This window comes from Myotis daubentonii, chromosome 18 (genome assembly GCF_963259705.1).
Source record: "Myotis daubentonii chromosome 18, mMyoDau2.1, whole genome shotgun sequence".
NCBI classification, from domain to species: Eukaryota; Metazoa; Chordata; class Mammalia; order Chiroptera; family Vespertilionidae; genus Myotis; species Myotis daubentonii.
In genome coordinates, this window is record NC_081857.1 from 17,602,318 (window position 1) to 18,179,033 (window position 576,716).

The following is a 576,716-nucleotide window of genomic DNA, read 5'->3' on the forward strand; positions in this document are numbered from 1 at the left end:
CCCTCCCGTCCTTAGATATCTCAACCCACTGAACCACCCGGCCAGGGCTCCTTTTCTGTTTTATTGCATCAAGGAAAGCTGAGTTCAACTCCAATTTTTAAAAGCCTCTTACAGGAAGCAAACTTATGACTCAAAGACTCAGTGGTTGACCTAATCGCTAGTCCAGGCGTCCTGCCATTGGCAACACACCAAAATCATTCCCTCCTTCAGAAGATTTCTCTTAGAAGCTGCTAGTGCTAATTATTTGCAGCTGTGGCTGAGGTTTCTGTGACCACTGATGGGCTCGCCCTAGGAGTCCCACAGATGGCACCGACAGACCAGTTACATGCTGTTATTGACTGCATCTTGTAAAAACCAGAGGTAGGGGAGTATAAAAGTTATATGGGGGGAGTCATAAAGGAATTTCAGAAAAATCTCAGTAGAAAAGTGTATTTTGCCTAAAAGCAGCCAGTTCCAGAACTGCTAGCATTAGTGAGAAAGAACCAGCAGGGAATTGTAGAAGCCCCAAAAAAGTAATAATCAGTGACGGGAATTTAAGGAAATAAAGAATGAGTCACCAATCTGAAACTTGGAGCTGAAAAGGTAATTGCTCTCCAGGGTGGCAGGTTGGGGGGGGGGGGGGGGGCGGGGAGGTACAACCCAGCCATTCTGATCATCCAGGAACAACACCAGTGAGTAGACTTTTTAGGTCTGGTAGCAACTTGTGAAACGAACAGGATAGAGCTGAGCAAGGACAGGTAAGGACACACTGAGACCTGACTCTGTGGGGCGCCACCTGGTGGTCATTTGACCAAATCTCACCACCACCACGTTCCCCCACCCCCATCCTCCCATCTCACCTTGAAAATACACTTTACAGCCTTTCTCAACAGACAAAACGACTGCTTGAAGAGCTAGGAAGTTGGGCATGTTGTCTTTTTTTTTTTTTCTTTATACTGTTCTTTAAGCTTTATTTTTTTGTTAATCAACCCAGGCATGTGCCCTTGATTGGAATCGAACCTGGGACCCTTCAGTCTGCAGGCCGATGCTCTATCTACTGAGCCAAACCGGCTAGAGCTAACTCTATACTTTTTGAGGCATGTCTATTTGACTAACAGTGTCTCAAAGGGTCATGTTTTAATTAATACATTTTAAATAACGTTGGTGAGTTTTCTTGTATTTCAAAAAATCTACGTATTTTTCAAAAACATAAATCTTATGGTTTCTGTCACGATAGATGAGGCAACTCTATTCCAGTCATTCAGAGAGCAGATTTTAGGGTTAATTTTTCTTCTTAGGTTCTGTATGGTTCATAGGGATTAGCAAGTAATATCATGAAATAAACAATGCACAGGGAATTTTACATGTTTTTCAAAAGTTAACTTGCATTAAAGTAAGTAATCTTCCTTTAAGTGGAGAGACAATACATATGCATTGGGAGAACCTACTTTATTATAATAAGAACTTTCGGTTTTAACCCCTTGTCTGAGTTAGTCTATTATATCGAGGTTTTACTGTACTAACTCACACTCGGCTTTTAGGGTTTACAGTCAGAGCTGGAGAGGGACTGTTCTTTAGCACACATCAAACTGTGTCCCTGGGTCACTCACCCTGACTTTCTAATCTAATCTTTTCTCCCCTTTAGGTATCCCCTCTCATCCTCTTAGGCATCAATATCCTGAGGCTATGGCCTCCTACTATAGCCACTGACCAAAAGCTGGCCTTTGACAAAGAAATGAGTAAATTCAACAAGGAGGCTGATGAAGATTTAAGTGCTACCTCTGCCTCAGTTGAGTTTGAATTTGAATAGAAACCACAAAGTCCCATTCAAACTTTTTCTAAACCAATTTCTCAGACAAAAATCATTAGAGGGAGTCAAAATTTTATTTCAAGCTTGCTGCAAGGAAGAAGTTCTCTGAGAAAAATCAATGGGATGATTTATCTCCTGATAGAGACACTTAATAGGAAAGTAGAGACCTTACATTATTGTAATTAGATTAGATAAGAGAATAAAGTGGTGTAGTCGAAGCTCATTACTCTTGGAGGGACTAAAGGTTAAAGGTTAGTAGGTTCCTCCCAGGGCAGAGAGACAAGGGGTAGGGTTCACAGATGGGGCTCTTTAACTCATTACAATCTGTCAAGTAGAGCATGAATTTCTTCTCAGAAGGAGCAATTATCACATCGGTTCATCAACTTCTATCCCCAGTTAGGATGACACTATTTTATTTTTCTCACATACAACCTGGATTTTTCTTTCATACTTTTTTTAACTTGTTTTTTTTAGACATTAACAAACGTCTAATTAAAGAAAAGAAAACGAAATACACTTTTAAAAACATGGAAACCCATAACTACAATTACAATGCCTACCTTAACCATAAATGTCTTGCCTGCGTGAATTTAATATGCTTGGCGTCACACCTTGATTTTAAATGTTGCAAAAAGGAACCATGTAGAGCAGTGGTTCTCAGCCTTGGCTGCACATTAGAATCCCCTGGGAATCTTTTTAAAATCCTGATTTCTGGGCCTCGTCCTCCAGAAATTCTGTTTCTTTGTTATGGGGTGGGGCCACAACATTAATAACAAAGAAACAGAATTTCCGGAGGATGAGGCCCAGAAATCAGGATTTTAAAAAGATTCCCAGGTGACTCTAATGTGCAGCCAAGGTTGAGAACCACTGATGTAGAGGTTCTGACCAATTCACCATTAATCAGGGAATTAAGAGCAGACTTGAGTAGGTTTCTTACAATTAGGACTGTTAACTTATATAATCATAAAACAAGGAATAGGAATGTGAAGTTTGGAGGCAAATCCAGATATAAGAGAACACTATAAATTTATTACATTTAAGTATTCTACATGGTATCAAATATGTGGGCATTTTTGGCAATAATAAAATAATAGCATAGGTTAGGTAAGATAGATGAGGTGTTTGTTTTGTTCATTTATACAATGAACTAATGGAAATGTGAATTCATAATCTCATTGGTGATTTATTATAAACTTTAAAAAGCTGTTGAAAACTGCCTCTGTGGATAGGGAGAATCTTATATGAAAACTAGTGGCCTGGTGCACAGATTCGTGCACATTGAAAGGAAATGAATTAGAAGAAATATTTTAATATCGCTATTTGCCCTTTCTCTATAATATAGGTGTCAGAGATGAAAGAAAATTAGTAAAATGTATATGAAAATAATATTTAAATTGATTAAACAACATGATATAACAACAAAATATGATATAAAACAACAAAAACATGATATAAAAACATTGATAAAAACAATGACTGATAAATTGATTAAACTTATTCTAATACCTCCCTTATACCATATTACAACTTTAACGTCACACGCTCTTTGAACTTGAGAGAAAGCAACATATAACTGACCATGTCCGAAAACGGGTTCAGATAGGACTATTCCTACTATGAGTTTGTCCTTGTGATTTATGAATAGTCATCATAAATGCTGGCATCACAGGAAACTGCCTTCAAATTAATTTAAATGGGAGGCCGGTGTCAGATGGGGACAAATCAATTCTTGGAATCAGAACAACCTAAAATATCCATGTGTGAGTGAGAGTGAACATCAATCCGCCGCCTCCTGCATATCCCCCGACCAGGGATCCAACCCATAACCCGGGTATGTGCCCTGACCAGGAATTGAACCCGAAACCGGGAACTGAACCCCAAACGTTTCGGTATCTGGGATGACCTTCCAACCAATTGGGCCGCACCAGCCAGAGCTATTTTCTTTTAAATAGCAGTTAGCATAGCCTGACTAATACAGAAACCTTACACAACTGGTAAAATATGAATTGATTTTTTCTTCCAGTAAAGTGGAGCATACCCTTGAGATAAAATTTAAAAGCAGTCCCACCTCTGGTGAGTAATTTTATGAAGTGCCGGTGGCAGCTGGTTCAAGGAGACCGAGTTGGAAGACTCCTGGCCTCCACCTGGAGGAGCGCTCTGCCCTTTCAGCCGGGTCACTCAGCCTCGATCCTGAACTTCACATTGTGGAAACCTCGGAATATTATGGCGAGCAGCTTCGATGCCATCATTCCACAATGCACTGCATTTCTCTTTCAACACGAAAACACACTTTCATTCCACTCTCCTGTTTGCATGGTTTCTTTTTAAAAAAATAGATTATTTTTTATTTCAGAGAGGAAGGGAGAGGGAGAGATAGAAATATCAATGCTGAGAGAATCATTGATCGGCTGCCTCCTGCAAGTCCCCTCCTGCCCCCCCCCCCCCCCCCCATCGCACTGGGGATCGAGCCCTTGACTGGGAATTGAACCTGGGACCCTTCAGTCTGCAGGCCGATGCTCTATCCACTGAACCAATCCAGCTAGAGCAATAAAAAAATATTATTTTTAAAAAATGGAGTGCTCTGGTGTATTTCAAAATGTTCTTCTTTCTCCTCCCTTTGCTGAAAACTCACAAAAGTATGGGGCTCATCTAGGACTGGTCCTCTCATAGTTTTTAACTCTAAGCCTTGTCCAACCTGAGCCTCCAGCAATTCATCCATTACAGCCCTACTTTTCCCACCTTGACACTGGGTCCCGGGCAGGTTTCAGCTCCTGGGTTTCTGCCCCGAGAAGGTGAGATTTCCAATTTTGAGCCCAATAGTCTGCCTATGGCCTTACTTCTCTTATGGATCCAATGATTATTGACTTTTCAGTCTGTTTAGCTTTTCACTTGCTGTTAGGATGGAGTGGTGACTCCCAAGCTCCTTACAGATAGAACGGGAAAACGGAAATCTCATTACATTTTTTAAAAAGTATGAATCGCCATTATTTCTGTGAGGATATTTACTTGCACAGACCCCTGGATTCAGGGGCAAAGCCAGTTTCCAACAGAGAAAGAAGCCTGGGACAGAGTTGTGTGCTAAGCCATTGGTTCTCAACCTGTGGGTCGCGACCCCTTTGGCGGTCAAACGACCCTTTCACAGGGGTCGCCTAAGACCATCCTGCATATCAGATATTTACATGGCGATTCATAACAGGAGCAACATGACAGTTATGAAGTAGCAACGAAATAATTTTATGGTTGGGTCACATGAGGAGCTGTACGTAAAGGGCCAGAAGGTGGAGAGCCGCTGTAGAAGAATCTTCCCTATGACAGTCTCCTCGGTTCTCCATCCTTGGATTTATCCTCTAACCCTCAGAGCGCTCCGGGAGCCCAGCTCACGGGGATGGCCTCTGTTATCTTGGGGGCAGGGTCATCAACCGGAAGCTGCTCTGACAGAGGCTCCAAAAACAAAACTGCGAACTACTAACAGCGTCTACACTGAAACAAAAAATTCTCCGCGAAGAGCCACGCCCCTCTGTCCTCAGTTTAGAACACAATAGCAGGCCCTTCGCAAGCTGGCGTTTGTTGACCTTCCAGCCTCATCCCTTCCCACTCTCCCCGACCATCTACTCGGCCATTCCCAACCTCTCCTGCTCCCCCAGCGTCCATGTCCTTTCTTTCTCAGTCCCACGTTGCTTCGTACGTGTTGTTTCCCTTCTCGGATCTGGTAGAGACCTTTCCTTCCTTCTTTCCTTTTTCTTTTGCACTTAGAAAAGAACCTTCATTGTTGGAAGTATTACATATGCTCTCCTTTCCCCCCCATGGGCCCCCTTCAGCCTGCCCTCGCCCCCGGCCTGCAGCCCTATTGTCTGTGCCCACGGGTTATGCAGGTGTGCATACCAGTTCTTAGGTTGTTCACCTCCCGTCCACTGAACAGAGAGATTCAGGGAGGCAGCTGGTTGTTTGTAATGAAGGATGTTCAGCCTGAGAGGATTCAAATAAATAAGGTGAGTCATTCTGATCTCTTAAGTCTCCGCGTAAATGTCCTTTCCACCTGGAAGGCTTCTGGTCAGTAGCTTCGTCTATGTCCTGTAACAGCTCTGTGTGTGCCGACATCTCACAGTTTCCACAGTTTACTCCTCAGTGTACCCCTGCCCCTGCCGAACCCCCGCACCCCAACACACACACACACACACACACACACCCACCCCACACACCACACACACACCATACACCACACACACACCACACACCATATACCACACACACACACCACACACACCAAACACACACACCATACACCACACACACACCCCACACACACCCCACACACACACACGAACACACACCACACACACACCATACACCACCCCCCCCACACACACACCCCACACACCACACACACACCATACACCACACACACACACCATACACCACACACACACACACCACACACACCAAACACACACACCATACACCACACACACACCCCACACACACCCCCCACACACACACAAACACACACCACACACACACTATACACCACACCTCCCCACACACACACACACACACAAACACACATACACACACACACACACGGCTGTGAGCTTTTTGAAAACCTCAGGCCTCAGTCTGTTGAGTGATTACAAGAATGCATCTGTCACTATCACCAAAATAGATAGCAGACTCAGCCCCATCCCTCTGCTTTTCCTGCCTCAGGCTACATGTTACTTTTTATGTGACTTCTTTTCTCTTTGAGAATTTATATGTTCTGTATTCAAATGCATAAAGAAATATATGCTATATTTTATCCACAAAATTCTGGTCTGGCTTATGGGCCCCTGTACTGTACTGTTCCCTCATTGACTTTTAAAATGACAAGCTTTTGACTTTTTCCCCCATGAGGGCAATTCAGGAAAAAATTAAATGGCTATAGTTTGCATTTAAAATTAAAAATAAAAGGCTTTATTTAAAAAAAACATATTTATATAACTCCATTAACATATCCTTGAGAGAGAACTACTGATAAAAAGGGCACTGCTGCCCTGACTGGTTTGGCTCAGTGGATAGAGCGCCGGCCTGCGGACTGAACGGTCCCGGGTCCGATTCCAGTCAAGGGCATGTACCTTGGTTGCGGGCACATCCCCAGTGGGAGGTGTGCAGGAAGCAGCTGATCGATGTTTCTCTCTCATCCATGTTTCTGACTCTCTATCCCTCTCCCTTCCTCTCTGTGAAAAATCAATAAAATATTTTAAAAAAGGGCACTGCTTTAAAAACATTATTTTTAACTTTTATTCGAAATAATTTCAGATTTATAAAAAAATTGCGCCCAGCCCGGTGTGGCTCAGAGGTTGAGCGTCGAATCAGGAAGTCACAGTTTGATTCCCAATCTGGTCACCATCCTACATTTTGCTTTGAATATAAATCATGCCCTCATTTCCCTCCGATAATTCACCTTTTCAGTGTGCATATGACCTGAATGAAGGACATAACAAAATTGTATGCCTGAAGATATAATTTCCCAACATACAGTAAGAAAGTACTGATGAGGATAGTAGTTAAGCAGGAGCACTAAATTATATCAATATCATGGAGTATCGTTGTTATAATACTACTTACACGAGAAGAAAAATAATATTGCTGATTTATACCTATTTTTATTAAGAAATACGTTATAGTTGTTTTGTAAGACTAAGCAAACCCAAATGTTTTGGTTTTTACTGGCAGAAAGTAAAGCTAATATAAAATTTAATTAAAGCTGTAACTCTTATATAAATATACAAGTTTCACTGCCTACTAATTACCCTGTCTTCTGATAGTTTTGCCCTGTAAAAAGATTCTATTTAAGCAGTATGACTTAATCATAAAAATTCATTCAACTACCGAACAAAATAGAGACAAACTCATAGATAGAGAGCAAGCAGGGGGCTCTGGTGGGGTGGGGTGTTGCGAGGGTGGTGGTGAAGGGATTGAGCAAAAAGAAAAAAGAGAGAGAACTCCTGGACATGGACAACAGGGTGGTGATGGTGGGGGTGCGGGTGGGTGGAGGTAGAAGAAGGCAAAGAGGGGATAAATGGTGCTGGAAAAAATAAAATAAAAAAAAATAAAAATTCATTGAAAAGCCACCGCGTTTTAAGTACTAAGCTGTTAGGAGCTTCAAACAGCCATGTGTTGCTTATAGAGTTTTTCAGATGTCAGAGGAGGCTACTAGGAGCAGGCTTGCTAGCAGGGCAGAAGACCCAGGAGCCCTAGAAGCAAGCGTTTATTGAGCATGTATTATAGGCACAGCTATGTGTCTCTCTTAATTGCCCATTTAGCGCACAAGCACGTGTTTGTACTGACCTGGTGGATGGGAGTAGAGGATAAAATAAACGAAGTTCCTGCCTTGGTAAAAATATACCACAGTGTGATACAAGCACTCGGAGAGGGGGGAGAAGGGAGGGGAAAGGGAAGCAGATAACAGGCTACAGTGGTTCTCAACCTTCCTCATGCCGCGACCCTTTAATACAGTTCCTCATGTTGTGGTGACCCCCAATTTCATTGTTACAAATTGAACATAATTAAAGCATAGTGATTCATCACAAAAACAATATGTAATTATATATGTGTTTTCCGATGGTCTTAGGCGACCCCTGGGAAAGGGTCGTTCGACCCCCAAAGGGGTCGCGACCCACAGGTTGAGAACCGCTGGCTAGAGAACTCTGGGATATGGCGAGGGTGTATGAGAGGGTGCCTCAGGGGAGACATCTCTGAGTAGGTGACATTTTAGAGACTTATGCAAAGTAAGGGAGTTGACGCTGTGGCCATCTGGGAAGAGATTTTTCTGGGAAAGAGTAACAACAAGGGTTCTGAGGTTGGAACATATTTGTCACCTCACATGGCAAATGTATTTGTCATGCAATCCAAGGCCGGGGGAAACGGGTGCACCTTCAAGAAGAAGGAGAGTGTGGGGTTACTTGGCTTGACGGCTTTCCCTAAACATTTACAGCAACTGGGGAAGACTGAGCAGATACCTGCTACCGAATGCTGGTTTATGACCTAACACAGGATCCACGTTTCTCAGTGCTCTTTAGTGCTATTTCCCCCACCCGCATCTTTAATCCTGGCCACAAAATAGGTTTAGCACCTCCAAGGAAATCCTTAAAAGTGTGTTTTTTTTCCTTCCTATTTTTTAAAAAGTAAATACTTCTTTTAATGGGACTAAAAATTGAACAAATCTATAAGGTTTAAGATATCACTAAAGTAAGACTCAAGATCAACAGAGAGTAACATTCTGTCTGATTATAAATTCCATCTTTTTATTCTAAAACATGTTTTCGAAAACAATAGAGGCTTCAGTGAATGTCAGACCCTCGGGGAATGCTGTGATGGTTTGGCTATGCAATCTGTGGTGTCATCTAGTGGTAATTCATTCACATTTCAACCAAATGTCCCAGCGGGCTATGCTGCATCATTAGAAATCATGACTAAGCAAAGACCCTCCAAACCAAAGGGCTGTCAAATTACAGTCTTTTTTGTTTTTGGAAATAATTATGAGTTCAGAGGAGGTTGCAAAGCTTATACAGGGAAGACTGTGTATCTTATTATCTAGTTTGCCCCTGTGGTTATGTTTTAGGCAACTCTATGTAACTACCGTACAACAGTGCTTTATATGAATAGTTCTATAGTAATTATTGATATAGTACAGTATCAAAGCTAGGAAATCGACATTGGCACAATGCGTGTTCCGTGGCATTTCCTCACGTGTGTAGATCAGTGTAACCACCAACGCAATCAAAACACAAGGCTATTCTATCACCCAGGGTCTTGCGTCATGCTTCTCTTCTATAGTCACACCCCCTTCTCTGCCCGATCGTCCCTAACCTCTGGCAACCACGAATCTGTTTTCCTCTCTACCATTCTGTCATGTCAAGAACGTTATGACTATGAAGTCAAATAGTGTGTGACTTTTTGAGATGGACATCCCTCTCCCCCATCCCCACCCCCAGCATAATTCCCTGGAGATTCATAGCTCATGTATATCCAGAGCTCATAGGCACAATGTGTGTTCCGGGCTATTGTCTCACATATCATTCTAGGGAATACAATTCAACCTGCAACAGTCTATTTTTCTTGTTGCTAGAAATTTCTTCTTTATGGGGCACTAAGACAACTCTTCTGTAGTGACAAAGAACATGACTAACTTGAATCAGAAGTTCCATATTCTAGTCCCAATGTGGCAAGTAAGTGCCCTGTGACTTTGAGAGTCTTCATTTCCCTGAGACAACTTTTCTGGCCTAGAAAATGAAGCGTTTGAAAGAGGAGAACAGCGCTTTTAGTTCTCACATTTTGGGTTTTACTAACTTGCTCACAGGACTCTCTGATATTGGAAGGTATCTCTTATGTGCTCTGTAGTTTCCATTGTGCACCAGCGTTTTGAGTTTATTTGTGGGGCATGGTTTCCAGATCCTTCACAATGGTTCTGGTCCTTTCCCAGATATTCTTCAAAGTGTCCAGGTGCTAAGCTATGATCAGAAAGGAACAAATCAATGACCCGTAGGTAGTGGCTCCTTAGGAAAACGATAGGGAGTGAGTAAATAGCCACAAGATGGCAGGTTAACAGTATAAATGAAACATGATTTAAGGCAAGGGAGGGAGGGAGGGATGGAGGGAGGGAGAGAGAGAGAGAGAGAGAGAGAGAGAGAGAGAGAGAGAGAGAGAGAGAGAATATGAATATCTTACTGGGAAATGGAATACTCTACCAAAAAAAGAGGGCATGAATTGCTATAGATCACAATATCACCTCAAAACATGTGAAAGTATAACAAATAGTAATTTCATGAAATATTGATTGTCACAGAAGGAGAATTTTACTCACCTTTTACAGAAATCTACTAGTTATGAAGACAAAGCATATGAAAGATACTGAGATTTGAATGAAAAGTTTTGGAGTCTCATTAAATAATTTGAACAATCTCAGTAATCTAAAATAAACTTGTTAATATATGAGGTACATTCACTTCCCTCAGTGCAATACATATGGAAATTTGTCAAGTTAAAAAAAAAAATAGACACAGAAAATAGCAACTCTCTGCTAAATGACTCTGAGGTTAAAGAAATCTAAGGCGTCAGTTAGAAACACCTCAGGACTAAGACTCTTGTTCACAGAGCAGCCAGAGAGATACTTGGAAAACATGAGTCAGATCATGTCACTTCCAAGCTCAAACCTTCCATTGGTGTCAGATCACAATGAGAATAAATCCTAAAACTTTTAACCACGGCCTTCCAGGTCCCATCTTGCTATTTCTTTTCTTCCATTTTCCTCCTCACCTGCTGTGCAGCTCCCACACCAGCCTCCTGCCTCTGCTACAAGCAAGTCAAGCAAGTTTCTACCTCAGGGCCTTTGAACTTCCCGTTCTCTGTGCTATGAGTTCCTTCCAAATGTTTTTTAAAAGAGGATTTTCCCCTCATTTCTGTTTGCCTCTTTAGAGGGGCATTTTCTGTTCAGTCCATTTAAATTAAGAGTTAACTCTGAGTTCTATAAGAGAAAGAACTAGCTATCTGCTTTACTCATGGTTCTATTCCCAGCAGTTAGAACAGTCCTTGGAACATTGTACGTGCTCAATAAATATTTGTGGACTGAATAAATGAAAGTAAACACTATATAGGAATACCTATGGGATGTAGTTAAAGTATTGTTTATAGAAAAGACTTAGTGTAATGCATTTATTTGAAAAACGTAAAGACCAAAATTAAATCAAGTAATCTTTCTTTCTTTTTTTTTAAATCAAGGTTTTGAAACATCGATCGGCTGACTCCTGCACACCCGCTACTGGGGATTGAGCCCACAACCCCCACATGTGCTCTGACCAGGAATCGAACTCATGATCTCCTGGTGCAGGGGAAGGTGCTCAACCAAATGGGCCACACCGGCCGGCAGGCAATCAAGTAATCTTTCAATTCAAGAAACTAGATAAAGTAAAACAAAATAAATCTAAAGAAAGTAGGGGGAGAAAAACGAAGAAATTAATGAAATTGGGAATGAAACTAAATAAGAAAAGTAGTTCAATAAATTCAAACCTAATATTATGAATGAAAAAATAGACAAGAGTGTCAAGGTAATCAAATAAAAAGGAAAATCTACAAATAAACAATATCAAGAAAGAAAAATGGGACTTACTTCAGATCTTAAAGGATTTTTTAAAGTTATGAGAACACTATATGTTATGCCAATAGTTTTATAAATTACTAACACTAGCTCTTCAAGTAGTAAAAAACCTGAGTAGACCAAGGTTCATATAAGAAACTTATATGGTAGCAAAAAATGTAACTCCAAAAGACCCCTGGTCCCTACAGCATTATGGGTAAGCTTTGCCGATCTTCAACAATTTCCATTTATACAAATGTCCCAGAATCTAGGAACATAGGCAGCTACTCAATTCATTTTATGAAGCTAGGATAAACTCTGTACCAAATTTGGACAGGGATTGCATTAGAAAACTTTAAGCCAATTCTACTTTTGAACATAAATGTAAGTAAACCATTAGTAAATTGAATACTACACTGAGTTTAAAAGAATATCATTCTATGGCCTAGTTAGATTTTTCTCAGAAACGTTAGGATGGTTCTACATTCAAAAAACAATGATTATAACTTATTAAATTAGATTAAGTGGGGAAGACCATTTGACATCTTAATAGATGTTGAAAATCATTTTATAAAATTTAACACCTACTCACAAGGAAACACACACACACACACACACACACACACACACACACACACACACACCAGGCAAGGAAGAGAAGAAATTTGCCTTAACTTGAAAAAGTATCTATAATAATAAAAGCATAATATGCTAATTAGACCCCGGATGAAGCCAGGGCTGTGAGGGAAGCCCGGGTCCTGGGTGCCAGAGGGAAGCCGGTGTTGGCAGTTGGGAGAAGGCAGGCCTACCTTTGCACGAATTTCGTGCATCAGGCCTCTAGTATATAATAAGGACTAAAGCCAACTATTCTTATTGGTGAAACTTTCGAAGCAAACAAAGGTTAGCCTGCCATTCCTAGAAACATAAGTCTACACCATACATCTTAAAAATTAATTATATTTATTATCCTTAAAGGTCCTGCATAAAATCAGCAGTCTGGGTCTGACACATTTTCAAACTCTTCTTTGGTAAGAATGAGTGGTCCAGTGCCTCCCTGTCCCAAATCATCAGAGACAACCAAACTGGTTTGACTCTCTAGGGGAGCAGTTTGCTTTGCTTTAAAGGCAGCATCCGTTTTAGGAAATTTAACTTCTAGAGACTTTGTATATCCCAAAGCTTCACAATAAAGTTGGCCAGTTCTAAGTTTCTTCTATTGGGCCCTTGTTAATTACTTTAGAATGCAGCCCTCAATGAATAAAACATGAGGCACCCATGAGAGGAAGCACCGGTTATGGACCTCCACAAACCCAAGTCACAAATCCATTCATTTAGCTGTCGCTTTTTGTGAGACTGGCCACCGAAGGAGGTCGTATGTCAATGGTGAATTTGGAGACATGACTTCATTACAAATGGATCTCAGACCGTAATTGGTTTCCTTTCCCTAAACCCTGTGTATCATGCACATCTGTTGAAAGAAGGGCTGTTTGCAGTCAATGCAGTTTTGCCATTACCAAATCCGCCAGGGGACACAACAACAAAGTCCCTTCCAAACTTACGGCTGAAACATAATATTTTTCTTTACCCCAATTTCCTGTTGAACTTCATTTAAATTTCAACTCAGCTCAAAGGAAGTTTATCATCTGAAGGGAAATGCCCAGTTGGAGCCACAGGGCCCATGTCGCAGAGATGGACTCTTGCCAATCTGAGACCATTTCATCCTGTGATTTAATGGGGGCAACCCAAGACTTTTCAGAAAAATAAAATTTCCACTTCCCTTGCTGCAAATGTTCATCCAGTTGGAATAGCTACTACCCCCAAACCTAGGCTAACATGAGGAAGAGTCCTGAAAAGAAGTTCTCTGCTGGTGATTAACTCTAGATGTGGCAGGCAAAAATGCATCAGACTAGAAATAGGCACAAACCATATTAAGTGTATCCTGGGGAAATTGCTTTATGAGAAGCCAGAGTGTTATTAGAGATGATAAAGTATGCATTGAAGAATATTAGAGACAGATGAGATTATTGGGAATGTTAATGATTGGGCAAACTTGGACCAGCGCTGCTTATTCTGGATAATATTAACTATGGAAACTTATCAAATCAGCAAGTTAGGAAACAGAAAAGGAACTGATGGTGGTGTTAGATAGGACAAGGGTCTCAAGGTCTGGGAGATTCTTACCGAATTCATTCTTGCTACATGTTAAACTGTAGCACACTGTTTTATAGACGCAGGGGTAACTGGATGAGCTTGCTGGAAACCAACCTGATAAGTTTAGCCAACTTCAAAGAAGAAATCAACATGCAATTAACTCTTGTAGATAAGCAATGGCTGACCTACCCTTCTGGGAGCCAGCTTTGGATGTGAGTCCACAGTCTCCTTTACTTGCTGCAAGTAAATAAAACAACCTAATCACAACCACGTCTGGTTCTTGAACAGGATACTCGAAGCAGTATCCTGTGAATTCAGGAAGTATCATTAAGTGAATTCGGTAACAGTGCATTGATTGTATTTTTGCCTCTTAGGATTAAAAACAAACAAGCAATAAAAACACCTTGAAATACAAGTGTCTTCAGTCACTCTAAACTCCAGAGAGGGAAAATGGATTTCCAAATAGAGATCAGAGCTGGCCTGTAGCATAGAGGTAACATGGACTTGCCGATCATTGTCGGCCTTGTCTCTCTACACTGTTGCTGGGAAAATAGCCCATCGATCTTTCCCTTCCATGGGAAACCACACCAAGCAAACACAAGCAGCCCTGTAAACGTTTCATAAGAAGCTGGTGTTGGGTCTACAGTATATCATCTTATTACACTGCCCCTATGAGCAGAGCTCATTAAGAGTGCATTATGCTACAACTCAACCTTTTCCCTTAGAAATTGAGACATGAAACAATTTCAGTAAAAATGAATCAGCCTTGTTAGAAGTGTTGAGAGAAATGATCATGATTTAACACTTAAATGCTTGGCGAGAAATTCTCCTCTGTCTTTGGCAAGGGCCCTGGTATTTAGCGTGTGGTGCAAGTTCCCAAAGGATGATGTTTGATTTTTGAATTACAGACCTACTTGAAGATATATTCCTTTAAAAATGTGTTAATGTCATGATGTCAGTGTGCCACAAGTTCATGGCCGTCCATGTCACCAAAGGCCATGCCAAGGACTAATTTAAGACCATCTTTAGTGGTTATGTGACATTAACACACTTCTGCTGGGCTGATTAAGTAGCATGGATGGTGTAATTAGTTTCCAATTGCTGTTGTAATAAGTTGCCACGAACTTAGTGGCTTGAAAAAACACTAATTTGTTATTTCACAGTTTTGGAGATCAGGAGTTTCAAAAGGGTCTGGTGGGACTAAAATCAAGGAACTAAAATCAGCAGGATTGCTTCCTTCTCTAGGCTCTTGGAGAATCCTTGCCTGACTTTTCCAGTCGGTAGAGGCTGCCTATATTCCTGGGCTCATGGCTGCATCCCTACCTCTGCTTCCGTTGCCTCATCTTCTCATTTCAGATCTTCCTCCCTCCCTCTTACAAGGACCCTTATGATTTTTATATTGGGCCTGCCAAAGATCAATGCCACCAGACCTTAGCTAACGCAGTGAAAACTGATTTTACTCAGTGACGACTGCCAGTTGGAAAAAGAATGGATCCCCCTTCCAACTTGTGGCATGACTGGGTATTTCAAAGGGAGGATGAGGGACCAGGGAGGAGGAATAAAGGAATGGCTTTAGCAAAGTCAGGGAAATTAAAAATTATAAAAAGCAGGAAGTGGAGCTTGGCCCATCTGGGTTTACTAACTACCCTCCCACAGAGACTGGGAGACAAGGGCCCTGTCTTCAGGGGTTGGCTGGAACAAACAGTGGATTCTTCTGGCAGGCTTGAGTTTTCTCTTGAGTCTTCGTAGGCAGGCACGCTAAGGGGCTCTAGGTTCATTCTAGGGAGCCACCCCTGAGCCGTTAGAAACTATCTTAGTGTTCATTCAAGAATTTATGGGCCATGGCTGGGGCCAAGAAGAGGGCTCCAAAGAGGGCTCCTGCACGCCCCACACTGGGGATGGAGCCCGTAACCCAGGCATGTGCCCTGACCGGGAATCGAGCCATGACCTCCTGGTTCATAGGTTGACGCTCAACCACTGAGCCACGCTGGCCAGGCAGAGTTAAATTTTTTGAATGACCAACTCTGTGATAACAAGGCCTCTATCTAGTTTCCAAATTAAGTAATGTATTCAAGCAATTAAAAAACAGTGAGCATGAACTATAAAAGCTCTGTTTCCTCCAGGGGTTTTCTGATAAGGACTCTTTTCTTGACCACTCTATCGCCAGCCCCTAGCACAGTGCATTGGCCTTTGGTAATCAAAGACTGATGCAGGTAAGTGAGCAAGTTCACTGTAGCTATGAGTGAGGGAAGGACAAGGAGAGCTATGGAGATGGCAGCACCTAACCAGTCAGGGGGAAAGGGGCCGGGGAGGGACCTCAGGTGAGGGATCCCCTAATTGTGCTGTGAAAGAGGAGCAGCAATAGAATAATAACATAGACCAGACGGGGGTGGGGAGGCGCCATTCCTGGGGAGAAGAGAGGCAAGGTTAGTGTTTAAGTTAGAGCCCTGCCTATGACTTTGTTTGTCACAGAAAGTGATACTGGAATTTTTCTGTCTATGAAATGAAGGAGTGAGGGTCGTTTCCTCAGGAGTATGAGGCTGTAAAAATAATTTAACTGTCTGATGCTGTATAAGCCACCATAGGTTGCCATTTAATAATATCATCTGAATCTACCGGTAACTGACAAAAGTATGAGTTGCATGTGACGTTAAAATATTTGTAGTTAGAGCAGGCTTGGAGCCCTTGTGAAAATCCAGGCCGACAGTGAACTGCATTGCATCTCAGAAGGTCCACACCTAATTCTCCAGCCTCTCAGGCAAGTTAAGAAATTCAAACCTAGAATTTGAAAACCCTTTCATTTCCAGCCCGGCTGACGTGGCTCCGTGGTTGAGCGTCGATCTATGAACCAGGAGGTCACGATTCGATTCCAGGTCAGGGGACAGGTTGTGCAGAAGGCAACCTATGAATGATTCTCTCTCATCACTGCTGTTTCTATCTCCCTCTCCTTCTCCCTTCCTCTTTGAAATCAATAAAAATATATTTAAAAAAGAGAAAATCCTTTCGTTTCCATCTTTTTCCCTCTGATAAATAGTGTTGAACTCAGACTGAAATTTTCATAATAAAAACCAACTTTCCCTTTTTTTCGTAACTTGGAGAGAAATGGGGAGTTGAACAGTTTTTTAGTGGATTCAGCCCAGTGTCAATCCCAACTACCCATTCCTTCATCTGTGTATTTCACATGTATTACGTGATCAAGAACCTCTCGGAGCATTTACTTTCTCCCTTTCTCCCTTTCTCAGTAAATGACACGGTATTCGCAGTTGCTCGGACCATCTTGATGCTCCCTTCCCGTCACACCCCACATCCAAATCGGCCGGGCCTTTTTCCTTGTTTATTTTCTGTCTCCTCTCCCTGAATGTAAGCTCTGAGGGAGCATGGAGCGTGTCAGTCCTGCTCATAAACAGATCCTCGGTGTCTAGACAGAGCAGATATTAAATGCATATTTACTGAATGAATTAATAAAAAAAATACATGAGGGAGTTTCTGATTCAGTAGGTCTGGGGTAGACGCAGAATTTGTATATCTAACAAGTTCCCTAGTAAGGCTGACACCACTGTGTCACAAACCACACTGTAAGAAGCACAGCCTTACAGATTCTTCTGCCCTTGCTGGAGAGATGCTACATCAGTCTGCTTCCCTGACCCCGAGAACCACTGCAGGTCCCGCCCAGAGGCTTCCTGCTTCAGTCTGTAGTCTGGGACCCTAGTTTCAACAAGACGCCATTTGACTCTGATCATGAAGCAGGTGCAGGAGACACTGGTCTGGGAGCATCAGTCACAGGGCCCTTACAGAGGAACTATACATGGCGTTACAATCACTGACTGTATTCCCTATGCTGTGCTTTACATCCCCACGACTATTTTGCAACTACCAGTCTGTACTTCTTAATCCCTTCTCCTTTTCCCCCCCTTTCCCCCGCCCCCCTCCCCTCTGGCAATCATCAAAGTGTTCTCTGTATGTTTGAGTTTTTTCTGTTTTGTTGGTTGGTTGGCACCCCCCTCCCCCCAGATTTCACATATAAGTGAAATCATGAGCCACATCAGCTTTTGGGAGGTTAAATCTTGCCCTAACGCCGTATACTCAGCCACCCGTAACAAAAACATGTGGGAAAACATTTGAGACAGAGAGAACACATATTCTTGAGGGGGGCCCAGAGGAGGCCTAGCGGAAAGCCAGTGTTCTTGGGCTTTTATGGGATAATTGAGGCCTTAACTCTATTAAATAAATCAGAGGCTTGGGTGGTGGTGGTGGTGAAAGCGCTAATGTCTTTGGCCTTAACCTTAGAGGATGTTTTTCTTGTAGGGCGACATCTCAGAGACACATATAATTCACTTCTTAAAGGGTGATGGTGGAAACATGCAGCCACCTAGTCATGGAGGGGAAGTGAATGTCAGGAAAAGACCATCCCCTGGGTCCAGACTTGGTCGCGTTGCTTACTCATTCTTGGGAATTTATGCTTCTTTTTCTTGCATGAAGCATAGGGAAGACCAAGTTAGGATGTTATAGACTCTTTGGGCCAGGGACTTTTTTAAAAAGACGGCTTCTTTTATACACGTTTTTTCTTAGTTAAATGGCTTGCATTTTAGTGGCTTGTTTTGTGAAAATTCAGTTTGCCTTCTATTCCCTCCCTAATCACTAGAGAGGGAATAGAAGGGAATATCAAGCAAATTTCCCATAGAAGAACATCTTGTACTTTCTTACTGAAGAGGAAGATGATTGAAAAATTAGACACGAGCGCGTACCCTGTGATGCCTTTTGCCAAACAGCAAGACGCCTGGAGGAGCCCACAGAAGGGTGTCATGAGGGATGCGGGGAAAGTCAAAGTCCCTGGGTCAGGAAGGGGGATTCATTCCTTTGTAGAATCCCCATGAAAATACACTCACTGGTCAAGACATGGGTGAAGTTATTGACTGTTCCTGTATTTGAGGTCTGTTTAACAGCAAGGACGGTCTGGTGACAACAGGACCCTGGGAACAGCTCTGGAGAGGGTAGGGCCAGAAAGCCAGGATGAGGGCGTTAAAAATATAAGTGGAATGTCACAGTGTAGTCAATAGCCCAACCGATTTTCTACATTTATTCTTTTCTACTTCTCACCCACCCTGTGCATGGCCACTCACTTATGTTGTCCAGATCCACCCTGCATGTTTACCCACCCGTGCCTTTCAGTGTAAATGGGTGTCATGCTGTTGCTGCTTACCTGTGTCCACATCTCTGTTAGGCTGTGATTTGACAGCCCTGTGCTAAAGATGCCTGAATGCATGAGCTATCCTCCAGGTATTAATCCAACTTGTTTCCTCTTGAACTATTTGGAGTCCCTGACCCAGAAACATAGCTGCCTAATATTAATGATGATGATAATGTTAGCAATCAGTACTTTATATCTGTGATATGATATAAATGTATTAATTTTTTTTATTGATTCCGGGGAGTGGGGGGGGGGGGGGAGAGTGAGTGAGAAAGAGAGAGAGAGAGAAACATCAATGAGAGATAATCATTGATAGGCTGCCTCCTGCACATCCCTCTTTGGGGATTGAGCCCACAACCTGGGCATGTGCCCTTGACCAGAATCAAACCTGAGACCCTTCAGTCTGCAGCCAACGCTCTATCCACTGAGCCAAACCAGCTAGGGCTGCTTTGAATTTTCTTTAATTCTCTCCTATAAAGTGCTAAGCTACCTCATACAAACCAAGAACACACAGACACAACAAACAATATCCTTCCCAATCATTCCCATGGATTATCCATATACTAGTATTTAGTATACACTTTCAGCCCATAGAAACTTGTGTATAAATTTTTACTTCTCTAAGAGTAGTTAGTGGCAGGTGGTAGGCACCAGAGAGATCTCCACCATTAGAGTAAGGAAGGACAGAAGTCACCTTGGAATAGCCTAGGATAGCTCTCTTCATATCATATTTTGAGAAATTTTTTTAAACTGATGCTTCAACTCTGAGAGGTGGCAAACATTAGACCGAATGCTGACCAATTCTCCTGGGATGATGTGTTCAGGGAGGCAGCTGTGTGGGTGAGTGTCTAAGTGAAATTATTGATAGCATTCAGGGCCAGTATGGAGCGAGGGTCATGATACTAGAGATTGTCTTTTCCCAAAGTATTTATGGGAAAGGGCCCTACCCTGGCACCGACAGGAGCAGCTGCAGCCTAGGAGTCTGTCTTTACCCCTGGACTCTAGACCCAACATTTGTGAACAGCCTCATGGGTGTACAGAATGTTTTTCTTCCCAGCACCTTCCATTCTGAGACTCATTCTGCCGAAGTGTCTCCACTCCTCTCCTATCGCCGGGCCTACCAGGGCCCACACGCCCTCCCCTCCCACCTGCAGGGAACTGGGAATTGAAAGAACTTCCATCAGTAGCACCTGGCTGTCTTGGCTGGGAGCTCCTTCACTGAGCGTAACACTGGGAGTGGGTAGTCCGCCATGAAGAGTTTGGCTTCTGTGGAGAAGGTGGCTTTTATCAGGGTTGGGGCTTTGCATTACTTTCTAAACTTCAAGATATGATTCTCTAAGGATAATTTTTTATCAGAACCAGTGGCTCTCTGACATAATTCCACCCTCATTACCTAATAACATCCCAAAGGCCCTACTTCCTAATGCTATCTTATTAGCTATTAAGATTTCAACATATGACTTTTGGGCAAACAGAAACATTCAAACTATAGCAGCTGGGTCAGAATGATGCCAAAGAAATGTACTAATTTGATCATTTCCCTCAATTAGAAAATTTCTCCACTTGGTTCAAAATACATCAAGCAGCCCTAGCGGGTTTGGCTCAGTGGATAGAGCACCGGCTTGTGGACTGAAGGGTCCCAGGTTCTATCCCGGTTAGGGACACATGCCTGGGTTGTGGGCTCGATCCCCAGTAGGGGGCGTGTAGGAGGCAGCCGATCAATGGTTCTCTCTCATCATTGATGTTTCCATCTCTCTCTCCCTCTCCCTTCCTTTCTGAAATCAATAAAAATATATTTAAAAGAATACATCAAGCAGTCCTGACAAGTTTGACTCAGTGGATAGAGTGTTGGCCTGTGGACTGAAGGGTCCCAGGTTTGATTCCAGTCAAGGGCATGTACCTCGGTTGTGGGCACATCCCCAGTAGGGTGTATGCAGGAGGCAGCTGATGTGTTTCCTCTAATCGATGTTTCTAACTCTCTATTCCTCTCCTTTCCTCTCTGTAAAAAATCAATAAAATATATGAAAAAAATAAACAAAATACATCAAGCATCATGTTGCATCCGATAGAAAAAAAATAAAAAGATAGTTATTTGCTCTTACTTATCATTCATTATGACCATATACAAATTCTGTTATAACCCTTCAGGTCAGGGACCCAAATGAAATTTCTTCTTCCCCGTGCCCTTTGTGCCAATAGAATGAGACCACATTCGGTAAAGCAGAGCAGAAACTTTATTCTTTGATCAAGAAATGTTGAAGGGTGAGCTCATGCGCTAATGGTGGCTTCTTCCTGACTGGGAGGAGCCTTCTGTGCTTACTGGCTGTGGCTGGAGCGATTAAATCCTTTCAGGCGAGCAGTTATTCTTCTGTTGCCCTCAGCCCTTTTGGCACATGGTGCCCCATCGCCATCCTGGTTTTTGCCTTGGACACCTTGGCCTCTGCACTCAGCACCTTGATATTTGTGCTCGGGAATCCTTTTCAGCTCATTAAGCAAGCCCAGCTTGAGACACCGTTCAGGGATTCAGAAATGGTAGGGTCTTTGGGATGATGGCCCGTGACATTATGTCATAGGGATTGTTGGTGCCAGATCATTTTACCCACATCATTTTCTTTGCTCTTCGTAGCAGACCTTTAAGGCAGGTATGGTAGCCACCGTCTTGCACCAGCAGCAACTGAGGAGCAGAGAGAGGAGCGTGCCTGTCCAAGGCGCAACAGGCTTCACGTCAGGGTCAGATCTAGTTGCTGGATTGTCCTCCCCCCAAGTCACATTTATCTACTGTGTCATGTTTTTGGAACGTTGTCGCACATTGTTTTAAAAGCTGTACGAAGGCGCTATGGACTGCCAATTAGGGGCATTTTAACTGTTCGAGGAAAGTCCTGTTAGTCTCGTATAAATTTCCATCAGCTACGTGAAAACAGCCACGCAGCAGTTACTTAACAAGGATAATTACGCGCCTTTCTAGACGAGTCCAGCATCTTGTTTTCCAGTCCCTTTGGGGCGCACCCCTCCTTCCCCCAGGCGCTTAATATTTGCTTCATGGGAAGATCATTCTGAGGTAATACGTCCTAAATGTCGCGGCACAGTTTGGGCTTCTCTGGAGGACATGAACTCGGGCTCTTCTTAACGATCCTCTTTTGTTCTTTGTACAGGGAAGCTCAGGGAAGCTTTCTTCTCTTTTCCACCAGGACCTCTGCCCTGAGGCATTCAGGGATTGGAAATCCCCAAACACTAGTGAGCCAGCGAGAGGCATTTGCCCCTGGTCAGACCCAACCCAATGACATCAGCGGAGACGATCTCGCCCTGCTGCAAATATGTTTTTCTGAACACACCCAAGTCCCAGAGATTTTCATCTTCTGTGGGCTCCTCAACATCCGCTTTGTCACATAACAAGCTATTACAGAGTCGCAAACCCTGTCTAGTAACCCAGTTGACTCCAACTGGTGCCAATATTCCTCCTTGTGACAGAAGGTCAACAGGCAATGGGTTTCAGAGTCGTCCTTGAACATTTTATGGGTCAAAGGTTTCTGAAATCATTTTCTTTCTGTTGAATGATCCCAAGTAAGAGAGCCAGGTGCAGAACTCCCTAGTTTGGCAAATACGGGGTCCTGTAGCAGCAGATGACTTAACAGAAACACAAAAGAGTGTTGGAAACAAAGTCTGTGATTTTCATTCTTGACTGTCAGTGTTCTTTTGTAGGCAGCTGCGTGATTTGGCAGGGAGGGTCTGCAAGTAGGAATGTAAGCATCGATCAGCATGGGAAGCCGCACAGTGTGGGCAAGTCGGGCAAACCGGGGGTTCGGGCCCGGCTCTATCGCTTATGAACTGTGTCACCCTAGATAAATGTCCCTAGATAAATGATTGAACTTCTCAAATCTTTAGCTATCTCAACTGTGGCTTAATAACACTGCTGGGATGCGGATGTGAGGACATAATAAGATAATGTATGGATGGCTAAGACCTTAAAAGTTCTCATTACAAGAAAAACTGCAGCTATGTACAGTGGTATCAAATCATTATATTGTACATCTGAAATGAATGCTATATGTCACTTATATCTCAATTAAATATATATAGTATGAAAAGTGTCTGGTACACCAAATGTAACTCAATAAGCAGAAGCTACTATTCTTTTCTTTTTTCCTTCCCTAGCACCTTGAACATGGTGTTTAATCAATGTTGCAGGGAAGGAAGGAAGAGGATGTCCGAAGTCACAGAAGCTTCTTTCTGGTCTTCAAGCTTCTTTTCTCCTTCCCGAGCAATTACTGAACCTCACTTGCTCCTCCTCGCTTTGCACATGTGGATCCTGCTTTCTATGCACCCGTTTTTACCTCTTGGTCACAATGAATTAACAAATATTCACTGAGCTTCTTTTATGCACCAGTCACTCAGCGAGGTATTGTGGAGAATATAAAAATAAATAAGGTGAAGATCCTCCTTTCAAAGCGCGTACTGCTCACCGTTCAATGAAAGATAGAAGAGGTAAAACTGTAACGTAAGGCAGAAAAAATGTGTAAGATGAGCACTATTTAAAGTGCTTCAGGAGAAAGCTAGAGATGGGCCTTGTAGAGGCTACCGCATTTGGGCTGGTCTTAAGCAGGATTTGACTTGCAGAAAGGGAGCTAATGGCATCCAAAAAAGAAATCAAGAAAACAAATGGATGTTGAATGAAAAGGGTAACAGGAATCATCCTACTAACTACTAGTAACTAAGCATCCATCAGTAAATGAATCCACAAGAACACCTACAACATACATCCACTGATTCTTCTTGATGTGGAGTTTCCCATATGTCATTTTTCTGGGCTCTTCTCTCAGATCTCCCCATCTATGGGATTGGGTGCCCATTTATTTTAGGCCTTATTGTCTGAGTCCTTGAATTTTTAATGCCTGACATGTAAGAATGAGTTTTGATGGATGCTTTAACATTATTCATGCAATATGGTTTCTTTTTATTATGATTTCAATTGGAAGGCTGCTCTTCTTGTTTGCTATGCAAGCAATGGACTTGTTGCATGAAAATTCATTTTGGAGTTATAGCAATGTCTTGTATTTTCATGATCAGCATTCTGATATTTAATAATCCCTTCATACTAAACATTTTATGCTATAGAATGATTTTATTTTTTAAGAATTCATATTTTCTACTGGTAATGGTTTTTAATCAGGAACACAAAACATTGATTTATTTAGTATCACACATTCTACACTTGTATTGCAAAAGTAAATGAAACTCAGTACTTTGACCAGATCCCAAAGCAATCATAATTTGCTCACAGGTCGAATATCCGGAGTGTCTCAACGTGGAGTTTATAAAAGGCAACTATAACATCAATCTAATCAAATCATGAAAATTTACCAACATATGAAGGATTTCAATGTATGTGATGAGATTTACCAGAACTTTTTCTTGGCTACTCTTAAGTCTCCCACCCACATAAGTGTAGAACACTAAAAGGTATGATATCAGGTTACTTTAAATAGTCACATATTTGCAAATGGAGACGGTATATTTTTAAAATCTGTCTTGTGTTTTATACTGAAAACTGACATTATAAATTGAGTATAATAGAAAGTTAGGTAAACTGAGATATTTAATTAAGTCTATTGAGAGACCAAGAGATTGTACCTAGTATTTAATCCTATACTAAAACTATGTTAAAGTTGTGCATGAATTAACATTATTTTTATAAGAATAAAGCTGCTTTCGATTAATCAATTAAGAGTTACAGTTTGGGCCCTAACTGGTTTGGCTCAGTGGATAGAGCATCGGCCTGCGGACTCAAGGGTCCCAGGTTCGATTCCGGCCAAGGGCATGTGTCTTGGTTGCGGGCACATACCCACTGGGGAGTGAGTGTGCAGGAGGCAGCTGATCGATGTTTCTCTCTCATCGATGTTTCTAACTCTCTATCCCTCTCCCTTTCTCTCTGTAAAAAATCAATAAAATATATTTTTTAAAAAAAGAGTTACAGTTTGATCCAACAAATCTGTGAAGAGATTTTGGAAATGGTTGAATGTGAAATAGAATGCATTACAATGACCAGATACACATTCCACTGCTCTTGGGGGCCTGTCCAAATGAGACCCATTGAGGAGTGTCTCCTCGAAGAACTTGTGAAGCCTCCAGGATTAGCTGTTTCGGTTGTTACTTTGGGAATGCCAGAGAGCGGTGGGTGGGAAGCCCTGCGGGCAGCCACCACATATAGAGAATCATGTTACGTATAATTGGAGGGTGTAGTCTCGCATTCCAGCTTCATAAAGTCATGAGCAGATGGACTCTCATGTCATCAATAGTTGCATTAAAAAAGCTGAGGCCTTCAGCATTGACCTGCTGCTCCAGCTAAAACAATACGAGCTTCCTGGGGATGACGACATAGAAGAAATTCAGGTGCATATTGAAATTATTGAATTTTGGGTTTTCTCAGACTGCACATGGCTTTATGCCCATTTTCCACTTCCCTTATTTCTTATAAAGATACCTTAATTAGGTAAAACAAAGCGATCAGGCTGCTCTTCCTCAGGACTGGGAGCCCATTTTCTTAATTACGATCTGGCCATTAGATTGGAAATGACATCTTAGTTTAGCAAATTAAGCCAAAGATTGGCCACGATTTAGAGATAGAAATGACTCATTTACATAAAACGGTGGGAAACAACTCTGCTTGTGTATTTCATTTTGCCTTGTCTTGAGTCAATGTATCTAAGTTATGTTTTCCAGAATTTCTTTCATGGCATAGCTCCAGACTAGTGTGGGTCACAAGAGATGTTTTGCAGCGGACTTGGGAGATGGAAACAAGCAGCAGCCATGTTATTTTTACACTCAGACTCTCCGTCAGGTGACACACGTGGTCCTGGACCACGCGGGCTCATCTTGTCGGCATGGGACAGCAGCCGGACATCTCCAGCCCTCACCAGACTTGTCCTCCAGCTTCTACCCTGGCCAAGTGCATGTTTAGCTCCATGATGAAGAGTGCCAGACCCCAAATGGAAACAAACTGAACGTAGAACCAAAGCTGCTCATCAGAAAGTGATGAAGCAAAATTAAAAAAAAAAGTTAAAGCACCTTTAACGGCATCGTTTTAATTAAAATATTATCAGCCCTAACCGGTTTGCCTCAGTGGATAGAGCATCTGCCTGTGGACTCAAAGGTCCCAGGTTCAATTCCGGTCAAGGGCATGTATCTTGGTTGCGGGCACATATTCAGTAGGGAGTGTGCAGGAAGCAGCTGATCGATGTTTCTCTTTCATTGATGTTTCTAACTCTCTATCCCTCTCCCTTCCTTTCAGTAAAAAAATCAATAAAATATATGTATTAAAAAATTAAAAAAATATTATCAGTGTTAAGGGTTGTATTTTGGAGAGAGCAACCCAGTGTGCCATTAATAAATAAACTAAATGTTATTATTATTATTATTTTTTAAATATATTTTATTGATTTTTTTTACAGAGAGGAAGGGAGAGGGGTAGAGAGTTAGAAACATTGATGAGAGAGAAACATCGGATCAGCCGCCTCCTGCACACTCCCTACTGGGAATGTGCCTGCAACCAAGGTACATGGCCTTGACCAGAATCGAACCTGGTACCCTTGAGTCCATAGGCCGACGCTCTATCCACTGAGCCAAACTGGTTAGGGCAACTAAATGTTATTTATTTATTTATTTTTTAAAAGAGTGCCAGCCCCTCCTGTAGGTTACCTGCATCATCCAGGTTGGATGCTTGGAGCCTCCGAGAGACCAACACAGGTTCCAGCTTGTCCTGTGGGTTCCCATTAGTCATCGCTCTCCCTTGCTTTACAGCCACCTTTCCTTCCTGACTGCCTGCCCTGCTGACCTCAGCCCAGCAAGAAATGTGGAATAACAGCAGAAGGTAAACTACTTAACCAGCACCCACAATCACACGGGGTCACATCTCTACAATAACCTCCTTTTAGCCACGATAACTTCCTGGTGGCTTTGCTTCTCTGATCAAACCATAACGAATTTGGGGTTTGCATTGGAGACCAAGAGTGGATAAGCCAGGATTCAGACACTTATTGCGTAGCTGTGGGCAGGTCACTTAACCTCTTTGAGCCTTGGGTTTCCTATATGTAAAATTCCACTTATTCTGAAATTGTTGTGAGGGCAAGATAATATAAGTCCAAATAAATACACAGATGAATGCAGGCTTTGCCATGCACTTCTATGTCTTACCTCTTCTTTATGTGAAAATGCCTCTGTGGCTGTGTCTTTTTCATCATTGTTCCTAGATCCTCGTTCAGTAACTGTCATGTAATGTAGTTAATGCTCCATATTATTTGTGCTACAAATGAATGAATGTCTAGGCACACATCTTTTGTATTGATGCAGCATATGTTTACCTGGTATTTATTACAACTTTTCTTCTGAGGTTCAAAGTAGGTACACTGGTCACGATGTTTGGAAAATCGTAGGTATTGCATAGGTGAATGGCTGAGAATCACTATGCTTGGTGTAATGTTTAAGTTAAGGATTTCTTGTTTCCAGATCTCAGAAGGCCTAGCACATGCAATTATGACTGGGCACCAGTGGATGTCACCCTTAGATCACACCATGTGCTCTCAGGCCCTCTTTGGGAAGGCCAGGCGAGCTCCACAGATGTTTGCTTTTCCCCCCAGGGCAACGTGGAAAGTGATTTTGCTCTCCAGATGTCACCCATCACCATGAAGCCCTCCAGCCCATGTCTTCATCCAGCGGTAGAAAGAGGGATTATGGAATGCTTTGCAAAGATGCTTTTATCTGTAGGAATGGTGTTCATTGATTGATGGAATTTGGAGAATGCCTCCGAGTGAATTAAAATCATTTAAAAATGTTGTTTGGCTGTAATAGTATCTGCCTCTCGGAAAGGAAGTAGGAGATTCAGTCATAAGAATGGAAGGAGAGTTACTTTTCACTTCTGTATCTGTGGTTTGTGGCTTTGTTTGTACTTGGTTAATAAATCACTTGTTCAAAAGCCAAGATTAAAGAATAAATAAAATGATATTTGGCAAAATCTTGATAGTGTACTCTTTTTTATTTGACTCGTTTGTCCTATTACTAAGAGGATTTCTGTTTTGGAAAAAAACCCCAAACACTGATAATGTTCTCTGTAATGTCATTGGTTTCCACTCCTCAAACTGGTCTCATTCAGACATGAATTCATATAAATTTATTTCAATTTTTATTAAGCACATGACTATGTTTTATTTGTTGTACAGGTGCAGGGGTACACTGGCTAATAAAAAAAACACAAATTTTTTAAAATTGACTTTAAAGAAAAAAGGTAGGGAGGGAGGGAGGGAGGGAGAGAGAGAGAGAAACATTGATATAAGAGAGAAAAGAGAAACATTGGCTGGTGCCTCCTGTACAAGCTCTCACCAGGGATCTAACCTGACCAGGGCAAAACTCAAGTTTCTAAAATAAAACTCTAATACGAATTAGAGTTAAGGCAAAACATTGGCTTCAGTTATCCTTGTCTGTTTATAGGTAGATTTACAAATAGGTAAGTTTACAATAAAGTGTACACAGTTTTTATATTTAAATGAATAAAAATATATCATGAAGTTGACAAAATCAAGGTTTTTGCACCTGGGAATATAAATTGATACAGCCTGTACTGAGAACAATTTGGAGATATGTCTCAGAAACCTCAGGAGTGACTGTCACCCAGTAATTCCACATGCAGAAATCATTCTTTGATGGCAAAGATATAATTTAAAAGTATGTACAGGAAATGACTATTTATGCTGAAGAAAAATCATAAGCAAGAAAGAGGAAATATTATATTTACTTCTTGGCAGGATAATGTGACCAGGATGTAGCAGTTGACAAAGTATAAATACAAAGTCAGCCATCCCTTCACTTTTGGGTTGCTTTGTGTCATTTGTGCCTTATGCCAAGTCCTGTGCAGGGGGATGGCAAGAGGTGAGTCCTTTTTACTTTGACTGTTGAGGGGAGGGACTGGATAAGGTACTGTGGACCAGCAATCCTATACACAACGCGAAATACTCCACCAAATAGGCAGATTGTTGTGTGTTAGGCAAAAAACTGACTCAAGTCCACTACGACTAATATGGTGAAATGGAACTTCTCCGAATAGAATTGGTTTCAGCTCTATTGACAAGATGACCTTCGGGGTGAAGAAGATAGAAAGATAAAACTACTGTGTAAAGATGGGTTGGTATTCACTTGGTTGCCTTAGATGAGTTCAAGCCTCTAGGACTGAACAGGTTAAATCCTGGACTATTGCAAGAACTGGCGAATGAGATCAGCAAGCTGGATTCACAGATCTCCGTAACACTGTGAGGGAGTGGAGAGATGTTGGAAAACTTAACATCAGCAAAGATTGTTTTGATTTTCAAAAGGATAAAGAAGATGCTGAACTTGATAGGCCTTTGGGCAGTCAGGTGAAGCTCCTTAATTCTACTTCACATCAGGGTACAGTTAGATGACCTCAGGCTTAGGCTCCTCATCATGAGTCCTGAATTAGTTTCCCACAAACTGGATGGCTCAAAAGAGCAAAAATTTATTCTCTCAGATCTGGAGGCTTGTAGCCCAAAGTCAAGGTGTCCACAGAATCACATTCCTTCTGAAACTTGTAGGGGAGAATTCTTGCTGCCTCTTCCTAGCTTCTGATGGAGGCTGTCAATCCTTGATGTTGGTTGGCTTGCAGAGCAGTCTCTGCCTCTGTTATCACTTGCCATTCGCCCTGTGTATCTGTCTCTTCACATGACACTTCCGTCTTCTTATAAGGACAGTAGTCATGCTATATTAGAGACCACTCTAGTGATTTCATTTTAACTTTTTCGCACCTACAAAGACCTCATTTCCAAATCAGGTCATTTCCACAATAGGGTTTGGGATGTTAAGATATCTTTTTGGGAGACAAAAATTGAACCCACAAGACGCACTATTTTTCTTCTTTTTTTCTTCTTCCATTATCTTACTCTGTTTCATACTCTATGATCTTTTACTGTGTTCTATACCATATGTTCACACTCACAATTGCCACCACCTCCAAACTCTTGCTCATATTTATTTTCATTAGGGTTATTCCCATTATCCATACTCAGGTGACCAAGGTAAAATTTAAAATTTGTAAGTATAACCAAAATGAAAAGACTGGAAAATGCTCTTCTGAGTGGCATCCCAACTAAGGAGGGAACCTAAACAACTTGGTTTGCTCATACCCATACCATTCGTCCTTTCTGGAACTCAATGTCTTCTTGTGTACAATGACCTCTAAATCTCCCAGCTTGGAAAGTAATACTATGTGTGAACATATTGGGGTAGCCAACATTTCTGAAACAGAGGTCTTTGATTAGATCAGGACAGCCTGAAACAAGCCCTACTGTTTGGCATATTGGAACTTGCAGCTAAACTGTGGTCCTTTCTCATTTCCCTATTGGAGCAGATGTATTAACAATCTCTCTCTCATGTTGTTTTTGGCTCACACTTTAAGGTTTCCTCAAACCTAACCTCCAAAGAATGGAGGAACTGTGGAAGTAGCAGTTTGAAAGAGCCCACTAGGCAAGCAGTCCAGTTCATTCTGTAGGTCTGGTCATTGTTTTTGTTGCATATCAAAGAATGCCTACTTTTCATCTCCGTCCCATGTTGCCAAAGAGGTAATAATAACAAAGTGCTATGCTGTAAAGGAACAGCCCTACATCAAATGCATGTCCTCCTTTGATCCAACTGAACCAGATGATAGCTATTTTGCTGTCAAGAGAGCAATGACAAAAGGCCAACCAACGCTGCAACATTTTAGCTGGGTGTGTGTCAATTGAGGACAGATGCGTGTGCCTGTTCTAAATGGAGGCTAAGAAAGCTCAGTTTCATTTGTTCGGAATCCAGATGTAGCAATTGGTATTCAAAAGTCAGTTTACAGGAATGAAGGTCCTGAGGTGTGAGCAAGATTAAAGTGTCTCCACGTTTTACCTTTTTTCTGTGAACCACTACCCTAAAGGCAAGAAGCCGAGTGAATAGAGAGAACTATTACTTCTTGATCATTCTCATCTGCTTTGAATAAAAGCAAGTTTTTCTGCTCCCTGGGGAAAAAGCCCCTGCTGCCTCCGTCTGTCTCTCTGTCTCTATCTATCTAAAATCTTTTTCTTTTTTTTAAGAAAGATTTTCCTACAGCACAATCAGATAATTTGAGTTGTGTTCCCGCCCCCCCCCCCCCAGTGAAATTAACAATTGCAAACAAGTTAGAGCACCACTTAGCTTGATAAGTTTATTACTGTCCATTTAATAAACTTTATTCTTGCTTTTAATCTCACTTGACAACAAGTCTTTAGAAATTTTGCCCGCCAAGAGTGATGGCTTCCAAATGCCACCAAGTGCTCTATGTCCTCTACCTTCGATCTCAGACCAGGAATGAGAATTATCATGAAGACAAACATCCTATGCATCATCTTAGCAAGGCCCCTGTTTGCCTTTTAATAGCCAGATTCAGGCTTTTGCTAGAGAAGCAATGGTTGGTAAACCTCAAATTTGTGAGGGAACCCCATTTCCGAGACAGATAGTTCTGTTTTGTGTTTTTGTTGTTGTTTTTTGTGTTTTTTTTTGTGCCAATAAGTCTACCTTGAAAACTGTGAGGAACATTCTTGTTTAAGAGGATGACACTAAAACTCATTCAATTTCTCCACCTAGAATATGAGCATTTACTCATTTTTTTTTCTAATGGAAAACTAGTGGTCCGGTGCACAAATTTGTGCACATTGAAGGGAAATTAGAAGAAATATTTTAATGTCACTATTCACTTTCTCCATAATAAAAGTGTCAACCAAATTCATGATCAATAATGACAAATGGAAACACGTGCACGATTGGCACCAGCCAGAGCTTTATATGGATCGCACATGCGCGAGTCAACTTAGTCTTTTATAGATATAGAATAAACTTGCTTAACTAGACCTGCTTTCTGATTTTGCTAAAATTTTTCAGCCCAGTGAAGCACCCCAACTTCTCTTTCAGGTAATTGTCAGCAACACAGCACTAAATATCAACACGAAGCAGATTATTACCATAGATCATGTAGGGAGAACAAAGGGTAAAATATTTAACTGCAGCAGTGTTTGACTATATTCTGTGCAGTGAGAAGTCATTTTCAAGGTCCATCATTTCTTATTTCTTTTCAGTCGGGTCAAGTTTCTAAGCTTTCTAAATCTCCATTTTCCGGCTAATGAAAAGAAAATAGGATTCCACCGAGTCTCCTATCTACCTACTCCAGGACTTCTGTGAGAATCAAATGAGATGAGGCATGGGAAAATGCTTCACAGATACTTGGTTACAGTGTGAAATGTTTCCATTTGGCTATGAAGCAAGTTGTGTTCCTGGGCTGAAGGAACTCTAAGGAAGCTAGTTGCTAGGGAGAGTGCCGGGGTCCAGCCCCAGCGGGTCCAGGGGTCCCCAAAGGCGTGGACGGAGTCGGCGAAGAAGGAATGACACAGAGACAGCGTTCAGTTGATCAGCAGCCTAGCCAGGATCTCCAGCCAGGATCTCCAGAGAGGTTCTGCTTAGGATCTCCAGAGAGGTTCTGTCCAGGTTCTCCAGTCAGGTTCAGTCACCAGGTTCTAGTCAGGCTCTCCTGCCAATCTCCGCAGTCAGGTTCAGTCCAGGATCCCCTGCCATGCTCTCTCGCCAGGCTCCGCCTCCAGGCTCTGAGGCCAGTCCCTGTCCAGGATCCTCCGGCATGCTCTCACCAGCAAAGTTCTTCTGTCTCTAGAGAACGTTCTGTGCCTAGGCTCTGTCTCTCTTGGTCCTGTCTTCCAAGCACTGTGTCCTTAGTTCTGTGTTCTGAGTTCTGAGTGTTTCTGTCTTGTTACAACTGTATTTATACCAGTTGATTCAATCCTATCAATCTCTATTACAAAGGTTAGGGCGTTTCTTATCTCCATTCCAGGGAGTAAAGATTATGTAGTTTAAGCATGATTGTTCGTAGTTAAAGGGATTAATTACCCGCCTGGCACTTAGTTGAGGGGTTTTATTCCCTCCCTAACTTCAGGGGAAAATCCCTACCTGGGGATTCAACCTTTCTCGGAGAGGTGACCTTGGTTAAAACACAGTGCCAAGAAGGTGAGCAAACATATTAAGAACCATATGCCATATATGCCAGGTCCCTTGAAACAGCAAGGATGGACCGGCTCCCCGCAGGAGAGGAAGCCAGGTGTTGCTACATGATGTCATTATCCGGATGGTGGGACACTTAGCATATTAGCCTTTTATAGATAAATGAACTTCAGCAAACCTACAAAACAATCCATTCCTCAGTTTCCTATAATGTTCCTAGGGTTGGTTTCACCGTGTCTAGCCCTTCTGGGTCTCTCAAAAACAAATTCTTTCAAAAACAAACTCTGGAAATAAAGTCCAAACTCCTTAAAAAGATTTATGGGACCCTTCATATTTTGGCATCTGCTTAATTCTCCAGCATTTTAGCCACACTGAACTACTCACTCGCCTGGGAATCTCTATGGCCTTTGTCCACTGACTTTTGCCTTGCCACCTGGGTAACTCTTGACCGTCTATCGAACAAAGAAGCACAGAGGTTAAGAACCAAGATAACTTAGTTTTACATCATGTCCATGCCTCCTCACTTTTTATGCCTGTTTCTTCACTGTAAGCTAGGGAAAATTTACAGTACCACCTCCAGGAATTGTTAAAGTCTTCATTAACTAACTTAGGCAATATATGTAAAGCATGTAGAAGGGTGTGTGGCTCTGGGTGAGCTAATTTTATTATGGTTCAGATTTTAGCTATTATGTTCTTTGGGGACCCCTTAGTTCTGGTTGAGCAGTCCTACATGTTTCTTAATTTTACCCTGTGCTTAGTATTTCCTCATCATATCACTTAGTATTATATTATGGGAAGGAAGTCTATGATGAGATGAACTAAAGCAATCCTGTTTGTAGGTATTTAATTACAGGTATGAATTACTGGTAGGTAGTAATTATACTTGATTTCTTTGCACTCTCTCTGTAGTGAATATTCAAGTCACTTAACGAATACCCCTTAAGTTCCCAAAGATTCCACATAAGTTTAGTTTCCAAAGAAGGGAAAGATGAAAGCCTTGTCTGTGAAGCATCCCATTGTTTCCCTACTGTGCACACAGAACTTTCCACAGGCTAATTCACTACAGTGAGTCGTTAGCACGTGACACATTCTTCTCACCAAGTTTCTCTATACCAAAAGGATAGGATGCCTTGCGGAGTTCATCATGATGAGATCCTACCTGTCACAGATCTATTTCCAGCTCTGCCTCACCCTTGGTGATAAATACTCAGATATATGCAATGCACTGACAGGCATGTACGTGCCATCACACACATTTTTACTACTGCTTCCAATACTACTGTCCATATCCTGGAAATGCCATAGGAGACACACACACAGTCTTGCTCTCTTGGCAGCTATGAACATTTGGCACTAGCAAATTATTGTCTATCAGGCCCCGACCACACAAGAGAAGTTCGGGAGAAAGCACTCTTCTGAATGCTTTCAGAAATGGGGGAGTGAAGTTTTATATAGAACAAACCTCTGGGAAAACTGACAAAATTTTTCATTTGCCATCCAGATGTTTCCATGTACTGCCCAATTCCTTTAATCTCATTTTCCCTCCTTGACGTCAAAACAGCTGATCCATTTAGTAACCACCCTTCTACTCCTCTCACTAAATTTTTCATTTGGTCTTGCTCTGTAACCCCCAAGTTCCAGTTCTTTCCACTGAATTGTTAACTCTTTAAACAGCCATAATACTGTAACCCACACATAAGAATAAAATGAATATGGTATAGAATGGCATAAAATTGCCAATTTTAATCCCATTAACCATAAGTTCAAGGGTCTTTGATTTTGGAGACAAGGATATAATCAGAAAGAGTGTTTGAGCATCTTTCAAGTGTCTTTATGTTAATATTCAATATAGGGGTTTCCTTTCCTTCTCCCTAAAGCCAGGCAAATCAATGAAACTCATCACACTGACCACAAATGTATTAGGCATATGTAAGTTATCCATACATTTACTAAGCATTCATCCAATCCTACTATATGCCAGGTACTGTGCTAAGTGCAGGAGATTCGGTACTAACAAATGCATTGGTATGGACCTGGAACAGCAATTTTCAACCCTTTCCATCTCATGGCACACATAAACTGATTACTAAAATTCTGCAGCACATAAAAATATTATTTTGTCCAAAACTGACAAAAAATAGGTGTAACTTTGATTAATTTGCTCCTCAAGCAAAGTAATAGTAATTAACCATCCTTTTTTGCTCTAAAGTGACTTTAAAAAAACCCCAGGTTCCTTTATCAGCAACGTGGAAATAGAAGAAACATACCTCAATGTAATAAAGGTCATATATGACAAACTCACAGCCAACATCATATCATTGGGCAAAACTAAAAATGTTTCCCTTAAGATCGGGAACGAGACAGGGTTACCCGCTTTCACCACTCTTTTTCAACATAGTACTGGAACTCTCAGTCACAGCAATCAAACAAGAAGAAGAAATAAAAGGCATCTCAGTTGGAAAGGAAGAAGTAAAACTGGGGTCGGTTGAAATTAGGCTCTCCCATGGGCTCCCGAGGAAAGAATTTCAAGGACTCATGCCAGGAGATTGTGATCTTGTGGCAAGATTTATTCGAGAAGTCTGCCCCTGCCCCTGGGTTTCCAAAGTCCCATATCCCTCTGTCCCACCACGGAAAAGGTCCAGCCTTGTCTTCAGCGGGCTTCTGAGTGGGGTCCCCTCCCTAGCTGATGATATTTTCCCTAGGTTAGACTGACAGGCCTCTACGGTGAAGTGCCTTCTCCATTTTGACTTTATTGCACACATCCTTATCTCCCTCTGCTCCCCCTACACCTACCATACGGGGGTGGGGGGTGTGGGAGTGGGGAGGAGGGGGTGTTAAGCCCCTTAGAGGGACAATGCTGTAATTTCTTGGGGTATAAAGCTGTAGCTTCCTAGTGAAGCAAACAGGCTCAGTGTCTCCAAACGACCATGCTTACCAATTTCTGATTTCCCTCGCTCTCTTCCTTTTAATAACTAACTAAAGAAGGTGAAAACCACAAAAACTACTATAATTATTTGCAGATGACACGCTACTGTATCTAGAGGAACCTAAAGATTCCACCAAAAAACTACTAGAACTGATAAATGAATTCAGTAAAGTAGCAGGATACAAAATAAATATCCGGAAATCAGTTGCATTTCAATACACCAATAATGAACTATCAGAAAGAGAAACTAAGAAAACTATCCCATTTGCAATTGCATTAAAAAGCCCCCACCTAGGAATAAATTTAACCAAGAATGTAAAAGACCGGTATTCAGAAAATTGTAAGACAATGAAGAAAGAAATTGAAGAAGATACAAATAAATGGAAGCATATACCATGTTCGTGATTATAAATAATTAATATCATTAAAATGTCCATACTACCCAAAGCATTCTATAGATTCAATACAATTCCTATTAAGATACCAATGGCGTATTTCACAGAACTAGAATAAATATTCCAAAAATTTATGTGGAATCAAAAAAGACCCCAAACAGCAATCTTGAAAAGAAGAACAAAATTGGAGGAATCATGCTACCTGATATCAAACTCTACTTCAAGGCCATAACAATTCCACTTCTGGGAATATATCTCAAGAAACCCATAACACTAATTTCAAAGAATATATGCACTTCTATGTTCATTTCAGTGTTATTTACAATAGCCAAGATTTGGAAGTAGCCCAAGTGCCCATCAGTATAAACATTCAGGTAAGTTTGTGAATAGAACAATTGTGATACATTTACACAATGGACTATTAGTCATAAAAATAAAAATAAAAAGGAAATCTTACCTTTTGTGACAGCATGGATGGACCTGGAGATTATTATGCTAAGTGAAATAAGCCAGTCAGAAAAAGACAAATACATGATTTCACTCACATGTGGAACCTAATGAACAAAATAGATTAACAAACAAAAATAGAAACAGACTGATAGATACAGAGAACAAACTGAAACTGACAGCTGCCAGAGGGGAGGGGGGTTGAGGTCTGGGTGAAGAAGGTGAAGGGATTAATTAAGCAAAGAAAAAAACCTCATAGAAACAGACAACAATATATCGGTTACCAGAGGAAAAGGGTGTGGGGGAGGTAGAAGAGGGTAAAGAGGGAATAAACGGTGATGGAAGGAGACTTTAAAAAAAAAATCAGATGCCTATACTTATATATAAGGATTTCTGGTATCAAGAATTAACCAATCAGATGCAAGCTTATTATGCAACATGACCAAGAAGATCCAATTCTATTATATGACCTATATATTTCTGGGTTAAGACAAAGCATTCACACCAGATGGCTATGGTTGTGTTGGCTGATGTCATTTTTATTTCACATTCTAAGGGAGAAGAGGTCAGTGCCCATCATTAAATAGTCAGATATCACATGGTTTAAAAATTCTTGCAGCACACTGGTTGAAAATTGCTAACTTAGTAGAATCATGTAAACATATAATTACCATGTACTACTTTGAAGGACTGAATTGTGTTCTCCCACAATTCACTTATTGAGTTCCTAACCCCCAATTCCTCAGAATGTGACTGTATTTGGAGAGAGGGCCTTTAAAAAGGTGATTAAGTTGAAATAAGGCGACCAGGGCAGGCTTTCATCCAATCTGACTGGTGTCCTCGTAAGAAGAGGAATTTTGGATGCACAAAGAGACACCAGGGGCATGTGTGCACAGAAGGATGACCATGTGAAGAAGCCAGGATGCTAATATTTTTCGCATCACAAAATGTATACGTTAATCAGTATAAAGTATATAAACATGCAGGCAAGCTTGTGGAGACGCTGACCAAGATACTTACACTAAGAGACATACACCCATCTAAATTTTCTATTTACTTTTTTTTTTTTTTTTTTTACAGAATAGTTAGTAAAGTTGTTTAATGTAGAATTTTTTAGTTTGTTATTTTGGAAGTGCTTTATTGTAAAGACAATTCTTTTGTTGATGACTCAGCAGCCACTTTGTCGGTCACATTTAATGGAAGGAACAGGAGGGTTAAACGCTTGGCTTTCTTATTTGGTTTCTTTCTTTGAGCTTTCTCCACTGAGGCTCACAATCTCTTGATTTCTCCCGTCCATCTCCCGTGCAACGATGGGAGGCAACCTTCCCTAGAAGGTCCCAGGAAAAAGAAACAAAAAATATCCCTTAGTCTGGTTTTGGTGAGTTCCTTGGCTCTACTCATAGTGTAAGCAGAAGGTGTCCTAGCTCAAGAGGAACCTATTTTTTTGTCTTAAGTTTTTTATATCTCTGTGCAAACTTACTGGGTGGCCAGCAGTTAGTTGAGAGGCTTGGTTGCCGGCTTAATCTCATCTCTACATCACTTGCAAGTATGACTTGAAAGTTCCAAGAAAGACAGAGACTAATCCTAGTAGAAGGTAATTCTGCTACTGGGTACAGGCTGATGTGAAAGATGGGAGGACCAACCAAATGGGAACCAGCAGATGCAGCCAAGACGGATCATGGCCAGGATGAAGGTTGAGGTGGTAGAATGGGAGGGAGGAGCTCATCCCGAAACCACCGTGAAGGATTTCCAAATTCCCAGGCTGCTCCTCTGAGAATAGAGAATTGGAAACAGACTCTTGGCAGAGGACGGTGATTGGGAAACTACAATCATCCTGACCAGTTAGTTATATGTCCTACCGCTGCTCCAGCTTGGCAGCGAGCTTTCTGACTCAGTGGAGCAGTGATTACACATTGAAAACTTGGCCTCAGCTTGTCCCCTCCCAGGACCCCTGGAACGCTGCAGTTAATCAGCACACTGGTCATCAAGGATCGCTTGACATTTTGAAAATGTGTTTTAGATACCTGGGCAATATGTTGATACACTGATACATTCTTTCCGTGTCCCTACAGAGTGGGAATAAGCCGGGGCCAACGGGATATGTCAGGCACCACCTCCACACATGGAACCGCTTTATTCAGGAGCCAGGGCCAGAGTCCAATGAGTGGTCTCTGTCCTGCTGTCTGACATGCAGGCGGAGGAAACTGGAAATATTAGGAGATCAACTTACGTGGATTCCAAGACTGAAAATCAGGTACGTTGGGAGCCTGAAACCCAGGAGAATGAGAACCAAGTGGCCTAGTGCACAAGGGTAGCCTCCTAGCACCAGAAAGTCATGCTAAAGCCTTTCTCTTTGACCCATTGTCCCCCGAAGGATGCCTGGAAAGAAAGAAATTGCCCCACTGGGTCAAAGGGTATTATTATCATTAGGAACATTATTAGGGTGGCTAGAGCACAGGGCTTCTTCTTGAGACAAATAACACCCTTCCCCTAACACACAACACACACAATCTATGGGCATATTATTACTCTGTGAAATCAAGCAAAAATGGATCCAAGTCTTAAAGAGAAAAACAAGTCTTAACAGGAGAAGAAGATAAAAGAATAGGCCCTCTTTACCAATTTTTCCTTGTAACTCGTGAGTAGGGAGCTTCTGTGTGAGCTGAATGAATGTAAGATCATGGGAATTTTTTCCCCCAAAGGCAACTGGTGGAGTCCGCCTTTTTCTCGTTCACATGACTTCCTACCAGGATCCATCCTCCCGGTTCCCCATTAACGCCAATGATACCTTCTTATTCCCCACCCACCCAAAGCAACAAAACACAGGAAATGCACGAATACGTATTGTCTATAGTTGCTTTTGTGTTAAATCGGCAGAGTTGAGTAGTAACAAGAGAAACGATGCAGGAAAAGTTTGCTGACCACCAGTGCAGATCTTACTTCTATTAACATTAGGTTAATTACTTATACTGTGTTGTAGGTAGACTTTATCCGACATGTAAGGGATTGTATATATTTGAGTCTAGTATTACTGATTAGATTTCTCATTTTACCCTTTGGTTTCCTTCCTTTGGAGATGTTTCCTTTGCTGCCAGTCATTCCTCCGTGGTCTTTGGAATTTGCAGGCTCCAAGGACTGTAGTTGTAACACACAGGACATGGGCCTCCTCCCTACAGCTTTGCTTGATGCTGTGCAGGGCTTCAACACCCTGTTCTGTCAGCCTAAGGGAACAGACAGGCTCGATAACTGGTATGAGTGCCTCTCTCTGCTCCACCACTAGGGTGGTTACGAGGTATTTAAAGACAGTTTTGTCAAAGGTGCTTGGTTATCGTCAAGATCCTAGCTGGATCTTCTGGCTCCACACAGGACTATCCAAATCAAATAGTATAGTAACCAGAAGTCTATTCCTACCAATGATTGTTTAGTACAGGGCTGGTCACTCTATGCTTGCAGGACATTGGACAAAGGAAATGAGAACAATTAATGTGGTTTAATTTTAGAAAGCTCAATAATCAGGGTCATGTGCCAATGGGACATGTCGGGCACCACCTGGAACTGTTACCAAATAGGCTGTAAGTGTCCTTTCCAAGGCCTGAGGAGTCACACAGATGTCTTGACTGTTTAAACCAGCATTTTTCCAAGTGTTCCATGAGATGTTACGATATATTGGGGAAAATTTTGACTCGAACAAATGAAATCTATTTTCTACTGAGGTGCTACGATCTTTTAGTGTCGGTATTAAATATTTAATAGGAAGACATATTCTATAAACTTTCCAAACTTGTTTGACCATGGAGCCCGTTGACTCAAACTATCTTCATTGAACTCATGTTCTCCAGAATATTCTTTGGCAAACGCTGAGTTAGGCAATCACCTGCCGACTGTAGACTAGATGATTTTTCCAGGTTTCTTTGAATAATGTGATTCTAGGTAAAAAATCCTTCAATCACAGGCCATGATTAGGCCTTCACTAGTTTATTACCTATTATAGGTAGGCGATGGATTTACTTGAGATAAGATATAAAGAAACTATTTAGGTAAGTGAGAAAACTGTTAGGCAATGGAGATAACATTTGATGTGGAGTCATAAGAGGTAGAAGTTATGACATTTCTGCCACTAATTGGCTGTGCTGTCTTAAGGAAGTTACATACGTTATGAGTCCCAGGATCTTGACCTATAAAATGTGAATAACAATACAGCATTACCTATCTCAAGAGCTGCTGTGGTGATTAAATCATGACACGTATCACATACCCACATATGTATGTGGATGTGGCTATACACTTTATTACCTGTTATAGCTGCGAGGAAACAAATTTCAGGTTTTCAAAAAAGTTAAGACAAAGGATGTGAAAATTTTATTTTAGCTGGTTTTCCTGTAACATTATATTTTTATAAAATAATTTTATAAAAGAGTTCATCAAGATATTCCATAGAAAATACACACTAAGGTAATATATGTACACTTCATAAAAATAGAATACATCTTGGCAATTGCTTCCAGAGTCTGTTACCACCATGTACAGTGTATTGACGTTTAACATTTATGCTAATTTAACATATGAGATTTTTCAAGAAAAACAAAGAAAACCGTCCCATTGATACTTTAAAAAATTGTTTCCAATTGATAGGAAGGTAAAAACAATTCTGGAATGTGAAAATGAAGGAGCTAATGGCAGATTATATCAAAATATATGAACAAAGATCTATGCCATCAACAATTATCTGAGGACAAAGTAATATTTTTTCCTATGATCATAAATGGTTCACTGAAAGTAATATCCTTATTTTGGGTGTTCAAAGTGAGCACCATTTGGGATCATCATAACCTTCTAGAAGCTGTACTATTATTTCTAAAACGAGTGGTGTTTCTTTTTTTTCCTTAAAGTGAAGAGGTGTCTAAGTCCTATATATAATAAAGTAGCAATACTTTTTTTTAAAAAAGCATCTTCATAAGTTACTTAAGCTTTGCTCAAAAAACATAGCAACCAGTTTTATTACTTTAAAAATGGCCAAATGCTCAAAAATCTACTTGGCTTTGAATTATTATTATAGTTTATTGTATATTTTTAAGGAAAACGATCTTAGCTACTATGCCACCATAAAACATCACTGATGTGTCCCTGTTCGATGTTCAGAGATAATCTTTGGAAAGTAACTGTTCCAGTGTAATAAATAAAAGAAAAGGATACAGGGCTTTTCTAGACCTTAAGGAAAAGATATGGCCATGGTGGGATCCTGAAAATACCTCAGCAGTACCAAGGAAGACACACAAAACAGAGCATAGCACCATTTTCAAGTTGACAAGGTTGCAACCGTTCAGGAGATGGTAACCTGGAAGCGAACGTGATTCCCATGATTAATGCAGTTTAAATATGTGGGTTTGGCTTTGGCGAGCTTCTTAGTACGGATAGGCAGACACGGCTATATACACTATGAATGTGGTCTGATATTCAATGGTCCCATTGGCACTGTAGGATAAGGCTCGGACCCTCATGCGGTAGGTCTCTGGTTCTCGGAGGGGTCGTGTGGTATACACGACTCCTTTCAAGTTTTCAACCCTCAAGGCAAAAGGAACGGTCTGTTCCTCGTCTACCATGAGAAACGTTGTCCTGGGATGCATCACTCCATCCTGCGTGTATGCAACCAGCCGGATTAAATCTTGATTGGCGGCTATTCCAAAAGGGAGGGAGACAAGTTTGTATTCCAAGGCATATGGGCTCGAGGAGCATTCCAAATCATTGGGTGGACAGTTCTTGAGGCAGAACCTGAGGACAACAAACACATGAAGTGCATATAGCTTCCTGGCTTGGAGGAAGACATGATGCAGGTGATGCTGATCCATGACAGCTCTCAGGCCTTAAAGGCAGGAGACAGCCTGCCTGCGAGAGCAGAAAGGCTCACACCACATTCAGGGTTGCTAACTCAAACCAGATGCCCGATGGCTATGACAGTATGCTGGTCTAGAGTCAAATAGCAATCGCTCAGCTCCATGCAAGTCAGAAGCTTTTGAACCACGGAAGTAAGGATGAGTACCACCAGAGAAACTTCAAAAAGTCAGTTTTGGAAATGGAAGCATCTGTAAGTCTACTGGAAACAGTACTTCTTTTTTAAAAAAAATATATTTTATTGATTTTTTTACAGAGAGGAAGGGAGAGGGATAGAGAGTTAGAAACATCAATGAGAGAGAAACATCAATAAGCTGCCTCCTGCACACCCCTCACTGGGGATGTGCCCGCAACCAAGGTACGTGCCTTTGACCAGAATCGAACCTGGGACCCTTGAGTCTGCAGGCCGACGCTCTATCCACCAAGCCAAACCGGTCAGGGCGAAACAGTGCTTCTTAAAGAAGGGAATGCAGGCTTTTAAAAATGTTAACAACTACCAGAACACTGTTTGACAGCTGAAGTAGATATTGATAATATTTGGTTTGTTTTTTGAAAAAAATGAAAGGTTAAAGTAGGATTCCTGGGGCGGGGGGTGGGGGGGGGGGACCCTTCCTTTTGTATTTGCCAGCCACATTATTTTAGATGAGAAACTGTACTTTCTTTTTCGCAAGCCCACCTTCGCTGCTTTTGAGTCATCATGACTTTTGAACTGTCTGTCAGAAATCATTGGTAATAAAGAGTAAACTTAAAAAAATGCACAAAAGATCATTTTCTGAAGATATGTATAGATTCCTCAGTCATAGTATTTGTAGACATTTCAGAAGTCTATATTTTTAATTCCTCCTTTTCTTATTCCCCTTAGACCAGTTATGAGGAGCGTCGGTGGATCCTGGGCAGGCCACACTTGACCTTGTTACAGGTAGTTGGTAGCCACTGCTGATCGGAAAAGCAGAGTTTGAGCTCCGACCAGCATCTGGTTTCAGATCTACCTTCTTACTAGCAGGTCCTATTCATGAGGAGCATTACCTCTGATTTCAAGCACCCCAGTAACTTGGAACCTGAACAGAGTAGAACATTTCTGTAAGGAGAGGGAGTCAATAGAAGAGTAGTTTATTCAGAACCCAGAAAAGACAGTGTTTCAGACAGCAGGAAATGTATGAACGGGCAGACTACTGACTCACACTTGCTCATCTCCATTCTCTCATGAAGTCGCCGTGAGTCATCGCAGTTAAGAGCCAAGGTACTTCTTGGAACGCTCTAAGTGCTCAGAGACCTCCAAGCTCTGAGGCAACACAACAGACACTAGAAAACTTCACAGGAAGGCAGACACCCCATAAAATGCTCATGGCTGAGGCAGAATTCTAGATGTTGCATGGCGGATTCCATGCTGGGGACACGGTTCCAGGAAACCTTGGTGGCCCTGAGGGATAGATTAGGTCGCCGTGGGGACCGCAGGATGAGTTCATTTCTTGCCCATTCATTGAAGAAGGAACACACTGTTACCCCAAGTCCCCTTGGATTATGACTTCCAGTGAGTTCAACACGACTAGAGACAGAGTTTGTGGCCAAGGAGGGAGAGGAAGGATGTTCAAGGGCACGTCTGGGAAGAGAAGGCAAGACTTACCCTGTGTCAGGATCCCGCTGGTAGTCGGGTGGGCAAGGCGTATGGATGCACTGGTAGCTTCCTCTCATGTTGAAGCACATGCGATTCTGCCCACAGCGCACATTCTGCTCCAGACACTCATCAATATCTAGCAACAGTACAAGGAACATGCAGTCAGCACCGCAGTCAGAACAGGCCATCAGAGCGGGGGTGGACATCTGACTGGCATGTCGAGGGTTAGTCTTCTCCTCCCCATGAGTGAACTTGGTTGCTGTACCTAAGCTTCCTCAGTCACCAAGTGGGGATCTTGATACCTGATGTGCTGTTTCCCAGATTGCTTTGCGGATAAGTTTTTGTGTGTTGTTTTTTTAACGTATGTGAGAGGACATAGAAAAAAAAGCACTATAAAAGTAGAGGGGGAGCTATCAAGATCTCTCTGGTGTTGTTTTATCTTGGGGATATAGAGTGCATTTGAGTTTTATAAAGCAAATCATACTTTAAATTCACTAAAAAAAAAAAAAAAGCTAAAAGTTTAAAGGACATTTGTGAACTTTGAGTGAGCCTTCTCCAGTATTTTGTTTTATAAGTTCCAATTGTGCTTCCTGCTACTAGATTTCTCTTAGGACTAGTTTTCCCACAGGAATGGAACACTCGGTGAAACAAGTTTTTATTTCAGTTAAGTCTCGCCTGTTACCTCTGTGAACTAATTTCTAATTATGATTCTATCTGCCAGACGTGCTTCATCTCCTTGACAAAATGAGATGGCCTCCAAATAGAGAGAAAAGCCCTCCAGGGGAATGCGAGAGAAATTCAATCAGCCTTTTCTTCTTTGCTGTCATAAAAAACATTCCTCCATATCTTAGCTGTAATTTTTACAGTGAACTCATGCAGAGACATAGAGGTCTGGAGACCCAAACCTGGACACGCATCTGTGTGCATAAGAACAGCTACCTTATCACATATTTTCATTAGCTAAATATGAATCTATAAAGGAACGTCAGGACCTGATAGACAAAGTGTTTGTCCTTAGCTTCGTAATAACGTAACACTTCCCACAGAAAAGCTTTCAGCCGAAACCGGTTTGGCTCAGTGGATAGAGCGTCGGCCTGCGGACTGAAAGGTCCCAGGTTCGATTCCGGTCAAGGGCATGTACCTGGGTTGCGGGCACATCCCCAGTAGGAGATGTGCAGGAGGCAGCTGATCGGTGTTTCTCTCTCATCGATGTTTCTGACTCTCTGTCTCTCTCCCTTCCTCTCTGTAAAAAATGCATAAAATATATTTAAAAAAAAAAAAGAAAAAGAAAAAAAAGAAAAGCTTTCATAAGCATTCGAACTCTGGGCAGGGGACTGCCTTCATCTTCTGTCTATATTCTTCTTTCCTCAGGATTGGGTACTATACAGACATCCACTCTACTCTCTCTGCTCATCTTTCTACTCAATGCCCTTAAAAAAATGCCAAGAAATAGGAGAAATCGTGCTATCTTCTGTTAATTGACAATGTGGTGATGCTAGTTTTTATTAGGATAAAAATTACAGTCATTTTATAACATAAACATTATTGCTACAAGAAAAAGATAGCAAGAAGAGGTAAAAAATAACTTTTCTATAATTAGCTATAGACCATATGAATGCATTTAACCAAGTGCTTCTGGATACATTAAATATAATTTAGGATGAACATACTTGAAATATTTATTTTACAGAATTCTGATTCTTAATAAATAGAATGGATGACTTTGAAAACCTGGATAGCTTAGAATGCTCATTTCAAATGCAATACCAATACAGTGTTTTTAAATTTTTAGATTAGTGGTGCTTAAAATTCACATAAAGATTAAAAAATATTTATATTGATTTCAGAGAGGAAGGGAGAGGGAAAGAGAGATAGAAACATCAATGGTGAGAAAGAATCATTGACTGGCTGCCTGCTGCACACCTCACACTGGGGAATGAGCCTACAACCCAGACATATGCCCTGACTGGTAGTCGAACCACGACCTCCTGGATTCATAGGTCGAAGCTCAACCACTGAGCCACACCAGCTGGGCGAGATTTTTTTTTGTTTCTCTTCTCTTCTTGGGCAAATCATGATTGGGTGTGTGTTTTGTTTTCATTTTGCAGCCTCGTGACTTCTACTTTTCACTAGAGTTTCTGTCCTTGTTCAATGTCAAATTCACTCTAGTTTCCCTTTTAGCACTGATATTTCTACCACTAATGCATAAAGCTTCGAAATGCACATGTGAATGAAAAGTAGTCTTTTGTTCCTTGTAAATGCTTCAAACACTTTCGAAAGCTACACAAAGCCTCCGAGTTAGTCTTTTGAATACAGACTTCTGTAAAGGGCGTAATTGTTTTCTCTCGTGTCTTTTTTAAAACCACAATATATGCAACCCATTTAAATTGCAAACATTTCAAATAGCACCTGTTTCTGATTTCTTCACGTTATTTCCACTCTCCGAAGCTCAGCTGAAAGCTGAAAAATGTTTTACACTGAATGAGTGACAAGGGCAGTCAAAAAAAATTGGAATAATTAAGAAGAGAAGAAAGTGAGAATATGACATAATATAACCCTTAAAAATCTGGCTGAGGGGCTTAGCAGACCAGTTGGTTATTCAAAATGCTTCAGTGTCTACCCTGCTTCCTTCTGAAGTGCCTGGTGCACCTCTAGGGAGTGTGGTGTTAGAGTTGGGCATTGCCATCCCTTCAGAAGGACTCCTGGGTTGAAGATCTGGGGACAAGTTATAAAACAGGGACAGTGTAAGTGCTCTCACCTCACCCAGCTGCCACAGTACAATAACCCTGGTGTTAACTGAATCATAAGGGAGACAAAGGACTATTCTAGACATTATGAGATCTGTGATCAAGTCCTACTCTTGCTCTTGACTGTTCCAGGACACTGACACTCCCATAATCACTCTGAGAGTCAGTTTTATTATCTTTAGAATGGGTATAAATGATTGCCCTCGACAAATCTGCACTGCTGATAAAAATGGGATAATAGTTGTTCTGGAAAAACATAAGACTAAAAGGCAAAATACTGTTTGAACTTCCAGTTCTTCTAATCTCAGTAAAATGTTCTGAATAGGGTAAGTTCTCAATAAACATTTGGTGACAGAAGGTTGTGTTCACTTTCCGCCTCCAGCCCCCATGATCCAGTGGGGCTCTCAGGGAGTGTGAATGAGTGAATGGGCGAGGGAGAGGTGGGGACGATCATGGTAACTCAGGTAAAGCCATTTTCCATCCTGAGACACATTTTCTGCGAGCTACATCCTAGCAAGTCTTTTGTGAATCTCACAGAGAGGGAAAATTCAATCCAAATTCAATTGTTACTGATTAAGCACTCTTTCGCAGATTTTATTTGCTGTACTTTAGAAAGGATACACTTTGCACATGACAGAAATTAATAAAATTTAGATGTTAATGAATACATAATTAATAAAATTAAGATCCTGCCCACAAACTTGAGCAAGTTTCTTAGATTTTCAAGATTTATACAAGTTCTTATTTCTCTTTAATATATACATTGCAATCTAATACACCTTATCAAAGTACAATGCCCCTTTCACATTTTTGTGTAAAAAGGGTACTGTTGAGATTGATAGTTTTTCTTTTTCTTTAAAAAAAATATTATTATTGATTTCAGAGAGGAAGGGAGAGGGAGAGAGAGAATCATTGATTGGCTGCCTCCTGCACACCACTAATGGGCATGTGCCCTGACCAGGAATCTAACAGTGACCTCCTGGTTCATGGGTCGACGACACTCAACCACTGAACCACACCGGCCAGGCAAGATTGATATTGTTTTTCTTTCTTCCATCACTATACATTGTCCAAAGCTATGTTATATAACTTTGAATGCTGGTTATGTTCTTTTGTGGCTGGCTGTCTCCACCAGAATCTAAGATTTTGAAGGAAAGAAACTGCATATTATTATTATTATTATTGATTTCAGAGAAGAAAGGAGAAGGAGAGATAGAAATCAATGATGAGAGAGAATCATTGATCGGCAGCCTCTTGCATGCTCGCACCTGGGGATTGAGCCTGCAACCAGAGCATATGCCCTGACCGATAACTGAACCATGACCTCCATTCTGGTTCATAGGTTGAAGCTTAACTACTGAGCCACGCTGGCCGGGTAGAAATTGCATATGATTCATTTGTGTGAACTTTTTGTTTCCTGCAATGCTAGAACATAATCTGTTCTACATCATCTGTAGACTCAAATAATGAATGGATTATTTCATCAATTTACCCACTGATCTCCAAGCCAAAGTCCAAAATAATGCTTAACACGGAAGTACATCTGCAGAGCGCTCTTCCCACTTCCCCTTCCATCATAGCTGAACTGTGAAGAAAGGTTTTAAGAGGTCTCCCCCCATTCAGTTTTACAAATATATGAGATAAACTGGTCTAGGCATTCTTGGTCCTTCTAGTGAGGTAATACCAAAAATGTTTCTCGGCTACGTCTTTTGCTCACTTGCTTTCTTGTTGCACCGCCTACTGCAAAAGCCATGTTTAAAGATAAGTCGGAACAACAGGAATGAGAAAGAACAGGAAGCAACTAGGAACATAATTTTTCAAGAAAGAAAACATTTACTTCCGCACAGTCTCCTATGTTGATTTCAAGTGAAGTTGCAGCAACCAACATCCGACCACTGTCTCACCTTGACACGTCTTTCCGTTGAGCATGAGCTGATAGCCAGGTGGGCAGAGACACTGGTAGCTTCCAAAGGTATTTTTACACTCATGTTGGCAGGTGTCTCTGTTTGCACACTCATCCACATCTGGGGGGAAAGAGAGCAGAGTGGATAACCACACAAAACAAAGGCGAACTGTGACAGAACCAACAATAAACAGGGTGTTGATAGAAATTAGAAAAACGTCTTGGTGATTTAATACTCATGTGTTTAAAAATGCTCAGAGCTGTTTTCTATCAAGGTCTGTTTTCAATAGAGTCCCATATATAAACTGCACTATTTTATAAAATATGAACATCTGTGTATAAACACATGGAAGCGGAAACCCCCAAACGGCCAATTTCTCTATTAGTTAAGTAAGGCTGGAATGGCAGACAAACAGGTTTGAATAAGATCCTAAACCATCAAAGCACGAACTCTTGACAGAACAGAATCCCCTGAAAGAGGATATTAGTTTTTATTTTATTTAAACTTTAGCTGCCTCTCCCTCGTTCTCTCCCTGCACCCTCCCCCAAAGCTCATGCATAGCTTTCCCACACACAGATATTATCAAGTGGAGATGTGTTTATTTTTGTGACTACTCATTAAACTTCATATACTTGTAAAGTACGAATGGCAACCACATATCTATACACACACTTTAACAGCTGATTCTATTGTGTTTTAAAAATGAAATGTATTTTTAATAAACACTGCCTTTATAATTACTCAGAGTGTGTATACATTGTTTGGACACCCTGCATATATATATAATTGCTGTGGTACCTTGTGCAGAGAACTTAACATCTCAAGATCTCAGAAGATTTTTCTGCCAAAAGGAGTCACTGATACAATCTCTCTAGTTTATAGGTTTTGGAAGGTTCATATACAGTAACATATGTGAAAGAATTTTCTAAACTATAAAAATATGTCTGTCTGCTATTATTAAGCAAAGCCAAGAAAACAGCAATAAAAAAGAGAGTAAGACTAGGGGATAATTAAAAATTAATTGATATTTGCCTTCAGGATGAGATGTGATTTGGGAGGCCTCAGATTTCTTGTCTCAATTGTGTTTTGCTTTGAGTAATGTTAAAATTTGCCGACAGTGCCTGAGCACACACCAACCAGTGGAAGAATGAAGAGGAGAATGTGATGTGAATTGGGAGTAGGGGTGATGTCAGATGGAAGAAAACAGAAGGCAGATAGAAACTTTGAAATGTCTCAGAGCAAAATTTGCATATTTTGCATATTGTGCAAATCAGAATATAATTGCAACGATTCAAGATCTGTTAATGATAAACAGTCATCAAATATTGGTCAATGTTTTTGTTCTATTTTAGTTAACCAAAGCATCTGTTCCAGAACTTGTGTGATTTTTTTTTACTTTTTCCCTTTATAATCTGCTTCCGCCTAAAGTAACAACAGAAATGAAAGTGATGGTGAACTCCACATAGTCAATATCACAGTCCCACAGTAAGAATTCTAGTGATTTCTGTATCCAGACGCTCTGCAATGTACCTTTTTCCTGTGAAGCTGTGGAATCAATTCCTCGAAAAGTTAAATTTTAGCCCAAGTCTAATGATTCCATAATGTTCATCCGAATCTTTTGTAAGTTATCTATTCCAGATGGTTAATTAAAGGCATTTGGTGTTTACTGCAAGTTGCTCATCTCGTAATTCCAAAGCTGTCTGCAATCTTGGTGTAAATTTCTTTATTAACACCAACACTATAAAATACTCACCATATTTTAAGAACTATTTCTAAATGTCCCCTGTCTATTAAGTTCCCTTAAATAAAACTTAAATATCCAATAACTGACTCCTTATAGAAAGTTTACTTTAGGTATTCCAAGATCAGTCCTCATTCTGAAACAGTAGCTGCCTCAAACAGTAGATGGTATGGGAAAGATGAATTACTGTAAACATAATATTAGTCTACATAAGGTTATAATAAACACCAAGACACAGAAAACATATATAAGACTCTACCATGATGAAACTACAGGGCACAGACCGTGGTCAAGAAAGAGAATTGGGTTGTTAATGAGGAACACTTTCTTAAAATGACTTGGGCTTTCAGATGATTGAGAAGTCAGCTAGATGGCGATGGTATGTGTATAGGAGGATAGCTTAATTCATTTATCAAAGCATAAACAAAGAGTTGGGGTAGAAGAACAAAGGTAGGAGAGAAAAACTTGTCTAAAATGAAGGCTAAGTATAGGATGATAATAGGATTTGAAAACCCTTCAGTGAGATTATCTGGAAGAAAATGTGAAAGACAACATGTCAGATGCTAATTCTGTCAATAAAAGAATAGTGAAAAGTTTTAACTAACGAAGAGTCCATTCAAAACTGTGGGCATGAAAAATTCTTAACATTCAGAAAGATTTGGAGCAAGTTAGGAGTGGTGTTTGACATAGTAGTAAGGATTGTGGAGCCCACAGATTAAGTAGTGCTTCACTGTATGGGACAAAATGTAGAGAGTTGTTAATAAATGCATTAATATTTGAAGTTTAAGGAGTAAAAGAAACTAGCCCTGTCCACAGACCTAGGAAGCTGATCACAGGAAAAAGATTCCATACCCTATTAAGCTTCAGGTACATTAGGACATCTAGACAGAGAAGTCCTGGGAAAATATGGACCTAAAGAAAAAAGGTGAAAGTTTAGAAGTTTGAGGGTCCAGCTGAGTACAAGTGGAGAAAAAAAAAAGACAAAACTGGAAGTCAGCAGGAGAAGAGATTTTAAAAATGTTTAAGAGAAATGTTTAACAGAAAGCATATTTAGGAGAGAATAAGCAAAGTGTAGAACACTTAAGAAAAATACAAGAACATACGACTGGCATAGAGGTCTCATATTTAAACAGAGGTTCTTAAACTTAAACAGAATTTCTTCCCTCCCTTCTTGCCTCTGTCTTCCCTCTCTACTTTGCTTTCTTGAACAAATAGTGGGGCTAATTCCTGTTTGCCAACTCCTCTTGGTGCATGCAAACTGTGGACACTCACAGAAAACTGGTTTAAATGAAGGACAGATGGTAGTACTTGCAACTTCACAGAAAACAAGGTTTCAATTTTTGAGATGGAAATTATGCTTCCCTTTTGCAAACAAATTAAAATTCAGACTTGTGAGTTTAGATAAAGACATTGAAAGCACATACTTTCGGGTGATGGAACCAATTTAATTTGGTCCTGGCTCACATGACCTCCTCAGTGACTTATATACAAAATAATCAAACTGAAAAATCCCATGGCGAGTGTGGGACAACAGTCAACACTGTGCTGGTTGTCATATAGAATAAACAGGCCAGCCAAAACCGGTTTGGCTCAGTGGATAGAGCGTCGGCTTGCGGACTGAAAGGTCCCAGGTTCGATTCCGGTCAAGGGCATGTACCTGGGTTGCGGGCACATCCCCAGTGGGGGGTGTGCAGGAGGCAGCTGATCGATGTTTCTCTCTCATCGATGTTTCTAACTCTCTATCTCTCTCCCTTCCTCTCTGTAAAAAATCAATAAAATATATTAAAAAAAAAAGAATAAACAGGCCAGTGAGTCACTGGAAGCTTCGCTTTTAACCACGGCTTTGACATCCATCAGCTGCAGCCATGATTATGGTATTATATTATGGGACAGTATGTCTGCTCTCTTTTTTAGAAACCATATTTTGGATGCCACTGAAATTGATTTCTATACAGCATTAAATTTAGTAACACCTGCAGGTGACTAAAGAACCGTCAATATAAAACAGTAAATTATTAGACTGCACACATGCAAACACATCATTTACTTGAACAAAAACTGCAATAGTTTTCGGTGCTAGAGTAAATGTCTTGACACTTTGAGTCCTCCCAAGACTGGAGATCAGATGTAGCTCCCTGCACCCACACGAACACGGGTGCTGTATGTACATATGCATAGACTGGCCCATCAGAGAGCCCCCAGAAAGGACATGCAAGAGGGCTGACAATTACCTACACATGTGTCATGGTTTGCCTCAGAGCCTTCAGGGCAAGTTTTCCTAATAGTCCTTCTAGTCCTGGAGAGAGATGTTCTGCTGTTCCTATACTCTGAGTAGGAGCTGTAGAGATGGGAGTACTGTCTGTAATGCTGTTGAGGTTGATAGTTGTTTCTCACGGGGGAGAACCGAGCAAGGTTATAGCTATTGTACTGAGAGCCAAAAGCGGGCAGCCTCTCCAATCCAGCGCAAGATTTCCCGTCCCCTAATAAATGTTGTCCTGGTGGACAGACACACTTGAAGCTGCCGGGGGTGTTGAAGCACTGATATGCACAAGGCTTAGGCATTTGTTCACACTCATTAATGTCTGCTCGTGTGCCACGATACATAAAAAAAAGAGAGAGAGAGAAAAAAAACAACAGACACATACACAAAACACAGGAATAAAGAATCAGTCTGTAAAACGAACTGAAGACATTATGTCACCCTCCAAAGTCAGGTATTCAGTCATCTCTCAGCTGTTGTGGACTTTTGAGAAAGCTGGAACCATTCAGTTATGAATATACAGAAAGATTTTATGACTGTCCCTAAAGATTGCTTCACACGTACAGTAGAAACATAATGGGTCATATGGACAAATGTGGTCTAGAATCCGGAAAAACTAGAGTTCAAAGCTAATATAGATCTTAATTCTGTTGGTGGAACAGTCACATTACTAATTTGCATTTAATTGTAGTATTGACCACTAGTGTCTCTAAATTTTCATGCATTCATAAGTCTCAGATACAGGAAGGCTGGTACGACTACAAACATTTTTATTTTCTTTGGTATCTTTTGAATCAATAATTATTAATCAAACCAATTATACATTTTACAAGAAAATGAAAAAGAAGGACATGCAGATAGAATAATTTCTTAATGAGATATAAACTCATAAAGTCCATAAAATTAAAAAATGCTTCTCTTCTTCCTATTCCTAGGTCAACAGAGTATTACTTGCAATTTTTTCTGTCAATTGGATAACTGTATAAAAACCAGAGATCAAAACCAAATTCTTTAATTCATTACCACATGAAGAAAAACACGAATTAAGTAAAATAAGTAGTAAATTTTGCTTTAAAAATTATTTTAGTAGGCAAAAGTTTAAATTAACATTTTTAATCTCTGTAAGGCAATGGCCCTACCTTTGTCTTATTGACAAATGCCTGATATTCAACTTCTGGTCAAATTAGTGAACAAGTAAACACATTTCATTCTGCTAGGTCACTGTTATGACTGATCAAGATGTTAAATTATGTATAAGTTACAATATCTAAAGAGAACACAGAAATAGTATGTATTTCTGTTATTAAAAAGTATTAGTATTTATTTATTCTAGTAATGGTATTACTTTGAGCATTTGCTATGTGCAAAGTACTATGTTAGGTATGGTATAAAGACAGAACTCAATCTTTATGGGAGAATTTGCTATAAATAATTGTTAAGTAGGCAACCAAGGCAACCAATTTTAAAAGCATAGCATGCAAACCAGAAGCCAGTATTTAAAAGCCCGCACGTTTTTTGCTGCACTTAAATATTCTTAGGATAAATAGAATTTGATAGGTCAGTTTCTTTATTATAAATGCACTAATTGAATAAAAAGCATATGATTATCTTTTCACAGATATTTCATATTATCTGTTACTTGCCTTACTTTATATTCAATTATAACTAAGATGGAAACAAATAGGCAATTGGGAGAATTAAGTGAGATATTCTTAACGTAGGGAATGCCATACAGTAAGCGCTAAATATATGGCAAATAAAATAATATGACCAATGTGCTTAAATTGTGTGTTCACATTTTAATCCCTCATACCTAAACCTTGATATTACATACACGTAGACTTCATATTCAAATGAAATATATCTATGAAAACATTTATGCCACGTACATAGAGAGATAATCAATTAGATAATCTTCACAATTAAGTTGTCATGGTAATTATATCAGAACTTTATTTTGGTAGGTGTAGTGTACAGTAAGCACTCTGTACGGGTTATTACTATCACTTGAAGTCAGTGTAAATTGAACTCAATATCAAGTGTCTGAGAAGTACAGTTGACCCTTGAACAACGTGGCGGTTAGGAATGCTAACCCCCATGCAGTCAAAAATCTGTGTATAACTTTTGACTCCTCCAAAACTCAGTCATCCCTCAGTATCTGCAGGAAGATTGGTTTTAGGACCCCGTGGATACCAAAATCCATGGATACTCAAACCCCTGTATAAAATGGCATAGAACAGTGTATAGAGTCCTGCACAACATGAACTACTAGCAGCAGAATGAAAATACTGTCCTCAATCTGCAGTTGGATAAATCCCCAGATGCAAAAGCCAGGAATGCAGAGGGCTGACTATACATTGATTGAAAAATTTTCAGATACGTGTACCCGTGCAGTTCAAACCCATGTTGTCCAAGGGTCAACTGTTATTCAAATTATGCTATGAATTACTTAAACCAAGTTACAAATCTTCTAATTGTAGCAAGAAAGCATAGAGAGAGGTCCTACTCAAGTTGGTAAGGCTCAGTAACTTCATTACTCAGTAAGAGTTCCTGGTAACTTACCCAGACAGGGTCTTCCCACTCCTTGAGACCGGTAACCTCTTGGACATACACAGCGATAGCTGCCTCTTGTATTCTCACATATCTGGTTATATCTGCACTGATGGGTCCCATCTTTACACTCATCAATATCTACAGACATGGAGGCAATAAAAAGTAGTAACATTTCCTCTTTCAAAACCTGATATTTATTTTTATTTTTTAAAAATATATTTTTATTGATTTGAGAGAGAGAGAGAGAGAGAGAGAGAGAGAGAGAGAGAGAGAGATGTAAACATTAATGATGAGAGAGAATCACTGACTGGGTGCCTCCTGCATGCTCCCTGCTGGGGATCGAGCCCACAACCCAGGCATGTGGCCTTGACTGGAATCGATCCTGGGACCCTTCAGTCTGCAGGCCTACACTCTATCCACCAAGCCAAACCAGTGAGGGCTCAAAACCTGATATTTAAAGTGAACTTTCTTTGGAATTGCCAAAGGTTGAATTTCTCACCATGTGGTTGAGACCTGGAGTCAGAGAACCTGGATTCAGGTCCTCACTCTGTCACTTATTAACTGTTTACTTCCTTCCTCTTGCTCTTTACTATGGAAAGAGTTGTATTCTCAGCGTTTGTTTTTCTTTCCCCTTCTCAAAACTCCCTGCTCCTTTGGCCATTTATATTAGTGACTCTGATAAGCTTGTTGATGTATATTTGGAGCAACAGTACTATATGGTTTCTTTCCTACAGTCTCACATGCCTAGCTGCTAGCTGGTCACCTCCACCTCCTTGTTTTACCAGTTCTTCAAAGTCAACAGGTCCCCAGTGTCTTATCATTACTTCCTTATTTGTGGTCACAGTTTTCTTTCTTCACAATCAACCAGGCTGCAAACATCAGTTATCTTTAACTTACTCCCTCAGTTTCCAAGATCAGGTAATTCTACTTCCTCCGAACAAATCCACATATCCCCTCTTTCCTTTTCCACTTGCTATATTTTTGCTGTACCTTTTTAAACAGCCTTCTGATCTTTCAGCTCATCTCATTTCTAATTAACCTTATTATACATAACTACAGAGTCAATGGTCTTAAAATACTTATAATTGCACATAACTGCCTACATGCTCTAAGTTGGCTGCTATTCTTAGGTAGTAAGAAAAATATTCACCTATATCCATAGAACTGAAAAGAGTACAACTCTCCCAGTTTTTTTTTAAGTAGTATACTAAACATTTATGTACATCAACAGGTATCAACTGAAGGTCAGTATTCCTTCATTTATATCTATGCCCTTCCCGTACTCTTATATTATTTAGAAGCAAATCCAAGATACGTTATAACTTTATTAATAACTATTTCATAATTTTAAATGAAGTCCTATTTTTATTTTTATTATTATTATTTTTTAAAATATATTTTATTGATTTTTTACAGAGAGAAAGGGAGACAGATAGTTAGAAACATCGATGAGAGAGAAACATCGATCAGCTGCCTCCTGCACACCTCCCACTGGGGATGTGCCCGCAACCCAGGTACATGCCCTTGACTGAAATCGAACCCGGGACCTTTCAGTCCGCAGGCCGATGCTCTATCCACTGAGCCAAACCAGTTTCGGCAAGAAGTCCTATTTTTTAAATGAGAAACTTAAACTCAAGTTTCTGTGTCATCTTAAGGGTCATTGAAGGAGAGATAGCTGTCAAGAAAGAAGGATGAATTTTAGCATGTTATCTCTAAGTCCAGCTCTTCTCCCCCTGAACAGGGCTTTCTTTCCTTCCTTTTCTACCACTCCCACCTGTTGACATTCTCTTCAAGGCTATACGTAAGTATGACCACTTCCATGACTCCTTTGATAAGCACTCCTATTACACATCATCACTTGTTCAAGTACTCTTGTACCATTTTATTTTACCTCTTTTGTGGTGTTTCATTCTACCTTGTCTTAAAGTTTGTTTCTTTCTTTTGGTGGAAGAAGTGGAGTTGGCAAATCTATCCCAGTAGATTGTAAGAATATAAGAGCAGCAATACTATCTTTTAAATTTTTGTAAATCACGCAATTCATAGTTCTGCTAACAATGGCAGCCTGGGTCAGAATGGGCACGTAAAGAATAAACTTACACAGAAATACAATTTACTTTATTGTCTGGTCATTGATCTGACATTTAAAGAATATTTAGCTCTACAATTATATTTCTAACTTTTAATAAATCCTATGATTTTTTCCCAACCTTCATATGAAATTCTGAACATATATGTTAAATTTCATATTAGAAGTAAAGAGATACTATTAATTTATGTGGATATTAAACTATATAAACCAAATGTGTAACTGATGGGAACTCAAATGGTCACATGTCTCTATGGTGAGCTTCCATTTCCTCATATGGCTATGACCCCAGAATCCCAGAGGTCAACCGTACTAGAAGCTGGGGATGAAAAAGAACAAACACCTAAGCTAGGGAAAAAGAACTAGTTCCTTATTAGGTTAAATGTACTCTAATCACTAGTTTTGAAATGGATGCCTTACTTGGCTTGGCGGTGGTAAACGCATCTCAGTCACCGAACTAGCCAGCCACTCACCAATGCAGGTTCCATTTTCCGCCTTGGTCATCCCGTTGGGGCAGAGATCAATGCACTTGTAGCCGCCACGGGTGTTCTCGCAGTGCTGGTCTGGTCTGCACACGTTCTGGCGACACTCGTTCACATCTTCACAGGGGAACAAAGGGCACGTAGACTGAGAAGATGACTGCGTCAACGTTGCCATAGAAACTATACTTTTAGACTTTAAAGATATTATAGACTAATATAGATGTTGACTGCATAATCATCATGTAAAGTTAAAGTGTTTAAATCCAAGGTATGTGACACAATTATAAAACATAATAAAAATCAAAAACATGTCACAGAGCTGGCTGCCATACCAACCATTTCCTCCTCCAAGAAAAAAAAGTATACATATCTGTATATACACATATATATGTATACTAATTATTGTATTTTCCATGCGAACAACTGTAAACCTACTTTTGCCCCATCCTGTGTTATACTTCATCCTGTGTTATACTTCTGTGAAAAGATTTGGTAAAAATAATAGGGGAAATGTTGAAAAATGGTTATGTAACCCATGAAGCATAGCATTTGCTTCCATTTTGTTTTTATGAAGACTATATATACGATGCATGGTAGGTATTCCATCTTTAAATCAGGCTCAGGGCACAGCACATGAACTGGATCAGACACCAGTAAGAAGTTACAAAGATACTATGCTTTCGAATTCAAAGCCCTTTCTTACCCATGCATTTCCTGCCCTTGAGCTGATACCCAGGTTCACACCCACAGTGAAAACTTCCTATGGCATTGAAACAGCGGTGGTGGCAGGGACTGGACTCTTGACATTCATTAATATCTGTTAAATAAAGCAAAACTTTCATTATCTTCTGTTAGGAAACTTGGATGAACTTATCCCAAGTATTTAACCTTTGAATACTCTTTGATAATTATTATGTTAAAGATCTTCTCTAAAATGAATTCAACACAATTGCTCTCACATAATCTGCTAGATAACGGACAGGATTAATTGCTGGAGAGAGTACCTCTCTCTTCAATACTCCCACCTCTGCTGGTGACTCAGAGCTGTGTTGACACAGCACACCTCAACTTTGAGTACTTTACCATGTGGCTCCCACTCCTGTTTCCAGGAAGCCTCAGCCCTGGAATGCTGCTGACAGACTGGAATACGAAGATAGGAAAAAATAAACTGAAGCTAAGGTCTTCTGCAATACATGTTGCAATTGACCTTTCGTCCTCATTTCTGCTGCTATTCGTGTGAGGCAGGTCTTTATCACCTTATGCCAAACGGACGGCATCAACTTTAGTATTTCGCCAAATCAATCTTCCCAGACACCGTCTGCATCACAGTGTAACAACAAAGTGCAGGATGAACTCTCCCCACTCATGTACTGCCTTCTCCCCTCTCCTCCTTTCTAGTCCCAAAGGAGGAGAGAGGTCTTCTCCCATTTAAGAAAAGTCCCCCCTACTGCAGCCCATCTCTTCCTTTCTCACCAAGATGATAATGGTCCATTGATAATTCCCTGCTCGTGTGTATTTTAAAGTCCTTCCTACTTACTGTCATCTTTCCCCAAACCCCATAGACACAACCAAACATTTCCTATCCTAAAAAAATCCCTCTCTTAGATTTATACTCATTTCACATTTCTCCATACCTCTGTCATTCTATTCTAAACTCTTCAAAACAACAATCACCATATTTAGGCTCTTCTTGTCCTTATTTTACCTTCCCAAACTCGAGATTGCCGATGTCTTATTTTGTATTTGTTTTCTATTTGAGAGCTTCTAATTTAATATTTCAAAATCTGCACATACCCAAATGTGATCACATAATTTTAAAAAGTTTTCATATACTTTTTTCTCTTTTGCTTGGCCTCCCCCCCCCCCCCCCCGTTATCCTTTCCTCCCTTTCCCACCAAAACCAACCTGTAATAACTATCTAGTATACAGGTTGATAACGTCTCTTCCACGTACCGATATATAGCTTTACCTAAGTATATAAATGCATTTTCTTTTTCTCTGTTAGTGTTTGTTTTCTAGTCACATAATCTTTTCTACACAAGTTAGACTTTCCTACACTTCGATGTCCTCAATCAACAACACCTTATGGAAATCCTTTAAGCCAAATAGTTGAGCTCCATTCTACTCTGTAAAATAGCAGCACAATGGTTCATTTTGTGGATGTACCATAATTAATTCATTTTTCCTATTATTGATAGGCATTCAGTTTTGCATCCACTGTCTCTGTTGCTATGAAAAATCCTGATAGCAGCTTTACCCATAATTGCTAAAACTTGGAAGCAACCAGGATGTGCTTCAGTAATAAATGGGTAAACACTGTGATACAGTCATACGGTGAAATATTATTCAGCACTGAAAAGAAATGAGCTATCAACCCAGGAAAAGACATGGAGGAAACTGACATGCATACCACTAAGTGAAAAAGCCAACCTAAGAAGGCTTCATACTATATAGCCTTACATATAGGTTCCACCTATATGACATTCTGGAAAAGGCAAAACTGTGGAGACAATAAAAATATCAGTGGTTTCCAGAGATTTCGGGGAAGAAGGATGAACAGGTGAAACACAGATTTTTAGGGCAGGAAAACTATTTGTATGATATTATAATGGAGGACACATGTCATTATTAATTTGTCCAAGCCCATGGAAGGTACAACACCAAGAGTGAACTCCAATGTATACTATGGACTTTGTGTGATAATGATGTGTCCACGTAGGTTAATCCTTGGTAAAAAAAATGTGCCACTCCGGTGCAGGATATAAATACTGAGGGAGGCCGTGCGTGAGATGGGGCAGGGGTACGTGAGGAATATCTTCACCTTTCACTCAATTTTTCTGTGAACCTAAAACTGCTCTAAAAATAGAGACTATTAAAAAATAGTCCCGCAATAAATATTCTGTAGTCTGATGCAGTGGAGTTCAATAAAGTAGATTTTATTAGATCATGCCGTATAATTTCCTCTCTCTTAAATATAATAGGCAAACGTTATTCAAAACCACCATGCTGCAAACATTTGAAATAGCCATGGAATATTACATCTGAAGACCCCCAATTGAGAAGCTCAATCTATAAAAGTGTTCACTTAAAATGATGCAAAAGTCAGGGTGTCTTAATTCTTAGTATCATAAGCTAAAGCAAAGGCCTCCATGTTTATACCTTGACAACTCATCCCATCAGAGGTTCTTCGAAAGCCAATTCCACAGCGGACCACGCAGCGATAGGATCCAATGGTATTGTCACAGTCCTGACCAGCATGGCATGTGTGTCCACCTAAAGCACACTCATCAATGTCTGCAACAAAGTGGGGCATTCAATCAAGGTGAGTGGAAGAAGCCAGGCTAAGAACCTGCTGTGAAGTGGGGATAAGAAAAGCAGTAACAGCACTTGAAAAACATACAAGAGCAAGAATGCTGATTTTTTTGGTTGAGTCATTGCAGATGGGTTAAATGGCTGACAAGCTCACAGTAGCATAGTGTGATATCGTCACAGACCAATCCATCCATTAGACCACTTATAGGTTAGGTTTTTTAAAAAAGTTACTTGTCCTTTCTGAGATCACAGTTTTCTGTAAACTCAGAACAATAATATCTATCTCTCAGTATTGCTTTACAAATGAAAGGAACTAATGTCCAGTGCGTACTGGACTCTCCATAAATGTTATTCCTCTCGCCTCCTATCCCCCTACTCTTTCTCTCTTTTGCATTTAGAAGGGGACCTCCTTGGCATAGAGGGAGAAATCCTTTCTGCGTTTCATTATTTTTGAATTATAAAACTAGATCCTTACACAATTGTAACTTTGAAGCATATCTAGCGTCTGATAGAAAAATGTTTTTGTTGTTGTTAATGTTCCCAAAGTGCTATCAGGATTGTGCAACTTAATTGAATTCTTTATAACCAACCTCCTTAGTTTTATAATTGTAAGATGAGTAGAGTGATGGTCCTGAAGACTCTCCTCACTGTGATGTGAGGAGTGAGAGAGTCACTACAGGCACCCCATGAAGGGCCCCATATGCAGGCAGTGTGTGGGCAATATTAAGATCTTCCTGTCTGTTGCCACGTGTGGGGGGAGGGGATAGAGGGGGCAAAAGAGTAGAAAAGAAGAGTGTTGGTCTACCACACTCTCTCTAGGTCGCAATTGTCATGACCTTTGCTGAAATATGTCCATTAGACTCAGGGTTGTGAATAAAGACCTTGACAAGTTCTTCCATCAGCAGCGATGGTGAGGCCTTTAGGGCAGGAGCAATAATAGGTCCCCACGGCATTGTGGCAGATATGGGAGCAGGGCTTCCCTGTTGCACATTCATCTTCATCTGAAAGAGGAAACAAAGGGCCCAATTAGTACATCAACCCCCTACTTTCTAGGAGTTATTAACGTCAGTGTTTAAAGAGGCCAAGGAATTGAGTCACATGGAACAGAAAATGCTCTCTAACATGGGAATGCTGAATAAAAATTAATGCCGAGACACCCAAATTATCTTTGATAGTGAATAGATGTTTAGATTGATTCTAAAACAATGATGATGATAACTAAGCTATAACAACCATTTACTGGAGCTAACCTCTTTTTACCTACCTGAACTCCTTGCACACAATGTTCCTAGGAGATAAGTTGTTTTTTGTAAATCCTCACCAGAGGATATTTTTCCACTGATTTTTAGAGAGAGTGGAAAAGAGAGGGAAAGACAGAGGGAAACATTGATGTTAGAGAAACACATGGATTAGTTGCCTCCTGCATGAGCCCTGACCAGGGCCCAGGCCAGGGAGGAGCCTGCAACCTAGGTACCTGCCCTTCACCTAATTGAACCTGGGATTAGGTCCACAGGCTGATGCTCTATCCACTGAGCAAAACTGGCTAGGGCAGGAGATGAGTATTTTAATTACTCTCCTCATTTGCGTGATAAAACTGAGAAGCAACGAGGTTAAGTAAACTCCCCAAGGTTACACAGGTCATAATTGGCAGAGCTGGAATTGAACCTGGGTAGTATAATTTTTAAAGACCACTTTTTACCAATATACATTACAGTGCCTACCAGTGAGAGAAAGGCGTGAGCCATTTACTCAACCTTTTACTTCTCAGTGACTCTCTTGAGGTGGTACTTGAGTGAGAAAAGGCTGGTTTAGTCATTAGTCTTTGGCCCACAGTCCTGCCCTGTCCTATGATTGAGCAATTCTAGAGTTAGGTGACTTAGAGCTGAATTACTGTTGTTTCACATCCACGGCAATTAAGTGGCCTCACAGAGTCCAGTGTCTTGCCCCTGTTCTCACTCCACCTCTGTCCTGCACACTGATCCCTGGCCCTTGATTGTGGCCAAATGGAAAGAGCACAGGATTTGTATCTAAAATGCAAACCCAGCGCTGCTGCCTGAAAGCTGAGTGATCATAGGCACTTCTCTACATCTCAACCTCCTCAGCTATAAAAAGGGGTATTTATAAGACTATGTGATGATTACATTTCTAGCAAAATGGCAACAGATGTCCATTTAATGGAATCCAGTATGAACATTTTTTTAAAAATATATTTTATTGATTTTTTTCAGAGAGGAAGGGAGAGGGATAGAGAGTTAGAAACATCGATGAGAGAGAAACATCGATCAGCTGACTCCTGCACACTCCCTACTGGGGGATGTGCCCACAACCAAGGTACATGCCCTTGACCGGAATCAAACCTGGGACCCTTGAATCTGCAGGCCGACGCTCTATCCACTGAGCCAAACCGGCTAGGGCCAGTATGAACATTTTAATAGAAATAAAAGTGCATTATTTATTCCTATACTCACCAGCACAAAAGGGTCCAACTGAGTCTAAGGCAAACCCGGAGGGGCACTGATTACTGCGGTCTCCTACCAGACAGAAAAAAAAGCAGAATGAACGGGCTTGTTGGAATAGTAGCACTTGTTTCTTTCCAGTACAATCTTCCCTGGGAAGGTACGCCAAGATGGAACACACACATCAAATGCTCTAGGTGAAAACAAGCTGGAATGGAAAACTTCCCCTGTTTCGCAACCAAGAACTAAATGAGTCACAGCCCAGAGATTGTTGGCAAGCAGCCACTAGAAACAGATGTTCTGTTTAAGTTGTTTATATTAATCAAGAGAAAATTAAATTATTCATTGATAACGAAAAAAGACCCAACGTTAATGTGTACTCCACGAATAACCAAGGTGAAGGCGTATTCGTCCAGCCATTGCTGTTTGTTCTAGAAGTGGGGATGCTATTTTCAAGCCACTGAGAAAAAGTCCGTGAAAAACAGAGACTCTAATGAAGAAACCCACTCTTTCTGTGAATCTCCTCCATTTGTCAAGTGGGGCTTCCAGGTCAAAGGCCCTACGTGCCGACCAAGAGTTCTCCTTTTCCATGTAGCCAGAGCAAAGGCAAACGGGCATATTATGATAGAACAGAATTCAAGTTAGAGTCAGAAAAGACAACATAGTAACAAAAACAAACAGGTTAGTCAGGGAATCTCTTTCCTTAGAAAGTAACAGGGTCTTGACTGTTTTAAATGGTTTAGCAAATATTTTTCAAACATTAGTGACCTGAAAAAAATTAGATGAAACTCATCTTTCAAGTTACCAAAATAATGAATGTGTACCCAGCTTCTAAGTCAACCGTTAGTCTAATAAATTTCTCCTAAGGGACATTTTATCTCATTTATATTGTATATTCAGTTCATATTCAGCCTCTTAGAAGTTATCTTAGATTTTCTTCCCATTCTAAACGCATGAAACTGTGATTATTTTTATGATTGTTTTAGGGGCTCTTCATAGAGGGAGTCTGGGCTAATTTTTCAGATTCATCCTATTTTGGAGAGTCTCTGAGTACAACACTGTTTGAGCCCTGCTGCGAACATGCAACTGTTCATGAATGTGGGGGGTGTAAGAAATACTACTCCAATGACAGTATTTCCTTGACTAGAAAACTAGAGTCCTATCTGCTATTACTGTGCCATCTGATTGTTTAGAACCTTAATGAGAAACTCTAATGGTTCATGATCCATTTCTACCCTGACTGTAAAGATGACCCTGAGAGCATCTGAGTCTTCTTGAAATGGCAAAGGAACGGGACTAAAATAGGACCGGTGGAATAGAAATGTCTGGAGAATCGTTGCTAAATGATTATTGCATGCTTACTGTGTGTCACCTAGCACCGTGAGTCTCACGTGCTTTGCTTCATTCATACCTCACAACTCCTCTACTCTTACCATAACCAATTTTCTGACGAGGAATTAGAGTCTGAGGTTATGCAAATTGCCTTAAGTCAAAGATCTAATATAAGCCGGAACAAGAATTTAGATGCAAATCTGCTTGACTTTCAACCACGGAAATCAAGAATGTAACTCAGGTGGTGATCGTAATGCCTGCTTCCTTTTTACTTATTCACTTACTTGTACATTCCTTAATCCAACCAGTATGTTCTGTAGGGCACTGTGTTGTGAATGAAACTGTGGAAAAACTGTGTCATATAAACACAGTTAGTTGTTACCTGATAGTATCTTTTGAATTTTGGTTCTAAGTGGGGGAGATTTCTTCCTTTAGGCAGCATTTGGGCAGCTTTTGGGGAGACACTTGGATTTTTCACAATGCTAGGCAGGCCTATTAAAATCTGGGGAGAAGGGCAGGCCCTGGGGCAGGTTTTAGAAGAGCCCTCTAAAATACCGCAGTGTGTGGTATAATGATGCAGATGGAGAGCTGTCCCTGGCTCTGATTTCCATGGAAGCGAGAGAGCTGTTTTTAATTATCTAAGGCTAGACCCATCTTCCACATATTAAACACTATTTTATGTGCTTAAAATATACAATGAATTTCTAGGAGTGCTCCTGGAATATAAATTGATGTGTGACTATACATGTTTTATTGAGAACATAACCAAGAATTACTCGATTCTTTTTTTTTTTAAAAAAAGATCACAGCAGGGCTCTATATAATGTAGGTTCAGCCATAGGAACACTTCTCTCTTATCTTGCATTGTAGTAATGTCTAATGGTTTTTACATTGAAATACAACATATTTTGTTATAAACTGTTTTCCTTTTATTTATTCTTTAGGTTACAGTTAAAGTATGTTGTTTTGAACATACTTTAAAATACGGGAATCATTAGTTATGATTTCATTTTGCCATATTAAGGGGGAAATGCAAAATATTTGTTTGTATTAAAAACTAGAGGCCCAGTGCACGAAATTTGTGCACTGGGGGGAGGGGGTGTCCCTCAGCCCAGCCTGCACCCTCTCCAATCTGGGACCCCTCAGGGGATGTCCCTCTCACAATCTGGGACTGCTGGCTCCTAACCACTCACCTGCCTTATTGCTCCTAACTGCTTCTGCCTGCCAGTCTGATTGCCCCCTAACCGGTCCCATGCCAGCCTGATTGACGCCTAACTGCTCCCCTGCCAACCCGATGGCCCCCAACTGCCCTCCCCTGCTGGCCTGGTTGCCCCCCAACTGCCCTCCCCTGCCGGCCATCTTGTGACAACGTGGGGGCGGCCATCTTGTGATGACGTGAGGAAGCGAGGGCCACCTAGGCTTTTATTAGTATAGATAATTGTAGGAACTTTTAAGTTTAAAATTCCCTGTAAACTTGTCACTTGGAACAAACTACTACCAACACTTTGATGCTTCTCTCTCTAGTCACTTTTATAAGCACACTACAGAATAATGGCCAAACTACTGATCATAAAATCTCTTGGAGAGCTTATTAAAACCAGAGATTTCTTGGTCCTATCTCGGTCAGAATTGCCAAGGAAGATCCTTAGGATCTGTGCTTTTAGCCAGTATAAAGATTTTCTTATAATCACGGTGAGATGGGCAACCCAGGTTGGTTGGGATCATATTGTATATATACTGCTTTTCAATTATTATCATATCGGGTACATTCTCCTTTGTCTCTTATTCACAGTTACCCTGTCAATACCTAAAACAGTGCGTGGTACACAGTAGGCACTCAACAAATATTTTCAAATGAGTAAATATGCTAAATTATTTTAAAAATCCTTTACATTTACTTTAAAGACTGCATAAGAATTATCATACAGCTGTGCCATCATTTAAGCATTTATCTCTTACTTCCAAGACATTGATTATTGGCCATTTTTGTGATTTTCTTAGGGTAGACTCCTAGAATGAGATAACTAAAAAGAAGGGAATAGTTGAAAGGCTACTGATACAAACTGCTTTCTAGAAATGTTAAACGAAGATACAACCTCTGCTGGCAGTGTATGGGGATGTTCATTGCCCTATACCTCTCCAATACTGAGTGCATCACATTTTTAAATCTCTGAGTGATAATTGAAAAATGTGCAGTTTTTTGCTTATTGATGAAGTTAAACAATTTTTCACATTCATTTTGTCATTATTGTTTTTTCCTTCATGCATTTCCTGTTCATAGCCGTTATGTGTTTTTCTACTGGGGCGTTTGCCTTTTTCTTATTGATTTTTTTTAAAAATATATTTTATTGACTTTTCACAGAGAGGAAGGGAGAGAGATAGAGAGTTAGAAACATCGATGAGAGAGAAACATCGATCAGATGCCTCCTGCACATCTCCCACTGGGGATATGCCCGCAACCCAGGTACATGCCCTTGACCGGAATCGAACCTGGGACCCCTCAGTCCGCAGGCCGACGCTCTATCCACTGAGCCAAACCGGCTTCGGCTCTTACTGAATTTTTAAAAGCCTTGTATATATTAAGGTTAATCATAGTTGATCATAATATGTAATGCAAGTATTTTTTTTCTTGGTGTATATTTTACCTTCTCAATTTTGTTTTTTCCTTCCATGAAAAAGTTTAAAAAAATTTATTTGTAGCTAAATTTATTTATCTTTTCCCTTTATTGTTTCTGACCTCTCTTTTATTTAACTTGTAAAATTAATCATATTTTTTAATTATATTTTAAAAACTAGTCAATTTTATTTTAAAGATCAATTTAAAAAAATTATACTGATTTATATTGTGAGTTGTTTTGACCAGTAGTTTCCAAATGCCAGTGTACAGACCAGATATTAGAATCACTTAGGGGTTGTTAAAAATACGAACTCCAGGCTCTACCTTTGTCTGGCTAAACAAAAATCTTTGTGCTTATAAATCTGAACTTGCATCAAACTCTCTAGGTGATTCTAAGTGCACTGTAACCGTAACTGTAGTCTAGACCCAACAAAGAGAAAGAACCTTCCGGTTAAGCAACCAAGAATGCAAGCTTGCCCCCTGGTGGTCATTTAAAAAGAAATTGCAGGTACACAATTCTCAGCAAAATGTTAACAAGCAAATGGGCACACATATCAGATGTAATGTATTCGTCATAGTATCTAAGGATAGCAAGGTGTTTTAAATGTCATATAGTGGGACCCGATCCCCCAACAACACCCCTACAAGTACCACAAAGACCTTCCAGCCGTTTCAGGCCTAATGGATTTACACAACTAGGTAGAAACTATACATGACTTTTCAAAAATCACCTTAATTCCTCTAGTCCCAGATGATATAAATTATTTTTTAACCAAAGGCCTGTTCCAAGTTATGTTTTTTAAATTATATTGGGTACTAGAAAAAGTAGAAACAGATTAGATTTGAAAAGGAGGCATTGTTGAGGAAGAGAAAACATAATTATTCCAGTGGTGCTTTTCTTTTGTCCAAGTGACGTGAGCCTGACAACAGTAAAATGAAGTGTTGGTGGCGATTTGTGATGGAGGAGGTGTGAGGCCATGGGTACCACTGGCTAAGAGGCTTCATGAATCCACGATTATCTCAAATAATATGATCACAAGTCCCTAGATTACAGTGATCACAAATGTAATGAAACCATTATGAATGAAGAAAAAAATAGTCACATGCATAACCAATAAAAACAAGAGTAAGTGGTAAGAATAAAATTTTTAGTGTTTCTTCTGAGCACGATAAAACAATATGGTGCTATTTAAATCTACTTGTATCTATTTTGGGAAAGCCAGCACATAGCAAAACATACACATTCACAAAGCCAATATGAATAATTTTAAGTCTACTCATGGGAGCCTAAAGTTCAAAGTTAAAGTCAAACAGTCTCAACATCACTACATGCAAGTGTTTCCTACCACTCAAACCCCATGGAATAGGGAATGCTAATTGTTGCGGCGCCTCTCATGACTGAAAAGGAAACCCAGGGTACAGACACATCAAAGAACCACATAGCATAGGGAGGCTGCTGAGATCAAGGGTTGTAGAACTATGCTTGGAAAATGAGAAGCAGTTCAAAAATTATAACTTCCAGGAACAATAAGTGACTGTGGAAATCCTGATTATTGCTGCACTGCTTTAAAAATATGAAAACTTTCTTGGGACTAATTTAGGTTAACATGTACCCATCTCAGGAATTTAAAAAATTCCTTGACAAAGTATAAAATTCAGAACAAGAACAAATGGATTTTATTATCCAAAGAAAACCATCTGACAGAATATATATTTTTAAACCTCCCTGTGCATATAGAATAGAATAACTCCATTATACTATATGAAGCAGCATATTAGTAAAACAAATGTATTAGAATACACCCTGACTGGCTTTACCACCAAAAAAAACCAGATAACACGCACGAAAAACTGATGTCATTGTGTATGGTCTACGCCTTAATATCCTTATCCTGAAGGTCAATGCAATTCTTTAACCCTTTTAGAAAGATTTGGACTTAGTCTGAACCAACTTACCTTTGGAAATGGAAGCATGAATTTTAAAACCCAATGTCTCTTCTAACTGGTTGTAGTCAGTTTCTACAGAGGATGCATGAAGTGTTTCTACCAAGAAAGGCATTCTTCCCTGTGCCTGGTCATAGAAAATGGTGTGGTTCCATGTGTATGGGACGCCGATGCCATCAATGGTGAACAGCCGGGTTGAGTAGGCATACAGCTGCCCAGGACCTGTCTGAACGTAGTCCTCTGTGTAATCCTAAGGAGGACAATACAGATTTGAGGATCAGCATGACGCTTCCTATTTTTTTCTTGAGGGCTCTATGAGATCCAGAATGAGAAAAAATGGTTTAGAGGCTAAATATTTTTAGTTCTAAATGAAACTACAGTAGAGTCCAAGAAATAAAATATGAACTTAATTATTACATTAGTTTCATGATTTTACTGTTATAAATTATAGTTTCATAAGGGAATCAGAGTTGTAGGTCAAGAAAAGATGTGAAAGGGCAATTGTTTATTCTTTAATTTCAGAATCTTTTATGGATGATATACAAAAACTTTCATGCAAGAGTTACTATTCTGTGAGAAGAAAATTAAACAAATGGCTTAAATCAACACAGCAGTGATCTCGGTTCTGATAAGCAGAATAATAAATCACTAAGAGTTTGGAAAGACTTGTCCCTGAAGATCTTTTTAAATTAAATTAATTGGAGAACCATTGGTTAATAACATTATACAATTGTCAGGTTTATAAGATTATAATTCAGTATCTGTGTACTGTATTGCATGCTCCCCACCTGAAATCTGGTCTCCTCCGTTACCATGTATTTGGTCCCCTTTACTCACTTCACCCTTCCGCACCCCATTCTCCTCTGGTAACCACCATTATATGTCTGTATCTGAGTTTGCTTTTCTTTATTCCTTTTTTTTGGTTTCTTTTTTTGTTATTCCTCACTGTTTTATATAGAGTGGAAAGGAGGAGGGGGGGAGAGAAACATCGATGTGAGTTGCCTCCGCACATGCCATGACCAAGGTGGCAGATTGAACCTGCAACCCAGATATGTATCCTTGACCAGAATCAAACCTGTGACACTTTGGTGCGCGGGCTGATGCTCTAACTACCGAGAAAACTGGCCAGGGCTACTTTTCGTTTTATAGTCCACATCTAAGTGAAATTATATGATTTTTGTCATTTTCCATAGACTTATTTCACTTAGTACATACTGTCAGGATTCATCCATGTTGAGATATACACATATGTATCACATCTTCTTTATCCATCCATCCGCCCATGAACACTTCGGTTGTTCCATGTCTTGGCTAATGCAAACAAAGACCAGATAGCCATTTCTAACCGCAGTGGTTTAGACATTTACTCCCCGAAGCAAACAAGGGGAATGACACAAGTTCTCTGTGTTCTTTCTATGGATCTCTGACTCCTACTCTTACCATTACACCAATAAACAGTGAAGGCAAGTTATCTTGACAGTTTACCTTTACGGCGACTTCAGCAGGTGAATGAAGCTGCAGGACATAGCCGCTCACGACAATATCTAGCAGCAAAGCACCATCGGAATCCAGGCCCCGAGCAATATGAGTCATGCGCAAGATTTCTCCTGGGAATGACAATGCGTTCACGTTAGCAGCAAGAACTATATGGTTTGTGTAAGCGCAGAACAGATTTACCTTACATTCCAGGTCAGCTATGTTATTCTACTGAAAGCTTGAATAGACATAGGCAATAAGAGTATTATATTAGCATTCAGTCCCCAAATTAAAGGTAGGCTTACCAAATTTTCTTCTGAAATCTCTTTTTATGTGGCACAAATGTAGGATATGATTGTGTGAAGGATCCCACACTTTAAAATCACAAGCAATTACAAGACAATTCTACAAAAATGAGTTGCTTGTGAGAAGGGACAGTCAGCTTCATCATGCGAACTGGCAATAACTACAAGTCTCTTCCCAATGTTTCAAGAAGTAGCAAAGAAGCATCTTAGTAAGTAGATGGTCATGACAGTCCCACTTCTGGGATGATTAAAGCTATGCCCTCCCTCGGTCTTTCTTCCTTAAAGATCACTGCCATTTGATCACCTTTGATGAGGTTTGAATTGGACCTGAGGGCACTTGGAAAGAGCAATGAATAGCTAATACAAGTTCATTAACTCTAAGGATAAACCAAAAACACATTAAGATTTGCTTGTTTTTACTTCCATCTGTTTACAAAAAATATTTTTATTGATTTCAGAGAGCAAGGGAGAAACGTCAATGAGAGAGAATCATTGATTGGCTGCCTTCTGCATGTCCCCTGCTGGGGATCAAGCCTGAAATCTGGGCATGTGCCCCAATGGGGAATCAAACTGTGAACTCCTAGCTCATAGGTCCACACTCAACCACTGAACCACACCGGCCAGGCTACTTCTATCTTTTTGATAAAGAATCTCTATAAGGTATTTTGATTGAATCTCAGGTTTAGATACAAAAACTTTTAATTAATAGCAATGACTCATTTTCCTATTCTGTTTGGCCTTTAAAACTTTTTTCTAAAGGTTTAAGGAGAAAAGATACAGGAAATACAATAAAAAAGTTTTGGGGTTATAAAAATGAAAACTCTTAGAGACCCATGTCAGTAAAAATTTATAGGGAACTATAAAATTGCTTTTATATCATTTATGATAAGATTGCCTCAAAGACTTAAATTATTCTCTGTGGGAACATATATTTTTCTTAACCACGGACTTTTAAGGCAATCATATTTTTATAGTAATAGAATACTAAGCTGAGCTGGCACTAACCAGTTGCAAATTCCACTTGGGTTTCTCTCTTGAAGACTGCATTGGTAAGGGTGAAGCCATTGACTGCTTCTCCAATTTCCTTTGCTGTTGTCCAATAAATGGGATTTAAAATAGAAACTATCTTTCGCATTGCTGGACCTATATAAAAAGAGATACATCAGGTGACAAAGCAAAATATTTACAGTTCCCTGTTATTATTGTTTCATAGCATGTTATTCATAAGCATGAAACCTAAATAATCTTGGATAACAATAAAATAAATACTAGTATCTCATGCATCTTTAAGAGTTGACTATTGGGGTAGAATTACTATACTGATCATTTAGTAGTGACATCTTCTAGAAACTTTTAACTGGAAATAACATGATGAAGGCTAACATATACATTTTTAAAGAAGAGGCTTATTGATTACTTTGATAAGTAAAGAAACTTACCAAGCCTGCGAGGCACATTGGTAATTCTGGCATGTATTACTCTAGTATCAGAGGTAGGGCTATCTGTCACTGTGGCGTTAAGGAAAGCAATTCCAAATTCAACATCATTAATATTTCCAATAACACTTCCTCTGGCTCGCTGGGGCCCACCTATTGGGGGAAGGAAAAACATTCCTGGATAAGGAAGTAATTTCATCAACATCACATGGGAGAAAAGAAGGCCAGTATTCAAAGATGCTACAAATCTTCTCTCAACCATTTGAAAAGATCATGACATCTGAATTTAAGAGTGTAATAAATAAGCTTTCAAAACATTCCACTCTAATGTAGTACTCATCATCCCTCATAAATCCAGGCTCCTTCCAATCTATGTCCATCAAAGCAGTATTTCACAATCCAAAGAATACAATCAGCGTCCAGTCCCAAAGCCAAAATAAAGTGGGTGTTTGCTGATGGTAATGAAATGATGATAATAATGAGTTTATTGAGCATGTCATGCACTATAGTAAGCATTTAATATGTGATAATTCTTTTAATCCTATCAAAATCCCATAAGGTAGTTTAAGTAGCCACAGTTTGAAGACTAGAAAAAGAAAGTTCAAAGAAATCATCATTACAGCTAGAAGGTGGTGGAATGAGGATCTGAACACAGATGTGACTGGAATCAAAACCCATGTTCTTTGACCTGTTTGCCTCCTTAGTGGGAACAAAGGGACAAGAGGAATCACCAGCAAAAAACAGCTCCTAAGCCTTGTGACAGGTCACTGTTAACATAAATGTGACATATCTACGGGGTTTTATCGTCCAGCTTGGGTTTCAGATCTTGGGCTTATCAAGTTCTTCGTATTACATATATATTTTAAAAATGCTTAACAAGAAAAATTTGCAGGATATCATACTTTTGACAGTGCTGCAAAATTCATACCAAGACAATCAGATTGAAAAACAATTATAGTTTTAAAAAGTAGCTCTGCAGTAATTTTATGCTTTCTTCCCATTGCTCAACAAAATTACTGGTTACTAACAGAATAGGTGGCTAATGACTATTTCTCAATTAAATTGCATGCTTTGATAAAAGAAACATATTGGGAAGAAGCTGATAGTGAAATTTATAAATATTCACTAAGAATATATTTTAATGGAATATATTTTAAAATAATCACCAGGTGTTTCAGATATTGTTATCAAGTATTATATACTAGGGAGAAATATAATTATATTCAATCTCAGATAAAACAGTAAGTATAGTATCTCACCATTTTATTTATTGTTACTTTTTTATTCACCATTTTAATTTGCATTACTTTATTAGAGAAAACATTTTCTTCACCCTGATTCAGCCTTCAGGTTCTGGACTACATTCATTTGGTTATCAAGTATCGAGGAAACAGCAGTAATAAGAAAGAGGAAAAAAAGACATGAGACCTGTCTTCATAGAGCTTGTGTCTGAATAGGGAAGACAGATATTAATGAGAATTCTATAAAAAATGTAAAATTGAAATTTTACACTAATGTGTAAGATTTACTACTCGGGGAAGTCTGAAAAGGAAGTAAAAATTGAGTAGCAATCTAATAAAATAGAGGTCTTAACTAAGCCAGGGAAAAAGGCAGGAAAAGGGCTTTCCCGGTAGAGAAAATGGCATGCGTCACCCTTTGGGGAGGTGGTCGCTTGCTATATTGGAGAAACCAAAAGTGAGAGCTTAGAGAGCAATGGGAACCACACTGCAAGATAATGCAGCAAAGTAGAGAGCAGGCCCAATCAGGACCTGGTAGGCCATATGGGTCCTTATATTTATTTCTAGGCAGGGGAATAGTTCCCCTATTCAGAAGGATCACTAATTCCCTTAGTTCTCTGGGTCATTGCTAACAAGCATGGCCTCCCACTGTGATCTTGGTTCCCCCGTCTCACAGAGGAAGAACTTGAATCCCAGTGCTCAACCACCATCTCCTAGTCCGGCCAGCCTAGTTGGGAGCCTTGAAACCTTCTGCCAAACTCTATTATCCAAACTGTCTGTATATTTGGACTTCCTTCCCAGGGCCCTGATACCACCAGAGGCTGAGCTACCAAATGCCTCCACTGAAATGGGACTTATTGCCATGCCTACACGTTCGAAGAGCCTCGGAATCCTTGGTAATCAGCTGATACGTTGAGAAGATACGTTGAGCAGTTGACTGATAGACACTTGCCCTGTAGCTTGTCTAGATCCTATAAATCTTTTCATATAACCTCTCTCTCTCTTACTGTGCCAAATGGGCCTTCTTGATTTCCAGGGACATTTTATTTCTAAAGCAACCTTAAAGCTTTGGAAAGTCCAGTCATATCTCAAAACTTCAACAGTGTCAAACTGTTCTTTCTGTTCTGCTTCTCGCCTAGAAAGTCTATGCTCTGAGACAAGTACTCTTAGGACTACCCACCATTTAAAAAAATGTTTTTATTTATTTCAGAGAGAGAGGAAGCTAGAAGGCTAGAGAGATAGAAACATTGATGAGATGAGGGAGATACATGGATCGACTGCCTCCTGCACGCTGCCTACTGGGGATTGAGCCTGTAACCCAGGCATGTGCCCTGACCGAGAATCGAAATAGTGACCTTTTGGTTCATGGGTTGGTGCTCAACCACTGAGCCACACCGGCTGGGTAACCCACCATTTCTTAGGACTCCAGCAAACTCTTTCTAAGACCCATTAGTTCTAGAATTCTGACTTCGTTCCTCCTAAATTTTTACATTACTTACAATAGCTAGCCATGTTGTGTGATTTGAGTTGTGGTAGCTGAATTGAACTCCTCTTACTCTTTGTCCTCAAACTGAATTGGCTTCTATTTCACTTTCCACACTCATGTTCTCCCCTTTTACATCTGTGAAATAACAGCCTCCAATTGTGTATTCCTGTTAGATGTTCAGCTTCTGCTCTATCCTCATTCTTCAGCCTGAAATCTCAACTAGGCTTTCCCCACGTCTCCACACCCGTTTACCCTTCACACCCAGGACTGCTATTTATGGCTCTGCAGACCAGATCCCATCACAAGGGAGCCTGGGAAGTGGCAAGCAGAGGCTAAAATCCACCATGAGTTTGGGGGTAGAGCAGCACCAGCTAGAGGAGGGAAGTACTTTTCCCCCAATTCTTCCTCCCAGAGATGGCACTGTTTCGTAATTTGTGGGCCCAGAGTGACTCCTTTTCTTACTTTGCAGAAAGGTTATAAATGTGCCAGCAGTAGTTCTGTCAAAATCTCACTGAGTTGCTTACCTGGACAAGCTTGTATATTGCATCTGGAAACCTGAGTGGCGTCTCCCGGACAGGGGCGCCCACGGTGAGATGGCTCTGGATTGTTGCACAGCCGTTTTCTGGTCTTTTCGCCTCCTCCACAAGAAGCAGAACACGGGCCCCAACTTTGCCAGTTTCCCCAACTCCCATCCACTGTGAACAAGAGTGGCATGGTCAGTCTGAACAAATCGGTCCTAAAACTGTCATGTAGGGTGGCCCTGCCTGTGCAACTTTTATTTTAAGATCTGAGAGGATGGCGCTGCTACAATAACACTACACAGAATGCTTTGCTTGTTCTACTGCAGGAGTCGGGGAGCTCACCAGGACACATGTCAGTGTTGCATCTCTGGATCTGGGAGTCTGGCCCCCCACAAGCTCTTCCTCCGTTGGAGGGTCGAGGGTTATCACACGTGCGGTACCGCCGCATCTGCCCTCCGTTACAGGACCGACTGCAGATTCCCCAGCCACTCCAAGGGCTCCAGTTTCCATGAGCTACAATGCAGAACCATTGGAGACGTGCTAAACAATGACATTCACTCAATAGGGACGGAAAGACTCTCCCCAGGAAATGAAAGGAAACATACAGATCTATAAAGAGGCAACTTCCAGAGGTAGATGGACCAGCTGTTGTTTTGACCAAAAACTGAGTATACATCCCAGTGACTGTTCAATTCCATATAACACATGTTTACTGAGTCTTAGAGTATTCCAGGAGCTGAAGGATATGACTGAGACAAGATCTTTGGCTCTCGATGAGCCAAGGCTATCACACTGAAGATGCAGTGGGTTCAGATGCTGCTAGCTAGGATCGAAGAATCTAGCTTGGTGACTGAATTAAGGCAGAGAGCTGCTTGCCTGCCTCCATAGAGGAATCATCAACATTATTAACAGTTAGGCAGGTCAGGGTGCCGCTGCCCTTGCACTCTGCAGCTGGTCCCATGGAGTAAATGATATCGGACACAGTCCCTGCCCATACAAACCCATTACTTCTAAGGTATAACACAGACTTATAGCAACCATATAACATTTTAATGCCCTACATCAAAGGTAGACGAATCAAGTCACAGAATGTTATAACTTTAAGGACTTAAAAGCCATAGTGGAACTTTAAGAAAGTATAATTTTGACTCACTATTTCCAACACTCACTTGGACAAGGGTCACTATTGCAAAAATCGCTCTGGACATCACTCCCTTCACACCTGCTTCCTCCATACTGTGGGGCGGGATCAGAGCAGTCCCTTGTTCTCTGTCTGGCTCCTCCTCCACAGGACACGGTGCAGGCACTCCAACTGGCCCAGCTGGCCCACTTGCCATCAACTGGATTAAGGAACAAACAAATGTGCTCCGTTAATACTTAAAAATGAGGTTAGCCTTCGCCAATTTTCTCAGTGGTTAGAGCATCGGCCCATGTACTGATGGGTCTCAGGTTCGATTCCGGTCAAGGGCAGACTTGATCTCTGGCCTTCGTCAGGGCATGTGCAGGAGGCAACCAATCAATGTATCTCTCTCACATTGATGTTTCTCTCTCCATCTCTCCCCCTTCTTTCCACTGTCTCTAAACACCAATGGTAAAAATATCCTCAGGTGAGGATTAAAAAAAAAAAAGAGCCGATTAAACACTAATAACTGCCTAATAATGCCTAATAACTGGGCATTATTAGGTTGAGCAATGTTATTATTGACATTGATTCTTACTGACACAGTAGCCAGATAAGAGTCAGTGTTTGTTTATTGAGGGTATAAACATTGCATTTCTCTTACCAGGACAGTGTCTTTCATTGCAAACTTGCATCTGTGTTTCTGCTCCATCACAGTAGGAGCCACCAAACGATGGTGGCGGGTTATTGCACAGTCTTGTTCTTGTCTGGGTCCCCTGCCCGCAACTTCTGCTGCACACACCCCAAGGCTGCCAAGTGCTCCATGCTCCATGAACTACAAATATCCCAAGAGACAGAGTCAAGTCACAGCACCATGTGTATTAAAAACAAACATTAGAGAAGTAAATTAACTTAGTAATGAGTGAAATTAGCCCAGAATAAAAAATAATAATTAAAATGGAACCAAAGAAAACATGAGTGATGTTCTTCCTTTCTCCTTCTGATTAGATTTTCATGGAAATCAGTCTATAGGGAAATTCTGAAGGCCAACTAATGCCAAAATTAATGCTTAACATGATCCAAAGAGGCTACTTTATTAAAATAAAAATTTAATCAAACTGCCAGATGTAAAGACAATCTGACTTTTAAAATCCTAGATGGATGAGCATTTGCCTGTGCTCTGTGCTCTGGGGAAAGTGGAAAGAACCAGAAGCTTAGGAACAAGACTATATAACAGATCCAGATGCGGTTATGGGCAATACAAATGTTCCCACCATGATCACTTGGACCCCAGATCACAAGACCACGTCTTTAAGCCAGATTCAGCTCCAGGTTTAAAAATGTACTTGTATCTTTCAACAACCTGATGATTTGCACAGTTGTACTCTTTGGGGGGAAAAAGTCTCCATTACATAATGTTCATGAATGAAAAGTTCTGAATAACACACTTACCTCCTTCCGAAACAAACAACAAAAAAAATGACCAGTGTTTTCCAAGTGTGGCCAAGGCCCCCGATGTGGTAACTAACATATTGCACCATCTGACCGCAGGACTAGAACAACCTTATGTTTCTTACCAGGTACATGGGCTGAGAATCAATGTTATGGTTTCTCTAATGTGTTAAGTCAGTATCGGGTCATACGTTTGTTTTGAGGGTCATATCTAGATATGGGACTCATAAAGTACGTTTTTGTGGTCACCCAGTTTAACGGAGATATGAACCAAGACAGGGCCTTAACGTCTGTGTCTAAATATTCTCTTAACAATTTAAGAGGCATCAAAATAATAAGTTGAAAACCAAGACATGATCATTTGGTTGCTTTAGAAAAATTTTAAAATTTCTTCTCATTAACTGTTTTCTAATTGAGTTGACTACATGTCCCTGTACTTTCTAGATACAGGCAAACACAGTCACACAAATTTATTTTAACTCATAAGAATTTGCACTGAAAAGTATTTGACTAGCCCTAACCTGTTTGGCTCAGTGGATAGAGCATCGGCCTGTGCACTCAAGGGTCCCAGGTTCAATTCCGGTCAAGGGCATGTACCTTGGTTGCGGGCACATACCCAGTGGGGAGTGTGCAGGAGGCAGCTGATAGATGTTTCTCTCTCATTGATGTTTCTAACTCTCTATCCTTCTCCCTTCCTCTCTGTAAAAATTCAATAAAATATATTTTAAAAAAGTATTTGACTAAAAGTAAACAAATAGGAAAAGCCTTTAAATATTTGGCAGATATTACTCAAAGTTATTTCTTTATTAATTCAGATTGTTGATGCTCAAAGTCCTTATATATGGACTAAGTGATTTTAAAAAATTCTGCTGTTCTAATTATTTTCCTATATTCTATTTTCAAGGCTGTTGATTAACAAAAGCTCACACCTCTTACATATAAAGTCTTAGAGCATAGATGCATTTTTATTGGAGGATTATAAATGGGTGATGTTTATTCATTTATTATCTGTGTAGTCTCTATTACATATAAATAGAGGTTTTTGGCTGAAGATATATATATTTTTTTAATCAATAAAGAAAACCTTAACCAGAAATGAACTTCATGATATAAAATGTGGTGGAGTTGAAATGTTTCTTTTATATGAATGGAATGATAACAATAAAAAAGACAGAATAATGATAATATAAATCAGAGAAAGAATAAAACATCATGGTGTCTAAATAATACCAAAGAAGACAACGGTGGAGGAGTCAGTATATAGGAAAAATGCAAAACGTAAAAGAGGGATTTGTTGTTCCACTATGTTGCAATTCTGATTTTGGAAAGACAGCAGAACAGGGTCCTTGCAGGGACTCTGGGCCAGATGCCCTGGGTTTGAATGACTGCTCTGCTCTTACTAACCGTGCAGTCCTAGACGAGTTACTGGGCCTTCTGTGCCCAGTTTATAACCTGCTATATCCAGATAATAAAAGAACCTGCCTTGAGAGGGTCAGGGTGAGGAAGAATGAGTTTATAGATGAAAACTGCTGGGATCAGTACAGCACACACCATTTTAAAGTCCTGCACAGGTGTGAGCTATGAGCTAGTATGGCCACTCTTTACTCAAAGTTCTCAATGATTTAAGCCCCCCCCCCCCAAACACTTTAAAAATGCTCATTCTTTAAGTCATCTGTAAGAATATGTATTTTTTAAATGACAATGGCTGTCAAATGCCAGCAGAAAGGTCCATTCCAGAAGTTACCTATCTTTATTAGGGGGAGGATTGGAAGTTTAAAAATACCATTCTAACTGGGGCGGAGAAAGTACAATATAAGCCTAAAATATCAATTTGCACCAGAAAATAATAAAGTGTTCAAGGAATCCAGGGCATTTATAAAAATCATTTAGCTTTTCATGATACAGGTATCATCGCTGACAAACTGTACAAAGATTGCTGTCGTTAGGTATGTTTTATTTTGACACAGTATGCTATTATAATTAGCTTTCTAATTCTTCAAGGTGAAGAAACATTTTGGTTTCTGGTTTATTTTCTTTAGGATTTCACACAGTATTTTATTTTTAAATGCAATGGAAGTTCTGAACTGCAAATCAAGATACGCAGAATCTAAGTGAATAGGCTGGGGAAACAGATGGGCCTGGGTCTAAATCCTTGATTTACCTTTAACCAGGTATGTAATCTCAGTGAATCAATTCTCATATTTCCTCTGAATCGTAGTTTCCTCATCCGTACAATAGTGTGCAATATCTTAGTTTGGTTTATTGATTTCATTTTTTGGACTGTCTCAGCAAAGGTGTTGCTCCTAGTTCTGCTCCATCACTTCAACTATGTGAGTTTGTTCTCTATGCTTGTCAATATAGGATTATTATCTGTTTATCATTCTAGTTTTGAGCAATTAGAAGAGTGCCTTGAGTATAGAACGGGTGCTTAACAAATATTTTTTTTGGATGAATCAATGAATGAGTGAGCAGCCACATCTCTATTTCTTTCAAGCTGTCAAACAAGGAGCCCTGATTCTCTTGGCACTAAGTAACCCACGATGGTTACCAAAGTGTTCTTCTCCTGGACTCAAGGTCAGAGGTGAGCACGGGATCCAAACAAAATCAAACAGGGGCCTTTCCCAGAGGTTGATAGTGAGAGGAGCTCTTTGTCTCTGAGGCCTGATATTATAGGGCCCTGTGAGCCAGGAGCTGCCGCAGTCATTTTTTCCACCACATGGAAAGAGTTTAAAGGAGAATACAGCCAAGAGAGGAAAGCAGAAATGTGAGGTGGAAAACATGCTAGTAAACTATTGGCCCAATCCTTGGATTCAATCATACCTGAAAGGAGAATTTTTACTTAAGCTTCTGTAAGTTTGATTTCTGTCACTTGAACCTCAAAGAGCCCATGTTGTAGGGTTGTTCCACAAAGTCAAAAAACAGCGTGTACATAAAGCACGTAGCCTGGCACCTAGCACACGATAGGTATTTAGCCGCTGGTAACTATTATTATTTTAGCTCTCCCTAACTGGTATTTCTGGGAAACCCTTTAACCTCTCTAGGCTTTATTTCTCTCACCTGAAAATGAAAGACTGGATTAGGTGTTACCTAACGTCATCACCTCTAAAATTTTATGACTTGTAATGACTTCTGTTTTCTCTACATGATTAAAAATGCACCACAGTCTGGAGCCTTTAATCATCTTCAATTAAATCAGGTGTTTTACTTATTCATGCTCTGCCTTCCCAAGTTCATCCAGGAGACGGAACTAAGAACGCGGAGAATGGATATATTCCAGGGGCCAGGCCATCACATCTTTTCACAGTGAAGAAGAAAAGGTCATTATGGCCCCTGGATGGGAGTTAAAATCAGGAAAGTGTTGCTCATCGGTGGCTTCTCACCTGGGCATGGCCTAATGTTGCACATGATCATTTCCACAGCAGTCCCTTCACACGGCCGCCCTCCGTGTTGAGCTGATGGATTATTGCAAGTTCTGGTCCTGGTTCGGTTGCCACGTCCACAGCTCCTTGTGCATTCCTCCCAAGGGTTCCATTCTGACCAGCTACCATGCACTGCACAAAGGTGAAACATTACACCATGAGATCATGAGATACATTTCAATTGAAGTACTAATACTGGGGCAAGGAAAGAATAAAAGGTGATGGGGGAAAACAGAAGAAGGTAAATGGGTGATAAATGGTGATGGAAGGAGACTTGAGGTGGTAAACACACAATACAATACACAGGTGATACACTGTAGAACTATATGCCTGAAACCTGTATAATTTTATTAAGCAATGTCACCCCCAAAAATTCAATAAAAAAAGAAAGTACTGCCAGGCTGATGTGGCTCATTGGTTGAGAGTCGACCTATGAACCAGGAGGTCACGGTTTGCGGGCTAGATCCCCAGCGTGGGCTGTGCAGGAGGCAGCCCATCAATGGCTGTCTCTCATCATTGATGTTTCTCTCTCTCTCCCCCTCTCCCTTCCTCTCTGAAATCAATAAAAATATATTAAAATAAAAAGGAAAGTACTAATTCTGGACCAACCCATCGTTAGAAACCGAAATGAACACATGTCTATCTGTCAAATAAAGAGTAGTACCTGGACACAGTTTATGTTGGCAGTTCCGCATTTCTGAATCTGACCCTTGACAAGGCTTCCCACCATTGGCCGGAAGAGGGTTGTTGCACAGGCGACTTCTCTTCTGGATGCCTCTTCCACAGGTGACACTGCAGGCTCTCCAGGCAGACCACTGGGAAAACCCACCATGAACTACAAAGAAGACATTCTACTTTGTCTCTGTTTTAGTAAACAAAAACCTGCAAGCTGGATTTCATTAAGATGTGACTGGGTCGACAGCTAAGTCAGGAGCTGCTGAGAAATTGCTTTAGGGAAACTCTCTTTTATGGCAAAATGAAAATCTAAGCGTGAGAGAAGAACTTCAGTTAACTAGAGTTTCTGCCCGACTCCAACCCTGACTCACGCGGACATGGCTACTGAAAGTACACAGCCAAGAAGTTCATATACTGTTTACCTTTTGAATATGCCTTAAAAAAAAAAAAGCAAAATATACACATTAATTTCTGAGAATAAAGTGGACTATTTTTCAATCAAAAAATCCAGTTTGGGAATTTAAATGATTAACTTGATACTTTTTAGCTCTCATCTATATTTAGTCCCTTCAGCCTGCAAACTGTGGTGTGCTTTATGTCCTAGCTCCATAAGCCAGCAGGGTCTCAAGGGTTAAGGAGGCTTTGGATTAAGATGCTTAATAATCTTTATGATTTGAGTTGCTCCGGGTGCTGTTTAATATGAATATCCATCTGATCACACTCACCTTGGACTGTGACTGGTACTCTGACCATGACAGAACCCATCAGATTTCGAGCAACACATTCATATTCAGATGTATCTTCTTTCTGAGCAGCAGAGATATATAACGAGTTGTTGGACAACACATTAACTCGGTCATCCCAGGGGATAGCGTGCCCTTGACGAGACCACATAATGGCTGGATGAGGCTCTCCAGTGGCCTGACAATTCAATACGACTTTGCCACCAACATTAATGATTGTTGCTATTGGCTCCAGAGTGATAATAGGAGCACCTACAGGAAAAAACGCACATAATGCTTCTTAGTTTGGGTGCACTAATATAAGCATTTTAATCAATATTATATAGTAACATTATTTTTAAAATTAGGTTAATTTGTTTATAAAACACTGTCGCTTCTCAACTGCTAAGGTTGTAATTACCATTGATGGAATTTTCATAGCTGTTTTATTTAGTAAAAGTCAAAATTTTAAACCCTTAAGCAGGGTAGCCTAGAGCAGCAGTCGCCAACCGGTGGTTTGTGGACCACCGTGAGGTCTGAAAGGTTGGCGACCGCTGGCATGGAGCATGGGACCTGGAGTCAAGGTTTCTGAATTCAAGTCCTGCTTCCACTCCTTACTACCTCTCTGAGATTTCATGTCCTTAAAGATGGTGCCTAGTTTGAAGGATTCTTGTTAGACTCCACTAAGATGATGTAGGACAGCTCTTTGATAAGCTAAGACCAAAAGAGTATTAGTGCTATTGTTATCATTGCTGTTTTTTACATGATGAACATTCACATATTTCACTTATATAATTTTTGTGGTAAAAAGTCATTATTAACGTATTCTTTCATTAAAAATCATCATTGATTTATTCATTAAACACACATTGAGAGCCTACTATTTCCCAGGCACTGTGCTAGATACTGAGGATACAGAGATAACAGATACAACGTCTTCTAGTCTGAAGGAGCTCATAGTTTACTGATAAGATAGACCAGTAACTAATCATTGAGTTGTGTTTTAATATACCTATAGAATGAAGTAATAGGATAGGTAGAATACAACTTAGTAGAGTAGGTAAATGTGTGGAGACATGGGAACATAAACGAAAATACCTTAATAAATCACATGAAAGCATGTCACTGGAAATGGAGAGGAAAAAAGACATTCAAGAATTATCAAGGCCGAAACCGGTTTGGCTCAGTGGATAGAGCGTCGGCCTGCGGACTGAAGGGTCCCAGGTTTGATTCCGGTCAAGGGCATGTACCTGGGTTGCGGGCACATCCCCAGTGGGAGGTGTGCAGGAGGCAGCTGATCGATGTTTCTCTCTCATCGATGTTTCTAACTATCTCTCTCCCTTCTTCTCTGTAAAAAATCAATGAAATATATTTTTAAAAAAAGAATTATCAAGAAAGTAGGAATGATAGGACTTTCTCATTGAATTGTATGAAGTAAAGGGAGGAATTAATGACTACAGGGTTTTGATTTGGGAAATATAGTGTATGTTGGGCAACTTGATAGAACATTGGAGGAAGAACAGATTTGTTGGGAGGGAGTAAGGAATGGTGATTTGCATCCATTTAGAACTGTCTCTATACTTGAGGTATCTGTGGGACATTACTACAGAAATGTCTAGATGGAAAGTGAATATTCATTTCTGGAGTTCAGAATAAAGAATTGGGCTGAAACTACAGACTTGTGAGTCTTTCACATGTGCATAAGATTATTTCAGAAGTGAGTCTAAAATGAGAGGAAGAGGGCCAGAGACAGGAAATATTGCAACATTATTATTTAAGAGATGGACAGCAGGCAAACCCATCAATGGTACTAAGAACTGATCACTGAGGTAGGAAGAAAATCAGAGAAAATGGTATCCTGGCAACCAAAGGAAGGAGTTTCAAGAAGGAGATAGGGGTTAATAGTTCCTTTAGTGGATGATACCTGCTCCAGTGAAGTCATTGGAGAGAATGTAAAAGAAGTTGTACATAGCTGCTGATTGAATATTTATCGTTTTACAAGTCTACAGTGTCAAGACAGAATATGAAAGACTTCATGGGGGGTGAGAAGCTTGACTGCATTTTCAAAAATGGGTAAGATTATATATAAGAGAAGGGAGCCTATTGGAGAAAAGAAAATAGCATGGCCATGGATTTAGCTTTGAAAGGATGATTCATCCTGTGGCATACAAGGTTTTAAAAACGTGGTTAAAATCTTCAAATGAAAATCAGAAGGATTTGCATTTAAATAGGTAAGCGAAGGGGAGTGTGTATATGCTTGAAGGAATATGGTGGGATGACAGCAGTGTTTTTAGTGGGATTGAGTTAAAAGGAAGGATTAACTGCTCAAAGAGAGGGAATAAATATCAGATAATTCAGGGCGGTGGCTGCATAGTTTAGATCGAGAAGTATATCTGGAATAATAGAACATAAAACAAAAAGAAGTAAAATGTGTTTTATTGTGACATTAATATGCTAGTATTTTATGTAAAGATATTACTGATGTATTGTCTTTTCATATGAAGTTAGAATCTCAGGGAGAGTCATTAATGTATTATTTATATAAACGCCCACATCATCCTACATAACTGCCTTCCTACTGATGTTTACATTAACCTCACTCTAGGAACTTTCATTTCTCTCCCAGTGTTCAGATTACATTATGCATTCAATAAGCTTGCTGAATAAAGTAAATATTTCAGATTAATCGCTCAACACTAAATGGCAACATAATGACCAAATGAGCTCATCTGCTCATGTAATTATGGTCAAAGAAAGTGTCAAATAAAACTCAGAATCTTAATTTAGATAACATAGTTGAACATTTCCAAATGCACACAAGGCTGTAAATTAATCCAACAATAAAATTCCTTATGTACATCTTTCAAGGTTGACTTAATTCCACCAGTCACATAATGATCAGTTAAACATGGTCATTTTCTCTAAATGAAGACATGGTTTCTGGTTCTTTAATCTTAATTTTAAACAAATTATCTTTTTGGCTTCTTTTATGTGACTCATTTATTTAAATGTGTTTACTGTCAGTAATTTTAAATGAGCTCATCGAATGTAGCCTGTCTTAAACCTGATCAGTGGAACACTCTTTCAGTAGAGATTAATCATGTGATGTTCTACCTACATTCACCCAAACAAGGAAGGGAGACGTTTTCACGGGAATAACATTTATTTGGGAAATGTGGCATTTTATATCCTCCTCTTGTTGAGTTATAACTCACATCAGCATATTAACATTTTTGGAAAGATCTGCAATATAGAAACTTTACTGCATAAAGTGGGTGTTCTTTATATATATTTAATAAATGAATGAATGTTGTTTAATCTTTTTCCCCCCCTCAGACTTATTTGACCATCAAACTCAACTTTTTTTTCTAATAACATTCCACAAGGTTATCATTTGATAAATATGCACTTAGCAAGATAATGGAAACAACTTAAGTATCTGTTGATGGATGCATGGATAAAGAAAATGGTGTATGTGTGGTGTGTGAATACATGTATTATATATATATGTATATATACACACACACACATATATATACACATACATACATATACATATATATAACATATATAACACATATATACACATATATAACATATATATAAATATAAATATAAATATAAATATAAGTAAATAAATAAATAAATATATATATATATATATATATATATATATATATTTCAGCCCTAAAAAAGAAGGAAGTTCTGCTGTTTGAGACATGGGTAGACCTGGAGGGCACGGTGTTAATGAAATAAGCCAGACAGAGAGAGACAAATAGCATATGCTATCATTTATATGTAGAATCTTAAAAAAAAAAAAAGTCCAACCCATAGAGACAAAGAGTAGATGAGTGGTTGCCAGAGGGTGGAGGATGGGAAAATGGGAAGACGTTGGCCAAAGCATACAAACTTTCCGTTACAAGAGGAACAGGTTCTGAGGCGCTAATGTATAGCATGGTGATTTTAGTTAAGGATATTGCATTGTATACATGAAATCTGCTAAGTGTATAGGTCATCAGTGTTCTCACCAAAAAATAAACCAAAACAAGCAGTGACTGGGTAAGGTGATGGATGTGTTCATTAACTTCTTTGTGGTAATCAAGTCACAACACTTACGTATATCAAATCATCACATTGTACACTCTGAATGTTCACAATTTTGTCAATTATACCTTAATAAAGCTGGAGGGAAAAGACTGTCTTAGACATTGTAAAAACATCTATTCAATGTTAAATTCTTACAGAAAAGTGGTTTGGCAAATAGCTGTTAGTAAATACCAGTCAACAGTATCTCTCCGTAGTGAAGGAAGAAGATGTAAATTCATCCCCTTAAGTATCGAGCCTATTCACTAAAGTCGGTTGGCTTAAGTTCTCAACTCAATGATGCTGTCCGGGGGTTAGTCCCTGAAGTGGTTCTGGGGGCTGTCCAATGGGCCTCTGGAGTCCTTCCTGTTTTTCTAATTATGAAAGCGCTTTCTTCCGGGGGCTTGTACTGAGGGGCTTCTTGGTGAGTATGATAAGCCTGCCCAGATCACATAGTTATTGATTCCATAGAAATAGCGATAGATCTGGAGCACTTTTGAGGTTGTTTACACTAGTCTTTATTTTTAATACACACCTTTAAAGAGCCACAGAATGGCATCTTTGCAAGTACTTTATAAGAACTGCAGTGAGCTATAAGAAGAGTATTCAATGGGATATATTGCAAACAAACAACAAACAAAAAGCACTGCCATGAAGCACCTGCGATTTTGAACTGCGTGTGTTAGATAAAATAGAGAAAAATGTCTGTGCCAAACTGTATCTGCCTGATGCTCAATAACGACGGCTCCGTCAGCCGCAGATCATAAGAGTGGACACACTCTGAAAGCTGCCGTTGATGTACCTGCTATAAAGTTAAGGAAAGTGGACATTCTTTAATAGGCAACATTGCTTTGATCAGGGGTTTAATTGGAATGTAATGAAGCAGCTTACTCTGCAGGGTCAGGCTCATGCTGCGCTCCGCCATCCCAGCCTCGTTAGCAGCTACACATGTGTAGTCACCGGCATCATCATTCTAAGGAAAAAGCAGCGTTTGTGGAAACGTGAGCTTACAGAGCAGGGCAAATAACTTCGTTCACCATGACGCTAGTTTATATGAAATTTTCTTTTTGAGATGACAGTTTAAATGGAAATAGAAAAACCTACATATCTTTAACCTCATAAATAGGTTAAAAAAAAAAAAAAGAAGTAGAAAAAGAAATTCCTAGCCTAGTTTTTTTCAAAACAGCTCATTATTGCTCTCTGGGATAATACTTACTAGGAAACCAAAGCAAAAAATAGCATTTTAAAATAATTATCTACCCAAAATTACCTTACTAAAGGAACATGTTGATGCTATTCTTATAGTAGCTTAAAAACATTAAAATAATCAGGACAAATGAATAAATATGGAGTCTTTTCTAATGGGGATTAGTTCAAAATTTAGGGGATAACCAACAACATCTAATGCTGAAACTAAAAACCAAGGAGAATAAAGAGTAAGAGTGGTCACTGGATTAGGTGATTAGGTTGCATATTTTAATTATTATTTCAATTAATTAAAAAACAGGTTAACAAATTACCCATATGTAGTCTAGCCGATAAATTTTTAGATAAAATATTTCATTCACATGACCCTCAAATTAGAATAACTTAAAGCACTACTCATTTTCCAAATAACTGAAGTTTTTGGAAAGCCTAATATAAAGTTATTGACTTAGTGATGAAAACTGCCCTAAAATTTGTTTGTAATTGTGTTTGTGATTCTTAAATTTCCTGTTCTACTGTTGCTAACTAATAGGCCAATGATCAAGAACAAAGCAGAAAAATTATTTTATGGCTCATACTTCTTCGAAAGGCCTAAAAAGAATAGCTTTGAAGCATTGTTTCAGTTTTTTTTATAACAACCCATTGATTCAGATTTTACGATTTAAATAAAAATGCAGGAGAAACTTTTCCCATCCTTGGCACCTATAGAAAGGCATCCATTGTGGCAGTTGATCAACAATTCCAGTGCGACTTACTACGGTGCCATAAATGGCCAGGGAGCCATTGCCAAGTTGGTGGATTCTGTGGTTAATTTCAATATCCACCCCCTTTCTGCTCCACTGGATGGTTGGGGCAGGATCGCCTTTGACCTCACAGTTCAGAATTGCATTTCCGCCAAGTGGTTCAATCCAATTAGAAGGGTAATCACCTTTGAAGACTGGAGGTTCTGGGGAAAAACACAAGGCAAGTGTAAGTAAAAGGAAGCTCTGATCATTTCTTTGTGATGTTGAGCTATTTAGAAAGGTCATTTAGTGAAGGGTACAGCCACTTTCAAACCCCATGAATTTCCCCAAATTAACGGCTCATGCTAATCAACTGGATAATCTCACCAGTTTCAGATGGTTATACTTTGTGCCAAATGATCGCCTTACTTACTGCTTACCTACTTTGAGTTGCATGTTCAAAATATTCTATTTCTTATGAATTTGCATATCTGTGAATTAGGACTAAATGGATTAACAAACTGAAGGTATGGTGTATTACTACATAATAAGAAAGGAAAATGCAAACCATTTATTATAAATAAATTATGAATAAAAAATAGAGCACCCCCCTACCTACCTTTCACATAAACAAATCCAACTGCCTTCACAACACCCATGCTGTTCTCTGCGGTGCACACGTAAGTACCCGAATCCTCTTTGGAAACCCTTTCAATAACAAGTTCACTGTGTCCGTTGACACTGTCAAAGTGGGCTGAGAGAAACAAGTTAGGGAACAACACAAATGCCTCTCAGTAACCTAGGAAGACAATCACAACAGCTCCGTACTTTGCAGGTTAGATTTATGTGTTAGTCAGCGATTGTACCCGAGATCTCATCATGACCTTGGAGAAGAGAGTCTTTCCCACAGATCCCTTCCTCTGGGCTATTTGCTCTGTTTATAGATGCTTGTTTGAAGAATGAAAAGCAGGCAAAGAGAGTGAAAACAAACGTTTTAAAAATTATTTTAGATTGAAAATACACCTTTCATTTCCAAGTGTCTCCTAAATCTGGTTCATACTCCCTCTGGGTTTCAAAAATCTTTCACTCAGAAATATAACATTTTCCATTTAATTTATCTCACCATCACTTTTCCTCCCAAACAATTTCCATCAAAAACATGAACTTTTTTTCAGCTACAATTCAACTGACTTGGCAGGTCAGAAGGAATGTCTGTACACCAGGAAGAAGTACACCAGTTAGGTAATAACAACATGATTAAATTTGTAATAATTTAAACTTCTCCATAATCAGTGGTGATATAAATACTTACAAAGGTAGTTATAACATTTGGAGTACACTATAAGGTTAATCCTAAAGCAACTGATACTAAATAAGATTCTGATTATACCAGCCAATATCTAATTATATTAAGTATATATTTATCTTGCATGATTTTCCCACTCAAACTACCTTTTAAAATTTCATACTGCTGAACATTAAGTGAAAATGTAGGCTTTAAAATTTAAAGCTAAATAAGTACTACACCTTCAGAAAATAGTACTTAAGATATTTTTGTACGTTATTTTCCTTTAGTGACATATACTATTATTATTAATGTAATATAGTTGATGAATTCCAGTCATTAACATAAATATTTGTAACAGAAAGATCTAAAGTTTATTACTACATTTCTAGAAAGATATTTATTAAATTCTAATAGTGCAGGATTTCAGAACTCAGTTTTGGACAAGTTTTATTACGGCATCGTCTTTATACTCATAAGAAAGTCTAACAAATAAGGAGATATTTGTTGTCCCAGCTCTTGAGTTCCAGGCACTAACTACATCAATATGTAGTGCACATATTGACTAGAAATTTCTACATACTCAATCTACACTGTAATAGAGATTAATGCATACAGTGAGAAGCCAAGTTCTCTGTAAAATTAAGACTCTAATGGTAGCCGACTTAATTCATTTATCAATGATGAAGGAGATCAGGTGGGGATAAATTTAGGTGCCAGTAGTTACAATACACTTTTCTCCTGGGGGAGACAGATTATTTTTGGGTTAAAAATATCTACTTATGTCCTGCAATATACGGTCCTGTGACCAACTTATCCTTTCAAAAGAATGGCAAGAATATAATATACGAGGTACAGGTGAAAATCCAGACCACGTTACACATTTTACAGCACGTGGAGCAATCAATTCTTTTTTAAATTGTTTTCTGTTTTGATTTTTTCAGAGAGAGAGAGAGAGAAAGAGGGAAGGAGAGGGAGAGAGAGAAACATTGATGTGAGAATGAAACATTGATTGGTTGCCTCTTGCATGCCCCCCTCCAGTATCCAGCCTGCAACTCGGGCATGTGCCCCAACCAGGAATCGAACTGGCAACCTTTCAGTGCATGGGATGATGCCCAACCAAATGAGCCCCATCAGCCTGGGCGAGCAATCAATTCTTCATGTAACTTTCAATCAATTCCCACAGCTAAAGGAATGAAGATTGGATTAGAGTTCTTTGTGGGCGTATTTCTTCTCTTCTGAAGAATTAAATTACCAACCTGGGATAATATTGTTGTTGAAGGTCCATGTTAACTTGGGCAGTGGAATACCAGTTGCTTTACAGCTTAATCGTAGCTGTTCTCCTTTATTTAATGACACATCACCAGGAAGTTCAGTGAAAGTGGGGAGAACATGTACAGTCAGGCTGACAGTGTGTGTGTCTTCACCTGCAGCGTTGTTTGCAACACAGGTATACGTGCCAGAATCCTCCAGCTTAAAGAAAGAAAAGTCATAGTGCTTAAAATTACATAGTCTCACATCGCATTAGACAAAATACATAAACTTGCACAGCTTGGTCCCCAAAGGAGCATTCTTATATAAAGACAGTTTAAATTTCTATCTTGTAGTCTGCCCCATCTGTCTAGCTTTCGGCATAACAAATTAATATGTATACGAATTTAAACAAAAGCCTGTACCTTATAGAACTCTAGCATTTTATGGCCCCAAGAGCTCACAAAACTTTAGATTCTAAAGTTTATCAAACAGCTTATGTACTTCTGCTCTGCATTGTGCAAATACAGAACAAGTATTTCTAAAGACTGGTTGCGTCTCGACAGTAGAGTTGGCGCTCTGGGTAATGTGGCACCAAAGACTACCAACTTTTTAAAGGAAATAACAAGAGTAGGGGCAGTATTACCTACAATTCTGAAGTTTCACTTGCTAAATCCAACTGCCAGTTCTTGGCACGCATCTTACCATCATAACTAGCTAGTTCTTAATATCAGGAAAGGAACCAAGGGGAGGCCAGGCTTTATAAGCCTAGTCATCTGGGCAGCTTTACCAGGAAGCTGCAGTTTTACACTTCTACCAGTCCCTGCCCTGAAGATCACTGGGGGAAGAGACCAGACAAAGGGGAAATGGATGCATCCATAGCGAAGTAGGAAAGGTGCTTGTCTGTCATTCTAACCTAGAAAAAACATACCAGGGTAGCTGGCTAAAGGGGGTGGAGCCACTGCAAGCCCGTGAAATCTTAGAAAGGGTAAAATCCCCCGATAAAGCAGTTCATTCATTCTCTTGTTCCTCGCTTCTCTCCTGCTTCCTTGCACTCGTCCATGTGCTAGCCTGCCATGTGGCCCTAGAGGCTGCATGGTCTATGGCCATGCAGCCCCCACACAATGGACTGCAGCTGGGAACACAAGCTAAGCTAGCCTGATGCTAGACTGGACTGTGCAAATATGGAGTGGAAACTCTGGACCCTGGCTTTAATCCTCGCTCTGCTGAAGGTAAAATGGGACTCTTCCTTGGGCAGGATGGAGCGAGATGGGACCTTGGAAATTCCAGGGTTTCATTCCACAGGAAGAAAACTTTCCACAATACCTATCTTCTGGTGGAGGCCTCAGGAAACCCTGATTCCTGTGGCACCCCAAGAAGCCCACTCCCACCAGCAACAGGTGGGGACACAGAGAACACCCCACTGATGACTATCTTACTGGATTTATTGGTGGCATGTGAAAAAACTATGACTCCCTTCTCTTTGAGACCATGTCTTCACTTGGCTTCCTGGGTACCCAACTCCCCTAGTTTTTTTCCTATCTCACTGGTTGCTCATTTTCCATTTCCTAATGTTGACTTCCCCTCAACATTACATCTTAATGTTGCCATGTGAAGGGTCCCAGTCATTGGCCCTCTTTTCTTCTTTATCTGCACTTAATTCCTTGGTGCACTCATATAGACTTATGGCTTAAAATACCCCTCTATATGAGTACCAGTATTTCCAGCTCAGATCTCTCTTCTAAATTCCAACTAACTGAACTTCTCATTTCAACTCTCTGCTTGGATGCCTAAAACTCATGTCCAAAACTGAACTCCAATTTCCCTTTCCCCCTTCCTGTTCTAGCTTAACTTTTAATCTCTCTGAAATTGGAATACAACTTAAAAACTGGTCATCTGCTCTAGTTTCCTTGTTTACATTTTTTTTTAGTGGTACATAAAATAATGATCCATCTTACTTCTGAAGGAACTTTAGATTTGAAATGAGACTTTTGCTGGCACATGTGATTGAGTTAGGGCCTACTGACCTAGCCTACCACTAGGGCTATATACCTGGTAATCCCAGGGGTCTGAATCATATAAAGTAAATGGGATCAACTTTATCATTTTAATATATTCCTCCTCAAGGGGACAACCAGTGAAAAACCGAGATGCTTCTGATAGCTACGATTCTGCAGATGGATGAGGTACCACCTGAGAATAGGAAAAAAACCTCAGCGTGCATAGATCCCTAAGACTTTAGTTTCCTTGTCAATGATTAGAAAGGGTTATTTAAAAACCTTGAAAGAGCCAGAAAACTATTTTTTTATACTTGTTTAATAGCATATCAGACTTTCTTACATCTCCATTCTCCTAATTGTTCCCATACACGGTTATAAGTATGGAATATAACAAAGACACTTAGAATTTTTTTCTGAGAAAGTATTTTCATAAAAAATAAAGTAACAATTTTAGAAGGAGGGCATTCATGAGTTCCTACTATCTGTTTAATACTAGTCTCAGACCTGGGACATAAAATAAGTGTAAAATTAATTTTATAAACTGAATTTATAAGAGTATTTTTCTTTCATTATTAAAAAACATATCTCCAAGTTAAACTATTGAAAGTTAAGAAGATAAATCAACAATCTGGCTCAATGTACTATCCATGTCTGTTACACTTACCACAACATTCTCCAGAATGAGTTCTCCATAGGGTTCAACAGTGTATTTTCCTAACAAATTGGCTAAAAGAACATTGTCTTTTTTCCAGTGAATTGCTGGTGTAGGGATTCCATCAGCCACGCATGGAAAAACAGCCTGTGAATTCTCACTGACCGTGTAGTATACTTCTGTACTTCGAATTTTGGGTGGCACTACGAAGAGTTTAAAATAGATGATCATTCAGGGTGTTGAGTTCAAAAATATATTTTTTACATTGAAAATTAGCACAACAAAGAGTCTTTGGAAGGTAAATTTGCTAGAAATACTAAAAAAATCTATTAAGATATTAATTTGTTTGTTACTATAAAACCAATCAACACTTTTGATGCTAGCAAAACCTGTCATGGATTTGAACTTATTGAGTATTTTACAGTTTCAGGGCAGATGACTTAGGGCAGGGTTGAAAATCTTTACATTTTATTTGACTTTCTTGAGTTTCTTTTCCTTTTGCAGTGAAGTAAAACAAACACCAAACATGCTTCTATTGTTGTAAACTGCTGGATTTGTATCAGAGACATATTGTGAGAATGAACTAATGAAAGTTACCAGTTTAAACACTGTAACACGCTGCCCCATACTGAATATCACAAAATGCTAAAGAAAAAATAAATTATTGCAGTATTTCACGTGTTACAACAGACGCAGGTAAAAGCAGGTCAAGACATTTAATTCAAGTTTTATACTGTCACAAAGGAAATTTATAGTGATTTCATCACTCTGTGCATTGTGATACCAAATATTTCCTGTGCCTCAACTTTTTGAACTAGAATTTTGGCAATAAAGATAAATTGAATGTTTTGGTGTACTAATAAAATACTTCAGTGGATGTAGAGCTAAGATATTCTGAAGGAAAAAGTCTTTAAAGTCTTAAGAATATTTGGATCAAAAAGTAAAAATATCTTCCCTCCCAAAACAATGAACTTTGAAATTATTCAAATACATCAGTGAGAAATGGATCCATTATTATACCCTTTAAAAAGTGACAGACAACAGTTGGTCTCAGTAAAAGTAAAGCTATTGTGTAAACTCCAATTTTTCATCCTTTTTATAATTATATGAGAAAATATACTAACATGATTGAATGAATATATGCATAAACATTACAAATATGAAAAACATAAGAACCTATTTTGTTTAATGGTACATCATAAATATTCAATTCATTTTTTATTGAATCATGCCGTATTTTTATAATCTCCTTTACACAGGTTTTTTTTTGAGTTATTTATTTTGTTACTTGTTATAGAGTTCCAACATTAGTACATTTACTTCAATTCATTCCTTTTCAAAATGGATAATTTGAGGCAATGCCTTTATATTTCAGTTTCATTTTGGCCACACACCATGCATTTTGATATACACCGTCCTTATTTTTATTATTTTCTAAATACTCTAAAAATAAAAACATATTATTGAACCCACTTGTTAGTTAGAATGGTATTTTGTAATTTGCTTGGGGTTGAGGTTTTGGCATTAAGAGTTCATTACAGATGTCCAGCTTTGTGGGCAGGAATTGTGGCATGTGTTTTAAAATCTTAATGATTTCTTCATTGTTTAGTATCTGGTAAATTTTGGTAAGTTTTCTACAAATACGAAAAAATAAGGAGTGTTATTTATTAGATCCTTATTTATTAAGGGACTAATATATATATATTGATTAGATCAAATGTATGAACCAAAAGCAATATATTTCTTCGGAAAGAAATGTAGAAAACTCATAATGGTAATTTTTTTGTTTTGGCTAAATTATTCATTTATCAATTAAAAGTGATTTCACTTGAACTTTTACTGTAACTATGAAGCTGTAGGAAATTCAAATACAGCTGAAAAATAAAAATAGCTTTCACAAACTTTTGAAAAAAAAGCAGAAACTCATTATTAAAACAAGAGTAACTACTATTAGCAATACTAATATTACCAGTACTAACAACAGTTCTGGAAATAGTAGTTAGAAACAGTTTGATTTGCTCACTGTTTCCCACCACTAAAATTAATAGTTAATCTATCATTAGTCTTATAATATATTTTAACAACTAAAATATTCCAATACTGATCTTTAGATATTGTCATTTGAAAACAAAGGAAAATGTGGTACCTTTTTCCTGTTACAAAACTATACCTGTAAATATTTTGCTACTTTAAAACAATGAATCAAATAGATCTCTAATTCTCATCGGGTTCACACTATATTTATAATGTAGGTCGTGGTGATTAGTTTGGAGATGACTTTCGACTTGAGAAGTGAAGCAGAAGAGTCGCAAACACAAATGGACATCTCATACACCAAAGTACAGATCTCAGTAATCACAATATGAGGGGATCACTGGCAGCATATTAACTATCCTGGACACATTAATAAAGTATCTCTTTCTCACATGCAAATAAATGCCTACAGAAAATAGATTTGAAGGGCAAGTGTACCTGCAGCGTGCGCGCGTGCGCGTGTGTTCTCTTTGCCATGGTAATGTTGTAGATTGAAATAATTTGTGTGAAACCACCTACCGTGGACAGTGAGCTTGGTGCTCGAGCTGCTAGATCCTGCCACGTTAGCTGCCATGCATGTGTACTGGCCGGCGTCCTCCGGCTGAGCAAAGGCTATTTGCAAAGCCCCAGAGCTGAGGGTGCGCTGGCGGACTGATTCCACAATGGCATGGCCACCTTTATGCCACGTGATGTCAGGCGGTGGGAGGCCGTCCGCCTCACACGGTAGTGTGACAGGCTTATCCACAGCAATGATATATTCTTTTGGATGGACGCTGATGACAGGAGGAACTAAAAGATACAAAGTTCAAGTTTCATCTTAAAAGTATGAATGTACCATTCACATACTCTAGTACTCCCCTAGCAAAGTGAAGTCTCAGAGATAATAAAATCCTGACTTTAGCATATCATCAAAGGGTCAAGCTTGTTTTCATTGACCTCATTTCAGAAAAGTATTCTTTACAGAGTTAACAAATGTCAACAACAATCAACTTTAAATAAGGATAAAAACATATATTCCCAAGGAATTCCATGTCCAGAAAATTTAGGCGGTGTTGATAGGCACTTCTTTAACATGCATGTATTGTGTGATTCACTTCAGCTATTTAAGCTTTCAAAACAGACCCCTTCAAAGTTTGGAAATTATTTAACTGCTCTCTACTTATGCATTTTCTATGGTGCTTACGTATGGTGTCTCATATACAGTGGCCAAATTTAATGAAGTATTACTTGAATGAATGAATAAATAAATGAATGGGTCATGAAAAAAAAAACCTGTATAGATAAAACTCTTCCCACTTCTTCAGAAAATTATGGAAGGGCTGATGATAAGGACTTCTCCCTCCTAGTGTTTACAACAGGTTGACTGCCATTAGGTATTGGTCTGGGTATTCTATTGAGACTTAAAGACAGCTTAAATTAGTATGAGAGAACAACCAACCACAAGCACAGGACAAAGGAAGGAGAGGAAGAGGATGGCCTCCCCACCGTCAAGGCCAGAGACGGTGACAAGTTGCAGAGATAGCCATGATGGAAAATTTAAAAAAAAAATCCTCTGAAATATCCACCACCAGTTCAAAAAAGCTTGAGAGACAAGGCCAACAATATTCATTGTTACCACAGGCTGATGAAGAAATGAAATCAGAAACAAGAGATCTCTGAGAACTCCACTCTTCCAAGTAAGACCCTCAGTGCTTGGCAAGACCCGGGGTGGGGGGGGTGGGGGGGGGGCCGGGCTAGGACTATCTTCCACATCTCCAGAGGCTACGGAGAAATGGTCAACTATGTCGAGACCAAATCTTAGGCTACGCTAAAGGTGATGAGTGAAATAAAATCTCCATGTTGTGAAAAAATACGAATAAGCATGTTATAATTATTTTTACCAACCAAAATTATCTGGTTGAATCCGTGCTTGCAATTACATACTGTATCAGCAAGGAGCGGCTGTATTCAGAACTGTTCCCATCTCTAGAGCACACAATGATCTCTGGCTGCTTTTGGGATGTTGAAATGCTCTTAGTTGTTTAATGTGTTTTTTTGTCCCATAATTGCTCATATTGATAATTTTAATCAATTGGTGAAAACAAAACAAAACAAAACAAAACAAAACAAAAACCCTCAGTCTGGAACTGTTCTTTTCCATGACCTCTGTATTGTCAAGACCAATAAGTATTTCTTGGTCCTTACCCTACGTGACCTCTCACTTTCATTCAACAAAGCTGTCCTCTCACTCGTTGAAACTCTCCTCTCCTACCCTCAGTCTCATTCTTGTCTGACTCCTCTGCCCTCTCCTTTTTATCTGTTCCAGTGTCTTCTCCTTTCTGGGACCCCTAAACAATGCAGTGTCCCAGGGGGCTTTGTCCTTAGCTCTTTTCTATGCAAATTCTCAACCAATCTTGTGAATTAAAATATAATTGCTACTTCCTCATTGATATCTTAGATTATATTTCTCCCATGAGTCCTGAATTCATAAATATTCATATCTCTCTACTTGACATTACTAGGATTTTGAATAGTTTCCCACATTTAACATGATTAAGCACAAATCCTGGTTTCCTTTCTCCTACCAGTTCCTTCCTTGCATTCCCCGTGGCGCAATCATCACTCAGCAGCTCAAGCCCAAAGCCCAGTGATTCTTCTCTTTTCCTAGCCTCTCAAATCTGATTTATCAGCAATCATGGCAATTACACCTCCATACATATTCTCAAGGCATTACTTTTTTTCATTAACCCTTGAAACTCCCCACTCCTGGCCAGACCATGATACCCTGCCAGGATGACTTTAATAGCTCTTCCAGCTCTAGTTATGCCTTTTCTCTAAACTGCTAGCTGCATCGCGGCGAAAGAGATCATCCTAAAACCAAATCAGAGTTCTGGTTAAAGGCTTCCCAATGCACAGACAATGAAATCTAACCTTCCTTCGGTCCTTCGGCCGGCCATGCACTGGCCCTGCCTTCTTTTCTGACCGCCCTCACGTTTGCCAGCCTCCCCCTCACTCATCACTGTCTAGCCACACTGGCATGCTGCTTCTTACTCTTTCCGGTCTTTGGGCCATTGCACATGCTGTCCTCTTTCAGACACTCCGCCACCTTACAGGCTCACCCTAGCTCATCAATCAAGTCTCAGCTCACATGGGACCTCCTCAAACAAAGCACTTTAACCACTGAAGTGGTCCCCGCGTTTCCCCATTATTCTCCATCTCAGCCGTTGGTTTTTTCTTCTGAATGGCATATATCAGAATTTATAATTATTTTATTTATTTGGTAGTTTTCTTCTTTTCCATACTATAAGGGAAGAATCATGTCTGTCATGTTCAATGTATTTCCACTTATTATCCCAATAAATATTTGTTGAAAAAGACAAAGAAATTAGATTTACAATCTGCAGGAAGTGAGCTTTACTATAGTAATTAATTCATCATAAAAAAAAATCACGCTATAAGGAAATGCATAATCAGCAAACTCAGTGGCTCAGAACCTATGTTCAGTGCACTTAATTCACAACAGCAATGCATAGGATATGAACATTATATCAAGAAAATTTGAGTTAAATGTGGAAAAAAAACATTTTGTCTTAAGAACCATTTTCTTCCCATCAAATTGGTTTAACTGCTATTATAATATGTTTTTAGGTGGATATTGCAAGCTAATGTTTCAATTATGCAGAGAATGGCTTTAAAAATCACCTTCAATGAAACAGAGTCCCAAACAGCCGTTCACAGAAGATCAAAATATGATGAGATGCCTTAGTTTTCTTATACAAACAAGGCCAAAAAAACCCTCCCAAAACATACAATTTTTTTCTTCATAAGGGTCATAGATGACATAAACTAAGAGAGTTAACAACTATGTTAGACATATGAATTTTGGTATCCATGGTTACAGCAGCTGTGCAATGAAGACATACGGATTTGTGATTTGGGTACCTTGAACATTTAACTTGATTTTGCCCAAGGCTGTACCAGCTGGATTCTGAGCCACACACATGTAAGAGCCGGCATCCTCTCTCACGGCTCTGGAGATCTGCAAGCCGCCACCAGGAAGAACTGCATGGCCGTTGCCTACATCACAGGAAGGAAAGAGGAGTGAGAAGAATTTTTATTTTCATGGAAAAAAAAAAATGACACTGACTTCTGAATCAGAAAGCACCGTCTAGCCACGGTTTTCTTGATAGAAACTGTGGGAGGTACCTGAAGTGATGACATTGATGCCTTCTTTTTGCCAAGTAATGAAAGGACTGGGTGTCCCTGTGGCTTCACATGGTAACAGAATGGGATTGTTTAGAATGACGTCCAGCTCACTTGGCTGAGGATGAATGGCTGGAGGCTCTAGAAGAACCAATCAACAGAAATAAGCAATGCCACTCATTGGTGGCAGAAAAGTCTATAGCAGCCATGAGGTTAAACGTGCCCAGATTCATAATTCCAAAACTGCAATGAATTGACTGTCCCAGGGAAAAGTGAATATTGGCCACATTACATTTTTTTTTAAGTCTTGCTGCTACTGTAGCCAGTTTCCATTAGAAGACCAGAAACAGGAACAGGTTATAAAGACTCAAGAAGAAAAATAACTTAGGAATTGTTCTGTAGGGTTTATTATCTGTGTGTCTTCTTTAGTCTATTGAAGACTACCTACCAGGCTTTCTTATCCTCAACATGTTACTGTGGTTCACAGCTCTAGAATAAACATGGCAAAACAAAACAAAAAGCCAACGTCAAGTTTTTAATGAGTCAATGGTCTTCCATACCCTGGACACGAAGGGTCACGTGTCGATGTGCAGAACCAGCCGCGTTCCTGGCAATGCAAGTGTATCTTCCCGCGTGGCTCAATTCAGTGGCAAATATTTCAATTGCTCCTAAAAAGAAAAAAAAGTTTCCATGCACAGGGCATCCCTGTATTTCTGGTTCGATAAACTATGGTTCTCATCCCCATAGCACAGTGGTGCTTGGCTTATCTTCATACTTGTACCCCCTGAAGTGCCCAGCAAACTACATTTAAAATCATCATTAACAGCTTTATACAGGCAACCTTTACATATCATAAAATTCACCCATTTAGATGTACAATTCACAAATTTTAGTATATTTACTGTAATCGAATTTTAGAATATTTCCATTTTCCTAAAAAGAAATCTCATCCAATTTATAGTCACTCCTACTCCCAACCCAGCCCTAGGCGACCACTACTCTACTTTCTGTCTATATATTTGCCTTTTTGGAACATTTCATACAGATGGACTCATACAGAAGTCTTTTGTGTCTGACATCTTTCACTGTGAGCACAGTTTTTGAGTTTCACCTGTTGTAGCATGTGTCAATCTTTTTGTTCCATTTTATTACTAAATAGAATTCCATTGCATGGATTTATACACATTTACCAGGTGGTGGACAAATGAATTGTTTCTACTTTTGGCTATTATGAATTATACTGGATGAACATTTGCAAACAAGTATTTGTGTGGACACATGTTTTCATTTCTGAGTAGATACCTAAGAATGGAGTTGCTGAGTCATGTGGTAACTCTGTTTAACATTATAAGGAAGTTCCAAACTTTTTTTTTTAGCACGATACTTTGTGCTGATGGATAATTAATGCATATTTTATGATGTTAATTGTTATGAACCTCTACGGGTTTCTGAGACAGCAAAATACTTTGCTTTGAAAGCCAAGTTCCACCCCAAGAATAAACCTTCCATTATTTCCCTTCTAGTGAAGAAATAAACAAATTCTTTCAGAATAATATGCACACAATCCTAAAGCCCCTGGATGTTAGTTGTTGCTTTATTTTATCCCCAGTGCACCTTCCCGATGCAGGATGAGCTTTTCAGAAACACCAAAGTGAACCACCAATACTTGCATATAAGTGAATTATTTTTCTCTCTCTTCAATACTATAGGTTTTTAATACTTAACTTTTATAAATATTGGCTACCACCCTCAAAAATTATCCATTACAGCAATTATCATCCAGCCTTACCTGCTAAATTATAAATTGAAAGCAATAACCCCATATTGGCTTTATCATCCAAAACTACATGGTGTATGTAGTTTATTTTAGGCACTACATGTACTTTAAATAAATAGACATTCTATTTGGCCAATGAAAGAAATGCGGTTCACTCAAAGTCAACCAGTGAATTTGTTCAACCTTAGGTTTAGTGAATATGCCCACAAAATCCCAGTGATGATGCTTATTATACTCAGATCAGTCTTAGATATTGTTCTTTTGTTTTTATACTTTTTCTCTCTTCCTTTCCCTAGGGCCCCTTCAAGCTCGCACTGAATTATTTTCCAGCTGCCTAACTCCAGAAATGTAGATGTAATTTGTTCTTTTATTTTGGTGCAAAAAAAGCCAGGTGAGGCCATCCATTCGTAATGACTGCAATCAACAACTGTGCAATCACGGAACTCGATCTTACCTGAGGACTGAATTCTGTAGCCATCTCCCCTGGGAAGCACTCTTATACCATTTTTCATCCAGTGAACTGAGGGAAATGGAACTCCTGACGCAGCACAGGTAATGATTGCTGGGGTGTGTCTGGTTACCAGGAGGTCTGTAGGCTCATCAGCTATGGAAGGTGGAACTAAAACAACAATAATAACACACAAAAAAGGAAACGCCATGTTTCCAACGCTTATAGATTTCCAAAGTGTTATCAAACATTTTTTCTCTTTCTACACTGAAAGGAAATGTTAAGCGAGAGGAAAAGGAAGCCCCCTTGTGAGGCTGGAAGGATGAATGATGTCAGCATAACTTTCACTCCACACAGTAAGCCAGCTCTACCTTGGACAGTGAGATCGACGGCTCTCTTGTCCTCTCCAGCATCGTTTGTCACAGTGCACTCGTAGGTGGCAGTGTCATCCACGGAAGGGGAAATAATTACTAGTGAACCTGAAGAAAGGAGCCTAGAAGAAAGATTTTAAAGCAGTGAGATTCTATGTATCAGTTCACATAAATGTTTCCTGTTGGTTCAACATGGTGCCGTGTTATGAACTGAGGGAAATGGAACTTTTCTCATGGTAAAATGAGCATCATTTCTCTGGATACTTTAGGTATCAGACTTGAAGTTCCTATGGCAGTTGGTTAATAGGGTCTCAACCTTGACATCTATAGGAAGCGGTGGGTAGAAGGATTGTCTGAAGGGGGAGTCTTGCTTCTATCATAATCAGCCATGCCCTTCTAAGTGACTATAGTGCAAAGAGCAGGCTGATGAGAACCACTGTTTACTGAGCACTGAATACATTCCTGGCACCTTCTCAAATGCTTCACATCAATTATCTCTAAATCTCACCAATAACTTTGCAGGCTAGTATTTGGTTATTTCCACTGATAGATGGGAAATTACTAGTCTGTCTTGTACCTTTCCCTATTTCACATGTCTCCTTACCTGTGTTGGATACCTTGGAGATGCATAGTACATATTGAAAGGTGCACCGCCCGCCTCTCCCGGCGGTGCGGGGGGGGGGGGGGGGGGGGCAGTGTGGCCCGCCGGGCTCTGGAATCCCTCCGTGCCTGCCGTAGGGCCTGGCCTCCCCGGAGCGGGTCCGAGTGTCCGGACCGGCTGCATGGTGGCCAGCGGCGGGCCGAGAGGTGGGGCCGGGCGGTGACCGACCACGGGGAGGTCGTGGGAGTAGAAGGCCTCACCACCTGGCTCTTTCCTCCATTCCCCTGTGGTCGGCTCCCAGCTTGCCCGTGCTGGGGCCGGGGGTCTGTGCGGCCCTCGGGGCCCGTTGGGGGGGGGGGGCCTGCGTGGCCGGCCACCAGGCCCCATGAGGGGGGGGCATTGGCTCCCCGGCCCATGGCGGGAGCCCGGCGCGGGCTGCCACCCGCCCGCTGCCCCCCGGACTGGGCCCACGCGGGCCACGTGGACCCCCGGCCCCAATGCAGCAGCGGCGGCAGTGGAGTGGGACGCGTGCCCTAGCCCGGGAAGGCCACCATGCTGCAGTGCACCGGCCCCGTGGGCCGGGCCTGCTCTGAGTGGATGCCGCTCTTCCAGAGCTGGGCCACTCCACCGGCCGCACCCCGCGTGCTGGGCCTGTGCCGCCCAGACGCACCGCTGCGGGAGTCTCGGTCCGCCCACAGGCCGGCTGCAGGTGCTGTGCGGGAGGGCCATCCTGCCTTGCGGCGTGTTCGGGCGGCAGCAGCGGGAGCCGGGCGAGGACTGCGTCCTCCATCTTGCCTTGGGTCCTCCATTTTGGGACAGAGCCATGTGCTTCTTCACCAGGGGAAGCCGCTGCTAGCCACACCCAGGATTTCTCTGGACTAACCAATAATAATCAAGGGAAGTGCACGCCATCACTATGACCACATCCTGTACCGACTAGCGCCTGGCCAATCGGCGGGGCCCACAGTCCCCTCTCCTGCCCTCACTCCACCCCCCTATAAAGCCCCCTGTCCCATCAGGCCTCGGTCTCTCGGCCACTGGACTTTCCGCTGTGTCGGTGGGTCTGGTGAACAGGGAACGCAACCCGGCTTGCATTAAAGACTCTTTGCTTTTGCATCGGACTGACTGGCTCCCTGGGGGTCTTGGGAACTTTGAAATCTGGGCACAACACATATATCAATGTCTTCTCCTTCCAACCCATTTGAAGTTAAAGTGTTTAGGAGGCTTAGTAAATATGCATACATTATTTAAAGTAAACTAAATAAGAATATCTTTTTTTTTTTTTTTACTTCAAACTGTGCACTGGCAGTATAGAAACAATTGGACTGATTGGGAACATATTTAACATGTTTTTTAATTCAAGGGCATTGTACATTTTTCAGATAGTGTGTACCCTCAAGTCACTAAAGCCCAATGTCAAAAGAGTCAAAGGCTGAGAAAGAGAGGGGAGGGGCAGCAGTTTAAGGGAAACACTCCTAGCCTCATATTTCTTGATGCATTAGAATTGATTTTTGTCAAAGATCTTTCCAAAGAGAACTTTTTTTTAAGGTACTATTGCATATCCTTTGATAACTATTAACTTAATTGTTAACTTAATTGATGCTCATCTAAAGCATCAGAAATTCATAGTGACTTAAATGTTAAACTTTAAAAATAACATACTGCCATATTACCCAGAAATAAACCTAGGAAAAATGGGTTTTCTGGGTAATAAACCCAGAAAAATGTAAAGAGAGAGAGAGAAAAAAAGGAGAAAACGCTGTTTTTCCTTCCAAACATGCTGCCAAATACCAAGTTGTGTTTCAAGGTATAAAATTTGAGCTTTATTGGACAAGTAAAACTTGAATTGTTTTTACAGAATAATTTTTCTTTTGTACTAAATCATGCGATCATCCTTTGTCTTCATGAAATGCCCAAAGGTGCTAAATAAACAAAAAAAAACTACAAAAAAAACCCCCAGCAGAACAGAAATCTAATCCTGTAGACCTCACTAACAGACTTCGGATAGAAAGGTTGCATGAATGATTCAGAAAAGGATTTTGGGTTGGAAGACTAATCTCATATATAAAAAAGAAATACTTTCCACACACTAGCTAATTCTTCATACTTTAAGTTATTTGTTGTCTTCATAGCTAGATATAAATCTTAATTATCTTTTAAATATTTTTCTAAGTAGAAGGTGGGATTTTTCAATGAAACTACTTCTTACCTGTAGGAATTCTGGTTTTGATCCACATTGAGAAGGTGCCCATTTTTTCTCCAGCTGATGGATGGTTTTGGTATGCCAGTAGCCTCGCAAGCCAGAGTCGTTTGAACATTCACAGTTACAGTGATGTTTGTAGGGCCCAGAGCAACAGACGGAGGAACTAAAACAGTCACCAAATAAGAGGGAAACACTCAGCAAATACTATGCTGTCAGAAGTATTTCTCCCCAAGCAAAATTAGTCATTAGTCATTAGTCATTTTGTGCCTCATAGTTACAAAAACAATACCACTGTGTGCATTTAAATAGTGTTGTGATGGCACCATTCATAATGAGGAGAAAACATGGGTCTTGCCTGTTCATAATATAGTGTAATACATGTAAATAGCCTTGGATAGCAAAGTCTTTTTAAAAATATGTATATTTCACTTTTTTCTTTTTCTTTTTTTTGTTAATTCTCACCCAAGGATATATTTTTTCCAGTGGTTTTAGACATGAGTGGAAGGGAGAGGGAGAGACAGAGAGAGAAACATCTATGTGAGAGAGACACATTGGGGCCAGGGATTGAAACCTGCACCTGAGCTACATGCCTTTGACTGGAATTGAATCTGGGACCCTTCAGTTTGCAGGCTAATGCTCTAACCACTGAGAAACCGGCTAGGGCTATGAAGGTCTTTAAGACCTTACCGGTTTAGGGTATCAAAGAACATGTGACCCAAGGACTAGATGTTATTCATAGAAATGTACTTACCATGGACTTGTAAGTCTATCCGCCTGCGGTCGGTCCCAGCAACATTGGTAGCCATACACAAATATCGCCCAGCATCGCTGACATGTGCTGCCTGGATGTGAAGGAATCCATTTTCCAAGATGGAATATCTACAAGAAGGATCACAATGAAGTCCCTCGAATCAGCCTTTTCTGATGACTCACATTTTGACTGAGAGCACTTTTCAAGACTTAGTTCACTCCATCTCCGGTCTTTTTCCTGCTTCAGAAATTGCCAACATGCTGGTGGAAACAAGGGATATTCTACAAAGGTGCCCAGCAGATGGGATTGTGATCTTGGAAGGGTGGTCATTGTTATGTTTTGGATGTAAGTCTTAGGAATTATGCTTTTAAAATACTATAGTTTGATTCTCATATTAAGATGAAGAGACCCATTCTAATATACCAAGTTCAAAATAATGCATTGGACAAAAGATTGAAGGATTTGTATTTCAGTTCCTACAGTAGTTCTCACCCCTTTCCAGAGCTGTTACCTTGCGTGATTCCCAGAGAGAACAGCCCCGTCCTTTCTCCACGTTATCCTCGGGGTTGGCACACCTTCAGCCAAGCATTCCAACACGGCTGACTTGTTTAGGTGAATGACGAGACTCTGGGGGCCATTCTTTATGTTTGGAGGAACTGCACGAGAGATGCATATGGAAGACTTCATTTGTGTTAATAACGCAGCCTGAACTAAGACTTTGAAGCCATAATACAAGGTGAGCTTTGAGTCACATCTGTAACTCTGCCCACAGCTCATTCGGGTTAGTCTAAATAGAACCGGGGTTTTACTCCTAAAATATTATTCAAGATATGTGTGTTTAAAAATCAAGTGTAGATGGGGGAGGGGGTGTTAAATCCCTTATATGGTGTGTGAAATCTGGCTTTCTAGAAGAGAGGCTTACATAAAAGTCAGCTTTAGTCTGATGCAAATTAAAGATGATATTTCTTATTTTTCTTTGGCCAAATAATGGTCAGAGAATGTTAACACTGGCACCACTTCACGTTAAATGAAGAACAGAAAGTGGGCTGTTTTAACAAAAAGCACATCTGTGATTAATCATGCAAGTCTCAGAGCATGCATTTTATTAATCATCCAATGCATATGGGAATGGGGAACCTGAATTTTAATTTTAGTAGTAGAGATGTTAGTTGTGTGGGTCACCTAATATCCTGCAAAGTTTCATACATTAAAAATCCAAAGGGACTGTTCTGGTGGGAAGTCTGTATTATCTTCCTCAAGCTCGGCAAAGTTTAGTGTTTAGATTTTTTGTTCGATAAAATTGAAATTCAATGGCGGTTTCTGTCTAGTACATGTGCACTGAAACACCAACATCAATAAAGGTGAACTAATCTGGCCAGCATGGCTCAGTGGTTGAGTGGCCCCTATGGACCAGGAGGTCAGGGTTCAATTCCCAGTCAGGGCACATGCTGGGTTGTGGGGGTGTGCAAAAGGCAGCCGATCAATGATTCTCTCTCATCATTGATGTTTCTATCTCTCTCTCCTTCTTCCTTCCTCCCTGAAATCAATAAAAAAATATTTTAAAAAAGGCGAACTAAATAATGGGCCACTTGTCATTTGGAAATTTAGTGTATTAACCTCCTGAATGGCTCTGATCTGAATGACATGAAACATTAGGATATGCTGATGACAACTGGGCACATATTATCCTCTAAACTAGAGTAATATGTCTTTAATTAATTTTTGTGAAATTGAGTTAGTCCAAATATGGCCACAATACAAATACTACATGTTGTCTTTTTCTAAAGAAATAGGAACCATGAGAATTAATATACTCATTAAAAAGATTATTACCTACTCAAATGTCCTTCGCTAAATTTTTAAATTGTGAACCAATGATTAATTTTTCTTACCATTGACAGTGAGAATAAAGTCTCTTGTAGTCTTTCCTGCGATGTTGCTGGCAGCGCAGGTGTAATTGGCTGTATCACCTGGGTCCGCATTGTTCACTTGCAAGTATCTCCCCCCAGATAGGATTCGGACTCGAGGTGTTGCCTGGATTCAGCAAGTAAAATAATATCATTAAAATGTCAGGACAAGGAAGTGAAATGTTACTTTATAACATCAACAGTCACTGTAGTAAACTGTAGAGCGCCTATTTACCAGTACACGTTGTCTGCTCCCCCCACCATTACCCTGTATCAAAACTCAGGAGGACCCTGGCCAGTGTTTGTTAGTGGTTAGAGCTTTGGCCCAGACATACCTGGGTTGCCGTTCCATCCCAAGTGCGGAGGCAACCAATCGATGTGTCTCTCTCATATCTGTTTCTCTCTCTCTCTCTCTCTCTCTCTCTCTCTCTCTCTCTCTCTTTTTTTTCTCTCGCTCTCTCTCTTTCCCTCCCTCTCATTCTCTCTCCCTCCCTACCACCCTTCCACTCACTCTAACATATCAATGGAAAAAGTATCCTCAGGTGAGGATTAACAAAAAACAAAACAAAAAACCCATGAGAAGAGCATATATGCATAACCCATGAACACAGACAACAGTGCTGTGAAGGCCTGGGGGCAGTGGGAGCAGGGTGGAGGGAGTCAGTGGGGAAAAAATGGACATCTGTAATACTTTCAACAATAAAGATAGATTTAAAAAAACGTACACCCAGGAGAACCATGTCTATGAGTGCGGTTAAGGCAGATATAACACATGTCCCCAGTTCTCCTGGACACAGTGATCCACTCAAGGATGGGCAGGCCACTCTAGCTGAGAATGGGAAGCTTTAGCGAGCCAGTAACTTGGTTCTTCAAGGATTCCAGTCCCAGACTCCTGGTGTTGCACAGGTTCTTGGGGTTACTCGTGAGGTCCAAGTTTGGACCAGGGGATTTAGTAACAGGGTTGCTGTAGAGACGTGGCATGACAGGTCAGTTCTTTTGAGACTCTGAAGGCTTCTTCTCGCTCAAGGTCAGAAACAACTGAGTGTTTCAAATCCCACGTGAACCCATGGGCTCCAGGAGATACATGCTTGGGCCACTTTATGGCAGGTCTGGGATCACAATACCTATCTTCTGACCCATAACTAATTACTAACTACCCAGGTTAAAGTTGAGAAAAAAAGAAGGCGGATCCAGGGACCCTGTGCCCACCCCTGCAATGTTGAAAAACTAGTAGCCTGATGTTTGGTTTTGTCTACCTAGCCAAGACCCCACAACTGATTTTTTTTTCTCTCTCAAAATGAATCCTTGGAAGTTACCAAGACTTACCTGTAACCGTTCTCCATTTTTAAGCCAAGTGATTACAGGTGGGGGCACTGCATCCGATTTGCATTCCAGCGTCACTTGTCTGTTCCGTAACACAGTGAAATCCTGGGACCCATCAGTTCCGGCAATATTAGGGGGTACTGCGCGTGAGAAAAATACACCACAGGCTTTCAATAAATGAGATGTAAAACGCTCTGAATTATAATATGTAATCAACAAATATTGCTTCTGCTGTGTGAAATAAAAGGCATTAATAAAACATTCAGTTTATGGTACAAATGATTACAAACAGTGGCATGTGTTTTTACTTACTTAATACTTTTACATACAGTAAGGAATGAAATTCTTCCAAGCCACATGACTAACATAATCACATTAACATCACGATTTAACAAGTAAAGAAACTCTGGCACAAAGAAGGGATTCCATGTGCAGGATACACTTGGTAATGATTTTCCCTGAACATCAGATTTTAAAACCACTAAATTAGGGTTTGTCTATAAAAATATACAGAAATGTATATATTTTTCTTAATATGCAGAAATGTATCTTTTTAATGTAACATATTATAACACACACTTTACATGTCAATAGTGGCAGGTTGAATTGGTGTGTACGGCAGGTGGCTGGAGGAGGACACTCCTGTATTACACCAGCCCTACCGTTTGCACTGCCTCGTCACTTAGGTATTTTATGAGAATCAGATAAAAATGTGCTTAGTTTTTTAAAAAGCTCCTTTTCATGAAGAGCAATTCCTATTTCTATGCCAGAGTGTAACTGGTCCAACTTTTTAGAACATAATTTGGCCTTATATGTGTGTGTGTGTGTGTGTGTGTGTGTGTGTGTGTGTGTGTAAACAAGCAAGATATTTACAGGAATTCATCAAAATAAGATAATTAAGAAATAGGTCAACATGTATATGCAAGGATGTTTATAACAGTGTTGCTTATACTGGTTTAAATATAAAAACAACCTAAATATCCAAAAATAAGTAATGGGTTAAATAAATGATGGCATATACGTTAAATAGAATACTGTGCAATTACCAAAAGGTCATTTTATAAAGATATATTTTTTGACATGAAAACATATTCACCATTCCATTAAGTGAGATTGAGAAACAGGTTAACTATTATATGCTCTCTGACCAGATTTCTGTGACAAAATATTAATATGCAAAATGGTCTTATCTTTGTGTGGTAAGATTATGAATTAAACAATTTTTCTTTTTATCATAATTTATATTCTGATTTTAAATATGAATTATTTGTGCAGGATCAAAAGAAGTAACAAAACCCAATGAACTATTCCTTAAAAGCATTTGATCAGTAAAATATAAGCATCAGATTTGAAAAATACATATTTCCTAATACATAATCATATCTCATGGTCCACTGTGGAGTTGCCTCATGTTCCATAAAATACGGCTTCTAACTAGGTATTAGGGTAGAAATTTACCGTGCACTCTCACTAAATATTCTTTATCATCATCTCCTGCAGGGCTGGAGGCCAGACATGTATATCTTCCTGTATCTTCAACCTACAAAAATCCAGGCATGTAAATTACACAATGTTACCACGTTGGTTTTGATGATGAGAATAAATATTCACTAGAATGAATTTGAAAATCTCACACCAAGCAAGATTTTATTAAGATGGCGCAATCGCCGAAACCGGTTTGGCTCAGTGGATAGAGCGTCGGCCTGCGGACTGAAAGGTCCCAGGTTCGATTCCGTTCAAGGGCATGTACCTGGGTTGCGCGCATATCCCCAGTAGGAGATGTGCAGGAGGCAGCTGATCGATGTTTCTCTCTCATCGATGTTTCTAACTCTTTATCTCTCTCCCTTCCTCTCTGTAAAAAATCAATAAATTATATTAAAAAAAAAAGATGGCGCAATAATATTAATAAACTGTTTTAACATTTGTGATTAGCGTTCATTTATCACGCATTGCTTGGCATCTCTATTCTATATAATTCCAGGTTTTAACAGGGTTTCAGCACTTTAATCTCAGAATAATTGCATGTTAGGTATATTTCATGATCTCAGGAAAGGCAGATATGTACATGACAGACTGGATACTCAAAGTTTATTAAGGAAACAAGTATTTATGAGTTTGAATTTCACCCTAAACTCCAAATAGGGTCTTCCTGAAGAAAATAAAAATTAAGTAAATAAATGAATAAAAATATCAGGTTACATAAATAAAGCACATGAATGCCACATGTTGAATATACCTTTGAGGAAACAATAGGGCTATATTATGTAATTTGGCTGCAAATAGTGTTGACTGACAGCTAAATCTATTATTTTCTCACTAAAACCAGAAACATTTCTTTAAAAAAACCTCAAGCATAGTTTCCACTGGAAGTGTTAGTCTTCATTCATATGTTTGACTTTTTTTTTTGTAGAAATGGCCCATGTTTAGGTGAGTATAAAGTATACTCTGGAAAGTAGATGATCTTACTACTGTGAAAAATCTATTTTGGAAAAGTAGGAAAATCTTGTTTTCATTTCTTTTACTACTTGAACATTCCTAGTATATTGGAAATTTTAAAATTCTTACATTCAAAACTGACTTTATAGGTTATGGAAAAACTTTTTTGGTAGGCTGCAAAAACTCCTTTGAAAACATTTAAGACCAGTATGTTAAGACTAGTATTTTTGGAAAAATACTTAAACACAACTTTAGAAGAATGCCACTCACCAGTTCATTCAATTAAGAATTTAAAATGCTGTGCTACTGCCTAGAGCAGTGGTTCTCAAACTTGGCTGCACATTAGAATCACCCGGGAATCCTTTTAAAATCCTGATTTCTGGGCCTCATCCTCTGGAAATTCTGTTTCTTTGTTACTAATGTTGTGGCCCCACCCCATCACGAAGAAACAGAATTTCCGGAGGACGAGGCCCAGAAATCAGGATTTTAAAAAGATCCCCAGGTGATTCTAATGTGCAGCCAAGGCTGAGAACCACTGGCCTAGAGAATAATTTCTGAATTTCTCATCATATTTTCAAAACCTCTAAAAGTCAACTCTTCTCAACCAACTCATTTTATTCCCAAGTAATACTGTCCCTGCACTTGTCCTGACTTAGCCAGACTTGAACCATCATTCACGATTACTCTTAAATCTTGCCTCCTCCAAGAAATATTTCCTGACGACTTCGGCCCTTCAGGATATCAACGGTCATTATTTGTAGCTACATTTTCTAGGATGCGTTCTGTTAATAGGGTGTTTGAAAATTATAGCTGATCAGTTTTTTTAGAGGAAGATTTTGCAGAGTTGTTGACAAGTGCTATGGCTCACAGAGGAGGAAAGGCACAGTCCATAGGTGTCCAAGTCTACTTGGTCATACAATTCTTCCCTCTTGGGAATAAATCACAGATGAATGTCTGACAAAAGACGTCTTAGGAAACTCTTGACTCTACCACACATTTTGGAATTTGCACAACATCCATTATGTGCCAGGCAATCTGTATGTTATAGATATGTACATGAAAAGACAAAAGTAAAACATGATTTAGTAAGTGCTTTAGGTGAGATGTGTATAAAATGTTACGGAAACAGAGGCGTGGAGGAACCAAGAGCAGTCACTTCTATGTTTTTAATGGTTTTCTTATTTCTTTTCCTAATTTTATCATATGTGTAGCTTTATTTCTCTCTTAGACAACTGAAAGCTCACTGAAGGCTGAGAAATGTCTTATGGGTTATGCTGGTATTCTCCACAATGGCCAGAACATGTGGGTCACCATTTAACACTCTATGCACCTCTGTCTTGTTTGGTTATAACCCAACTTTTCATTCTTGCATTTAAGTCCTACTGCAATGTGGCCTTAATCTCCCTCTTAAGCTTTATCTATTTATTCCCTTACATTATGATTCTTTTATAAATGTATGATTGATAATCCACATACGTTCCTGTCTTCATGCTATTCTTTATGTTACAAAATTCTTTTACTTCCTTTTTGACCCATTGAAATTATAGCATTCAAGTGGTTTGCTGGTTGGACCTGGGTTTTCCCTGGGTTACTGCAATGTCTGATGGAGAGAAGAGGGGAATGGAAGGCGTGTTCTCCTTGGTGTTAGAAATGAGAAGTGTGCCGAGCTCCATCACTGAGTAACAATAAGTTGCCGAGTGGCAGGCAAGTACGTAATCTCTCTGGATCTGTTTGTGGGTTTATCGGATGGGGATAAAGACATGGCCTCACAGAGTTGTCATGAGGGTCACCATTATGATAGACCCATAGCTGAACACAGGACCAGCAAAATTTATAATCCCCAGCTCTCTTTTTCCAGCTCCCTTTTCTTCCTTCCTCTTTTCTCAGTGAAAATGCAAACAAAATATGATTAAATAATTTGCTATTCTATTTTAAAAGGAATGACGATTATAACAACAATAATAGCAGCAGCTAATTCTATCTAACTCTGTTTTAGAATCACTACATGCCTGTGGCATCAGTCTAAGCACGTATGTTAGATTATCTCTAAATCCCCAAGTGTATGAGTTAGGTATTATTATCATTTTCCCCCTCAGTTCACAGATGAGAACACTGGGCCACAGGTGGGCAATATTTGTAATATAAGGCTTGTCTTTATTAGAACAGAAGACACTAAGATATCCCAGACATATTCCCCTTAAATAGACTCACATTTCTGATTAATTTCCTTAAACACAAGGAAATAACAGTCAATTTTACTGAATTGTTCAATCATTTTTAAAAAAATGGTGTCTCTTTAGATTTTCGGTTATGGTAGTTCATTTTGAAGATCAAAAGTGCTCTTTGAGGCTTCAGATATATGTATGTTGAATTGCGTTTTGGCAGTTCCATAAAGGGCTGCATGGTACAAGTTAACAGCTTCCGAAAATCTTTGATCAGTTATAACACTGAAAATTTATAAAAGTTAACGTGCAGATATCTTGCTTCCTTCTGAAAATCGATGATTTTACTACCGTGAAAAATATATTTTTGGAAAGCAGGAAAATCTTTGACACTTCTTTCTAGTCAGGTTACCTTGTAAGTGTCTACCCAGTCGTGCATATTGTAGGACCAATCTATCGTTGCTAAAGTTACGGAGAGCTGTGATATGTTCCGATTCAAAGATAAAATTTTCCCAACATTTCTCAGATATCAGCAAGGGAGAAGCTGAACCAAGGATAACATAATTGTATGAGCTGAACTTACCTGACTACTAGATATTCGAAGAACCTCTCCTCCTCCAAGAGTTTGTACCTGATCTGTCTGGGGAAGGGGCCGTCCATCTTTCATCCAGGAGATTTTAGGAGTTGGGATTCCAGAAGCAATGCAGGTAAGTTCAAGTGGATTATTAACAATCACTGATATCTCTGTGGGTTCTTCAGATCCATTGATATGAGGTGGTTCTATTTAAAGGAAATTAGAAACAAAATAAACTTGCTGTTTCATAAAGTACTGCTGGTTAGAAAATCTTTAAAAGAAAACTTGACTCAAATTTATGGTTCAGCCCAGCCGGCATGGCTCGGTGGTTGAGTGTCGACCTATGAAACAGGAGGTCACGGGTTCCACTCCCAGTCAGGGCACACGCCCAGGTTGCGGGCTTGATCCCCACCCAGTGTGAGGTGTGCAGGAGGCAGCCGATCAATGATTCTCTCTCATCATTGATGTTTCTATCTCCCTCTCCCTCTCCCTGCCTCTCTGAAATCAATCAACACTAATAAAAGAGAAAAATGGTAATTGGCGTACGAGCTACCCTTTTCATTGGCTAATCAGGGCTATATGCAAATTAACTGCCAACTAAGATTGGCAGTTAACTGCCAACAAGATGGTGGTTAATTTGCATATGTAGGCACAATGCAGGGAGGCGAAAGGGAAAGCAGGAAGAAGCCCCCTGCCACTGACAGTGATCAGAAACCCAGGGGGGAGCTAAGAGCTGGGGGGCAGGGCAAAGGCGGCCCTGGGGCCGCCTTTGCCCTGCCCCCCAGCCATAATCGGAGAATCAGGCGCCTTTTCCGCCCTGGCCAGTGATAGCAGGAAGTAGGGGTGGAGCCAGCGATGGGAGCTGGGCACGGTCGAAGCTGGCAGTCCCAGGAGCTAGGGGTCCCTTGCCTGGGCCTAAAGCGGAGCCCACGATCGCGGGGCCGCTGCAGCTGCGGGTCCCCGCTGCCCGGGCCGGACGCCTCGGCCAGAGGCCTCAGGCCTGGTCAAGGGGCCGATCCGGTGATTGGTGATCGGAGGGTGATGAGGGTCAACTCCTCTGGCCGAGGCATCAGGCCTGGGTGGGGGGCGGAGCCGGGGATTGGGGGGATATGATGGTCCCCTTACCCAGGCCTGAAGCCTGGGTCAGAGGCATCAGGCTTGGGCGGGGGGTGGAGCAAGCGATCAGAGGGAAATGGGGGTCCCCTGCCCAGGCATGATTCCTGGGCCAGAGGCCTCAGACCTGGGCGGGGGCCAGAGCCAGTGATCGGGGGAAGATGGGGGTCCCCTGTCCAAGCCTGACACCTCTGGCGGAGGCATCAGGCCTGGGCAAGGGGCCGATCAGAAGATCGGAGGGTGATGGGGGTCTACGCCTCTGGCCGAGGCATCCTGGGCAGGTGACACTCATTTCCCCCCATCACTGGTTCTGCCCCCAGCCCAGGCCTGATGCCTCTGGCCCAGGTGTCAGGCCTGGGCAAGGGGCCGATCCTGCAATTGGAGGGTGATGGGGGTCAACGCCTGAGGGCTCCCAGTATGTGAGAGGGGGCAGGCTGGGCTGAGGGACACTCCCCCCACCCCACCCCCGACACCCAGTGCACGAATTTCGTGCACCGGGCCCCTAGTAAAAATATAAAAGAAATTTATGGTTCATATGATACAATCTAATTAGAACAGGATACCAAAATAATTACTAGATGTTATTACCATTTTAAAAACGACAATGCTTTAAAAAGGATGGCTCATGGGTATAACACATCACAAAGTAACAAGCCATTACAAAGTAGCTACATCTCAGTAATGGGGGTTCAGATCATTAGAGCAGTCTGACTTAACTGTGAAGATCTGAAAAGAATAAAAAGTAAACCCATCTTTTTCAAAGAGCGGTACTTAAACACAGTAGTGTGTTTCTGCACCTTTCATAGAGCTGCTGCTTCTACAAAAGCAATAGGCAAATGCTATGGAATTTGCTATCAGCTCTTCAATGCAGAACTTTAAGAGGAAATGATCACTAAGCAGATGAAAAAATAGTTACATTTGGAGACTATTTCTGCATAAAACACATTTGTTATGTCTGGGCAGAAACTCTTTTTCGTTATTTATACTTCTAAATTATCCTTCTCAAGGGGATGTTAAGGAATCTAGACCCTTGAAAGGAACAACAAGGTTTTCAGTTCAACTGTTTCTAAGTTTAGGAATGCCTTTGAAACAGACCTCCCTTACAAAGATCATTCAAGTTTTCTACGAGCATTTCCAGCTTACTGTTTTGTAAGGCCGCCAAAATCGGTTGGACAGCTCCAAACATTAACTGTCTTCTTATTTTATTTTATTTTTTAAAATCAGGCACATAGTTTACAACAGAGGCTCACAGGAAAGGAGCTGGAGTCAAACTGCCCGAGTTTGAATCCTGGCTCCAAAAATTCGTAGGTTGGTAAATTTGAACACATCTCAAAATATAGATGGTACTATTATTTCACTATAGGATTGTTGTGAGGATTTAATGAGATCATCTAGGAACAATGTATATTTCTTTTGTGTTTCTGAATCTGTTTTATTTTATAATTAAGGTTTTAAAAAAGTTATTACTATTACAATGCCTGCTACAGCTGTTGGTATTATTATTAAAACGATGCCTCCTAAAAATTTCTACCCGTGGTCATCATTTTTCTTTCTGGAAAAAGAAGGATATATTAAATATGTCTTTGTTTATAGATTATAATTAAGAAATCAGACAAAATACATTTCCTTAAGTGTATTTTAAGTTGATTCACTATTTCTTGCTTAAAAGATTTGTGTCTCCATGTTGTTTACTGAGTTAAATAAAAGCTCTGTATTACAGCTCCCAAGGCTTTCATAATATGGCTTAATTTATCTTTATAATATTTTCTACTTTTAATATACTTGTCCTTCAACAAGTTCAGTGCTTTCTTGTTCTGTGACTTTTCTAATGCTATTCCTTCCAGTGAAACATTGTCCACTAATCCCATTTCCTAACTGAGCATATTCAAGGACAACCAAGGTCACATTAATGTCATTAAGTCCATTTGTAAAACTATATATCCTTCCTTGATTATCTCAACAAACTATGAAATTTCTATCCCTTCTCATTTCCATAGTGTGTTGTCTGTATCACTCAAAAGCATGTCCCTGATTCTTTTTCTGACTCTGGTCAATTCTTTATTCCTCTCACTTGCTGTGTATTTACTGTGTATCAGCCACTGTGGATAAAAAGATTAGTTAGGCCTGGCCTTTATCCTCAAAAGATTCTAGTCACTAGATTTAAAATCACAACAATAACAACATGTTCCCAAATGGCTCAATCCCTAGTCATCAGAGCCTACAGGTGCTAAGTGATTGTGAACTTCTGCACTCTGGGTCTTGTCCCGAAGTCTCGTATCAGGGCGGCCTAGGCATTGTCCACAGTCTCAGGAGTCCAGAACTTTATTTCCAACCTACATCTCTCATCTGAATTCCAGACCCAGAAATCTACTGATTTAGATAAACATCTCCAGTGGGACGTTTGAAAACGACTTCACTACAACCTGTTGCCTTGTTCCTCAAAACCTGGTCCTTTTCCAGCAGTCGCTGCATTTATGTGAGAGGTCCACCAATCATTCAGTCATGTGAGCCAGAATCTAGGAGTCCTCCTTGATCTCTTCTTCACCTGTGTTCAAATCCACACCTAAGTCCTAACACTGCTACCCGCAGTTCTTACCAGACTACATCTTCTTCTCACCGCCATCACTAATCTGAGCTAAAAAACACTTCCTTGGACCCATATCTCCTCCCTGCTGGCTGCAGGTGCCTACGCAATATCAATTATTTGTTTCTTTCGCGTTAACAGACCCTGATTTTGTTGGGGTTGTGCCTCTTCAGTAGAGAGCAGGTGGAGTAACATGTGACAATTCTGACCCATAGGTATTCCTGGGACTTCTAAGAAAGTCCCCAAACTCTTTGCCCTACGAATTTTTCCTGCTCTATTGCTGCATCCAGTGATTCTGGGGTGGGGTGAGCAAACAATGTGTGATCATGGAGCTATGATATGAAGGCCAGGAGAACTAGAAACACCTGAACTGGTGAACCAGTGCAACTACCGCCTACCGCCAGATACCTCGCTCAGCAAGAGAAACAGAAGTTCTTTGTTCCAGCTGCCATCTTTTTAGATGTTCTGTTTTTCCTAAACATAATGCGAATAATACACTGGTCTCCTGCTCTAAGTAGCTCTCCACTCTGCAGTAAGAGAGGCCTTTTCAAACTGCAACTCTACTCATGGTATTCCATTTAGTAGAACTTTTACTGGTTTTCCATTGTTCTAGGATAAAAACCAACATTTTTAATGTGGTCGACAAGCCTTCGTAGCCTGGACCCTGTCAAAACCCCTCAGCTTTGTTTTGTAGGATTTCCTCCCTTGCTTTCGGTATTTTCCCCAAAATGGACTTTCCAGAACCACTAATACACCACGATACCTCCCACCACATGGATGGAATTAAGATGAGAATAGCAGTTCCCCAAATTAGCACATTGACATTCACATTCTGAGGGTAACACTGATTCAAGTGTAGCATTTTTCAGGTTTTAAGGGAATTAGCTTTCAACAGATGCTGGAATGCAGAAACTTCTCTCTCCGCTGAAGCAGTTTTCAAATCTGTCCTCAGAAGATATAATTTTTATACACCCTTCAGCTGGGAAGGCTGTTTTTTGTAAATGACTCTAACAACGTCAGCGTTACTTTTCTCTTTCATTTTCTACATCCAGAAATGCACCATGATTCTATTTCTGAATTCCTAGAGGGTTTTTCCTTCTCTTTCCCCACTCACTGCCTCTTCCTGGGTCAGGGCCTGCATTTTCAGGCCTGTATGAGTACAACAGGCTCTTCTCTGAATTCTTCACCCTGTCATCAGAAGGAATTTCGGGAAGATGAAATCTACTTGTAACACATCCCTGTTTGAGCTTTTTTACTGCCTTTGTCAAGGGGTCAAATTCTCTAGAATGTTCCCAAAGCTCTTCACGGTTTGTATCTTTCCAGTCTTGTCTTTTGCTACGCCTCCTTTCTCACTCAGTTCAGTGAGTACAGATGGACAACTCAAGCTCTATCATTTTCAGGAGAAAGATGTAGGCAGCTCCTCCATATTGAATGTTTACATACCCAGCACCTTCAGGATAAAGTGTTTGCTGACTTCTCCAGCTTCGTTGGAGGCAATGCAGGTGTACCTTCCCGAATCTTCGGTCTCTGCTTGGATGAGTTGAAGGACCATTCCTTGAGTGCTTACTGTCAGATGGGCGTCAAGCCCCAGAGGCTGGCCATCCCTAAGCCACGACATTCGGGGAGTTGGGGTTCCATCTGTGAGGCATGTCATGGAGGTAGAACTGCCCTTGACAACTGTGATGTCCTCTGTTCCCATGGCGTTGTCGAGATTTGGTGGTACTACACATAAAAGAAAACGGGCACGTTTTATATATCTACTTTGAGATCAGTTTAGATTAAAAAGTTGAAGAGTTCAATTAGTTTCATAGTGGATTTAAAACAGCATGTAATGAGTTGATGACATCACCATAAAAACATGTGTCAGGTAGGCTAATCACTAATCTTCCAAAGTATTAGCAATGAAACCTCAGGAATGTTTTCTGTAGAACATACAATGTTCCAATGTGTTTAAATTTTGGCCATTGTTTTAACTGCTTAGGTTTGTCTCTTTAATTTGTTATAATACATATGATAAATTCCAGAAGTATATTATCAACTACTTTCAATAAATAAAATAATAGTATGTTCTAGAGTAAGTTTTATATAAGCCGACATCAGTCATTTATATTAAATAGTTACTTGACTATTCTGAGATGTCCTTAGGGATTGAGAAATCTAGACCAGAAAAACCTTCATATTTCAGAAATGAAATGTTGCGAGTTCTCTATACATACACACAAAGACATATGTAGGTTGTCCCAAAAATGTCTATACCCTGTATATATGAGAGCTCAATTGATGTTTCTTTTTTTCCAGATTGAACCCATTGGACTTAATAATTATTCAAAGTGTATACATTTTGGGGACACCCTGTTTATGCCCACATCAATTCACATTTTCGATACTCTAAATGGGCCACTAATAATATTAGAAAACAGTCTGAACTTTCTATTTGTATGAAAGGAATGGTCTTACGTCTGGATTGAAATGCTATTTTTAAAATTTTAGATCTGACTTAATGTAAAGTTCCAGGTTAGAAGAGCATTTTGGCAAACAGACAGTATGCTCTAACAAACATGAACCCCGTGGGAGAAAATGTGTTCTTCCCTAGTTGGCAAGATCCTATTTTGCCAAGCTTTTCTGATACGGCCATATCTAAATATAAAAGCATGTTGCTTAATACTAGGCCCATGGTAAAACACAGAGTCATTTCTGCGACATACCAAACACTTGAAGACTATAATGTTTGTTATCCACCCCAGCTCTGTTGGAGGCCACGCAAGTGTACACGGCAACATCGGACACCCGAGCTCTCACAATCCTGAAAAACAATTTGACCCAACAGTTCATAATTTGGTCCCATTCAACATACACAAGTAAAATACCTATGGTTTAAACATAGATATAGAAAGTGATTTATGTGGGGAAAGTTTAGGTATGAAGGTTATAACCATCCATCATAAACCACAGATGCCTCAAATGTAATTTATCCGACAAAGTTGGTTAGACACGGACAGTAAGCCACTGAAAATATAACACAGTTTGAGAGGTGAATAGTTTCCAAATATATTCTAATAGAGAATGATATTAATGTGAAAATTCACATGATTTAGTAGGCATCTTCCTATCATTTGCCTATAAATTTTAGCTAATAGTAGTTCTCAGAAATATATATGTAATACATACGTCCCTTTATAAAAGACCTATTTTATACAATTTACTAAAATACGAGCACTGAAATAAGAATAAAAAGCCATTGTAATTGAATATTTGTTATCCTCCCTCTTCTAAAAAGATACTGAAAAGGAAAACGAACCATAGTAAAAACTTAGAACAACAACAACAACATTCCTTAAACACGATTTAGATAAGTTAAAGTCTACAGTCACTGAGACTTTATCTGTCCAGCAAACAAGAAGTCACATGCGATGAAAGCTGACCTGATGACCTGCCCTCCTGACAGCAACCGGACGTGGGAGGACAGGGGCACGGGAAGTCCGTTCTTCAGCCAGTTTATCTGGGGCGGAGGCGTCCCTGCGGCTCGGCACTCAATGTTGATTGAAGTGTCCACCAAGGCCGTTAGTTTCTCTGCTTCCTCTTTATTACCCCGGATGGCGGGTGGGACTACGTTGCGCAGAAAACGAGAGCGGGAAGGGGGTGTGTGTGTTACTGGTTCAAACCATCTCACAAGGAGCCCGCAATGACGTCATATTGTCAAAAGAAAGGCCTTCGTATTGCACTGAGAGAGCCCCGACGTGGCACAGCCAATAGAGGGTGGAATTTCATGCTTACCGTAAACATTCAGGTTAAAAATTCGGTCTTCCTCTCCAGCAGGATTAGTGGCGACACACGTGTATTTCCCCATGTCGGACGGGAGAGCTCCGAGAATGATTAACGTGCTGCCGGTGGCAGTCACCCTATGGAAGGGTTTATAAGAGTACGGAGATGATTTGTATAGAGCGAAAATCTGGGAGACTTACCCCAGATCATGGTGCTCTTTTAAAAGACACAGACCTCAGAGGGAAGGCAGGCGAGGTTAGGTGAGGTGCTGGGTGTGGGTAAGAGATTAACCAAAGAACTTGTATGCATATAAGCATAACCAATGGACCCAGACAATGGGGGTTGGGGTGGTATAGGCCAGGGCTAGGGTGCGGGGGCAGGTTGGGAGACGACAATGGGGGGGAAAAGACATATGAAATACTTTCAACAATAAAGATTTAATAAAATTTAATTTAAAAAAACACACACCATAAAATACATCTTTCCCTTGGATTTAATGGTTCACATATTTTTCACTAACTACATGGAAGCCTGAAAAGTCAGAGCTAGTTAAACAGATGGAGATTTCAGGCAACCAACTAAAATTCTACAGTCAAGGGTCTCATACATCCACTGCCTCCTTATGGGAAAAAAGGAAACGAACAAAATTAGATTAGGAACTTGTCTATCCAAAAGACACTGTTTTTCTTTTCTTTCCCCCCTCATAGTTAGAACATTTTATCCTTGAGGTTTGAATTAAATAAAAATTATTAAAAATTCTGGTATGAAAATTAAAAAATGCTACAATGAGAAATTAAAGAATATATATTTTAAAAAATGTAGTTATAACCCTGGCCGGTAGCTCAGTGATTAGTGTTGGCCTGAACACCAAAGGGTCATGGGTTCGATTCCTGATATCTGGGTTGCAGGTTCTATCCCTAGCCATGGTCGGGATATGTGCAGGAGGCAACCAATCGATGTGTCTCTCTCACATCGATGTTTTGCTCTGTCTCGCTCTCCCTCACCACTCCCTTCCACTCTCTGGAAATCAATGGAAAAAATACCCTCAGGTGAAGATGAACAAAAAAACAACAACAATAAAATCTAGTTATAAACAACTGTGTAATACCTAATGAGACGGAGCGGAATAGAATAATTTATTTAAACTGCAACACCAACTCAGGATTATAAATGCATATATTTTGCCAACATTTTTCTAGAAGTTGCTAAAGCTTTTCCTTTGAACTGTATAAATGGTAAATAATAACTACACAGTTAGATTATCAAAGACATTTAAGTTAAGATCATTGCATTACTGACTCTCTTCACAGACCAATTATCAAACAAAACTTCCTGTTTTATAGAGATTACATTGCTATCTATAGTTACTCCTACAATGTTGATTTTATTCGTTTCTCCCAGTGTCAAAAGTAAATAGTCCATTTCTAACATGTTATTAAATATGGTTATTGAGAATTAAAATAATATTTTCTGGTTCTGTTGTATTTTTTCTTTTTCAAAATGTGAATTTTAAAATTCCACGAGTTTAACTATCTGAATGAACAAAAAAGTAAGCTGCTATGACCATGGAAAATAGTTAGTTGACTTTGGAAAACTTACTTTATTTGATTGATGAATTGTTCTACTCAAACCTATACATATTGTGGAGTAGCAAACAAATAATAAAGTGGATATAGGAATAAATACAGTTAGACTCTTCATATAAAATAAATGAAAGATTGTAAATTCCTTGGTACAAATATTATCTTATGTAAGATCTTTAGGTCCCATCAACTATCTAATACTTAGCTTGGAATAGGGTTGATATCAACTGATTTAATAAAAGTAATTATATATTTGTTAACTATTCAGAAATGTCCACACCAGAGATATGAAACTTAAAGTGTATCTCTAAAATACTGGGCAATTTACCTCACCTTGGAAAGGGAACACATATCTAAATTTTAACATAAAATAACTTAAAAAATAACTAGCTTTCTTTAAATTATGCATGTTCAATTCATTAACTAGAAAGTACACTCCAACCTGTTAAATTAAAAATTTTGGTTTAAAATGATAAAGATTTAATATATTTATTTAATACCTGCTTAGGCATATATAATTCTTTAAGCAATTATAATTACTCTGGTATTTGAATATGATAGGGCTTTGTGATAAAGTAATCGAGTAGAAAGTAGAAATGTGTGCTCCCAAAGGTATTTGTTGTTGAGAGAGGAGGAGGCCCTTACCACATGATTATTCCATCTCCATGTGGTTTGTGGCCTGGGTGACAAGTATCAGCTGAAAACAGGATTTGGACAAATCACTACAAGGAATGAAATGGTTATGATGATACTGTATCTTTTCTCAAAGTGGGCCAAGAAATACAGCATGTTTGGTGGTTTAGTGATCTCAGGACACAAAACCAGATCAAAGATTATTGATGAATCTTTTGTAGGGTAAAATTGTGATGTTAGCAGGAAAGAACTAATTGTTCTGTGGCATGGACTTTGGTGTAAACATTCTGAGATTAGAGGAATAAAAGCAACAATAGTTAATTAACATCTGTAGGCATGAATGTCTGAGAAGATTTTATAACTCTGAGTTAATGAATTAACGCCTCCCCCCCCCCCCCCGCTTTTTGAGTGATTCTCCAAAGACAATTTCTATGTCCAACACTCCAAAATTTGATCTATTTTTTTCCTCTCTGAATCCAACAGCCAAATTCCAAGGAGGCTGAATTTGGTATTATTCATGTGAAAGGTGAAACATAAAACATTTTACCAGACCTTGAAATTAATGCTGCAAAGATTCTTTGTAAACATACCGGATTCTTTCTGTTTCACTGCTAGTTATGGGTCTCCCATCTCTAAGCCATTGAATAACTGGGGTAGGAATGCCATTTGCATTGCAGACCAGCTCAACATTTTCCCCTTCCAGGACACTGACTTCACTTGGAATTTCAGCACCAGCAACACTTGGAGGAACTTTGGAGAAATAAAAATGTCTATTAACAAGGCACAATGATATAAATTCTAACGAATACAACAGAATCACAAAACAATTATGTCATTTTTCATTTCATATTCTTCCCAAATTGTGGTTCAAGATAAAACTATTCTTATCCTCATAAATTATTTTAAAAGGAGGAACAGCTAAAGCAGTCATTTCAATATTCCTGGTATTTTGGTAAGTTGATATAATTATTTAGTCATAGGGACTGGTGACAAGTCTAACTCATGGACACACTTCCTAGCTAAGTATCTCTCTTGGACTAAATTCTCAATAGACAGTTTACAATTAGTGTAATTCAAGAGAATCCATTTTATAAAAATCTTAGCATAACGGTCTGAGAAATGTATCTATTGGGTTATTTCTTTCTCCATATGCAATTTAAATATTATTTATTCTGAGCAATGGTTAGGTTTATTGTTGTTTGTTCTCTTTTTCTAACCATGTTTGGTTTATACTTTAATGATTCAATCGAGAAATAATGTATAATAAAAATATTGACAATGGTATCAAACAGAAACACATTTAAATTCCTCTTCCATATAATCATAGTGGCCTGCTAGGGCAGCTCATGTCAGTTTACAACAGCCAATTTTGCACGTCTTCCCTACTCCGTGTTCAGTGACATCATGTTGGTAGTTTGAAATGAGCCATGGTGGGGATATTTACACCATGGAAACTTGCAAATTATTGGCAACAATTCAGAACCTTTTTATCTGGAGAGTTAATTATAAACATTTACCAGCACACCACTGCACACTTTCCAAATCTAATGTTAGTCATCCAGAAGATAATAATAATTATACCAAATATACAGAATTGAGAGTACTAAAGTCAAATCAATAAGAATGTTAATAAAAAATATCCTTTAATGAGTGTCTAAAATATGACAAGTACTGTACAATGCCCTACTGCATAAATTACTTCTAGTCTTAGGACATAAGGATGAATGTAGAACACCTGGTAAAACGTCTGGTCACACCACATACCCCATGATTAACAGCTATTATTATTAATGCATTAAATATAACAACACAAAAAATGTCTGATTCTGAATCCCTGAGTAGCTATTTTCCCCTTTTGTTGCTGAAATCTCAAAGTATTACTAATCCAAGAAACCACTGATGCCCATAAACTTATTTTACTTTCTGTTTAATTTCATTTTTTTGTAGTTAGCTTTAGCAGAGCACACAACAGATCCATAATAATGTGTAATTTATGGAAATTTTTTTCAAAATAACTATATTAACAATGGAAAAAAGGAAGCATTTAGACTTAGTTTCAAGTTAGACTTCCATTTCAATTAACTATTGGGACATAAATACCAATTAGAAGTTTATTGAAAATAAAAAAAGTATACAAGTTCTTGCATTGCTCAATACTACACTGGAACGTAGTAGGATTACGTAAGTATTTGTTGGATGAATTAATGCTTCTTATTCTCAACCCAAAATAGCATAAGATTCATGATTACTTGAATTTACCCAAACTCCTCCCTGTAGTTACAGCCTTTTCATGAATTAAATATTAGTGATATATTTAAATAAGAACAAACCTATGAGCTTAGCATCAAAATAAATTATGCTAGTTTTAAGTAAATAAGTATAATTCAGTAAGAATTTTGGTAAACATAGAAAAAATAAAGATTATAAAATTTCTGCTATTCTTTTTTCCACATCTATGCTAATTCCCATGAAAATAGAATCTACAGGTAAATGTAGGGCAGGGCATTGACAATACTTTTTGTTGATCTAAAGACTTTGAATAAATTACAAATGATCTCTCTAGTTGTAGACATATTTTGTACTATAAGAAAGAATATGCTAAAGATATTGAAGATACATCCCATACCTTGAATAGAAAGAATGTAATTTTTCTGTGCTTTTCCTTCCATATTTGATGCAATGCATGTATAGTTTCCGCTATCTGCACGCTGAGACCGGGCAATTTGGAGTTTGCTACCTCCAGACAAAATATGAACTTCAAGGGAGTCAGAATTTTCTAGAGGCAGAAACAAAGCAAAGCAAAACAAAACATTAAAGAAGCTTTTATTTCAACCTCTACAATTCAGCATAAAAATGTCTTGTTTCTTGTGATAGATTTCTTAATGGGACAGGGATTGGGGCTGGGTGAACAAGAAGAAAGGGATTAAGAAGTACAAATTTTCAGTTATAAAAATAATCACAGAGATGTAAAGTAGAGCCTAGGGCATCTAGTCAGTAATACTGGAATAACTACATATGGTGTCAGCTGGGTGGTCACTTTGTAAGGTATATAAAGGTCTAATTATTATGTTGTACACCTGAAACAAATATAATAGTATGTCAACTGTGATTAAAAACAATTGTTAAAATGTTCCTCCTTAGTACTTTTATTTTATTTTATTTTTTAAAAAAATATATTTTATTGATTTTTTACAGAGAGGAAAGAAGAAGGATAGAGAGTTAGGAACATCGATGAGCGAGAAATATCGATCAGCTGCCTCCTGCACACTCCCTACTGGGGATGTGCCCGCAGCCAAGGTACATGTCCTTGACTGGAATCGAACCTGGGACCCTTGAGTCCGCAGGCCGACGCTCTATCCGCTGAGCCAAACCGGTCAGGGCCGTACTTTTATTTTAAATGAGAGCCGTTTTGAAAGAGGCAGAGAAAATTCTCTTTATAAAATAAAATAACTTTGAGTCTATTTTGTAAGTTTATGTGTCCGTACATTATGCTTTCTGAACTAAGCACAGCTATGAGCATGATCTGAAAATGTGCTCGTTTATAAATCTAGTGCATTCAGAGCAAAAGGAAACCACAGCCAATGCACAGCTGCATTACCTATGGGCTTGAGGTTCTTCATCCACGCTATGGTGGGAGGCGGGATCCCAGTGGCATCGCATGTTAAAGTCACAGGGTTGCTGATTGTCTCAACAACCACTTCTCTTTCGGGTCCTTCGATACTGGGTGGCACTGTAAAAGGACAGAAGAAAACCATGTGTCCCCATTAAGCTAATTCAGGCCACTTTCTTTCATTGGCATATCTGGGGGAAAAAGAGTTGTATTAGAGGCAGATGCTCACCATATACATTGAGGTGGAAATTTTTATCATCCCGTCCTGCTACATTTATAGCTCTACATACATACTGGCCTGTGTCAGATACCTAAAAGAAAAAGATACTATTGTATGTGCTCCATTGAGTTACAGATGACCAATCACACTGTTCCAGTGCAGATTAAATCACCAGTCATCTTTATGCTCAAACGCCCCAGGTCTAATTGCTTTCTGCAATCCTGCGTTTTTATGAAAATAAGGTCAGTGGCATGGACGATGTTATTTTTATCATAAACTGTAGTAAAGGGAACATGCAACTCCCAATGCTCTCTTCCAAAACCCACCAAGGAGTCATGACATGCAAACAAGAATAAAAGATGCACCTCAGCTTTCTTGATGTGCAGCATTTGTCCACCTGCTAAAACCTCCACGTGAGTAGATTCTGTTATCATCCGCCCGTTCTTATACCATGTGATGACTGGAGGTGGGACAGCGTTGGACTCACACTCCAATGACACTGAGGTCCCCTCTCTTACATTGACTACAGAAAGAGAGTCACCGCCATGATCTTTAATGCTGGGAGGTACTGAGGGAAAGAAACAAGAACAGAAGGTATGTTTTTTTTCATTAAGGTGTGCAGATGGAAAATATTTCATATCAGTTTAAAAGTGAAAGGATTTTATGAGAAGAGTGAAAACAAACCATAAACAGTCAGGGAGACTTTTTTCTTGCTTTCACCAGCTTGGTTGATAGCTATACATGTGTACTGACCACCATCAGATTCCTTGGCCCGAATGATCTGTAGAGTTCGACCACCTGTGGGCAAATATAATGGAAATTGAAGAGTGGTATCGAGGTTGTTCTAATAACTATTTCATCAATAAGATAAATTGACAAAATATTCCACTGTAACATTTATATGGCAGCATTTCATAGTTAAGATGAAAGAATTGAATCTGTTTTATTTGATCCTTCCTTTAGGATTGATTCTACTTCTTTATAAAAAATGAAATTCATAATTTTTCTCTCTCCATTAACTAAACATGGAGAGAACTGTTTGATATAGGTCCCAATGAGAAAACAGTAATTGTACTACAGTCAAATACATTAACAAGCATTTTCTGGGTTTAAATCTCCCACAATGCAGAAGGATCTGTCTGTCCATCTATCTATTTTTCCATCATCAAGGGGCTCCAGGGTTGCTTAAAAACCACCAGTGAATTATCCAATGAAAGCACTATTTACTAGCCTATCACCCCCATGGAATTGCTAAGCAGTTCTGTTTCTAAACTTCATAATTTCTTGAAGTAGACCTTGCTACTGTGCATTGCCACTAAAATCATGGAAAGTCTATACAATCTTATCCTAATGGCCCCATTAGGTAAAGAGGCGTGCGATGTGAACAAACAAACGGAGCAAGACGAAAGTTTGGAAAGGGACTAAGCGGAAATGCCATTCGTATTTAAAATAAAGGACCACGAGAACACTTTGCCCACCTTATAAGAGTAACGAGTTCCTTACCAGGCACAATGAGGGCATTTGTGTTTGGCTTGATAGGCTGTTCGTTCTTGAGCCAGCTGAGATCAGGAGGTGGAAAACCAGAGGCCTCACAGGTCAGAGAGATGAAGTTGTTCACCACAACAGTGAGGTTTTCAGGGTTAGGACCAATGACACTTGGAGGAACTGTAAGAGTAAATGTATTAAAAGTGAAATCTGATGTGACTAGTAATATACACTGCAACTTATTAATATTAAGTCCAGCCACTGTACTCTGCCAAAGCACTGTGTTACTGACACTGTTAACCACCCAGCTGTCTTCCCCAGGATTCCCAATGCCTTCACCACACTATGTCCATCAGTCTTGCTTCTCCCAATGACAGAGTGCTAGAATTTTCAGGAAATGTAGTTGGCAATTCCTAAGATGGTTTTGGCAATGTACAAAGAAACACCCGATAGTGCTTTTTGTTAAGTTTGCATATTCTTGTTTTTAATATTACATTCTTATTTAAAGTTTTTATCTTCCTGCGTATAGCATTTATAAAGTAGAAATTTAATTTTAGGGGTTATCTGTCTATCAATACATTTACAGGTTATTTCAACAATGAAACCAAAGACTTCCAAGATGAGCAGAAAACTGAAGAAATAAACAATACCATGGTTTGTTCAAAACAAACAAACAACAAACAAACAAGGAATTCCACAAGCAAAAGCAGTGCAGAGAAAAAATGAAGTAAAAAAGATAAGATTAATAATGCATTGAGTTCTTGCATAACTTTCTGTGCTAGATATAGCTTTTATCCTGGGAATTCATAACACATCTGTTTCTGTTTGGTCAGATTTATTCATTAAAAGAACCTCAAAGATATTAATGAAGCAGCTACTGTAAGTGACTCCCTGCACTAAAACCCGGGGATACAAAGGTGGAAGTGTTTCAAATATGGAACACCAAACACTGCTAGGCATCGATATCCCCTGCATGTCATATCAGAAAAGAACATCTATGTTGCTAAATCAAGGTCCTTTCAGGGGAGAAATTTTTCATGAAATTTCAAATTTCAGCTCTCTCCAACACAAGCCACAATTTTATATCTATGTAGCATACATATAAAGGAAATCTTTTATAACGCTTGTTCACCATTTCCAAGTCAATATTCTGAAAGCAGCTGTGTGTCACACAAAAAACTACTCTTTTGTAGAAGACAAACAATGGCTTTTTTTTTTTTAGCCAAAAAGAAAAAGTATTTATGGAGTGACCATCATATATTGAAAACTTAAAATGTGATGAATGAATTCGGTGTGCTGGTGGTTTTTGGAATGATTTCACTCCTAAGTGACTTCTTCTTTTCCAGGGAGTATATGAGGTACGAGAGGATGTAGCTCCACATGAATTCTACCCTTAATGACAGAAACTGGTTCCAATCAGGACTAGTGAATGGATTTTAATGAGAGAAAGATCTATATTTAGTCCAAACTTCATAAAAACATGTAATCTTAGGGATTTCAGATTTTGACTTTTTTTCTTTCTTTTTCTTTTTTTTTTTTTTTAACTTTCAAATATGTAGAAGTTACTACCTTTTCTCTTGAAGGACTAGAATAATGTAAAAACAGGCTCCCAGAAGCTCTGTACTTTGTACCTTATAAATCCTACTAGCTGCGGTGGGGAGAGAGGGAGGCGATTGTATGAATGCAGGCCCCACACACTGTTTCAAGTTAAAAATACACGAAAAGCCTCCATAATGTAAAACACAGTTTTCCTGCCGTTTCAAGCACACCCCTAGCAGATGCTTTTGGAACTGAGCTCTTACCGTGAACATTGAGGTTAAAATATTTTTTGGCACTTCCAGCCGTGTTCTCAGCAATACACACATACCTGCCAATATCTGTTATTTGAGTATTTAGAATCTGAGGGAAAAATAAAGAAATTCCAACTGAATTTTTTTTAAAAAGCCACTTGTCATCATGTTGAGAATGAATAATACGTATCCTCTCCAGATGGACATAAAAAGAACGTTTATATATAATAGCATTGGTGCTGGCTTTTATTAATCAGGTCAATCAAATAAGTATTTATTTATAAAGATTTCTAATCAGGAAAGGCAATTTTATACATCCTTGTGGTCTACTGACTACAAAAGTGCCCCAAATTATTCTCCCACTTTCCTATATACCCTCCACAATGTGAAAACTCCCCCCATCACCAGGTAAAGATGTGGAATTTGGCCCTAGCTGGTTTGGCTCAGTGAATAGAGCATCAGCCCATGGACAAGATCCCAGGTTTGATTCCAGTCAAGGGCACATACCTCGATTGCAGGCTCCATCCCTGGCCCAGATCTGGGCACATGTATGGAAGGCAACCAATCGAAGTGTCTCTCTCACATTGATTTTCTCTCTCTCTCCCTCTCCTTTCCACTCTCTCTAAAAATCAATGGAAAAGTATCCTCAAATGAGGATTAACAAAAGAAAACAAAAAAAGATGTGGAATTTGTGTGGTTTTGTGCCTGGCCTTGACCCACAGAATGTGATGGAAATGACAGTGTGCCATTTCAAACCTAGGCCTAAAAAAGGCATTGTTACTCTTTCCCCCTCATTTGGAACCCGGTCACTACATGAGGAAGCCAGGACTAACCTGCTCGAGGGTATGGAACCACATGGCGAAGAATCAGCCCCATTATTGCAACTGAGGCCCCAGATATGTGCCAGAGCCCAGCAAGATCAGCAGAAGCACTTAGCCTACCCACAATAGGCAGACACTTGGGTAAGCCCAGCTGAGACCAGAAGAATCCCCCAGCCAACAGGAAGAATTGTGAGCTGAACAAATGCTTATTGTTTTGAGTGCTTGTTTCAGAGTGGTTTGTTTTGCATAGCAATAGTTAGCTATATACCAGTTATAATTTATTTTATTTAGCAGAAAGTGCTATCCATCTATATATTTTTTGGGCCCTAGACACAGAAACATTTAAGTATTTTTGTAGAGGTCGTATGATCATCAAATAGAAATAATCAGGATGTTTACAAGATACTTTGAGAATTCAAAATTATTTATAGGCAGTGAATTGACTCGTTTTTAAAAAAATAAAGAACTCTAGGAGATATGTCCTGTGTTAGATACACCAATAGTTACGCTTAGATTCTTGGGTCTATAGAATATCATTTACATGTTCAAGAAATAATTTAATTAAGTTGTAAACTAACGAATCAGTGTTATTTCTACAAGTACCTAACTATCTTTTAGGACACTTGGAAAGAAAAATATAGACATGTCCATTACTAAACAATTCAGGATATTTATGTGGTTCCCATTATTATTATATTATAAATTCTTTGCCAGTAGCAAGTAAATTTTAATTGACTGGGAATCTTATACCAGCTAGAATTTTATCACCAGAAATATGCAGTGAAAAGGATTGTAATAATTTGCTTAATGGTTGCTTTTTTTTAATCACAAAGACCACGTTGTCTTAAACTTGTGTGTGTGTGTGTGTGTGTGTGTGTGTTGAATGTAGACAATTTCTACAAGAATTCACATAAAACTGTTAATAATGGTCACCTCTCATAGTGTGAATAAAATGAAGAAAATAATTTTATTTCATATCCTTTTTATGTTTGGTTATTTTTACAAATCTATTTCTAAATAAAAAAGTTACTTTAAAAAGTCATAAAGACAATTATAAAATACAAAGCCTACCGGGTATTTTAAAGTCAGATGTTTTTACTTTTACCTGCAGAATTCTTCCACTGGACAGAAATTTATGATGCTCATCTTCCAGCAAGGGCTGCCCGTCTTTCTGCCAGGAATTCCTCGGGACAGGGCTGCCGCCCGACAAGCACTCCATCCGCACGCTCTTGCTCACCAGCACGGTGACCTCCTCAGGGAGATCACTGTTTGCTTCCTTGATAACCGGCGGCACTAATAAGTGATGGCAGCAAAAAGAGAATAACAGGAAACAAGGCCTTTTCTAAATGATTCTAGTTTTCTGACAATTTAAAAAATTGTGGGGTAATTGAGCCAAACCTGAAGAAGAAGCTATGATCCTTAATAAATTAGCAGAGATTTAGATTGTGTGAATTTGGGTTGATTTTCTTCCCTCTCTTTACCGACCCTGAACTAACCCTTCCTATAATTTCATTCTAAGTCAATCCCAAATTATTCTCCAAAATATCTTGTCTTGCTTTCTCTCTCAGCCTATTCCATTCATCTGCATGAATCTATAGTCAAGTCTATTTGGTCATCTAGACAAACCAGATCAATTACAGAAATGTACAGATTTGGTCTCATTTGCAAGGGAATTGCCTGGGCTCCTCAGTGTGTTTCCCCAGCCTCAGTATCAGTGATATCAGCATCATCTGGGAGCTTAGATAGGAATGCTAATTTGGGGGGCCACCTTAGCTCTCCTCCATCAGCATTCCTAAAAGGGACCAAGAAGCTTATGGTTTAACAAACTTGTCCTAGCCTGGCTAGCATGGCTCAGTGGTTGAGCATCAACCACAGAACCAGGAGGTCACAGTTCGATTCCCAATCCGGGCACATGCCCAAGTTGTGGGCTCGATCCTCAGTGTGGGGCATGCAGGAGGCTGCCAATCAATGATTCTCTCTTATTGATGTTTCTCTCTCTCTATCCCTCTCCCTTCCTCTCTGAAATCAATGAAAATATATTAAAAACAAAAACAACAACAAAACCTCTCCTAGTGATCCTTATGCACTTTAAGTCTGAGAAGTCATGCTCTAGATTTTCTGACATATATTCATTCTCATTTAATATAGTAATACTGTGAGTCCAGGTTCGTGTTTACATTAGACTAGTCAGTTATGAAAAATCACATATTGCCCATGTGATTTTTATAAATGTAAATGTTAAATAAACTAGGAACACATGTGTTGGTTGCTTGTGAATGCAGAAATTTAGTTACATGGTAAGTAATCTTTTTATCTTGTTTAGAAAAAGCTTAGTTATTTTATGTTTCAGTCTCTTATCTTTAGCAATCAGTAAAGATGGCACGTTTAATGCAGATGCAGTCTTCTGGTATTTGCGTCTCTCAAAAACTAAACTGAGAAGTGTCTATTCAGGTCCTTTGCCCATTTTTAATTGGGTTGTTTGTTTGTTTGGTGTTGAATTTTATAAGTTCTTTATACATTTTGGACATTAAGCCCTTATGAGGTGTATCACTGGTGAATATGTTCTCCCATACAGTGGGTTGTCTTTTCATTTTGTTGGTGGTTTCCGTTGCTGTGCAAAAGCTTTCTGGTTTGATATAGTCTCACCTCTTTATTTTTTCTCTTATTTCCATTGCCTGAGGTGATATCTGAAAAATGGGCAAAGGACCTGACTAGACATTTCTCCAGAGAGGACATACAGATGGCCGATAAACATGAAAAGGTGCTCAGTGTCACTAATCATCAGAGAAATCTGAAGTAGGTCTTATCAATAGGCCTCTTGGCTTCTGTCACTGGTTCAGGGATAGAAATGTGATTCATACTTGGTCAGTTAAAGCCATGGACATCTGATTCCAGGACCACAGTTGTAAATAAAAGCTTTCATTTGTCTCTGAAACTAGGAAGATGTAAGACTAGAGCTTCAAGGGGCCAACTTTCCAAGCAAAAGGACCCTCCACCTGAGAATGGCACTAATAGAGAAAAACAAAGCCAAGAGACAGGTTAAGTCTGGTAAACTCTTTTGAGCCAAGGAAGTCAGACTGAGACCAGCCCCACCTGAGGACTTTTCAGGTTCATAAGTCATTGAATTCTCTCTCTCCCTCTCTCTCTTTTTTTGGTTGATACTTCAGGAGTCTTAAACAACATGCTCTCAATTTGTATAAGACAATGAACTCAATGGGAGAACTATCAGTTTCTGATTATCTTTATAGTCTTTAAGATACTTAGCTCAACATCTTGCAAACATTAGCTCCTCAAAAATACTTTTGAGCGAAAGAATGGGTAATAAACAAACGGAAACAAACTCACAGAGTACCCGGACGTCATACTGAAGGGAATCTTCTCCAGCCTCATTCACAGCCACACACGTGTATCTCCCGGCATCTTCTCCCTTAGCCCGGGGAATCTGCAGCACTCTCCCACCTGGAAATATATCCTAATGTGCTTACTGCTGTCAGTCTTAGAGCGAATGCTGCTCATAAGCAGGTACGATTTTTCAGGTCTAATAACTTCCTTGCATTTTCTTTCCAGGTTCCATTTTAATCCCCACATATCACTTTCGTCACAAACACTGAATTATTGAAAAGTGAGCCCGTATATGAGTGAGACCTCCTGAGAAATGAATAGCTTGCGTGGATTTTCCTTAAGGCAGGAATGTTGCTCTGTGTCCCTCATCATGTTCCATGTGAAATGTTACTCTGTAGTAACTTCCTGCTTTATGGTTGGAACACACATAAAGAAGTTTACACGGTTGCGTGCAAGTAGAGGCTTCAGAAAAATAATAGCCAATGGTGCAAAAGGCATTCAGTACACCATTATGCATACAATCTTGAAAGAATAACTGTGTATTAATGTTTCATGTTGATATGATTTCCAACATAGAGAAAAGTTATAATAATTGTATATAAATTGTTACAATTATGTGTATTTTATTCCATTGGTTTGATCTTTGTTACATATATATATATATATATATATATATATATATATAGTCGGTCTATGTGTTATATATATTATGTATCTATGTAATCTTTTTTTGAACCACTTGAGAGTAACTAGGACACATGATGTGCTTTTATCCCTAAATACCCATAGATCTATATTTCATAAAAAAAGAATAATCCTTTATATAACAATAATGACCAAAATCAGAAAATGTGAAATCAATACAAAACTACTGTTGAATTCATAGTGCACAGTCAAATGTCATTATTATTATAATATTGTCTTTTATAGCTATTTGTTCTCAAGCCCAGATCCAATTTAGGATCACTTATTATATTTAGTTGCCATTTCTATTTAGTCTCTATTTTTTTCCAAGACATTCTCTTATTTAATGAAGATAAAATTTACATACAGTGGAATGCACTGACCTTACGTATACAATTTGATAAAGTCTGAGAAGCCTATTTTAATGTTTGTTAAAAGTGAATAGAGGCCTTGAAAATATTACTATCTCACAACAATTTAAATATCTCCTTTTCCATCAGTAACTAAAATACTTGAAACTAATAATCTTTATTACTGTTTTATGATAAATGCATTTAATAAACTGAGTACAACTATTCGTAAATATATTTTAGAATTTATCATTAATGTATAGAAATCTAAGTGACTATTTCATGACACTATTAGAAAAATAAAGGCACAGGGAAGGCAAAGGACTTCCTTAGGTTGATAGAACGATCCTGCAGCAGATCTGAAGATTAACTAAGGGGTTCTATCCGATGCCAAATTCTCAACCTGAAGCGACAGGGACAGCTGTGACATCTGGCAGGCGGTGTCAGATAAATTACATGGCCAGGACGTCAATCAATTCAACTGGTCTTAATAAATGAGAGAAGCACATCTGGCACAGATTCGGACTTTCACCCTGTTCAGAGCAGTCCTTACCTGGTAAAATCAATACTCTATCACTCGAGGCCAGAGGACGGCCGTCTTTGTACCACGTCAGCGTGGGAGGAGGAGCAGCGTTTGTCTCACAGTAGAGAGAAATGGGGTTGTTGATGATCACATCCTTGGCTTCTCCACTCCTGCCGGTATCCAGCATGTTTCCCATTTCCCAGAGTTTCTGAAAACTTGGAGGAACTACGGAGGAAAGACATGGGATTTTGGACACATATGCATGCCAGTTTCAATCCATTCAATGAAGACCTTGGCTGTGTTCTCATGGGAGTGATATGTAAATGTAATAAATTAGACAGTGTGGCAATATTTTCAGGTATTTCTACACCTACCAGCTCTAGCTGTGAGCCAGAAAAGTAGGAGACAGAAGCTGGAGCTGGTTCCCCTGGGAAGAACAAGAAGTACAGGCTCCGAATGCTACGCTCACCCCCTGCTCTCCTTCCCTGTCAATGCTGCCTGCGCTCAGCAAGGAGCTACTAGAACAAGCCTGGCTAAGGAATGCCATCAGAGCAGGAAAAACGTATTTTGAAGAGCCATTAAAAAATAGTGGCTCAGTCGAGAGCATTTTCCAGTAATTTATCTTACTAAAAAAGCTAAAGGAGTTATGATGTCAAGATTAATAAGTCCATTAACTAAAACAGTAGGATAATCTCAAACTTTTCTGGGGAACACATATAAACTTTCTGGAAGGTGATTTGCTTGTACATCAAAAGATAGTGAAAATGTGCGTAACACGTGACCTAAAATTTCCATTAGTAAGGAATAAATGAAAAAATTCAAAGATATACAAAAGTTTTATGTAAAACCACCCAGTGAAACATTACATACGAGTAATGAAAACTTGGAAATGACTCAGACATTCAGTAACAGGAATCAGGTTAAATAAATACTTGGATACTCAAGTGCTAAAACAGGTATAGTTATTAAAAATCATAGAAAAAAAATCATGTTGAGAGTAACTATCAACAATAATAGCAGGTGTCATTTCTTAACCATTTTTCTAAGAGTTTTACATACTTTATCTTATTTAATAGTCACCACACTCTATAAAACATTCATTTTCAAAACAAGGAAACTGGGGTGTAAAATATTTAGGTAATTTACCCAAATCAAAGGGGTTTTTGTAGCCATAAAGTTTTTAGAAGCCAAAAATCATCATTCTATTCCAAGTCTGACTACTTTAAATTCTGCATTTTATCTTTTCTTTCCATATAAATGCTACTTGACAAGAAAACGCCCTGGGCTGTGTGCTCAGTGGTTAGAGCGGCAGCCTGCACACAGAAGGGTTACTTGTTTGATTCCCGGTCAGGGACATACCTAGGCTGCAGGTTAGATCCCCAGTCCTAGGCCTAGTTCCTGCCGGAGGCAACCAATCAATGTGTCTAACATTAATGTTTTTCTCTCTCTCTCTCTCTCTCTCTCTCTCTCTCTCTCTCTCTCTCTTTCCTCCCTCCCTTCCTCCCTTCCACTCTCCCTAAAAATCAATGGAAAAAAATATCCTAGGGTGAGGATTAAAAAAAAAAAAAATTTAAAAAAAGAAAGCTTCATGATACAACATTGGGGGAAAACTAATGTAGCAAAGAAGTATGGATCATGTGATCCTAATTTGTAACTGCAGTTTACATTTACAAAATAGAACAGAAGGAAAAATATCAAAAGGAAGCACATAAAAATAACTAAAGTAATCCTGAATAATGGGATTATTTTTTTCTTTGTTAATTACTCAAGTCCAGGTTTTCAATAATGAATTCATATTATTGTCAACAGAGAAGAAACTATTTAAAATAAAACCAAGCCAAATCTCTTTTTCATTGCTTAGACATATCATGTAAATTAAATGATATACGATAAGCACATCAGTATTACCTTGTATATTCACATCAAAATCCAGCTCATCTTCACCTGCAATATTAGATGCCACGCAAGTATATCGTCCAGTGTCTGATATTTGAGCTTCCTTTATTTGAAGTGTGTGTCCATTGGCAGCAATATTAACATGATCATCTGATTTAAGGGGCTGTGATTCAATTATAATTAATGTTAGCATTAAGTACTCTAATAAATCCTCTAAGAGACCATGCTGTTGATAATTTGTATAATTCAGAATAAACAGAATTAAATTTTATGTGAAATACTCAAAAGCATATCTTTTATTATATTTTGTCAAAAATACTAGAGCATTTTAATGAAAGGTTGAGGGCATTAACATAATCTGATTTCATGTAGAAGTCACTGTTGTTCATTTAGAAATATCATCACTTCATAAATAAAAAATTTTAACCTAGAGATATTTATATTATGATGTTTTATTGAAAGTATTACTGTACTTAATGGAATATTAACTCACAGATATTTATATTATGATGTTTTATTGATAACATTACCTACAGTTAATAGGGCATTTTTCATCTTCTACATATTCCTGTTTACACTAAGTTCCCTCTTATTCCTTGAAGATTTTAGTTCCTGGATCAATGTCACTTCTTCTAATGGTACTTTTCTCATAATTCTTCGTGATTTCAGTATCTACATAGTTATCCAATTCTGTGTGCATCCAATGCTGTGACCTCTTCTCTAATTGTTTGTCCTCAACCCTCTCTCAGCCACTCAACAGGTAAGTCATACCTAGACCTTATAATTGCCCATAACTGCCCCACTTCATAGTCTCAGTTTCACGTTCTCACTCTCTGACCTCCACCTCCTAACTTTCTAAGTCACTTCTAGCATCCCAACTCCAATAAATTTTTGATCCCCTGGGAGGACCCACAATCCACGGGCCTTGCAACGTTATCAGTGCCTCTCACTCTCCTCCTGATCTCCATTCCCTCCTGACCCAGAGAAGTCTACTATGGCAATCGCTCCTTGTATAAGCCCTCAACTCCCTTGCCTCTGTCCCTTTATTTTACTTCCCTGGCAAAACCCTAACCCTGGTTAATATCAGTCTCTGTCCATTCTGAGCTTCCCCTGGTCTACTCAAGGACATCCCTCCAGCAACTGTGTCTTCTCTTACCTACATCATCAGCAATTTATTCTTTTCCACCAGATTATTTCAATCTACATACAACATACTGTAACTTCCCCCATTAAAAGAAAACTCTCTTTCCCTCACATCCTGCTGCCACCTTCATACCAGAACCATCAACTCTCTTCTGGACCACTACAATAAACTCAAATCTAGACCATTTTTTGGTTCTCTCAATACAGAAGCAATATAATCCCTTTAAAACCTTAAGTCAGAGCATATCACTCTTGTATTTAAAATTTTCTAATGATTTCCCATTGGAATAAAGGACAACTGGTCTACCAGCAGTATAATCTGGCACTATATTAATCTTCTTCTGTGTCCTCATGTGTTGGGGTCCAACCCCAACAGGTGCAGGGGTCCGAAAAGGTGTGGACGGAGTCGGCGAGGAAGGAATGACACGGAGACAGCGTTCAGTTGATCAGCAGCCTAGCCAGGATCTCTAGCCAGGATCTCCAGCCAAGTTCTGTGTTTTATTGTCTTGTTACATCTGTATTTATACCAGTTGGTTTTAATCCTATCAATTTCTATTCCAAGGGTTAGGGCGTTTCTTATCTCCATTCCAGGGAGTGGAGATTATGTAGCTTAAGTGTGATTGTTCATAGTTAAAGTGATTCACTACCCGCCTGGCACTTAGTTAAGGGGTTTTATTCCCTCCCTAACTTCAGGGAAAAACCCCTACCTGGGGAAACAACCTTTCTCGGAGAGGTGACCTTGGTTAAAACACATAGTGCCAAAAAGGGGAGCAAACATATTAAGAACAGTATGCCGAACTAGCCTGCCAGTCTGTAGTCCCAGGACAGCAGAACCCTGTAGGTTAATGCAAGGGCCAGCTGGGGCTGAAGAATTTCCAACAGTTTTCCAGACCCAGGGAGCACCCTCACTCAGCCCTAATATCCCATGAGCCTTTTGGCCTCTTCGCTCTGGGCCTGCAGGGTCTCACTTGCATATTTCTGGAGGAGTTCCATCTTCTTCCTTCGCACAAGTGCCTCCTCGATCTCTTGCTGCGATGGCACAGGGACATGGGCGATGAACTTCTGCTGCTCATCTTCGCCTCCTTTCTCCTGGCTGCCTTCCTCATCAGACTCCTCCTCCGTGACAGCATAGATGTTGATTTCTTCCTCTTCTTCCTCCTCCTCTTCCTTTTCTCCTCTTGCCAGCCGAGCCTCTCTCTCTGCTTTCCACTTTTCCACTAACTGGGCTCTGAATTTCTTTTCATATTCCTGTTCCAAAGGCACAATAACACCATCATCTTCATCTAGGTAACCGTAGTATTCAAAATCAATTGCCTTCATGAGCTCAGCACGTGTCTTTCTTGGAGGAGGAAGAGGTTCTTTTTCAAATAGCTCTCGAACACCAGGCAAATCTTTTGCTGCTCCAAAGTATTTGTAACCTCGATTTCCCGGGACTTCTTTGCCTTCATGATCTAGCATTTTAGGGCCAACTTTTACATAATCAGGACCACCCAGCTCCTTTATCCGGACCTCCCAGTGTCCTTTCTCTCTTAGCAATTTGTTAATTTCATCATTCAGGTCACGAATTCGGAATTCACCTAAACCAGCATTCTGAATTTGAGCCACTTTTTTAGAGATCTCTCCAATGATCTGTCGTCTCCACTTCTCAGCTTTGGGCAACTCAGTACATTCTGAGGCAAGGAAGGGTCTTCGTTCCTTCACTTTTCCCTCTTCCAATTGAGCTTGGCGAAATCTTGCTAAGGCCGTCATGGCCTTTTCTGCATTTCGGGCCATGGTGCAAGTGAAGGGGGCCGCCCTTGGACCGTGTGGCCGGAGAACTTCCCGGCCTCAGGGGAGGCCAACCCCGGCTGTTCGGGTGCCAATTGTTGGGGTCCAGCCCCAGCAGGTCCAGGGGTTCCCAAAAGTGTGGACAGAGTCGGCGAAGAAGGAATGACACGGAGACAGCGTTCAGTTGATCAGCAGCCTAGCCAGGATCTCTAGCCAGGATCTCCAGCCAAGTTCTGTGTTTTATTGTCTTGTTACATCTGTATTTATACCAGTTGATTTTAATCCTATCAATTTCTATTCCAAAGGTTAAGGCGTTTCTTATCTCCATTCCAGGGAGTGGAGATTATGTAGTTTAAGTGTGATTGTTCATAGTTAAAGTGATTCACTACCCACCTGGCACTTAGTTAAGGGGTTTTATTCCCTCCCTAACTTCAGGGAAAAATCCCTACCTGAGGAAACAACCTTTCTCGGAGAGGTGGCCTTGGTTAAAATACATGGCGCCAAGAGGAGGAGCAAACATATTAAGAACAGTATGCCATATACACCAGGTCCCTTGAAACATATGCTGTGCAGATGTTTCTTCCCTGCAGCGACTGTGTCAAGCAGCAAGGATGGACCGGCTTCTGGCACTCATGGGTCACTGCACTCCAGCAAAGATGTCTCAGGGCCTTGGCGCTTGAGATTCTCTCTACTTTAGCATATTTTCCTCTCATATCTGATGTTTGCTTCCTTTACTTTCTTATCAGCAAGGCCTTCCCTGTATAAATAAGAGATCACACTCCCCCCACTCACTTGTCTTCTTCTTGACTGAATTTTCTCCACAACATCTACCCCATCTGGTACATTATGCATTTTACTGTTATGTTTGTTTAGTTTTTGACTCCCTAAACTTCATATGAACAGAGATCTTTCTATTTTTCCTTCATAGCTGTACCCTCCCCACCTAAAACAAAGTCTTGCCAATAATATGATATGATCAAAAAATAATGTAGAATGCTAATGGAGAATATAAAAGTAGGATAATTTAAAATTTCTATGCTAAACAAAAAACTTTAAAGCGTGAATAAATAAAACCTAAACGCTATCTCAAAACTTTTTGGGTCTAACATTGGCAATATTTTTAGTGATGCTCTCAAAAACTCTGTTTTGTTCCAGTGGTGTTGCTTATCTGAAGAATGAAGTAACAGAAGGATATGGGAAATAAACAACAACAACAAAAACCAGAGTGCTTTTTTTGTACACATTCAAGGGGACCAATCCCAAACCCTAAAAAATTTAACAGCTTAAAGTATAACAATTGGATCAATTTCAGAGTCTGGATTTGAAACTGTAATTTAACTACTCAGTATAAAATTCAAAACCACACAAAACTGTCTTATTCCTAGTGCAATTCTAATCATTATCAAATTTTTATGTGTGCGTGTGTGTGCATATGTAGTAGCCACAATGAATGAAAAGCCTTTAGATAAAATTAGAAATAAAATAAGATTTGCAGGTGAAAGGAATTAACAAGTAAACTCCTATAGATTTAATATTGTACCATGAAGTGTGCTTGCACTCAGGAAAGAAACTGTAAACAGAACATGGTGGGAGTTCCTTATTTTTCCTTTTGTAATGGCTTCCAGATGAAACTTGCTTATTTTATGAGATGATTTTTTTTTAGTTGCCAGTATTGCAAAATCCATCTGTGATCTGAAAAAATAAAGCTATATCTTTCTGCATCTTAAATCATGACTCGTACCTGAACTGCCACAACTGGATGTAACTGACCACTTGGTTGATTACGTGTAAAACTGGACAAAGATCAGCTTAGTAAGCGCAATATGCACAGCAACGAAAAATCATCTATTTTGGTTTAAACACCAGCATACATTTCTTTAAAACATGCATGGAAGAAGAATGAGAAATGAGGGTATGTGGTCTGAGAGATCACATAACTGAAAGATGTGCTTTTTTCTTTAAAAGTTTCTCATTGCCCCTAATTAATTATGTTGGGCACTTAATCATCACATCTAGCTTTCCCCTGCATCTTGGAAGGTTAAAAATGTTACCTTCTGTAAGAGTTAAAGATGTTTCCAGAAAGTTCTGATTAAGCTTAGTCCCCATGTTATGCCTGTTATAAGCTGGTTTAGCACTGTTTTTTTGTGTGTGTTTCTTCTCTATGAAGTTTATTTACTATGTAAAACCAAAGAACACTAAAACCGTTCCCCAGTGGGAAGGTGGTTGAATCTTCATGGACAACTGCTAATGTACACAAAGACAATCCTCGTCAATGATGGAATAATACTAATATTGTTGAACACAGTTAAAGTTGTTTTGGGTTTTTTTTTGGCAGATTTATATTCTTAGGAGCATGAGATTGTGCTAGTTTTAAGGCCACATGGATTCTCTGAGTTACTTGTGTCTGTTTTACTAGTATTATTGTTTAATTGAGCACTTTAATCGGTAAGAAACCATCAGCAAATGAAAAATCTTGTGACTGGCCTGTCCATCCTTGTACCAGCTGAGAGAGGCAGAAGGAATTGCATAGGCTTCACATTCCAAGGTCAGGGTGGTGTTTACTTTGATCTTCACTTCTTTAGGGGCAAGACCTGGTCCCAAGAGGTCCCCTTTATTAATTATGGGTGGAACTGCATAAAAACAAATATTAAACCATTAAACATTGGTTCTTTCACATACATGGAATACCATGAAAATCACACGGAGGATCACTTTACAAGAAAAAACAAGGAAATAACTGAAGCATTTTCTACGCTCCCTTTCATCAAGAACCCAAGTTAGGGTTGTACGAAAGGGCCGTGTTCAGATACAGATTATGAAGGAAAATATCATTCTCCCTTTGTCATTATAACACTGACAACGAGGCTAATGTCCTTTCCAGAACAGTTAGCGGCATTGGTTTCGGGTCCCCAGACACAGTGTGAGCATAACCCATAAAATGCATTTTATCGGTCATTAAAGAGACCAACTCAAAGAACCAAAGACAATCAGAAAGATATTCTCCCTTTAAAAAAAAAACAAAAACAAAATCTTGATATGTTGGTATTCTTAATACTCATATTAGCTTTGCTTTTTTCCCCAAATTTATTTTACTTTTTCTTTATTGATTAAGGTATTACATATGTGTCTTTATCCCCCCATTGCCCCCCCTCCCCCTCCCCCAAGTCTTGCCCTCACCCCCCTGGTGTCTATGTCCATTGGTTAGGCTTATATGCATGCATACAAGTCCCTTGGTTGATCTCTCCCCCTTACCCCTGCCCTCTCCTACCTTCCCTCTGAGGTTTGATGGCTAGCTTGGCTTTTTATTTATAGGTCAATGCACAGCGGATCTGTCCAAAGACACTGATGAACTCATCCTGCACTGCTGATGAGAGCATATGTATTCAAACAACTGTTTTATGCACAAAAGTACTATAACTTAGCCCAGAGAGTAATTCAGAAGGAAAAATAGAGAAACATAAGGAAGTGCCACTGACAAATTCTCCAAGATATTTGTAAGCAGACTGATTGGGCTCTTTATGTCATTAAGCAATCGGGGTCATGGGCGCCATGTTTAATTTAACATCCATCTTAATGAAGCAAGCTGCATAGACATCAAACTTTAATAATGAGTATAAATAATTATGGACCCATAAAAACAGAGTTGGAAGAGTGAGACAACCTGGGGAAAATATGAAGCATAGTGCTCTCAGAACTTACTGTAGACCTTCACTTCGTAGTGCTTTATCATTTCCCCCGCCTCATTCGTGGCTACACAGGAGTATCTTCCAGCATTGTCCTCCTGTGCATTTAAGATCTGCAGGGTCCTACCTCCTGAAAAATCATGGGACACCAAAGAATCTTTGAAATTACGGCGGCGGCAGAGCATGCACAAACTACCAAGGTTTTAATTCTTACTATTGGTATATTTTTCTTCTATATGCCAATTCTGTAATAGGTATTGAACACAAGACAAAGTACAAAACAGATGGCCGCTGCATGACCACCTCAGGCTCATTCTGATCCTCCCATGCCTCTGTACTCAGTCTAGCTAAGGTTCCTATTTCACTCTCTTTATAACGAGGTCTCTCCCTCTTAGTCATCTTCTCCTTCTCATCTACCTGGCCTATCAGTAGAGGTTGGTCTTGCTAAAATACAGTTTTTATCATGGTACATTTCTCCTTAAACATCTTCAATGGTTCTCAATTGACTAAAGAGTAAAGTCAAAACTCTTTAATCCAGGCATTCAAAACATGACTCTAACCTTCCTTCCTGACCTTTCCTCCTACCTGCCCCCTCTGTGTAGCAGACCTACACAACACACATATAACACACTGTCTCCACTCGTTTGGGAGGGAGGAGTATAATTATTATTACTTGCACATAAATAGGCTATTTTCACTTTATACCTTTCCCACCTTAGTCATCGCGATGGATCTGAAATCTCTTCTAGTTCATTTCCAAACAAAGAATTTCTATAACTTTCCTTTAAGGTCTGGTTCAAGTTCTGACTGCAGCTAAGCATATCCTAACCACTTCAGCTCACACTGGCCATTCCTTCTTGTGACTCCTGTAAAACTTGTGACTATTCCATTAATCATGCCCCATGACTATTCATAACCCATGAGTATTCATGCATTCATGTTGTTAATTAACTTTCACATGTTTTATCTCTCCTCCACATAAGACTGTAAATTTCTTAAAGCCAGTGAACATACTTTTTAATTCTTTCTATTTTCATACATATTGCCAGGTATTAGTGAGGAATAAATAAACTCAATTGAAATACTTTCAAGGCTCAATTCAACAAGAAATAAATTTCTACCCTTTTTTTTTTTTGGCATTCCACATAACATATTTTAGTAATTAATTACATTGTGGTATTTATTTGCCTTTTTATTTAGGTATTTTATTAGTCTTTCAAAAAGTAATTTCAGATATCTTACATTACAGTACATATACAAATAATTTTATAAATTAAAATATCAATAGAACATAACACAACCAAGAACATAAGTACTTCAATAACAAAACTCCAATGATTCTGCTTTTCTACCATAGTAGATGGCACAAATGCACCTCAGGCATCTGAAAGAAACTAATTACCTGGAAGAATACGAATGTTTCGGTTGGATTCTAAAGGAGTTCCATCCTTAAACCAGGTGATGGTAGCTGGCGGATATGAATAAGCTTCACAGACCAAGGATGTGGGGCTATTAAGGATAACAACGACATCTTCAGGGCTGCCATCACTATCGACACCAGCAATTGTAGGAGATACTAAAAAAGATTTAAAATTTAAAGAACTATATTTAGAAAATCTCTATTTGTGCATTTCTAAATTTCCGTTGTACTTACTTGTGTAATTCCATTCTCTAACAATTTCAGAGAACAACTGATTATTGTTCTTATTCTACACAAAAGCAGTGAGAACCTCAAAAGACTCACAGGGTAATGGAAAGAATGACATTAAAAAGGAATCATGACACAATGTGATAAGGGCAATAATGGGAACTCTGGTGCAGGATATATAGAGGCATAGCATTCAATCCAATGTAGGGCCTGAGGTGTGAGGACTCCCCTCAAGGAAGGCCTCCTAAAGGAGATTTCAAAGTGAGCTTACAGGATAGTGCTAGTTAAAAGGTGAAAGGAGGCAGAGAAATAGGAAGAGGGAACAACACATTGGGAGCAGAGGAGTATAAACAATAAGGGGCAAGCCAGAAATACTTACAGAGGACGGATTCATGGGGGTCAATATTGGAAGCAAGGGCAACAGAGACAGGTCCATTTGTTTCATAAAAGGTAACGAAGGACTTTTAAAGAAGGCATAAAGAGGAGGGAGCACCTAAAAAAATGTATTTAGGAAGTCAACGGGTGGGACCTGATGGTAAAATTTGGGGGTTATGAGAAACCAAAGTCAAAGATAATTTCCAGTGTTCTTGCTTGGAAACCTAGATAAACAGCAGTGAAGCAACATAAATGGGAAATATAGAAAGATTTGCTCATTTAGGAGTGAAAGATGGTTTGTTCAGGTCTGAATATCTTGACTTTTTAGTGCCTAAGAGAATTCTCAAGAGAAATGTCCAACAAGAAATTGTATATAGAAATCCAAACCTTGGGAGAAAGATCTGGATTGCAGGTATGGATTAAAAAGTCACCCATCTATAGGATAATCAAACCTCTTGGAGTTAAGTTTATTATTTGAAGAGAATATCTGGAGTAAAATGAGCAATGAAGTAAGGACAAAACGTTTAAGAGATGGGGACTTAATGTTAGGAGACAGATTAAATAAGAGTCTATAAGAGACAGAGAAAGGGAGCAACCAAAGGTATGCAAGGATAACTAGGGAAAAACACTGTCAAGGAGAAAGTGATAGTGTTCAAACCATTAAGAGTCCGACTGAAAAAATAACTGTTGGATCTACCAACAGGGTAGCCTTTGCCATCTTAGGTAGCAAACGTAGATTTTAGTACAGACAATTGCCAATAATGGCAGAGTCCCACAAAGAATGGATAGGATATCTCAGGTTGAGCCCCTTTTGCTTTTGACCTGCTTCTCTTTGACCCGCATATATTTATGCTTTATTACTGCTTATTTAACATCTATCTTGTTCATAGTTGTGTACCCAGCATAAAACACAGTACCTAGAACATAATACGTATTCCAAATATAATGAATGAATGAATGAATGTATGAACTCATTAATAAAATAAAAAACACACATAGCAAATGTCTGCAAGCACTGGTCTTCCTTAAATAATGAAATCTTATGATAGAAATATTAATAAACATAAAAGAAGAGAATTTAGCCTATGGTCATGTCTGAGTCTTCAAGACTTGAAGCAATGCTTCTACCTACCTAACACGTTAAGACTGAAACTTTTGCTCTTGTCACCAGCTGTGTTAGAAGCCAAACATGTATATCTTCCAGTGTGTGACACCTGGGCATTGGTAATTTGAAGAAAACGGCCACCAGACATACTGTGATGGGTGTCATCTTCTTGGAGGAGCTGCCCGTCTTTGTGCCATGTAATTTCTGGCACTGGATTACCTATAACAAAAAGCCATTTCTGAGAGCTGGCTATGCTCACATGTCTACAAGTAACAACTGAAAGAGGCATTTAACTCATTTGCCTTTCTAAATATCCCATTTCTGAAATAATGCAGTAACCATTCATACCAAAATAAATTTCAAACATAACCTAATATATAATAATAATAAGCATGCTATGATAAAAATGTACAAAACTTAAAAATAATTTTCAAATGAAGATTAGTTTTTATCAGACCTTAGACCAGTGGTCGGCAAACTCATTAGTCAACAGAGCCAAATATCAACAGTACAACGATTGAAATTTCTTTTGAGGGCCACATTTTTTAAACTTAAACTATATAGGTAGGTACATTGTTATTAACTTAATTAGGGTACTCCTAAGCTGGCCTTTGCTAAAAACATCCTCAATCTGAGGGGTCGACCTCAGCGAGCAAACCCCCACTTCTTCTACCATCACTTCTTCAAAACAGACTCGCCCAGGCCGAAAAACGACTTCTGCACATGGGCCACAGAGTTTCGATCGCACTGTACGTGCACGCCACACGTGGTATTTTGTGGAAGAGTCACACTCAAGGGGCCAAAGAGCCGCATGTGGCTTGCAAGCCGCGGTTTGCCGACCACTGCCTTAGACTATTACAATGAAATGATTTCAGAGTAAAATACACTTAAAAAAAGAATGGAGCATGTAGTTCACAATACCTTTGCTTTCATATTAATTGTTAAAATAGTATTTTATAATCTTGATAACTATATAAAAGGAAAAACATTTAATTAAATAATCTAATAAGCAGAGATTTTGAGTTTATACCAGGATTCCAGCATAGATCTATAGATAGGTAGAGATATAAAGTAATCATTCCTTTAATATTTATAGCCTGCAGGTAAATATATTTTATTTTTATTTTAACATGGGACTTATGTTCAATATTAAATTTTAAATTACTCGAAGAGATTTTTTTAAATTTGTAATTTAAAACCATAAAGCAAGTTATGTTAAGAAAGATGGATAGTATGATATTATAGTAAAACTGGAAGGCTCGGCTGTACTGGCTGTGGAGCAACTTCCCCCGGGCAGGGAAGCAACTGCCTGCCCAACTGCTCAAGATAGCATCCAGGCCTGCCCGACTAGGAAGTCTTACCTGGGAATCCAGGCAATGATGGAGCCTATCCTACAGCTGCCTGTGTGCAGGGAACAAAGCCAACAGTCCTGTCCAACTGTTCCTAGCCAACAGCAACACCCACCCAAGCTCAAAGCTCAGGCAATGGCCTCACCCAGAGCCTAATAGAGAGCTCCACCTGGCCAAGGACACAACCAGCTAACCTGTCCAGAGCTCCAAGCTGTGCTAACTGGTGAAGGGCTGTCTCTGCTGAAATAAGCCTACGAAGTCTGGAAGAAGAGAACCTTTACTCAAATGCACAGATACCAACATAAAAAAACACATGGTTAAACATGACACCATCAAAGGAAACGAATAAAGCTCCAATATCTGTCCATAAAGAAATGGAGATCAATGAACTGTCTGAGAAAGAATTCAGAATAGTCCTCTCAAAGAAGTTTAGTGAAGCACAAAAATGACGACTTTACAAGGTTAGGAAAACAATGGATGAACAAAATGAGAAGTTCAACAAAGGAAAAGAAGTCATCAACAAAGCCAAACAAATCCTGGAGTTAAAGAACAAATGGACTAAATAGAAGAATTTAAAAGAGTGCATCAAAATCAGACTTGATCAAGGAGGAGAAAGAATCTGTGAACTGTTCAAGGTCATCAAATCACAAAATAAGAGCATGATAAGAAGGAACAAAGGATCTACAAAACAATAAACAGAATATAGCAATAGTAAGTCCTTGCCTACTACTAATTACTTTAAATGTAAATGGATTAAAACTTCTAATACAAAGACAGAATGGTTGAATGGATAAAAAAAACAAGATGTCGCAATATGCTCACAAGAAACTCACCAAAGCTTTAAAGATACATATGGCTGAGAGCGAACAGATGTACAAAGATATTTAAAGAAAATGGTAATCAAAAAATGCAGAGGTGGCTATACTTATTATCAGACAATACAGACTTTAAAAAGTGGTCAAAAATCAAAGAAGGTTATTATATAATGAAAAAGGGGTAAATTCATCAAGAAGATATAACAGTAAGTATTTATGCACACAATAGCAGAGCACCTAAATATAAAAAGCAAATGCTAACAGATCTAAAAGGAAAAGTATACAGCACTACAATAATAGCTGGGGATTTTAACACCCCACTCTCAACAATGGACAGATCATCCAGTCTGAGGATCAATAGCAAAACAGAGGATTTGAAAAACACCATAGACCTTACAGACATGTCCAGAGTGTTCCATCCAACAACAGCAGAGTAGACATTCTTCTCAAAGGCACATGGAACACTTTCTAGAATAGATAATATCTTAGACCGCAAAACTAGTCTTAGCAAACTTAAGATGACTGAAATCATACCAAGAGTCTTTTCTGACCACAGTGATTGAAACTAGAAGTCAGCAACAGGAGGAAAGCTGGAAAATTCACAAATAAAAAACCTGAAAATTAAATGTCTTAACAAACGGTGAGACTTTTGTTTTGGGGTAATCCCCAGTATCAGTAATGCCACCCTCCCACCAACACTCCTACTTATTTATTTGAAATACAATTTGAGAAAACAGGAAAAGAAAAGGAGGTATAGTCTTCAACCAACAGAAAGGAAAACAAAATAAGAGGCGATGAGGCAGAGAAACCCTACATTCAAATAGTAGATTAAAAAATTTGGTTTGTTGAACTGAAAGAAAAGGCCAGTGTGTCTTTCCTTTTTCTTTCCTTCCCCTCATTTCAAATACATATTATAGCAGCTTGAATTTTTCTCGGCTAAGTAAGATATGTAGTGGAGGCAATGAATAACCAGGGAGGGGTGGGGGGAAAGGAGAAGCTGAGGGCTTAGGCCCTTCCTTACCTGTCACCTCACAAGTCAGAGTAACACTCTGCTTCTCTTTTACCTTCACATCTTCCAATGTATTTTCACCCACAATGTGAGGTGGCACTGAAAAAATACCAAAAACAAAAAGTAACCACAGGGCTGTTACTTTAGAGAGATCTAGGTTCATATTTTTATTTCGCTATAACCTTTAAAGCAAAACCCCAAATTCTCATTAATTGATTACTAGAATAATGTCATAATATTATTTTGATTAACTCCATTTTTATGATATATTATAAAGTAATATGTCATGAATTCAATTACATAATGAATTTTATTATAAAATAAATCATAAAGTCCAGATAAAAATGTCAACAAATCAGCGAGTAAGAACATTTACTAGACCTTTATTTTTCCTACTCTAAGCAGCACTCCTATTAAACACATTATCAGAGAGTCTTAGCATATTATTGAATAACTGTGAACAAACAAGATATAAAGTTTTATCCATTTTAACCCAAATGATTATCTTCAAATCACTGTAACATTGAATTCTTTTCAACAGTGTTTCCAGGAACCAAAGAATACATAAATGTGAGATCAAGCTGTAGATAAATTCTAACTCTGGTTCCAGAAGGCACTTAAGCCAATTTGATTTTTTTTTTCTTTAGATACTGCAGTTTATATAAATACCTAATACTGAAAGTCCAAAGAGTTTTCTTTCTTCACCAGCTGCATTCCTTACGACACAAGCGTACTGGCCAGCGTCTTCTGTTCTGGTCTGCATCAACCGCAGAGTTCTTCCTCCTGGAGAAGCAAACCACCAGGTGACTCCAAAGGAATCTGAGACTTTACCAGCTGTCCGAGTGATGTTCAGTGCAGGGAAAATTTAGTCAAAATGCTTCAAGGGTCTTTCAATGAATTGATGTCAATTTTTTTAAAAAATCACATGTTTTAAGCCTATATGAAACAGAATACTAGATAATTCAGAAGAATTTCCTGGATCGATGGATAAAAAAATAAATACATGCTAAGTGACAGCAAGCAAGAAATGGAGTTTGACAAAGGTAAAGTGAAACTTCAAAGGTAAGTATATTTTCACTCACAGAGGAGGTGAGGAGCTTCACTGTAAGTGGAGTAGGAATGAGGATAGAGAGGTAGAAAGCAGATATGGGGGGTGGTACCATAAGCAGAGCAGGTGGAGATAATGGTGAGATGAATCTAGATGGAGTATGGTCAGATTCTGTGAGCCCTTGAAGGCTGTGTTAAGGAATTGAGACTTTGTGTTCATTAAAGGCTATGGAAGTATGTAAACAAATACAGGTCATGATCTGATTTGTGCTTTAGAAAGATAACTGTTAAAGGATGTTTAGAAAAAGAATTCCCAGTTGACCACTGAATATATAAAATGGGAATGTTAGAGGACTATCCCAGCAGCCCAGATATGGGTGACAATAATATATAAGGGATGGCTGAAACCATGAAGTCTGGCCACTAGTTTTCAATTGAGTTTCATGGAATCCTAGAATTATTTATATCAAAATTTACGGGGGAGGGTCACCTCATTCACTAGTGCAACCCTGTTTTTGGTTTTACATTTTGAACTTCCCTGTATTGTTTTCTTTGAAGAAAGATTCTTCATCCAAGAAATGTATATAGACTGAGAATGAAACTCTGATATGTTGAAGATTGTAATTTGGAGTGAAATCCATCTGAGGACAAAAGAAGAGGGAAGGGCCCAGCAGTGAGACTGAAGCAAAGCCTGCAAGGGAACTAAGAGATGCACAGAGGGACCAGAGTTCTCGAAACCACTGGTGGAACAGAGTGTAAGTGAAAAATGTACAACACTTCATACATTTTGTAATAATTTTCTGGCCCCTATACCTTTGCTTAGTATAGCGGTTCTCAACCTGTGGGTCACGACCCCTTTGGGGGTCAAACGACCCTTTCACAGGGGTCGCCTAAGACCATCAGAAAACACATATATAATTACATATTGTTTTTGTGATTAATCACTATGCTTTAATTATGTTCAATTTGTAACAATGAAAATATATCCTGCATGTCAGATATTTACATTACGATTCATAACAGTAGCAACATTACAGTTATGAAGTAGCAACGAAAATAATTTTATGGTTGGGGGTCACCACAACATGAGGAACTGTATTAAAGGGTCGCAACATTAGGAAGGTTGAGAACCACTGGCTTAATACCTTGAATTCAAACTAAAAATTCAAAATGATTAAACATGAAATTTTCATGTAAATATTCACCGAACCTAAATTTGTCAGGAGTTTCTATCTAGTTTTTGTTTTTTAAAATATATTTTTGATTTCAGAGAGGAGGGGAGAGGGAGAGGCAGATAGAAACATCAATGATGAGAGAGAGTCATTGACTGGCTACCTCCCGCATGGTCCCCCACTGGGGAACGACCTGTGACCTCCTGGTTCATAGGTCAATACTCAACCATCGAGCCACACTTGGCCGACAACTTTCTGTTTTTTAAACACAACAGGACATCATTGAGTTTTCCTAAAAGCAACCTTCCAATCCTCAAACCACTAAAAGGTGAAGTTAGTATCTTATTTAGACAAACAAAGCTGATTACCTGAATTGAGTCTTTTTTCCTAACTGAATTTACATAAGCAAAGACTTGTGTTCATTAGGAAAAGATTCAAGCACGGACTGCTACTTCAGATTACAGAAACCATCATATAATTCCAGTTGAGAGCTATTAAAACAGTCCAACTTTTATGAGTCATTGCTGGCTCAGCAAACCTCAACCTCATGGGTCTCATGATCTTTCTTTTTTCCTGGTCTTCTCACTTACTCCAGTGGGGGGGAAAGGGTCTGACAGTTAGTTATACTTATACAGAGACGTTTCTTGTACCTATTAAATTTTTATAGCAGTTATCTCTTCTTGGCACACAGCTTCATAGCAGTGAGAGAGACTTCGCCAAAGCACGGCTTCTAGAAAAGCTGTACTTAACGTCTCAGGAGGACTAATCTTAATAAAACAGAAGTGTGCAGCAGATGAAGGACCAAGCAAGTCACATGCCATTCATTTGATTCTCATTCATCTATTGCACAACACACATCAGACCATAAAACTTCAATGACTCCTTTGGCAGCGCCACAAGGTGAAATTCTTTTACTGTGTTCACTCAGGGATTTCCAACTGCTGGTCAAGCAGAACAAAATGAAAGAAAACCCAACCACCACTTGGGCACATCTGTAATAAGCCAGAGTACAGCTCTCTAACCTGCCCTGTCATTTGTAGGAGCTCTGATGTAGTTATTATATTTAGTAAGAGTTCCTACTTTTTTTAGCCAATGGGAATTAAGGGGGGAAATAAAGTAAAAAATCTGAGAATAATTTCAAGATAAGAAGATAGTGTGTTCAGGTTTTGGGTAACCAAAATGTAATAATATCTTGGCCATTACTATCATTTCCCAAGACCAACAGGGCCTGGGAGTCCATGAAAATAAAAGTATTAAAATGAGGACACAGGACTGTCTCCCAGGACAGGAAGACCACAAACCTTTTACCAGGCTGTCTGGGGTTATAACAACAAATACACATTGGATGCTTACCATATAAGCAGGCACTGTGCTAACTGATTTACATATATTGACTCATTTAATCCTTCCAAAAACCCTAAGAGGCAGATTCTATTAATACTTTCACTTTGTGAGTAAAGAAACTAAAGGTAGCAACATCAAGTAACTTGCCTGTAGTCATAAAGTTAGTGAGTATTATGGGCAATAAATAGGTTAATAGCAGTTTTCACTCCTCATCAAGCTCCTGTCCTGTTATAGAGTCGGGTCTTGGAGAAGCATAGGGACCTATGGTATTCAGACATCATTCAAACACTAGAAAGGACTCTTTTCTGAAAAGGCTTCAAAGTGGGGAATTTAATTTTTGAACCAATTTAGGGGCAAGGAATTCACTACCTATTAAATTAGCTCATCTTGACTTTAAACAATATATATTTTTAAAGTTCTTTCTATTCAGACCCAAATTTGACCTTAGAGTCTTCCATACACTGGCATTACTTTCTACCTCTGGAACTAGACAAAACCAACTATTTAAAATTAATTTTCACTATGTAACCATATGCACAGGGTTTATTTTTCCAGGTTCGATACAATCAGATTTACATTATGATGTAATCATTAACTATCATGGTTACTTTTCTTAAAAAATAATAGTCAATAGATCCTTCTAGTTTCCCTAATAAGTGAGTTAAATCCAGAGAACAACTGGTCCCTTACTTTTCTTATCAGTGACAATATATTTTGTTAATGTGGCAGAATATTGCATTTACTTTCCTGATAACCACATTATACTGTCATTGCACAATGAATGAATAACACCATTCAGAAAGCTTTTCATATGAAGAATCACCTTAATTTTCATCCTTGGTTTTTGAACTTCAGTGCAGGAGTTTATTTAACTTTTATTTTGTTAGGTTCAACTCAAAAGTTCATGAGGTATATTTGAATTTGGGTTGTCTTCATTCAACACATTAGGTATTCTTCTAAGTACCCAAGCTTTTTATTAACCGCAGACTTGGCAAGAGAATCTTCTTAGTGTGTCCAAGTCACTACTGAAAGGGGTCAAGTGCAGATTCCTGTGGCATGCCCCAAGACACCTCTCTCCACGCTGAACTGACCCATAAAGGAGAAGCTAATAGATTTTCTAATCTAATTAGATGAGGACTAAGCTGAACATCTCTTTTACAATAATCAAGTCTTAGCTCACAGTAAACTATTCTATCTCATAAATATAAAACTCAGAGTAGAGTCATGAATAAGGTGAAATACTTGCTTATGGAAGTATATTACATAATAGGAATCTCTCTTGACTCTGGTTTTAATTTTAGTATTTCCTTTCATTTTTCACTTTTCAAACTGGTTGGTTATAGTGTGACTGTTCTGATTATCACCATAATTTTTAAAAAATATATACATTTTTATTGATTTCAGAGAAGAAGGGAGAGGGAGAAATAGAAACATCAATGATGAGAGAGAATCATCGACCGTCTGCCTCCTGTATGCCCCACGCTGGGGATTGCGCCCGCAACCCAGACATATGCCCAGACCAGGAATCAAACCGTGACCTCCTGGTTCATAGGTCAATGCTCAACCACTGACTCACACTGGCCAGGCTGACATCACCATAATTTAAGTCATAAGTGACTGCCAGGATTTCTTTTGTAAAAGGATCTAGAGGTAATTTAGAGATTCTCCCTTTTTCATATAACTTTTTAAATATTTTTTTCTTAATATGATCAATGGGTATTATAGTTAGCAGCTATATCAAAAAGAAATATAAGACAGGAAGAAATGAGAAATGAAGGAGAAATTGTGGCCACATGATAAGAACCAGGTTATGAGACTATGAGAAGTCCTACTACCTGAGAGAATTCTCACAGAACTGCTAAGGCTGATGGGCCACCCGTCTTTAAGCCAGGTAATGGAAGGCAAAGGAATGCCTGAAGCTTCACAAGTCAGGGACACGGAGTTCTTTTCCACCACACTGATATTTTCAGGTGTCCCGTGGTTCCCTATGATGCTCGGAGGGGCTGTAAGACAAAAAAAAAAAACAAACAGGAAATGGAAAGGATGGTAGCTAATCTATATCAAACACCAAATCCTACACAGTTCATTGTTAATACGACTTCCATGTTTTGGTCAACAGTAAGCAAAATGAGTCACCACATCAATGACATTAATAGTCGTAGTAGTAGTAGTGTAGTGTGATATCTCTGAAGTACATGTTACTTCTTCCCCACTAACTGCAATAAATGACTTTGACATTGTTATTCTAATGAAGGTGAGTGGTTTTCTATGAGTCACTCATCTTTGCTGATAAATCTCTAATATGGATTCCTGGCCTTTTTATAGGCGGGATTTTCTAACAAATTATCCTAATTCTAAATATAAAACATGAGGTAACAAAAAGATACTTAAGATGGATTCCTTTTCTCTTCTGTGTTCTGATTTCAGGAGCTTTGGCTCACACATTAGCTGCAAACTACAGGATATTAATACTGTACTTTGTGAGAGCCCTATCTGGATTCAAGTTATCAGAATGTGTCTATTAAATTTACCATTGCTTCTATGGACCTAAAATGTGCAATCAAATTATATAGGTATCCCTGAGAACGGATATATTTGGTCTATTCCTAATGACATTTATGACTCATTAATTAGAATATTAAAGCTGACTCATGGCCAACTGATGCTGAGTCAGTAAGCACTAAGGAGCCTAGGTTTATACTAGCCAAGATAGCTAATTTGGAAAACAAAGAATCAAAGAATATTAATTGAGATGTCACTGAACAAAAATACTTGCAGATGACCATTATCTATCTCACTACATGCTTTCCTAAAAGTCTATCTAATATATGCTTATTTCAGCAAGGTAAGAAATGGGAGGTCAGGCACAGAAGGATAAGCGATGAGACTGATCTAGAGAAGTGGTGCATATAGAGAAAATAACAGCCTATACATAAAACTCAACACTCAAAGTCCGCATCTCCCATCCGGGATCCTATAGAGTATATCAGCCAACGAATAGACTTACTGAGCTTCTTTGTACTTACTATGTACACTTAAGTCATATTTTCTGTCAGTCATTCCTGCTACATTTATGGCAACACATACATAACGGCCTGTGTCAGAGACATGAATATTCTTCAGCTGAAGGATGCGACCTTCATCCAATATTTCCATCCCCCTTCCCTTGGTCAAGGTGCGGCCATCTTTCATCCAGGTCACTGTTGGCTGAGGAATACCCTGCACCTCACACTCCAAGGACACGCTCTTCCCTCGAGTCACAGTAATTTCAGTAGGGTGGCTGCCACTGTTGGATATGGTTGGTCGAACTGGACACAAAATAAAAGAGAGAGAGAGTGAGAAAATAAAATAGGAAACATTTTTTCTTTAAGTTTTATTATTGAAATTTTTATCAAAGTTAAATTCATTTTAAAAATGAGATTTTATTTTTTAGAGCAGTTTTAGGCTGATAGCAAAACTGTGCAGAAAATACAGAGTTCCCATAAACTCTGTCCCCACACAAGCATAGCTTCCCGAAATATCAATATCGTGGAACATTTGTTTAAATTGATGAATATACGTTAATACACCATGATTTCTCAAGGTCTACAGTTTATACTATAATTCACTCTTGGTGTTGTACATTCTATGGATTTTGACAAATGTATAATGACATATATTCACCATTGTAACATTATTCAGGATATTTCACTGCCCTAAAAATCTTCTGAGCTCTTCTTATTCATCCCTTCTCCCCCCCAAAGCCATGGCAACCTCTAATATTTATTGTTTTATTTTATTTTTCAATTACAGTTACCATTCAATACTATTTTCTATTAGTTTCCAGAGTATAGACAATCATATACTTTGCAAAGTGTTCCCCCTAATATTTCAAGTACCCACCTGGCTCCATACCTAGTCATTACAATATTATTGTCTATATTCCCTATGCTATACTTTTTACATCCCTGGGACTATATTCTGACCACCAATTTGTAGTTCTTAATCCTTTCACCTTATTCACCCATCCCCGCAAACCCTCTCCCCTCCATTACCTGTCTGTTCTCTGCAGCTATAAATCTGTTTCTATTTTGTTTGTTTATTTTGCTCTTTAGAGTCCACATATAAGTGAAATCATATCTATTTGTCTTTCTTTATCTATTTCACTTAGCATAATATCCTCTAGATCCATCCATGGTGTTGCAAAAGGTAAGATTTTATTCTTTTTTAGGGCCAACTAATATTCCATTGTATACATGTGCCACATCTTCTTTGTCCACTAGTCTATTGATGGGTACCTGGGTTGCTTCCATATCTTGGCTATTGCAGATAACATTGCAATGGACATAGGGGTGCATATATTCTTTTAAGTTAGTGTTTGGGTTTATTTGGATATATGCTGAGTTGAATTGTTGAGTCCTGAGGCAGTTCCATTTTTAATTTTTCAAGGAACCTCCATACTGTTTTCCACAGTGGCTGCATCAATCTACATTCCCACCAAGAGTAAATGAGGGTTCTCTTTTCTCCATATCTTCACCAACTCTTATTGTTTGTTGATTTTAAATTCATTTTGATGTCAGAAGATTAACTGCTAAAGAAAGATCGAAGACTAACAGAGGTGGCATGTTATACTGAGAGCTGGAATTCTCCATTGTTTTTAAATGAGGTGTGTTTGTGTGTGTGTTTGTGCGTGTGTGTCTAATCAATCACTTACTATAAACTTGCAGATTATAGTCTTTCTGTGCAGTTCCAGCAATATTTGATGCCACACAGGTATAGAGCCCTGCATCAGATTTTTCAGCCATTGAAATCTGTAACTGTCTGCCTCCAGATAAAGTTCTGACCCGTTCTGTGGAGTCAGCCAGCACCAGGGAGCCTACAAAGGAAACCAGATGACAGAACATGAAGCAACAATACAAAGTTTTGTGCTTACATTTTCAGTTAAGTATATGTACTTAATTTTTTTTTACTTCTAGTTCAAGTACCTCAAAGGCAGATGACACTGTAAAGTAATCCTACACATAAAAGAAGGAGGAGGATAAGGAAACGAATTAGGAGGGGGATGAACAGAAGGGGGGGGGAAGGGAAAAGGAGAAGGAGGAGGAAATGTTTACCAAGAAAATCTGCAAAATTTTGGTAAAATTTCAACCACTATTGCATTTCAAAGAAAACATACTTAGAAAAACAAACAAAATAAAATCTTAAAGCAGGAAAACAAAAATGATTTTTTAAATCAGCTAAACATTTAGATGATCTGCCAAATACTTTTACAGACCCAAATAAATATTTGTCAATGAAATAAATTGAAAATCTGTCCAACTGCAGAATTTAATCTTAACACACATTACAACTGTCACAAAGACAGCAAAAATGTTTGCTTTAGATAATAATTTTAATCCTATTTTAAAGAAAAATAGTTCTTTGAATGGTGGTTTCTTGATCACTGCAGATACTCTGTAGTGCATTTCATTAAAGAACAATGCAAATTTTTTCCTGGGGGGGAATTTAGTCTCAAAATTGAAGATTTTTAGCTGGATAGTGTAAAAGCGCCACATTGCACATTGAGTTTTTTAAAAATATATTTTTATTGATTTCAGAGAGAAAGGGAGAGGGAGAGAGAGATAGAAACATCATTGATGAGAGAGAATCAGTGATTGGCCGCTTCCTGCATGCCCCATACTGGGGATCGAGCCCACAAGGGGGCATGTGCTCTTGACTGGAATCAAACCCGAGACCCTTCAGTCCGCAGGCTGACGCTCCGTTCACTGAGCCAAACCAGCTAGACTGCACACTGAATATCTAATTATGCTGCCTAGTATTTTAGTATGCAAACCCTCAGAAAGTTTGTTAATAAATTAACATATTTTTCAGATAAAATGTAAATTCATCTAATATTATATTTAATTTTATAAATGTCACAGGATGAAAACTGACCTTTCTTCTGCCAAATGAGATGTGGGGGTGGAATACCACTTGACTCACATAACAGACTGATGAGATTCCCTTCAATGACTGTAAGTTGAGCAAGTTCATTAGAGCCATAAATATTTGGTGGTACTGAAAGGTTAAAAAAAAGAGAAAGAAATACAAAATACTATTTTCACACTCATTTAATTTAAAATTTCCCCAATACTTTACATGTTTTTTTTTTAAAAAAGGCTAGCATTCAAATGACACAGAAAATGATTAGCACTTGAGGTTGACATATCAACACCACATTAAACGTCCACTTGAAAGACATCCACTACATACGTAGAGCAGACTTCCCATTTTCACCGGCAGAAACTTAATTATCAAAATATTGAGAGAAGCATACAAAGAAGTGAATTTGTTATAGATATTTAGATATCTTGCATCAAAATGCTAAGTCACTTACCAAGTATAAACTTTCACCTAGCCAGCTTTAATATCGCAGAGGCTGAACAGAATTGGAAAGCAAGAGGCGTATAATACACAGTCAAGGATGGAGACAAGGAATTGGATCTAAGAAACGGGCCTGTTATCTGTACTCAACTGCACAGCCTGCCTCCCACATGGGCCTCAGCTTCTCCTTGGAACCTTCAAAGTGAATCCTGACTACCCACGCCTGTCTCCGAGGCTGAGCCGGACTCTCTCCTGAGCCACCTCTCTGGTTGCAGTATCATCAGGCGGCAGATGCTTGTTCTCCAAGCTCCTGGAAGTGGAGGAGTGGGAGAATCCTCCTCACCTCCTGAAGCAGCTTCCAGTCATTGTTCAACGCCCCCACCTCCGCGTGAAAGCTCTGTTCTCTTGAGGCTCCTGCCACCAGTTTACTTGTCTGTTTTTATCCCTCCTCTTCACATGACACCCTGCCATTCTTCTGTATGAACTTAACTCCCTGGCCTGCTCATTGGTCTGCGCATTCCTTTCTCCATCCAAGGCCTTGTCACCATCTAGAACATTCTCCTATACATTTATAAATTTAGGCTACTCTCTGACAACTACTCCATCCTTAGAGCTCTTTCACTTAATTTCCCCCAATTAATTAATCGACAGATACAATAAAAATGAAGAGAGCTTAATATGTAATAAATAATTTAAAGAAATATTTAACATAAATTAATACACTGGGAGTAGGAGCAGTTTTTAAAGATTAGCAGACAATCACCACCAATGTAAATGTTGTGATTACTTTTAAGAATTACCTTAATTAGTAGCATAATAAAATTTTAAGCAAGGAAAGCTAGTCACACTGGTTAGCACAGTAATTCCATTTCCCACCCAGAAGTACGTGTGCTCTCTGTCTCTCACAGTCACATAATTCACAAACATAATCTGGCCTTTTGACTTATTTTCAATTGACCAACCCACTCTTCATTTCATAGAGAACACTCAATCATTAGAAGATCCTGGCTGTAGAAGCTAAAACGTATATGACTCAGACAGAAAAGGAGAACCATTGAGCATCAAAGTAACAGTGATTAATAGATTCAGGTTCAAGGAGTCTATCTAGAGTTGCTCTTGAGTTAATTATATGAGCTGATACTCAGGGCAAGTTAGCATCATCTAAACATATTGATTCCTGTCCGTTTATGTATTATGTTATGTGAATATCATTTTAAGAGTTGACACACAGTATAAAAGGTTAAACCACACACTACATCTTTTTCTTTTCAGCAACTGATCACACTTACCCCAAATGTTGACATTATAATTTTTCTCAGTTTTCCCAGCAACATTTGTTGCCTCACAAGTGTAACGTCCAGTGTCTTGAACCTGAGCATCCTCAATCTGAAAACAAAATCAGGTTATAAGACCAGCTTCTATTTTATAGGTAATGGGGCTTTTCTGTTGTTATTTGTGAATTCTTATTTTTTATTTGTATTATGGTCATACAACCATTACCCACACCCAACCAACACTTATCAAGATTCAACAATTTGTATTATGGTCATACAACCATTATCCACATCCAACACTTACCAAGATTCAATAATTTTTGTCTATGTCAAACCTTATTTTAATTTCACTAATATTAGTCACTGAAGGTCTAGAAAGGTCCTTTAACTATAATTCAAATAAAATATCAAAAAAATCACAATTTCTGAATTCGTTATTTAAAGCTTTAAAGTGTATAATCTTTCTACATCCAGGACCTTGTTCAGTAAAATAATACCCTTTGTATGGATTTATTATGTCTCTTCTCCCATAAGGGCTTGTAAACTTCTTCAAGCCAAATGTTATATTCAGTTAGTCTCATCTCCTAGTACTCAGGTTGGTGCCTGGTAGGTAATTGAATATCAGTAAACATTTTCCATGTATTTATCTGCAGCATGCATTGATAATCATTCATCATCCATTCAGTGAACATTCAGCAGCTACTCAGAACCTTGTACCAGGTACTGCAGGTAGAAAATACAAACAAGTATAGTGTAACATATGGTTTCTGACTTGAGTTTGCAATCTGGTTGAGAATATAAAGTATTCAAACATAAAAATGAACTTAATAATGAAGTATAACTAATAACAGAAGGCAATACAAGCGATTGTAACAAACGGCATGACATTGATTGCCAAGTAACTTCACAGTCAACTGCTAAATCATTCCAAAGAGTTGGATCATTAGAGTTAAAGTTGTCTTTGAAAGCATTTAGTACAGTGGGGGGTCCATTACAAGCTTTCATTTCCAAGAGGTCTTCTCTCTATGCCCCTCAGTGGGACCTGCCCCTACTAGGGTGCCTACCTAACCTCCAAAGTGGGGATTCAATGAATGTCAGGGTTGCTTCGCCATCCAGCATCTCTCTCTCCCGGCTTCCCAACCCCTTGGGATCTGTGCTCTGAAGAAATAAAACTGCTATGCTCAGTGAAAACTGCTGACAGTTCTAACCACACATCACTCTCCCCTACCAGTGCTGGGGCCTGTATCCATATAAGTGTTTCCTATCATTCAGTGAGAGTTAAGGTTTGCGCATTCTACCAGCTGCCTTCTAGAACCCTGGGCTCTGCCTCTGAACAGGGAGTGTTTTTACTGTATAGCTCATTGACTCATCCTACTTCCCAAACTCAGTGATTCTGGCCTTTCCTTCCTCAATAGTTCCATTATTTCAGGATCATAATTTGCAAGGTCTCTACCTCTTGCCTCCAACATACACCTTCACACTCCCTCCCACTTCGTCCCACGTTTCTGCTCTCCTGTGTAAGCTTCTCTGCTTCCTCTGTGCTGACATTTCTATCATCCATTTCTCAAGACTCTCTTTACTTGCCAGTAATAACCTTCCTCGACCAAGAGGCTGGAAGGTCAAGTGGGTCGCAGCATGGATGTCAAAGCTATGCTCCTGTGTTCACAACTCATTTCGGCCATTTAGTAACCGTGGGCAGATTACTTGGCCGTTCTTTCAATGTCTCAATAGGATTATTTTGTGAAGATTTTTTAAACTTTCCTGAATCCTAATTCCTCAGGCTGGCTTTAAATCTTAGCTCTTATTTTACTCAAGTCAACCATGTCAGAATTATTTCTGAATATCCGCTCTGTTAAATTCTCTGTTTTAGCCACAGTAGCTCACTTGCTTCCTTAATCAGGGGTTTCGCCCCATAAAAATGCAAATAGCCTTCCAAGAAGATTCTAGGCAACCACAGCCTTACCTTGTGCTACCCTCCCAAAATGTATCCACTTGGTCATTAACTTAGACTTACAGCACTCACTGCATTTTTGACTGAACGGTCAGAAAATTTTTCCTAAATTTATGTGAAATTAGAAGACACTGGGGCCAGGAAATGCATCTTACACTTTTTGGTGTCCCTACTTAGAGCTCCTACAATGGGTATATGCTGATTGGTTGAATGACTGCAGATGAGGCACGCCTAGCAATATTCTTCTCATAACAGTTTCCCAGAAACATTTTTGGATGGCTTCTGGCTACAAATATGGATAGGAAAATTAAATATTTAAAACTTAAGCCCCAAATGTTAAAAAAATATTACAAACCCTCTTGATGAAAGGGTACCTAGAATTTTATAATATGAAATTGATAGAACAGTTGTAAAGACAGGCAAATTTAATAGGGGTCATACCGAAGCCATGAGCTTACGCGCAATTTAAGAAGAAATAAATGAATCGACAGCCTTACCTTTAACACACTTCCATTTTCAGAGATTCTGAGGCCTGGCTTCTTCAGCAAAGGGCGGCCGTCTTTTAACCAAGTCAGAGTGGGCGCAGGGATAGCATCGCTTTGGCATAGCAGCTCCACGGCCTGGCCGATGAGGACAGAGACGTTCTGTTCTTCTCCCATGATATTTGGCGGAACTAAGTGAAAGATGGGGTTTCCCTCAGGATCAAGCAGGCCAGCCCACTGCCTGTCATAATTAATCATCGGGATATATATACTGGATAACTCCACTGTTTCTTTTAAGATGTAGGATCACGATCATTCTAACATACCCTCCTTGCATCATTTAGTTTAGAATCAGAAGTGTTAAAAAAAAATCACCGATGAACGTGCTGCTGTTGAACAGAAATAGCTTTCACCATCTTTTCTCTTTAAAAAAAAGTTTTAGAACAGGAAGCTTTCACCAAGTGGCCATTTAAGAAACTTCTTGAACTCCATATTACTATTTAAGATTTTCAAAGGAATAAATCATTCATGAAATATTTTGGAAATAACGGATTACAGCAAATGCACTTTTGATATTTATTTATGTTTTATTGCAAAAGAAAATAAATTTAATTGTAACAGAGGCAAAATAAAAACACAGAGGTATAAAGGTGAAAGGGATACTCCAGTCCGACCGAGTCACCCTGTGCAAAACCAAGTGGGTGACAGACAACAGCTTATCTGAAATAACCTCCCTAACTGGTGGCAGAGCCAGGAGTCTTCAGGCTTGCAGTTCAGAGCACTCTGTGGTTTTCCATGGTACCTTATCAACTTTTTATGGAATAAAAACCATGTGGGATAAATGGCACAATAAAGAACAAACTAAATCAGTGACCAGCTGCACAGCACACTCACGATTACATAAAAAGAGGAAATGATGTGAAATGTTAATGAGATTAAGATTTGAATTCCCTGGCTCGAAGGCTTGTCAGATGCTCAAATGTGTTGTTGGAGAAGTTTAAGGAATCTCCTTCCTTTGGATGTATTAAAAAATAAAGTAAACAGTCATTTGTCTTCGATGGTTGAGGTACAGCCCTGCCAAGAACGGGAGGGTGGGCTCCATAACCTCTCCAAGGACTCCTTCAGGCCTGTATTTATAATAACTCAAATACACAAACGAATGATGAAATCAAGCCTGCTGCTATAAAAAGGACACTTCAAAATTCACAGAGGAGAATTTCCTCGGCCGTTTCTCATGAAATCCCATAGCTATTTAGGATGAGGGGAAATTTGTCAGATTTCTCGTTTTTGGTTTGTTTTGTCTTACAGGAAAGGATACATTTCACTGAAATGACTCTTAAAAAAAACTTTCCAAATGCTTCGGCAGACATAAAATCTTTGTGCCGAAGAATGTCATAGTCCACTAGCCACTGTTTCGGGCTTCACACTGCAGCATGCGGCAAAATGACAATGTAATCAACTTTCACTGTGACCGTGTGTTCTTAGAGCCAGGAGGTTTCTCTGCTACCCTGCCTACCGCAGAGGGAAAGGCATGTGAAATGGACTCAGAGCACTTTCTTGTGCTGTTTCTGGATGCAGGGCAGGTGCCAGAGCCAGAGGAAGTGATGCTGAAGGAAGACGTGCCATGTGCAATGACTGGAATGGACCAGTGGAGCATTTGTGTAGAGGTGATGCCCCTTCTGCTGAATTTAATGGCACACACAGACATCTGGCTCTCGATGAGCTTAAAGTCATCCATGGGGAACACATAACAGGGGGATTGTTTTCAGCACGGAACACAGATAAAAGATGCACAGCTGGTCCGGTTTCAGATGAAAACTACTATAATGTTGGCAAAATCAGCACAATTAGTGCCATTTCCTAAAGTATCATGAAAACAGATATGCTCGCGATTCTCAGCACAGAAAGCCCTAAATGGAATAGTTGATTTCAAAGCTTGGAAATAATTTTGAGTTGTTTGATCTCAGTGGATAAAAAGTGCCGTAACTGTATGAAATTATATTTGTCTTAGATTATTTGTAGAATTTACAAAAGAGCATGAATTCTTTTTTTAAAAAATCCTCACCCAAGGATATTTTTTCCACTGACTTTTTTTTAAGAGAGTGGAGGGGAGGGAGGAGGAGGAGAAAGAGAGGAAGGAAGAGAGAGAGAGAGACAGAAAAGGAGAGAGAGAGAGAGAGAGAGAGAGAGAGAGAGAGAGAGAGAGAGAGACAGAGAGAGAGAAACATCAATGTGAGAGAGACACAACAATTGGTCGCCTCCCACACATGCCTCTGACCGGGGCCGGGGATCAATGGAGAACAATGGAGACACGTGCTCTTGACCAGGAATCAAACCCATGACCCTTTTTGGTCCACAGGACAATGCTCTAATCGCTGAGCGAACCGGCCAGGGCAACAAAAGAGAATGAATTCTTTTTTGTTTGTTTGTTTTAAAGAGCATGAATTCTGGATGGCTCTGTGTAGGTGTAAAAGTCAGAAATAATTCAAGAAAACAGAATGCTAATTTATTTTCAAATATTTTTCTTTCAGTTACTTTTCTTTACAGCTAAGTGAGTTAAATCAAGTTCAAAAGGATACCAGATTTTTTAAATTGAGAGGAAAAATGAAAAAGTAGAGTATTTGTTTCTTAAGGAACATAAAGCAAATCTAATTACAGCCAAGGATATATATTACTGAAACACATCTATTTGTCCTGTCTTTCATTTTCAGCTTTTTGTTTAGTCTGAGAAGAGAAAAGCTTCTACCCTCAGATTCTCAGCTTTCTTAGATGTTATCCCTAATTTGCTTTGTGGTTTTGTTGCTTAGGAAGGGGTGTGTTATGTCTGTTTCTCATCCTATGCATTATACTAGTTAAATCTAATTACCAAAATTAGAACTGCCATAGGGTTATATTTGTTGAGGTGCTGGGGAATGTGTGATCTCTAACAAAGTTCTCTGAGCTTAAGTTTAAAGAAAAGATACTACAGAAATCCAGTTCATTTAAAAACTCAATTCTCTTGTCAGAATATGGTAGGACATACTGTGAATTTATACCAGGAGAAAAAATGTTAATGACCAACTCTTGTACCTGTAGGGAAAGGTACTTTATTCACCGTCTACTCCTCCTACCAGCCCCACACTCTACAAAGTATATCTGAAAGGAATTTATCTTTGGGGATACACATTCTTTAGGCTCTAATTAGACACAAGATTGCCAATATTACTGTTACAAAGATAGGAATATAATGTACGGAAATAATACTAATAGTAGAACACAGTTTGGAAACTAATTTCAGACTGACAAACCCATTTTAATTTTTACAGTAGTTTGCCATGCATATATATTTCAAATGCTAAACACATATATGCATTCTCAAATATATGCTCATTTTAGCTGGAAATTTGAATCTTACAACACAGGAAAGATCCGGGTTTTCAGATTCAAAGGATGGTGTGGAAGCATCTTAGCCAATGACAAAGAATAGTGATGCACATCTTTGGAAGTCCTGGAGAACATCAACTCCCGATCACCTCCCAGGTCCACTTTGACACTAAGCATTGTAGAAATGGAAGGAGCCAACCCCAATTTTCATTGCTCACTAACACCCAGTAAATACTAATGTCACCCCTCTGCCTGCGTGCTGATGACCGAAGGAGCTATTGTGCCACGTGCTTTGACTGACTGATTCTCTAAGGATATTTGAGGTTGGCACATTCCAGTTCTCCATAAAGCACAAAAGAGGCCCTTGAAGGGAAGGAGTTGGAGTCTGTGGGGATGAGTATTTCAGGCCCATCTGCTCCCTCAGACAGAGAGCACCAGCAAAGCTGGAGGTTTCACATAGACACATGTCCACTGCCGAAGAAACAGGAGAGATGCATAGAGAGCCCTTTGGTAGTCCACTGATGCAAACGGGGAGTTCTCAGCTTAATGAGGTATGCATGGTATCCATATTGCAACAAGTGGCCTTTTTATTAAAAAATTATAACTTATTTGAAAAATAAGTAATATATTTGAACAGGAGTGAATTATTGGGAAGTGAGGTGGGATGTAGAAGAGAAGGCCTGCATGAAATAGATATTCTTTGAGGAGCCACAGAAGAAACAAATTCATTTTTCCATGAACCAAGAAATATAAAAAGGCCCCGAAAAAAAAGCCTGACAAAGTTCTAAATGCAAAGGTATACTAAAATGTGGAATGAGCAGGGTAATCTATGAATGGAGGCCAATGGGGCCCCAACTTTGTTCTGGGGGCTGTTAGCTTCAGACTTTCCCTTTTGTACCCTACAGCCAATGAACAGATAGGGGAAAAAACACACCCAAAACTTAAATTTTGTCTAAGTTTATGATTAGTTTAACTTTTGCATCTCAAGTAGCCTTTAATTCACAGGCAGAATATTGACTACCAAGTGCTGACTGCAAGTATATGCTGATTGTAAATATAATTAAAAGGTAGTAAAGCCAAGGCTTTGAGTAGAATGGATCAAAGGAGCTTCTTTTTTTTAAAAAATATATTTTATTGATTTTTTTACAGAGAGGAAGGGAGAGAGATAGTCAGAAACATCGATGAGAGAGAAACATCGATCAGCTGCCTCCTGCACACCCCCCACCGGGGATGTGCCTGCAACCCAGGCACATGCCCCCGACCGGAATCGAACCTGGGACCCCTCAGTCCGCAGGCCGACGCTCTATCCACTGAGCCAAACCGGTTTCGGCAAAAGGAGCTTCTTGAACAAATGATTGCTTTAGTGAGGAGACTGTATCTTTCCAATTACAAAGCTGCTCTCCGTAGTCATGCTCCTCGCGCTGTCTTCCATAAAACCCACACCTTACATGATTAATGTACGCACTTTAATTTCTCAGACCTTTAAAAAGGGATAGTTAGTTAAAGATAAATATAAGGAAGAAAGGGAGCATTTGATTTGAATTAATCCTATAATATCATTTCTATTGCCCATAGTTCTTTATTGTCAAAAACTTCCCTTTCCTTTCCTCAATGATCTTAGGATTAAACACAGCCATATCAGAGCAGAAATCATTGTTGAAATGTCTCACCATATACTCGGAGGTCTATGTCCCTTTGCTTCTCCCCAGCAGCATTCACGGCCACGCAGGTGTATCTCCCCGTATCACTGATTTGGGCACTGGTCAAAGCCAGGATGCGCCCCCCAGACAGAACCTATCAGAGATGAGAAAGCTAAATAACCAACATGCCCCCTGAGAAGAGTAGGTGCAAACAGACTTTTTCTCTTATTTTCTGAGATTAATCAATAGACATTTGTCTCTAGAAAGATTTCCAGTTGGCTGTTTTAAAGTGTGTGAGCATCACTTAATCCATCTTCTCTGTGGAGGAAGACTGGAAGGCCAGGACCCAATGTGGTAATAACCACTGAAAACAAGTCTGTCTCTATAGGACCAAGTGAAGGTCCAATTTCACCCACACTTACTACAGAGGAAGAGAAAGCCACCAGGGGAGAAGGAGGGACAGAGGTGGGAAAAGAGGAGCTAACCTCCTCCTAATTTTAATTTGGGAGAACAAGTGAGAAGTTAAAATTAACAGCAAAGTAGCAGCCAAATAAATTAATTTGTCACATCCATGGCTCTTTTATCCCATTGATCTAGTTGCACCTCCAATATAATGACCTTAACTCTACATCTCGTAAGATCCCAAATTCTGCAAGCACTGGAATTTTAAGAAAAGCTAAAGAAGCAGAATGGTGAGAGAACTACGTTTTCTGATAAACAAAATAATATTAAAGTACACTTTAAATGAGATATATGTGTTTTGGTATTTTTAATTTTGAATTCGTGTAAAACAAGTTTTTTTTTTTTCCAGACTCTAATTTCATTTCTTATAATGTGGCCTTTATGATGTCTTACGTTTTTATTTGATAATTTTGTAGAAGTAAATATACTCTATCTGGTTTTCTGAGTCATTATTACTTCCATCCATTTAAGTATAAATTCCACAAGGCAATTCCTGTTTATTGGTGTTGGTGAACATTTCTTTGTGGAAGGTAGCTCATGTGGAGGTGGAAGGGAATGGAGGTTGTGGGTAGAAAGTATCTAAAAGAAAGCACTGCATATGCTGTAACGGAACTCTTAAGTATACTGAGCTTTTAAGAAATTGTTTAGAAATCCCAATTGTGTGTCCATAGTAGTTATGAATGTATATGTGTGCGGTTTTGGATAACCTTTGTGAATCCTTGTTCTCCAAATCTCTTTAACAGCTTTATCTGCTTGTACTTCCTGTATTGAACAGTTAGGTAGTAGATTTCACCAAAGGAATGACAGCAAGTACCTGTATCCCATTAGCGAAACCAGAGACAGGGCTCCCATCTTTCAACCAGGTCAGACTTGGGGCAGGGATGCCTCTGGCTTCACATTCTAACCTCACCAGGTTATTAACCACCACTGCCACCACGTTACTGCTGCCAGAAATGGATGGGGGCACTGAAAAGAAATAAGCAAATAAATAAGCTATGTTCACATCACAGAAAATTTCACCTCAAAGTAATGAAAATTATATGTAATGTCCACAGTAGTGTTTTCACATGGTGGGTTTTGGTATGTATATATGTGTGTGTGTGGGGGGGGGGGGTAGGGGGCAGAGAGTTCTTTCACTTTTCTTATTTGGGATTCTAATCACATTTATCCTGTGAGGTAAGTAGGGCAATGATCAGTCTCGCCAACTTACAGATGATGAAAATGAGGTTTTGTTACTTTGTGTAGGAAATCTAGCTTTTGATACCAGAGTGGATTTTTATTTCTTGATTTCAGGCTCTTGTGTGTGCGTGCATGGGTGCATGGGTGCATGCGTGTGTGTGTGTGTGTGTGTGTGTGTGTGTGTGTGTGTTGATGTCCCTCCACTGTATCCACTCTAGTGTGTTAACTACCAACTCCTCTTCAAAGTATTAGAGATAATAAGTTGGAAACATTTTTTTAACAATAAGCTTCTCATAGACAGTACTGTATTTACAATCAGGGCTATTGTCATTGCCGATAAGAGGGTTGGTAACTATTTCAACAATTCATCTAAAGCAAACTTAAGTTCGATACAGCATGTGAAAATAAAGCATTTTAATAGGAATCAGGAAATAAAAACGTTTATCAGTTTCAGAACACTGTACTCTTCTATAAAGGGGATCCTAACACTGTCAAATATTTACACTAGGATTTTATAGAAGGACTTCGTCATTTCGAAGGTTTCTTTACCCCAGGGTGCATGCAGGAGAAGCAGCACTCACCATGGACTTGAAGACTGTAATATAATTCTGTGGCTCCAGCAGAGTTGATGGCCACACATTTATATATGCCAGCATCCACGATCTGGGCGCTTTCAATCTCAATGATCTGCCCTCTGTTCAAGAAAGCCACACTGGTGGAACCTGTGAGCGGCCGGTTATCTTTGTACCAGGTAATAACTGCAAGGGCAAGAGGGGAGAGGCCCATCTGTTTAATTTGTTTCTTTGAAAAGCTCGATACCTGCACTAAATTAGAGCTTAACTAAAACAGTAACAACTGCTTTATTCTTGTGCTCATCATTTCAGTTTAATCTGTTTAAATTTTGCTTTAGAGAGATTTTTATGAGGAAGTAACCATAAGAAGAACATGAGTAGCCAAGCCAGCATAAGAGTCCTGGCAGTGAATTTATAAAAAAATTTTTTTTTGTCTCTAATGCATCAATATTGTTTGGGAGCAAATTTTTAACTGGTTCTATTTCTTTTTGTTGTACATATTCCTCTCTTCACATCTAATCAAAACCAAACATATAGCCACTATTAGCCTCAAAATATGTATTGACTCCTAGGAATAACTTACTAGTGATGAGAATAAAAACAATAATAGTCTCCTCAAATGACTGATGTGTAAAGATAACCAATATGGCCCTAGCTGGTTTGGCTCAATGGATAGAGTGTCAGCCTGTGGAGTGAAGGGTCCCAGGTTCGATTTTGGTCAAGGCACATGCCCGGGTTGCGGGCTTGATCCCAGTGTGGGGCATGCAGGAGGCAGCCAATCAATTATTCTCTCTCATCATTGATGTTTCTCTCTGTCTCTCCCTCTCCCTTCCTCTCTGAAATCAATAAAAATATATATTTTTAAAAAAGATAACCAATATGGACTAGATAAAAATATATTTTTCAAAATAAATGTATATGAAATATCAGCATGTGTTTTGTGGACACAGGAAGGACAATAAGACAATTAATTATTCATTTAAAGTAATGAAAATTTGAAAATACTACCCTGAAATGTATCTATAACCTTTCTTTATTAGTAATTACTATATTATGCTCATAAACAGATTTAACTATTCCCAGAAATCTTAAAGTGTTAATAAGTCATAGAGCCCACAAGTAAACATACCAGGCAAGGGATTCCCTGCAGCCTTACACTCCAGCTGTATAGGGTTGTTCACCACCACGCTCTCATTCAGCATCTTCCCTGCGTCCTCCAGGCTGGGTGGTTCTGCAAGAAGCCCAGACACGTAACTCACTCATATAAATTGGTGAGGACGTGGAGAGAAGAGAGCCCCTGTGCACTGCTGCTGTGATGTAAATCGATATAGCAACTATGAAAAACAGTACGGAGGTTCCTCAAAAAATTAAAATTACTACCATATGTTCCAGCAATCACACTTCTGGGTATATATAAGAAGGAAATAAAATCAGTATCTCAGGTTAGGAATAAAAGACCAGTGACCAGTACTTAATGATAAATAAAATAAAACCAGTCTCCCAAAGAGATATCTGCACCCATGTTCATTTCAGCATTATTCACAAAAGCCAAGATACAGAAATACCCTAAGTGTCCATCAACAGGTGAATGGATAAAAGATGTCACCCACACACACACAGAAGAATATTATTCAGCTATGAGAAAGAAGGAAACCCCGCCACTTGAAACAACATGGATGAACCTATAGGACGTGATGGTAAGTGAAATAAGCCAGACCGAGAAAGACAAATACTATATGATGTCACTTATATGTGGAAAAGTTAAACTCATGGAAACAGAGAGTAGAATGGTGTTTACCAGGAGCTGGGGGATGGGGGAAATGGGGAAATGCTGGTCAAAAGGTACAAGCCTTCATTTATAAGATGAATAAACTCTGCGGTTCTAAAGTATAGCATGGCAATAATACTGGGAGAGAGGAGATCTTAAGCGTTATCAACACACACATAACTACATAAGGTGAAGGATGTGTTAAATAATCTGACTGTAGTCATCCTTCTACAAAGTATACATATATAAAATCATCACACTTTAAATATGTACAATTTTATTTGTCAATTATGCCTCAATAAAGCTGGAGGAAAATGAACAAAAGAGAGAGTGTGGTACAGACATAAGTAAAGACATTTAAGCAATAAAATAGATTTGAGATCACAGAAATAAACACATATCTAAAGTCAAATAATTTCCAAAAAGAGGGCCAAGCCCATTCAATGGAAAAAAATAGTCTTCTCAACAAATGTAATTTCAATTATTCCCTTCTAGCATTTAAAGAGATAGTCTTGCAATTTGAATTTAAGTGAACACTTTTCTAGACAGACGTATTAGTAAGGTAACAGTATGTTATGCTAAAGATGAGAAAATGTCTGCATACTCCAAGCAGGAGGTCGAATTCCATGCAACTTGTTGGTTTTTCCCCACTATTTTCCTTCCTCCAAAGCCACATCATGCCAAAACCACAGTACCTTCTTCTGGACACATCATAGGCTAGATTCTGCCTATTACTTCAACCACTCAAAGGCATGAATTGACTTTTTCAAATCTTGGTTAAATTTGAATTATTACATAACTGATGTAAAAGTAATATGGGTGAGTTAATCCTCCCCAACCACCAGGATTATGACAGAGTAATAAATTCACCTATACCAAGAAAATAGTATAGTAGAGTCCTGAACTGAAGTTACCCATGAAGAAAGAAAAGAAAATGTTCCTCCTACAATATTCCCAAGTCTCCTTTAGGCCACAAGTGAGCTAGTAAGTAAAACACAGAAATGATAGAGAAACCTTTTTTAAGTGGGTGTTAGGAGATGTTAGCCAAGCAAATACTTTAAAATAATAAAATTAAATCAAGGGGAGCTCCATTAATGTTTTCAGCAGACAACTCATACAGACCCCAGATGGTTTCCGGCCAACGGTAAAGGACTTTAGATATATTTGTTAAAATGCTGGTACAGGGAGAAGGGCCAGGCGCCAAATATATGTTTGGCTCAAACGGGGTTAAGGTACTTTTTACAGATGATGACTAGGAACCAAACACCAGCCTAAGCTTTTCACACATAGTCTTTCATTTAATCCTCACAATAACCTCCCTGATTATGGCATTATCATTTTCCTCCCCACTTTACAGGTGAGGAAACTGAACTTTCAAACAGTTAACATCTAAACTCAGTGTTCTACAGCTATCACTTGGAAATATATGAACCCAATTCAAAGCCCAGGCTTTTATCCACCACATAATACTTCTGAGTGCTTCATCGTGGCTGATTTTTCCCCCGGAAACAATTAAGTGCAGACGAAATAAATGCTTGAGCCATATTATTGTTTGTGTGTGGAAACATCTGTCTCACTTGGCAAATACCTGAGGTTTAGATGTGATTTCTTATCTTGGTCTAGAGAATTAGGACTTCCAGAATTATGAAACCTTGATAATCAAGAGGACCACCTACTGAGAGTCTCTGCCTCTTGTGATGCATAGAACTCCCCTGGAAAACCCAGGGAATCATAAGAACGCTCCTCTTCTCATGATCATGACTTGGTCTTCAGTCCAGGAGACCATGGACCCTTACTTCACCTTTTAGAAAGACTTTTTTCCCATGCTTGAGAATAACGGCATCATCTATGATCTATATATATAAAAGCCTAAGTTGACTCGCACATGTGTGATACATAGAAAGCTCTCCTTGGTGCCAATCACATGCGTGTGTTTCCATCTGTCATTGTTGATCATGAATTTGGTTGACACTTCTATTATAGAGAAAGGGCAAATGGCAATATTAAAATATTTCTTCTAATTAACTTCTTTTCAATGTGTATGGATTCGTGCACTGGGCCACTAGTCTTTTTTATAAGAAAGAAAAATATTAACAGCTGGAAGGCTGAGTTTGTTAGGACTGAACACTTTTGGATGACAATTGTCATAGATGCTCATTTGCTGAATGTATTACCCCAACAATAAAGATTGGGATAAAAACAAATCTTAACTAAAAGGCAACTATAGAATTGATTGAATAAATTAATGAGTGAACTAAATTAAAGGATATCTGCTTTCTTATAGATTTTTCAGTGTCCCTTTTAATATACAATAACAGAATTAGATATATTACTTTGGAAGCATTCAGAGAGCAAGAGTATAACAGAATCAATTCCTCTCTTGGTTTTCATATTATAAGCTTCTATTACTGATTTCTAAGATTGATTAACTTTATTATGAAACTGAGTTATCATCTCTACAGTAATTGAAGAAAGCCATTAATACATCTAGTATTTCAATGTGTGGTGTCTTTAAACCCCTCTTCTCCACCCTATTCTTATGTGGTTTCCCACATCAGATTAACTTGTCATTTTAACCTCTGAGATCTTTTGGAAATCTGTCATCTACTAATCCCTTAGAAATTTCTACACTTTTTTTTTAACATCTCCAATTCTTGCTGAAGTTAATAACACAAGTAACAAAGAAGACAGATAAAATTTGGAGTCATTTGTATTCAAGGCACCATTGCAGTCATGCGTGTCAAGATGATATTCCAGCTTTCTCTCCAGATTCCTGTCACATTCACATAGCCAACTATTCCTCCAGGTTGGTCATAATAAGTATTACATTTAAAGTTCACTTTATTATTAATTCAGGCTGATGAACTGTTATCCAGACAAGTCAAGATGGTATGAGATGAAACATTTTCAGCTAGTATAGTATCTTGCTTTTATTCATATAAAGTAGATTGTTTTAATAAATCCTTAAAATAAATCCTGACTCACCTTCTGGTTCTTTCTTCTCACATTGACCCAGATGTCTTCGAGCTTGGTCCCTTACTCTCTGATTATTTTCCATGTAACTGTGTGTACCCCAACTGCATCTCCTGCTAACATACACGGTGTTACCACAATCAGACCCTCGGTTTATAGACTTGTGTATTGATTCTGCTTTTCCTCTTCTATTGTTGCTCCGGATTGGATGGGATGCTTGGTTTCTTTCCTGCACTCTGGTTTTCAGTAATTCTTGACTACACTGGCCAGACTCTAGGTGAGTCTTTAGAGTTTGGGCCAATGTTTCTCCAAGTAATGGCACACAGACCACTTGTATCAGAGACACTGTTTCAGAAGACCTGGGACTGGGCCCAGGAAGTTGTATTTTTAACATGCAGCATGTACGATTTTTATGAACATTAAAGTTTGGGTTTCCCAAACAATAAAGTTTAGTTCTTCCTGGTTCTGGAGACATACACTCTGTTCTTCATGATGGAATCATCATTTAAGTACTTTAAGTCACTCTAGAGGACAAAAACATCCTTCTTTTTGATAACCTGAGAGAGTAGAGGTGGGAGATATTTTATATCGAACGCCTCTAATCCTCAAAAGCACTCCACAAGTCAGATATTCAGAGAAAATAAATTTGTTTGCTCCAGGTAACCTAGATCACAGTTAGCACAGAATTTAAACCAATGTCAGCTGGACCCCAGTGCACGAGATGATTGCAACATAACAAGCTATCCCACTTCCCTGTGTCCTCTTAGCCAATGGAGACCAGATAAGGACTGAAACGTTGGAAAGGAGAAGACAAACAGTTTATACCAGGAGGAAAAAAAGAGCCGCTGGGTAGGAACATGGGGAAAGCAGAGCAAGCCCACCCCAGCATACTCTTGGATGGAAGCGCAGATCTGAGTAAGTGCTGGAGACAGCTGCCAAAGAACCCTGGGGACAGATATTAGGCTTTAGGAGGAACAAGGTAAATTCAAGGCCATTTAAGGGAGAGTAGGGTTAGCCTGTCACCAAAGCCTTAAGCATGGTAAGCTAATTCCAAGATGGTTACAATCATCCTCTTAAGGAACATGGTTTGTGTGTATGACATCCATAACTTAGGTGTTCATATTTAGGGAACTGGGGAGAGAATAAATTGGTTTATTGGGGACATTTAGGGAACTGATCATTTGAATCTTTTAACCAGCCAATTTAAAGAAAACATGTAAAGAAATAGATTAGAAGAATTCAATGTTCTAAATTTTTTTATTAACTTATTGTTTATTCTTCCATTTGTTAAATATTTACTGACCACCTACTATGTACCTGGAATTAAGGTAGGTGCTAAGGCATTCTTTTAGGTTAAATGGTTTAGTAAATGTGGAGTGAATATATGAATTAATTAATTAATTAATTAATTAATTAATGATTTAACAGCAATTAGAATTAGAGAAAATGAATACTGCATAGGTGGAGATCTTGAATAACTCTCTACAAATATCCTTGACTGACTCAGTAAAGTCCAAGTCTGTATTTCTTGGCCCTTTCTGATGACTCTCCAGGGACTGAAGTCTTATATTCAAGGTCAGTCTTTCAAGTTTACTGTGAAGCTGTAATATTCATGAGGTGGTCCTTGGTCACCATGAGAGAAGATCCTGTGTCAAGGTTAGCTTCGGCTCACAAAATCCCTCTTACAGGCAAGAAGATCACAGACAGCCCTATGGAACAACCTTGCAACTTTTCAACAAAAGTTTTCTGCAGAAAGTTGTCAACAGAGTTCGAATACTTTCCAATATAGGGTAGTGTATTTATTTATTTATTTACTAGTGGCCCAGTGCACGAAATTCGTGCACGGGGCAGGAGGGGGTATTCTAGTGTATTTATTTATGAGCTCTGGCATATCCCATTTGTCAACCTGAAAACTAAAGATCTTAAGACGAGCAATTATAATTACAATAATGTAAATAAAACAAAAACCTAAGTTTTTTTATACAGACTAAAATAAACACTTATTCTTTTTAACAGTGTAATTCAATAAAAATGAGCCCACAGTGTTTTAAAATAAAAAGGCAAAGAAATATACTTTTGTCAGGACGTGGGGATGGCATTACCATGCACGTGCAGTTGAATGTGCTGCTGGGCTTCCCCGGCTGCATTGGTGGCCACACATGTGTATCTGCCAGCATCTTCCATCAGGGTTTTGGCAATTTGTAGAACTCGACCAGAAGACTGTATCTAATTGGGAGCAGAAAGCATAGCAGCATTTGGTACTTAATCTTGGACTTGAAAACCTTTGTAGAGATAGACAAACTCATTTAACTTTATGATATCTAATTATATTTTTATGCCAGTATCTTCATTTTCTCTTAGAAGATTAGAGCCAGATCACTTCATCCTGCACGAGAAAATAGACTCGTTTTATTAAAGAGCTTTTCTTATTGGTTGGAAAATGCAAAATAACCTAAGGCTAGCCTGCTGGTAGAGTCATAAAACTCCACTGAATAAAAGACTTTAGCATTATGAGTTATGTGATTAAAATTTAAGCTATTTGAGAAAACACAGTCACATTTATATCACACTTCATAAAAAGTTTTAAAACAACAATCTTTTTTTATTATTATTAAATGGTCGTGGGTGCCAGAAAAAAAGTAAAAAATTATAAAGTGTAATTAACGAAAATCCAGATAAATATTTTCCTGTTTTTCCTTACATCCCTCATAAACTTATTGCAACTGTCCTTCATCATGTTGGAACTGGTGATTCGGTGGTTATTTTTTGAAACTCTACTCAGAGGCTACCGGTAACTTCCAATGACAGATACCCAGCAGCCTATGCAGTGAGCTCATCCTCTCTTCTCATCATCTATAGCATTGGGCATTGTTGACTGACCTTTTCCTTGAATCACTCTACTTTCTGGGTTTTTAAGACACAGTACTTTCCCTTAGTTCTCATTCTCTGACTTCCTTAGATGACTTTACAGAATCTGTCCCAGAAAGAGGAAACTTAATTTTCTGATAGTTTTCAGCCAAACCCTTGGCTTCAGTGAAGAATCCTGTGCAGACTCCTAAATTTACAGTGTTGGCCTCAACTTCTCTCCTGAGCTCAGCACTTGTGGTTCCAACTATCTGCTGGACAGGTTAGCACACAAAATTTAACATGTCCCGAACAAAGCTTATAATTATTTCCTGTATCTCTAAACCTACTTCCCATTGCACGCTTCCAACCTTGTTGAATGGCACCCACTCTTCTCCCAGTCGTCTAGGTTTTGGAGCCCACTATGGCTCTCCTATTAACTATACCACTCGATGTTTCTCAGATCCCTTATTTTCCATTCTCACAGCCACTGTGGGATTATAATAGCTTAATTTATATTCCAGTGTCTCCAACCTCCCAAACTCTTAATCTATCTTGCATGCCGTTGCCAGAATAATTTGTCCACAATGTAAATTTGATCCTTTTACCAGTCCTCCCTCAAAGCTTGTTCATGGCTCACTACTTTGCCCAGAATGAAATCCCAGCTCAACATAGCCCTCTAGGCTTACCAGATTCTGACCCCAAATGATATTCTCTCCATACACTCCCATGTAAACTCCCACTATTCTCCAGCCATACGTGCTAAATATGTTAAGCAGCACATTCATATGTTTATATTCCCTTCTGGACTTTTGTACATAGCCTTTAAATGCCATGATTTCTTAGGACTCTGAACTCAGTCAGTTCTTTCTCATATTTCTTACCCTTTATTCTTCCCTTGGATCAAATCAACTGTGACCATGGTTTCAAATATCATCTAAGTGTCGGCATCTCCAGCCAGAGCTCGCCTTTGAGCTCCAGGAACACATATTCAATGGTCTACTTGACATTTTCACTAGTTTGTTTCAAAGTCAACTCAACCCGCAAAATCTAAAACTCAAATCAGAGGTCTCTCTCCATCCCTGTCCCCCCGCCACCCCCCCCCCCCCGCCCCGCACACTCGTCCTCCTCCAGAGTCTCCTATGTCACTGAGTGTCATGACAATCTATGCATTTGTGTAGGTTAGAGTCCTCAGTTTCCCTTGACACTTCTCTCTCCCTCACCTTTCATAAGCAATCTATCACTGAGCCCTAATAATATAAACAATAAATAACTCTCAAATCTAACCACCTATCCTCATTTCTATGGCCAGTATGTGAGTCCAAATTTCTATCTTCTCTCTCTCCCACACAAATAAATCCTAACTGATTTCCGCATATCTACTCTTGATCCTTCAATTCATTCTCCAGGAGGAGCCTGGGTAATTACTTAAAATGCAACCCTGATCATGTCTCTCCTCTCTTAAAGCCCTTCAAAGATCTCCTATTGCTCTGCAGTGAAAATGAAATCTTTAATATTCCTTAAATACTTTCTACCTACTCACTTTGGTCTCCCCTAATACCACTCATTCTTGCTCTCTGTTCCTATTCCACTGGCTGCTTTCAGGTCTTAAGAGCTGTCATCCTCTCCTTTACTTTAAATTGCTTGCCTATGTACACCTTCTCTGAATTAACCTACTAGTTCTCTTCCACTAATTCACCCATTTAACTCCTATGTATTCTTCAGATCTCTGCTCACAGGCTTTCTCCATAAATCACTCACATGCTTAAAGGCTTTTCTCATTATCTGTTGTCATACTTCTCTATATTTTCTCTTAAAATTACTCTTTACACTTGTGCAATTATACTTTTGTATGATTATGTAATAAATGTCTATTTCCAGTAAACAGTTGTTTACTTGCACTATGTTTGAAGGCTACATACTAAATCTTTCACTAGCCAAAGTCTAAGATTCCTTCCGTTGGATTGGGAATAGGAACAATAAATGATCAGATATCCACCTATTGTACTGAGAAAAGAACTCAGCACATTCCTCCCTATTGAAAACTTATTACAAGCCAAGTTCATACACACATTAATCAAATAACTTGAACCTAGTAGCGGTATGTATTAATCTGGATTTCAAATGCATCATTTAAATTATCTAGATTTGGAATCTATGTATCTATCTATCATCTATCTATATACTTAACAAACATGTACGGAGATACAGTTATATACAAGCTATATAATCTCTGCCTTCTTGAAGCTTATAACACTGGTTAAAATATATTTTTCAGTTAGGTCTATATAGATATGTCTTTACCTTAATCTTAGTTTATGGTGAACATATTGGGGATACGCAGTATTGATGAACACTATTCATTCATAAAACACCAATTTTTCAATAGTTAAGATAGTCATCAATCAAAATAATAAAAGCACCAACTAATAAATTAAAAATGGATATGACTGTTCAAGTTATTAGTTTTTAATTAATTCCATTCTTCATATGAAAATATTAAGTGAAATGCTCTTAAAAATGCTAAGGAAAACACATATTGTTTCAATAAATTTTCGGCAAAATCTGTACAACAGGAAAATCTACAATTGGGAAAGAAGTATGTGCTACTCATGGGAGATCTGTGTAGCTTTCTCATTTGGGGGTCACTAATATTTCTACTTACTTTGAAGTTTCCTTGGGCAGTGCTCACAGGCTGGCCATCTTTTAACCATGTAAGGGATGGATTGGGAATGCCATTGGCTATGCACTGTAAGGTGATAGGCTTGTATTTCACTACCGCTCTCTCAGAAAGGCCTGAGGATTTGATTGTTGGAGGAACTAGATTCAAGAGAGGAAGAAAGTAGAACAGAAGGGAGGGAGGGATAAAGAGAGAAGAAGGGAGGGATGGAGGGAGGAAGGAAGGAAACCAAAAACCATAATCAGTGGGGTCAGACACTTAAAAATCTGTATGCAGAATGAAACCAGAAACTGTAAAAATGTAAACAAAACATGAAATATTTTTACCCCATGCACTTGATTTATACTTTAGCGAGTACTTATTTCTTCATTATAAAACCCTACTTCTCAAAAGAATGAGTACAATATATTTGCAGCAACAGCAATCCACATGTATGTTTAACTCACACCTTTTCCCTCTTTATTATGACCCTCCCCTTCTCCACAGCTCCTTCATTAAACCAGCACCCATACTTATAGTGGGTGACCCTGCCCCCGGCAAGGATGACTGAAGCCAGGATGGCCACTTGCTTTAAGCTGGCCCTGCCAGCTTCCCTCACTCAGGAATTGGAACTGAGACTGTGAAACAGGATCGCTATATTCCATCACGGGACTGAAAAGGCAGGGAAAAAGCGTCTGCATGGAGAGGGGAAAATGAACTTGACATTCATAGAAACCTCTGCGATGACTTCCAAATGGCTCCCCGGCCTCTCGTTCCAGTCCCTCCTTCCCAGGCTCTGCTGGCAAGTGAGACACATAATAACCTGCCAGAAAGTTGCTTCTGTCGCTGCAGTAATGGTTTGCACACTCACGTGCCAGTTTTGTGAATGCACTTAGATGCCCCGGATCCTGCATAACACCCTCAGCCTCCATTTCTGGAAATGACTCTATTCACACTCCCTCCTGTTTTGGCGAAACCCTTCAAGGCTGACATAACCCTCTGATGGGGAATTTTCTGCCTCCCTCTTTTATCTTACTTAGGATCATTCCACAGACCTGGCATTCTATGCAGAATATCCTAACATTTCAGTTCTCTATGCATTCACATGGTATCTCTTGGGCAAGTGTGTTTAATAAAGTGACTTAAAAATCTACCATTATTTAATTCAAATTCCCCTTTTTTTCATCCTCACCCAGGGATATGTTTTCATTAATTTTAGAGAAAGAGGAAGGTGGGGGGGAGGGAGAGAGACACAGACAATCAATGTGACAGAGAAACATCGATTAGTTGCCTCCCGTGTGAGTCCCAACCTGGGATCAAATCTGCAACCTTTTGGGGGTATACAGGATGGCTCTCCAACCAACTGAGAACCCCAGCCAGGTCAAATTCACTTTTTATTTTATTTTATTGATTTTTAGAGAGAGAGGAAGGGAGAAGGAGGGAAAACATCAACACGAGAGCAAAACACTGATGGGCTGCCTCCTGCACACCCCCTACTGGGGGTCGAGCCTGCAACCTGGGCGTGTGCCCTGACCAGGAATTGAACCAGCAACCTTTCAGAGCATGGAAAACGTCCAACCAACTGAGCCACACTGGCCAGGGCGCAAATTCACATTCTTTACATTATTCTCCACACCTCAAGAGTTATCCAGAGCTACAATGTGAACTAGCTAATGAAATAATGCAAAGATTAATTTTAAATGAAATGCTCTTGTCCCTTCTTCAGCCTACCATGAACAGTCACTTCAAATTCCTTCCTGTTGTCTCCAGCAGTGTTGGTTGCCACGCACCGATAAAGGCCTGTATCTGACACTTGGGCCTGGGCAATGACCAGTTTGCGTCCATTCAGTAAAATCTTGAATCCATCCCTTTCATCAATTAGCTGGCCATCCTTCACCCACCTATAGAAACATGGCGAAAATAAGTATGGATATGTATTTAAATGATTAAGTCCCTGGAATATATATATATATATATATATATATATATATATATATATTCATATATATATTCATATATGCATATATATGTGTGTATATGTATATATATCTTAAAGAAACTATATTTATTTATATATTTTATACATATACATATATAAATTTTCAATTATGCATCTGCCTAATTTCCTATTTTCTTACTTTATAAAATAAACTGTACATGGGGAAAGGAAAAAAAGAAACCCAGGCTAACACAGAGGTTAGCATATTGTTGGATCCCAATAACCATGTCTTGAGTTCTTCATTCATCTGTTAATGTTAGGTTATAAAGCGAGGTAAATGCCCCTAAATTTTATTCACTTGAAATGTTTAAATAATATTAACTAGTGAAATGAACACAATCCTAAAACATCTGTAAAATAAAACCCTGAAATGATATAGCATTCCATATAGTTTTATAATCATAGGTGAACATATTTTATTCCCTTAGTTGACTGTTCCTTAATTTCATTTCCTATAGCACTTTGGAAATGAGAGATAAATATTCAAGAAATGCTTTGTGAATGAAGGAATGAGAAAATAGAATCAGTAAACATATATGCATGTTAACTATTTCCCTAATATGTCTGGTACATTTCTTTCTACTTAGTTGTTCATTAAACATTTCAGGGTCCCAGGAAGAGTTACCAGACTGCTTAATAGTCTGTTTCTATAAACTGGAGATGTAATTTCTAAGAGCATAAAAGGAATGCCTCTAATTGAGCAGATTTAAAGACCCTGTGAGTATCAATTAAAAGTCGCCTTGTATATAGTATGTCTATTAAAAGAGGAATATAAAGAACGTAATTTTATACAACCACTTTTTAGCTACGCAGGACCTCTTTCAAGATAGCTCTGAAACACTCAAATAAAAAAGTGGGAGGTATTTAATAGACATACCAAAACCCTTACATGATAGTTGGTGGGGGAGAGCCTGTCACTTGACAGTCTAGCTCCAATAAGTTATTAACCATCACTATGAAGTAAGATGTTTCATCTCCTCCTTCTACAGCCGGCGGCACTAGAAAACAGCAGAGATGTAACATGCAGTGAAATGTATACAAGAAAGAAAATACAGCATCACTTTAAGCAACACTAAGTTGGTAAGTATCGCAGTAACTGGTACACAAAGGGGATTTGAAATGTTAAATACATTTTACAATACACACTTGCCTGGGTCGGTGAATGTACTTTTGACACATTGCGGATTTTTCGCAATTCATCTAGCACTATGGTGTTACTGATAGCATCTGAATATAAAGTTGACTCATATTTTATGTTGCTAATTTTCATAATAATAAAAGCCTTTGATTTAAAAGAAGTAAGACTCAGGGTTGCAAGATGACTTCCGAGACCCATAGACTAAGCTTCCTGCTCTCCATCCCGGTGCTCGGCACGGAAGACCATGCTCTCCCTGCCTGCAGGCAGATGTGGTCCCAGATGTAAAATGCACCTATGCACTTACAAACGCAAAGGATTCTACCAAAACCAGTGGAAGCTTTATGTGGCTTTGGATATTGGGACGCTAGTGACAAATCCAACACTCAGTAATGTGCAGTCCAGAGTTGAACAGAAAATTAAATTATTTTATTACTGCAGATTATTTTATTCTCGACCCCTGCCCCCCCCAAAAAAAAAACCCCACACCAAAACCAACTTTAATACATTTCTATTGATTTCAGAGAGGAAGGGAGAAGGAGAAAAAGATGGAAACATCAATGATGAGAGAGAACCATGGATCAGCTGAGGTTACACGCCCCCTCCTAGGAATCGAGCCCACAACCAGAGCGAGCATGTGTCCTGACTGGGAATTGAACTGTGACCTCCTGGTTCATAGGTCGATGCTCAACCTCTGAGCCACACTGGCAGGGCAAAAAAAAAAAAAAGCTTTAATAAACTAGTCAGGTTTGGCTATGAATCTGAGACTCCAGATAGTGACATCCTTAGGTACCTAAGACATCAACGTCGTATCTGATCTCCTTTTCTCCTGCCACACTGGTCGCCACACACACATACTGCCCCCGATGGACTTCCAGGGCACTCGTGATTTCTAGCGTCTTCCCACCAGCTTCTATGCGGACATTGTCACTGGCTTTCACGGGGACACCGTCTTTTAACCAGGTGAGAACTGGCGGAGGGCTGCCGGCAGCTTTGCACTCCAATGTCAGTGAATGGGTAACAACCACTTGCTTATTGAGAGGTACAGCCGAGTCACCTTCAATCATTGGAGGAACTGTGAGAAAAAAGTAATATTTCAAGCAATTCTTTGAGTCCCAATGAAATAGGACTCCTACCATTCGTCCCCGGCTGAGGCTGTTGAGGAAAGAATTTCTTGGTTCAGCCGATCTACAGCTATTCTAAATATTTGTGGGATATTACCATGTCTGGCTTCTGAAGGGCAAACAGAAGAGAATGCTTTTAGTCCTGATAATGCCTCTACCTTCTGCATAAAAGTCAAATGGTCTGGAAGCCCTACGTGCCACGGCCAAATGGTTGGCCAAATGAATGGACCAGTCCCTGCTAACGGTAACTTTTAAAAACATTTTTGCCAAATCATGGGACAAACTCTTCTAACTCCTACCCATGCATATTGAAAATGATCAAATCCACCAGGACCTTATTAGTGAAGGAATTGGAACTTGGCACATTAGAAGGCAGAGGTGGAAACAGAGATGATTAAAGCACATACATGTTCCTTACCATAAACGTCCACGTGGAACGATTTTTCAGCAGTTCCAGCAACATTGCTGACATGACACATGTACGTTGCTGAATCAGAGACCTGGGCTCGAGGGATATGAAGAAACTGCCCCTTATCAATATAAAGTGCTTGCGAACTGGAGATGATCGGCTGGCCGTCCTTATACCACGTGACAGCTGGCATCGGAAGTCCGCGTGTTTCACACTCCAGCTTAATTACGCTGTTGATCAATGCTGATATTTCTGTGGTGACATTCCCTCCTTTAATACTGGGTGGAACTACAAAGGATTTCAGAGCAGAAACAAGTTTTCGAGGCTTTAGCAGCTGCATAACATCTTAAATGCGACAGGTGTTTAAATGATGCACTCAAAGCAAATACACATTAAAGACAACGAGGAAGCCTGTGATTTAGCTGCTGATAATGACTTGCCTGTTTTGTCCATTTTTATCACCCTCCTTCTGGGTTTCGGATAAAGCAGAACATCACAGCTTTCGTTTCAGGGGTTCATTTAAGTCCAGTAGACATTACAGTCTAAGAACGTTACATTTACCAAAGCAAAACAAAACGAAACGCCACTTAAAGTAGAGAGAAATAGGTTTCAAACCGGGCCAAGGGAGCAAAATCGTCAGGGGTGGTACAACTGCAGGCCCTGCCCCCAAGAAATACTAAAGGTCTAAGTGCTTTCAGAACCAGCTACTGGTGATCACTGTGGCGTCTTTAACTGTTGCTTCTTACTTTTTCTTGGACCTGCCAAGACTTCATTCGCTGGACTTTACTCATCTAATTGGCTACATGTGTCTCTTCCATAACTCAGCAACCGCATGCCTGGCTTCTCACACCACATGAGGATTCTGCTGTCGGGAAAACAACTCAAGTGGCTCGAAACTGCTGCATATTCTGAACGTGGTCATTCCAGGACTGCGCTATAATTGCAACGATTTAAGAGAAACCAAACGGCATGTGCCTGCGCTTAGTGCCTTCACATTATTTTATTTTATTTTTTAAAAATATATTTTATTGATTTTTTACAGAGAGGAAGGGAGAGAGATAGAGAGTTAGAAACATCAATGAGAGAGAAACATCGATCAGCCGCCTCCTGCACATCTCCCACTGGGGATGTGCCTGCAACCCAGGTACGTGCCCTTGACTGGAATCGAACCCGGGACCTTTCAGTCCGCGGGCTGACACCCTAGCCACTGAGCCAAACCGGTTTCGGCCACATTATTTTATTTTAGAATAGGATGTTTTGTGGAATGTTTTTCTTATGCTTAGACTAGGGTTATGGGTCTTTGGGAGAAAGATGACAGAGGTAAAGCACTTTCTCAATCAAGGGTACCTGCTGTCAGCACACTTATCCTCGATGATGCTATTTTGACAGCCTGGTCAAGACAGTTTTTCGCTAGGTTTCTTGGAGTGTAGAGTTGCTCCTTTTCCCCCTTGTCTTTGGAAAGGAATCATTCTCCCCAGCTCATACCTATGCAGTAAAGTTACGTTCTACGTCCTTGAGAGGGGAATACCTATATAATTTATTTGGAATCTTCTATATGGGAGATTTGTCACTCCTCTTCAATTTATCCAATCGTATTTATATCAACACAGACTCCCCAAAACTTAATGTATATTTTGGGTTATAATCTAATATATATTATTTGTTTTGTTGTTTGAATTGTTCCAGTTTCGTCCATTGGAAGCTATTCCAGTTGGCTCCTATGTCCCTTTGACATACCCATGTTATTTTATAACTTTGGTACTTTTGAACTTTCTGGTCCCACTACATGCCCCAGGCTGCTTGCATATTCCTGCCCCTGTCCTGGAATTAATCATTTCTCCAAGAAGCCTTGGTTCCTTTTGGTGGAGATGATATTAGAAAACAAGACCTGGCTGCTGAGCAGAGTGCCTCAATGTTTTCTGATAACCATTCTTAGAACTAGTTCACAGTGACAGACATTCACATACACAAATTTTTCTCACACATAATTTATGGCGAGACCTACTATTCTTGGATTTGACAAATTGACAGGTGTTAATGACATCACTTAGGTTTTTTTTTTTTGTTTATTTGAGGACTCAATGTTAACTCTGAAGAAAGTGATGAATATTCTGTATAAAAATTACAAACAAAAATGTTTTCAAAGAAGTTGAAAAAACATAAATCCATTATAATCTGACGGGGAAATCTGCTAAGATGTGTTAAAACTGATGGTAAAAGAAAACAAAACAAAACAAAAATTAAAAAAACGCTGATGGTGGTAAAAATATGGGTGAGGCTGAAAAAGACTAAGACAAATTTACAAAGCTTATTAAAATATAAGGCGTCAAAAGTCTATCTTTATTGCTTATATTATTTATTACCAAACACTTTGTGCAAAATATTAATATGTTATTGAACATATTAGTGTTCAAGGTATATTTTTTGGCTCTTCTGAATTTAAACGTCAGCAGTTTCATTTTCTTTCAGAAGTAGAAGGTGTATAAAATCACTTTTCCTACAATACAGTAGTTTAATTTCTTAATGGTGGTAAAGTTACATTATAATTTTTTGAACTTAAAACTTAGACTCAATTTTTTTCTGAATGAGAAGAATTGTCTTCAAATATGAGTACTGAATACTGGAAGATTTTGGAAATTAGTTTGGCTATTAGCTTGATAATTTTTTAAATGAATTCAACCCAAAATTAGCAGACAAAAACAGCATTTAAGTGCAAAATTTATACTGTGTTAGTCATTCTGTTGTTTGAATCACAAGTATGGTCAGCTGCTTAATACATTTCCCATGCACTCGATTCTGCTGCAAATTTGCAGTGGATATATTTTCTGAGCTCAAATTTTAGTTTCAGCAATGTTTGTCAGGCCTTGATGCAAATGGAAATGATGAAGACTTTCTAAATCAGCTGGGTAGCCTAATTAGATGATACGTCAATGAATCCAAAAACACGGGTTCAAACAACTGCCTATCCTCCATAAATGTTTTACAAAGGAATAGCATTTATACTTAAAAAGACTGTATTTGTGAAATTGAGAAAAATAACTCAAAGAACATTTCCAGTTGACAGTAGAACAGTAGAACATCCATCTATTGCTTAAATTTGCCAAATAAATGCCACTTCCAGTTTCAATTTAATTTACGTATACTTTTTCTGAGACCCGTCCTTCCGTTTGTGGAAGGTTGTTAAAGATACAGGTTATAAACACACTGCACATTAAAATGCACTGTGCCTTTTTAATATGTCCCTTTAAGGATGTAAACAATTGGTCTATGTATATACCAATCAATTAGGAAATCCGTGATCTCTTAAGTGAGATCATATAAAAACCACTAAACCGCTTGAAAAAAGTCCATCCTTATTGATAAAATGCATTAAAACTGGATGCAACATTCTAGCCTAAAACACATAGAGACAGACTGTTTATTCTAAAGTAGCATTCTAAATTATTCAGTCTGAAAAAAAGAACAGTTAATATTAGAGTGAACCCTGCTTTTCAACTCATACTGAGAACTGATACCAATAAAAAGCATAGAAAGTCACACTTACTATGGACTGTCAGTTTTGTATCCTTGGCTTGCTTGCCAGCCGCATTGGACACAGCGCACTGGTAGCGCCCCTTGTCACTTCTTTGCACGTTCTTTAAATGTAAAACTTGTCCTCTGTCTAGAAGTTCAATGTGAGGATCACCCAAAAATAAAGGCCTAGAAAAAATAAAATTTTATTCCATGAGTCTATTTTAATTTTCCTATATTTCCTCTCTTCTTAACCACAACAAAAATCATTGTCATATGAGGTTAAAAATCAAAGTTGAACTTTTTAGTATAAATCTAGAAAAAAATGATGCGCTTGGTACTCCTACTGAGAAGAATGGAATTATTAAACTACTCCACTAATGCAAGTGAGATAATTATCACTTTAAGATGAAGAGTTTCTTCATTTTGAACTTAAAGTGTTGAATAATATTAATAGCAAACTGGCAGTATCATTATCTGCTTCAGTCATTCATCCCTTCCTCTTTCTCTTCTTCTGGTTGTTTGGCTTTTGTTTTTTATGGTATTTTTTGTTTTTTGGTTTTGGTTTTGGTTTGCACAGCCAATATTTCTACCATCATTTAGAAAAGAAAAACCAAGAGTATAGGAGCTTTCAGGCCAAGCAATATTATTTTTGAACCAATTATCACTATATCAATATCTGGAAAAGTATTCACAATAGAAAAAAATGGTTATTACTTACTGAAGACAATGACCAGGCCAACTTTTCTAAAAAGTAGATATTATAGTAAATATGAATGGTTTTTTAATCATAAATACTGAAAGATATTTATGACAAAAGCAGCTCATATATAGTTGTCTAGGAAGTCTTTTTCTGCTACCGAGCCATTTACTGACTATTAAATGCTCACTTTATACAACTGGCAACAGCTTTACTTAATACTCAAACATTATGGTTATTAAAGTCTATGATATCCCAAGAGTCATCTCTTTAAAATCCATTGATCTTCTTTTTAGGAATACTCACAGCTAGTTTTTAAAAAGTTGCAGTGACTTAACCACATGATACCTAATTAGAAGCACTGCTCTATTAATAAGCCACTAGTCAGACTATAAGATTAAATGGAAACACATTTCATTTCTTTGCTAGCATCCTTTACTACTTCTTACATGACATTTTTATAAAGTTCTCAAAAGCTAAGAGAACAAAGTACCTTAGTTTAATGCATTTTAGCTGTTTAAGGAAGTGAATACTTGATACAGTTATTCAAATTTAAGTAACTTTAAAACTTTTACTAATTGTTAATTATGCAAGTAACATAATAATTTAAAGAAGTAAAAAATGTAAGCATTACAATAAGGAAAGGGCTTCTTGGTTTATCACCCCTAATGTGAGTCTTCTCTCTAGACCTCTCACCATTATCAGTTTGGTTTGTATTCTCCCACGTTTTCCTAAATATTTTCACCCATAAATGTATTTCCAAGGGAATCTAATGTTTTTGTGCATAAATAGCATTGTGTTCTTGTTCTACTTTTCACTCAACAATAGCTATGGAGATAATTTTGGTACATAGAGTTTGATCTTACTCTTTTTAACTGCTGCACAGTGCTTCCTAATATGACCGTGTTGTGAGTTATCTACTCATTTTCCTAAGGTGGTGCTTTAGGTAGTTTTCGCTTTTCTGCCATCACAGCTTTGCAGGGAATATCATCTAGATATTATCATCGAAGGAGAAACTCCACATGCAAAGGCCGTCCTTTGGACACCAGGACTGCTTCCTGCTCTAAATGCTGAAGGTGTAATTGCTCCATGACAGCATAGGAGCATAGGAGCATTCAAATCTTTTCTTTTTTAAAAATATATTTTTATTGATTTCAGAGAGAGGAAGGGAGAGCGAGAGATAGAAACACCAATGATGAGAGAGAATCACTGATCGGCTGCCTCCTGCATGCCCCTCAACGCGGATGGAGCCCACAACCTGGGCATGTGCCCTGACCAGGAATTGAACTGTGACCTCCTGGTTCATAGTTCGACGCTCCACCACCGAGCCACACCCATCAGGCTAGAGCATTCAAATCTTAATAGTACCAGCGTCTTAACCACACGATACATAATTATAAGCATTGCTATATTAATAAACCAGTAGTACCTTTCATAGTACCAGTTCACATTCTCCCCAACAGAATACTATATCCAAATTTCCCATTCTCTAGCAAATACATGATATTTTTCAAATTTTACTTTTTTATTTTTGCCTGATTTGTGAACAATAAAATCGTATGATTTTTGTGTACATTCTCCAAATTATTGAGGGTGAGCATCTTCTAATACATTTATTGCCTACTTAATATATTTTTAATTGCCTGTTCAAACCCTCCATACATTTTTCTACGCTGTTGTTTGGCTTACTGATCTTTAAAAGTTTGCATACAGTCCTTTATTTACACTGCAAAGTTTCACTCTTGGCTGCTTAGTCTTAGACACCTGCTCTGAGGAACTACTTTAACACATGAATTGTGGCCATGCCATGAGAATGAACTCTCACAAACAATACAAATCATGCAGTTATATCAGTGTGGGCAAACCTCAGCAGACCTTGAAGTCTAAGAAACATCTGACTGCTCTTCGGTGGTTGTTCCTTTTTGCCTGCACAGAGAACTAGATTGAGTATTCCTATCTTGCTGTAGTAAACACATTTTTCTTTTCTTTTTCCTTCTTTTTTCTTTGTTAATCCTCATCCAAGTATATTTCCATTGCTTTTTAGATAGAGTGGAAGGGAGAGATAGAGGGAAGGAGGTAACGAGAAAAGGAGAAGAGAGAGAGAGAGAGAGAGAGAGAGAGAGAGAGAGAGAGAGAGAGAGAGAGAGAGGAGAGAAGAGAGATACATCAATTGATTGCCTCCTGCATACTCTGACCAGGGACAGGGATCAAACCTGCAACCCAGGTATGTGCCCTTGACCAGGAATTGAACCTGTGACCCCTGGGTGCTCAGATTGGCACTCTAGCCATTGAGGCACACTGGCCAGGGCAACACATTTTCTTTTTAAGTAATTCAAACAATTCCCATATCAAAGCAAAATCACTTCTGCATTTGGATGTTACATTTTTTATTTTTTTTAAATTCTTATCCTGTGGACAGACTATTTCATGTATAATAAACCTGAGTTTCATATGTTTCTAAAATAAAATCCCCAGCAATTATAGAGAGCCTTGTAATTCATAAAAACGAAAGGTATTGTAAGGCTTTGAGACCACTTTTTGAGCAATTTTGTCTTCTGTCATGCTCATTCAATAATAGTCCATGAGGTAAAATAATTAAGAGAAAATCCATATGCGTTTACACATGGATTTCCTATAAATACCCTTGTAACAAATACAGAAAAGATACTCACTTGCCATCTTTGAACCAGTCAATCACTGGGAAGGGAGTGCCCTTGACCTGGCATTCAAGGCTGGTGTCGTGACTGAGGACAACTGAGACTTCATTGGCGGAGTTGGCACCTATTATGGTGGGTGGAACTTGAACAAATACATATTATCATGAAAATCTATAACTTTGCAAAAAGAGTGGGGGGAAGGAGATCAGATAATCAATGATTTCTACAGTATTTCAACAAGATCTTACTGTTAAACATATCACAGAATAATCTTTTTTCTTTTTTTTTAAACTCTTTATTAGTTAAGGTATTACAAATGTGTCCTCATCCCCCCCCCCATTAAATCCCCATCCTCCCCCCATCCCACTTATGCTCTCATCCCCCTGTTGTCCATGTCGATTGGTTTGGCTTATATGCATGCATACAAGTCCTCTGGTTGATCTCTTCCCCTTGCCCCCTCCCTCTCCTACTTTCCCTCTGGGGATTAATAGTCTGATCGCTGTTTCTCTGTCTTTGGATCTTTTTTTCATATCACATCTATGGAACCAAAAGTTAAATTCAAGTATAGGAATACATTCATGAAAGATTTGATAGCAGGACAATTCTTGGTAGTACAAAACTCATCATTTTGACGAGTATTAAACCCATGTACAAAAGAAGTTTAGAATATGAGTGAGTAGTGAAGCTCATACAATTTACTACTGCTATACATTTTAATGAATGACATAACCACTGTCAATCTTATAAGGAGTGTTCAAATTCTACATATCACACCATAGTCCTGCTTAAAATATATCACCCCTATCTCTTTTACAGGGATCCTACACTAAAACTGGATCTGAGTATAGTGTTGGCTCTGTTGGTTTTTATTCTTGGAATTATCAAACATATTGAAGAGTTCCTGTACACTTTCCTGACCTTTGAATCTTCTCCCTTCACATCATGCTAAGGTGTCTGGTTCTTCATCTCCAGCTGTTAGAGGGTTTCAGTAGGGGAGGGTACGGTATGATCAGCCATACTGGCTGTTGCATAAAGAGTAGATTCCCGTGGCAAAGAGTGGATGACTGGGAGTTCAGAGACTATTATATGGTATTAATGCAGCTTATAAATGATACCTTTACAGTGGAAATAGAAAGGAGTAAATAATTTAACATGGGATTAGGAAATAGACTTAAGAGGATGTAGGTTTAAGGAGTAGGGGAGACGGAGGTAAGAAGGAATACCAGGTTCTGGCAGAAGCGAGTGGATGGGTCTCGGAGGTACTGGTCACTACGATAGGAATCACCACAGGTGACCAGAATAGGCATTCATTGAGACCACTCAGTTCACCATGCCAGAGAAGTCTGAGCTGGAGATAAAAATGTGGGAGTCCTCAGCCCAGACAAAATTCAAAGCAAATGAGTGTGTCAAGAAAAATGATGCCAATAGGACTAATGACAGAAAAGATTACTTAGATTTTATAGCCTATACTTACATATAATAATGGGAATGTTGGTACAGGAAATGCAAAGTACTTAAGACTTTGAGAAGTTTAATGAGAGAGATTAATTTCATATTATAACAGTTTTGTATGGTAATTTTAATGCAGTATCATTCCTCCTTCCACCACAGACTTATAAATCATATGCCCATTTTGGTGAGCAAAATATTGAGAAGAGAGGAAGTCATTTTATCACTATGTAAACTCAAATTGGCAAGTAGGATTTCACACACTAAATTATAAAATTCTAAATTTATGATTACTGTTAAAACATTAAAAATGTTTTCTAACCCAATTTATTACAGTTATTACCTGTCCTCAGAATTCTCCCCCATTAACTAGAATCAGAGCTGAGGTGATTTAGTTACAAAAAATTAATTAGGTGCATTTTCTATCATCCAAGTTCAAGTACAACCTAGTAGCTTCAGGAGATGTCCACGACATGAATGGTACTTACTCTGCCTCATCCTACTGAGTTACTACCCAGAGAATTTCCTGCCCACCTAACTAGAGAAATTGACAAGTGTTGTTATTGATGATTTTATGTATAAGATGGTACCAAAAACCCATAGATATCTCTGTATGATAAATAATAATACCTTTTAAATCTCCATACAATATGGTTCTGTTCAACAAATATTAACGACAAAATAATGATAGAGTGATATGAAGATATTTATCCTATCAATTTATTTTTCCCTTTACTCTTTCAGTCAACTCTGTCGTATGTAAGAAATGCATCTGATTTGTAGTGTTTTTAAAAGAATGTTTTCCCTTACCTAGCACATCGATGTTAAAGTACTTCTGAGAGGAGCCTGCAACATTAATGGCTTTGCAGGAGTATCTTCCCGCATCCTTCGGAGTGGCTTTGAAGAGCTTTAATATCTTCCCGTTGTTCACAATCTGAATAGTGCTGCTTTCAGTCACCTTTAAGAGCCAAAATGCTCGGTGTTATTTCCAATCCCAATTAGAATGCATAACCAAAAATTCAAGTAAAGTTTCCATATTATTATTAAGAAGAAAGTCACATCTGAATGACGTCTTTCAGAGGCAAGAAATGGTGAAAATGTGGATGTCTCCATGTACCTGGACATCATCTTTGTACCACATAATGATGGGAGAGGGAGTTCCTTCAACTTCACAGAAGAGATTGGTCAGCTGATTGACCAACACGGACACATTTGTCACTTGTTCTTTATCTTTAATTACCGGAGGAACTGCAAAAAGAGAGGAGTCATGGCTAGTTACCCTTATAATAAATATGACTTATAAAGTTTCTTTGCTCAGGCCATTAGTAAACAAATTCTATCAGATTTGTGCTTTAAAACCAGCTGGTCATATTTCAAGCACATGCCTTAATAGAAAATGAATAGTCTTGACCAATATATTTATAAGTAATCCTTACTGAATTTTCCTTTTTCAGAGTTTTGAGCTAAGGATACACTTCAGGATAAATTGAAGGGAGAACCTGTTTATTCTACAAATCACTTAAAATACAAATGACTAGGGTCTTAATTAAGTCACGTGGGCCTCATTACTTTCCTGACATAAGGGAATATTGCCCAGGGTCTATGGAAGCCAATATCCACCAAATTTTAAAAGGTACACAGCTTTGACAAAATGATAAAAGTACAAGATTTTCATTGAAGTGTTACTTACAATAGCAAAACACTGGTAATCTAAATGTTCATCATTAATAGAGGAAGGTTAAGTAAATAATGGCATAGCCATAAATTGTAGGTATAAATAAGGGTTAGGAATTTTGAATAATCCCAAAGATAGATTGTTTTAGCAATATAGACTAGGTGCAGAGTAATAGATATAAAATGAGGATAGCCCTAGCCGTTTTGGCTCAGTGGACAGAGGGACGGCCTGTGGACTGAAGGGTCCCAGGTTTGATTCTGATCAAGGGCACATGCCCGGGTTGTGGGCTCGATCCCCAGTAGGGGGCATGCAGGAGGCAGCCGATCAATGATTCTCTCTCATCATTGATGTTTCTATCTCTCTTTCCCTCCACCCTCTCTGAAATAAAAAAAATATATATTTAAAATATAAATACATAAAAATAAATAAAATGAGGATAGCTCTACTAGTGTGCTCAGTGGTTGGAGTGTTGGCCTGTGCACGGAAGGTTCTGGGGTTCAATTCCAGGTCAAGGGCACGTAACTGGGTTGTGGGATCATTCCTTGGCCCCAGTCAGGGCAGCCAATCAATGTCTCTCCCCCCCCGCCCCCCGCCTCTCTCTCTCTGTCTCTCTCTCCTCCCTTCCACTCTTTCTAGAACTTGATGGGGAAAATATCCTCAGGTGAGGATTAACCAAAAATTAAAATAAAATAAAACGAGGATAAAAAATGTATATATATTTCTTTGCATATGTATAAATATCTCTGGGAAGATACACACACATAAATATAAAGCTAATGACTTTCTTTGGCCCTAGGGAGGATTAGTAGATGACTCAGCTCCTGATCATGATACTTTTGACAATATATATTTTTCTACCATTTGAATTTTGAATGATATAGGTGAAGTGATTAAACAAATAAAAAACCAAACTCATAGACACAGACAACAGTAGGTGATTATTGGAGGGAAAGGTGGGTGGGGGAAGGTAGAAGAGGGTAAAAGGGGATAAATGGTGATGGAAGGAGACTTGACTTGGGGTGGTAAATGCACAATACAATATACAGATGATGTTTTATAGAGTTGTACACCTGAAACCTGTATTATTTTATTAACCAATGTCACACCAATAAATTCAATAAAAATTTTAAAAAATATTAAAGTCACAATAAAAAATTACATGATGTTTTAATCAAATCGGTCAATAAATACAATCAGATCACCAGTTTTGAATGATAACATTTCTATTCACATTACATAATACCACACTGAGAGTATAACATATAATAATTTGAAAATGTCACATATTCAATTTTGTGATTTTTTAGCATTTTTATCTGTATTTACCATGGACTTTGAGGTTATATTTTTTTTCTGTGGTCCCAGCTTCATTGACTACTACACAGATGTACTCCCCATTGTCATATGGTGTAACAGAAGCAATAACCAACATTGTGCCTTCGTCCAAGACAGAAATACCAGGCTCTCTGCCTGTCAGCTCTCTACCATTCCGTAACCATTTGATGGTTGGTTTGGGAGTACCTAAAAAAGGAATTAAAGCCTTGTGATATTTTACAACAAAATTAGAAATCACTATTAAAGATCCAGTATACTAGGAGGAAATAATTTGCACCCTAATGTATATGCTACTTTCAAGATAATTTCCCCTGGCATGGGTACCTCTAATTCCTGATTAGTCTTAAGAGACCTATGATCTCTAGTGTAGAGTTTGATCAAAGTTAATTTTATCAAGACATTCAGATGACAGTAATAAAAGCAAAGCATTTTCTTGTGAATCATGGTGCTCACTGGGAAAAACTTTATTAATCAAATAGTCTAGATATATGAGGAGTTTTCAGTTAAAAATAAAGGAAGAGGGAAAATAAGATACTATCAAAGGAATAAACACGAAGATTGCCCAACCAAACAGACTGCATAAATGATGTAATAAAATGATGCTTTATAATTCACATTTTAAATAAGCCTGATAGAATAGAGATGAGAAGTAATGGGAAAGAGCATGAACTATATGGAAGACATACTAGATGAGGCAAGTTTGAAGGAGCAAGTCTTTTCATTGAAGAGAAAACACCTATTCAAACAGCTGTTATTTGAAAGAGGGATTAGTTTCTATTATGCCCAGCTATTATAACAAGAACTCTCAAGTGGGATTTTATGAATTGATGTGGGCTCAGTGTAGAAGGAACAATATGACATTATGCCAATGCCCATATGTCTGGGTATTACACACCTTTTGCAGGACATGGGAATGCAATGCGCTGATTGGCCACTCTTTCTTGGAATGGGGTGTTATATGGAGGTTCCAGATCTTCCAGTGTAGGTGGTTCTATTAGAAAAATAAATGTATTATCTCAGACTTGGACAAAAGTACCATGCTGAGTTCGATACCTACTTATCTTTCCTTCTTGCCTTTGCATTGGTATTCTCCCTGACCAGGAATGTTCTTCTCCCTGATTTCCTTAGAGTCAATAAGTTCTCACCCTAAATATCACCTCCTCACAGGAGTCCTAACTAACAATCCAACCTAACATAGTCAATTGCTAGGAGCATCCCCCTATTTTAATTTTCCACCCAGCACTTATTTGTATACGATCCATATTTTAATTTATTTGTTTGCTTGCTCTCTGCCTATTTGCAGTGGAACAGCTCATAAAAGCAGGTGCTTTGCCTTTGTCACGACTTTCTCCTCACTGCCAAAAACAGGACAGACACTTGGTAGGAGCTAGACAAATATTTGTAGCTTGAAGGAACAATTAATCCCTCTAAACAAGGCCAATATCATTACAGAAAACCGTGGAACTAGATTTCCTAGGGATCAATATTGAGTGCACCCTACCACTATCAGGCGAAATCCTACTCCAACTCTCTGCCCAAAATTTTTCCCAAACCAAAGACAGTGGGTGGGGCAGTGATCTGGGATTGATGCCATCATCTATATCATTCATGGCAATTTCATTTTCAAAGGTAAACACACAAATATGGAGGCCTGTTTAGTCATAGCAGGGTTTCATTTCTTTCTAGAATGGTTCTCCTTTCAAAGCTGAGCAAAGAGTCTTATACAGAAATCTTCTGAAAGTGATCCAAGACTATCCAGGACTATATATTTTGTATATAGTCTCCAGCCATTTTCTCCCACTCCCAACCCCCACCATACATCTATCTCCCTATGCCCCAAATCACCTTGGACGTGGAGTGTTATCTCTGTTTCATCGCTGCCTGCTATGTTAGCAGCAACACATGTGTATGCTCCGGCATCTGAGAGCATGGCTTGGCTGATGCTTAACATTCCACCTGGATGGCTAACATGCTGGACTCCATCAACCAGCACGGCGCTTCCACCTTTAAACCAGGTGATTACAGGAAGAGGCGTGCCCTGAGCATTGCACGGAATGTCCGCTCTTTGGCCAACTTGGACTTTCAGGAGTTTAGGGCCACGCTGTATCTTTGGAGGAACTGGAAACAACAAGTGAGCGTCCATAATTCAATTTTTTAAAATCCCCTTTCTTTTCTCACTTTGAGTGAGAGCTCCTTACCAAGAGGCAGGATGACAAACGGAAATAACCCTAGGATGTGGACCCAGGCCCAGGCCACTTACTAACTCTGTGCTCTAGGGCCAATTGGTCCGTTTCCCCGAGGCCTGTTTGTTTGCTAAGCCAGGCAAAACAACCTCCCCCACACCAGTACCCTGCAAGAACTATGGGACATAATACATGGATAACGCCTTGCTCAAAACTTGAGGAAGAGTAAGCACTTAAAAATGTTAGGTTTCCTTTAATCTATAAATGACTTGAGGTTTAAAACTCTATTAAAAGGCGATCGAGATAATTTCTATAATATAAGAGACTAAAACAAAAAGCATTTCTCTCTAAACATTAATTTTTTTTTTCTCTTTGTGGAAGCTTTAGCCAGACAGTAAGACAAGGTTCTCATAAAGGCCTCTGCTAATTTCAGAGAAGAAAATCAAGATAAAGTCTCTATTATTTCTCTTTACCTACCCTCCTGTAGAAATTTAACTGAGATAACTTACCAAAGCACTGGTATGTATTATTGGGTTCCACATACATGAAGTATGCGCTATAGAATCAAAGAGACTCATAAGGATATAATCAGGATTTACATACCTTATTCCCCTAAAAACACTCATCTGTCCTTTCTTTTAAACTTAATATTTAACCAAGACTTTCTAACAAGAAAGGTTGTTACTAACAAGAATCCTTTAAGTTTGATAATATTATTGCCATTATTTCATGAAGGAGAAAACTAAAGACAAGAGAGGTAAGGTAATATGCCTACTGCCCTAGGACTAGTAAATGGAGAACTCTCATCGGATTTCAAATCCCAGGACCAATAGGATACTATTGTAGTAATTAATCTGGGAGTGAAATCAAGTCAATACTATCTGAGAAAATTTCTTCTATTTAAATACCCAGCACCTACACAAGGCCTGGCTTGGCTTATGTACACGCTAAGTATGCATTGGTTGAATGAACAGCTGAACAGACTATGATAAATTGAGGGAATAAAGCAGGCTAATTAGTTTTAAAGTAGTTAAAAAATCTAGGAAGCAGAATGTTCTCAGTTGCTGAGCCCTTTGAATAGTGGAAATGACCATTTAACTACTATTAAATTCTCCCTTGAGAACTCACCTTCACTTCAAAAAGCCACCAGTCCGAACACATTTTTATTACTGCACAACAAAAATAGTCAAAAGTCACTGTAGACATCTAATACGATTGAGATCCAAAAATTTAATACTGTCCATTTGAGGGAAAGAGGAGAGTTGTTTACAGATGGCAGATACACTTTTCAGAGTCAATGAAAGAAAATCACACCTCAGATTTTAGAAAAATTTTCTCTAATTACTCTATGTACAAATTGGAGGTTATCTATCAAAGAAACTAGGAAGATGGAGCTCCCTGAGGCCAGTACACCGATATCTACGCCTTCATTTCAGAACTCACCGTGAACACTTAATTTAACAGACTGAGTCACGTTCCCAGCAATGTTTGTGGCCACGCAGAGGTACATCCCACTGTCTGAAACGCGGGCCTCGGATATCTTCATTGAGCCAGAAGGGAGGAACGTGTGTCTAAAAGACAGAAACCGCATAGTTGACTACAGAACACAAGAATTTAAATAGCCCCCTATGCACTGTGGAATTACTACTCTGCAAGCAGGTTTTGAGACTGTTTTCCCAGCTATAATGTCTTTTTATGTACCTTAAAAGTCAGCCTTCATGCATAATTATCTTGTGTAGTCTGTATGATGCTCTTGCAAATACAAAATCAGTTTTATTTTTCTTTTAAACCTACCCTAGTGGTCTGAAATCATCAAGTAACTGCACATCTCTGGTTTATCAAGCTGCAGGTATACAAAGCAAATCTATACTTTAGTAAATTGATATATTTTGAATACTTTATTCTTTTTCTACAAAGTTATTTAAAATTTTAGTATGCTAAAATCAAGGCAAAAGAAGGTATATGTGTAATTCTTGAATATATATTGAATATATTCCTCCTATAGAACCATAATGTAGTTGGGTGAACCACACCCACACATAAAAACTTTATTATATTAACTGCACTAAAAATTTTATTCTATTAATTGTACTAAAAAACAGAGACAACAAAGGAATGTTATTAAGAACAAAGGCCCAATTTGCACATTCAACAAGAAAAAGGCAAGTCACCGAAAACTGTGCAGGATGTTTAAAGAGGCAATTCTTAGATAACACACATGGCTAACAAGCAAGTGGAAGCATTCTGGGCTCCTTGGAAGCCAGTCCCATGAAACCAAGACAGAGGCAAGATATCATTGTACAGCCATCTGACTGGCAAAAATGGGTAAGTCAGTCAACATCATGCAGTGATTATAATGTGGAAACAGATTCACCTAGATCCTATTGGTGGGAGAGCTAACCAGTACTACCCCTTTGGAGAGCAATTCAGCAATGTCTACAAAGCTGAAAACAGGAATTCCTTCTGACTGGAAATTGTAGTGCTAGGTACAGTTCTTAAAGAAACTCATGCATAGGTATATAGAGAGACGTATAAAAAGATAATCACTGAAAAGTCTTGTTTGTAAAACCAAAATAAAAAAGAAAAAGAAAAAATGAAAGAAATGAAAAGCAAACAAGAACATGCATGTCCATAAATAGGGAAGTGTATATACAAAATGTAGAATATACATGAGGTAGTTAAGTTAAATAAACTAAATCTATATGTATAAAAATGGGTCAACATTAAAATAATAATATATAATATTATTAATATAGCAATATATAATAATATCTAATATATAATAAAAATATATACTATGTTACAATGGCAAATTAAAAACACTCAAAACAACATTTAAAACACAGGCCCTGGCCAGTGTGGCTCAGTTGCTTGGAGTGTGGAGTGCTATCCTGAATACCAGAAGGTGGAGGGCTTGATTCCTGGGCAAGGCACATACCCAGGTTTTGAGTAACATCCCTGGATGGGGCATTTGTGGGTGGCAACTGATCAGTGTTTCTCACATCTATGCTTCTCTCTCTCTCTCATCTTTCTCTCTGCCTGTCACTCTAAAATAAAATAAAAATTAAACACAGAAAACAATATTCTACTCTATACTATGCACGTGTAGGATGCACACCAAGTCTATGGCAGTGCTTACCCTGGGAAGAAAGAAGAGATTAAGGAGGGGAACAATGAAACTTCAACTTTATCTATAAGAGTATTTCTTTTATTAGAAATTATTCAAAGCAAACATTTTTTCAAAGAAATAGTAAAATTATGCAAAGTTCTTCTTGATTATCTTTTTTCTCATTAGTGGAAGCATATCTACTGTAGCATGAATTTATATCTTCATAACTATGCATCAATAAGTGTAACAGACAATGGCTAAAGGCTATAATTCTTATTCCACCAGTAACTTTTGGCATAAAATTGAATTAAAATAGTAATTGCTATCATTTTTTTAGAACTAGAGACAAGGAGTGTATAATATATATTATCTTATATAATCCTTCAGGGAAGTATTATCCACATTTTATAAACAAGAAATCTGAGGCACAGAGATGCAGTGGAAAAACTGCCAGAAGTCGCAGGCAAGCTTTAAGAGGCAGAAGTAAATTTAACATCTGCATGGAACAAAGGTTGTGCTCTTCAAGGCTCTGGCATTCTGCTTCCCATGTCACTTGGCTTATCAAATATATTGTCTCCGTGGGCCTTTATTTGTACAAGGGTTTAGTCAACAAGATTTTTACAAAACCATCCAATAAAAATCAAATCCTAGACATCAGAGTATCCACTGTGTTTTATTCTCTGATGGGATTCATGGAATCTACGTGTAATATGCACTTTGTGCCACCATGAATCTCTGTACAAATAGGCTCCGTTTTAATAACCACCTTGTCAGATGCACCTGTGAAAAATTATGTTATAGCTGAGTGTTAGCGTTTCCGATATAAAGAATGATCTAGAAGGCATATCTAGTTTCTATAGGCTCAAATGTACATGTGACTCACCTCAAACGCAAGTTGTTTTTTGAAACAACTGAAAGAGGACTAGGTACAACCCTCTACCCTGAGACACTGTTACCGTGGGTTGCAATTCATCCCAGGTCCCCTACCTTGGAGAGAATGGCGAGATGAGCTGGCTTTCTTTGGCCCAGGTGATTATGGGCGGGGGCGAGCTCTTCACTTCACAGGGGAGGGTCACCTCTTCCCCGGCAAGGGCAGCGATCTCAACAGGCTTATCGTGGGACAGTCCTCTTTGATCTCCAAACACTCTGGGCCTTACTAAAATAAGTGCATGTTTCAGAAGGGAAACAGGACATTGAAAACATTCAATTTGCAATACAATGTGGGCTGCAAATATTCTTAAATCACTTATAAAAAGATACTGCTTATTTCAAAGGTTTGGGGGCATATCTAAAATTTTCCAGAAATGCATCGACTGTCAGAGCTGAAAGGAAAATGACTAGAAAGTTTCCCTTTTTAGCTCTTCCTTGACCATGGAGAGGCCAACTGAAATGCCCTCTCAGAGTCTGCCATCTGTAAAAGGAACCCTGAAGGCGGAGCGCTAATCAAGTCACAGCTGAAATTTGGCTTCCATGGGAGTTTTAAGGAACTGGTGTTTCTGAAGAGGGTTGGGCGTAATGAGCATATTCCTTAAGACAGTGGCCGGCAAACTGTGGCTCGCGAGCCACATGCAGCTCTTTGGCCCCTTGAGTGTGACAAAATATCGACTTCTGCACATGGGCCACGAAGTTTCAATTGCACTGTACGTGCGTGCCCGCACGTGGTATTTTGTGGAAGAGCCACACTCAAGGGGCCAAAGAGCCGCATGTGGTTCGCGAGCCGCAGCTTGCCGACCACTGCCTTAAGACAAAACCACAAAATGTTTCCAAAAGGCCACGCAATTACTCTCCCTCTAAATCAGAATCTAAATAGGGGAGATGTTGGTTGGCAGTAAGAAATATAAACCTGGCGGGCCTGGCTGGCATGGCTCAGTGGTTGAGCACCGACCTATGAACCAGGAGGTCCTGATTCGATTCCCAGCCAGGACACATGCCCCAGTTGTGGGCTTGATCCTCAGTGTGGGGCACGCAGGAGGCGGCCAATCAATGATTCTCTCTCATCATCGATGTTTCTCTCTCTCCCTCTCCCTTCATCCCTGAAATCAATAAAAAATATTTAAAAGAAAAGAAATATAGACCTGGGGGAATAGTTCACTTTAGGGCATAGCCTTCTGGTGACATTATCTGGGAGAGACGTGAGTTTTGGCACAGAAGACAGCATGGGAGAAAGACATTCCTCCTCGAGCTCTCACCATAGACGGTCAGCTGCACTTTCCTCTTGGCGTAGCCAGCAGCATTGGTGGCGGTGCAGACATACTCCCCACTCTCCTCGCCCCCAGGTGACACCACATACAAACTCCCATCAGCCCCCGCGGAAAACTTAGCATTGCTGGTGGAAATCAGCTCGCCTTTCTGCAAAACACAACCCAGAGCAAAGTGTTTTTAAGATAATAAAGAGTGACTTCATGTCTGGAAGAGGAAGAAAAAAATTCTCCAAGGGGGGGAAAACACACAAGATTAAAAAACACATGCTGATTTGAAGAAAGTTATTTGCAAGAAAGATTAAACAAATACAGTAAAGGTGGTAGTTCTTCATATCAAACTATGCCCCTTTCATTCCAAAGCGACTGAACAATGGAGGGATCATGCTGACAGTAAGGGAAGGGACAGTGCCCATGCTAAGCCAGGCACAGCTTTGAGCACTTCTCATCAATTAACTATTTTCGGTCTCAAAACAGCCTTAGGAATAGGAACTATCACAACCCCCACTTCACAGCTAGGGGGCAGTGTGGAGTCACAGTCAGTCCCTGGGAGAGCGGGCTTGGAACCCCAGCAGCAGTCTCTGGAGCCCACATGCTGAACCTCTGGGCTTGGTCTCAGCACGAAGGCCAGCCTGGAAAGAAGATTTCCATTTTACATTTTCCTAAAAGGTGCCCTAACCTTCTACTCGGTAGCAGACTTGGGATCAGCTTGGGATCAGCTTCACTGTTGTACGTTTGCATCCAGATGCAGAAATCAACTTTTTTTTTTTTTTTTTTTTTTACTGAGGTCAACACCAACTCCTCTATATTTCAGAGGTGTGCTTTTTTTAGACGTAAAACATTAGATGGTATGACAAAGTACTTTGGTGTAACAGTAATTATACAAACGCTACATTTCATTATTATGCCATCATTTTATATTACTTTATATCTGCCAAGTTAAAATTAATTTACAGAAAATATGCCATCTTCGTGGCTGTTCAAAGAAGGGAAGGACGTCCTCAGTAAATGAGCTTTTCCTCACTGCAAGAACACAAGTAAAAGCCGTACAACTTCAGGACAGGGATATAGAGGGGGCCTAAATGGGCTCGTATATGTGTCTTCCCGGAAGGGCAGAGTCTGGGACAAAGATTTGGAGGCAGCAAGGTTACTTGGGACGTGATCCCTAGGGGCTTGAGTGAAGCACAGAAGGATGGAAAGCTAACAAAGGGCTTCCCTGATCTGTTTCCGCTGTGGCTGGGCTGAGAAGCTTCACTGTGCTGGGGACCCTCCGAGAAACTGGGGGATGCACTTCAGAAAGACTCTTCTGATGGATGAGAAGTGAGGTATTTATGTAGGACACCTGCCCCCAACAGGAGTTATTCACACTGCACTTCCTGGACACCTCTTAGCAGGTTGAGTGGCCTTGGAGAAAGTCCTGAGCCCAAACTGCATGACACGTGACCTTAGCGGAGTGCACGGAGCTGTCCACAGAGATGCGCTGAAATCCAAAGGGCTTAGGGGAAGTGGCAAGGGGTAAAATGAGACCTGCGACCACATGGAAGGTGCTTAGAAGGTTCCAGGGCATGCAGACAGTGCTCTATCCGTGTTCCCTGTCCTGTTGTGAATACCATTCAAACATCAGGTAGGTGAGTGTGATAAGAACATTTTACAGTCCCTTCCAAGTGGTATGACTGCATAGATTTTCCTTTTTGTAAGGTTTTATGGTACAGTCACAAGTTGCATGGATGACTGATAATATTGTTAGAGCTCGTAACATGAACACGTATCACTCGATGTGCCCTTTACCTTGGACCAGGTGATAGATGGTTTGGGAATGCCACTGGCTTTGCAGGGTAGAGTTACTGGGATGCCTTCAATCGTACTGAGTATCTGCTGCCCGTGCTGAATGGTTGGCAGGACTGAAAAAGGAAGCAATATTCAGAATCTGAGCATCTGTCCTCTCATTTAGTGCTATAGCTTTAAAGTTGAACATTTTTAGGATTTCCTGACTATTTGTAAAAATTAGCAAAGACAACATTTTTCTGATAGAAACATAGGGTAATTTGTAAGGGAGTGTAATAAAAAAAAGCAAGTACAATAGTTATGATCTGAAGCGTTTAATAAAAGTTTAAAATCAAGTAATGACTTATGTGTAATAGGTTGACTTTTCTAACAAATGTAAGAGAGGACTGAGGAAAACCTTTTTGCCCCCATGGAAACTCGAGATAAAACTACATCCTAAGCATTGCACATTGAGCACCTATCTTTCATCATTTTCTATCACTCATTAAGCTGCAGTGAGCTGACATAAGCCTACCTCAGGAGAAATGGGCTCTTTAGACACTACACACATTAAATATCTGTCTATACCCAAGAACCACTGAGCGAGCTACTACATTTAACCTGGAAAAAGGGGATTTTCTTAAAAAGGAATTCAACAGTAAGACTTGAAAGGCTTAGGAGTTTACATTTAAAAGACTAAAATAAAGGATTTTAAGTCAATGTTTTTAAGAATAACATATTTTGACTTTAGTAGACAACTGAAGAATTAACATTATATGAGTAGAAGCAAAAGGAAAAGGAAGCATGCCCATCATCCCATGCTGCGTATATCTCCATTAATTATAATCAACTAGCATATAAAAGCTATCGATAATCAATGTTCTCAAAGTAATGAATTGGATTTAAAAATCTTCCATATATAAAAGTTCCTAACCTGGTGCAAGAAACACAATAAAAAATCAACAATACCATGAGACTAGAGCTCAAACCCTCACTGTGTCTCTTGTCTTCAAGTCAAAATTTTCTAGAATTATCACAGCTACCATGCAGCAGAAATTTATCAGAACAAGAGATACCAGAGACCTTAGTGCAAAAACTTCCTTGGGAGGCTTAGATTAGCGTTGCTACATACTCATATTTTCCAAGGGCTGGGTTTATTCTTTAGATAATTTATTCCTAAAGAATTGGCAGCAAATCCCCAAGAATGTCAGGCTACTCTCTAAAGCAAGAAATGGAATTTCCAGGATCATCATGGATTAGTCAGCTTTCAACCGTGCTGTCATTTTGTGGCCACATGGAATAAGCCATATTCTTAAATCCATATTAAGTTTGACAGCTATGAAGGAAAGTAGCAAATTTAGGCAATGTTTTCAAATCTGATGTCATCGGAGTATGGAAGAGCTGTTTCTTTCCAGATTGTCAATCTATGTAAATCAACATGACAAGTAAATGGTTTATTTCTCATTTTAATTTGCATTTATATTTACATCCATTAACTCATTCTTTTAAGAATTGATTGAGAGTCTTTAGTGACGATTCTTAAAAGTGATGAAAGAGCGGCAATGCTTTTTAACATAAATACAGAACCTGAGACTTTGTATCACATCCAGCTCAAAGACGAATCTGTGGGTTAAGTGGATGCTTGGTTGAGTTAAAGTCAAATGGCTGGCTGATGTTTCTTTAACCTTATTGACTAAATCAGTTACTCATTTTGGACTAATATGGGTGAAATAATGTCCAAATGACATTTTAACCTTTTACTTGTTAAAATTTATTGCATCAGGATAAACTATATCACTGGTTTATCTGTCTTCTTCCCACTCTTCTGGTCTTTTCAGACATCACAACTAATTGTGTCCAAGTGAAAATGTGCCTCAGAATCCTTCTCAACACCATATTCTAGGCAGTTGATAGAAGCCAAAGGGAGATGACATGAATGTACTTCTACGCTGGATTCTCAAACCAGTCCATAAACACTCTCCAGGAAATATGTGAACTGATCTTTGAAAATAGTTCAACAAAACTATATCCAATTCTCTCTTTCTCTCTCCATATATATGTTTATTTGGACCATACTAATTTAGTGTTATATTAGCATTTCTTCAAAATAATATTTCTTCAAGAATAACTCATATGATATTTGTGAAAATTAATCTAAGATTGAGACAGTAGAAGGGGCTATTTTTAATGAGAAACAGATATTTTGAAAAAGATGCTCTATAATTGTCTAACTATTGCTGTATACCTGAAATTAATATAATATTGTCAACTGTAATTAAATAAATTTTTAAAAATGTTTAAAAAGATGATCATTCTAAAAGAAGATGGTCTGCATCCACTGAAAATTTCAATAGACCAAGCAAAACTTGGAAATTACTTCATTCTCCAATTTATGTCCTGAAAAGGACTGAATTATCCACTTAAAATAAATGTTCTGTGATACTTTCATCTGTGTACACAGAACTCTTTTGTAATACCACACTTTACGAAAAGCAATGTTGCAAAGTCTTTAAAGGGAATAGACCAAAAAAAAAAAAAAAGTTAGGATAGTATCTTAAACTATGAAGCTGTCACTTATTTATCGAGATGTAAAAACTTGGTAACTGTTAGTCATGAAGGGCAAAAGCTAGCTTCTGGATTTTCTTACTTGTGACTGTTAGTTAATATGCAAAAATAAAAGATTGTTTGGAGCACATCGGTGACCTTTAGAAAAACTGAGGTCATTTCTAGCTAACACACAAAGGGGTCATTAGTAAGGACATCCATGTCTCACAATCCAAAAAGAAAAGGCGATTTAGATAGAATGATAAATTCAGCTTGCCTGAAATTAAAATGTATTTTTAAACATTACTCTTCGAGAACTGAGTTCACTTTTATCAATTAAGAAACTTCTTTCAAAAGCCCATGCCAGACTCAGCTAGGCGAATCTTAATAATGTCTTTCTGTGCATATAGGAGAGGATAATCTGGAAACAGCCTGAACCATGTAAATATTATTCAACACATAAAGCTTCTTTATGAACAATGACAATCAGGAAAGAGATCTACTTGCTTTAACCAGAGGAACAGAATTCTTTGATTAGTAACTATAGGAACCCAGCTTCGACCGTTTCGACCGTGGCTGGGAAAGAAGGACAAAGGGTGTGTCTCTTACCGTGCACATCCACAGTGGTTGTTTTGTTAATGGTTCCAGCAACGTTACTGGCCACACAAGTATATTCACCTCCATCCTGAAGGCGAACTCTTTCAATATGGAGACTCCCATCACTGCGTACGGTGATGTAAGGATTTTGGACCAACTTAAAGAGAAAAAAAATATTTTTAATTAAAAAGGCAATGTTGCCTATGCCAAAATGGAATCTGCTTTTTTTCAACTGGGTCACTAAATGTCTTATAAAATAGCAAAGTATTTTAACATCCTTAAGTGAAAAACACTGAGCAAAAATGTTACCAAGGGTAGTGTCAATTGTATGTCATGTTGACATACCACCAAACATGATACCAACTAACATCTGTGAGGGCTGTGCACACACTAGAAAAAGGAGGGGAAAAACAGAGATGCCATTTGTTTGTTGTTTCTGTAATTTTTATTGTTACTCAGGACCCACATTTCCTTCATGTTTTTACTTTTGGATTAACTTGTTCTTTTGCAAGAAGTCCTTATGATCACTTGCAAGCCATTCGATATTTTTATTTCGGCCAATAGCACTTATTCAGTGGGCACTTGCTCTCAACACCCACCCTTTTCAATGACAGCTGCAAATATTAAAGGACCATGTATGAGACGGGAAGAGTGTCCCCTACTTCCTCTGTAGCATTTATGCATTTTGCTTCATCACAGGAGACCTTAGCGCTCAAACGGTATCACCCTATGTTATGAGGGCATTGCTTATGGATTGAGATATACTCATTTTCTCAGGTTTGTAGGCAAATATAAACCTAGTCCATGGACTCAATTCACTTCTTATTGGTACTTCAAGAAGATAGTGAGTCTAACTGCTCTGGAAAATGAAAGCAAAATGCTATGAACTAGGTGGAAGTGTATTGCCATAGATACATGTTGCAGAAGAAATCCACAGAAATGAGAAAATCTTCCACATCCTTTCATAATTAAAAGGTGTACCCTAAAAGACAATGACACAAAATAGATTCCCACCTTGAAATAGTTCATAATAAAAGACACAACATTTAAAGTTAATAATAAAGATTAATATCTAAAATGGAAGACTTTTTATGAGAAAATTAACACTTCATTGTCTTGCAAAGAAGTATATTTAAACGCTATGAAAATAACTTCATACCTGTTTCAGTTGTTACAAATTCTGAAAAGAATGTATTTTATTAAATTTAATACAAAATTATAAAAATTACACTATTGACTATTTCTCCATATTATTCATTCCAAAGTCATATGAATTACATAAACATGTTAATACTGAAGAAAAGTTTTGGTACACTTACAAAATATATATTTTTTTGCATATTTATCAAATTGAAATTTCAAAGGTTGGACTACATTGCCTCTTACTCAGGAAAATTAGAAGGTGAGTGCGTGAGTTTAAAATGTTCTTACCGTGGCTGAATTCTTAATCCACCGGCGTTCTGGAATGGGATTCCCAGCCAATAGAGCACAAGGCAAAGTAAGCTGCTGTCCTTCGATTACACTGGTCACTGAAGGGCTGATTCCAATGAGGGGAGCAACTGAGTCAGAGAGAGCACAGGCGCTAAGGACTCTATGTCACCCAAAGGAAGACAAACTCTTTCATAGGTCAATATGCCTACTCAGTAAGATATCTTAAAAATAACTTGTCAGGAACAAAAATTTAAACATGTAAATGGGTATGAACTGGAAAATAGAGATAAAGGGCCCTTCTGAGCCGAAAGAATGACAAGAGGACAGGAATTAGTATAAGTAAGAAAGTAAAATAGAATTCACCTATGGCATGGGAGGCCAGAAAGGTCAAGCTAAGAAACTGGCAGAGTATTCAACAGACAGATGGAGAGTGGCTGAAAGCATTTATAAATAGAAAAGAGGAATCACCAGAACCAGTATTTCAGGAAATACTAATCTGTTTCTATTTTGTTTGCTTGTTTAGTATGTCCATTAGATTCCACATAGAGGAGAAATCCCATGGCATGTGTCTTTCTGACATTTCACTTAGCACAATACTCTCCAGGTCAATCCATGCTGTCGCAAAAGATAAGATTTCCTTCTGAAAACCGTGAAGAGGACTTATTGGAGAAGGGAAAACTTATTGGAAAAGGGATGAGATTGGCGAGGGGACTGTCATTTGCTAGATCAAATAAAATGAGGGGACTCCCTGAGATGGCACGGTAAAGAAGTATTGGAAAGTATTGTAAAGATGTCCTTGTCTAGAAATCAATGAGTAAATCTGACATAAGTCAAAGCAAAATCCTTAAGAGATTCTACTTGGAAATTTTAAGTACATGTAGATGAATAAAGGGAGATTCACGAAGAAAAATTTATGAAAGTGTATGGATGAGGAGCAGGCTCTGACAGATTTAAAAATCACACTAACTACAATGAAAACAATGTAGAACTTGTGCATCAATAGAGTCCCAAGGAATAAAGGTAGGGATACAAATTCAGCATGTGACCAAATGGGAATTTAATCAATGGGAAGAGAGTATTCAATAAAAGAAATTGAAACACATGTCTTAATACTTAGAAATCTACTATATTATATTCTTACTTTATATCATACACAAAAATAACTCCATGTGAGCTAAAATAATAAATCTGCAAAAGGTAAACAAAAAGAACACCACTACTCTCATATGTATGTGCATGTGTATATGTGTTTATATTTAGACTTAAATCAATTTATTGAGATTGACCTTCATTTCTTCACATGAAAGATGAGGATCTTGGAGCAGATGATGGCTAAGATTCTTTTCAGTTCTAACATCTTATGAAATATGAAATACAGTGGGGGAGGGAAGGTTAATCTAGTAATCAGATATTCACCTGTTTCTCTAAAATATAAAAGTGGTACAGGCAAGAGATGATGTAGCAAATGAAGTCTGATGGTTCGGAAGAGTGTGGTGTCTAAGCAGTTAATGGATCTTACCGAGTCCTGTCACTGTTATTGTTGTCTGGGACTGGATCTTTCCAAAGTGGTTTTCAGCTTCACAGATGTAGGTTCCTTTATCACTTGCCCATAAGTCTAAAAATAAGAGATCATTTACCCATTCAACACCATCCCAGGAGCATCAGTTATGTGCTACGCACAGTGCTGAGAGCTGTGGGTGGATAATATGCTACTGCCTTCTGGTAGTTCCCATTCTAGGGGAGGAGGCATACACAGCAGCCAACACTCATACAACAGCATGATACATGCTGTAATATGAGTTCCAAACAAGCTGTGGGAGCAGAGAGGGGAGTGACTGATGATGGCAAGGGGGATGAGTTAAGGAAGGCTTAACAGAGTTGTACCGTAAACAGTAGGTGGAGTAGAGGGAGGGCAGTCCAAACTCAATGGGCTGCAAAGGCAAAAACACGACTTAAAAAATTAAGGTCTATTCAAAGAATGGGAAGTTGCACCACCTCCCTGGGGGCAGTCTGGAGGTTGCAGGAGAGATTTCTTTAGTTGGCCCAATGAATAAAGGAGTTGGTTGGCATTTAGTGGTCAAACACTAGGGAGCTAATGCATGGAGTAGATTCACAAAAGGAATAATTATCCCAAGTTCAGCAAGACTTCTGAAGGTCCAACAGGAAACTCATGGATTTGAAGACTTTGTTTATAATTATAGCCTAAGCCTACAACCTAATTCTGGGTAAGTAGGAGGAAGAAGGTACTTTAGCAAGAATTACCCTCCATTTGAAGAAATCACTTCACCAGTTTGGAGTTGCTGAGTCATCAACCCCATACTCCTGTATCAGTCTACATTTAAGCTGTCAAACTCATGGTGATGTACATAAATGTGTATGCATACTGTATAAACGTTACCAGCATATTCACATAGTAATTGAAATACCTATTATTATAATAAAATTACTTTCCTTTATTTTCCTTTGTGCTACATTTTGGATATTAAAATTATTTTTATAATGTAGGAGAGATCAAATATATGGAATTTTTCAGGATAATGAAAGGGATATTACAAAAGATTTTTAATTAGAAGGGTTTTGGGGGACTAGGGTGAGGACCCCTGGGTTATAGGTTGTGTGGATACAGTCAGGAGACTGAACCTGAAGAGGTAGCTGGTGCCTTATAACAAGTGTGGTTTTGTCTTGTGAGCAATAGGGGAGGCAAGAGAAGATTTTAAGTAGGGGGAATGATTGTCATCTTTGCAAGGATCACGAATGAAATAAGCACAGCTTAATCGATTGATAAGGTTTTGACAGAGAACAAGGTAGCTTTCCATTATTAACAGCTCCACCACCTCTCAAGTAAAGAGCAGGGACAACAATCCTACTCCTCTGTTAACCAGAAGCATACTGACTGCAGAACAGCATCTGGGAGACTCAGGCCGTGCCCATACTCAACAACAGCAAACCTTCATTTGCAAAGGACAATACAGCAAATCGCTGGTTAATAAAGCACGCATTGCTCCTAAGCAAGGTATTTTTTATATTATCAACTCTTGGACTAATTTGTACAGAAATACCACCTACTACTGAGAACTAAGTTTCTAATCACTAGTTTCCTGCCCGATGATTTAATTTGGACAACTGTGAGCCTCATCCCTCTCTCTCATCTCTCCTCCTATCCTGCACAGTTTCTCTGAAACAGTATTTTCTTGCCTATGAAGATCAGGGCGGGGTGGGGGGGGGTAGGGAGGGAGCCTCTCTTTTCAATCTCATTAAAGGCATTTTTTCACCTGCACATTTCAGGTCCTGCACAATGTGACCCAACCCAGTGCGCATCTCTCGGTAGGCACTTCCGTGGCCATCCACTCAGATGGTGGATTGTAAAATGCCTAGGTTAGGGACCCTATATTTGATGTTTGTCTTCACCACAGAGCCTAGTACAGAGCAGAACACTTAAGCACTTGTAATTAGACAGCTGTACTTGTATTTGAAAGATCAAGTGGCTAATGTACATTTAATATTGGTACTAACCCTGGAAATCAATTATTGGAGGCTTGATACAAAATACTCAAAACATGCAATTACTTTTTAAAAAAACCACTTGATCATCTAAATGTTGTTACTCCTGTGGGACCACTATCCAAATAGTCTATTTTAGAAAGTACACAGTGTTTATAAATATCAGAATGCTTAATAGTTTACAGATAGATCTTTTGCATGTTGAAGTATTTGACATTTTATTTTAATCTTTTACTCCAGGTAGATATAGCTTTTAATCAAGAAGTTTCCATAGGGTATAGGATCCCTATGCATGTGGTTTTGAATTTTTTTTGGCCAAAATAATTAACATTCACTAACTCCCAATAATATTTTACCTTTCTCTACAATAGCTGCTCCGGGAATCAATAAAATGTGAAAACTTATCCACCCAGAGACCCAGGTGGCTCTATTTGCAATAGGGAACAATGAGTTATGTGGAAGTCAGATTGCTTCTTGAGCCTTTCTGATATGACATACATTTAAATAATATAATTCATTTATGACAATTCCCAAATATAAGAGTCCAATACTAGTTTAAAGTAAAATGCAACCAACACCATTGGGTTGGCAAGATTAATTCACTATTTTAAACTTAGCAACACCTATGCATAGAACATGAATATATAATCTATATGTATATACTTGAATAAAAATATATTTCCTTTAACCTACTTGAAATAAAGAGAGCTCCTGTTCTTAGTTGGCTGATGGAACTCACTGAAAAGGGTCTTGAGAAGATCGGCATGTTGTCTAATCTTCGCCACTTAACCTTTGGTTCTGGATAGCCCTGGACATAGCAAGGTAAAGTCACATTTGAACCGATTTCCATAGACACGTCAGCCGGTTCTTGTATGAAAACTGGAGGTGCTAGAAGATATTTAGAACAACAACAAAGGTCATTGGGAGAGTACACAGGCACATTAAATATAAATTTTATTATTAAACTGTCAACACAGTGAATGTGAATCAAACCACTGTTCATAAGTTATGAAGTTACCATTTTAATAGTCCTGTCTGCTATTGAACTAGCAGATGTTTCTTTTTCCTCTATAAATGAAAAGGCCCCAAGAACTTCAACTACCTATTTAAAGTGATGATGAAGAGTGAGAATTTAAGTAAAAATTACTTCTTACTCCTTTTAGTGAACCTAATTTATAGCAGAGTTCATTCTTCAACAGATCATTATATAACAAACTAACAGTATTTAATCCCAAATCATATCCATTCTATGTCACATTCTTTCTTTTCAACTATTTTTTTCCACATTTTTGGGTTAAAGACATTTAAGCTTGAGAATTAATAATACAAGTTAAAGTAACAGATCATAGTATTTGATAAAGTAAAGAGTGCTTAAAATCTTAGGAGTTAAGAGATGACTCAGAAATTATAAAAGTATAGATAGGAAGGCTATAATTACCCACGTAACTCAGGTAACCACCTAAGCCTGAAGGGAGAATTGGAAATATGTCAGGCACACCTTGGAAGACACCAGAATGTAATATAGTAAGGATGCTAAGCCCGAATAGATGAGGCTCTCAGTATGTCCTCCAGAACTATGAGCAATGATGTTTGAAACACCAGGCAAGGAGAAATATATACGATATTGTGAGACTATTGGAGGTAACTCATGAAACCTGATCATGTAGGGCTCTAAGAGGTACCTCTCCTTTATAATGTCAAGGTTAAATATTCATTAGGAATTACAACAACTTCCACTTACAGGGCCAGGGATGGGTGTTGGGTGATTTCCATTAATTATCTCATTTAATCTTCACAATATATGAGCTAGGTGCTCTTATTACTCTTATTTATAGATGAAGAAACTGAGACCCAGACAGTTAATTTGCTAAGTGTCAGATGGAGTCGAACACTGGAGCTAGGATTGAAAACCAGGTTGATCCGACTTCAGAGTTGAAATTCATTGTCATGTTATTGGCCTCTCCTTTTCTATGGGTTCTTAAAACTGCTAATAGTTACTAGTAAGCTGTTTAGCAGGCTAATTAAAATAAAAAAGGTACAGAGATCACATCACCTCTTTCCTTCCCAAAGGGAAGTCTGGGACTGGGATGTACCTTTGTCTTCCGAGCAGCACTAATTCTTTAATGGCCTGGGATAAAGAACCTTCTCTAACTTTGCAGCCTCATCTCCCATTAGGTTCCTACACAAATTCTATTCTCTGGACAATCAGAACTCTTCACTCTTCTCCAAACAAGGACTGACCTTTCTCATAGGGACGCCGGTGTTACTTGCCATCCCTTTCAAATGCAATGCCTGCTGTTGATCTTGGCTCTTGAAATATTGACAGTTCTTTAATCCAGTTCAAAAGGCCCCTCCTCAGTGCCACCTCTTACCATCCAAATGAATATAATTCTTCCCTCTTGAGGTTTCAGAGAACTCATTCTGCACCACTCATGGCAATGGCCATATTCATCCTTTTATTAGACGAGACGTTTGATTTCCCCTTCAGGGTTTATTTTTGCAACCCTATTGGTATCTTTCATAGCAACTACCACAGAACTATGTGCATTATATATGGCCGCCAGATCTTTGTGAATGATTCAATCAATATTAAAACTTTCACAAGAACTGTGCTCGCGTATGTGTATATGATGATAATAACAACCTTGATCCAGTGCATTTTAACTTGCATTTCTCAAGAAAAATGACAATTTCAGAAACCCTATTTGTTCACAGAACCTAAAGAAAATAAAATTAAGTTAAATACCACAGTTGAGTAATGTGCTTTTAAAAATTAGCAGCAGTGTATCTGTTTAAATTTTTTTAATATGGTTTTTTAAATTGATTTAAGAGAGGAAGGAAGAGGGAGAGATAGAAACATCAATGATGAGAGAGAATCATTGATCTGTTGCTTCCTGCATGCCCCTTACCGGGGATCGATTCCGCAACCCAAGCATGTGTTGATCCATGAACCAGAAGGTCAAAGTCTGACCAGGAATGGAACCTTGACCTTCTGGTTCATAGATCAACACTCAACCGCTGAGCCACACTGACCAAGCAAGACTTTTCTTAATCCATCTACATGGGAATTTGGTTTATAAAAAGAATAGGCGAAATAGAAATATTTTAAAAATAGTTTCTAAATTAACTCATTGTTTGCTTAGTCTAGGTGTGTAAGGCCTAATTACTTTTCTCTGGAGTGATAGCAGTCAATTATTCTAGAGGTAGTTGCTTTTCTGAAAAACAGAGATTAAATGAAAAAAGTCTCAGGATGTGTTAGGCTCAGAGTGGGCGTAGCTGAATGCGGAGATGGGATGGAAAACAAATTCCAGAAGAACAAAAAGATATGCAAAAGCCTGGGATCAACCAAGTCCTTGGGAGGAAATCAAGCTTGCCTGACACAAGAGAACAGAGCCATCAGTGGAAATGGAGACAAATTAGAATTTTCAGAACTAAGAAAGCCAAAACAAACTGGAATATAAATGCGTAAGTGCAGCTCAAGCTGTGCCCATAAAACTCAATTAAGACAGGAGAAGTCATCTGGGGAGAAGCAGCTTCGGAAACAGTGTCAGGTACAAGACAAGCACTAGGTCAGGGAATAACGTACCGGTAGCAGAAAACAAGGCAAATGAGAGAACCAGGCGCTAACCAGGTAAGCAGCCAAGACAGCACCAGTGACAAGCGAAGCTCAAAACTTAAGCAACTCCAGCCTCAGGCCAAGAAGCCGCCTAAATACTTCCTACTCCTGAGTGTGGCCAATTCGGACTCCAAGTGAAGAACTTTGGGCGGATGGGAAACAGATTAAGAAACAGGGGAAAGGGAGCAGAAGTGATTGTACTACAAATACTGGACTTGCTCCCAGGAGGCTGCGCAGCTTAGAGAAGTTACAGCCTACTCGGTGGTTCCAAATGGCAGTTCCACTACTTCTTAGTCTGTAAACTCGGAAAATGACTTTACCTCCCCCCGTCTAAATTTCTCCATAAACGAAAGGGGAGAGTAGCATTTCTTATCCCAGGTTGTTAAAAGAGAGGATGTTTATTAATCATTTAGCAAGTAGTTAACACCCAAATAGTAATTACCTTTGGTCATAAATATTGTAGAGTTTAATGCATCTATTGTTAATTTCGACTTTGGCTACGGCATATAGAGTCTGGCAGGATTATGTGGAATCCTCTGTGGTCCCTGAAATATTTGCGTATAGGTACCTTGACAATTGCTCAGGGTTAATGCACGTAGAGCTTTGTCACCTAATGATAGATATCTGTGTGCACACATTATTGTGAAAATATAGAAGTTACAGACAAATTGACCATCTTGCTCTAAAACTTATCCCTTAAAGTGATTCTGGTTCCTTTAGCGATAATTAATCTCCGCTATGGCAACTCTTGCGTCATATTAGTCAAACAGAGATTTTTCTTGCCTAACATGGCTGAACACACTGTTTTGTTTCTACCAAACCACAAAAAATGAAACCACAGTCTACGATGCAAACCCTGTGTGGTGTGGAATGCTGCAAATAAAATCACTGCCAGGCCAGCTTTTTGTTTGATGTGGCCAATCTTCTTTTCTTCCAAACGACTGCACAATCCACTACCTCTTTTTCAAATGCATGAAAAGCACTGGTAACTTTCCCCGTTGACCTGAAATGTCCACAACTTAAAGCCATATAATGAGAAATACAAAAAAGGAGACTCACTACAAGAAGCTAGAACTTAAGAATAATATTAAACAGTCTTTTTAGAATAATATAAAATAAAAAATTGTTGATGTCGTATAATTGATGTGCAGTGCTAGGCCCACAAAGACAATCTGAAAACACAATTACATGACATGGATAAAAGCATGTTTTCCTTAAGTCATAAGCTACTGAGCTCTATGACCAATCGTTTTGGAACTCAAATGAATAATTTTATGCACTAATAATATTAGTACTTAACTTGTCTCAAGACTTCAAAAAAATTAGTGAAAACAATGACTTTCATATTAAAAGCCCAATGTTTAATCTTAAATACTATGCCACTGTTATATATGCATTTCTTTAATATTTTCCAAGACTCAAAGAATCCAAATGACCACTCAGGTTGTGAAGTTAATATTCACCTATTGCTCTATGTCCCATTAAGCAGCTTCAAAGAACATAGGTAACCACTGATATGCTAGATGCACATGGGAAATGATGTCTCATTTCATCTTTACAACCAACCCATCAGGTCGGTACTATTAAATGCCAGAGTCCATTCTCTTAGCCACTATGTAACATTCTGGAGAAATTTTGTTTTTGTTTTTGTTGTTTGTTTGCTTTTAACTCTAATAGTGCTAACCACAACCAGCACGACTGTAATTTGCACAGATCTTGGCAGAAACATCCTGTATCTCCTAGGATACCTCCTAGGATACGGAACAGTAGTTTTATGTGGATAATCAAACTGTGTAAGCCAGAACAATCAGGACTTCAATGGTGAATGAGGAAATAGTTCAGGCATGACAGAAACATGAGGGGCTGACGTTAATATTCCTTGACAATTTTCACAATAATTAAGGTTACAGTAAGTAAATAATTGAGTTTATGTTAGTGGTTTCATCGGAACAGTTGATGAAATAATAGTTGAGAAAGCCACTGACTTAGAAAGGGGCATCTTGAATATGAGTGAAGATAAAAAAAAAAATTCAGCTTAAGGAATAAAGGATACATACAAAAACATTCCTTAGGATGTTTTCTAATCCAACACAAGTCGCTCCAGCCGACAGCCCTGATCCTTATATGGTTGATCGCTACCCAGAAGAGAGAACCTGGGAAGTCCAGAAGCTAAAAAGATTATCAAGAAGGAAGTAGGTAAGCAAAGTAACATGTGTTAGATATTTAATTTTCTATCTTGGAGGAGGATGAGCGGGTCCTTCCCGTTTTTGCAGGGAAAATTACTGAGGCTCTTTCCTTCTTCCTCTAGAGCTAGATAAACTCTAAAAGAATGTTGTCTGCCAGAAGGGAGAAATAGAACTAGAACATGTAGAGCATTGAAATGGACTTTGTAGATTTCTTGAAAACAAGAATTCTGTACCAAGTGACCTTCCTCATTTGGACCTTACATTTATTTTTTTAAATATATTTTTATTGATTTTTAGAGAGAGAGGCACATCAATCTTGCATGCCCTCTACTGGGAATCGAGCTGGCAACCTGGGCATGTGCCCTGATCCTGAATGGAATGGAACCAGCAACCTTTGGTGCACAGAACGACAGCACAACCAACTGAGACACACCGGCCAGGGCTGGACTTTACATTTCTAAGAGCATTACTTGTGTTTTACACTCTGCCAGTGGATTCAATACCCTCTACCCAGAGATTCCGATCTTATTTGCAAGGCACTTCTCTTCATAATCATAGAGTTTCGTCATGGCTCCAACACATCTTGCTATGCCCTAGGCCAGTGGTCGGCAAACTGCGGCTTGCGAGCCACATGGGGCTCTTTGGCCCCTTGAGTGTGGCTCTTCCACAAAATACCACGGGCAGGCGCGCACGTACAGTGCGATTGAAACTTCGTGGCCCATGCGCAAAAGTCGGTTTTCGGCCTGGACGAGTCTATTTTGAAGAAGTGGTGTTAGAAGAAGTGGGGGATGGACATATAGAGAGGATGAACGAAAGGAGATAGACGAAACACGTATACAAGACGAGTGTGGATGGGAGAGTTGGAAGGGATCGACCTCAGCAAACATACCTCAATCAGATACGTTCTAGCTTTAGCAAAGGCCAGCTTAGGAGTACCCTAACTAAGTTAATAACGATGTACCTACCTATATAGCTCAACTTTAAAAAATCTGGCTCTCAAAAAAAATTTCAATCATTGTACTGTTGATATTTGGCTCTGTTGACTAATGAGTTTGCTGACCACTGGGCTAGGCAGATCCCACATGGTCCTTGTGGCTATTCCCAGCTCTGTGGATGCTACTCCAAGGGCATAAGCACCAAGAAGACAATGTTCACCAGACAGCCCAGGGACAAGGGGACCATAAAAGATCCCAAGAGGAAAAATTTGGTTTATATGAAACAAAATATTAAGCTTAGAGGGCCATGATTTTCACTTAAAGACTTAAGCTAGTATAACTAAAATGCTTTATTTTATCCTAAAAATGCATTTTCTTTATAGTTCCTAACATTTGCAAAAACAAACAGACAAACAAACAAAAATAGTTTGGCATGAAAATCCTGATACATAAATGAAAGTACAGCTTAATGAATGTCATATTTTATAAGTCTACGTTTGAATTATCTGTTAAAATGAAGCCGCCACATTCTTTTGCATACAAAGTAAGCTCTGTTTTCTTTCAAGTGTTACCACTCTGTGTAGAATTCCCCCCTCCTCGCCCCCCAAGAAATGTGGATGGAGAGACGAAGGAGGGAGAATGACCTTCTTGAGTAATCTGACCGTAGTTGTCATGCACATGCTGTATCCTTCACATTGTGATTGACATTTATGTGCAGTTAGTACTTTACATTATACACTGAGGAGTCATTGCTAGTGGAGTTTTTAAAAAGGTAAATGCACCATCTGCTACCTTTGCTGTCATCAACATCTCCAAATTATGTCTAGGGCCAAACTCTAATTTATGGCCTCCAGATGTTATTACTTAGGAATTTGGTGTCAGAATGAATGATTCTGGATTGGAAAATATTTGGCAGGAGTTGATATACCAAGGAATTCTATAGTCTCTGAAGTCAGACAACCTGGGTTCAATCATTCAGTCTCGCCCTGATAGGTATGTCTGTGTGCACCCATTATCTCTGTGACCCTAGTCAAGTTGCATAGCCGACTAACGCCTCCATTTCCTTATTTATATATGAAGATAATTAAAGCATCTTCCCCTTAAAATTGTTATGAGTGTTTATGGAGATAAGCTATATAAGTTCTTAGCACAATGCATGCCCCCTAGAAAACACTTGGTAAACGCTAATTACCATTATTATTTTAATAACCTTAAGTGCTAACTCTAATATTGCCTTTCTGAAAAGTATTTCCAGCCAATTGTTTCAAAGTTATGGGCACAGGGAAAAAATAGCAGATCAATTTCAAAACAAGTTTGTTTATCAGAACAGGGATGCTTACAGCCAACATCCAGAGTTATCTTGCCAGTTGCTCTTCCAGCTTCATTGACAGCTACACATGTGTAATCACCAGCGTCGAGATCCTGAGTTTCTGGAATCTTCAAAAGTCCCATGAGAGGATCAATAATGAGAAAAGTTGAGGGCCTCAGCTCAAGATCCCCTAAATCAAAACAAAGGGAGAGCATTAAACACTAACATATTTACATAGTTTGCTATTAGTCTGATTTCAAAACTTCTAAAGAAAACAGAATGTAAAGTTTTTAAATACAAGTGTCTGGCACAATGTAGACACTTAAACAATGTTTCTGCAATGAAAGAATGAAGTGTTTCTTGGCACTGAGCTGATTAGTCTGTATAATTCTATGAGCTAACCTATGGCCAAAAATCTGGTCCTGCATGAATTATGTATAAGTATTTCCTACTGCATATGTATCTAAATAAGAACAAACTCTTTGAAGCTACATTGGGGGACTTGGAAAGGATGCCGGCTGTCACGTGGCTGTGTTAAGTGAGAAGGGCATGAGGAATGGGAAGATAAAGGTGGAAAAAAGATTTCTACCATCTATTTGGCAGGATGAATTTCTGTTACCCAGGAAAGTTCAGTTAGCCATAGGTGTTCTTAGTCGAGATCCTGAGTTTCTGGAATCTTAGTTTGGTTAATGACCAGGTTTTGCTTTGATAAATGCTACTAGTCAGATTTTGGGTAAGCTGCCTGAGAGGATTCTGAGAGTTGGTAGAGAGGAGCGTGTTGGTAGAAGAAAGGATGAGAAACTTCTGACAGTGGCCAAAGAGAGGCACTGTCATATCAATCTCCCAGGACACCTCTGCTAAATCTGTATTATTCAGCAAAGTTCTTTAAGTTGGAGTTATGGAGCTCTTGGAAGAAGCAGGCAGAGGATCCATGTATGGGGGATGGTACTACATATTGAGTTTGACTTCAGTGTGAGGATAGGATGACTCAAGAAAGCTTTATTATGTCTGAGTTACCTGTATGTGCTGTATCCCTGCAACACCTCAAGTCCCCTAGAACCCTTCCTGTTTGAAGGCAGGCAATGCCTCAACAAATCTATAAGGTAGGTTAACCCCTCCTTTTGCTTCCCCTCCTCCAGGCTGCCTCCTCTCTTAAGAAAGTAATTAACCAGAATGACCAATATCATTAAAAAGTGCCCAGTACTGGGTATTTAACGCCAGCTTAGTGTTTATATATTTAATTTGTTTTTGTAAAGGGTCATATCAAACTCTTTGTGGAAGTACTGAAAACATCCAGGGGATTTTAAGGCCATTGCTCTTTGGGTTTTATAACATGCCCAGCTGTCTGAAAAGATATTTTCCAACATGTCACACAGTAGCCTAGCCATGTGCCCTGGGCCTGAGGCCCATAGAAGTAACTCCCTTAGCTTCTAATGGGCAAAGAAAACCCCCAACTAGTCATTCTCTGGGACATTATTAAAAAAAACTCCAATCAACAGATTCTGGGCAACAGACAATTCTCTTTTTGTTTTTTTTTAATTTTGGGAGGAGAAGAGGTCAAAGAAGCCATAAATTTAAAAACACAAAAAAAATTACATTAGCAACCGCCAATGCCAAAAATGAAGTATTTTCAGCATTCCAATATTTAAAACCCCAATCATCCCTTTAAGCTTGCTACTACATACCAGGCGAGAAAGAGAAGCAACTAAAGGCTTGTCTATGTGCCTTTGGGAAATTTTCATAAATAAAAGCAGATGATGTTGACATAAACTTTCTTCCCATTAAGGGAGGATGCAGTGTGACCTAGCTGTTCAACAGGAATTAAAATATTTGGACTGAAATGCATTTAGAGTTTTGGAATTTACTTCTCCCTTATTTCTTCTGTATATGTCAGAGGACATTACAGGATGAAATAAAGACCTTTTTGCTAGTCTCCATTTTTTTTTTTCCTTTTCAAAATAACACTCTTTGAAGAATAGCCGTAATGTAACAAAATACCCAGTGGAAAACATTGGTTAGTCAAGTTTGCAGTTTGGTCCCATTTTAAGAATCTCTCCTTTCTTGATTTCTACTGAAAAATTAGTCATCAAATTATTGAGGAGCCATAGAGAAATACAAAACTTTAAAATGTTTAATAGTTCAGAAAGTCATACATAGTAACATATAAATTTTCTAGGATTTAACATTAACGTTGGGGAGGGGTCTCTTTGCTGTATTTAAAATTTAAATCTGGCCTCTATGATGTAAAGACTAATAGAGAGATCATTATTCTTAGTATAACATCTTTTAAAATAGTTTATGGAAATTAAGTGGTTCTCCAAAATGTTTGTTTCCATGTTTGCCTTAAAAATTATTGGGTATTTCAAAGCATTTAAAAAATATTTACTTGTACTTTATTATATTTACTTGTATTTAGCATCTTAGAAAATGAAACGGGAAAAATTTTAAGTATATGAATATATTTTATAATGACAAACTCATGACATTTTGATATAATGACCGTATTTTATGAAAAAAATAATTGTATTTCCCCAAACAAGAGAAATTTCATGAGAAAAGTGGCATTCTTTCACATTTTTGCAAATCTCTAGAATAATCTATTTTATTAAAAAAGGAGCTGAGTGTTCAAATTTGCTTCTGCATTCACTTTACTGGATGTCACATGTCAGAAATTCCCCCCAAAACCCCACTATAAATCTTGAGACAACAAGTGTGAAAAAGATAACATCTGAGTATTACTAGGAAAATAATTTTGATCTTGTGGATTCCCTGCAAAGGATTGTGGGATTTGCAGGGATTTGTGATATTTGTGACTAACTCAACTTTAAGAACCACTGATTTTAGCAGAAATATCCTTTATATAACATTTTAACAGTGTCCCCAGTTCTCCTTTGAACCCAGTTTATGTTGCTCATTTCTAAATATGAAAAATCTAAAGTTTTGCTGGCTATTTGTACTTATGAAATTCCATTTCTCTGAGGGTCTGAATGGAATACAATTTATTAATAAATGGTGGCTGCCGGGGGCTGGGTGTGGGCAGGGAAAATGGGTATAAAGTTTCAATTAGACAAGATGAGTAAGTTCTAGACACAGTGCTTGTAGTTAACAATACTGTATTGTACACTTACAAATGTATTAAGAAGGTAGATCTCATGTTGTGTTCTTATAATAACTAACTAACTAAACAAATAACCCAACCACCAACTCTGTTCAACCAGAATTGCCTGAAGAGAAGGTATGAAGAAAATATTCTTCTGATTAGGGTGATAACTCTTCTTCACCCCTGGGTTCCATCAGGTAGGATTTTCCTAAGCTTCCCCTGCAGAGGCGAGAGAGGACGGTCCAGTTGCCTCCTCCCCCTTTCTCTTTGGAGCAGTCTGCATGGAGAAGTGCCTGGCCTCTAGCTTTGCTCCTGATGAACAAGACTGTGCTTATGAGTAAGCATTAAAGTAAGTTGGCCGAGCCTGGGCTGCAGGGCCACTCTGCATCTTGTCCATGAACACTGGCCCTCCACCACGGTCTGTCAGCATCTAATGCACATCTTCTAGCTCATAACTTAGAGCAATGGGATATTATTTCTGGGCCCATTAAGCTCCAACATCTATGATTGAGAGAAGAAACTGATAGGTAGTCAACTCTAGAATCTTCCATGTGGTGGCTGCAAGGCTCCCTAAGTCCTCCTTTAGTTTCCAAGCCATTTGTGGGACCCAGGCTGACATGAAGAGTAAGTTATACAGGAAAGTTGCCTCAGTTTGGGAGGAAAAACGACTTTCTTCGTGACTGCTATATAAGGGCACGGAAATCAGCGGGCTCCATTACCCTTTAAATTTTTTATTTTATTATACATTACTAACTGACATATAAAAAAGAAGTACTGCCTCCATAACACATACTTTGTATCCATTTAATTATGATGTAAACTTGAAATTGATTTCTAATTCCTTTATAATTCAAAGGTTTAAGTATTTTAAATAAGTAAAATTAGTTCATGTTAACTGAAATTAACCTAAGAAACAAATCCAGAAATGCTTCCTTATCAGAGAACACATAAAGACTAAAAATCGTTTAACATGGAAAACCATGAAAATGGTATCATCTCCCAGTTTCCCTCCCCGTTTTTGACTTGTGTTGTTTCAAAGTGTTTGTTTGCTACACAAAGCCTCCCTTTTCCACCTCATGTTCCCCAAGCATTTGAACCCGAGGTGAATTATTAATTCTGTGATTATGACATCAACCTGTTGCTATGGAAATGTCTGTGAGTTAACAAACAGAATCATAACAATAGTGCTTTGTACTATTTAGCATTTTTCATCTGAAGATTAAAAAGTATTTTGAAAACAGTATCTGAATAATCCTAGCAACCTCCCTGTTAGGGTGTTTGTGGGAATTTTTCCTTCTCATGAATTGGAAGAACTGAGACAGAAACAGAAGCAGAATGTTTTACACAGACACACTCTGTCAGCATCTGAGCCTGGACCGGGGCCCACGTGTATTCTCGCTAAGGACAAGCAGCACATGACTGCTATTTTATTACAGAATCACAGGGGTGTAATCTCTATGTTACAAATATAAGCAGACGATTCCTATACTTGACGTAAGTTCAATGGCCAATGTCATGCAGTGTTAAGCGTCAACGTGTGCTTACTTGAGCACTTTACAGAAAGTGTCCTTGAGGACCTAGAAAACCTTCTCATGGTGAGAGCCACTGTCTCTACGGAAAGCGGACTGAACTCAGTGAAGCTATTTTAAATGTTAGCTGGGTCCTTTTGGACACTTTTTCTACAGGAAACAATCCTAAACTGACAAGGAGAATGTTCAGCTGGATTAGCACGGGGGAACTTTCCCCGCGTGCTGTGCTGGGTCCTGTAATCCACACCAGATGTCAAATCCTGAAGTTCCAAGTTCAGAATTTCAAACGCTTGTCTCCAGTGTGATCATAAACACATTTGGCGGGGCTGCTAAGTCACACACAAAAACAAACGTCTAACAAATCTTTTTTTTTTTTTTAAAAGAAAAAAAAGAAGAGAAAACAAAACTCCGTCCAGACATGAACACACTGAAGAAATGTACCTTTGAACCATTTCACTTGGGGCGGAGGGACCCCGGAGGTTTTGCATTCCATCACCGTTGTGTCCCCCAGGGCAACCAAGAGCTCACTCTGAGCTACGATCAGCTTGGGGGCTTCTGAAAACAACACACACGCAAAGAGTTAATGTCTACACAAAGCCAAGTGCACCTTGTCTATGTTTACAAAAGGAACCGATGAAAACGTCTACCATGACTTACGGGCTTGTGGCTATTTCAGTGTTTATAAACAGAAAGACACTCTTAGAAGCATATATATGCACATAGATGTGTGTGTTGAAAAGATCAAGCCAAAAGAGGATACCAGGCAAAAATAATTCTGATAAAACAGAGTCCAAAAAATTTAGGAAATGAATAGTCTTTATGTAAAAAAAAAAAAGAGGTATATAAGGAAAGAAAAAATTTGGAAAGCTGAACACATCTTATAGAAATAATACTAAAGGAGCAGAAAGAAGAAGAAGAGTAATAGAAATACAGCAAAGGAGCGATGATGGTAACAATGAGTTGGCTACACTAGGACTTGAGGATAATATAACTGCAAGTGAATTTGTTATAACATTTCTATGAGATTTAAAGGGTATTCGTGTTTAATGACAGAGAGTAGTTGTAGGCCAAGGTTAAAATTTGCATCTATAAAGACTACTCTCCCAGTTCTGACTCTGTTGTTCTCTTTGATGCTTGCTTCTTCCCTTTGCCTGATGGTTAGGTTCACTCACACATCTTTCTCTTAACTGGACATTTTAGAACTTTCTAACATCCATTGCGATTTGTTTAAACAAAGCCAAGAGATAGCTTCTCAAAAATCACATTTCTCCTCTATTAGAGAACCTTCAGGTTTTCATAATTCCCTAGTTTGGTTTTCAAAAATCATAACCAGCCATAGCTTTACCCTCCATGACAGTCCCTTACTTATCACAAGGTATGGACCTACATGGGCAGTCCAGACCACACCCTACTCTCTATCTTCCTGCTTTTGCTAAAGCTGTTTCCTCTGCCTGAAATGTCCCTTGTCACAACTCTAAATCCCACTCACTCTTCCAGACTGAGCTTTAATCCTGTGTCTTTTGGGAAATCTTTGCAAATTCCCCAGTAGAAATTAGTCTTCTGTTCTGCCTAACTTCCATTGTAGACTTAGCTGACTGACTGCCTGATTCTATTTCTTTAAGTGTATCCACTCCCATTACGCAAGCTCTTGAAAAGTAAGGACTCTGGGTAACATGCATTTAAAAATTTTATACTCCATATTCTCCAGCACCGCATTTTACATATTCCGGGTGATAAGTTAAGTTAAATAAATGGGTCCAACAGTTTGGCTTCTTTAAATATGAACCAAAATTTGTTTCTGCAATGCAGAATCTGTTTCAATCTCCTTTCTGCATTCCCAGCAGTCTGTTCCCTCTCCATCTGCGTGTTCTGGGAACATTTTAAATGATCTCTAAATCTGAGCCCTCTTCCTTCTCCACTTATTTGCCATGTGCCTTGCCCATTTCTAGAAATGAGACCGCTTCTTTCCCAGCTCTCAGGGCAATATTTATGCCACTTTTGTTACCTCCCTCATCTATACACACCAACTATAACTCTCAATGTTTACTATGGATCTTTTACACCCTTCCTCTCCACTGCCTGTTTCACTACCTTATGAATGGCAAATAAGAATGAATGAAAAGGAGGATCGCTAGCCATTAATTATTCACAGTTTACAAACTAACATTGAACATGTATGCGATTGTCCTTTGTTTATTTAAGGAAGACGAAATTAAAAAATATTCTATTACATAGTATATATTACTGGACTGTGAAACATATATTAGAATATTAGATTACATCATATATTAGATTACATTATATATTAGAATATATTTTCTTCTATTACATTGTGGAATGTTATATTATAGAATAATTGTCATGAGGTACATCTTCGATAAATATTTGAGTTTGGAGGGGAAAGCTGAAGATGAAAATTGAAAATAACATCCAGACAAGATAAATAACATAAATGGTATAAACATTTACTTGTGACAGAAATGTTAGAAACAGTTTTGAACGCAAGTGGGAAATATAAAATAGAAGTTGAGGTAAACTAGGAAATATATTGGATTGATTAATTAGCAAGTGAAATACTACAGAGACCAGGTGAACCATGGAAGGACAGAACTCTGCGTAATCTGGAACTCTTCCACACTCTGGAAGCTTCCTTGATAATTCTGCTGACTAATGAAGCTATTCACTCCCTGACTTTTAACTTAAATTCGTTACAATGTTTGCTTTCATCATTGTGTGAGAATGAATAATAAATTAAAAGACTAGGCATAACTCATTCCTAATCTTAATTTTCAGCAAAGATTAGGAATCTTGCTTAACATGACATCCGTCCTATTTTCATTGCCTTTTAAACTGATTATACTTGCCAATGTATCTGAGGGTAGAAGTCTGTTTATCTGTTCCCGCTGAATTACTTGCCAGACAACCATAGACCCCTGCATCTTTGGGAACTGCATTTCTGATAAATAAGGTACCTTCTGAGGTCATCCTATATCTGTGGACAAAAAAATAAATAAAATAGAAAATACCCTAATAACAGTCTCAAGGCATCTTTCTTCCAAATATCTTCAAATACTTTAGAGTTATAGTTTTGCTACTGACTGCAGAAATGATTAGCATTATCATTTTACACGCAGAAGAGTAATATTAATAATTAATAATAATAATAATAATAATAGGTCCTATGTATCCAGTACTTCTGTGAGCCAGGGATTGCTCTAGGAGCTGTGCATGTATTAATGGTTTGCATCTTTAAACAACCCAATGAGTTAGATACTATTATTATCTCTGTTTTACAGATGAGCAAAGAGGTTCCATAACTCACCCAAAGTTAGGCTTAGTAAATGGAGGACGTGGAATTTGCACCCAGAAATCATGTTCTCTGTGAACCACTATGCTAAACGGTTCCTTAAAATAAAAACATGGGAGATGCAAGGCTTTGTGTCACACAGTGAGTCACTGATGAGTCTAGGAATAGAATCTGGCTCACACCTGAGCCCTGCTCCTCATGCCAAACCCGGAGTAACGGAAGCCCAATAGCTGGAAACTTCACTGTTTACGTTCCACATGCTCATTACACTCTGGGAGCATGAGAGGATTCAATGTCTTTTAAAAGCATCCAGTAGGAAAAAAAAAATATTTCAATGGAGTATGGCGAAAGTGAACAGGGATTACCAAGGATGTCTGCACACACTTCAACTGGAGCTACTGTTCTGTCCTTTGCCTCCACTCTCTCCTGTTAAATCCCAGGACCACACTCACTTCAAATATTCAAGGCAAACCAAGTGTCATGGTGTTATGTTTGAACACAAAGTATTGGAAAGCACTTGATCCCAGCTTTTAAATTCAAGACGTCAGGACCTCAAGTTCTACAGATTAATCATTTATTATTTTATTGACATTTCCTGGCCTATTTAGAAAATCTAAAGGCATGGATTTTGGTCAAACCTCCCTTAACCATAGGGACTTGGTCAGATTAGTTTTGTCCAGAAATTTCATTCACTTTTCTCACTCAGTAAAAACAAAGAACATGATACAAACCCAGTACCTGTGTGAACCCACGATAAACATATCATTCATGGTCCAGGCGACCTTGGGTTTGGGATAACCTGTGGCAGAACACATGATGGAGACCTCAGATCCTCCTGTGAATGATTGGTTCTTGGGCATCACAGTGACTTTGGGCGGTTCTGCAAATAAAAAGAAACATATACAATGAAATGCCAACTTACCTTGATTTTAGGAGCTTCCTCAGTTAGCAAACTGGCAGACTTCTCACCACCACACCTCCACTTTTTTCCCCTTTGCACTTCCAAGAGTTCATTTATAAAAAGTAACAAACAACTGAGTGTAGTACCCATTCAGCAGACTTGCACCCCAAGGCCAGCAGAAGGGGCAGACTCTACTTTCTGACTCTCCAAGGCCCAGGATGCACAGGGGTCCTGGACCCCCAGAGCCATTCCTCTCCTTGAGAGCTTGCTGCAGGCTCTGGCAAGGACCCTGGAGCCTGCCTCTGCACCCCACAGGCCTGGGGCAGGAGAGTGGAAGGACTTACCTCTGGCCATTTTTTCCAAGCCCTAGAAGCTCTGCCCATCTGGAACCCCAAAACCTGCACATACTCCTGATCCTGAAGGCATGAGGATGGGCACAGCCCTGCCCTCAGAGATTGGGGAGGGTCTAGCTGACTTTCCTTTGAGGGATATCAGGGGCCTGGGTCCAAGGCTAGTGACAGGAAGGAGCTTGAATGAAAGCCAGGGGAGCTGCAGGAGTGGGATACAGTCATATTTGGCATCTGGGAGGTGGAGGGGTGTGGGCCCTCTGTCTGTTCACTAGCCAGGTCCTGTAACCCCAGGCCTTGACCGCAGGGCAGGCTGGGCACCAGGCCCTGCGGTGGCCCTGTTCTCCTGGGGTGTCTTGGACATGTGAGAGAAGGTGGTCCTCATGGCCTGGTAGCAGGTGTCCATGCACTTGGGAATGTCAGCCACCACAGGTGGGGATGGCCTCCAGCACCTGCACCTGGACTGTTCCTTGGGTGAAGAACTTCATCTTGGGTTGTAGAAGGTGGAGTACACCTCAGGGATGAGGGGCACCTGGATCTGGGGAGCCAGGTAGAAGACACCTTTCTTGAAAGGTGGCAGGTCCCCACTGCTGCTCCATGTGCTCTAGGGGTAGACCCACATTTTGAGGTTCTTCCAGACCCTGCTCTTGCCCATCACGGTCACAGTAGTCCCGGAGTACTGCGGGTTGGTGAAGAAGGCGCCCTGAGGTACATTGTCAGGCCCATAGGCCCCATGAAGACTCGCTCCCTTGGGGCCATCTACACACAGTGCTTGGGAAGGGCCCCAAGAGGCCTGTCACGCCCAGGACTCTCTGGTGGTTAGAAATCACAGGGGTCCACCTCCAGCTTCTGGAGCCCCTTTACCTCAAACTGAAGGTATATAAGTGCTCAAAGGACAGGATGGACCAGCTGGTGATGCTCATGTTCTTCACCATCCGGCCACGATGGTGCAGCAGGCAGACGACTGTGCCATGGTGGGAACCAGGAAGGTGCCTTCGCAGTGATCCCCATCAGGTAATGAAAGCAGAAATAAATTCTCTTTGAGAGCAAAATATGACCCTGATGTCACGTTTCTGTGTCTCCAGTGGTTACCCTGTGGCTCCTTCCTCCCACCAGCTGACCACCGGCTTTTGTCTGCTAGTCCGGAACTTCACTATAAACCTGTTTTCAGGTAAAGTCCCCAAATGGGGTCTTTTGGCCTCTTTCTTATTCTGAACACAGGTCTGGAGCCACAACTTATCCTGACTACTGACTGCTTTGTTTGAACGGCTCTTTCTTTTTTATTTATTAGATTATAAATTTGTTGAGGTAGAGACTAAGTCTTTCGTATTGTTCCGTATTCCCTTATATTCTACAGTATTTAACATCCCTTGCATGTTATGCAGTGACTTGTAAATAACAGACACTTAAAACTGTTGATGGAATACAGGGCCGTTCCTAACCTGTAATTTGGCTCTGAGGATTGTTATGTCTGCCAGCCTCTCAGGATCATTTGCCTCATGCTCATAGAGTCACAGAACATATTAATTATTCAAAACATATTAATTATTCAAAGTTCCAATTGTATTCCACTTTTATGGCAGAAAGAGTTTTGAAAATAAAATATTGAATCAGAAATTTACTGTCAAAAAGGATACAAAAATTATCTGGGGTGGCTGGGATGTTGATATATCTGGTCTAATCAATGACACATTTCCATCTATATTACTACTAAGACTTAATTTTCAAAGACGGGACCATCAAAAAATATTCAATAATTTTTTAATGTAAATATCCGCTACTCAATAAGATAAATAAAAGGAAATTCCTTTTCACAATGTTTGAAATAGTGGTCATGAGTATCAACAAAAATAAATAAATAACATTATTTTTTTGCACAATTTTTAAGTTCCAAGCTCTGTGCTAACTTATTTGGGATAAACTGATAAGCCAAGCAGATATGCATGGTGTCAGCTTCCCATTTAAATGGGTCTTTACTATAAAGGAATTTGAAAAATTCAGTTAGTCAGTTAGATCTGGATACAGTTATGACATATCTTCACTATAAATTAGTCTGAAAATTGTGGCTGAATTTCACTGAGAAACATTTGGTCTGTGGAATTCCTATGCATTTGAAAGAGATACAGTGGTACTGCTAGGCTAGGCAGCTGCACAACTGAACAAACCTAATTACTTCCTAATTGCTAGCAGCTTACAACTGTCCCCCCTTTTCCCTGTTTACATTGTGTTTTTGAAATAATGGTTGTTGAAGTTAATGTTCTAAGGGTTGTTCTGGCCTGTGGACTTGGTTGATAGTCTCATTATTCCATAGATTCTTCTTGGTCAACATAGGGCTGGAGAAATGTGTGAGGTCAAGGGCAGACTGGCCATGGCCAGTCAGTTCTAATTGGAATTCCATCTGGAGTCCATCAATTCTGAAATGCTGGACTACACAGGCCGTGGGGGTGTTGCAGACAAGCTTCAGGGGCAGAGGGGGGAAATGGAGACTTCCTTCTCTTCGGAATTTACGGAATACCCACGCTTATTCAGCCCCAACTTCCGAAAATGAAATGTTTCTCAGGTCTTGACATAGGATCGCTGCAAAGATTCAGCCGCTCTAGGGATTTTTGTCTAAATGTGGTGCCTTCCAATGGCGTCTGCCAAAGCTGACCTGGCATCTCTCCCAGCAAGAATCCCACTGGTATGCTCTGTAGTTCAGATATCAAAGTGAAAATAAATGTCAGTTTCCCAAACCAGGATGCAGAGAGCTAAGAGGTCGTTTCTCAAATAAAGCCTGGATATAGGGTGTTGCTCAGGGTCACGAAATAAGTCTGTGTGCAACATACAAATGGGATGACATCACCCCACAGAAGGTGAGAAATTTACCATTGCCCCGGGAAGAATATTCCTGCGGATGATAAGAAAATCAGACAGGATGTAGACAAACAGGGAAGCAGAATTGGATTTCCACCAAATAATAGCTAAATAAAGATGGTCAGAATGATTAAGCCTTTGCATGATTAGTTTAAGTAAGGATGTGATAGACTTCACATAATTATTTCAGTAGCTAAATTTTTTTTAAATTCCTAGAATAAAAAACACCTCATTTTAGTGAAGTTTTAATGGAACAATAACAACGAATTAAAGAGCCATAGTTCAACTCTGTCAAAGGCCAGGGTCCAATTTTTGCCTTTAAGAGAAATAATGCATTTTAAGCTGGTTTTCAGTCTCTTTTCATCACCACACTCATCACCATTATCAACACCGTCAACATCATTATTATTCCCACCACCATCATCAACCGTCAACACCATCATTATAAATAACAACTTGCTTTTCATTTGATAAAGCAACGGGAACATGGCACACTATACGGTTTTGCAGCATTAATTCATTCTTTATTTTATTAATTAAGGTATTACGTATGTGTCCTTATCCCCCCGTTGCCCTCCCCCCTGCTCATGCTCTCACCCCTTGGTGTCTGTGTCCATTGGTTATGCTTATATGCATGCATACAAGTCCTTTGGTTGACCTCTCTCCCTTACCTCCACCCTCCCCCACCGTCCCTCTGAGGTTTGAGCATCTGATCGATGCTTCTCTGTCTTAATTCATCATTTACATTTCAACTAGAGCTGTGGTCGGCAAGCCACGGCTTGCGAGCCACATGCAGCTCTTTGGCCCCTTCAGTGTGGCTCTTCCACAAAATACCATGTGCAGGCACGCACATGCAGTGCGATTGAAACTTCGTGGCCCATGCGAGGAAGTCAGTATTTTGTGGAAGAGCCAGTATTTTGTGGAAGAGCCACACTGAAGGGGCCAAAGAGCCGCATGTGGTTCACGAGCCGTGGTTTGCCAAGCCGCGGTTTGCCAACCACAGAACTAGAGGCTCGGTGCACAAATTCATTCACAAGTGGGGTCCCTTGGCCTGGCCTGTGGGATTGGGCCGAAACCAGTTCTCCAACATCCCTCGAGGGGTCCCGGATTGCAAGAGGATGCAGGCTAGGCTGAGGGACCCCACAAGTGCACAATCAGGGCTGGGGAGGAATGCAGGAGGTTGGCAGGCCAGGTAGGGACTGCGGGAGGGCTCCAGGGCGTGTCTGGCCCATCTCACTCAGTCCCAATTGGCCAGACCCCAGCAGCAAGCTAACCTACTGGTTGGAGCATTTGGCCCCTGTGGTCAGTACATGTCATAGCGACTGGTTGACTGCCCCCCTGGTGGTCAGTGCACATCATAGTGAGCGGTTGAATGGTCTTAGCATAGCATTACCATATTACACTTTGATTGGTTGAACAGCCGACCGGCAAACCGGACACTTAGCATATTAGACTTTTATTATATAGGAGCATAACAAAAGCAAAATATATACATTTTTAAAAATGTCTCCCCAATGATTTTTAAAAGGTAAACTGCCGGGAGCCGGTCCCTGCTTGCTGTTTCAAGGGACCTGGCATATATGGCATACTGTTCTTAATATGTTTGCTCACCTTCTTGGCACTATGTGTTTTAACCAAGGTCTCTGAGAAAGGTTGTTTCCCCAGGTAGGGATTTTCCCCTGAAGTTAGGGAGGGAATAAAACCCTTTAACTAAGTGCCAGGCGGGTAATTAATCACTTTAACTACGAACAATCATGCTTAAGCTACATAATCTTTACTCCCTGGAATGGAGATAAGAAACGCCCTAACCTTTGGAATAGAGATTGATAGGATTGGAATCAACTGGTATAAATACAGATGTAACAAGACAGAACTTAGAAGACAGAACCTACACAGAACCTAGAGACAGAAGAACTTCGCTGGAGAGAACATGGCAAAAGATCCTGGACAGAAACTGGCAACAGAACCTAGAGACAGAACCTAGCGAGAGAACATGGCAAAAGATCCTGGACTGAACCTGACTATAGAACATGGCAAGAGAACCTGACTAGAACCTGGTGACTGAACCTGGCTAGAGAACCTGGACAGAACCTGGCTGGAGATCCTAACCAGAATTTCGCTGGAGATCCAGACCAGAACTTGGCTGGAGATCCTGGCTAGAGATCCTGGCTAGGCTGCTGATCAACTGAACGCTGTCTCCGTGTCATTCCTTCTTCGCTGACTCCATCCACACCTTTCGGGACTCCTGGACCTGCTGGGGTTGGACCCCAGCAGTAAACATAGATTATGATACTAAGACTAAATTATAAACACTACTTTAAGACTTATGTGCCTTAACATACTATTAATGGTGAGTTGGCAAAGTGAATTATAAGTGCCTATGAAAATAGCACTATGTAAGTTTTGCTATTATTAATATCCCATTATATGATAAAGTAGGACAAAAATGATAAAATGAGTGTCATAGTGTTTAAAATATCCTACTAGTAAATGATACTTATACTTTATTTGATTCTTCTGAAATTTGAGAGATTTCTAGATACTCAAAATTTATGAGACCACAATAAAAAATAAATAAATAAAATAAAACTTTAAAAATTGTATATGAAATTTTAATGTAAGTAGAGAAATTTAGTTTTTACACATTTTTCTGATCGCAAAAACCACTCTCATACCTATGTCACCTCGACCATGTTAAAAAGAGTCATGATGATGTAATGAGCATATGGTTATGATCATGTCCATTTCATAGTTAGTGAAGTAATTCTGGTCATTAGGGACTTACTTCATCAATCATCTTGAGAAATATTTCCTTTCCATCGCAATGTTCTCTCTGGTGACATGGATTAATTAATGACAGACAGCCTCCCTTTGCTGACACCAGAAGACAAATTAATGCCTCTAATGTCCACACAGACATGGCATGAAGAAGAAAGGAGGCTTTGGCCCTTTGATTTCCATGTGTCAGCATGATATTGTGCAGAAATGTCAGTTACATACTGAATATGCTCAGATTTAACCAGGATACCTATGTTCATCTTTCTTCAAAAACCCTCCTTATGGGAACAGCTAGTAAAATCAATAGGGACTTTTTTTCTGTTCACAAATAAATAGGAAAATAGTCTCTTTTAAACAAAACCTTAAACTCATGCCGTGTAAGTAAACACTACCCCGCTTAATCTAACTTTAACTTCTTTGGAAATTTAGCAGCTACAGTGTCGCCTTAAAAGTGATGAATTGCTTTAGACTATTTCGTAGAATTTTGCAAAACTCACACGACGTACTTTTTAAATTAGGGTGAACTAATTTAAACAATACTTTCAAAATGGCTTCTCTATAAATTGTTCATGAGGTAATTAACAGATTTTGTTATAAAATGTGGTTTTAAATGTAAACAGTTATATGCTTACATGTGCTACAAGTGGAAAAGAAAGTACTTACATAATGGAATCTAAAATTGGTGACGTCATTCAAATAAGCCATGGAAGTTAACATGGGAACATGAAAAATGAGGTTAGTGACTCAAATCTTCCCTATAGTCTGTTATTGTTACTTCGACATTCATTCGGCAATTAAGAAATACACATCTATTGAGCGAGCATGTGTGCATTTTTCCCCCCTCTGTACAAGGCACTATGATTAAGAAAAGAAACACCCAGTATATATAATATGATTGGGGAGAAAGAACTGAACAGTTGAAATTGATTGTCATTAAGAGCTAAGTTGTTTGGCAAAAAATAATAATTTGATAGGATACCAGAACAAAGAGACCAACAGTACTCAGAAAGGAGGTGATTTATGAGAGGGGCTCTACTTTACTGGTAGGATTTTGATTAATATTTCTAAAAACATAGCAGAACTGGTTTACAACTGTTCCAAAATATATTTTTAATTGTGAGTAATTAATATAATCCCCTAAAATGTTGGATGATCTAATACCAAGCAATGTTGGTATTAGAGAAATTAGAAATAATTAGTATTTAACGACTGAACCTAATTTCTATGGAATTGTACAGACTGTAAAATCTATTTTACAGGATCTCTAGCTCTTTTAAATATTTGTATTTCCTGTAGGAAAAGCTAACTTCATAAAGTTACAGTGAGCCTGCTTAGAATTGTAATTAATAGCTATGTCCTAACCTATCAGATGTTTACCTACTGATTTAGCTCAATCCACTTATTTAAAACATATTCACATTGTTCAGAAATGCATTACTTCCATTTCTGATTAGGGAGGTTAATCCAGCTAGTTTTGGTTCCAACTAACTTTTAAGCATGAAGCTTGCACAATAAGAGTAAAAAAAACTTCACTAAGAATGATTGATAATGAACAAATGTGCTTGCTCACTTAATTTGTCCTTAATTTTCTTTTAAAAAATGCATTCTTATTGATTTTTACAAAGAGAGGGATAGAGAGATAGAAACATCGATGAGAGAGAGACATCATGGATTGGCTGCTTTCTGCACACCCCTTACTGGGGATGGAGCCTGCAACCCAGGCATGTGACCATTGACCTCTTGGTTTCTGAGTTGATACTCAACTGCTGAGCCACACCAGCAAGGCTACTTAATTTTCAATGAGTAGAAATGGCAACAAAATATATTTTAACATTTTAAAGTTTTCCCATGCCTACTAGAGAAGAGAGTTCATACAAGGGGCCACAGATTGCTTCCAAAGAGCAAAGAATGAAAACAAAAACCAACTAAGCAAATGAACAGAGATCAACTGCCTGGGAAAAGAGACAAGGGCCATTGAAATCCCAAAGATATGGATTCAAAGTCAACATTTCCAAATCACCTCATCAATGGGAATATGAAGACCTGGCTGCAACCTTTTCAAAAAGTAAAATTAGTCCTAAATGGCAATACTTCAATTATGATAGTGGTTAATCTACATGGAAGTTGCAATAAATGTCCTAAAATTCTGCTCTTGCTATTTCTGCCTTTCTTCTTTCTCCAGAAAAGACTAGAATTGGTTGTGCCATCCAATATGGTAGCCACTGGACACATGTCTATTTAAATTCAAATTTAAATTATCTAAAACAAAATTAAATTTCAAAACAAGTTCCTTAGATGCACTAGCCCTGTTTCAGTACACAGTTACCATATGTAATTAGTATCCACCACCTAGGACAAATACACAGATTTCCTTCATTATAGAAAGTTCTGCCCTAACTGGTTTGGCTCAATGGATAGAGCGTCGGCCTGCGGACTGAAGGGTCCCAGGTTTGATTCTGGTCAAGGGCATGTACCTTGGTTGCGGGCACATACCCAGTAGGGAGTGTGCAGGAGGCAGCTGATCGATGTTTCTCTCTCATCGATGTTTCTAACTCTCTATCCCTCTTCCTTCTTCTCTGTAAAAAATCAATAAAATATATTTTAAAAAAAGAAAGTTCTATTGGGCAGTGCTGGACTAGAGAAAAGGTCTATTAAATCTCAGAAAGAAGGTCACCAATTCATTGACTTACCAGTAGATGGTGCATTGGCAATGAAACACATAGGCAAGGACTATATCTTAGAATTATATGCTGGATTTGCAAAAAATTCACACCCAAACTACAGTGTGGTTATGCAATTCAGTTAATAAGAGATGGACAAAAATGTCAGATGTACACAATAAAAGCTAGATTCTATTTTAATGACAAAATCTTAACAATAAGTATGTATCAAGAGTTCTTAAATATGTACAATTCTTATTTTCCCAATATAAGACATAAGGATATGTTTGTTGCCTTGATGTCCATTTAAAATAATTCCTAGTATAAAATACTTACACATTAATATTTTTTCCATTTAATTATTTTTACCTTAACAAAAATTGATAAATTCTAGAGCTTCTTTGGGTGATTAACCAAAATAGATTAAAACAATAAGTATAACTGATAAGCAGGATAGAAGTTTTAAAGTTTTATTCTTTCTTGCTTAGAAAATCTTCAGCTAAATGCTGCTTAGCACTGACTCTTGCATTGCCTTTTCTTTCCTGGGTCTCTTTATAACAATTTTCCAAAACCACAGAATTTCCAAATAAAAGGGGAAAGCTAAAGTTTAGACTTACTCTCATGTGACTTAGAAAAAAGTGGAAAACCATAATTAGCATTATTATTTCACGGCATATTGGAAGGATACCATTAAAGCTTTACATATATGTACATGAATCCCCCCTGCTCCAGGCTCAATTAGGCAAGGATTTCTTTTGACTATCAAAGTTGGTTATGCACATCAGAAAAGAGAATATTACTCGTGGCTGAAAAGAAATATCTATCCAACTATGAAAAGGCATAGAAGACCTTAAATTGATGTTATGAAGTGAAAGAGCCAATCTAAAAAGGCTACTTGCTGTATAATTCCGATTACCTGATATTCTGGAAAAGGCAAAACTACGAAGACAAAGAACGGATAACTGGTTTCCAGGGATTAGCAGGGTGGGAGAGGCAGAGCACTGAGGGTGATCGATACATGTCATGTACATTTGTCCAGACCCACAGAATGTACAACACCAAGAGTGAACACTAACATATACTGTGGGCTTTGGGTGATAATGATGTGTCAGTACAGGTTTATCAATTATAATAAATGTACCACTCTGGTGGGGGATGCTGATAATGGCGGAGGCTATGCATGTGTGTGTGGGTGGGAGGTATACGGGAAATCTCTGTAACTTAGCTGCTCTTAAAAAAAATAGTCTTTAAAAATGGTTATGGTGCTCAAAAAGGGATAATTTTACAAAATATGCAATAGTCATAGAAGCCAAAGCACATAAAAGTAGATCTTCATAGTATTTCTTAAAAGGAAAGATTCAATAATCTGACAGTTGATTTATGTTCATAGACAAATTCATTTGCTACCTTAATAATCTTCTCAGGAAAGCGACCCACAATTCGACTGAAAGAATATTTGTGTTGGGAGTGCAATCTGAGGTTCACAACCTCCCATCCTTCCAGCTGTCACTCTCTAATGCCCATACATCATTCCCCAACTTGGTCATGGCTACAACTCCTTTGAACCTTCTTTTAAATCCAATCTATCAGAACATGCCTTTAAGCATCACTTCTTTCTTTACTGAGCCTAACAAGGCATCACAGCAATTGCTTTCTTTCCCCCGTTACCTTGTCTTTTTGCTGAACCCACCTCACACAATCACAAACCTAAACGATTCTTCTACTTGTATAATAAAAAGCTACTGAAGGCTAATCTGAGATGTATGCGTTGGTCATTCCAGTCCAGTTAGGAAAATAAGGTGGTGACAACAGTTCTGTTACTGCAGGCTGAGCAGTGCAAGTTCTTTCCAAGTGTAGATAACTGAGAAACAGTACCAGCTCAGGCTAGAAAATTATTACTTTTTAAAATAATGAAAAACTTGTTTAAATATATTAGCTTTAAGGGAATCTACCACTTGATACCAACATAAAATAACATCAGACCCAGTGTGTCCGTGGTGGCACTTCTTCGTAACTTTAGGTCTTACATATTCTATGCTTCCACCTGGGTTTTCCTTTTTCATGTTTCAATTGAAGTTAATTCATTTACAAAGCACTGCCCTGGCTAAGTTTGCTCCCTCATTCTGTGGCTATGGAGATGGACCACGCTTATCTTGTTTGTGCAGGAGATCACTTTTATTTGTAGGTGCCGACGAGTGAGCTAACTTACTGTTTCTGTATGCAGAGAAAATATAAACGATCTTAGTCTTTGGCCCCTTAATTCCATCATTGTTCAAATATGGCCCCTATTCCCAAAGACTGTGGCAGCACACTCCTGAGGAACTCAAGACCCCGGCAGAACTTACTTTAATGAATAAAACTCTTCTAGCAGAAAAGGTAACTTCGGAGAAATCTTGCTAAATACGAAATTTCTTTTCCTGCAGTTGCTAATCATCCAGAAACTTCGTTCACAATACGGCACTTTTTTTCTGTGAACACTTTAAAAAGTGATTTTCCCCCTAAAAGTATGAAATTTATTTTAAATACCTAAATACATGGAATTTCCCGGAAGTGTTGAGATGATGACCTCACTTGGCCTTCCGAAAGGATTACCTGTGACTGTTCCACTTACTGGGGAGGTTCATCTCCTATCTATAAAATTTCAGGAGTTATTCTGTATACTTTAAAATTTCTTTCATACAGGTGTCCACCATAGGGAGTTCCTTGTAATTAAAAAGAGTCGTAGGGCAATTAAACTTAAAGAGTAAAGTTAGAACTTTTCCACAGTACAAAAATTCATATTGGAAAGCTCAGGGGACTGGAATTTCACAGGATTACATTACAGAGTAAGTTGCTTTAAATCCTTTGTGAACCAAAGGGGGCTTGAAAAAAAAATGCAGAATTTTGATTGATAATCTAGTCAGGTTTTCCTACAATGAATAGCCTAATAAGAGAGCCACGAAAATTTCAGCAGTATCTTCCTCAAGTTTCCCTTTGCACGATTTTCACAGGAATACATTTTGATGTGTAGCTGACTATACCCATGTTTGAATAACGAAACTGTTTCTGATGCAGGCGTTCCAGAGGTCCAGGCATCTGAAGGTCCTCGACCCACTGTGGGTTCTTGGCTTCATGCAGGGAAGAATTCAAAATTGAACCAGCATAGGATTTAAAATGAAAGGGAGTTTATTAGTGAAGAAGTAAGACAGTGAAGTTTACTTGTTTTATTGAGGCTCATTTAATCAAGGGGTAGGGCACTCAATAAATAAGGAATAGTTAGTGTTTTCCAGGTGGAGGGCTAGAGACTTCTCAGAAGAGCTCTGTTGGCCATGTTGTGTCCTTATATAGCCTATAATGAAGCTAGGAGTTGCCGCAAGGTGAAATTAGTTGCCATATTGGATTGAGCTGGTCTCCTGCCTCTCCTAAGCCATAAATCTGTTGGGGGTTGGTCTTACCATCTCCGTGGCAGTCCTTGTAGCCCTTATTGGTCACAGCCATTTCACCACATACCCTAGCTCATTCTTTTCCTAGACATTTTAATACAGTGAAGGTTTTCATTTTTGGAGGTTGACCTGAGACATATATATATTTATGTCTGTTTTGAATGCGAGTGCCATCTCTGTGGATTTTATTTAGATAGGGTGAAATCATGTACTTAAAATGAAAACCCCTAATTCATTGCTTTCTGTCAACAGTTAATTTTATTTACTGCCTTGGTTGTTTTATTTCCCGATATGAATCAGCACAAATGAATAAGATGCTCTGTTAAAATACAATATAAGCTTTTGTTGCCTTCTGTACTAAGGATCTAATAGGGAGTGAGTTGAAGGCCCTTGGATTTGAAGACAAATATTTTAGTGAATTTTTGCATCAAATATTCATTGCAATGATATCTAAAAAATATGTAGTTTGACCATGGAAGTATTTGCTTTCTTAACTCATTCTAAGATATGAAGAGAAAAGTTTAATATTCAGTTACTTTGTCTGACGAATGTGTTCTGCTGACTTCATGGTTAGGGGCAAGCTTCTATTATAACGGTCCAATTCCATGCAATAAAATGTATAAATGAATATCATACATTTTATTTCTTTTTGTCTTTCTTTTAAGGCATCTATTTGGTGTGAAGATATTAGAGCACTTTAATCATAAATGGAGAGAATCATATTTCTCTAGTACTTAGAAGAAAGAAATGTTGGAGTGTCTTTAATTGGAAGTTACAGGGAAAGGTTAAGAATTATTTACATTGTAATAGAAAAAGAAAGGGATATGGTGACATAATAAGCATGTCAAGTACATAGGAAATTGTCACAGAGAAGCTGTACATCAGGGACATGTTAATTTCGAGCAATAATGAACCATGAGAAAATGCAGATTAAGTCAAGCCTGATGGATTTAAGCAAGCTACACAAAAAGATGTCCAGATCTTGGAGAGCTTAAATTCTAGAATGTGATAGCCGGGGAAAGATACTCATGCTTTCACAGTGCAGGGGCTGCTAGGAAGAGATAGATCAGATGAGGAATGAGCAAACACTTCAACCCACTAAATTAGTCCAATAAATCTACAAACATTCAAGCATTTTTATAAGTTCATGACATACATCATGTCATCTAACCCTCACAAACTGTGCTATTTGTAACTGTATTTTGTCCATAAAGAATAGGAGTCTCTGAGTTGTTAGTGACTTGCTCTAGGGTGCCAACTCAGCAAATGGCAGAGCCCAGATCTGAACTAGGTCTTTCAATCATTCTGCATGGTATACAGAAATGCCTACATATGAAATTCCATTCTCTAAATTATAATCCTAGGTATATAAAATAATATATTCAGACAACTACAACTAGCTCGTCTCTTATTTTTCATCAATTCTGGAATATATTTTTGTTATCTTCTCAAAACATCCTTTTTTATTCAAACTGGTCCCTCAAACTCAAGGCCAGCTAGACAGACCATAAAATAATGCCTCTAAACAGATTTACACCACTAGAGATTATACAGACTAGCCAGTTATCATGCAATGCCACATGTTTTTGTATTTATGTTTTGTATATTAGGTAACATCTTACCTCAATACTTTCTTAAATCATTTAATAATAATAATTACTCTATTTAACCAAAAAGAAAAGAGTCAAGGGCTTCCTTTAAATATATATATTTCTAGATCATAGGGTTCATTCTCTAGAATAGAGTCAAATGGTATTTTCAGAAAGTGTTGTCCATGAATCCATCTAAGAGGTCTGTTACAAATGCAGAATCCCAAGCCTCACACCAAGGAAAAGGTTAACCTGGGTAAACAAGGAGGGCTCTGATCTTATTTTATAATCCCATTCTAAAGGACTTCAGGTAAAGAACCAAGATCAGATTTCCGAAGGCCATTAGACATTCTATCTGAAACAATCAGTTTAGTAAAAATAGTTCCAAAATTCTGGTAACTCAAGTTTCTACTTGGAGTGACTCAAATTATCTAGGCAGTTTATCATGTGGAAATGTACCAAACCATTTATAAAGCAATGTTTCCCTAGAGGTTCCACCGGATCAACTAACAAAAGGCACACATTCAGATTGCAGAACATAACTCAACTACCCGTGAGAAAACTAGAATCAGATGGCAACCAGTTTATTAATTCTCAAGGTAGTTTCGCTTTTCTGCCATTAATAATATTCTGAGATCTAGCCTTGAAATTCACTAGTCAGTGTGTTAGATAACCTTGTTAAGAAATCATCTGAGAGTGTTATTTCAAACATGATATAAAGTTGTTTTTAATACCACAACCAAATAGCCAGAAGTAAGTGATTTCCCACCTCAAGGCTTTGAAATGAACCTGTCAGCCTAACCGTGAAACACTGCCAATAGTAATTTGTTCATTACATTAAGACTGCCAACTGGTCTATAGCCATTTAGAAGCCAAGTATGATTTTACTGAAAAAGATACTTTGGAATGTCCCTGATCTTAATTTGTTGGTCCTGAGTAATATACATTTTTAGTAGCCATTAAATCATTGTTTTCAGCAATCAGAACATTCAACCTATATAGACATAATTCAAGTTTGGCTTACCATTAGTTTATCTTCAATATGCATTCTTTGTGTGTGTGTATGTGTAAGATAAATAAAGTAAAACTCTGCTGAAGTTTCAATAAAATTGAACCAGGATGAGAAACAACTTAAACCTTAATTAAAACAACACAAGTACATTAGTTAGATACGACACTAATATAATTAAACTGGGGGGAAATTTTGAATGAGTTATTAAAACAATTAGATTATTTTTGGAGCGTTTGTTCTAGGTCTGTGAAATATATCATTGGTATTTTAATGGGGATTGCACTGAATCTATAAATTGCTTTGAGTAGTAGGGACATTTTAATGTTGTTGATTCTACCAATCCATGAACATGGTAAAAATCCACATGATAGATTGGAGAATTTAAAACCATTAAACTATCCAGAGACAATTTCTATCTATATTCTCTTGAAACAAAAGCCTTCAACTACTAGGATTAGTTGTGTTAGCTTTAAAGTCATGTATTAATTCGCGATGTTTTATTTTCCACTTTAGTCAGCTTTAGACCGACCACTCGAGCTCCACAAGCGTCCCATCATTCAAACTGTAACTGCTTGGGTAGTTATGTCACTCTCAGATAGCCATCTTAAGGGGATGGAGGCCAAAGGAGGAGACGGAAAGACACTGTAACACAGAAGTTACCATCAGCACAGTACCTTGCACTGTGAGGAAAACTGAAGCAGCTGATGATCCTCCTTCATTGGAAACCAGACAACGATACTCTCCAGCATCGGTGAATTTCACAGTCCTGAGCTCCAGTGAGAGGTTAGCCAAGGTCCGCATTCTTGCTGGGTCTGCCAGTCGGACATCTCGGTCGTTCCTCTGCCAGGTTAGATTGTAATCCACTGCGCTGATGACAAGGCATGTCAAAACTGCTCTTTCTCCAGGAGCGACTGTAACATTAGCAGGCACTTGGATGACTGGAGGGGGCTCTGTGCAAATTGAAAAGATTCAAATCAAGAGACTGAAAAGCCAATTTGCTCACTTAGAGAGGTGGTGTAAAAAGTTAATGAGTAGCCCTGGCTGGTGTGGCTCAGTTGGTTGGAGTATCGTCCCATACACAGAAAGGTTGCCGCTTTGATTTCTGGTCAGGGCACATACCTAGGTTGTGGGTTTGGTCCCCAGTTGGGACTGATCACCAGTAGGAAACAGATTGATGTTTCTCTCAATCTCTCAATTTCACCTCCCTCTCTTCCTTTACTCTCTCTAAAATCAATAAGCGTGTCCTTGGGTGAGGATCAAAAAAAAAAATTAATTAGTATGTTTTGAATATCTAGTAGAAAAGATGCAGTACAACAGAATTTATTCATTAATACATATGTCCATCACCTCAAGAAAGTAATCATCTAGTTGAAAGATGCTTTATAAGCTAGATCATATTTACATACCAAAGTATATTCATGTCTAAATCTATAGTTATAAAAAGAAGCATCGCAAAAGATATGACTAGGCTGATTTAGGATTGTGGAAAAAGTCAAATCTTTGAGTTTTGAAAAAAAGTAGAATTTAAGATTTTTTTAAACAATATTTATGTATCACAGAATTGCACACTTGAAACCTATATAATTTTCTTAAGCAATTTCACCCCAATAAATTTAATTAAAATAAGTAGTCACTGTTTTAAAGAAAATAGCACATAAAATATGGTAGAAATGGCAAAGATAAGGCTGTATCAGCTTTAAGGCAGGAGGGGAGTGTTATCATCTCATTAAGAAGATATAATACTACAACAGTAAAGTAAGACAAATGTTCCCCCAGAAAGAATGGGAACATTTTTATTTAAGAAGGTCAAGCTAACAGTAGGAATAGGCCTTTAATGAAATTGTATACACAGAGCCATGTACACAAAGGCATTGACAAATGCATGCACATTTCAGATGTGGTCAAAAGCCAATTCCTAATTAACTTTTTAACCAACATTTTTAGAGTCACTTCATACTTGGATTAGGTTTGAGAATAAATTTAAATGCCCCTTTAAAGCTCATTCTGCCCAAACGCTTTCAATGATCTGCTGTAGCAAGCCACCATTGAGTAATGATACAGCAATAAAATCTGTGGTGAGCTATGCTAGCTTGAAACCCACATGTCTGTTTTAGTTTAACTATAAAAGAGTATCAGATATTCAAACTTTCCTCCTTTATTTAAAATGGTATGTAAGTGTAGATGAATATCATAAACCTAGAATGAAATTTGGAAGCAATATGCCAAAACCATAGTGGTTATCTCTGAGTGAAAGAAATGTGTATATACTCCAGATTTTCCTTTATTTATCCTTGTTTCCAAACATGTTTAGAGGACTATAAGCTATTTTAAATTGTAAAAAAAAAAAAATGTATTTTTGTCATTCTGCTATGTTTTTAAAATCTCTTCTGAAAACAGCCAGTGAATCAAGTAAGAGTATGTGGCAATGTTAGGAGGCTCTGACTGAAGTCTGGTTGGTTTGACAGACAAAATACAGGATGCTTTGTTAAATTTGAACTCCGGATAAATATTAAATATTGTTTTAGTATAACTAGATCTCATGAAATACCTGGGACACACTGATATGAAATTCAAATTTACCTGGGCATCTTTTGTTTTTATTTGCTAAACCCAGCAAACATAAGCTGCCTAGATCTAACCCTAACTACTTGTGTGACCTCAGATAAGCCCATTTACACACAGTCTTGTTGTTTTTCCTATCTGAAAAATGAGATGACGGAATTTGGTAATCATAAAGACGCCTCCGAGTGCTAAGGTTGTATGATTCTAACATACATGGCATGATTCTAAGAATCTAACATACAAGACCCACCAAAGATGTGGAAGAGTTTATTTATGTGCATGTGTTCACACTCTATCAAAACGTTTCTGAAGACCACACAGTAGGGTGGCTACACAGAGGACCTTGGCCAATGAGAGGGAAGATTCAGAAGTGGGTGTGGATTTGAGGCCAGCAGGTTAAGCAAAAGTTAGCCCCCAAAGAAATGCCCGCTCTTCCCAGTCTGAAAGGGCACTTGCTTGCCACTTCTGCTGTTACAGTCACTGCCATTACCACCGACGCTTCTGCCTGCTTTCTTTCTTTCTCTTTCTTTCTTTCTTTCTTTCTTTCTTTCTTTCTTTCTTTCTTTCTTTCTTTCTTTTGTTCTCTCTCTCTCTCTATTTTATTTTTTTAAATATATATATTTTATTGATTTTTTTTTTTTTTTTTTACAGAGAGGAAGGGAGAGGGATAGAGTTAGAACTATTGATGAGAGAGAAACATTAATCAACTGCCTCTTGCACACCCCCTACTGGAGATGTGCCCACAACCAAGGTACATGCTCTTGACCTGAATCGAACCTGGGATCCTTCAGTCCGCAGGCGGACGCTCTATCCACTGAGCCAAACCAGTTAGGGCCTGCCTCCTTCTTTCATAACGGGACATTGTTCCTGAAAATTGGCTTAGGCACAGTCCAATTTCCGAGTGATACCAACGCTTGGCTGGCATGGAGTCCTACTAGAAGGGCCTGTGAGGAACACACATACAGAAGTTGCTGACACCGGAGAGCCAAATTCTCCACTGTCAGTTCCTAAGTTCTAACTGGCACTTCCCAGTTATTTATGCGAGATGTCTGGATCAGCTCACTCCAACCTCTTTCCCTTGTTGTCCTTCCCTTCATGCATGTTGCTGGGAAAGCAACTCCAGTGCTCAAGTGTTTGTTTTCCCAGAAGCTGCGGAATGTTGACACAATTCCAGAACTTTGCATAATTACTGGAGATGAAAAAACATGAATGCTTTATGATGCATGTCAACTTGCTAAATTGTTCCAGAGGACAAACTTTATTTTTCTAAGAATAAGAGAATACAAATAATTTACTACAAGAAGAACATGCTTGCACGCCTCTGTTTTAAAGTTCAGCTTGGACGTATTGATAACAAACATAAGTCCTTCTCTTCTGAACTGTCCTGCAATTATAAAGCTTCTTTTGTCCTAAATGGTCTCAAGAAAGTACACAGCAATGCTAAAAACAGGTACAGACATTGCCAGACACTCAGCAGCCACACTGAGGTCAGGATGGACTCACTATTAAACACTCAGCAACGCTAGTCTACAAGGCAGGCAGAAAATAATTCAGTTGAAACAATGCAACCGATTCTAAATATGTGCTGACCAAGTGGCTTAAATTCTGGTCATTGATTAGACATGGCAGTTTTTTTGGTTTCCTAAGAATTCTGGGAGATTAGAGGCAAATAAATGTTTTTCACTAAAAGATAATCTATCTGATAAAATAATTTGAGCCTTGCCTCCCATTTAATCATAGGAAAGACATTATCTACATGTGAAATTAGGAGCCTGTATTCTGCCCTTCTTAACACCAGAATTGTAGCCCTGAAGTCCTGTGTTTCTTAAATGTGATCACTTTCTATGTCAGGACCCATTCATGAAAGCACTGTGCTCACTATGAATATGGGAGGACACAGAAAGGTTAACCTTAATATTATCAGAACAGATCCCTTCCTTTTCTCAAATTTTATTTTTTCAAAGAAAAATGCCATATGGCCATGAGAAAAATGATTTATTAAGTCTCTACAATAACAATAATGATAACAACAACAATAGAAAAATAGTAACAATAGCTAAAGTCTATTAAGTATTTCTATGTGCCAGACTCTCCTCTACGTTATTATATATACTATGTCATTGAACCCTCACACTTTCACCATGAGATACTGTTACTGTTAGTGTCACTTAATAATAGGGATGCCAAGACACTGAGTCCTTAAGTAATTGGCCCAAGGAAGGTCACACAGCTCATAGGTGGTGAGGCCAGAATAAGCAAACACTCCATTTCCATAACTGCATTCACGCCCAGCCAACTCCAAAGCGATCAGTGATACTCACCTGACACATCAAAAAACGTCTGTGCCCGTCCGGTCCCCGCACTGCTGGCAGCGATGCACTCATAGGAGCCTTCGTCAGACAAAGTGACCTTTTCAATATCCCAGTTCACACTGGCGGATTCTCTGGGGTAAGAAAACAGAAACATTTGTAGTTACTATGAAAACATGACCCATTGAAAGCAGTGGTTCCCCTATCCGTTCTGAAGTCTTCACTCAGAAGAACACCATAAGACAAATAAGACCCGGCCAGGTACCTCGGGGTTAGGCTGTTGCCCCAATACGCCAAGGTTGCAGGTTCCATCTCTGGTCAGGGCACATATAGGAATCAAATGATGAAGGCATAACTAAGTGGATCAACAAACTGATGTTTCTCTCTCTCTCTCTCTCTCTCTCTCTCTCTCTCTCTTAAAATCAATAAATTAAAAAATGAATAAATTAAGTGGCAGAGTTCTTTCTAGCTTAAAACTAAACAGCTTTTATATTTCAATTAGAAAGTTCAGCTTCTCTACTCTGAACAAAGACAATAAGTTATGGAGATTATAAAATTCTTTATAGAAATACTGTCTGGCTGTGTCAAAGTATAAGATAAAGAGCTGTTAGAGAAATACTGCTTAAACCTCTCTCCTTCGTGATCATTTCCAGTTTTTGGACATGTTCAGTGAGGTTCTTCAACAAAGCAATTCAACCAGTTTCAAGGTAGAAAATAGACTTTTTTTTAAAAAAAATCTTCACCCGAGAATATTTTTCCATTGATTTCTAGAGAGAGTAGGAGGGAGGGAGGCAAGGGAGAGAGAAACGCCGACGTGAGAGAGACACATGAATTGGTTGCCTCCTGCATGTGCCCCAACCGGGGCTGGGGAACCTGCAACCAAGGTATATGCCCTTGACCAGGACACCTTCCACTGAAGTCAGAAATAATGCCCCACAGCAATAACTCCAGGTCTCCCGCCATCCAAGGATACCACACTCACCATCAAACAACCGGGGAGGAATAACTGAGCACCTAGTGCATAGTCAGCACTAACCTACAGTTGGCAAGAGAAAGTTAAGGCACAGGTTCCCACCATCAGAAAAGTCAGAAACTAAATACCACTGGCCCATATGCCTTAGTAACTGAGACGATTCAGTTAATGTCATTTCCTTCCATTGTGTATGTGCCGGGTGCCAGTGGTCCTTATTGTCACATTCAGAGGAAAACAGACTCAGACTTGATTCGATGCTGTACTGATCACCTAAGCTGTATCTTGAATGTTAAACAGCAGCATACCACACCCGGCTTTATAAATGCCTGTGTCTAGAGCAGGGGTGAGGAATGTCTGGCCTGGGGGCCCTATCAGATCCTTGAAATTAGTCTGGCCCTGCCATAGCATTAGGGGTGAGTTAATTACATGTTTGACCAAATACAGCAGGCTAATTTGTTTTTAGCAGGCTAATTTTTACGTTGATAATTTTGTACGGCCCTCGAATAATGTTATAAATCTCCAAATGGCCCTTGGCAGAAAGAAGGTTCCCCACCCCTGGTCTAGAGAAACTAGTCGGTTCCAGGAAGGCAGAAATCTAAAATACATGAGTCTTCTGTATCCTCTGCAGGGGCCCGCTTCAGAGGCAAACATTTGTCAGGATTCATCAAAAACATGACATATGGAAATTTAGAACAGAAAGCGACAATTCTTCTAGTTCCTCGTTATAAAAAAGAGACGTTGAGATCCAGAAAGAAGTGATTTGTTCCAAGAGACATAACCAGCATATCGATTGCTTGAAGAATATTCTCTACAATTATTCTAGTTCCTCTCTTATTTATGCAATATTACATGACAATCACTTTTTCTTTCACGTAGCCTTCTCAGTTGACATTAAGACAACATGGCGACCGACAGTAAAAAGTCTTGAAGGAATGGCCTTTTGGAACAGGGGAAAGAACATAAATAAAACTGTGTTCTGCTGTTAATGCAAACTAATTACCTTCCATCCCCTAGGGACCACAGTGACTCACATAACCAAGACTCAGCCCTCTGTCTCACGTTATTCGGAAATCTAACCAGAGATGTGCGAGTGAATCGGGGTTAGAGTATCAATCCATCATCACCCACACCTAATTCTGTCTTTAGCCTCTCACATCCAAAAAGCTTTAATATGTGTCAGTAAGGCATGTCACATCTCTGCATCACAGAGCTGGAAAAATGAGAGAAAGAATTCTTGTGGCTTACCTCCCAGAAACTGCATGGAAATTAGTGTTTATAAAGAACCCCGTGTCTTTGAAAAATGTTACGCTTTCAATATGAAGCAGAGTGGTTTGATTTCATCAGTCAGTTATGTAGCTTCATCATTGGCTACCCTGGTCAGTTGTGTTTGATTTATGGTTATTAAATATGTAGCTAAGTAAATCATCAAGATATACTATGTGAGAAAAAAGTGGCAGGAAATACTGCAGTTCAATCTTTAAGTAATGGAAAAGTTTCTAAATTTATAGGGAACATTTCTGCCATAGTTTTGACTTAAAACGACCACCTCAGAAAGGGACTGCATAAACAAAGAATTTCAAGTATTTAACATCTTATGGAAGTTACTTATATTAATACTGAACTAAATGTAGGAGAGTTTTATAAAATAATTCCTAGAGTTTTTTTTCCAAAATGTAGTTGGTTTCATTCTAAGTTTAAAAAAATAAACCAAAACAAACAAAAAAGAACAAACAAAAACCATTTTTCCAGAAATCACCCTCCAGTTTTCAAGGCCTACGTCGTTTTTATTAGATTACTGATATTTGTCTAAAAAAGTTACCCATTTTCACAAGGGCAGTTGATGCCCTCTGGCCCACTCCCCCTGTTTTACGGGGTGGGGCAAAAGTAGGTTTCCAGTGGTTCTTGTGGAAAATAATACCATAATTAATAAATAATAATACAAAAATAAACTCTGTTTCATGTACTCATAACTGTGAAAATACGTTTGCCTACCCCTGTATGCAGTGGCCACACAGGTTAGTGCTCCACCTGTCGCCCCACCCCCAGCACACACCACTTTTCCTTAACCTCATCTTCTGCCTTTTCCCCCCAGGCTCACGGGGCTCCGGCCACACTGGCTTCCTTCCTGCCTTTCTTCCACACGTGCCCTGCTCACTCCAGCCTTCGGGCATGCGCACTTGCTGGTCCTGGTGTGCGCACACTCTTCCCGGATATCTGTGTACACCTCTGCAACTATGTTCAGGTCTTTGCACAAATGCCCCTTATCCTGAATTTTTAAATCATAACTTGGTAGCCCTAGCCAGTTTTGCTCAGTGGATAGAGCGTCGGCCTGCGGACTGAAAGGTCCTAAGTTGATTCCGGTCAAGGGCAAGTACCTCGGTTGCAGGCTCGATCTCTGGCCCTAGTCGGGGGCACCTGCAGGAGGCAACCAATCGATGGGTCTTTCTCACATTGATCTTTCTCTCTCTCTCTCTCTCTCTCTCTCTCTCTCTCTCTCTCTCTCTCTCTCTCTCTCTCTCTCTCTCTCTGTTTCTCCTTCTCCCTTCCACTCTCTCTAAAATTCAATAGAAAAATATCCTTTGGTGAGGATTAGCTTGGCCAAAACCACAAGCACCTGAACTACTCACCTTACTCATCCCAATTAACCTGCTCTACATTGTCCCTTAACACTGATCACATTCACTGATCCTAAAACTTTCCATCAGATTCAGAGACCTGCTTACTCATAAGCCAATAACAGGGCCTCTCATTAGCAAGGACCCCTCCAAGGTTCGGTACCTAACTTTCTATTCATAACTTTTAATTTTTTGATTTAACAAGGGACCTTCAAATTGTATAAAACTCAGGTTCTCTAGAGCCTAAGTCAACTCTTGAATGTATTCTAGCATTTATATATTAACATATTATATTTAGCATCTCTTTTCGGTCTTCCTCCATCACATACAAGCTCCACAAGGGCACAGAGCTGTGTCTGTCTTGATCACTGCTATATTCCAAGACCATAGAGCAAATACATGAGAATTTCCAATAAAAAAACACATTAAACTAAGTATCTTCTACAAATAAGTATTATTTCTATTTAGATGTTTAATGCTATCAATTATTAATAGAAACATGTACCCACTTTAAATACTGGTCTACTCCGAGTTTGAGTCCATTTCTGACAAAGCTCAAGGTGAAGGGCAAAAGACTTTCAACAGAGCAGAGAATTCGGCCAGGCTGCAGGTAGTATCCTGGGGTCTTCTTAGGCATTGTAACTTTGGGAGCATCTAGGGAAAAAAAGAACATGGGCAAGAAGGTTACAATGATATTAAGTACTTCCTGCTAAGCCATACAAAATCTTCATACTTTAATTATTCCTGTAAATCTTCTGTATTCCAATTAATCAAAATCCCCTAAAAATCACTTTAATTATCTTTGTTCAAAGCTTATTAATTCCAATGTCTTCATGAACCCCTTACTAAAGTATTCATTGAATCTAAGACTCCATTGATTTTAAGATGTGGCATTATTTTTGATACTACCAGGATAGAAAAAAAAAAAAAGCGACCAAATTAGTTACACTATATCCCTAATTTTGAAAACATTTTTATTTCAAAAATTAAATATTTGAAAAGAACTCACATCTTATAATTGAATTTATAGGGTGATTATTTTTCTGAAACAAATGGAAAAATTCATTTTTAAGAATCCAATAGATTTTAAAGTATTCAATGTAGGGGCTGAGACAACCAACTTTGAATATTGTAAATTAGGAAAAACTGATGTTGGTTCTATTCTCATCATTTTTACAACTTTAAACAATAGCTATAGAGCTCTTTCTAATACCCCAAATCAAAGCCTTATGTATAAATGATAAATGTTGTTCCTTCACACAATAGGACAATATTAGAAACAATCCTACATCTTCAGCTACAATGCTAAAATTTTGATCAGAATTGTTATCAGCGCTAAGTAGCTCAAATATAGACAAATTAAAAAGCTACCTGATGCCTCCAAATAATCTCTAAGCTATGATATCATCTCTAGGTAATAGGAAATATAAAAGTAACTAGTTTTCTAATTAACTAACAAACCAACCTACCACTTAAAGGCCGAGTCATCACCAATTGTTTACAGTATTCTTGACAATTGCACATAAACGTTTAGTCCATTTAGCCCATTTAGATAGATTATTCAAAAATTAAACACATATGCCAGGTTTTGCAGAGAGAATAAGAGCACCAGAATTTCCCAGTTTGACTTCTTACATTGATTGACATGATCAAAATGTTCAGGTCTATAATCAATGAGCCTTAACATGAAACTCTGATGTGCTATTTCATAGTCAAGAAAAGTTAAAGACTACATAACCTATGTGTAAACACTCATCAAATCAGTAACCCAGTAACAATGTGAGAATATTATTTTTAACTTTATAATCTACTAGAGGCCTGGTGCACAAATTTGTGCACACTTGGGTTCCAGTCAACCTGCCCCAATTGGGGCGGATCAGGCTGGGCTGGCAGGGGTAGGGGTCACAGGCAGTTGGCTGGCTGGCCCCACCTCTGATCGGGGTGTGGGGGCTGGTTGGGGGTGGAGCCAGCCAGGGGGAGGGGCCGTGGGCCCTTGCTCCCTGGTCAAACTCCTGGTTGAACTCCTGGTTTGAGGGGAAATTTGCATATTAGCCTTTTATTATATAGGATGATTGTTTACCTATGGGACTACATCACCTCCTCCCCCCTCCCCCCTCTTTAAGCTATCAATAATCCAGTATTGAATGAAATGATGTCTCACCTGGGACGATACTAGAGAAGGAAACACTTGATACTCTCTGGAAGAGATAATCGTCCTTATCATAACCTGCTACTTTGAGGAAGAAAGCTTCACTTGGTGGCATAAAGTCAGAAATGTTCCAGATGCCATAAGGTTTCCGATCTGGGTAATATTTCACAGGAATAGTCTTCAGAGAACTGCCTGAGATACTGAGAAGTTCAAGACGATCTACTCTAGCTGGGACGGAAATCCCGGAAGTGTTCAGAAGCACATAGGTAGGGATTCCTAGAAGAGAAAGACTTTGTTATTATTTACAGGTAATATTCAAATGAGGTGTGATACGAAGTAAGTGTTTGTATTTTAATAATAACAGATAATAAGTATCATAAGTATGAGTACTGCTGACTGTCCTATAAAGTGTGGCCAAGTTCTAGAGTCTTTTCCACATTAAGACAGTTTATTCATGGCCAGAGTTACTTAGGAAATACCAAGTGATTATTCTGTAGTCTGTTAACTATGTTTACATGTAGAAAACTTATAATTGTGAATACTGTTATGTTATGTTTGATCACATATTTTTAAAGTTCACTATTTGTATCCTTCCAATAAATGCAATACAAATAAATGAAAAACCAGAAAAATAATTTTTAAAGAGTCACAGTAGTATTGAGCTTTTTTAATAGATCTAAAACTCTAAATAAATAATCATGCATAAATAAACTAAGAGGAAGCACAAGCTTAAAAATCAGCAATAATTTTACCTTTAAACATATAGTGATATATAATATCTTTAACTTTTTAGCCATATACACACACACAATTTACCTCTGCACCTTGACAACAAATCAATTTATAGATGTTAGTAAGAGAAAGACTCAAGATTTAAGTTTAGTAAGTATAGCAATCAACTGGGATACTCCTGGAAGTACACATGCCTAGGTCCTGCCTCCTGAGGGCCTGACGCAGGAGATCTGGGGCAGGGCACAGGAATCTTCATTTTTGAGCATCTCCCTGAGAGATTTCAGTACCACTGGTCTTGGGACTACACGCTGGAAAACAGTGACTAGGCCAAGAGTGCAATCACGTTTAAAGATGCTCTGTTCCCCAATTTTATTGACTAGTGAGAATCATAAAATCACAGACATTCTGAGAAACATTTTCACTTGGATCTCTATTATGTCAGTTTAAAGCAATATGCACATACAAACCTTGCACTGGTCTGCTGACTGTTTTCTTGAAGTCCAGGGTGGGCTTTCGAGAAAAACCAGCTCGGAAATCAATAGTGCTGAGGCCAGTGATGCGAACAGAGTGCCGTCCGCTGCTGGAAGTCTGAAAATGTTCAAATGACAAACCCCATCAGCAGCCGATCCAGGGAGCTGGTCCCACGGAACACCAGTATTAGAAACTGTAGGGTGCTTATTAAGACCGATGTGCAATAGTTGAGGCTCTGAACTCAGTATTCTGAACTGAACTATGATTCTATAATGTAAACGCATGTTTTATGATCCATGCCCCAGGGGACTGCTCTGAAATACAATTCACTAATGCACTGAATGCCCAATGGTGAAAGATAGAGGGTTTTAGTCACTGGTGAGTGAGCCTTAAGTAAATCTGTAAAAGTTCTATGAAGACATGGATCTTAGTTTCTTTGACTGTATGAACCATGATAGATGCTCAGCAAATACTGAGGAAATGAATTAATGACTAAATCTTCTCCCCCATACACCATTCAGGTTCATTAAGAAAGATATTTACTTTCTCAGTGGCTCTGAGAAGATACAGACAGGACAGCTGACCTCAGCCAACCAACACCACTGAACTCAGCAATGTCCCAGCCAAGCCCTAGCTGCTTCAGACTCAAATTGAGTGTAACATGGTCCTCAGGATTTAAGAGCTCATGGCCAGTGAGGGGGACAGATGAATCAATAGAAACCTTTAATGCGATGTAGTGATTGAAATAGATACCGTACACAGAAATACATAAAAGGAGCAAAGAAGCTTAAAAATTCAGCTAAAACCGCCTAAAAGGGGGTGATGACTGAACTAAATGGTGAAGGATACTAAGTACTGAAGTGAGTCATGTGTGTATAAGTAATAAGCAATTTGGATTAGGGCCACCGGATACAATAACAACACTACCATTTATTGGTCATGTTCTCTGTGCCCAGACTCTTTAAATACATGGGCTTCTTTAATCCTCATGTCAACATTCTCAGCACTGTAAGATAACTACATGATAGCAGCATTTAAGCAGAAGCAGAAGCTGGGAGTGACAGAAAAGCATTCACAGGATAACACCAGGGCACCTAACATGTATCAGAGTTTCCACATGTTTTTAGGTATCAGCAAGCACAGAATGCTGGCCTAGCTACACCGTATTCCCTAAATCACCGCGGCTTCTGATTATTTGGCAACGAGGAGAGGAAAGGTGAAGAGATATGTTCCAGTTACTACCAAATTTATTCCTCATTGAGCAGAACCTGCAGGAACTCAAAGGAAAGGCAAATAAAAGTGAGGAAAAAGAAAAAAAAACCCACATCTTCATTAAAACAGTGTTGTTGTATTCTTAACGTAAATGCTGCTGCTAATTACTAGGGCTCAATTTCTTAAGGGTTACAAAGGATTGTGTGTGTAAATGAAGAGGTCTCAATAGTGCCCCTTATTCCACTATTTTAAAAGAAAAGTGTGCTATGAATCATATATAACAGACACGCAAAAAGGAACCTAAGGATCATGATCCTACTTAAATAAGGGATTTCCTTTACAATTACAAAAAAAGTTTCTACGAATTTCAGCTGCTTTCGATAATGTACAGTTTTATTGAAGACACTATTGCCTACTGGTTTCATATGAGGACAAACAAATGATCCATACGATGATGAGCTGATTTCGATTTATTCACTGACATCATATATCATTGTTAGTTGCCTTGCTATTCAGAAAGTCCCCCACAATAAAGCAGCTGTTGAGGCCCCCAGGGAAAATATGGCACAATTTGTCAAATGGCGGCTATGAAGTGCTGATCGTCTGGCAAGGGTTCTGTGTGCACACCAGCTGACAAAGAGTCCATGTGGGAAACAGTGGTGCTTACTAGCTAAAAGAGAAAATCAGAAATTCCCCAAGTGTTTGAAAATATGGTATCCTCTGTTGCTAAATAATGCATTAAAATAAAACTGATTTGATGAATAGGGAGCCCCTTAAAATCTCTATAAAATTACTAGAGGCTGGGTGCATGAAAATTCATGCACTCGGGGGAGGGATGTTCCTCAGTCTGCCCTCCACCCTCTCAAAGTCCAGGGGCCCTTTATATCATGTACATTTAACCTGCAGGCTATATTAAAATTAGAATTTGGCTCCATAAAGCATCTCTCTTCCACAGAATTCCTTGAGGTATCACTCCTGCACAGAATCCGCCTAACCTCATGGCTTCTGTAGTGTTTTTTTAAGAAGAGGGAAATCCAGGACCAGTCTGATGGCTCCAAGCATAACAGGAAATTTTCTAGAAACTAGACACTGGATAGGATTTGCATGAGCTGGAAGTCCTGGGAGTTGTATTTCAAACAATATATAATATAGTGAGCTATATTCCTGCTCTGCGTTAGAATATCATGGTCAAGGGTGGAAGGGTCAGGGTCAGAATTACACAAGCTGCTACAATGCAGGCCAAACCAGGGCAAATATGAGGCTGTACTAGATATCTATTGGCAAAGAAAACTGTCAATAGGGAACCTTGATTCGCAAAGCAGTAAGAGGTGCAGAGTGGACCAGAGCCCAGGTTTCTGAATTGGAGTGAATGAAGGATCAGGCTGAGGTTCCTTGGAGCAAGTACCATGGAGAGCTCCATGGAAAACTATGGTCATTGCTCCTGTTATCTTCCTGGTCAGCTCTATTGCAGATGGGTCTACTTCTGAGTGTGAGGATGAAGGGCTATTAAATCCCTCTCTATATTGAAAGTCCCTTAAGGTGATATCTTATGTCATATTCACCACCTACAAAATATTACTCAATGGGCACTTAATACATGTAAGTTTAATAAATATTAAAGTCATCCCAATGCCACTGCTTTTCTTAGGTTCTCCTAGGACCAGACAATGTCAGATTCATCAAGAATTTTTTGAATTTTTCTAGAAGCATTATGCTAATCATGTTCATACATTATCTCCTAAAATCCTATTATATCCAACGATTATTTTTTAGCACCATAAAGAAACTGAGTCTCAAAGAAATGATTACTTGCCTAGGTCTTCACAGCATGTTAAATTGCAATTATTTCAAGTCCAATGCTCTTTCTTTAATACCTAAGGCTGTGCACAGCATTTTAGGATAGCATAATCTCTGGGTTGATTTGGCATAGAAGATAATAATACCTTCCAACTATTCATTTACCATTCTACATTTCTAAATACACTTTCACTTTAGAGGGGTCAGGTAAGTGGAGTTTTGTCAAACTACTCTTTGAAAAAAGAAAGTCCTGCCCAGCTGGTATGGCTCAGTGGTTGAGCATCAACCTATGAACCAGGAGGTCATGGTTCGATTCCTGGTCAGGGCACATGCCCAGGTTGCAGATTCAATCCCCAGTGTGGGACATGCAGGAGGCAGCTGGTCAATGATTCTCTCTCATCATTGATGTTTCTCTCTCTCTTTCTCCCTCTCCCTCTCTGAAATCAATAAAAATATATTTTTTTAAAAAAGAAAAAAGAAATTCCTAATTTTTGTCATTTCCCAATTTCTGGGTGTAAACGCTACCATCATGGCTGATTTAAAGCTCCCAACATGATGTCACTGAACACAGATATGGGAAGAGAACGTGCATGATTGACTCTCCATGAGCCATTATGGGCCAGCTTCAGCATGTTATTAGGTCACGATAATAGTTCTGGCCAATGTGATAGAAAGGGTGTGAAGGGTGTCTATCACTCACAGATGTCTGTCTCATCTCAGAAGTAACACATATTTCTTTCTTTTTTTAAAAATTCAATGTACATTGTCCCATCTGTTCCCCCATTAAAGTAAGTGAAGAAGCTTCCTGTTCTAAATTATGGTGGTGCCTCCATCACCTTGGGTGACTGTGTGAAATAGAAGGTCATGTCAATGCCCCCAGGACCTGGACCATTGGAGAGAATTAACTTTCTTGTATTGAGCCAGTGAGAACTCCTCCTAGTACTAAATGTGAAGTGTGCCCTTTTATAAACTGAATTAAAATGTAACTAATAGAGCTGGCTTTCATTCCTCCTAAAGAATTTCAATGTTTCATAAAATAATCAACAAGTCCAAACCTTTTGAAAAACTGTGTATCTGCATTAATAGAAAGTATAGATAAAATTTACACATATTAAAAAAGAATAATTCAATTAATTTTATTATTCATGCGTCCAAAACCCATTTAAGTACTTTATCAACATCTAATTTAATCATGACAATATTAAGTAGGCATCCCCTCCCCCTTTTCCTTAGACTTAGGGAGGTTAGGTCATTTCTCCAAGGTCAAAAAGATATTAAGTAGTAGATCTTGAATTACAATAGATGCCCAGCTCTTTTCAAAGTATTTGTTTGTAATGACAGGCCATTCTTTACAAATTAAAGAATATTATGGTTTCAATCAGATATTTAATGAGAACTTACTGGACACTGTGCCAAACACAAAGATCTAATAATGCCAGCTAGGTTTAAATACTATCATTTTATTAGGCGTTGTATGTTCAGAGAAATGTGATATAAGGAGATAAATGTACCCAAAGCATAGAATAAACTATTTCAATACATGTACACGCATACTCATTTATATACACACGCGTGTACAGATATCCTTTTATTAAAAAAGGAAACATTCCATTTGGTTGACACTCTGATATTGGCAGACCAAAACAACTGGGGAATTATCCAGGAAAAAAATCTACGAAACATTCCATTGACCCAAAACACTGAATTAATGCTTCACCTAATCCCTTTAAATACCACACCTGGGGTAGTCTGCAGGTTTATTCAAAAGAGTCACCAGGTGAGAATAATTGGAAGCCAGCGTAATATTCTTCCTGTGTGGGCCTTTGTAGACTGGAGGCTTGTTTAATTATGATTCCTGAACAAGCTTATGCCACTTGAGTATGGCATAAAATATCCTTATCCTTAGAAAATGCATTGGTAGGTTCTGGCAAGCAACAGAGCTATCTAAACCAAAATATTTCTACTAGTCTCCAAATCTCAATACCATCATGTGGTTGGGTACACTCCCTTCTCTCCTTGGGCGATTATCTCAGGACAGTTTATCCAAATATACTTAATGGAAAGATACCCCAGGGGGTGTGTTAAGTTACATGATCACACTGATAATCCTAGACTAACAGAAACAGTTTGTACCACCTAAATCCAATGGGTGCTGACAACTACTTAATATCTTTGCTGGGAGTTCCCCTTAAAGACCAGAACACAAAATCTGGCCCAAGCGTTCCGTGGTTATGTTCAAATACTCTATATATAGATATAACTCCCTGAATGGAAAATTTATATTGCTCCTCAGAAATAAGACCCAGGATTTGTAGCTTCCCCACAAATGAGAATTCAGGGACAGAAGACAGCCTTCTCTTTTATATGTAATAAAACTTCAGTTACCTCTTTTTAACATGTTTTTACCTGCCTCAGAGGCAACTGAAAATATCTGAGTCTTTTACATGGACCATACAGATAAGCTGACTCATTGTTTCTCTTTAGTAAAAGTGTCCCAAAAACCTACAGGAAAGTAATTACCAGGGTTCCAGAAGGAAACCACAGAAGGAAAAAGAACACCACTCTCATAGCATTTTAAATCATGGAAAAGTTAAAGTGTTTTGTGCCAGTACATCAACCATAGGCTAACTAAATCAACCCTTTGGCCTGCTTCCTTAGATATCGTCAGAATGAATACATTACTTTTTATTCATGAGTACTTATATAGTTCTTTCCCAGGCATTGTGACATGCACTAGTATACATAATAGTGACAAATTTTGGCCTGCAGTAAAACAGGAAGAGAAAATCTATACAGAAATAAATATGAAATAAGGGTGTAAATAATCCAAAAGGGAAGTGCAGAAAGATTGCGGGAGAAGGCAGAGGGAAAGAGAGCATTTTAGGCAGAAAAAGTCAGAGGAGACTTGCTGACAGTGTTGCCATTTAAGCTTTAGGGGATTCGTTGGAAGGAAAGGAATTCCAGGAAAGAAACAGTAATGTGGTAGGAGAGAGGATGAAAGTATATTTTATGCCTGGCCGGCGTGGCTCAGTGGTTGAGCATTGACCTACAAACCAGGATCACAGTTCCACTACCGGTCAGGGCACATGCCCAGGTTGTGGGCTCAGTCCCCAGTGTGGGGTGTGCAGGAGGCAGCTGATCAATGATTCTCTCTCATCACTGATGTTTCTCTCTCTCTCTCTCTCTCTCTCTCTCTCTCTCTCTCTCTCTCTCTCTCTCTCCCTCTCCATTCCTCTCTGAAATCAATTAAAAAACATATATACATATATATATATATATATATATATATATATATATATAGTTTGTTTTTAAGTACATTTTATTTGCTAGAGTATAAAGGAAAGTGATTTAAAAGAACTAGAAAGACTGATTGAGGCTCCATTGGCTGGTCCTTGACTACCACGCTAAGATCAAGTAATAGATTGTTCTCCATATTTGGGATAAAAACTGATATGTGAAGCACTCAAAAGCCATTATTAATTCTACCGATAGAGCAGACATCTTCCAGATAGCAGAGTGCACGGGGGATGGCACAAGGGATATACAGTACTATCTAATCTCAGGCATGTTTCTTCTTGAGAAAGCACACATGTAAAACATTATCATTCATTCACCATCCAAAAGGGAGATCCAAAGACAGCACCAAAATTTATGTCAGTCGGTTCAGCTCAGTTCCCTTCACATTATTAAACCGATACATTATTTTGGTATTTCACATTGGAGCAAATATGTTCATTATCTTGAAGTTGCCCTGTAACACTTATCCTTTGTTTAGTTACGACTAATTGTACTCTAGAAATGGTGTAACATCAGAACCAGAGGTGAGGACTAGACATAAATTTAAGATAATATAATAATAAATACTGTCTTCTTATTGTTTTCTTAATTATAGGAAACTGCGCTTAGAGACTTGTCTAAACAGAGTTCCCATCGCCTCATCACCTTATCCTCTCCCTCTTCACTCACAGACTAATCCTCAGTGCTTTTCTGTTCTAATTATCAATTAAAATGTGCTTAGTTCCCATTAAGTATCAGGAACATTGCCAAGAGCAAGCACTCACCGAATGTTTATTGAATGGATGACAATGAGTAGGTGTGGCAGTCACAAGATAAAACAGACATGCCTTATCCCTCTTCTGGGCAAGAACTGTACTAGAGGAAATACCACTGGTAGCAATCCAAATTACCTTGAAAATGAGTTCAAATACTCACAATAAGTTGCTAATCGTCAATACCTTAATGTTCTATTCAGAAAGCAACACTGAATTGCCTTAATAGACTAGCTAGCTCAGGATACTGCTGGCTTAGATTGTGCTTACAATGATTAAAAAAAATGAGACTCAGAATTTCTTATACTCCTTCCTACTGTGATCACAGAAAGACACACTCAACACGAGTGATATTTTGTGCAAGTTGGTCAAAATAACTATCACATCAAATTTGCCAAAATATAGCAGCAAAACACTTCATTGTTGCTAATCTAATGCGCTTAATAATTACTGAACAACTACTACATGCAAGGAACTGGGTGAATACAATGGGGTCATTTTCGGTCTATTCAGTAAGAAATTCCCAGAGTTTATTATTTCATATTGCCTTCTTACCTACACCCTTATCCCATCTTATCCACCTTCCCCCCCCCCAAAAAAAAAATCAATATTACGTTTCTACTTTTCCTACAAAAGCTCAGAGTTCTGAGAATAAAGAACGGATATTCTAGGATTTGAATGGAATTACAATGGAAATTTCAAGTATTCTTAAAAAAGAAAAGGAAAACAAAAACTGAAGTGCAAAAGGGGCACTTCCAATGTGCAGAGTGTAACACCCCCCACACGTTCACAGCAGCTCTCTAATTTAAAGCATGAGCCCAGGAATCCCACGGCTTATGTAGGGAAGCCAAGACAGCAAAGGAGAAAAGGCTGCAAGGGGCATCTTCATTCGAGTTGTCCCAGAAGGACTCTGGAACAAGTCGTTTATTTGGGAGGTGCGAAGGATGCTGACAGGAAGAGGGGAAGTGATCCCGGGGAGGAATGCAGACCGCTAAGGGTGTGCTGTTCATCCTGCTCCCACGTGGACAACTGGAGCTTATCCCTGTGGGGCTCACAGCTTTCCTGAGGGGTTTAATTCCCCAGCAGAACAGCCTTCTCTTGTTCTGGAAAAAAAAACCTCACAGACGCAGAAATGCAGACGTTGGAGTTGGAAGTAGGCCAGAGAACACGAAAAAGGCTGAGAAATATGTTACTCAGAACATCTACCACAGAGGGTCACACACACCATTTGCAGACCTGGATCCCAGGTTTATGGTATCCCGATATCCTGAATGTCGGCTGTGTGTTCTTTTCTCCAGATTGCCAAAGTACAATGTTTTCTTAGAGCGAATATACACTACTTAAAGGTAATTCTAGGAAACAAGTACCATGTTGTGGTAAACAATGGATGGAGACCCGTCAAATAACAATAGCTAACAGTACTTGAATGCTTGCTTTGTAACAGGAACTATGCTAAGCAGTCTATTTCCGTCATCTTAATTTCATTCTCGCACAATTTAATAAGATAAAGGACTAATCTTGACACCCCCACATCACACAGGAGGAATGCCAGGCACAGGGAAGCTACGGCTCCACAGCAATACAGCTTTTTAGAGGCAGTGAGATTCCAACCCAGGCTTCCACACCAGAGCCTATGCCCCTTAACCATTATTCTCTCCAGTCTCCTGCTCTAGTTGCTTTAGAGGCAGGAGGTAGATAACACAATCAATCTACAGATTTGGTGACAGGAAAACTAACTGAGAATTTTAAGTGTATTTGGGGTGGCACTGATGTCTTCATGGTCATCAAAACTTAACACTAACAAATTCATTTGACCAAGAGACCAACAAATGCACTATGTAGATTGCTTCTTAGTAAAAGCACTGTCCATGATTGCAAGAGAAGATATAAGTAAACTATTGTGCACACTTTAGAGAACATGCCGACATCAAAATAAAGTAATAAATAGACTTTGTCAAATAACAGTACCTTCACTGTCCACAATCCAGCCTCTGGCTCTTTCACATTCACCACCTTGGCAGAGTTATGGATATTCAATAGCTCATTCAGGCCAAATCCCTTTTTGATCAGCTTCCCTGAAAGGCAGACATAAAGTTAACAAGCATAGTCTTTCTTTCAGCTAGGTATATTAGCTGTATACATTTACACTATAAATTACCTAGTGGACATTTGTTTCTATAGCTCAAAACACTATTTTAGTTATATACAAAAAGAACTTAATTTTAGGGTTGCTGGGCACTGGAACGGAAGTAACGGATTCTCATTTGCTATGCTGATTTGATCTTAAAATGAGAATAACAACTGGCAGACTATAGCCATGTTTCCAAAGTCATCTTAGATAACGATTATTATGGCTACTGAAAATTATGTGCAGTCGAGAGGGACACTTATATTTAATAGATGACAAAACAGCAAACCAGCATAAATGTCTTTTTGGAGATCACTCAAGGCATATCTTTGCACAAAGTGTAAAACCCTAACTGGTTCCACAAAGCACAGAAGGAGGCTTTTATTGTCAGAGGAACAATTAAAGGAGGGAGTGTAATGAAGTAGGGTAATACCACCTCCTATTGATTTGAGACTTATCGGAAGCAACTTATAGTTGGATTTGAGAGAGAGAGAAAAAGCAAATTTGCAGTTAAGTTATAGTTTAGTTATTCATTTCACTCTTGGCTCTCCTATGGACTACTCCTGCTGTTACACGAACAAATCAAATACTAGTATATGGATCCTATGTTTGTATCGAAAGCTTTATAATAATTAATCACTTTTTAAGTATCAGTGCCAATGTCAATGACTTTAAAAGTAGTAGCAACATAATGCATTGAGTAGAGGTACTTTGAAGTACCCAGGTAGTAATCATTCCTGGGTGGCATGGATGTATGACAGTGGAATGCTACATCACCAGACAAATCAATGTATAAGGCCAAAACCTGTAGAAAAAGGTTTCGCTTTGCTTTATAAATTTCAATTTGATTGCTAGTGTGAATGTGGCCATTGAGGACAATTTCTTATGCTGCTTTCTTTAAGGTATTAGTTAGTTTCTAAGACTCAAATTAAATAAAGTAGGAAAGCTGGTTACTCCCTTCACATTTATAAATAGTCACAAATAGATTAGAGAGAGAGAGAGAGAGAGAGAGAGAGGATGTGTTATAGTCCAGTAGGTGTGGCTTAGCAGTTGAGCCTTTTCCCAGGAACCAAGAGGTCACAGGTTCAATTCCCAGTGAGGACATATGCCTGAGTTACTGGGTCAATTTCCAGTAGGGAGCATGCAGGAGGCAGCTGATCAATGATGTTTCTCTCTCATCGATGTTTCTATCTCTCTATCCCTCTCCCTTCCGCTATCTCTAGAAATCATTTTTTTTAAAAAAAGAATGTATCATATACTAAAGCCAAATGGAAAAAAAAATGTTTTGCAAATATCAATAAGTAAAAAATATTTCTAAATGAAAATATTAGGAAAAATAAGGTTTCTGTCTTTACTAGATTACTTGAAAAATGCAAGACTTATAGTAATATTTGACCAGAAATGGAATCAAGCCAAATCTTGGGGTTTTAACATATAGAAGCAAAGTAAATTAATACTTTAATAAAAATATAAATTTATTTTTTAACAACTGTCATCTGAAAATTTAAACTTTATCAAGAAAATAATCAGTAAAAAATTAGACAGTTGTTTTAAAAGTTTTTTCATGTGATTCATTTAAAAATAACAAAATACTGAAATATTTCTTCATAGATTACAAAAACATAATTTTAGGTTCAACTTATATATTTTGGGGGGGTAGTTTAGTACAATTAAGTTACTAACTCTGATCTGTTTACATTATTAGAAGTTTTTGCTTTTAAAATCACATGTTAATTCAATACTATGACTAAAAAAACGGGTTTATTTTTACACATCTTCCCTAGTCATTTTTTCATTTATTTATAAGTTAGCATTAGGTTAACACACATAAGTGTGCAAAGAGTCTTTCAACTTTCACAGCTTTTGTATTTTATTATATGATGCTGATATTTCTCACCTAAAGGATTGCGAATTTCAATCACTGGAGAAGGGCCACTCAGGGACACAGTCACCTCTTTGAGGCTGGGATCAAAAGGGATTTTCCATGTGTTCACAGCCTGTTCCAGATGATCTGTAGATAAGAGGTGGACTTTGGAGGCCTGCACTGCTTCCTCTACCCATTTTAGCACCTATCAGAGAAAAAGAGATGTGTGAGTGACATCAGAAACATTAAAATTTCATGCCACTGTGACTTCCAGGTGCAGAAGTTGGCTTTGGTTAATCACATGACTCAGGTACTTCCTTCACGGGTGTGAAGTCTATTTCCATGACAGCGAAGACAAACCTTTTCCTACATCCAGTTATTGTAGTAGATTCAGAGTAAAATACTAGTTTAGCTCATGGTCAAATTTCAAGTTTTCTGTCTTGGAATAATATATTCAAAACAAGAGGACAGTGTCTAAAACCAGTTAAGTGAAACATGCAGAGATAGTACAGTCTGTTTTATATTTCTCAAAAGATCTCTTTTCTCTCCATTCTTTCTTTCTAGATTTCTTTCAAAATCCAATTTATAAAAAAAAGCAAATTATCAAATCCAATTTCAATCTATTAGATATATAAATTATTGTATATTGTAATTATACATTATATATTGTGACATATATTGTAGTATATTATTCAAACACAATGGCAATGCCAGCAAAATATGCATTTTTATAATAAATACCAAAGATAATAGAAAAAGTAACCATTGTATTCTTAAAAAATAGAAAAATACTTCAGGTTAGAGCCAATTTAAGTAGTGTATTCTTGAAAAGTAGTCTTTTGGAAAATGTTAAAAAACTGGGTTCTAAAAGGGAATTTAATGCCTCACTGTGAACAAGAAAACTTTCAGTTCACAGATGTGTCTGCAGCAAATACAATTCCCTATTCAACAAAAAGTGCATGCCCGAACAGGTGCTGGTTAGCCAAACTTACTACAATTAATTCTAAATCATGTGAATCTTTAATCTACCTTAGATCATTCTCTGGTTCATATATCCTTCAAGACAATATATTGTAAACAATTTTCCTTAGAATTATGCATAAAACACTGAACAGAGCTGAATATTAAGCTACAGTCAAGCTATCCTATCTAATAAAAGAGAAACATGGTAATTGGCCGTACCTCCACTACCCTTCCCATTAGCTAATCAGCGAGATATGCAAATTAACTGCCAGCCAAGATGGCGGCCGGCAGCCAAGCAGATTGAAGGGAACATGAGGCTTGCTTGCTTCAGTGACGGAGGAAACCAACGTTCCCCGCCTGCCGCTGCCGGCCTCTGAGCTTGCAGTTTGAAACATTGTTACAAATATAGAATCTAAACAAACTCCAGAAACCTGCTTTCAGCCAGCTGGGATCTCAGAGCTGGAGTTGAAACAGTGTTTCGATTATAGAACCCAGAGAAACCAGATACCTGCTTTCAGCAGCAGAGGCCTCAGAGCTGGAGCAAGCCTCAGAGCTAAAGCTGGCCCAGAATTAAAAAAAAGAAAAAAAGAAAAAAAGGAGCGGTTGGGAGCTTCAGTCAGCCGCCAGCCTGAAAACAGCCCTCAGCCCCTCACCCACACTGGCCAGGCACCCCAGTGGGGACCCCCACCCTGAAAGGGGTGTGACCAGCTACAAACAGCCATTAGCCCCTCACCCAGGCTGGCCAGGCACCCAAGCGGGACCCCCACCCTGATCCAGGACACCCTTCAGGGCAAACCAGCCAGCCCCCACCCGTGCACCAGGCCTCTATCCTATATAGTAAAAGGGTAATATGCCTCCCAGCACCGGGATCAGCGGAGCAGCGAGGCCTCCCGGCACTGGGATGAGCGTGACAGGGGGCAGCGCTTAAACCCCCTGATTGCCCTGTGGCTCTGTGTGTGACAGGGGGCGGGGCCACAACCTCCCAATCCGCCCTGCTCTGTTCGTGACAGGGGAAGGCGCCCCAACCCCCTGATCAGCCCTGCTCTGTGCCTGATAGGGGGGAGCTCCCCAACCCCCTGATCGCCCTGCGGCTCTGTGTGTGACAGGCTACAGCGCCCCAACCCCCTGATTGGCCCTGCTCTGTGTGTGACAGGGTGTGGCGCCCAACCCCCCCCCCCCCCCCACGGGCCCTGCTCTGTGTGTGACGGGGTAGAGCCATAACCTCCCCATCGGCCCTGCCCTGAGTGTGACAGGGTGCGGCGCCCCAACCCCCTGATCCACCCTGCTCTGTGTGTGACAGGGGGCAGTGCCCCAACTCCCCTATCGGCCCTACTCTGTGAGTGACAGGGGGGAGCTCCTCAACCCCCTGATCGGCCCTGCTCTGTGTGTGACAGGGGGGAGCTCCCCAACCCTCTGATGGGCCCTGCTCTGTGCGTGACAGGGTATGGAGCCCCAACCCCCCTGATTGGCCCTGCTCTGTGTGTGACAGGGGGTGGCGCCGCAACCTCCCCATCAACCCTGCCTTGAGTGTGACAGGGGGCGGTGCCCCAACCCCCCAATCGGCCCTACCCTGAGTGTGACTGAGGGTGGCATTGCAGACTCCCGATCCGCCCTGCTCTGTGCATGACAGGGGGTGGCACCCCAACTCCGCAATAATCCCTGCTCTGAGCCCGACCAGGGCCTGCACCTAGGGATTGGGCCTGCCCTTTGCCACCCGGGAGCAGGCCTAAGCCAACAGGTCGTTATCTCTTGAGGGGTCCCAGACTGCGAGAGGGCACAGGCTGGGCTGAGGAACCCCACTCCCCCCCGAGTGCACAAATTTTTGTGCACCGGGCCTCTAGTCTATGTATATAAAAGACTAATATGCAAACTGTCCCCTTGGGAGTTCAATCGCTAACTATGACATTTGCTGACCACCAGGAGGTGGCGCAGAACATGGCGCTGAGGGAGTGAGGGAAGGAAGAGGCAGAAAGGCAGGGAGGTGGGGACCTGATTGGTCCTGTTCCCCAGCCAGGCCTCGGGACCTTGCCTGTGCACGAATTTTGTGCACCAGGCCTGTAGTTCAAAATAAACAAAAACATTTTTTTAAAAAATTTCAATAGCGGTAGTCACAAATCAATCAATCAAACAACAAATACTGTAATCGCTTCACTCTCTATAAAAAGTATCCCTGTTTTCTGTCCTCAAGGATGAGGAAAGTGACTAAGATATATTCTCACATAACTAACAATGGGAGGCAATTCTGTTCATTCACAAAACAAATGTTTATTGCTCAAGCACTCTTTTGGTACTAAGTATTGATGAGCATAATTTTAATCAGTATTTACTAACAACTAAGAACTAGTAGTATTTACTAAATTTTTTGCACATATTCCACATTATTTTTAACAAATCTTCCTGCCTTTCCTCCAGGACCAAGAACCATTATCTCCTTCATCTGTTTATAATCATAACCAAGTGGTATGCTTTAACCCTGGTAAAGGTGGGATATATACTAGTGCTAAAGTCCATGAAGGTGGCACAATGATGATAACAATGATGTCTTCGTAAATAAAAGAATGGTATGGGAATTCATGAAACAGGGATCCCTTGTTGAAATAACATATGTTCATTGTCCAGCACAGTACTTGCCAAGCAGAAGATAGTCAAATGTTTTCTTCCCTTTCCAACTATATTCCCTCTTTGTCCCTTAACTGAATATCTCAATTCAATTGACAGGCAAAATGAAAAAAAATTATCCATGGAAGTCAGATAAGATTTCTGTAAAAGACAAAGAGAGGCAAAGTCATTTTAGGTAGAAGTGAAGTGGGGGCCTGAAAAAATACACAGAAACAGGAGTACTTCAAATGTGTTGGGAACATGAATGTTAAGTGTTCAGAAAAGGGGTGGGGGAGAAGAAGATGAGGTTGAAAGCTTATGTTAGGGACAGACTATGTATGGTTACAAAGCAGGCCATGACATTTGGATTTTATTCCAAAGACCCAGTGAAAAATCATGGAAGGGCTTAAGCAGAGGACTAATACTAGTACAATGAAAGTGGTATTTTACAACGAAAATTTGTAGAGGTATCACAGATGAATTGAACAGAAAAAACCTCCCACAAATCTATGCATTACAGTTAATTATCCCATAAATCAAAAGATGTATTTCCTTAAGTTTTAATGCTATATAGCACCTGGAATTGTACACATGAAATAAAACATATATCAACATAATTGTCTAAACAAGCTGAGGCCATATTTTTGAAAAATGTAATTCTGAGTGATATATCATGTTTAAACTAAAATGTATGGCTCATTATGCTCATCAAATATATACCTATGGCTACAGAAATCAGACTGATTGTAACTAATAATGGACCACAAATAGGACATGTATATTAATAACCAGACTGTTGACATTTTTATATCTTAAACATACAACATGGTTGCCTAACTCAAGGAAATGGGAAGGACTGACTTGTCTGAGAAAGCATTTGGCAAATTTGATTGACAGTAATTTTGAGGATAATGTCTGATGTGGAGACTAAAGAGAACAAAGGACAAGAGAAACCGAAGAAATGGACAGAGTATTTGTGGCCATAAATAATTCTCAACTGAAAAGGAGGAAAATAATTAGAAAACAAGAATTGTATAGTATCTCAACTTTAACAATGCCATGCAACAGTGTTAAGCAGAAATGGAAGAAAAACCAATGTTTATGCACCCTTTTTAACAGTATAAGACATCTCAAATATATCTTTCCTTCAAACCCAAGGGAGAGAAGGTATGATACATCATCACCGGAAGTCTATCCTACTGTCTACCAGCTGTGCATGGAAATCACTAAGTCTAGGCATTCTTATGAAAATGGAAGCCTTTCTAATGCAGTTGCATTTTCCTAAGGCAAGTGTGTTCTAGTGGTAGGGAATATAAGCAGGCTCCAATTTGCTCTTAATACTGTTTCCAATTCATCACCATTTACGAGGGTTTCACAAAGGGATTGCCATGTATCATAACATTACTAGTTGGGAACTATACAGAACAGACTTCTGTCAGGAGTCTCAAATCACTTTTTTATCCAGTTAAGAAAAAATCAAATTGAAAACAGTTGTAACCCATTTTATTAGACAATACAGATCTTGCCAACATCTGAAGAAAACTAGATCACTGTAAACTACAGGATCACGGTTAAGTGAGTTTCCCGGCCTCTCGTGTTGCCATATATAAAGAGAAAAAAAAATCTTAAATTGTCTAACCACGAGCGACGTTCTCATGAGACTGGAAATGGTCTTCTATTATAATGACAAATGGAATAAAACCAGAATAATGTAAGAGGCTTTGCACTGGTGCGTTTTCACTGACATAAAAGCTCTTTAAATCACTAAGGAACCATTAATTGTACATTAAGAGTTCTAATATAAAAATGGTTCTCTGTTGATTTGTAGCAGTTTATATTTCCAAGGGCTTTTGAGACAATCTAATCCACCTTCTTTATTCTATAGATGAGGAAACTGATAGTCGAAAGAGTTCTTGTTCCTTTTAAAAGTCTAACTAGACTGATTGTGGATCAATGGTTATTTTTTTATATATAACCTCCTGTGTTCCTGAGACACGCTCTTAGTTGAAATCTATATAGTATCCTAAATCATAATACTTAAAAAATACATTCATATGTTGCTTCCCCTCTGGAAGGAGATGCAAATATTGTTTCAAACCACAAAAGCAGCATGCATTGTTATGTATTATGAAAGAGAATAGTATTAAATAGAAATGGAAGTGAGGTCAATTTTTGTATTCACCTTCCAGAACAGAATTTGAAAGAAGCTTTGCTTAGAATAATATTTTCTTCTTTTTTTATTGAGATGTAATTGACATATAACATTATATTAGTTTCAGGTATACAAGATAATGATTCAATATTTGTATGTATTGCAAAATGATAACCACAAAACAATGATTTGACTCGCTGTATATAATAAATCTGGTTATTGATTTTTAGACAGTGGAAAAAAGGGGGAGAGACAGAGAGAAAGAAACATCGATGTGAGAGAGACACATTGATTGGTTGCCTCCAGCACATGCCCGGATTGCGGTGGGGGATTGAGCCTGCACTGAGGTACATGCCCTTGATGCGAATCAACCTGGGGCCCTTCAGTCCCGGGGCCGACACTATCCACCAGCTATGGATGATGAGAACTTTTAAGATGTACTCTCTTTGCAACTTTCCAACATACCATACAGCATTATTAACTATAACTACCATACTGCATATTACATCCCAGGACTTGTTTTATAACTGGAAATTTGGACTTTTGACCCCCTTCATCCATTTCACTCATCCTAAACCTCTGGCAACCACTAATCTATTCTCTATATCTATGAGTTCAGTTTTTGTTTTAGATTCACATATAAGTGAGATCATACAGTACATGTCCTTCTCTGACTTATTTCACTTAGCATTGCTTCCTCACACTCCACCCATGTTGTTACAGATGCTGAGATTTCTTCCCTTATTATGACTGAATAATATTCATCTGTGTGTGTGTGTATGCACCACATTTTCTTGACTCATGCATCTGTCGATGGACACTTATGTTGCTTTTATATCTTGACTATTGTAAATAATTCTGCAGATACATGAGGGTGCACATATATTTTCAAATTAGTGTTTTGGTTTTCCTCAGATAAATATCCAGAAGTAGAATTCTGGGTCATGTGGTAGTTCTGAGGTAGTTTCCTTTTCTAAGGAACCTCCATACTGTTTCCACAGTGACCGCACCAATTTACAATCCCACAAGAAGGTTCCTTTTTCTCCACATCCTTTCCAACACTTGCTAGCTCTTGTCTTTTTTATAATAGCCTTTCTAACAGGTAAGAAGGGGTACTTTATTGTGGTTTTGATTTGCATTTCCCTGGTGATTAGTGATGTTGAGCACCTCCTTTCCATATAACTTTTGGCCAACCATATGTCTTTAGAAAAATGTCTGTTCAGATCCTCTGCCCATTTTTTAATTGTTTGGGTTTTTGCTATTGAGTTGTATGAATTCCTTACATATTTTAGATATTAACGTCTTGTCAGATATATGATTTGAAGCTATTTCTTTTCCATTTGGGAGGTTGCCTTTTCATTTTGTTGATGGTTTCCTTTGATGTGCAGAAACTTTCAATTTGATGTAGTCCCACTTGTTTATTTTTGCTTTTAGGGTCTCTGCTTTTGTCAATCAAAAAAAAAATCATCACCAAGACTGATGTCAAGAAGCTTACCAACTATGTGTTGTTGTTTTTCTAGTAGTTTTATGGCGTCAGGTCTTATGTTCAAGTCTTTAATTCATTTTAAGTTAGTTTTTGTGTATGATGTGAAATAGTGGCCTAATTTCATTCTTTTGCATGTAGGAGGCCAATTTCCCCCCAGGACCATTTATTGAAGAGGCTGTCCTTTCCCCATTTCTTGGCTCCTTTGTAATAAATAATTGACCATATATGTATACATTTATTTCTGGGCTCTCCATTCTATTCCATTGATCTATGTATCTGTTTTTATGCCAATACCATACTTTTTAAAATTACTGTAACTTTGTAATATAGTTTGAAATCAGGAAGCATGATGCCTCCAACTTTGTTCTTCTTTCCCAAGACTGTTGTGGGTATTTATGGTCTTCTGTACATCTGCACAGATTTTATGGCTGTTTGTGCTATTTCTGTGAAAAATATCATTGGAATTGAGATACGGATTGCACTGATGGTACATTGCTTTGGGTACTATGGAAATTTAATGATATTAATTCTTCCAATCATGAGCAGAGGCTATCTCTGCACTTACTAGTATTTGTGATTTCTTCCATCTGTGTGTTATCGTTTTTAGTGTACAGGTCTTTCACCTCCTTGGTTAAATTTATTCCTAGGTATTTCATTCATTTTGATGCAATCTGGAAGATATTTTATATGAAATGAATCATATCCAAATGAATTCCCCCAGAACATCTCTTGTCCTTTCGGTGGGAAGACAGAAATATGGTTAAGGTGTTGGATACAATTTGTAATTATGCATATGTTTGTATTTTTGTTGTTATTGTTGTTTAATGAGAAATGGCAAAACAATGATTTGATTAGCTGTATATTTTATCACTAGTTGGACAGTCAAGAATTAAATTATATAAAAATATTAAAGCTTTTCTTGTCTCTGATGTGAGAAAGACCTGCCACATCTCTAAGACAACCACTTATGGTCAATCCTAAGAGAGAGCAGAGACAGACTTTACTCAGCTCTGATATGGCTAAGAGATGGTCTTTTCCTGAATAACCAGGAAAGCCTCCCCCCCCCCCCGCCAGGTTCACGTTCATTTCTACTCTGCAATATAGCATAGAGCCCATAATTCAGAATCTGCTTGGAAATCACCAAGTATTTACTGAGCACCTACTGAATATAAAGGATAGTACAGGAGATTATAAAGAATAGCAAATAAGTAAAAACACATCTCCTGCTTTATAAGGCACGACAATCTAGTTGGAAAAATGGGACAGACATTAAAAACAAATTAACTAGTTTTTACCTTCAAGCAATAAATACCCAAGATCAGAATACAAATGCTCAATTTATAGTTCTCAACTGTCATGTACTTTCCTACTGAAAAAGTTTTAATGGTTCCCAGTTATATCCAGAATAAAGCCAAAGCCAAGAGTATACTAAGGGGTGGCAATGTGAATTATCCACCCTGGATACAGGTAATAAATGGATATGGTGTTTGTGGAGAATTTAAAAACAATAGTAAAACTGATTAACAGCTGACCTGCTTTTTAATACCTCATGTGCTCGTAATCTTTAGCAATGTCATTCAAGGAGTCCTTGACAAAAGGATATTTTTTAAAAAATATATATTTTATTGATTTTTTACAGAGAGGAAGAGAGAGGTGATAGAGAGTTAGAAACATCGATGAGAGAGAAATATCGATCAGCTGCCTCCTGCACACCCCCTACTGGGGATGTGCCTGCAACCAAGGTACATGCCCTTGACCGGAATTGAACCTGGGACCCTTCAGTCCACAGGCAGACGCTCTATCCATTTAGCCAGACCGGTTAGGGTGACAAAATGATCTTTTGTTGGGTTTAAAATCTAAACAATTGCTTTTATCACTGTTGAATTTCAATAATACATATAAGCTTCAAATTAGAATTTTTTATTACTTTCCCTTTAAGAAACACTGTCTTCTACATAGACATTAAATCTGAGAACTCCCAGTTACATATCAGGTGCATGGTCATGCAAATGGTGCTACTCACTCTCATTTCAAGAGTAAACATGTAGTAGTACTGTGATCCTACATATCCCTGGGTTTAGACAGCAGATTCAAGCTAAACTGTGATACCTCAGAGGTTACATGATATGACAGGTGTTAAAAGGATCACTCTAGCCCAGCCACAGTGGCTCCGTGGTTGAGCACCGACCTATGAGCCAAGAGGTCACGGTTCGATTCCCAGTCAGGACACATGCCTGGGTTGTGGGCTTGATCCCCATTGTGGGGCGTGCAGGAGGCAGCCAATCGATGATTCTTTCGCATCATTGATGCTTCTGTCTCTCTCTCCCTCTTTGAAATAAAATGTGTGTGTGTGTGTGTGTGTGTGTGTGTATCTCTCTAGCCTTAGTGTTGAAATCAGACTGTAGAGACTGTAGAGACTACAAGGTCAGAAGCAAGGAGATCAGATATGAAGCCACTGCAGGTGGGAAATGATGGTAACCATACCAGGGTTGTGGCAGTAGGCAGCAAGAAGTGGCCAACTCCAGATGTCTATTGACAGGGATCACTGAAGACTGGATGTGGGGGTCTGAAAATGATGCCTCAGTCACCATTAACGGAGATTGAAAAGAGAGCAGAAAGAGTTGATTTAAAGGGATGGTGGAGTGAGGATAAGAATGTAGGTTCTCAGCTTGGGCATGCTCAATTTGAGATATCTGGTAGACATCCAGGGGTACATAGGAAGGAAGCTGTCATATACATGGACCTGGGGTTCAGCTGAGAGGTGCAGCTTGAAGATACAACAGAATTTAAAGTCATAAAGCTCTCCCTACAGCATCTTCCCACCAAAACTTACACGAAGGGGGAAATAAATCATCCTGTGAAAATAAACATATATATCAATCACAGTGGTCCTAAGCAGACAACCTTCAGATAATGATTTGCCCCCTCATATGTGTCCCTATAGGGAGAATGTACTAGTTATGTTGATAAGAGTGATGGAAAGTAGATTTCTCATCACAGATGACCGAGTTGGTATTCCGATTTTAGACAACACTGCTGTGACTGCGGTTAATAAGAGCCTATTCCTAAGAAAGGGTCCATTCTTAGAGTGCCGACAAAACCAGTTTCACAGTCTGCACATCTGAGCAAATCCGCCAAAGACTGTCACACTTTGAGGTCTCCTGAGAAGCCCTTCAACTGATAATATCCATTTGTATTATTCTTTGTGTACTTTATGCCTATTTAATTTGGAAAATTCCTGAGTGAGCTATTCCAACAGTAAGTGCTCATAAACAAGCGTGCTTGTGAGTCATTGTATAGACCATGAAATAAGAAATCTTTGTTATAAGGTATGCATGTATTTTTCTGGTGGAACTACAAATTTTAAAATATACTTTTATGGATTTCAGAGAGGAAGAGAGATGAGAGAGATAGAAGCATCAATGATGAGAAAGAATCGTTGATCGGCTGCCTCCTGCACACTCCCTACTAGGGATCAAGCCTGCAACCCAAGCATGTATCCTGACCAGGAATCAAACCATAGCCTCCTCGTTCATAGGTCGATGCTCAACCACTGAGCCACGCTGGCTGGGTGGCACTACAATTTCACCCAGTTCCTATAGAGAAAATGGGTTGGGGGAGGGGTTAGAAAATGGAAGGGCATCAGGAAACTTGGGTTCAGTAGGAACACTACAGAGGATAGATGACACAGTGACCCTCAACTTCAACTCCATGAACATCTAAAACTTGTATAAAACTACCACACCTTCAATGCGATGAAAGTTCCCCAGTGTGCGATAGCTGCAAAAATAAAGGCTATCTTCAGACATTTCTGAAAGGTGAGATCATTTCTGCTCGCTATTTTAAAGTGTCAAAGTGTATTTCGTTAATTTACCTTCATAAATTTCTTATGTGTCACAATTTCAATGTGTTACAAATGACTGAGGAAATTAACTTGCCAAAAAATAATAATTATTTAAAATAATAAAATTATAAAAGATTGACGTTTACACATTAGATCCTCAGATTTCATTCATCTTATAGCTTAAAGTTTGTACCCTTTTACCAGTCTCTCCCTGTTCCCCTCTCCTCCCAGCTCCTGGCAACCACTAATTTACTCTATTCCTATGAGTTTGACTTTTTGTTTTTTTTTAGATTCCATGTATAAGTGATACCATGCTGATAACACTGCATTGCACAACTGAAATTCACTAAGAGAGTAGAACTTAAATGTTATCACCAAAACAGTATTAAATTCCATGTATAAGTGATACCATGCTGATAACACTGTATTGCATGACTAAAACTTGCTGAGAGAGTAGAATGTATATGTTCTCACCAAAAATAATAATTTTTAAAAAGATAAATATGTGAGGTGATTGATTACTCATTAACTAGATGGAGGAAATCCTTTCTTAACATGTACATATATCAAATCACCATGATGCAAACTTTAAATATCTAACAACTCTTTTGTCTATTATACGCCAATAAAGCCGGAAAAAAATAAAATAAAAATAATAGATTTTGTTTTTCATTTATGACTTTAATTGAATCCTTTTTTGTTTGCTTGGAGTTTTTGTTTATTTCATGTTTTTCCCTCTATTAAATAACTATTTTAGAATGAAAAAAACTCAATGAATCCAATTGTCTCATTAAAACTCTTCCAAGTTGGTGGAGACTGGGTGGAGGTGGGCAAAGGGTGGGGGTGAAAATGAGGGGTATCTGTAATAATGTCAGCAATAAAAAATAAAAATAAAGGGGGAAATAACTCCTTCCTTGTTAGGATAGGAGAAGGAATTCAAAAATTACATAGTGCATAAATACTTACATTCACACACATGCATACATCTGTATGCACATATATATACACCCAGGTATGCCTACATACACAGACTAGTTATGATCTCACTCCTGGCTACAATGAAAGCAGGAGCAAGTCCAATTGTTACCAAGGCTCTTTATGAGCAACAAAGAAAACCCATAGTTCAGGAGTACTTGAGCACTACCAAAGTTAGCTTTTTCATATGTAACCACAGGGGGCTGGTTCCAGGACCCTCCCCCAGCTATCAAAAATCCAAGTCTCCATGCTCAAGTCCCTTGTATAAAGTGACATAGTATGCCCTGGTTGGTGTGGCTCAATTGGTTGGAGCATCATCCCATACACCGAAAGGTTGTGGGTTCGATCCCAGGTTGGAGAGCATTTGAGAGGCAACTGATCATCTCACATTGATGTTTCTCTCTCTCTCTCTCTCTCTCTCTCTCTCTCTCTCTCTCTCTCTCTCTCTCCCCCCCCCCCTCTGAAATCAATAAAATAAATGTTTGAAATTTTTTTTTAAATGACATAGTATTTGCTTATAACCTATGCACATCCTCTTGTATACTTTAAGTCATCTCTAGGTTACTTATCATGTCTAATAAAATGTAAATGCTATGTAAGTAGTTGTGATACCATAGTATTTAGGGAATAAGAACAAAAACAAAAAGTTTGTCCATACCTGGTATTCAGTACAGAAATAACCACAGTAGGCCTAACCAGATTGCTAGCAATAATGCACCTTTTTTTAAAAAATATTTTTGATCTGCAGGTTGAATCTGCAGATATGGAGCCAAATGTGTACTATGAAGAACTTTATATAAATGTACTGTACACGGGAGGAGGATTCATGGCTTGGTTGGGCCAGATTCTCAAAAGGATAGAGAAAGGGGAGCTTTAAAAAACAACTTTACAGAGCTACCATCTCTTCCGCAGAAAAGTCTTTTATAAATGCTAATTTTTAAAAGTATTTGAACATCTTACTTAAAATAGATAAATTAAAGCATGAAATAATTCACACAGCAAAGGAATTCTGCATTTCAGGCTCTTTTCAAATGTTTGTTTATAGTCATTAAATACATAATTAAGATAAGAAACTATGAAGCTAAAGCATTCTTTAGTACTAAAACAAATTTTAATTTATAATGCCTAGGAGAAGTTAGGTATTTATGTGTCCTGATCTGCCCCCAACCCCTGTTTTACTGGAAGTAAACTAAAATATAACACAATATGGTTTATATTTGACATGTAAAAATCCTATTAATCTCCTGCAGCACACACCTAATTAAAATTAGCAAGATCTCTCCAAAAGACCTCAAAATATACACTTAATTCCCAAGAAGAACTTCCTAGGGTCTAAGATCTGGTTCTTAAATTCAGGAACCTCATTTCAACTGAGATTAGATGAATTTGGGGTAGAAAAGTTATTTCTTTGGAGCAGACACACTTACATTGAATCCTCAAAACTGAAAATGTCGTCATACATTCATTCACAAGGAGGAGGAATCAGAACATTTATAACCACATGGCCTCTCCATTGGCTTCTAGAGGCCGACTTACTCTAGAATCCAAAACATAACTGGAGGGTTGTTTTTATGGCTACCAGATAAATAGCACTCACACACAAGCCCCATGCAAAGAACTTTACAAATTTTACCTCATTTAAGTTTTTAAATTTATTGTTGACAGTATTACAGATGTCCCCCATTTCTTCCCTTTGCCCGCCTCCATCCAGCCACCACCCCTCCTCAGGCCTTCACCACACTATTGTCTGTATCCATGGGCTATGCATATATGTATATACTAGTGACCCGGTGCACGGATTCGTGCACATTGAAAGGAAATTAATTAGAAGGTGGCCAGCAGGGCAGGACTGGGTGAGATGGGCTGGACACCGCTCGGGAGCCAACCTCCCGTGACCCCTCCCCAGCTGGCCACACCTGGAATGGTGCTGTGGCTCGAAGGTCGTCTGCAGAGTGAGCAGGGTTCCTCTGGCAGGTAGGGTCCCTCAGCCTGGCCTGCAAGGATCAGGCCAAAACCGGCTCTATGATATCCCCCTAGGGGTCCTGGATTGTGAGAGGGCAGTTCTCAGGTGACACACCCCAGAATGGGGTTCCCTACTCTCTGGTTCCAGGTGCATCATCCAAGAACAGCCACTGCCAAGTCACCACAGCTTGGCAGCTCCTGCATTGAGTGTCTGCCCCCTGGTGGTCATTGCATGCAATAGCTATCTGTCAGTCGGACGGTCAGATGAACACTTAGCCTTTTATATATATAGATGTTCTTTCCCCCCCGCCCCCGACACACACACATACCCCTCCCGTCTGAGGTCTGACCTCATTTAATTTTTTCCATAACCTGTAAGTATTTACATTTTGAAGTAGGTAACTAATACATTGCTAGTAAGTATAAGATTTTTTAAAAAGGCATAGGACTCCAACTCTCATGCTCTTAAACACTGTAAGATTATAATATAGGCCAAAGTTCTTTGGGTACTCATTACCCTTCATTCCTAACTTTGAAAGAAATCATAAACTCCAACTGGCTCACGGAAAGAAAAAAGAGAGAGAGAAAGAGAAAGAAAAAAGGAGGAGAGAGGAAAGGAAGGAGGGGGGGAGGGAAGAGGAAGGAAAGGAAGGAAAAGGAAAGAAATACATTAGATTTTGAGTTATTCTAAGGGCCTACTTAGGTCCTAGTAATTTAAAGTGATTCAACAGATTTCAAGCATAACTTTGACTACATACAATTTTCAAATTATGTCCTGGTTTAAGATGACCCCCCTACACTTAAAATGCAAATCCTCTATATTGTCATGTGCTTGTTGAGTTCGGAAGTAAGACAAAGGAAGTGATTTCTATGTATCAAACACTTCATAGCATTTGGTTGATTAATCTCACAATAGAAGTGCTCTTATCAATGAGATGGAAAATCTCATGGCCTACAGACTACAATTATTTCCGTCACTAATCAGAACCACATAGCACCAAACAGACCATAACTCAGCTGGCTGAGGCTCCCCCACTTTTAGACAGAACTTGGGTGGGCACTGCAAACACTACCCTTAATGACTTAACTGTCTCTAGGCTTCCATGTTGACTAGCACCCATTCTGATTGACACCTTGTTTAAATATTTGAACATGTAGTCAAGTTACAGGCAAGTTTCACCTACCCCCAGGCCATTCAACCACTAAACGGAGCCTTTTGTATATTTCTGCTCTATGTGTTGATTTTAAAGTGAAGTTTTCAAGATCTCATCATGTTTTCCATATTTCCACATAGCCTCCTAAGCATTAATATATTCAACAAGAAGCTTTTGGAAGTATACATTCAAAGGTCACACAGTAGAGCTGTAAGTGCATTCAACGACGAGATAAATTGGAGGTTGTAAAGGTCCAGTTAGTTCAGAGGTTCCACAAGGCATAAATGCTAGTGACCATGTGTGCTTCAGGCAGTCATTCCTGGGAAATGCTTTATAGAGGTGGTAAAACTTCAACATTATACAGCTTTTAAAATCTGGCACCAGGCACAAAAACCTGAGTCACACTAACTCATTCCAGATTCCCTCTCATCTTTCGAAAAGACCCTTCCATGTGGAGCAGGCTGGATTTTAATGGGAACGCGAGCAATAACATAGGTGAATATTCAGCACTTGCCAGACATCTTCAGTCACCCTTTTAAATGGCAGTAAAGTTTTATGAGCTCCCACAACTAAATCAGCACTGCAGAGATGGTAGTTGGAAACAACGGTACAATCTTAGGAGGTCCTAAGGGGAAAAGAGAAATGTAAAGCAAGGATCCATGTTTGGGAAATAAATGGAAGTAATGGAATAAATCAGAGGAAATCAGACCCCTCAGCATTCCAACGGGGTAATCTACTGAAAGAGATGAGATTGCGAAGTAAATGTGATATGGAGTCAGGAGGAGGACATTTTTCAACACTGTGAAGGGGGTGGGTCGGGGAGGGGACATCAAAGAGACAGAAAAAAAAGAAATCAAACTCGTAGCCTATTAAGGTCTGTTTATATTTACTTCTGAGTAATTTTCACAGTTTATTAATAACTGAAGAGAGAATGAAAGTGATTTATGGGCGGAAAAGGGATGTTGTATTAAGTCAATAAACATTTAAGTACAGTCATTTTACCAAAAGCGTGGATTCTTGTATTACATACCCATGGGTGAAAGGTAGCCTTCCTGCCTATAACTGTTTACAAGGCCAGTTTCAAACAACTAGAGTGCACGTGCATTTGGCATTTGCTATCACAAACGATGATAACAGCCTCTGTTTCACCCCTAGCAAATTCATGCTTTTTGGAGCAGGTCTCTGCCTGAAGAGCAATAGAGAGACGGCTCAGCAAAAGTTAGTAAAACATAAATGTTCCCCCACATAGCTTCTATTCAGGGACAGACTGGGATTCCATTGGCCTAAGGCTTATACAATTTGGGGGCCCCTCTTTAAGGAAAAGAGAGCAAAATTACAACTATAAAAGCAGGTACAAAAAATAGTTACCTGCAATAAATCTGTTCACATACATTCACATTATTAAATGCTGACAGATACTGCAAATCCCACAAAAATCTAGAAATTAATAACAACTGTGTGTTGTTAACTAACTGACAAGGAAGGGTCCCTGATGCTTTTTTCCCCTGTATTTTTGGCTGCCTACTCTTTGAATGACTATTCCCATGACACACACAAAAAGTGTTATATTTTATAGAGAGAGAATAGAAAGATAATTTAGTCTCTTCTCTAATATCTTTTATAAAAAAAAAATTCTTCTTCTCTGGGATGCTTTAAAACTTTCAACTTCATACACTGACATACTTGGTGTTTGTAGTATCTCTATTGCTAAAATCTAAATCTAAATCACCCCAAAGTCCCTGGACACAAGGACGCGTTAGAAGGGAATTCATAGTTGAAGGAGCCAGCAGTCTTAACCAATCACAGTTTAGATTTACTTTTGCAAATCTCTCCGCCTAGTTTTTAACTCTGTGAACACACTTCAGCCCACTTCCCAGAGACTTAGTAGGGCTCACTCGAAATTCCCTGTGTCTTACGTTTTGTTACCGTCACTGGGCCCTGCCTCCACTCCCACTCTTTGAAGGACATATTAATTGCAGCTTCCTTGCCCACTTACTACACCAATGGAAACCATGTCAGGATTGTTTTGTTGTTGTTGTTTGATTGTTTGTTTGAGGGTTTTTTTGTTGTTGCTTGAAGACCAATCTACAGTGGGTTACACTGTCTTCCTTGCTTGGTAGCAGGTAGAGAGGCAATCACCTCACATTCTTGGATTGATTATTGAATAAATGCCCAGGGACCACTTTAAATAATTGCCATTAGGTTCTACAAAATCTCTAAAATGAAGTAAAGTAGCTACGTAGGACCCTGCGGAGACAGGCAGTGTGGGTCCCTTCCCATCGGAATATTTGCTCCCAAATCCCCTTCCTAGGCTGAGTTTTAGGGCTTGTTGCTTAGATACAAGGCCTGTGAAAGTGTGCAGCAATATCAGAAGCAGGGCTCACAGACACCCTGACCACTTGCCGAGGGGTCCCCCCTTTTTCGCCTCCCCCCCACTGAGCTAGGACTCATCTTCCTGATGCATGTGGTACTCTGTTGACACATCTGTCTTTTTAGTGAAAAGCCTTACATTTTCATTGGAATTGTTCCTTTTGCTTTCAGCACATTTCCCAGCTCCAGCCTTCATTCCTCTACAAACTACAGACAGGGAGAAATGGAGTGAACATTTCAGGCCTTTCATTCAGCTTCCTGACTTGCTCCTTCCTGTGAGAAGTACAGAGACTCACCGTAGTGAACCCATGGTCCCAGGTTACGCAGAAGCAGCATCACTGTTCTGCCTTTGTCTGTCTTTTGGACCTGACGAGTTTCTAGCACAGTCTCCTCCAGGTCCTGTTCTTTGTGTTACACCCATTGCTGGAAGTCCCCTATGTGGGCGGGGGCCACCGCCTCCAGCTTCACTGCCTGGGACTGGGTGCAGGGAAATATGAAAGAAGGTGAGGGTCAGAGGGCTCTTCTCTAGATCTCCATTTAGTTTTGCCATTAAAAATACTATTGTGATGTGGAGAGCCTCTGGCAAGCATGTCGGCGTTTTAAATATTGTCAACTGAACTCAGGGCACAGGCAGAGCCACACCCTGGGGGCAGTCCTAGTCAAGAGGCTAGGACGTCACTCAGTCTGACTTTCCCGCCCAGGTGCTAACTGGGGTGGATTCTATTATGTCGCCAGGAACTCAAGGGCCACCCAGATGTGATTTAACTTCCGGTTACTTCAAATATATATTAAATTTACTTCTGGTGCTGCGTGTCTGTCTGTCCCTCCATCAGAGGGCAGAAGCCCACCCAGACCCAGCTTTTTCTATTTTTGTGTCCTGTCTTTTTCATTTCTTTCTTAAATCCCAAGTGCCTAAACTTAAAGAACCAGTTCATCTCTCTCTCTCCGTGCTGGACACGGAGAAGGGAGGACCCCCCCCCCCCACACACACACACACACACACACACATATTGTGATCCCTAAGGAACAATTCTGCTTATTTTTCCCATTTTAAGGAATTAATTGGAAGAGTAGGTAGAGTTGATGGTAACATTCAATACCTATAAAAAGGAAACGTGAATGCATACACTCTGGAGGGGAGAAAATGGGTTAAGTATCAAAATGGGGACCTGGTCTCAATTAAAAGTCAGGCAAATAATAGGAGAATGATCCTGTGCTTCCGAGAGCCACCATGGGGTGAAGAATGGATACACTATTTGGGGGAGGGGTCATGGTCTAGTGGAGAAAACAAACATGTACATAAACAATAACAGGACTCTAAGAGGTGCAGTAATGAAAGTGTGTGTCAGATACGATGGCACAGAGAAAGGTTAGCTGTGGGTTTATCTGGAAAAGTGGCCATCCAGACTCTAGATGGGTTTTAGAGAATAAGTAGGAGTCAACAGACAAGAAGAGGAAGAGCAGTTGGGACAGAAGGAATACCAAGTTCAAAGGCATGGAGGTAAGATATAACATGGCATAGCTGAAAGGCGCAGACCTGCTTCATGGCTGGTGTGTGGACGAAATGGTAAGAGATAAGAAACTAACTGCAGAAGTCACAGATAGGCTAGAAGCAGAGTGTCACCACTGGGTTTATATTTGGATGGATCATACTGGAAGAATGTGGAGGGATGGTTGGGAGGGTCAGGGAAGGACAGGAAGCAGAGGGATCAGCAGTGTGGCAGTTCAAGTAGATCAGGCAAAACATTAACAAAGGACCAGTGAGAGTGGGAAGGAAGAAGAGGAAACAGATGCCAAAGGTGTCCTTAGATTCAGTGTTACCTCAGTAGCAGTTTAATGTGAAACATGAAAGAAAAAGGAAAAGTCTGGAATGACTCTCAGATTTCTGGCTTGAGAAACAAGAAAAATGATGCTGTTTCTTTAACTATGACCAGAAATGCAAAAGGAAAGTAAGGTTCAAGAGTCATCACATTTAAAAACAAATACTTCAACTACTAAGAGGAAAATGGAAAACTAAAACAAAATGCATATTTAAAATTTGCTACAAAGACAAAATGTTAGACTAGTTATGAATGACTATCCTATCTAATAAAAGAGTAATATGCAAATTGACCATCACTCCGACACAAATGGCCGCCCCCATGTGGACACAAGATGGCTGCCACAAGATGACCAGCAGGGGAGGGCAGTTGTGGGTGATCAGGCCAGCAGGGGAGGGCAGTTGGGAGGGACAAGGCCTGCAAGGGAGGGCAGTTAGGGGTGATCAGACCTGCAGGGGAGGGTAGTTAGGGGTGACTGGGCCGGCAGAGGAGGGCAGTTGGGGGGAACCAGGCCTGCAGGGGAGGGCAGTTAGGGGTGACCAGCCTGCAGGGGGCGACCAGACTGGCAAGGGAGAGAAGTTAGGGGTGACTGGGCCAGCAGAGGAGGGCAGTTGGGGGCGACCAGGCCAGCAGGGGAGGGCAGTTAGGGGCAATCGGGCCAGCAGGGGAGCAGTTAGGTGTCGATTAGGCTGGCAGGGGAGTGGTTAGGGGGTGATCAGGCTGGCAGGCAGAAGCGGTTAGGAGCAATCAGGTAGGCAGGCAGATGAGCGGTTGGGAGCCAGCAGCCCTGGATTGTGAGAGGGATGTCCGACTGCAAATCAAATGCAACGGGCAGTCGGACATCCCTCGAATGGTCCCAGATTGGAGAGGGTGCAGGCTGGGTTGAGGGACACACACACACACACACACACACACACACACACACTGGTGCACAAATTTCATGCACTGGGCCTATAGTGCTTTTTATAAAGAATAAGAAAAAACTCAAGTTATAGTGTCCCTATAAATGCAAACTCACCAGTTTTGGAGTCCTACACTACAACAGAATGACCACAAAACTGTTCTGTTCATGACTATTATGCTGATTTACATATTGGACCAAGGAGAAGAATCCTGGCTCCTGCATCCATTATATAGCACTTAGATAAAGTTTAATCAAGAAGTTTTGAGGAATCAGCTCTTAGAGTCCTGCTGTTTCTGTATCTAACGTAAATTAGATGAACTCCTTCATATTAAATCTTCATTTTAAATTTTATATTAAAACTTTTTCTTATAACAGTATTATATGCTACGTAAAAAAAATAGAAAAGAGACAATCAGATAAGAAGAAAATAAATAATACCCACTATTGTGCCCTGCTAATAATTGCTCTTTAATATTTTGGTATTTCCATATTTGTGTGTGTGTGTGTGTGTGTGTGTGTGTGTGTGTGTGTGATACACAAAGACTTATTTACATAATTAGGATTATACTACACATATAGTTTTAGAACTTTTTATTTAAGTACATATACATAAACACTTAGTATATACTCACCCATCTAGTAGACATTTCTGAATATTAAAGAAATTAGACAGACTTCCTGTCATGAAGCAGATTTTTACCTTATTATATAAGGTTGTAAAAAGGTAGTTAAGATTGTAGTTGTGAGATGAATCAAATGCAGCGATTTATAGGTAATGAATTAATTAGTGTCCAGAATACCAGGGGAAGAGGTAAATCCCAAAACTAGAAACTCTTTACCCAGTGACTATGTAAAAAATATACTATCCATGCTTATTCAGTAAGAGGCTCTTAATATGCAATCCATCACAGACTGATTGAACTCAGCACTTTGAGTTTCCAGACCACAAAAGAAATAGGTGGAAACGGATCCTGGTTTCACAAAACGATTGCATTGTTCCCATGGCTGCCTCCTAAGCCTAGTGCTATAAATGGATCACTGCGATGGGGGGAATACACCAGTCTCATTTCTGAGCCATAATTAATTTTTGCGGTAATTAGCCACACAATCTGCACAGAATTCTGGAGTTAAATATACTGAAGCCAGCAGCTTTGATTTTAGAGCAATCAAAAAATATAGCTTTATGACTCAGTACGAAACCAAATGTCTTGGCCTGAACACGAGTAGGAAAGAATATTGGCAAGAAAAATGACCACACTGTTTCTCTCAGCAATCGTAGGGTAGAAAATAGAATTATAGGCTAATTATATAATACTTGAAGCACAAAAAAAAATATCTTAGAACATATGGAAAATCAATGAGAAATAGTAATTCATTAGAGATTAAATACACAGATTTCAAACCAGGGCTTTTGCCTGCAACATATATTCACAATAGAAAATAGCTGTAGCAGCAGGGGGGGCTCGAATGTTTGAATTTAACTTTATCCACCCAGTCCATAATGCTGGTATGAATCAGAGATACTTGCGAACAAAAAAATAACAAATGACATTAATCCAAAGAGGTAATGAACAAAATGTTAATTACATTGCCCCCATTTCCCAAGAATTCATGTCACTAACTCTTGACCCAGCTAGATCTCCAAATAGATGATTCTGGAGACTAAATCAAATGGTCAATACATGTCCACAAGGACAAACATGATTACAATTAAATGTCACTAGAAAGATATCACCAGAAACAGCACCAAACACTGAGTTCATAGTCAGGCAGATATCCAGAATGAGCACTGGTTCCAGCTTCAGTAATTATTTTTATGAGAATCCCTATAGCTCAACCTATAGTGCTTATACTCAGTAACTGTCACCTTTCTCAAGGAAAATCCCCCCCAAAATGCTGAAAACATTTTTTTTTATCTGTACCAAAAAAATAATAATACCATACACACCCACCACAAGGGCTAAACTGAAAAGGACAGAGAACACCAGGTGTTGTGAGGATGGGGAACAGCAGGGGTCCTCCATGCTGCTGCTGAAAGTGAAAATCAAGTTGAATTTGGAAGGTAGTTAGCTGGCACCTACTAACGGTGAGTTTATCATACTCTGTGACCCAGCATTCTTGCTCCTAGACACTTAACTAGGAGAAATGAATACATATGTACAACAAATGACATGTCCTAGAATAAAGCACCTAACTTGCCAAAGTAATATACACTTTTCAAAGCCAGTATAATGGTTCCCATGGTGACTGAAGATGGCCTGAAGACAGGTTTCTGGGGTCCTGATAGTATATCGTTTCTTGACCTTGGCGTTGGTTACCCAGGGTGTATCGAGTTTGTGAAAAATGTATTAAGCTGCATTTTTTATGTGCACTTTCTGTACGTATATGATACTTCAATGAAAAGTTTAAGATAAAAGAAAAAAATTAATAATAGTTAATAAAAGCACTTTTCTAACCAAGCACATTCATGATATTAAGTTTAATTTCATTAAAATAAAATTTCACAAATTAAATTCAAGAAACCCAACTATATACCTAGAATGATAGGGCATTTAAAAGAAAACATAAAAAAAATAAAGAAAAGATGTCCATGATAGTAAAATTTTCAATAATTCTGGGCAACACGCCAGACACACAGGAAACCATTGGAAAACAATAATAATATAAACACTGATTATTCAAGTTTTAAGATACCACAAACTCTAAGATGCACTATTATTTTGTGTGCCAATTAGAAAGGAAAAACCCTTCTAATCCATCTACGACATGCCACTGGTTGTAAAATAAATTCCATTTAAAATATATTGTTTTTGTTTTCTAAATGCCTCTTATAATGGGTGACCGATGTATATAATAGAAAGTAAGTACTGGGGGGTGGATGGTCAGACTAGGAAAGGGTCCACATGGCAGGTGTACCCCAGGAAGGGTTCAAGGACAAAAGATGGCCCTTGAAAGGTGGAAAGTAAAGAAGTTAAAAGCTGGGAGGTGAGGTTATTCCAGGTTAAGGAAGCTTTAGAAGCAGAAATGCAGAGGCAGCAAAGAACTCAACACTGTGTGGAGGCAGGGAGGAGGCAGCCTAATTAGAGTGGGGAATGGAGTATTGGGAAATAACTGGAGATATTTGGATGGCAAGGTGAGGCCAGATTACAGAGGGGCTGGAATTCCAACAAAAACAATTTGGATACCGTTCAATTGGCAGTTAGGGTCGGTTTTAGAACAGGGACCAGACATGATTGAAATGATGGTTGAGGAAATTTATCTTACTGGAATGGATTGGAAAAATTAGATGCAGAGAAAGAAGAAATGATTGCAGTAACACAGGTGTGAGGTGATGAAGACCTGGGCTGGAGTGTTGACATTTGAAAGTGCATTAAATAAAAATTTCCACAATTTATCTTCGTGATGCATTCCATATGTAAAACTACACTTGATGTTATAGTAAGTACAACTTCCTAAAAAGAAACTATGTACTTGCTTTCCTTTTTTATGAAACATTTGACTTACGATTGGAAATTTGAACATGTGCTTGATATATAAATATAATACATTTTGTGCAAGTAAGAGACATGAATAAAAAGAGTTATAATCTATAAATATAGCTGGTACAAGTAAAAGAGATGAATAAAACAGTTATAATGAATAAAACAGAGTTACAATGAGAAATAAAAGAGATGAATTAAAAAGTTATGAAAATATAAATCTTTTCAAAACAGAATCATTCAGGCTTTATCTTCAAGTTTCTCAACACCCAGCTAAAGAATCTCTTGTGTATTTACCTACTAACCTATGTATGTTGGACGATTAATTCATTTAGATCATGAATGACTGTAAGCCATCGAGCATGTAAGTACTTGGGTACCTTTCACCTCTATCTCTATCTCCATTCCTTTTTATCCTCTAGCTAGTTTTTATTTCCCAACAGAACAGCCAGAACACACAGCCTCGAGGGATTATCATCTTTATACCAAGATTAAGGCTTACAGAATGTTTAGTTAAGTGCTTTGCTTAATGAAATGGGGCAAAGTCTGTGTGGTCTTCATCAGTAAGTTATGCAAATGATGACCATCTATGTTTAGACAGAATCTCAGGTGCACAATGAGCATTTGGACACTTTCTCACCTTCAAAAGGTAGCTTTCCAATTATTACATCTCCTTATGGGATGACTACAAAGCTATAAGGAGACTACTTTTAAGTTAAATTCGGCATGACGTGCATGATATGGAATCATTCCCTTAAACCATAGTGCTATGAAAACACAGTGTTACCTGCATAGCCAAAGAGAAAACTGGAATCAATTTTTCCTGGAAGTTTTATGGATTGCAGGATAGAAGACTGGCTATTGCCCCTCCTTTACTTGAGTAGATAAAATTAAAGGGGATAATGTGTCTGGCACTGGGAAATAAAATTAGTCATTCAAAAATCTCCTGATCAATCTAGTTATAGACATGCTTCTGTCTATAAATCTCAGTTATAGAGGAATAAGAGCTAAGCTCATACCACAAGAGACCTAATTTAGAGGACTGAATAGTAGAACATAGCCCTTTATGAGAATGACAGGTAGTAGAATCATGCTGGTGATTTGGAAAAAAGAAATATTTGGGGAAACTGGTCACAACTTAAAAATAAAAAAGGTGATTTTTAACACAGATATCAGTAAAAGACTTCTACTTACCTAATAATAATGTCAGAAAAGGATGGATTATCCATCCTGCTTTAATTATGTCTATAACTCTCAAGAGAGATGGTGGTAAATGCTGTTTAATGATTCTCAAAAGCTATACAATCATGATCGTCTGTATGTATACCTTTATGTAAGCAAACTATATTTACTCTTGTTCTTTCCTGTATTTTTTGTTTGTATAGTATCTTCATATATATGAAGCCATTTAATAATGAATCAATAAAATAAAACTCCCTAGTCATTAATTTTCAACTTTGTAACATTTAAGATTTTAGGTTTTCTGTTATTTATACCTAGCCTATTTTACTATTTTATACCTAATAATTTGCATTTTTTTCTCTGCAAAATCAGAATTGTTGGCTCTTTAAAACAACAAATGCCATTCTTTAAGCCATTTTTGGCAGAATGACCATTATATGACATGATAAATTAAAACAGCTCTAACTGATTCTGAGGTGTCATGCTCTTGTCAGTTTCCTCCATTTGATCCCCCATGGGCCCTTTATAAAACATTGTCTTAAGTACTATCTGCTTTCCAAAACAGACCACTATTTGATTGATTAATCTATCAGTTGATTGATAGATTGGCTTAGTAGCCTGTTTCAGATTATTTCAAATCAATTTTGTTTCATGAGGGAGGACCAGGTTAGAACTTGCTCGCCTAAAAACAAATAATGCCTCTAGGCAATAGAAAAATCACCTGTTTTTTAAACAGAATACAACAATAGCAAAGTGTTGTGATCATAAGAGATGACAACCAGCCCTGGCGGGTTCGCTCAGTGGTTAGAGTGTCAGCCTTCTCAGGTCAAGGGCATGAAGTGGGAAAGTGGTGACTCCCAGAATAGCGGTTTTACATAAATGAAACACAACTTTATTTTTCAGTGGCAATTAATAACTCATATCAATGGTCTAAAGTTTTGTATGTTTTTTTCAACAGGACCCTCCTTTTGTAAAGTCAAATCTTACGCAGAAATAAACATAGAACACAGGTAAAAGCAGAACTATTCCAGCAGAAGTTGGAGCTGAACCAATCTTCAGAGGCCCGAGAATCAACATTTAGCATTATATTAGTTTCAGATATACAACATAATGATTTTATAATTGTACTAGAGGCCCGGTGCACGAAATTAGTGCACGGGGGGGGGGGGATGTCCCTCAGTCCAGCCTGCACCTTCTTGCAATCCGGGACCCCTCAGGGGATGTTCAACTGCTGGTTCAGGCCTAAACTGGCAGTCGGACATCCCTCTCACAATTTAGGACTGCTGGCTCCTAAGAATTCGCCTGCCTGCCTGCCTGATTGCCCCTAACCACTTCTGTCTCACCTCCCCGCAGTGGCTTCATCTGGAAGGATGTCCGGAATGACATCTGGAAGGTCGTTCAGCTGTCCAATCTAATTAGCATATTATGCTTTTATTATAAGAGATACATTGTGAAATAATCACCACAATAAATCCAGTTAACTCCCATTGCCATATAGTTCCAAGTTTTTTTCCTCTTGACATGAGAAATTTTCAGATCTACTCTCAGCAACTTTCAAATATGCAACATAGTATTAACTATAGCCACCATGCTGTACATCACATCTCCATGACTTACTTATTTATTTCATCACTGGAAATTTGTAGCTTTTAACCTCCTTCACCTATTTTGCCCACTTCTCACCCCCCATCTCTGGCAACCACCAGTCTGTTCTCTGTATCTATGAGCTTGGTTTTTGTGATCGGCTTATATGGTATTTGTCTTTCTCTGTCCGCCTTATATCACTTAGCATAATGCCCTCGTGGCCCATCCATGTTGTTGCAAACGGCAAGATTTCATTCATTTATGGCTGAATAATATTCCATTGTACGTATGCACGTACATATGTATGGTTGTATGAATGAATGATCTATTTTCTTTATCCATTCACCCATTTGATGGGCACTTAGGTTGTTTCCTGAAGCACAATTTAAAACCCTTTAGCTGCATAACCAAAGAATAACATTATAACTAAAAAACAACTGATTCAGATTAATTAAAATAGCACAAAATGTAATGAAATTATTTTGTATTTACTGATTGATTTTCTATATTTATTATGAAATAAAAATGTCATAGTTAATTAAAAAACTGATTCATTTCTTTGATACCAGCAAAAGGGAAAATACATTAATTGGCTTTCTCTCCTCTCAGGTAGGGAATAACAAGCTGCGAGTGCTCCATTAGAGCTTATCAGTGAAGCTGGGCTCCTAGGGTCTCTCCAGGTGGGAGTAAGCTCTGCTTCGTTCCACAGTCGCATAAATCAATGCCTCTTTGGAAAGTCTTCATGGTTAACACAGCCAGCCAAGTAAGTTTATGTGCCCTTTAAAATAACATTTAAAGTACTAATCTAAAACAAAAATAAGTTTAAACTTCTTGAGAAAAAGAAGTTATTGGGTCTGACAAGCCTTCATATATTTAATGAATGGTTTTCCATTAGGGTCCTAGTCTTTTCTACATCTGTTTCAGCTAGAAATTTCTGAAAGAACAGTTCTCTTGTGGAAGTCTGAACTTCAACCTCCAGACTCCATCTAAAAGAGAAAGTATAAGGAGTGAGTGAAATGAAAAAATACTAAAAGACTTATCCAAATATTTTTGAAGCTGCAAAAATACTCAGGGTAAGTTTTAGGAAAGTTGGCTTTTTATTTTTTTTTAAATTGGCTATTCTTATGGCACTTGCTCATCTGAAAATAAACTTTATTCTGTTTTATACTGCAGGCTGAATTAATAAATGACATTCTATAAAATTATGTATTCAACACTATGTCTTACTCTTCATTTCTAATAAAAATGGAAGACATTGTTGAAAAAAAGCAAAAACAAAACCCAGGAATCCAGGATGGGGTTACCTATTCTTGTGACATTTCTATTACTAGAAAATAACTGAAATTCAAGACAAATTATTTATTTCTTACAAAAGAGAAGAAAATTATATTTATTAGATTATCAAATTGGTCCTTTCATCTGATCTTTCCCTATTGATGTTATTACTTAAATACATTGCATAACACAGTATTATTTCATTAAAAAAGAGTAAAGTGTTATACATTCCAAGCTGATCCACTAACTTTCTCCACTACCACAGACTATACCAATATAGATATCACTACAATAAGTCCTGTTGTCATGTATCAATTGTCTCTTAAAAGTAAATCTGATGAACAAAAACAGATCCAGAAACAGAGAAGCATTGATCAGACTGTCAAACCTCAGAGGGAAGGTAGGGCAGGGTGGGGGTACGAGGGAAAGATCAATGAAAGGACTTTTATACATGCATATAAGCCTAAGCAATGGACACAGACACCAGGGGGGTGAGGGCATGAGTGGGGCGGGGATGGGGGATAAAGACACATATGTAATACCTTAATCAATAAAGCAAAAAAGAAAAAGAAAAAAGTAAATCTGTGTGACAAATTCCTAATAGCTCTCTGATATCTCCAGATACTTATTTTTCTAAAATTATCACCTTTGGTATTGGTTATCCTATTAGGAAAACACAAATTCCAAAGCAGAAGAGAAAGTGTATTTAGTGGCAATAACAATCTGAAAACTGAATGTGTGTACTGGTATGTACAAAGAAGACAATGTCAGCTAATGGATAGGCCAATTCAAATAAATTAAGAAAAGATCTGAAAGAGCTTCTGAAGGATAACAGAATATTCCACCTCAAAATAGGCCTTTTTGGCATAAGGGTTCATTTGAATTGATTGTTTTAAGAAACAGCAGACACAGGATTAGGCTCTGACGTAAATCTGCATAACAAGTCTTACCCTTTTCCTAGCCATCTCCTCAAAACCAGCCTTTCCCAAACCTTTCTTTCTTCTATCCTTAGCTGAAAAATGGCATTATTTAAGCCTGAGTTCTAAGCCATCCTTGAGAGTTACTAATTTTTTCCCTGGGAGTATCTCCCATGTATACATGAGGCATGCATGTTAATAAACTTTTGTTTGTTTTTCTCTTGTTAATCTATCTTTTGTTACAGAGTTCCAAGCTAAGAACTTAGAAGCCCTATACTTGAGGATGAAGTAAAATTTAGAAGGTAGAGTTTGGATTTTTATTTTGATTTTGGATAGGGGAGACTTGATCTTTCTCTATCTAGATTCCATTCTGAGAGATCAACCTTGCATCCCTAGCACTCACAGCATAGAACCTTTTTATAAACTCATTCTGTGTGTGAAATGTGTTTAAATTTTTTTTTTTAGAAAATGTCTTCATTGTTTTTATTTCTTTTAAAAATATTACATACTCATTTTATAAATCAAGAAAACACATAAAAGAAAAAAATGTTAAAATGACCTATAGTTGTATTATTTAGTGGTTACCATCAACATATTTGGGTATGATTTTTCCACTCTTTTTCTAGAACTACACATATATATGTAAGTAAATTAATGTATTTTTAAAACTTCAACCTTACCAGATATATAATTTTATAAACACTACTTGAAGTAATAATGTTACTTGTTTTATTAATTTATTGTTTATATTTATTTTATTCACTACTAATGAGTTAACTTGTTAATTTAATAAATAGTATTTGAATAAACAGTGGCCAAATTTTCACAAATGAGTTCATTAATTCCTGAAAACTTTCTTCCTAGTTACAGAAGATTTTAATATTCAAATTTTAAATGGTTTAACCATACCATACATTTTTTCTAAGTTTATAATTTTAAAAAGATGATAAAATAATCCAACAATGATATTCTTAAAATAAATAAAGTATCTGTGCCTATTTAAAATTATAATCAAGAATTTTGAAAGGTTTCTTTTTATTTTCTCTTTATCCATTCACTCATACCAAAACTGTTTAAATTATGTAGTAAATGACCATATAGTACATTTTTTCTTCTGGGGTCTGTAGCAAGAAAGAAAAAAGTCATTTGTTATGTTTGTCACTAAGCCAAATCATAACTAAAATGTTACAAGGGAGCTCTCGAACGTAGCTCAGACCATCTCTCAAAAGGTTTTGCTTTTATAACCCTATTGCAATTGGCTCATTCTAGGAATGTTTAAGAAAACCTGGAAAATATATGAAGCATGCATTCTGTTTCTATTTATTTACCGGTGGTCATAAGGAAGTTTCGTAAGTAGAACTTCCCTTATTTGACTCTTAACTCTTTCATCTCCTTTTTTGCTATTGAAGAATAAGAAGCGAAAATTACACTGTCATTGATTAATGTTTTTACTTATTTTGAACCAAGTATAAATAAGGATAAATCATGATATTATTTGGCTTTTGCACAGGATATGCAACTAATATCTTCACGAAACTGCTTATACTTCAATAGATAAGCCTAATGTTTTCAAAGTTGACTGTTGGTTCCTATCATGTAGAAACACTGAAAATAAGGTCTTGAGTTTTCTTCACTCTTTATGTATGAAATCCTTTAAACTTCTTTAAAAAAAATTCATGTATTCGCCAAAGAATGTCTTTAATTGACAATTATTTCTGGCAAAGGGACAAGCCAAATCTTTTCTTGCAACTTCAAAATAATACTTATCTACTGTGTGTAGTACCAAAGTTCTGACTTTTTCTTTCATATGAATAGTAATTACATAATAGAACTCCTGCATAAGTAATTAAGAGAAGAAAATTGGAAAATTATATAAACTCTTCTATGTCTAGGGATTAACAGCAGCCAATTTCCTTGGGCTAAATTATCAAATTATCATTATTAAAAGAAAATACTAGCAGTAGGCACCTTTTTATCTAGAAAAAAAAGATGTAGTAACCAGACCTCTTTCTTTTTCCCCCTTTTGTGGTAGATAAAAGGCTAACCTTTGATATCTTGGGCACACAATCTCTTAGACCAGCAGTTCTCAACCTGTGGGTCGCGATCCCTTTCGGGGTCGAATGACCCTTTCACAGGGGTCGCCTAAGACCATTGGAAAACACATATGTAATTACATATTGTGCCCTAACCAGTTTGGCTCAGTGGATCGAGCATCAGCCTGCGGACTCAAGGGTCCCAGGTTCGATTCTGGTCAAGGACATGTACCTTGGTTGCGGTCACATCCCCAGTAGGGAGTGTGCAGGAGGCAGCTGATCGATGTTTCTCTCTCATCGATGTTTCTAACTATCCCTCTCCCTTCCTCTCTGTAAAAAAAAAATCAATAAAATCTATATATATAAAATTACATATTGTTCTTGTGATTAATCACTATGCTTTAATTATATTCAATTTGTAACAATGAAATTGGGGATCACCACAACATGAGGAACTGTATTAAAAGGTCGCGGCATTAGGAAGGTTGAGAACCACTGTCTTAGATGGATTGACCAACTAGCCTAAATATTCAAGAAGGTTTGCGGAAAGAAGAAACTGAGATTGCAAAATTCTTCTTCCCAAGATTCAAAATTAGATCCTGTTCAAAATACTTTGAACACATGATCTCACACACAAAATATCTTACTGTATGTGTTCCTAATAATTCCTAGATTCGATTATTGAAATGTAATTGCCTTCTTTTCAATGATTTTAAATCTTTGCAAAATATCAATACAATATCTTTTGAAACAACAGGTATAGAGCCTTTTAAATGTGTTAGTTCTCTTGTTCTCTCTGAATTCTTGTAAGATCAGATATAGTCTGGCGTGTGTGCATGGGGGAGGAGTTTGGAGAGAGAAGAGAAGAGAAGAGAAGAGAAGAGAAGAGAAGAGAAGAGAAGAGAAGAGAAGAGAAGAGAAGAGAAGAGAAGAGAAGAGAAGAGAAGAGAGAATATGGGAGAGGAGTTAAGGGGAGAGGAAGGATTAGTAGAGATAGATGCTTATTAATTGACCCTGAATATATGCTTTCTATAAACAACAACAAAACTTTAAAATTTGAATAGATAAAATATGAAAGGAAATATCCAAATAGTTGATGCCCTGTGAAAATGGCTCAGTAGAATTTTATTTGCTTCAACACTGAGGATTTTCTTGTGTTCCTGTGTGGTTCTCGGTGGGTTAACTCTAAGAGATCATGGTCAGGGACTTCAGTGGTAAACAAGTTGTTTCAGTTTTAATGATCAAGCATTGGGACATTTTTCTTTCAATTCAAATCTTTAGTTTCCATCACACTCCAGTAAAAATAAAGACCAGCTCTCTAAACGGGGGGAAAAGATCAGCTCTTTCAAGCCAGTGCCAGTTTGACTGAATTTTTTGTAGAGACTTTGAGATTGACATTACAGCTGACATCTCATACTCAAAATCAGTATCTTATTTCAGTTTCTAATCAAAATAAAGTCAGCTAAGTAAACAGGTTTATTGCTTTTACTATTTGTTTTTGTCCTGTTGAATGCATGTAACCTATTGGCTAACATTTGCTCTTCAATAACATCTCTTTCTTTTCTTTTTGCTTTTCTTTTAAGAAGCATTCTTCTAATCATTTAGATAAGCTTCTTTCTCCTTTCCCTCTGCATTTTTCTGAAATTCTTAGACAAGTAATATAGGGGTCACATAATATGATTGTCTTATAATGGATTGTAGGACAACACTTTCATATTGAAACTTACATTTCAAAGACTGTCAAACTACAGCAGGAAGGCCAAGGTGGGTTGGGGGGGGGGGGTGGGTAAGAGATCAACCGAAGGACTTGTATGCATGCATATAAGCATAACCAATGGACACAAGACACTGGGGGGTATGGGAGGCTAGGGGAAGGTCAAGGGGAGAGAAAAAAAGGAGACATATGTAATACTCTTTGTAATACTTTAAGCAATAAAACAATTAAAAAAATAAAAATAAAAATAATGACAAAGGCAGTGAGTTTTGTTTCATAGATCTAACCCCTACTGCCTTCGCAGAATGTACTGCCACAGTTTGTAACTACTGCTTCAAATAGTCCCTAGAGCTAATGCATGCAACGAGGAAATGGAAGATGGCCATTCTCATTTTTAGAAAGTTTCTCTTTTTAAACAATGCATTCCCCACTCACGACCGTTTCATACTGCAGAGGGCTCTGCTGGACTCAGTATTCTTTGCCTAAATGGGGCACTATTGAGGAGAATCATCCTTCTTTATCTTCACTTGCAAGGAATATTATGTACTTTGCACACTATAAATGTCATTTTGAAAAAGCGTTCACAGTCTCATAGACCTATGAGCAACAAATAATTTTTTAAACAATAAATTATGTTGTTTTTTTCTAGACAAATGGAAACATGCAGTACACATGGCTTTGTTTAACCACATCAGTGACCTATAAATCACTCCCAGGTGCCTTGGGATGATAAGGAAACTGTGTGACGGCAACAACAGAGTTCCCATCACACACGCATGAGGATAGCATGTCTTTCTTAGCATAATAATACAAAAGAAAGCATTCCACGGGAACGAAGGTAAGTGGTCCTTTATAGGTGTGTTTGTGGGTACAGAGACATCCCTAATATTTTCAAGTCTGAGCTCGGCGCTCTCTGCCTCACTTTCAACATTTCATTCGGTGAATCGGAAGAAGGACTGAGTGGAAACATTTACACATTGTCCTCACGCATTTCCTGTAGCGTTCTACGATGTCATAAATATCTCTGATCCACTTTCAAATTTCAGAGGAAACACCGGCTTTTCCTCATTTTCAAGGTCAGGGGTAAGGTTACATTTTTGAAATAATGTCTGGAGTGAAACTCAGAACAAGGGAAAACATAATGGCAGATACCTCATTTCAGAGCACTCAGTGCTCAAAACCCCGGGTCTCAGAGATTCATTAAGCCTATATGCAGACAACTCTGGGTTCAAATTCCAGTCCCAAGTGGCTGTTGGCCAGAATAGCAGGAAGGGACTGTGTCAAATTCATACTCCAGCAAAGTTTACAGACTTTTTAATATCAGTACTGACTCCAACGAAAATGAGTCTAAAACTAGCAAGAGCAATACATCCAGTAATCTAATGTATGCAGCTTTCAGTTACTAGGTTGTTAGTATTTTCCACAGATTGGCCACAAGACGGTCGGCCAGGTCACTTCCATTTCCTGGGTTTTAGCTACTTCCTCTGAAATATCTACTGAATTCGACTCTCCCTTTCCCATTGGGATTCAATCCTTTAGTGGAAGAAAAAGATGTTTTCTTTATCTTACAGTATCCAGTTCTGTTCAGACGGAAGGTTCCTCGGCTGTCTTCCTCCAGAGGAACTCCATGGACCTGTCCCTTGCTCAGCTCCAGGATGCGTCTCAGGTGCAATCACCTCCCTCCTCTTCCCGGCAGGGCATCCGGGGGCGGGGGGGGGGGGGGGGCTGTCTCCTTCCCTCTCCTCTCGTTAGCTGCACCGACACATGCACACCCAGGAGGACTCACAGGGGCGTGGGATTTACTTCCCATAGAGTGCATGTTATCTTTTTGTTATTATTACTATTAGTGCTTTATAGGTCAGTAATATGGTTAAGAGAAGTTGTGTGTACATTATGCTTCCATTTGTTTAGAAAAAAGTACATACTTAGTTTATTGTTTAAAAACTTAAAAAAAAAAAACACAAAACAGCCTCTTTAATAAATAGTGCTGGGAAATTTGGTCAGATACATGCAAAAAAATGAAACTAGATCACCAACCTACACCATACACAAAAACAAACTCAAAATGGCTAAAGAACTTGAACATAAGACGGGAAACCATAAAAATCCTACAAGACTCCATAGCAGCAAAATTGCAGAAATATGTCGTAGCAATATCTTTACAGACACAGATCCTAGGGCAAGAGAGACTAAGGAGAAAATAAACAAATGGAATTACATCAAAATAAAAAGTTTCTGCACAGCAAAAGAAACCATCAACAAAACAAGAAAGCCCACTGCATGGGAGAACATATTTGCCAATGTTATCTCCGATAAGGGTTTAATCTCCAACATTTACAGGGAACTCATACAACTCAACAAAAGGAAAATAAACAATCCAATCAAAAGATGGGCAAAGGACCTAAATAGAATCTTTTCGGAAGAGGACACTCAGGAAGCCAAGAGACACATGAAAACATGCTCAAAGTCACTAATCATCCGAGAGATGCAAATCAAAACGACATTGAGGTACCACCTCACACCTGTCAGAATGGCTATCATCAACAAATCAACAAATGACAAGTGCTGGAGAGGATGCGGAGGAAAAGGAACCCTCCTTCACTGCTGGTGGGAATGCAGATTGGTGCAGCCACTGTGGAAAACAGTATGGAGTTTCCTCAAAAATTTAAAAATGGAACTGCCATTTGACCCAGTAATTCCACTTCTAGGAATATATCCCAAGAAAACAGAAACACCAATCAGAAAGGATATATGCACCCCTATGTTCATAGCAGCACAATTTACCATAGCCAAGATTTGGAAACAGCCTAAATGCCCATCAACAGATGAGTGGATTAGAAAACTATGGTACATCTACACAATGGAATACTATGCTGCTGCAAAAAAGAAGGAATTCTTACCATTTGCAGCAGCATGGATGGAACTGGAGAGCATTATGCTAAGTGAAATAAGCCATGAAGTAAAAGAAAAACACCACATGATCTCACTCATTTATGGATAATAAAGAACATTATAACTGATGAACAAAAAGATAGATACAGAGGCAGAAAAGCATTGAACAGACTGTCAAATTACAGTGGGAAGGCTGGGGAGTGTTGGGGTGGGGGGGAGGGTAAGAGATCAACCAAAGGACTTGTATGCATGCATATAAGCACAACCAATGGACACAAGACACTGGGGGGATGGGGTGGGGGAATGTGCCAGGGGGTAGGGGAGACCAGGATAAAGTCAATGGGGGGGAAAAAAAGGAGACATATGTACTACTATCTGTAATACTTTAAACAATAAAATAAAATCTTTAAAAAAAGAACAGCAAATTTTTATGAGTTAATTTTAAGTTTATTAAATGTTCTAAAGATATATGATGTCTTTTTAAATAAAGAAACAGTTTGCTCTGCAAAAAAAAAAACCTACACAAAAAACAAAAAAAAAACTTATTTATTGCCAATAGGCCTATAAGAATTCAAGGAATGTACTCAGCCTCATCTCTGAAACATAATAAGCATTCTGTACGGGTTACCTACATATGACTAGCATCATTGTGATCATCTCAGAATAAGCAGTTAAAACTTTTTTCCTTTTTAGTGGTTTTGCTGTGATGTGAAAATGGGAAATTATAAAAATTTGAGAATCTTACAAAGTATTTGTTCTGAGTTCATTCTCCCTTAGGCATTTATTTCTAAAGGGGAGGGGGGCTCACTGCCGGAAGCCGGTCCATCCTTGCTGCTTGACACAGTCGCTGCAGGAAAGAAACATCTGCACAGCATATGTTTCAAGGGACCTGGCGTATATGGCATACTGTTCTTAATATGTTTGCTCCCCTTAGCGCTATATGTTTTAACCAAGGTCACCTCTCCGAGAAAGGTTGTTTCCCCAGGTAGGGATTTTTCCCTGAAGTTAGGGAGGGGATAAAACCCCTTAACTAAGTGCCAGGCAGGTAGTTAATCACTTTAACTACAAACAATCATGCTTAAGCTACATAATCTTTACTCCCTGGAATGGAGATAAGAAACACCCTAACCTTTGCAATAGAAATTGACAGGATTAAAATCAACTGGTATAAATACAGATGTAACAAGACAATAAACACCAGAACTTGGCTAGAGATCCTGGCTAGGCTGCTGATCAACTGAACGCTGTCTCTGTGTCATTCCTTCTTCGCCAACTCCGTCCACACCTTTGGGGACCCCTGGACCTGCTGGGGTTGGACCCCAGCAGCTCAAAAAATACTCCTCTCCTTCTGAGCCTTTCACAGGGCCTGCACTCCATGCAGAACTATCTGTGTCCTCCTTGGGAGATGAGCCATTCCTGTTCTAAGAGACTCCAGGCTGGGTGATTTCCATACTCCCCAGACTATAAGAGTTTACTACACCTACTAGTATTCTTTATTTAATCTTCACAACAGTCCTATGAGTCAACTAATACACTTTTTTTTCACATAAAGAAACAGTTGCAGAGAAGTTAAATAACGTTGAGTAAAGTTATTCAACTAGCTAATGACAAAGAGGTCATTCAAACCCAGGTCTCCTTGATGCTAAAGCCCCAGCGTTTCCTATTACAGCATGCAGTCTTTGGTCATCTCATCAGAAAGGGACACTAAATACATATTTCTTTGTTTTAGGGGAAATTCTAAAAACATGGCTGGAATCTTTTGACTAGCATGTATCACTAAATAAAAGTGATGGCTGTTCATATTCACTGATATGTTCTAAACACAACAACCATATGAAGTAGTTACTATCGTCCTCCCCATTTTACACATGAGGAAACTGAGACAGAAAAGCAAGTAACCTGACTCAGGTCATACGGCTGGAATGTGCGCCATGGCCCCAGAGTCTGGGGTCTTCACTTCTACACATGCTGCTTGGGTTGGATATTTCCATTTTGTTTCTCCAGATTTTTTCTCTACCCTTCTCCATCAGGCTCTCTGGGAAGAGGGCCTTTATGGAATCCCTCAACAGGGCTCCTTGGTCTTTCACCCTCCAGTTGGATTGGGGGAATGGAAGTCACCAGGAAATGAGAAGCGATGAAGACTTAGTCGATAATGGAGCTTTGTCTTACTGTCTTTTCCCAAGAATATAACATCTGTGAGCAACTCTGAGATTCCAAACTTGGACTTTTAATGTCCAAAGGAAGCATTAATTAGATCCACTGACAATCACCCAATTTACAAAGAAATGGAGGAGTAGGACTGTTTAGTTCCGTTTTCATCTTCAAAGGTAAACTGTTTAAGTACATCCTTGAGATGAGTCTTAACTTGTGTTTCTAAAATGTAATACTGTACAATGATTTATAGACTACTCACGCTTGCCCAACTAATTTCTTTACTTTGGTTTCCCTTTTATGTTAAGGAGAGATGAAAGATACATAGGTCTTCTACTTAATCATTATTTAAAAGAGAAAAAAAAAACAGACAGGAAAAACTTTAAGTTAGCTCAAGAGAGTTGATAAAAAAATATATATATATACCTCGCTAGAGGTTGGGAAATTGATGAACTAGGTTAAGAGGGGAAAACACAATTCTCTCCAGTATTATGAAAAATTGCTTTTGAGTAAAATGAAAGGACTCAGTATGTGTGTGGCTTCCCTTAAGTTCAGTGTCTATTAAATATGCAGATATCTCAATAGCATCTAGTTTCCCTAGAGTTTATAACGTTTATATAATAGGAATATTTGGAACAATGAGAAAAGAAAAATGGCTAAATTATACACTAAAAGCTTTAAAAATCCATTTTTAGCACGGTCACTCTGCTTTTCCTTAGCAAAATCTTTCACCATGGTGGCTTTCTGAGGGAACATACTGGTTTATACAGTTCCAGTCACCCCTCTGTAATACCTTTTCCTCACTCACAAGAAAAAAGAAACCATCTCTCCAGCATCTTTCCAGACTCCCCCACTCAAATTTATTTCCCAGCACCAGCCAGCCATCTGGTTTCTAACGAACACAGGGGCCCATTTTCCCCATTTGAAAGCAAAATAACATTAAAACGATTGTAATAATACTAGTTAACATTTATTTGCCACTTGCCCCGCACCAGTCCCCGTGTGAAACATTTCACATGCATTATCTTATTTAATCTCAGGACTTTCTAAAATGGATAGTTCTATTATTCCCATTTTACAAACAAGGAAACTGGGGCTTAGAGAGACCATGTCACAAAGAAATACAGAATTGTATCAGTTAGGATGCATTTATCTTTGGGTTACTGACTGCTCAACTCTAACTGGCTTAAGCAAAAAGACATTTCCTTAATTTTGGAGACAGCAGTAGGACGGGTTCAAATGCTAACTCAATCCAAAGGTTTTGGGTGTTCATAGCTCTCTCTTCCCCCTTGTATTTGTTTCATGCCTGACTTGGATGGAGATGCCTGCATCAGATCTGGGATTCATATCCATGTGGGACAATATCTGGAAGACGAGAACTTGTGCAAGACACCCTTAACTAAATTCCCCTTGAGTCCCAGTGGGCTAAAGTAGATGAGATCATCTCTCCTGAACCAATTGGCAAGGGCGTTGGAATGGCTATGATTGGTAGATAAATTAACAGCCCATCCCCACTGGCATCAAGCCCCACTATATAAAAATGGGCAATTTTAGCAATGCTTCTCTCTAGTCATATTCTGCCTAAGCTAAGTTTAAAGATCAGAATGCCAGTTAAGGATGCGGGAGAGAAACTATTAACGAACTAGTGGGTTAAATTTCTCTAATACATCTATAAAGTTTTTTTTGCAATATATACCACGTTTTTATAAACTGTTATTCTTGGAAATTGTTAAAAATTATTAGGTCTATAAAAATTGTGCACTGGGCCACTTATTTAATAAATAAGGCATTTTCTCTGTTTAAGGCAACAACAATATTTTCAATTTTGTGCAAGCCAATCTCCCTAGGTATATGGATATAAGTGTAGTTATATTCACAGAATATACCATGGTATTTTCCAGCTACGGGACCCTAATAAAGTCTATGGTTCTCCCTTAAAGTTACATCCAGTTTATACTGGGAATCTCCCAACTGTGCTTGACTGCTCACAGATTCAAACAACTATTCTTCCAAATGCCCTGGCGCTGGCCATGTCTCTTTCCACCACTTCTCTTCCCTAGTATCTCTGCTGGGAACCACCATGTCCACTGGGCGTGGCATCCTCTGCTGACACCAACTCCCATGGGTCTGTGCTGAACACCACTGCCACCTCCAACTAAGAGCCTCACAACACCCTAAGGGGGCGTGGTCCTCCCTGATGGGAGACAGAATGGCACTCCTCCTCACTTACACCCTACTCTGGGCTCACAATAGTGACTGTACTGCAGGGGCTTGCACAAGCTGAGATGAAAAACAACTGCAACCAGTGTCCTGTCCCTCATTAAGGTCAGTCCCACTCTGTGGGACGGATCAGGAAACTCGGTTCCTGAGAGAGTCCTGTGCTCTTCCCCAACTCTTTCCTTCCCAGGCTCCCAAATTCTCATGCAAATGTTTATACAAATCACTGCCAAGGCCTTCCCACAGGAGTTGTCAGACCCTGCCCAGGCATTTCTGATCTCTGTGTCCACTAGGACTCAAGCCATAACCCTCTCTGAGGCTGTTTCTTTCAAGAAAAAAAAAAAATTTAGACTAACGTAACCTTCCAGGTTTGTATATTATCTGTTGATTAAAAAATATTTTTTGCTCGATTGTTTATTCTAGAAATTTGCAATGTCTTATCATGATGAGATAAGAAGTCTTTAGCTGTAAGTGGACTACTGAACCATTTCATTAGAGCACAAAGGAGTCTGCCATGAAGTTAATAGAATGAATGTAGATACAGTGACCATATCAATCAATTGTGAGTTATGCCTACATAAAACCTTATCTTTACAGTGCCATGTTCCTAGAAACTTAAGGGGGAGCCAAATAAATACTTTTCTTTTTTATCACAAGGAAGCAAAGGAAAAGTGACAAAAAGGGAAAAAATTAGGACAATTAGACATATCTCTAACACTTTTTTTAAGAAAATACCAAGATTTTCATCATATGCAAGTTACAGATTTTATTACCAAAAATGTTTTTAGAAGACTAGTTTGCAGTTACAGTTTTTACTTTTAATCTTAGAGATCAAACTTCTTTAGAATTTTGCTCAATAACCAACTTTTTTCAGTAAACAGGAAAGCCTCATTTTACCAGTTATCCAAAAACTGTGCATCAGAAATATGAATTGACCTTTGGAATCAGAAAGAACTACAAAAATGTTCAAATCCCACTAAGTACATTTTAAATATATTTATGCTTAAATCTAAATAAGTTGACAGTATAGTATAATACAACCTAGAAATTAATACTAGATAAATCTCCACATTGGTGTAATGCCTTTATTGACCTATGGCCTAGGAAAATAAAACCTTTTTGTTCAAATTGGTTTTGGAATCAAATCTGTCACAATCAGGTTGGCCTAGCTGATGTTGGTAAAGAACCTTATAATTAAGTAGACCCACTTTATGACACTCACCTCATTAACCTGCTTTTTGTCCAGGTGGAACACTTGACCAGAACTTGTGGAGGCAATTTCTTCATAGACTTTGTATCCAATATGGCTTCGATCATCGCAATCTCCAGTGAGCACAAATACCACCTTTGATTTTTTTAAAAAAGAAGACAATTTAAAGGGTTTTCAGAAATCAATATACATTTATTGAGCACCTCTTATGCGTTAACAAACTACTAAACAAGTGGAATATATAACACATATATTTATATATTCCTCCTTATATCCCGTACACTTGGCAAAGTTCTTCTTACTAAACAGATGAAGCTTATTTTGTCATCCTTGTATCCAAACAGGCATGTGACTTGCTTTGGCCAGTACCATAGGCAAAAGGGACATTCTATCAGTTTTGAGCCTACACTCAAGAAGCCTTAGGTATTTCTACTTGATTTCTAGTGTTTCTGTCCTGTCCATGAGAAGAGCATACCTATATCAGCTTGCTTACTGGTCTTAGATAAGAGAATGAGAAGCCGGTGAGGCAGAGTTAAGTTACCCCAGATATAAGCCTATATAAGCCAAACTCAAACTATCCCCAGACATACAAGTGGGCAAGTCTAGCCAAGCTCACCTGAGCTCTGCTAACATGTGAGAAATAAATGCTTGTTGTTTTAAGCTACTGATAGTGAGAAATGCTTGTTACACAGCAGTAGCTAACTGATACAATTAGGAACTCTAACTCTGACAAGATTCCACATAGGAGATGACAATTGAAATAAAGGCCTTTTGTGCTGGTCTATGTTTTTCTCAGTTATAAGGACACAATGGTAACAAGTACCTTAATTAATCCCCAAATCACTTCTTCTCTGTATAAAAACAACAAGACATTCATATACTTTGTACAAATGTCACATATCCACTTGTACACATAAATTACATGATACATACATATTGGAGTACACAAACATGGATTAACAGTTGTAATTATTGACATTGGCACACATGGTCAAAGCAGAGAGACGCGCTCTCACATGCTGTGTTCCTTACAGCTGTATTCAGATGGAACATCCAGGGGTTGCTTCCCACTCACCTGTGACTGTTTCTGTTGAATAAGCTGCAGAACCTCATGAGTGAGCCGATAATCCTTGGACCGTGCATCAGTGAAAACATAGATGAAAGAACCAGGAAGAGAAATTTCCAAGGCAATTTTTATAGCTCCAATACTCATTTCCGGACAATCACCACCACCCTGTTGAGAAGCAGAGAGGGAAAAAAAATGCAATTATTTCAGAAGCAGAAAAGAAAGGGGTGTTTTAGTTATGACAGGTGGCCTTTGGAGCTCTAGAACTAAACAAGCACTCTTCACTTTGATTTTCTGTCAGTTTGCTATGGGATTAGCCACTTCGTATATGTGAAAATAGAAAAGAGATAAAGTGATGTGAACATGAAAAAAACCTGGAACTGCACTTATAAATAAATTCTAAATTCACCCAAAATACACAAAATAATGGAACTATTATATATTTTTATTGAATTTATTGAGGTGACATTGGTTAATAAAATTATATGTTTAAGTGTACAATTCTATAATACATCATCTACACATTGCATTGTTTTCCACCCAAAGTCAAATCTTCTTCCATCACCATATATGTATTTGACTCCTTTTACTTCCCAGCCCCCTTCCTTTTGTCTGTGTCTATGAGTTTTCCTTGGTCTTGTTTGTTCCTTTGTTGCTTTCAGCTTTATATCCCACATATTAGTAAAATCATATGGCTCATTACTTTTTCGGTCTGACTTATTTTGCTGAGCATGCCTACAGCCATACCACCCTAAACACACCTGATCTCTTCTGTTATATATTTTTAGCTAAATGTGATGCACTCTCCCATTCTCTTTCATGACTATTTAACATGTCACCTCTTTTCTTTTATCTCCTCACTCTTACTTCATGACCTTGCTTCTATTTTCCTGAGGAAATGGAAGCAATCAGAAGAGAACTTTCATAAACTCCTGCTGCGATTCCTATGAACCTACTTGCATAGCAGCCACATGCCCTGACTTCACACGAAGGAATCGTTTGTGCTCCCAGGTAAGGCTGAGTACTCACCTGGTGTCTAATCAAGGACATGGCCCCTGTGGCTGTCTCCTCTCTCTACTCTAGCACCAAACCATTCATCTTTACTGCATCCTTCCTACCAGCAAACAAACATACTGGTATATCGCCCATCTCCCAAGGTTTTGCTCAAATGTTACCTATCACAGAAGCCTCCCATGACCACCTTATCTAAAATACATCCTCTGTGTCATTGTTTTCACTCTGCTTCATTTTTCCTTCTAACACATGATCTCTGAGTTTTATTTACTTTTTCTTTTTAAAAAAATATTTTTGTTGGTTTCAGAGAGGAAGGGAGAGGGAGAAAGAGATAGAAACATCAATGATGAGGGAGAATCATTGATCAGCTACCTCCTGCACACCCCACTGGAGATGGAGCCCGAAACCCGGGGATGTGCCCTGACAGGGAATCGAACTGCGACCTCCTAGTTCATGGGTTGGTGCTCAACCATTGAGCCACACCACCCAGGCTGCTTTAAGTATTGAAACCAATCTTATTCTCCTGAACAGAAAGCACCTCTTTGAAACCCTGAACCTCATAAACATGATGTTTAATATTGGTTACCACCAGAAGGAAAGAGTGTGGTGAGCAGACACAGCTGTAACTCCACAGAGAATTTCACAAATATAATTATAAACGAAAGGCATTCCTTATATTCCTGGAACGTTTTTAAATCTTAGTCTAAAAATATAACTCTTTGACTTTTATGGAAGAACTACCACAAAGTCTCAAAGCAGCCAGAACATGGGGGAATGTCCACTCACAAGGAAACATGTTGACCCACACACGTCAGAAACCCGCCCTGGCTGTGCTTACACCTCCCTTAGGAGTGGTCTGTGTTGCTTATTCATTTTTTCCCAGCTGTGGAAATGAGTATACTCTTTACAATAAAAATGAGTATTCTGCCCTGAATTTCACATTTGCAGTCACAGATTATATTATAATCTTGTGGATTATAAATTATTCTCGGAACTAAAACTCTTCTCTTCCCAAAGTATCTTTAAATAATTACCTTTCTGCTTATATTAGTTAGTTGTTATCTAAGAATTAAAACTAAATGTTAACGAGTAATTCATATCTTAGTGAAACTATTTGTCTCTCTCACTGTTGATATGGATTTCTGGGGGGGGGGGGGAAGAGTGTGGGTTTTGTTTTTTTCTCTCAAAAGAAGTTAACATACAACATTACATTCTTATAAAAGCTCCCTATGTGATACTTCAGTTTAATTTTGTAATCATTTAAAATCATAAAGAACCTGTGCTGTCTAACACAGTAGCCACTAACTAGCCTCATGTGGCTACTGAGCATTGAAATTGAGGAACTAAACATTTTATTTTAATTAATGAAAATTTAAAAACATAAGAAGTACTAATTTTTTATATTAATGGTGTTGAAATTATGTTTTAGATATAATGGGTTCAACAGAGCATTAAAGTTAATTTCAACTGCTTTTTTTTAAATTGCATATGCGGCTCACATTGTCTTTTTTGTTGGCCAGCACTGCTTTCGGATGATCCATTTGGTTTAGTGATGTCGACTCCCTTCTAGACTGTTATTTGTCAAGTTGTTGCTTTGATCTGAAAGTCTTCCGTGAACTTTGTTTCCTGGCAAAAGTTATTAGAAACCAAGTTCATGTTGCTTCCATTTACTAAGGTCAGGAATCAAGCTGCAAACAACTCCAAAAACCTATAAATTATTCACTTTTGTTTAAATATATATACACGAAGTGTATCCAAAAGTTTATAAATTATAAATGTAGCTTGTCAGAGGCTGCAAAAAGCAGAGGGAGAAGAACTCTCCTTCCTCTGGATGCCCACAGAGTATCGGTCATTCTTCCACTGTAGTACTTGCCGAGTTGTATTATCATTTCTCTGTTTCCTCCCCCCAGATCTTGGGTTCCCCGAGGAAATCCAGTAAGTGTTCCATTAGCTGTTTGATGAATGAACGGACAAATGAATGAACAGTGAGTAAACGAGTGAATGGGATCGTACCAAACAATCTAGGCTCATCTGCTGTATTCAGGCTGAGTGTAACTCAATCTTAGCCCATCTCCTTTCAAGTTATGTAATTCCAGGTATAAGTACAAGTCCCTAAGGTACATAGTACTGCCCCATCTCCCATTTATCTTTAATCTCTCTCTTTCTCTCCCTTCCCTTCCCTTCCCTTCCCTGCCCTTCCCTCCTCTTCCTCTTCCTCTTCCTCTTCCTCTTCCTCTTCCTCTTCCTCTTCCTCTTCCTCTCCCTCTCCCTCTCCCTCTCCCTCTCCCTCTCCCTCTCCCTCTCCCTCTCCCTCTCCTCTCCTCTCCTCTCCTCTCCTCTCCTCTCCTCTCCTCTCCTCTCCTCTCCTCTCCTCTCCTCTCCTCTCCTCTCCTCTCCTCTCCTCTCCTCTCCTCTCCTCTCCTCTCCTCTCCTCTCCTCTCCTCTCCTCTCCTCTCTGTAAATGTATTCCCTCAAAGGCCCATAAGCCTGCACACCTACATGAAGAAGGAAGATGAGGCAGATGAAGTTGATAATGCACTGACATGCATAATTTCCTAAATGAATATAAGGGCCTGACTTAGTTACCTTTGTGTTTTTATTTGAACTCTGAAATAAAACTAATTTGTATCAGTAGGCACATTCTTTTTTTTTTAAATATATTTTATTGATTTTTTACAGAGAGGAAGGGAGAGAGATAGAGAGTCAGAAACATCAATGAGAGAGAAACATCAATCAGCTGCCTCCTGCACATCTCCCACTGGGGATGTGCCCGCAACCCAGGTACATGCCCTTGACCGGAATCGAACCTGGGACCCCTCAGTCCGCAGGCCGACGCTCTATCCACTGAGCCAAACCGGTTTCGGCAGTAGGCACATTCTTGCTCAGTGTTTTGATATTCATTTTACCTTTACAATTCTACTGATGGCTATAATTTACTAAGTTGCCAAAGACACTTCAGATAGAAAAAAACAGAAGCATGTGACCTTTCACAGTAAATGTTGTGCCTGGAATTAAAGAGAAAGAAAAAAAAAATGCTGTAACCTCAGAGTCACAGTAATAATTATCTTTAAAAAAACATCCTGGAAAGCAAGATTAAATAAGAATGAAAAGAAATCCTATCAATCTAGGTAGTAATAAAATACAGCTTAGAGTGCTATCTTTTCTAAATACAGAACAGTGTAGAAGCAGCAAAGGAATAAATAGAACCTTTAAACCAGGAGAGGAGTTGGAGAAAAATGAGGTCCCTGTCCAACCTCATGGGGAAATGCTCATCAAACTAAGTATCAGAGGACCAGGAAGGCTACTCTGCGAGCAGGCTCTTGCCTTATGCCTTAGTATTTCTCTCCTTGTTAACCCGTTTCAATTCTTCTGTCCTCATCATCCATTTTCACTGAACTAGTGTTTATACCAGTTGTTTTCCAGGTAGGCCTACCTCTAATCAATAAAAAACTGAACCTCTTTTGTTAGGCTCATGCCTCGGTCCAAAGGGATTCTTATTGCCATTACAACACTCGCCCTTATTCTAACATGAGTACAACCCACTGATTTCAGCCTCGTTTCAGTCAGACGGTATTCCTTTCACATGGAACACCCATTGCTTGCACTGTCTTATTTGCATCGATTGCCCTTCACCTATAAAATTTAGGAATGACACTCAGTGGCAAGCAACAAAAGTTTACAACCCTCAGTCCTTGTTCTTGAAATACAGCTGTGCGAGTCTATGACCAAGAAGACATGTGGAAACCATTAAATCACATCGAATCTAATTTAAAGTTGGGTCCAAGCAAGTATATAATAAATCAGAACAACTGCAGAATTCTACAGTCAGTGACGTGCGCTGGGCTTCATCACTTGCAGAAAATATGGCAGGGATGCAGTGAGAGCCGATCAGAGCCTGAACTTCAACTCTCCGTAATCAAAGGGAAAGAAGGCCTTACATCCCAGGCAGTCCACCATGCTGGCCTTTACTCGTCCGAAGGAGGTGGAGTCCCAATCAAAGAGCTGCTGAGCTCGATTCCAGACATATCAAAGGTCAACCATCACAACACAGCCAGGCTTTCAGGTTACCGCCTGTCCGTGGTCAGGGTCTAACTCTTCAACAATTGATCTTTCCATCTGTTGGAACATTTTTTTCTTGTGTGGTCTTAAGAAGAAATTCAGCTCACTTCAATTCAAATAATCACCCAGATATTATGTTCTTGGCCCTCAGTTTCTTGATTAATAAATCATAATGTAAAAACATTTCAAAAGCTTCCTAATTCACATGAATTACAATGGGCCATGGTCCTTTGAAGAGGCAGATGGCATGGAGGCAGCCAAGTATAACAGAAACACGCATCCAGTGTCTAGAAGACAGGGGTAAGTACGGGGTTAACTTGAGGCAAAAATGACATCTTGGTGTTCTCAGCCTCCTCCTTTCAGTAATTCTCCCTTTCTCTACTTCTTAGAGAATTCTGTCCTTTCTCCTTCAAGGATTCTGTACCTTTATACCATGACTTTCTTTTTGCCCATCAAATGAAGACATGGCCCTGGTCCCTAGTTAGGACGGATTCCTGGTCTCTCCTAAAGATGGCTCCCATGCCCTGGCTGGCACTGGCTCAGTGGTGTTAGAGCATCGGCCTGCGCACCAGAGGGGCTCGGGGTCCATTCCTGATCAATGTCATATAAGGTTCCCCACCAGCACCATCCCTCCTTCAGGGCGTGTGCAGGAGGCAACCAATCGATGTGTCTCTCTCACATCCCTGTTTCTCTTGCTCTCTTCTCTCCCCCTCTCTTACTCCCTTCCATTCTCTCTGAACAAAGATCAATGGGGAAAAAATCTTCACTCCTTGGGTGAGGATTAAATTTAATTTTTTAAAAAGATGGCTCCCGTGTTTATTCAGGGAGAATGAGCCAGGAGAGGAGAGGGGCAGGGTCTAAGGAGGCCTTGTAGCCACTCACCATTTGCCTACTCAAGAACTAGGCATTCTTCCTGCTTGTTCTGTCTCTCGACTGGTTTCCTTTCTCCTCATCTTCCCTCTTCTATGACCTTTGTGTTTACTCCGTGCTACTTACTTACCCTGCCACTAAAATCTCTCTCCTCCTTTCCGCTCCAACACTCACACAGGGATTTTACAGGCTTTGAGGCACATTTGTTATTGGGTAGTTGAAGGAGATTGTAATCTTGTGATTCTTTTTATTCAATAAAATATATTTATACTGCTTATGTTATTTTAGGTCTTGACAAAAAAAATTATCAATAAAATGCATTTTTACCAATGAAATCATTATAATTTATGAATGTTGTTATAAGGAAGTTTGAGATTGACCAATTTTATTGGGTTTCTTTAACAGCTAGTAATCACAAAACAAAGTTGAACTAAGATCTAGATCATCTCAAAAGGGAGACTATACTATACTATACTATACTATACTATACTATACTATACTATACTATACATGAGAGAGAAAATAAATGAGGACTTTTAAAAGTCAACATGAGCCCTAACTCGTTTGGCTCAGTGGATAAAACGTCAGCCTGCAGACTGAAGGGTCCCAGGTTCGATTCCAGTCAAGGGCATGTACCTTGGTTGCAGGCACATCCCCAGTGGGGGGCGTGCAGGAGGCAGCTGATCGATGTTTCTCTCTCATCGATGTTTCTAACTCTCTATCCCTCTCCCTTCCTCTCTATAAAAAATCAATAAAAATATATTTTAAAAAAATAAAAATAATAAGTCAACATGAATATAGAAGGATGGAGACCTGGTTTAAAGTTTACATGAGGAAACCCGAGGGAGTTAGCTGGTGGCTGCACCAGTATTCAACAATGCCGCCTGCCTCCAAAGAAAGCCCATCTCAGCTCTGAACACTCAAACATCACTCCAGGGGGCCTCCAGGTATCATTTGACGAAGGCCAGTGCTATGCAATCTCTAACTGGTGTCAGTTTATGCCTGGGGTATCAGTTGGTTTCTGGAAGGAATTCGTACATCTGAATGGGTAACTGGACAAACAATACTCCAAGTTAACACCAACACCAAGTCTCCACAATTCTTCTTGGGAGTTTTTCAAAGCCTAAGAAATGGCTTAAGAACCACTTCTGAGCAATTTGGACTGAGAAGAAACTTTCATTTCCTCTACATCCATTTGGCTGAAATGAGCTTCATAGTTTTCTCTACGGGGTCCTGGCTTTAGGTTAAGGAACACTCTCCCAAGAAAAATATTTCTATCTCCATCCTTCCCATCATCTAAAAACTGACAAAATCAGATGCAGTACTTATTGCTGGGACCAGAGCAATCCCTCAGTTGGTTAAGTAGTAAGTATGGAGTACATGCAGCGTCACAGGTCAGTGGATTCCTCTTCTTCAATGTCATTTTGTCACATGTAACTGCAATATTTACTCTGCAACGACTCACGGATTTACCCTTAAGAACACTCCCACACATGCACACTTTGAAAGGAAAATCAAGTAACTTCCCATCAGAATCCACACCCACCCCATTCCGTCTGTATATTCTGCTTTGAAAGGCAATCCTGCAGCCGTGATACCCTTCTATACTTTGTCCTTTGAAGTACACACAAAAGATCATTAAGAAATCAACTAGGTATTTGCTTCTGGACAGGACACCAGGATGGATGGCCAGAAAAGGGCCAAGAATTCCCTCTCTGAGCCCTCCATTCCCTTATCTCAGTCCCCATCCTTCACTCCCTGAAGATACAGGATTCTTTGGCCCTCAGAGAATTCATCACTCTGAAGAAAACTCCAGGAGCAAACTAAAGTTTTAATTCTGACAATAAAAATCACCAAACACCACCTGTATATACAACTGTAGTATAAACACTACCTTTCAGTCTCATAAATTGTACCTTGTTCTTGTCTCTCCAAGGAGTTAGTGAGGTCACACTCAAAGTGTGAGGTCACACTCTGTCCTCCTCTTAGCTAAGTAACAAGAACATGTGCTTGAGCGAAGGGAGCAATTTTTTGTTTAAAATTAACTTTGTCCTTTACTGCTCATTACTTTTAGGTGAGCCATTACTCAAAGTGATGGAGGTAAAAGTGCAAGTCAAAAATCTTTAAGGAACAACTTTATTTCATTGAGGTAGAGACCAGCCATTGACCTACATCTGTCTTTAGTTCTCTACTTTCATACTTTAAGGCAAGAAACAAAGAGAGATTATCTAAATCAATTTTAATTGGAGAAGATTAATAAAGCTATTTAAATCAATTTTTAGAGGAAAAGTAGCACCATGATTAAGGGACAGTGGCATTACTTCAGTTTATTTGTGTGTGTGTGTCTTTGTCAATCCTCACCTGAGGATGTGGGAATCAAGCCTGCAACCCAGGTGCGTGCCCTTGACCAGAATTGAACCCAGACCCTTCAGTTCAAGGGTCAATGCTCTATCCACTGAGCCAAACCGGCCAGGGCAGTACCTTCAGTTTTGAAACCAGCCTTGCTACTTGCCATTTTGGTGACCTGAGTAAGCTTGTGAATCTACATTTGTAATAACCGATTTTACTATGTGTGGGTTCAAATTAAGAGAACTTATACTTGCAAAATCTTTCACAAGCACATGTTCCATAACTGGTGCTCATTTATGGTATAACTAGAGGCCCGTTGCACAAAGAGATTCGTGCAATAGGCCTTCCCTTCCCCTGGCTGGCGGCACCGGTTTTCCTCTGGCACCCGGGACCCAGGCCTTCGCTCCGACCGGAGCCTTCCATCTTCGCTCCACTGCTTCGCGCCTACGTATGCAAATTAACTGCCATCTCTGTTGGGTTAATTTGCATACTTTCCTGATTGGCTGGTAAGCGTAGTGGAGGGACGGTCAATTTACATGTTTGTCTATTATTAGGTAAGATTATCTGGTGATTATTTCCCTTAAAGGGACTCTGGAGCACTAGAGATAATAGTAGAAATCTATATATATAAAAGCCTAAGCCACTGCTATGATCAAACGACCGCTCGACCAGTCGCTATGACATGCACTGACCACCAGGGGGCAGACACTCAATGCAGGAGCTGCCCCCTGGTGGTCAGTGAGCTCCCACAGCAGGAGCACCACTAGGCCAGAAACCAGGCTCACAGCTGGCGAGTAAATAAATAAATAAAATTAAATTAAAAGTAATGATTAGGTTTTTAAAAGGTTCCTTTTACACCATCAAGTAAAGCCACCTTCATATGGCATTCATTTATTCAACTGCCATTTAAATCCACTCTGCTGAAGACACTAATTCATCCCATGGGTGGATCAAATGCTCAATAAGAGCTACATGGTTAGTGTTTTAAGAGATCATGGAAGAAGAGCAGACCATAAAAAGTGCACAAGAGAGCAATATAATTTCTTTCTTTAAAGTATGTTTTTAGTGATTTTTTTTAGAAAGAGAGGAAGGGAGGGAGGGAGGGAAGGAGGGAGGAAGGGAGGGAGAGAGCAAGAGAGAGAGCAAACTATTGATGTGAGAGAGAAACATCGACTGGTTGCCTCTGGCACACACCCAACTGGGGATTGAACCCAAAACCTGGGCATGTGTCTTGACCAGGTATTGAACTGGCAACCTTTTGGTGCACTTACAACACTCAATCAACTAAACCACACAGGGCGGGGCACAGTACAATTTCTTGTTCCCACAATCCATGTACACGATTGAAATTTTTATGTAAAGAGCCGAAACCGGTTTGGCTCAGTGGATGGAGCGTGGGCCTGCGGACTGAAAGGTCCCGGGTTCGATTCCGGTCAAGGGCGTGTATCTGGGTTGCGGGCACGTCCCCAGTGGGAGATGTGCAGGAGGCAGCTGATCGATGTTTCTCTCTCATCGATGTTTCTAACTCTCTATCTCTCTCCCTTCCTCTCTGTAAAAAATCAATAAAATATATTTAAAAAAAAAAAAAAAAGAAATTTTTATGTAAAGATTTTTTTTTTTTTTTCAGAGAATGTGGACATCCAAAGTGGCAGAGAACATGCTACGTTAAGGAACATAAAAGTAAATTGTAATTAAGTATCATGATAATGACTGGAAAAGAATGCCAAGGAATAAGAGGGGGAAAATGAAGTATAGTGGTGAAGATAATTATCAGAATAAATTTAGTAAGAGAAAAAAATAGTCAAGGTATGACTATATAAAATCTATTTAGATACTTATTAAATATAATTCAATTTAGTAATAATTTTAAACTAGGGATATGCACAATATAAGAATGATGACTGAACCTTATCTGGAATACCAAACTTTGGGTTTTTCAATATATGCCCCAATTACGCTCATATCATATACAGTTCTTAAGTCATTCACCCAACAGTGAGACTAAAGCATGAAACTTCAAAGTCTAATTTGGACTCTGTTCACAAGAAGCAACCAATGAACGCATAAATACGTGGAACAACAAACTGATGTTTCTTTGTCTCTTTCTCTCTCAAATCCATAAAATAAGAAAAAGGTGATTCCTAATGATTCCGAGAGAAGGGACTCAGCAAGAGCAGGAGTCAGTAAACTTCTGCACAGGGTCACATGACAAATATCTTAGGCTGCGTGGGCCACACATCGTGTCACAACTACTCAATTCAGCCGCTGTTGCATGAAAGCAGCCACTGGCAATGCATGAATGAACAGTGATACTTTGAACCCAATCTGTCCCACTCCCCGACCCACCGTTCAATTCATTCAGGACTCACATGAGAAAAAGAGGTCGTACTGGAATAGAAACATCCATAATAACTTCTTTCGGGTATAAAGATAAGGAAAATCAGCTAAGAGTATATGATTTTTCCTTTCCCTAAAAAATGCCATAAAGTTGAAAGCAAGCACTCACCTGAACATATAGTTCCCTCAGTTCATACTGAAATTTCTTGGGATCTGTGGTAACTGTCACTGGGCCAATTTCTGCGAAGATAAAAATGACGTAGGTAAATAAATCGCAATTAACAGCATAAAAGACTTTAATGCATTGTGTTTGCAAATGTCTTTTCACTGTGCAGTACATTATTTATTACTACAAAATAATGTGCAAAATTACACCTACTTCTTAAAGTATAGCTACCAGTGAATAGCTTATAGTTTGCATTAAATTATGCATACCTAAAAGAGGGGGGTCTTAGCCTTGCAAAAGGCAAATAAGCAGTCAAAAACGTCTCAAGATAAAGAGTCAGGAGACCCCAGTTCCAGTCCCTTTTCACTCTCACAGGTCAGTAAATATTTACTGAACACCTATGTTGTTGTTGGATTTTAAGTGAATCACTATTTATCCTATGATTCTGTTTCCTTAACGATATATTGTAAATGTGTCTGCAGCTTTTCTGGAAGTCCAAACTCATTTCAAATAAAAAGTGGAACACTAAACAACAACAACAAAATAAGAACAAATAACCTTCAATATCTATTCCACAGGGTTTTTAAGAACTTGCAGAAGCAAAGATATGAGGTCATTAAAAGTTCAGGAAATTGTCCCTATCACTTTCTTCCCCGTGGCTGGGGTTCATGTCCGTCATTACCACCATTCCCCTGAGCTGGCTGTGACCACCATTACTCCCTCTGGGGTTGCTGCCACTCTCCTAACTGCCCCGATGTATTGCAAACATCGCTGCTTCCAATAGGAACAGGTGGCAGCCACGGCATTTGCTGGAAAACCAGGACCGAAGTTCGATGAAGAGAAGGAGTCCAGGTCCCAGTGTGGGTTGAGTTAGCAATACTATTTTAGGATGTACCATGTCTATACTAACATTTTAATCTCTTTTTAAGATAAAAATCAACGTTTAAAATAGGCAAGTCGAAAGTGGCCCTTAACAGGTATTAAAAATTTCCCCCAGGAAATACCCATATATTTATACAATTCATCTGAGTATCATATGCGGAGAAATACCAGCTTAAATTCCCAAGGTAGATTTTAAAAAATTCTATTACATCTATTACAAAACTGTAATATGTAACTATAGTATAAAATCATAAAAACGCCTAACATTTAGTTTTCATAGGACATTTTCTAGCTTCCAAGGGACACTGTTAGAAAAGGATTTTGTGACTTCAAAGGATAACAATTAATTAGCCAGGCTTCTATAATGAGCCCAATGTGATACAAAAATAGGCTGTAGGATTGTAGAAACAAAAGAAGTGAATTGGAAAAGAAGCACAATTTGTCCACCATAACCTATGTAATTTTTTTTTTTTAGAAATTACACACAAAAATATGGCTCCATCCTTCACCACACATGAGACACCTTGCAGTATGCAAAAGGAATGGAGAGGATATTGGAGGAACGGTGAAAATGCAAACATCTACATTCCATGCAGGCGGAGCAGTCGCTAGCTGTGCAAAAGTCATGTCTTGAGTATATGGAAAATCGGCAAGCCTACTCCCTCAAGACTAAACAAAGGCATTTTTTGCAAAGGAATGCCAAACAGTGGAGAACATGCCAGGCAGTTACACTGACATGTAAATTGTCAGCAATAGTGTTAAGCCAAGCTTCCATATTCCTACATGGCATAATACTGAAATAATTCTGGAGTTCAAAACTCAAGCAGTAGAAAGGAATACAAAATATGCTAGAAAAAAAAACAATTACAGAACAATGAAAAGCGCATACATGCAAGAACATTCCCTTTAACAACAAGTTTTAAAAATAGCCCTGGATGTATGCCTGGTTCTTCAAGAATGGAAACCAAGAAATGCTATCGAAATAAGAGGACCGATTAGCCTTCGTTTAGTTTTCCAGAGACTCCAATATCCACCTGTGTTCAACAAAGATAGGAACTCTCTCCTGCAGCTCATTAATAAACATTTTTTGCAAACCACATGGACAGCTGAGATAAATCTTTTATCAGTTATGAGAAATACTCAGGAGAGGTAAAGACTTGTGGAGCTGCCATATCCTTCCAGCTGTAAGTGTCCTTTCCAACTCTTTTGAATTGAATGATATGACAACTTGGCAGTCCTCCCTTCAGGACTTGCTTCCATCCCAGTCTTTGTCTTCTCTTAGTAGAGCCCTGTGCCAGTCCTGTCATGAGCAACTTCCCCTTCTCTTCCTTTTTGCTCATGTTGGTTTCATCCCCTGCCAAGCCTTTGATGACATTCAGCAGGTACAACTTTGTCCTCCCTTCCTGCCTGAACATGGTCCTCTGTTGCTTACAGAATTAAAGGAGAACTCTCCAACGCATTCCAGGCCCTCTCTTCTACTAATCCAATCTTCCAAATTCGTCAACACCCTTGACTTAGCATGAAGCTACTGTGCTTCCTCACCACCCCCGTGACCATTCCCACTGTCTTTCATCTGCCCATACACCTCTCATTCTATAAAGCCTGATTTAAGTCCTATCCCTTGACTGCGTTGCCTTTTTTCCAATTTGCTTTAATGTTGTTTTGATAATATTTGTATAATAAATATAAGGGAAGAATGAAGGTGTGTAACACTTAGTAGAATGTAAAGGTCATTTCCTCTTCATTCGGTTAATTTTACCTCGTTGTGTATAAAGAAAACACACCAAATAATAATAAAACACCTATCCATCTCCAAATAGAATCATCGAAATAGAAGAGGCATTAAATATCATCTGGTTCAATGCTCTTTTCTGCAGACAAGAAAACGTGAGGTCCAGAGGAGAGGAAATTGAAAATTGTTGGCGGTGAAGAAAGAGGTTAAGATATCTGAACACATTTCTACACTGAGTAACCTGCACAGCTGACTAACATTTCCTGTTTCCCAAGATCTCCATTCTGTCAATGACCATATCACCACTAACTTTCTCCTCCTTTCCTCGGGACTACGGGCAGGACAGGCCATGGTCCAGATGCCTAATATGATGCACACAACATCCAGAATTCTTTATTAACACATGTCTGGACATTATCTTCAAGAGACAAAAAATAACCCTCTTGCCTAGTAGATACTATAATTAAACATACAAACAAACCTCACTGGAAAATTCCTTCTACAATCTATTTAGCAAACATATATTGAGCATCTAGTATATGTGGTTGCCACTGGTAACAAGGATGAACAAACATGAACTCTGCCCTCAAGTCCTGATGGTCTGGTGCAGAAGATAAAACTGTAAACATGTAATCACAGTACAATGCAGCAAGGGCAGAAACATAAGTACGGATAAGGTGGTGTGGGAGCACTAATTCCTATAAAGAATGTTTCTTGGGGGTTTTGGGGGGTTTTTGCTGTTTTGTTTTAGAAAGAAACAAGGGAGAGCTCAAAGAGGAGATGAAAATTCAGGATTTCAAATGAAAGAAAACAAATAAGTTCTTTATAATGCTAATTTCTTTTTAAATCCTATATACCATGTTTATAAGGCAATCCCATATTCTATCAAATTATTGTTATTACCTAAAACTATATTTGCAAGTATTTTTTACAATTCACAATACTTGGTAACATAGAGGGACTCCCTCTGAACCTCACAACAACCTCATGAAAAGGGCAGGACAGATAAAATTCATAAACAATTGAAGCTTAGGTGATAAACTAAAGCCACCCGTCCCTTTGAGGGCTAGCATAGTAAGTACCCTGTGTCTGTGGCGTGGGGGCATCTACCACATGAGACTAGGTGATACTGCAACTGCCAATGCTTTTGTGTCTCCCTCACTTGACTGTCACCAGAAGATGGATGGTCTCAATGTACCTACAGTAGATTCCTTATCAATAAATGTATCAAGATGGAAAGCAGGGAGACAAGGAAAAAAAACAATGAAGGTTAAACCAGATCCTTTTTTTCATTACACCATGGAGCCTCCATGCTACTACTAAAGACCACGTTACCTATCACCGAGTAGCCAACCAACACTTTTCCCTTTCCTCTGTTAACCAAAGTGTTTTGTTCTTTACTTTAATAAGGTTATTGATGTAGGTAATCAACAGACAATTTTCCACATATAGCAAATCTTTAAAAACAAAAGAAACATTAAGGTAACATGTATTATTACAAATATGAGAAATGCCTTGCTCTTCAGAAGACCACTTTTTTAAAAAAATATATTTTTATTGATTTCAGAGAGGGAGAGAGAGATGGAAACACCAATGATGAGAGCGAATCATCAACTGGCTGCCTTCTGCAGACTCCCACTGGGGATCGAGCCCACAACCTGGGCACGTACCCTGACCAGGAATGGAACTGTGACCTCCTGGTTCATAGGTCAATGCTCAACCACTGAGCCACACTTAGCCGGGCCAGAAAACCACTTTCGATTAAAAACAATAACTGAAACTCTAAGGAAGTCTTTCCTCTTCTCATTAATTTGTTATTAATGAAACTAAGGAAGCCTTTCCTTTTGACATTAATTGTGTTATTGCCCATTTCCTAGCGATTTATCAGATGCTTGAATTTTTTTCCAGCATCTCAGCCATTGTTCTCTTAATCTGAGCCGCTGGATTGGATTTGAGAAAATAATGGAAAGAAATTCACAAGGTCATACAGTACTCTCTTTCACTGCTTCACTTGGCAAGATCGATATCCACTTGCTCATTTCCTTTTTCCTTTCCATGAACAGACTTCTGCTCCTTATGGTTTTTCTTCACTCAAAGTGGTTCCTTGATAATATGAGGAAGATTTGTTGCTATTTGTGGGGGTCTAAGCCCTGTGGGTGAATGCTTTTATAACAGTGTTCAAATGTTCTCTGTTGTTGTGTTTTAAAATATATATTTTTGGTGTTATATTTATAGTTACACATATATACATGAGATGTGAAAACAAGACCCGCCTAAGCTGCATTATAAACTAACCAATTATATTGTAAAACACAGAAGAAGCAAAGAAATATATAAATCACAGGGCCTACCATGATGGAAATTTAAATACAGTTGAAATCTTAACAAAATATCAAGCTATGAAAAGCTTAAGAATCTAATCTAGCCTCTGAGCATAGCCAGGTGACACAGGGGTAGAAGGGCAGTGAGTTTTCTCAGTGTCCAGAGAGGACAGAGAGACCCGGAGCTCTTGGGAAACACGCTGTAGAGCAGTGGTTCTCAACCTTCTGGCCCTTTAAATACAGTTCCTCATGTTGTGACCCAACCATAAAATTATTTTCGTGGCTACTTCATAACTGTACTGTTGCTACTGTTATGAATCGTCATGTAAATATCTGATATGCAGGATGGTCTTAGGCGACCCCTGTGAAAGGGTCGTTCGACCGCCAACGGGGTCGCGACCCACAGGTTGAGAACCGCTGCTGTAGAGGCATCAAGGAGGAGATGAGGTATGACTGGAACTTACTGGTTCACAGAGGTTGACTTTACAGCACAATTCCAGACATTGAGGCATGGCCCACTCAGAAGTCCCTTCAATGAGCTAAATCTCAACAAGTTCCACTTCCTAAAACTCCTACTCCCAGTCGATTAATTTAACACAAATCAATTACGATGTTTTCTATGTGCGAAGTTGCTAGTATAAACACACATATTCAAAGCATTAACGTTATCTAAATGAAAATTGAAAAATCCTATTTCCTGCTTGGTGGGGGGAGGCTACAGAAAATCAGATAAATAACTATCTTTACTTTTACTGTTTTCAATTTAATCTACAGCATACACTTCCAGGTTTCTCTATCTCCATTCAATTATAATGTTGCTGTCCAGCACCATTTTTAAACGATCTGCATCTAATCCACAAAAACAGAACTGTTTCCTGACTTTGAGCTGGGCTGACGCCAAATATATTTCAGGACTCATTTAATTGAGTGCATTCCTACTCACATTAAACAGGTAATTTTCAAGACCACTTACAGGCCCTTAATGATTGTTTTGACATGAAGTGATGAATTTGGTGTGTTTTATAAAATCCAGGTCAATGATGAATTCATGCATAGCCTGTTGGCTAATAGTGATTAAATAGCATTCTGCTCCACCATCCAAAGAGATTATTCATTTAACAATGAGTTGTGTGATAACCTGAAACAGATGCAATTTAACAAGGCTGCAGATGATAGATGTACAATGAGTGCAAGTCATTCTGCTTGGACTGCTGAACAGGATGTAGAAAGAGCATGAACACAGATTCAGCAATGTTACACAGTTGTTTAGAGCAGGAAGCAAAGGAGAATGCCTTCGTAACTGACACAGGACTTTGAGGTACACGGAGTAGGATGTTATTGCTTAGACTGGCCTTTGGCCAGGGCTGCAGCCAGCACTCTTTCAAAAAATAGCCGTGGGATTGTTAATGGCCAACGAAGCTCAGACTCTTGGTTTTGCCTGTACTTTTATATACAAAATAGTATTTTAACATCAACATATATCTATGCACTGATGAGGTATCCTCAGAGAGATAAGAAAACAGAATATTTTAAGTCATGCTATTTAATAACATGGAATGAACAGCCTTTCCAATGTGTTCAAGGTACCCTGAGAGCAAACAAGAAGAAAACTGATGCTACATACAAGCACATTTTAAAATTTAAATAGTGATAGTCTTATATAAACGTATGTTTTAAATTTTAAGAAAACATTAGAATTCATTGCAAAGTTGTCACTGTTCTCTTAGGCAATTCTTTAACAGTCTTCCAAATGAATCTTGACATCAGTGAGGGATGAAGAAAAGAAGAATTATGAAAGGAGAGTTAAAATGTTGTTGAAGAAGAAAAATTATGTTTGCAAATCCTTAGAAAAGTATCATTAATACTGTGGATGTTTCCGCATGTAAGGAGAATAGACTTAACTTCAGCCCTGATTGTTTCCACAACTAAACAAATGTATGCAGTCCTCTGATCATGATTACAGGGAAAATACAAGTCAGTGGTTCAAAACCATATTTATGAAGTAAATACTTTAAAAACATGGGAATCAGAGACACTGTTAAAAATATAATAGATGCTATTATGTGTCTGTATATATGTGATAATATATGGATGGTTTCCCCTAAATACTTGCATTCTTTCATTCAACGAACAGGCAATATATTGTTAAGGTTAGTTCAAGTTGGCAGGAGAAGATCAAGCAAGCAAATGCATTGAAACCGAGTCAGACATATCTAGGTGTGTCTTACCAATTAAAGGGCTGGCTGCACGGACTTCTGACCACTGCAGAAGCACAAGGCCCTGCTCTCTAAGGGCCCTCGCCCTGCGGTTTAATGCTTTGCAGTCGCTGTCTTGAAATAATTTTATCTTTGTATCTGTGTTTTATAAGTGAAGGCCTATGGGACGGTGGAACATGCACTCTGAGCTTGGAGATTTGGCTCCTGTGTGGTCCTGCCTCTCACCAGCTTCTGGGGACAGGTTCTCAGCCACCTGTTCTCCTACCCCAGATAACCCCAGTCCTACCCAGCAGCCCCATGTCTGCTTCTGCTGGCCGTCACCATCCACCATCCGCCCTGGCAGAGACCTGGATGTGAGGGTGGAGCTGCTGAGATGAGGAAGCCAGAGCACAGACCAAGGCCAGAGGCCAAGTCTCAGCCCTCAGCCAGGCCAAGTCTTTCCGCAACTCCTAATCCAGATACCATGCACGCCCGGCACTGAGGTTTAAAGATCCCCAGGGGGTCCGCCTATCTGCCAAGGGTTAAGGCAGCAGGGCCATGGGAAGAGGAAATGTCTGGCTCCGCTTCCCCAGCTTCCCCTCCAGGTAGAGCACAGTGCTTTGGTCCCGCGCCCGGCGGTAGCCCTGCAGCCCACCTGGCCAGAGGCCGAGCTCAGCTGCATCCCAGAGCAAAGACCTCAGAGGCCACCGTGGGCCACTATGGGCCCGCACTTGGTCCACAGGCATCCGGGTGCCCACGGGTGCTCCCTCGCAGGCACCATGCAATGTTCAGGGGATCTTGTCCTCCTTGCAACACTGTGGCTTAAAACCATCAGCCTGGATTTTGCCACCCATCTTTATTTTGTGCAAAGCCAGTTCTAAATGCAAATATCAGAGCATTTAACTCAAAGAGAGTCACCCTTACACAATTCATACTTCATGTGTGATGCTAGACGGTGCTCCAGCTGTCCCGAGGACTCCCACAAACCAGGGTTACGAAGGCTAAAAAAGGAACCACTCACTTACAACCCCAGCAACAAAGTAAATGCCCCAGGTTTAACATGACATTGAGTTACGTAGCACTGTTTATTGAAAAGCATAAGAGATTTTTTTTAATGAAAACAACAACAACATGGTCATATAAAGAACGCTAAATATTAAAATACATGTATTCTGGCAAGTTAATTTATGGATATAATATATTACAAACCTCAAAAAGAATTATTTCTTGCTTGTGTATGTTTTAAAATACTTAGCAACGATATACTTAAATTTATTTTTAACAGGACACGAACAATTTATATCAATGAAAACTGACAAGACAGAAAAGGACATTACAAACACCAATAATTAAGAGGATAGAATTTGTGGTATACAAATAAATATGTAATAAATAGAAAAGAATGAACAATCTATAGACACACTGTATCTGAAGACGGAATATAAAACAGGATTATTTAATTTAACATATTTAACTTCAATTCATATTTTACAGTATTGAATCAAAGAAGCTCCAAAAGGATTAAGTGGTTCAATATAATCATTACAATTCTTTAACTAAATCTAAATTAGAATATAGGACACATATATATAGAAGAATAACACCCTCCTTTTTAATGTAATAGAAAAAGCAAAAGGGAAAATACTATATACAATCAAATGAAAATATAAGAATCAAATTAAAATAAAGCCAGACTTGGCAATATTTGTCATCAATTAAAACAGATTAAAATCTTTACTATACAAAGAGATCATTCCATTTATTTTTTAAAAAATAAATTACCAATCACTAGATGAAAGGAAAATTCATTGAAGGATGACAAAGAAAAGAGACCAGGAGCGAATGTTCATCTCTAGTTAGAAGGAAAGAGATGCAGACTGCAGCAAATTTGAAGTACCTGACAAGACAGAACACAATTTCTTAAAGATTATCACTCAAACCGGAATTATAATACACCTGGAATGTTTATGCTATTGGTAAGGTGATAAGCGGTTGCCACTTTTTTGAATTTACCATAGTTATGTGTATTACAGGTGTGAGTCCTAAAATTGTATTGTGATAAAGTCATTTCCTTCTTTGTTATAATTCACTAAAAATAAAGACATTGCTATTACTAGTATACCAATAATGTCAAAATAGAGATATGATTAAAAGCATATGATTCTCTGAATAATATTAGACAACAATTAAACTATTGTTCCATGTATAAACACAAGCAAAAGTTTATCATATGAAAAGGCAAGACAGAATTGTATATACACTGTGTTGTAACTGTCTACAAAGACAGATAATGCATAAGAACAAATTCTAAAAGGTCACACCAGGTTAAAAATTAATATTTAGAATAGGTAGTGTAGGCAGAGTACTTTTTTCTTCAAATTCTTTAAATTGTTGTACTTATACTTTAAGAAGAGAGGAATTTCACTTAGTCACATACAAGCTTGAGGTTTGCTCATGAATTTTGGCTGCGTGCGGTTCTTAATTGGTTTTCAATGGCCACTAGGAAAAGGCACAAAAGTACTTATTTCTGAGCATAGGCAAGATAACCAGGGAATCACTGATTTGAAGCATCATCTGTTAATGCTGTGAGGTGAAATATTTTAGGTATTTAGGAGGTGATCAAAACAGTCATTATCTGGATATGGTATTCATTTCCAATCCTCTCACTTCAAGCTTTCATCTTTCTTTTAAGTGCACAGCCCTGGCAATGCCATCTTCCTACAGTTAGTCTTTATTGAACACACAAAGAATTCCTTTTGACTGAATGAAAGAAAACACTCTTCAGACTCGTAACACTGAAGGTCAACCACAGTCAAACATGTGGGTTCCCTTCTGCTTGTTATGGATGTTTATTTTCTCTACATACTCTTGCAACGATGTGCGTCTGTTCGCACACACACGTGTATCTGCCTTGCTTTTTTCCCTTCAGAGAAGAAATACTGGAAGCATGAAAAACCCCGTATGACTGTAAGTATTGAACACAGACTGGAATCATCATTTAAATGAACATCCATTTTGAATGCAAACACGTCTCCTAAAATGAAGACGTTCAGAGGAATCACCTTGTTGGTGACTAAAAGTGTCCCAGATTTGGAAGTTACCAAAGCCTCCTCAAGGCCAATGAAGTTAATTACAGTGGGGCCTTGACTTACGAGTGTCCTGACTAACGAGTTTTTTGAGATAACAGCTGTCTCTCGGCAGATTTTCTGCATTGAGTTGATAGAGTAATTTGAGTTAATGAGCTCCTTAACGAGCTCGGTCTCGGAACGAATTAAACTCATAAGTCAAGGCCCCCCTGTACTTTGTTCCAGTGTCAATCTTCTCCAGGGCATTTTTAACCCACACCTCGTGCACGGACCTGGTGATGGAAAGCATCCACGTGGCAGTGGTCCCACCCCCTCTCTCCCCAAGTCACCAAAGCACAGCTGCACTTGCAAGGGAAGGCCTGTGTGTCCCCACAGATACCAAGAGGTTGTGGCGCACACCCAACACTTTCCCCAAACGAGAGGCAAGCAGCGAGAGGCATTCTGCCTTTCTCAGGTTTCACAGTCGTTGGTCCTTTAATCTCCACCGGGTTTCAGCACCCCTGGCCCCCAGTTCCCAGGCTTCTCCGCTTCACTCTGAAGAACATTCCAGTTCCCTGATTAGATCAAGCCTTCCCCGAAAACCTGAACTCCCAAAGGCAGGGGCTGTTTCTCTGTTGTACAATCTGTACTCGAACCAAAATGCCATAATTAACATGTGTTGTACAGGCACCCCTGAATCACAATTAGCAGAGACACCGAAAGGGCAATATTTCCAGTTCCCAACCAAACTGACGAATGGTTCTGGGGTTAGCGAGGCTCCAGACCCCACCAGCAAAGATGCAGAGCAGAGAGGAAGTGGCATTCGCGGTGGCGGCGTTCACTCACATGGCCCACATCGACTAAATGTTGGACCTAAGAGGCAAGTCCACTGCCCTGGTTAAGAATTCGGGCAGGGTAATCAAAACTACGTGGATTAGAATCAAGGTGTGGCCACGTACTGGTGTTTTGCTTTTCATTTTTGTCCAGTTCCTTAACTTCAATGATTCAGTTTCCTCATCTACGACATGGAGATAATAATCATACCTACACCACAGAGTTGCCCTGAAAGTGTAACGAGGACAGCATGCTGCTACTGCCAGCAACTTTCATGGCAATGTCAAGGGCATTAAACAAGGGCAGTGTCAAGGGAAAATATGTATCAATTATGATATGAGGAGTAACTTACCTCTGAGAGCTTAGAAAAAAAAGATTATGCTTTTCTTGTGCCTATCACTTAAGATAATTTAATGAAATTGAATTCCCATCCCTAAAAGGCACTAGAAAATAAGGTACATTCTTATTAAGCCATGCCATCTAAAAAATATATTTATATTTTTACCTTGTATAAGATGGAAAAGTCAGTTTGTGTTTATGTGAATTTTTAACTTTAGATAACCAAAACTCTACTTACTTGCTGTTGGAAAGAATCCTATATAATAAAAGGCCAATATGCAAATTGTCCCCTCGACAGGGAGTTCGACCATGGGGTGGGGCCAGCTGGCCAACCACCTGAGGCCCCTCCCCCCCAGCTGGCCCTGCCCAGTCAGCCCCAATTGGGGCAGGCCAGCCAGACCCCACCCATGCATGAAATCATGCACCAGGCCTCTAGTAGAACCTAATTTTCCATACTTGTCATTAAATTAGATCTCAGAATTCAAAGTTAGATGATAACACATTTCATAAATATGTTTAATCTTTAATTCCCACTTTTTTGATACTTAAAAATATTAATACCCAAACAAGACTGAGATAAAAAGAGCACTTGCCAAAAAGAGAAAGTAGTTATCTGATTTAGGATTGCTAATTAACATTTATTAAGAAATTAAAAGTGTGGTGTCTGGAGAAGTCGGAAAACGTTAGCATGGCTGTCTGAAAAATATTTAAGAAAAGAAGAATATAAATAATATATAAAATAATATAAAGAAAGTAATGTAAATTTCTTAAAAACAATTATGGCATCTAGTCCTAAAAAATTAGAGAACTTCTGCAGTCATTCACACATTATCTCTAATTTTGCCTATTAATTTCATTATGATAATTAAATCAATAAAGTCAAAGAGACAGATGAATTAACTGAAGAAAATTCAAAGCAAATTAAATTGAATTTAAGACTCTTGTACAGTTATTAATGACGCATACACTCTGCCAAAGAACAGGTTGACAAAAGTTTAAGATCTCTTTTGGCAAACACTCTTCTAACACTTTTTAATTCAATGGATAATTATTACATCCTTATTAGGTAATCATGCGCCATGCTTGAAGTTGGCCATTGAAAACCTAATGAGATAGTTCACATTGTAGCTTACTTACTATGTGAACTTACATGACTCCCTTTTAATTCTGTAAGTCTACTGTAAGAAAGCTGGAGATGTTTGGCACAGGTCGTAAGGAAGAATGTTTAGAAGGCATTTATCTGAAGAAGGGATCGAACAGACTAGAATAGAATGGATTCCTAAGTGCCTTCCTTATGTTTGGCACAGGGAACCTGTGAAGGAGACAGACATGATCCCTTTCCTCATGGAATTCACAGCCTTGAAGAGAAAATGGAGAATAAAATAAGTAATCAAGCAAAGAGAGAGAAAAAAAACCCCAACACGTTAGAATGGGTGCTACGATGGAAATAAGCAGGCTATTGAGACAGATAATGGGGAAGGGGCTGCTTAATATTATAGTATCAAGGGAAGACCTCTCATCCTTTCCTTTGTGTCAAATGAATGTCCACAATCTTTGTCCATTTTTATAGGGGGCTACTGGATTTTTCTGTCAATGTATAGAAGTTCTTTATATGTTTGGTAATTAAGTTTTGTCTGTGATATGACTTGAAAAAAGTTTTCTCCGGTTTGATGTTCCTTATAGCTATTTTGGCCATGCAGAAATAGTAAAACTTACTTTTTTCTTATGGTTCCTGTTTTATTTATGGTAGTTGGAAAAGCTTTCTTCATGCTGAAGTTATATAGAATTGCCCCTGATGTCTCCTCATAGTTTTATAGTTTATGTTTTACATTTACATCTACGATCCATTTGAAGTTTCTGCTGGTGTAAACTATGAGGTATGGATCCTTTTTATTTTTTTCCAAATGGCTACCCTGTCAACTCATCATTATTTATTGAAAAATCCATTTTTTCCATTGATGTTACTTGCCACTGGAGTTCATGTATATATTCTGTAGTCTTTTCAATTAATCTTTCCCTTCATGCCCTACAAGCAAATTATCTTAATATCTGAGGCGTAATATGCTTTATTTAATCTCTGGTGGGGCTAATTCCACATTATTAGTCCCTCCTAGAGAAATGTTCCTGGCTTTTGTGCTGATATATTTTCCCTTATCAATTTCAGATTAGCCTACTTAGGTCCAAAAATATCTGTAGGTATTTTTGTAAATGTCACATAAATTGACAGAATGAGTTCGGAGAAGTTAACAAGATGCTGAGGTTTTCCATGGTGTATTATTGCAATTATTGAAGTATTATTTGGGAACATTAGAAGCCTTCTAAATTGGGGTCTTTCTTTCACTATGTCTTATAAATCACTGTAACTCTATATATAGAAGAGCTATTGATTTTTATATTAATTTTTTCTTTCATAGCTCTTTGGAATATTTTTACTCTGTAAGACTTTTCAGCTGATTCTTTTGGTTTCTTAATTATACAATCAGATCAACTGTAAATGTTTTTCTACTTTTATATCTCTAATTTTTTTTCTGGTCTAATTGAATTGGTTTAGTACTCCAGGACAATGTTAAGTAATAAAGGTGATAATGAACTTTATTATCTGTTTCTGAAAATAGCAAGAATGTTCTAGTGTTTCCCCATTGAATATGACACTGGACTTGGGATTGAAATAGATGTATTTTATCAGGTTAAAACAATATCTATCTACTGGAGGCCCAGCGCGCGATTCGCGCAGGAGCCCCGCCTCCTTGCGCAGCCACCCTTGCGTGCCTTGCTGCGCATGCAGCCTCCTGCTGACTGGTCGTTACGGCGTGGTGGCGTGATGACCATTAGCATATTAGCTCTTTATTATATAGGATTCCCAATCGTATTAGAGGTTGTTCTTTTTGTTAAGTAAAGTGTGAACATTAAGTTGTGTTGCCTTTTCACATGTATGAACTAAATCATGTGCTTTCCTCTTTAAATGTAATGTTAATAGATTTCTTTTCATTGAACCATTATGTCCCCCAAATAAATCCCCTTAATCAGGATGTTTTATTCTTTTAATGTGTTTTAGATTCTGTATGTCAACATTTTATTTACGATTTTTGCATACTTATTTGCATGGACATGAATAATCTAAAGTTTTCTTTTAAGTTCAATCTTTATTAAATTTTGATGTCAATATCATGCTCACATAATTTTAAAAATTGTTAAATTTCTATTTCCTGTTCTCTGGAACAGTTTAAATACCATTGATGTTATCAGGTTTTTAAAGTTTTGGTAGAATTCCCTTATGATATCATCAGGGCCTAGATTTTTCTGCCAAACTCCTTCACCCTGTTCATTTGTTAATTTGTCTGTTTGTATGTTCTATATATTTTGAAGTCTTTTCATAAATTACCCCTCTCTAGAAATTTAACCAGTTTTTCAAAGTACTCACCTAGGGTTTAGAAAACAAAATTTCTTATAACTTAAATTTCCAGATATTTTTCCTATTATTGCGCTACCTTTTTTAAAAATTTCATTAGCTAATATTTTATTTTTTCCAAAGAAGTACTTTTATTTATCTTTTACATAATTAATTCATTTCTGCTTTTATGTTTCTTAATCATCTCATTTTGCTTTGGATAGATTGGTTTTATTGTTTTCTTCTAACTTCCTAATTTACTACTCAAAATAGTAAATTTATATTTTTTCTTCTGGGAGTTGTTTTATGCATATACCGTAGATTCTGATATGCTGTGTTTTTATTACATTTATTTTCTAGACTTTAACAATTTTAGTTTTGATTTCCTCTTTGACATGATTTTGAGAAAAGAAATTTTAATTTTGATGAATTATTTTAAATTTTCTTCTCTTATAACTAATTTTTAGTTTTATGGTGTTCAGATTAGTGCACTTTTCCTTGTGATACTGTAAATGTTTGGTTTCTGCTAATAATCCATGATCACTTGGATCAATTGAGAAAATGTATCCTCTGTTTTCAGAAAACATAGTGTTACATATAAATTAGATCCATCTTACTAATTATGATGACGACATCTTATAGATTTACATATTTTTGTCCACTTGATTTGTCAGAAATTATGGAAGAAAATTAAGGTCTGTCACTCTAAATTGCTCCTATTTTTTTTGTTTTGTTAATTTATGGGACTTCACTTAGTTTCTACGTTTAAATATTTGTTTTGTCACATGATTTCCATTTCCTCCTATTATTGACTCCAGTAATGTGCATGCTTGATTTCCTTTGTCTGCTGTAGCTACTATTCTCTCTCTAAGCAAGCATGTCAAACTCGCGGCCTACAGGCCGCATGTGGCGCACAACGAATATTTTTGCATCCCAGCCAATCTAACGGTATGTAAGAAACATTTTAATAAAAATTTCATAACTTAATTTTTTCAATATCCTGTTATACATAATTATTAATAACGAACTACAATGTTCGCTAATGACTGATTACTATAATCGTGTTGCATTCATTTCCCTTACACGTCTTTTGCGTAGGCGCACCATTTCTCTCCACTAACACTAGCAGCGAATATTTTAGCAGCTGATTGTTGTGTCCTTAGTCTTGTACTGACTTGTTTGGTGTGTGCAACAGGAAATATTTCGCTTTCGGAGAACAAGAAAAATAGGCTTATTTGTGTTACGCTTTATTAATTTGTGCAGTTATTCTGCGATTACTCATTTATTTCAGCCCTTTGTATTGAGCATGTCTCTATCCAAATAAACCTACGTTTCTATGAAAATTGAGGCTTTTTTTTTTTGGCGACCCACATAAACTTAAACCTTGTTTATTTGGCCCATGTTAGCCTTTGAGTTTGACATGCTTGTTCTAATCCTTTTGAACTCTTAAAATTTGTTTCATTTTGCTCTTTCCTCACAGCCATCCCTGTAGATCTTTGCTATTATTTTCAGCAGTGTTTAATCTTGTGTATTTTCCTGTCAATTTTACTTTTATTTCCTGTCAATTTTATTTTATTTTTCTCTTCTATTTCTTTCTGGAGCCTCTCTGCTGTTTACCTACCAAATCTTTTCTGAAGTCCAGTCCTTCATAGAGACATTTATTTCTTTAATGTTTTGTTTTTGCTTTATTTTTAAATCAATGCTACACTCTGTTCAACCACCATTTTTATCTCTTTTGTAGTCACATGGTTTTCTTCTTTCTCATAAACTCTCTTTGCCTAGCTTTTGGGTTTCCCTTTCATTTACTCATTTTTTCCTTGTGATTCTTTTTTTAAAGATCTTGGATTGTTTCTTTTTTCTATCACAGTTTTGAAACTGGTACTTTTTTTTCTTCTTTACCAGCAGCTGTCTGTTGGCGGTTCATGTGGGGAAGCACCCAGGGACATGTCCCAGGATAACAGCACTTTTTCTCATGATAAATGACTTTGTTTGTATGTTTATTTCTTCAGCCAATGGACACCGTTTTCTTAACTCACTTTTTTCTCCTCCACTGCAACAGAGACTGGCCATTTGCTGAAAGTATGGTTTCTGTTCTTTTGTGTGTTTGTTTCTGTTTTGTTCCTTTAATGTTTGGGAAAGAATGAAGACCACAGGTTCAGCAAAGATAGCCCCAAGCTTAATGTAATATAATCATATAAAAATAGTTTGATGAGAAATTTATTAATGCATTATGTTGAAGCCAAGATTTTCTTATCAATTATAAAAATTAAAGCCTATATTTTTGGTTTATACTTATAAAGAAGAAATTTGGCTTTTTTATAGTTTAAATCTTTTTTTAAAGATTTTTAATTTGATTATTTTTAGAGAGAGAGGAAGGGAGAGGGAGATAGAGAAACATCGATAGGCGAGCAGAACCTAGATTGGCTGCCCCCTGCACACCCACAACCCTGGCATGTGCCCTGACCAGAGAATGGAACCAGCAACCTTTTAGTGCAGGGGACAATGCCCAGCCAACTGAGGCGCACTGGCCAGCGCTAAATCTCTTTCTACAATTACAGTTTACATTCAATGTTACCGCAGCATCATTTACAACAACCAAGACAGGGAAGCAACCTCAGTGCCCATCGGCAGATGACTGGATAAAAAAGTTAGGGTACATATGTACAATGGAATATTATTCAGCCATAAAAAATAGTGAAATCTTACCATTTGTAACAGCATGGATGGACCTACAGGGTATTATGTAAAGGGAAATAAGTCAGACAGAGACACATACCATATGGTTTCACTTATATTTGGAATCTAAAGAGCAAAATAAATGAACAAACAAAACAGAAACAGACTCATAGACACAGACAACAGACTGCCGGTTACCAGAAAGGAGGGAGGTTGGGAAGGGATTAAGAACTACAAATTGGTAGTTACAGAACAGTCATGGGATTGTTAAGTACAGCATGGGGAATATAGTCAATAATACTGTCAAAACTATGTGCAGTGCCAGGTGGGCACTGGAAGTATCAGGAGAGCCACTCGGTAAAGTGTATGATTGGTCTAACCACTATGCTGTACACCAGGGCTGTGTTTGGTGCGGTTAGCCCGTTTTTTTCACTAAGAACCGCACTGGGTCTGCGAAAGCCTGCCCTCTCCTGGTGCAACCGCTCTGTTCTGTTATAAAAATGGAGTTCAGGCGCTGCACCTCAGTGTACCTCTCCATCTTCCAAACTAGTCAGTCCTCTCAGTGCAGAGGCTGCTTCCTGCCCCCACTCCTGTCCATGTCCACATCCTGCCGCACACGCTCCACAGCTGTGGGCAGAAATTCCTTTTGGGGGGTAACCTGGGGTTTTAGCCGTCTCTCCCTCTCACCAAAAATGGCTGTTTACATTTTTGTTTCTCATGACCTCGTTTTGGATAATTTCTAGGGAGAGAATGGGATCATGTGACTTGCAACGACCACGTTCGAATCAAGGTCGTATCCTAAATTCTTTAATTTTTGAGTCTTAACATTTGAACATTCTCAAAATCCACATGTTTTATATGTTTAGGAATCGAGCTGGAAGTACTAGGAAGTAATAATAGCCATCTGCTTTTCGTCTGGCACTGCGCATCGATTTTATTGTGCGTTCCTCAAAACAGCCCTGCGAGTGAGGGACTCTTATCTCATTTGACAAATGAAGAGCAGAGCCCAGATAGTCAACCTGGAGCTATCTGACTCGACAGCCCACATTCTTTACTCCAAACCACACTCAGATCAGCTCCCATTCACCAAAAGTCATTTTCCAATGTTTAATTGTTGCAGAAACAAAGGAATTCCTGATTGATTAGATTCTGGCACCGCTGCTTTGTTTTGGAATCTAAATTTCTTCAGTCTCCTCCAAATACTTTTTTAAACCACTGGTTACATATAGTAGAAAACATTTTAGAACAGAAATGGTTGCATGATATTGAACAAGGACTGGACTTCCTACACTGTAAAACCACAAAGCCCAACGTAACACAACCAATATGTTGTTTGGTTTTGTCCCCTAAGCAACTGACCAAACACTAGGATAAATGTGCCTGCCAATGGATTTGACAAAGATTAAGAATGTTGACACACCCCCTACCTAAAATATAAATGCCGAGTAAATACAGCATAAATAACAAACAGGCAAAAATTCAAGTGACAGTCCATTGAAGAGTAAGATGAGAAATGGTTCATTTGGGGCAGAATCGATGTAATAATTTCATGATTATTTTAAACTGGCTCTATGTATCAAAACTCCAGACATCCAATGTCTCAAACACAGTTACAGATAGAAATCGGCAATGGCTACCACACTTTTCTTGCCATTCAAAACAAAGTAAGCACTGCACAAATCTTGCCTATTTTAAAATAAAGTTTTATGTACAAATTTTCATGGATATCCTCTAACAATGGCACGGAAGAAAGACACAATAGAAGAATACTGCTTTTCAAGGCAAGACGTATGTTTTTATACTGGCTTTATATTATTAGTGAAAGGTTACTTAACTCTCTAAGCTTCAGTGCCTTTGTGTAGAGACTTGGAAATACCTCTCCTAAGTGGTTCTGTGTGGCTAATACTTGTGTGAACAGCTGGCTTCTAAGACATAGTAGATGCTCAGTAAGTATCTACTGAATCTGAGTAACATAAGGAACAATTTCCTGTTTCTTTTTTCTGTTGCATTAAGATATAATAAAACGGTAATAAAAGCCTATTCACACCTTTTCTCAAGGAAACATTAGCCTATAGGTATATTAATACTCCATTTATTTCTTTCTCCATCTTTGGCCACATATAGAAGTAAGAATTACCTTTAGAATAGACTCGAAGTTTCCTTTACCACGTTAGGTGTTAGGTTTTGGTTTGTTTATTTGTTTTAAGAAAATAGGTCAATTGCTCTGATGGAATAAAAAGTTTAGAGGCCGGCCAGTGTGTCTCAGTAGTTTGATTCCAGGCAGTAGTTCGATTCCAGGTCAGGGCACATGGCCGGGTTGCGGGCTTGATCCCCAGTGTGGGGTGTGTAGGAGGCAGCCGATCAATGATTTTCTCTCATCATTGATGTTTCTATCTCTCCCTTTCCCTTCCTCTCTGAAATCAATAAAAATATAAAATAAAAAAAGTTTGAGAAATATAGGCTGCGGAATAAAACAAATATGAATGCCAGGTGTGCCTTTGCAGCTTACTAGCTATAACAAGTTATTTAATAAACCTCCCCAGAGTTGCTGAGAGAGTAAGCCAGCTGAAGCGTAAAGCCCAGCACGCAGGACACATGAATTAATGATGATATTCTCATCATCACAGTCTCAGGGTGAGGACAGAACATTTTACATCTAATCCCATTTCTACCAAAGATCTGCTGTCCTTTCCCCCATAAAATGTTGCTGGTGGTGATCCAAACAAACAAACAAAAACCTACTTGCCGTTAGTTCCAAAGTGTTCAGATACGTTTGAAAGGGAAAAAAAAATAAAAATAGTAGCCTAGTAGTAAAGTAATAGGAACATAATAACACTCTTGGCTGCACTATGAACCTTGGTAATTTAATTACGTCTTTCTAGAAGTCTGGATTGTTTTAATTAGATTGAAAATGCCGTTTCTTGTTTCAGTCTTAGTTCTTCCATTTAGGAAGAAAAAGAAATCAGGAAAGACACGCAGGTCCTTCGGGGGGGGCTTATTTTTCCAGAGCAGGATATTTTCCTTCGGTTCTATCTTCTGGCTTTCGGTCACAGGAACTACTCAATGGGCCTGACTCGGATTCCGCCGAAACCACAAAGCCGGGAGATGGCGCCTGGGAAGCTCATGACTAGCTTCAATCAAAAATAAGCTCGTTGGCCAGAAATCTGTAGTAAATTGAGGCAGCATCAAACTTGTGGTCAATTAAGGCAAAAGAACAACAACAAAGATCCCCATGAATGTGCAGAGCTATGAAATTAGCATTAAACACCATTTGCATTTTTCCTTAGATTTCTAAGAGCATCTTTTAACACGGTGCCTCCTCGCACACCTGTTCCCCATGTTTGCCTTAGAGATGCTGTGGACCGACGGGAGGAGTGAACTGCCTTGTTCCACAAAATGATTATGTCTCATGACAAGAAGACATTGTTCCCAGGAAATTACAATATCTAATCAAATATTCTCTTTCAAGGGGGAAAAGTCCTTTCATTTCCAGTAGAAGATGATGAAATACACAAAGATCCATTTGTAATATTTTAAATACTGTTTTGGAGTAGCTGAATTGCTTGTGGAAATACTCATGATGTTTGTGTAGGGGGAAGATGAAATATAAAACAAAATATCCCATACAACACAGCCTCCATTCGCAACAAAAAGAGAAGAAAGACCGGTAAAAGGAGGGAAGAAAGGAGTCAAAAGAAATACATTAAATTCTAACAGTGAGATTGCTAGAATTTTGCTGATTTTGTTTTTTATTTATCCTTCTATAGGGTTTCCAAGTTTTCAACGAGGAACATCAGTTGCTTTCGTAAGCAAACAAACCAAAAAATCCTGAATCTGAAGTACTCTCTGTCAAACAGGGTATTTCCTGTCCACTACACGGGTGTTTTCTGTCAAGAAAAACATTACCCATTTTAAAAATTATGAAAACCTAAATGAGGAAGTCCACATCGTTAGCTAAAATTTTATTTATTTTGGAGGCATTAACTCCTGTTGGGCACCCAACATGCCACTGAATCTCAAACTGATTCAACAACAGACTAATTTCTGACCCTAGCCAAAGAGATATCTATTTTTAAAAACCTGGTCTGTTAGTTCAAAACACTTATTGGCTGCAAGAAAGCACTCCTGGCCATTCTAATGGACTCAGAGAACTACATTGATGTGATTGTGTGAGGAAGGGCTTGGAACCCTGTCGGGTCCTTCAGGTTCATAAGAGAATGCTGACCAGGCAGACCAGAGCTAGCACACCCAGCTTTGACAAGGTTGGGGCTCCTGGTTGGTTACAGGAAATCAACAGGTAATAGTGTCACATCCCAGAGCAGGGCCCGCTATCTCTCATCCTTCCAGAATCAACTCTGCCTGCCCAGCGACTTCCCCAAAGCCCAGCCTTCTCCTTGGCTTTCCTGAGCCCCCCAAGTTGGCCAAGCACAAGGAGACCATGTGCAGGTCCCGCTGCTAAGACTATTCCTTGGCTCAAAAGGTTAAGGTATGGTAAGACGGGCCCTTCGCTCTCAGCAAAGCCAATAAAGCTGAGCCAGTCAGGGCGGAAATGGAGTTGTCACACACACACACACACACACACACACACACACACACACACCACACACACAATGTATAAATGTCATCAGACTCTTACACATCTGGTAAGTGAATTACATTCTAGAGAGTTCGTTGGTTTGCAAGAGTTATATGTATCAATTCTGAGGAAACAAATTGCCCAGTGTTGCCTGAAACTCAGTAGGGGTTACAGTAAACTACCCTTAAACTTGGTTATCCATTAGTTTTTATGAATACGCGACTGCATGAGTCTCCTGAACCCTTCTACCCATAAGAAAATTCATTTCCCTTAGATCAAACATATGTCAAAACCCAATGACATGCAGCTACTATAAATTTAAAAAGAGAAAAATAAAGCTTGGAGCTCACTTCAGAATTCCCCACACTGTACTAGTATAGACCTTCAGTTAAATTCTGCAAATCCTTCAGATTGGTGGTCTCTACCGTGAGGCACACACATCCCAAAATATTTGTATGCAAGAAATATATGCTCATATTTATTTATCTCGGTCCCTTATAATTTTTTGGCTTTAAGTTAACATAACTTGTGAGAATAATAGTGCATGCATGTAATTTATGAGCTAATATACATACCATCACAGTTATATACTCTACATTTTTATCAATAAGGGTGTTTTATTTTAAAAGTTCGAAATTTGATAACCAGAACTGGCAAAGAAAATGTCTATATATTTAAAAGTCTATACATAAAAATCAGTGTGCTAGTATCTGCCTGAGCAGTATCTTTATACAGATCAAGGCAGCAGACGGTCAATTCCACTTACAATAAATGCAAGTACTTCGCAACCAGAAAATAGTGCGGCACAGCATTCAAATAGTATATATTCTAGCCATCCTGTTCCCCACACAGGATTCTTTGATGAGTCAAAGGCATGTGGCTAATGCCCTGCAGCTAGATTGATTTTAATCATAGTAATCCCCTAAATCCTAAAACTGCAAAGGACAATATGTATACGCTTACATATATTTTTCAGACTATATTGCAGAACTTACTATTTGCAGCCTTCTTTGAATCACAGAAAACAACTTTAATTTCCGAGACCGTGATTCTCTCAAAAACTGAGGCCACTGGACAGTAAATCTTTCTCTTCTAACTGGTTCGATCTAGACCTGTTGATGATCTGTTCTACAAACTAATATATCCATTATTTGGGGCTGTCTCCGCTTCATCAGTTTAAGTCCCAGTTTAAAGGAACGGACTGAAGAAAGCCTTGGGTTGCAAAGTGAATACAGCAAAATTCAATCCCAACCAGCACGGCCGATAAGCTGAATCACCCATGTGTAACAAAAACAGCGCTACCGGTGAGGTGGTGTTAGAGGAGGCTAATCTCATTTGGGATCCGTGCCCCAAACCAACTGTGCGTCTTGGAGAATAAGAACTAAGTGACCTCAGCAATTATATCAACACCTTCCCCTGCTGACAGTTTCCAATCAAAGGCAAATAGCGTACACAAACTTGCCAGCCTCCTGGCAGTGATTCCTGCTCCCCGCTGGCCCCGCTATCATGCCTCATTGTGCGCTTATTCCTTTCTGCTGCTTCCTTTACCTGCTTCCTGCCCCTTCTCTGGGTGTCTATCTCTTGTCCTGTGCCTTGCTGAACTCTTGAGAGGTCGTGATAAACAGGTTACACGGCACGATGCGTTGTTAGTAAAAGGGAAATAAAACAACATTTCAGAATCCTGGTTGGGGTTTATAATACTGTTTTGTTGCCTAGTCCATTGTGATTGCGTCAGTGATTCAATGTAATCCCTTGATATGTTTTATATTTCTCTTATTTTTTAAAGATTTGGGGGAATTTCTGCTAAGATTGATTCTTTCTCCGATTCTTTCCCAACAGCAAAAAAAATGAACATATTTTTTATTTTAAAAAAATATATTTCTATTGATTTCAGACAGGAAGGGAGAGGGAGAGAGATAGAAGCATCAATGATGAGAGAGAATCATTGATCAGCTGCCTGTGGCAGGATTGGGGGTCGGGCCCGCAACCCGGACATATGTCCTGACCGGGAATTTGTCAGAACTCAACTTCAACTGTTTGTCTAGTAAAATTTACTGTATTATGAAAGCCAGTATATACTGGGAAGTATTTCCCCATCCCTGTTTCTAGCACTAATTTTCAATTTTATAGTATATAGATGTTTCAGAAATAACATCATCTATTTCAAAGGCAAGAGAGCCCTGGCTGGTTTTGCGGAGTGGCTAAGTGTTGGCCTGAGGACTGAAGGGTCTCAGGTTTGATTCCCGGTCAGGAGCATGTGCCTGGGGTGCAGGCTTGATCTCCTGCCCCTGTCAGGGTGCATGCGGGAAGTGTACAGTTGATGTGTCTCTCTCACATCGATGTTTCTCTCTCCCTCTCTTTCCCCTCTCCCCTCCCCGCCACTCTCTCTTAAAAAAAAAATCAATGGAAAAAAATATCCTCTGATGAGGATGGAAATAAAAAGGCAAGAGAATAAAACATTTAAGTCAGAAACTTATCGACAATAGAAAAGAGTAGCTTACACAATTACTGGTTCAGGGAAGAAAGCAGGACTTGAATATGAAGGTCTCCCTCTTCCATGTTCAAGCTGTCAGGTCCTATAGCTATTTCTCTTCAGATTAGAGATTACACTTGACTGTTCACATCTTAAACTGCTGTTTCACTTTTGGAATTCCAGCTTATCACTCAGAACAAACTATGTAGCATCTTCAGCAGTGAATAGCAAAATGCCATATATGGGGAAGTGATACACAGCCAAACAGCTTACGTGAACTAACAATATACAAAACTCGACTCTAGTGTCTCTGTCACTTTTGAGTAAACTCAATCTCCTATTCATACACTCATCATTTCTTCGTCTTTCTTCATGGTGAGTCTAAACTTGATTTTGCAGTTACTTCTGTTTAAGTTCCTGATGTGTGTATTTTGGTAGTAAACATTCAAGATAAATTAAATGTAATATAGCAAAAGTATAACTAATTACATGACAGCAGATTCATAGTTCAAATCCAAAAAATAATGTAGAAGAGTAAAAATAATTCCTATTAAACTCTAAATTGTAGCTATGTGCATACAGAATTTAAGGTGTAGAATTCATACCGTGACGTGTAAAATTCATCATAAGATGATTGGCCTGAATTTGGGTTCTACCACAGGAGTCAACCTTCTGGAAGAGTCCATTTGTTATTCAGACTGGAATACAGCGCCACCTACTGGTATCTAGATCCACACTAAAAACCTTTTATCGGCCAGTCTTGCTCAATTAGTTTATTCAAAACTCACCTCAAAATAAAAATAAAAATTAAAAATAAACTAACCTAAAGGCTCCTATCGCAGTATGTCTTCCAGAGTAATTAGGGTATGATTTTGCTAAAAATTTATCCAAAAATAAAATTAAATATAAATTACTCTGATATTACACTAAGTTTCTATTCTGGCTTATATTTTCACATTTAACTAGGCAGGCAAATAAAATCTCAGTAATTAAATGTAATGTATCCTGTTCCCATAAACCCATGTTTCAATTTTGATAAATGAACCAAACTTATACAATTAAGTATAGATTTGTTGATTCACAAACATTAATTGAGCACCTACGTATTATCAGCCAAGTCCCATGTTAGGCTCTGGGAAATAGAATTGAGGCAGGCACGGCCCTAGCCAGTTTGGCTCAGTGGATAGAGCATCAGCCTGCAGACTGAAGGGTCCCGGGTTCAATTCTGGTCAAGGGCATATCCCCGGGTAGTGGGCTCGATCCCCAGTAGGGGGCATGCAAGAGGCAGCCGATCAATGATTCTCTCTCATCACTGTTGTTTCTCTCTCTCTCCCTCTCCCTTCCTCTCTGAAATCAATAAAAATATACTTTAAAAAAAGAATTGAGGCAGGTACATAAGGGCTTTACCATGTATTGAGGGACAAAAGTTAAACAAGTCCTTAATTCAGGATGTCATTATCACATCAATTGGATCCAGTGAGGGAATCGGGGAAATGCTTTCATGAGAAAAGCATGTGAAAAGTATGCCCAATGTACAATGTGTACAGAAAACTCATAACAGCAATTTCTGTAAAATCACAGTACTGAAAATTTTATGCTATATATTTTCTCTCTTACATTAAAAAGGAGTTAGGATTCATTTCCATCTCAGTGAGCATGATGCATATCAATGAAGAAATATATGTATGTGGGAGGGTGGTTATTGAACACTTTCTCTCAATTATTAAATTATTCTTTTGTTAGGTACAAATATATAAACTGTTTCTAAAGCCTAACATCTGCATTAAATATTTATCTTTAAATATTCCTGAAATGGTTTTGTAATGGGAAGCAAATCACACATATAATCTTCACTCCTTGCATCTCAAATATTATATATTGTATAACCAAGACATAATCAGAGAATGTGAAAAACTAAAAGGCATTTCAGGTAAGAAATCACCTTCATTTTTCTTGGAGCTGCAGATGGCAACACGCCTTAAAAGAAAGAAATAGTTCCTTCCAGGAAGCCAAAATTATATTCATTTTCCCCTTGTCAATTAGCCCTTAATACAACCCAGTCTCTTCTACATGTGTTTCCCACTGATTTGAGCATGTATGTGCATGTATTATGTTTTACAGTCAGACATTTCAAATACTAAAATTAATATTTCTGTAGAAAAATACTGATTGAGAGGAAATCAGCCAAATAATTGAGAGAGGGCACAGCAGCCATCACCCTACCTTCCAATCAGTCATGCCCTTTCTTTCCTGGTTATCATTGCTTATCTCTTGCACTAAAAATAACAGCCCACTGTTAAGCAGATGTAAATTTTTAAAGTTGACCGTCTGAAACAACTGCATACTACCCAGAGATTAGCTGATGGGTTCCTAAAAGCTCTGATTCACAAGATCTGCCTTAAATTGAAAATAAATGACCTTTGAAAACATTACCAAATCTGTCTCAAGTTTTTTTTCTGACATCAAAATTCTTAAGGAAATGCCCTAGAAACTAGTTCATCTCCTTAGCTGAGGCAATCTAACAAGTATGAAAAAGGAAAATATGCAAAAATAATGTCAAGAAGGAAGATCTCATAGTTCAGTATGTTTGGCATGTTCTTTCAATGTTTTCGTTAAAATACTCCAATGAAGGCCTGTGCATTGATTTGTACATTTATTTTTTCAGAGCAAAGAAAGAGATCATGTTGCCTTTTCTTTCTTTTTAGTCTTCTAGCGTAAAAATCAGATTTATGAGAAAACGGTTATACCAACAGACCCTCACATACTTCTATCAAAATCCTATTTCCCTGTTTCAAGGAGCCTAAGGGTGGAGAATGAGAGCTGTCATCATGCTCCCCAAAATATGTGACATTCGGTGGATACAGCACCTGTGGAGGGGGGACCCCTTCTTTGTGAAGCCTCCATAGGAAAATCTAATCCGCTGTGTCCCTCAAATTCAGACCCCAAGATGACTTTTTCTCTTCAAACATTTTTTTTTTTCAAAATCCTATTAGATCACGCCTACCTTAAGTATTAAATGTAAGGCCATGTGGAAATGAAATAAACAAATAAGACTAAAACTCAGAGATTCACGAAATATGTGAGATTGTACTTCATGACATTTGAAAAACATTTCGTGACAAACTTAACTTGTTTGAGAGATGGGGGTGTGGGGTGTTTTTTAATAAGCAAACGCAGATGTTCAGGGAAAAACGTTTAGATTTTTGACACTGCTCTTTGCTAACAGAATTACAAATGTTTTCCATAAGCAAACAATGTTGAAATGTCTCAATGATTTTTTCTTAAACCACCACCCAACTGAACTTTGAATAATGGACCTTACCAATTTAGTGTGAATGAGCTTATATATTCAGTGTTTTCTGATCAATATTTCTTTGTACAACTTTTATTTTTCCATGTACTTTATAAATTTTAATAATTGTGGGAAGAATTAATGGTCTTCCCACGTCATGTGCACATGTCCACGCACGCACGCGCACACACACACACAGAGAGTTGGTATTTATTCAACTGTCACTCTTTAGGAACATATTAAAGTTGTCCATAAACAGATAATAATTCATTTTACGACATACAGCATTTGGTCCACTTTTATATAATGTGCAAAACTACCATTATTTAAGTACTCAGTGTCAAATCAAAGAAAGAAAAATCAGCAATAATATGATTGTCCAACCACTATGCTATACACCTGAAACTAATACAAAATAATATTGAATGTAAACTGCAATTGAAAAAAATTAAAACCAAACACTATCATTACTGTGATGCTTCTGAATCTTTTTATTAGGCCAAATAATCTATTTTCCTTTTAGACTGAAATGTTCACTGAATATATTTGAAAAGTTTCATTTCCACGTCTTCCCTAACTTTCTATGCAAATGCAGGGTTCTCCCAACCATTAAGGAAAACTTTCTAAATTCAATTTTAATGCAGCTACCCTATTGAAATGCTATAAGCTCATTGATCATTGAAAAAAATTAATAAATGAAAGAGTACCAGGTTGAATAATTTAACTGCAGAATACGTTTCCCCCCTCATTCCATTTAATAGTGTGATGGAGGCTCAAATGAGTCTGATCTCATGTGCTTTATAGTGATAGAACCAAAGTGTCAAAAGATTACTTTGCAATTACCATTGTCCTTAAAAGAGCTTCAGGGATGAGCTTGCCTCGTGAAGAATTTATTTCCTCACCTTTAATCTCCTCAGTAGATAAGACTTACAATAAGTTCAGCCAAAGGAATTCCAGAATACAAAATAAAAATTGATACCAAAGAAAAAAAGTAATACCATAAGGTTTGCCTAAATTCTGCAACAAACATTTTGAAGTCTCTAGTGGGAAATGGTAGGAGTTTGACTCGCTTCAGAATCTATCTTAAGCCTTTTAAAGTGGCGATTAATGACTACATGTAATTTACTAAATCTGGTAAGTATAGATGAGATCTAAATACTTTTGGAACACTTCATACCTGGCTGATCCAACATTCATGTATGTTAAGATCCTACTTAATTGTGTAAGGGCAAGGATCACCTTTTTATCAACATTATCTTCCTATCTTCATCACCACACTGAACACAAGATATATAGCTGGCATTTCAGAGATGCTTGAAAGCATTTTATATACGGTGCCTAGGAATGCCTTATACATATAAGGTGCCCCCCCCAAAAAAAATGTATATATACTGAATAATTACAAAGGCAGTGTTTATGAAAATACATTTCATTTTCAAAATTGAGCTATCAGCTGTTAAAAGTGTATACACGTTTTTTGAGGACACCCTGTATTTATACACAATCACGTCTGGATATGTGTGTATGTATATATGTTTATATAATTATCTATAATTCCTAACAGAATCTAGAAGAGAACATATTTTGTTAATCATGAGTATCTCAAAGATTCTTACTAATAATCTTTGAGATTGTTAAAAGAGAGTATTTCAAAATTAAAATTCTTGGGGAAGACGGCCAAAGTCTGTTTCCAGAAAATGGCCTTCGTCTCCAGCCCTGTCTGTAAAATGGGGTTTTTGCTGTGGTGAAGGAAAAGACTTGGCCTCTACTTTAATCTTAGACATATGTTAGGAATGAAAGAGATGTTAATAAAGTGCTTATATGTCCTTTGGGAGAACAGTCCTATACCAAAAGCTACCCTAAGGTAGGTTAAAATCTAATTTGACAAAAGGTAATTACCCACTTGAATCCTTTGGCTCAGGATCACAGAAGAGGGTGGGTAGAGTAACCTTGAAGAAGTGATCTGGTATACATTAATAGCTATCCATTCCAAAGAGCAAATCCATGACGTACTGCCTAGTGCTATTTCCCTTCTGAATACTTCTGACTCTTGTAAGAGTTGCCCGAGGATCCATGTTGGATGCCATCACATCATTAACATCCAAAGGAAGAAATATTGATCTTCCCAGACAATGCATCAGCGAACCTCTTGCATCATTCAGAGGCCTGAGGAGTAGAGAAAGTGGATGCACTCTGAAGGGTTCCCTTGTTTTGCACAATTATCAAGTTGCAAAGATTGAAATATAATATGAAATGCAGCTGTCGGTTCATTCCCTCAAAGAATATTTTGTGGGAAGCATCACAACCTATTCAAAAATTTAATAAGTAGTTCTTACATAAGCAACAACAAAGACAAACCGGAGATAATTTGCTGGGTTTTAAGGGATTTTTCAATGAATGATTTTTATAATTATTTGGAAATTTCAATACAAACCAGAATTGTCTATCTACATCCAAGTATTAGATCAGAAAGTTCCATGCCTTCCATGTTTCCAAAGGAGGAGATTTCTGTCACTTGTTTTGCTAAACATAATAGTGTTGTTTCCAAGATATTTACTGTTTAGAAAACTAGTAAAGTTATACCACTTAATGTAGTCTTTCAAACTTCAAGGGGAAAAGAGAAGTCTTCCTGTCATAAAAGAATTTTTGCAGAAAAAAACCAACATAAAGATATAAAATTAATAAACATGAAGGAAGTGATACTAAAGATAGGAATGCAAGGCCGGGTCTCAGAAATTATAAATAATGTTGGAAAACTTATATATTAAAGTTCTCGAATCACAACACCAAAAAGAAACAACAAAAAAAGTTATCTAAAAACAGGCTTATTTTTAAATACATGTGTGTATGAGCATGTGTGCATATGCAAGTATCTATGTGCATATATGTATATTTGTTGGGTGTGTATGTATGAGTGTATGCACATGTATGTTTTTATTTGCAGGTGAGTATGTGTATGTACATGAGTGTGCATAAGCGTGTGTGTAAGTTTGTGTGAGTGTCCATATGTATGTGAATGTACATGAGCATGTGTACATATGTATAGATGTGTTTGTTAAGTTTGCATGTGAGTGCACGTGTTAATGTGCTAGTTTGCTTTCCTTAACCATATTTATTCTTCATCTTCTGGGAAGCAATGTTTTTTCTTGTTTGTGAACCATGTAAAAAGTATAACAGCTAAATAGAGCCAAAATATTACATGCAAATCTTGGGTAGAGGGGTGGTAGGATTTTTTTTAAAGTCTGAAAGTCTGAATATTGACTTGTTGCTACAAAAACATAACTTTATTTTGCAAGGACTATGCAATCCTCTCAGCAAACAATCACACTGAAGTGCTAAAATTGATCACATTCAGGTTTGTGAATATTCTTAGTTGGGATAAGGACTTAATTTTGACAGAAAATCTGTTTTCCACTTATTTTACAATCTTCAACATACAAGTAGCTCAAACTTTAAACATCCATCCTTTTACTAATTACTACTATAATCATAAATTCTAGTGGAGTTCACATTATTTCAAAGTCAAATGCATATTTTCAACCAGTGGGGAAAAACTCCAACTGTTTCTCTGAAGAAATGTTAAAAACAATTTACAAGACAGGAAATGAGAATGAGAGGCCTCCCATCACAAGACTAATTCAACCCTCTCAATATATTGCCTACATTAAGCCACATCAAATAAAGTTAAACATACCCAAGACACAGTGGGCATTGTACATACGGATTCGTAACATTACATCAATACAAATCTTTATAGAGGGTTACATATAAATGAAAAATAAAAAGACTCTAAGAAGCAAGACCATTTATTAAAGGTAAATGAAGCTAGAAGCAATGCTAACATACATGAGAGATTCTTCGTAAATATTGCTGAATGAAAATTCTGTTAGACCTCAAAAACATGCACAATGTAATTCTGAGCAAAGCACCCCAAGATGTCAGAGGCAGTAAAAACAACTGGTTTAAGAATGTGGGCTCTTGAATCAGGCCATGTTCAAGTCCCATTTCTGTCTCTTTTAAGCTGTTCTCTTAGTGCCAGTTTTCTCACCTACCAAATAACAGAATTACTCTGTAGCATTACTGTACATTTAAGTGAGTTAATAAACGAAAAGCACTTAGAACGGTGACAGTGATAACGATAATAATAATAATGCTTAGATTCACCCTAGTCAACTGTTCATTTCTCCAGCTAGAAGGAATCTGCAATGGAGAATGTTTTCCCCAGGAATAAAAACAACAGGGTTCTCTTTTGTTAGCCTCACTTTTTTTTTAATTGTTAAAATTTTCCTTTTCCAGGAGCAATTCCACGATCATGAATGTGGCACCAAATGGTAATGATTAGAGCACATGTTTTGCCTGAACCAGGATCAACTCAAGCATTGGCTCTACAGACACTGGAGTATTTCAGGAAGAATGTAGAGCTGACGTGCTGTGCTGCCCACACAATCTTCAGAAGCACCTTTGTACTCCATTGCAGGATTGCTAGACATACCAGTATGTGCTAAAAAGATGGAGGAGGAGGAGGAGGAGGAGGAGGAAGGGGGGGGGTGGAGGGGGAGGGGGAGGAGGGAGAGAGACAGAGAGAGATGGAGGAAAGACAGAGAGAAACTGAGACAGGGGAGCAGGAGAGAAGAGAGAGAACACCACATCTGCTACAGCAAAATCCCTTTTTCCCCAGAATAAATTCACAAAAAGATCAGATGATTGAAACTTTTTTTTTCACAAAAATACGAAAGTTCCCTAAAGATATTTTTGAGGGAAATAAAATATACATGCTCTTTTTTGTTCTTTATTAATAATGAGTTGTGACAAAAAGTCAACCATAATTCTTATTAAAGTTAGTAAGTGTCAAATTTTGATAGTCAATTACTTTCATTTCACACACACAAAAAACGATGACATCGCTCCCTATGTATCATTAGGTAACAGTGCAATGCTTCCCATTTCCAGAGGTAAGATATTAGGACTACAGGCCCTCCCCTCGATAGCTGTGGAAGGGGGAGGGCAAAACTGTCCACTGTCCACTTCATAAGCAGATTTGGGGGTTGGATTATTCATTTAAAAAATACTTTGGAAATATAATATAAAATACTACCAAGTCCTACTATAATTATAACTGTGAAGAGCATTTTAATGTCTTTATAATAAGAGAAACATGATTCTATCTCACAACCTTTTCTCATCCTCCCACTCTAAGGCTAGGTAAGAAGTGAAACTTAAATAAAAGTCTACCATAACTTTAAGGGAACTCTACCATCATGATAATTTCCCCCCCACTGAAAACCTCATTGAAATGGTTCAAAATACAGTTTCCAATAGAATCTGTCAGCTGTACTACTCCTTCCAAATGCTAGCTTCATCCATTTTCTAACCAAACAACCATAACAAGTCAATAGGGAAACAGTATAGTTAAAAAACAAAACACCAGGTCAATAGACATTACTTCAACACGATGCATGTCCTTTCCAAAAGCATCTGTAGTCCCGCCATAACATTCTGAGACCCCTCTGAAGTTTAAAGAGCAAGGATATAGGAAGACTGTAAAAGAGGAACTGCTACAGTCAGGACAGGAAGCAATTAAGACATAAATAAGAATTTCCGCAGAATCGGTTCAAGCTAAGGACACATTTAAGGAATGTCCTAAAGGTGAGAATAACGGATGAATAATGATGTAATGAGCTGAAGTGGAGGCCGGAGCTCCATTTGGTGCTAAGAGAGCCCATCTTCAAGCACAGGAAAGCTCAGAGTTGAAAATCATAAAAGTGTTTTTAACCACCCACCAGTACAACGAAATGCCATGGGTTGTGGGGTCCATGGTCATTCCTGAGATCTTGCAGGAGGAAGTTGTACTGTAAGTTGGAGGGAAATCAGGCTTTCTTTTCCCTTAATTAGATAGGGAAGCACTCGAGACATTTAGAAGATCCAGATATTTGCACTTAGGTAATCAGTATTGCATTAAGACCGTCAAGCAGACAACAACTCAATAAATGCCAAATCATGACTGTGGTTATAATTTCCAAAGCAGCCAATATTTCAGTGAGCAGAACGTGCACCAAGTAAGGGCTTGTGGGCACTATTTTTGTGATACTGCATGTGTGGTTATTAGTGTTACTTTTGGAATTAACATAATCATACTTTGATGACTAAAAATTTACTTTCAAAGCATAGAGTATATGGTGTGCACTCTTCAGCCATTTCTCTAAATTATCAAATAAATGTCAAAAACACAATGATTTGCAAACTCTTTATAACCCAGCTGATTTAGGAGGTGTGGGGAGAAATGGATAAAAATGATCTCTCTTTTCGGTACAGATTCACACGTCTGGGGCTCGAAGAGGGATATTTCAGAAATAAAAACAAAGAACTTATATTTTTAACAGATAACTGAAGGGTCCAAGGAGACGCAATGTGAGGACAATTAAATGATGGCCAAGGAGCAGGCTAGTTTGCTGAGTCCTGGGATCATGAATCGGGAAGGAAACGTGGATGTCATTCCAACCCCTTTGTTATATAGATGACAAGCAGTAGTGTGGACTCACCTAAGTTTACACAACTGGTTAGTTGGTATTATAGGAGAGGACAAGAAGGTTTTAACATAAATGGGAGAAAAAATGCCATAAAAACCAGTGTCTGGAGTATAAGAAAACTTTAAAACAACTAGAATTCTACTTAACTCTTCTAGTTCCCTCTTTTTCTAAGCAGATACCAACTATTCAAAAGTCCCTTTCTACCTCCTCCTTTTCCTTTTCATTCTTAAATGTTGGGAGAACATGTGATGTTAGAAATTTGCTTTTCAACTTCTCCCCCCACTCCCACCCCCCACGACAAATCCTTTTAGGAGGTAAAACGAACTGGGGTGGGGGGGGGGGAGAAATGGCTATTGAAAAAAGTAATGGATCTTTCCGCTGAAATGACCAGATGTTGCCTGACTTCCACAGGTTCATCTTTGCTTCTATAGACTTAAGTTACCATGGTGAGTGTTTGTAAGGAGTCTATTGTATGGTTATAAAAATGTCAAAAAATATATGTACTTGAAGGTGCTTATGAAGGTTCAAGTAAGTTTAGGGGAATTTATCTTTCCCTTTCTTTCTTATCTCACTATTTTTACTCCCCGCGGTCATTTCCTTTTTATTTCTTTGGTCCTGCTAAGTTTCCTGGAGGCACTTAATAAAGTTCTCTGAGTAAAGGTAACTTTGAGGGGGGCCAAGAAGTCCACAGAGAGCCCGGACATTCCTTTTCTTATAGGTTGGTGCAAATAAGCAATCAGACTGTGGAACCAAAAGGGGTAAAAAACTCATTCCAAACATTAGCTGGATTATTTGATTTCTCTACTGTATATACCTAAGCCCTTCCTTTCCCAATAGCTTTGAAACCTTTCACATTTCTCCAATTGAAACAAAAACAAAGGAACCACACCTCCCTGTTCTTTCTTCTCCCCCGCTGCTCTCGCATCTTTCTTTCTCTCTCTGTAGACAAGCTAGTTAAAATGTTTGCCTGTGCTCACCATTTCCTTATCAACGTTAGTCAAGTGGGGCTCTGTTTCCCAGCACGTCACTAAGAAAGCAACTCCGGGTGAAGTCACAGTGACCTGCTTCACACTCAATCGAGCCCCCCCCCCCCCCCCCCATGTCCTGGAAGATCTCTCAGCAGCATTTGGGGCTTTTCCTTCTTTCCTGAAACCTTTTCTTTCCTTGGTGACATCCTGATTTTCTGCCCCCTCTTTTATCACTGACTCTAGGTCTCTCTGTTGCATATTCACTCATTCCTCCTTTTTTGCCCAGTAAAGATTCTGCAGCTCCTGAAGGCTCATTCCCTAGTCCATCTTGTCTACACTTTCCCTAGGTGACCTCATCCATGCCAATAACTCCAGTTAAAACCTATGCAATGGTAACTCACCAATGTACATCTCCAGTCTACATTTCTTATTAAAATGTCTCTAAGTTATGCATAGTTCAATATATAAAAGAAAAACTTACAATTTTATCTCTCCCCGCCCATTGGGTTCTCTTCCACTGTCCCCCATCTCTTTGCACAATACGAAAACTTAGGAGTTACCATGACTCAGTCGCCCCGGCTTCACTCCTCCATTACCTAAGCCATCACCAAACCCTAACCATTTAACCCACTAAATGGCTCTTGAATCTTGCCGCTTGTCCCTATCTCCTCAACCACAGCCTCAGTCCTAAGTTCTACCATTTCTATCTCTTCGAGGACCTACACATGTATGGAGAGAGCTCCCTAAAAGTTCTTCCATCATGTGCTGTGAACTCCTTTCTAACCCATTCCCCACAGGGAGTCAAAGTGGTTTTTCTGCGACATAAATCTGATTATATCATCTATGATTAAACCTTTCCCATGGGCTTCCCTATTGCTCTTCGGATGAAGTAGAAACTCCTAAACAAGAACAATGATCCACCTACCTGCATGGTCTGGCTTCTACCCTCCAGCAAGTCCCACTTGTGTCCCTGCCTTATAGTTTCTCTTACTCACCTCGCCCACTCTTATCCCACAGGACCTTTCTTTTGTGTCCTTCCCTCCACCCTTCTCCCGGGGTAACTCCTATTCCTCCCTGGCATTTATTTTTGCCTTGCCTGACTACCCCAGCTATGTCATACTCTCTAACTTGCATTTTACATTTTCAACTGTTTAATCTATTTAATCAATTTCTGTCATTCCACAGGACTGTTAGCCAGAGAGGGAAGGGACTGCATCTGTTAATGGTTTTCAGCCATCCCAGCGCCAAACGAGTGCCTCGCACACAGTGGAAGTAATATTTGTTGAGAAAAAGAGTAAATGACCAAACTAGGACTTCAGAGCCATCAGGATAACCTGCAGTTGTCAGAGATCTCGAGCAAGAATGGAAGAAAAATGTATCTGGTCATTTGGGTGGTTGTTTTTCCAGAACACGTATTTTTCTTAGCATGCAAGAGATAATATCTTATGACCATTTTCTGTTTCAGCACTCATCACTATCATGAATCATTCTGAATTACAGTAACCCCCGCCCCCACTTATCTGCGGTTTTGCTTTCCATGGTTTCAGTTACCCATGGTCAACCATTGTCCGAAAATATTAAATGGAAAATTCCAGAAATAAATAATTCGTAAGTTTTCAATTGCATGCCCTTCTGAGGAGGGTAATGAAATCTCACGCCATCCCGCTCTGTCCCTCTTGGGGACATGAATCACCCAGCATACCCACGCTGTATACACTACCCACCTGCCTGAGAGTCGCTAGGTAGCGTCTCGGTTATCAGATCGACTGTCTGGGTATCACAGTGCCTGTGCTCAAGTCACCCTTATGTTACTTAACAATGGACCCAAAGCATAAGAGTAGTGATGCTGGCAACTCAGATATGCCAAAGAGAAGCCGTAAAGTGGTTCCTTTAAGCGAAAAGGTGAAAGTTCTCCAATTCCTAAGAAAAAGTTACATGCTGAGGTTGCTAAGATCTGTAAGTACAAAACTTCTGTCTGTGAAACTGGCTGACTTATAAATTAAACTTTGTCATAGGTATGTAAATACAAAAAAAAACACCCAGTATATACTGGATTCCGCACAATACGTGGTCTCAGGCATCCACTGGGGGTCTTGGAACGTATGCCCCATTGATAAGCGGGGATGACTGCACTCACCAAACCCTAACCAGGCAAGACTGGTTGTCAGTATATGATTTTCATTCAGGAGGGTTGTTTTTCTACTCAATTCAACTGAAAACAAACAGCGTCTCCTGTGTACTGGTATTACACCATGTGCTACTCTAATGTGCTTATTTGTTTTGATGTAGTTGTTTTGTTTTATTTTTAAATGTGCCCAAGGCGGCCCATCTTTTGCTTTGTGCAATATAGTTTTTCTCAGCTGCCATATAAATCTATATTTTTAAAAAGCTTTATTTTCCGCAAAAATAAAGGAGAAGATGTTATCAGATATCCACATCTCATACATGGCCTAACATTTTCAATAGCAGGCACTTATTTTCTCTTTAACCTAAAGAATTCATAAATAGTAAAACAATTCATAAATTGGATGTGGTTAATTCAAATACACTGATGCATGAAAAGTTTTATTAAAAGATCTAATTCATTTGCAAAACAATAGAAACATGAAATACTTAAAGCTGTAATCATTCCATTTATAACAAAATTTCCTACTATTTAATAATATACCATAATCCTATCTAATAAAAGAGAAAAATGGTAATTGGCGTACGACGATACCCTTTTCATTGGCTAATCAGGGCTATATGCAAATTAACTGCCAACTATGATTGGCAGTTAACTGCCAACTATGATTGGCAGTTAACTGCCAACTAAGATTGGCAGTTAACTGCCAACAAGATGGCGGTTAATTTGCATATGTAGGCACAGTGCGGGGAGGTGAAAGGGAAAGCAGGAAGAAGCCCCCTGCCACTGACAGTGATCGGAAACCCAGGGGGGAGCTAAGAGCTGGGGGGCAGGGCAAAGGCGGCCCCAGGGCCGCCTTTGCCCTGCCCCCCAGCCATGATTGGAGAATCAGGCGCCTTTGCTGCCCTGGCCAGTGATAGCAGGAAGTAGGGGTGGAGCCAGTGATGGGAGCTGGGCACGGTCGAAGCTGGCAGTCCCGGGAGCTAGGGGTCCCTTGCCTGGGCCTAAAGCGGAGCCCACGATCGCGGGGCCGCTGCAGCTGCGGGTCCCCGCTGCCCGGGCCAGACGCCTAGGCCAGAGGCGTTAGGCCTGGGCAGGGGCGGAGCCTGCAACCGCGGGGAGCTGGGGGTCCCCTGCCCAGGCCTGACACCTCTGCCGGAGGCCTCAGGCCTGGTCAAGGGGCCGATCCGGTGATTGGTGATCGGAGGGTGATGAGGGTCAACTCCTCTGGCCGAGGCATCAGGCCTGGGCGGGGGGCTGAGCCAGGGATTGGGGGGATATGATGGTCCCCTTGCCCAGGCCTGAAGCCTGGGTCAGAGGCGTCAGGCTTGGGCGGGGGGTGGAGCAAGCGATCAGAGGAAGATGGGGGTCCCCTGCCCAGGCATGATTCCTGGGCCAGAGGCCTCAGGCCTGGGCGGGGGCCAGAGCCAGTGATCAGGGGGAGATGGGGGTCCCCTGCCCAGGCATGATTCCTGGGCCAGAGGCCTCAGGCCTGGGCGGGGGCCAGAGCCAGTGATCAGGGGGAGATGGGGGTCCCCTGTCCAAGCCTGACACCTCTGGCGGAGGCGTCAGGCCTGGGCAAGGGGCCGATCAGGCGATCATCGGAGGGTGATGGGGGTCTACGCCTCTGGCCGAGGCATGAGGCCTGGGCAAGGGGCCGATCCTGCGATTGGAGGGTGATGGGGGTCAACGCCTGAGGGCTCCCAGTATGTGAGAGGGGGCAGGCTGGGCTGAAGGACACTCCCCTCCCCACACACACCCAGTGCACGAATTTCATGCACCGGGCCCCTAGTAATATATAATTAATCATACTTGCAGAGGAGGAAATTGAAGCTTGTAAATGTTAAAGACTACACAGATAACTAGATGACTTCTCCAATATATAGTTAAAAATAGGGTGATATAACTATAGCAGGTACTACTAACATTATTCATTTTATCAATCAAGAGATACTTAGGGAATCCCTACTATGTGCTAGACTCAGGGTACAACAGAAAACAACACAGACACAGTCCTGATCTTCATTGAAGGTACATAGTGCATCTTTTAAAACCCATAAGAGGAATAAGTCACTGTTGCAATTTAAAATGGAAACCTCAAGACCTTGGTTCTCTAAGTAGCTGTTTTCTAGAGTTAAAGGGGTGGGAAAATTCTTATTTTTCACATGCTGGACATGCTCCTCTTCATGACCTACCAAGGTAAACAGAAATCACATCATTTTCTGAGAACTTTAAGTAATGTCACATCTAAGACAGTCCTCTGAGAAACTACAAAGTAGAATCTGGCATCCAAACACTCAATATGATTTCTTGAGTTGCATCTTTGGCATGAGGGCACCACATTTACTATGTTACCACAGGTCATTTCAACAGTCAGAAGCTGATGATTTGTAATACAACCAACTCAACATGCAGATCCTTGGTGGGAAAAAGGTTTCTGTTGGGAAAAGATGTTAAAATGACTATTTTTTTAGGATTCAGTGACTATATGAAGTAATAAGATAAAAATGTGCATTTCTTGGACAGCAAGGAAACTGAAATATTTGCATTGGCAACGGAAAGTTACAAGTAAGTCAAAGGCACTATAGCTTCTGTCAGCTAGTGGCCAATTACTATGGGAAAGATATTTCACGAGCTCAACTATGACCACTCCTACCTTTAAAATCCTATTACTCTTCAACACTCACTTGTGGGACCTTTTTTTGTCAAGTCTAATGGAGTACGCTCATTAAGGTAGACTTTCCTCTTCCTGATACGATATACATACACAATGATCCTTCAATAGAAAGCCAAGACTACCTTCAATAGAAAGCCAAGACTTCTAGACGTTTCCAGAAATAGACAGTGGATCTTAATGGGGAATGGAAACAATTTCAAAACTGACATTAGGATGCTAAAAGTTAAGGTTCTAATCTAAGAATTCCTACTCAAAATATAGTGGCATTGCTTTCATTTTCCTTATAAAAGTCATGCTGGGGCAATGTTATTATGACACTTTTTTAAAAAAAATTAATGTTCCGCATATATTCAATAAGACAGAGCTAAATACATAATTTGGACCTGAGAATGTGGCCACATTACAAGGTTGTTAGAATGTCCCTTCTATTTTCAACAAGGTTTTAAAAAAGCTTGCTCCTTTTAGAGGGAGAAACCAGAAATGGCAAGAGAACCTATCAAATAACAACAAAACCCTGGATAACTGAGACGAATCATAACATTTCCCAGAACTGCTTACTTATCAAGAAGTTTTACAGAAATAAAATAACAGCATTGGTGATGATAAGTTAATGCCATTAAAGTCAGAAATTATTAGCATTTGGACTGCACTGGGTATTACTTATCTAAATGCAGTTAATGGCTCAACCTTTGTCAGTTAATGACAAAAATTGAACTCGCTGATTCTGAACCACCTTTTAGGTCTGCATGTGGTTCATCTGCACAAGACACTCCAATTAGTAGAATCTCTCATTCTGGCAGTGATTCTCAACCAAGGGGAGGGAAGGGGAATGCAACCTTTAACCCCCGAGGTGGATTATATAAGTATCTTCTTGGAGGCCCATATTACTTGAAAAATACCCCTCTAAAACCTGGTGATTCTAAAAATACATCCCCATCCCCTGTTTAAAGAATTTCAATATTTGATGCCAATCATTTTTTACATTAATCGGCATTTAAAATGATAGTTACAATAACTCTTAATGTTTTAGACACTTTTCTATTTGATACCTGTGATAGACACACACAAAAATGCCGCCCCAAACATGCCCACATCCTAATCCCCAGAACCTGAAAATGTTAGGTGGCCAAAGGGACTTTGCAGGTGTGATTAAGGACCTAGACATGGAGAGATGGTCCTGATTAGTCAGGTAGGCACCAGGTAATCATAGGAGCTCTTATGAGAGGGAGGAAGAAGGGTCAGAGTCCAGGAAGGATACGTGATGGTGGAAGAAGTCAGAGTGATGCTAGGGCCAAGAGCCAAGGAATGCAAGCGGCATCTAAAATCTGGTAAGGGCCAGGGATTGGATTCTCCCCCACAGCCTCCAGAAGGAACACAGCCTGCTGACACCTTGATATTTGGACTTCCAACCTCCAGAACTGTAAGATCGTAAGTGTTGCTTTAAACCACTAAGTTTGTATTAATTTGCTACATCAACAACAGGAAATTAATACAGTACTGCTATGTCAGTAACTATAAAATCTATAAAATCAGAACCATGCTAGAACTGACATAAAATGGTGTTAACCTTAACATGTCTGGATAAAACCATGAGAAAGGGTGTTGAAATTATGTCATCGGTGGATTATTTTTTCTAATGAAATGTTTCCTCATCTTATACAATAGTACATTATTTATTCTTGAGTCTAGACACTGAAAATATTGTCATAAAATGTATTAATAATTAATAACAATTATAAAATTATTATAAAAACATATATATTAATGATGATCCATTTCTTAAATCCTTTCATTTTTTATTGATTTTTGGAGAGAGGAAGGGAGAGAGAGAAACATCAATGTGAGAGAGAGAGATCGACTGACTGCCTCCCACACGCCCCCCCACCAGGGATCAAGCTTGCCACCTGGGCATGTGCCCTGACCAGGAATTGAACCAGCAACCTTTTGGTACATGGGACAATGCCCAACCAACTGAGTCACACCAGCCAGGGCTTAAATCTCTTCATTTAATAATTTTCAGTAGTATGATGGATGATCATGGACCCACCAGTGACTGGTAGGTGATAACACTGCCTTCTCAACCATGAGATGTAAATAGGAGGTGCAGTCACAGGGAGGATTATGAAGTGACTGAGTTAACCAGAAAATTCCCCGTGGAAACAATTCTTAGTCATATCTATGCCTTAGAGATTTAATCAATAAAAAATTATATATCATAAATACCATTACTTAAACCATAATAATGGAAATGAAAAACACAAGGAAGATGCTGGGACTAGATGGGTCAAGTTTAAATTTTGACATTGTCCCCTTTTAGAACCAAAGACATTTAAATACCAAATATACCATGAAACATAGCTCCTGTCTTAAATATGGACACGCTGGGGAAATTATTTCCTACTCAAAAAGATGCTACCTGGAGAGTATTGTGCTAAGTGAAATAAACCCGGCAGAGAAAGACAAGAATCACACGATCTCACTACATGTGGAATCTAATGAACAAAATAAACTGATGAACAAAATAGATCCAGAGAGAAGGAAGCATGGAACAGACAGGAATCTCAGAAGGAAGGGTGGGTAGGAAGAGATTAACCAAAGAACGTGTGTGCATATATGCATAACCCATAGACAGACAATGCGGTACAGGCCTGGAGAGGGGGGAGGAGGGGGGTGGAGGGAGTTAATGGCAGGGGAAAGGGGGACATCTGTAATACTTTCAACAATAGATATTGCAAAAAAAGACGCTAGTACTTAGCCACCAACAAAATCTAGTAGGATACTCTGAATGGTTTTCCTTATAGTTGTGAATAATGTATGTCAATCCACTAAAATTCTCCCTCTGAATCTCACCACAAGACTGGAAATATAGTTTGTGGCTACAGAATGAATGAATACTATGTGATCCATGCCCGTACAAATAATTGTTCTTCTTAGCATGGTGATGGCCCCTTACTAACAGAGCCAACTAATCTTATTACCATACAACCTTCAGAGTTGCCCTTCTAAAATGACTTCAAGCCCTAGCCCATTTGGCTCAGTGGATAGAGTGTGAGCCCTCAGACTGAAGGGTCCTGCGTTTGATTCTGGTCAAGAGCATGTATCTCAATTGCAGGCTTGATCCCTCGCCCTGGTCGGGTGCATGCAGGAGGCAACCAGTTAATGTTTCTCACTCACATGAATGTTTCTCTCTCTGTGTCTCTCCCCCTCCCTTCCACTCTCTCTAAAAATCAATGGAAAAAATCCTCCGGTGAGGATTAACAAAAAAAGAATAAACTCTCACACTTAAAATGAAATGAAATGAATTAAAATAAAATGACTTTGACGCTTCTATTACACGGCTTTTGAGTTTTAAATCATAGCTATTTTTTTCATGTCTATTTCTTCATCTCTAAACCCTCATTGCCTGGAACATAGCAAGCATTTTATAAATATTTATTCAATTAAGCAATTCATCTACTCATCAGTATCTTCACTCTCACCTTGGACTATACCTAGCTGAAACAGATCCCAAGGCAAAAGATAGCAAATTGTCCTGTTGCAAGCTCAGGGTATACATGGGTTTGCTTAAGCTGCTTAGGACTGTCCTGCTCATTCATGATCTGTTAAAATTACATCAATTTGAATATATAAACCAATGATGAATAATTTAGTCCTTAGTACTCCAGTTTTTTTCTTCTACAAAGACATAAATATACACGCAGGCAGTTAACAGTTCAAAAATTACTGAATAAAATCAGTCTAAAAAATGCATTAAAGGAAAAAAAAGGATTCATCTGGTTTTAACCATTAAATTTTTATCTCCACACAAGAGATTAACAGTTAAATGAAATACCCTAAGGCAAAAACTTCTTTCCCAGCTTCTTCACTAGAGAAAAAGAAAACTACAAAGACCCTTGGCCAATGATTTGGTTTATTAGCTACAGAACAGTTTTCATGAACAAAATTAGAACACTACTGGGAAACCAAATCAGTACCCTGTCTCCTGAACCACATAAAAGCGTTAAAAGCACCAATAAAGAGAAGATTTAAGGCCAGAAAAATACCAGCAGATGGGCTTATGCCCAATGAATAGCACCAAATAGTTTCCTATAGGCGAAGGAAAAGGAGGCTTCTAGACAAACCGGCAGTGCCACTTTCATTAGCTTGAATAAAGTCAGTGTATAAAGAACTGAAGACATGCTTATGAGAGCAAATGGAACAGAATCTTGAGAATATAATCTGGCAACTAGAAAGAGCTACATTTCAAAATAAAGGTTCATTTTTAAAATATCCTCAATGATCCAGAAAAGGGGTTCAGAGACGATGAAGAAATGGAATTGTCAAAATCCATTTAAAGCTCTGCATTTGAGGCACAACACTTTCCTTTTCTAATTTACTTTTTTTTTTGAGGGATCCCAACTCTTCCTTCTTGCTCATCATTATATTTAGAAATCTTTCTGAATAATCCCAACTCCTCATGTTTCTGATTTCAACTTGACATTTTTTAAATTTTTTTGCTCTGAATTTTAGAAAGTGACTTGAATAAAAAATAGCATGCTTACAACAAAGACATTTTTCTAAGCTCATACACAGTCCATTGAATCTTTGTGGACTCACTGTCAGGAAAAGAGCAGTGAAATTTCCCTCCACATTCCACATAACCCACCTCACTTCACAGTTCACATAAGCTCTTGCTATTTCCTTCCTACCTAAAATTTTTCTGAATCTTACTAAGCTTTCCTTCTTTGGGGATTTATTTGTGTAGCAGCAAGTATATTTTTTCTGCCTCTTATTCCACCTTCACCTTTTTGACCCACTCTCCCCTCTGGCAACCATCAGTTTGCATAAGAGCAAATATTTACTGAAGGTCTACCTAGGTGCCAGACACTATAATAGGCTGAATAAGACAGAGTCTCTGTCCTTAAGCTACTGAGAAAGGTCAGAGGTGATTGGGAAGTGGAAGTCCCGAGTAGTTTTAAAAGTGTATCAGAAGAATCTGACAAATACTCAAGGATTGAAAACAGACTGATTTCCAATATAATAGACGCAGTGCAAGTGGTAAGAAAGCTCCCGGGAAGCAGCTCCTACGGAGGGGTCAAGGAGTTTAGGTCTTGGTGGAATCCACCATGAGTAGGAGCTTCTCAAACAGGACAGCTCCACATCCATAAAGAAAGAAGCTTGGAGCCTGGCCGGTGTGACTCAGTGGTTGAGCATCAACCTATGAACCACGAGCTCACGGTTCGATTCCCAGTCAAGGCATAAGCCTGGGTTGCAGGCTCTATCCCCAGTAGGAGGCTTGCAGGAGACAGTGGATCAATGCTTCTCTCTCTCCCTCTCCCTCTCCCTCTCCCATCCTCTCTCTGAAATCAACAACATATATTTTTTATCCCTCTGAGTGCCAACCAATATCCTAGGAACTATGCTAAAATTGCCCAGGCATTTTTGCTGATTTTACAGCAGTTTAGGGAAAAAATTACGGAATCGCAAGTAAATGAAGTTACATATTCAGAAACTTAAGGAAACCTTTACTACATTGACATATTTAGCAATATCATCATCACTAATAAAAGCAGACTTAGAACTGGACGCCATTTCGAAGCTTTGATAGCGCTCCCGGCACTTTTGGCGAAAGACAGGACGAGCGCGACCGCGCTCCCGGGCACTCTAGGGGTTAAAAAAAGAAAAGAAAGAGGCTTGTAACCGAAAAAGTAAAACAAGTTTGGAAACATATAAGAAGGATAATATGGGAAGTACACATTGTGCGACGGGATAATAGAAATAAATAAATGAGGCTGGCACTTACCTACCACATGAGTCTTGTAAAAGAGAGAAAAATGAGGAAGGGCTAGAACGACATGCTAAGCACTCTCAGAGGAAATGTTAACCACAATCTCCCATTTCCCCTCGACCCAGGGCACTGCCACCTCTGTAGAGGACACCTGAGAGTGTGGGGGGCATTCTTTGGTTGGCACAATGGGAAGAGGGATGGCAACCAGCAATTAGTGCCTGGAGGTCAGGAATGCCGGTGCGTGGGTGAGTTCCGCACAAGGAAGAATTGTCCCAACCCAAATGGCAAGTTAAAGACCCCTGCTCTAGGCTGCATGACATCAAAGGATCCTCTCCCTCCTCCTCCTGTGCTTCCTGATCTGATGCCCAGTGGTTAGATAAAGCGCCAATACGCAGACAGCAAGAGCCACACCACGCCTGAGGGTCTCACCAAGTCACTCTGACTGCAAAGCCCGGCTCCTTCCATGAGTCAGGAGAAAGCCTCCGTGTGGAAACCACGCAGAAGGGCGGGGCTTTAGTAAGAACCGAGCCCTGAGTAGCATCAGAGTCTAGAGCAGTGGTTCTCCACCTTCCTAATGCCGCGACCCTTTAATACAGTTCCTCATGTTGTGGTGACCCCCAACCGTAAAATTATTTTCGTTGCTACTTCATAACTGTAATGTTGCTACTGTTATGAACAGTCATGTAAATATCTGATATGCAGGATGTATTTTCATTGTTACAAATTGAACATAATTAAAGCATAGTGATTAATCACAAAAACAATATGTAATTATATATGTGTTTTCCGATGGTCTTAGGCGACCCCTGTGAAAGGGTCGTTCGACCGCCAAAGGGGTCGCGATCCACAGGTTGAGAACCGCTGGTCTAGAGAAAGGGGAAGGAGAATGACACTCACCAATCACTGTTGGCTCTGGCGACCAGCACGTGTTGGCAACCATTGGAGAACAGTGGTAGCTCCATTACAAGGAATACAGGAAGGGGTGATTGGGAAGTGGAAATCCCAAGCAGTTTTAAAATGTGCTTTCAATAAAGTGGGCAATGAATATTAAAGCAGCATGATTGCAAAGCAGCAGTCTGAAGGAGTTGTTAGGTTGTAGCAGCAAGATTCATCATTATTGTTTTCATTTTGATTAGGAGACTATTTGGGGTATGCGGAGTGTGTGTGTGTGTGTGTGTGTGTGTGTGTGTGTGTGTGTGTGTGTTTCACAAATGATAAGAGAAACTGACTACAGAAGACTGCCCTGGAGGAATGGAACCACCACAGTTATTTTTCTAGGAAGAAAGGGCCTAACAAACACTCAAGTACGGAAAGTCTTTGCAACAGAAAAATCCAGGTAGATTCCATAGAGATGGGGTGGAGGGAGAAGCACAGTGTTCGTGACTGCACCAGCGAGCAGTTAACTCAGAGATCAGTCCAACCCTGGAACAGAGGCTCCTGGCCTGAGCCCACAGGAGCCGAGCGATGAGCAAGTCAAGGTGCCTCTCACAATAGTCAGGGCAGAGTCGCTGAAATTAAAGACCATCGGAAGGTACACCCAGTGTAATGACAGGGCCACAATCACAGAAGTGGTCTCCACTCAGAAGCGTGGCAGAGAAAACAGCCATGTGGTATGTCAATCTTCGGACCATTACCATATCTGTGGCATCATTTAGGTAACATTTACAATGGTATTTCCGCTGCGCAAAATCACAAAGTAACCAACGTCTATGCCATGCTTTGTAAGGAACATACAATGTAATGAGCATCATGAGAATATGGTGATTTCAACATGTTACCTGAGCTATGCTGAGGTCTGCAGGCCAGGTCCTGCTAAACCTCCCCGGGGTCATTTGCCAGTGTCTCTGCGATGACTAGTGAGTGGCCCAAGAGCCAATTCTAACAAGATTCAGTTGACGATTTTCTCATGCACCCTTGTTTCTTCTCCTGACCAGCAGAAAACCCATTCACCCAGCTGCCAACGCTGGGACGTGAAATCAATGTCTGTCAAGTCCCATTAATATCCAATGAGGTACCACCGTTTACGACTGCTTTTTATTGCTTTGTAGGTATCAGTGGTGAAAAGGTCGTGACAAATACCACATGTGAATTTTAATTCCATCCAAAAATAACTTAGAAGTCTTTGGGAATTTCTAATAAAAAAACAAGTGTAATTAAAGTGTCCTTACTTCTCTATCTCAAAAATGGCCATGAAGCTTTATTTCATCAGTTAACAGAAAACCCTGGGTTGACCAAAGATTTTTGAATGTGTTGCTTTATTACATAGGTATGAAAAGGCAAATGAAAACAATAAAATCCCTATGATTTCTTCCGACTAAGTCTGGAGCATTTTTACTGAACAAATGACTTAGAACTATACTTTTCGGAATATAACTTTTTGAAATCTCCATTAAAAACACTGCATTTGGGGCAACCCCATTTGCTCACAAAATGAAACAAAGGCTCTGTTCTTCGGAGAGGAGACTTGGGCATACCGATGTACAGCTCAAGAAAGCTCAGGAAATGTTTCTGTGATACTCCATGATCCCTTGAGACGCTTAACTTCAGCTCATGAAAATACCAGAGTGTAAGGGATGAAAATTACAATGGTTTCCTGCAAAAGCCCCCTCTAGGCTACGGGGCTAATTGAAACAATATGGCAAAACTCCAACCAAACCCCTGGCGTGGGTTAGAACGCCTGTTATTTTAAAACTGATCTGGGCCTTTTTCTGCCGACAGTGAATCTTTTCTATTTCAGGTTCCACGTGTTTTACATGTTCCACAAAAATAAAAAGAAACGATCATGTTTTCTGATTAATGTTCACTGTCTCTCATTTTTAGTGGCTTTTTTTTCTTTTCTTTCTTTCTTTTTTTTTTTTTTTTTTTTTGAGAAAGAGTGAGGGGAGGAGAAGGCTGAGCACAATGCCTTACACATGTATGTACAGATGTGTTGAATTAAAGATTTATAACGGCACTTTAATAAATGCATAGATGAAGCTATGTTCTCTTTCTGTCTGTTTGAGCTGGCATTAGAGACATGGCAGAACAGCAATAATCCTTAAAGTCTTTCAAAAACAAAAATCAAAATAGAAAGCACTATCACACATTCCAACCTCACCAAACCACTAGCCTGAAATTAAATTAATTTAATTCACTGGGTCATGGCCTGTAAGAGAGAATAAGCTCAGACCATCTTTAACATAGACAGACCTACTACTTTGGTTATCAGTAGTATTTGGGGGTGAGTGAGTGGGAGTGAAAGGTTTAGTATAAGTCAATCCGAGCATACACTCTGAATCCAAACAGTTGGAACTGAATTCTAGGCACCACCTACCTGCTGCTTGGCCACTGGTGAGGTACCTAACCTCTTAGAGCTTTACCTTATATCTGTAAAATAGTATTTTTTAAACATGTTTTTATTGATTTCAGAGAAAGGAAGGGAGAAGTAGAGAGAGACAGAAACATCAATGAGAGAGAAACACCAATAGGCTGCCCCCTGCATGCTCCCTACTGGGGATCAAGCCCGAAACCCGGCCATGTGCCCTGACCGGGAATTAAACCATGACCTCCTGGTTCATGGGTTGATGCTCAACCACTGAGCAACACCAGCCCAGGCTGTAATATGGTATTAATAAACTAACAAATAAACACTACCTCGTAGCATTAAGAGAGAAAATGCATGTAAGTCCAATGGATGTTAGTTTCCCTCTCTTCTCCAGCATTTTTCCTTCTACCCTGAGATACACAAACACTAGTACACTCTATGCCAGCATTTTGATGACTAAGGGTTTCAGTCACAGAGAGAATAAGGACTTGCCGTGGAGAGCTGCAAAATGCCAATGCAAGTGTTCAGGATTGCTATGCCTTTCTGTCTTCCGTGTTCCCACACTGGCGACGCCCTTCCCTACACACTCTCCTGGGAGCTCTGAGACAACATGACAATTGATTCTGCGACATTAGCCTATCACACACTTGGGTCCAGTGGCATCCCCGGCCACTGGGTCTGCTCCTGCCAATCTCTCTGGACTCTAATTCCGTGTGACCCAGGCCTGCTGATCCCCACTCTCCCAGCCCACAGCGGGAGACCACGCCAGGCTGGAGCTGACAGCTGCTTCTGAAGAGGGCGTGCTCTACCATCTATCTGCAGGCCCACTCTTAACCCAGTTCCTCTCGTCTCTGATCGAGGAGGACCCCTGAAGGTAGATCTTTTCTATCTGCCTTTCAGGCTAATTTTTCGGCGAGAAAACTTACGTGTAACATAACGCTCCATGCCCTTCTTTCTCTCCCACTCTACCGCACACACATGCACACATTCACCTCTTAGGTTCAAATTTAAATGAACATGTTTTAACTGTAACATTACATTAAAATAGAGAAAGTGAAAGAGAAGACATTTGAAAAAGCAGTCAGCTCATGCTTCCAGAGGCACGTCAATAAAGCACGCCCCTTCATCCCCCACTGAACTTTTAAGAAGCCTGGAGGGGTAAGGGCCCCCTACACAATGTTGGCAAATGCAGTAGGCGTGACACATAGCTTGGGATATGATGATGCTAACCACGACGGGAAAATTAGGGCATCCCTATGGCCCAAACCTAGAGACTGGGAAAAGGCAATCATCTTAATTTGGTTCTGCCATATTTGATTTATGTAAAAGCTTCACGTGGGCATGGTATCTGGAAATGTGTCCCTCTTCAAATAGTTTTCACATTAATAATATGCAGCTAGAAATCGGCGGTTAAGTACATTTTTAAGAGGGTATTTGCAGCTAGCAGAGGTCTGCACAGTGATCCGCTGTGACTGCTGGAACCAGACTGCGCCATCGAACAGATTCGCAAGGGCGCCAACGAAAGCCAAGAAGCAAGAGAACCCCACATGGGGCGGAGAGCCACGACGCCATGTTTAACACAAAGCCCAGCCTCCTTTCGCCTGTGCCCATTTTCACCCTAACACACAATGAGGATCATTTCCTAGTGGCCAAATAGTGAGCACCCGCTAAAGAAATAAATGACAGGAGAAAAGTGTCATCAATGTAAACAGGGAAAAAATTAGGCTAAATACAAAGTCATGGGCATGCAGAGAGAACAGGAAGATGTACTGCATAAGTGCAAGCTCCAAACACTGTTTTCTGCATCTCCGTGGAAAACCTCATGTTAGGGGAAAATGATTTCTGGGCCTTCCATTTGGAAACTAAAAGAGGCCTCCTAGGAGCCAGATAAATAACAGCTTCTCCGCGAGGCTGTAAAATCACAATGTATTCTTTTCTGAAAGATCTCAAAATGTCTTACAAATATCTCCGTGTTAATCCGCATGGAATTCTCTGAGATACGCATGCAGCGTTTTACTGATTGGGGGTTTCTTTCACAGAAAAAAAAAAATAGTGACTTGCCAACAATAGCTGATAAGTGAAGATAAGATTAGGCACCAAGTCACCCAGTTTATATAGCAGGCCTCTACCCAGTAGGCGGTGCTGTTTTGAAGTCAAGTACATTCGCCATATAACCACTTAAAATCCCAAAACCACTAAATTAGATGGATCTTTCTCAGAGTTTCCCTAGGACTGTTTATGTCAATGGAGTGTTTGATTTTGAAGGGCAGGGAATCTATCAGCCACAACATGATAGCATTGCGTTGGTCATGCTGCAGAAAAAAATGCCCCTATTTGGCCTTCAAAACAGAATTATTGGACTTCTGAGGCAAGACGGCAGAATAAAGCCAGATTTGGTTTTAAAATATATATCTACTTTGAAGTGTATATTCAAAACATGGATAAGGTGAAGGAACTCCAAAGTAGCTGAATAATTTTCAAGTTTTCTCTGCTATAAATTACAAATTTATAGCAGAAAAAACTACTACATAAAGATTAGCAGTTTGAAGCCAGATACAGAATTGTCCTTCCCATAAACCTAACAAATGGGGGGGGGGGGAAGGTTAAAACTGAGCAGGAAATATAGCATAGCAATGAGATGAAGTAGGAGGCACAATATTGTGTTAGTTTGTTAATCCTCACCCGAGGATTTTTTTTCTATTGATTTCCAGAGAGAGTGAAAGGGAAAGGGAGAGAAAGAGAGAGAAACATAAATGTGAGAGACACATCAACTGGCCGCCTCCCGCATGTGCCCCAACCAGGGCTGGGGATCCAGCCTGCAACTGAGGAATGTGCCCCCAACCAGAATCAAATCCGGAATCAAATCAGTGATGAGAGAGAATCATTGATCGGCTGCCTCCTGCACGCCCCCTATTGGGGAACGAGCCCGAAACCCAGGCTCCTTCGAACCAGGACCCTTCAGTCCGCAGGCCAGTGCTCTATCCACTGAGCCAAACCAGCCAGGGCAAGAGGCATAATCTTAATGCCACTTTGTTTCTCAGAAATGTGGCCAAAGGAGAGAGAAAGTGAAGATTCTAGAAAGTGGCTCAGTAATCCCAAACCACATCTTATATACATCACAGTAGTAAAGAAGAGAGGCAAATGGACCATATTCCCATGTTTCCCATTCATGTCTCCAATTAGTTTTTAAAGAAGCAGTATGAGCAACTTATATTAGTCCTATGACCCAGCAACTGTATTTCAGGTATTTATTCAAGAGACATGAAAATATATGCCCACAAAAGGGCATGTAAAAGAATAATATAGTAGCCAAAGAATAGAAGCACCCCAAAAAGTCCATCAACAGAGGAATGGATAAACAAATTGTGGTACATTCATATAACTAAATACTTATTTAATAATGAAAAAGGCCCTAACTGGTTTGGCTCAGTGGATAGAGCGTTGGCCTGCGGACTGAAGGGTCCCAGGTTCGATTCCAGTCAAGGGCATGTACCTTGGTTGCAGGCACATCCACAGTGGGGCGTGTACAGGAGGCAGCTGATCGATGTCTCTCTCTCATCGATGTTTCTAATTCTCTATCCCTCTCCCTTCCTCTCTGTAAAAAAATCAATAAAAATATATATTAAAAAATAATGGAAAAGGAATTACATATGCAAAATATTAAACTGGTAAAGGAAGTCAAACACAAATGAGTACATACTCAGTGATTTTATTTACATGCAAAACTAACCCATGATGACAGTAATTAGAAAAATGGTTGTCTACATGGTGGGAGCACTGGCAGAGAAGCGGCTAAGGAAGCATTCTAAGAACAAGGAAATGTTCTCTGTCTTGATTGCTCTATGGTGTACATGGTCGAACTCATCACACCATACCCCTCAGGTCTGCACATTTTACTGTGTATAAATTATACTATGATTAATTGTTTAAGATACAAAATAAATGAATAAAAGATGTGGCTGAAGGGATAGGATAAGTGGATAGCCCAGTAAAAAGATCTGGACTTGGGCATGCCTCTACCCCAAACACACACACACACACACACACACACACACACACACACACACACACACACAACCACTGAGTGTCCAACCCATTTTTTTCCTGCCTAGAAAGAAATCTGGGATGAGAAAACAGAACTTCAGTAAATCTCCAGCCATAAAGAAGGATTGGCAGAAGGAAAAACAAAAGGGAAAGTAAGACGATTTTCTGAGGAAATGGGATATGCTTGAGAGAGAAAGCCACAGAGGGTCCCTATGGAAGCCTCCACAACCCTGTGACCCATTAGGCTGTGGCCAAAACCTAGAGTGGCTCCTCAGGAAAGAAAGGAGTAAGGGCTCCTGGGAGCTATCAGGGCAAGAGAATACCTAACAGCTAATTATTTTTGAAAGCGTTGAACTTCCTGGGGGTTCACCTTAGATCTGGGAAAAGTCCTGAAACCCATGGGAAGAAGAAAACCTCCCCCACACCACCCCCCAAATAGGACGCCCTAGCTCATGTGTTTTCAGTGGTCTTTTGGCAAACACAGAAATTGGGCCACAATCACCTGGGCAGCCACAGTCCCTTTCAAGTTTTGCTCTTCCCCATCCCATGCTGTCAGACCAAAGAAAGGCCGATCGAAGTCCCAATCTACCCGGTGCTGGAAGAGCAGTCAGGGACAGGACAAGTAGGTCTCAAATAGGGTAAAGGCAAGGAGAATTCATCAAGACCACCTCACAGTTAGAGGGTGATGGAGCTGCCTGCATCTAACATGCATAAAATGTAAAGAAACAGCATGGTGCACCAGAATCGTTCAGATTCTACTCATCCTACTTTAACATGTATCAGACATCTGAAATTGCAGAATGTTTTGTAACACAAGTGTAAGATCATGGAGAGTGAGCTACCAGTGAACAGCTAATAGAGATGTCAGTGGATGACAGCTCTGTGCTGATGGTGCCTTTGATCAGCGCCAGAAGGAGAAGAGACAGCCAGAGACCTACATCTGTTCTCCTCCTTCCCACCTCTTTATGTCCTTATCTAACAGACAACTAACCAAAAAGAGCAGAAATAAAGGATCGGAAAGGGCACTGGAACTTATAACAGCTCTAGAGTATTGAAAATTGTGCGACTGTAACAATAAGTATTTTCCTGTATTAATCTACTTGACTTCACTTTTACACTTGCAGAGTTAAGTGGGAGAGTAAGACATGCAGCATGACTGGCCTCTCCCATGCTTATTTTTAATTGGCTATGAGCAAACCATACTTTCAAAGGCAACGCAGACCCTTATTTTAACAATGAACAATAATACAACAAAGTGGAGTTCACCAAATGAAAGCAACAACTATTGAAATAAAATCTGTAGAGTCTTACAAAAAGTGAGATCAAAGGAACGCAGGCATCCCAAAGAGGCAACCAGAATATGTGCCATTTGTGTTATGAATTTTTATGTAATCTTGCTTCCTATTATCCCAGAATAAGCGAGGCATCTGTGTGTGCTAAAACCTTTTATTTTCCCCACTCTCATAATAATCCTATTCATTTTACCAAGCTTTGAAAACAAATTACCCTCAGCAGAAACCTAATGAAGTGAGCTTCATCCTTGGGGAGATTTTTGTAATTACAGAAGAAGTAAGTCATGGGAATGTAACTGCTCAAAAAAGAGATTTCTATTCACTTGTGTTAATATATTCCACATTATAGTTATGGCTATTTTCCTTGAGTGAAGAAGAAGTGAGAGAGCAAATAACAAGGGGAGAAAAGAAGAGAGGGAGAAAGACAAACAAACCTATACAATTATTGCTGATACTGAAAGGTAATCAACCCTGCAGGGCGAGTTGCTCAGTACTCACTTGTGGGAAAATGCAATGACAACTGACATTCTACCCAGAGGGCAGAACGCCCATGGCCCTGGAAACAAACTATCTCATTAAAATGCAAAAAGACAGCTCCCGCTCTCCAATTATTAAATACACAAGAGAGACAATTTATCGGTTCGTAAACAAGTCTCTAAGAAGAAAACTTGAGTTTACAAAGAATTTAAATATGAAAACAATAAGCTAGGCCTAGTCATAAATATTAGCAGAAAATACCAATGGCTTATCACCTAGTAAACCATGTGCGCAGAGCCATAAACTGGGTCACTTAAAAAACAAACCCAGACTTCGCAGCATTACATTTCAACATAGAGAACAGTCAATAAAACCTGAGGGGGAAACACAGCTTTGTCTATACGCGGCCCTCCTATTAGCCGCATTGTCAATTACCCTAGTGTACAGCAGAGGCTGACGAACATGGCTGACCTCTTTCAACAATGTTAAAGCTTTCAGCATCCCGGCCTAATAAACACATGTTCCCAATAACTCCCCCAATGAATAAGCCCCTTTCAAAGGAGAAACAGGACTCACATGAACACTAACCTCTTGATTAGAAAGCACATACTTAGCCAGTGGACTGTGGAGGTCTCCCCCAATCCGCATGCTTCAGGCTACATTCACAATCAATTAGTTACATCAAATCCCCTTTTGTTTCCCTCCAGTGACTTTTTGCCACCCTGTTACTTGACTCCTAAACAAATGCCTCACCTGGCTTTTATCCAGATTTCCTGCAAAGCAGGCCCCTCCCAGACCCGGAGAGCCAGCCTCTGTAGATGTGATGAGCTTTCTGGAACTTCTATAAAATGGTAGATAGAAAACTGTTTTTCGAGTAATTCCCCAGGGCAACTGAGGCATTTATTTTATTGTTTTATTTTATTTTTTTAATTTAAAAGCTCACTTGTTTCCTTTCTTGTACTTTTCATGAAGTCTTTGTTAAGTATCTTTCTTTCATCTACTACAGAACTTCTCTGAAAAGCGCACATTCAGCTGAGAACAAAAAAATCCAAGTGATAATCTTAGTTCCGTCACTGAATGGGTATCTACCCTTGGCCTCTCGAAGGTCAGACTCTTTACCTACAAAAAGTGGGTGATATTTGGTAATTCCATTTATATTTCAGAATGTTACCCGTTATGAAATAGAGGACATCCAAGAAGTGATCTGATGCCTTCAATTACACTTCATCCCATTCTCATTTTAAATAATATTCAAGCCCCACCTCCACCCCACAAGCTTCGTCCCTGAAATATTAACTGATGGCTAATGATCCATTTTAACCATTCATAACTCCTCATGCATTCTTCAATACACTTTCAGTTTCAGAATTTATATAAACATCTTTCTATGGACAATGTGATGCTCAATAATTTCAGCAACATTTCTGCCAGCATTTTCAATGATTACTTTGCCAGTTTATCTTCTACTCCACACTTCCTGCCAACCCCCAGACTCGGGTTAACACAACTGTCTATCTCCTTCCAAGGGTCACAGAGCATTGCCAGGGTCCATCACAAATTTATGAAATTACATTCCAGCTGCTCAACAATCCATTAATGTATTACTCCTCTGCTACCTTTTCTATTGCCCACAAGTCATTATTCCAAACCTTTATTGCTCACTTCAAGTACTAGACTCCCTGCATTTGCCACCATTCTCAGCAGACAACTCTCAGAAAAAAATAGAAAACTTAAGCCAAGAACTCCCTCATCTGCCCTCTTCATGTGGATTGCATCCATTCTTCCCACTCTCCCTCCCGCAGTAGACCTACTATCAGTGTGACTTCTTTTCCAAAGCGATACCTCCCTCAGTGAATTCAAACACAGCTCTTCCAAAGCTAACAATCACATTTTCCCCTTCTTTCATCAATTTTTCTCTTCCACTCCAAGCTTCTTTTCCTTTCTGGTTGGAATATATGCTCACAACTCTCCCACACTTGAATAACAAACAAGTTCCCTTCCATTAGACTTTCTTGAGGCTAGAGGGGCCTGGGAAATGGAGCTCTGGTTGAGCTTCTGCATCCCAGTGGTTGTGCCCGAGTGTGAAACAAAAAGCCCAACTTTTCAGTAAGTTGTCTCTATCCCACCACCTTTCTCACCAGGCTCATCGCTTAGCTGTTCTATCTCCTTTCAGCAAGTCTTTTACAATTTAAGAGCTGTATTCAAAGATATTACTTTCATTGCCCTTTCTTCTTTCTCTCCAAGCCCTGCTTGGTTTAGATTATCAGTTCCATGACGGCACCTATCACCTCTGCAGAAAATCTTTCACAGCTGTAACTCCAGCCTTAACCTTTTTTGCTAAAGGCCAATATCGCACTTTCAACACTTTGCTTAACACTACTATTTTGAATCATTCCCCAAGCAATTCAACGTGGCAGAATCAGGATGCTTTGGGATATAAGTAATAGGAAATTTCTCCTTATCTATCTTAGACCATACATAAATGTACAGCCCAATGTAGCAAAAGACAGAGCAGGCTATAGGCACTGTTGAAATGTATCTAAGGCTCTGGATCCTTTCCTTCGCACTTTCCCTGGCTCTAACCTCCTCTGCATGTTGGCTTTATTCTCATGCTGATGGCAAGATAGATGTAACCATTCTAGGCATCATTTTCAAACATAACATCATCCCTAAGTGTTTCACTTCCTCAAGAGAAAAACGTTACGGACGTCCCAATGAATGAGGTCTGCACTTATTCTTATACCAATCGCTGGCTATCGGAATGAGATTATCCTACTTAGCTTAGACCAGGGTTTCTCAACCTTGGAACTATTGACAGGACGGGATAATTCTGTATTGTAGGGGGGCTGTGCTAGGCACTGTAGAATGTTTAGCAGCATCCTTGGCCTCTACCCACTACATGCCAGTAGCATTCCCCACTGTGACAAATAAAAATGTCTCCAAACACTGACAAATGTTCCACGGGAGGCAAAATCACCCCTGACTGAGAACTGCTGGCTTAGACTAAACTGTAAAATATCCTTAGAACAAAAATAAGGGTCATCTTCTCTTAAGAAAGAAGACAGGAAATGAATGTTGACCAGGCAACCATTAGTGACCACTACAATGTCCAAAAATAAACTTGTTTTTTACTCCCTCGTCCAAAATCTATTTCTCCTCCTGAAATCCCAATATTAATTAACATGTCACTGTCTAGGTACTCAATGGCCCAAACTAAGAACCCTGGAGTCATCTTATTGCCCATGTCCAATTGTCAACAGTTCCTATCAATAGTGATGATACAGTGTATTGTGGATGTGTTCTCTTCCCTCCATTTCCATTCTCACCCGAGTATCTCAGTGGTTGCCTCCTTACTATGTTTCCTGCCTCCAGGGCTTTCCTAACGTTTTGAGAGTTGTCTTTTAAAGGGTAAATGAAGTCAAAACACCCCCCAACTAAAACAATTTGATGACTTATCATTACTCACAAAAGTGAGTTGAAATCTTCACCCTAACATATAGGATCCTTAATGATGTATCCCTTGCCCACTGCTACAGCCTCAACTCCAGCCACTCTGCTGATCTTATTCTTTACCACTTCAGATTACGTATTGTTCCTAAAACCAGACATGCCATGTGATACGTAAGTCACTTGTTGGTGTTAGTCCTGCTGCCTTGGGATGACCTCTCCACTGAATTCCTAATCCTTCTTCAAGTCCTTGACACTTCTCATGCATTATTTCTTTTTTGGTGATTTCTATTTTCCCCATGAGAAAATTAACTACTCTAGCATCTGTATCCCCATAGTACTTATAAAGAAATATAGTTCTGATTGAAGCACTTAATACATCATCTTATAGCTTTATTTAGTCTGCCCGGCTAGATCATGGGCCACTGAAAGTGAGATAGTTTTTCTATCTATATCAACAGTTTCAAGCACAGTGCTTAGAGCATAACAAGATAGCTCTAAATGAATGGCTAATTAAATGAAGGAATTAAATTGACTTCAATGTATTTGCCCAAAATTATAAAAAGTCTCAGGGATTAAGTCTAATCAGGTAGCTAAACGTATTTACCTCTAATAATAATGAGCCAAATTTTGTGAAAAAACTTATATACCATAATAAAATGTTAATAAATACTTGTTTAATAGTCAAATAACAAGTCAAAAAGTGAAAATTGGTATGACAAAATTGCAGTAATATCATCTATGAAATCATTAAAATGTTAAGAGGGATGATAATTTCCAATTCTCTGAATGATCCAGAGAGCTGCTACACATGTGTATTCCTGGAGATTATCCAAATCCCTCCTTATACTTCACTCCAATGATGAACAGCGAATGGGTGGGTCTCTGAGAATAGGGACTAAAATAGGAGTGTCTTTTTACCACCACCCCCGCCCCCCCCTCCAAAAGCAAACTAGTGAAGCAACCAGGGCTGAGAAATTTCTAGAACACAAGAAGGAAGTTTTTTTGTTGTTTTGGCAGTTTTTTTAAGCCAAACCAAAGAGGAAACTGAACAAAACAAAGGATCAGAGTACTAAATGGAGACATTCTGGAAGAGACACTAACAGAGGCCTAACTGCTTTGAGTCTGTTGTTATATTCCCTAGTACACAAGATGCCTGAGTAGAGGGTAAATGTTAAGAACAGAATTTACAAAGGCCTATACATTGGGGAAGCAATGTGGCAATATGTGTGGCGTCTTAAAAATGTGTGTTCTCAAAAAAACAAACAAACAAACAAACAGTGTGTTCTCTTTGTCACAGAGATCTTACTTTGGGAATCTTTGCCAGGCAAAGAATCAAAAACCCAGAAGAAGGAATACGTAAGCACAAAGACGTTTCTATAGCCTTCTTTATAAACAATATAAAAAAAGTGTACGACCAATTACATCTTTTTCATTCACTCAATGCAATCAGCTATGAAGACTATATGGCATCTATGTGAAAACATGCAGAAATGCTTATGACACCTGGGTATTACATTAGTTTTAAAATCATATGTAGAAAGACTCTCCCTAAATATACCCCCCCCCCCAAAAAAAAAAGAGAGAATTGTTATGCCAAAGTGTTAGCAATTTCTAAGCTTTATATTTTCATTTATCTTCTGAGCTTTCTATGCCGTGGCCATATTACTTTTCAGAAGTTTCACTTCAAGTTGTCAAGAGAACCCCAGAGGCTGAGCCAGCATTAAACATCACCCATTTACGCGTTCCTTTGCGCTCAGGCAGCACAAAGCACCTTCGTCAGAAAAGGCCAGTGTTTGGGTGGACTGCCACTGAGGAAGGTCGCTTAGCCTGATGGAGGAACGGGTCCAGTTTCATCCCACATCTTGGAAAGTCCGAGGAACTCAGACTTCACCTCAGAACTGCAGTCATCAGCTTCATCAGTATTGTACCAGAGGACAGGTTAGCGGACAGTCGTTTATGAGGTTTCAATCAAAATCATCTAAAATTAGCTGCTTCCGGCATCCTCATGGAAGTCCCATGGGGACACTTCATTGTCTGGTCAGGATGAAGAAGCACCTGGGATTGTCGGCCAAACCATTCTCTGTAGAGGACTGTAACTGTGCTAGCCCGGTGGCAATGGCACAAGGGAGTCGGAATTCTAGAACATGCAGTTCCAAGAGCTTCCTCGTTTTTTGTGCAAACATAAAACCAATCTCTTAAATCCATTTCAAAGGATATCATTAGTGCCCCAATCACACATTGTTGAATCTTCTATCCAACGTGAGATTTGTACAATAATGTTATCACATGGCCCTGTCCTCTCTGTCCCTTAGATTTTGATGTCCAATTCCATTTTGTAATAATATGAAACTGCTCCAGGCACCAAACAAGATTAGTAAGGCCTCAGCTCAGCCAGCTGTGACATGATCCTACACCCTTTAACTAACAGTATTGTTGAATAAGTTCCTGCACTTAAATGTCACTTTTATTTTCATTTCCTGGTTAATCAGTTGGAATAGAGTGAGAACTGCTGCTAAGTGATTGCTCTGTAGTGGTAGCAACTGCATATTAGTGATGGGTGCATAAAGAGTGTATATTATGAAAAGGGCCAAGCACATGCCCACACTGCAGAACTAGAAGTAGTTTATAGGGCTGATGAGACGTGAGTTCTCCCCCACCTCATCCTGTTTACAACTGCAAAAAGATCAGATCGCCCAGAAATTCCTGTTTGCATTGAGGTAGTCTAAAATGGAGCTTACTGCCTTATAAAACAAAATACTGCATTTCTATAGTAAAAATATCATAGATAGCTATGTGTCACATGTATGTTTTTGGATAGAATCTGAATTTCTTTTTCTGTATGTGTTCTCTTCCTCTTCTTTTTTAAATCAATCCACTTGATTTCTCTATATTGCAATTACCCAATTGTTGTCCTCAATGGTTTATCTAACTTAAAGTTTCTGCAAAATAATTTATTTTTTCTCTAATGCTAATTTCTTTTTTCCTCCTGTAGAATAACTTAACTCTACAGTATATATTCTCTCTGAAAAATTTAAATCCCATTTACTTTTCAGTATTCTTCCCTCCCATCAAGTTCAACATCGCCTTTCTAGGTCTTTCTAACCACTTCGGTTGAGAAAATTGTTGGGTTTGGTGGAATAAGTCTCTTGTAGTTCCTTCTCAAGTTCTTTTGTTCTCATCACAAATCAATTTCTTTCCCTGCTGTAGCAGTTTGAAAAACTGACTAGGCAGCTTATCACAGAAGCATCAATGAGGCCAGCCAGGACCAGAAGAACTACCCTGAGCTCAGCCAAAATCTTTGGCCCACAGAACTGTGAACTTTATTAAATGTGTGTTGTTTTAAACCACTAAGCTTTGTGATAATTTGTTACACAGCAAAAGCTAACTAATATAGCTGACCATATACATTCCTTAACATTTCTTCTCTACCTTGCTACTTTTCCTCTTACATGATAGGCTAAACATTTCTCATCAATTAGGCTATATTTTCATCTAAGCACATAAAATTCTTATAATGCAACGAAAATAATCTCCTCATTCCCAAAGTATTTGGACAGGATGTCCTTAACCACATACTAACAAAGGAAGTATGTAGACTTTCCCTCAACAATCAAATTTCAAGATTATACTAATTCATGTGGTTGTCATAGGATATAGAAACAAATGTTTTTCTATTCCTTTTAGAGTTTCAACCTGCTAAAGCCAGATATTAGCAAATCATATCTCCTTTCATCTTTTCTTTGAGAAAATAGGTTAATTCAGGTCTTCATGTCTTCCTGATTCCAGAGCCTATGCTTTTTCCGCTGGAGCATTCTGGCTATTCTCACTCTGAGAGCATGTGACTAACGCCCTAATTTCTTCAGGACTTACCTATACTAAATTTTGCATTAACTTGTAGAGCTAAGACCAAAATCCTTAAGTTGGTTTGTTTACTCATTTGACATTCAAGTGGCAGATGCAGCATAAGAATGTAAACTCTTTTGATTCCCTTCCCTTGACCGCTGAATCCCAGGGATGACCTACCTACTTTCCTGACTTTTCTTGCCTCCTGACAATGGACTAAGCCATTTCACCTACTCGTTTGCACATGTGCTTTTCTGTTGAACAAATCAGCCCTTGCCTCTAAAAGTGTTGCCAGCCTGTCTTCTAATCTACAACTGAAGCAGACAGAGGAGGAGAGAGAAGGAATGCAAAACAAAACGTGAAAATATTCAATAAACGTAAGATGCCAACTTACTCTCACCTGTGAGATTCATCCCTGGCTCTTGGTTTACACATATTGTAAGCTCTCTAGACAAGTTCTATTTCTTCCTTTACATTTTGACATGATGGATGTCCAGTGAATGAATGCTGAGGAATAATAATACAAAGGTAGAAACCATGTCCCCCTCCCCACTGGCTTCATGTGCATTCAAAAGAATGAACTCTTATGGCATTGAACTTGAACTTGATGGGTTTTTTTTCCTTGCTAAGGGCTATTAACATAAATATTGCACCACAGAGGGGATTTTTGTTTTTCTTCTGATAGCCATCTTTCAACAAGTCTGGCTGCAAGTAAATGAGATCAGCATTTCAAGAGCCAACTGTTATGTGGCTCATTGTCTGTACTTGCTAAATGTTACTTTCCCCAGAGTTTGCCTCCGTTTCTATCACTGACTCTATCTTGTAATGAAAATTAATGCCCTGATTTAAATGAATGATATGAAATATGATCTATTATGCCTGCTGGCACACAGTATGTTTTGCCTCATTACTACATTCTTAAAGAATAATTAGCATCTCAGGGGATGAATTGGATATTACATATCCAACATTTGCAGCTACATTTGGTCACAGTTAGAAAACAGTGGTTCTATCCGTTCCACACACTAAGCCTCAGTTATTAGTTTTACCAGTCCTGAAAACTGAAATTATTCTCTGGAGAACACGGATTGTGTTACTGATGAATCAGTTGCGGGCTAGTGGAGCCTAGAAACTTTACACTTTGCACGCTTAGAATATTGCCCGTACTGCCATACTTTTGCATTTCTTCCAATGTTATGTAAACAATTTAACACTTTTTTTCCACTTTAATTAAAGTTGATAAATAAAATGGAGAACTGATGCCACTGAATTGAAATATTTAAAGTCCACGTGTGTTCAGGATACAGTCAGGTCATCGAGACCAGAATGAGGTCACTGCTTAATTTATTGGAGAGCTCCCTGCTACAGCCTATCACTATCTATATCTGTATTTCAGCTGGATGTGGAAACTGAAATACAGATTTAATGTAAGTTGAATGTATATATTGATAACTCACAATTTAAATATTAATCTAAGCATGTCATTTATTCATTCATTTCAAATAAATTTAAATCAAAAGTTAACTGCATAAAATATGTCTCACAAAATCTACTCTTATAACACAGAAAGCTGTTCAGAGTAGAAAATAGTGTATAGTAATCTTTTGTTATCAGTCCCTTCATTTAATTTCTTTTACTATTTTTTTATTTCTCTAAGTTCTGTTTTTCGCAAATCCGCTAGGATTTTTGTTTCCTATTCCCTTAAAGTATTTTCAAACTCATCTGACTTCTTTTAAGAAAAAAACTGTGTTTTATAATCTGATGGTTCTAAAGCCTTACATTTTTGGGGGTCTATGTTGGCAGCTGGTTGTTTCTGCTGGCTCTTGTCCTTGGTGCCTGGCTCCCTTGTGTGCCTGGTTGCATTTTTTCAGTGACTTTTCCCATTTTACTCAGGGAACTATTTGAGGGAATTCCTGGAGGCCGCGGGTTTTCATCTGCTTCTAATAGGCACTATCCGTTCAGGACCACCTGAAACCAAATCCACACCAACCATTCTTGTTATTAAAAAAATGTATTGGGGTGACATTGGCTAATAGGATCATATAGGTTTCAAGTGTACATTTCTAATATGCATCTATACATTGCTCTGTATGCCCACCACCCAAAGTTAAATCATTTTCCATCACCATATATTAGGCCCCTTTCACCACCACCCACCCCTTTCCTTCTGGCAACCACCACACAGCTCTTTGTGTCCACGAGGTTCAGTTTTATATCCCACATGAGTGAAATCATCTGATTCTTAGCTTTTTCTGACGGACTTATTTCTCTTAGCATAATATTCTCAAGGAGCATCCATGTTGTCACAAATGGCAGTATTTAGTCTTTTCTCATGGCTGAATATTATTCCATTGTGTATATGCACCACATCTTTATCCTATGCTCTATTTCAGGACTTTGGTTGTCTCCATATCTTGGCCACTGTGAATAATGTTGCAGTGAACATAGGAGTGCATATATCTTTGCAAATACATATTTTCAAGTTTTCTAGGTATATACCCCAGGAGAGGAATTGCTGGGTCATATGGTAGCTCTATTCTTAATTTTTTTAGGAATCGCCAGAATGTTTTCCATAGTGGCTGCACCAGTCTACATTTCTACCGGCAGTGAACTAGGGTTCCCTTTTCTCCACAACCTCTCCAACACTCATTATTACTTGTCTTGTTGATAATAGCCATTCTACCAGGTGTGAGGTGGTAACTCGTTATAGTTTTGGTGGTTTTTTTGTTAATCCTCACCTGAGGATATTTTTTCCATTGATTTTTAGAGGGAGTGGAGGAGGAGAGACATACAGAGAGAAACATCAATGTGAGAGAGACGCAACTATTGCTTGCCTCCTGCACATGCCCTGACCAGGCCCCAGGATCAAGCCTGCAACTGAGGTGCATGCCCTTGACTGGAATCAAAACCTGGACCCTTCATTCTGTGGGCTGAAGCTCTATCCACTAAGCCAAACCAGCTCACTGTAGTTTTGATTTTCATTTTCCTAATTGCCAGTGTGGTTGAGCATCTTTTCATCTATCTGTTGGCTGTTTGTATATCTTCTTGGGAGAGGTGTCTAAGTCCTTTGCCCATTTTTTAATTGGGTTGTTTTGTTTGTTTGGTGCTGAGTTTTATGAGGTCTTTACATATTTTGGATATTTAACCTTTGTCAGAGCTATTGTTTGCAAATATCATCTCCCATTCAGTCGGCTGCCTCTTTGTTTTATTGTCAATTTCTTTTGCTATGCGGCAGCTTTTTAGTTTTATATAGCCCCATTCATTTATTTTTGCCTTTACTTCCCTTGCCTTTGGGGTAAAGCTCATAAAATGTTCTCTACAACCAAGATCCATAAGTTTAATACTTATGGCCAAAACCGGTTTGGCTCAGTGGATAGAGCGTCGGCCTGCGGACTGAAGGGTCCCGGGTTCGATTCCGGTCAAGGGCATGTGCCTGGGTTGCGGGCACATCCCCAGTGGGAGATGTGCAGGAGGCGACTGATCGATGTTTCTCTCCCATCGATGTTTCTAACTCTCTGTATCTCTCCCTTCCTCTCTGTAAAAAGTCAATAAAATATATTTAAAAAAAAAGTTTAATACTTATGTTTTCTTCTTATGTAATTTATTGTTTCAGATCTTAGACTTAGGTCTTTGATCATTTGTAATTAATTTTTTAAAATATATTTTATTGATTTATTATAGAGAGGAAGGGAGAGAGATAGAGAGCTAGAAACACTGATGAGAGAGAAACATCAATCAGCTGCCTTCTGCACACCCCCTACTGGGGATGTGCCCACAACCAAGGTACATGCCCTTGACCGGAATCGAACCTGGGACCCTTCAGTCTGCAGGCTGACGCTCTATCCACTGAGCCAAACCAGTCAGGGCTGTAATTAATTTTTGTACATGGGGGCAAACTGTAACCTAGTTTTGTTCTTTTGCATGTGGCTTTCCAATTTTTCCCAGCACCATTTATTGAAGAGGCTTTCTTTTCTCCATTGTGTGTTTCTGACTTTGTCAAAAATTATCCGCCCATATACATGTGGTTTTATATCTGGGCTCTCAATTCTGTTCCATTGATCTGTGTCTGTTTTTCTGCTAACACCATGATGTTTTGATTATCATAGCTCTATAGTATAATTTGAAGTCCAATAGTGTGATACCTCCAGCTGTTCTCTCTTTTTTTTTTTTAATCCTCCCCTGAGGACATTTTAATTGATTTTTAGAGAGAGGGGAAAAGAGCAAGGGAGGGAGGGAGGGAGGAATAGAAACATTGATGTGAGAGAGAAACATCAATCAGTTGCCTCTCACATGCGCCTCTACCAGGCTGGGATTGAACCTGCAATCGAGGTATGTACCTTGACCAGGAATCAAACCCACCACCTTTCAGGGCATTGGATGACACTCCTACCAACTGAACCACACTGGCTAGAGTGTGGCTTCATACTTTTTTCTCAGTATTGTTTTGGTTATTCCGGGCCTTTTGTGGTTCCATAAAAATCTGATGATCTCTTGTTGTATTTCTTTAAAAAAAATGATATTGGGGTTTTGATGGGGATTGCATTAAATCTGTATATTGCTTTGGGTAATATGGCCATTTTAACTTGTTGATTATTCCAATCCATGAACACGGGGTATTTTTCCATTTTGTTGTGTCTCTTTCCATCTATTTTAATAATGCTTTGTAATTTTTTGTATATAGGTCTTTCACATCTTTAAGTTTATTCCTAGGTACTTTATTCTTTTTGGCTGCAACTGCAAAAGGAATTGTTTTTTTCATTTCTTTTTCTGAAGTTTCATTGTTAGTATACAGGAAAGCAGTGGATTTTTCTACATTGATTTTATACCCTGAAACTTTACTGTATTTGTTTACTGTTTCTAATAGTTTTCTGATGGAGTCTCTAGGGTTTTCTATGTACAGAATCATGTCATCTGCAATAAGTGACACGTTTACTTCCTTCCAGATTTGGATGCCTTTTAAATTCTTCATCTTGCCTTATTGCTCTGGCTAGGACTTCCAGCACAGTGTTGAGTAAGAGTGGTGAGTGGGCATCCTTGTCTCAATCCTGATCTTAGAGGAAAAGCTTTCCATTTTGCACCACTGAGTATGATATTAGCTGAGGATTTATCACATATGGCCTTTATTATGTTAAAGTACTTTCCTTCCATTCCTATTTTATTGTCTTAATCATAAGTGGATGTATATTATCAAATGCTTTTTCTGCACCTAATACGATCATATGATTTTTATCCTTTTTTTTTTAATGTGGTAGATTACATTGATTGGTGTGATACTGAACCATCCTTGTGCCCACAGAATGAACCCCACTTGATCATGATGTATTATTTTTTGTTGTATTCACTTTGCTCATATTTTGCTTAGGAGTTTTGCATCTGTATTCATCAGAGATATTGGTCTATAGTTTTCTTCTGTGTTATCCTTGCCAGGTTTTGGTATCAGGGTTATCCTGGCTTCATAAAATGTTAGAAAGTATTGCTTGTTCTTCAGTTTTGTGGAAGAGTTTGAGAAGGATAGGTTTTAAATCTTCTTTGAACGTCTAGTAGAATTCACTGGTGAAGCCATCTGGTCGTGGACATTTATTTGGGGGGGGAGGGTTTTGATGGTTATTTCCATTTCCCCACTGCTGATAGGCCTATTTAGGTTTCCCAGTTCCCTGTGATTTAGTCTAGGAAGATCAAGCCATTCCTGCTAGGCTACTGCATTTGGTGGCACAGAGCTTTTCTTCTAGAAACTTAATCCATTTCTTCCAGGTTATTGGATTTGGTGGCACATAGTTTTTCATAGTATTCTAGTATGATCTTTTCTATCTGTGATGTCTGTGGTACCTTTTCCGCTTTCGTTTCTGATTTTGTGGATAGAGATCATTTCTCTTTTTTCTTTAGTGAGTCTAGCCAGGGGTCTGTCAATTTTATTAATACACCAACCATTCTTTGAACAGCCTAGGTGAGGTGTATTTAAGCTGCACATCCGTGAGAACATCAGTGTTTGGCTATACCTTCTCAACAATTTATTTCATTTTGGTTTGGGTTTTGTCTCTTCTTCTACTCAGCACTAATGTGCCTCCTCTTACAGCCCCTGAGGTGGGTGGACAGGGAGTGTTGACTTCTGGGTCTCCCTTATCCTGAGAGCATAGCCCTTGGGGAATCAGCTGAATGCCGGGAGAATGTCTCCTCTTAGACTCCCTACCAGGGGCGAACCTGGGCTCAGTGACCAGGTTCTGCAACCTAGAATAACACCTGGCCAGCGTCCTCAAGCAGAAGTGGCCTCGGTGCTCCACTGGCCTTTCTGGGTTCTCATTTTCCTCTGAGGTTTTGGCCCAGTGGTTCCTTACTATTTGTTGGCTTTCTGGTGCTTTTAAGATGACATATGTTCATCTCAGCTTTATCCACTGTTTTTAGTGGCAGGATTCGTCTGAGTATCCTACCCCCTTATACTTCCAGAAATAGAATCTTGCCTGAGTTTAACAAGCCTCACTAAAGCAAACATATCCCGGTGTTTGAAGTGTGTCTTTTAATTATATTGTCTAATTACAAGCAACAAATGTAGCTCAAGATACTGCAAAGAAGCAAGAGCAGCTATAAGGATACGGGTGCACAGGACCCCAGGAGTAACTGAACAACCCAAAACACACGTTTTTTAGAAGGGGAGGGGCCGCTGGAGACAGAGAGAACTGGAAGCAGTAGAACACCCTCTACCTCAGAGGGTCTCAAACTGTAGAAAGACTCAGAATGACCTGGAGGCTGTTACATCACAGCTCGCAGGGTCCCACCTACAGAGTTTCTGAAATGGAGCCTGAGAGTTTGCATTTCTACTAAACTCCGAAGTGACACTGCCGCTGCTGTCCCAGGGACCACCCTTAGGGAACTGCATCGCTGTTGAAGAAGGAAGGCTCTGGGGCTACAATGTTGAGATCCCCAACCTAGTTTGCCATCTACCAGATGCGTGAACCTAGACTCCTTACTCCACCTCTCCATGCCTCGGTTTCCTGTCCCGGTGACTCAGATTCTGTACCTGTAAAATAGGGATGCCGGTAGTACCTACCTCAAGGGGTTGCTGAGAAGATTAAATGAAGCAAAAGATGTAAAGTGCTCAGAATAGTGCCAATATTTAGCAAGCACTTGATAATATCAGCTATTAGCATTATTGTTACTATCTACTTTAAATAAATCATATTTCAGTATTTATTCTCCTTTTTGTGTATGTCCAATTTTGCTTCCTATCACTAACTTGCTTTATCTTCTATCTCTCTCCCTCTCCCTCCTCACTCTCTCTCTCTCTGATGCTCTTCAAATATTCCAGCATAGCTTCCTTAACTTTAGTTTACCATGACACTTACAGCTTAGACTTGCTACCCCACTTCATGACTGTCTAAATTATGGCTTCTCTATTTGCAATCTTTTGAGTTTATTAATGACTATCATATATTTAATTAATTCTTAATTATACTTAAATTCTTAATTACACACTTAATTGTGTCCCTCCTTCCCAGTTTAAATTCCCAAGAGAGAATCTGTCTAGTCTAGATTATCATTTGCTGCCATGCCACATCACTAAGCAATCCACAAGTTCACTGCCCTTGGACCAGGTCACTATCACTGATCCATCCACAGTGGATCAGCAGGGTGAGAGAGCATGAGCAAAATAAAATGAGGCTGCATAGGGCGAAGATCCACTCACAAAGGCCTGGGCATGTGGCAGACACCATAACTGATGGGCTTAAAAGACAGTAAATGTTGCTCAATCTGTTCTCATTGAAATTAAATACTGTGATTAAATTCCCTGATAGCAAATGACATACCCCTTTTATACAGATCTTATTCAAATATATCTGAGCTCCCATGTCACATGCTTCACATATGTTAAGATTATTGGAGGTTGACATCAGTAAGTATAGAAGAATCTCCATGAGTGAGTGGTAACAGACGGGGGGGGGGGGGGGGGGGGGGCGGGGACGGATGCCATCTCAGGGGTGAAGTTCTATTAAGTGTATAATGACGTTATCTGCTTTGACATCAGTATTAGACCCATCGGTTAGGGATAATTTATAGAAACTTCCTGAGTAACATTCAAAAGAAAAGCCATAATAACACGGAGCACAGCAAATATCAATATGGATGAAAACAACAACCCATTCCTTGACAGCAGTACTTAGATTAGTGTTGGACTGAGTAACAAGGATAAGGTAATTTGTCCACCAATGACTGAGAATGTGGGATGACCATCTTAGCATTCTACTTACCCCGAGATTTTCGTCTTTATCTTTCCTTTTCAGCATTACAACTATGATGGTCTATGTTTGGTTTCCTTTGTATTTACATAGTTTTCAATTCACTGAGCTATCTGAACTGTGGGCTTATGTCAACAATTTTGGAAACTTTTCACTCAGGTTCTCTCCAATATATTTCTTCCCCATTTCTTCTCTTCTGTCCTTCTGGAAATATTTTCAAACATATATTAGACATTTGATATTATAAATATGCCTTTAATGCTTTTACTTAAAAAATTGTTTTGTCCTCTTTAAAAAAAAAAAAAGAACAACAACCCAGCTCTTTTTAAAAATACACCAGATAATAATTCTATATTCAAAGTGGTACCATCTTGAAATACCAACCACTACAGCCCTAACCTCTTACAGAAATACTGGTTATGGCTCCATCATGTAGAAGTTTACTAAAATCGTTACTGAACCTATTTGTAATGTTGAAACATTACATGTACATCTTTTTTTTTCTCCCTAACCAACCCTCTACTTCACCATGCAAGGAAGTCTAATACAATGTTGGTTTCTCTTCTCAAAATGTCCATTAACATAGCATGTTGGATAAACTTTTTTCTCTTTCCTGATTTCACTTTGTGGGATTCCATCAGCTGATTCAAGAGGTAAGAGAGTTGTGAACTGTTCTTAATTACATACATTTGTTCCCCCATCCAGGAAGCTAGCTAGACTGTTATCCTCATGGACCCCATCACAGGGTTAACATCCATTTCCAGGTCCTAGAATATGTTTTGTCTTCCTGACCTGAATAAACAACATGCACAATCACTTTTATAGAGGTATTCCTCAATTATGGGACACTGTCATATTACTTGAACTTTAAATTATGAAATTAAAAATGTTACTAATATGATAGCTCATAAAACTTAGAACATGAGTAATTGGCAACACGGAGAACAAGGAGTGAGTGACTGGAGGTAAATTACAAAATCTCTCTTGGAGCCCCACCTTTCTCATCTGTAAAATAGGGATATAAAGAGCCTGCCTCAAGCCAAAATTGTGAAAGTTAAATGAGATAATCCATGTGAGCACTCAAAAGAGCATCTATTTTTAAAAAATGTTTCTTTCCTTTTCTTCTAAAATATAAAATAGATAACAGAGCCTTCATTAAAATGTGATGTAACTCTTTATTTCACTAGGCATTTAGGAAACGATACTGTGAAAATCCTGGAACAGATACCATTCGCTTACTCCAAAAGTTAATTAATAAAAAGGGCCCGATTTCAGCAAAGGGAGGAGGGAGTGCCCATACAGGATATCATTGTAGACAAAATCTTTCTTGTGTCTCTACCTTTAGCTTAATTATTCTGATCCTCCTTCAAGCGGATCCTTTCAGCAACTGAATCCCCAGTTTTGGAATCTGCCTTTGTGTTTCTGTAATTCTGGCCAGCTCTTGACCCCACACTTCCCCCTTGGAATTTTCTCTCAGGCCTAAATGCATCTCTGTGGTTGTCAGCCTGTCTCTGGCCGCCCCAGTGCTAGTTCTCGGGTGTCTGATAACCTATCTGTTATCGGCTCTCCTTCACATTTTGCTGTAGAAAATGGAACCTCTCCAGGCATGGTCAATTTACCAGTGTCCCTGGGTTTGGGGGCCTAGGGACTCCCAGACTCAATGCTGCCCTTTTCCAAACAGCCTGGCCCAGAGGACAGATCCCTGTTCTCATGACCTTTGCCCTGTTCCTTAACCTTTGGCCTATGGTAGCTGTGAGTGTGAATCTAAGTGATAAATACGTGAACCAAGGACGACAAGAAGGAGGTGGACAATAACAGGAGAGGAAAGAAGAGAAATTGATTTAAAAGTCCAAAAAGTTTTGCACAAACAGCCTCAGTAGTAAAACATCTTGGATCTTGGGGATGTAGCCAACCTCTAAATCTCTTCTCCATTAACAGCTTTCAATTCAGGCTCCTGGGGCGATTTTCCTTTAGGATATGTTGACACTTTTATTATCCGGGCCATTGTTAAAATGGATGCATTTAATTACATATGCTATGCTGATGGCCAATACTGCTGGCATCCTCCCTCCTGCCTCCTTAGCCTCTCCGCCTGACTTCATCCAGTAGGGCGGGGGTGAAATGTCCTTATCCTCTGATTCGTTATTGATAGATTGATAACAATGGCAACTTCTAGTTTTCCCCCTTCTCTTATTTATTAGGAGCCACGACTATGAGAAGTAAAGTTTAGGGATTAACCAAAAAAGACACAAGCACAAATTTCATTCACTTTCATTACATCAGTATTGAAGCCAAATATGAGCAAATGAACGCAAGTTCAAGTACACAGAAGATGTGTACTCAAAAATGCCATGTACACTCAGGCACTTGCAAACATAAGTCCTACATCACATCTGCACATCTTTTCCTGGGGAACTAGAACTTCATTAAGATGCATTGTTGCAGTTTTTTTTAAAAAGTGCAGAGACATCTAAAACCTATCAGGAAACCCCCTTTGAAAAATAATGTCAGTTATTTCTTTCCAGACAGAATGAAAATGCAGGTGAGTGTTTAAGTCTTCCCTTAAAAACAGATGAAATCAGTTCTAAGATACTCTTCCCTCTTTTTTTTCCCCCTAGAGGACAAATAACACAGATTGTTCCACATAGAAATTCTTCTGGTTGCCTACAACTGGTAAGGCTATTGTGTTAGCCTGGAATTTGGAAGCAAAAATTCATGGGTCTGAATCTCACCAGTAGAGGTCTTAGGTATTTAATCTCTCTAATGTTCATCTACAAAATGGCAGTAAAATAACAGTTACTTCACGTATTTGTAATAGGGATTTTAAAAAATACATGAGATGCCTATTTGTCTACTGAGTCAAAATTCATTTTTTTAAAAAGGAGAAGGAGGAAGAGCAGGAAAGGAAAGGAAAGGAGAAGAAGAAAGAATAAGTGGCGGAAGAGGGAAGGAAAAGGAAAGGGAGAAAAAGAAAAAGGAGGAGGAGGAGAAAGACAATGGAAAGGTTTGTTAAACACCAATGTCATAAAACATGGGAATTGTAATACTATAAGATTAAAAGATAAAAAGAAATAAAGCCATAAACTGGTGGAGACCGTGTATAAATGAATAAAGAATGAATTGATTTTGCAAAACTAACAGGGCTGAGACAGGGGCCTGGGCATGTGCAGAGCAGGCCTGGTGAAGATGTGTCTTCCTATGAGCCTAGTTGCCATCCAAATACCACAGTTGTCAAGGAGCACTGAGAAGTGGCCATGAGCCAGGCGAAGGCCATTTTCAACACTGCCACTTGTATCGGTATATTCTTTTTTTTTATTCTTTTTTTAAAAATATATTTTATTGATTTTTTACAGAGAAGAAGGGAGAGGGATAGAGAGTTAGAAACATGGATGAGAGAGAAACATTGATCAGCTGCTTCCTGCACACCCTCCACTGGGGATGTTGCCCTCAACCAAGGTACATGCCCTTGACCGGAATCGAACCTGGGACCCTGGAGTCCACAGGCCAACGCTCTATCCACTGAGCCAAACTGGTTAGGGCTGTATCAGTATTTTCAATAAGGATAATTTTATTGAATGCTTGCCCTCCAATTCTGCCCTCACCATTCTATAGTCTAGTACAGTATACATGATAATAATCATAACTAAAATGCAAGGAACAATGTGTGAAATATAATAAAAAATGCAAAAAAAATACATAATAGGGACTCAAAGGAGGAAAAAATTACCATCACTGGGAACAGCTTTATGAAGAAAATAATATTCAGTCATTCATGCATGAAGCAAATATCTTTTGGCATTTTCCCATATGCCAGATACTATTTAAGAAGTCAGGAACAATCACTGTAGATAATGACAATTGTTTTTGAATACACTGAAATTACAGGGTAATCTGATAGAGAACAATTTGGGGCAGGAGGAGGCAACTTCAGATAAAGAGGCCAAGAACAATCTCTCTGAAGTTTTACATTTGAGCTGATAACTGAAAACATTCTTGGCAGAGAGAAGTATGAAGGCCTTGAAATGAGAAAGAGCTGAGCATAATAGAGCATTCCTAAGAAAACTGGAATAGCCCTAACCGGTTTGGCTCAGTGGATAGAGCATCAGACTGTGGACTCATGGGTCCCAGGTTTGATTCCGGTCAAGGGCATGTACCTGGGTTGCGGGCACATCCCCAGTGGGGGGTGTGCAGGAGGCAGCTGATCGATGTTTCTCTCTCATTAATGTTTCTAACTCTCTATCCCTCTCCCTTCCTCTCTGTAAAAAATCAATAAAGTATATTTTTTTACAAAAGAAATAAAGCTGGAATAAATTGGAAAAGGGAAGGGTAGAAGAAGCAGAGAGGTGCTCAAGGCCCGGAACTCATAGATGAGTTGAAGGAACTTACCGTTTAATTCAGAATCTAAGGGAAGCTGCTGAAAGGTTTCTAATGTGACTTATATCCATTTTGAAAAGACTCCCATGGCTACTGTATTCTGAAGCATGACAACCAGGTGGAAAGTTATTGCAGAAGTTAAGAGAGAGAGATGATGGTAAGTGGTTGATAGCACTGGCAACTGAGAGAAAGATCCAGACGTGTGTGCGTGTGTGTGTGTAAAATTGTTTGACTTCACCATTTAGAATACTGGTAGAAAACAGGAGCAACTGAAAGTGAGGAAAGAGAAAAAGAATTCATATTTACTGGTCACTTGCCATGTCTAGCTACTTTATATAGATTATTTCATTTAATCCTCACAGTAATTGCACACGTAGATATTATCATCGCTTTGTCCCCCTTTGCCCCCCTAAGTTAAGGAGGAAACATGTTAAATTAAGTTGCCCAAGGTCCCATTACTAGGAGAGAAGAGTTTCATATCCAGGTCCATCTGACTTAAAACCTGCATCCTTTTTTGACCAAATATATCTTTGGAGCTAAAGGTAAGAGTAAAGACGAAGCAGAGAAGTTCTGCACGGGAATCCTGAAGGCTCACAGTTTGACTATGAAGAAGCTGACTTAGCTACAGCCTTTAACAACTGTTTCTTCACCCAGAATTCAACCAGGAAGCCAAGATTTTTACCATGGATGCCCTGTAAAAATCTTGGCTTAATGTCTCTCTCCAGGCTCCCCGACCCAAACCCACTGTCCTATTGACGCCCACTGCCAAACCTTCACTTGTGTGTTTTTTGTCCAGCCTATGGATTTGATATTCTAGCAGAGCCCATGCTTTCTGAGGTTGCTACACAGGAGGTAAGAACTTTGGTTCTCATTTACTCCACTCATGGGTAGCCCCTTCACTCCCATTCCTATCTCTCTGAAACCCTGTCAGCCCCAACAACAAGGGTTCTGATCTCCTCTGAGTGTCCTCAGGCATGGCTACCCTGGCCTGCTACAGCCCTCAGCCCATTGTTGAGTCCCAGGTGTGGTTTTTAGAGCAGCTGTGATCCCCGCAGCCAGCTGATGAGGCAATATTGAGGCTGTTCTAGGTTTCCCAGCCTCAGACAGGCATGTCCAAGCAACACATGATCTCAGTGGCTAAGGATGAGTTCTGCAGCCTTCCCCTGCCTCTGTACCCTGAGGCTCAGCAGCACCCTCCAGTGGAAATCACCAAAGTTGATGATTAGAGTTTTTGAAGAAGCTGTTGTTGTTTTTAGATTAAAGAAGTTACTGTTCTATTTTTTCTTGAATACTTGGTAAAGCTCTCCTGAGAAGTCATCTGGGTTTAGAGTTTTCTTTAAAGGCAGATATATTAATATGAAGAAAACCTTCTCTTAAAATGGGAGAAATGAAGACGCGGGAAAAGAATATTGAGGCAAGGAAAAGTGTGAAGATATGAGAAGTGGCCTTTCAGTAACATGGCAGACTATGTTGATATGGAAGACACTCCCCCTACAAAACAGATGCCGAAACCGGTTTGGCTCAGTGGATAGAGCGTTGGCCTGCGGACTGAGGGGTCCCAGGTTCGATTCCGGTCAAGGGCATGTACCTTGGTTGCGGGCACATCCCCGGCGGGGAGTGTGCAGGAGGCAGCTGATCGATGTCTCTCTCTCTCATCGATGTTTCTGACTCTCTGTCTCTCTCCCTTCCTCTCTGTAAAAAATCAATAAAATATATTTAAAAACAAAACGGAAAAAAAAAACAGAAATGCTGGATAAAAAATTAAATTTCCTTTTTCCATATATATATATATATATATATATATATATATATATATATATATATATATATGGAAATCTCCCAACTACCTAAAATAAAAAGAGAACTGAAACCAGTTGTCACCATGGCAACAGAAGAGGGCGTCAGATCCTGATACAGGGTTCGGCTGCTAAGAGTTTGATGTCCATGTGAGTAGTTTTCTTTGTATCAGCCTTTTTGAATCAGAGAAGTACAATAGAGTGCCCTGTTTTAAAGCTAAGTCCTATCAGTGAAATGGGGATCAGGAAAAATTCCTCACACTAAGCCAGAAAATTGGCAAGAAACTTGCTATCTGCCCAGGTCTCTAATGTGGGAAATAAATCTCCTAAGAGAAATTGAAACGCTAAGCCAGAAACATCTAAGGGTTAGCAGGAGTTGTACTAACTGTATGGTACAGAAATTTAAAGACAAATAATTAGCCCACAAGCTCATTTCCGGGCCCCATCAAAAGCAAATGCAACACCCATCCATAGAGATAGCAGTAGTACACAGTGCGGGTGCCCTAGACTCCCGGCAGAGGATGCAGTAACAGTGAACATTTAGCAGCCGCACAAGAAAACCAAGTACACTGAGAGATTCAGCAGACCAAACAGTTGGGAGAATCTGCACCACCCTAAGAGGTAGAAACAATACAACAATATTAAAGAGACTATAATATTTAAGGGCGTATGGCACAAAATAAAATGGTCAAATCTGAAAAAGAACCAAATGAAGCTTTAAAAAAAATACAAAACTATGACTATTGAACTTGAAAACTAAATGGATGATGTCAGAGTAGATCAGACAGAGCTGCAGACACTGGCATGAAAGACTTGAGGAAATCACCTGAAATGCAGCAAAGAGAGAGAAAAAGTGGAAAATAGGAAAGTAAGCTAAGGAGCTTTGGAGAATGGAAAGTGGAGATTCAAAATACACTCAATAGGATTTTTTGAAGGGGACATTACAGAATGAAGAAAGGAAATATTTGAAAGACACGACTTATCCAGAATTGAATACAAACTTAGGTCCTCGGGCTAGGGAGGCAAGCAAGGAAAAACAAATTCAAATCCATGCTTAGACACTAAACAAGAAACTTCAGAAACAGAAAAGCAAAAGAGATTATTAAAATACCCAGAAAGAAAAGACAGCTTACCTAAAATGGAATAACAGAAGACTTCTCACCACCAACAAAAGAAGTCAGAAAACAATAAAATAAGATCTTCAATGGGCTAAGTAAGTTAGGTACATAATTCTAAACCTAAGTAAACTACTAATAAAGGTGCTCTACATAGATTTTTAAGAACACTAAAAAGATTTCCTACTGTTTGAGATCACTAAAATAAAAGCAAAAACTGACTGGAGTTATAAGAATAAATTAACAAAAGCACAAACATTGTGGAAATTTTTAACATAATTTATTCAAAAATGGATCAATTGGACAATAACTGATAGAGTATTTGAATAACAATTAACAAGCTTGATCTTATGAACATATGTAGAAGTTGGCACTCAACAATTAGAGAATTTCTTTGTAAGTACTTATGGAACATTAAATATCTATTTACTGAGTGCCTTCTATATGTCAGGGACCTTTCTCTGTGAGGCTCTGGGGAATAGTCATGAAAATTAAGTCTCTGCCCCCTTGGAGTTTATATTGAGTGGAGGAGATAGAGCTTCAACGAAGGGATTCACATCGTGTCTAATGTCGCGCACTGCTAAGTTGATAAAATATAAATAAAGCAGATTAATAGGGCAGGCATGTGAGGAGCTATGTCGGACTGTGGCAGAGAAGGCCTCTCTGAATAGGTGACTTTAAGCCAGCAGCCATATAAGTCATGATATAAGCCATGCAAGGATCTGTAAAGAAGAAACAGCAAAAGCAATGGCTCTGGAGAGGGTGTGTGCCTGGCTTGTAAGAATCAATAAAGGGCCCAATATGGTAAAAGGAGTTCAGAAAGGGGAGCTGGGAGTGATGTGACCTGCATTTCATTTTAAAAGCATCATCTGGCAGCTCTGGGGAGAGTAGCAGGAAGGCCAGTTAACGTGACTGGGGCTACAGGATCAGCGGTAGAGGGAATGAGCAGTGGTCAAATTAAAATCTTAAAGGTTGAACCAATGTTAGAGAGATTAGATGTGGGTGTGAAAGAGATGAGCCAGGGTGACTTCAAGAGTGTTGTCCTTGTCCAGAACAGCTCAGAGAATATGGTAGCACCGTGAGGTAAAAAATGCGCTTGCCTCTTCCCAGGACCGCATCAAAATTACAACCAAGCTATAGGACAATCAACCTGAGAACCATCTGAAGACTAGCTGAACACAAGTCCTATCACTAAGGACATAAAGAAGAAGCCACATGGAGGCTGAAATGTCATTGTCAGTCATGCAGCGGGTCAAAGGCTTGGCTGGCCACTGGTGACTCTGAAGAGGGAGATTGTGGGCAGCCTCCAAAATCAGGTAAGGCCCGGAAACAGGTTCTTTCCTAGACTCTTCGAAAGGAATGCACGTCTTGCTTTAGTTCAGTGAGACCCACTTCTGATTTTTACCTCCTGAAATGGTAATAAATTGTCCCTGTGTTAAGCCAAAAGAAAACGCAGCACCTTTGCTGAGATGGGGACACTGGGGAAGATGTGTGTAGGGCGGGGAAGGGTGCTGGTAAACGTGAGATACCTTTTCGATGCCCCAGTGGATATTGAAGGTGGCGGTGGGGCGCTCCTGTTCCACTTCTGCGTTGGTGTTGCCCGCCCAGCCTCTCAGGGTATCTACCGTTGAAATTTCTCAGGTTGTCATGGAGAAGAAAATGCTCAGTCGGCTTTTTCCATCATAAAACTAATTCTGACCTAACTAGTTCTTCCAATCTAAAGGACTTTTCCAAGCAAAATTAAACTAACACTAGTGAATGCCTATTACACTAAGTCCCTTCACAAATACCATCTCTAAACATAAACATCGCCCTTTGTGGAAAGGTGGGTGGACAGTTGTACACATCTATTCTCAACTCTACATCCAGGGATACCATATTGATAGTTTGAAATTGGCAGTGGGGGAGTATTTACACCAGAAAAAATGCCAAATGCTACAAGTAAGGGCTCCAGAGTCAGTGGTGGAACATCGATCAGCACACCAGCGATTATATCCTCAGGCAGAAGGAAACTGAGGCTCTAAGTCTCTTAGAGTCTAAGACAGTGGTTCTCAACCTTGGCTGCACATTAGAATCACCTGGGGATTTTTTTAAATCCTGATTTCTGGGCCTCATCCTCCAGGAATTCTGTGTCTTTGTTACCGATGTTGTGGCCTCACCCCATAAGAGATCAAGTGACCTGCCCAGTTACAGAACCAGGTCAGGTGTTTTGACTCTATGTCAAGTGTAACTTCCCTCATAGAATCCTCATGGGTCCTTCCTTTGTGTCAGGCTTTGTCCCAAATGTTGTATGTGTATTTTCTAATGCTCACAACTCTACAAAGGAAATAGGACTGTTCTTTTCACCTTAACGTCAAGGAAACTAACGCTTTGAGAATTAGTAGCTGATTAATAACCAAACGTTGGTCCCATTTGTTATTAGAGTCAATTCACTCAAAACTTCTGTCATCCTAACTCTACCAAGTTTTACTTTGTCAAGATAAATCAAACTGTTTTCTGTTACATGTAGAAGGAAAAAAAGAGGAGTCAAGTTATTATCAAAGTCCAAAAGGTTATGGTAAATATAAAAGGGGATCTCAATTTTGAATGACGCTTTTCCAATACTCCAGGAAAATTCCTTGGAAGAGGTGGAATTCTGACAAATCTTTTTAATTATAGAAGGGAAAATGTCTGGCACACGGGGACACATTCCAACACGGGGTGTGGCTCCAGAGAAAACTTCAAGGCAGAAGTGTGAGCATCTGATCCAGGGGGTGGGGAACAAGTCCATCTAAGAAGAGCAGGGCAGACCCTCTGGGGAGCATGAAACAATAGAAATGAGGTTCTTTGTGTGCGGGAACGGGCTTTGAAGTGCAAATAATGAACTAACCAAAAAGCAAAACAGATTTCACTTTGAATCTCAAAACTTGACGTTCCAGATAGTACAATATCATTTTAGAGTTTTGTTCTCTAACTGCTTAATGAAATAATGTATTTTTTCTCCTTTCTACCTGGTGAAAATATCCAGCTCATGTATTCTCTCTTCCCCATCACCTGTCAGTCTCATTTACCAGCCTCCCAGATCTTGACAAGAATAGCTCAGAGTCACCCTGAAGCATTTTCAGTAGCAATAAGTGACTTCTAGCCTGGGAACTTCAAGGAATTCGCCTTGCTATAAAACAGTGCTTAAAGGTTAGCTTTCAGAGATTGGGTGCTTATGGGGAAAATTGCTCCAATTAGTGTGTTTGAAGTTTCCAAGAAAAAAAGAATCAAAAACTAGAGGTATACAAACTCAAAATATTTAGGAACCCACACCTAATTCCAGGAATTCCAAAATGGGGATTTTCCCCATTTAAAAATTAAATATCTCAACATCTCAAAAAAAATCAAATAAAGCTTTATTAAATGTTTTAAGAGTAAATACTCAAAGTATTAAATGCTTTAAAAGTAAAATTCACAGATTATATATATATATATATATATGTATATATATATATATATATGTATATATATATATATATATATTTTTTTTATTGCTTAAAGTATTACAAAGGGTATTACATATGTGTCCATTTTTTCCCCCCGCCCTAGACAGTCCCCTAGCCTCCCCTATCCCCCGGTGTCTTATGTCCATTGGTTATGCTTATATGCATGCATACAAGTCCTTTGGTTGATCTCTTACCCCCCTACCTCCTGCACCCCCACCCTCCCCGGCCTTCCCGCTGCAGTTTGACAATCTGTTTGAGGCAGCTCTGCCTCTGTACACAGATTATATTTTTAAGTTCAAATTATTTCCAGGACTGAAATAGCATCCCAAACATTAATGCTTATCTCCATAATTACCACCAAGGACCTCGCTCCCATCCAAAAAGAGATGAGAGCTTAGAGTTCATAATCTCCCCAATATAAACATTTTTATCAGAAATTTATAGAACAGACCGAGTCTCTCTAGTAGAAGAGTAATGGAATCTTGTGAGATTTTTTTTTGTTTGTTTTTTTATTTCAGAGAGGATGGGAGAAGGAGAGAGAGATAGAAACGTCAATGATGAGAGAGAATCACTGATTGGCTACCTCCTGCATATCCCTCATTGGGGATCAAGCCAGCAACCCAGGCATGTGCCCCCCGACCAGAATCGAACCTGGGACCCTCCACTGAGGCAAACTGGCTAGAGCTGGAGTCTTGTTTTTTAAATGTTAATTAAATGCGTGGTCTCAACATAGGTTGAAATGTGTCTACCCAAAATTCATATGTTGTAGTCCTATCCCCCAGCACCTCAGAACGTGACCATATTTGGAAATAAGATTGTTGCAGATGTAGTTAGTAAGATAAGGTCATACTGGAGTAGGGTGGGCCAATAATCCAATATGACTGGTGTCCTTATAAAAATGGGAAATTTGACCCATTACACAGAGAGACCGCCCTGTGAACATGAAGGCAGCGAATGGTGCATCTACAAGCCAAGGGACACCAAAGACTGCCAGCAAACGCCCAGAAGCTGGGAGAGCGGGGAACAGGCTCTCCCTCACAGCCTGGAGAAGGAAACTGCCAACATCTTGATTTCAGATTCTAGCTCCCAGAACTGAGACAATAAATTTCTGTTGTTTTAGCCACCCCGTTTGGGGTACTTGGTTAGGGCAGCCCTAATAACTAACACAGAGGTCCCTTTGCCATGCCTTCTTAGGCTCAGCTCCTCCATCTCACACGTGTCTCAAAACACAGGAAGGAGCAAACAATAATGTGCAGGAAGCTATTCTTTTTTCAGGAAATTTTGTGAGCGTGCATATAAGCTTCAGTTGCTTCATATGTAAAATAAAGACAACAGCCACCACTTAGCGATTTGTGAGCCTAATGACGTAAAACACAATATGAATCAAGTTTAGTGTCTGGTTCAGAGTAGTGACTCAAAAAATGAAATGGTAGCTGCTATTACTAGAAATAAAAATGATACTCCTGAGCCTATGTCAAGAAGACGCGTGAGATGAGGTGTCCTCAGGAGTCCCTGCTCTCAGACCGAGTTGCCAACAGCTGACATCATCGGGCTCCAACTCTCCCAGGGCCCGCACTGGTGTCTTACATTTCTACCCAAGCCTCAGCTAGACCTTGCACCAGCATATCCCACCCTGCCTTATATCACCACCATCTGTGGCCACTGCCCCAAATGCAAACCACTCCTCTTTCTCTGGCTCTCACCCGTTTCCTCTCTCCTGACCCATTCCTTTCTCCATCCGAAGCCCTCACAATGCTGTGACCTGCCAAACCATCTTCCCACAGGAACTTTCTATCTACCTCCCCCTGTAGCTGAAACAGGGTTCTCCGCTGATGACACCACCTCTCATGCTACAGCGCTCCCTAGTGAGGTCTGCCCATTCCCCCACACCCCAGATACACCAGTGTCAAGACGTGGATCAGCATTTTACCCCACCCCACCCCCAATTATTTCTTCACCTTCAGACAAAACACCTGCCGTTTTGATACCCAATAACCCAATAACCCCTCCTCAGCATAGTTAACTGCCAGCTGGAGACCTCTCAACAATTCTTATGAAATAAAAATGACTCGCTGTCTTCCTCACCAACCTACTGCTTGTCCGTGACCATGCACGCTGTCTATGGTCTGCTTCTCTATCACAATCAATCAAAGGTCTTCTCCTGCCAATGACCAGTCCTTCTACTTTGTATCCCATCTCCTCTTGCTTCCTCAAAGCCCTGGTTTCATAAATTATCTCTTCTCTCTTTGGCATCTTCTATCTCTTCTACTCCACTGACTCCTTTCCAGCAGAATTACACATTCTCTCCTCTCTTCCATCTTAACATTTTCTTTCTCAACTCCAAGTCCCAATAACTTATAGTTATTGAGAATTTACTGTGTGCAGGGGATTGTGCTAAATTTGGGGCATTTATTATTTCAATCCTCACATCAATTTTATTGAGGAGATATTACCCCCAGTTACTGAAACTGAAGAAATTGAGATCATGGGACAAGTAATTGGTGGAGCCAGGCTTCCAACCCAGGCATCAGACTCCAGAGACTATGCTTTTAACCACCGTTTTCTTACCCATCATTTCAGCATCCTGGCCTCACAACCCCAATGAAACTGCATTTTATCCTGTTTAGTTTAGCTTTTATTTTCAGTCATCTTACACATGGATGGAGTTGATAATTTCACCTGCTTAAATCTAGCAACTTTTTAGATTTCTACACCCTGCTCATTGCTGTTTCTCTTCCTACTGACCTGGACTTTCCTTTCTAGAATCCTTTACAAATTTCCCTTCTCACTGCCTCTTAAATACTTGCGTTCTCTATAGTTCCATCTTGTTTTTCTTCTTCTCTCAGTCTACATACTCTCCTTGGATGATCTCATTTGTTCTGATGGCTTTAGCTATCATCTATATAAGTTTCAAGTGGACAGAACAGCTACTTGGCATGATTCATACTAACACTGACAGTTGGAAATGCTGAGGGGATGATACCTGGAGACAGACAGGCCACCCAAACAGAGACATTTACTTTGATAAATTAACCATCAACTAAGGTCTGGCTCTCAGACTTCCAAACTCAGAAACTTTAACTTGACACTGTCAGAGTATTTTAAACAATAGAGACTGACGTATAAGACTGGTGTGCCAAAATATGAGTTACCAATCAGGAATATAACTGTCTGGTAAGTCTGATGTATGTGCCAGTCTGACAAGAGCTTTCTCTCCCTATAAGGAAAGTGTATGAGGTTAAATTATCAGAAGGCTCTTTGGTGAGCATGCAACCAAAACTAGGAGAGTTAACAGTTTGATCCAAATATGTAATGACATCATTACATATTTATAAAGATAAACAGTCTATGGCTACAGTTGGAGTGTTGCTTATGGGTGGACTGGTTATTTAAGTGCAGAATGAACTAATACTCTGAACCCTAGATCAAACTTGGCACACAAAGAAAGCACCCAAATAATTTTAAAAATGGGCAGAGGATCTGAATAAACATCTTTCCAAAGAAGAATACAGTTGGCCAACAGGTACATGAAAATGTGCTCAATATCACTAGTTGTCAGGCAGACACCTCATACCTATTAGAATGGCTATTATCAAAAAGACAAGAAATAACAAGTGCTGGAGACAATGTGGAAGAAAGGGAATCCTTGTGTACTACTAGTGGGGATGTAAATTGGTGTAGCCACTATGGGAAACAGTGTGGATGTTCCTCAAAAAGTTAAAAATAGAAGTTCTGGATGATCCAGCAATTCCACTTCTGGGTATTTATCTGCAAAAAAACAAAAACACTAGCACCCCATGTTCATTGCAGCATTATTTACAATAGCCAAGATGCGGAAACAACCGAAGTGTCCATTGATGGATGAATATAAATATACACACACACACGTATACACAGACACACACACACACACACACACACACACACACACACACACACAAATACACACTGTGGAATATTATTCAGCCATAAAAGAGAAGGAAATCTTTTCATCTGTGACCCTCGGGCATTATTCTAAGTGAAATAAGTCAGACAGAGACATACATATAACTGAATGATCCCACTTAAATGTGGAATCTAAGGAAAAAATGAGCTCATAGATACAAAGAACATATAACTGGTGGTTGACAGAGGTAGGGAATAGGGGGTGGGTGAAACAGAAGAAGAAGGTCAAAAGGTACAAACTTCCAGTTATAAATTAAGGAAGTCATGGGGATACAAAGTACAGCGTAAGGATTATAGTCAGTACTGGATTGCTTATTTGAAAGTTACTAAGGGAGTAGACCTTCAAAGTCCTCATCACAAGAAAAAAACTTTGTAATGTAATTAACTAGATTTATTGTGGTGATCATTTCACAATATATACAAATTGTACATCTGAAACTAATATATTATATGTCAATTAAAAACAAAAAAAATTGGTTGTACAATGCCTAAGTCTGTTTCTGTGACTCTTTTTCACCCCTGTATTTTTTCATTGATATTTTCTTTGGACAAGTTAATTTATAAGGAGTTTGCTTACTTACTGTCAAGACTACTGGCCAGAGAGTAATGGTATCTCTTATAGAGAACTTTACATATCTTTTCTCTTCTAGTATGTGACAATTTCATATCTTAACCTATAGAAGGCAATCATATTTCCTTTTTTTCCATATTCTAAGGACCAAGTCCAGTTCACTGGACTTTCTTAATAGCTCGGAAGTCTATCCCCAAGTCTCCTCACTATTTCCCCCCGAATTGCTGTGATGGCCTTAGATTTCATCGCTCAGCTCTCAGGACGGCCTTGCCCCAATCCATCTGCAAGATACAACTCTAAAATGAAAACCCAACCATGTCATTCCTCACTTGTAACCCTTTCAGGCTCCTGATAGCTTTCAGGATGAAATCCAAATGCCTTAACATGTTCCTTAAACTTCTTTCGCTTATGCATTATCTTTAGATTTCAGCCAGGCCACATATCTTCCAGAAAACCTTTGCTGAACATCACCCTCCTGAATTCAGATTCAGGGGCATTGCTTTGCGCTCACACAGCCCAATGTTTCTTTCTACTCTAAGCCATAGCAGATTATATAATATCATCATTTCCCTGGCACGTTACCCCATATATTAACTTCTTGTAAGCTAGGCCTCATTATCTTTGAATCAAAAGCTCCTAGCATAGTCCTTGACAAATAGTAGGAAGCCTATTATTAACCGATGAATGAGTGAATGAATGAATCACTGAATATAGGGTGTCCCAAAATTCATGCAAGATTTGCAATTGAATTGAATTGCAAATCTTGCGTGAATTTTGGGACACCCTATATAAGGGGTTATCTTTGGATTTTTAAATTCTCTTGTTGATTTCCCAATTATGAAGCAGTGGTCTAGGGCCCAAGGGGACAGTGCAGCAATGAACACATGCCTCTCAAATACTGAGTGCATTAGCATGGTACATTTGAACTGGTTCGAACTATCCTTTTCTTATAGGTTGATTAATAACCAAGGCATCAGGTAGATATTTTCACTCCAGAATTTTTTAGTCTTATTGTATAAAGGTTCTACTATTTTTCTTCTCTCCAGTGCCTACTGAATCTTTATAGACAAATATGAGTCATTCAATAAGTAAGAGCAACACGATTGATTCTTTAGTACTTTTAAAGGACCTTGACATATATTATATTATTTAACCACTAGGGGCCCGGTGCACGAAATTCGTGCACTGGGTGTGTGTGTGTGGGGGGGAGTGTCCCTCAGCCCAGCCTGCCCCCTCTCACATACTGGGAGCCCTCAGGCGTTGACCCCCATCACCCTCCAATCGCAGGATCGGCCCCTTGCCCAGGCCTGACGCCTCTGACAGAGGTGTCAGGCCTGGGCAGGTGACCCTCATTTCCCCCCATCACTGGTTCTGCCCCCAGCCCAGGCCTGATGCCTCTGGCCTAGGCGTCCGGCCCGGGCAGCGGGGACCCACAGCTGCAGCAGCCCCGCGATCGTGGGCTCCGCTTTAGGCCCAGGCAAGGGACCCCTAGCTCCTGGGACTGCCAGCTTCGACCATGCCCAGCTCCCATCGCTGGCTCCACCCCTACTTCCTGCTATCACTGGCCAGGGTGGAAAAGGCGCCTGATTCTCCGATCATGGCTGGGGGGCAGGGCAAAGGCGGCCCCAGGGCCGCCTTTGCCCTGCCCCCCAGCTCTTAGCTCCCCCCTGGGTTTCCGATCACTGTCAGTGGCAGGGGGCTTCTTCCTGCTTTCCCTTTCGCCTCCCTGCATTGTGCCTACATATGCAAATTAACCGCCATCTTGTTGGCAGTTAACTGCCAATCTTAGTTGGCAGTTAACTGTCAATCTTAGTTGGCAGTTAACTGCCAATCTTAGTTGGCAGTTAATTTGCATATAGCCCTGATTAGCCAATGAAAAGGGTATCGTTGTACGCCAATTACCATTTTTCTCTTTTATTAGTGTAGATGATGTTACTAAAGTAGGAAAAGTTTATTTCATTACACCTTACATTCGACATAAGTCCATTTTTAAATTTTTCCTATTTCCTGCAGAGATGGAGATCCTCACAGAATTTATCAGAGATAAACAAAACCAAGGCTGAGAATACTGTAGACTTGTGAGAACCACCTATGATATGGATCTTTTGTGTGCACAATGCTCTTTGGAAATTAATTTATTTGTACTGATACTCCTTTCACCAGTCCAATTAAAACTGGAAAGCGGGCAGACTATCTTACGGCATGCAGCTGAGATACTCCCAACTGCAGAGAAATCACCTCCAAAACTTCCCTGCCATACAAACATTCAGTAACTACCCAAGACTCCGCCATTATCTGGGTCACAATGATACTTTCATTTCATTTCAAGCTTGGCTGGGAGATACATATCACCCAAATGATAACGGCTTCTCTCCAGTGCCTATTAGATCTTTATAGACAAATGTGAGTCCTTCGATAAGAGCAATGCCACTGATTCTTTAGTATTTTTAAAGAATCCAAAAGGTCAACTTCGCAAATTATTATGTTGCTTAGTTTTATTCTTCTGATTGTTATGATTTTAAAAGTAAAGTCATAGGCATGTGAGGCAAGATTAAAATACCCAGAGAAATCCTCAGTTCTTGTTTTCAGAATTCAGGGATGAAACCTCCTGAGTGAGTACTGTGTGGCAAGCCTGTGAGATACTAGAAATGAGTCCTGTCCAGATTGCTTACTGTCTCATCAGAGAGGAAGGTACGGAAGCAGAGCTATTAAGACCATGGAGAATGGTTATTGTATGTTTGACCAGAGACGACACATCATAAGCAAAACCAAATTCTGACTTACCAACAATCAACTGAAAGCTGTTCCTCAACTTAACAAACAACAAACCAAAAGTGGGAGTCAGAGAGGATTCTGTTGACTAGTAACATTTCTAACACATGTAACCAATTTGATTTATCAAAATGTGGTCCTTACACTTTGGGAGAAAGTTTTCATTGTGGGTAGCAAAATGCTTCTACATGTCCTCAGAAAATATCCAGAGACCTAGGATCTACTCTCAGGTTAAAATACTCTATCGTATAAAATACTCTCCCTCCCAGGAGCATGCCCATACCTTTCCCTTCCCCCTCTTCTTCCCCAATAGGCAAGCAACTGCTAAACTCTAAGGGACCCCACAGGCTTGCAACCAGGGCAGCAATGAGCAGCGGCAGCTTGTCCAGGTATTAGGTAGGAAGTTAGACATGAGGGGCTGGGGTGGGGTCTGCCCTGAGGTCCTGAACAGGGGTCGGATCAACATTGCCTTCAGACCACCTCTCTGTAGGCCACCCAGCAGCCAGCAGACTGTCAGAGGGCAGAATCAGCTGGATTTTGGCAGGAGCTCAGAGGAAAACAACATGACCTCAGTGTGACCTTACTAGGGTCCTAGACTAATTATAATAAAATTTGCATTGCGGTTTAGAACCATCCCCTTGGATTTTTCTGTATGCATTATGGGTAAATGCATGCAGAGAAGAAATGTAATTATATAACCCTATTCTATTAATCATCCCTGAATGCAAATTAAGGTCTCCACCTAGAAAATCCCTCCTTTAAACTGTGTAAGTCAGGAGTTTAGGGCCATTGTCTCTCTCAACTGGCTCATTCCTTGCTTGGAGTGCATCTTCAATAAATCCCACTTTACTTTTTAAAAGTAAACGGGTAAAAAAATTAAATATTCTATCATGCTAGAAACGAAGTAATCATTGCAACCAAAATCTCTCACTCTTAAATTCTACTTTAAGTTTGGTTTCTCTTGGATTTAAAAGACCAACCCCTTTTCTCATGAAAACCCTTCTTCACACAGGAGGAGCTACAGGCAAAGGGAGACGAATATCTTCTTGGATCTTCTTCCTACACATACTGAAACTGACATTTCAATGTGAAGTTTAGCTCATATAAAATGTCGACAGATTTTCAAGGTCTGAGAATTCAACCTGACTCTGATACCCGTTTACCTGGAGATAGCATCAGATTCCACCAGTTAAAGGGTTTAATTCTACAAAGCTGCACCCTCCCCCCACCTTGAGACTTCAATCACAAGCCCCAGTTGTTTCGTGTGCCCCTGACCACCAGCTGTACATCACAGGTGCCAACAACCCCCTCCCTTGGGTTCAACTAATTTGCGAGAGCAGCTCAAAAACCTCAGAACACGCACTTACTCATTAGATGACCTGTTTTATTATAAAAGAATATAACTCAGTGAGAATGAAAAAAGGGGTCACACACTAAACTTGACAAGCTCGGGGGAGGCCTGCATGGTGGGCCCTACAAACAGAGGCCAAAAGTAACCACATCAGGATGGTATGGACATAAAAATTCCTAAGGAGAAGTGAGCCAGGGTGGGTAGTCCTGCCCTAGGCCTGTGGCTTCCTTGACAAAGGTCAATCTTTAACTTAGTGAGCCTGTCTACTATCTTTTTGTATCTGAGATAATACTCCTTTGAAAGTCAGAGTAATGGTCTTTTTCCAGACCCCTCAGGGCACAACCTATAGCAGAACCCCTCCTTGTTATCTTATTCCCTGCAAACCATCTCATGCTGTAAATGTCAACTACTGACTACCCTGCACCCACCAATGTGAAAGAAATATGTGTTTCTATTTTACTTTTTATCCAATCCCAGAGATTTCCCCAGTTTGCTTTCATCCTCCAGCCCCTCTCCCTTCCCCAGAGGTCAGGAGTGGGAGAGAAAATTTCAACCCTCTCATCTCAAAGTTGGGTCTCATGCAACATCCTCATGCAACAACATGAAGGAACCTTGAAAACATTATGCTAAAGTGAAAGAAGCCAATCATAAAATAACACATATTATACGATTCCACTCATCCAAAAGTCCAGAACGGGAAAACCTAGAGAGACAGAAAGTAAATCAGTGGTTGCTTAGGGCTGGGAGAAGGGTGATAAGGGGATAGAGAACTGATAGATAAATAAAAGGCATGAGGTTTCTCTTTGAGGTAATAAAAATGTTCCAAAATCGTGGTGAGGGTTGTATGTATCTGTGAATATGAATGTTTGTATGATATGGGAATTATATCTAAATAAAGCTGCTAAAAATGAATGCATTATAAGTGATTAGAGAAGTTTAGAAAGAACATTTTAAGATAGTTAGCATCAAAAAGCTGGCCTGATAGTCCATGTCCCTGGTCCTCTCTGATGCTTCCCCTTCCATGGGTGTGTTGTTGGTCCTCCAAGACTGGCTTCTGAGGCGCACATTTTCTGAGTGATTTTATCACTTCCTTGTCAAGTTGTTAGACTTTGTCCTCTATGGTTATGTTTTCCCTGTATTTTAATTTTTACCCCCACCTGCAAGCACACACCGTGCCCCAACCAGTAATGCAGGGGTCCAAAGCGTCACCTGAAAGGCCGACAGGTCTCTCTGTCAAATGCCGGAGACTATATCCCAGGTCTCCTCCATTATTTCATCTAGCTAAATGCAGCAGCAGATATCAAAGGGCTTTGAAAAGTTGTAGTCAAGGTCATTAATATAATTAGTAATTATGATTATAATTAATGCAATTATTATATCCAATAACACACATTATTTCTTTTCATGTCAGTTGTATCACCCAACCGTAGGAATCTGTGTTAGAAACTATGAAAAGCAACCACATATAAAACAATCAGTCATAAAATGTCGCAGTCAGAAGTGACCTTAGAGATGTTCAAATCCAAGTCCCTCATTTTACAGTTCAGAAAACATTCAGAAAGATAAACTGACTTTTCCAATGTCACTCTGTAAAACAGCCAATCCCCATTCAAGGCCCTTTCTGTCATTCTAAGCTGATCACTAATCACAAGTAAAAGGAAATCAAAAATGCTTTATGATTTTACACACACACACTCACAGTGTGAGAGAGAAAATGTCACACCAAGATATTATTACAATCCATTAAAATGAATTAATAAACTAAAAGTTATTAATATGTTTTAACTTCTATTTCCCTCTTTATCTTCAAAAATACTTTAAATACTCTTAGATAACAGAAACACTTGGCCTTTTCTCTCTAATCACAATGGAAACAGAATTAATAGTTTTACTGAATTATACTTACAATTAATTTTATGGAACCAATTTAATCATTTTCGTGTATTAATTCTAGAAAGATCTAATTTATTAGTCATCTCTTATTAGCATGCCAAGTTTCCCCCACTTTGAAACATGATTGCTAAACTATAGGAAAGTCAACTACAGCAAACTTTCCCATTTGGTAACAATTGGAATGCAGCATACCACAATGCAATTTATTCCAATAATTTTCATATCACATTGAAATATCATGATGATCCAGTTTCCATTTATGACTTGAGGCAATTTCTGCGTTCTGTTTGCAGCAACATCATTTCATAAGAGTCTTTTGGAGAAGAGCAAATTGTGGTGTTAGAGAAAACAATTTTTACTTTGTTTTTTAGCCAACTTCAGATTTACCCCTACAGAAGAAACATATTTAGGCTATTCCAAAATAACAAGTTTCGAACTGCATCAACATTGACATCTTGACATTTAATAAACTGAAACATTGTAAGACATGAGGTGTCTTACTAAGAGAGAAAACACAGTAAATAACCATTCAATTCTTCAGTCAAATATAAAGAATATTTCATCAATGTAGAAATGTTATATATATATATATATATATATATATATATACATGTATATACATATATGTCAGATATATATATATATATATATATATATATATATATATATATATATATATGTATCACAGTGGTTCTCCACCTTCCTAATGCTGAGACCCTTTAATACAGTTCCTCATGTTGTTGTGACCCCCCAACCATAAAATTATTTTCGTTGCTACTTCATAACTGTAATTTTGCTACTGTTATGAATCGTAATGTAAATATCTGATATGCAGGATGTATTTTCATTGTTACAAATTGAACATAATTAAAGCATAGTGATTAACCACAAAAACAATATGTAATTATATATGTGTTTTCCGATGGTCTTAGGCGACCCCTGTGAAAGGGTAGTTTGACCCCCAAAGGGGTCGCAACCCACAGGTTGAGAACCGCTGATATATATATAGATATAGATGATATAGATATAGATATAGATATAGATATAGATGATATAGATAGATATAGATATAGATATAGATACCTATATATAGATATCTATATCTATATCTATATCTATATATCTCACCCCAGAAGAGTAGGATAGGTTGTTTTCATCATCTGAAAGGGGGGGGGCCCAGAAAATTCTATTTCCCCTCCAAATTTCCTCACAGCCAACTTTTTTTAAATAGTTGACAACTGACACGTTTGATTCCTAGCAATAATTTGAACTTATGTCTGTCAAATGCACAAGGAACAAATCTGAAATTCTCAATGTCAAGCTCTCATTGTAAAGAGGTGGTGTCAAGGTCTTCTACGGAAAAGAGAATTTCAAAGCAGGAAACGTATGGGAGAACAGCGGGGCAGGACTGTTAAGAAGCCACTGCTTTATTTCTTCAACTGGGCAGCAACTTGTGTAAATGAAACTCAGGTGGACGCTACACAGCAAGCCGCAGGGCTCCCCTGGCGATGCTGCCCTCCACAATGACAATGAGGGCTCCTATGCGCCTCACAGAAAGGTGCCACTTTAAAGGGAAACTGAAAAAAAAAGTAAATCGGGTCCTGTTACAGTGGAGCCGCTGAAACCCACAGCTTTAGGGCAAAAATAATAATAATAATAATAATTAAAAAATAAGTAAGTAAAGTCCTTTGGCTTCAGCTACCTTTACAGAGCACTGACATACCAAATCACGTGCATTTCTACTGCATGAGCCATAGCCATAACGTTTATACCCATCTGTGAACCTAGCTAATGATGGCCTGGTGCAGAGATGAATAGATTCAGTAAAGCAATGAATGGTGTCTCTCATTCTCCTCTCTTCCGTTCCACTAGCAGTAACTGCGCCAAAGCTTCCTTGGCTCACACAGGTTTTTCCCATCTTAGCGGAGCGTTATCCTGCGCAGGCTCTCCACCTGGCTGTTGTTAGCTTTGGAAGGATCGCGGCCGGACACCCCTGTTCAAATCTGCCTTTATCATTGAGCATCCTTTAGCTCTAAAATTAAAAAGTCAGTAGACGCTGTTGCTCATGACCGGATTGTGGGTTTCCTAACTCCACATATCCAGGTTTGGGGACCACCGGACCAGCTCCCTAAACAAGCCATCTGTCTACCCCATGGCTGAGACGTGAGCAGGTAGCAGAGCCACCCCAGAAGCCAAGCAGCAATTCTTTGTGACAACTATCTTCGGGCTACACATCTATCAAAAAGATTTCAAACTTCCCAACACTGAGACCATTTCATAGCATAAAGCACCATGTGATCATAAGAAATAACAAAGGCATACGCCCAACCCTGTGGCTCAGTGGTTGAGCCTCGACCCATGAACCAGGAGGTCCCCGCTTGATTCCCGGGGGCGTGGGCACGTGCAGGGTTGCGGGCTCCATCCCCAGCGTGGGGCGTGGAGGAAGCAGCCGATCAGTGCTTCTCTCTGATCATTGATGTTTCTCTCTTTCTCCCTCTCCCTGCCTCTCTGGAATCAATAAAAAGATATTTTTTAAAAAAAAAATAACAAAGAATGAACATTCCCCTTACCTGGATCATGGAAAGGCACCAAAGCAAAGTTGTAAAGAGGTCTTTTAGGTCTTTTCAAAGACGTCTCCAGAATTTTGGAAGCCCCTTCGATAACCTGAACTAAATCATCATACATGGAGCCGGTCACATCGAACACAAAAGCCAAGGTGGAGGCGCCCTCGGGAATGTCCTCTGCGCTGGCCTCCGACGGGGGGCTCGCGTCTTGAGCGAGGGAGGAATAGAGCAGAGCAAACAGGAATCCTGCGCGGACGGTGTCCCGGGAAATCATTTTCTTTTCTGCCTTTTCTCCCCCGTTTCCTGAGCGCGGTGCTTAGCTAACCTCCTCAGCCACAGACCGGGGTCTCCTCTCCGAGCAGCTCATGAGACTCTGGAAACCCCTGTGCACCGGCCAACAGTTTGGAGCTGAGACTCGGACGGGGACAGGCACCGAACGCGACTCCCTGCAGGGGCTGAGCGGCAGAGATGCAGCGCTTTTGTCTGGACGCAGCTTCCTCCGTGGGCCGTCCCTGCCCGCGGCCCGGGTGGCGGAGTGCGGGTGGCGCGCCCGGCCCGACCCGGGGGCGCACTGAGCCCGACGGCGCCGCGCCGGAGTCCCGCTGCCCTCGCCGCCGCCGCTCTCGCAGGGCCGGCCGCCGAGCCTCCCAACTTTCCACTGTCCGCCGCTCGCCCGGGAGCCGGGAGGAGAGCTGGCTCGGCCTCGCCTCCTGATTGGCCCGTGCCGCCCCCCAGGCCCCCCGCCTTGCTCTGAAGCCCCGCCCCCTCCGCGCGCGCCGGCGACTGCTCTCCGCACGGATTCGGGGGTCGCTCCAGTTCCAGGGCAGCGCTCCCAGGGTGCGCTCCGCTCCCACCGGCGCTGTTGCTAACCTACACATACCCAGGGGAAGCAATGGCTGTCGGAATGGGGGGCAACGACCCAAACTGAAAGTCACCGCGCTAACGAGCACAAAGGGGGGGTAGGTCTTTTTCTTTTTTGTACGGCGCTGCTTCAGACACTTCTTCCACGATTTCCCCCCAGAAGCCAGGACGCCCCAGCCCAGCCTTCGGCCCCTCGGCCCAGACAGAAGGGGGAGCTGGAAACTTTTCCACCAGGGCTGCAGCCACTGTCACTCTTTGATCTCCTCGGGACTTTGGGGATGTGGAGAAGAGGGAAGGAGGGAGCTGGATGGGCAAAAAGCGAGGGGAATGGGAAAGGAGCTGTTGAAGGAAGTGAGAGAGACAGCAGGAACTGGGGTGTCACTGATGGTAGTTGGGAAAGATGGGAGAAGGGAAGGGAACTGGACTGGATACAGGATGGAAGCCAGGTAGAAAACTGATTTTTTTTATTATTATTATTTCACTGTCAAGGTCCATGTTTGCTGAGCACCTTTAATCCTCCCTTCGCATGGTGAGGCAGAATAATATCCCCACTTCACATTTCCTCCCATAGAACTGCCATGTGCCAAGTCACAGCCAAAAATCCATTTAAAAGGTGTTCCCCTCCGTGCCATTTTCTTGCTGATAAGTAAGGAAACCTCGCCCTGGAAAATATTACAAAGTTTTTCCGTTTTGTACTTATTATATACGTTATAATACTAATAACAGAGATAAGAAGGTGGACAAAGAAAGTCAACCATCAGCTGGGGATTCTTTGCTTCATTTTCATAAAAACGTATTTCCTTCCTGGGAAAGGAGCTGTAGTCTGGATCCTGGCACATAAAGAGGGGCCAACGGGCATCTTGGTCATGTTCGTGTGTGTATGAGACCACCCACCCAACACCGAGGCAGCCGGAGCCAACTCCCAGGAGCCTTTTACAATCAGCAACTGTCTTCTCTCTCAGACCCAGTGGCTCTGGGGTCTGGGTTTATGATACCTATAAGTCATGTCACTTGAAGGAAGCAGACTGGCCATTTGGGCTGAGTGGGAATATGAGAGGAGAGGGGGAATGGACTTCCTTTCCAAGGAGTATTTAGAGAATGCTATTTGAGTAGCCTATTCCTGTGTTTATTCAAAAGGGGTTGCATTCTAAATCCTAGAGTTTTCACTGGGACCTGAGCTATTCCAGGTGCTCCGGGGAGGTGGCAGAGCCTGGTGATTAAAAGTTCTGGGTCAGATGGCCTGGGTTCAAAGCCCAGATGTCACACTTAACAACTGTATCTTCGGCAGGTCACCTGGCTTCATGCCTTCATTTACTCAGGTGTAAATGGGAATAATGATTGTACCTTTAATCCTTAAGAAGGATTAAATGATCCATCTTAGAAAATGTTTTATATGCATTAAAAAGAATGTTATCGAGTAGATTTAATCAGTAGAATGTTGTGTAAATGTCAATTAGGTCAAATTGTTTGACAGTGATAACTCAAATCTTCTGCATCTTTACTGGTTTCTGAGTACTTGTTCTATAGGTAAATTGAGAATGGTATTGAAATCTCTGACTATAATTGTGGATTTGTCTATTTCTTCTTGCAGTTCTGTGAGTGTTTGCTTCAGGCATTTTGAAGCCCTGAATTTAGATGCATAACATTTAGGATTATCATGTCCTCTTGGTTAATTGACACCTTTAAAATTATGAAGTTACTATCCTTATTGCTGGTAATATTATTTGCTCTAAAATATACTTTGTCACCTGGCCAGCGTGGTTCAATGGTTGAGGGTCGACCTATGAACCAGGAGATCACAGGTTTGATTCCTGGTCAGGGCACTTTGCCCAGAGTTGTGGTCTCAATCCCCACTGTGGGGCATGCAGGAGGCAGCCAATCAATGATTCTCTCTCATCATTGATGTTTCTCTTTTCTGAAATCAATAAAAAATATTTTTAAAAATAAATACATAAAATATACTTTGTCTGATATAATACAGACATTATATCAGAAATAAATAGCCACCCCAGCTCTCTCTTAAATAGTGTAAGCATGACATGTTTTCCATCCTATCACTTTAAACCAATTTGAGTTTTATATTTAAAGTGTGGTACTTGCCCTAACCGGTTTGGCTGAGTGGATAGAGCATCGGCCTGCGGACTCAAGGGTCCCAGGCTCGATTCCGGTCAAGGGCATGTATCTTGGTGCAGTGGGGAGTGTGCAGGAGGCAGCTGATGTTTCTCTCTCATCGATGTTTCTAACTCTCTATCCCTCTCCCTTCCTCTCTGTAAAAAATCAATAAAAAATATATTTAAAAAAAAATAAAGTGTGTTTCTTGTACTCATACAATTGGACTTTGCTTTTTATATTCAATCAAACAATCGCTGCCTTTTTAAGTGAGCTATTTAGACCATTTATATTCCATATGATTATGGATATGATCAAATCAATCATCTTCCTAATTATGTTCTATTTGTCCCATCTGTTCTTAGTTCCTTTTTCCATTTTCTGCCTCTGTTTAGATTTATTGAATATTTTTATTATTCCATTTATTTCCATTTTTAGCTCATTAGTGATAACTCTATTTTTATCTTAGTAATTGCTTTAGGGTTTAGAGTAAACATGTTGGATTTATCATGGTCTTCAAGTAACATTATACCACTTCATGTATACTATAAAAACCTCAGAATTGTATACTTTCATTATTCCTCTCCTGATCTTTTTTGCTATTGCCATCTATTTTATATACTGTACTTTAAACCCCACACTACATTGATGTTACTTTTTATTTAAGTAGTCAGTTAGCTTTTAAAGAGGTCTATTTAATAAGAAGAAATTACTGTATTTACCCATGCAGTTACCACTCCTGGTCCTGTTCATTCATTCCTTCCTGTAGCTCCAGATTCCAGCTGGTATCATATTTCTTCTCCCTGAAGGACTTGCTCTAGTATTTCCTGTAGTGCAGTTCTGCTAGTGATAAATTCTTTCACTTTGTGTATTTAAGAAAGTCTTTATGTAACCTTGGCTTTGGAAAGATACCTTTTTTTGCTGGGTGGAGGTTTCTAGGTGAACAGATTTTTCTTTTTCTTCCTGTGCTTAAAGATGTTACTCCACTGTCTTCTTGCTTGCTCTGTCTGCAGTGAGAAATCGCTCATTTTTTGTGTGATCATACATTTTTCCTCTTGATGCTCATAAGAGTTTTCTTATTGTCACTGTTTTTGAGCAATCTGATTATAATGTGCCTTGGTGTGGTTCCCCTCATGTTTTTTGTACTTAGAGATTGTCAAGCTTCTTGCATTTGAGTGTGTGGTTTTCATCAACTCTGCAAATTTTTGGCCTTTATTTTCTTGAGTAGTTTTACCTCCTTCTCTTGGGGACCATGGTTCACATCTATCAGTCCACTTGAAGTGATTCTGTCTCACTGATGCTCTGTTAATTTGTGTAATTATTATTGTCTTTTCTCATGGTATTTCATTTTTTATAGCTTCTATAATTATTTCTTCAAGTTCGCCAATCTTTTCTTCTCCACTGTCTATTGTGCCGATTCTCTTATTCACTATAGTTTTCATCTCAAACAATGTACTTTTCATCTCTAGAAGTTGGATTGGAATCTTTTTTATATCTTCCAGGTCTCACTTTAAGTGTATGAATATAAAAACTGATGTAATGCCTTTGATTGGTAATCCCAACAGCTCTGTCCGTTCTGTGTCACTTTCAATCGATCTATTTTTCTTTTTCTTAGGGGTTCTATTTTTCTGCTTCCTTCCAGGCCTCGTCATCTTTAATTGGATGCCACACATTGTGAGTTTTACCTTGTCCAGTACTAGATACAGGTATTTTTGTATTCCTATAAACATTCTTGAGCTTTGTTCTTCGATAAAGTTAAGTATGTGGAAACAATTTGATCTTTTGAGGACTTACTTTTAAGATTTGTTAGATCAGACCAAAGCAGTATTTAGTCTAGGACTAACTATTCCCACTGCTGAGAAAAGAGCCTTCTGCATCCTCTACCCAGTACTCTGAATCAAGAGCTTTTCCAGTCTGGTCGGTGGAGACAGACCTATTCCCATCCCAGTGTGAACATGGGCACTGACACCTTTCATCCTTTCAAATATTTTTTTCCTGGGCTTTGGGTTTCCTCACTTGCATATGCGGGTCAGTCTTCAGCTGAATATGCTCTGGGGTTTTCTGTCTACCTAGCGTCTTTAGGTATTCTCGCCTGCCAACTGGAGCTGTCTGGGTCTCCCAGTATTTTCAGCTCCATCTTCACTCAGCCAGCCTCTAGGCTCCACCTCATTTGCATAACTATACACCATGACCTAAGAAAGCTCTGGTGGTAAATTGAGACAATTAAAGGACTCATAGGACTGCCTCAATTGTTACCCATCTCTCTGGAATCATGGTCCTGAGAATAAAGTGAAAGAAGGCTTTGAATGCATTTAGCCTAGTGCCTGGCAATGTGGCAAGTACTTAATAAAAGTTAAGTCTTATCAACACCATTATATTTCTTTTAGGATACAGCTTTGAAAGTTTGAACCTAGGGGTATATGCACTGGGGGAAAGTGCTTTGGAAGAGACAGATGAATGGAAAGGCTATTTTATTTCTGGGCTTATAGAAGGCCTTTTGTAGCTTCACTAACATCCTGAAATCTAAGTGGGTGGTAGCACTTAAGAACATGTTTACGGTCCACGGGCACTGTGGTAGGGAAAGACGGGTGACAAAGAAAAGGAATATCTAATGCCTCAAAGGCCTGTATGTGGAGATACACATTTATCTTCTGTAATCCCAGTGTGTTTCTCGCCTTTGCTCCCATGTAACTGATGACTACATCATTTGGGGATGGAAGAGAGAAATGTGGGCTCTTCCACGCCTTTTCAATAAAGTTTGATTTCTGTTGAAGTGCAGATCTCTGGGGAACAAGATAGCCCCTTGGATAGAAATCTTATTTACATTCTAATATAAATGCACCTCCGAAAGTCCATCTGGCAGGTGGGCGGCCAAGAATCAAGAACGTACATTCGGAGAAATTGATTGGGTTAGGAAGAGGGCACGCCCAGGAATGGGGGAGGAAGGGTTGGGCAAAGAAGACGGTGATGTTTAAGTCAGAGTATTGCCCAGAAATAACAATACATCCTAGCCTTTTTCCTGCTTCTGTTATTAAAAACAGCCTCTCTGAGGTTGGAAGGAGTGCTCATCTGTGAATCTAATCTTGCTTTATCCACTAATTGTTTCATTTCTGACACGAGCAGATTATACTAAACAATTTCTAGAATTCATTTCAGCTGTAACATTCTCTGATGGTCGTAGCCAAAGTGCCCCAGAAAGTCTGAGATGAAGGTCTGGGGTGTGATTCCCAGGGTGTAGGAACGAGAGAGAGAGAGAGAGAGAGAGAGAGAGAGAGAGGAGAATGAAGAGCCAAAAAGGATATGTTGTCAACTGGGTCCCCTAGAACTGACTGAAAGCCCCATTTTGGGTGTCTCAAGACTGTAAAGGAGAAAGGGGAGAGGGTGGGGTGAAGGGGAGAAGTAACTACCCATCACTCCCAACCTCATTGGTCAAAGGATTACCCTCTTAGAGGCCTTAAACAACCCCACACTTTTGGGCCCCACATACCTGGGTGCTAATCTGGATTCCTTGGCATCCTGCTCCAAAGCATCAATAGAAAAGCCCAGGACAGAGACAGGAGATACGTAGGAGACATATAAAGCAAGACGCAGTCAGGTTGCGCCTCGATGAAGCTGGCTGGAGCTCCGTTCATGTCCTGAAGACATAAAAACACTGAAGGAATTTAAGCTGGAGGGCAAAAGTATTAAGAGTTATACTTCAACAAAACCATTCAGACAATGAGTGAGAAAAGGAATAGGGAAACAGTTTGGGGAAAAGGGCGAAATGGATTAGCCTGCAGTAACAATATTAAGGACATCCGTCATTTAAAGAAATTGAGACTTACAGACATTTTAAGCAACTTGCCTACGGTCAATTTAATGAGCAGGAGAACCAGACCTTGAACCTGAGTAAGGTGACTCCCAAATCCGTGCTCTTCCCTGCTTTGCAATGCTGCCACTGGCTCTCAGGTATGAAGACATGAACAAAAGACAGAGCAACAGATAATACAAGGAGAGCCTGTGAGTGTGATATCAAAATTAGGTGGTAGTTTTCAGTTGCTTTTTATGAAAAGATCTACACAGGTAGTTCCAAATAAGCACTAGCTTAAAACACCTTGAAAAGCTCTGAGGACAGAGTCAGGAACAAGAAAAAAAGAACTTTTTCATTTATGGGAGGCTGATACCTATCCTTGAGTTATCCTAACCCCTCCCCCATTCCTCTCGGCATTTCCAGAAGATCCGAGGAGGGAGGGGACTTAGAGTGGAGATTTACACACAAAGGTAGACCCTGCAGGACATGCAGCAAGCTGCGGGACATTTTTGCACAGTGTCATGCTGACAGCCACCAAATTAGCTCTCAGCTGTCTCTGTACATATATTCTCAGCATTCATGTTATATTTGGGTGGGGGAGTACATGAAAAGGTATTATTTTATATATATAATGTTGATTTTTTTTGAGAGAGAGAGAGAGAGAGGAAGGGAGAGATAGAAACATCGGTTTGTTGTACCACCAATCTATGCACGTGCCCTGACAGGGGATGGAACCTGCAACCTTGGTGCAGTGGGACAACACTCCAACCAACTGAGCTCTCCAGCCAGGACTAAAAGGTGGTATTTTTTAAAATGGACTCCGGCACATTTATAGCGAAATCAAAATTAAAATCCTCTCTCCAACTCAGTTTTCTCCCTTGAAAATTTTCTACCTGCCTGGAGAGGAGAAGACTGCTCACCAGTTAAGTGTTTCAAGGGATCACCTCATTGTAACCATTCATCACCGTAGGCCTGAAAACGCCTAGCCCAGAATCACACAGACTTAACAAGACTTCTGAAGGTGATTGCTGTAAAGTAGTGTGTACAGTCACCGCCTTGTTGTAGTTGCCTCCTGCAAACCACTAGACGGTTTGATGTTAATCCCCAAGGACCCTTCCCAAAATGTCTGGTTCTATACGTAACGAGGCCCAGGATTATTTTATGTTTACTTTAGCACATTTCTACAGGGTACGTAACTTGCTATTGCAATTGAATTAGACGTACTTTTGCACCAACCATAATGGTTATACTTGGCACTGCTATGAAACTAAAAAAAAAATGTAAAAAATACAGTTATATTGGGTTTTTTTCCTCTTGTCTCCCTGAAGAAGGCAATAAAAGGACGGAAAACCATCGTGTTGTAACTGGAAAATTAATCACATCAAATATTCTCTTAGACTAATCAGGTTATAAGTCTGGAATTGGCTTATATAAAACAGATGTTTACATTCTTATTCTCTTTGGTACTAATGTCAAGAGAAGAAAGCACAGAATAACTATGCCATGGCATACTTTGGGGAATGTAACACTTTGCTTTTACTTTTTTTTAACGGAGCCATGGAGCCTGTGGTCAGCAAGGGGGACAGCCAAAAAGGGGGTAAGCAAGGGGGGGGGCTAGGCTCCTGCTCCTTATATAGGCAAAACTCCCTGTCGGTAATGGAACAAGAAGCCCGCTGCCGTGGGAAGAGGGAGCAGCCCGTGTAGCGGGGAGAAGATGCAGGCCACACATGTCCAAAGGGAGCCTCCCTGTCTAGCCAGTTTAGCTCAGTGGTAGAGCATCAGCCTGTGGACTGAAGGGTCCCCGGGTTAAATTCTGGTCAGGGGCACATGGCTGGGTTGCGGGCTTGATCCCCAGTAGGGGGCGTGCAGGAGGCAGCCGATCAATGATTCTCTCTCATCGTTGATGTTTTTATCTCTCTCTCCCTCTCCCTTCCTCTCTGAAATCAATAAAAATATGTTTTAAAAATAAAACAAAGGGAGCCTCCCTTCTGGCTCAGCTGCTGTCCTAGTTTTCTAGGACTCTTGATTCTGGTTTGTGTTTCAATTGTGATCTTCTGTAGAAGGACCTCAGCGATCCACCCACTCCAAAAATTAAAGACCAAAAGACCTAAAAGTGTGCCGTCCTACTTCAGGGAAAGTTTTAAAAGCCTAATTGAATGCTTAATGGGCAAGAGGAGTTTGAACAAAGAATGTCTCACCTTCTGAAAAATATGTTGAAGAAACTGAAATTTATCCGCAGTGACCCCTCTCGAGATGGCCTCTCAGACCTCCATCCTCTCTCACAGCAGCGGCTGTCCCCATAATGTCAGGGTCCAGGCAACATTCGCACACACCATCTTTTCTGTTCCTTTATCCCGATTCAAAAGCTAGAAAAGATTTTAGAGATCACTTTTCTACTCTGGGGCCTTCGTTTTACAGAGAGAAAACTGAGCCCAGGGAGTGACTTGTCCAAGAACTCATGAAATTTTCAAGCAGGGCTGGAAGTATATTTTGGACCTATAATTGTCACTCTTTCCTCTTACCAGATGGACTAGCTGATATTTACTGAGTACGTACTATGTCGCAGGCACCATTTGAAGTGTTTTATATATAACTAGGGGCCCGGTGCACGAAATTCGTGCACTGGGTGTGGGGCGGGGGGAGTGTCCCTCAGCCCAGCCTGCCCCCTCTCACATACTGGGAGCCCTCAGGCGTTGACCCCTATCACCCTCCAATCGCAGGATCGGCCCCTTGCCCAGGCCTGACGCCTCTGGCCTAGGCGTCCGGCCCGGGCAGCGGGGACCTGCAGTGGCAGCCGGGGGGAGTGCCGCGATCGTGCGGGCTCCGCCCCTGCCCCTGCAGGATGCCTCTGGCTGAGGCGTCCGGCCCGGGCAGTGGGGACCCGCAGCTGCAGTGGCCCCACGATCGTGGGCTTCGCTTTAGGCCCAGGCAAGGGACCCCTAGCTCCTGGGACTGCCAGCTTCAACCATGCCCAGCTCCCATCGCTGGCTCCACCCCTACTTCCTGCTATCACTGGCCAGGGCGGAAAAGGCACCTGATTCTCCGATCATGGCTGGGGGGCAGGGCAAAGGTGTTTCCCCCCTGGGTTTCCGATCACTGTCAGTGGCAGGGGGCTTCTTCCTGCTTTCCCTTTCGCCTCCCTGCATTGTGCCTACATATGCAAATTAACCGCCATCTTGTTGGCAGTTAACTGCCAATCTTAGTTGGCAGTTAATTTGCATATAGCCCTGATTAGCCAATGAAAAGGGTAGCTCGTACGCCAATTACCATTTTTCTCTTTTATTAGTGTAGATAACACCTCTAATCACCTTTAAACTTTATTCCAAAGCTATGAGGTAGTTAATGTAATGATTTGCATTTTACAGAAAAGGAAATTGAAGATGAAATTCATACCAACAAATTGGGTCATCTGTCTTCAGTCTCATGGCCCATCCTTTTTATTCTCCTCATTTGCTCCTATTATTTTACGTTAAATTTAAAATTTTCATAATGAAAAAAATGTCATAATGAAACTATCACATAGATGACCGCGTTACAGTATATTTCAAACTTCATCATTAATAGGATACACATACTGTATTGGCCTTTTCAGGAAAAACAAGGAATACTACAGTCTTGGCTCTTCTGCTTTGTGAATTACCCAGGAAGCACTCTCTGGCCTTGAATGAGCTTTTCCTGCCCCTAAGCCTATAGCTGAGCTTTCTCCTTCCCTTACCAATTGAAACCAATTTTGTATTTTCCCCATGATGCCATGAATTCCTTGAGAATAAAGGCTAAGACTGAGTCATTTCTATAAACACATGGTACCCAACACCCATGTTAAGAAATGTTAAGGAATTTAATAACATTTATTTAATGAGTTGCTGAATTCATGATTATTAATAATAATGATAGCAGTAATCATCACAACCGCCATCTAATAAGTACCTTAACACATAAGTGAGCTCATGTTCATTACATTTCACATTTATAGTAACCTTGTAAGATAAGTACTTCTATAACCATTTCAGAGACAAGCAAATTAAACTCAGAATATCAAGCAATTTGCCCAAGATTGGTAAATGGGCAAATCTATGTGGTACACCTAGGAGTAAACCACAGGTCTTTCAGGACTCTTCCCAGTACACTTTATTGCCACCGTGCAAAATAATTCCGTTAATCTCCTGAATATAGCATTTCCAGGATAATCAATAGTCCGTAGAGAAACTTAAGGCCCACATAATTGCTTAGACAATCTTGTATGTGAAACTTATCTTTACTTACCTCCAGAGAGATAATCGAAGAGTGAGAAGTGAGAACATTATAGCAAAAAAGTAACTTTAAAAAAAAGAGTGGCTCTATATAAAGGGGAATGGTATGAAGCTGTGACTCTCCACTCATCTGTTTAGTAGAAGGAAACACCCATCAGTCCTGTGACCAGTTCCTGTGGAAGGGAAAGATCAGCCTTCTAATACGAATTTACTTGATAGTGGAAGAAGATGAAAAGGTTTGAGAGTGCGGTTCTGGTGGTAGATATAACCTGTTTTCTGTTTTCACCTTTATTGTAAGGTTGATTTTTTCTTTCCAGGGCGAAACTTTTCTTCCTTTTTTGCAGACCTCTCACCCATGTCTTAAAAAATAGGCATTTTCCTTGACCAAGGCTTTGATTTTGGATAAAGAGTCCCAGAATTCACAGAGGGAAAGAGCTTTGAAAATCAGAAAACACCTACTATTCTAGACAGCTGGGAATATTAAAGAAGAGAGGAAAAATTTTTAACTTCTTATCTTACATTCCAACATTCAGTAACTCCCTTTATCAGAATATTTTCCTTTAATAGTTCTTCTAATATCATTGAATCTCCTTTCTTCTTTTCATCTGTTTTTGGAAGAACTACAGCTGGTCACAACCTTCTATGTGTTTGTTTTTTTCTGTATTAGTTAATGAAAGGGAAAATGTGTTCAAAAGGGCTTTAATAATAATAAACTGGATTCGGGTTTTCTGCCTTTATTATTTTTAATACTTTAGTCCCATTTAAATGACATCAATAAAAATATAATAAATAATTCCAGGTTCTTTGGAGAAATAAGGGAATATATCATGAAAACCAATCTTATTTTATTTTTATTTTCAGCCTGCATTCAGTATTTTTTTTTATACTTAGTTAAAAATCAAGGTTACTTTGAAAGATTTTAAGCAGAAAGAAAGCTAATGTGAAACGGTGGTGATAGGTTAGATTTGGAGACATCAGCATGATCTCAAGTTTCCGGCTCTTCACCATGTCAGGACATAGGAACCAGTAAGGGATCCCTCACCAGACACCCAGTTGGCCAGCCAGCACCTTGATCTTAGACTTCCAGCCTCCAGCGATCCTAGACAAATGCAAAGTGTTTGAATGCATACAAGGTCATGAGGACTGAGTTTTCCCCTGCAACAGAAATGCCACCAGGAGATAATAGGAGCCAAGCTGGGAGAAGTTCACAACAGAGCACACACCTTTCCCTTAACCCACATAACTCAACATCCATCTTACCTAGTCTGAGAAGTAAAGAACAAGAACATGCAAAAAAGAATGAATTCACATTTGAGTTGTTACAGATATGGGTGGTTATGTATAAAAATACTTATGATATATATATATATATATATACAGGTTAATAGACACACATGTATTTCATTGCTCTGTCAGCTGAGAGAGACTAGAAGCAATGACACTCCAATAGCAATGAGCACACTTCATGCTCACATCTCTGTTTCTAATGGTAATTTCCAATGAAAGGAACCAGGGCTCCTTGGAGAGTGGCTGATTGTAAGGCTGGGACAGGGAATATATAAGATGATCTTGGGCCATTGTGTAGAGCCATAAAAGAAGGAAATACAAAACAAAATAAAAGTTACGCGCGTGCGCGCATGTTCACACACACACACACACACACACACACACACACACACACAAATGGTGGGATATGTCAAAGGGACGTAGGAGCCAACTGAAAAAACTCTCAGTGCTCAAAGCTGGAACAATTTGAGCAACAAAATAACATAATACTAAGTTATAACTCAAAATGTAAAAGAAATATCCTTGGATTTATAAGATGTAAATAAATAATTGAATAAGTGAAGGATTCTTCTCTAATGCAACAGAATTTCAAATAATACATGTAGATACGTCTACCTCAAGAAGATGAAGGATAAATATTGACCCCTTAAATAGTAGGCTGCACATAATATCTTGTCTTCAAGATACAATAAAGAAAGAGCAAAACAACGTTCCAGAGGAGAGGTTTGGCTAACACTAAGTCTACCAGGTGATCAAGGTTAACATGGTAAGTCATATTGATAAGTCATATTGATATGATGTGATTAGAATAGCATCTGTTGTCTTCCTTCCAAGAATTCCCCCAAAACTTATTATCATGGTCCAGGGACGCCTAAAGTGCAGTATGGTATCCTGGATGGGATTCTGGGACAGAAAGGAGCATTAGGTAAAAATGGAGCAAATATAAAGAAAGTGTGATGAAGGTTCGTTAATATTTAGTTACTATTGGTTCACTGGTTGTAACAAATGTACCATACCAATGAAAGAGGTTAGCAATAGGAGAAACAGGGTATGGGGTGTCATGGGAACTTTCTGTTCTGTCTTCACAACTTTGTTATAAATCTACATTGTAAAAAAAAAAAAGAGGTAATTTATAAGATCAGATAAACATATAGCAAAAGTAGCCCCAAAACCATTTTTAATGAGGCATGAATATGATAGCATCAAATATAAATAATTTTTATTAGTAATTTGTCATCCACACAATAAAAGGAGTTAAATAATTCATGGTAAATGCATGAGTGTATTTTACCAACAGAATAATGTCTTACACTTAAAAGACAGAACATCTGAAAGGAATTCTATTGGGCTTATTGGAAGTCAGACAAAAGGCATATATTACATGAATAAACATTGAAAATGTACCCGAAAGCAATAAGACTGCTGTTGCTCATTGCCAGATGGCAAATCACTGCTACTCGAGCAAGGCTTATAAAGCACAGTGTTAGTTACTGAAACACTAAGGGTGGAAGAGATTGTTTAAAAAAAAAAAAAAACCATCCCTAAAAAATTACAACTGGTACACGCAATCAGAACAGCTTGCTAATGGAACCCAAAACTCATTAGCAAGGGTATCATTCTGATTATATGTGGGACCAACTGTAGCCCAATACCAGCTTAATGCCTTGCAGCCATGCGTCAATGTGGGACAAGAGTGTGCCTAGTCAGCAAAAACCAAAACCCTTCCCTGGAAAAATTGCTGAAACAGGACGTCTTATTGATGATAGATCAGGTGTGTGATTTTCTTATGAAACTTGACCTGTATTAACCCAGGAAAGAACATGAGCAAAGGCAAAGCAAGTTCTACTATCAGTGACTCCGGTGGGAGAACTTTGCTGAGATTGGATGCACACATTTCAGCAAAATCCTTTCACTCACACTGCAGCTAATCCCAAGTCTCTCCGCAGAGGATTTCCTGTATTACATTAAAAGCATCGCCACAAATTCCTTTTGCTGTGACTTATAGGTTGGCCAAAGAGCTAAAAGTCAAGAGTGCACAGAAAAAGGCTTTCTCCCACTGGGCCTCTAGTTTGTGCCTTCAGGTTGATTTTCTAAACACAAATGCACAAGGAACTATTGAAAGCAAGAAAGCTAATTCAGTCATCCCCAAAGGGCATTCCTTAATACTAAATATTTAGCTATATGCTGAAACTGAGAGTACAAAATTAAACCGTATTTAACAGATGTTGAAAAAAATTGGGCATTATGTCAACTAATTCAAATGCCAACGCTGCTGCTATCATCCTATGTATGAAACAAAATAATAATAATGAAATAACTGCACACCAAAACTGACAAAATAAGATGCACAGATTTCCAGCGGACACACTTGACTCACAATTTGTATTAAATCTCTCAACTGAATTCAGCCTAAAATAAATTAGTTTGTCTTTCTGACTTTGGTTCTGTCAAGTGGTTCATTTAATCTTACCAGCAATTGATCAATATATATATATATATATATATATATATATATATATATATATATATATGCAATTGATTTGAGAGAGGAAGGGAGAGAGAGAAATATTGATTAGTTATCTCTCAAATGCATTCAGGCCAGGGATTGAACCTGCACCCCAGGCATGTGCCCCAACCTGGAATTGAACCCGTAACCCTTTTAGTGTAGGGGATGAGACGCCAATCAACCAAGCTACCCAGCTGGCCTGGGGCTGATCAACAATATTTTAATTTTCCTAATCTTTCTCTTCACAAATGCAGTCTAGCCAAATGTCTTTACCAATATGAAGTAAACCTTAGAACTCTCCTACGGAAAATTCAGCAATAGTATTTGTTTTCTCCTAATGTAAAGCTATGAAGGTTAAACTCATTGATTTAAGTTGGCCCTAAAATTTACAGAATGACAGGAATGAATTTCCAAGGTGCTATTCGAAGCAATCAGAGAAACCATGCACAAAATGATTACATTTTCAATAAAGGAGCGTGTGAGAGGATTGCATGTTATCCTCAGCCTCTACCCCCAACCCAAGCGTGTGTATATTTCACCAGCATTTATTTACTCATAAGTCAGTCAACGAATAGTCATTGGCAACCTTCTATGTGCTAGAAACGAGGGAAAAACATAAAGAGATGGCAACCCTCCAGCCGCGTTACAACCAGTAAATATCAAGTTTTCATGGCAATTTAATAAATAAGCCTATTTCTTACCAGAGATGTTGGAATTTTACTAATCAACATTACGCCTTATCTTTGCTTCTACTATGTTACTAGTCTTGTTTTCCTGGAGGGAAAAAAAAAGTATAGCCCAACATTTCTACTAAAGGGCTATTTTATACTTAATGGTTTAGGATCAGTAGAGGTATTAAAAAGTGTGAAAACTAATATTGCCCTCTGCTGGTAGGTTCCTCAAGTACAAATCATTGTTTTGGCATATTCTTCAGTCTTTGGGGATGCATTTTGACTTTAGGAGATTAGAGTTTGCTTCTTATTAGTAATACCTGGAATCCCTTTTGACACAAAGTCCACAATGTCTAGGCAATGATGATAAGCACAGTCAGCATCAACCAAAATAAGTACTTTAAAAAGGTAGCACTATCTATAGTGTGTGAAGGAAAAGACTGTCTCAGAGCACAGCAGTTCCAAATTCAGGGATATCTTAATCTCATTTTATTGAACCTGAACCTAATTATCCAAGACTGTCAGGATCCTTCAAACTAGATAACTCTGAAAGTTGAGTAGTCTGAGAATCATGCCTCTTTCTCCTCCATTGAGGTGTATAAATTCGTTCCAGTTAAAACTTCAGATGTGGCATGAGATTTGGGGATGTTCCTATCTCAAGATATTTGAGTAAATTCTCAGTTTGAGATGATCCCATGTTAATATATTGAGAGTCTTTATAAAATGAAAGCTCCTTGTTAGTTTAAAATATCTGGATCGGGCTTGGTTTCCAACATTCATTAATGGGTTTCTCTCTCTCTCTCTCTCTCTCTCTCTCTCTCTCTCTCTCCCCCCCCCCCCATCCTCACATCCTCACCTGAGGAAATTTACTTATTTTAGAGAGAGAGGAAGGGAGGGAGAGAAAGGGAGATACAGACAGACAGAAGAATATCAATATGAGAGAGAAGCATTGATGGGATGCCTCCTGTACAGGCCCCAACCAGGATCGAACCCACAACCTAGGTATGTGCCCTGACCAGGAATCAAACCTGCAACCTTTTTGGTGTACAGTAAGATGTTCTGGGTTTCTCTTTTTCCATAAATGTAGAAGCTTTGATTATGAGCTAACACTCTTTTATTTCATCTTTGTATTTCTAGATCTTAGCACAGTGGCTCATTTATAACACATATTTAAGGAGAGCTTATAGAATAGATAAATGAATCTGCCTCTTCGACTTACTGTGTTTACTCAAAGTAGGCCTTATTTCTCAATTAAAATGATTAGAGTGGGATGGTATATGATATGTAGGAAGAACATATGTTTGGAGTTGGACAGACTTGGATTTATGTCCTAGCTTTGATACCTAGCTGTGCAGTACGGTAGGAAAGCCACTTAACCGCTCTGAGCCTGCAGCTTCTTATCTGTGAAATGAGAAACATCACACTTCCTTCTTATAGTGTTGTAGTAATTAGATAAGACAAAATAGGTAAGGTGTCTGGCACATAAAGAACATTCAAAAATTTAATTCTCTTCCCTTTCCTTTCAGATAAATTAATAACCTCTTTTTTAAAAATCACTTTTAGGAAAAATATCAGCTTGAATCCACTTGGAGAAGGAGAGTGTGTTGTGGTTCGCTATTTGTTTAAATTGCTCAAACCGTTCTTTCCCTCACCAGGAATGAGAGTACGTACATTTAAGCTCCCAGAGTTTGCCTGCTTTTGAGCTTCTGCTGACTTCGAAATAAGTTATCCACGGTGGGGAAAGCGCTAGGAAAATTTGTGTTACTGACTGTCATTTCCCAATTAAGTAAACGTGGAGAAATTACGACACCTTCCATGAGATTCATGATTTGCAGATTTCAAAAACACTTTAATCTGTACTCTCACCTTTCAGGTTCGAATTAGCACCCACTTTAAAGCTAAGGAAACTCAGAGGAGAAAAAAAGGGGCTGCCAAATATGGGGACTAAAGTCAGAAGCCCTATGTTCTGGCTTGGCCAGGGCTCACTCCTGACTGACCCACCTGGGATGCACTGTGCGTCTTCTTCTCGGAAGCTGCCATTACGGGCTCACTGGCGCTCCCTGCTGTCCACCTTGGGCATTGCATCCTGGAACCAAGCCCTCGCCCACTGCCAAAGGGATTTTGATCTACCAGGTAAAGGAGATCACCAAGTCATAGTCTTGGAGCTCAGACTTTTTTTGTTTTCTCAGTGACTCACCATGAGACACGTGGTGAGATGCTTGGAATTAACTACTTTTCCAGTGTGTCACAAAGCCTAAATGCCCTCAATGGTATCTTTTAACAATTCTGGGGAGTTCTCAGTTTATTTTGAACTTTAAAGATGCTACAGAAAGTGTAAGTAGAATGGAAAAGATGAAGCCCTTGTCTGTAGGGCTACAGACTCAGAGTCTCCATTAGAAACAGCTGTGCCTGTGAGTTTTCTTCTGTGATGCATTTATTGACGTTCTTGTTGTGTTGCCAGTGTGAGCTGGTGGCCAGCTGTTCTCAACGTATTTTAATTAAAGGAGCTCCCACACCGTCCATAAATACTTTGTACAAAGATGTGCAACACCTGTTTGCCTCTGTTCCTGTACCAGATCTATCTCCCTGTCTAGATCTTAACAATATGATTCATTCTTACCCTTGAGGCCCCACATCCCAAGTAAATGTATTAAGCTGGAATGGATCCCTGTACCTTTAAGGGAATGGTATCCCTTTGTAATTGTATGCACAATTGGGTATGTATATTTTTATGCAGAGAAAGCTTATACTTTCAACATACTCTCAAATGGATCCATTATTCAGAAACGGGTGAAGAAGACTGGCTGTAAATACATACTCCTGTTAATTTTCAGCAAAATAAAGTAATAATTGTTTCTTGTCTTAAAAAGCTCAATCAACAATGGGAAGCGTCAGGGGGTAAGTTAAAGACTAGAGTAGAAATAAAATATGGGAAAGGAAAGTTAAGGACAAATAATATATTTGTTAACAGGCAATAAATAATGAGCCACTTGGAAAGAGTAGGTTATAAAATGGAAACTTTACTGCCACAGTTCTACCTTAGTCAACATACTAACAATAAGTGTATGTAACAACTTCTGGAAGAGGCTTTCTGGGGCGCAAAGGTCGTCTTTCAAGTTTATAAGCTTATGCTGTGCCCAAAAAGAAAGCACAGACCTAATTTTAATAAATAATAACTTATAAATCAATGGACTAGGATTTGTCAATATTCACTGCTTTTCCTGTCTTGTCATTAGACAAGTGAAGCAGCGGGTACAAAGCCCTTGTTCATCTTTCTTCTCAATCGCACCACAGAAAGAATCACAGAAGTTCTGAATTTTCCTTACTATGCCCACCACCCAAATGTGACACGGTATTGGCCAAACTCATCAACAGTGCTCCCAAAATTGCCTTCAAGCTCAGAGTTTAATACAAAATCTCATTAAGTTCCTACCCGTGAACTCCTCCTAAGTGTATAAGGCAGCCTCCCTCACCTTTATCACTTCCTCTTTCTCCAACATTTCTGGTGGCCTTGGTCTCTGCTCCCTCTTCCCCTCACCCTCTGCCTTCATAAAAACAGGGGGGAAACAACATGAAGAGCAGACTTTTTCGGGGGGCAGAGAAGTCAGCCCAGGACTGACTTACGTAATAATTACAGAAATATCCTTGAATGCGTGGCAACAGTTTCTATAGCCTCACCATTCCCACCTTCTCTGTATTACTTCTGTTTCTTTTTTCTTAAAAATCTCTCAACCACTGGATTGGTTTCCAGAAGCCCTAAGAAAAATTCTGTCACTAAAGTCATCCTAAACCCAGTGTTTCTCACCATCTCCAATCTGGCCAATACAGTGGGGCCTTGACTTACGAGTTTAATTCGTTCCGAGACTGAGCTCGTTAAGGAGCTCCTTAACTCAAATTACTCTGTCGACTCAATAGAGACGGCTGGTATCTCAAAAAACTCGTTAGTCAGGACACTCATAAGTCAAGGCCCCACTGTATTAGAGTCTCTGAGAAGAGAAACAACAGGACTAAAGAAAGGAACTTTATCACTTCTGCAATCTTTATCATTTTCTCTCTTTTCCACTCTGAAAGAAGAAAGACATCGTGGGGGAAAGGGAAAGATAACAGCAGCAAAATGTGTGTGTGTGCACGTGCACACACACACACACACACACACACACTAATGGGCAAATTTTGGTTGCAAAGAATAACTGAACGGTAAAATGCGGTCCATGTCAGTCATGATATGACAATTCTAGCACTTAGTTTGGGGGGAGTTACACTTGGCTCACTTCCAGTAAAATCTCAACTTCTTATCCCTATAGATGTCTTAGCACAATAATGGAGTACAACTAGACAGTTAAAAGTTAGTGCTTTGAATAATAAAAAGTTGGTTCTACAATAAAATTTGTAAACTTTGTTTCTTCAATGCTTTAGGCACTGTTACCAGAAGCTTTTTTTAAGTCTAGTATTATGTGCACATTCAGAATATCAACATAAACACTCTACTTTCAGGGATCATTTCTATAGTTTGTTACTAAGAGATTTCTCTGAACGTGTAGAGCAGCAGATGATCAAAATAAAACTTTAAGTGAGAAATTTGATAGGGTTCACTTTTCTCAAAAAGAAAACTAGTTTGAGTGTGAGAGGCATGCTGATTCTCACATTCTAAGGTTTATACCTGCAGGAGTAAAAAAAAAAAAAAATGCACATTTACTTTGTGGCTCCGGATAAGTTAATAATTAGTTCTGAGTGCTACTATACTCCTGTATATCAAAATCTGACAAACCTAACAAAATTCAGCCAAGATTTAAACAGATTCATCAAGTGTTTAAGACTTCCTGAAATTCCATTTCTCCACAAAGACTTGCCTGAGTAAGGTGGCAATTTCCTGTCCTCTTACCCTATCCTAGTCTTCTCAATATCACGTTCATCAATCTGACCCCACTGTCAGCATGTCTAGGAACACCATGGAGGTGTGCCAGAGAGAGGCAAAGCCCTGATCTCCAAGGGAGTGGGGAGCAGGAGAACAAAAGTATAACATCTTTGAAGTTAAAGGCTACATCTTATTTACTTTTCTATTGCCAGCACCTAGTGCAGGGTCTATAACAGGAAGGAAGGAAGGAAGGAAGGAAGGAAGGAAGGAAGGAAGGAAGGAAGGAAGGAAGGAAGGAAGGAAGGAAGGAATGGAGGGAGGGAGGAAGGGAGGAAGGGAGGAAGAAGAAGGGAGGGAGGAAAGAAGATAATACTGTAGATTCTGAAAACCATAGTTTAGCAAATATAACATCTTTTCTTGAAATGGGAAATACAGCAGGTCTTCATATAATGTGGTTTCATTCAATGTTGTTTCCTTATCACATTGATGAGATGCTGTGGGAACTTAACTCTTATTCATATCAATTAACCCATGGTCAGTTGTTTCTGTCACATGTCATTTTGCTGTAAGTTGCAGAACCTATCTACAGTGTTAAGTGAGCACTTACTCTATGTAGATGGATTGTGACCCCTTAGAAAGAAAGAACGTAGATTCACTAAAAACAAGTCATACTAGGCTAACCTTGCCAGGATTCTATTTTTTGTCCTGTTCTGACCAATTTGAATAAAGACACAGTCAGCATTCTAATCAGATTCATGACTGTTAAAAAAAAATTGGTGAGGACAGTTAATACACCATATGACCGAATAGAGATTCTGCCTTATCTGAAAGACATCTCTTTAAAATTTCAACCAAGACCAATGAAAATGACCAGCTTTAGGTTCATGAAAACAAATTGAAAATTTAGTATGGAAGGAGCTGGACTCCATGGTATGAAATGAAAAAATAACGTAAAGGTTTCGGTTGACCACAGGTCAATCTGGGCTAACGATGCGAGATGGCTACTGCTAAGGTAAGACAATTTTTAGTATTAACATAAATACCCCATACCCACTCTAGGAACAAACAGTCCACTGTATTCGGCACCAGACAGAATCCACCTTTGCCCTCTGGTGTGACACTTTAAGAGAAATGCTTACTAACTGGAGAGCACTGAGGAGAGCATGACCCAGATGTTAAGAGGCTTTACAGGCTCATCAGATGAGGAACGTTTAAGAAAGTCGGGGCATCCAAGTTGAGGGAAACGAGTAGGAATCCTCAAGTTGTCTTTTGTTTGTTTGTTTTTATTTATTGGGCCTCAAGGGTACCAAAGTATAATAATCATAAAACTTTGTTTCAGACACATTCTCATCACTAATCCACAAATATTCTCAATGCTCTTAACTTTTATGGTTCATTGTTTGCTTGTGTATTTTTAATAATGTAGCAAGATCCCATGGACCCACCACCCACTATCACGGATTTCCACCTCTGGCAGAGGCCACAAGGGTATCTCTGGCAGATGGCTGCAAAGATAGTGCTACTGACATTCTAACAGTGGAAGGATAAGGTCCGCTGCCTCCCGTAAGCGCCCCGCCTGGGGGTTGAGCCCAAACCTTGGCTATGTGCCCAGATCAGGAACCGAACCTGCAACCTTTTGATGCTCCAACTAACTGAGCCACCCGGCCAGGGCTGAGAATGATTTTTAAACCCTCTCATCGGGTTATTAGGACGAATAGATAAGGCAACAAGGGTGAGGCTCAGTGACTGTCAACCAGTAAATCTCCACCAAATATCAGCTCCAGGTTTCCTACTGAGACAAGCATTGAGAGTCAATACTAGTGCTTCAAATGAAATGTGCAAAATGGTAAGATCCTTACCCCTATAATGATATAGCAAGAAGTGGCAGAGTATAGAGTAACTTATATAAAGCACAAGCTTTGGAGCCAACAAATGAGGATTTCGTTTAAATGCCTTGCTAAGGAAAAGTATTCAAAACTGGAAAAATGAAAAATTAAGTAGATGGCAAGTCCTGTCAGAATCATATGGGTTGAAAGCCCATGCAAGGACTATCTAGGGAATGTCACTGTTTCATTCACTATTTACTGCTGATTAAAGGTTCCAGACTTAGTGATGTTACCGTGAAACTTACAGATTTTGTCCAGTGGAGATTCAAATTACGTTTATTTTGGGGAACAGATAATCCCAAAGGTTATGATTATTTCCCTGTAGGACATTAACCAGTTTTTGGTATCGGCCCAGCAATCTTATCCTAACCTTTTTTATTATTATTACATTGCCTATAAGTATCTAAGTCTTCAAATGTTCTTTGAACCAATCTTAACATCTCCCAACTCCCTCATTAATACATGAGCGAATAAAACTTTTGACGTGTTCCTTTTACATTTGCATGTGAGTCATGGTTTTAATTTTCTAAATATTATATGTGAGGAGCCCTGAAAAAAGCTACGAGGAAAAGAATTATCATGACTTTTTTACAAAATGAAAAATTATTTGGCAATGTAAATTATCAATTTCTAATGTATCTGTTGAATCAATTCAGAGTTTTTCTATGTGTTTCCTGATAGCTGGGCATTCTTGTGCTCGAGCCATTGGCATAATTAAGTACAGCTGCTACTCGCTGCAGCGAGATCAGTTGGCAGAAGTTCTAAGGTCTCTTATACAACCGTATTCGCAATGAGTTCAGAATCGCTGTAACAATTGCTATTGGCTTCCCTTTCTTTGCTTATTCCAATCTTTATTAATGATCTGAGAGATAAGGTTCATGTTACCACATGCTAACAATGTCTGGCTAGCATCACACATATGAAATACAGTTTCATTCCAGTTTCCCTGCCAACAGGGGAGAAAAAACAAAGCTGAGCTCTGAAGGAGTGGGCTTGTTGGTTTAAGCTGTTTTGCACCTTGTTAATATGTAATGCTCATCGTCACAGAGACCATTTGGCAACGCTCTGAGCCACATTCCACTGAATTCGTGACTACTTTGAACCATGTGAATTATCATAGGTTCACATACCCAAGGTTTAGAGGGGCTGGCGGGCAGGGTGTGTGGACAATTCAAATTTGAATTTTAAACTTTGTGGCTAATTCTCAGTCTTATGATCCATATTTCCATGAATGAAATGTTGAGGTCTATGATGAATTCAGTAAATTCAAAATAGAAAAACCAGAAAGGATATAAATGAAAAAATTATTCCCTTCATAGAAGGATTTTCCACTGAACAAAATAATTCAAAATAAGACCTTTTAGAAGCAAATCCCCCTAGGACTTGAAAGTTATCTTCCTTTCCTTATCTTTTCTCTCTTTTTCAATACAAATGCTTACAGCAGTATGGCAGAATGAGCAAGGCTGGGGTACTACTGGTGGTGGGTGACCGTAGTTCATCTCACTTGGATAGGATTTCCTTACTCAAGAATGAAAGAGTGGGCCGACTGGATTCTAAGTATCCATCCAATTTCATTCCATGATTTACAGGCAACTTTCAGGAGGACATCCTATCCTATATAATAAAGAGCTAATATGCAAATCGACCGAACGGCAGAACAACCAGTTGCTATGATGCACACTGACCACCAGGGTGCAGACGCTCAACATAGGAGCGCCACTCAGCCAGAAGCCAGGTGGAGAGCAGCGGTGGCAGGAGCCTCTCCCGCCTCCAACAGTTGGACATCCCCTGAGGGGTCCTAGATTGTGAGAGGGCCCAGACCAGGCTGAGGGGACCCCCCCGCCCAGTGCATGAATGTCATGCACCAGGCCTCTAGTGTTACATAAAATAAGGTATTCCTAAGGTAATGTGAGGAAAGGAATTGCCAAAGTCCATATCCTCAGTTTAATTGATTTAAGGAGAAAGGACCACATCCTGTGATGGATCTACTCATGCATTTACAACTTTGACTCCTGGCAGTAGTGAAGGGGCCAGTGAAGCTAGACAGTGCTCCCTAAAAGCCACCAATAGTCCCTATGCAAAGACCACCATAGCAACAGAGACGACCAGCATCAGACAGAAGCACACTAGCTCAGAAGGAGCAGAGGACTCCCCTACCCTTTGCTACTCGAGTGGGACCCTCTGACAGGCAGGACCAGCATCACCTGGGAGCTATTAGCAATGCAGAGTCTCGTGCTCCACCCTCAACCTCCTGAATCGGAGTCTGCTCTTTAACAAGACCAGCAGGAGATCCCCATGCACAGGAAAGTGTGAGAAACAGGGCAATAAGCCACGACTCCACCGCCAGGCTTCCTCCCCCCGCGGAGGTGTCTGCACTGTGTACCACAATAACCCGAGGGAGTCTAGGGCCCAATGAGAGGGGAGAAGGAAGGTCCAAAGGGAAGAGGGAAAAAAGACAGAATGTCCAGGAAAGTCCATGTACACTCAACCATCAGATCGCCAGTAGCCGGTGTCAGGGAAAGGAGAGGAAAAAAGCCTTAGGTGACATTTTCCAATGAATAGTCTTCAATATGCAAATAAGTCTGCCCCAATAGGCCAGTGGTTCTCAACCTTCCCAATGCCACGACCCTTTCATACAGTTCCTCATGTTGCAGTGACCCCCAATTTCATTGTTACAAATTGAACATCATTAAAGCATAGCGGTTAATCACAAGAACAATATGTAGTTATATATGTGTTTTCCGATGGTCTTAGGTGACTCCTGTGAAAGGGTCGTTCGACCCCCAAAGGGATCGCGACCCACAGGTTGAGAACCGCTGCAATAAGCAAACTGACAGAAACAATATGAAAAGTGGCCAAGATGTTTCAAGGGCAGTTCAACAGAGAGCATTTGAAAGCGGTGATAAAAACCACACAGAATCATTCCATGTTTATATGCTCAGGAAGCATTTCAATAGCGCTTTATCCACCCACCAAACATCTACTAAAAATCTGCTAAGTGCTGGGCACTGTGCTGGATGTCAAAATGCAAACAAGACGTGGCCCCAAGGGGTTTAAGATTAATGGATGATAGTCATCTTTCAGTAAATATTTACTGCACCCTCCTTGATCCAGGCACTGTCATGAGCACTAGGAATACAAGAGTGGACAAAACAAGCAAAACCCCTATTCACGGAGCTTACGAGTACCAAACCCTATATGCTCTGGGTTTTTTTTCCTAAACATACATACATATGATAAAGTTTAATTTACAAATTAGGCACAGTAAGAGATGAACAATAATAATAATAAAATAGAATAATTATAGCAGTATACTGTAATAAAAGGTATGTCAATGTGCTCTCTCTCTCTCTCTCTCTCTCTTTCTCTCTCTCTCTCTCCTCTCTCCCTCTCTGATGACCAATCTGATGGTTGAGACGGCCACTGGGTGTCTAACAGGTAAGCAGCACATGCAGCATGAACACCCTGGACAAAGGGATGACTCACGTCAGGGGTGTGACGGAGCAGAACAGCACAAGATGTCATCACAATACTCAGAATAGAGCGCAATAAAAATCTCATGAATCGTGTATTTCAGGAATTTTCCACTTAATATTTTCAGACTGTGATTGACCAACGTAAGTGAAACCATAGATAAGGGGGGACTACTGTACAAAAGATAAATCAGTAAAACGTATAGAATGTGGAATAAGGGCTAATAAAATAAAATAAAGCCATGGAGTGAGAATGGGTGTGTTGCAGTTTTAAATAGGGCGCCTAGAAAAACACACACATGAATGAGTAGCCCTGAAAAGCGAGGATGCACCGCGTACGGGTGTCTGGAAGGAGAGCCCTCCAGGCAGAGGGAGCAGCTACTCAGAGGCTTTCCTGCGCCAAGACCACCCAGAGGCTGCTGTGTGTCTGCAGCAGGAGGAGGGCAACTGGTAGTCAGGGGCCATGAGGTTGGAGAGGCAGCACAGGCCAGGTGGAGGGGAGTCTTGAAGGCCTGGCGAGGACTGGGGCTTTTTTTCTAAGAGGAGAGACCTGGAGGGTTTTAAGCAGAGGAGTGATGAGAATCTGGCTTATCTCTCTATTTAAAAGCCTGCCCTAGCCGGTTTGACTCACTGGATAGAGCATCAGCCTGGGGACTGAAGAGTCCTGGGTTTGATTCCAGTCAAGGGCATGTACCTTGGTTGCAGGCACATCCCCAGTAGGGGGTGTGCAGGAGGCAGCTGATCGATGCTTCTCTCTCATCGATGTTTCTAACTCTCTATCCCTCTCCCTTCCTCTCTGTAAAAAATCAATAAAATATATTTAAAAATAAAATAAAATAAAAGCCTAAGCGACTGCCTGACCATTCAACCGTCTGGCCGGTAGATATGATGCGCACCGACCACCAGGGGGCAGACACTCCCACTGGTAGCTATGACACGCACTGACCACCAGGGGCAAATGCTCAACACAGGAGCTGCCAAGCTGGGGTGACTTGGCAGCTGTGGTTCTCAGGTGATGCACCCGGAACCAGAGAGGAGGGAGCCCGATTCCGGAGTGTGTCACCCGAGATCACCCTCTCGCAATTTGGGACCCCTCAGAGGATGATGGAGAGCTGGTTTTGGCCTGATCCCCACAGGCCAGGCTGAGGGACCCCCTGTGCATGAATACATGCACCGGGCCTCTAGTAGCCTAATAAGATCCATCTGGTTGCTATGAACAATGAAAGTGACAAGAAGTTGTCAGAGTTGGGGTATGTTTTTAAGGTAAAGTCACCGTTTGCTGCTGGAATGTGGGGGGAGGGGGGGAAGACAAGAGTCCAGGATGATATGTAAACAAGTGAGTAAAATAAAATATTGTGTTTTGTTAACCAAAGACATAAATCCAGTCTCATGTAAATCCAAAGAGCTCTGATCTAGATCCCAGCACATCAGGAGCACTCTTAGGGACTCCACACTGGAACCACATGGTCTTTGGAGCTGCACAGAATGCCATGTACTCCCATGGGGGTCATACAGCTTTTCCATATTGTCCCTAGAAACTTAGAAAATAAAATCACAGCCTGTCTGCTTTCTTAGACAAAGTTAAACCACCTGACGAAGTCTTTCTCACATTTCTCCCCCATGTTCTGAGGTTGTAAGCTCTACAACCCTTTTGTTCCATCCATTGGAGTTCACTGAAGACATGGGCAGATACTACTGATGAGATTCCTCTTATTAGCTCCTTCCATATCATCACTAATGCAAAGATGGGCTCCAAAAGACTCTTCAAACCTTAAGAACACCAAAACTAATTTCTCAAGGTAGTTGAACAAAAAGTGCCAAATGAGTGCCTTGGACAATTCATGCTGAAGTGAGCTAAATGTGAATTACAAATTTCTAAATACCCAATCATAAGTCAGCTGTTTTCAGATATTGTCATTTCAATGAACATACGTATTTTCAGACAAGGTCCATCCTGACTTTTAAAAGCAATCTATAAACCAGGATAACAAAATCCAAAGGAATTTACCTTTTAAACATCTAACCACAAGGTGGAGATCTAAAGCAAAGATTAGTTTCATAGCCAAACTCAACTTAGAATCTAGAACTTTGGCTGTCAGGTTAGAGTTGTACGTGTTCACAGGTTGTGTTGGAAATGGACTTATTTTAAGCTGCAGGAAAGTGCAGGGCTTATATATCAGGGGTCTTTTAGGAGGTTAGAAATATATGGCTGCAAGTATGTATGGAAGCTCTAAGCAGTACATTGTCAGGCAGCAAAATAGAGGCATCGACTATATTAGAAATTTCAAGCTTTAGGTCTAAAGTAGGAAGATTCTTGTTATATTACTTGATCATGAGTACATTTAACAGAGGCTAACTGTAATTGCTTTAGTCCGGGTATTTTACGGCTGGTATTACATAACTAATTCCCTTCAACCTGACAGAGTAGTGGCAGACTAGTGGTTCTGAGGATTTTATACCATGAGTATGACTAAAACAACCCTCTACCTTTATTCCACGGGTACAGAGTAGTGGGACTGACCTGCCAGCAGAAAACCTTCACCTCCTTTTTAGATGGGTTTTATTAGTTTCCCCACTTATACACCAACTAGACTTGTTTGATTCACAAATTATCAGGCTTACTCATCTAGAAGTTTCTCTATTTAAAAAATAACCTAGATTTTTCTTTGTTTTTTTGTAGTAAAAATAATTATTCTTTTCTATAGAGACAAAAAAAATTGAAAGAGAAAATATAGGCTGGCCGGCATGGCTCAGTGATTGAACATGGACCTATGAACCAGGAGGTCACAGTTCTATTCCCTGTCAGGGCACATGCCTGGGTTGTGGGCTCAATCCCCAGTGTGGGGTATGCAGGAGGCAGCCGATCCATGATTCTTTCTCATCATTGATTTTTCTCTCTTCTCTCCTCGTCTCTTCTCTTCTCTTCTCTTCTCTTCTCTTCTCTTCTCTTCTCTTCTCTTCTCTCTCTCTCTCTCCCCCTCCCTCTCTCACTCTCTCTTCCTCATAAAACAAGAAAGAAAGAGAAAATGTAGGCTAAATGATAAACAGAAAATCTGATAGGGTCTTTGATGTGTTTCTTTCTACTCCATATGCCTTAACTTATTTTAAAGAGCATGTAACAGACATTGATTAAATTAACCAGACTGAACCATCGCCAAAATTCTTGGCAGAGTAACCCCTTCAAGCTCTTCTGCTATTTTTTATTGTAATGATTTGTGGAAATTGTTTCCCTCCTAGTTCACTCAGTTTCTAAGACCATCAATCTCCAATTTATTAAAGGTTTTTATCACCTAGACCTTAGAAAATTACAAAGGAGGGCAGTCACAAGCTCAGTACTGTTGCCTCCAGCTGGGAGGTGCTCACTTATCTCTCTGTCTCAGTCACCTGCATGTGCTCCAGCTGGTAGAGCAGTTCCCAGCTGTTTATTTGTAAAAGCATCAAAGTTTGGGATGCTGATCTGTCCGCAAGAGACCTTTGATCCTGTGCACCTTGATTTGGAACTCTAACTGGAACTCGAACAAGAAAGATTTGTCTCTTCCGCTACTTTCTGGTCTCAGCGAGTCCGGAAATACCAGGAGCCTGCTTGCTGGTAGTTTAGAATTTCCGCTTCCTGTTCTGAACGGAAGTGGAGAAACATGAAAATGATCACCAAAAAGCACAGTGACCTTGGGGCAATACACCACAACACCCAGGTTAAACCAGGTTAAATTTCGTTCAAATGCTGCCTGTTTACTTAACCAGGGTAAACTGAGGTGGCAGCATGTTTAACCAAAACAAAACTTGCAGAAGACCGTCAGGTCACTGTGCATTGACTGAGGAACCTGAGAGGGTGAGGACTCTCTGCAGGACTGGCCTCTGGAATGAGCTTAGAGAGCAATAAGGGCTTTGATTCCCAAGCCCTCCAGGCAGTGGTTCTCCTCCTGCCTGCATCAGGATCACAAGGAGCATTTGCTAAATGCAAATAGCTGGGCCCAGCCCACTCCCACCCCAGTTTTTGATTCAGTAAGTCTGGGGTAGGGACAGAGAATTTGAATTTCTAACAAGTTAAGTAATGGCGATTCTGCTGCGGTGCTGAGGACCACACTTGGAGAAGCACTGTTTTTGCCTGTGAACACGTGGGAACATGTTAAGCTTAGCAAATATTAGGGTATCATTTTAAAGAGAAAGTGAGACAAAAAATTAGGAGTACAGGATTCAGAATCGGCCACACTTGGGATCTGAATCTGGATCTGTATACACCCATGGGTTTGGGCAAATTGCTTAACCTCCCTAAATCGTGCTTTTCTTATCTGTTTAGTGGGGGAGAATAGCCTTATTTATCTTTGAAAACAAGATAAGATATTGCATGTAAACTACCTGGCACATAACACTCTATAAATGGTTGTTATTATTTTTAAAATGATACACACTATTGGGAAAAAATACAGTTCATATGCAGGCAATTTTCTCTGAGGTCTAAGCAAAGAAGAAACTTTAGTCAAGGTACATATGGGTGTCTTTTGGGTTTGTATTAAATAAAAAGAGATTGACATAATGTAAAGAACAATCTTTCTCCTTTAAAATAAAAATTCCTCATAAGATCCCTGATTTTTCCCCCCTGAAACCTAGCTTAATTCCCATTTCTTTATTGCCATCTCAAAGCTCATTCTAATGTCCTTCATTCTGTCTCTTATTGCTATATATCTCTACCCTACTGTTGACACCATTTGTGTGCTGAGGGCATTCCATGCTTTCCTACATGGTTTTTCTCTGGTCAAGGCACAGGGGTCTCATAAACCGTGGCCACTCCCAGGGACCAGGCTGTTTATATCCTCTCCCTTTAGGTAAGTCTCAACCCTGACCCACTGTCAACAGACAAACCTAAGCCAAGACCACTACTTTCTCTTCCTCCAACACTGCCCTCAACTTATACTTCTGTCTCCTACCTGCTGTTATTATAGGGAGTTTATTGCCAGTCAGTCTGTAAGAGTTTTCCTGGAGTGAAATCTTCAAAATTTTCTGTATAGACAGAAAAGGTGGACAGGTAGCAATGTGAATCACAATTGTCTGGAATCATTCTTTAAAATGCGGGTTCTGGGCCCTGGCTCAAGCCTACTGGATCAACATCTACAGTTTAAGAAACACTCCCTGTGGTTCGTAGCACACTCACATTTAGGAACCACTGCTCTATGGCAGCGACGTCACAGTCTCTGTAGATGCATAGCTGTGTCTCCTGTTCATGGCAGGAAAGGGAGTGGGTTTGCCTAACCCTCAGCTTTCCTCACCCCGGCATTAGATCAGTCAGGTAGGCTGGTTAGGAATTTTTCCCTGGACAGGAAGGATGAGATCTTTCCTCTGAAATGTTTTGTAGAGTTTGAGCAGAGGGAGGATGGTTATCATCTCGTCTCTACATGGGATGGAGCCAGCCCTCTAGGGGGCATTTGAAAATGTAGAGGGGGAAGTCACATTGTTGCCTGGTGGGTGCTTCTGGGTCCTTGGTGGTCAGGATGCTACATATCTTGCCTTTGGGGGAGCCTCCCACACACCAAGAATTGAGCTGTCCACATGCCAACAATACCCCAGGGGGAGACTCCTTCAGCTTTGATGCCCCTATCATGAATCTGAATGCAGATGTTTGATTTTTATTACAGAATCCTCTGTTTGTCCTGTAGCTTGAATGGTGTATGCATTTCTATGAAGAAATACTGAGTGCAGTGCTTGCTTCATTCTAGGCAGCTCTAGAAGTTTCAGATTTACATTAATTTGATGAAGGGAAATGAGCAGTTGAGGATTCATTAGTAAGATTATCGTTCCCTAGGGCTGGCCAATTTGAACACAATCCAGAGTGAAAAAATGGAAGAAGGTTGATCTATCCCAGGGGTCGGCAAAGCACGGCTCACGAGCCACATGCGGCTCTTTGGCCCCTTGGGTGTGGCTCTTCCACAAAATACCACGTGCGGGTGTGCACGTATAGTGTGATTGAAACTTCGTGGCCCATGCGCAGAAGTCGGTTTTCGGCCCGGGCGAGTCTATTTTGAAGAAGTGGCATTAGAAGAAGTGGGGGTACGTTTGCTGAGGTCGACCCCTCAGATTGAGGACGTTTTTAGCAAAGGCCAGCTTAGGAGTGCCCTAATCAAGTTAATAACAATGTACCTACCTATATAGTTTAAGTTTAAAAAATCTGGCTCTCAAAAGAAATTTCAATCGTTGTATTGTTGATATTTGGCTCTGTTGACTAATGAGTTTGCCGGCCACTGATCTATCCTACTGTTAACTTACAAGGGCTTGATGAAACCTCCCGTTCCTTCAGGATAGTCCAGTATCTGTTTGGCCAGGACTCTTCTTTATCTCCAGTAACAACATGAAAGTATTCAACGGATCACACAGAATTTTACTGAGAAATGGGAAGATGGAGTGCTTGGCCGTGACACATGGCGCATGTTTCCGACCTTAGCTTTCACTGCTTTCACGGTAGTTCCTAAGATAAATTGAGCTTTCTATAAAAATAAATCCAGTGTTAGGGATCATAATTTGTACCAGACTCAAGAAAAAAAGACCCTTGCTCCAAAAAGGCAATTGAAATAGTATTCTTGCCAAAAGCTATAGACCATTCTGCAATTTACTTCCTTTTTAGTGGAAGAAAGGACTTCAAAGTGGTAAGTATAAACATATGCTACAATGTCTAAAATCTAAACGTAAGAACATCTGAACCAACTTCCATATGACACAATGAGCAAGTTTGCCATTTATATAACTAGATAATGTAAAAATGAGGAGATGAAGCAATTGAGAGATGACATAAATTACATAAGCAAAAGAAAGCGACGTTTAGCATTTAAAGCTTCCCACAATAGAAATGTGACCGGTAACTCCCCGATGCCGTAGGATAAAATCCAGGTTCCTTTAACAATCTTCAAGTGTCGCCATAATGTGACCCTTCGAAAATGAACAAATCAGTACTTGTTTTGAGTACTCATTTCAAAAGCAAACAAAGCATATGGAGGCATAATATAGAAAAGAAATGAAAGCTTGGCCCAAGAGATGGAAGCAATGAGGTTCTAGGGTCTGCGTTGCCACTAACCTTGCACAAGTGACTTTTTGTCACCTGTGAAATTGTGGAACTACATGAGAGCTGAAATCAGTAGTTAACAATTTATTAATTCACTTGAATTTTGACTTAATTGTCAGAATTGCTAAGCACGTCAACAAGACTTGATTGGTCTATTTCACATCTTATCCTTTCTTTATGAACTGTGTCGTGGAGTAACATAAATCTAATAAGTAACCAGTAATAGTTTGAAATTGATATGTTTTCAATGTCTAAAAGGGCTTTGGTGGCAGAGAAAGGCAAGCAGAGAAAGTCATGCTGCTTTTTATTTTATTACCACATGCAAGCTTTTTGAACTTCGAATCCAGTACTTCACCCATCTGTTTCTTTGAACATTCATTTGAAAAGATCTTTTAAATTTCAACTGAGTTATAAAAAGGTTGTTTTGATAATAGATCACATTGAAGCAAATCCAGTTTGTGCTGATTCTAAATCTAAGGAAATTCTTCTTGTAGCCATTCATCAGAGGATATTTTTGGGATGTCTCACAATATTAAGAATTTTTTAATACGTGAATTCTCCCAAAGGTTTTTCAAAACAAGCATTTTTCTAAATAGGCTTTTAAAAGAAATCCAATAAAAGCAAACCTAGTAGGGCGACAGCTGCTTAGAAAAGGAAAAAGAAAAAAAAAAAAAGCCCTCATAATTTGTCTATAAAGTTTTCTTTTATGAAGCTGGTGATGCTTTAAAAAATTCTAAAATAGCCCTATCTGGTTTGGCTCAATGGATAGAGCGTTGGCCTGCGGACTCAAGGGTCCTGGGTTCGATTCCAGTCAAGGGCATGTACCTTGGTTGCGGGCACATCCCCAGTGGGAGGCGTGCAGGAGGTAGCTGGTCAATGCTTCTCTCTCATCGATGTTTCTAACTATCCCTCTCCCTTCCTCTCTGTAAAAAAAATCAATAAAATATATATTTAAAAAATTCTAAAATACATACCAAGGTTTCATTACTTTAACACACACTAGCAGACTGTAAAATACTTACACAAATATAAAGTGACTGGCCCAGAATATGTAATCACTCTTGTGCCAGTGACTACTTTAAGTTTTATCCCAAATAATCCAGTCCCCAGAAATCAAGTTTAGTCCTAAAAGGATGCATTTCTAAAATCTGAGTTCTGTCAGAAACCAGTTTCTTGGGGGTCCTCTTGGGGTTTCCTGTCTGACACCTCCTCAACCTGTCTCCCTGCCTGCCTCCCTGCTTTCTTCACAGAGGAGCCCCAGGTACTCACTACGGGGGAGGGGGGGGCACCAGGTAAGATTCTGTGGCTTGAACAGTGACAGCCCAATGAACTGCACACATTGTCAATGATGAAACTGAGTCTGTGGCAGAGCTATGTTCTGGTGGGAAAGGAGACCAATTTCAAGTGTAATAATTAGGATTTGCAATGTCACCCAACTAGGTGCTAGAGGAGTGTGAGGCATGCAAGGGTGACAGAGAAAAGACATCCATCAAGCTAAGGAGACTTTTTCCATCAAGCCAAGGAGGGTTCCACCTGGCCTGATGAGCTCAGGGAAACTGGAGAGACCCCAAGCTCATCCGGATTTATATTACAACAAAATAGACGGGGGAAAGGCAAAAGGTGAAAAATTCTAGACAGCCTGTGTAAACTGAATTCATGAGAAAGATTTGGGGAGAAGAGACTTTGGAGAGGAAATTTGAAGGGGTGCACTATGCTAGGCAGATCTGAAAATGTCTCAGGACATTGCAATAGACAATCAGTCTCCCTTAAATTAATTCTTATTGCCTGATTGATGTTGTTTTGCATGTGACACCATCTGCAAGGGATCTATTAGTCCCTTGGGCATAACTACAAATCACAATTTTTCCAAACTGCAAATCTGATCCTCGCACTCCCCTGCGAAAAGTCCTCCAAAATTTTTTAATCACCCTGCTTAGCAATGCGTGACATGGCCCCTACTTTGGTTCAATCACATCACCTTACCATCACCCAAAATGTACTGTTCCCAAAATGTACTGTTGTAATATTGTGATTTATAATTAAACTCAGAGATTTTCCTAAGTGGAGAGTGAGGTAAAGGTATATTGTTATGTTAATGAGGTGAGTTTTAGAAAGCATCAAAGGAAAGGGGCTGGTTGCCAGGGAACCAACCAGGTGATTGTGAGGGTTGGAACTTTCAGTCCCACTATTGAGGAGAAGGGAGGCGCTGGAGGTTGAATCAAACACCAATGGTCAATGGTTTAATCAATCATGATTATTAATAAGCTTTTTCGTTATTTAAAGTGGTTGCTAGGCCTCCTTAATAAAAGTTAAGTTAGCTGAAAATAGAAACAACTTTAGTTTTTCCCCTGGAGCTTATTTTCTTTGTAAAATAATGAGAAGGCCATCTATGAATGCATAATATGCATATGACTTATTCTGCTAATAATATGGAACTTGCTAATACCTGACAGGTTTCAGTATGTCGTGGATGGTATGAGTCTCTGGCACTCAACCTCTCCCAATCCCAAATTAAGTACAAATAATAAAATCAACTTCATAATAAGGTACGATTCATAATACACTTTAGTGCTGAAATATTCATCTCTTCTGGAGAGATTAACTACCTCGATTTAAGTAAAACTACACCATCTATCTGCCAAGAAAAATTCATGACAAATAAAGATAACTTTCAACAAATATACACTTAACTCACTTTACCCTTTCATCATATCCTTGAACTTAACTTTGAGTGCTTGAGCCTTGTCAATATTTCAGATCCTGTGAAAATTTTGCTTAATGATGGCACAGTCTGACAGCTACAGATACTCTTCAACACATCCAGTTCCATCAATTCTTAGATAAAATATACTTTGCAAGAGCTACTCACAGTCCACAGTGTATAACAAGACAGAACAAGGGTCACTACTGCAAATTCTCCAGGACACCTGCACTAAGGGCCAACTTACCATGATCTTCACCATCACAGGATGACACAGGGCATGCACCTCAAATAAGCTGATCACATTCTTATTGAATTATTGGATGTCAAAAATAAAAACCTATCATTATATGGTTATTATCAACCCTAAATATGGTTGTTATTCTAAGAATGGACTAAAGCCACAAATTATATCCTGATAAAAGATTTTTAGAGAAATGCCTTTAATGACTGCCAAAATTTATTTTGACTAATTATCTGAATGTATAAATGTTCGTGTTTAAGATATTTAAGTATATTAATTTATAGTAGTAGTTTTCATTATCTGTGAAGAAATATTTTATTAAGCCAAGAGAAATCCTACCTATTCCTGACGTTCAATGTTCTTTACTATGGGAGATGACATCCAGTAGCTGATACAGAAACCTGGCATGAGCTCTGTTTTGGACTCTGCCTTTCTCCTGGCTTCATCCACCTGATTATCCATAATGTATTGTGCCTATGATCTAACTATCTTTTTCTCATCTTTGCCTGAAAAACTCCCATTTTCCTTCACAATTCTGTGTAGCCCGACCTGACTCTCCCAGACAGACTTAGGTCTTCCTAATACCTAATGTACTACTTTAGTCATATTCTGTTATAGCATATTAATATGTTATAATATTATCACTATCTGAACCCCTCCTCCCTTAGGTATAGGGTGGATCAGAGCCAATTGGGTTAGAGATGGGACAAACCTGAGCCAACATCCACAAGAGGGAGCCATCTATCAGGAATCAGAGATCAGAAACAAGTCCTAGAATAAAGGGGTTGAATTAAAATGGTACCTGGAAGACACTGCTGAGATGTGGGAAATGGAGGAAAGGATAGAAATGAGAGCAGGTTAGCAAAAGGAAGAGGGTCCAGAACAATTGCCATGAACAGTGGTGGATCAGAGGCCAACCGTTACCTGAAAGAGTTATGGGACACTGGGTACATGACATTGTTTACAGAGCCAAGTCGAAGGCACTCAGTTGAAGGTGTTCATGTGCCAAGAGCATGGTAAACTATTGGGACAGTAGAGGTCTGATCAGCTCTCCCAGGTAAGGACCTTGGTTCAGCTGGGATTCCAGAGCTGGGAGGATGTGAGAGTCTGTGGGTGACCTGGTTGCTGTGGAGTCAGAGTAAAGGGTAAGTAAGTCTAAGACTCAGGACCCAAGAAAAGGGTGGACGGATTCAAGGAGGCTCCAAAGTACTCATTAATGTACTCGATCAATACACATCAAGAGCCTAATGTGTGCCAAGCACCGTACCAGTGTCTTAGCTCAGGCTGCCATAACAAAATAATGTAGACTGGGTGGTTTACACAACAGGAATTTACTTCCCACAGTTTTAGAAACTGAATGTCCAAGACCAAGGGCTGCTCTCTGGTGAGAGCCCTCTCCTTGAGTTGTAGACGCCCACCTTCTTGCTGTGCCCTCCCATGGCCTTTCCTCGGTGCCTGCAGGTGGAGGATAGGAGAGAGAGCACTAGCTCTCTGGTGTCTTTTATATATTTTTAGTACTAACCCCATCATGAGGGCCCTACCCTCATGGCCTCATCTAAACCTATTTACCTCCCAAAGGCCTCACCTCAAATACCATCACATTAGAGTTAGGGCTTCAACATACGAATTTTGGGAGACAATTCAGTCCAGAGCAGCCAGGTTGCCGTCTCCTGTGCTATGGAATTCGTGGTACAGGAGATCCTTTACAAGTGAGAGGATGTTACAGAAGGGAAACACAGGGTTTTAAGGCTTGCTATTCTAGTCATCAAGTTTAAGGAAATGGCGGACAATAAAAACGGGACCCAAAGCAAGATCAGGAGCAGAGTCAGTGAGAGAACTGATAGGGTGAGGACACCAGCCTAGGAAGACCATGCAGAGGTAGCAGTGCCTAGGATGAGGAGCAGGGTGTTTGCTTCTGGGTATCGGGCTCAAGGAGAGGGCAGGTAAGAGGGTGAGCCTGTTCAGAAAGGAGGGGAAAAGTCTTAGACACTAGGTCCCCTCAAGGCTGTACCAAGCACTCAGCAATCAGTAAGCATTTGTAGAGCAACTTAATGAATATGACTGTCCTGCCTTTAACATCGAGTCAATTAGTCTGATCCAAGGGGAGTACTTTTTTAAACCAATTGTTCTTATAAACTTCTCTCTTGATTGCCCCGTTTATAGATTTTTCTTTTTCTACCCCTCCTCTTCCTCCTGACTCTCCCTGAGTACAAAGAGGTTTTTAAATCTTAAAAACCAAGGAAGAGAAAGGGACTGAAGCTGAGAATAATACTGGATCCTTTTGGGCAGATCAGAGCAAAGGGGCGGATGTGGAAATAAGCGGCTGTGATTTTCACTTGGCTGAGTGAGCCTTCAGTCTGTACCACAGGCATAGTAAAAACTGACTAGCCATCATTTCACTCCGCCCGTGGTGGGAGTACAATTCCCAGCTAAATAAATGCTATGCGGGTTCTTGTTGAAGCCTTGTTAGGACGTTATGTAATAGAGGAAGAAGCCTAGAGGGACAGTGAGGCCACTGGATGCTTTGAGGCACGTATCATCTTCCCACTCGCCGCCTTGCCAACGTGGGCGCGTGCACGTGGCCCTCTGAGCTGTTTGCACTGGGCTCCTGGGGCTGCCTCCTGGGTCCTTGGCTGTGTGGCTGGAAATCTGTCAACTAGATTCTCCTGGCAGTGAGGAAGTTCGACCAGGGTCAAGGAGGCTTGTTTTCTCTTCCCCGTCAATGGTTTCATCTATAAGCCGGTTTGTCCTGCCAAACGGAAGGAAATCCTCATTGTCTTTTCACACTTGAGCTTCCCTAACGCAAGCACTATCTCAGGAGTCCTGATTAAGCCCCAAAGTTGTCTCACGCACGTTTCGTTTGTTTTTTCCTGGGACGATAATGAGATCAAGGCCTGTATCTATGAAGCAGTTTGTGAGAATTTCTGGAAGTATGAGGTGTTTATCAGGACTGAGGGTGGTGGTTGGAAGTTATTTCGCTGCTCTTCGGTTCTGTTATTCTCTAAGGACCTTAACCTTATTGCCTGAAACTTTATCACAAAAACACTTCCATGAGAAAACTTTCTGAAGAGCAAATGTTAGATAGCCTCTGTTCACCATCTAGCCCAGGCCTGGTAATACTCAATTACTCAAATTTTCACGATTATTTAAAAAATGAAGTTGCAATAAACCTTTATCTGTTCAGACAACTGAAAGGATACCATATATTTTTTTAAGTGCAATCATACTAGATCTCAAATGAGGTATGATTAGAAAAATAGCATTGAGAAAAAAGCTAGCCATAAAAAATCATAGAATTTTTATTATTATTATTTTGTTGCTGTTGTTAATCCTCACCCGAGAATATTTTTCCATTGACTCTTAGTGAGAGTAGAAGGGAGGGGGAGAGACAGAGAGAAACATCACTGTGAGACAGACACATTGACTGGTTGCCTCATGCATGTGCCCTGACGAGGCTTGGGATCAAGCTTGCAACCCAGGTATGTGCCCTTGACCAGAATTGAACCCGGGACTCTTCAGTCCTCAAAGTGACGCTCTGTCCACTGAGCCAAACCCAGCTAGGGCAAAATCAGAATTTGTAAACAAGAGAGTAAAAATGGCCTTAAAGGAGCAGTGAGATAGTCAATACAGTCCTATCACTTTGCAGATGAGAAAGTCAAAGCCACTCAAATGATATGATTTGTACTCATTGGTGGTGAGCCAAGACAAAGATACAGGTCTTCTAATCCTCAAAGCCCAAAGCTGTGCTAAGAAAATTCCATTCAACTGCACAACCCCTTTTTCCCCAGTCAACCACACAACCTCCTTCCCTCCAGTCAACCGCAACACTCCCCTTTCCCCCAGTCAACTGCACAACCTCCTTTGCACAATGAGGAATATATGCTTTGAATTAAAATCCCAAACTAGTACATAGATTAAAGGATATATCTCCGCATGGTTCCTTAAACATTCCCAAACAGGTTTCTTTTTTCAGGTCATTACATTGCATTTTGCCTTTATTCTTAACTCAAAAGCCTAGCATAAAAGGAAGTCTGCGGAATTTTTTAAAAGGTGGAAATTTTCTTTGCATCCGAGAACTTAGAGTTTCCTCAGACCTTATATCCTCTTAGCTAGTTTGATTTTCTTTTTTAAAACTCTTTTATTTTCTCTTAACTAAAAAAATGTGTTCATTACTTACCTTCTTGTCACTTGAAATCCTTCCCTTAAGTTAGCCATGAAAATCCAAATACAACTTAACAGCTAACAAGAAAAGAGGTGCAACTGGAAAACTATGAAAATGTTGCTAAATTGAGCAGTATTTCTTAGAAAATCATAGGAAATATGAATTCTCTTATTGTAAGTTACTTCACCTGTTATCATCTACACTAACAAAAGAGAAACATGCAAATTGGTGTCACTCCGTTACGCCCACTAGCCAATCAGAGCAACTATGCAAATTAACCCAACAAAGATGGCGGTTAATTTGCATATGTAGGCAGGGACAGAAGACTGATGGCTCCGGCCAGAGTGAAGACTGAAGACTGGAGACTGAAGACTGAAGACTGAAGACTGAAGAGGCTTGACTTCTCCGCTGCGGCTGCATCGGAGAAGCCAAGCCTCACTGCAGCCGGATCAAAGGCCTGGGACCTGGGTCCCGGGTGCTGGAGGAAAACTGGTGCCAGGAGCCAGGGGAAGGAAGGCCTATTTCGAGAATCTTCGTGCAACGGGCTTCTAGTGAAATAATAATTATCACCTTTTCTAAGCCCTTTCATCCAGGTATCTAATCCCATGTCCTTTTTCCAAGGTCAAGTATGGTCATCCCCTTGGAGATGTGAAGATAGCAAATATATATCAATTAAATTAGAAAGATGAAAGATTATTAGAGTGAAGATTTTATTTCTCTAGGCTGATGACAGTTCCAAAGAATGAATATTAAATACAAATTATTAAGGAATTTTAATTCAAATCTATTTTGTATTCTTGAGAAGTTCATAAAAAAAATAACTGCTGACATGTCATCATCCAACAAGTTCAAAATACTTCCTTTTTGGAGAGAGAGAGAGAGATTGAGATTCGTCATGTTCTGATAGTCATGCTGTCCCTAGAATAGACTTTGATTTTCCAGAAAGTGTAAATTAAAAGGAGGGGGAAAACCCAGTTTGTTGAGTGGAAAAATAATTGCTGTAATATCAGTATTAAATTTGGTTACCAGAATATTGATAAACCTTATGTCCAGAGCAGTATTGTTGGAATTGCTAAAATGATGAATAATTATTTTGCAATATAACCCTGTATTTTACCAAAATACCTCCCTAATGTAATTGAAAAGTGAGCAAGTTTAAAAGCAGTGACTCATGACCACTTACTACTTCTAAAAATCCAGTGATATGCAGACCTATTATTCAGAAGTTAGCAATGCCCTCCAGATCTGTCTTTTTATTCTCCACCTTTGTCAGCTAACTCACTTTATGACTATTAAATCCATAAAGCTTCTGAATCCTCTACAGCTCATCCCATAACAAAAGCTGACCACCTGACATGCAGGCCTGGTTTTGTGAAAATACATTAATCTCTCCCTGTGACCGTGATAACCTAAGTCAACAATGAACACATTAGTAGAATACAATTGCTGATTTATAAAGCTGTTCCAGTTAGCCACTGAGCATGAGGCATCTTCTATTTCTTCCATTGTTTAATGTTTCATTCAATTTGTCAACACCCTGAGTGGACATAAAGCCTGAGGCAATGAAATCATGAGTCGATCTTTCCATCTTAAGTAACTCCCATTATTTCAAAAAACATAGCTGTAATTCAGTTTTTGATTTAAATAGCCACATCTAAATAGAGACTTTGAGCTGTAACAAGTAACAATCCTCAAACTATGAAAAATTATTAAAAGGCTCTATATCTTTGCTTTACATTGCATAGTTTGAGTGAGTTAATTTTTACAGCACATTTTTCTCACTCATTAAAAGAGAGACAAAAAAATCCTTCATTTCTATACTCTCTTCATTCTTTTGTTTTGAAATTTCTTTGCAGGGATTTAAAGTTCCCCCACTTCCCACACTACATATAAAAGGTAGGTACAGTGAAGAATTAAAACAGGTGTCCAACTAAATCAGAATATACTGACTTTTGCCTCAATTATCTAAAACTTCAGAAATTTAGTATCTGTTCTGAATTACCTAAGTGGTCGCTTCAATTTCTCCCATTAACTTTGTATTAGTCTACACATGGGACCCACTGAGATATTATTTAAAAAATAATCTTAGCCTGGCCAGCGTGGCTGAGTGGTTGAGCATCAACCTAGAACTAGGAGATCAGGGTTCGATTCGGGTCAGGACACATGCCTGGGCATATGCGAACTTGATCCCCAGTGAGGGGCGTGCTGGATGCAGCCAATTGATGATTCTCTCTCATCATAAATGTTTCTATCTCTCTCTCCCTTCCTCTTTGAAATCAACTAAAAAATATATAAAAAAGAATAATAATCTTAGCCCTGGCCGATTTCATTCAGTGGTTAGAATGTTGGCCCTCAGACCCAAGGGTTTTGGGTTTGATTCCCAGTCAAAGACATGTATCTCGTTTGCAGGTTCCCCATCCCTGGTCAGGGCATGAGTGGAAGGCAACTAATCAATTTGTCTCTCTCACATAGATATTTCTCTCTCCTCCTCCTCCACCCTCCCTTCCACTCTCTCTGGAGGTCAATGGAAAAAATATCCTTGGATGAGGTTTAAAATTATCATCATCATCATCATCATCATCATCATCATCATCTTAGAAAAGACTCCACTGCTGAATACTTCTTTCCAGTTTCTAATGAAGGAGAGCAGACACCTTCTATCCCTGAAGAGTTGTGACAATGCACACGTAAAATATTTACCTAGCATTTGGTCAGACAGACAAGCACCCATTAAAGTCATTAGAATGTGCTCAATCAGGACCATAACAATAGAAACATGGGAACAAGCGTGTCAGAAGCTTGTGGCTGTGTTTTCACAGGGGTGGGGGAGCACAGAGAGGATGTGTTTCTCTTCACTTGTCTTGAGCAAATGTTTGCTTTGGTCTATTTTTGCTTCCTCTCCCACTTCCTCCTAAACAAGCCACACTGGGATCCGACATGTCAATATTTAAGGGACTCTGTTAGCAGCTGCATTGTCTCTGCTTCCTGTGATCACTGAGCACCAACGGGGAGCTGTTTTCCACTCTCAAAATAGGCTTTCAGCACAGGGATCCCCATCCTTCCAGCCCCTCCCCACAATCAGCCTTCACCTTTTCAAATCAAACAACTGCTAATAAAGGTTCACCAGGTCCGCAATTCTGCTCCGTCTGTATTCCATACTATGTGCTTCAAAGAAGCTGGAGGAGAGATGTTAAAGTTAATGCATTAATTCGCCTACTGAGGGGTTGGAAATAGAGTTCGCCAGTGATGAACCCTGAGCATCTGCATTCTTTTATACTTTTAACAATTTCCTTTTCCCATTTGGAGCCCTTATAAGTCAGATATTGGATATTCTGGATTGACTCTGATCTTGTTTCCTCTTGTCTCTTTAATTTTTTTTTCTGTCTTTTTTTTCCTTTTTTCCAAGATATGCCTCAATTTTATCTTCCAAGCTCTCCACTGAACTTTTAATTTTTACTATCATATTTTTTATATAATATATTTTTATTGATTTCAGAGAGGGAAGGGAGAGAGAATCATTGATCGGGTGCCTCCTGCACGCCCCCTAATGGGGATCGAGCCCACAACTCAGGCATGTGCCCTTGATCGGAATTGAACCCAGGACCCTTCAGTCTGCAGGACAACACTCTATCCACTGAGCCAAACCATCTAGGGCTACTATCATATTTTTAATTTCCAAGATTGCTTTTATGTTCTCTTAATTTTTCTTTTTTCAATATGCCTTGTTTGGTGTTTTCTTTCTTCCTTTCTTTTTTATTTTTTACAGATGCAACATTTCTCTTCAAGAATGTCAAAATAGTTCCTTTGAAGTGTTCTCCTTCACCTTGCATTATCTCCACTTCCTGTTTCTTTTTGCTTTGTTTGCCATGGGGCCTCTCCTCGATATTGGAAGCTTTCTTCAAATATCTGGCAATCTTTGATTGTCTACTCTTAACACAGGAGCATTATAGAGGTGACTGGACACCAGGGCCAGGCCTGGGGAAGGCAAGCAGAATGCCTGGGACACCACATTTAAGGGGGCACACATACATTCAAAGTTGTGCAAGTGCAATGTGGGCTGTAAGTGCACTACAAGTAAGTGCTTCCTTAAGGATCTCACTCTGGGTGCCTCACTGGCTCCCCCCTGATGTGTGCCTGAGTGGCCTTGTGGAGCTACAGGACTATAGTTCAGGAGAGTTGTAAGGAAATCAATCACATTGTGTGCCCAGGGCCCCAGTGTTTGTATGTGAAGATGTTTTCTCAGGGGAGGTGTGGGTTCTCCAGTGAAGGATCCTTCGCCCGCCCGTGTAAGGAAAAACGAGCCTGGCTGCCATTCTGGAGCTGGATGAGGGGAAGGGGCTCACCATTCAGCAGGCAAACTTCCAACACTCCCCTGCTTCCAGCTCAGCATCCCCCCTCATTCTTCTCCTGGGGCCTCAGGTCCGGAGCCTCCCTGGCTCCCTTCCTCCAGACAACAACCCCCTCTGAGAGAACCGGAGGTATGTTGTCATTGGACTGGGATAGGTGAGGACAAGAAGTTCCCTGTCCAGACTTTCCAACAATACCCTGTTCTCAGCTTCTAGCCTTGCCCTTGCCTTCCATGGTAACTGGAGCCCACACTTCCTGTCATGACTTTTGTGACACACACACACACACACACACACACACACACACACACACACAAACACACACACTCTCACCTACCCCAGACAATTAGGTTCACCTTCCTCCTCTGTGACAAGTTACTTGTCATTGCTCAGACCACTCTCTGTCTCTGGGGTCATTCCTTCAAAAATGATATGTATGCTTTTTTTCTAGTTTTCTTTACTTGGGGTGAATTTTAAAAAAACAACAACATATTTTATTGATTTTTTACAGAAAGAAAGGGAGAGGAATACGGAGTTAGAAACATCAATGAGAGAGAAACATCAATCAGCTGCCTCCTGCACACTCCCTACTGGGGATGTGCCTGCCTCCTGCACACTCCCTACTGGGGATGTGCCTGCCTCCTGCACACTCCCTACTGGGGATGTGCCTGCAACCCAGGTACATGCCCTTGACCAGAATCGAATCTGGGCCCCTTGAGTCTGCAGGCTGATGCTCTATCCACTGAGCCAAACAAATTAGTGTTACTTGGTGTGAATTTTAAGAGAAGAGTTTCTAGAAATAGCTTTTCCTTCCCATTTCACCCCTCTTTTTTTTAAAAATGTACTATTTCAAAAAAGGTTGTTTTTCAAATGTCTACCTAACAATAATTTTCTAAACCATTCACCTTCATGAGGTACTTCTTGGTAGTAATTTAGTAGAGCTGAAGACAAGTGAATAGATTTTGTAAATCACACTTCTAACCCTTGCTTCATTTCCAAACGTCTATTCAACCAAGAGTTAAAAGTACTTAGTATTTGACAAGGGCTATGTTAGCCTCTAAGTGTAAAAAAGTAATTAAGAAAGGTCTCTGCTTTGAATAGGTTTGTAGTCTCCAAGGGGACACAAGCATATAAAAAATATGCTTGGACAAAGAACAGTTAAGGTCCTATGTAGACCTAAGGAAAGGCTAGACAGAGTTCACAGAGGAGGCAAGGTGAAGAAGTCAGAAAAGAGCCGTATCAGAAAGACAAGCTGGTGTGCGTTGGGCCCACCCCTGGGGGCAGGAAGGAGGGAAGCCTGGGCGGATGGTGTCGCAGGAGCTAAACCAAACAGAAGTGCAAAGAGATGGACATATTCAGGAGACTGCCATCCATTCCTACAGAACAGCCAGAGTAATAAGGTGTACACTAGCGAAGCTAAAGATGGAGGGTGCAAGGAAGGCCCCAGTTTTACCACCCCTCCTTCCCCAACCCCCAAATTCAAGCCAATGATTGACAGTTCTCTCATTAATTCAGCAGAATCTGTTTCCTAAGCCCTGAATTAGGGCCTGTTTTATGATGACTTCCTTTGACCAATAAAGTTCAGGAGACATGATATGTCAGTTCTGAACCTAAGCCTCGAGAAACCTTGCATGTTTCTGCTTATACTTTCTCTTGCATGTCTGCCATCCCGATAACCCATGCCCAGGCTGGCCTGCTGGAGGTCAAGGGAGACGTGGTTCCAGCCAACCTGTCCCAGTTATTCCAGCTAAGTCCACCCTATACCGGGCAAGCCCAGCCAACCCTCAGACACAAGAGCAACTCCAGCCAAGTTCAAGCAAACCACCCAGCAGGCCACCCCAGACAGGATAGCAATGACAATTTCCTAAGTATGTCTTTGATATGTTGCGGATGTTTGTTACATAGCATTTCTGTAGAAGTAGATCACTGATACAGGGTGGTGGTCGTTAGACAGATGGGAAGGATTTTGTATGATACACTGAGGAATTTAAGTTTATGCTGATGAAATAGAAACCCGTGAGGGTGTTAAAAGAAGAGGGAACTTATTCGATTTGCCTTTTGGGAAAGCAATGCTGGTTGCAAATTTATGTTGAGTTAAAAAATGGAATATTTTCTAATAGTTTAGGTAAGAGATGGTGAATGCCTGAATAAAGAGTGAGAATGGTAAGGAGGAGATGAATACGAGAGACATCAAAGGGGTAGACAATAAAGCATATGGGAACTGGTTGGTTGAGGAAAGAGAAGAAAAGGAAAGGTTGTAGTATGCTTCCCAGGTATGGAGGTTTGATGCTATGAAATGAATTAAAACTAGGTTTGGGGGAGGGGGTATAGTAAGTTCATTTTTAGTATATTAAGTTTGACTCCCTATTTAAAAGGGTCATTTTAATAACTGTACAAACACTTTTAAGTCCCATGAAATTAAAGGAGAAAAAAAGAATTATTCTTAACATCCATAATAAGCTGTTCTCTTTTAAATTTCAGGTGGCTTTCCCTAAGAGAACACTAGAACAGATGTTCAGTGGACATAAAGGTCATCTCTCTCTAGTGCAGGACACTCTGCTTGTCTGATTATTTATAACTTGTCATTTGCATCAGCTGATTGAAAAACAAGCCAGGAGCATTTAGGCCAAATGTGCAGAGACTTCAAGGAGCCTGCATTTGTTATTTTCTGATAGAATAGATACCTCTATTTTCATCTTCCCCTTCTAGAAGACAGAGACTAAACAGAGTTAAATTAGTATAGTATTTTAGGATGGTTTTGTTTAATGGCTACTCCTGAAAAACTTATTTCATGAGCTTCCCCTTGTAAAGAGTATAAGGAACTCCATCCAAGTCATTCAAACACAGGATTTCTTGAACGATACCACGTGGCTGTGCTGTTGTCACTGTGGTCTAGTTTGTACAGTTTTTACCAACACAGTCAACATTAGGGGACAGTGGACTCCCCACATGAGTCCACTAAGGCTCATGCTATGTTTCCTACCTTTAAAGAAGTTTCTTGAAAAAAGAACATACAGCATCTGCCCTAACCACCGGAGGGGGCCATTCCATCAATTTCAAGGCTGACTATAATTAAGCAAAACTTTTTGGTACCAGTAGGCTTCTCACCTGGAGGTGAAATGGTTTGCTTATCAGTTCAAATGAGAAGAGCCAGGACCTTCTGTTGGTTGGGACTTGGGTTGAGGGAATGGCTCAAACCCTTCATCACCCCTAGAGGACTGGGAGAATTGTGGAAGGAAGGGGCATAGGGGACCCGCAAAGAGCTCATCAACACCCCCACCACTGTTCCCGTTCTATTATAGGTTTTGTCCACAAGGAAATAAGCTCTATTTGCTCTCTAGTGAACAAACCAACACATAGCTAAGCTGCAATACTAAACACGTTCTTCATGCAATATATGATCCTAAAAGAAAAGCTCACAGTACTTGGAGGCAGGTGGAAAGATTCTATTATACATTTACTCACATACTGTGTTTCACAGGCAGACACATCCTTGGGGATGTTGATGCTTAGCAACAGGAGCTTTTAAGTAAAAAACAAAAAAATTCATAATGTCTGTGCTTGTTTCAATGGCCAAGAACAAAAGCCCAAGCAAACTAGCTTAATAAGAGCAAGGAGGGCAAAGGAATTTCTGGGGCCATATAACCAAAAGGCCCAACCCTTTGGAAATGGCTGGTTTCTGAATATAATGTCTTGGGGATACTGTTCTTCCCTCTCCATCTCTTGGTTCTGCTTTCCTGTGTGTCGAGTTCATGGTCAGGTAGGTCCTCTTCTCATTATAGCAAGCTCTTACACCGAGAGACACCCCCAAAAGAGAGCACATCTTTCCAAAAACTCCAGCAAAAGTTGATGCCCTGACATGGCTCAGCCCACCTTGGGGATATGTGCCTACCTGCAATCAGTCACTGTAGTCAGGCCATGACCATCCATCCCCCAACGCCCACGGGGAGAGAGGAGCAGCCATGTAGCTAGAATGAAGAAGGGCTGGTCTCCGAAAAGAGAAAAAGAAGAAGGAAAAAAATATTCCTGGAAGAAGAAGGAAGAGATGCTAGTCATACAAAAAGCCCTTTTGTCTCTTACAATTAGTAAAGCACTTACCACGGCACTTGGAAAAATAAAAAGAGCTATAAAAAGAGGAGCTAAAAGAAATATTAAGTGTAATAATAATGATCATGATGATAGTATTTCTGAGACCCAAAGTGATGATGATGATTTAGATGAAGATAAGATTATTGTTATTTCAGTATATCACTGCCTGCTCTTTGTACAACTTATTTGGCCTATTGAGCTGCAAACTTGGATATAAATGATGTCAGTGCTGTATGATGATTAATGAGAAACAATGAAAGGCGAAGAAAACGTATTCGGTGACTCAAGAAAACTAACATTTGGGCATAATAAATAATTTTGTGTTCTAGGCAATGGGAAGAATTTTACTTTATAGAATTTGTGTCTACAGCACCAAATTTGACACTTAATCATCATGCTCCTTTGTATTTTGCCCTCAGTATTTCCCATGGTATATTTCTTTTTCTACCTCAACCCTGTTTGTATGGTTATGCCTGGCGACTCTGAACTAATTGTGCCGCTGTTTTGGACATGCCAGGGTTTCTCTTCTCTTTGCAGACACCACCTCCTGAATATGGAAGAGGACCCTGCACTCTGCCACCCTTTTCCTCACTTCTCCTTTCCACCTGGCAACCTCCTACTTGCCCTGCTCACCTGTTGTCTCCTCTGATGAGCCTTCCATGGCCCTAAAAGTTAGGACCAGTGCTCTCTATCATTTTCCGGAGCCTCTTCGGCAATCCAACTATGCATTTTCTTTGTGACTAGCATCAAGGTAAAATCTTCAACAAGCCTTTGATCTACTTAGCAAGTCTAAAATAACTCACAAGGAAAAAAATGGAGAGCAATTTAATCCTAAATGACATTGCACCACTGAAAGTACATGAGGAGTTCAGCAAGAGGGAAAACTCAGAAGACTTCAGGGAATGGTGTGTTTTATTCATCACAGGGCTCAGTACCTAGAACAGATAGAATACCAGATGCCAGTACCTAGCAAACAGAATAATCTGGAGGAATGCCTGAGGGATGGGGGGAGGGAGCATCTAAGAGAGGGCTAAGCATTTACCGAGTTTGAACACTCAGGGCTGAGGAGATTATTATTGCCTCTAGTTTGAATCGCTCATAAAACTATAGGAATCACACAATCCCTGATTTAAGGCAGCAGTAAAGAAGCACCTTTTTAAAAGAGCAGCCACAAACACACACACACATAAGTAGAGACATGGAGGTTTGGAGCAGTGAGAGTTGGGGAAGGAGGAAGTCATATCTACAGAGAGCTTTATAGTTTTATACTCTTACATCTAGAGGGTCTCAGAACAAAGATGTCACACCAAAGCCTGAGATCGTCGGCAAGGGATTCTGTTTTAAAGAAGTGCTGTTTTTAATCAAGACAGATGCTCTGAACAGTGATCTGGGGCCCCAGAAATCATGTAGCTCTTACCCAAATAGACAAGTCTGGGATGCATTTCCTATGAAACAGAAAACAATGCATTATTGTCATGAACCTAATAAAGAGTGTTGGGTGAGCTATTGTTTATCAAGCCTTGGGTCTGTGTACATGGGTCGTGATGAAATAAGCAGGCCACAGGAACTTAATACACTCTGGGAACCATCCCCGAGTGTTGTACCCAGGGAACCTAATCACGAAGCTTGAAGCAGCTCTGTAAGAGGAACAGGAAAACAACCCAAGCTGTTATCTTTTATTGAGTCTATTTTCTCCTAGAGAATCCTGAGAAAACAAAAGACATCTTGTTTGAAGTGTTTCTGTCTTCAAGTTTGGGAGAAAAAAAAAACACATCCCTTTGAAGTACTGACAAATTAAACATTGCCAAAGACTATTTCTTCCTCCATATCTGAAATATTTGCTAATTCTATAATTGGATAACTTTGCCTTTGCAAAAAAACTTTTTATTTATTTAATTAGCATCTACGTATACCTGGAACTAAGCATTGCAGAGGATACTAGAGACATCAACATCGCCTGGGAAATGGCTGGGAATGCAGATTCCCAGGGCCCACCTCAGACCCAATAAATCAAAATCTGCACTTTAGCAAGACCCAAGGTGATCTGTAGGAGCGTGAAAGGCTAAGAAGCAATGTTATGGCTCTACATTAGAATCACATGGGTTTGCTTTTGTTTTCAGTGCTGTTGCCTAGATCCCAGTCCCAGAAATTCCTATCAAATTTGTATGGGGTGCATCCTGGGTGTTGGGATTTTTCAAGGACCGACTTATTTTTTCCGATATATTTGCATCGATGGCTATTTTTCATATGTATTTTTTAAAGGGCAGCACAAACTCAAACTCCTAACAAATAATAAGAAAGAAAATTGTTAACATAAATGTTAGCAGCCTGTTATAGGTAGTGTCCCTCCCCAGCCCCCCCCCCTCAAAATGACACAGTGAACTCCTAACCTACAGAACCTAAAATTTACTTGAAAACAGATGTAATTGCAGACATAATTAGTTAAAATAAGGTCCTACTGGAGGAGGATGGGTCTTTAATCCAATAGGACCAGTGTCCTTTTTTTTTTTAATTGTTTTATTGCTTAAAGTATTACAAAGAGTATTACATGTGTCTCCTTTTTTCCCCACCCTTGACAATCCCCTGGCCTCCCTACCCCTCAGTGTCTTATGTCCATTGGTTATGCTTATATGCATGCATACAAGTCCTTTGGTTGATCTCTTACCCTCCCCTCCTGCCCCCCAACCCTCCCTGGCCTTCCCGCTGTAGTATGACAGTCTGTTTGAGGCTGCTCTGCCTTTATATCTATTTTTGTTCATAAGATTATAATGGTCTTTATTATCCATAAATGAGAGAGATCATGTGGTATTTTTCCTTCATTGACTGGCTTATTTCACTTAGCATAGGACCAATGTCCTTTTAAGAGAAAACACAGAGAGACAGATACACAGGGCCACGTGACCAGGGAGGCAGAGACTGCGATGCATTTATAAGCCAAGGAATGCCAAGGATTGCTGGCACCAGAAACTAGAAACAAAGAAGCATTCTTCCCTTGAGCCCTCCGAGGGAACACGGCCCCACCACACCCTCAATTCACTTCTTTTTAGCCAAAAGGCCAAGAAGCAATGACACCTTGATTTCAAACTTCTAGCCTCGGGAACTGTGAGAGAATTAATTTCTGTTGTTTTAAGCCACCCAGCTTGTGGTAATTCGCTATGGCAACCTTCGTCAACTGATACACAGCCTATCTCCTTAAGAATGATTGCATAGGCCAAAATTATTGTTATTTTGTTTTGTTCCTTTTGCATCCAGGACACGTGGGCTGCTGTCTATTTACAAAAACTAAATTGATCTGCCAATGGCTGCACATCATTTGCCTCATCATTTACTATTACATACAACAAGGGAAGGAATTATAAAGTAAGAGAAGAAGCAAGTGAATGGAGAGATCTACTGAAAAAACAAAACAAAACAAAAAAAACAAGTGAAGGAAAGGGGAAGACTTAAAAAGGAGAGAAGCCCCAGCTGGTTTGGCTTGGTTGATAGAGCGTTGGCCTGAGGACTGAAGGGTCCCAGGTTTGATTCCAGTCAAGGGCACATGCCTGGGTTGTAGGCTTGATCCTAGTAAGGGGTGTGCAGGAGGCAGCAGATCAATGAATCTCTGTCATCATTGAAGTTTTTCTCTCTCTCTCTCTCTCTTTCTTTCCCTCTCCCTTCCTCTTTGAAATCCATAAAAAAATACATTTTTTTTAAAAAGGGAGAGAAAAGCCGAACCGGTTTGGCTCAGTGGATAGAGCGTCAGCCTGCGGACTCAAGGGTCCCAGGTTCGATTCCGGTCAAGGGCATGTACCTTGGTTGCGGGCACATCCCCAGTGGGGGGTGTGCAGGAGGCAGCTAATCGATGTTTCTCTCTCATCGATGTTTCTAACTCTCTATCCCTCTCCCTTCTTCTCTGTAATAAATCAATAAAAAAAATATATTTAAAAAGGGAGAGAAAAAAGAATATACAGACACTTATAATTTTTTTATTATGAATGATCTTGAATTTGAGGAAAAGCACAAAAGTTGTCAGATATGAAATTATCCCTTAAAGGAAATACATTGCTTTGTGACCATACTGAACTAGATTTAAAACCCAGCTACATCTGTGTGATTTTAAGGAAGTCATAGAATGTTCATGAATCTGTACAATGGGAACACCAATGAGAGTACCTTTTCCTTGAGGTCAGTGTAAGAGGACAGGGGTCAGCAGCCTATCAGAAATATTCAGTGAATGGTAGCAACAGCAATGGTAGGAACAGCAGCCAATACTGCATAGGAAAGGAACCCTGGATCTGCCGGTGGCCACTGTGGTCAGGCCCAGGACCCAGGGGACCTAGGAGTGGCACCTGGTGGGAGAAAGAGAATTTTAAAGAGGGAGGCAGGTTGGGTGGGTGGGCAGTGGCGCTGAAAACACGCTTCCCTTCACCTTCTTCCTGTGGGCCAGTCTTGAGTAAATAAAATGGTTTTCCTCTCAGTGTATTAGAAACATGTCTGACCTTATTTCTAAATTGTTCCTCATAAGTATGTCTGAGCAAAGACCACAACTGATGAAAACTTTATTATGGATATAATTTTGTGCAGAGAAAAAAAAGAAATGAAAGTTGACTTTAACCTTTATTTATTACTGAACTTCATAATGAGAATAAAAGAAGTCCAAATTTAAAATATTTTTAAGCCAAGTAAAATTCAGTTACAAGCCAGTATTTTGTGTTTCTTTTAAATGGTCATTGGACAAGAAGAGAAAAAAAACAACAGTAGTGAAGTTTATTCTACTGGAGACAGAAATGGGCAGTTTATTTTCAATAAGGAGACAACATAATTTGTTCCTCTAGTTTTGTTTTCTCTGTCAGAAGAATTTCTAAACTTCCACCAAGCAGACAAATAACTATACTTGAAGCTGAAAAATTATTCTAGAATTATTTAATTTCCTGAGTAATCAGGATATAATCTACTTACTAGATTAAGGAGAAATTTCTTGAGACATTTGCTTGTATCAATATGCTTCAGATAGAATGTAAACCCCTCCCCCAATTCATATACTAAGCCCTAACCCCCAATGTGGTGATATTAGGAGGTAATTTGGGGGCCATAATTAGGTCATGAGGGTGGAGCCCTCAAGAATGGGATTAGTGCCCTTATAAGAAGAGCACTAAACTTGCTTCTTGATATGCTCTTGCTATGTGAGGACACAAGATGAAGAGAAGATGCAGTCTATGAACCTGGAAGTGGGCCTTCACCAGACACTGACATTGTAGTCACCTTGATCTCGGACTTCCCAGCCTTCAGAACTGAGAAATAAATGTCTGTTATATAAGCCATCCTAGTCTATGATATTCTGTTATAGCAGCCCAAATGGACTAAGACACTGTTATCAAATTCTTTCTGTTCTATTATAATTTATCTCTGGAAAGGTCTGACTACCATTGAAATCCTGAAGAACAGAATCTATCTAATTCAAGGTTTTATGCTCAGTTCATCCGTAAGTGTTGCTGAATAAATTGTTATGAAACCATGGAGTGGACCTTAATATTCTCTTGTGAACTCTAACACCAGACACCTGATACAGTGGACAAGTATTTGTCAGTGTTTTGGTTTCCAATCATCTAAAGACTGTCTCTTGGTATAAAGCTAGATACTCACTTCCTCAAGCCCCTGGTAATTCCAATCCCCAATCACATGTCAAATTGGGACATCATGACATTGATCAGCAGAGGTTCCACCAGGTGGGCAGCAAAGGTCCACCTGACCAAAGTCCTGACCAAAATCCAGTGTCCAAGGGGTGGCGGTACCACCAGCATCACAGGACTGGTTGGGAAATGGGATGCTGTCTGCTTCCCAGCAACCCCTTTCTCAGCCTGGGTCTCCAGCCTTCCTGGAGATGTTGAGCTGCCCAGTATCTTTTAAATCTCTTTTCTGCCTAAATCACCCAAAGTTCACTTCTGCACCCACAACTAAGAATCCTGCTGAGTCCAGTTGGGCTTCACCACTAATCAACAGACTGACTGTCTCACCTAAATACTCTGGGATCAATTAGATGACCTATTTATAAACATGACCATTTTTTTCAATGATATGTCTAGACTCCCTCCCTGTTCTAAAATCCTTTGATTCCATTAGGGCAGTTTCGGTGAGGGCTGTAAACATTATGTTAACCCAACGCCTGTGCCTCTCATTCATTCGTCAGCAGACATGTATGTGTGCCTCCTCGATGGATAGATCAGACACCACAGCCCTTCCAGCGTGGCTTATGTCTTCTAAGAAATGGTCAGTAGGCGTGTTCTGGACTTCTGGTGACATAAATTATATTCGGGCCAACACTGAGAATTGTTCTACCGCCCATCAGCTGACTGTGCTCATCTACTGTGTCACTGAGCGGAGGAAGAAAAGATGTCTTTGGACCCAACTTAATCGTGCTCTGTAGAGCTCTTTGGTAAAGTGCCCTCAAGGGAGCTACATATGCTTAATGTGTTCCCTTATTCATGACTGTCACGTGAATCCAAAGTCATTTTTGTCCAAGAACGAAAGGCCCTGGCAATCCAGTCGCACAGTTGCCGGGAGTGCTTTTAAAAGCCATTATGTGAAAGGAAAATTCACAGAAAGCCAAATTCCTCAGGGCTGGTTACCTGCCATCAAGCTGACTGGTTATCTTGCTTCCCTGTTTTTTATGGCTAACAGAGGGCTCATGTACTTTGGAAAAAGACACTAATTATCTCTTCACTTACACATAAATTTATCTCTTCCAGATGAGATTCAAATAGATTAGCATGAAATCATTGCCCTTTCTTCTATTTCTATACTCCAGAAACCATTCAGTGGATCTGATAAGAGCAGCCTGACATTGAGAGAATGTCAGTGAAGGGTTATTACGAGGACCAAGTGTTCTCCGGGTTTCATTGGGAGTGAATTATATTCTGTGACCTGATATGAATCCAGAGAAGCTTCAAGAAGGCAGAATCCACACATTCTAAATACCATATTCCCCCAAACATTTTTGTTTGTAGAGAAGAATATTGTTCCTTTTAAAACTGCAATCCCCCCTTTTTTATTCGTGTTTTAGAAGAAAGTATCTTGAAATACAACATGCTGATCTACTACCATTCTCATCCTCAGACTCTAAAGAACAGCAAAATGTCCAGATTGACATGACAATGGCCATCTAGCTGACATCAAATCCTGCCATGTCATTTTATTTCAACAAGTCCTTATAGCCAGGCATAAACCTGCAGCTATGGACTGGCTTTATGATATGAAGAATAGCCTTTAGAGTTAGGACTTAAAGTATTTTAACTTCTGGAGTTCAAACCATAAATACTTCTGGGAAGAAGAGCTTGGCGGCTGTTGTAACTCACCCCCTCCAGAGGCTCCGGGAGTGGAGTGGCAGGAGGGAACAGGATAGAAAACAGGGCCAGAGGAGGTTGATGACCAGGGTGCCTGCCATTCCCATTCTGCCTTGTGGTCAGTACACAAAAGCTTTTTAAATTGACCTTTTGTCTATCTGAGTGACTCTAACAAAGACACATTTTTTTTAAAAAAAGGTAAGAGTTATTTGAGAGTGACTTTTATTAGTTGTCTCAAAACTTGGGATACAGAAAAAGCACAGTGAATAGTACTTAAAAAATGAAACAGAAGAAAATGGAAGTAAAATACTTTTAGGCATAGGAGACTATTTCTCAATCAAGCAGGAATCTGTGGAATTCTTAGATACTTAGTCAATAACTCTTTGACTATATTTACCATTTATCTGGATAGCAGCCACACCAACATTTCTGTAATAATGCAGCAATAATTAGGTATGTCTTTCATACATGACACAGCCCACTGGAGCAGGAAGAAATTGGGGAAGGGGATGGAGAAAGATGAAAGTTTCAGTTTTGCGCCGTACGTTTGCGATGTCTGCAAGACATTCAAGTAAAAACACCACTGGGCTGTTGTGTATGTGAGCCTAGATCTCTAAGCCGAAGTCAAGCCGCTTGGCAAACTTTGGGGCAAGTTACCTTGTAACTGTGAGCCTCAGTTTCATTATCGGAACAATGAGACTCAACACCTGTCTTGCCTCAATAAGATGGAGGGAAAGATAGACGAGGCAGCATCTATGAAGAGCTCCTCTGAACTATAATTCAGCATGGACATGCAGAGTGCTTGATTAGTGAGAGAGAACTTTTCATGTTGGTAAGAGAAATGTGAAATAAGGGCTTTTACAATACTAAGCTTTCCTATCAACAAATGTATACAGTTATTTGGGGGAGGGGCAGGCAAGCAAAAACAAAAGTCTTAGTGACTTTTATTTGCTCACGTGTTTGTTTAAAAATTGTGTAAAAACGGTAAAATTCTGACTCATATGCAAATATAAACGTTTTAAATATTTTATTAGCCCACTAATAGGGTGAAAACAACACCATCCATTTCAATGGGTGAACACACACGTGTGTGTGTGTGTCTGTCTGTCTCCAGGGAAGGGTGAACTCAGCAGGCCTGGGCTACTCAAACCTGCACATTCCAAAGAAAAAACTAGTCCTTGGCTGACACCTGGGAGATGACCTTGGAATATTCTGCCTGCTGAGAGTGGTTTTGCTTGTCTGAACCAGACGGCATCGGTCTGCTCTCTGAAGCATGGGGACTGAGTAGCTAATGTCAGTCCCAGGGGTGCTGCATGCCTGCCTATCGAGCCCCAATAAAAGTCCTAGACACCAAGGCTCACGTGAGCTTCCCAGGTGGGCAACACTTTGCACCTGTTGTCACACATGGCTTCTGGGAGAATTAAGTGCTCTCTGGGCAGCCCCACCTGGGAGAGGACATCTGGAACCTTGTGCCTGGTTTCTCCTGGGCTCTGCCCTGTCTGCCGTTCTTTTTGCTGATTCTAACCGTGAATGATTCCCAACTTGGAATCACCTGCAGAGCTCGGAAAAATGTACTCCCCGGGCCTTCCCTTGGACTACACCATATCTTTATAAAGCTCTTCAGGTAATTCCAGCGTCAGCAAAGACTGAGAAGCTCTGGACTGATGGGAAATCTCCATTGTAGGGCTCCCACAAAACATGGCTGCCCCAATTCTTCTCTCTCTAAATAAATAATGGTTGACAATTCAACGCCGGGTAATTTTTTTTCCTTCTATAGTGTTTTCCCCACATTATTTTAAAGGCTTCGTGCAGAGGATTAAAAGTCACAGAACACAGATTAGCATCGCATTCAGGAACAGTTTCTTTTCCAATCAAGTCACATTCTTCCTGTCTCCATATCCAAATGGACTCAGTAGCATAGAAATAACAAGAGAGCTGTGAGCAACTCTTGTTTACTTTGGTTCCTGTCAGCAAGTATAGAATTATCGGTGTCTGTTAAATCTAGGTTTAGGAAGATGACTGTTATTCCTTTGCCAAATTAGTCAATTAACACGGAAACTGATACCGAGACATGGCATTTAAAATAGTGTTCATGAACCCAACATTCTCTTCCTCATAACCTTTAAACTCCTTTTTCCTTTTTTTTTGAGTTAGAAAGAAACAGAGAAACAAAGGAAAGAAAGAAGGGGAGGGAGTGAGAGACGGGAGAAAGAAAGAAGGAAGGTAACAAAAAGTTGCCTTTATGGAAGCAAGGGCTAATGCCCAAAGATCTTCAGAGAACTACGTAGATCAGCAAATGGTAGCCTTTTCCTGACTGAACATTCTCAAATTGTCCTCCCAATCTCTGGGTATTTACCGTCTAAATATCCCCTTGCCATAGTTGTTCTTTTTTATTATTTTTTATTATTTTTTATTATTTTTATTTTTATTGATTTCAGAGAGAAAGGGAGAGGGAGAGAGAGAAACATCAATGATGAGAGAGAATCATTGATTGGTTACCTCCTGCATACCCCCTACTGGGGATCAAGCCCACAACCTGGGCATGTGCCCTGACTGGGAATTGAACCGTGACCTCCTGGTTCATAGGTCGATGCTCAACCACTGAGCCACGCAGGCCAGGCAGCCATCGTTGTTTCTTCACACGCCCTTATCCATAAGCCCCAGTGGTGCCCCTAGGCAGCTGAGCTACTGAGTGTTTATCAACAACAAATGAAATGATGACAGTCTGATTCGGCTCATCTCACTTCTCCATCAAAATAACTTTATTGTTAAAAACAACTTAATTTCTGTCATAAACAAGTGGATCTGAAATCATATGAAACCGATACACAACAATCATATAAAGTTTTATGAAGAAATAGGTCCTAGGAAGTCTCATCGGTGCTTTAGTTCTCTAGTTATTGTCACCTTGATGCCTGTGTCTCCCACATTTTTGTTTCCTCAAAGACCCTTCCTACATGGATATTCTCATAAAATGTCTCATCAAGCAGATAAATTGCAAGCTCCTATTTTCTACTAGCATAAAGAAATATAAGATATTACTCTAGGTAAGTAAACCAATTGACTATTTTAGTTGGACTCAGGGTCAATCCTTTGCAATTTATTTCTACCATGGCTTTACCCCTAAACTGATTTCAGAGTCTTCCGTCCTACTCATTGCTGAAGTAGTACCTGTCCAGTTGTACAGTCCCTCTAGAATGTACACTGATGAGTAAGCCCAGCAGAACTCATGCTCTGATGGAATCCTCAGTGAGGTATTCTTTTAGCTGCTTCTTGCTTTTGCGGGGGAAGAGCTCCCAGCCATTTCCCTCTACTACTCCAATGAAAAGATGTTCTAAAATATCTATTTTCTGCCTTCCAGCCTTTCCTACAAAATTGAATCAAATGACTTCGGACTTTTTCCTTTGAACTCTCACCCATGACCAAAATATCTTGCTTCCAGATTCCTGTTTTCACAAAGTTCCATTTATTCTTCCTCACAGAACTCCTATAGTTCGTGCTGACGGTCTCTCCTCAGCTTCAAGTTGTAGGTCCTTTAAGACACTAGCTTTCTCAAAACCCACATTTATCTCAAAATAGATCCTGCCTCCTTTGACAGAGCACACTTTATTCTAATATACAGTGGAGGCAGGAGTTTTCAATAGTCTTAAAACTAGTGGAGTTGACAAGCAGAGCAATCTATGTTGATGTTTAGATTTACTAAAAGACGGGAAGAAGGTTAATAGACAATTTTAGTGAAATTAGATGGAAGAAAAAATTTAGAAATAAGGGTGGTATCCTTTTTTGAGTAGATAACCTCCAAGTGAGAAACAGAAATGTGCTAGATTACAATAAGCCTTTTAAAAACCCACATTATACAGAATGCAATATGTAAGATTCCAACAAAGTAAAAGAGTCAAGTCAAATTCTTTTTGATTAAAAAAATATAGCTTTTTGGGGGGTGGCTGTCAATCCTTACCCAAGGATATTTTACCATTGATTTTTAGAGAGAGTGGAAGGGAGAGGGAGAGACAGAGAGAAACATCTATGTGAGAGAGACACATTGATTGGTCAACACTTTACCCACTGAGCCAAACCAGCCAGGGCTAAAAACATAGAGGTTTTTTTTAAGGAGTAACTGGAAAGTACTTCAACTTCACCAATGAAGACAGGTGAGAATCACAAAACCCAAGCTCAATTCTGCCATCTACTGCCCAGCAGCAGGAACCATGGTTGGTTGAGACCTGAATCTGTTATGGTCCCCAGGGTCACTGCTAGAACATCAACACCCATTTAGAGAAAGATGGAATGCAAGCCATTGAGATTATGCCCAAGAGATGTAACAAGGCTCACATCAACAAGTAACAGATGCCGGGTTCAATTTAACCCAGTGAATAATTACACCAAGCCAGGGTCTCTAATATATCTATCTAATATATCACTAATTATATTCGACCCCTTTTAAAGCTTCTGGAGTTAAAAAAAAATATCTCTATACACCTCTGAACGCTCAGCAACATTGTGAAAATACAGCTGCATCTTTTCTGTCTTCCTCAGTAACTCCTGGACCTGGAAGTGACAAACTGTCCTCTTTCATTCTTCAAGGGAAGATGGATCTTTAGATAGGGGAGGAGGGCACTAGGAACAAGCACTCCAGGTTTTCTGTGCTCCATTATTCTTTTTTTTAATTTGATGTATTGGGGTGGCATTGGTTAATACAATTATAAGGTTTCAGATGTACAATTCTATAAAACATCTAGTGTATATTGTATTGTGTTCACCACCCCAAATCAAGTCTCCTTCCATCACCATGTATCCCTGCTATATGCATTACTCTTGAACAATGTTGGTTTTAAAAGGCAAAAGGTAGAGGATATCATTTGAGAGTCAGTATGGTTTTGCCTCCCTGAGGAAATAACTTCCATATTAAAATTCTGCCTTGGGTCATATTTTGCCAACAAAAACTCACAGCATATTATATTTGTAGTCAACAGCAATAGATCTTGTTCTTATATGGAATGAAGGGCAAGGAATCACATTTTCTGTTTAGACTCCTAGTTTTGATAGAGAGAAGGGACACTGATAAACTTTAGTCTAGTAACTCTGTAATTCTCGCGTGCTACTGACCACTTGTCAGTTGTTTAGACTTTAAATGAAGAAGCAAGCATTTTGCAAAGATTGAGACATAGTGGTTAAGGGCCTAGACTTGCAGTCAGGAAAGCATGGGTCTCCCGGCTTCTGGCTCTATTGCTCATGAATTCCTAACCTTGCCACACAGTTTTCTTCTCCATAAAAACCTTTCCTATTGGTTGTTATGTGGATTTATTGAGATAACATATGTAAAGAAATTAAAATAGTGCTGGCACCAAATAATCCTCAGTAAAAAATTATCATTGTTGGTATTATTTTAACAAGTTGGATTTTGACTTTTGAGAGTATAACTATAAACCCATACTTTTTATGATGCTGAATGGTTTCCAAAAATTCTTGCTTATATTAGCTCATTTAATTTCTTAAGCCTCTGACATAAGTGGGTATAATTATGTTCCCCATTTTATAGATAAAACAAGTAAGACTCCAAGAAGTCAATGGCTTGCCCAAGAGTGTTCATCTGGCTTGGCAGTTGCAACAAGACCCTAAAACTCACACCTGAGTCTTCTGATGCTATTGCAGCTGCTCTGCAGAGAGATGGTCTGACCATTGAAATGTTTAATCTTGCTTAAGCTAGCACTGATGAGACACATTCTAAACCTGGTTAGTTTCATCCTGTTCTTCACATATTCTGAGGCAAAGAGTGTCAGTTACTAGCAATGTTCTCAATCTCTAAGGAATAATTGGGTTGTAATAACCTAGTGGTTCTCAACGTTCCTAATACCGCGACCCTTTAATACAGTTCCTCATGTTGTGGTGACCCCCAATTTTATTGTTACAAATTGAACATAATTAAAGCACAGTGATTAATCACAAAAACAATATATAATAATATATGTGTTTTCTGATGGTCTTAGGTGACTCCTGTGAAAGGGTCATTCGACCCCCAAAGGGGTCGCGACCCACAGGTTGAGAACCGCTGCAATAACCCATTATCCAATAGTACATACAGGTATATGCACCCATTCCTATGTTTGGATTGGTTTACAAGCATGTCACAAGTGCTTGAATTCCTCACATGTAAAATCCCAAATGACACCTGGATTCGGTTGTGCTATCTTCTCTGAGGACTCCTGCTTACAGGAGGAAGTCAAAGCTGCATCACTAGCACACAGATGCCCTTTGCATGGAGGACCTCTTGCTCCAGCCATTCTCCTGTCACCGCCACCCAGAAGTAACATGTGCCTCCCCACCACACACCTCTGTCCCCACTGCCCTCTGCTCGAAGGGTTTTCACACTCTCCTCCCTCCACCTTTTCCAACACACGTTTCAAGACCCTGCTCAGATATCACCTTCTCTCCAAAGTTCGCCTTCACCCATTTCCTGAAAGGATGAGTGGCTTTTTCATCAGTATCTCCATGGCAGTCTCCCACATGTCTCTTTATTGCACCTCTACGGATTTTATCATCAATGTGTGTGTGTGTGTGTGTGTGTGTGTGTGTGTGTGTGTGTGTGTCCAGATTCTTCACTGGAATGAAGATTCCTTGAGGGCAAAAGTCATATGTCATTTAACTTTAGAATGCAATGCACATGTTTGATCTATAAAATATACTGAGTTTAAAAGCTGCGGGTGGCATGCAGAAGTTAACTAATATTATACCTCAGACATCTATTAAATACAGACCTTTGAAAATCTCCATGTGTCTACCTCAAAAGGTTCCTCACAAAGTGTCAAGCCAAAGGTTAACTTAAGAAAGAGAAATTATACCACACACTGAGAACTGAAATGTGAAGGAATTATAAATTATATTCCAAAAAGGTAACACCTTTCCCTTCAAGTTTTCATCAAATAATAATGAATATTTAAATAAATCTGGGCATATAATGTATTTAGTGTTGTGTCTTTTGACCAGTCATTGTATGGCTTTGAGTGAACTGATGGAATTAACAATATTTTTCCTTAAATCTCAAACACTCATGTCTCTGCTAAATAGACTATGACTATAATATCATAGAGTCTTGTGGTGGTGTCATTCATGGTAGAATTTAGAAAGCATGGTACCCAATGTTAACGTATGAACCTTTCAGGTAAGATAATAGAGTGTTTCAGGTGCCCTGTCTTAGAGGAGCCTAGAATTCTTTTTCTTTTTTTAAATTTTTTTTTACTTATTTCAGAGAGGAAGGGGGAGGGATAGAGAGAAAGAAAATCAATGATGAGAAAGAATTATTGATTGGCTGCCTCCTGCATGCCCCTTACTGGGGATCGAGCTGACAACCTGGGCATGTGCCCTAGACCAGAATGGAGCCCGGGACCCTTCAGTCCACAGGCCGACGCTTTATCCACTGAGCCAAACCAGCTAGGGCTAGAATTCTTATTTTTACTTTCTCTCAACCATAACGAATAGGTGACTATTTTTGGCTTTTTAAATTTTATTTAGATCTCTTAATTTTTGGTAAAGTTTAAATATTGTCTTTAAATCTAGGATTCTAATTATTCCAGTTTCAAAGTACATACTCTACTATCCTTAAAACCATCTTTTCCCTCCATTGTTTTCTTAATGTTTGTTCTGAATTATTATTAATCTAGCATCTCACAAATTCATTTGGCATTTACCCTGACATTCTCGTGAAGATTTAATTTTTAAAGTTTGTAAACATATTCTTCCTCCAAAATAACAGCACACCCATATGTGTTTACCGAGCCAGTTACATTTCTAAAAGGAATATGTAATTTTGTGGCCACTTCCTTGGTAAATTTCTGGTAATCACCATGAGATGAAAGACGGTAGAAGAGGTGGGAGAAGGTTGGCAAATAGTTGGGAAGAAAAGTCAAAGGTTATCACATATTTGAAAGGATTAATCCTCAAGATTCAAAACCTTCACATTCTATTTGTCCTTGGGCTCCCTAGTAAAAACTGTCTGCTAAACAGAAGCAAGTCTACAATGCTCATGAATAACTTGCATTCTTAGGCTGGAGAGCAGCCAATTACCCTGGGACCAAATTCCTGTTTACTCTGTAGTGAATGTGGGAGACAAGCTGCCTGCCAGTAGCTGTTAACAGTAGAAACACAGCCAGGGGCCCTCACAGGGAGGAAATCACAGAGCGAGCTGATGTGTGAAACTTCAAGGACAGAGACTAAGCACTGTGCAATGAAGCTCAAAGGGTGGCCTTGTCTGGAGGGAGAACCTGGGCTCAGGAGTCGCCTTAACAGTTTGGGAGGACAGCTGCTGAATGAATTGCACACCACTGTGCCCTTGTTGGCTCTTTCTTATAATCAATAGCCTTCAAAGTCTTCTTTCAGAAAGGTTATTGATTGACTATGTGTCAGCAACACAAGTTTGACTGATTCTCCTGTTCTCCCTGGACAATATTTGGTGTCAAATTCTGAGTATCTCGGATATAATTTAGAAACCAGCACAGCTTATTGTATATCAGTATGGACCCACTTATACTTTGGGTTGTAACCCCAAAGTTATTGTTCTTGTGGCCTAAATTCTTTTTATGGCTAAATTTATTTTAACATGCCATCCTGGGGAGCTCACAATTCCCCAGGCTGCCATGGAGGCCTTTTCTATTAGTCCAGAGACTTGGAAGAAGCTCCTTGTATGTCCTTGATACTTTCTCCACTCAGGTACATATTATATGATAGGAAGTCATTGCTCAGACATTCCATTCAAAGGAATCACATGCAAATGTCCTGGGGGGTTTTAGTTGTTAGGTCCTGTAAGGGTTCCGGTGGTCCCCAGGGGGGTGGCTGAGGAAAGGCTTGCTGGCTTCCTTGGCAGGCTGTAACATAATCAGGACACCGCCACTGAGTGTATGCGTGTACTAACCTTTTATTCCTCCATCTATTATTAGTCTATTTCAAACATAAATTTAAGATTTGGTGCCATTCCAATGACCCTGAAACTTACATCCTTGTTTCAAAAGACAGCACATAAAGAATCTTGAAAGTTACAAATTGTTGGGTTGGCTGTATTTGTAAAAGTGTGTCAGCCGTAACAAAGGTAAAAATGTTTTTAAATTGTTGTATCCATCAAAATGTGTTAACTGCCTTCTTGCAGCGCCGCAGTTACTCCATGCTCTCCTCTAGCTCAGAGTTCCCACACAGGCGGTTTCCTTTGCCTGGGATATTCTTCCTGACATTCATCTGGTTCACACCCATTCCTCTTCCAGGTCTAAATTCAGGCATCACTTCCTCAGAGGAATCTTCCCAAACCCTCCAGGGGAAGTCAGACATGCTCACAGCAGCCTGTACTGTACTTCTTAAAAGAGTGGTCGTTAAATAAATAATCAAGTAATTAGTTATGAAGGGCGAGCCTGCAAGTTCTATTAGAGCAGGAACCATTTCTGTACAATACTGCCTGTTTTAGAACTGTTTCTCCAGTTCTTTCCACTACACTGGAGTTAAATGACAATACCCACACAAACGGGAACAATGCTTGAAAACTAGCTTTGTGCCAGGCACTGCGTTAAAGTGCGTGTAACCCTCCAACCACCTCAAAAATAGATGCTATTAAACCATTAAACAGAGAAGGAGCCTAAGGCATAGAGATGGTGAGTGTATTGACGGAGCCAGGATTCCAGGCACCGGTTCCAGAGCCTGTACTTGGAATAAATGTGTGAGGGAGGGGACAACGCTGATCATCTCACTGGGAAGACAAAGCTGATACTTAACAGACAGGCAGCACAGGTTAAGTTGGAAAGAACTAGCAGCAGCCATTCTGGGCGACCACAGAGAAAGGGCCGGTCCCTAAGGCAGGCTTCCCGGAGGGCCTGGGATTTCAGCGGGACTGTGGAGATGGGGCTGCCTGAGACACAGAGAAAAGAAAAGGAGGCCTCGCAGGCAGAGCAAACAGCCCAAGAAAAAGCCCTTCAACTCCTTCACCTTCAGATGACTTTTAAAAACAAAGAACACTATTGGGAAAATTATGAAATGTATTTTTATTTTTTTTTTTTAGAATCGATACTTTTAAGACTCTTTTCCCAGCAATCCAAAATAAGCACCGTTACCAATTTCTTATAAAGCACGTCTGATCCAAGAAGGGACAATCACAAAGAATGCCAGAACACTGGGATGTGAGCCACGGTGAACTGGGGCAAGAGGCAGGCTGCGTCAGAGCGCATCAGAACGCGGTGCCTACCGCGGGCCGCCGCAGAGAGAGTGGGAGCGAGCCACGGAAACCTGGCAGAGGAGCACTTGTCTCGCAGAGCCAGGCAGGAAATCTATGTTCCAGAACTGACACGGAGCTGGAACGCAGCATTCTCTGGAGAAAGCCCAGAATAAAGGGAAGGGTGCAGGATTCAACTGACAAAATGTTCAAAGCCAGAACCCAGAGAAGTCACTTACAAAAATGGGTCAGGAAACGGAGCAGGGACTAGCAGCAAAGCATAGTTCGTGGAAGGAAAGGCTTATAGAAAAGGAGAAAGTGTAAGGATGCTTGGATTCAGGCTGATTTTTTTTTTTTTTACTTCACTTAGAAATAGTAGAAAGTTTGAAGTTACCATGGTCCTTTACGGCCTCACACCCAAATAGCCTGAGCTGGATTTCTCTGCATGTAAGCCACCTTGATTCTGACAGTCATTCCTCGGCAAATGACACAATGGTCCTGCCTTGGAAAAGAAAACATTATTACTTATTATTGCATGGTTTTGTTTTCTTTATTATCTTGAGTTTCACTCTTTCATATTGTTAAGTATCAATAAACAGTTCTGTTTTGATATTCTGTTAAAAACACTTCCAGACATTGATATGAATACACTGATGTATGTATATGGTTTGGCAAAATTGGGATTATACACTATCTGCTGTTTTTAAAATCCCCCCGTTTCACTGAGCGGTATGTTTGGACCTCTTTCTATAACAATAAATATAGTTCTTCATCATTTACCATCTATTTTTTAATTGGGGATGTTATGCCCAGAATTTAAGATCCCCAAGATACCATGCCAGGGAGCCAATCCGATGCAAAAGCAGAAGGTCCTTTATTGAGTTAGCTAACCCGACCCGGGCCTCCAGCCGACGCAGCGACCGGAAAACCGAGTGATATCCATGAGAAAATCAGGGCTTTAATAGTGAGGGGAGGGGGCTAGCTGTGGGCCAGGCACCAAGTCGGGTCTTGTTGCACAGGATGTGGTCATCTCTATGGCGCGAACATCCCTTGCTTGTCATTAGAAATCCCGGGCGTGGCCAGCAGGGGCCTGGGCTTCCGGGAAGAAGGCACTCTTCTGAGCACATGGCCTCTGCCCCAACATGGAGGATCCAGGGTAGGATGGAGGGCATAGCCCTCGCCCTTTCATGGAAACAAGTCCAGAGGAATAGAACAACTAGTCAAAGCTCCAAAGGAAATGACTTAGAAAAACATTCACTAAACATCAATTTTTATGTAACACAACACAAAAGGACCTTGATCATTAAATACTTACTATAAAGAAAATAAACAGAAAGTCCCACAGAAATTACAAAGCCTAGAAAAATATATATTCCTAAAAAATATTCTTAAAGTAATTTAATAGTCTACAGAGCAGTTCTACAGAAGTCATGTGATTTTTCAAACCAACCCAATGAATTGGCCAAATCAGTTATTTGATTAATAATTAATGCTGATAAATATCTCCCTTGCTACTGTATCATTCCCATCTACATAAAAAAGCCTGCCTCATTCCTCTGCTCTCTAATCACAGCGAACCTTATTAACTAATGATTCAGAAATTGCTGAATCCATTTCCTCATTCAAATATTGATTCATCAACCTATTCCAATATGTATTCCAACATTATTACTCCGCTGACTTCCGAAACTTTGTATCATTCAACTACTTTCCTGCCACATTTATTTTATCTATAGCTGAGCATGCTGAGCGTCGCAGGAAAATTTGTCAAGCAGGATATTTTTTGGACTGCATCACGTGATATGATGTGACTCAGGGTACAACTTGCTGTCAGTGAGAAGCAAGTGGCACAGGGCAAGGACAGGTGGGGGATGACAGACATGGTTCCTGGAGCATGCAGGACCCTTGGCTGGTGAGCACGTAGAGGGAAGGGCTGGGGCAGGAAACAACTCTATCCAGACTGGGTCATGTTTACCTGACACCAGCAGTAGAGAATGTCTTGTCCCCTGGTCGGATCCGATTTTAAATGTGCTCCATCTTGCACTAGACCTTAGCCAGCTCTTCCCAAAGATTTCCCCCTATTGGGCTACTGGGTTAATGCTATTTATTTTTTTTTTTGAATTTTGTTTTCTGTGTGTGTGTGTGTGTGTGTTTGTGCGTTTTATTGATTTCAGGGAGAGGAAGGGAGAGGGAGAGAGAGATAGAAACATCAATGATGAGAAAGAATCATTCAGTACTCAGCTGCCTCCTACAAGCCCCCTACTGGGCATTGAGCCCACAACTGGGCATGTGCCCTGACCAGGACTCGAACTGGTGACCTCTTGGTTCATGGGTTGATGCTCAAAAACACGGGCTGGGGTGACACTATTTAGAGAAAAGATTCTAAACTAGAAACGAGTATCTAGGTAACGAATCAAAATATCAAATGATTAATAATTGAACTCCAGGTGAATAGGGTTTGGGAAAAAACACACAACAACAACAACAGAAAAATAGTGCACTCACTGACCCCTCATTCCTTCCCACATCTCTGTTCCTCTTGCTTTATGACTAAGACTCAAGTCCTCTCCTTTTTGGAGCTTCCCTACCACTTCTCTACCTCCAGCCTCTATTCCTGACCACTCTCCTACATTATTGCCTATGTAAATTTAGGCAAATTTTTTGGCATCTTGGAACTTCAGTTTTCTCATCCATAAAGTGGGGATAATACTATAATGTCTCAAGGAATTTGTGCTGCAGAGTGATTACCATCATGCTCAGCGGAATGGCGGGGTCACAAGCTTTCCCCCTGCCAGTGTTTCTTCCTTGAAGACTGACCCCAGTCCTGGCTTACAGTTGGAGATTCCAGCTGAACGCATAAGGGCGCACACCCTGAGCATGAGCCACACGTCTGCATTGAAGAAGGAGGGGCGCAAACCACGGACAGCAGAGAATGCACATTCTAAATCGGGTACTGCAGATGATGAGGTGGATTCGGCCCTTGAGACACTGCATTTCACAGGCTGAGATTACAGTCACACGTGTGTACCAAGTTTCGTGCTAAAACCTTATTCATGAGCCCGCTGTCTGCCATAATGAGGGAGGGCTAGATTCGTTCCAAGTAGAGGAGTGAGCTATAGCCAACTTTTGATGAATGAAGGACAGCTGATCAGATCTGGAGCTCCTCTGGGGGTCCTGTAAGGCCACATTTCTGTCACATGAACCATTTTCATGTCAGCTTTCCTGCTCTGAGGCTGAGCCTGGGAAGGAGCCATAAATTACTTTCCATCATGCGCATGCTGTAAGCCAGCTGGAGGAGACGGGATGTCAATCTGTCTCTTTTCTGGGAACAGGGGGAGGCCAGATAGAACCCAATGCATCCCAAGTAGCTCTCCCAATCATCACCTTTTGCTCGTCTCCTCATCGCTAATCAACCTGTCTTCTCCTTATCCTCCAGTTTCCAGCTGAGGCCCAGGTTTGGATGCAATGGGGACAGCAAGGCTGTAATTGTAATGAAGGGCTTAGCTTCTACTTAGTCCCTAACTTGTTAACTAACTCATACAATCAATCAGCATTTCATAAGTATCTACTGTCTCTCCATGTATCCTGAAAGCATGAAATCCAAGCCCATTCTAGGAAACTTCCTTGTGTCAGAATCATTTCCAACCATGACTGTGTCTAAATTTCCTAAGGAATTTGGGAGAGGAGGAGGGAAAATGCCTGGACCCATCTCTCCAAAGATCCTGACTCAGTGTTTCTAGTGAGGTCCTCAGCATCTTTACCCAGGTGTATGGCACGGTTCTCTCCTTTCATTACCAATTGCCTTTCACGAATGTTCTCTGGTCACAACCATGGTCTACTTGCATTCATTAATCTAGCTAATTGGATAAGCTAAATCAGGACCTCTCTTCTCCCGCAAGAACGATCCCTTCCCTGGCAAACACATACAAGCCCTGAGCCAGGTGTTCGATGTATATTCCATAACAATGACCAGTCCTGGCCCTGTCTGGACTGTTTTAACAATGATCTTCTGGAGACAATAGTCTCCGCGTGGAATACACGAAGGAGATTTTCAGGCCAAGGTAAGGTGGTGCTTTCAGGAAGATTTCCAAAGTCAGGCAGTTGAGCTGCCACTTAATCTGACCCACGGTAAAGCTGGCATATACCAGGATGTCACGATACAGGGCGCTGAGGGTATTTCTTCCCTATCCTCTTTAGAAGTAGCAGCCTGGAATCTGGCCTCTTGTTTGAGCACAGAAACCTGAATCCTAGGAGAGAACATGACCTTAGGAGACCCCCAGAGAATCTAAAAAACAGAATAGCATCTCCCACATAATCAGGAGTTGGCAGCGAGCATTGGCTAAGTTTAGAAAGATGATTATTCATGCCTGACTTGAATGTTCTGTCTAATTTTCATTACACAGTTGACATATTTTAAGTCTGAGGTTACCATGCCCAACTATATTTTTTAAATGATCTGGAGTTGGCCTTATTACATTGTTTAAAATATGCAATTCTTTATTATCCAAGTCTGGAATGAACTACTGAGAGGAAAAATCTATGTGATCTTGAGCCCAAGAGGTCTAACTAAGTTTTGGATTTAAGCCTTCCACGAACACAAACTTTGAAGGTGATATTTTCTCAAGAGCACTTCCGTGCCTGTGAATTTAGATACCACTAGAGATGCTGAGTTTGCTATGCAGAGGATGAGCAAGAAATAACAGCAGAATTTAATTCTGATTGAAAAGAGAAAGATGGGAGAGAGATGCCAGACAGTATAGGCACTGGGATAGAAAATTTCAAGAGTTGGAAAGTAATCCCCAAAGCAAATGCCTGTTAGACTAATTGGAAATTTTAAATGAGTTGGAAAGAGTTGAACACATGTTATTTTTGGTTTTTTCATACCACCCCACCCGACTCCACCCCCAATCGTTACAAAGCAGCAGCGGAATAATTGATAAAGTAAGCATGCTTTGTAGCACTGGCATATACCACATTTTTGGTGACTGAGTAATTGGATAGACAATAACATCAGAATACAGACCATTTTTAAAAGTCAAATGCTTTTCCAAGTATAGGAAAGTCAGTCCCAGAGGAGTTAAGTGACTTTTCTAAAATTAACAGCTGATTAATAATATAACTGGCGAATGATATGCTACTTAGGTGCTTAGCACTCAGAAGTAATGTTCACATATTTCAGTTAGTGTTATTTGCTCTCTCCCAAAGATTAGGAAACTAGATGTGCTATGCTTCCAAATCAGTTGTCAGTTGTAAAGTTGTTAATCTTGCTGAGAATTAAGGTTAATTCAAAACATTTCTAGTGAGCAAAAAGAATTACCTTTGTATAATCATGCTCACATTCCTCATTTTATATAGCCTCCTATTGTGAATACTTAAAATACCCCATTATGTACTGTAGTCATCTGACAAATAATTACTGGTTTTCCTTCCTCCTTCCCTCCCTTCCTCCCTCCCTTCATCCCTCCCTCCCTCCCTCCCTCTTCCTTCCTTCCTTCCTTCCTTCCTTCCTTCCTTCCTTCCTTCCTTCCTTCCTTCCTTCCTTCCTTCCTTCCTTCCTTCCCATTTTCCCTCCTGCCCCTGCTCTCTTTCTTCCAAGATGACAGAGGCCATAGTTTTATTGATAGACACCTCAACTAGAAGCCTAGGGGCGGTTTGTCACAAATGATTGCTAAACGGAAGGAACTGCATTTGAACGTGTTTGCTTTGCAAGGTACAAAGCTGTGTCCCATCTTTATCCCACTCCTTTCTGTTTACCCAGGATGCCATGTAATTTCACTTCTTTCTTTTATGTAGGCGATTTCCAAAGCTTGGAATACTGTTCTCTACCATTGGTCCTGTCTGTTCCCACCTGTCTGTTGCATTTCCATTTGCCCTTAGAGGAAAAAGGATGCATAGAGGGCAACCTTACCAAGTTCAGGTAAAATGATCTATATAAAAATAAATAAATAAGCCCTGACTGGTTTGGCTCAGTGGATAGAGCATCGGCCTGCAGACTGAAGGGTCCCAGGTTCGATTCCGGTCAAGGGCATGTACTTTGGTTGCAGGCACATCCCCAGTAGGGGGTGTGTGGGAGGCAGCTGATCGACGCTTCTCTCTCATTGAAGTTTCTAACTCTCTATGCCTCTCCCTTCCTCTCTGTGGAAAATCAATGAAATGTATTTAAAATATAATTAATTAATTAAAATAAATAAAATACATTAATTAAAATGATAAATAATCAACACTAATAAAAGAGAAAAATGGTAATTGGCGTACGAGCTACCCTTTTCATTGGCTAATCAGGGCTATATGCAAATTAACTGCCAACTAAGATTGGCAGTTAACTGCCAACAAGATGGCGGTTAATTTGCATATGTAGGCACAATGCAGGGAGGAGAAAGGGAAAGCAGGAAGAAGTCCCCTGCCACTGACAGTGATCAGAAACCCAGGGGGGAGCTAAGAGCTGGGGGGCAGGGCAAAGGCGGCCCTGGGGCCGCCTTTGCCCTGCCCCCCAGCCATGATTGGAGAATCAGGTGCCTTTTCCACCCTGGCCAGTGATAGCAGGAAGTAGGGGTGGAGCCAGCGATGGGAGCTGGGCACGGTCGAAGCTGGCAGTCCCAGGAGCTAGGGGTCCCTTGCCTGGGCCTAAAGCGAAGCCCACGATCGTGGGGCCGCTGCAGCTGCGGGTCCCCGCTGCCCAGGCCGGACGCCTCAGCCAGAGGCATCAGGCCTGGGCAAGGGGCCGATCCTGCGATTGGAGGGTGATGGGGGTCAACGCCTGAGGGCTCTCAGTATGTGAGAGGGGGCAGGCTGGGCTGAGGGACACTCCCCCCCCTCCCCCCCCCCCCCACACACACACTCAGTGCACAAATTGCATGCACCGGGCCCCTAGTAAATAAAATAAAATAGTTAAATGCTCTTGGAAAGTAACCTGAGGGTGCCTCTCATGATGCCACTCACACACTCGGGACTTTACCTGTTCTTCGCTTGACTGTGCTATGGTGGCATCACATGGCTTAGGTGTGTCCAGGCTGCCCCCATGGAGTCAGTCACTGAGACTGCAGAACTGGGCATCAGAGTTCACAAGACAAAGCTCATGTTGTGTGTCTGACATTCTGAATATCAGAATATTTCGAGATTGAATGGACGTAAATTTGAGACAAAAAAGAAAGAAGAAAAGTCAAATCTGAGATTGCAAATACAGAAGACCAAATTTTGTTTCTTGTATTTAGTCATATTATTACCGCTTAAGATCTTTCTCCCTTGACTCTTCTGTTTCTTGTGTACATATGCACACATGTATATAAATGAACATACATATGTACACACACACATATACAAAATTCCTGTATGTCTCTTCTATGAAAATAGCAACATCTGTCCTGCTTATGTGGGAAGAACATGAAACAGATAAAATAAAAATCACATTCTGTTGCAGGAAGACTTTAGCCTGGTGACCTCTAGTAGTTGGAGACCAGAAATAAGTAGAGAAAGGATATCACAGTAATGAGGGGGAAATCTTCCAGGCTACACTCAGCCACGATTGTACCTTTTTTCCCTCCTTAAATCCAGGATGGTCTATAAAACCACTCTCATTGAATATTTAACACGGGAGGAGCCTCTCAGGGCTAATAATTGTGTGCATTTACTTGGATTCACAAAATTGAGACTAGGAAAATAAATAACTAGGGCGATCATAAAACAGCTATGTTTGTGAAACCAAGTGAAAAGTCTGAACTTTCAACAACTGCAGACCGAAAACTCAAAAGCTCTGTAACTACACCTATACTCTAAGTCTAAGGAGAGATCAGTTGGATGTGAACCAGTGTGGATCAGAGTTTGATGCAGAAAGAGATGAAACCCAAGAAGAAAAATGAAATATGAGAATGTCCATACTAAGGGAAGATAGTCCCTACCATGAAGAGACTGGTAGTCAGAACCAGAACTATGGCTTGCCCTCCTGAGCTTGCTTAGCTGACCCATTCAGATATTGGTGTCCCCAAACCCCACCCTTGGCTTCCCAAAGAACACCTGACTGAGCTGGTTACAAGGCCCCTGCCAAGTGGTGGGACTATCATATTCTGAGCTCCAATTAAGTTGATCAAGTATAGATTTCTTTTCATAACATTTCCTGAGCAAAGTCAATTTTTTTAAACATGTTTTCCACCCAACTAGACCATGATCATTATGCACATAGTAGATGTCAAAAATAATAGAATGAATAGACCAATCTGCCACTCAAAACTAAAGTGGCCTCAAAATACATTTGACAATCACATATTCATTCAGTATATATTTACTGAGTGTTCAGCTACTGTGCTAACTAGAAATAAAAAGAAACAAAAGGCAACCCATACTCTCAAGGAACTCAACCTCAAGGGGGAGATAGAAACTATGATGGAGGGATGGTAAGATGGAAGGGGGCAGGCTCAAAAGACAGTGAGGGGATCAAATCCATAGGATTTGGTGCCTGTTTCTCAGTTAGAGGCAATGAATGGATGATAAGGAAATTAGGAGGAGAAGAGTTCAGATTAAGGGGAGAGACATCAGATATCTAGTCTAAAGGGGAAAAGCCATTTAAGAGAAAGGAGATAGTTGATGCAATAAAGACAAGTGTACCTCTAATGATGATGAGTTCTCTGCAACCCAGTTCATTTTTAGCAACTCGGAGGACTTGAGTGTCTGTTGTGATATACCTTCTGACCACTGATCCTAGCTCTATCTATGAAAGCCACACGTAATAGGTTCAATTTCTCTTCTAAGTGACGGCCCTACAAATACGTGTCCTCCTTTTTAAAAAATATATATTTTATTGATATTTTACAGAGAGGAAGGGAAAGGGATAGAAAGTTAGAAACATCGATGAGAGAGAAACACCTATCAGTTGCCTCCTGCACACCTCCCACTGGGGATATGCCCACAACCAAGGTACATGCACTTGACTGGAATCGAATCTGGAATCCCTCAGTCCGCAAGCCGACACTCCATCTACTGAGTCAAACCAATTAGGGCTACATGTCCCCCTTTTAACTGAGGTTCATATAATATGATTTCCAGACTCTTCACTATTTTTGTCATTCTCATGCTCTTAGATCAGCTAATTGGAAAATGGAAATTCTAAGAGAACCTAAAATATAAGAAATTTGAAAATGTGGTTGGCAGGACTAGGGGAGGAGTGATAAAAGAAGAAAGCACTGGGTCAGGCCCTCTTTAGACAAACTGAAATAGGGATCCGAAGTTAATTACATGATGCCTTATTCTCCTCCTCCAGTTCATTTCCCAAGTACTTTCTCATAAGCATTCTCTTTTATGAGGGCAGTCATCTAGCCCTTAAAATATATTAATTTGGTCTCACTTTTCCTATTAGTCTACACTAAAATACTTATTAAAATAATGTTGCAAGGGACATTTGAGGTGTTTGTTTATACATCTTGAGATGTCCAAGCATTTCCTTTGTAGCAAATTGTAAAAAAAAAAAAAAGAAAAAGAAAAAAAGTGAATATTTACTGTTTCATGTGCTACAGTTATATGTACATATAAAGGTAAAAGGGGGAAGGGGTATACACTCAATTTTTTGTTTACATATTTAACTAGGCTAATAGTTTATAAAATAAAGAAACAGCTCAATCAAGGAAGACAGTATTTCTTCTAGAAATTAGAATTTACTCAGAAATGATCTCTTCTAATTTAGACTTTCATCTGACTTCTAACATTTCAAATAGTGTATTTGTTTTTTTAAAAAATATATATATTTTATTGATTTTTCACAGAGAGGAAAGGGATAGAGAGTTAGAAACATTGATGAGAGAGAAACATCAATCAGCTGCCTCCTGCACACCTCCTATTAGAGATGTGCCCGCAACCAAGGTATATGCCCTTGGCCAGAATCGAACCTGGGACCTTTCAGTCTGCAGGCCGATGCTCTATCCACTGAGCCAAACCGGTAGGGCTCAAATAGTATATTTCTTAAATAATATTCCCCTTTTTTAGGTTGGATAACTTCAATGAGACTCAATTTACCCCTTTTCTCTGTAAAATCATTCACCTTATAATTCAACTTTCTTCTCATCTTCTCATATTTTATATTCACACTTATAAATGGGAACCCACAATTTTAGAATCAAAAGTTACAGTGTCCAAACCAACACCTTTTCCTTCTTGGGGTCTTGTTCCACATGTAGAACACCAGAACTCACACCCTCTCTCTTAAAGCAAAACCTACCATAAACTGGACAAATACCCCAGACAGGCTTTCCATTTCCTGCAGCCCCTGTAGCCTTTAGAAATCGAGTCTATCGTTGGGCAACATATGCAAACCTCCCACTGATTATGTTATCAAGTCTGCTTACAATTTCATCCCAGGAGTTTGTGTATGGCAAAGATGAGGCTGGCTGTCTGTTTAATGAAACAATCCCCTACAAATGTACACATAGTGGGACCTTGAATTTGCTTCAAGGACATTGAACTCCCACCCCATTCTACCACACTCTGAGCACGCTAACCTTCTTGAGTCTCATTTCTGTTTACAAAATAACACATCAATTGATAGCTAGAATTTTGCATCTTATGCATTCTCATAACTTCTAGTTGGCCTGTGGCTCATTTCAGCATACACTTTGTTCTTCATGCTACTAGATAAGCTTGTTTTTACAGCATTGTAAAGAAGAAGAAGAAGAAAAACAAAATAGGGCTGTTGTTAAACATTATATAAGGAAATGGTTTCCTTGACAACCATAACCACAAGCAAGTTGTTAGAACCTCTTCCTCATTGCATGGTTGGTTTAGTTGCTATAATACTGCACAATATTTTTATGCAGTCAGGTACTAAAGACCTGAATTTATAGAACCAGCGGGAAGCAGAGCAAGTGATAAACTATCCAAACAGTTGTAAAGTGTTAGACACTAATTATTTTAAATAATTGGGATTGAGCCTTGTGACAAATGCTGAAAGCTTGATACATAGTTAAGATCCAAAATAAATGACTACCTCAAGGACACAATGAAAAAAAAAAAGATTAGCTAGAAATGCCAAAGAAGTTGAAAATATTGCTCAATAAGAAAGTGGCATTTAGGTGCTATTCATTAATAAATAGGTGCCAGATGCTATTTCTGATGTAGAAAAGAAGTGAGCTTCAAGGTTAACACCAGAAATCTGGTCCAAAGTACTCCTAAGAGTATGTCTGTTGACAATATTAGACATGAAATATGGAATACCAATAAAACAATTACTGAAAAATTGCACATCACCTTAATGTAGGAGACCAACACAGATGCTGCTTTAAAATAACATAGGAAAATCAGTTTCTAGTGAAAAAGCCCCAGAGATGGGAGTGTCAATTTTTCAAAAAATATATTTTAATGATTTTCTACAGAGAGGAAGAGGGAGGGATAGAGACCCAGAAACATCTATGAGAGAGAAACATTGATCAGCTGCCTCCTGCACACTCCCCTCTGGGCATGCACCCGCAACCAAGGCACATGCCCCCGGCTGGAATCGAACCCGGGACCCCCAAGACCGCAGGCCGATGCTCCATCCACTGAGCCAAACTGGCCAGGGTGGGAGTGTCAATTTATTGCAGACATTTGTGATAAAAGAGAGAAGCCAGTCATTTTTCTTAAGGGAAAAATAGAGTCAGACATGACAAATCCGTTGGCGATGAATATTAATAGTACTCCCATTTCAAAGGAACCACTCATTTTAAAAAACACGACTTTTTAGAGTAGTTTTAAGTTTTGGGAGGAACACGAAGGGAGAGTTCCCATATATCTCCTGCCTCCCCACACTGCTCTCAACAGAGTGACGCACTTGTTACCACTGATGAACCCACATTGGCACATCATTTCATGCAAAGTACACAGTTTACATTGTAGTTCATTCTTGTTGTTGTCCATGCTATAGATTTGGGCAAATGTATAATGATATGGATCCACCAGTGTAGTCTCATAGAGAGTAGTTTCACTGCCTAAAATTCCCCTGTGCTCTGACTATTCGTCCCTCTCAACCTCTGGTAACCACTGACCCTTTTTCTGTCTGTACAATTTGCCTTTTCCCAGAATGTCATATAGCTGAAATCATACAGTACATAGACTTTTTCAGATCGCTTCCTTTCGCTTTGTAATACGCAATAAAGTCCCCTCCATGCCTTTCCGTGGCTTGAGAGCTCATTTCTTTAGAACCACGCCTGCTTCCTACACTTAGAAGTGTGGTTTCCATGGTGAGAGGTAGTGCTGGCATTTTACAAATCAGTAAACACCACGTATTAGCGTCGAGAAGTCCTGGAGTTAGGGACAGCGGTCATGGGTTTAAGTGACAGCCCTGCAATGTACTAGGATGAAGCCGTGGAGAAATCCCTTAGCCTCTGAGGTGAGTGAAGCGGAACATAAAGAGGCTTAACTGTCCACAAAGAAACCTGGCTTGAGATGGTGACCAATAGCAGTGCCCCAAAGGGGTGGTGACAGACTGACCCAGTCCACTCTATCTTGCAAAATGAAGCTGTGAAATAAACATGTAAGAAATAGGGAGCAACTAAGTTTGAAGGGATGAAAAGAAGACAGATCACAAAGCCGCTTTTGAATCCTAAAATAAACCCAGTTATATTCATTCAGTGGAACAAAATATAGCCAATAAAAATCATCTTTGGGGGGTATGAAAGGTTTTACCAAGAGGGGATCACTCCCATAAGTAATTGTAAGTGGGGAAAACAAGATATAAAGGTGCATACGCAGAATTAGGCTAAATCTATTGCCCATACATAGGATCATAAATAAAGGCAGCTTAAAGAAATACCCCAAAACACTTATCAGTGCTTTTCAATGGTAATAATTAGAATTGTGCTACCAAGGGTTTCAGCAGAAAAGAGATGAAACTCTTCAACTAACTAATTTGAGGAGAGTATATTATGGGACTATTTGCAAGATATAGGTGAAGGGTCGACCCCATTCCCAGCCTATGCCAGTGGGAGTTGGAAGAAGGAATGATTTCCTGAGCCTGTAGAGAGAGAACTGTGTTGAGAGGGCTGCTTGACAGGACTGTGCCCTCCACTCAAGGTGCACAGCCAGATGGCAGCAACCACAGGGAAATAAATAGCCCAACCTCACTCACGAGCCAAACTCCAGGGGAAGTCAAAGGGCAAGGGGGCCTTTGGGTGCAGGGCAGCCTCCCAGGCACTCAGTAGGGTGCAGAAGGATGGATCCAGATGAACACAGAGGGTGGTTTAATTTTCTTTTCTTGTATTTTATTCTGAATTTTCTGTTTTTCCCAAGTAGTATTTAGAGCATGTATTTCATAGCTTTAATTTTTTTCCTGTGTCATTCAATGTTTATCATTCTTTGCAATAGGTTGAATGAAAAATAAAATGGGGTGTGGGTAAAAAAAAAAAAGATTGAAAATAGGAGGAAACATGTGAAATTATGAAAAGACTAACATGAGGAGTGACCAGGGGATATAAAGGACACATTTGGTGGCTAAAGAAAACAGGTTTCTGAGTGCGTTCCAACTCCTCACTGTTCTGCACATTAAAGACGAATAGTGACAGAAATAATAGTCATTGCTAAGGGAAGTTTTTTTTGTTTGTTTTGTGTTTTTTTTTAAAGAATTTTTGTGAGTTTATTTGAGCCAAACTGTCGACATATGCCGGGAAGCAGAACCTCAACGAATTGAGATAATGCTCCAGAGAATGGCAGGGTTACATCCGTATTTATACATGAAATTCATCGGGGACAGATTTAAGGAGGTGGGATTAAGCGAATCGGGGAAATCTCTGTGATAGGATAAAAAGTAAAATGATGGACACATACTTAGGGGGGTGCAGGAACAATTAACATGATGATGAAGGAATTTGTGGTATCTGTCCTGGACCCAGCACACCTGGCTGTGCCCCAGGGGCTTCATAAAAAGGGAAGTCACAAGTTACCCAGACATCCCAAGGACATGTTATCTTAGATGCAAAAAGACAGATAGGCTCAGTTACGGTAAAGGTTGACCTTATCAGTGAAGATATCGACTTAGGATGTAACTGCCCACCATAACTGCTTTTAGTTAAATTAAGGTTTAATTTCAGACCATGCTTAGGTCTCTGGGTCTGCAAAACTGCCATGCAGGCCTCCCCTGAGCTTGTCAGGTCAGCATGTGGCCCCTTTCGTCCACACATACCCCTTTTGGTTAAGGGAAGTTTTTAAGGGACTTTCCTGGGTCTGATTTGACATACACATCAGCCCTGAATGAAAACACCATTTCAGAGTCACCAAGGCCCAGTTCAGCATTCTGAAACCATTTCATCTTCTCCGTCTCTCATCTAAATGATCTGCTCTACAACCCCAATGGACATTCTTGCAAGTGCACCAAGTGAAGTAGAGCCCACGTCTAGCAGATCTCACAGATGTGACTAGTACAAGCAGATGTCAAACCAAACAAAGCATCGTCACTAGTGAACTGCATGCGGATAGAATTAGGATTAGGTTTGTTTTTTGAGAGTTTATAAATATTTTTATTTTTAAAAATATAAGAAATCCAACTCGAGGATGAGATTTTTGTGGTCTCTACTTCCTCAGAGCTCATTTCTGTAAGACTAACTATTCATCAAAAGTCCCCATTCTGGCCCGGCTGGTGTGGCTCAGCAATTGAGAGTCAACCCAGGAACCAAGTTCGATTCTGGTCAGGGCACATGCCCAGGTTGCCGGCTCAATCTATACCCAGTGGGGAGGCCTGCAGGAGGCAGCCAATCCATGATGTTTCTCTCTCATCTCATTGATGTTTCTATCTTTCTATCCCTCTCCCTTCTGCTCTCTCAAAAAAATCACTAAAAACATATTTATATTTATATTTATATTTATATTTATATTTATATTTATATTTATATTTATATTTATATTTATATTTATATTTATATTTATATTTATATTTATTTAAAGTCTCCATTCTGCATCCAGGGCACCTATGCTGACCCAGTAGAGGGCAGTGATAGACCTAGGAGCCTGGCCCTATACAGGGACTCCCCAGTGGAGGCACAGCTCAATATGGCTTCATCTGTGCAAGGTGGGCGGGGTCACCTGTGTTCATTTCTCCCATCACACTCTGGTATGTGGTTGTTCCCTTAGTAACCTAGAGGCTGCTGCCAGCAGTCATGGGGACAGAAATTATGACCTTTGCCTCAAACTGCAATCCTGAAAACAAAAGCCACAGCACCTACAGCCTCAGCAACATCTAATTTATGGTGGAGTTGCCTGGTTGTTTATATCAGACCCAAGGCTCTGAGTGAGGCAGGCAGGGGGCTTCTCCATTAAAGGGGCAGCAGGGGAGCCTATAGTCCCAAAGCAGATGTCCAAAGCTAATCAAGAAGAAGTCCCAGGGAGAAGAGAATCAATGCTTCTCTTAGGCAGGCCTGTGGCTCTTTAATTAAACAGACCCCTGACTTGACATTATAGTTAATGCAAGAGAGATGAGCTTGGTTATGAACAAGCAAAAGCATGTTTTCACTGCAAAACTTCAAATAAACTATGGAAATGATTAGCATGGATTATCAGCCTGTAGGCACCTCTAGAGATTTCAAGCGTCTAGGATTTTCTAAAATAACCAATTTAAGACAAGTTGGGAAAGCACATTGTGCAATAGTTTCTCTAATGCAGCATCACCATTTTACTAAGAAAAAAAACTTAAGTAATTTGCATTGCACCACTTATATGCAATCAAGAGCTAGCCTTCCTTTCAATGGCATATAAAAATAGAAAACATTATACACATTAGAGCTGGAATACTCTAGATAGCACTGTTCCTAATTTGTTAAGCAATGGAACCCTTTTTTAAAAAGGTAAATTTTTCTATGCAACCTCAGTGTATCTAGAGCATATGAAAAAAAAACACCTTATTGATATAACTTCACTTTATAAGCTCACATTTCTGTTAAATGCTATAAAGTCAGTGTCTAAGAACAAGAACGCTTTTTGGAGGAATGAGATTCAGGATTTATAGATGACTTGTACTTCCATCAATTTTAGGATCTAATTTATTTTCATTGCAACCCCTTCCACAGATAAATCACTGCCAATGGTAATAAATGTTGTGGGGGGTTGTTTGTGTGTTTTTTGGTAACAGTGTTTCACACAACATCAGGATATTCTTCGATTAAATAGAGCAAAAGAGGTTTAATTCCACTGAAGGAAGATAACATATCAAGAAATTGCGGTCTTCAAAGATGACAACATATCAAGAAACTGTGGTCTCCAAAGAAAGAGTTTTCAGTCATAAAGACAGTTGGCTGTGTTCTTAACAAAATCAGTTCCTCTTCTTTTTGTCCCGGGGTACACAGCACAACCACATTTGCCAGCCTTCTTTGTAGCCATTGTCTGAGATCCAGCCAACAAAATGAGAACAGGACTGATATGCACCAGACCTGTCACCTGCAAACCCGCTAGAGGCAACCTTCCACTCCTTCTCTCAACAGCCCACTGGCCGAAAAGGGCTCAGAGGATCCAGAGAGGAGGACAGAGCCACGGGATGAAAAAAGCCTGGGTCCCCAAAGGACCATTCAGAAGGCCACTTGCAAACCATGACTATCCTTAATAGACTCGGAAGAGCAAGAAATAAACTTTCATTGTGTTAAGTAACTAAGGTTTGGAACTTGGTTATGACAGCTAGCATTATTTACCTTTACTAATATATCGGTTAAGGTAAAAATGGAAATAATACTTGAATCGAATGTTTGAAGGACCCTTAAAACATCTATCCAGAAGCCACAATTTGAAAACCAGAGCTTTGATTCAAACTTCTGTAGAGAGAAATACCTTCCTTCGTGCAAGGCAAAGAGAACCCTCTCTCAAAGCTACCAAAAAGTCAGCAGGGCTTTTCGTAACTGGTGAGAACACTGCTCTGAGCAAGGTAATTTCCATTTTTATACAGTACTGTGAGAAGGTTAAGGTTCTGTTCCCTCCTACCCAAAACCATTATCACCCTGACTCACCCACTCTTCATAAATCACAGGAAACTCACATGCTGCATCCACAGTTGGTTCAGGGTATAAAGCAGAGCAGGGCGTCATCTTTCTTCCGATGACTCTCCACAATGGAGGTAGAGGGGAGGCGCAGTGGGGGGACATCTTCTCCACCAATCTGTTCACAGTGAATTAGCCACAGTAAGAAGGGAAGCTGTGGAGAGCAGGAAGACCAGCAAAGTCAGCATTGGAGATCCAAACTCAATTCCCACACTCACTACTATTTTGGGGGGCTATATTTTTATTTACTACATATGTTATAAACATATATGATACATGCTACAAAAAAACATGTTTTTCATAATTTAACTGTCAAGAAAGTGTACAGTGTTATAATGTAACTAGTGACGCGGTGCATGGATTTGTGCACATTGAAAGGAAATTAATTAGAAGGTGGCTGGCGGGACAGGACTGGGTGAGACGGGCCAGACATACCCTGGAGCCAACCTCCCACTGACCCTCCCCAGTTGGCCACACCTGGGGTGGTCCCGTGGCTCAAAAGACATCTGCAGAGTGAGCGGGATCCCTTGGCCTGGCCTGCGGGGCTCGGGCCAAAATGGGCTCTCTGACATCCCCCTGAGGGGTCCCGGAGTGCAAGAGGGCACTCTGCAAAGTTGCTGTCATACAGGGTGTGGAATGCAAATGCAAGTGTGCATTAAACCAGATTCGGGGCCAACAGTGCCCCAGCAACAACATAACTCATGGCCAAAGGTGGGATTGCGCAGCCTCGAGAGGAATCGGGCTCCCTCCTCTCTGGTTTCAGGATGCGTCATCCCAGAACCACCACTGCCAAGTCACTGCAGCTAGGCAGCTTCTGCCTTGAACGTCTGCCCTTGGTGTCAGTGCGCATCATAGCGTCCAGTCGGACACTTAGCATTAGTCTTTTATATATATAGATGGCACAAGTTCATGTTTTATTTCAAATTGGTTTGCTTATCACCCATTTCAAACCATAAATAGTGAAATGTTACTTAAGGATAATTAAAAATTATCTATTTTCATTATTAACAATAAACAATTCCAACAAGTTCATAAGAATTAGCGATGCCAAATATTAATATCCAAAAATTGAGCTTTTGAAGAAGTATAAAATATAGCAACCAGTTTCCATTTACTTTGCTCTGTGGCAATGTACATATGCAATCAAATAGGATTCTAGCATTTGTTTTTGAAAGATATTTTTAAGAAGTCCTTCCATTTTGTAAGGTTCAACAACTACCACATCCAGGCAAATCCAACCCAACAGTTCATTTAATGGCTTCAGACAACCCTCATTGAGAAATTCTTATGAGTTGGGTAGAGTTGCATGTTCCATTAATATTACATAAGATGACAAGAGACATTACAAGCCAATATCATAATGACAAAGGCAAAAGAAAATACAAACATTCAAATCAGTTGTGGCAAGGTTTTTCTACAAATATTTCAGATGTCATACTTTCAGGAAAACAAGATTTAATGTTTATTTATTGGGATTTTACAGTATCTATGCTCTAACTGAAAATTTAACAAGATTGGTCAAATGGAGTTAAGTCGAGTATTACAAATTTGTTCATTCAACATTGAGCACCTAGTATGTGCATAGCACTATGCTAACATTTAAAAAGTTGAGTATTAATGTCTTTATCAAGCATTATCTTAGTGTGAGGTAAAAACACACACACCACTTTATTGAGATATGATTGACATATAAAAAGCTATATATATTTAACATATACAACTTGATGAGTTTAGAGTTATAAAATCCCTGAACCCATCACATGATCTATGCATAAACCTATCTACCACCTCTAAAACTTTCCTCCTGTCCTCTTACTTATTGATTTTGTGGGTATGTGTGTGATAAGAACACTTATTTTACTACCTTTTAGTAAAATATTAACTATACAATATGGCACTGTTAATTGTGGTCATTATGCTATACAGTCTCTCTCTAAGACTTACTCATCTTTTATAACCAAAACTTTGTACCCTTTGACTTATACCTGTTTCCCTCTCTTTGTAGCTCCTAGAAACCCCCATTATTATAAGAATAAAATCTGTGTGTCTAGTACTGACAACTCTAAGCCTACTTTGCCCTACCCTATGTAAGTGGTATGACGCAGTCATTTGTCCGTCTGTGATCGACTAATACTGCAATAAACATGCTACATCCACTTATTACCAGCTATATGAACTAGGGCAAATCACTCAACCTCATCTACAAGATTAAAAATTAAGATTATTGTGAATATTAAATAAGACCAAACATATGAAAGTTACTTAGCAAATGTAAAGGAGTATACAAAATGTAAAATATTGTAGTGGTTGGTGAACCTCAAGAGCTTAGATGATGTGTAATCAATTGTCTTACCAAGAGAATATTGTAATGAAATTTTTAAAGCATGAGATATGAGAAGATCTTCTCTTTCTGCTTTAGTGGTTTAGTTTCCTCACACAGAAAGGCTCTAGGAGATGTCCTACAGATGGTATAGCATTCCATGGTGATAGATAACCAGGCAAGGTTGCCAGATAAAATACAGGATACCAAGTTAAATTTAAATTTCAGATAAACATCAAACAGCATTTGGTAAAATTATGTCCCATTCATTATATATTGGGCATTCTGTATTTTCATTTGCTAAATCTGGCAACTGTCAATAAAATCAATTTTATAGATTTCAGAGAGAGGAAAGGAAAAAGAGAGAGATAGAAACATCAATGATGAGAGAGAATCATTGAACACCCGCGCCCCCCCGCCCCCCCCCCTCCGCAATGGGGATTGAGCCCACAACCTGGTTTGTGCCCTGACCGGGAATCAAACCGTGACCTCCTGGTTCATAGGTTAATGCTCAACCACTGAGCCACACTAGCCAGGCTTCTATCAGTTTCTTACCTCACTTTCCAAATGGTAGCATTTGTACTCCAAAAAGCAAAGATGAAGAAGAAAGCAAAGTGTGCACAAACACTGTCTCTTAAAATAAAGACTCCCCAAAGCTATCATACTACAATTCCACTTGCCTCTTACGGTCCAGAACTTAGTCACATGGCCACATAGCTTCAAGGGAGCACGGAAAATGTAGTCTTCATTCCTAGCAGTAGTATGCTCACCTAACAGTTCTATCACTGGAAAAGTAAGAAGAACTTAATATTGCAGAACTCCTAGGCCCTAATATATGCCTATTATCATAAGCTTTGTTTTGTAAACATCAGTGTACTTCTCCGAAACAAAGTTCCTTTATTATCCCACTTTATTTTTTTTTTAAGATTAAAAATAGAATAATGTATGTAAACTTACTTTATCACCAGATAAACATTTAAATTCCTTCACAGGCAAGGTCTACAGACAATATCAAAAAAGCCTGTAAACTGTCAAGGTAAGGCTTGGGACAGCAGAGTTAGAGGTGGGTATGGTGGATTGAGGGCGTTCCTTCATGGAGAAATAGGACTTAGCGTTGATGATGGGTAGGATTTGGGAAAATGCAGGGTAGTGAGGAGAACATATGTGGGAGGAGAACAGCTTAAGTAAAGGCACAGAGTTAGAAATAGGCACAGGAGTTGAAGAAATGGAGGCAAGCTAATCTGACTACAAAAAGGAGCTATTACACAGAGGATTTCAAGATTCCCATATGCCACTCAAAGCCCCCTCTCCCAGCTTAAAAATGACATTTCTTAATTTTTTTTGAACAGCCGATTTTTAACAAGCTAAAAGACAAATTTCTTTTAATTCTGTAACCTTAGTTGAACTACTTAACAAATAGTTATTGATCATCTCTGCTGAGCCCAACACTGGGGATATTAAAATTAATGAGATGTTTGGTCCAGAAAGATGTGTGAACAGTGACAAGATGATGCGGTAAGTGCATCCTGAACATTACTAGTAAAAGCCAAGAACAACTCCTAGTCAACAGTGATAACCAAAAGCATCTCTCTGCATCTCCAAATTTCTTTGAGGATGGGAGATGTCTTCAAAGTGCTTGGATGAAGAAAAGAAGCTTTCTATGCAAGATAAGAATTCCCCCATCTGGGAAAGTGTCTCCAATTCAAGACATCCTAAGAATTCAGAAGCAGTTCTAATAGAGGTTGACTCTCAAAGAAAGAAAGGGTTTTAATACCAAAGTTATTCAGTATTTCTTATCACGTCTTATTCATTCTGCCTTTGTCCTTCATCTCAGGAACTGAGAGAAAGGGCAAAAAGACCAATCTATAAGCTAGAAACTCCTGGAAAGTAGTGGGATTCATGAAAATTCTGCTTAGAATTTGTATTTGTTTTTTTTTTGTTTTTCTTTGGCGGGGGGGGGGGGGGGTGGCTTATTTGTAGTGATTCTTACATGCCCTGCACAAAACAGTGTAACAGAATGACACTTTGGAATTGAAGAAAAAGTTTTAGGGTCTAGACCTCTAAAATATGTTATTGTAAAATCACATTGATTCATCTAATTCTTAAGAGCTAACTATTTATTATAAACACTGAATTAGAAGTTGTATCTTGTGTCCTCTCAATTTTTCCAGAGTTGGTAAGCTAAAGTCCTTCTCTCCAAACCTCCCTTGTGGATTGTAAACTAGATCAGTTAAGGTACTAGGGGTCCACATTTACGCAGGTTTAATATTTCTGACCACTGGTGGGCTTAGCTTTAAGCACAGTTTCTACAGGCAAAATCACTAATAATTTACCCAAGATTAAAATAGGGTCTATTAGTTATAATAGTAAACCCACAATAAATGTTAGCTCTGTGCCAGGAACTCTTTTGATGCACTATGATCTACAGATGAAAGAGCTGACACCCAGGGAGATTAAAGGAACCACTATTTAAACATCACCACCAATACCTGTGTATCCTACAGACATGGATGAGATACGATTTATCTCGCATTGGCCACAGGGCCCAACACAGACTTTAAAACATGGTGTTCAGGAAGTGGGGAGGAATGGGAGGAAAGAACAAAGAGGTGAGGAAAAGGAACTGGAGAGAAAAGCAGAAGGAAGAACTGAACAGGTGAGCATTCTATACGGGACAATAAGATTGGCCTTCAATCTTGGGCAGTTAACTTGAAAACCCTTGCTTTTTATTTCCAAAAGAAGGAAGATGAGAAGAAAGAAGCAAGGAAGAGGGGAACGAGAAAGGGAATCAGAAACTTATATTCTGTAATGTTGGCTCACATCTCTGTTTCTGTGATTTTTTCTTTCTTTATAATTTTCCCTTACTTAATTCGTGTCTGTTCTTTGGTTCAGCTGAACTAAGACTCAGAAAGCTTTATGTACTTGACAGAAGAGCTATTGGTGGTGGTGTCAGCAGCTGCATCAGCTCAGAGAGAGTGAGGCTGGGGCTGCGGGGTAGGGAGCCAGACAGCCACCCCATTAAACAGGCCCCGTGATGGCCAATCCTTTCCTCTAACTCACACTGGACAATCTAATCACAGCCTGCTAACATTGAGGGCATGACCAGATCTTACCCATTTCTCTATGTAATCCTCTGAAAGTCTTTCCTTTTCTTTTTGGTTTTTATTTATTTATTTTTGAGTCTTATCGTAATTTCACAACTTAACCATCATGAATACTTCCCATTTTTCATTTCCTTTAATCAGGCAAGCATTTAGCTCCACTCTTTCATTATGTACATTCAGAATTGCACTGTGTATTTTTAAAAAATATTTTTCAACTTCAGTTCACATTCAATATAATTTTGTATTAGTTTCAGGTGTAGAGCATAGTGGTTAGATAATCATAAACTTTACAAGTGCTCCGCCCCCAATATTTCAAGTACCCACTGGCACTGTACCAGTTATTATAACATTACTGACTATATTCCCTATGCTGTACTTTACATACTCAGGACTATTTTGTGACTACCAATTTGTACTTCTTAATCCCTTAACCTTTTTCACTCAGCCCCCCCCAACTCCCCTTCCTTCTGACAACCATCAGCCTGATCTCTGTATCTATGAGACTAGTTTCTATTTTGTTTGGCGGTTTATTTTATTCTTTAGATTCCACCTATAAGCGAAATCATATATTTGTCTGGAACTTTCGACCTTTTTTGCTTTACCCACTGGTTTCTGAGATCCTGAATTCTTTCCTTTAAACTCCATTTAATATACGGCTGTAAATCCGTCTGCTGCCATACTCCCTGCCTCATAACCTTCCTTAAGCCCTTTGTCCTCCCCACGTAACCTTTAAATTTAGTTGATTCGTTTTGATCATAGTGCTAAGGAGGCCAAGGCCAAAGGTTAAGTACCAGAAAAAAGCTTATAAACCCCTGGACTCACAAACATTAGAGCATGAAAAGAACCCTAACAATGGCTTAGCACAACCCTCTTATTTTACAGATGAGATCATTACGTCTGGAAACATCAAGTTTGGGAAGAAAAAAACACTCATCTATACATGGCAAAAGAATGGCCTTTAATCTTAGGCAATTATCTGGAAAATTCTTGCTTGTTACTTCCAGACCTAAGGCAAGAAGGAATGTGGATTACATCACATAATCAGCACCCTCCAGGGAGAGGCCAAGAAACCTCACAGCCCTTTTACTAGTAGGTTCTCTTCCTCTAATTACAAGTACCTTTCTCACTGAAGTATTTGTCCTAATCCTTAACCCTGACTTACATTTCTTTATTTTGTCCTTCAGAGGAGAAAAGCAATGAAAAGATCTCAGATAGTAGGCAGAGTGTAGTGGTGAGATGCAAGAATCCTAGAGACAGGTGGGGTTCAAGTCCCAGCTCTCAGTCACCTCCTATCACTCCTACTTCGGGCACATTTCTTAACCTCTCCAAGGCTAAATTCTATAGCAGGAAAATAGGGATAACCTTGCAGAGTTTCTGTTAGCATTAGATGAGCAACTCTGAACCAGCCACTCCTGGTTCAGAGCTGCTCATCTTGGCCCTGGTTTTTGTAATGTGTCACAAGGCTAGACTATTTCCTTTTTCACAGTGACTTCCTTCCTGGGTGGTAGATATCTGCTCTCCTTCCTTATTGATGACTCCAGCTGGCACTCCCTCAATCCATGAGGCCAAAGATGTTCTTACAATAGTGAGCCTCAAAAGGAAGAGTTGAAAAATCCAAGGTCATGCTTAGAGAGAGAAAGGAAGAGAGAGAGAGAGAGAGAGAGAGAGAGAGAGAGAGAGAGAGAGAGAGATTAGTTGCCTTCCATATGTGCCCTGTCTGGATACCCAACCTGTAACTCAGGTATGTGCCCTGACTGGGAATCGAACCTGCAACCTACCACTATATACCAAGAGTGTAGAGGGGGCTGTCATTGTCTGGCCAAATAAAATTGTATTTCACCACCAGAATACACCTGTATTTCATGTGTTTTCTTCATCTTTGTTATATCTTTCTTATAACATGAATCATAAGTATTCAATTCTATTGTATACTCAATTGAGTATTCTTTCTGTTGATTACAATGGAAGCATTTTCATATTGCTACATAACCAGGGATTGTTGTTACTGTGCGTTCACACTTCTAAGAGCCAATAAGTGTTTTTTTTTCCCCAGGAAAAGGTCTGGTCCAAGCTGACCTGATATCTCCAACACAAAAAACACTTTTAAAGAGCAGTTCATCTTACTGTAAAATATTCCATCATTTCTTTTCATTGGGAATCCCCTCCAAGGTGGTATTAACATTTATAATGTCTTAAGTAATTCTGCAACTGTTACTTCATTTATTCCTCATAATCTCCTTAGGTCAGTACTATTATACCCATTCTGTTTTATGAGGCCAAATCTTATTTATTTATTTATTTATTTATTTATTTATTTATTTATTTATTTTTGGTTCTCTTATCAGGAGATATTTGATACAACAAAAATGTGAGGGAAAGTCACCCTAAGAAAACACACAAATGTGTATGCCCAATTATGTGTTATCACACCTCCCAAGGACTTTGCCATCATTGCCATTCTTTTGTGTCTTCTGGAAACAATTCTAAAGAAGAAACTTTTCAAGAATATACAACATGTACATAGGGGTTCAAAGTCAGAGTGAGTACACTAAGAGGGTAAATAGAAGGGTAGGAGGCAGTGGCAAGTAATGCAGATCTCCAACAAATAGTGGAGCTTTCCATGTTCCTGAAAGAAATGACAAGCCAAACCAGAATCCTGACCAGGTATTCTGAGCCAAGCAAAGTGTCAAAGCACACTCCATGTCCTGCACCTCGTGTGTCCCTCTGTTAAGGCCAGGGCACGGTGCTTTCCCCTAAATGATCTCAGGTTCACAGCAGCAACACATGCAACCTTCTGTCAACAAGCAGAGCCGTGAAAATAGCACTGGCCTTTATGTCCACTGGCCCATGTCCTCAAAACAGTCAACGTGGAACTGAAAGCAAACAAGCACAATGCCAAAATATTAAGTAACAAGCTTTTGACACATTTTAGGACATTCCACATCCTGTGTGTTTTTAAGAGAGAAATCCATGTTTGCTCATAAAATTGACTCATTATTTTCCAAGAATAAAAGATAAAATTTTAAATGATATTTTATTTAATAGCATATTTATAACTTTTAAAATATGTGATGATATGGCAAGGTTTTTATATTAAAAATGGGCTGCTACAAACCAACGGAAAATGTTTAACTATATTTTTTGAAATGGCAAAACCATGAGTCATAGAGATATAAAATAGATACTTGTCCAAGATTTTTATTTAACTCATTATTAATTAAATTAATTATTAAATTTAACCCATTATAAATTATTTAATTATTATTAAATTGGGAACCAGGCCAAGTGTTTCAACCCATTTAAAGGAAAAATTAAAAACCACACATTTACATGAATGTTGAAATAAATTTACAAATTGAAACCAAATTGGTTTTTCCTGATAATGGGGATGTGGGTGGGTGGGGTGGGATAGCTCTCCACTGCACAGAAGTCTTTGGCAAGTAGATAAAAATTACTTGCATTTGCAATAATTTTTCAGTGATCTGCAAACTACAGAGTTGAAAAATCACCTAATCAAAGCAATGGTTCATATCCCTATAGCAGTGTTTTAGCAAGTTTTTTCCATTCCTTCCAAAGCAGACTTTTCAGACATTTTTACTTAATCTTCTCCCCACTCCAAATTAAATGCTAAAGAATAAAATCTTATTGAGCAGAATAGGACTTTGAAGAGCCACAAACCACTGTAATAGCTTAACATTTCCTTTCCACAACCAAGAACCAATGTTTGCCCCTGTTGGTTGACTGAGAATACATGCCCTCTAGGACAAATAACCCCGAGGGCTCCCATAGTCCATTGAAAGGATATCTAGTAGTCTCTCTATGATGTCACTTTTAAAAAACCACTCTACATATTAAATTACATTTTATATACGATACATGTTCATTATTATATTTATTACATATATAGGGGCTTCAAGGATAGTTTATAAAGGGGTCAGTCAGCACACTATAGCCTGCAAGCCCAATCCAACCTGCCTGTTTTTGTAAATAAAGTTTTACTGGAAAATCGCCACATAGATCATTTACGAATTGTCTTGTCTGTTGCCTACATACCACAACAGCAGAGCTGAGTGGTTGCTACATCGACCACAAGGCTAGAGGAGCCTCAATTATTTACTGTTTCTCTATTTACAGAAAAGTTGGCCAACCTCTCTGGTTTATACTAAATTGCAGATAATAATTATCTCTGGTTAATAAGATAATAAATTATTTTTCTTTAAAAAATCTATATTTCCTATAAATGTTTTACTGATGAACAAAACTTACAAATTATTTATTACACATCAATTGTGAACAAGGAACTTGAGGAACAGAGAATAAGACATGGTTCCTGCCTTTTACAACACTTCTAATCTAATGTTGATGAGGTCAAGTGGTGTGTTTGCTAAAGGAAGGTTGTTCTGTACTTTTATTGATGTAAGTTAAAAATAGAAGTAGATAAGGACAGCTAGAGGGAAAAAGGTCGTTATTAGTAATTGAGCTGGTCAATGTAAATGTTTAGGTTAAATTTCGGTCCCCAGACCCTTAACTATTAAAGAAAACGCAGATTTAATAGTTCATCATGACTAAAGTTTTACTTCAAGTTATAAAAATAAACTAAAAGAATGTGCTTGCTATAAATTTCTAGAGAACATTATATTTTCTCTTCATTCAGATTTTAGACTCAGTGAGGTTACGAAATTCAAAATTATCCTAAAAGCCACCCTGAGAAGATAATGTAATATTTCAGGACTTAAGCTGCTCTGATTCACATATATCTCTAATCTTTTCCTAGCAAAGTTTAAAGATATTGTAACTTAACAGCAATTCAAGATTATGTGTGGCATTCCAGTCTGTTCATTCTTTCCAGCTCCCCGAAAAATGCTTTCCCAATGACCTTCCCTGAATGATAGTATCTTAGTTCCCTTAGAAGCTAAGCTGTATTTAAGACCTAGGCAAAAGATTTTCTCATTGCTCAATTCTAAGAATTTTAGAGCAGGGCCTTCCAATCCAGTGTGTTTACAGAATAAGAATTTTACCTATTTGGAAGATAAATATGTAAATTAATCAGTGAGTCTTTGGTGGGATAAAACATTTTTTTGTTCAAGAATCTCCAGGAAGTAACTATAATATTATTAACATTACTTCCAAATTAATTCAACAATCATTTGAACACCTAACATATTAGCCTTTCCCTATCATGCTGTCATGATGTACTAATGTGTGCCAATCAATTGTGAGGTGTATTGCCAGTAATCTGTCACTAATAAAGTTTCAAGCTTCCAGAAATTAAAATTGACTCTATAATGGCCACTCTCATTCATCTGTTTGTTACTAAATGGGCAAATAAGACATGAAGGCCAATGATGTGGACAGTCCCATAGGAGGTATCAGCATGTGAGAACAACATCTCTCATTTGTACCATGGTGTAAAAATGGGGTCCACACTTAGAGCCAAAAGGAGAGAATCAGTGGGAAAGAGTAAAAAGGAGGGTAAGAAGAAAAAGGAGAAGAGGGGGAGGGGAATATGGAGGAGGACTGAGGGCAGTGGTAAAGGAGAAGAAAAACAACACTGTCCGGAGTGAGAAAGAAGGAGGAGAGCCCAAATGAAACAAAGAAAGAACAATCAGCCCTAGAATTATTGCTCAGTGGTTAGAGCATCAACCTGCAGACTGAAGGGTTGCCGGTTCAATTCCAGTCAAGGGCATGTACTTCCTCGGTTGCAGGCTCAATCCTTGACCCTGGTTGGGGCATGTGCGGGAGGCAACCACTGGATGTGTCTCTCACATCAATGTAGCTCTCTCATATCTCTCTCTGTCTCTCCCCTTCCTTTCCACTTGCTGGAAAAATATCCTCAGGTGAAGATTAACAAAAGAAAGAACAGTCAGGAAACAGGACAGACCAGGGCAATGGAGCAAAGTCCAGAAAAAGAAGGGGTGGGGGCAGGCTCAATTGCTGCTGAGAAATTAGGTAACATTGGTGACATGAAACAACTGAATGTCCCTGGGAAACCTCAGTATGAGCAGAAGGCTGACATGAAAGCCTGGGTTGAGGAAAGAGTTAAAGCAGAGTAAATACAAAAAACATCTGTATACTCTTCCTTACTGAAGCTTGGCCTTGCTGGGAAAGAGGAAGATAGAATGGTAGTAAGAGAGGACACTGGGTACAGGCAAGCACTTTGAAGGACTGGAGAGAGCTGAGCATGTGTATGGGTTCAACTTATCTGATAAGTTGAAAGTATCGGATAGAGAGGAAATGATCAATAGGACAGAAGGAGTAGGATCAAAGGATTGGTCTTGAACAGGAAAGGCACACCACTTCCTCATAAACTGGGGCAGGAGGTAAGGGTGAGTGCATTTGGAGGTCAACTTGTTGTGGATAGAAAGCCACACCCTACAGACCTGCTCTCTCATTCCAGGAGGGGCACAACCATCAAGCGAGTGGGAAGGGGTCAGGGTGGAACGTGGATGGCTGTTGTTTAAAGTGGGAGAGGAGGATGAACAGAAACAGGTAAAATCATTGCTCCACCGGGAGCCACTTGAGGCCCTGAGAGGAGAGTCAGAGAAAAAGGGGAATAGGATCTCAGGCACAATCTTAGGGAGTGGACACATTTTCCAGGAAAAGAACGGAGGAATGAGCAAAGACATCTGAGAGAAAATGGCCATAGAAGTAAAAAACAAACAAACAACAACAAAAAATTTGCATTGCTGTAGAAGCTGTGGTAAGGAATACTTAAAAGGACTAAATGGCCAGCCAGTGTAGCTCAGAGGTTGAGCCTTGACCCAGGAACCAAGAAGCCACCAGTTTTAATATGCTTAATGAAAGCACATTAAAAAAAAAAAAAAAGGATAAGATGGGGCCTGGCTGACATGGCTCCGTGGTTGAGCATCAACCATACTTATCAGCCTGGTTGAGTTTTGGAAGGTTGTATTTTTCTAGGAATATATCCATTTCCTCTAGGTCAGGGGTGGGCAAACTTTTTGACTCGAGGGCCACAATGGGTTCTTAAACTGGATCGGAGGGCCGGAACAAAAGCATGGATGGAGTGTTTGTGTGAACTAATACAAATTCAAAGTAAACATCATTACATAAAAGGTTACGGTCTTTTTTTTCAATAGTTTTATTCATTTCAAATGCCCACGGCTGCTCTAGGTTGTCTAGTTTGTTGGAATACATTGTTCATAGTATTTTTTTAAACAATCCTTTGTATTTCTGTGGGGTCTGTTGTTATTTCGCCTCTTTCATTTCTGATTTTGTTTAGGTCCTCTCTCTTTGCTTCTTGGTGAGCCTGGTTAGAGGTTCATCAATCTTGTTTATCCTTTCAAAGAACCAGCTCTTGGTTTCATGATCTTTTGTATTGTTTTTTTGGTCTCAATGTCATTTATTTCCACTCTGATCTTTATTATTTCCTTCCTTCTGCTCATTGTGGGCTTTTCTTGTTGCTCTCTTTCTAATTCTTTAAGTTGTAGAGTTAGATGATTTATTACCATTTTTCTTGTTTTTTGAGGTAGGCCTGTAGAGCTATAAATTTCCCTCTCAGGACTGCTTTCACTGTGTTCCACAGATTTTGGATTGTTATGTTTTCATTGTCATTCATTTCCAGGACACTTTTAATTTCTTCTTTGATCTCTTTGGTAACCCAATCATTGTTTGATAGTATGCTATTCAGCTTCTAAGTGTTTGAATTTTTTTGATTGTTTTTATTGTAGTTTATTTCTAATATTATGCCATTATAGTCTGAGAGGATGCTTGATATGATTTCAATCTTCTTGAATTTGGAGAGACTTTGCCCCTGACCCAGTATGTGGTTTGTCTTTGAAAATGTCCCATGTGCCCTTGAGAAGAACATATATTCTGTAGCTTTGGGGTGAAATGTTCTGAAGATGTCAATTAAGTCCATCTGATCTAGTGAGTCATTTAGGATTGCTGATTTTTTGTCTAGAGGATTTATCCAGTGACGTTAGTGGGGGTATTAAAGTCCCCTACTATGAGTGTACTGTTATTGATCTCTCCCTTGATATCTTCCAGGAGTTTTTATGTATTTGGGTGCTCCTGCATTGGGTGCATATATGTTTACCAAGGTTATATCCTCTTGTTCTATCAATCCCTTTAGTATTATGAAGTGGCCTTCCTTATCCCTTGTTATGGCCTTCACTTTGAGGTCTATTTTGTCAGATATAAGTGTCAGAAAAAGAATTCAGAATAAGGGTCATAGAGTTCATAAACCTGATGGAGGAAAAAATCAACAACTTATGTAAGAATCAAGAAGAAATAAAGAGTGATATAGCTGTAATAAAAAACACCATGAAAAGTTTTTTATTTCCAGCTTTTTTTTTCATTTCCATTTGCCTGAAAAATATTTTTCCATCCCTTCACTTTCAGTCTGTGTGAGTCCCTTGTTCTGAGGTGGGTCTCTTGTAGATAGTATATATATATGGGTAATGTTTTTTTATCCATTCAGCCACTCGATGTCTTTTGATTGGAGCATTTAGTCCATTTACATTTAAAGTTATTATTGATAGGTACTTGTTTGTAGCCATTTTTATTTTTTGTGCCTGTGTTCCTTCTTCCCTTTTTATTTCTTCTTTTTACACCAGTCCTTTTAGCATTTCTTGTATTGCTGGCTTGGTAGTGATAAACTCCCTTAGTTTTTTGTTTTTTTATTTTTATCTATGAAGCTCCTTATTTCCCCTTCAATTTTGAATGATAGCCTTGTTGGACAGAGTATTCTTGGGTTCAGTCCCTTGCTTTGCACCACTTTGTAAATTTCCTTTCATTCCTTTCTGGCCTGGTGTGTTTCTGTTGAGAAATCATTTGATAATCTAATGGGAGATCCCTTGTACGTAACTTTCTGTCTCTCTGTTGCAGCCTTTAAGATTCTATTGTTGTCCTGAATGTTTGCCATCGTAATTATGACATGTCTTGGTGTGGGTCTTTTTAGGTTCATCTTATTTGGGACTCTCTGTGCTTGTGTGACTTTTTTTCCCTCCACATCAGGGAAATTTTCTGACATTATTTCTTCAAGTAGGTTTTCTAACCCTTGTTTCTCTTCCTGTCATTCTGGTACCCCTATTATTAGTATGTTGCTTTGTTTCATGTTTTCCCAAAGCTCCCTTAGGCTCTCCTCCTGTCTTTTAATTTTTTTCTCCAATTGCAGTTTAGTTTGGGTGTGTTTTGCTTTTCTGTCTTCTAATTAGGTCCTCTGCTTCTCCTAGTCTACTGTTGAAACTTTTCATGGTGTTTTTTACTGCAGCTATATCACTCTTTATTTCTTCTTGATTCTTACATAAGTTGTTGATTTTTTCCTCCATCCGGTTTATGAACTCTATGACCCTTATTCCGAATTCTGTTTCTGACCTATTGCATGCCTCTGTTTCACTTAGCTGCTTTTCTGGCAATTCCGCCTTTTGTTTACTTTGGAGATTTCTTTGTCTCCCCATTTTTGCTCTCACCAAAGGATCTAGGTGGCAAGTTGTGCAGAGGCTGCTCCTTGGGCAGCAGTGGCTCCTTGGGGGGCGGCTGCTCCTTGGGTGGTCGCAGCAGTGGCTGCTCCTCAGTTGGCAGCAGCTCCTCTGGTGGGCGCTGCTCACAGCAGTGGTGGCTCTGCTGGCTGGCGGGGGCATGCTGTTTGCACAGCTGCTGCTCCTTGGACAGGGGCAGGCTGCTCGTGTGGCTGCTGCTCCTCGGACGGCCACTAAAATTCTTGATAGCCTGGAAGATGAACTTCCCAGACAAACTGACACCAGCAGTTGCCATCTCAGAAGTTTGAACAGAAAAAAATGGGAAAATTATGTTAAGCTGATTACTGTGGTCCTCATTCACCTGCAAGTTATGGGGACAAAATACAGACTTTGGTTATCAGCTTGATTTCTCTTTCTGCTTTGGGATCTGTGGTTAATTTAGTGAAACACATATTTCTGCCACTCAAGACCCAGGTAAGGCTTAGGTCAAGTTATAAACACGAGGTTTTTATCACATGCTGACAGAAGGAAAAAAACACATCTGGAAAATGTCATTATCAGAAGAAAACTCTGTTTTGCTTTGGGCTCTTTGGTTTAAGGTTTTTGTCACATTTTAAAAATCACTAAGGAGCTAAAAAGTTTGTAACTAATAGTTAGTAAGGTAATTAAATTGTATGCAGGCCAAAATAAATACAATGCATTTATTAGTAAGATTGCATTACATTTTATGATTTTGTCTAAATATTCCTAAGTACAGATTCTCAAACTCTTGATATAAAATCAGTGGGTCTTTGGAATAGAGCCATCTTCCTGTTTTGCTGCTGTTTTATATACTTGGGAGGAAGTAATTATACTTATTGAATCTCATTTCCTTAATATATAAAGGAGATACTTGTCTTTATATCTGAACACTCACACCTTTGTTGCCCACAATAGGCAATGGACATTTCACCTTTGTCTTCATAGAGCTTTGCATATTCTAAAGGTAATACTACCAAAATAGCATTTCCATCTCTTAAGCATTGATAAACTTTGGCACACAGAGATTAGCTATGGGCTTCAAAATAAGACTTTGGAAAAATGAAATTATAACCCAAAGTCACCAAAAAATGACATGGGATACACAACAGGCTCTTAATGTTGGTCACTTTAGGTGAAGGTGGGGACAAAGTGGAAGTTGGAAGATTTAAATGTTATTTTAATACATTTGTCATCACCCTGAAAATGCACTGTGTTTTGTAAATTTTGGAAGGGTTTTCCTAAATATTTTTAAATAAATTTAAATAGGTCGTGTTTCTTTACTCCTTTTCATTCAAATTAATACATTGTTAATTCTGCATTTTAGGAACCATAAATAAAGATAACTTTCTATAAACCCATATTAGCTTAAGTGGGGCAGCTTCAAATTGGAAGATGTATCTAAAACTATCAAATGTAATATGTGGCTATCACATATTTCCTCACATCTAGTGAATATCCTGGACTGTCACCAAAAAAAATCTGGTCTGGGTGAAATGATGCTTACTAAGGACAAAGACAATCTTTCATGCCAGTCTTACATAAGCATCACATTGGCAGCCAATCTTCCAAGCGATCCTTGTCTCATGCTATTCTCTGCAGAAGACAAGAACAATGCAGACACTGCTAGAAGTGGAATGAGTCACAGGCAACACCTGCCACAGGCATTATCTTCAAGGTAAATGCTTGCCTGACGCAGGGCCACAGAGTCCTAAAATAGTGTGAGCCTGTTACACAGAACCCAAAATAATTACTCAAGAAATAGCTCCTTCTAAAGGGACAAATTACCCCATCAACATAAAATGACATTGTCATGATATTGTTCGATAATGTCTTTAAAGAAAAATAATTTCCTGGTGATCACCCTGACATGAAAATTATAAATTAAAATTAGATCAGCCAAAGGAAGCCAAGAATTGTTTTCTAAAAGTCTCTTCTCAGTTCTGGCCTACATTTTCATTTTTGTCTTTTAAATATATATTTTTATTGATTTTAGAGAGAAAGGGAGAGGGAGAGAGAGTAAAAAACATCAATGATGAGAATCATTGATCAGCTGCCTCCTGCACATCCCTCACTGGGGATGGAGCCGCAACCTGGGCATGTGCCCTCAACCAGGTATCGACCCTTGACCTCCTGGTTCATAGGTCGAGGCTCAACCACTGAGCCACACCCGCTGGACCCCTTCTACTGTTTGGAAGTCACTCCCACAGAGGGACCATAGTAGGAGCTGCTCAAGAGAATCCATGGCAATCAGGTGCCTAAGAAAGACCAGAAAGGCTACAGGCTTCCTGTGTGGAGGGGCCAGGAGAAGCAGCTGGAAAGACATGTCCTGTCACAGAGCACATGGAAGGGATGGCTGAACACCAAACTTTAAACATAAGGCCCTGATCAATAATGCCAAAGTTCACCAGGTTTACAAGTCTCCCAGAGTTGCCATAACAATTCGCCACAAAATGGGAAGCTTAAAACAGCAGGAATAAGTCTGAAATCAAGGTGTGAGCAGGACTGGATCCTTCTGGAAATTCTGAAGGAGGGCCTGTCTCCTAGTTTCTGGAGGTTGCCATGGGTGTAGACCAGCGATTTCCAACAGATGAGCCCCAAGAATTTTTAAAACGGGCAATACCCGACTAGTCAGCCCCACTGACCTCTTTTCCCTTCAATTATCAAATTAAAAACTGGCAGCAGCCAACACAATAGCTGTCTGGTGTGAATGAATCAAAATTCTACCTTTTTCTGTGATAATGGCAAAAAACGTGTTTAGTTTTTAGTGCCGCAGAACTTTAGTAATTGGCTCATGTGTGCCAGGTGAAACCTCAAGTTGACACCAGCTGATCCAAGACCAGGAAGGGGCAGCTGCCCCGCATGCCAAGCGGGGGCTCCAGGGAGCGTGGACCAGGCGCCCACCGTAGGCTCTGACCCGGAGAGGAGAGGGGAGAAGCGAGGAGGAGAAAGAGGAGCTGGAGGGAGCCAGCGGGAGTGGAAGGAGGAAGGCAGGAGGGGAACCGGCAAGGCGAGAGGAGCTGAAGCAGAGGAAGGAGAGGCAGAGGCGGGCGGGGGAAGGGGAGGAAAGGGAAAGCAAAGAAAAAGGCGGCAGAGAACGGTCCCGCCCGTCTGATGCCCATCTTCGCTCCCAATTTCGGCCGGCGCTGCCCGGGCCGCTTCCGCCGCCTCCGGTTTCTGGGCTGCCCCCCAAACACGAAGATCCCGGCTCCCACAGCAGGCGCGCCCCTGCCCGACTCGCCCGCGCACTCGCCCCCGCCCTCTGCCCCTTCCAGTCCGCGCTCCCGCCCCCGCCTTCCCCGCCCGCACACTCGCCCCGGCCGATGCCCTCCCGCCCCTTCCCGCCCGCGCACTCGCCCCCGCCGGTGCCCTCCCGCCCCTTCCCCGCCCGCGCACTCGCCACCGCCGGTGCCCTCCCGCCCCTTCCCCGCCCGCGCACTCGCCCCCGCCAGTGCCCTCCCGCCCCTTCCCCGCCCGCGCACTCGCACTCCGGGCTGGCGCGGTGGGCGGTGCCGCTGGGGCCCGCCGTCTTGAAAGTGCAAGCGCCGGGGCTGGGCCTTCAGAGAGCGTGGGGTCTGCCAGCCCTTCCAGCTCCCACTCTTCGCCAGTCCGGCCCGACTCTCCGCGGCGGCGCCTCCTGGACTTCTCGCAGGGACTGCCGCCTCCCACCGGCGCCCCTGCCCGCCCGCGCTCCCTGCTGCTGCGCCCCGGCTGAGCCTAGAGGTTGGCCTAGACGAGAGGGACCATGGCATCTGAGTCCCAGGCCCAGACCGCCACCAGCAGCCTCGCCCGCCAAGGGACTGTGAAGAAAGTGCACGAGGTGAAGGACCACAGATTCGCCGCCCACTTCTTCAAGCAGCCCACCTTCTGCAGCCACTGCGCCGGCTTCATCTGGGGGTTTGGAAAACAAGGCTACCAGTGCCAGCTTTGCCGCTTTGTGGTTCACAAGAGGTGCCACGAACTTGTTGCTCTTCCTTGTCGGGGCGCAGGCCAGGGGCCCGACACCGCTGACCCCAAGAACAAGCACAAGTTTAAAGTCCACAGTTACCGAAGGCCCACCTTCTGTCAGCACTGTGGGTCGTTGCTGTACGGCCTTATCCGTCAAGGGATGAAATGTGAGGCCTGCTCTATGAATGTGCACAGGCGATGCGAGACGAAAGTCCCCAGCCTCTGTGGGGTAGACCACCCTAAGAAGAGGAGCAGCTCTGCCAGAAGCTGAGGTCACCGGTGAAAAGCTCAGGGTCACAGGTATCCAGGCTCAAGGTGACGTGGCTTCCCTTTCTCCTGCTTAAGACGATCTCAAGCCCCTGGATTCTTTCCAGGGGCCTCAGTCGTCCCTCCACTTTGATTTGAGTGACTCCTGCCATTCTTAAGATGGACTCTGAATGCCTGCATCTCTGGGAAGGGGAGAAACAAATGATTTCTGGAGCTTCTTTCAAGATTTTCCCATGAGTACCCTGGATGTGTGGCCCAGTTGGTTGAGCATTGTCTCATGCATCAAGAGGTCGTTTGATTCCCAGTCTGGGCACATGCCTGGGTTGTGGACTTGATCCCCAGTCGGAGGACCATCGATGTTTCTCTCCCTCTCTCCCTTCCTCTCTCTCACAAATCAATTTAAAAAAAAAAAAGAGAGAGAGATTACCCCATGAGCATATAGGGAGATTGACACCGACTGAGTAGATCATTCTTGGGCAGGATTTTAATTGCTTCTAATTATAGGATTATCATGTAGGCACTAGATTAATTACCATGAAATTATTGCAAAGAACTTGATCTTCTTCTAGAAAGTAAGTGCATTAGCCAAGTGAGGAATCTCTTAGAAGCTAGCAAACAATTTTTTAATCACTAATGTGGAAACTTTCTTTTAACTCTTTGATGGGGGAGATGTTAAAGGGATCAGGATGGGAGTGGAAACAAAGAGCAGATCAATGCCCCTTTTGTTTCCCCGCCAAAAGGTTGGAAAACTTGAGCATTCATGTTTGGGACTCACTTGGTGCCCCAATGGAAAATGTCCCCCAAATAGTCCTGGCTGGTGTGGCTCAATTGATTGGGCTTCCTCCTGTGCATGTTGCCAGTTCAATTCCCAGCAGGGTCAGCTGCCTGGGGTTGGGGTCTAGATCCCCAGGGATTGTTTTGCTCTCAAAACAATGTTTCTCTCTCCCTTTACATTCTTCTCTCTTTAAAAATTAAAAAAAAAAAAATTTAAAAAGAAGAAAAGAAAATGTTGCCAAATGAAGGCAAAGATGTTTCCTCTCAAATTAAAAAAGAAAAAAGTTACTTTCAGTCTGTAGCTTGTCTTCTCAGACTCTTGATTTTCTTTTGAGCATATAGAAAAATAATTCTATAAAATTATACAAAATAAATAATGGCAAATTGAATAATGTAATTGAGAAAATACCCATTTGTAATAAAGGTGAAATAGAAAACAAGATAGATACATTGTCTAAGGGTTTAACTGCTGTAATTTTAAGACTCAAATATAATTTAAAAAAACTAAAGGTTTCATTTCATTTAGTTATAAGAAAAATTATGATTTTTCTTAACACCTTGAGAAACATTTCCTCTAGTGCCTTAGACCTGGCCAGTGCCAAGTTGTTAATGCGTCATATGGCCTTGGAATGGGTACTTGGGTAAAGTGTTCTATGTAAATAGAAGCACCAGGTGGGAGGTGGGGGTAGACGGGGGAGAGACACAGTCATAAAAAAAAGGATAAAGCAATCTGTATCTTTGCTCTGCCTCCCTAAGAAACTCTGTGACAAAGTGCAAATGATATCCATTCTAGGTCCATTCCCAACTCTGCCTCAAGGCTGTGTGACCTTGAGCAAATTAATTATTTGTGCATTTATAAAATGAGGGCAAAAATAAGGCTGTTTATGAATAAAGTTAGCAGATATAAAGCACTTAGAGGAGTTCTTGGCATATGTTATTTTTATAGTGCTGTTTGTGAGGATCCGATTGTTAGCTGTGAAACAGCACTAGACGTTACTGGAGATTGGACCTTGGTTCAGCAACCTTGGTACTTGAATTTGGCAAAGAAAGAGTCCAGAGCCAAGGAACCCATATTGAAGGAGAAAGTTTATTTAGAAAGTCACAAAGGTAGAAGAAGTGAGCCAGCTGGGCTGCGTGGACTTGGAAATAAGTTACAGAGGCAAAGAAGGGCCCTTGGAGCTCTGGAGAAAGAAAGGCAAAGAAAACACATCTAGGAGAAGGAGAGGGGGAAAGGCACCAGCCTTTCCAGGGAAGGAGGGAGAGAGAGGGAGCAAGAGCACACTGGGTCCTTCATCTTGAGGATTTTTAAAGGTGGGGATTTTATGGGGGGAGTCTCGGGAGATGATCTCAATCGAATATTCATCAGCTTTCCAGGGGTATCCTTTTAGGGTCTTGGCCTCTACTGATTGGTCTATTTTATGGCCCCCTTGTTCCTCCTTGAAGGGTCTATCACATGACTAGCAACATGCTAGAGGAGGAAAGATCGAGGGAGGGTCCAAATCACATGACCAGCTATATAAAAGGTCAAGAGATCTAGCAATATGCTAGAAGAGGAAAGGTCACCCTGGGGGCAAGGTCCCACCCTACAACACTTGCTTCCTAGTTTTGCCCGTTGCTAGGCACCCCAGGATTTCTGCCCTGGTGACATTCCATACATGGCCTATCATCCTATTGTTCCTATGCTACTGCCTCTGGCATAATGATACATTTGTAATCTTTGAGAGCTGGACAAGCTGATATTATTATGTCAGTAATAAAGAGGATAATGATATCTTCAAATCAGATTATTTGGTACTTGACAAGGATTTATGGGGCTCTTCTGATATATTTGCTCAAATTTAAAATAAGCTATCCTATATAATAAAAGGGTAATATGCAAATTGACCCTAACAGCAGAATGACTGGGAATGACTGGTCACTATGACACACACTGACCACCAGGGGGCAGAAGCTCAATGCAGGAGATGCCATCTGGTGGTCAGTGTGCTCCCACAGGGGGAGCTCTGCTTAGCCACAAGCCAGGCTGATTGCTGCCAGCACAGTGGTGGTGGTGGGAGCCTCTCCTGCCTCCTCAGCAGCACTAAGCATGTTTGACTGCAGCTTAGGCCTGCTCCCCGCTGGCAAGCGGACATCCCCCGAGGGCTCCTGGGCTGCCAGAGGGATGTCTGACTGCCAGCATAGGCCCGATCCCCTGGGGAGTGGGCCTAAGCCAGCAGGTGGACATCCCCTGAGGGGCCCCAGACTGTGAGAGGGCACAAGCTGGGCTGAGGGACCCCCCGCCCCAAGTGCACAAATCCCCCCTGAGTGCACAAATTTTTGTGCACTGGGCCTCTAGTAGAAGATAAACTGCTATTTGAAATTCATGTAACAGTATTTTTAAAATTTTAAATAATTTAACATCTTATATTAGTAAAGATTTGTATTGACTCATTATATTGGAATCTTGGGAGTCTTTCTAAATGCTCTCTAAATTTGCCATACTTGAGTAAAGAATCCCATTAGGTTAAGAACAAGAATCCAGGGCTCAAATTCCATCTTTGTTATAAAGAAACTGAATGTCTTTAGGCAAAAATCATTTAGCCTCTCAAAGCCTCAATCTCCTTATCCATAAAATTACCAGGTAGGAGCAGATACTCTCTAACATTAATTATAAAATTTATAATTAATTTATAATTATAATTTATAACATTAATTATACAATTCCATGGGTTGTATGGATTAGGATAAACATCACTGTTCTTTATTCTTCTGAGATAGATTTTATGACTTACCTTAAGTCATACATTTGGAATTTGAAACAAAAAAAACACCTACCATTTGCCTGACTCTCAGACTGAACTTTCACTTCAGTGAATTTCAAACTTTTCAAATCAAAATGCCATAGAATTCTTCTACTATGTAAAAATAACAGAAAATAAAGACAGTTAAAGAAAAACAGACTCCATAATTCTCAGCAAACTGACACCACCTGAAAATACATGTTCAGTTTTAATCTCAGGGAAAAAAAATACCTCTACTGACTTGGTGGAAGCAAAGATTGGAAACATTTCTGAAGGTAGATAAAGCCAAGTCATCCATTCATTTAGCCTGAAACTGACAAACTACTTGTGCTACTACCCTCATGGGTCTCAAGTCTGCCCAGTCTGAAGAAACTGCAATGACCAGTAGTATCTGATACCATCTGTACCCCACCAATGTAATAACGCTGCCTGGCAAAGGACAGCAGGAGGGATAGCAGGTTGGCAGATGAGAAAAATGAAGATAAAACACTTTAAAGTCTATCATTTTCTTACTAGTTAAACTAATACCAGACAAAGTAGACTGCGAGATAAAGAATACTACCGGAGATTTTTTAAAAGGCACTCCAGCCCTGGCCATTGTGACTCAGTTGGTTGGGCATTGTCCCATGCATGGAAAGTTTGCCAGTTTGATTCCAGGTCAGGGCACATGCCCCGGCTACAGGTTCAATCCCTGGTAGGGCTGCTCTCACATGGATGTTTCTCTCTCCCTCTCCCTTCCTCACTCTCTAAAAACAAACAAACACAAAATAATAAAAAATATCTTTTAAAAAAAAGGTATTCCATAATCATATAGGGGTCCATTCATTAAGAACAAACAGCATTCTTAAAATGTGTGCACCTAATAATAGAGCTTCAAAATACATGAAGCAAAAACCTGACAGAACTGAAGGGAAAAAGACAAATAGACTTGGGTTATACCTTAGAGTTGGCGTATACCTTCTTTATTCACTCATTATACTAATGTATCAAATAAAGAAAATCAATAAGGATATTAAAGATTTGACCAAAAGTAACATCAGGTTTGTGTTACATTGAACTATCAACTTGATCTATGTATAAAACACTTCCCGTCCCCAGTGGGGAGTGTGCAAGAGGCAGCTGATTGATGTTTCTCTCTCATGGATGTTTCTAACTCTCTATCCCTATCCCTTCCTCTCTGTAAAAAATCAATAAAACATATTTTTTAAAAAACACTTCTATTCTAATGCAGATAGAGCAATATCTAGAAGGCCCAAATGATATGGCATAAATCAAATCTCAAAAATTTCAAAGAAGTTAATTATAAAGAACATTTCTCTGACTACAACAAATTAAATTATAAATTAGCTTCCAATAGATGTAGAAAGAACTACAGTATTTGGAAATCAACAAACCTACTTCTATATAACCCATAAGTCAAAGAAACAAATATAAATTAGAAAATAGCTCAAGCAAAAGATAGTGAAGTCAAAAATTGTGGGACGTAGCTAAAATTGTGCTTAGAGGACAATTTCTAGCTTTGGTTGATTATATTAGAAAAGAAGAAATATTTTAAAATAATGATCTAAGTGTCTACATAAAGAATGTAGAAAAAGACCAGCTAATGAAACTCAAATCAATTAGAAGAAATCATAAAAGAATGAATAATAATGAAATGATAAACAGGCAAAAGATACAAAAACTAGATCTTTGAAAAGATTTTTAAAAAGTGATAAACTTGCCCAGCCAGCATGGCGTCAACCTATGAACCAAGAGGTCATGGTTCGATTCCTGGTCAAGGCACATGCCTGGGTTGTGGGCTTTATCCCCAATGGGGGACATGCAGGAGGCAGCCAATCAATGATTCTCTCTCACCATTAATGTTTCTATCTCTCCCTTTCCCTTCTTCTCTGAAATCAATAAAGAAATATTTTTGAAAAATAAATTATTTAGAAACAAATTTTACAAAAAATATGGAACACTTTCATAGTGACAACTATAGAAAATTGCTGAGAGAATTTAAAACCTAAGTAAATGGAGAAATATATAATGTTCATGTATGGGAACACTCAATTTTGTTAATATGGCAATTTTCTCAAAAATTTATTTATGGATTTAAAGTAATCACATGCAAAACCCCACAGGTGTTTTTTTTAAAGGTGAAATTAACATGCTATTTCTAAAAATTTCTATGAAAATAAAAGTGTTGAAAATAATCAAAACATTCTTTAAAAAGAAAAACAAAATTAAAGCACTTAACCATCTGACTCTAAGGTTTACTATAACCTACAGTAACTAAGATGGTATAATAGTGTCCAGATATTCAAACACATCAGTGGAATAGAAGAATCCAAAAATAGATCCATACTAGATAAAAACAAAAACAAAAACAAAAACTGAATGTCGATAAAAGTGGCAATGCAATTGTAAAGGGGAAAATGTCTTTTTGACAAATGGTATTAGGAAAAATGTATTTCTATAATGAAGAGAAAAGTCTGAACCACTTTTATGCATTAAAATACATTAAGAAGATGAATAAATAATCCAGAAACTGAGAAAATAATTTTTGTGACCCATGCAACTGATAAAGGACTTATGTCTAGAATATATAAAGAACAACCACAAATCAACAATAGCGATAACCCAATTTTTCAAATAGGCAAACTTGAAAATACACTAAAAAGGTAAGGAAACAAAACACCTCAATGGCCAAGAAGCACATGAAAAGTTACTAAATATCATTAGTCATCAGGGAAATTCAAATCAGAATCACAATAAGATACTATTACATGACATTCAAATGACTAAAATTTAAAAACTGACAATACTGGCAAGGATGTTAAACAATTAGAACTTCCATATTACTGGTGGGAGAAAAAAATGCAGCAACCACTTTGGAAAACCACTTTTGGGTTTTTAATAAATTATACATATCCCTACTTTATGACCCAATAATTCTACTCCTAGGAATTAATTCAGGACAAGTGAAAATGAAAATATGTTCACACAAAGACTTTTATAAGAATGTGCACAGCAACTTTATTCATAATAACTAAAAACTGGGAACTAAGATATCCATCAACAGGAGAATGGTCAAACAAATCGTGGTATAATCATAAAATGGAGTGTTGGAGAGAACAATAAAGAAGAATAAACTACTGATACCCATAACAACATCAATGAATCTTAACTATCTCAAAAACAGTTTGTTGAGCAAAAGAATCCAGACATAAGAGAGTAATCCATTTATAGAAAGTTCAAGAATAGGCCCTGGCCAGGTAGCTCAGTTGGTTAGAGCATCATACAGATACAAACAACAAATCAATGTCTCTCTCTCTCTCTCTCTCTCTCTCTCTCTCTCTCTCTCTCTCTCTTTCTCTTTCATTCTCTAAAATCAATCAATAAAAATAAAGAGAATAGGTTACACTAAACTATAGTAATAAAAAAAAGACAGACACATAAGGAAATTTTACAAGACATGGAAATGTTCTATTTCTTCATTGGGATGTTAGTCACATAGGTGGATATATTTGTCAAAACCCATCAAAATGTACAGTTATGATCTGTGTATTTTATACATTAATAAATAAAAAGGTATCATTTTCAAATACATGGTTTGATCTTAAAGACAAAGTTGGCCTGTCTTACTTTTAAGAAAAGAATTATAAAATAGATAAATTAAGAGGTAATTAGAGTGCGAGATAATTTTGCTCTGGATACTTGCTTGGGTGTTACTTTAAATAATTAGATCCTTTACTACACCGATTAGATTTACAAATACATAGTTTAAAATAGCTTTTGGGGAACATATATGTTGTATAGAATGAGCTCAAAAAATGTAAAATGTCTCAGCCATCTTGCTTCTAAAGAATCTCTCAGGTATTTGACTTAGTCCCAAAAGCATAAGTAACTGAAATGATTTTCAAAGAAAACAGTCCTCATAGTAGGCATGTCACAACTGGGGAGCTACCTCTCTAAGTTTTCTTATAACAATGGGGGGGGGGACATGTTGCAGAGAATCAAAAGAAGAGAATCACAAGAAACTTTTGCATTTACAAGCCAATCTGGCTACATATGACATTTTCCTGCATGGGCAAGCATCTCCATTTTTATCTTGACATATCTATTGCTATCTTTCTAAAAGCTGCTTTTGCACATTAGAAATTGACATTTCACATATAGCAAAACACTTAAAGTCTCCTTCACACATACAAAAATAGTCATATGATCGCTGAAAATTTAGTTATATTTTTATCATTGCTGAGAACTGGTCAAATGAAATTATGTAAGTTTATTTGAGCCTTCTACATTTTATCTTATTAACTGGCTACGATAAATATGATTAGACATGATATATAGTATAACCAAGATGTTTCCAATTACTTTCTTTGTCAATGGCCTTCTCACTATTTAAAGTCTAGTCACACCATGATGTACACAACAATAGAAAACAGAGAGTAAAAAAAGCTGTAGTCATTTGGCTACTCGGGGCAAGGCCTTAGTAACAGACAGACACCAATCTTACCAGTGGCTCCCCCCCTCAAAAATCAGTGAGATGAGTGGCACTACTCCTTGGTTTCAGTACAACTCACAACTGCCATTAGCCCTCCCTCTGCTGCCATGGCCAAGGTTGAGCAAAAAGGAGAAGGAAACCATCAGGAGATCCATGAACCTCCCAATAGTGCTGGGCTGGGTTTGATCTGTGGTACCACCCCCAACAACCTTGGCATTCACTCTATACATAGCTAAGATTATTGGGTGGGGAACAGAGGAAGCAATTGAACTCACTGAAGTGGGGCACTAAGTTACAAAATTAGTTAATGTGTGCATTTGGGATTCACCTGGTCCGTCTGGAGCCATCTCCAACTTAGTTACTGGAGAACCTAGGAACACTTTGTAGAAATTTCACTGTTAAAACCACTGTCGTCCGTTTAGCCTAAACTCTAAAAAAGAAGTTATGGAACACTTCAGAGCAGGACCTAGCATACAGCGGACTATCAATATGTATTTCCTGAGTGAATGAATGAATGATTCAGGGCTCTAGTATATTGCTGAGCAGCTCAAATACTTACATATCAAGTTAAGTATTATTTATTGGTTCCATCTGAACAAGTATATTTACATAAAATAACAAGAACAGCTTGTTATCAAGATTTTGCTGCATAGCTGGTGGAACGGGGATACTATTTTGAAAATATTGAACAAGCATCCTTGCCTTGGTGCTCCTCACCCAGTAATTAACATTCATTTAACATTTTCAGAGGAATAAAGAACAAAGAAGTTATTGTTCAGCTTTAACTTGCAAATTATATTTGTTAGTTCCATTTTTAGTTTTGATCACCAGGTTTTGTTGAGAAGAAATAGAATTTTGCAAACTCAAAAGACTTTCCTTGAAATAATATAAACCAGAGCCAGGAAGATAAAATCGGGAAATGAAGCCAGAAAGAACTCAGGAAATGATCTGGGATATGATTTAACACCCAAATCAGAGGAAGAAAAGAAAAATAAATTTTACTGGGGGAGCTGGAGATGAGAAATGAGAGAAATAAAGGAAGTAGTTCTGGCTTGGGTATCCCAACTGTCCTCTAAGGGTCAAAACTCCAGGTAGGGAGCAAGTAGGAATAAAATCCAAGTACAGAGGGACTTTTTTCTCATTTCTCAAAAAACTCACCTTTAAAAATGCAAACTCCTTGAAGAACTAGCATTTGACATGCACGGTTAATAGTGTAGGAATGGTAGCAGGTGGTACCTCTCACCATAGTACATAGAGAGCAAACAGATGGAAGACAATGGTTTCATGCTCAAAACCAGGCAGGACCAGCCATACTTCAGTGGCTACCAGCTCAAGCCACCCAGGGACAAAAAGATACAGTACAGTCCTAACACCATCCTGCCACCATGAAGATCTACACTTTCTCTCTGTATCCAGTTCCATTAGGGAAGGAAAGGAGAGCAGCATGAGACCCCATAAAGAGGGAAGGCAGCTTCATAAGGAGTTTGAAAGTTAAACTAATTGCATTCATATCTAAAAGACACTATTGAAATTACATTATGAGCAATTTTCAGTTTTCCTTCCACAACCCACACCCCTATCACCATTACCAGTAATGAGTTTGAAAATGGGATTAAATCAGTTGTAGAAAAAGAATTTTACTTCTTTTCTTTGTGTGTGTGAGTCATATTAAAATAATAATATAAATTAGTGATGGCTATTATAATGTTCCAGGCGCTGTTCTAAGCCCAATACAGTTATTAACTCATGTATTAATCACAACTATTCGATGGAGGAGGTACTTTTCTTATACCTATGCTACACGTGAGGAAAGTGAAACACAAAGATCGCACAGGTGGTAAGTGACAGAACCTGGATGGACACACACCAGGCAACTTGGCACCAGAATTGGGACTCAACTCCTCTGGTAAACTGCAGGTATGTTTGAGTAAATTCGATTTTGCAAGGAAGCAAGTGGTATAGCTAGGATTTAATTCAGATGGGTCTAGTTATAATCATAAGCTCTTTTTACCACAATGTGCCTTTTCCCTCCTTCCCCCCTTCTTCTGATAACTTTTCCTTTGGGTATCTGCATCTTTCCATCAACGGCTGTCAGTCAGGGATCCGCTCCAAAATCAGCTAGCCCAGTGAACCTCTCCACACCTTAAACAGGAATTGGTTACAGGGGCCAGCAAAACACCCAAGCAAGATTGAAACAGACCTGGGAGACAGAGGAAATCTCTCCTCTTCTGGGATCGTAGTCATTGTTTCTGGTCACCAGCATCCAAGTCACCAGCTTTGAAGAAATTTACCAGCTTTGAAGCAGAGTAGAGATGCCAAATAATCCAGATATTCCCTTTCTCAACCTCCCTTGCAGCTATGTTGTAAGCATAATAGCCAAGCCAGGATAATCAGACACATGGATTCCAGGTTTTGATTGGAAGTTAATGACCAAAGAAGTAGAGACTGCACAAAATCTATTTCATGGAAGAGCCAATGTCATATAAGTACTACATAAAGGAAATGAAAAATGCAAAGACCACGAAGATGGGGTGGTTGTTAATGGCACTGGATAGCTTAAAGAAAGACAAGCTCAAGCCTAAAAATTATTGCCAAAAATACAGACCAATAATCAGGGAATTTCTATAATGGTCCTGTATGAATTAATCTCCTATTTCTTATCCTGCAGGTCTCTAACTGCCTAAAAACAAACTCAGAGATTGATCTCAGATGTTGCCAACTTACAATGTCAGCTAAATTTACTGCCTAGGCAGATCTTTGAGGTGAAACTAAGGGCAGAAATAATAATAGACTAGAACCCCAAGATTTAGAATAAGGACATATGGGAAGATTCAGATGACTGACTGCATTGAGCTCAACTACCCCTGAGAGTTTATTGCCATTGGAAAAAAGCTTCAAATCCTCCTTTTAATAAAACTCTCCCTATCTTGCTTAAAAGTCTCATAACCTCTCACCTGACTATTTCCTGTAAGCTAGAGGTGCTCCATCAGAAACGGGCACCACAGATTTCATTGAAAATACCAGGATTCTGGGGTCACAGAGGCAGAGCATTGGTCTTTCATGTTCAAATTCAAGGTCGACAAATGCAAGATTACATAATGGGCAGTACTGCCTGATTTTCAGTGGTGCTTTTTGGTGGCTAATTCATTGTGGGGCCCCACACTGAAATAGTGGATAGCCCACTAAGGTTCTACTTGATTTATATAATTAAAAAATTCTAGGTCGGCAAACAAAGGGTTGATTGGAGCCACTATCAGAGGAAGCCACGCTTCAGATCAATTCTTTGATCTGAAGCATTTCATAGAACCGGAAAGGCACCTTTGAGGAAGAAACTGCAATCTCATGAGAGCAGGTATTACACATCCTGCCTCTAGCTTTTCCTACTGTGAAAACTATGGCAAGTATGGCCATTTGACAAGATAACTATGCACTGGAGAAAGGAAAAGATCGAAATCTTTTCTGACATAGGCATTAAAAATGTGCTAATTCCTGAAGACATACCATTCATAGCTGGGATTAGAATATCAGATAAGCCTACCTACTCATAGGCCCTGGGAGACTGCCAGCCTATCACATGACTACATCCCCAGGTCTGAGTGTGTGGTTGGAATAGGTATACCCAGAATTGCACAGTCTGCACATTAGATCTCTAGCTGTGGAGTATTAGGATAAAACTGGGCAAGTAAAAACTCTTTGAACTCCCACTGCTAACACAAAGAATAGTTCTATCAACAAAGATGTGATAGATGTGAGGGTGGTGATTCTTATCACAACTCTGCTTACTTTATTTTTTTAGAACATTCAAAATATATTTTTATTGATTTCAGAGGGGAGGGGACAGGGAGAGAGAGTTAGAAACATCAATGATGAGAAGGAATCATTAATCGGCTGCCTCCTGCACACCCCACACTGGGGCTTGAGCCCACAACCCAAGCATATGCCCTAACTGGGAATTGAACCGTGACCTCTTCATAGATCGATGCTCAACCACTGAGCCATGCCAGCTGAGCGCTTACCTTATTTTTGATCAGTGCAGCACGAAGGTGGGTCCTTCAGAGCAATAGTGGATTGACATAAGCTTAATCAAGTAGCATCTCTAACTGTATCTGCTCTCCTCAAGATACTCTCTAAACTTAAGCCAACCCAATCCTTAGTACCTGATACACAGCTATTAATCTGGAAAATGCCTTCCCCCCCCTTTTCTTCAGTATGCAGACACCGAAATCCCTATCTTCATGTTCCTTCAGTTATGTCAACTTCTTGGGTCTGTGCTAAAATCTAGTAAGTTGATGGGTCCCTTAATAACATCATCTCATAGCTCCGTGATCCTGTATACAACAAAAAAAGAGTATGTTACACTAGATCCTTTGGGAAGATGATATATTTAAGAAGAAGAAAAGAATTCAAAGATAATATCAAGATCTGCAACTTCAGTGACATTTCTGGGGGCCGACTGATTTGGGACAAGTTGAGATAGCACCTCCAAAGTGCAGGTGAGGTTGCTCAGTTTGCACATTCCTTTCCCCCAATGAAAAAGAAGCTGAAGATTTAATGTTCCTCTTTTGGAATTTCAGAAGGCAACATTCCTATAAATATGCTTCTGTGGCCCAGCCAAAGTGACCAAATGGAATTAATTTACATCATCACTGGCCAATAGGCTTTTCATAAATGCTTATTTCTCTATATCCTTGACAAAATTGGATATGTTATTTTTAAAAATATTTGCATCAGATTTTCTAATTTATTTGATTACTAGTTAGATTGCTCATTTTCATGTGTTTTTTTGTTTGTTTTCATTTGTAATCCTTGAGCAATTGCCTATTACTCAAAAGTATTGTGATTTGTTTCTTAATCAAATAGATTGTGGGAACGTTTAATCCCTATAACATTTATTCTATATACAGTGCAACATCCAAAGCTTAAAGGGATATGTGCTTTTATACATTATTTTTCTACCATCACGTTTAAGTCAGCTCAAAACCAGAGAGCTCATTTGCTGTTCCAAACAATGGACAATACATTCAAAGGATCCAGCAGTCTGGTAGAATCAACTAGCAAAAAGACAAAGAAAAGAACTGTAATTAAAAGTCCATTTTCACAGGTCAAAAATGCAACCTCATTAGTGTTTCACTGAGCAGATGGCATTAATGAGTAACCAAAGATGCATGTTCATTATTATTGTGCCCTCCATTATTTTTCTGACATAAATGGCTCAGGAGATGGGAGGCACTTACCCAGATACTGGGATTCAATATGGTACCTGGTCTCTCTTCCTACAAAAACACTCAGTGTAAGAATTGGAATTGCACAATTCCATTTATATTAAGTTCCAATAAGCAAAACTAATCTATGGTCATACAGGTCAGAATTGTTACATTTGGAGAACTGTTGATTCTGGGGGGCGGTGGGGCATGAGAGACCCTTCTGGGTGCTAGAAAAATTCTACATATTGATCTGGGTAGTGGTTCTTATACAGGCATTTATATATGCCAAAATTCAGATTAGTGCTTGTTACTGTATCTAAATTATTTCTCTCTCTCTCTCTCTCTCTCTCTCTCTCTCTCTCTCTCTATATATATATATATATATATATATATACATGAATAAATGAAGAGCTACACTTAGATTCAAATAAGCAATTCTACAGGATAGAGAAGAAGAACCCAAATAGCTACACAAATGAAAACACTAATAAATTTTAGTTTTATACATGCACAATCTGGACAAATGGCATGATAACAGCTAATGAGGTCTTAATACTCAGAAAATGTGGTGTTGAAAATGATCATCCTACTAGGCCTTCTCTGCAATGTTTAGACTATCCAGGGTCTGGTGATCATTTTCCTCTGAAATGCTTTAAGGAGAACATCAACAAATTAGTATCCTTCCAGAGAAAAATAACCGTATGTTGAACATCTGAGGAAAGTCTAAAAGAGCGAAGGCTTTTTGGACTGGGGAGAGAATAAAAAGACTTAGGGGGAAACCATATTTATTCTACAAGTCCTCAGAAGGCTGAAATGAAATTAATGGATGGAAATTGAAAGTAGGTTTATTTTAACATAAGGAATAATTAGCTAAATAATGGAGCTCTAATAAATTGCCCCAACAGGTAATGGGTTGATGAAGCAATGACTAGACACCTGCCTATATACTTAGAGGAGATTCTGTCTCAGCTAGTGAGTTAAATTAAATGTCTTTCAAGATCCCTGCTAATTCTGCATTCTATTATCTTCCTAATCAATATTAGTGTATAAACTGGGAACATTTGGTGGGAATGAAGGAGCTGCGCAAGAGGCTTATTCTGTGCAGAAAGTCACAGACTCCACGCTGCCAGCTAAACAAGGCTTCTCTCCTCTGAAGGCTTCTCTCTGTTCATATTCCTTCCACTTGCCACTGTTTCCAACAAGATTATTTTCTTTATTTGTAGAAGCACTCCATGCTTACTGTGGAAACATTAGAAAATACAGAATAGCAAAAGAAAAAGTTGCCCCCAATTCCACTCTGTGGAGGTGGCCAATTTGGTTTGTAGCAGAGTTCTCACTGTGCTCTCGTCATAATTAGCTAGTCAATATTAATGACAGAAAGAAAGCAAAGGGAAGGCTGGACATTATGAGCATGGTCATCTGGGCAGCTTCACCAGGAAGCTGCAATTTCACACTTTCCCTGGTATCACTGGTCCATGCCCGGCAAATTACTAGGGGAAGGGATCCAACAAAGGGGGAGATGGGCGCATGTACAGTGAATTTGGGGTGTTGTAGGGAAGGTCCTTGCCTGTCAGTCTAACCTGGGGAAAAGATAATTGGCTAAAGGAGTGGAGCCAATACAGGCATGCAAAACCTTGAAAGGTTAATTATAATTATAATCCCCAGACAAAGGATTCTCTCTTGCTTCGCCCCTGCTCCCTTGCACTCACTTGCTCCATGACCAGCACTTGCCCACCATGTGGCCTTATGCAGCCACGTGGCCCATGGCTATGTAGACCTTATAAACAATGGACTGCAGCTGGGAACACAAGCTAACCTAGCCAGATGCTGGACTGGACTGGACTTTCATATCGAGTGGAAACTCTTGGCGGTGGCTTTAAGCCCAGCCCTGCTGAAGACATGATTGAATTTTTTCCACGGCAAGTTGGAGGGTGATGGGACCTTGGAAGGGGACCCCCTTAATTTTACACCATCAATGAAGCATCCCATGATACCTCATCCTCCCGTGGGGGCCTCAGGAAATTCTTTCCAGCGGCACCCCAAGAACTCCACTGCTCCTGGCAACAGGTGGGGATGCAGAAGGCACCCCACTGATAACAACTGCGGTGCACTGACCCACCAGTTTCTACGAACTTTTCCTAAGGATGCAATTTACCTTGGATCAATGTATAAGATTTACTGTTACTAGAACCATGGAGAGACAAACTGTTCCTGAGACAAAGTATGGCAGGATAATGAGAAGCCAGAGCACCGCTTCTCATGAAGTAAAGACTCCATTACTTACAAGAGCTCTCTGAAGTGGATAAAACTCGTTTCTGAGATTGATGAGACAAAAGAGGAGACTCTTGACAATGATTTTCTTGATTACCCATAATTTAAACTAAATCTTTATGTAAATTTCTTTTTTTCTTTTTTTTTCTCTCCTTGAGCTATATTCCATAATGTGGGTGATAAGTGAGTAAAAGGCACAAAGTCCGTTATATTGCTCTTATAATTGGACAAAGTGCACTCCGGAACCATTGGAGCAATTTAAATGTCACTAGCAACATACAAATGTATCTATTCTCCCACAGCTCCATTAGCACTGGATTTTGCCACTGAAACTATTTTTTTTGCTAAAGTAATAGGTAGTAGGAGAGCTCAGAGTTGTTTCAATTAATGTTTCTTTAACTATAAAACGAGGCCAGACAGTGAAAAGGATTCCAAGATTTAGAAAAAAAAGCACTACGCCACCCCATAGTAACCCCATACTATAGTCAGTCTGTCATGTTGCAGTTCAGGTCTGTGTGAGCCAATGTGTTCACTGTCCTGACAGGGGGACCTCTTCTGTCCTCACTGAAAGGGCGAGGGCTATGCCCTCCATCTTACCCTGGATCCTCCATGTTGGGGCAGAGGCCATGTGCTCAGAAGAGTGCCTTCTTCCCGGAAGCCCAGGCCCCTGCTGGCCATGCCCGGGATTTCTTTGAACTAGCCAATGACAAGCAAGGGATGTTCGCGCCATAGAGATGACCACATCCTGTGCAACAAGACCCGACTTGGCGCCTGGCCAATCCGAAGGGCCCACAGCTAGCCCCCTCCCCTCACTATTAAAGCCCTGATTTTCTCATGGATATCACTCGGTTTTCCGGTCGCTGCGTCGGCTAGAGGCCTGGGTCGGGTTAGCTAACTCAATAAAGGACCTTCTGCTTTTGCATCGGACTGGCTCCCTGGCGTGGTTTCTTGGGGATCTTGAATTCTGGGCATAACACTCACAAAGCCAAATGGTCCACAGGATTCATCGTTCATGCACTAACTGCACATTACACTGTAGTCTTACTGCTTCTCATTATCCTTCTATACTTAGTCTCAGGAACAGTTTGTCTCTCTATGGTTCTAGTAGCAGTACATTTTATACATCGAGCCACGGTAGGCTGCCCCCGTAGGAAGAGTTCACAGAAACTGGTGTGTTGATGCATCCCGATGAGGACACTGCTATAAACCAAACTGGCCACCTCCGCATGGTGGTATTGTGGGTAACGTTTTCTTTTGCTGTTCTGTATTTTCCAATGTTTCCACAGCAAACATTGGGTGCTTCTACAGATGAAGAAAATAATCTTGTTGGACACAGCGACAAGTGGGAGGAATGTGAATAGAAAGAAGGAAAAAAGATTACATCTCTAAAGTGTATTCCCTTTGCTCCTAATTTTTTGAAAAGATGACTTTCATAATAAACTCCATTGATGCATAAATTGTTAAAAGTCACCGATCAAAGAGAAGCAAAGGGGGCAAATGTGGAATCCCACCAAGACTCAGGGATCACAGCAAAGGGCCTGCTTTTCTAAGTTCATATGAACCCACTTCAAAGCCAGTGAGACCTGGACTTTATGCAAGCCCTTTTCTGTTGGAGTCCTAAGGGTTCTGGACACCCGGTTCATTGTCTAGTACCTGGAAATACTATTGTGTAACAAAAGGCATGTGGAGAATCTACAGGCCCGTTGACCTCGTTATAGGCTGCTCAATGACCCTTCTCTGTCTACATTTTCATATGTAATTAAGCCTCCAGGGAATTTATAACTGTGGGGAAAATATCCAAGAATGGTCAGGGAGCCGCCCGCCCTAACTTCTGAGAAGTCATTCTAGTTCCCAAAGCCTGACCCAAGTAAAATTCAAGGCAAGGGTTGTTTCTCCCCCTCCTCAGCCTGCATCTGCGAAACACTCAGGGTACAGACCCTCTCTGCTATTTTAATTCTTCTTCCTGCACTTGCAGCCACGCCAGAATGCTCAGCAAAGGGGCAACTCCAATGAGCCTTTGTTCTATAATAATAGAAATATTCATTATTACTAATGCACACTGGGACATAATTATTAGGGTGTACCTCTTTTAAAAAATCAGAGCTAAAATTACTTTTAACTGTAATTACTGGAGTAAAAAGATCTGACACGTCTCAACTTAAAGTTTAAAATGTACATTTAAAAATATTTGAGCACTTTTTATAAAAACCATTTAATCAGATAGAGAGAGAGAGAGAGCACAATATTCCTCAAGAAAAACAGATATTTAGGGAGAGCTATTAATATATTCAGGGCATCCAGAGAGTTTGAAAATTGTATATAGAGGGTAAAACTTTTGAAATAAAGAGAATAATTTGTAGGAAATCTAATTAAGAGAACTCCAGAGATGGCCTTTCACAATCTATCAAAGTTGTGAAATTCACTGCATAGAGGCCCCGGGGATATAATGTGAGTGCAGGTTTGTTTCACATTCATCAGATCCCACTGCTCAGGATGCAAAAGATGACACGAGGGGACACGCTAACCCGTGTCTGGAAGGTTCAGTGGTAAAGTCCTATGAAGGACAAACGTGGTTCAACAGAGGAACGCAGACCCAGAGCCTTCCCTGGAGCCGAGATTGTGCAGAGACAGGAATCCCTGCTGAGTGCAGCAGCAGGGAGCCCAGTCTCTGTGGCCAAGAGAAGGTGAAACCTGGCAAGCTCGCAGGGCAGAATCCAGAGGTTGCTAGGGGCTTGGGGTTCATGTGGCTTCAAGAAAAACCACCCCAGCCTGTGGTTAAAGAGATAAGTCTGTGGCCACGCCTACATTGGAGTTGGCTTCTCCTGAAACCTCAGAAGCAGAGAAAGAGAAACCGGTCAGCTGAACCAGTCCGTCCAGCCCAGCTCTGGAGGGCGGGAGTCAGGACGCACTGGAAAGGAAGAGCTCAGCACTGCAGACTTATGCAGAGGGGTTACCGGCGTGCACCCCGGCTTCCTTCGGCTGAGGCACCCGGGCACAATGAGGGGCTTCTTCTTCCTTAACCGACTCCAAACCAAGGAGGATAAAAAGGGTTGCATGGAATCTGTCCCTTGACCTTTCCTCTTGGTAACAGTGAAAGCAGACAGCTGCCAGAGGGTAGGCTGCTTGGCTCCTCTCTGCACTAGACACTGCAGGAGGGCAGAGGGCACCGTGCCTGGCTAAGGGAGACCGCGTGCTGATGTGCTGGGTACAGAGAGAGTGGCCCAGAGGTGGAGGAGTCGGTCTCCATAAGGATTGGAAGGGGTGAGCTTCAATCCAAGATGGTCTTTTTGGAGGCAATTCCCCTGTGACTCCTCCACAGGGTGGGAGAAACAATATTGAGAAACCTGCAAGGTGTGTGCCAGGCTTGTGTTTGGGGTCTGTTCTGGGGAATCTGCCCAGCACACCTGCTGTGTGCCAGCCCCCTGAGCAGGACAAGCCTGACATTAATCACCACATTTTCAGATTTTTCAAAACCATTCCAAGCATGGCTTCTCTTTAAACAAAACTTCAAAGGTTCTTTTCTATGCGATATTTCCTTTGATTCTGGCGGCATTCGAAGCCAGTGAGACATGTGGGCAGTGGAAACCTCGGGCGACAGTGCTGTCCTGCTCCTTTTATGCCTCTGAGTTGTTTCCATGTGTTGCCATCGTCCTTGGGAATCAGGCCTTTCACCAGAGACATGACCAGAATTAGAAAGCAACCTTCACTCTCCCTCTCGATCTAATATGGCTGCAACCCAAGGCAGCCAGAGTAAGCTTCTAAAAACACAAATCAGATTTTGTGAACACTCTGCTAGCTTCTTCTTACTCTTAGAATAAAATCTAAACTCCTTGTCATGACCTCCAATCCCTGAATGATCTGGTCCTATGCAGCTTTCAACCTTCTCCAGCCCCTCTCCTTTCTCCCTCCTTTCCTATCCACCAAAGGCCTAAATGCACTTCCGTCCAAGAAATGGCTTACAGTCCAACACCTACTCATACTTTCTCTTAATTTACTAAAAAAAATCTTAAGTCTGCATTGTTCCAGAATGATTTAACACAACTTTTTTTTATTATTGTTTAAAGTATTACATATAGTATTACATATGTCTCCTTTTCCCCCCATTGACCTCCCCTCATCCACCCTCACCCCCAGCACATGCCCTCACCCTGCTAGTGTCTGTGTCTATTGGTTATGCTTATATGCATGCATACAAGCCCTTTGGTTGATCTTTTACCTCTCCCCCACCACCTTCCAACTGAAGTTTGACAGTCTGTTTGATGTTTCTCTGTCTCTGTATCTATTTTTGCTCATCAGTTTATGTTGTTCATTATATTCCACAAATGAGTGAGATCATGTCATATTTATCTTTTTCTGACTGGCTTATTTCACTTAGCATAATGGTCTCCAGGTCCATCCATGCTGTTGCAAATGGTAAGAATTTCTTCTTTTTTACTGCAGCACAGTATTCCATTGTGTAGATATATTACAGTTTTCTAATCCACTCATCTGCTGATGGGCTCTTAGGCTGTTTCCAAATCTTAGCTATTGTAAATTGTGCTGCTATAAACATAGGGGTGCATATATCCTTTCTGATTGGTGTTTCTTGGGATATATTCTTAGAATTGGGATTACTGGGTCAAATGGAAGTTCCATTTTTAATTTTTTGAGGAAACTTCATACTGTTTTCCATAGTGGCTGCACCAGTCTGCATTCCCACCAGCAGTGCAAGAGGGTTCCTTTTTCTCCACATCCTTGCCAGCACTTGTCGTTTGTTGATTTGTTGATGTTAGCTATTCTGACAGGTGTGAGATCATACCTCATTGTCGTTTTGATTTGCATCTCTCGGATGATTAGTGACTTTGAGCATGTTTTCATATGTCTCTTGGCCTTCTATATGTCCTCTTTCGAAAAGTGTCTATTTAGATCCTTTGCCCATTTTTGATTGGATTAACACAACTCTTAAACATTGTTTAATCAACACAATCGCTCATGTAGGCACACAGTTATTTTGACAAGCCCAGATGTAAATTACTCTCCCAGTCTTGTTACTCCCTGTTACTCATGTACCTATCATCCTTAATTTTGGATGATTATGAGAGCCATGACCTAGAGCAGGGGTGGGCAACCTTTTTGTGAGTGCATGCCAAAACCAGCAAAATCTCTGACTCAAAATTCTTCTGCGTGCCAACCCTAATTTTTTGAGAACATGTTATGCCTACTTGATATCTCTTAAGGTGTACGTATGTGAAGAACCTTGAAGAAATAATAAAATTCATTTGAGCGACAAAAACACAGTATATGATGATGAAAATACATTTATTTTTTAATGTATACATGTACACTGATAGCTTGACAGAAAACTTTATGACTCCGTTTGATATTATCAGTGGGACTTTTGCTGCTGCATCACTGATGACAGAGATTTTACATCAGGTTTATATTTCGTGACCTTCAGAGATAGGCACGAGCTACTACTTTCATCCGTCAGGCTACTCCTATTATGATACTTAACAAAATTCATCACTGAGAACAAAGATTCACAAGCGTATGTGGATGAAACCAAAACACTGGTCAGATCTAGGAAGGCAGGGAGAGTTAAGGCAGAGGCATAAAAATTGCTCTTCCCCTCTCTTGTCAATCCATGTCTATGGTCTTTAAGATAACTTGTTATGTAAAATTATTTATTTATCTATGATGCACCTACACTGAATTTATCTGAAAAATAAAAAGTCGATATTAAGAAAAAAATTGTAAATGAAAGATTATAAGAGAGGGTTTCGCGTGCCAGCAAAAGTTACTGGCGTGCCATGTTTGGCACGCATGCCAGGGGTTGCCCACCCATGACCTAGAGAGTAGACATTAACATTTCCAAAAACATCACTGAGCAAAATGTCTGTCCTTGAAAACTAGGCTCACCCCCATAGCAGAAACCACCCCATTATTTTAACCGAGTTCAAGCTTTAAAATGAGGGATTGTTCACCAGGTTGTGCCATAGGAGTGCCCTGCTTTCTCTGGTGATGGGTAGAGGAGAGACTTCACCACCTGAAAGATAAATATCAGTATACATCTCCACCATCTCTTTAAGATTTGCTGAGAGCAGCAGACACCTTGCTTGCTGATCGTAAGCACATGAGAGGTAACCGTGGGCACAGGCTTCCCACAGTGCCCAAATAGGTAAGCTCTTTCTCCAGGCTTAGAAGTGGACTGTGGCCTTTAGAAGAATCAGCCCATTTTCCAGACCTCTCTTTAGTCTCTGGGTCACTTCTGCTGGAACCACCAATCTGTTTATTCTCTCTTTTTCCCTTCCTGATCCATTTAACCAAATTATTCCCCACTTGGTTTCCAGCTCACCTGACAAGTGACCCCAGAAAAGAAGTCCAGACATTAGAAGTTCAACAAAATGTATGATTTGCCAGCTCCACCAACAGAGAAGGCTAAATCTCCAGTTCTTCCTCCCCCATTTTCCTATTCCATCACTCTATCTTTTGCACCTGAAAGTCAAAAATCTTAAAATCAAATTTATCTTTCCTCTGAAACTAGATTCTTGTGGTCTGGATTTCCGATTAGACTTCTCTTTTTCTGTTCTTGGTAGCATCATTTTCCCCTCGCTCACACATTTCTACTTGCTGGCCTTCTTTTTCAACTCAAAGTGGTTTCACAGACTGTTCCCTGTGCCTGGAGCACAACTACCTTCCTTCGTACCGGGCTAACTCCAACGCAACTCTCAAGTCTCACCTTTAGTATCCCCAAACTCTTCCCAAGTGCTGATTCAGCAGTTTCCTCCCTCACTATAGCCATCAAGCTCTAAAAATTTATTTGTGTGATTAAGTATAGGTGTTAGTAAACCTATAGTTCCCCAGTCCAGAAGCTATATGAAGCTACCTAGCATTTAACATGTGGCTAGTAAAAATGAGATGTGCTATAATTATAAAATACATAGCAAACTTTGAAGACTTGGTACACAAAAAAACAATTTTTATGTTGGTTATATGTTGCCATAATATTTTAGACCTATTGAGTTCAGTAAAACATACTATTAAAATTAATTTTACCTACTTTTCACTTTTTAAATGCAGCTATTAGGAAATTATCAGTTGCAACATGAGGCATGGCCATCACTGAAGTGATTCAGCGATTCCAAGTGTCTGTATTGCATTACACCAAGTGCCTCGTGCTTGGCATTAACAGTGCATTGCTGGAGGAAGGAAGCAGCCAAGCTGTCCTGTGATCCCTGAAGACCGATCCAGCGAGAGCAGTGCTGGTTAGTCATGGGCAAGAGCACAGGGATTAGGTGTATCAGGTGACAACTAGAAGCAAGCATCCGAGAGCTGGGATGCGGCAATCCCACACCAAGCTTCTTCACACAAGCGCCCATTTTATCTGAGGCATCAAGCACTCTTTATGTGGCAGTATCACTGGCTCTCCCAACAAAAATAGGAATGGAAATGTTCACTTTAATAGAGTTTATACACACCCAGGAAGCTACCACTTTCTCCGGCTTTCATCATATTTCAAAATCCACAGAGCTGAGAGACAACCAGATGGTGTATGCTCAGAAGTGCCACAGTCAGCCTTAAGCTTCCTCGAGAACACAGACATAGTACTGGACTGGCGCTAGGGAGTTGGGAGTCCTGTCTTTTCTATCAGATATTAATTTCAGACTCATTGGGATGACATGTGTTAGGCCTGCTGTTATCCGTAGCTGGAATCAAGGCAACACTTGGGACCCTGATAATAGCACATGATTTAAACAGCAACACCTATATACTCAAGGCATTCAACTTTCTTGTGCCCGAGGTTCCTTCTACCCTGAGGAAGTTGTGGAGGACCACAGATTCAACAGGACCCTTTAGCCTGCATGACACCTTACCAACCCTGCATTCATCTCCCTCCACCTCGCCAATAGAAACAGACACATTTTTAGAGTAATAAAAAAAAAAAATTAAGGGTGGAGGTATGTAGGAATGAGCCAGTGGTACTGAGCTAGAACAGTTTGAGAAACACAATAGTATTGAATTACAATCCATACAATAAAATAAATATCTAATAGTCCACACAGAAATGATTAATAAATTGAGGAGAATAGACAGCTCTTCCTTATAGATAGCTGGACGTAAGGGTTTGGTGTTCAGTGACCTGGTCTAATATCCCTTCTTCTTCCCTATTCTCCCGCTCTCCGAACGAAATGTAGATCTGCCCAAGTCATTTTTCACAATAACTTATACCAGGGAAATTTAAAAGCTATTGCTGGATGGAGATCTTTGTGCTTAAATGTTATGTCTTAGGATGAGGAGCTACTTAACATTGGTTATTTATTTTAATTATCACAAGGTTAGATATTATTATTCTCATTATCAGAAAGGAAACTGAGGTGTAAAAATAATTTGCTCAAAATCACATGGGAAGAAATGGAATGACGATTGTAAAACAACTCGGTCTGCCTGCCTCCCCCCCACACACACTCCTGCTCTTCAGAGTGACCTGCTGGCCGAACGCTGGGATGATGTCGCTGGGAAAGTGGTCAGAGAGATGCCTACCCACAAGGGCAGTTTTTTTCTGGGTGAGAACAAGTGACTGTGAGATACTCCCCAGCCCTACAACCCTAGGTTTCTATGAAACTTATTTTGATATTGGAGTGGCTTTTGAGAATATTTCATGTCTTTCCTCTGAAAGACCTCAGTAGAAGGAACGAGTTTCCAGTCCAGGAAGGGGATTCGGCGTTTCAAAATTATTATGGGCAACAAAGAGGTTCTCCCTTCCCACCCCAGCTGCCATCCAAGGATCTTTAACATGGATTTTTTTTTTTTAATCCAATGAAATCATCAACACTAGAGTAAATATATACAAACACTCACCAATCTTATAAAGACTCAGAAAATGAAGACAGCGCTCATATTTGAACAAAAACCCCCATCAAATCACTGCAGGCACATTCATTAATACCACGGTTCCCTTATTGTTCTCCTTCTACCCCCACCCACCCTCCCACCAAGTAGCTCTTAATGACCGTTTTACTGTTCTGCCCACCAAAATGGCTTTTGAGTGTAGGAAAGTATCAGAAGGTCCCTGCTGAGCGGCCAGCTGGGGAAGTGTCACGGGCCACTGAACTCTAAAATGAGCTGTCTCTGTAACAAAAGGGCCCTCTCCCTGGGCCTGACTTCAAGGGGATTGCGCACCGCAGCCCCCACCGCTCCCTTTGTGTGCCACTTTGATTAAACTGGGAATTGCTCTGGCTCAGGGCTGTTGAGAACACCAGGTGGTGGGTCCTAGAGATAACAGATTGCATAGATCTTTCGTTAAAATCAGACGTCCCCGTTGTATGACTTAAAATATTTAAGCACAAATGCCAGGAGCTCCCCAGACCTCCTGAGAGTTATGCATGGGAGAAAACCAACATATACTAGCCCCAACTCTCTCGTGGCAAACAGTGGCTGCTGGTCACTAAACATGGTCTAGCCACTGGCTAAAAATGAAAGAAACAAGAATAAATATTTATGGTAAAGGAAGTAAACCGAAGGAAAGAAGAAATGTGCACCAGATACAACAAGGGTCAATCTTCACAGAGCCTGGATGTTAGAAAAACTGAAACGGTTTATCCTCTTCACTATAAACTCCTTAAAGGACAGCACCACATCTGGGTCAACCTTGTTTCCTCAGTGTCCCATGCAGCACATCATTCACTGATGATGTTTAATGATCATGATAGCTAATATTTATTAATCACTTCTATGTAGCTATCAGTTTTCTATTGTTGTGTATTTTATAGACATTAGTCTAACCAAAGCTCCTAATAATTCTTTAAGTTATTAATTCATTTCATCTTCCAAACAAGCCTACCAGGCAGATACAATAGTTACTCTATCTTTAAGGTAAGGAAATGAGGAACAGAGAAGGAAAGTAACTTGGCCAAGGTCACACCGGAAGTGGCAGAATTAGGACTCAGGTAATTTGGGTCCAAAGTCTGGAGCAGTCACATTACATCGTTAACGCAGACTACGGGCTGTAAGGTAGACTGACTAACCAACTCACCTTCTCTCCCCTCAGAGCTATGGAAAGTTCTGAAATTCTTCTAGCGTATGAGATGAGATCTCAAGCAATTTTTTAAAAAGAGTGATCAAAGAAAGTTTGAGGACACTAAAACTAGAGACATTGTGGGGAGAGAAAAATATATGGCTAAGGCTAGGCCAGATTTTCTGAGAGATGGCTCTGTGTTAAAATCAAATGAAAACTCAAATACATGAAAGCTGCAAAAACGAGTATAGAAAATATATACTATAAAATTTTATTTAATTTTTATCAAAATTAGTAATGGAATACATTTAAAGCTTTGCCTTCTAGACTCCCAGCCCAATTTTCTTCCTAGTTGAAGCATTAATTGGGGAGGAAATCTGGTTTGAAATATTCCCTCTCCCCCACCTCACAATTACATTGAAGCTGGACTTGATCCTAACATAGGAGACAAATTCCAGTGAAGCAGACATAGTTAAGAATCGCACACACCATAATTTCCATTTCTTTTTCATCCCAAGGAAGGGGCCAGCTAACCCCAGGGAAGACAACACCCAAGGCGTCAGGGCAAGCCCCTTAAGCCCCTCCCCAGGGAGCCTGGATGGCACCAACAGCTCTGGGGGTGGGGGGTTCACAGCCATGTTCTTGGAACACATCACCTTTAGTACCGTTTAGATGGGAAAGGAAGCTTCACAGAGGAGCTTCCTCATGCCTATGTAAATAAGCAATTTAAGTTTGCTTGGAGGGCCCTGGCCGGTGTGGCTCAGTTGGTTGGGCATCATCTGTGCACTGTAAAGTCGCCAGTTCAATTCCCTGTGAGGGCTCATACCTGGGGTTGCAGGCTTAATCACTGATAGGGGGCCTGCAAGAGGCAGCTGATCAATGTTTCATTCTCACAGGGATGTTTCTCTCTCTCTCTCTCTCTCTCTCTCTCTCTCTCTCTCTCTCTCTCTCTCTTCCCCTCCTTCTAAAAATCAATGATAAAAAAAAAAAAAGTTCGCTTGGAGAAACAGGTTATGAAGAAGGGCCAGGGCATCTTCCAAAGAGAGATGTCCCAATTCTTTTGACTATTTTTTTAAAAGGCACTAAACTTTGTAATGGTAGAAGATAACTGATCCTGGAAAGGCAATACCAATAAAGATTTTCGTCCTACAAACATGGAAGGAAAATGGGACTAGGGCTGCAGAAAAGAGTGAAGAGGATGGAATAGCTTTATTTCTGTCAACTGTTGCAACTTCTTTGTACTCCAAACTCTTTGCAAAAAGCAGAGAAGGAAGCCCACATCCAGACAGCTCTCAACACAGAGCTGGGGCGGGAGTGGAAAACAGTCAACTCCTGCTTCCTAGCCTGTCTCCTGCCCCAGATCCCTGCCTGCCCACCAACCCTCCTCCCCACGATCTCCAGTCTGATTTCTAAAAGACGAATCTGAGTCTCTCCTTCCTCAGCTCAAATCTTCCAATATTTGCCATCATCTATAGGAGAGGAGTCAAAACCTTTAGCCTGGGCTACCGGCCCTTCATAACTTCCTGCCCTGGAGTGCTCATCTTCTCCCATCCACTGTGCGATGTCTGGGAGGAAGGAAAGGAATGCTCGGGGCGTCAGCAGAGTCCTCTTTGCAGATTAGGGTGCCTCTGAACCAGCTTCCTAGTCTTAATCTAGAGAGGACCTGGTACAAGCAGTCAAAATATTCAAATGGTGATACACTGAATTGGGGGTGGGGTGTGGGTGGGGTGAAAAGAGCATGTTTAAATCATAAAACGTACATGTGTCAAAGTTCTCCTCAAGCTCTCCCAAATCAGTATCTATACACCCTCTTGCAAACACATACTGTAGATTAAGGAACACATCCTTTAATGTGTAAACACTTTAACTAAATTCTCTTTCAGTTCAGGCCCTTTAAAATCTAATTTTAAGTATGTGCCTTACATCGCTCTGGTGAGATCGGGTGTTTCATTACACAGGCTGTCTCTTCCTGATTAAGGCAATCGAAAAGGAAAATCCTGATTGAAAAGGAACTTTCTAAGCAATATCCACCTGGCTGACGAGGCAAAAGATATCTGACCTGCTAGGGAGCTTCCTCTTTGCTATCCATGAACATCTGGGTCCAAAAAAAAACAACCTTTTTTAGCATCATGTTGAGGTGGGCTTCCTGTGGAAAATGAGTAATCTGCCCTGGGAATGAACATGGATATGTAATGTATAAGAACCCAACTACATAACTATGATTCATTCAAACCAATTATTTGTTTTACTTAATAAGGTACCTCGCTGGACAAAAGGAATCACTGTAGGATGTTCTACGTTACAAACTCCCTGAAACTCAGAAGATGCTAATTCCCTTCACAGAGTATTAACTAACAGCAGAGTTCTCGGATCTATATTTAGCACAGTGGTGAGGCCACAGGCACGCCCTGCTAAAGCACAGGCATTTTCCCTTTGGCTTCCAGGCCGTGGTGGCACAGTGTCACAGCGGCGAGAAAGGCCTCCCACCCCACTGAAGAATCTATCAAGAAATGTTATCACAAACCTCGGAAGTGACACTTTGCTCCTCCAGGTGGCACAGAGCATTTCACACCTTCCAGCAAGCCTGTAAGTAGTTCCCCTAGAAAGAACATTTTCCAAGGGAAAATTAGAAATCAACTCCAATGCCACTGTAAATAACCCCCATCTACCCCAATGACTCTACTACCAACTGACGCACAGGTCTCAGGCACACAAAGATAACAAAAATCAAGGCCTAAAGGAAAACAGAAAGCAAAATGGGTTATTATAATGAAGTCTCAGTCAACACTAGTCTTATAATTGATCCTGCTGGAAAGATCAATTTTTGATTAATATTTTGAAAGATGTTTTAAAGACAGAGAAAAAATAAAATAAGAAACACTTTATGTGGTACATTTGTACTATGGAATACTATGCAGCAGTAAAAAAGAAGAATCTCTTACCCTTTGAGACAGCATAGAGGGACCTAGAGCATATCACGCTAAGTGAAATAAGTCAGTCAGGGAAAGACAAGTACCATATGATTGCACTCATATGTGGAATCTAAGTAATAAAATAAACTTATGAACGGAGTGGATCCAGAGACATGAAAGCATGGAACAGAGTGCGGAATCTCAGAGGGAAGGTAGGGGAGGGTGGGTGGGAAGTTATCAACCAAAGACCTTGAATGCATATATGCATAACCCATGGACATAGACAATAGGGTGCTAAAGGTCTGGGGCGGAGAGGGAGAAACGGGGGTGGGATGGAGTTGGCCAATGGGGAAAAAAAGGGACATATGTAATTCTTTCAACAATAAAAGAAACACTTTATCAAGTATCTAGTTCTAGATATACATTTCATTTATTCATGCAGGCATGCATTCATTTGAGTCATAGGAAAACAGAAATTTTTGTCTGTTTTGTTCACTTCTGTACCCAGTAACTGGTACAGGGTAAGAGCTCCATGAATATTTTTGAGCAAATTCATTCATCAAACATGTATTGAGTGCCTACCATGAGCCAGGCCATGTGATAGGGCTCAGACACATAATGATTTGCTCACAGTCTATAAAGAACAGGCCTCGTCCTAACTGGTTTAGCTCAGTGGATGGAGCATTGGCCTGCGGACTGAAGGGTCCCAGGTTCAATTCCAGTCAAGGGCATGTGCCTTGGTTGCGGGCACATACCCAGTGGGGAGTGTGCGGGAGGCGGCTGATTGGTGTTTCTCTCTCGTCAATGTTTCTAACTCTCTGTCCCTCTCCCTTCCTCTCTGTAAAAAAATCAATAAAATATATTAAAAAAAAAAAAAAAGAACAGGCCTCTCTGCCCCAAATTCATGTATCTCCAGGCTTCCTTAAAACATCTAATAGGCCTGGCCAGCATGACTCAGTAGTTCAGCATCGACCAGGAGGTCACGGTTCAATTCCCAGTCAGGGCATATCCCCGGGTTGTGGGCTCGATCCCTAGTGTGGGGTGTGTAGGAGGCAATCGATCAATGATTCTCTTTCATCATTGATGTTTCTCTCTCTCTCTCTCTCCCTCTCTCTCTCTTAAATCAATAAAAAATATTAAATATATATCTTATCTATATCTATCTATATCTATATCTATATCTATATCTATATCTATATCTATATCTATATCTATATCTATATCTATATCTATCTTATAGGCTTCTTAAACTTGGCATGGCCAAACCAACACTACCCCAGGACTTCTTATAACTTGATACATATAAATTCCAACTTATTAAGCACTGTTGTAAGGTTTTCTATATTATAGCCAAACATAAGCTGAGCTAATACAGCATTCAGAAGGTGGAGAGAAGAGGAGCAATGAAGGAAACAATAAACAAAAAAAGTATTGAGAGAGTTAATAAGAGAACCAGGAAAGCATATTAGATAAGAAGGTCAACTTGTCACCAAGGGACTACCACCAAGTGGTCAAATAGGATGAGAACATAAAAAGAGGCCATTTTACTGGGCCATTTGATGGTTATTTCCAAAAGCAGTGAAAATAAGAAAATTAGATTAATGTGCATTCATGTTATATTTAGAGAAATAGTATATCAATGCTTTACTGTCTTACAAAATCTGCATTTACTTGGTAAACCTTTTGTATAATATTTCTTAAGTGGCCAGAGAATCATGTGTTAACATATTTAAGCAATCATAGCGAAGAAAGCCAGTGGAACCTGAGTTAACCTCTAGAGCAGTGGTTCTCAACCTTCTGGCCCTTTAAATACAGTTCCTCATGTTGTGACCCAACCATAAAATGATTTTCGTTGCTACTTCATAACTGTCATGTTGCTACTGTTATGAATCGTTATGTAAATATCTGCTATGCAGGATGGTCTTAGGTGACCCCTGTGAAAGGGTCCTTCGACCGCCGAAGGGGTTGCGACCCACAGGTTGAGAACCACTGCTCTAAGAGAAGGGGAAAAAAGAAAGAAACAAATGAAGGGAGGGAGGGAGGGAGGGAGGGAGGGAGGGAGGGAGGGAGGGAGGGAGGGAGGGGAAAAATAAGTCTAGAGGGAGCAACGCAGTGCAATTAGCATTATAATAGATATAAGCCTAAGAAACAGTGACCATATATACAAGAGAATCAGGGAAGACTTCTCAGCAGAAGTTATTCATAAACAGACCAAATGATAGGAGAATTAGCCAGAAGAGAATGAGGGAGTGCCCCAGAGCTAGCTTAGGAAGAACCATGAAAAGTATATTAAGCAGGTCTTAATCATTTTAAATATCTCTTAAGGTTTCTTTCCATAACTGTGCTCAGATTTACCCGGTAACCAACCATTTTTAATTGTGCCAAGTGATTTGTCTGGTCATTTGAAACACTGACCATTGAAATAGTCACTCATTGGATTTTGCTACTGGCTTCCTAGATTCCAGATAATACCACAGTTCCTAGAACAAGGTCTGTTACTAGTATAACATTTAGTGTCATTTACTGAGGCTTAGCAGTCAACATGAGAAAGAGTAAACTCTGACTCATCCTGGTCATTCATTTGGGTATGGACATACAGTATGATACATAACACCAACTTAGACGAAAGCGGGGTTTTGTGATGGCGCCCACATTTGCTGTGTGTCCCTTAATGCTAAGAGAAGCATCTGAGATGGCCTAGATTTAAGAGTAAAAATCTTTGCTTGTCTCTATCTAATATAAAGCTGGAAAATGATGAGATAAAGATAGTTCATTTCTTCCACCTTGCCTCGACTCTTCCTGTTTAAAGATTGTTAGGGATTAGTGCAATGGGAAAGCAATCTTTTGTCCTTTGAGTTCCCAGCCATTTACTTCCTAGTAATAGCTTAAAAAGGTGAGAGTTGAGGAGAATTAACCAAGATTTTTTTTAAAAATCACACTGTAACCTAGTATAGAAAACTTTAAAGGGCCTTACCCAATTACCATTATTAAAATATTCATGGCAGCCAGTACTTTCTATCTAAAACCTTATTCCCTGCTAATGAAACCTTAGGGATGAAATCAATCGCTGGACTTCAGTTGCAAAGAGAGAAAATTAAGCATGTAAAAACTTGAATTACTGTGTTTCACAAAATATATCCAGTTACTAAAGTTTTTATAAATTTTGCATAGAATTGGTCATCAAGCATTCATTAAAGGAGTTAACTAATGAAGGAAAATCAATGGATGAGAGGGAGAGAATATTGAACATTAAATAAAATTTAACTCAATGAAACTATCAAGAAAGTAAGTGACTAGAAACCAGGTTGTCAAAATATCCTTCCTTCCTCCTTCCCTATCCTCTCATCATTTCTCTTTCCTGTTCTCCCGCCCCATGTTCCGTAATCCCCAGCCCCCAAATTTTTGTTATAGTTCTCAGAGAAATAAAGGCCCTTCATTCCCTTTATTTATTTTTATTTTATTGATTTCAGAGATGAAGGGAGAGGGGGGGAGAGATAGAAACATCAATGGTGAGGGAGAATCATTGATCAGCGGCCTCCCGAAACCCAGGCATGTGCCCTTGACCGGAATCGAATCCAGGACCCTTCAGTCTGCAGGCCAACGCTCTATCCACTGAGCCAAACCAGTTAGGGCCCTTCATTCCTTTAATACTAGCAATGTTTACCCCTTAAGTCTGCTAAGTATGTTCAATTGTTCATTCATGCCTTAATTTACTAGACAACAAGTTATTGCATTGCAGTAGGTGTCAGACACTTAGTCTAGGGACATAAACAATCAGCAAGACCACTTGGTCCCACCCTCGGGCTGCTTGAAGTCTTTGGGGGACAGAGATGAGTAAACAAAAGAGCTAATTACAATACAAAGAGTTACATATCTGGGGCCTTGTGAACACATGGCCCAACATTGGAACTTAACATTCCAGCTGAAGAGAAAAGGCATTTGAAATTTCAAGGAAGTTACTGTTGGTTAACAGTTCATAACAACAGTTCAAGAGAATGACTTAATATAAGTGGTGAGAGGATCATTGGTGAGAGAAAGTAAGATCTAAAACGGAATCTGAAGATGAGAAAGCTGAGCCAGATGGAATGGTACAGGGATGGTTCAAAAGTAGAGGTGTGACAGGCAGTTAGACAGGCATGATCAGAGCAAGGACAATGGGCCAGGTACAGAAGGTCACCGAGTGGAAAGCCCCAGGTGCCCATCAATGGGCAAAACTGGGAAAACAAGGGCTTCATCCCCAGGTTAACCTTTCCTCCCCTAGCATATCCATGATCATGCAGTTTAGAACTGGTCATGTGGTTCAGATCCCGCACCCCACCCCGACCGTTCCTCCCCCTGGTATGTTACTAGCCATGCAATAGACCCCTTTAGAAGAGGAATACGGGGCCAAAGAATGGCCTCATGCTATTCCCATGCAGTCCCTTGAATAAGTCCGTTCTGACTCCACTGGTCTAACAACTGGTGCCACTCTCGCCACCAACAGAGGAAGCCACACATGTGAAGGTCTTGAGCAGATGGATTAATGTTCTGAAGACATCTTTCTGAATAGGACCTTTGCTTTTTATAAAACAAGCAAACTCACCACTTTTCTAAGCACAATCACATTGTGCTTTTCTGTCTCCTCACCAGAGGCCCTTCCCATCTTTCCCCTTGTCCTACCTTTCCTTCAAGGCACGATTCGGCAATTCATCATGTCTTGCCTTAAAAATCTTACATTTATAGAGCTCTTTTCATTTTTCAGTTGTCACATATGTGCCTTGTCAAAGCCTGTGACATCTGTACTGTTTCAAATGCCCCTTGTCCTCAACTAGGTTGTAAGTAGTTCTTAAGAACAGCATCTGGTTGCCTGTGTCTTTCTTCCTAGCACACTACTCTGCCAGAGCTCATGCTTGCTTTTTATTCATTGTTTAGCAACATGGCTTAGATAAGCAAAAAAGAATAAAATTACCACCCCAAACTACTCAGTCATCAAGGTTCTTGACTATTCTCAAGGGAGAAATAGAAAAGACTAAATTTTGCCTGACCGGTATGGCTCAGTGGTTGAGCACTGACCCATGAACCAAGAGGTTCACTATTTCAATTCCCAGTCAGGGTATATGCCTGGGGTTGTGGGCTCAATCCCCAGTAGGAGGCATGCAGGAGGCAGCCGGTTGATGATGTTTCTCTCTCATTGATGATGTTTGTATCTCTCTATCCCTCTCCCTTCCTCTCTCTCTAAAATAAATAAATAAACAGACAAATAAAAACATATTTAGAGAGAGAAACCAAGATGGCGGCATAGGTAAACACCTGAAATTGCTGCCTCACACAACCACTTCAAAAATACAACTAAAAGACAAAACAGACATCATCCAGAACCACAGGAAGGCTGGCTGAGTGGAAATTCTACAACTAGAAGGAAAGAGAAAAGCACACTGAGACTCAGAGGAGGTGCGGAAGTAAAGTGAAGAGGTACAGAGGCGCACTTCGGAAGGGCTGGCAACTGAAGATGCGGTTGTCTTTTTCAATCAGGAAGAAGACATGCTCCTGCTCTGAACTCCAGTTCTGGGCTAGTCTCTTGGTACCCAGACTCATATGGGGAGAAACTGGACTGTCTGGCAGCAGGCGGAACTCGAGAGTGGCTTTCTCTCAGAGGTGCTGTGGCTTTTCTCAGAGGTGCTTGCAGGGATTACCAGGAGACTGAAACTTGGGGCCTCTTAGGGCAGGGCTGAGGATCAGCCATAGCTGTTTGCTTCGCCCTGTTGATTCCCTGAGACCCCGCCCCACCCAAGCTGTGCACAGAGGCTTTTGCATATGAATGACCTGGCCCTTTGGAATCTAAAATTACCTAACAAACTGCAGCTGGGTCAGAGAGACGCAGAATATCCAAAAGAAGGCCCAAGGCCCCACAGCAGCTTGCATTGCTTCACAGCTGGGCCTCATCTGAGCACCTCCAAATCCCAAACAAAGAAGAGGAATCTGCAGATCTCTCCATAGTTCCTGCTGGGTAGCCTCAGGCAGAGGCTAAATTAGCACCTCCTTAGAGATCCAAGTGCCAATGTACCCAGTGGTCAGAGTGGGACCATCCAGATTACAACTCCTCAGATCCATAAGGGACACGCTCAGGGGGCAGACTCAGTGAGCACCAAAGTCCCACTGAAGCAAGTCTTGCCCCATAAGGGTGTCTCCAGCACAGAAGTTCTCCCACCATAGACACAGCTGATTCTCACAGACAATTGGCCTAGAGGTCAATTCCTCCCAGTGATACCAACTACAATCAAGGCTTAACTACAACAAGACTGTGCACACAGCCCACAAAGGGGTGCACCAAGAATGTCCACCTCAGGTAATTGGGGAAGCTGAGCTACTGGGTCCTATAGGACACCTAGCACAGAAAGCCACCCTATCAACACAGGGAAGCATAAAAAATGCAGGGACAAAGAAACAGAACACAAATGACAGAAATGGAGGAAAGCAAACTACTGGATATAGAGTTCAAAGCCACAATTATAAGGTTTTTCAAGAATTTTCTAGAAACCGCCGATAAATTTAGTGAGACCCTCAATAAATCTAGTGAGACCCTCGATGATATGAAAAAGGACCAACTAGAAATTAAGCATACACTGACTGAAATAAAGAATATTATACAGAGATCCAACAGCAGACTAGAGGATTGCAAGAATCAAGTCAAAGATTTGAAATACAAAGAAGTAAAAAACACCCAACTGGAAAAGCAAAAAGAAAAAAGAATCCAAAAATACGAAGATAGTGTAAGGAGCCTCTGGGACAGCTTCAAGCGTACTAACATCCAAATTATAGGGGTGCCAGAAGATGAGAGAGAGCAAGATATTGAAAACCTATTTGAAGAAATAATGACAGAAAACTTCCCCTACCTGGTGAAAGAAATAGGCTTACAAGTCCAGGAAGCACAGAGAACCCCAAACAAAAGGAATCCAAAGAGGACCACACCAAGACACATCATAATTAAAATGCCAAGAGCAAAAGACAAAGAGAGAATCTTAAAAGCAGCAAGAAAAAAACAGTTAGTTACCTACAAGGGAGTACCCATAAGATTGTCAGCTAATTTCTCAACAGAAACTATGCAGGCCAGAAGGGAGTGGCAAGAAATATTCAAAGTGATGAATGGCAAGAACCTACAACCAAGATTACTTTACCCAGCAAAGCTGCTGGGGTCCAACCCCAGCAGGTCCAGGGGTCCCCAAAAGTGTGGACGGAGTCAGCGAAGAAGGAATGCCACAGAGACAGCGTTCAGTTGATCAGCAGCCTAGCCAGGATCTCTAGCCAAGTTCTGGTGTTTATTGTCTTGTTACATCTGTATTTATACCAGTTGATTTTAATCCTGTCAATTTCTATTGCAAAGGTTAGGGCGTTTCTTATCTCCATTCCAGGGAGTAAAGATTATGTAGCTTAAGCGTGATTGTTTGTAGTTAAAGTGATTAACTACCCGCCTGGCACTTAGTTAAGGGGTTTTATCCCCTCCCTAACTTCAGGGAAAAATCCCTATCTGGGGAAACAACCTTTCTCGGAGAGGTGACCTTGGTTAAAATACATAGGGCTAATGGGAGCAAACATATTAAGAACAGTATGCTATATACGCCAGGTCCCTTGAAACATATGCTATGCAGATGTTTCTTTCCTGCAGTGACTGTGTCAAGCAGCAAGGATGGACCTGCTTCCGGCACAAAGCTATCATTCAGAATTGAAGGTCAGATAAAGAGCTTCACAGATAAGAGAAAGCTAAAGGAGTTCATCACCACCAAGCCAGTATTATATGAAATGCTGAAAGGTATCCTTTAAGAAGAGGAAGAAGAAGAAAAAGGTAAAGATAAAAATTATGAACAAGTACGTATCTATCAACAAGTGAATCTAAAAATCAAGTGAATAAAAAAGTCTGATGAACAGAATAAACTGGTGAATATAATAGAATCAGGGACATAGAAAGGGAGTGGACTGACAATTCTTGGGGGGAAAAGGGTGTGGGGGGTGCAGGAAGAGTCTGGACAAAAATCGTACACCTATGAATGAGGACAGTGGGGGAGGGGGTGGTAAGGGCAGAGGGTGAGGTGGGAACCGGATAGAGGGGAGCTATGGGGGTAAAAAGAGGAACAACTGTAATAATCTGAACAATAAAGATTTAATTTAAAAAAATATTTATTTATTTTTTTTTTAAAAAGAAAGGACTAAATTTTTTGTGTGTCACTTACAGTGGATTTATGTAGGGATCCACTCAGATGAGAAATTACCTAAGGGGCTTCTGCTCTATAGACACAATAGTTCAAATAGTTGTGTCAGCATGACACCAAAACCACTTTCACTTCAAGAACAATTTAAGCTTTGGATCAAATATTTATTCTCTTTGCTAAGATGCTGCTGCCACCAAAACCTCCAGTACCTCTGAAATTTCCACAGGGGAGAGAGACGGTTTCATTCAATCAACCACTTGAAAAGTAAGACATACTTGGGGCATGTGGTAGTAAATTTCCCCAAAAAATGATGGCCAGAAAATGGGAGCAAATTCTGGAGTCCTAATAAAAGGATACATGTAGCTGATTCCCTTCGATAAGATTTTTTGAGACAAAGAATAAATCAAGTTTGAGCTTGGAGAAAGATTATTTTCCTCGTGGCAACGTCAGAGGACATGGCGTGCTTGTTCAGGTCACTGGTTTACAAAGTTCTGGATGCAAATAGTTTGAAACAATTTCCAATTCCCAGTGTGGGGAAACACCCAGGTTCACAGGTGTCCTTTCAGTAAATGCAAAGTTCCACTGAAAGTGAAAGTGATGCTATCATACCTGCCTACTAGTACTGATTAAGTGATACGCCTGAAATGCATTTCCCCCTTGGGGACTAGCCAGCAGGATAAGAGTGCTGCAGGTGATAATTAGCATTTGCCTAATAAAACAGGCCCAGATTTTCCATGCAGAACTTCCAGTAAACTTAGTTATAATGCAATCATAGTCTGCCCTGCACGACTCACGATTATCATTAACCTGTTTCTGAGAGTCTTTATTATGATTAATTCAACCAATACTTATTAAGTACCTACTATGTTACCAAGCACCACGCTGGGGCAGAGGTGATTACACTCACCTTGCCACCCAGGAACTAACAATTGAGTGGTGGAGAAAAACATGTAAAACAGATAATATTGATAACCAGCGATAAGTGCTATAAAAAAGCAGATAGACGGTATAGTGGGTTCAAAAACAGCAATGAAGGATATTACTCATTGTGGCCAATGTTGCACTGCTAGGAAGGACACAAGTGAGGTTACTCAACCATTCTTCAATTGTTTTCTTGAAAAACACATTTTGAAACCACTTACTTTTCTACCAGGAATTTTACTTAGGGATTACTTCATCAATCAGTCATAAGATCAAACATGATTTTTAAAAAGTAGTACAAACTTCAGGACCTGCAGGTCCTTCACCTACCCACCCTCAGAATGTGGACTAACCCCAGTGTGAGCTTAGAGAAGTCAAGCTCACTCAAAATAACCAAGAGAACCTCAAGGGACTCCAGATTGCTTTGGACCATTAAAGCAAGAGATGACCGAGTCAATTCCAAAAGCAATCTAAGACACAGCTGGAGTTTTCTGTGCTCCCAAAGCCTCAAAGTCTCACCTACCTTTCCAGACCCAGGTTACCTAAACAGCCTCCCATCCCCTCATCAGTCCTAGAGTCAACATACCCTAAAAAAATAAAAAAAAATAAAAATACTCCCTACCTCACTAATTACATAACTTTTATGTAGTGTCTTGCACATATGAGCTCACAGATTTGTGAATGAATGACTTTTTCTACTTCTGTTCATTTTATCAAGTTGTTCTCTCTATGTCGAATGCTGTTTCCATACCTCTCCCTTTTCTTCACCTCCCACCACAAATTTCTACCCACCCCTCTCATCATGTCTATTTGCGAAGATAGTTTTAAAGGGAGATGGTGTAGAAGGAAGAACAAGATTTCTCAAATTAGACATTTATGACTCGAACCCTGATACTATCACCTTATTTGGTCACTTCATGTCTATGACCTCCAGTTTCTTCTGTGAAATTAGAGTAAGTCCTTCATAGTGTTACTGTGAAAGAAAACGGACACATGTAGAAAGTTCCTGGTATGTTTTGGTGCAAGGCACCCAGTCAGAGTGCAATAAATGCTAGTTTCTTCTCTCTCTCTCTCTCTCTCTCTCTCTCTCTCTCTCTCTCTCTCCCACAGGACATTTCCCCATTGATTCTCAGAGACAGTGGAAGGGAGGGGGAGAGACACAGAGAGAGGAACATTGATGTGAGAGAAACACATCAATTGGTTGCCTCCTGCACACACCCCAACCAGATCAAGTCTGCAACCCAGGTATGTGCCCTTGACTGGAATCGAACTCACAACCCTTCAGTCCAAGGGCCAATGCTCTACCCACTTAGCCAAACCAGCCAGGGCTTTTTCCTTTCTTAATCTCCAACTTAAGTCCCTGCTATTCCAGAAGCCACCCCACCTACCACTGAGGTCCATTCCTGCTAGCAGAGCTGCACTTTCCAAGTCTCCGACGGCCTTTGTGGGAAGAAAGTCTGCAGTTGAGAAACTTTAGAAATTAGGGGAAAACAGGATTAGGAAACAGAAAGGCATTATTAACCCCGAGCTGTTTTAAATTCAGTAAAATCAAATCATAACCCAACTTGCTAAATAAAAACAGTATCGATGACATTTAGACCTTGTAAATTAGCAATTATGACTACTGTATCCTTCTCCATTTACCACTCCCTACTCATTAAAAAACCTTGTAAAGAGTTTCCTGCCCTGTAATTTATAAAGCTGCTTTCAAATTCATTTGGTTTTGATGCAAATAATCCACATGCTGCCGGAAGGTGTATTCTATCTGCACCTAAGTGTTCGATACTTCTCTGATTTTATGTCTCAGGGCTGTTGTCTCCCTAGTTTGAAGTTCCAACATGGTTGCCAAAACAGGGAAGCACTTAGATGCTTGAGGGGAAAAAAGTTTTAATAAGCCCTAATAAACCACTGTGTACTGCCAAGTAGGCATTCTACAATTCCACTTCCCAGTACTCAAGTCCACGTGGCTTTCCTGGTCAAAGACTATTCACCCCCTAGCCACCCAAGGCTGCAATTCCACAGTCTGAAAACTGACCTTTTTAAAAGCCTTTTTAAAAGCCTCCTCTCTTAGCCTTCTCCAGCTCCTTGAACAATAACCATGGTCCTATTCTGTTTCCCTCTTAACTCTCTTTCCTAATACCCTACTCTATGCCATTGAACTCTTGACTCCACCTGCAGTTCCTATACTCTTGGCTACTTCCGTTAAAAAAACTACTAACATTGATGTGGCAGATCTATTTCATTCTAAGCACTTCAAATATGTTAACACATTTAACATTCACAACAAATTTAGAAAGAGGCCACTCTTATTCCCATTTTACAGGTGAGGAAACTGAGGCTCAGAAACGTTATAAGAGGTAGAGTCAGGATTCAAACTTGGGCTGTGTGAGGGTCATGTAGCCAACCCTTACTAAATTTCCTCAATTCCTGCTCAAACTAACACCTCAGGCCACACAGAGTGTCTACTGCTGGTTTTGTATAAAGTGTATTTTAGGTGAAATGTACCCTTGTGAAATCACTGCCTGTTTCCTTCTCCCCACCTCCTCTCCTCCTCCTCCTCCTCCTCCTCCTCCTCCTCCTCTTCCTCCTCCTCCTCCTCCTCCTCCTCCTCCTTTACCTCCTCTTCCTTCTTTACACTGTCTGATGTCAAATAAATATTGTTTATCACAGCCCCAATGTGTTACCACAATTAGGTAGATTCCTAAACAGAAGAGAAATGTTTCCATGCCATATCCCAAAGTCTCTCCCTGAGTTACCCCATCTCTAGCTGAGAGATAGGCCCTCTCTTTGAGGTCACCAATAAAGATGTGATACAGAAAAAATAAAAAAACAACAACACATCTTTCTGGATTGGGCCACAATCAGCTTTGTACAGTATTTTGCTTTCGTACAGGAACACAAAGTCATTTTGTAAAAGACATCTACAGCTGCATAATCCTTAAGGCCTTTTAATGAACTTTAATGGATCTATCACTACTATTTCATGCCCTTGTGAACCAATTAATATCAGCAAAGTACAAATTTCTATAGATTTTCTATCTCTAATGAACACGAAAACTATCTTATAGTGTCAAGATGTATTCTCTGCGGCCAATTGATGTTTCACTCTCACATTGATGTTTCTCTCTCTCCCGCGCCTTTCCTCTCTCTCTAAAAATCATAAAAAATCTTCAAGAAAAAAAAATGTATCCTCTGTTTCTGACATAATCCTATGGCTCATGGAATAAGCCATATTTGCTCGATTCAGTCACTCAACAAGCATTTATTGAGATCGGGAATACCACAGGGAGCAAGACAGATAATACTCCTCCTCTCTTGGTGTCAGCATGGGACATAGGCAATAAATGAATAAACACTTAATTGCAGATAATAATGAGTGCTATGAGTGAAATCAGACAGGCTGATGTGTGTGTGTGTGAGAGAGAGAGAGAGAGTGAAGTGGCTATAGGGGAAATTAGCTTACATTGGGTGATCAAGGAAGGCCTCTCTGAGGAGGTGACATTCAGCTAAGACCTGACTACCAAGAAGCAAGCATGCAGTCCAGGCCGAGGACACAGTGAATGGGTGTTTCCATACAAGTCTTCAGGAGGGAACGGGACCCAGGAACCCCTGCCCTTGGAGAGTTCACCACTGTGTATGTTTCTTCATGACTTTATGAGCTTTATACACAAGTCTTGTCAACCTTGATCGTGTAGACTAAAGGATGTAAATCACAACTATAAGACCATTTTCCTCCCTCTTATCACTGCAGTCGCCAAATGCCCAGGACTATTGTGTCTTGGTTCCCTCTGGAGCACTCCTATCTGAGCCAGCTGCAGTTACCGATCATACCTGTTGATGATTAACACCCACAGGCTGTGGAAAACACATTCTGCAAGTCGGTCAACCATAAAATTCTTACTAAATAAGGCTGCAGGAGATGTAGCCCAGTTCTTGGGGAGCTGAGCCATTCATTCCTGCATAACCTCCACCTCGCTCAGTCCCTCACCCCATCTCACTCTGTCCCCAGGGGCCTGTGTTGGATAATAACTTTTCGTAATCTGTTGGAAGCCAGTCCTTAACAATTGAGCATTGTCTTTCTCATTGCTTTATGGTGAAATACTGCTAAGACCCTCGGGCTTGTGTGTAATACTGGATAAATAATTTCATAAAAGTTCTAAGGCTTAACTTGATAAAGTATCCAACAAAAAAAAAATGATGAGCTTTAGTAGACATTCCAGATGAGCCTACCTTCTAGGTTAAAAAGCATCACAAAGTTAAAAATATACTGTATTCCATATTAGTGATAATTACATTCTCTCAATAGGAACGGTATACTTTCTTTGCATTCAACCCATCCATTATTCAAGAAGAAAACACAAGTATATAACCAAGCACTGAAATTCATTGGGCCTGGACTGCACCGTTGCATTAGACTGTTTTCCCCTAACCCAGTCTATGTCTCCACATTCCCACAGTCAGCTTTGGGAAGCTGACTTACTGGTGTCACTTGCTAACATTAGGGTGTGATATTTTTTTTCTCATTGTTCTACACACCTCTGAGAATGGTCAGATATCTTCTACTTGTATGTTTGTAGAAAGCCATAGCAATCTCTTAATGTAGAACTTTTATTTTTTTTTAATTCTGAAAGTTTGTGCTTCCCTAAGTTGATCCAACTTTCTTCTTTCTGTCCTGTAACTTAGGCTAGTTTTCAATCCTAGAGACAGGATGCCTCTATGATGATATAATTAAGAGGCGAAACATAGTCAGGAGACCTCAATTCTAGTCTTGTATTTATGAATTCATTCAAAAAATATTTATTACATACCTATTATGTACCAGACCCACCATCACTAATAGGTTTTTCACCTTGGACAAGTAACTAAATTGCTCTATGCCCCTGTTTTCTTATCTGTACCTATCTCTATAAAGAGGGCATTGTATCACATAAACTCTAGTCCTTTGCAGTTCTAAATATCATTGCTTCTAAGTCCAATTCTAACCTCCATATTGTTTCTCAGTCAGACTTGTCTCTAAGTGAACTGACTTTGTCATATAGAAATATCCCATTAAAATAAAGGCCAGTATTGGTTATAGCTCCTGAAGCATTGATGTAATTCCATTGAGAGGAAAAAAATTACAGAAATCAGTATTTCTGGACTTTAGATGATTATTTGCAAGGATAACAAATAAAGAAATTATACTATATGTATTTTCACAAACAAGAGTCTGAAAACAATAATATGTTATAAATGGCTCAGAACCAGTTTCCTCAAGAAGAAAACACAAGTATATAACCAAGCACTGAAATTACAAATAAAAAATGTAAAACTCTAAGATGAACAGACAATGTGAAAAATAGGTATACATAAATATTGCTGGTAACATTGTATATGCTTTCTAAATATTAATTTGACCTATATCAAGGACCATAAAACGGGTGTGTGGGTTAATTACAGTAATAGTCCTAATCTTCTTTTTCTCCATCTGTTGATTCTGGGTTCACCCATGTAATTTGCTTTGACCAATGAGCTTGCTCTCTTTCCAATCAAAACCATGAGAACATGCCCAGGTTAGCCTGTTGAGAGGACATAAGAGACAAATGGAGAAGAGCCAAGCCTTTCCAACTGGAACTGACAGTTTCCCTGAGTTAAGGAGCTTGAGCTGGGAGTTCAGAAAGACTAAGGCAGCTAGAATTTGTAGGGCAGAATACCAGAAAAGTGAAAGCTCTAGAGATCTGCAAAGGGTCACCCTTGAGTCATCAGGTGACTAATGATCAGCCTGAGTGTTAGGAAACTACCCAACGTCTGAGAAATAACCACCCAAAAAGATTGGAAAGAGCAATTCCAGAGCTCACACAGAGCCAGAAACAGTTCCTGTTCCCACCAGCGACAGTAGAAAAACTTGTAATTAATGAGGCATCAGACTGAGGGATCAAAAGGATTTGTCCCAGGTAGTGGGGCCAAATCTGTCCTAGACAAAATCCTGCTCTGCTCCCATCTAGTGAAATTTAAAGGCAAGACTGAAAAGATTCAACTGTTTCCAAGTACCTTACATGGATCCCAAAACAATATCCAGTTCCCAAGAAGATAAAACTCACCATTTCTGTAACTTATCAAGTATATTAGTTTGCGAGGGCAACTGTAATAAAATACCACAAAATGGGTGACTTAAACAACAGAAATTTATTTTCTCACAGTTGTGAAGGCTCGAAGTCTGAGATCAAGGTGTTGTCAGGGTTGGTTCCTTCTAAGGAATGGAGGGATGTGAGAGAATAATTTGTTCCAGGCCTTCTTTCCTGTCTTGTAGAGGCCATCTTCTCCCTGTGTCTCTTCACATGGCTAACTCTGTGTGTGTGTCTGCTTCTAAATTTCCCCTTTTTAAAGGACATCAGTCATACTGGGTAAGGGCTCACCCTAATGACCTCATTTTAATGTGATTAACTCTGTATTAACCCTGTTTCTATGTAAGGTCACATTCTGAGATACTATAGATTAGGACCTCAAGTTATGAGTTTGAGGGGGAGGCATAATTCAACCCATAACACCAAGTATGCAAATAAACAGGAAGATATATGGTCCACATTGAGAAAAACCAATCAATAGAAATCAAGAAATTATATGGATGAGAGAATTAGAATTTGACAAAGACATTAGAACAGTTTTTAAAACTGTATTTCACTTGTTGCATCTCAGAGGGAAGGCGGGGGTGGGTGGGTGAGTGAGAAGAGTTCAACCAAAGAACTTATATGCATACTAGAGGCCCAGTGCACAAAATTCGTGCAAGAGTAGGCCTTCCTTCCCCCGGCTGCCGGCACCGGCTTCCCTCTGGCACCTGAGACCCAGGTTTCCCTCCAGCCGCCAGCAGGCACCCAGGACCCGGGCTTACCTCACAGCCCTGGCTTCATCCAGAAGGTCATATGGAAGGACGTCCGGTCTAATTAGCATATTATGCTTTTATCATTATAGATATTCATAATCCATGGACACAGACAATCGGGTGATAAAGGCCTGGTAGAGGGGGTAAGGGAGGCTATAAGGGGTCAATGGGAGAAAAAAGGGGACATATGTAATACTTTCAACAGCAAAGATTTTTTTTAAGAAAGAAGTTAGAGGAAAGTGGTATAAATAATATTACATAGAGACTTGGAAGATATAAAAGGACTCAAATGAAAGTTCTAGAGATATAAAAATATAATGTGTGAGATGAAAAACACACTGTAAGAGATTAATAGTATATTAAATACTGCAGAAGTGATAATCAGTGAACTGGCAAACTAAGCAATAAAATTATCAAAAGTGTAACTCAGAGAAAAAAAGGTTAGGGGAAAAATGAGCAAAGCATTAATTAGTGAGCCGTGGGACAACATCAAGCAGCCTAATGTCTATGTAAATAGAATGCCAAAGGAAGGGTGAGGTGAGAGACTAAAAAATTATTTGAAGAAATATTAGCTGAAATTTTCTAAATTTGATGAAAACAAAAACTACAGAAGCTCAACAAACTCCAAGTACAAGAAACAAGAATAAAAGAACACCATCACGTTGTTATCAAATTGCTTGAACATTAACGAGATAATGGCAGGTCACAAAGGGCCTTGGAGAGCCATTGTTAGGATTTTGGCTTTGATTCTGAGACAGGTGGGAAGTCCTGGGGGCGGGGGGGGGGGGGGTGTTTGAACTGAGGAGAACCATGAAATGACACCTAGATTTTAAATTGTCCCCCTGGCTGTTGTGTGAAGCATAGACTACTGAGGATTAAGGGGAGGAACAGGCAGACTCTATAGGAAGCTACTGCAGTGGTCCAGGGGAGAGAGGATGGAGGTTTCGATCGGGGGCTTGCAGATCCATGGTGAAGAGACCCGCTAAAGGTGGTTGCCCACCTGGCAGTTCTGGCCGAGGGGCCAGGGATGGACAGCTATATTTTCTTGGAAAAACCTTTCTTAACAATATTTATTGTCTCTAATAAAAATATCAGAAAATTGTGAAAGCCAACAAGGGAACATTTACATGTGGGAGATTGGTATGAAAGGCTATTGCTAATGGAACTAGAAACACAAGGACATCTGTTTTTAAGGGCTGAGGTTTATTCACTGAAGTTTCTTCTTAGATGATAATTAAATAGGAATTCTCCCTTGTTTCTATCCCAGCAATATAAAATGCGTTCTTACTATCATCAGCTCACTTCCTTGCCTTAGTAAATTCCATAGGAAAAAAAATCAACTCAATTTTTGATAATTGAACATTAGCATTACTTTAGTATCCTAATGCATGTTTAATAATTCATACTAAACTAAATAGATATACGTGATACATGAGACTGGCCTGAATTTATACTGAATCCTAGGATGTACTCTGGAACTGTGATTCTTTTTTAAAAAGGCTTGCGTGTTTGTTTTGTTTTTATAACACATATTTATCCTGTGAGCCGACTGAAGATGAACTCTGGTTAATGAATTATGGCTAATCAAGCGGTGTTTTCCCTGAGACCCCCGCCTCCGAGGGCTGCAGTGCACATCATTTGCTGACTCTACAGCTGATAATAATACACAAGAAGTAATTACTGAAATTAATCATCTGTGCCTGAAATGAACATATTACTAACCTCAACCATGTTATTCAAAACACAGATCAAAACACCCCCTTCCATGATAAGCCTGCACTTTTACAGCCTTCCCTGCTATTCTCTCTCCAGCAACATTTTTCTGGACTGACAGAACCTTTAACCAGATTTTCAAACCAAGGGCTATTTACATCTTCCAGTACATTTCAGTGAAATTAAGTTGAATTGTTCTCCCTTTTTCACCAGCTTCTCAATAAATCTTGCTGGCAGTTTAAATAGAAATATCAAGCCAGGCTGGCTTGTGGTAAAAATTACCACTGCTAAATGTTCCGTCCAGAGCTTGAATGGTAAAAAAGAATGTTGAAAACACGCTGTATCCGTTTTCTAGGGTTGGCATAACCACACATCACAGACTGGGTGGCTGAAACAACCCATTTATTTCTGACAGTTCTGGAGGCTGGAAATCTCAGACCACGGTGTCAGCAGGTTTGCTTTCTTCTGAGGCCTCTCTCCTTGGCTGGCAGAGGGCCATCTTCCTGCTCACATGGCCTCCACCTTCCACATGTGGCTGTGTCCTGATCTTCTCTTCGTGCAAGGACACCAGTCATATCAGAGTAGGACCCACCCTCGTCTTCTCATTTTAACTTAATTAGCTCTTCAACTTCCATATCAGTTACAGTCTGAGGTACTTAATGAATTGGGGGGGGGGCACAATTCAGCACAAACTATTTAGGAAAAGTACATGGTATGAATCTGTTTTCACCAATTAGCTATTTCATGAACAAGGATGTTTGATTCTTTGAACACTGGGAATGTGCTAAGCCCAGAATATAGCTTGTGACATCCTCACTCCCCATATGCAGAATGGCCTAAGTCTGTGCAACCACCCAAACCCACAGCAGAGGCAGGAGGTGCTCAGAGGCACTGGGGTCTGGCCCACTTCTGCTCAGCGCCCGGCTCTGCATGCAGGACACAACCATCATTCAGGCTCAGGATGTGTCTTAAGAAGAATCTTTCTTTGCCAGGTGCCCCAACCTTTTGCACAATTCATGAAACCAGATAAAAAGAACTGATTTATGTTTTCTGAAAGACCCTTACCACAGAAAAAGACATCCCTTTGCTCTTTATTTTTCCCCCAGCCACATTTGTAACCCTGCAGTTTCCTGCCTGGTCCTGGCCCTACAGGGTCAGAGGGGACACTGGTTCTGGATCCACAGGAGATCATACCATCTAGACTCCTCAGAGAAAGTACCACAACTCTCCCCAAAGTAGCTGTGAACATATGGGGGGGGGGGCAAGAGACCAATGCTCCTGTAGAGCTGTAACTCTGGGAACACAGACCTTCTTCAGCACCGTGCTCATAGCTGAACAAACTGTGATGGAGGAACATCTTTTATACACATCTTCTCCTTTTCCCTAGCCCCCCTCCTTCCACACATCACTCAGTTTCCACAGCATTTCCTAGAGTACCAGGTGCCCCTGACTCCAGGGGGCGGATTTAGTGGCAGTGGCACATCTGGGATTCTGTTGCCCTCCTGGCATTTGGGAATCCTTTCCCAGCCTTGTGTTAAGAAGTTTTTGGTGGAGTGGAAAGCATATGGGTTTGGGAGTAAGAGAAACCTAGGTCTGAATCATAGCTCCATCACATGATCTTAAGCAACTGGACTGACCTTCAGTTCCTCATCTGTCAGCTGAAGTTACTATGAACGCCAACTGAGTGAATCTGTCTAAAATACATAGCACAGTATCCAACATGTTATTGGTTCCATTCCTTTGTACGCCCAAGGATTTCCCTGGCCATGTTTAGCCAATGGTAAGTTTTAATGGGAGTGTAAAATCAAATTGTGGTCAAAACAAGCCCTCTTATTATCACGACACCTATACACCACTGGTGTAATCCCATGGGAAGACACATGGTCACACCAAGGAACGGACATCTGGAGGCTTAAAAGGCCACACTCATCTCAAATTGGCCTTAAATTTGATCACTGATAAATATCAGGAAATGAGAAAAAAAACTAAGCATCAGACAGCTTGAATTGGATGATAAAAAATCGCCCCCCCCCGCCCCCCCCCCCCCCGCTAATGTAGACATGCTGATTGTATGAATAAAGAATGAAATACATATGGGATTAAATGATTAGAACCTGAAGTAACTTGCTTTGCAGCAAAGAAAGTAAGCAAACCAGCTTCAAGAAACCTTCTTGGCAAACCCCACCGTAAGTGGATCACCCACTGAATTCTCTCCATCCTTAAGTGTGTAGGTTGGGTTGCCTCGCCCTATACTTATCTATATTCACACATCACTTATGTTTCAGGTTTTATATCTCCCTGAATTTATTGTCAATTCCTCCTAGGAAGAAATCATAGCTTATATTTCTTTTGTATACTTCCCTTGGGTAGGACAAGAAAAAAAAGTAAAAGGAAGGAAGGAAGGAAGGAAGGAAGGAAGGAAGGAAGGAAGGAAGGAAGGAAGGAAGGAAGGAAGGAAGGGAGGAAGAAAGGCGAAAGCAGAGAGGAAGGCCTGCTTCAAAAGGAAGACTGAACTTTGTGGTTAAGTATCCTGTGGTGAAATATCCCCATGCAAACTGGCCATCTGCAAACTGTTTGCTCTTGGCCGTTCTGTTGAACTTGGTGTGTCCATCTTCTTGTAATAAATGCTTGTTGGAGAATGCAGCATAAGGAACCATCTGCCATATTTGACCTGAATCATCAACAATAAGCAGAGTATTCATTTATAGCCCATGTTGGTCATTAGTGACTAATTAAATGTGAGCAGCAAAGGCAATACTCTCCAGAACAGCTGTTACAGATGGGGACAAGGCAGCAGAAATAATTGCACAACTGGTTCTATAAAGAGCTCTGAATCTAAATCCAGGTGTTTTCTTCTGATGACAGGACCTAAAACAAAGAATTATTAACACTGGCAGAGGAGCTGGAGAATGAGCAGTGCTCGAGTCCTCTTAAGCCCCACACCACTGTGGGGGAGGAAGGGATCATTACACTTGTCCAAACGTGCCCCCTTCTGGAAGCGATCCCTCTCACCCCTCTGAATTCCCTTAGCACTTTCCACCTCTTGTGAGGCTCCTGTTGTGCACATCATTGGAGCATTATCTTTTAGATTTGTGTCTTTTTATTTCCACCACTTGTAGATTCTTTAAGGGAATGATTTTGCAACATTCAACTTTGAACCTTACATAAGACCAAACTTAGCACTTTTTGCTGAGTTTAACAATGAAGAAACATTTGTTGCATAAATGAATAAAATTTTTCATTGTCTTTTAGTCTGGAATATATTATCTATTTCTTCATGTGGTCTTAAACAGACAAATCCAATAACTGTTTATGGACTTTGGTAAACAAACACAAGATGGCATGATCTAACAGCAGAATCATGGGTAGAAGGTCAGGAGACAGAGTCTTATCCTGGTGCTTTTTCTAAATATAAAGTGGACTTTGGTAAGTCATGTAACTTCTCTCAGTGACTTCATCTATAAGCTGAGGGAAAAGAATATCTGTCCTGTAAAGCAACAAGGGAAGGGAAGAGAGGAGACATGTATTGCATGTCAGACACCCGCTTGGGTGCATGAGTTTCATAAAAACTTTGCAGTGGTTTCCCAGCTTGACAGACGAGGAAACTGAGACTCATGTAAAGTAAATGGCAAGAGTCACTCAGCTAAGTAACTGGCCAAGTGAGAACACACACCCAGAGTAGCTAACTCCAAAGCAGTTCAGGTCAAATCATTTGACACTTAGAGCCACTGAGCTGGCACCATGATGATTGCCAAGGGTACAGAGGTGAACTAAACAGAACGCTAAGTGTCTATGAGAGGATGAAAACACATAAACAAGTAATTGGACCAGATTATGTAAAAGAATTCCTTCCACTCCACCCTACTGCTTTTTAATGAGGCTGTGAAAAACAAACTATGTAAAAGTCAAAAGGTCTTTCTTAAGTGCCTGTGCCCAATACTGCAGTATTTGCACTAGGAAATACACCTTAAATAAAGAACTCTTGGTCCCATCCTCAAGATTACAATCTCATTTAAGGAAATGTCAGTGCTGGAAGTGGTGAATTTCACTTATCCAGAAAAGTTCATTCACATGGAACAATATATTTCATCAAACTAATAGGTAAAATTTAATATTGCTAAGTTTGTTTTTGAGACGACTTGACAACTATTGCAATTAAGACCAAGGTCTTGGCAATACAATGAACACAGTGTTGTCACACATCAAGGCTACAACTTTATGAACGTTATGTCAGCTAATCACCATTAATAAATAATCCACAGATTTCTGTAGGCTTATAAGAGGAACATTCTACTAACCATCTTCTGGCTTTGACTGCATATTCCTCTGTAACTAGAGATACTTTTTGATTAAGCAATCTTTTTAAAGTTTAATAATTTCTTCTCACTTGAAACAGTAATATTAACTTTTATTCATAAAAACCTCCTCCTCCTCAGGTAGCCAAGAATTGTGTACACTATACATGAAATCAGAACATCAAAACACATATAAACTTCAAGAGAAAGTAAAACTGAAAAGCATGGGATTATTAGCTAGGAATTATCAAGTAGATACTGAGTTATAGAAGGATGTTTTATGTTATATTCCTTTAGTATCTCTCACTTTTGTATTATTGTGAGTCTTTTACAAGCAGAATTTTCTTGAATTTCTTACTTTATTGTTGAGACAGTATTTAAAGCATGTACACATAGCCCATAGGCTTAAATTCAGTGATTCGTTGTCTTGTATTATTTTGTCTTTTTTAAAATATACTTTTTATTGTTGATAGTATTACAGTGATTTGTTGTAATTTTATGTTCATTGTAACAAAAATAATATGCAATTTGAGAAGGCTTCTCCTTATGTCATATCACAAAGGATTGAATTTTTTATTCTCCTACACAAAATAAGAGCTACTTGCTTAGCTATTTACTATTATTTCTTTGTTCAAATAGTATTTGGCGAAGAAAACCTCCAAAAACATATAGGTGAAAATAAACATACCACCACTGTTTTAAAAAATGGATTCAAGCATATATAACTCTCTCTTCTGAACTGACATAATTTCTATTACTAGCACAGTGAGCTCATATTTAATATTTTACAATTGTCCTGTTAAGTATATTCTCTCTGGGACTGCCTTGAAATATCTTCAAATGTCAAAGAACTCCTACATTAAGAAGAATTTACTATGAGATCAATAAATAATCTCAGATTTTGGTGATTTTTCAAGAAAGTTCATTGCCTATGGAAGGAATCACAAAAGAATGGGGCTAGGATTTTCAGGGACTAAATTAGGAAACATCAAACGTTAGAGGATGTGAAGGGTCTAAGGCTCTCCATCTTTCCCCCAATAGAGTGGTTGCACTTAGGGCTCAAATATAAGGAGCCATCCCTCCTCCTGCTCATTTTGCTCTAAATCATTTAGGGATGAGAAGTCTAATGGGAGTAAGGAGTCCAGGACCCAGATTCCACCCAATGTGAGTCATGGAGCTTACCCCCAAGTGGTGCCAGGACACCAAAGTAAAGACAGGAAAACATGCTCCAAGTGGAAGTTCACCATGTGGTCGAGGGTTCCACAGTCAGGGGGCCACACTGGCATGTGTATGCAGTGGATGCTAGAACTTCTCAAAAGTTACCCTGGAGATGAGTGTGTAAACGGAAAGAACTGTTCTACTGAAGTGTCCATTTAATACCATCATTTGGGGATTCTTATCACTGAGCATAATGCTTAGTGGCAATATGGCCTTTTTCTCATCACAGACACCAAAGTCTTGGCAAAGTCTTCACACGTCAGAGGGAACCTGGAAGCAAACAAGGTCTCAAGATCTGGGCCAGTTCACTAAGAAATGCTTGCTAACTTCCTGTCCCACCCCCACCAGCAAGGTGGTAGCAAAGAAGCATTAAAAAGCATTCATTCATGGCTGCAGTGTGCAACAAAGGGAACATTCAAACTTCCGTTTGATGACAAAACTATATACCTATAAACAACCACAACAAAAAAACATCCCATAGGTCTCTTCCTGGTCGGGCTTTGGGTAAATTTCCTTTGCAACTCTTTCCAATTGTGAGCAATGTATCTCTTTCTCTGGCTATTTTTAAAAAGGCTGGATGTTAAACTGTCAGGGAGGATTCAAGTGACAACTAAGCTAAAATAAGGTACAAAGAAAGGTCTCATGCCATGTTTCTGAAAGCATGGTCCACTGACAATGCATTGAGTAGTAATGATATTTATAACAAAGTCTATACTTTTGTTAGGGTTATGAACCATTTATTTATGACTTTTAATAAAAACCAGACATTGCCTCATTACTGTCTCATCCAAAAAGTATGTCTTGCAATGAAATCTGGTGAGGTCTAATTTTTTACCCTTAGAGTGGTATGTATGTTAATAATGAAAAGTGAGAGTATTAGATGATTTGTTCAGGTCAGTGGTTCTACGACTATAAATCTGTGGTTGTAAGTATTAATGAATTTTTATCAGAGATGCTGAAACTACATAAAAAAAGAAGCACTGCACGGTTGGCGTGGCTCAGTGGTTGAGCGTCAACCCGTGAATTAGGAGGTCAGGGTTCGATTCCCGGTCAGGGCATATGCCCAGGTTGCATGCAGGCTTGATCAGCAGTGTGGGGTGTGCAGGAGATAGCCGATCAATGATGTTTCTCATCAATGTTTCTACCGCTCTACCCCTCTCCCTTCCTCTCTCTCTAAAAAATCAATTTAAAAAAAAAGACACAATTGTGCCAACGTGGAAGGAGGTTCCTCATAGAGTGCAACAGAGTTTGGTTAGTAGCCTGTCTCTAAATATTTTTACTCAAAAATAAGGTGATAAAACAATGTTCAAGTTTGTGAATGAATCTAACTGGGAGATAACAGAAAACAAACAAACGAATCAAGACTCAAAAGTATTTTTGGCAGGGTCAGAACCAACCCAGGAGACTAGGTAGGAAACATAGTTTGTTCCTTGGGTATCTGCTTGGAATAATTTGTAAAAACTGTTGGAATACTGTGTTGAGAGGAATTCTAAAGGCACGCAGGGCTGGGGGAGAAGAGTATTGAAACCACTCGACATTATCTGGTCGTTACATCCAGACAACACAGTGTATTGCTGTGATGTCCTACAGTTATTTATTTAATAAGTGTTTATACAGGGTTTCTATGTGCTCAGGGAGAAAGGGTACTACAACCATTCAACGGTGTCTAGAGTTGTGACCACAACTGAGATAACCTGAGGGTAAAAGAGAAGTTTACTTATTTATTCCCTCATTTATTTAACAACTACTCATACAGAGTTTCCCATATACCAAGCACTGTCCTAAGGGCTTCAAAATATTAAATTGATTCTCCTAACAATCATCCTATATAATAAAAGCCTAATATGCAAACCGACCAAACGGCGGAATGACCGACCGGTGGAATGACCGGTCACTATGATGTGCACTGACCACCTGGGGGCAGATGCTCAACACAGGAGCTGCCCCCAGCCTGCAGGCCCCACAGGCAAGCCAAAGCAGGTGCCAGCAGGGGGGCCCCCCATCACTCCACTGGTTGGCCCGCAGAGGGAGGCAACCAGCGGTGGCAGCTGGGGGCAGGGCCAGCCGGCAAGTCTGGGGCAGTGGAGGGCGGGGCTGGCCAGCGAGCAGGCAGCGCTGCGCCCCTCTTCCCCCCAGATCGCTCTGCTGGTAGCCTCCCTCTGACTGGCAGTGGTGGCAGCGGAACGGTTAGTGGGCGTGAATGGTGGGCAGGGCCGGTTGGCAAGTGGGCAGCACCGCATTCCCGCCCCCCCCGCCCCCCCCTCCCCGCCGAATGCCCCGCAGGTTGCCTCCCTCTGTGAGAGGTGACCAGCAGTGGCAGTGGGGGGCGGGGCCGTAGAGTGGTTGGTGCCAGGCCGGCCAAGGCGGGTGCCAGCTGGGGCCTCCTGCCGGTCTCCCCACAGATGGGCCCTGATCACCTGCCAGGCCTAGGGACCCTAACTGTGCACGAATTTCATGCACTGGGCCTCTAGTATTATATAAGATACTATTATTACTCTCTTTACAAAGGACAGGTTAGGTAACTTGCCCAAGGTCAGAGAGCTACTGAGTGCACAGCTGGGATTCAAGCCTAGGCAGTCTGTTACCAGGGTAGGTGCCCCTAACCACACACTGTGACACACATCTTCCACAAAATATGGACCATTCCTTTACACATAATATGTTTTAATGTATTTAAAGATAAATTTTAAATCCTAAATTTAGGACTAGAAAATATAATGTGTCATATAAATATAGAATGGGAGAGGCAGATTCATACAAAAAGAAAATTAGTTTGGGATTGATTTTAAGTCCAAGATACATAATGTTGCAGCTAAGAAAACTAACAAACTTCCAGACGTTATTGATACAAAAGAAGTAAGGAAGAAGAATAAAAGGGGAAAGAATTAGAATTTATTGATTCTACTGGGTGCTAGGTACTTAAATATACTATTGTATTTACCCTTGATGAAATCTCTTAGAGGTAATTATTTATGGCAGATTGGTTGCATTCTTCAGATATCATAAGAGAAGATGGGGGGAAACGAACATTAACCGAATGCCTATGGGGTCCTTGGTGCTTACTTACTTTACTTATTAAAATCTTACATCAGCCTAGTGAGAGATAAGCATCATTATCACGATTTAGACATGAACCATCTGAAGTTTCGAATGTATAAAATATTGTTAGGATTCAAATTCATATGCATCACATTCTGTGTTGGGCTGAAATAAAGACACCCCCCCCCCAAGATGTCCACGTCCGATTCCTCCAGAACCTGTGAATATATTACCCTGTATGGAAAAAGGGACTTTGAAGATATGATTATGGATCTTGAGATGGGGAAATTATCCTGGGTAGTCTGGGTGGGTCGTAATGTAATCATGGGGTCTTTGTAAGAGGAAAGTAAAGAGAATGTGGCTGCAATAGAGAAGAAGGCAGCGTGTCCATGAACGCAGAGGCTGGAGTGATCTCCAAGGGCTGCAGGGTGCTCTACAAGTGGAAGGTAAGGAACAGGTTCTGCCCTGTGGCTTCCAGAAAGGACCAGCCCTGCTGGTACCTAGATTGTAGCTTCTTAAGACATCGTTTGGAGTACTGACCTTCCGAACACAAGAAAACAACTGTGTGCTGTTTTATGTTTGTGGAATTCATTGCAGCAGCAATAGAAAATTAATACAGGCTCCCAACTTAGAGAACACCCATATAAATAAATTCAGAGCAACAAACACTCCGTGCATTCCTAAGGTGGAGGACTTAAACATCAGGAAAAGCCAACACCTGGAGCCTCGTCCGACCAGATAGGGAAGTTTCAAATATGAACACCCTCCAATAACACTGGAGCCACCATCATGACTATTCCAAAGTAAAATCTGGAAACCCTGAGCCAAGGACTCCCACCGCTCCTCCCAGCTGGGAGGAAGGACTAGTGTGAGGGCCAGCCCCTCAGGTAGCCAAGCCATAAAACCTTGCAGAACTCAATCGGAATTTTGAACTGAACCCTCAAGCTTGAGGTGGCCAACACAAACCTCAGTAGAACTAGTTGTACTTCCAGTAGCAAAACACTTTTAAACAAAGGCCACGTTACATGTCCAAGTCTTAGGGCAAAACCTGGCATCTGTCCGACAGTAGCCCAAGACTGGAATTTTCCCGAGAGTGAGTAACTCAGAATAAAAATACTTGTAAAACAAACCTTGTGCCTAGCCCAGATGGAAAAACAAGCTTCTGGCTTTGAGGCGGTACAAACTCCAGACCTCATGCCAGCAGTAGCCTCCTCCAGGATTACATTTGGCATAAGAATGGGAATTATAG

General features: G+C 39.7%; 3 protein-coding genes and 2 pseudogenes across 5 annotated transcripts; 2 read left to right on the forward strand and 3 right to left on the reverse strand.

The window, feature by feature from the left end:
- Positions 1-41,398: 41,398 nt before the first annotated feature.
- On the reverse strand, positions 41,399-419,633 carry HMCN1 (hemicentin 1). Of its 3 annotated transcripts, XM_059675579.1 has the most exons (107): positions 418,978-419,631; positions 324,652-324,722; positions 313,863-314,021; positions 312,800-312,922; positions 271,939-272,110; positions 269,882-269,988; positions 260,852-260,972; positions 259,665-259,928; positions 258,013-258,157; positions 253,928-254,049; positions 249,719-249,994; positions 234,221-234,362; positions 233,040-233,167; positions 230,617-230,730; positions 225,578-225,736; positions 218,194-218,388; positions 215,519-215,614; positions 214,000-214,127; positions 212,581-212,725; positions 209,452-209,564; positions 207,655-207,814; positions 206,453-206,621; positions 203,800-203,927; positions 202,019-202,291; positions 201,069-201,164; positions 200,165-200,359; positions 198,281-198,411; positions 197,974-198,121; positions 195,730-195,856; positions 192,392-192,546; positions 188,857-189,135; positions 188,108-188,389; positions 187,069-187,177; positions 185,912-186,081; positions 184,187-184,341; positions 180,780-180,903; positions 175,066-175,167; positions 173,946-174,122; positions 173,000-173,151; positions 171,754-171,877; positions 166,736-166,911; positions 164,303-164,399; positions 162,585-162,707; positions 161,365-161,526; positions 159,698-159,979; positions 158,507-158,674; positions 153,778-153,891; positions 153,121-153,207; positions 149,963-150,154; positions 148,210-148,383; positions 146,824-146,937; positions 145,609-145,754; positions 140,227-140,377; positions 138,349-138,543; positions 136,765-136,878; positions 134,525-134,712; positions 132,611-132,707; positions 130,827-130,988; positions 130,008-130,121; positions 129,689-129,891; positions 129,333-129,414; positions 129,092-129,223; positions 128,120-128,269; positions 126,084-126,243; positions 123,290-123,414; positions 122,938-123,121; positions 122,221-122,318; positions 120,959-121,237; positions 115,828-116,024; positions 112,105-112,186; positions 110,650-110,786; positions 109,309-109,450; positions 107,928-108,072; positions 107,417-107,544; positions 106,672-106,828; positions 103,862-103,983; positions 103,497-103,661; positions 101,826-101,933; positions 101,269-101,406; positions 101,005-101,139; positions 97,603-97,872; positions 95,062-95,252; positions 92,406-92,619; positions 90,481-90,615; positions 89,895-90,085; positions 88,825-88,906; positions 83,854-84,123; positions 83,118-83,288; positions 82,415-82,585; positions 78,247-78,417; positions 77,632-77,802; positions 76,805-76,975; positions 76,466-76,636; positions 73,221-73,370; positions 72,787-72,924; positions 71,486-71,607; positions 70,013-70,250; positions 64,120-64,182; positions 62,533-62,652; positions 61,499-61,633; positions 59,043-59,156; positions 58,331-58,456; positions 55,781-55,909; positions 53,190-53,540; positions 49,218-49,337; positions 44,576-44,702; positions 41,399-42,831 (listed from the first exon to the last, which is right to left on the reverse strand). In XM_059675579.1, the coding sequence occupies exons 1-107, from the start codon at positions 419,243-419,245 to the stop codon at positions 42,465-42,467; spliced, it is 16,908 nt and encodes a 5,635-aa protein (XP_059531562.1). In that variant the 5' UTR covers positions 419,246-419,631; the 3' UTR covers positions 41,399-42,464. The 3 variants fall into 3 exon arrangements, 2 of the variants coding, with proteins under 2 accessions (XP_059531562.1, XP_059531563.1); XM_059675580.1 differs by lacking the exon at positions 53,190-53,540; XR_009449952.1 differs by lacking the exons at positions 41,399-42,831; positions 44,576-44,702; positions 49,218-49,337; ... (9 more) ...; positions 72,787-72,924; positions 73,221-73,370 and having other exon boundaries at positions 76,499-76,636; positions 77,616-77,802; positions 418,978-419,633.
- LOC132221344 (pre-mRNA-splicing factor ISY1 homolog) lies at positions 142,155-143,226 on the reverse strand. Its single transcript, XM_059675595.1, has one exon. It carries the CDS (start codon positions 143,128-143,130, stop codon positions 142,273-142,275), a length of 858 nt encoding a protein of 285 aa, XP_059531578.1. The 5' UTR covers positions 143,131-143,226; the 3' UTR covers positions 142,155-142,272.
- LOC132221051 (1-acyl-sn-glycerol-3-phosphate acyltransferase beta-like) lies at positions 235,002-238,023 on the reverse strand (annotated as a pseudogene).
- A 19,290-nt stretch (positions 419,634-438,923) lies between the features above and the next one.
- Positions 438,924-439,082, forward strand: LOC132221478 (small nucleolar RNA U3; annotated as a pseudogene).
- Positions 439,083-520,095: 81,013 nt separating this feature from the next.
- On the forward strand, positions 520,096-522,030 carry LOC132221290 (protein kinase C alpha type-like). The gene has a single exon (XM_059675490.1). The coding sequence runs from the start codon at positions 520,343-520,345 to the stop codon at positions 520,814-520,816; it is 474 nt and encodes a 157-aa protein (XP_059531473.1). The 5' UTR covers positions 520,096-520,342; the 3' UTR covers positions 520,817-522,030.
- The last annotated feature ends 54,686 nt before the right edge of the window (positions 522,031-576,716 follow it).

Coding starts and splice junctions, on each gene's coding strand:
- LOC132221344 (XM_059675595.1), bottom strand. CDS start 143,130: ATGGCCCGAAATGCAGAAAAGGCCATGACGGCCTTAGCAAGATTTCGC.
- HMCN1 (XM_059675579.1), bottom strand. CDS start 419,245: ATGATTTCCCGGGACACCGTCCGCGCAGGATTCCTGTTTGCTCTGCTC. Junction 153,208..153,777: donor CTTTGGACTTTCAGTATTAG/GTATTTATATAA, acceptor GTATTTTTTCAG/TGCCACCTCACATTGTGGGT. Junction 108,073..109,308: donor CTTTATTCTCACTGTCAATG/GTAAGAAAAATT, acceptor TCTCTCGTGCAG/TTCCTCCAAACATAAAGAAT.
- LOC132221290 (XM_059675490.1), top strand. CDS start 520,343: ATGGCATCTGAGTCCCAGGCCCAGACCGCCACCAGCAGCCTCGCCCGC.